General features: G+C 37.2%; 34 protein-coding genes and 2 long non-coding RNA genes across 64 annotated transcripts in view; 23 read left to right on the forward strand and 13 right to left on the reverse strand.

Moving 5' to 3' along the window:
- The first annotated feature begins 765 nt into the window (after positions 1 to 765).
- Positions 766 to 128,130, forward strand: zbtb16a (zinc finger and BTB domain containing 16a). 7 transcript variants are annotated; one of them, XM_058757505.1, is made up of 9 exons: positions 766 to 915; positions 1,092 to 1,215; positions 1,646 to 1,707; positions 13,328 to 14,668; positions 56,738 to 56,835; positions 83,825 to 83,911; positions 115,860 to 116,030; positions 120,792 to 120,962; positions 123,717 to 128,130. In XM_058757505.1, exons 4-9 carry the CDS (start codon positions 13,419 to 13,421, stop codon positions 123,944 to 123,946), a joined length of 2,007 nt encoding a protein of 668 aa, XP_058613488.1. In that variant the 5' UTR covers positions 766 to 915; positions 1,092 to 1,215; positions 1,646 to 1,707; positions 13,328 to 13,418; the 3' UTR covers positions 123,947 to 128,130. The 7 variants fall into 7 exon arrangements, with proteins under 7 accessions (XP_058613488.1, XP_058613489.1, XP_058613486.1 ...); XM_058757506.1 differs by lacking the exon at positions 1,646 to 1,707; XM_058757503.1 differs by lacking the exons at positions 766 to 915; positions 1,092 to 1,215; positions 1,646 to 1,707 and adding an exon at positions 10,907 to 11,065.
- A 3,997-nt stretch (positions 128,131 to 132,127) lies between these two features.
- htr3a (5-hydroxytryptamine (serotonin) receptor 3A) lies at positions 132,128 to 138,071 on the reverse strand. The gene is made up of 9 exons (XM_058757510.1): positions 137,959 to 138,071; positions 137,471 to 137,634; positions 137,325 to 137,369; positions 136,595 to 136,704; positions 136,331 to 136,500; positions 135,863 to 136,023; positions 134,873 to 135,083; positions 133,074 to 133,304; positions 132,128 to 132,895 (listed from the first exon to the last, which is right to left on the reverse strand). Exons 1-9 carry the CDS (start codon positions 138,023 to 138,025, stop codon positions 132,606 to 132,608), a joined length of 1,449 nt encoding a protein of 482 aa, XP_058613493.1. The 5' UTR covers positions 138,026 to 138,071; the 3' UTR covers positions 132,128 to 132,605.
- Positions 138,072 to 139,487: 1,416 nt separating this feature from the next.
- htr3b (5-hydroxytryptamine (serotonin) receptor 3B) lies at positions 139,488 to 147,062 on the reverse strand. 2 transcript variants are annotated; one of them, XM_058758105.1, is made up of 10 exons: positions 146,996 to 147,062; positions 145,648 to 145,827; positions 145,224 to 145,390; positions 144,994 to 145,038; positions 144,393 to 144,502; positions 144,102 to 144,271; positions 143,734 to 143,891; positions 141,585 to 141,795; positions 141,265 to 141,474; positions 139,488 to 140,209 (listed from the first exon to the last, which is right to left on the reverse strand). In XM_058758105.1, exons 2-10 carry the CDS (start codon positions 145,682 to 145,684, stop codon positions 139,944 to 139,946), a joined length of 1,374 nt encoding a protein of 457 aa, XP_058614088.1. In that variant the 5' UTR covers positions 145,685 to 145,827; positions 146,996 to 147,062; the 3' UTR covers positions 139,488 to 139,943. The 2 variants fall into 2 exon arrangements, with proteins under 2 accessions (XP_058614088.1, XP_058614090.1); XM_058758107.1 differs by having other exon boundaries at positions 145,648 to 145,949; positions 146,996 to 147,043.
- A 30-nt stretch (positions 147,063 to 147,092) lies between these two features.
- Positions 147,093 to 165,721, forward strand: usp28 (ubiquitin specific peptidase 28). 2 transcript variants are annotated; one of them, XM_058758108.1, is made up of 26 exons: positions 147,093 to 147,260; positions 148,478 to 148,552; positions 148,820 to 148,943; positions 149,083 to 149,170; positions 150,179 to 150,341; positions 151,812 to 151,898; positions 152,129 to 152,266; positions 152,456 to 152,526; positions 153,255 to 153,331; positions 153,407 to 153,555; positions 153,836 to 153,963; positions 154,329 to 154,424; positions 154,546 to 154,701; positions 154,814 to 155,028; positions 157,154 to 157,224; positions 157,334 to 157,562; positions 159,079 to 159,381; positions 159,461 to 159,597; positions 162,517 to 162,747; positions 162,836 to 162,931; positions 163,083 to 163,261; positions 163,364 to 163,442; positions 163,893 to 163,972; positions 164,054 to 164,177; positions 164,797 to 164,992; positions 165,089 to 165,721. In XM_058758108.1, exons 1-26 carry the CDS (start codon positions 147,213 to 147,215, stop codon positions 165,259 to 165,261), a joined length of 3,513 nt encoding a protein of 1,170 aa, XP_058614091.1. In that variant the 5' UTR covers positions 147,093 to 147,212; the 3' UTR covers positions 165,262 to 165,721. The 2 variants fall into 2 exon arrangements, with proteins under 2 accessions (XP_058614091.1, XP_058614092.1); XM_058758109.1 differs by having other exon boundaries at positions 162,520 to 162,747.
- A 5,345-nt stretch (positions 165,722 to 171,066) lies between these two features.
- On the forward strand, positions 171,067 to 177,785 carry zw10 (zw10 kinetochore protein). The gene is made up of 16 exons (XM_058758112.1): positions 171,067 to 171,200; positions 171,991 to 172,125; positions 172,232 to 172,333; positions 172,532 to 172,609; positions 172,864 to 173,023; positions 173,511 to 173,666; positions 173,767 to 173,961; positions 175,090 to 175,226; positions 175,304 to 175,486; positions 175,569 to 175,807; positions 175,928 to 175,999; positions 176,096 to 176,259; positions 176,639 to 176,769; positions 176,909 to 177,040; positions 177,129 to 177,331; positions 177,450 to 177,785. The coding sequence occupies exons 1-16, from the start codon at positions 171,096 to 171,098 to the stop codon at positions 177,571 to 177,573; spliced, it is 2,316 nt and encodes a 771-aa protein (XP_058614095.1). The 5' UTR covers positions 171,067 to 171,095; the 3' UTR covers positions 177,574 to 177,785.
- A 487-nt stretch (positions 177,786 to 178,272) lies between these two features.
- On the forward strand, positions 178,273 to 188,459 carry dlat (dihydrolipoamide S-acetyltransferase (E2 component of pyruvate dehydrogenase complex)). The gene is made up of 14 exons (XM_058758113.1): positions 178,273 to 178,742; positions 179,911 to 180,012; positions 180,627 to 180,751; positions 181,068 to 181,221; positions 181,366 to 181,492; positions 182,003 to 182,178; positions 184,364 to 184,517; positions 184,682 to 184,749; positions 185,623 to 185,739; positions 185,851 to 185,958; positions 186,051 to 186,169; positions 186,280 to 186,442; positions 187,147 to 187,283; positions 187,395 to 188,459. Exons 1-14 carry the CDS (start codon positions 178,464 to 178,466, stop codon positions 187,522 to 187,524), a joined length of 1,959 nt encoding a protein of 652 aa, XP_058614096.1. The 5' UTR covers positions 178,273 to 178,463; the 3' UTR covers positions 187,525 to 188,459.
- A 747-nt stretch (positions 188,460 to 189,206) lies between these two features.
- rb1 (retinoblastoma 1) lies at positions 189,207 to 223,262 on the forward strand. 2 transcript variants are annotated; one of them, XM_058758110.1, is made up of 27 exons: positions 189,207 to 189,539; positions 190,393 to 190,513; positions 190,601 to 190,710; positions 190,858 to 190,992; positions 197,035 to 197,073; positions 197,192 to 197,241; positions 197,391 to 197,501; positions 197,900 to 198,042; positions 199,760 to 199,837; positions 200,176 to 200,285; positions 200,368 to 200,445; positions 200,977 to 201,064; positions 201,168 to 201,284; positions 201,944 to 202,000; positions 202,081 to 202,112; positions 202,241 to 202,317; positions 202,453 to 202,679; positions 211,102 to 211,217; positions 212,231 to 212,343; positions 217,976 to 218,121; positions 218,244 to 218,348; positions 218,465 to 218,578; positions 218,722 to 218,864; positions 220,614 to 220,644; positions 220,730 to 220,872; positions 220,958 to 221,004; positions 222,318 to 223,262. In XM_058758110.1, the coding sequence occupies exons 1-27, from the start codon at positions 189,430 to 189,432 to the stop codon at positions 222,386 to 222,388; spliced, it is 2,712 nt and encodes a 903-aa protein (XP_058614093.1). In that variant the 5' UTR covers positions 189,207 to 189,429; the 3' UTR covers positions 222,389 to 223,262. The 2 variants fall into 2 exon arrangements, with proteins under 2 accessions (XP_058614093.1, XP_058614094.1); XM_058758111.1 differs by lacking the exons at positions 189,207 to 189,539; positions 190,393 to 190,513; positions 190,601 to 190,710; ... (13 more) ...; positions 202,453 to 202,679; positions 211,102 to 211,217 and adding an exon at positions 212,635 to 212,744 and having other exon boundaries at positions 212,237 to 212,343.
- Positions 202,691 to 205,180, reverse strand: LOC131528762 (lysophosphatidic acid receptor 6-like). Its single transcript, XM_058758120.1, has one exon. The coding sequence runs from the start codon at positions 204,748 to 204,750 to the stop codon at positions 203,791 to 203,793; it is 960 nt and encodes a 319-aa protein (XP_058614103.1). The 5' UTR covers positions 204,751 to 205,180; the 3' UTR covers positions 202,691 to 203,790.
- lpar6b (lysophosphatidic acid receptor 6b) lies at positions 206,088 to 210,779 on the reverse strand. Its single transcript, XM_058758117.1, has one exon. The coding sequence runs from the start codon at positions 209,289 to 209,291 to the stop codon at positions 208,251 to 208,253; it is 1,041 nt and encodes a 346-aa protein (XP_058614100.1). The 5' UTR covers positions 209,292 to 210,779; the 3' UTR covers positions 206,088 to 208,250.
- A 188-nt stretch (positions 223,263 to 223,450) lies between the features above and the next one.
- Positions 223,451 to 229,930, forward strand: cysltr2a (cysteinyl leukotriene receptor 2a). 2 transcript variants are annotated; one of them, XM_058758118.1, is made up of 2 exons: positions 223,451 to 224,346; positions 226,589 to 229,930. In XM_058758118.1, exon 2 carries the CDS (start codon positions 226,597 to 226,599, stop codon positions 227,614 to 227,616), a length of 1,020 nt encoding a protein of 339 aa, XP_058614101.1. In that variant the 5' UTR covers positions 223,451 to 224,346; positions 226,589 to 226,596; the 3' UTR covers positions 227,617 to 229,930. The 2 variants fall into 2 exon arrangements, with proteins under 2 accessions (XP_058614101.1, XP_058614102.1); XM_058758119.1 differs by lacking the exon at positions 223,451 to 224,346 and adding an exon at positions 226,004 to 226,122.
- Positions 229,931 to 230,386: 456 nt separating this feature from the next.
- On the forward strand, positions 230,387 to 243,883 carry dub (duboraya). 3 transcript variants are annotated; one of them, XM_058758115.1, is made up of 7 exons: positions 230,387 to 230,781; positions 240,460 to 240,546; positions 242,071 to 242,148; positions 242,406 to 242,468; positions 242,565 to 242,765; positions 242,861 to 243,475; positions 243,561 to 243,883. In XM_058758115.1, the coding sequence occupies exons 1-6, from the start codon at positions 230,776 to 230,778 to the stop codon at positions 243,467 to 243,469; spliced, it is 1,044 nt and encodes a 347-aa protein (XP_058614098.1). In that variant the 5' UTR covers positions 230,387 to 230,775; the 3' UTR covers positions 243,470 to 243,475; positions 243,561 to 243,883. The 3 variants fall into 3 exon arrangements, with proteins under 3 accessions (XP_058614098.1, XP_058614099.1, XP_058614097.1); XM_058758114.1 differs by lacking the exon at positions 230,387 to 230,781 and adding an exon at positions 237,067 to 237,150; XM_058758116.1 differs by lacking the exon at positions 240,460 to 240,546 and having other exon boundaries at positions 230,390 to 230,781.
- Positions 243,884 to 244,031: 148 nt separating this feature from the next.
- On the forward strand, positions 244,032 to 251,417 carry guca1d (guanylate cyclase activator 1d). The gene is made up of 4 exons (XM_058758121.1): positions 244,032 to 246,165; positions 247,823 to 247,972; positions 248,639 to 248,726; positions 248,806 to 251,417. Exons 1-4 carry the CDS (start codon positions 245,971 to 245,973, stop codon positions 248,934 to 248,936), a joined length of 564 nt encoding a protein of 187 aa, XP_058614104.1. The 5' UTR covers positions 244,032 to 245,970; the 3' UTR covers positions 248,937 to 251,417.
- A 244-nt stretch (positions 251,418 to 251,661) lies between these two features.
- Positions 251,662 to 255,005, reverse strand: alg8 (ALG8 alpha-1,3-glucosyltransferase). Its single transcript, XM_058759331.1, has 13 exons — positions 254,845 to 255,005; positions 254,590 to 254,668; positions 254,312 to 254,505; positions 254,056 to 254,162; positions 253,882 to 253,949; positions 253,550 to 253,676; positions 253,340 to 253,443; positions 253,125 to 253,245; positions 252,824 to 252,963; positions 252,541 to 252,680; positions 252,369 to 252,466; positions 252,212 to 252,284; positions 251,662 to 252,121 (listed from the first exon to the last, which is right to left on the reverse strand). Exons 1-13 carry the CDS (start codon positions 254,931 to 254,933, stop codon positions 251,887 to 251,889), a joined length of 1,575 nt encoding a protein of 524 aa, XP_058615314.1. The 5' UTR covers positions 254,934 to 255,005; the 3' UTR covers positions 251,662 to 251,886.
- Positions 255,006 to 255,602: 597 nt separating this feature from the next.
- ccdc90b (coiled-coil domain containing 90B) lies at positions 255,603 to 258,262 on the forward strand. Its single transcript, XM_058759332.1, has 9 exons — positions 255,603 to 256,060; positions 256,129 to 256,248; positions 256,512 to 256,615; positions 256,699 to 256,800; positions 256,977 to 257,018; positions 257,130 to 257,201; positions 257,285 to 257,338; positions 257,505 to 257,619; positions 257,854 to 258,262. The coding sequence occupies exons 1-9, from the start codon at positions 255,964 to 255,966 to the stop codon at positions 257,907 to 257,909; spliced, it is 762 nt and encodes a 253-aa protein (XP_058615315.1). The 5' UTR covers positions 255,603 to 255,963; the 3' UTR covers positions 257,910 to 258,262.
- Positions 258,263 to 260,309: 2,047 nt separating this feature from the next.
- Positions 260,310 to 269,022, reverse strand: pcf11 (PCF11 cleavage and polyadenylation factor subunit). The gene is made up of 16 exons (XM_058757293.1): positions 268,645 to 269,022; positions 266,570 to 266,695; positions 266,138 to 266,320; positions 265,869 to 266,030; positions 264,633 to 265,636; positions 264,350 to 264,533; positions 264,020 to 264,257; positions 262,484 to 263,841; positions 262,330 to 262,381; positions 262,065 to 262,181; positions 261,847 to 261,961; positions 261,536 to 261,719; positions 261,262 to 261,417; positions 261,081 to 261,173; positions 260,963 to 260,998; positions 260,310 to 260,786 (listed from the first exon to the last, which is right to left on the reverse strand). The coding sequence occupies exons 1-16, from the start codon at positions 268,810 to 268,812 to the stop codon at positions 260,574 to 260,576; spliced, it is 4,389 nt and encodes a 1,462-aa protein (XP_058613276.1). The 5' UTR covers positions 268,813 to 269,022; the 3' UTR covers positions 260,310 to 260,573.
- A 356-nt stretch (positions 269,023 to 269,378) lies between these two features.
- ddias (DNA damage-induced apoptosis suppressor) lies at positions 269,379 to 273,613 on the reverse strand. 3 transcript variants are annotated; one of them, XM_058757295.1, is made up of 5 exons: positions 273,484 to 273,613; positions 272,773 to 272,953; positions 271,772 to 271,933; positions 271,579 to 271,684; positions 269,379 to 271,487 (listed from the first exon to the last, which is right to left on the reverse strand). In XM_058757295.1, exons 2-5 carry the CDS (start codon positions 272,883 to 272,885, stop codon positions 269,808 to 269,810), a joined length of 2,061 nt encoding a protein of 686 aa, XP_058613278.1. In that variant the 5' UTR covers positions 272,886 to 272,953; positions 273,484 to 273,613; the 3' UTR covers positions 269,379 to 269,807. The 3 variants fall into 3 exon arrangements, with proteins under 3 accessions (XP_058613278.1, XP_058613277.1, XP_058613279.1); XM_058757296.1 differs by lacking the exon at positions 273,484 to 273,613 and having other exon boundaries at positions 271,024 to 271,344; positions 271,421 to 271,487; positions 272,773 to 273,168; XM_058757294.1 differs by lacking the exon at positions 273,484 to 273,613 and having other exon boundaries at positions 272,773 to 273,166.
- A 230-nt stretch (positions 273,614 to 273,843) lies between these two features.
- Positions 273,844 to 288,075, forward strand: polq (polymerase (DNA directed), theta). The gene is made up of 32 exons (XM_058757292.1): positions 273,844 to 274,248; positions 274,598 to 274,703; positions 274,802 to 275,438; positions 275,890 to 276,072; positions 276,257 to 276,387; positions 276,844 to 277,000; positions 277,097 to 277,205; positions 277,297 to 277,510; positions 277,629 to 277,770; positions 277,853 to 277,999; positions 278,317 to 278,529; positions 279,810 to 279,952; positions 280,041 to 280,239; positions 280,324 to 280,466; positions 280,563 to 280,756; positions 280,843 to 280,967; positions 281,067 to 281,310; positions 281,725 to 284,300; positions 284,415 to 284,552; positions 284,648 to 284,835; positions 284,940 to 285,180; positions 285,472 to 285,665; positions 285,774 to 285,902; positions 285,987 to 286,161; positions 286,250 to 286,364; positions 286,461 to 286,579; positions 286,707 to 286,891; positions 287,066 to 287,177; positions 287,258 to 287,382; positions 287,458 to 287,599; positions 287,676 to 287,779; positions 287,871 to 288,075. The coding sequence occupies exons 1-32, from the start codon at positions 274,187 to 274,189 to the stop codon at positions 287,982 to 287,984; spliced, it is 7,806 nt and encodes a 2,601-aa protein (XP_058613275.1). The 5' UTR covers positions 273,844 to 274,186; the 3' UTR covers positions 287,985 to 288,075.
- Positions 288,076 to 288,213: 138 nt separating this feature from the next.
- Positions 288,214 to 296,575, reverse strand: birc2 (baculoviral IAP repeat containing 2). Of its 4 annotated transcripts, XM_058757297.1 has the most exons (10): positions 293,484 to 293,585; positions 293,198 to 293,376; positions 290,110 to 291,631; positions 289,920 to 290,019; positions 289,765 to 289,843; positions 289,633 to 289,681; positions 289,274 to 289,516; positions 288,928 to 289,182; positions 288,636 to 288,677; positions 288,214 to 288,494 (listed from the first exon to the last, which is right to left on the reverse strand). In XM_058757297.1, exons 3-10 carry the CDS (start codon positions 291,032 to 291,034, stop codon positions 288,301 to 288,303), a joined length of 1,887 nt encoding a protein of 628 aa, XP_058613280.1. In that variant the 5' UTR covers positions 291,035 to 291,631; positions 293,198 to 293,376; positions 293,484 to 293,585; the 3' UTR covers positions 288,214 to 288,300. The 4 variants fall into 4 exon arrangements, with proteins under 4 accessions (XP_058613280.1, XP_058613282.1, XP_058613281.1 ...); XM_058757299.1 differs by lacking the exons at positions 293,198 to 293,376; positions 293,484 to 293,585 and adding an exon at positions 296,469 to 296,575; XM_058757298.1 differs by lacking the exon at positions 293,198 to 293,376 and having other exon boundaries at positions 293,484 to 293,599.
- Positions 296,576 to 299,722: 3,147 nt separating this feature from the next.
- On the reverse strand, positions 299,723 to 304,838 carry cfap300 (cilia and flagella associated protein 300). 2 transcript variants are annotated; one of them, XM_058759223.1, is made up of 7 exons: positions 304,648 to 304,835; positions 303,595 to 303,676; positions 303,426 to 303,498; positions 303,157 to 303,314; positions 302,881 to 303,053; positions 300,220 to 300,286; positions 299,723 to 300,115 (listed from the first exon to the last, which is right to left on the reverse strand). In XM_058759223.1, exons 1-7 carry the CDS (start codon positions 304,755 to 304,757, stop codon positions 299,981 to 299,983), a joined length of 798 nt encoding a protein of 265 aa, XP_058615206.1. In that variant the 5' UTR covers positions 304,758 to 304,835; the 3' UTR covers positions 299,723 to 299,980. The 2 variants fall into 2 exon arrangements, with proteins under 2 accessions (XP_058615206.1, XP_058615207.1); XM_058759224.1 differs by having other exon boundaries at positions 300,015 to 300,115; positions 300,183 to 300,286; positions 304,648 to 304,838.
- LOC131529456 (uncharacterized) lies at positions 303,314 to 304,396 on the forward strand. Its single transcript, XR_009268105.1, has 3 exons — positions 303,314 to 303,448; positions 303,599 to 303,754; positions 303,958 to 304,396. It is a non-coding gene; the product is annotated as an uncharacterized LOC131529456 (long non-coding RNA).
- angptl5 (angiopoietin-like 5) lies at positions 304,794 to 308,652 on the forward strand. The gene is made up of 9 exons (XM_058759222.1): positions 304,794 to 304,868; positions 305,848 to 305,997; positions 306,315 to 306,486; positions 306,619 to 306,722; positions 306,796 to 306,889; positions 306,964 to 307,065; positions 307,180 to 307,302; positions 307,679 to 307,864; positions 308,102 to 308,652. The coding sequence occupies exons 1-9, from the start codon at positions 304,842 to 304,844 to the stop codon at positions 308,419 to 308,421; spliced, it is 1,278 nt and encodes a 425-aa protein (XP_058615205.1). The 5' UTR covers positions 304,794 to 304,841; the 3' UTR covers positions 308,422 to 308,652.
- A 3,497-nt stretch (positions 308,653 to 312,149) lies between these two features.
- Positions 312,150 to 321,880, forward strand: trpc6a (transient receptor potential cation channel, subfamily C, member 6a). The gene is made up of 12 exons (XM_058759135.1): positions 312,150 to 312,301; positions 314,768 to 315,515; positions 316,241 to 316,420; positions 316,924 to 317,088; positions 317,427 to 317,643; positions 317,793 to 318,020; positions 318,109 to 318,373; positions 319,182 to 319,377; positions 319,686 to 319,886; positions 319,997 to 320,053; positions 320,166 to 320,241; positions 320,835 to 321,880. The coding sequence occupies exons 1-12, from the start codon at positions 312,159 to 312,161 to the stop codon at positions 320,981 to 320,983; spliced, it is 2,625 nt and encodes an 874-aa protein (XP_058615118.1). The 5' UTR covers positions 312,150 to 312,158; the 3' UTR covers positions 320,984 to 321,880.
- Positions 321,881 to 322,062: 182 nt separating this feature from the next.
- Positions 322,063 to 349,277, reverse strand: arhgap42a (Rho GTPase activating protein 42a). 2 transcript variants are annotated; one of them, XM_058759132.1, is made up of 24 exons: positions 348,787 to 349,277; positions 347,885 to 347,980; positions 345,760 to 345,821; positions 340,134 to 340,205; positions 336,933 to 337,034; positions 336,744 to 336,854; positions 336,348 to 336,452; positions 336,098 to 336,227; positions 335,791 to 335,891; positions 335,596 to 335,705; positions 333,959 to 334,049; positions 333,418 to 333,457; positions 333,202 to 333,264; positions 332,597 to 332,671; positions 332,355 to 332,439; positions 332,212 to 332,270; positions 332,012 to 332,117; positions 331,738 to 331,897; positions 330,717 to 330,885; positions 330,252 to 330,647; positions 324,626 to 324,782; positions 324,463 to 324,522; positions 323,678 to 323,757; positions 322,063 to 323,546 (listed from the first exon to the last, which is right to left on the reverse strand). In XM_058759132.1, exons 1-24 carry the CDS (start codon positions 348,938 to 348,940, stop codon positions 323,458 to 323,460), a joined length of 2,673 nt encoding a protein of 890 aa, XP_058615115.1. In that variant the 5' UTR covers positions 348,941 to 349,277; the 3' UTR covers positions 322,063 to 323,457. The 2 variants fall into 2 exon arrangements, with proteins under 2 accessions (XP_058615115.1, XP_058615116.1); XM_058759133.1 differs by having other exon boundaries at positions 322,064 to 323,546; positions 333,959 to 334,037; positions 348,787 to 349,276.
- Positions 349,278 to 351,929: 2,652 nt separating this feature from the next.
- On the forward strand, positions 351,930 to 356,058 carry fbxo40.2 (F-box protein 40, tandem duplicate 2). 4 transcript variants are annotated; one of them, XM_058759136.1, is made up of 4 exons: positions 351,930 to 352,184; positions 352,371 to 352,406; positions 353,173 to 355,062; positions 355,252 to 356,058. In XM_058759136.1, exons 2-4 carry the CDS (start codon positions 352,398 to 352,400, stop codon positions 355,447 to 355,449), a joined length of 2,097 nt encoding a protein of 698 aa, XP_058615119.1. In that variant the 5' UTR covers positions 351,930 to 352,184; positions 352,371 to 352,397; the 3' UTR covers positions 355,450 to 356,058. The 4 variants fall into 4 exon arrangements, with proteins under 4 accessions (XP_058615119.1, XP_058615121.1, XP_058615120.1 ...); XM_058759138.1 differs by having other exon boundaries at positions 352,374 to 352,406; XM_058759137.1 differs by having other exon boundaries at positions 352,171 to 352,262; positions 355,252 to 355,894.
- A 241-nt stretch (positions 356,059 to 356,299) lies between these two features.
- Positions 356,300 to 359,521, forward strand: fbxo40.1 (F-box protein 40, tandem duplicate 1). Its single transcript, XM_058759140.1, has 3 exons — positions 356,300 to 356,412; positions 356,767 to 358,575; positions 358,873 to 359,521. Exons 1-3 carry the CDS (start codon positions 356,410 to 356,412, stop codon positions 359,077 to 359,079), a joined length of 2,019 nt encoding a protein of 672 aa, XP_058615123.1. The 5' UTR covers positions 356,300 to 356,409; the 3' UTR covers positions 359,080 to 359,521.
- An 18-nt stretch (positions 359,522 to 359,539) lies between these two features.
- On the forward strand, positions 359,540 to 361,776 carry c1qa (complement component 1, q subcomponent, A chain). The gene is made up of 3 exons (XM_058759142.1): positions 359,540 to 360,533; positions 360,666 to 360,829; positions 360,971 to 361,776. Exons 2-3 carry the CDS (start codon positions 360,676 to 360,678, stop codon positions 361,558 to 361,560), a joined length of 744 nt encoding a protein of 247 aa, XP_058615125.1. The 5' UTR covers positions 359,540 to 360,533; positions 360,666 to 360,675; the 3' UTR covers positions 361,561 to 361,776.
- Positions 361,777 to 362,325: 549 nt separating this feature from the next.
- Positions 362,326 to 366,628, forward strand: LOC131528341 (uncharacterized). The gene is made up of 4 exons (XM_058757442.1): positions 362,326 to 362,541; positions 363,313 to 363,869; positions 364,635 to 364,824; positions 365,979 to 366,628. Exons 1-4 carry the CDS (start codon positions 362,373 to 362,375, stop codon positions 366,527 to 366,529), a joined length of 1,467 nt encoding a protein of 488 aa, XP_058613425.1. The 5' UTR covers positions 362,326 to 362,372; the 3' UTR covers positions 366,530 to 366,628.
- Positions 366,629 to 366,772: 144 nt separating this feature from the next.
- On the forward strand, positions 366,773 to 370,314 carry si:dkeyp-69c1.9 (uncharacterized). Its single transcript, XM_058759143.1, has 5 exons — positions 366,773 to 367,593; positions 368,157 to 368,338; positions 368,499 to 368,621; positions 369,384 to 369,609; positions 369,702 to 370,314. Exons 2-5 carry the CDS (start codon positions 368,176 to 368,178, stop codon positions 369,808 to 369,810), a joined length of 621 nt encoding a protein of 206 aa, XP_058615126.1. The 5' UTR covers positions 366,773 to 367,593; positions 368,157 to 368,175; the 3' UTR covers positions 369,811 to 370,314.
- A 384-nt stretch (positions 370,315 to 370,698) lies between these two features.
- bud13 (BUD13 homolog) lies at positions 370,699 to 375,700 on the reverse strand. Its single transcript, XM_058759141.1, has 11 exons — positions 375,525 to 375,700; positions 375,232 to 375,325; positions 374,905 to 374,986; positions 373,263 to 373,311; positions 372,931 to 373,172; positions 372,570 to 372,853; positions 371,756 to 371,864; positions 371,518 to 371,656; positions 371,243 to 371,433; positions 371,050 to 371,131; positions 370,699 to 370,968 (listed from the first exon to the last, which is right to left on the reverse strand). Exons 1-11 carry the CDS (start codon positions 375,665 to 375,667, stop codon positions 370,875 to 370,877), a joined length of 1,509 nt encoding a protein of 502 aa, XP_058615124.1. The 5' UTR covers positions 375,668 to 375,700; the 3' UTR covers positions 370,699 to 370,874.
- An 865-nt stretch (positions 375,701 to 376,565) lies between these two features.
- On the forward strand, positions 376,566 to 383,324 carry LOC131529012 (uncharacterized). The gene is made up of 6 exons (XR_009267972.1): positions 376,566 to 376,816; positions 377,259 to 377,396; positions 378,814 to 378,904; positions 378,994 to 379,178; positions 382,197 to 382,335; positions 382,592 to 383,324. It is a non-coding gene; the product is annotated as an uncharacterized LOC131529012 (long non-coding RNA).
- A 713-nt stretch (positions 383,325 to 384,037) lies between these two features.
- Positions 384,038 to 408,023, forward strand: gig2e (grass carp reovirus (GCRV)-induced gene 2e). The gene is made up of 6 exons (XM_058757443.1): positions 384,038 to 384,156; positions 384,256 to 384,740; positions 389,629 to 390,079; positions 394,354 to 394,820; positions 406,947 to 406,978; positions 407,088 to 408,023. Exons 2-6 carry the CDS (start codon positions 384,264 to 384,266, stop codon positions 407,572 to 407,574), a joined length of 1,914 nt encoding a protein of 637 aa, XP_058613426.1. The 5' UTR covers positions 384,038 to 384,156; positions 384,256 to 384,263; the 3' UTR covers positions 407,575 to 408,023.
- Positions 408,024 to 418,153: 10,130 nt separating this feature from the next.
- Positions 418,154 to 419,911, forward strand: LOC131529493 (uncharacterized). The gene is made up of 3 exons (XM_058759280.1): positions 418,154 to 418,168; positions 418,224 to 418,295; positions 418,423 to 419,911. Exon 3 carries the CDS (start codon positions 418,431 to 418,433, stop codon positions 419,238 to 419,240), a length of 810 nt encoding a protein of 269 aa, XP_058615263.1. The 5' UTR covers positions 418,154 to 418,168; positions 418,224 to 418,295; positions 418,423 to 418,430; the 3' UTR covers positions 419,241 to 419,911.
- A 1,387-nt stretch (positions 419,912 to 421,298) lies between these two features.
- On the forward strand, positions 421,299 to 422,337 carry LOC131529495 (uncharacterized). Its single transcript, XM_058759283.1, has 2 exons — positions 421,299 to 421,455; positions 421,673 to 422,337. The coding sequence occupies exons 1-2, from the start codon at positions 421,355 to 421,357 to the stop codon at positions 422,172 to 422,174; spliced, it is 603 nt and encodes a 200-aa protein (XP_058615266.1). The 5' UTR covers positions 421,299 to 421,354; the 3' UTR covers positions 422,175 to 422,337.
- A 243-nt stretch (positions 422,338 to 422,580) lies between these two features.
- LOC131529494 (uncharacterized) lies at positions 422,581 to 425,639 on the reverse strand. Of its 2 annotated transcripts, none has more exons than XM_058759281.1 (2): positions 424,819 to 425,317; positions 422,581 to 424,347 (listed from the first exon to the last, which is right to left on the reverse strand). In XM_058759281.1, exons 1-2 carry the CDS (start codon positions 424,886 to 424,888, stop codon positions 423,632 to 423,634), a joined length of 786 nt encoding a protein of 261 aa, XP_058615264.1. In that variant the 5' UTR covers positions 424,889 to 425,317; the 3' UTR covers positions 422,581 to 423,631. The 2 variants fall into 2 exon arrangements, with proteins under 2 accessions (XP_058615264.1, XP_058615265.1); XM_058759282.1 differs by lacking the exon at positions 424,819 to 425,317 and adding an exon at positions 425,336 to 425,639 and having other exon boundaries at positions 422,587 to 424,347.
- Positions 425,640 to 426,882: 1,243 nt separating this feature from the next.
- LOC131529146 (thy-1 membrane glycoprotein-like) lies at positions 426,883 to 431,609 on the reverse strand. Of its 2 annotated transcripts, none has more exons than XM_058758699.1 (4): positions 431,462 to 431,609; positions 430,629 to 430,683; positions 427,647 to 427,979; positions 426,883 to 427,564 (listed from the first exon to the last, which is right to left on the reverse strand). In XM_058758699.1, the coding sequence occupies exons 2-4, from the start codon at positions 430,672 to 430,674 to the stop codon at positions 427,461 to 427,463; spliced, it is 483 nt and encodes a 160-aa protein (XP_058614682.1). In that variant the 5' UTR covers positions 430,675 to 430,683; positions 431,462 to 431,609; the 3' UTR covers positions 426,883 to 427,460. The 2 variants fall into 2 exon arrangements, with proteins under 2 accessions (XP_058614682.1, XP_058614681.1); XM_058758698.1 differs by lacking the exon at positions 431,462 to 431,609 and adding an exon at positions 431,000 to 431,084.
- A 2,410-nt stretch (positions 431,610 to 434,019) lies between these two features.
- The window catches only part of nectin1a (nectin cell adhesion molecule 1a), a 36,765-nt gene continuing 20,041 nt past the window's right edge, over positions 434,020 to 450,743 (forward strand). The window contains exon 1 of one of the 5 annotated variants that reach the window (XM_058759274.1): positions 434,020 to 434,833. In XM_058759274.1, coding sequence (XP_058615257.1) covers positions 434,782 to 434,833 — 52 coding nt within the window. In that variant the 5' untranslated portion in view covers positions 434,020 to 434,781. Of the gene's footprint in view, positions 434,834 to 447,477; positions 447,573 to 449,299; positions 449,342 to 449,783; positions 449,800 to 450,743 lie in introns of those variants that run through there. The other 4 variants (XM_058759272.1, XM_058759273.1, XM_058759275.1 and 1 more) reach the window with 4 other exon arrangements.

Consider the following 450,743-nt stretch of genomic DNA (forward strand, 5'->3'; position numbering starts at 1 on the left):
CACATTACTGTTATGATTTGTATAGAATCCTAGGTTGTTTATTGTCGGGTTTTGTTGACTGCTTATCCAAAATAGAGTGACTTTTACTGGGGCATGTTGTCACAAAGTACAACGTGTTCAATGAACTGTCTTTTTCCTGGGCAACAGTGAAAATGTTTATTAGTTTTTTCATGTAAGTGTCTATACGCATCTGTGCTTGGCCTTGGGATAGAAATATTACTATTGTAATATTCAGGTATACCACAAAAATAAGCTATAGAATAAGTTATGAATATTTTAGATGATGTTTCAATTTATTTTACCCACAGTGAAAACACAAGCATGAGAAAGGCGCGTGCTGCGGACGCGCACCATCACCACCAGATGGCGCACAAGACCACAATCCATATTACTTCGAGTTTGCTACGTTTAGAGACGCTACGGATTGATTCTGATAACTATAATGTAACTGTGAATTAATTACCTGCTGCCAAAGCAACTCATGATTTACAATGTGCATTTGGGAAGACAAATTAAATGTGCCGAATTTCTCGGTCATGACGGTGGTAGATCCAAAGATGTATTTCTATAGTTTTCTCTGATAATCTGGCGACTAAGTAAAAATGTCATTTCATGAGGTACAATGCTTTTTATGTTTTTGTAATGTGTCTGATTTGATCCTGCATTGAGCAGCTGCACTTACAGGTTGTTGTCCACTTGGTGGCAGTAAAGCACCGCCCTAAATGATGCGTCGCTGACAGCGGTCGACTCACAACAGACCAGTGTAGGATAATTAAAAACATACTGAGTCAGTGTTTTGATACAAATTTTTCTTTTTACAACCTTGTCGCCAGAGAAAATGTGACAGCAGAACGATGAAACTGCACTGGATGTAACAGCAGTTTCCTCTGCGGTTAATCCAGAAATCTTATACAGGTGCTTCCAATTTAACATTGCTTTGATTAGTGGCCTGTTTATGTAACAGAGAAAGTTTGAGACAAGAGTCCAAGTCACAAACTTTTTGCATTTATCATGCTGTATACTTCACTAAATGAAACATCAGCTTTTATATGTCATTAACCATTTTTACTACTTGTTTTTTCGTTTCTAAGGGACTTCGTTTAGCACATGTGCTCACAAATCGAGCTCCTCTGTGACTCATGAGCTTCTGAGTTCCTGAAGGCCTGATCATCATGGACAAAAGAGCTGGAGAAGATGTTGGAAATACTGTATATTGTAGGTTTGATCAACACCTCAGATGAGTCCTTCTCAAAATATGGTGACATATTTTGGCTCCTTACTTTTCAGTGAGCCTATAGTAACCCCATATAAATTATATAACCTTTTATTTTATTATACATTTACATTTGATTAAATAGGTATGTAGTTTGACTCTGTTTATTATAATACACACAATACAACCATTAAAGATTTTAATCTGATTAATAGTGTTTTCAAATGTTCCTGTAAAATAATCTATTTTGAGACTCTGTTCATAAATGACCATTGCTTCATATATGAATAAAGTAAAATAAAATGGAAAGTCGTCGTACTGATTAATAATTCAATTAAAAAGCCTAAATTCTGAGAATGACTCGCATCTGAATCTGAGTTTGATTTTAAAGCCAGGTTAATTAGCATTAACCTATGTAAATGGTCCTGGCAGGTTCCACTGAATGTTGTATTATGGAAACAGACTCCACAGGGAGCAGAGACCCCATCGATCAGGTACTGATCTGTGTGTCTGAAACCTGCATAGGTTGTCACTACCTAAATCACCAGTGTAATAATAGCCGTTGAATATTTGGGTGTTTGCAATGGAGGTGTGTGGCTTCTGAGACCTGTTCATATCCAGAGGAGGTAGATGAAACTTTATAGATAGAGTTTATAGATTTACACCAATTTCACACGTTTTAAAATCAAAGCAAGTTGCATAGTTAGGAACAGCCCATTCTGGAAGAACTTGTTTTGCATTGTTTAAAGTAGGCTTATGTTACAGCAGCTCTTCTAGTCCTGGGTCATGGGTCATGGAATTACTAAACCTTTGCTTAAACCATTGCATTAAGTCTGATGAAGTGATTTCTATCAATATCCACACTCGTTACACATCTAATAGTCATGTATATTTTGTATATGACGTTTTATTGCCCTAACTTTGATTTGCAAATTGATTTGACAAATTATAAATGATTTAACTATGCTTTATAAATGATGGCACAAAGAAAACTATACAATGAATGTGCTTTCCCGCATGCCAGCTGAAACCCCTGAGCTGCTCATAAATCAATATACCAGCTTGTTGCTTTTTGCCATCCTACATAAACATGTACAAACATTTTACATTTATCCATCATTTCGGCAGCTTAAACAAGCTCTGCTTTCGACATTATTGTGCTACCGCCTTTGCTAAATCAAGATCTTAGTTTATTTATGGTTTAAGCATTTTTATTTCATCCTTGGAGGCAGCTGCCCTCTAATGTCTCAGGGCAGTTTGGTTACTGTAGTTTTTATTCTGTTGAATGTGATTTTATTGAGTCATTATATTTTCACTGTGTTTTTAAGGATATTTTAGTGTAATCAGTATGTGTGCTTGTTGTTTTTATTTTTATTTAATAATTTATTATTAGTGTAATCAGTTCTAGTGTATTTTATTATTTATTTTTATCAGTGTCATGTATATTATAGTTAACTAAAACTATATCAGCTTGTAATTCTTATTTTAGTTACGTATTTTACCACAATTTATTTCTGTTTTTACTTTTAGTTCTTTCCCCGAAGCTCTTCTGTTAGTCACATGCTTTACTGGGAAATAACCCCCTAAATCTCACAGTGTTCCACTTGCTTTCTTCTTCTACCTGGCCCGTACAAGTCCTTCTTGTTCTCACAGAAGAATGCTGTTGTCCCATCAGATTAAGCAGAAGAGAAGCGGCATAGTGGCGTGAGCCGCAGCCGTGGCCCGTCCCGTCCCTCTCTGGCAGTCGGCGGACAAGATTATGTAATGCTGGTCCCTCAAACGGTGTGGCAATTGCCAAACACATGGCATATGGTCTATCAAAAGGCTGATTTTAATATTTCCTGTTTAGATGCACTCGCTCTAAACTTCTCAAGATGTTGATGCAATAAAAAAAAGTGGCTTTCGAACATTGATTTTGGTTGAAGCCGCTGCCATATGGTTTAATGTGGCTTTCTTCTGGACCGAGGCCATTCGGGAAAACATTGGCATCACTTTTATCTCACTTTCTCTTTCTTCTTCAATAACGGCCAACACATACCAGCAGATTAGAGGCCCCCATAGTCCTCCCAACCCCCGGCACTTAACAATGGTGTTAGCTGGGGCCATACAGCTGGTCCGGTCCTGGGTGGATCTCACACAGAGCCTCAGTCTGAGCAAGATGCTTCCTGTTACTGGAATTATACTGTAAACACTTGTTGTTTATGCCTGGAAAGGATAAATCCGACGGTTGATCAAATCAACATTTGGACGGTTACCACTCATTTACATAACACGGTAGAAACTGGAGCGACCAGGCCTTGTTTAAACGGATTAGATGGGATTGAATAACATTTTTAAATGACATATTTTAGTTTGACCTGTGTGTTGGAAGTACTCTGCTAGTTGCTTTGGAGTTTTCTGTTTGGTTTTGACTGCCTGCCCAGGCCCATGCTGTGAAAGCCAATGTGCATTCCAGTCAAGAACATTCTGCTTCGTATCCTCCTCCGTGTCTTAAATAACTCTCCTGTCTTAGCGTTCGGAATTATTTGCTTCTATTTTTCATTCCAGCTCATCCACGTCAATGGGCCTCAAAGTCATCCTAGCTTCTCTCAGAGGAAACTGAGAACGGCTGTCACCTTTTAACCCTGTAGAAGAATTGCTCCTGTAACCACACAGAATGCGATATTAGGTTGAAAAAAGACTCTTGTAATTCAGAGTTTTAAAGTCCGGTTTGACAAATTTGCTGTTATAAATCAGCGTAGCATATAGGCGGTCAATCATTACAGCTTGCAATTCATTGACAGCGCTGCAGAAGTCATAATTCAAACGGAAACGAGAGACAGTCCAGTATACTTTGATATATAGCATCTCCGTTAAATGGTGTGTTCAACATCTGTTAGAAGACCAGCTGGTACCCAGGAAAAAATAGCAAGCAGGGGTTTCTTTTAAATTAGCCTCTGTTCTCTTTACACGAGCCCAGCTGGATTTGTTAGCCCCTTTTATCTCTCTCCAGGTGTAACTTTAAATCAAATAAAATAAAGAAGGGAAAAAGTGTTTTTAAATGAAGTTTCATTTTTCAAAGTCCTAGGGAAGAACACACCAAATAAGTTGTTATGGATAGTGCTAACTGTTCACCATAACTAAACAATATCACAGATCAAGAGACGTCCATTCTTCCCAAACCAACAGCATGATTGTCACATTGGTTCTATACAACATTTCTGTAAACAAGAAGTTAATATTCAGTAACTTATGTTATATAATAGTGCTCTGAAAGTGGTGCTGTTTTATTCCTGAATGATTCAGGAATTTGAATGAATCAGTGAATGACCCACTTAAAAGAACCATTGTGTTTTTCATTTAAAAAAAAAAAAGGAAAATGTGATCTATATTTACTAATGATATATTTATGAAGTATGAAACACACACACATTAGCAATTAACATAATTGCAACATATTATCAATGGAAAATAATTTTTACTTTACCAAATATCTACATATTTCACAAGGGAAAGTGTTTTCTTTTTGCTGAAATTAATGGGGGAAAAGGATGCCTTGGACTTCTGTAATTTTCTAGAGGAACTTGCAGAAAACTATATAGTTGCCTTTTTCATTCATTCCCTATTATGATTATGAGTATTGTACCAGTCTATTTTTGTTTGTTTACATTCTTCTGTTCAATACAGTTCTTGCACAATGTTTTTGAACAAATCGGTTGAGTAAAGGATTCAAATGACTTATAAGTCATCAATATTGGAAATCGCTTATAAGGCCAGTCACTTGTTTCATAAATGAATTAGTGGTTTTTAACAATGTTGTTGAGTGAGTGAATGATTTAAGGCCAATCACTTGTCTCCACTTTGGTGTATCGATGCAGTCTGCAGAAAGAGTGACTGAAAAATCCCCACCACTAATACAGAGACTGGCAGTCTGTCTGGAAAGAGAAAACAAACAAGCAGAGTGATACAAACAGTAGAAAGTCCCAACGCTGTTGGACAACATCAGTGCTTTTGGAATGCCTAGAAGTAACTGTTGCATAATAAGATTCACGGTTTTTATTTTTTAGCTGTGCAGATAATGATTTTCTTTGCAGACCTACAGTGTGAATAAAAGTGAATGCTAATGATATTAATTCTAAATTATGTTTAAATGCTCCCGTGGGCTGCAGCAGTTACTGTACAGTGAGAAATGTTTATAGTGCATCTATTTGCATTATTGATGGGAATGAGGCACATTTGAATATCACTGGACACAGACTCGGGGTAGTAAATCTGCAAGACTCCGCTGACTAATATGTTTAATTAGAGGTGATATATTACAGCTTATTAATTATTTACAATAACGGCAATCATGTCTGCAGTCATAGGGGCAAAGAAAATGAGGATCAGTCGAATAAAGAAGGTGAGGTAATGAAGGTACCGAAATAAAATTGCACGAACGAGAAACGAAGAGACGGTGGTGCGGTGGTTTCTCACTATTTGCTGTAGATTCGAGGGGAATGCAGGAGGAGAGACGTGAAGCCGATATCCTTGAGCGGTTAAAGGCCTGTGTGCCTCTGAAACCGCTGTGAAAGGTGGACTCGGCGCTGGAGAAGAAAGCAGCGGCCTCGCAGGGATTAGCCACAGGAGATTCCCTGTGGATTGCTGTCCCTTTTTTCCCAGGGACACTGTAATATGATTACTCTGTTGTTTGCGCCCGGTCCAGTGGTTAAGCACTATGGAGAGGAGGGTTCGGCCACCTCCAGGATGGACAATGAGAGAATTTTTTGGAGGGAAAGTTGGAATTCTGCTTGACTGAGGACAGCTGGGGTCTTACACTTAGAGAGGAGAGAAGGAGAAAAAAGTGGCCTTTTCTTTGGCTGAATGAAAGGCATGTATGGTGCTCTGTACCACTGCGTTCAGCAGAGGTGCACCAGGCAAGGTCAGCAGGGCTCTTTGGATCTCTATAGAGGCCCCAGGCTCCCCTCCTGTATCCCTACTGTTACACAGAGGAAAGGCATTCTCCGACAGACGTCATCGCAAATGTTTATCTGTACAACTAACAAACAGTTTTCCTCGTTGCCCTTTTGGAAAGCTCCAGGACGTGTTGTTTGCAAAAAATAAATACCGTCGAATTTCATCACATGTGTTTCATTTCATTCCAATCAGTGAGTGTAAGCACAAAATACACTCAATCTGAGGCAGTAACTGAATGTAGTAGTTCAAAAATCGGGCACTGGTCTATACTGGTTAGAGCGCTTTCATACTAGTATGTATTTAACCTCTTATTGGAGGCTTTGAATGATGGAGTGTGTGGTTTTGATTTTATTTTCTTCAGTCACAGGATTGCTGTGAGCACCAGCCTTAGTCAGCGCTGTTTGTTTGACAGGCCTGTCATTAATCATCATTGGCATTGTTTAACTGTTTTGAGTGTCCAGGTCTTGTTCAACAGGGGGACAATAGTCTCTCTAAGCTGCTTCAGACCTGAAAGAAAGTTTATAAAATTTCCACCCAATGGAAACTGCAGGGAAGCTCCTTTTAAAAGGGGTTAGTATTCATTAGAACACTCTGGTTAAGGGCCCGGGCCGCTCCCATAAAAGGAAGCAAACCACCCACTACCCTGATGGAAAAAGTGCACCTATGATGGACATTGCATGTCATCTGACAGTTCTGTTGTAGACTTGGCACCTTCTTTCCATTCATTTTTAGCGACGATGCCCTGCCCCGTGCTAAGTTTTACTACCAATTTTAGTAACTACCCAAAATTACAGTAATCAAGAGAAGTTTTTCTATTTAAAGCTCTTGTGATTAATGACGACACGGTGTATGAAATATTGAGGTGTCCCCTACAGTACCTCACAGATTCAGATCATTTGGTATTAGCAGTCGTTACGATCAGATGAGCCGGTTATGAGGAAGAAAAGAAGATTGAAGATTAGGTGTGTGAGGCAGAGGTCAGTAATAGAGAGACGGCTACGAGGAAAGTGGATCAACTTAGGATGTGAGAGGATGACAGTAACTAAATCTGTAACTCAGATTAATAGGATAATTATAACACTTTTTTTCTTAGTTATTCATAAAATTTATACATTTAAGTTTGCCAATTAAATGTAATCGAATCAGATAAATTGAAACTACAACTAAATGAAGGCTGGGGTTAGATTTATATTTTTGTGATTTTTTTTTTTCTCAATTATTTTTTTAAATAAAAAAATATCTAATGTAAATGTATATATGGATAACAACAGGGAACTACAACAGCAGTTTAAAATCATCTATTCATATTCATAGTTATGTCTTTAGTTGTCATCTGTATTTTATTTTGTTTTGTTTTTTTGCATGATGATGATGAAAGAGTCAGAATGAGAAAAAATATTGGTACAAAATCAATACATAATGTTTGAAGGTGCAACATTATTTGTATGACTTTAGTTATTTTAAATACAATTTAAAACTCTAAATTTACACCGATTTACATTTTTAAAACATTTGTCAACTATTGCTGAAACTTTCCAATAGTCTGGGAAGAGATAGATTTAATCGTATACATGCTTACTGATATAATTAATCACTGATATTACATTTATTGAGTGTTACAATTCTCCATGCTCTCCTCTAAGTGTGCATCTCATTTTGCAAATACAAAATAGTAATCAGTGACTGGAATGTGCTTGTCCTAATACACAGAGTGCAGTCAGAGATTGTGAGATCTGTGACCTCTGAGAATGAGATTCTTGTCACTTGAAACCAGTAAAGGTTTACCAGCACAGTCCTATTGTTCAGCCTGCTGATACCAGATCAGTATTGATCAAGGGATCACCTTGTCATCTAACCAAACAGGTATAAGGCTGGAGGGAGAGTGAAGGCAAATATGCACTCAGTAGAGCAAACGACTCTGTCAACATGACTATTTCAATCCATTAACAAAGAGAATGTCACCCATTCTTCTTAATGAAAAGAAAACTTAATGCTGTAAATGCAGCCAAAAGTGTGATGCTAGACATTTATAATTAGATTTAACGTACCAAAAATGTAAAATAGAATTAAATTTGCTCTGTAAACTGTCCCATGTGCTACTTATAAGGCTCAAATCATAATGAAGTACCTAATAAAATAATTAGAAATTACTGTGTCTTAAATCCATTTAAGCCTAACTCTAAACCTGCAGTTGGCTCAGATATGATAGCCTTTATGCATGAATTGTGTGATAGAATGGATACCTACATGATGAAAAGTCTCAAAAGGAATTTTTAGCCATGCAAAGGGAGGGGCATTTTGTACAGGAGAAAATCCAGCCAAGGTCAGAGGTAGGGGTTAGAGGTCATGGGGGCACCCCCAGGATTATACAAGTGTAAAAAGAGCCTATTCAGTCAAAGCTTTGAGCGAGATTCACAAAGATCCACTGTTAGCGCATGAGCAAAACCTCCAGGGTATGTCATTACCTACCTCAGTACATCACTAATGATGGTTTATATATGTGAATATGTACTATGTGGATAAATAGGCAGCAAACATACTCTTGGTGCATTCAGAACCTATTTCATGGTGTTATGCATCAAAATATGTATGTGTAATTATAATAATTACATGAATTCAATAATAAGTGTATCCTGCACTCCTGCAGAGCCATGGCCAATGAATTGCACATAAATGCGACTTTCATTAAAGAACATCATCTCACATATGATTTTTAATGCATGAATACGTGTATGACTTCACCAAGAGCTTAAGTTTTATAGTTAGATTTTAAAGAATCATTTTAATGTAAACATATATTGTTTATACATAATTTATGAATGTAATTTCATGTTTTTTGAAACTGTGTCAGCTTGTGCTTTTGATTATAAAAAAAATAATAAAAAAAACAGTGTATAATTTAGGACTTATCAGAGTCCTCTCCAGTAAAATGTGGATTAGATGGAGATTAGGGCAGTGCCTTTGTCTTTATCCCCAAGTAAGCCAGCACAGCATGCAGCTCAAAGGTGATGGCACTCTATGATCTCCCATCTCAAGCTTTACAGAGTCTGGCACAGATTTTACACCGTTTCTCTCCATTTTCAGGCTGTCATTGCACTGCAAATACAAATGACAAATGTCGCTGCCGGCAATGGAATAGAATTTGTAGAATGAGAATGTTCAGTTTGTCAACACAATTTAATGAAAGGTAGCCTGCATGATTTATTTTACCTACTAATTAAGTATAACTCTAATTAAATTAAGCATATATCATTATATTCAACCAAGAACTGTTGTTTGATTATAAAACGTTTAATTAAAGTTTTAAATAGATGAAACATTTACAATAAATGAATGAATAAAACATTTACAGTCAAACAAGTGATCAATTTAATCTTTCTTTCACTTTTAAAACCTCGCCAGGTGAAAAAAAAAAAGTGCACTTCCATAATATACTTAAAGTGCTCTATTTTCGCGCATTCATTTTGTACTTAATATACTAAAAAGTATTCTTTAGTACTTCTTAAGATAAACTTAAGATCATCTAAGTGTACTCAACTGTGCTATTTTTGGGACACCATGAACTAAAATATGCTTTTAACATACTATCTCTGTATTTAAAAAAATTGCACTTGAACCATCTTTCATACACCAGTACGCTCAAGTTTTCTACAAGTGGTGGCATGAGTTAGAGAGTATGTTAAAAGCGCATGTGTGACCCTGGAAAACAAGACCAGTCATATTTGTAGCAATAACCAACATTGTATGGTTCAAAATTATCGGTTTTTCTTTTATGCCAAAAATAATTAGGATATTAAGATCATGTTCCATGAAGATATTTTGTAAATTTCCTACCGTAATATCAAAACTTAATTTTTGATTAGTAATATGCATTACTAAGAACTTAATTTGGACATTTTTAAAGGTGATTTTCTCAATATTTAGAATTTTTTTTTTTTTTTTTTTGCACCCTCAGATTCCAGATTTTTAAATAGTTGTATCTCGACCAACTATCGTCCTATCCTAACAAACCACATATACATCAGTGAAAAGCTTATTTATTCAGCTTTCAGATGATGTATAAATCTCGATTTCAAACAAATTGACCCTTATGACTAGTTTTGTGCTCCATTTTAGTTTAGTATATTCATGGTGTCCCAAAATAGCACAGTTGAGTACAATTAGATGATCTTAAGTTTATCTTAAAAAGTACTAAAGAATATTTTTTTGTGTATTAAGCACAAAATTAGTGCACGAAAATATAGCACTTTAAGTAGTAGCCTATATTATGAAAGTGTACTTTTTTTTTTTTTCTCACAGGGGTCTTCAAATCTTGTGTCTGTCATTGATGATAATTTCAGTTCTGAGAATGATTTTTTGGAACTCTTTAGTCTTTATGGAACTTTACACTTAATAAAAGAAACTTGTCACGCTTTGTTTGTTTGTTTCGGGTCAAGAACACAAGGATTTTGGCATAGTAACTATAGCTCCAGGTACTCACAGCTAGACAAGAGTTACAGAAAAATTACATATTTACGAGAATGTGTAAAAAAAAAAAGGATATTTCACTCATGGGTTCTGCATACAAATGTACATATCGCGCTCGGTGCAGACCTCACAGAGAAGTTGGCCGGTTGTAGAAGTAGTAGCAAAGGTGATGATGCTTGCCTTGAAGGTTAATGATTAAAGTCCAAACGCTGTGATAGATAGTGTCCCAGACACGCTGGCCTATATTCGACAGCCCCCTAGGTGTCTCACTTTAGCAGTGTTTGTCAGGACTCCGGCGAGGATGTGCGCTGACGTCACCGCCGTGTTGATTTGCTAAGCGGCGAGCGGAGAGGAGTTAGTGCGCGTGAGAGAGAGAGCGGGGACTGTGAACCGCGTTACTATGCCACAGTCCTAATAACCGCACGCTCGGAAGCCAAACGTGCAAGACAGGTGAGTACAGGCGCGCACCTTTAAAACACCCACAGCTCCTGACAGACCCATCTGTCTGCGTGTGTTTTCAGTTTAGGAAATGTTCACATTATTAAGAGATGATCCGCGTTGTTGTTGATCAGATGTGTTTGCGCTCAGCATCACATCAAGTTACGGTGTTTCTACTGTTGCTTCAAGTGAAGGTGAATTGGGAGAGTGCACCGAAAAAGTACAAGTGTGGCTGTCAGTGTGGTGCAGGCTCGGGGCACCTGATGGATATGGCTGTTTATGTTCATCTTTACACATGTGGAGATGTTATGTTGACGTAAGCGTGTGTTTTAGTATTCGGGGGACGTGAGGTCTGCTCGCGCACCAGACAGTGACGTGCTTCCATGTGCTTTATTCTCAGCGTGACCGTTTCAAATTGAACACCCAGAGAGCTTAAATATGTCCTAACTGAAGAAGTGTGTCGTAGAACAAACAAATGTCGGAGTTTTGATGATTATTATTTCGCTTGTCAGTAAGTCTGGTTATTTAATCAGGGCCACCGTGGAGGTGCGTGTCACTGTCTTTCAAAATCAACCGAACTGTATTGGTTGTGATTTTTAAAGTGAAATGACCTTTGCTTTAATTTTTTGTTCGTTTTATAACAATACTGAAATAGATTAATTTAACCGAAACGCTATTTTGCTTGTTCGCCCGATGTGTTTGTGTATGTAATAAAATAACAAACGGGGTTTTTAACTTAAATTGATTCACGTGTGAACGGTCGAATAATCATGTATTGATCAGTCAAATGAGCTCTGACTGGACTTTTCATCTGTCTTTTTTTTATCATATATAAGGTAGATAACGCTTATCACAGCAGTAGTTGACTAATACGAATATGTGTTGATCGTTTTTTGACTTTTGTTTGAGTTGTTGTAACGATGTACAGTTCGCGTGCGTGAACTGGCTTCATTATTGCTAACGTCTCGTCAGTTAACTGCACTTCAAAGGCAACGTATTAATTTCTCACTTATTACTCGCCTTCCTGTACTTTGTAGAATTTAAAAAGCGTGAAATCCCTCGAATATATTTCTCTTCTGTCGTTCTATATCCTGATTTTCCCTTATTTGCTGTCTGAGGCGGTACAATCACAGTGAAAAGCCCGTCATTCACCGCTAAGATCATAGTGTTGTTTGATATAAAGACTATTTATTTACTAGTCTGCTCTTCTCCGATGAGGCTTCTTGTAGATCAAATAACCTACCTTATCTAGGTACTATTTTAAATGTATGTGATAATGTTATTAAAGGAAAAGGCTGTTTCTCGCTGCTGTTACCAAATATTAGTGGTGGATCTTCCTCTGATTGTGTTTATTCAAAAGTGACGGTGATGTTTTTGTTGTAATATAGTGTTAGGCTGATGTACAAAGCAGATTTTAAACGTAAAATTTTATAGCTTGAAAGTGTTTTATTAGGTAATTAATTTGATTATGATGGAGTCAAATATTTTACATGTCATGAAAAAAACCCAGCCCTTTGACCTTTTTATGGTAATTGACAAATTGCACGTTTTTTTTTTTTTTTTAAGTGCATTGATGCTTTATTTTTGTAGTATATGTCTGATATAGCATGGGGGAAAAAAGACATCATATAACTTACATATTATGATACATGGAAGTGTATTTAAAATAAAAAATAAAAATTGCATTTTGGTGTTTTAGGAGCTCTGTGCTGTTTTGTGTCATCCTCTGTTCCAACTATTCCTGGCAACAGCTTGCCTCACTCTCCATGCTCCGCTCAGTATCCCTGTCTGTGATGAGAATACTGAATAAGATGCCATTTCATTTCAGGAGGCTGTTGATGGGCTTTGTGAGGCGAGCTCGAACACATAGAAACAAAGGCTTGATTACTGCCAGCCTTTACTTAGCATTAAAGCCAAGTTTACACGTTTCTCATGTGGGCCACTTGTCGTTTTGTTTTTATTTTGTGCATTTTGACGGATTTTTCATTTGTTTGTTTTTTTAGGGATCCTTTGCTAAAAAGGTTTTTAGCGGTTAAATAATGATAGATTTGTGTTTTGTACAGTACAGAGTACATTTGAAGTCTAATGAACTGATATTATTGTGGTGTTGTTGTTTTTTTTTAAATGGCATCTTCATTTTTTTTAATACTGAAATAATTAGAAAGATAGCTATTAATTTAAGAACAAAGAAAATCAACAACCAAGGAAAGAAAAAAAAAAAACATTGCGACTTTGCTGCTTCTAACTGTGGGTCTCCCTTTCATCTCTTTCTAGATTGACCTTATCTTGTTTACAAAGATAACTGAACAGACTGCTACGTGGAAAGAAAGACTCATGAGTTGGCCGTGTGGATTTCAGAGACGTTATGGATTTGACTAAAATGGGTATGATCCAGCTCCAGAACCCCAATCACCCCAATGCCCTGCTGCACAAGGCTAATCAGATGCGCCTGGCTGGCACACTGTGCGACGTGGTCATCATGGTGGACAGCCAGGAGTTCCACGCTCACCGGACTGTGCTGGCCTGCACCAGTAAGATGTTCGAGATCCTCTTTCACCGGAACAGCCAACATTACACTCTCGACTTTCTCTCACCAAAGACCTTCCAGCAGATTCTGGAGTATGCCTACACTGCCACGCTCCAAGCTAAAGTGGAGGATCTGGATGACCTGCTGTACGCAGCAGAGATCTTAGAAATAGAGTACTTGGAGGAGCAATGCCTGAAGATACTGGAGACGATCCAGTCCTCAGATGAAAACGACGCTGAGGTCAACATGAATGATGGAGGCGCGGAAGACGACGAGGAGCGCAAGGGACGGCATGGCAGGAACCCGAAAAAGCATTCCGCGGAGGAGGGTGGCTACGTGTTGGCTGCCCAGCAAGCACTGACGCTGCCAGGAATGGTGGATCAGAGTCCTTCTGTCTCCACGTCCTTCGGCCTCTCCACCATGAGCCCAACCAAAGCAGCCGTGGACAGCCTGATGAGCATTGGCCAGTCCCTCCTGCAGAGCACCATGCACCCCGGTGTGGGTGCCGAACAGCCCCTGCATGGCAACTCCCACCCCATGATGGGAGAGATCAAGACGGAGATGATGCAAGTAGATGAGAGCGGAGAACACGAGAGCCCTAAAGCCATGGAATCCAGCGCCTCCAGCAACGGCGAGCGCAGTGGAGAACCTGACAAGAACCGTGATGGGCCCGGCACCCCTACCAGGAGCAGCGTGATTACCAGTGCTCGTGAACTGCACTATGTCAGGGAGGAAGGTGTGGGCGACCAGCAGGCGGAGGTCAACCAGATGGGCCTGGAGGCCATGGCAGGGATGACCGAAAAGCACTTGGCGTCACTCTATGGCATTCCTCCCAACCACAAGAACGAAGCAATGCTCTCTATGCCCGCCTCCATGGCCTCATCCTTGCACATGTCCCCAGCCTTGGCCATGTCCATGGACTTCAGTGCCTACGGGGGCTTGCTGCCTCAGAGCTTCATCCAGAGGGAGTTCTTCAACAAGCTCGGTGAATTAGCTGCTGGGATGAAGCCCGACGGCCGCAGCCCGAACGAGCGCTGCAACGTGTGTGGCGCCGAACTGCCTGACAATGAGGCTGTAGAGCAACACAGGTAAGCTTCTGTTTTTGTTTTTCCGTTGCCATAAATGCATGTTCTTCCCAAGTGTTTTCTTTTTTTTTTTTGCCTCTCCTGGTGCAAAGACAGGTCCCTAATTCAATTAGTTTATTGCGCTCTGTGAAACAAAGGACCGCAAGGTGCCCATTTTTAGAAATTCTTTTGATTAAAGAACTCAGTTGCAGAGAAATGTTAGTGGAAGATGAGTCATGATGGTTAACTGTTGATTGCTTATCTTCTTTCATGCTGGAGGTCAATTTGCTTAACACTCTGCCTGCGGTGGATATGAGAGAGAATGATTGCAGAGCTGATTTACGCACGTATATGTTTTCCTCTTGCTTTCCCCTTATCAAGAAAAATAGCTCTTCAGCTGAAATAACTTTTGAAAGGTGTAAGGAAAAATAGGTCTTTCAAGTTGCAATACAAGATCTTGTTATACCTGTTTGAAACAGCTTAATATTGCATAAAGAATCCGTCATTAAGAAAATTAGTGGATTCAGTAAACAGAAAATACTGTATAAATTAGACGCCAGTAGTTGTTTACAATTTATTTAATAAATACATTGTTTTGTTGTTTTTGCAAAAATTCTTTTGCTTACTGTATAATGCTGCAAGTGCACATAGCAAGATGAGACATTCCCAGGCTAGTGAAGAAAAATGATTATTTTTAACTTGGTTCCTTTAAGTGGGCCGTCTGTTTGTCGCGGCTCCCAGGCATTGGGTGCTGATCAATTCCAGGCCTGCGCTGGTGGCTGTCGAGTGGTCCTGGAGAGGCTCTGGCTGAGCCCATTAGCTGCACCTGGAGAGGGGGCAGGCTAATGGGAAGCAGCCCTACTGACCCCCATGGTGTGGCCAGTGATGAGTAGGCCAGCCTGGGCCCCAGCCACCCGGGACAAGGAGGGCCTTATTAGCTTTATGAGTAGAGCAGACTGTCCAGCCCAGGAAATGAGGGTCTACGTGGAGGACCTGTGCCGACCTCCACAGCGTAACCTTTTGGCCACTTGGCTGGCCTCTGGTTCTCGTCAGTGTGACTTGTGGGGGTGTTGCAAGGAGCTGGGACGAGGCGAGGAAATCCACGCCAGACTTTATCAGCTTTTGAAGCCCGCAGCCGCACCCTTGCTGCTGTCGACTAGACAAAGATTGCCGGATTCACATGTTGAACTTATTTGTACAATATTGTAAAATTGGACAAAACATATTTAATGTTTGCGTTAATTCATTTAGCAGACACTTTTATCCAAAGCGACAGAGGAACACGAGCAATTTGTTATAGAGCCAACAAAAGTCTTAGTAAAAAAATGCAACACATTACATTTTACAGGTTACGTATAAACATTTAACCGTTTCTTTTAGATTCACATTTACTGCATTTAAGAAACAGCCGATGACTCAAATGAGGGGCTGAGGGTGTTTATTCTTGTGTCGTGAAGCAGGCTGTTCAGTTGCTATCCAGCAGAGAGAGTTTTGATTGGATAAAAGATTAAGTTAAAGTGAGCCAGTCATGCACATCTTGGAGTCAATTGCATTGAGATGCAATAAGATTATAAAGCAGCAACTGTATGAAAAGGTGTCTCCTCATAGAGAAGTTGATTATGTAGGTCCTGCCATTGCCTGCACAAACCATACAACGTTATTTTGATAATTGTGTGAGTTTTAGTGCCTGTTGTTTACAGGATTTCAGTAGATCTGCATTCTGCGGGTTTCTTAATGACAGGCCCAGGATTGAGAATAAACTGGTTTGAGCATTCGTCCTTAATCTGTTGGAATGCACAACGGTGAAAGTTCATCTGAGGATTCAGTTTCAGTCCAAATATTCATGTGTCTTTGGAAGTGCTCAAGATGGCATTAATAAATCCCTCTTAATTACCTTCATTATTCACTGAGTGAAAAATGCTCGTTCAACCTTGTGAACTTTAAGGTTGGTGTTTATCTTAGAACAGAATAATTGACAAGCCGTGTTAATTTAAAAGTTGTCTGTGCTTGTGTGAATCATCGAAGTAAGCGTGTTGGCATGTCAGATGTTCTGGATTTGACTAAAAAGGATGCAGCAGTTGCCGAAACAGCCTAATTGCAGTGATTTTTCCATATTGCAGATCCATAGTGTTGTTTGATTCAGTACGTTAAGGGTTCATAAGATGGGCACGTTTGTCAGTTTAAATTTGCATCATATCATCATATGCATCAGTATTTATTTCAATGCTTTAAAAAATTAGAATCTAAAAGATGCATGACAGTGATAATGGAATGTAATTTCAAATGATTTTCCCACTCTTATTTATTATATGCCAGAGATATAGATGTACTTGTCTACTTTACTTTCTTTTGAAGTTTCAATGATCTTCTCCTTTTAATAAAAGGAATGACATTGTCATATTTGCCATGGAAAGGTTCTGTTCCTTTTTTCATCACAGCTCATGACGGCTTGCAGCAGACGGGGCGGCAGCTCTTGTTACTAATTACAGATTATTTTGCAACATCTTGTGCCAGGGTCCCAGCCATCTCTAGCACTCTCTGTGAAAAATATTTCTGTTTGAGAGTTCATTTAGGGCAAACAGGTCAAGTTAACGTCTGTAATTATTCCCAGATTGGGCACGAGCCTTTCTGCGTGTGAATGTGTGTGTGCATTTGAGAGCGAACGCATCAGTAAGTGCTTGCTTCCTGTATAAATTTAGCTTGCTGCATTCATTCCCCATTGCCCTGGGTTATGTCATAAAGCTCTGAATGATATGTGCATCGCTTCCAAAACCATGTGAGTGTCAAGACTATCCTATTAACTAGACTACTCTAGTAATCTTGTAATATCTGGGGTAGATGTATGTCTGAGGGTTGCCTAAATGAAGGAGTTTATTTGTTTTTCAATCACCCAGAGTTCCCTACAGGAGTTAAATCGAAGTACCGTAGCTTTTTTATTTTTTATTTTTTTTGACACAAGCTGGAGGAATTTATTATTTTTTTTGCCAAGGAAAACAGTTTGTGGCCCTTTGACTCATGGAAAATGATTACAGAAATATTTCAGCAACCTGCCAAAAAGAAAATAATCAACATGCACGACACTGGAATGAAGGAGGAAAAAAAGACACTGCATTTTATCCACACTCTTTTAGAGTTATCTTTGTGAAAGGGATCAAGTTTTTTTTTAATTTATTTTTTGGTTTTTTTAGGTTGTTCTTCATGTCAGACAGGTGGAAGAAGGTTGAGCTAGCATAGGTAGTGCTAACTGTACATCTATAGCTATGGTGTTTAAACAGGAGGCAAGGCCTTATCTGTGCATATCAGAGACAGCGATAACCCTGTGCTCTCCTTTCCACTATACCAAGAGCAGATGGGGATGATAAGTCCTCATGGTGCTGCAGAATGAGATAACACCAGGCTGCAGTGAGGTGAGAGGCACCTCACAACTTTCCTTGTATGCTCACAAGTGCAGCTGAATCTTACCACAGCGCTGTAACGGCTGTCCCCTGGATTTGTGACACACAACGTGAACTTTGTGTTCAGTTTGTGTAACCAGTGAGCTGCTATAATATGGTGTATTTTATTGTTGGTATACTTGGTAACTCCCCTGGCCAGCAGTTTTCTATATGGGTAATACGCATACAAGTACAGCTCCTATTTATGAGTGAAATTTAAAACATTTTTTCCAAGATATATTTCAAATTGGTAATAAAACCTGACAAAAATTGCATCGTTTTTTACTTTTTAAGAAAAAATGTATTTCTAAATCTGCAAACAGTCTGCTTATGTTTACTAGATTACACCACTTTTTTGGCAATATGGACTTTCAGTTAGGTTATATGCCATATTTATGTCATACAGTGTGAGATATGTTCAGGCATATTGTCCTGGAAAGTCAAAACCCTGGAAATTACTTTTGAACTTGGACAATTTATCCATTTAGGTCGCCTTAAAAGTGAAACGTCCTCTGTGCCAGCTGATTTGATAGTGTGGTGTTTAACTCTCTAAAGCCTTATGGTAATTAAGAATGATTGCAATTAAGCCAAAGAGACTTCAAACAAGTGGACCCTTCACTTTGTCAAGTTAGCCAATTAAGTTTCTGAAACTCCTCATGGCTGCTCTGAAAATGGAAATAATGCCTCCCAAAAATGATTTTGACCTTTCAATACATTTCTGGGACAAGAAATTCTGTCTTGTGAAATTTGGGATTCTCATGTCTAGTTGTCTAAAAATCTGAAATGCCTATTTTATGTTCGAGATGAGTTTGTTTTGAGGATGAAATTGAGTCATTGCCTAATTAAAGCTGCTCTCTTTCTCAAGATATTCTGTGGCAAGGAAGACCGCCTAGAAAGAGGAAATCATAATTTTTCAACCAAGTAGTGTGAATTAACAGGTTTTCATAGCCAATTTTCATTTATAGTTGCATATTATTATAGAATATGCCATCACAAACTTTTATTGTTTTTATTTAGCGATACGCAAACCATATTTATTTAATGCCATTGAAATATGTGTGTATTTTTCAATGCTTTTTCTTTCAGATGCTAGTATTTGTCTATGCAGCCCACATACGGCAGCAGCTGGCAGGCGCCCAATTATGGACAGGCTTTAAAAGCCCCGCTTGAACTGTAAAGATTTACACCGCCACCCCTCTGATCTGGAATCTGCCTTCTGTCCTCACTGTCAAGACAAGAGATGTATCGATTAAAGACTTAACACTAGGTTGCATCATGTGTATTGGACTAGCGCACCTTGACTGCAGCTCAGTATCTTCAGAGCCTCGCTGACGAAAACAAGTTTGTTGATTCATGTATCAGAGCAGTCCATCAGGTGAATTTCGCCACCTAACTCTTATTTGATTCGCTTCTGTCTACTCATATCTAAGGCATCACCTACACAGGGTTTGGGTTCGCACTCGCATGTAGAAAATAAGAGACTTTTTGATTCGCACATGAATAAGGAATAAAAGTAAACAGACAGGCAGACAGCGCTGCCCCATATTATTAAAGCGATAGTCATCTGGCATGCCCAGTAAAAAGACATGACGGTTGCTCACAGGGCTTTTTTCACTGAGGTGCTTTTCACTGGCCGCTTTCTTATCTGCTTTCTGCAACTGGAGATGGAAGGATTACAGACAGAGCAGGGCGCTGCAAGCCCACTACGGTGCCAGGTGGCACACTAACCGTCTGCAAATATATCTGAAGCCATTCTGCTCCGCCACACATGTATATGCGCGTATACGTGCATCAAAATCAGATTTAAACAGTGGCCGTGGTGAAAGCAGGCTGGTCGAGATAAGACGCAGGTGGTTCATAGAAGGTGGACTTGTCTTTTTGGCCCTGTTCTGGTCTTGTTTCACTTGTGTGACTGGTCAGAAATCAGATTCGCTGCTGGTCTGAATCAGTTCATTTGTTTGAATTTGATGGGAAAATGCTATAGTTGCTGTACTGTCACTTTACAGAAAATGAAAGATTTTATTGCCTTAACTTCCGATTCTTTCCATTTGCCCTATAAAATGATCTCTCAAATTGAGTAACAATTTGACCTATCAGATTGGTTTTCACTGTATTTGTCTTGAAAGGAAATTTCACCCCAAAATTTAAATGATAATTTTCTCAACGTCCATTTGTTCCAAATCTGCACGAGTTTCTTTCTTCTGAACGCAAAAGAAGGTATTTTGAAGAATGTTGGTAACACAATTAATTAATTTATTTATTTTTTAATTTTTTTGGAAGTCAGTTGCTACCATCAACGGTTTGCTTACCAACATTCTTCACAATATCTTCCTTTGTGCTCAACAGAAGAAAGAACCTCATACAGGTTTGGAAAAACTTGAGGGTGGGTAAATGATGAGAGAATTTATTTTTGGGCTAACTATAACTTTAATAGTATTTTAAATATCTTAACTAAAGTATACATTACACTTCTTGTATCATCAAAGAAAAGTTAACATCCAATTTTATTTCATTATATACCACAGGTTCCTCTTTTCAGTAAGTACAGTGTTTTAATCCCATCAATATCCCATTAGCATCTGGTTTCTGGCTCCCGCGACATGAAAGAAGACGTGTCGGTTCCCCCTCGCTAGTTCTAAGGCGCTGCCGAGCTCTGCGTACAATGAAGGTCTGGAGCAAAAGGCCAAGCCAAGCGTGCACGAGGGCTGTGTGAATGCACTGCTGGGGCTCCGGAATCCCCTGGAAGTATCAAATCAGAACCTTCCTCGGGCTTCCACCGAGAGGGGCTCTAATTAGCTCCTTTGTTGCCTGTTGAATGGGGTGCCAGAGATTGGCAAGGGGCCCCCGATAGAGTGATACAAGTGTGCTACGGAGGGGGTCATAAAATACCCATCACATTAGATCTGTGTGATGTCGGACCAGGTAGGAAGGAAGCAGCCAAGCTGCATGTTGGAGGATTTGTTTATGGGAAAAACCTGGGCTTGAAATGCCAAGCACGGTAGTTCTTAGTTGCTTAACTGCTCAGAGGTAAATCAATGAAGATGGTTTAAACGATAATGCTAATGAAGCTAATTTTAAGTATTTTGTGTAAAAAAAATAAATAAATAAAAATACCACCAGCAGCTTAACTTCAGCTGCTGCAAATTAGTTGTACAAGTTACTACAAGTATTCTTGAATCTTGTATAACTTAATTGAAGTTGATTGCATTATTCTAAATAGTTGTTGAAGTTATGGGAAAAACCTATGTTTAATATGATCTTTTTGTTTTACAGTGTGTTGATTTTTTTTTTTTTTTTTTATTGCTGTTGTTGATGTTATTGTTACTAAAGAATTCACTAAATAAATGCAAATCAGGTAATGCTGAAAATGTGTTAATAATGAGCAGAGCTTAATTACCATGTCTTGTGCATTTAGTGTGCAGCAAAAATTAGCGGGCAAAAAGGTCTATTATTAAACCAAGCAGCTGTCTGTTGATCATTGTGGTGAATTCACGTGACCAACTTGAACCCAGTGTGAAATCAGTGTAGGTAAATCTTTCTCCTTCATGCAGATTTCCTGATTGCATGGATTCCTATTGAAATAACTGGATATTCTGGATTTTCGTTTATACAATGGTAAATGTGACCAGTCACCAGACCTCAAGATGCAGGTTTTTAAGCTCCAATACACTGCATAGAAGCACTTATTATTTAGTGAATTAATTTATTTCATATTTTTAGTGCCAGCACCCCTTCAGTGTTTTCTCTGTCTTTCAGACCCCATCTCTTTTCTTACACTCTCTGACTTCCTCTCTTTCTCCCCCTTTCTGTGAGGGGTGGAAATTGAGTTAGTTGAGACATGGCCTAAAGAAGCCTCCCTCTCTTTCTCCTCTATTATCTTCTGCTGGAGGCATTTGAGAGATATGGGATGGCAACTCTCAGCAAATGCAGAAAGCCAACCGGCACGTTATAAGCCATGTTGTAATCCTGGGGGATCAGTTGGATAAATGGTAGAATAAAGCTCAAACCATAATTGATTTATGTATTTGCTGACTGAAGACGCCTGCAGTGATCACTAGCAGGACAGGATGAATGATTAATGGCTTGGCCTTAAGAGAGCTTGTTTGAGCGAGAGGCCGTGCCCTGCACTTACATTACCAAATACATCTGAGCTCTAATTCAATAGAAGAGAGATTATTTCACTAAGCGCACTACCTTCATTTAGCCCCAGATTGAGCGATGGCCGTCAGTAAATCGCCATTGTTTGGCATACGTCGTGACCATTGGGCTTTCAGAGTCTCAGAACGTTTTATAAAACTAAAATGGCCCTGTAACATTTTAATTACCTCAGTGTCTGTTTCTCATGCCACGAACAGCCAATATTGTCAGTGACACGCACTTCTTCATCTCTCTCCCCGTCTGCTCGAGACAGACATGAAACCGAAATGGGATTTTTTTTGTTTGTTTTTTTGCAGATGAATTGATATAGTTTTTTTACCCTGTGTCTCTCAGACTATTTTTGACCTGTCACCAAAATTGCACTTGAGTTTTATTGGCGCGTTACACAGAGAGCTTTCTCTCCCTTTAGTTCAGGCTGAAGTGTTTTTGTGTTCCCTCACTGTCTGGGAGTCCAAAAGCCATTCCATTTACTGGACTGATCACCAGGGCTGCCCACTGTGACACGTCATGACTCACACGGCATCATTTCTGCTGTTTGTGTCCGTGGCAGAAGGAAACTGATGATGCTGTCAGGACGTGCTGTACACCATTAAGCATAGAGCAGAACGGAGGCTCTCTGCTTCTCCCCTACATGAGCCACCACTGTCTTGCCCAGCAATTTTACACCCCGTGCTCTTTGTTTGACCTTCCTGTGAAAGAAAAGTCACATTGATCCTGTCATTTGGGTTGGCGGCGGCGACTTTTGAAGAGCCAGTGCTGTATTGTCTAATGCATTTTGGGATTTTTAGGCATTTCAGTGTGCAAGGATCAATCTGGTTTGCTCGCTGTATGCAACTTGGTCACTTTACACGTCATTCATCTGGTCTCCTCCTGTCTAAGTGGGCAGTTTTTGGCCAGAATAATAAGGACCGAACAAGAATACTTTTTCCTGCTAGTCAAAGTCTGGCTTTTGCGCAAGAAGAGAAGAGCTGGAGTCCTCAACAGGTGTTGGTGTCCTTATCAGCCTATCAAGCCTTATCTCAGGGGCTCAGCTTCCTGCATCCTCAACGCAGACATCAGAATAACTTATCCTCTGACCTCATTCCACACTTGCACCTTGTTCCTCACTAGGCCCGAGCTGGGTTTCGCCATCAACGGTGGGGTCACTCTATCGGTCCACCCATTCTTATACACAAGACTCCTGCGGTGCAGGTTCTCAAGATGTGGGTTTTCGTGTTACGTTGTGGGAAAGAAGCATTCGGTGTGCTTATATCAGCAAGTACACCTTTAGAGAATGAAGAAACGGAGGTTTGTTGGGGGTATGGGTGGGTTGGTGAGATAAAAGGCTGTCTTATATAATATAGAGCGCTCGGTCGAGAGGTCTGACTGTGCTATTTTAAATCCTGACTTGGGTGTAGTGGGGTCTCGGAGCCATGAGAGCTTCCATTGTGAAAGGTTAGTCTGTTACAGTAGAGTGGATGCAGGGGTCTTGCCACAGACAAAGGCGGGGTCAAACAGGCCCCCGTTATTTACAGTAGTCCCTTTCATTGGCCAAGTGAAACAGGAGCCTCCAGGGGCCTTATGGGAAGAGCAGTGTTTTTGCTCAGTCAGGCCTTCAATAAGGTCAAAGAGCATCGCGGGTGGGGTGAGCTGACTTCCAGGCCTTCATAGAGGGTCTTTTATTGATCAGCAAAGAATCTGTCACACAGGCAAAGTTTAAAAAAACAACAACGGCAATACCACGTTGCCATGGTGGGACCAGAATGTGCTTTAAGAAGATGAGAAAGATCAAGTCTGCTTTACATTGGTTGACATTCTTCTTCCAAATTTCTATTTATTTAAATTGATTAATGAATTGATTAAAATTTTTCTTTATTCATTTTATCTTTTATTTTTATTTTTTTATTTTATTATATTACATTTAAAATAATATATAAACTTTTATTAGTGTCTATTATTATTATTATTATTATTATTATTGTTTAAAATTTTACTTTTTAAAATGTTTTCATTTATCCTATTTCTGCGACTTTGTGTGACTGGCAGTTGCTAAGGGAAATTAATCACAATTGGACCACAATGTCTGCAAAAATGCAGCTCCACATATGGTTTTATATTGTTTTGAGTCACGCTCTTGAAAAAACAGACACGTTTTGTAATATTATATGCCATCTTGTTGGACTCAATACCCAAAGCGTTCTGAAACCAGTAGTATTTGTTTTCTTTCATTAAGTAAGGGAAAGTAGCCCAGCCAGCTCCTGGCTCCACTCAGCTTTATGGAGAAAAAAAAAAGCACCATCTGCCAGTAGAATCCCACATAATCTTGGTGTAATCTTGACTTAAATGCTAAGAATGAGAGCGAGAGTGTTCAAAGAAAGAGCCCTACATACAATACGCATAACAGAACAGTCTGCCGGAACAGATTTTATTATTTTTAGGCACACAATACGGACAGGGTCAGAGTTCATGGGGCAGAGGTCTGCATGCGGGAGGTAGGAATGGGAGGGTCTCATGGGTCCAGTGTTGACCCCAACCTTTCGGACCATTGTCCTGAAGAGCACAAAGGATGGTCAACCTCCAGTTTGGCCTGCCTCAAGCTGAGTTTGACAGAGGCTTTGAATTTGGTTGACAGAACAGTGAGCAATCAAACGGTGAAAGAGCTTTTTGTTCAAACTCCAAAAAAATGCCAATAAAAAGCCAAACCTTTTTATTTTGTGTAAAGCGATTTGGTTCAAGATAAATCTCCTCTTTAAAAATTGTTTAAAGAAGACATTGTATGAAATAGCATACATTTTACAGTCCCTTTCGCTTCTCTCATGATTGCCCACAAACAACACAAAATACACCTGTTCCTCTTGTATGGCACTATCTGTCTGACCTGTTTTCTTAGTTGCAGTGTTCTTCAGACTGCACTAGAGACCCAATCACCTGCATTAGGAGCACATCACTCTCCATCCACTTTACAGAGTTCGCTTCAGTCCGGCGGGCTGAAATAGAGTTGTGCTGTGGAAATGCTGATGTGTGAGCGTGAAGTGGCCACAACTCCTCTCCCCCTCTTTCCTTTGTCTCTCAGCTCCTTGCGCCCCCACTATTGTGATGAAGTAATGGGTCCTCATTCTGCCCCTGTCAGCTGCTTTCTGTTGTCTAATGTGGGGAATGGTTAAAAATAAACCTTTTTTTATACTAGTTAGTTGGGGGGAAAGAAAAAAAGAGGCCCAAATTTAAATCCTCTAACTGAGCTATTAGCGTCTCTTGGCAGGGAAGTCCATATGCTTCCTATAGATGTGTGAGAGAGGCGGAGATGGGGAAACCCTGAACATATAGTGTAGCATGTGTTTGTTTGTGTGGTGTCATGACTCCAGAATATAATGAGAACTATGGGTGCAAATGATTTGGCTAATAATGGCAATAATATAATAATAATAATAATAATATGAGTAATATTTTCATCTATTGCATTTGTATTAATGAAATAACCAATTGATTTTTTTTTTCTTCTATTTATTTATTTATTTATATATATATATATATATAATTAATTTTTATTTTTTTATTTTTTTTTATTAGTAGTGTCAAAATTAGCGTGTTAACGCAGGCAATTAAAGTTTAACGTGTTAAAAATATTTAAGGCAGGGGCAGGGGCAGGGCCTAGATTTGGCCACCCCACTCACAACTGCTGCTTCTGTCACTTTTTCTCTTGACAAGAAGTGCATTTATTCAGTTGTAGAACGTCTTTACGACCACATCAATTTTATAGAGAAATCAGTATGGGCATCAGTGATACTGGCCTTCAGTCATAAAAATAAAGATGCCATTAAACAAATATTAAAAATATATACTGTCTTTATGTTGTTTGTACATTAATTTGGAGAAGAATGTGAAATTATTCCAATATAAAAGTATATTTGAAAAATTTTAATGTTATACATTTTAAAAACTATATTTAATGTGTATATATAATATTAGTGCTGTCAAATGATTAATCACGATTAATCACATCCAAAATAAAAGTTTGTTTGTATAATATATGAATATTTACTGTTTATTTATGTGTATATAAATACAAACACATGCATGTATACATGTATATATTTAAGAAAAATGTTATGTTTATACATTAAATATATTTATATAAAATATAATGATATAAATTTGTAAAAAAAATACTAACGTAAATTTTCAAAATATACAGTATGTGTGTATTTATATATACATAATAAATAAACACAGTACACATTTATTTTGGATGCGATTAATCACCATTAATCCTTTGACAGCGCATATATTAATCACCATTAATCCTTTTTTAAATGAATGCTTAGAAATCTATTTGTTGAGAGAATTTTTTTTAAATTTATGTAAAATATATTGTATTATATAAAATAAAAAATATGTATATATAAAATAAAGTAAAAAATGGGAAATAAAATTTTAATGAAAAAAAAAAGAAATAAAATATACACAGTATATGTAATAACATCCATTGGTGAAGGCTTAGAAATATTTGTCAGCTACATTTTTCAAAAGGTCGAAATGTTCTTTGCCAGGAATTTTAAAACGAGGTCACCTTGTCCATTTTCCAGGCCAGCTGAATTGGTACTGTTCCCTGAATTTATTCTGATACCAAAAAACATGATTTAAAAATAAATAATAATAATAATAATAATAAAAAAAATTTACATTACATTTCAAAATTTACATTTGCCTTCTAAAGTCTGTGAATCATAGTTTTCTTTGTCAGCAAAGCTTATGATCTTGCTGATTTAAAAAATAAATAAATACATTTTTAATAAATGTTTGTGTAACTTTGAACAGTTTTTCCATTTAAATGTTTTTACTTTCTCCTTGACATCGCTGGATGGAGGAGAGCAAACATAGTCAGGGTTGATCCTCTCAAAGCTGTTGTGCTCTGGCTGCTGTTGTTATGTGGACTGGAGAGGGTCACATTTTCTTCCTAGTCGGTTACATTAAATATAGAGAACCACAATCCACCGCTGAAGGCCAGTAGTTGCAGTAGTGGAACTGCGAAATCACCCAAAGCCAAGAGATGATAGAGCTTTTATATAGTGTCAAGGTTCTGACCCTTGCCTTTGTTCGATCGGTTCCCTTTTCCTCAGTAAGAGGCACAGATCCTCAGCCTTGTTGAGACATTAGTAGTGACAATGGAACTGATTTAATGTACATTATATCACCAGCTGTGGACTGTTGTTCATTTTTTTTATTAGCTTTTGCAAGAGAGAAGCATTTTTGTTTCCTTTCATGTGTAAACAAATCATTTTGGACATTGAGTGCATTACATAGTGTGCTAACCAGATAAGTGATAAAAGTGGTTTCTTGAATCAGTGTTTGTCTTTCCATGTGAAATAGACCTTTCACAGACATGTCCAGGTATATGGTGCATTGGAGCAATGTTGGACAAATGTTGATTACTTGTTGTTTTTCCCCTTCCCTTTGAGTTCCTCCCTGTATCCAGTTAAAACGGAGAGAAGGGTGACAGAGTGCAAGCTTTTACGATTTTATTGGAGCAATGTGACATGCCTTCAGAGGTGCTGTATCTCGTCTCCCACCTTCAGTCTTATTTGTTAACTCTTTTTGTGAGCTTGTTTGTTTTGTAATCTGTCTTTAGCACTATTCAGACGGTATTCACCTTCTAATTGATGTTTGAGTTACAATTGTTAACAGGATGTCTATGATTTATTTTACTGATTGGGATTTTTGTATTAGTAATTTGGCAGTGTCTGTTGTCTGGATGTGGGTGTTAACAAAAGGTTATGACGCACTAAATGTTATTAATCCAGCAGCTTTAGTTATAGTGTTCAGCACAATTAAAATAAAGCATTGTTAAAAAAAATAATAATAATTTAGCCTTTTTTAATGTATATGTGTACATACACACAATTCAAGAGTTTTGGCTCAATTTGTTTTTCAGCATTTTATTTTTTTTCTTGATAGATTAATTTAGCAGGGATACAATGGATGAAATTGATTGAAGTGACAAAATAATTCTATTTGAAATATTTTTTACATCCTATTCATCCACAAATTAAGCAGCAAAAACTGTTTTCAGTATCGATCATTATTAATATTGATCAAACCATAATTAACATTTGAGCACCAATAATACATGATGATAACTGAGCATCAAATCAGCTTATTAGAATGATTTCTGAAGGATCATGTGACACTAAAGACTGGATTAATTGCAGCTGAATTTTCAGCTTTGTCATCACAAAACTAAATTATTTAAAAAACATATATAAAAATAGAAAGGTTATTTTAAATTGTAGTAATATTTTACAGTATTACTGTTTTTGTTGTAATTTTACTTTACTTTTTGATCAAATGGTTAGCATAAGAGACTTTTTTTCAAAACTTGAATGTTTGTTGTTGGATTAAAATAGGATTAATTACGAAGTATGTCTGGAAAACAAATTTACACAACCTTCTCAGGGAAAACTAGTCCTGTCAGATAATGGCTTTTTTTACCTTAATGTTTTGATTGGTTTGTATCTTTTTTTTTTTTTTTTTTTTTTTTTTTTCAAATTATTATGTTTACATTCAATACATGTTTGACCACCATATGTTTGACAACATGGAGAGAACAGATGTATCGGCATATTTTTAGCCCTGGACAGTTGGGCTTTGTCACTGCAACAAAATCAGCAGCTTTCTTCAGCGGTGTCAACACGTGCAAAGGAAGCATTGCTTTTTCTGTCAGCCTCACTGATCCTGGTGTAAGGACACTGCTCCGTGTTTCACGTGCCCACAGGGCCAAATTAAAAATTTGCAGTAGGTAGACAGAGCCCACGAAGAGAAGGAGGGTCAATATTAGATTTATCACCTCTCGAAACATTTGGAGAAACTAACCAGAGGGCTTTCTGCTCGTCGACTGCACTAAAAATAAACGCCACATGTGGACCGCTCTTTCTCTTCCTGAAGGGCCACTCCTGGAACTGTCTGTCTGTGGCACTCGGCAGACCAAAAGATAAAGGAGGGAGGGACAGGAAAGGTACTAAACCCGGAGAATAAGTCATCTCTCAGACCAGCTCAAGTCGTTGCAGTTAGCGTCGTTGCTGTGGATTTCTTTTTATATCCGACGACATCTATTTATTTATTTATTTTTTATGCCAAAGCCAGCTGTCAATCATATCATGTCCTATCAGACAGAGCATCAGTCATGCAGTAAAAGAACAGGCTGTTCATATTTTGTTTGAATTTACACAGATGCTGATCATGCAATAATACCTGCCATTTCTCAGCATCGTGTGAATCTTGTTTTCTGTAAATGATTTATGAATTCAAACCAAATGAGGTTAAATTTCCTTTAGGAACAAGGAGCACATACCGAACTGTTGATATCAGACAAATTTATTGTGTTTTTGGTGGAGCATTTGAACTAGAGCAATCACTGGTGCTTAAATCACTCACACATCCTTCATAAAACTAAATAACAGCAATGGAAAGGCCAGTAAGACTTTTATACGACTTTAGTTATCCAAAAATACTTATTTTACAGCCCTGTAATTAATTCTGAATGCTATTTACTACGCCAATTAGGCACACAGGAAAAACAGCCATTTGCTTGCTCAAGCTATGGATTTTGCATGACAGGGAGCAGAATCCATCTCGAGTAATGGGCGAATCTGAACTCTGAGATAAGCGGCGTCCCATCCTGCTACAGACCGAGCTGTACTGTGCCCCGTATCGTCACATCTTTCTTGCGGGGTGAGATTGTGCCAGTTCTGAACTGGCACACACTGGGGGAAATTGATAGCACCTGGGCATGAATGCCATAGCAGAGCGGGTCGTCTTATCTCGGGCCAATTTCTCCTACCTCACTCTCCAGATGAGAGCGGCTGTGTTTTTCTAGGTCAGTCTCTCTGTGCCCAGAGAATAGGGCTGTGTTTTACCCATTACTCCTAATATGATCACTAATATTTTTACTTCTGCCCAGCCCTGAGGTAAGGGTGGCCTGAATAGTGAGAAGATCTAGATCAGCGGCTGTTGATGTTTCGATGGGATTGTTTCAAATCTTTATTTGGCCCACAGGCTCCTGGATTTCTTGCCTGTTCTTTACTAAACACAATGCTTTTGTGAACAATTCATGCTTTATCGTGTAATAAATTGGAACTTTTGGATTAGAGGCGGGGGAATATTACAAAGCTTCTATTATGCTCTGAGTAATGTTATCATTATAGTGATGTATAGAGTTTTTTTTTTGCTGAAAATTCAGTGAGGAAAATGGAATATTAAATAAGTGTGATCATTTCTATTTTTAGATATCCTGTACAAATGAGAGGTACTACTGTACATCTCATCTAATTATTTTTCCCTTTTTAATTTGGAACACAATCTAAAAGGCAAAGCAGTTTTATTTATATAACTTTGTGTATGTGTGTATATATGTATGCACGCATGCACGTACACATATACACACACACACACACACACACACACAGTGAGGCAAAAAAGTATTTAGTCAGCCACCAATTGTGCAAGTTCTCCCACTTAAAAAGATGAGAGAGGCCTGTAATTTTCATCACAGGTATACCTCAACTATGAGAGACAAAATGAGAAGAAAAAAAATCCAGAAAATCACATTGTAGGATTTTTAAAGAATTTATTTGCAAATTATGGTGGAAAATAAGTATTTGGTCAATAACAAAATTTAATTTCAATACTTTGTTATATACCCTTTGTTGGCAATGACAGAGGTCAAACGTTTTCTGTAAGTCTTCACAAGGTTTTCACACACTGTTGCTGGTATTTTGGCCCATTCCTTCATGCAGATCTCCTCTAGAGCAGTAATGTTTTGGGGCTGTCGCTGGGCAACACGGACTCCAAAGATTTTCGATGGGGTTGAGATCTGGAGACTGGCTAGGCCACTCCAGGACCTTGAAATGCTTCTTATGAAGCCACTCCTTCGCTGTTCGGCGGTGTGTTTGGGATCATTGTCATGCTGAAAGACCCAGCCACGTTTCATCTTCAATGCCCTTGCTGATGGAAGGAGGTTTTCACTCAAAATCTCACGATACATGGCCCCATTCATTCTTTCGTTTACACAGATCAGTCGTCCTGGTCCTTTTGCAGAAAAACAGCCCCAAAGCATGATGTTTCCACCCCCATGCTTCACAGTAGGTATGGTGTTCTTTGGATGCAACTCAGCATTCTTTGAGTTTTTACCAAAAAGTTCTATTTTGGTTTCATCTGACCATATGACATTCTCCCAATCCTCTTCTGGATCATCCAAATGCTCTCTAGCAAACTTCAGATTGGCCTGGACATGTACTGGCTAAAGCAGGGGGACATGTCTGGCACTGCAGGATTTGAGGCCTTTGTTACTTTGGTCCCAGCTCTCTGCAGGTCATTCACTAGGTCCCCCCGTGTGGTTCTGGGATTTTTGCTCACAGTTCTTGTGATCATTTTGACCCCACGGGGTGAGATCTTGCGTGGAGCCCCAGATCGAGGGAGATTATCAGTGGTCTTGTATGTCTTCCATTTTCTAATAATTGCTCCCACAGTTGATTTCTTCACACCAAGCTGCTTACCTATTGCAGATTCAGTCTTCCCAGCCTGGTGCAGGTCTACAATTTTGTTTCTGGTGTCCTTTGACCGCTCTTTGGTCTTGGCCATGGTGGAGTTTGGAGTTGGACTGTTTGAGGTTGTGGACAGGTGTCTTTTATACTGATAACAAGTTCAAACAGATGCCATTAATACAGGTAACGAGTGGAGGACAGAGGAGCCTCTTAAAGAAGTTGTTACAGGTCTGTGAGAGCCAGAAATCTTGCTTGTTTGTAGGTGACCAAATACTTATTTTACAGAAGAATTTACCAATTAATTCTTTAAAAATCCTACAATGTGATTTTCTGGATTTTTTTTTTTTCTCATTTTGTCTCTCATAGTTGAGGTATACCTATGATGAAAATTACAGGCCTCTCTCATCTTTTTAAGTGGGAGAACTTGCATAATTGGTGGCTGACTAAATACTTTTTTGCCCCACTCTGTGCATATTTTTGTGTATATGCATGTATATGTGTGTATATGTATGTGTATATATATAAAAAAATATAAACTCCATATGCGATGGTAATGCAAAGGAGTTTACATAAAAAATTAATTAAAGCTAATCGTAAAAGGTTCATTTTATTTACTGGAAATAAAAAAATAAAAAACAATGAAAAGGTTGAAATAAAAATAAATTTAAAATGTATGAGACATAAATTATATTGAAGTTGGCTCATTATATAAACCAAAACAAAAAAAAATTATATTAAGTTATTATACCATAATTGAGCTTTCACATCATCCAGACAGACCCCTATATTGATCTGAGAATAGTTCAGGGCTTCTGAAAATTCACCTAGTTACAAAGGAGACAGCTTGCTTCTCGATCCTTTTAATGGCTAGCTTGTGCAAATTTGAGTCACTTTTTCTTTCCACTCTCCCCTCACACTGACGAAGGTGATAGACAGGACATTCCTGACTTTCACACGTCTCTCGCAAGCTCTCAGCTTTCCACAACAGCCTCCACTCCCCCTCCCAAAGCTGCACTGTCTCTTTTTTTTTTTTTTTTTTTTTTTTTTTGGACACAGAGAAAAGAACAAAGTCTAGAGAAATTAAAATAGGCAGGTGTTGTGAACCTGGGAGCAATTTGAATGCATTAGCCCTGGCTGTCCCTGTTTAGATGCAGTCACAGTGTAGACTGTGTGTTACATCCACTTACGAGGAAGTCTTGCCTTTCAGTGCATTCCAAGTTTAATGACCTCTAACTTTTGAATTAATATATCGAAAATATGTTTGATCACTAGAGGATATCACAAATTGACCTTTTGGCTCAATACAAAGAATATAAACTTTGATGCTGAATGGTTTGCAGCTGTTCGGAAAAGGCTTGAATTTTGAATTTATTGTGTGTGTGGGGTTTTTTTTTGTTGGGACTTGGCATTTATTTAGTATTTATAATTTATTAAAAACAGAAGTTCTAGCATGTCATGTCAAATCCTGTTGCCCATTTTCACAAGCTCTGAAGTAATTTTGCAGCCTAAAGTCTAGTGTGACCGCACCTTTACAGGAAGTGAGGTAAGGCTTTTAAAGCCACATGGATGGAGAGATGTTCAGATGTCACTTGGTTAAAAACCACAGTGTCATCCTACAGAACATCATGTACATCCGCCAGAAGCCTAGACATGATTTACTGAATGTGTTTCTTTAAAAACGTCTTTTCAAAGGCTTTTATTGACTTGACTATGTAGCTTATTCAAGCTTTCAGTTTATAAAAGACTTGGGCACTTTATTGATAAAATAGCATGGTGTTTATTTCTAAAAAGGACCATTTTGGCCCGCATCTTTGTGGTAAGATTCAAAACGATCATTTCTCAGATTATTTAATTACAGTATTAAATCACATCCTTAGTGTATATTACGATGATGTACTGTGCAGTAGAGTGCTTGTATTTTCAGACTCGTAGGTAAACCCCAGCATGCACCACTGTGAGCTCTGATTCCTGCACACATTCTCACAGAGCACCGTCGCTTTTTAATTAAGGTGACATTTTGCTCTGCTGCTGGGATCAATGCAGGCAGATCATTCCTAATGAGCAATGACCCTGCCTTTCATTTAGTGCTAACAGTGCTAGCTCATAAAGAAATGTTATGATTGTTTGTCCACAGGCTGTTTGGAATGAGGCGCAGCTCGCTGATTTGGTCAAGAGGATTTTGTGCGCAAAATTAGTCTGAAGTCTAAAACGCCACAATTATTTCATCAATTTGACAGGTTTCTTTATTTTGCTGTGTGTTCGGATATTGCTACCTTTTTCCAGCTTTTCTCGGAATGAGGCTTATTAAATTTCCCCATTGTCTTAATGCTAAAATACCAGCCGCAATTATGCCCGCGGATGCCTTTGTTTGGCGTCCGACATGGTGCCAACAGGACGCACGCCAGCAGTCTTGAAAGAATCCCATTTTCAAACACTAAAGATGTCTGAATAATTACGCCGCCTTTGTTAATAAAACAAGAGGATATTGACGCCAAATCAGAGTGTTTCGGACCACAATTCTTTTCCGCTGTTAAAGAAATTCATGAGTTGGAAATATGTGCATACTCAATTCCCTAGTACGTCGGGACAGATGAACACTATTTATAGCTCTCTCTCTCACCTACATTGGCTACTTGCAACATATTTCATAAGAAGGCTTGTAAAAATAACCACCTTTTTACTGTTTGCGTTTGTCTTGCGAACATATGTCGGTGTGCGCAACCACTTCCTCTGTTAGTACAGCAGTGTCGTGTTTGCTGACAGACTTGTGTCATGGGAACGAAAAAAAAAGGAAGGGCTACCAAAGGAAAGGAAGACCTCTATTTTTTTTTTTTTTTTTCAGTTCGCTCGTGCATTCTTAAAAATAGCAAACAGAGCAACATGGCACAAATGTTTGCATGCTCACATGAGCTTTCGACACTTTCTGAGGGTTTTAGGAAACAACTCGTCGTTTCTGCCTGAATTGAAGGGATAAGGACTATCTAGAAGGACAGATGATACACAGACGGAGGGATCTTGCGTTAGTCGCTTGATTTTCCAGTCAGGTTCTCCTTTCCGTCTCGTACTGTTCCGTCTGATCTAGATTAGAACAAGACACTCACTCTACGGAATACCAATTTCTTTTATCCACTTGATGTAATTTTGTGTTTAGGCCTGCAACACCTAATTAAACGAGGCGGTATTTTTACATTACATCAGATAGGAGACTGCAGAGGATTGGCTTGTCCGCACCTCAGACTACTGAAAAAGCGCAGTCTTCGCCCTTGCCGCCTTGCATACGAGATAATCTCAGATTTGATACACAAATAGACGCGTCGAGTGGCCGGACGACCCTCTGACCTCTTATTGAGATTCAATTGACATTTCTGCAATTGCCGTTTGTCTCAATTCTCAGGTGTTGTGTACTGACAAAGATCATGTATTCTGACAATTGAAAAGCCTCCAACTGTTAAGCTTGATGAATGAGCGGATGACTGTCGTAGTCCGGTTTTACTCGTCTGGTGGCAGGATCCCGTTCGGTCAGCCTTTACAGTATCTGTTTGGCCAGAGGCTGGTATCAGCCACACACAGGATGCTTTCAGCCCTTATCTGGCCTTTTAGGCTGACTGTTGAGTGCTAGGGCTGACCTTTGACCCCCAACCTTCCCCTCCATAAATTCCTTCCCCTTAACTATAAAGCAGTGGAAAGTTTTTTTTTTTTTTTTTCTCCAGGGCTGGGCGAAAAGGGGTGGTTTTAACAATGGGCTGTGTGCACAAACATCATGCATCATTCTTAAGACTGTCTGTCCGTGATAGAAACAGCTTCATCATGTAAACTGAGAATGCTTGGTATTCTCTTTTAAATATGCATTTAAGGCCGTTTAAATGCAAATTTAACTTAAAGATTTTGATTTTGAAAGATTTATTTGTCTATGCTCTTAATAGCCCCCTCTGCAGGTAAGCTGTCTTTCCTCTCTTTTTCTTTAACACATTGGCTTCCTGTTGGGCGGTTTGAGGGTCAGCTTATTTTCAGCCTAGAGGGCACTACTGCCTTCAACATGGCCCACATCTTTGATTTTCCTCTCTTTCTCTCCTCAAAACCTGCCGATTTTCCCCCACAGCTTTCACTGACATCGCCAGCTCTGATTGCTTTATACAGCAATGCATGGCTCAGACCGCAGAGGCTGAAGTTCTTGTTTCCAAACTGCACAAAACTATGTCGGGATCAGCATGTGATGATGATTTTCATCACACTTTATGAATAGAGCGACTCAACCAAATTAGATTCCCTGCCATTCTTCACAATCCGCCGTTGCATTAAGTGTGTCTGGAGCGCAGTTGTTTCTGTTTGGATCATTTGCAGTCTCCCACCGCTCTGGGAAACAGGACCCCATGAACGCATTCTGTTTGCTTAGGGTTTTTTTTTTTCTCCTTCTCTCCCTTCCACCCTAATAACCTCATTGTAAATAATGCGCATTGCCATAAATATTAGATATTTGTACGGTTGCAAGAGGAAAAGGAGATGTCTTGCTTGTGTATTTAAAAAAAAAAAAAAAAAAAAGCTCAAGGCTATCATTTCTTTTCGGTTTTTAACTGCTGAGCCTAAGCAGCAACGGTTAATGTTAAATACCCCAAACAGACCAGAGAATAGAGGCAGTTTGTCTGAGGTTAACCTTTAATCTCCCAAATTAACAAGAAAACACCCTGGCTCCCCTGCTGATTCATAGTGATGTGGGCTTTTTGTTGGGGCAACACTGTGTGTTTAAAGAAATTTGGGGTTTTTTTCTAGTTTGGTAGCAGGCTTATATTGTAAAATATGTTAGATTGTTTTTAAGCATGACACTTTTTTTTGTCTTTTTTTTTTTAACAAGACAATTTAAGCAGCTTAAGGTTTGGTGGTTTTATTTCTTTCTTGCACCAGAATAGTAATTTCTTTTCAGAAGGCCTAAGGAGGGCTAAATGATTATGCCTGTGTTTTAAATAGAGCAAAAAGCCCATGTGCAAGGAAACTGCACTTGAATGCTCTTGACAATGCTGTCGTTAAAATGCACATTGATTAATTAATTAGAATCCGTTATTTGCAAATTGACTGTCTGAGCTGATTATCAAATCCAGCTTCTTTATTAGCGGCGGCGCGATTCCCCTGTGAGAGCGCGTGAGGTCCTGAGCGTGTGTGTGTGTGTGTATTGATGCTCTAACTGGAGAGCGGTCTCTAGAGGACCGAGGGGGCTCCAGGTGGAGGAACGGCTCCTGTAGCCCTCTCCAGTCTACCTTAATCAGACGGCCGCCCCCTCCAGCATCTCCGCAGCGCTCTGTAGCAGCTGCCCGGCAACGGCAGGAGAGGAAAACGATAAACTTTGCAGTGAGATTTCTGGTGCATACTGATATTTGAGGAGCTCAGAGCAGAGGCAGAGATTCGTTGCTTTAAATTCAGCTCACATTATGAGATTGAATAAACATCGGACAGTGCGTTTCCATTCACATGGCATTTTCCTAATGATCACGTTATTGATAATGAATCAGATTGAGCTGTAATGTGACATTTAAACTTCTGCATTCACTTATGTCTGCTTGTTTGTCACTCGTACACTGAATTATTTAGTAACCCCTTATACACTGAAGAAAAATTGTTGTAGAAACTATTTTAATTCAGTAAATTGCTAGTAAATTTCACAATTAATACAAAGAATGGCAAGTAACGCAGTAAATTTTGAAGTAGAAATACTGAAGTAGGGCTGGGCGACATGGTCAAAAAAAATATCATGATCAAGTTTTTATCGATATTAGTCGATCACGTTCAATTTCAAATCTTTATTTTTCTCAAGTTTAAAGGTATTATTTTGCTCCTAAGTGAAAGTTGTAGAAACTAGACCATTGATTGTGGTTTTAAACTACTACTTTATGGTCAGAACATGACAAACACTTCACGTTTTTGAATTTTTTTACACTTTTCCAGTCATGTTTCCTGAACAAAATAAATATCTTAATATAAAGATTCTTAGTTTCTGCATGTTCTAAAAAGTGATATTGTTTCAAGTCATGAAACAGGTTTGTGTTGCCTTACTTTGATAACCACAGTTAAATCCACACACACATCACCTCAATACCATAAAAATTTAACTATAATTATGGTTTCTAGGTATTTGTATGAAAAACAGTTGTCTAAATACATTTATTATAAATGTACAAATGCTACAGCTTAATCACAAAAACACTTAGAAACATGTCTGCGTTAATAATATAAAATTCGATATGAATATCCATCTTTTCTGCCACAATACCATGGTGCAGTTAGTGTTACTACAGTAAATTCATGGTAAATGATGCCGATTTTTGTAGATTGAAAAGCCGCCTTATTATATCGTTGCGCACAGTATTTCTCCTGTTTGTCAGCGCCCTTTCATCTGCCTTTAAACTAGTTTGAATCACTGTTAGCGCTGGTTAGTGATCGTGTGACCGAGACTAGTTAGCGAATAAACGCATCTCCTAGTAAGCTTGCGTTGCACTGCCGAGTGAGTGGATAAACGGTCCGTGTGATCCGGCTTAAATGAGTCATGCTGTTTCGTTCCGCATTTGGTGCACAAACATTATATCGGACATTTATCAAACTCTTGTTATCGTTTTGAGGAAAATTCAATTGCAATAATTATCGTTTTATCGCCCATTCCAAGACTGAAGTTAGATTTTCCTCTAAAACTTGTACTCTAATAACAATAACTTCGGAAAATCGTTTTTACAGTGTACCTGCTCTGAATGAATGCAACCAATCACAATCGATAACAGTTGAAATGATGGTTGACCCTGCTGAAGCAGATGGATATCAAGGTCCTGACCAGTGAATGAAAGGCTTCTTTGGCTTGGGTGTGTAGGGCCATTGTGGCCAGTGGCTTTGTCCAGATGGTTCACATACCTTTAGTCATGCTTTGGGTGAGGAATGCACTCCCTTGGGAGAGCTCACAGCCTAGAAACGAGGCGAGCATAAACATCCTTTCTTCCATACCCTCCACCCCCCCAAAAATAATCCCGTCTTTGGCACAAGGGGGGTTGGGAACTGAGAAAACACTTTTTTTTTTTGGAGGGTGAAAATGTTTGTTGTGCTTGTTTTGAAGGTCGGTTTTTTCGTATCTCTCTTTGCTCTGCCCATCTTGAACCGTTTTGGGCAACGTGTTATAAAAGGGCTTATAAAGCAAGCGCTCGGAGGGAAAGCCCTTGATGGCGATGCAGTCATCTCAGGATACTAATCAGCTTGTTAAAACATGTTCTGCCTTGAAATGTAATAATGCAATTGCTCAATAAACGTGCAAAACAACAAGCAGCCAATCATCCCGCAGTGATCTGATTCCCTCATTTTGGTTTATTTTCAAATAAAAAGATGTTTAATTCAAACTGTTATCGAATGCAAGAGCGTGTTTTGGAATGGAAGGACATTCGTGACTAGATTGTCAGACTTTTTTTTATGAAGACAATTGTTTATTTAAAGTTCTCCCCAGGCGTTGGAACAGAGTTTGGCCTGTCAGCAGCTCAACAGAGTGTTCTTGCTTCGCAAACTTTGCATTGTTGGGCATTTATAAAACCGGGTAAACAAAAACCTTTCCAGCATGTTTTGAAGAGGACGTGTTTGCTTGAGCGCAGTGTGTTTTCTTGAGGTTTTAAGATTCGAGCCAGGGGAAAGAAGTTCTAAATAAAAGACAGAAGAAATGTATTTAGACAAAACAAGAATGAAATGACTTGGTTTACAGGAAAAGGAGCCTGTTGTTGATGAAAGCTTAAAAGACAGACAAATCTAATCCTGTAACGTCTGGCTCATAATTACGATTTAACTGGAGTCGCATTTGTCTCCTATCTAATGAAATGCAATAAATTAGTTTTATTGTACATTTTAGATTTAAAGTGATCATACTTAATACGCTTAAAATAATCGTTCCTCGTGACTGCTCCGCCAGTTAATGTGCGTCATTTCTCATCAGAAGAACTGTTCGCTAATGGCTCCCCTTCTGTCCACAGGACGTTTCTGCACCCCGTAGTCACATTCCCATCTCAAACCCTTGAACCCCCTCCTGTGCTTTATGAGGGAGTATGTCCAAACCCGTCCTCTCCTCCAGGTCCAGCCGTGTTCCTGCATCTGTCGCCACGTATCCCCGCTTCAATCGCTCTTTCAGTAGGAAGGCTCTCTAACAGCTCAGTATCACACTTTCATTAATCAAAGACACTTCCAGTGTCCTATTACAGAAACACAACTACTCGCCCTGTCTGGAACCGACAGCTCACCAATTCATCTTCCGGGGGAAAAAAGCCGCCCGGTGCCTACCTGTTCAACTGAGCTGTTAAACCCACAGGAAGACCCTTTGAAATTGTTTTCTCTAGGTCAAGCAAACAACGAAAAAGGCAAATTGCTTGTCTCGAGTAACACAAGGGGGATTTCTTTTGGTGAGGGATGGTGGAGACGCTTGTTAAAATGCTGATTTGAATGCGTCAGTCGGTGGACTTTAAAACAACATCACTTACGTGAAAAGTGCCATTTGACCCTCAAGCCCTAGAGAGTGCATGGAGCTCTGAATAACAGCAGTACTAACCTGTTGAGCATCACAATAGAGAATACATCACTAATCATGTGCGTTCCCTGCAGAAATCAGTATTTTGCCTTATTTTCCAGTAAAAATGTCAAAACTTAAAAAAAAAAAAAGGGAAATTTAAAATTAGTTTTTTGCATAAACCTCAAACATTGTTTAGTGATATTTTAGGATAATTTAGCACAGAATATCTGCCTTATGTTGCTTTCTTATGTTTATATTTATATTTTATAGTTTATGTTTGTGACCCTGGACCTCAAAGCCAGTCATAAGTAGAACGGGTTTATAGCAATAGCCAAAATTATAAATTTTTCTTTTGACAAAAATCATTAGAATATTAAGTAAAGCTCATGTTCCATGAAGATATTTTGTAAATTTCCTACCATAAATATATAAAAACTCCATTTTTGATTAGTAATATGCATTGCTAAGAATTTCATTTGGACAGCTTTAAAGGCGATTTTCTCAATATTCAGATTTTTTTTGCACCCTCAGATTCCAGATTGTTAAAAATGTGTGTCTCAACCAAATATTGTCCTATCCTAACACACCATACATCAATGGACAGCTTATTTATTCAGCTTTCAGATGATGTATAAATCACAATTTCAAAAAAGGGTTGAAAAATTTTTAGCCTTATGATTGGTTTTGTGGTCCTTGGCCACATTTTATCATTAATTAATAATTAATTAATTCCATATTTGTATATTCATAAATTAGTTTCATTACAATTAGCTATTGTAGTTTCTGTACAAATTCAGAATTAAACAGTCGGTGTACATGCAACTTTTCATATGTGTATGTATATATGTACATGTACACACATATACATGCCGCTTTAAATGCAGCTTCTGTACTATGTACAGATGGCAATAGGCTTGAACTTCTACATGCATAATTTTGGGAATTGGAATTTTATGCCATGATTTTCAGAAATTGATGTTTTTAGCTCAAGGCGTACATTTTGAAGCCGGATAATAATGCATATGTGGTGTCGTACAGTTGATGAGATGATAGATGCAGCAATATATTTAGGAAAGCTCACAAGATCCCTCCAAAATCTCATTTTGTCTGTCATGTTGGAGATACATCATGACATACATATCCAGGGGAACCGCTTATTTCAAGATTTCGCCTCTGGGGATCAATTGAAAATTTCAGATGATATAGCCTGGTTTAGAGTAATGGGTCTTCAGTTCTTTTATATCATATCAAAGACAAAAAAAGTTTCAGAAACATAATTTTTAAGTGCCCCAGCTATCCCCAGTCCTACTTTCATTTCAGATCCATTTAATATCCAATTATTACACCTTTTTTTTTTTTTTTTTTTTTTTTAACGGCACACCCTGCAGTTGTTCTATCAAGACGTGCGTCTGCTGGTCTACACTTTGTCTACAAGAAGAGGTTCTTCTGAGGACCTTTTATACGCAGACAGCATGACTTGTTTATTCTATACATTATGGCAATGGAGTGTGTTAGTGGGGCGTGAATCAGAATGAGCTCGCAAGTACTCCCGCAGAGACTGGCTGCTGTTGATGGGCATAATGAGGAGAAACATGGCCTGCAGAAAGCTCCATCCCGCCGCATACTGGATGGCAAATGAAGACATATTGAGGCATGGGGGATTCTAACACTCGCCGCTGGGCTATTAATTACTCTTTTGTTGCATGCATCTGTTGAAAGACATGACACCTTACTGAGGACGGAGTGTTTGATGAAGCCGAGCAGCCACTACAGCGCTCACCACTCCTCAATGCATTATTCATGGTCTTCAGATGCGTGGAACAGATGACGCCGCCGCTTTCAAGAATTTTACAGCTAAATCACGTGAATGAGTTTATTGCACATGCGCGGAGCTAAGAGATTTTTCTTCAGTGAAATGACAGATTTATTTTTTATAACAATATTGTGTAAGATTGTTTTCAGTAAAAAGGATCATTCATATTTAAAATGTTTATTTATTTTTCTTAAACCTACTGGCCATTTTTTTTCCTCTTGTTTTAAGTGTAAAGCTTACTAAATGTGAAGAATTTTAACTATTTGCCAAAATGTTATAAAAATGTTTTTTTTTGTGAACTCTTATCAGATGTATTTCTGGTTGAAATGCAGCTTCTCAAGTGTATGTGTGTGTGTATATATATGTATGTGTGTATGTGTATATATATATATATATATATTTTTTTTTTTTTTTAAAGGATGTTTGGATACGTGTACTGGAAAACAACACACCGTACTGATTAAGAAAATAATATTCGCAATGTTCATGGATTGCTCGGAGCGGTTATGATACTGATGTAACATGGCAGGTGGAGGCGCACATTAAAAGACCTTAGAAAGGCTTATGTGTGTTTTCTGTGTACCTGCATCCAGCCACTCAGAGCATGCTGTTATTGTGCCCCTGCTGAGATGTGAAGGATGAAAGAGAGAGAAAGACAGACTGATGTGTCTGGCTAGACCACTCTCTCTATTTCTATCTTTCTCGCTCCCTCTTTCTCTCTCACCAAGCACCCAGCTCAGGAGTGACAAGTCCTCCCAGGCATTCATGCTGCTGATAGTTATTAGTTTTGTACAGAAGTCTGTTTTGATTTCCCCTCACAATGAGAGGCAGCGCGCGACTGGGTCATGGGAGCCGTATTGATTTCTCCTTACGCTCTCATTCCAGAGCTAAGGCTCCTTCACCCTGCTTTCTTCGTTCTCAGACAGCGGGTGGTCAGTAATGAGGCCTGGGTTGGACCTGAATCAAACAGCCATTGCTTCCTCCAACCTCTTCAGTCCCAATCTATGGCTTCTCCTGCTCCCAGCACTGTAAATAAGCATCAGTGGAGGTGTTTGCCCCTTGGCACTGATCCGAGACCCATCTGATAGCTTATCTAGCAGAGCTTAAGGTTTACATTTCAGGCAGTATGGAAACTGTTCTGAGTTCAGCTAAATATATAGCGTTACATACAGCTGAATAGACTTTATAGAGGATGCACAGCAAAACACGTTCCAACAAGTAATGATATCTTTAATATCTCTCTTAACCATTTTGATTGAATTAATTAGGTGATTGAGTTACTCGCTATAATTTTTGTTTAATACTCTCAATTATTTTAGCTCCAGACCCATTTTTATTATTTGTAATTACAAATTATTTTCTAATTTTAAATATCTATATTTCTGTCTGTATGTATATGTGTGTGTGTATATGAAGAGTTTATTTGCAAAAACCGATAAATGCCACTTTTTATTCTCCACACACAGCGCGATCTGAACCCTAAACATGTTTAGTCAAAAAAGCCGGTATTGTCCACTTCCAAGGCATCGCGAGTTCATGTTTTACTGCAGAAGTCGATCAGTCCATTTTAGCAAATCAGCGCGCTGTATTCAGGTCAGGTCACAAGGCTACTTTCACTTTGAGGTTTGTCAAAGCTGACTAAAAGTGATCGAGGGTGGATAATTCCAACGAACTTGATGAGCCTGTGATATCTTCTTCAGGGTGTAAAAGGAAAATAAAAGCTGAAAAGTTTTCAGGGAACCTTGCAAAAGCAGCGCGTTACAATGATGAGAGAAAAGATCCGTGTATTGTGTGTAATCACATTCATACAGTCTATGATCACAACAACAACAACGTTTGTCCGGCATCTACATTGCCGTCTAAAGAGATTACAAAGATTAAACGAGTGTTTTTTTTAAACTCTAAAACATGAAATGTGGAGTTATCTGCTTTTTCTATAAAACACATTAAAATGTAAAAAAAACATACTGTCAATGAACTTTAATTTTGTAAATTACCTGTATTGTTTAAGTTATTACTTAATCAAAACAACCCAACTTCAGGTTGATTGATATTACTTGGAATGCGCAAAAAAAAAAAAGTTATCGGTTTTTGATACACACACACACACACACACACGTGTGTGTGTATATGTATGTATGTCTATATACTGTATATATAGAGAGAGATTAAAATAGTAATCTATATAGATAGTAGTGTGTGTGTGTGTGTATATCTATATAGATTGTTTTATTTAAGATTACATTTATATATACACTACTGTCTCTCTCGCTCTCTTTTATTTATTTTAAAGCCAAACTTTGAGGTACTTTTGTTTTTTATATATACTTAATATTTTGATGTTTTTAAACACTTAGAACATTTGCAGCTTTGCACTAGTGTAATATTTTGGTCCTCACTCAAGCAACCTTGCTGTTATGGGCCGATACGCCAAAATTGTAATTGTCAGAGCAAGAGAGCTGTCAGGAGTTCTCAAGTGTTAGTGAATTGATTCTTGCTATGCAGCCAAAATTTGCCTCACATTTTTCTAATGCGGTTTGCCGAGCACCATGCGCTTCATAACTGCACTCAGCTGAGCTTCACACACTGGCCTATTCTGTAAAAAAAAAAAAAAATAGCGCAGAGGCGACACAAACCACCAGACGGGGTGACACGAAATCTCTATGAGAGCCATTATCAATGTCCCGCATACAGCAGAAATCTAATACGGCACACATTCTTGACATTGCCGTGTTTTGTGTGCTTCCATTCTATTCCGTCTGACCCCTTCTCAGCATCTCTCTTTCAATATCACAGTATGTCTTCACGCCTTTATTTCCTCCCCTCCTCTTCTTCTTCTGTCTTCCTCTGCATGCGAGCTGTTGATGGCACTTTCTCGGTGAGAGGCTGGTTTGTGGGTGAGTAACAGGGACGGTGACTCTGCACGTAGCAGGGCTCGGATGCCGCTCGGCCGTGCCAGACGGGAGACTTGTTTACCGCAGGCGAAGGGATGCTACAGCCTGGCTATTTCAGACCACTGCTGTTCTCGAGCAGGGTGGAGGGTGGGGGCATGACTGTGCAGATACCACGTCTTTGGCAGGGTACGTGCGCGTGTGGGCTTCGCGAACACCTGAAACCCCCACCGCGGCCCCGGGCGAGGCACGGGGCAGTATCACGACACCACAGGGCGGAGGTGTTTACGCAGTCTCGCGTTTCTGAGGTCAAGCTCAGTCGAAGCGCCCCGTCTGGACAGTGCAACCGACCAAAATAAAAGCATAAATCAAACCAAAACAAAATCTATATATCCACGGACCACCAGCGAGCCCCCACCTGTCACTGTCCGTGGATCGCATTCCGCCTCAAGTCGTTGCGTAATGCTCTGAAAGCAGCAGCCAGAGCTCAAATAATCTCGTCGAGCGGCCTGCGCAAGCCTTTAATGTCCTTCTTGTGCCCGTGCCCAGACAACCAAACATGTCTGTTTACAAAGAGCGTCATAGCAGGTGGCGATAATGATGATATGAGTTGAGGTTAAGGCTTTTTTTTATGGTAATGATAATACGTCTGTGCTCCGCTTCACAGGCTGTTCCTCTTAAATTTTAGCATCTTGTTTTTGCACATTCCACCTTGTACAAGTTGTTATTTAGTTTCATCTTTATTAATGTAACAGGTGCCAGCTTGTTAGAACAGGAAGAAATGTATTTCTCCCGGAGCATGGCAGATATAAACTGGAACACACAAGAGGGTACAAGTATTTGATGTCATCTGAACAGGGAATAAATTATACAAGACACACTGGAATGTTTCTTGCCTGCTTCTGTCTTCTTTTTCAAAAAGAGAAGACCTAAAGTTAGACATCCTTGAGGTTTCTGCCACTTGATTGAAGGTGATGCCCATGAATAATGCATGGCGGAGGGAACTCTCGTCTGGGGCTTTTTATAGAGCCACAACGCGCTTGTGTGCGCTAGCCTCACAGATCTGAAGATCAACAAATGGCAACGGAGGAAAACAAGAACATAACAAACTGCTAAGGAATGTTGAGAAATGAAAGAATTGCTATATTCAGAGATAGAAAGAGGCTGGCGTCGTGATAAAAGGAGAAGAAAAAGAGGATTTGGGAGCTCGCGCTGCCATTTAACCTCACACTCTGCCAGGCTTAAAGATGTCAGTTAACCCAGCGCTTTTCTTGTTTTCTCCTTTCCGCACTCACTCGCGCTCTCTCTCTCTCTCTCTCTCTCTCTCTCTCTCTCCTTTTCTCCGTTCTCATTTTTACCAAAGAAGCGCAAACCCTTGATTAGCCGGCACAGCTATTATTGTAAGTGTCACAGGCTTTCAAATCACAGAGCTAATCACTGAACACAGACCTGATATATTTGCAAACATGAGTGTCCTCAAAAAAAAAAAAGACCCCTCCTTCTGTCTCCATCAATAACCTTAAACGTCACAGTATCCCTTTTATTGGCAAATGCTCTGGTCATAGCGCTCTAGTTTGTGTCATTAGGTTAATGACAGAGGCTGTCTCGTAATGGCTGCCGGTGAATGAGGCATTAGGTGTGAATCCTTTCCCCTGAGCTGCTGTTGAGGGTGCAGGTATAAATTGTGGATTAGAATGGGGGGAATGTGTCTCTTTTTCCCAGGTAGCGCAATTAGGAGCGCCGGCTTAAGCCCGCTTCCTGACAGAGCTCTTGTGTGCGGCTAATGCGCCACAGTTCTGCCTGTTGACTCCACAGAAAAGAGGCTTCGAAAGGATAATGAAAGGAGTGCTGTGTCGTTCCCCCGGACAACATAATTGAGCTTTGTTCAACGCCCCAGTCTCCCAATACACCTTCACTGTCTTGTTTTTGAAGAGACCCCCCTCCCTTCTCATAGAAGAGCCTGGACTACATGCTGCTTATTTAACCTAGCCTCCACGGTGTGGTTCAGCCACCCAGCGTGGGATGTTCGCCGAAAAACAAGATTGATCCACAAAACAAGGCAGGGATTTATTGATGACATGAGGCGTGAAAAAAGAATGTTTAGGGTGTCTTTGGTAATTTTGTGCAACAGGGCTATGGTTGGTTTTTAAATACAGCAGCTCTGTTTTGAAACCTAGTGAGCAGCTTTGCTATCTGCGGCCTACTTTCTAAAGGCAAGTGCCACCTCAGTTGGCATACTGAATGAAATGCAACCTCATAAGCAATTTATTTTGAACGCTACACTAATGATTCTATAACAAGCATTATAAGTAGTGCTGGGTAACGATTAAAAATTTTAATCACAATTAATCGCGTGATTTTCTGCGATTAATCGCATTATGCAGAATTCAATAATGAATTCAAAAGTAGTGTATTGTGCACTTTCATTTAAAAGTACTGCTATATGAACAAAAGTGCAGTAACATTTGGTTTGCAAGCACTTTAAACAATTAAGGTGCTTTTTTACAGCAGTATTCCTTTTACATACTAGCAGTTAAAATATTTATTGTAAATCTCAACTTATAACATTAATGTAATCAAATTTAATATGGCGCGGGACAACACTTGATGGGTGAGTGCAGGTGCAGGCGGGTAGAGACTCGTGTTTGTGTGTGGGATGCGGGAGAATAAGGGTGTACTCACACTAGGCAACCTTAACCGTGTCCGAGCGCATTTGACCCCCAAAGCCCGGTTTGTTTGACTAGTGTGATCGCTTTGTTCGTTTAGCTGTAAAATAATTTTATCGGGAGCATTCATGTGAGCGCTGCTGCAGTCTTAGGCCCACCCCAAATGCTCTCATTGGTTGAGACATGTGATGACACCCATCCCAAGCCAGTATACTGATCAACATCCCACCCCTCCTGTGACCCATGGTTTGTCTGTATGTGAATTCAGGGCAGTGAGCAACGGGCTTTCAAAATAATAATAATAATATAAAACTGCGTTAATGCGTGATAAAATAATTGTCGGCGTTAATTAATTAATGCGACAACGCGTTAACTTGCCCAGCCCTAATTATAAGACATAGCATACATAAATAATTATTGTGAAAAATAGTCCATATTCTGTTGATTGATCGTACTGTCTTGAATGTGTATGTTTGTTTATTTATTTATAATAATATTATTATTATTATTATTACTTTTTTCATTATTCAATCCGTTATAAATATTTAGAACAATGTATTTTGCTTGTTTTTTGTTTATTTATAATTGTTTTATTATTATTACGTTCTTCTATTATTGAATCAGTTATAAATATTTACATAAAACAATGTATTTTGCTTACTCGTGATATTTATTTATTTATTAATTTTATTTATTTATGTATGTATTAGTGTTAGTTATTTTTCAGTATTGAAAAAGTTAATAAATATTAAATACATTTAATAGTAAATAAACATCATTAAATATTTTGAATAATTTGCTTTGCCATGTTTGCACGTGAGCTTTATTTATTTAAATGTTTTAGTTTGATGTTGTTTTTTCATTATGGTATTGAATGAGTTATGAATAATTTATTTAGCTTTGCCCTGCTGGAAAATTTAGATTGTTTCACTGGATTATGCGATTGTAGTTCTGTTTTCATGCTACTGTGGAATTTGGGCAAAATCAAGTGTTTTAAAGTATGGTCACATTTATAGTTGTCCTGTAAGTTTTCCGAGGGCCAAATTTTTTTTTTTTCATTTCATTTCAGTAGCAGTTCATGCGATCTGGAATTTTACATGATGGTACAAGCACTATTAGAAAATGCACTTTTTTTGCTTGCAAAATTTCACTGAAAATTTACTAATGTGACTCTATCTTTAGGCAGTGTAATCATGCTAACTACCTTTACTAACAGCCTTCGCTTTAGGGAGTGTACCCATAACGCCTGTGCAGGCAGCTCGCTAGGTTTCCGAAAGGAGCCGAATTCTTGGCTGCTATTTGGAAACGGCCTGTTAAAGGTTTGATTGCCTGCCATTTTCTTCTCATCCGCACAATATGTTGTAAATGTTGTCTATCCTTATCTGTCAGGCTGTAGGTGAAATCAGTGTGTGTGTATAGTGCGGAATAAAGCCCTTTCTGGATCATAATAAAGGCAGCCACCATCGGCTCTCACACTGTCTCGCTTTCTCTGTCTGTGTCTCTCTTCAACCGCTACTCATCTATGCTAAGCACGAGTTTGCAGTATGTGTGAGTGTGGCTGGAATTCATATGAATGTCTCGCCGCAGGGAGAGAGGGCCGAGTCATTGATATGTACAGGAGGACTCCTGATAAACAGCCCGCGCCGCTGAGAATTACCCAGCCATTTGATACATTCCGATCATGAAAAAAAAAAAGGCAGAGAAAAAAGATCTTGAAACAAAGGATAGACATAAAGACAGGGTTGGTAAACAGTGAGAGAGACTGGCAGTACTATGTAATTTTCTGTCAGTCAAAATAATATATTCAAGCACAATTGTATCTTATAGAGCGTAACCACATTGTGTGTGAGAGAAAGAGATAAAGAGAGCGAGGGAGAAGTGGCGCACGGCTCATAAACGCAGTAATGGCTTTTCATGGATGCAGTTGCAGGGGTTAAGGGTGGGCTTATCTCGAACAGCTGAAATTTGGTTGGTTTTTGTTGTTGATGCTGTCGTTCTGTTTTTTTGTTTTTTCGCCATCTGATTCGCCATTGTCTGCCTCATTCATTCTTAATGGACTGGAAAAGACTAGGGAAAAGACATGCTGGTAGTCTCACCGAAGATTGCTAAAATAAAGCAGATATACCACAAACAGTCAGTTTAGGGATGTCTCATCCCTCAGAAGCGAGACGAAACCAGTTTTGTGTCTTTTTCCATATTTGTCTCCAAGTATTCAATCTTATATTCTTTAAATATTTGGAATATGTCTTTACTGTCACTTTGATCAATTTAATTCATCTTTGTTGAAAATAATTAATTTCCATTTTAAAAAAAATCTTTAAATAAATCGTATAGACCCCCAAACATTGTGGTATATGTTGTGTATTTGATTAGAAATGACAATTTTTTTTACATTTAAAACAGTATAAATGTAAATAAACTCTTTATTTTCAGGTTTAAATTAGTCAGTGTGGACCTTTTTGCACTGTTTTGCTGTCATTGTTGAGTATGAGACATTATGTTGTTCTATTCTTCTGTTTTCTATTTGTACATTGTAATAATAAAACACTTTATAGCTGAGGTCAGTCAACTGTCCTTTACTAAAGAGGATCTTTTGAAAAGTCAATTAACATTAATCATCATTATGGTAATGTTGTGGCAGCGTGGTGTCAACACCTCACTGAAATCTCTATTAAGCTCAAGTGCAGCAGTGGATTGACAGATTGGCCCCCCCACCCCACTTTCTCTTTCCCTCTCTTGTGCATTGTTGGCCCCCTTTGACAAATACCTTAATCTGAGTGCGCACATGGGCTGGCATGCCTTTTAGGGATCGAGTGGGACCTTCTAAAAGCAGATGAATGAGGGGCATGGTTGGCTGCACGGGCCAGCTTCTCTGTTCCCAGGAACAGCCTTCCACTCTCCCATGATTTTCTTTGGATTATCATTTCTTTGGCCTAGCGTTTTTTAGCCTCTCCTGCTGCTAGTGTCACATGCCCCTCCGCCACAGTTGTTAAGTACGCTGCTCTTAAACCTAGCGGTGCTCCAACCTGTTTCATCAGGGCAGGGCCAGACAGATGAAAGGCTCTAGGATGAAAAGAACAACGTAGAGGACAGTAGATGGCAGACAGTAGATCATAGTTTATTGTCGTGCGAGACATGAGCATTTAGCATCGAATCCGCTCCTTCAGTTAAATATAGTTCAAAATTCGAAAGGAATTTATTGAAGGGAATTGAAATGCATGTGTAAAATCCATCCATCCAACATCTTGTCGATTTAGTTGAGGTCAAGTCGAGTTGAGTTTTTTTTTTTTTATTATTATTATTATTATTTTTATCTGAATGTAAGTTTTGATAGTGCTGTCATAATATCAGATTTTTAGAACATGATTATTGTGGCCAAAATAATTCACAATAACAATATCATTGGAATATCTACAGAAATAAGATAATTTTATCAGTCACATTTACTTTTTTGTGTGTGTTTGTTTCTGGCCTATGGACATTCAAGATATGTAGAAAGTAGGGAAGTGGAGTTAAAGAGTTCGTAACCATAGCTGTACAAAAGTGCACAAAAATAATTAACTGTTGATCAACACTTGCTGCTGTCTTCTTTTTTTGGAGAATCCAGACAACTGCTACACTGGTGAGCTAACTTTTCCCGCTTTCTTTTGTCATCTCCACTGACATGAATTTGTTCTACAGTAGTGGGTATATACACTGCGTTTGTCATCTTTTTTTATTATTTTGACAGGTGGATTAAGCATTAAGGTGCAATATTGCCACCTAGGTTTGCTGACAATGTGATGTGCTTTAGGTGTTCAGACTATTAAACACTCTGAAAAGCCATACACATTCAGATGGGCGTCTTTGGAAGTTGTTGTGTGTTTCATGCTGATTTTGAATGCTCTCTAATTAGCCTTTTTTTAAATGCAAGGACTTCTCCCTATGAAAACACCCCATAAAGGCCGCATTTACACTGCATGGTTAAAGTGACCCAATTCCAAATTTTTTCCTCCCATGTGGCTCAGATCGGATATGGCCCACGTCCGTGTAAGCAGGAAAAAATCGCATGGATTCCGATATTCTCCGATCGGTTTCAAGCCTCATTTATATGTGGAAATAAGTCGGATATGAATCGGACACGTGCATTTGCGCCTGCCGTGTAAACGGTCAGATCGGATATTCCCCTGTAAATGCGACCCCTACGTGATTGAAAAGTGAGGTTTTTTTAAACATTTCGCGGTACAGACATACCTGTAACACATGAAACCTCTCTAGTTGAGTAGCAGAATATTAATTTCGTTCGTTTGTTAAATAAAAGACGATCTGACACTGAAATGTTCTGCTGTTGTCAGTGACGACGGCTCGTGTACAGACGAGCGCTTCAGCCCCATTTGTTCCATTGAAACCACAAATAAAATGCACGTAAACATGTCCCTGCCGTTTGATAGACAATCACTTATGAACGCATTTGGTTTTAATTACTAAAAAAACACAGACGATGTGACATGCTTAACATTATCTACCACCTGAGTATTATTCCACTCGCAAGCTTTCAGCGGAGCTGAAGATCATCACTGTCCTGAAGAAATTGTTCTAGGCAATATAATTATTTTGATGTATAGATGTAACTATTGCATTGAAAACGTTTCTATATGAATTCCATGTCATTATATTAAACTCAATGTACTATTCAAATTAATTTGTGATGTCATATGCTATTTTTGGCTTGTTTCGCCAAGTGCAGTGTAAAGTGCACACATCGGATACGGGTCACTTTTAAAAGAAATGTAAGCACGTCGGATATAGTCTTGCAGTGTAAATTCAGCCAAAGTGTCCAATAAGTTTCCTTAAAGGCATAGTTCACCCAAAAAAAATGAAAATTCTGTCATCTACACACCTAAATATCATTCCCAATCTGTATGACTTTCTTTTTTCTGTGGAACACAAAAGAAGATATTTTGAGAAATGTCAGGGTTTTTTGGGGGGGGGCATATAATGTATGTCAGTGGTCACCAAAGCTTTTGGTTACCAACATTCTTCAAAATATCTTTTGTGTTTCTCAGACAAAAAGTAAGTCATACAGGCTTGGAACGACATGAGGATTAGTAAATGATGACAGAATCTTAATTTTTAGGTGAACTATCCTTTAAAGACTGATCAGTCAGGTAGTCATTTCATGCATCCAACCAGTCATTGTTGAAAATCTGTAATTTTACCTACACGCATGCCGTTTATACCTAGTGTTTCTGGGGTTTCCGGCCTGCTGGGGGGCAGCGAGCGGGCCACACTGACAGGGGAACTCCTAGCTATGATGTACGGCCTAGGGTCCACTCTGGAGTGAGAAAGTTCAGGTTTATATGGGCCGGGCTCTAACAGCTCAATAACACAGGCCTGTAATCTACTCGGGTTTCAAACACAGGGCTGATTTACGAGCCAGCACGCCACTCCGGCATTGAAATGAGGTGTTCAGCATATGTTTTGTTGACATAAATTTAAAATTTATTGCCGTTGTCAAAACTGACTGTTAGACAAAGTCGCTTATTAACTGAGTAAATGGCTTGAGAGTTTTATGCCTGCTTCCTTAATGACTACAGTCAGTCTGTTTCAGGCACACAGAGTACCACCCCTCCCCTTTCTCTTCTGCTTTCACACACACACCATCTACAGTTTCTGTGGCAAAGCCAGAGCACAGCTGGTTGCAGAGCCCTGAGGGGAAAAAGAACTGCCATAGTTCACACATACGAGGTGTGTGTGTGTCTTCAAGAGGTGGGGTGCGGGGGCATATATGTCCCATAAAATCTACAGAGGCTTTACTTCTGGTTGTCCAGAAAATAGAAGTTGTCGTAATTGCAGGGGCAGGTGCCCCAGCGACTTTGTCTTTACGATAGGACTGCTGCCTCGCTCCATGCTGGAAGCAGGTTTGAGCATGTCATATTCAGGGTTGCCCTGTAAAAATGAAGCACAGATAAAACTAATTACCTCCCTCTGATTTCAAGCAAACTGTGGTATTGCAAGTAAACGTCTGACTGTTTCAATAAAGGTAAAATCAAATGCAAAATCACTCTTCAGTAGGTTTGGAACTAGGGATGCATGATAGATAGTGCTGATATGTATTTTCATGTCATAGCTAACAATCAGTATATGACCAATACTATTGACTACCAATATATGACCATTACTATAAAGTGTTAGATGACAGCAAAGGTAATCCAAATTTTAAAATAGGGGATATAATCGTGTGTGTAAAATATATATATATATATATATATATATATATATATATATATATATATATATATATATATATATATATATATATATATATATATATATATATATATATATATATATATATATATATATATATATATATATATAAATAGTATTTTGTTGTTAATTTTTCCTCATTTGTGTTTTTAAAGCCTGTCTATATAGATTTTATTAATTGTATTTCAGTTATATATTAGTTCTCAGTTTTTAGCTATTTTAGTATATCAAGATAAGTTTAATGAAAATGAGAAATAATGTCTTGGTGATATTCTGAAATTTGTTATTTTATTTCAGTTAACATTTTATTTTATTTTATGTAACACATGGTCTTTTTATTTTTTTATAGTTGTAGTTTTAGCTAACAGCCCTGCTGCCAATATATTGCGCAAACCCTAACTCAAAGTGACATTTGGTAAGCTAGTAAAAGTTTTGATGATTGCACAAGTCTCTTATTCTAATGTACAATATATATATATAGTGAAAGTCCTTCGTGCCTCAAGTAGCCAGTCTGCCTTCTATCAGCTCTCAAATGTCCCCTCAAGGTCCGCAGGGTCACTCCGACAGTATGCGCTCTCTGTCAGTCTCTAATCAGTGGAAGCGCGCACTCCTCAGACCTCAGGAGAGGGACAATGGCTAGATTGAAGGCACACAAAGGCCTTTGAGTGTTCCCCCTACAGTATCTCTGTATTGTGCCGCATTAGCCCAGATCCCAAAGGTGCACAGACCCCTGGCTTTTCCCAGCTCCCACTCGCGCGCTCACTCGCCCGCCCGTCTTTTGAAGTGCCCTTTATCCTGGAAGGCGTTTACAGGCCTTTTTAATTACTTGCAGCTTGCCAAAGGGCTTTGCTGCTTCATTCTTCTCTTTGTTTGTTGGGTCTCCACAATCCCCATCTAGAAGACAGCCATCAGGATTTTGGATGCGTTGCAAGTTTTCTCTCACCCCCCCTCTTTTGTTTATTTTTTGAAGTCTCTCTTTTGTGATTCTCAACCCTCAAATGGTTTTCCATTGGTGTTTTTCTTTTTTTCTCTCTCTCTCGCTGAGGTTAAACCACACTTCCTTGCTTCATAATTCTTGCCACTATTTCCATGTTCTGCCAACTCTTGTTTATAAGAACAGAGAATAAAAGCTTAAATCATTACAACCCAGCATGTGACGCTGATTCTCACAACTTCAAACAGAAACGAGGGGTTGTTTGATAAAAAATAGTTTTTGGTTAGTGCGTTTTTATAGAAGAATCAACCAAAGAATCAATTGAACCAAACAGCTTATGGATTTCACTTGCATGAAAATGACACAGTTTAAAGAAACAAAAACCTGCCTTGTGCAGTGCGCGTTATCTATGTAGTATGAATAGGAAGCGAAGAAAGTACACATCTTTGTTCCTCATTAAAGATGTATATACATTTGGCACTAAAGTGCAAACAATGAGCTAATTACCACTCTGGAAACAATTACCAAACGCTGTAAGCATGCTAATAAAAAGCAATTCAGTTCACCACTCGCAGCAAGTTGCCAGTGTTGTCGCGGCATTCTTACAAACCTTGTACTTTGAGCAGCTCATCGCTCCACCGCAACCCATAAAACCACTTACCTGCCGTGACTGAGTTTCATATTCTTAACGAGTGGCAGTGACCAGCCCGAGTTAGTTCATTTGCTTGCATTGACTTTCGGTTGTTGTTTCTTCTTTATTAGCAATCGGATGTGATGCATCTGAGGATTAGTGCGTTGAAAAGATGCAGATGCTCGAGATCTTTTGTTTTCAAGCCTGAGAAAGTCACACATGTGCATTCACTAGTTGATTTTGAATCCACACAAGGGCCAAAGCAGAATGCTAATGGTAGAAATGGTAAATACACTTAAACATAGCCAGTCTGCACCAGGTTTCAGGCTTAATCCAAGGGACAGTGAAACAAAAGGAGATCGTTGTCTCTTCCTGTACTCAATGGGGCTCCATGTGGCAGTCCTGACTCACTTGGTGCCCTAGGTGAGATGAGACATGACCAAAGGGAAAAATACTTAACTGTTGTTGTTTTTTTGGGGGGGTTTTTTTAGTAGTTGCAAGCAACATGAGGGTGATTTTTAAAAATGATTGGACTGAGAAAATGTAGATTTCTTCAGTAATGTTTTAGACACTTACCTACATTAATTGTGCAGCTGCTTTGAAAGTCCACTTGACTCGTGCTTTTGTGTGACTCCATTCTATTGGGTTAATCTTTCCCCGATACTCAGAGATGTTATAATTTAAGAGAACAAATGTTTCTCTTTTGGCCTCATGAAAAGTTGACCCCTGTTTGAAATGGACCCTGCAGCCAAATTCAGCCGTGAAAGTCACTTTTATCTGGGGACTCATGGCCATCTATATGTTCCTGTTTAGATAAAGGGCTCCTTCATCTCCGCTTGAGCAACTGAATGAATGAACAATAGGACTTTGAAACCGCATGTGCCATTGATAATTTTCGCTTTCAAGGCATTTCATGACATCTAGGCTTAAATATACATACGATTGTCTAATATGGGAATAATCAGCTGAAGTGACAAGGAGATGTTCAAATCTAGCTTCAAGTGGTTGCAAACAATGGTTTATTCCTCTCTCAAGAAGATTAACAGCAGTTTTACAAACCTCACTTTATTAATTCCCAAAAACAAGGGCTCTGGTTTTAATATCCTCAGTCTTATCTGGTGTAAGAGGAGTGGTAGGACTTGTGTGGTGGGAAGTAAAATTATGCTATTCTGTCTTTGCCATTTAGCACGCTAATCGAATCTCATAGTATACCCAGGTGCTTTCCTGGTTTTTGTGCGAGTGACATAAATGGTGTTGGCTGATGTTATTTTGTCCTGTTTCTCCCCGCAGGAAGCTGCACAGCGGAATTAAGACCTACGGATGCGAGCTTTGTGGAAAACGCTTCCTAGACAGTCTGCGCCTAAGGATGCACTTGCTGTCTCACTCAGGTAACATCACTAATAAGGATACTTGTTTTTAAGGGTTGGGTAAAATTCTGAATTCTCAATTTCTGTTCATGAGTTTAACTGGAATGACAGGAAGAGGAATTGAATTGATATAATTTTATAGTTTAAATAAATTAGTTTTAAATAATTGTAAAAAATATAATTTAAAAAATAATAATAATTTTGACCTAAGTTTGGGGTCAGTATGTTTTAAAAATATTTTTGAAAGAAGTTGCTTATGCTCATCAAGATTACATTTATTTGATCAAAAATATAGAAAACACAATAATATTGTGAAATATTATTGCAATTTAAATTAATACAATTTTTGTATTTTAACATTCTAAAATGTAATTTATTTCTGTGATTAAATGGATTTTCCTCATCATTACTCCGGTCTTCAGTGTCACATGATCCTTCAGAAATATGTTGGTTTGATGCGCAAGAAACATTTCAAAAACAGTTGAAAACAGTGCTGCTTAATATTCTTGTGGAAATAGATTCATTCTTTCAGATTTTTTTGATAAATGGAAAAAAAGTCTTTTGTCAATCTTTTGTAGCATTATAAATATCTTTACTGTCTCTCTTTGATTAAATTAATGCATCCTTGCTGAATAAAAAACAATCTTACTGACCCCAAACTTTTGAACAGTAGTATATTTCTATCTATTCTCTATGTCGAATCCTGGAATAGCTACATTTGTTTCCAGTTAATTTTTGGAGGTTGTAAGGTTTTTTTTTCTGGAGAGGAGAGTCTTTTCTTTAATAGAGGAGTGCTCTTTTCGTGGTCTGTAGTGAATCTGGTTTATATGGAGTCTATAAAAGCAGTGGGACTCCAGGTTTCCAGCCCAGGCCAATAGGAATCTCCCTTCACCTCCCTCTGCGATTTGCCAAATTCACAGGCCAGAGAAGCCAAAGTCCTTACCGCACAGCAGATATGCACTATGGTCAAATTTTGTAGACTTTTTGCCCCCCTATCGAGCACACTCGGGTTTATGATAATTAAGAGCGAGTGCTGTGCCGAGGTAATTGATTCCACAGTAATTAGGGATTTAGATTAGATTAGATTAGTTAAAAAAAAAACTCACAGCCAAACCTTTCCAACTTTCCGCCTCGCACTGGTGGAATATTTCGATGTCAATATCTTCATATAGTGAGATGAGATTGACTTTTTGCAGGGACGTTTAAAAACATGTGGAGTGGAGAGATGAGTGACATCTCACGCTGGGCCGCCCAATTCAATTCATGCACGACTCAGCATGGCAGACGCTGCTCTAAGGAAATATCTAATGTTTATTTTAGAGGCTGTTCAAATCCCAAGATGCATGTTCAATAACAGACTCTGTGGAGATATTGTACTACTCGTGCGCTCATAATGGCAGCCCATGGAGCATGTACTGCATGGTGACATTTATGAGAGCTGTTCTACGATGAGACAAAGAGGCCGAGTCTGAACTCCGATGAATACCTCTGTTTGGTATTCCGCACTGACCCGCAGAGACGCCTGTACTCGTGCAAAAGTATGTTCCGTGTCATTATAGTAATCCAGAAATCCTTATGGGAGACTGGCTTGTGCAGTTTGGATAATATGACTGCGGATAATCCTGCGCTCAGAAGCTGGGTTGCATGAGACTGTGGGCTAGAGAACGCTTCAAAAAGGCCTTTGTAAAGCCACTGACTTGCTCAGTGACTCTCCAAACAGAAGGACTGAGTGCCATTTGATGTGGTGTTAGTGTTTGCGGGGCCTCACACTTCACCCTCTCTGGATTACTGCAGGAGTTTACTGTAGTCCGAACGTCGGCCCCTGCAGCTCAAGTGTCCTCAGCTTTAAACGTAGTCTCAAATCTCATTTTCTCAAACAACACTGCTGTTTTTTGGACTTGTACCATGTGGTTCTTCCTCGTCCTGTTCCACTTCCTCTTCCTGTTCTGTTTCCTAATCTTCCTCATCTCTTTCTGCTGCTTCGTCTGCCTCTGCTGCTTCATCTGTTGCTTCTGCTGCTGCTTCTTCGCCTGTTGCTTCTTTTGTTGCTTTCCTTGTCCTCTGCTGTTTTTGTTGTTTTTCTACTTATTCATCTTCCTCTGCTCTTCTTCTTCCTCTTCTTCTGTTGCTGCTGCTTCTTCCTTTACGGCTGCTTCCTTTTTCTCTGATGTTTTTGTTGCTTTTCTAATTGTTCATGTACATCTTCCTCTGCTACTGCTTTTACACTTCCTCTTCTTTTGCTGCTGGATCTCCCACTGCTTCTGCTTCATCTATTGCTTCTTCCTTTACTGCTGCTTCTGGTTCTTCATCTCTTGCTTCTGTTGTTGCTGCTGTTTCCATTTCCTCTGCTGTTTTGTTACTTTTCTACTTCATCTTCCTTTGCAACTGCTTTTACTGTTCCTCTGCTCTTCTTCCTGTTCTTTTGCTGCTGCTGCTGCTTCTCCATCTATTGATTCTTCCCTTGCTGCTGCTGCTTCTTTTGCCTCTGCTGTTTTTGTTGCTTTTCTACTTCTTCATCTTCCTCTGCTTATGCTTTGCATTCTCTGCTCTTCTTCCTTGTACTCTGCTGCTGCTGCTTTTGCTGCATAATTTGTTGCTGCTTCAGTTGCTGTTGCTTCATCCTCTGCTGCTGCTTTCTTTTCTTCTGCTGTTTTTGTTGCTTTTTTTTTACTTATCTTCCTCTGCTACAGCTCTTCTTCCTCTTCTTTTGCTGCTTCTGCTTCATCCATTTCTTTGTCCTTTTGCTCCGGCTTCATTTTCCTCTGCTGTTTTTGTTGCTTCTACTTACCATCTTCCTCTGCTGATGCTTTTAATCTTCCTCTGCTCTTCTTCCTCTTTTTTTGCTGCTGCTGTTTCTTCCCTGTATTTCTTCTGCACCACTACCTTCTTTTTCTTCATCATCTCTATCTTTTGCTTCTGCTTCCTTCTATCATCATCATATGCTTCTAATTCTCCTCTCCTTCCTCTTCATAAAATTAATATTAGAATAAGCTATTTTACTTAAATCCAATTTTCACATCAGAAATCAGTTGTTTTGAAGTGCTCCCTTCTGAACTGATCTCAGATATCTGAACCAAACCTGATGGAAAACACCAGAAGACATGCGATGATGGGATCTGCACATGGGCTGTGTTCATTAAGCACTCTGCCACATACAGTTTCTGTTTTTCCCTAAATTTACATCACCTTCGTGAAGTTGAGCCAAAAATGAGAAATGTCGGTAATCACGATAGCAGTTTTGCATTTAAAACGACAGAAGAACCAGTCATAATTCCTTAAGATCTTTACCAAAAGAATCAGCCCCAGACAGCCTCTCTCAACAGGCGGAATAAGCAAGCATTGCGAGGTGGCTTATTTTTAGTGCATCAAAACAGAACACAAAAAAAACCCTAGAACAAAACAGTTTTAACGTTCATATGCTCGATGCTTGACACACAGCGCTAACCTGGTTTTTGTTTGTAGCAGTCTGGCTCTTGAGAGCTTCACTCTTGTGTAATGCTCAAGCTTTTCAGTGGAAACACTTTTATAGACACAGACAGTGGCAGAGAGGCAGAGACACGGCGCGGCTCTTTGATTGTTTTGTTTTGTTTTTTTGTTGCTTTGTTCTTTCATTGCAAACTTTCTGTTTTTATCCTTCCTGTTCTGAGCGGTTTGATTTTTATCAGTGACACCAAGCAAGTGGCTTTGCCCTCCACCTCCTCCGCTCTCTCTCATCTTCAGGAGAAGGTGCTGAAGAATGGTATTAGGTATGTCGTGTGTATTGTGGTATACCATTTCAGTCACACACACACACACCCCTCGCTCCTCTCGGCTGGTGCACGCCGTCTCTGTTTGTTTTATTGTGGACTTGGCAGGGCGCCAGTCTGGGCCGCCTGCCACAGCCCAGGGTACAGTATGTACAGTGAATCTTGCGCCAGTTTTTTTTTTTTTCTTTCCTGTGTTGTCTTTTTTGAAATTATTGTCTGACAGCAGCGGTTGTGGTTGCTGTTTTTGTTGGGCTTTTCTTCTGGGGCTTTCGAGGCCTCACGTCCTGGAGTTTGGGTGGAAGTGCATTGCGGTGAGAGGCTGATAATGGAAAAGTGCGTGTGTGTGTTTTTTTTTTCCTCAGGTTTAAGGTCAGCATGGTCTGGGAGCTGCTGGGTAGTGAGGCAGCACACCACTGGAGCAAAAAAAAAAAGGGGGAAAAAAAGTGACTCAGCCATTTGGAGCACGACTAGGCTATTAGTGTTATGTGAGCTTCCTTGTGACTTCAAAGAGTGCAGAGCGTGGTCTGGGTAGGCTAGCCAAGGGACATATTTTGATCCATTTTTGAAAGGAGAGGAAAAGCTTTTCGCTGGGATTACAGATCAACATAGGCTGTTTGGCATACATCATCCGTATTTTTAACTTTTAAATATTTTTTTAATCTGCAGCTTAACTGACTATATAGCTGTTAGAGGTCAACATCGATTGTATTAATATAACGTCCAACTTTTTGTATTAAAAATACATATACATTTTATTTTATACCTCTTTTGATATATTTTACATATTATTATTATTATTATTATTATTATTATTATTATTATTATAATACTTCTGTATATGCATTTTAAAATGTTCAAATGTTTTTATGTATATTATATATATATATATATATATATATATTTAAAATATAATTATAAATGTATATTATATTATCATAATGATCTCTTTGCATAGCTGTTTTTTAATTTTTTTGTTTTGTTTTTTGTTGCTTTGTTCTTTCATTGCAAACTTTCTGTTTTTATCCTTCCTGTTCTGAGCGGTTTGATTTTTATCAGTGACACCAAGCAAGTGGCTTTGCCCTCCACCTCCTCCGCTCTCTCTCATCTTCAGGAGAAGGTGCTGAAGAATGGTATTAGGTATGTCGTGTGTATTGTGGTATACCATTTCAGTCACACACACACACACCCCTCGCTCCTCTCGGCTGGTGCACGCCGTCTCTGTTTGTTTTATTGTGGACTTGGCAGGGCGCCAGTCTGGGCCGCCTGCCACAGCCCAGGGTACAGTATGTACAGTGAATCTTGCGCCAGTTTTTTTTTTTTTCTTTCCTGTGTTGTCTTTTTTGAAATTATTGTCTGACAGCAGCGGTTGTGGTTGCTGTTTTGTTGGGCTTTTTTCTTCTGGGGCTTTCGAGGCCTCACGTCCTGGAGTTTGGGTGGAAGTGCATTGCGGTGAGAGGCTGATAATGGAAAAGTGCGTGTGTGTGTTTTTTTTTTCCTCAGGTTTAAGGTCAGCATGGTCTGGGAGCTGCTGGGTAGTGAGGCAGCACACCACTGGAGCAAAAAAAAAAAGGGGGAAAAAAAGTGACTCAGCCATTTGGAGCACGACTAGGCTATTAGTGTTATGTGAGCTTCCCTTGTGACTTCAAAGAGTGCAGAGCGTGGTCTGGGTAGGCTAGCCAAGGGACATATTTTGATCCATTTTTGAAAGGAGAGGAAAAGCTTTTCGCTGGGATTACAGATCAACATAGGCTGTTTGGCATACATCATCCGTATTTTTAACTTTTAAATATTTTTTTAATCTGCAGCTTAACTGACTATATAGCTGTTAGAGGTCAACATCGATTGTATTAATATAACGTCCAACTTTTTTTGTATTAAAAAATACATATACATTTTATTTTATACCTCTTTTGATATATTTTACATATTATTATTATTATTATTATTATTATTATTATTATTATTATAATACTTCTGTATATGCATTTTAAAATGTTCAAATGTTTTTATGTATATTATATATATATATATATATATATATATTTAAAATATAATTATAAATGTATATTATATTATCATAATGATCTCTTTGCATAGCTGTTTTTTAATTTTTTTGTTTTGTTTTTTTGTTATGCAACTTGTCAATGTTCGCCTCCGACTAATTTTTTCTAACTTCTTCTGTAGGCTATTATGCATTTTGTTAATCTGTAGCTTTAACCATCTGCAGCTTTTGCAGTTCTCCAGACAAACACAAGGGCCACAACCTGAGCTGAAGTAACTTTCAACAGGTGCAAAATGGATAAAAAGCTTGCTTTTTTTTTTTTCTACCTACCTGTTTGAGCAAAGCTGGGTGAATTAAAATGTCCACATACATGCACATGTACACTTGGGGACTGTGTGAACACTCTCATTAGCAAGGCGAAGTGCCTGGCCCAAGCTGATTAAGTCTGTGTGTTATTCTCCAGAGGGCCCAGCCAGTGGACCTCACTTGACTTCATTAGCTCAGTAGACTGAGACAGGGCTAACACAGCAAGACCCCTTGTACACTATCCAGCAGCTTGGCAAGCGCCTTTGCCATTGCAATCACACATATATGCAACTGTGCCTGTGTTTTTTTTAGTAAAGGTTTTGTAACTCTTCCGTAACCTAGTCATTTAGAAGAAATGGGAATCGTTTTCTTGGCTATTGTGATCTATCAGCTGTTGCTTTCAAGTTGACTTGCAAGCACATGGGCTTTTCTTTCTTTTGATGACAGCGAATTAGCCGTTTCAATTATGGCTGTGTTACTTGGCCCGCAGGCTGTTCTTTAGCTCCATTGTTGCCGAGCTATTATCTTCGTTGTGTAGGAGCTTTTGTCAGCCCATTTCACATTGGTTTCCTGGTTCATGTCCTCAGCTGCATGTGTTGACACTGTGTTTAAGCACAGGAGCAGTTCTCAGATATGTGTCCTCGTTCTTCAAGGTGAGGAAAAATTAATTTTCCCGAACTGCTTGCATTTCTCACCCTAGCATAATCTGAAGTCACAGTGAGCCAAAATTGTGCTTGTGGATTTGTGTATAATAGAGAGCAGTGGTTCTCATCTGTGTTTTTTCAAGTGGAGACCCAACAAAGTATTGTATTAATAATATTAATACAAAAAAAAGAAATAATAATAATATTTTTCATTATATATTTCTATGTAAAAACAATAAAAAATATTATTATTAAATATTTTATTTTAATTCTATTATTTAATTTAATTGTAATGTTAGTTATTTTTTATATAATACAACAGTAAGTTATTAAAGTTATTTTAAATGCAATATATAAATATCTAATTATAATATTTTGTTGTTGTTTATTATTGTTGTTGTTGTTGTTTATTATTATTATTATTATTATTATTATTAGAACAGTACTTTGTTTGGTCGACATTTAATGTCCAATATAAAATTCAGGTTTTAAAAAAAAAAAAATAGTAGTAGTAATATTAAATAGCTCAAAAAAGTTAAAAAAAAAATAAATTAATTAAAAAAAAAATAAAAAACATTTATGGGTGGCACAAACTATCACCTTTTAAAAAAAAAAAAATTATATACTTTTTGTTTTGTTTATGGTTTTCAAGGTTTCACACAACTTGCCCATGTTAGCTTGGATCAAGTGACGGGTACCTGTAGATTATAATTTTTTCTTTCATTTTATTATTTACATTTAACATTGTTTTTTTCTCTCATGTCCGTGACCTTGTCAAAACAATGTGTCACGACCCTCCAGTTGAGAACCACTGCAAAAGGGGGCTGAATAGAGACACTGAAAAATGTGAGGCATGAAGGAAGAGGAAAAGAGAAGACAGAGAGAGCATTTCCCTCTTTCTTTCTTTTTCTCTCTCTCTCTCTCTCTCTCTCTCTCTCTCTCTCTCTCTGTCAGAAAGCGCCGGGCTCCCACAGTCTGGCCCTTCGCCAGCTCTTCCCTCACAGTGATGACATCATCAGCTGCCGGCAGGTCTGGATGTTCTGCCAACATTCCAGAGCGTTTATGATCGCTCGCAGATGTGAGTCCAGGAACATACTGTACCCAAACTAGAAATTAATGAAACTTGACTGCTTTCCAAGCCACATATTCCAAAATAGAGAGCCTGCAAATGGGACAGGAGGAGGGGTGGGATGGAAGAAAGGGCTCTAAATAAAGAGTGGGGGGAAAGGGGGAGAATGCCCTGGTGCTCAACGCTCTCATGTAAATTCTTCACAGCAGCTGATAAAGCCCCCGTCTCACCCTCCTCCTCTCGTCCCTCCCTCCCTCCCTCATGTGCAATAGTCAGGGGATGACGGGCCGCATGGATAAATGGCCTGAGCTTCTGTTTGGCCACGTGCCCTAAGTTCTCTCTGGTGGTTTAAACCCATAATACTTTCCCTGACCTGTTGATGTACATTAAATCCCCATTTAAAACAGCGTTTGAATTATGTGCCACATAAATCCTCTGTTATAAGGTCCAGGAGAAATGATTACACACGCGGGTAATGGCTCTGTAATTGTTTGACAAGTTTACATCCCATCAAAAAGCTGACAAGAGTTTATTCCCATGATGCCCAGGGGTGAGCTGCACGGCAATTTTTCTCAGCCTCGGATGGGCCGACATGATGAAAAAAAATAAAGCCTGCTTTAATGTCTGTGGTTCATGTTTTAAGTCATGAACAGGAAATTATAAAAACTCCCAGACTTGAAGTGAATCCCTAAATAATTTCATCTGAATAAAACCAAGTCTGGGTGTTAAACTGAAGAAACAGTTTTATATATATATTTATACTACGGGGCTGTTGAATGCTTGAATCTGATTGGCTGAAGAACGTTCTAAGGTGTGCAATTATTTTCAAGGAAACGCACGGCGAACGTAGTTCCAGGCAGCTCTTGACGGCATTACATGACCATATCACTTCGCCAAATGATTTGTTATTTCAAAGGTATTACAACAGCAAAATAACCAAAACCCACAACAACACTGGCCAAATAAATAAATACAGTAAACAAAAGGATAAAAACGACAGATCATGTCCATGTTTTTGCCACAAAATTACACTTTATTATGTACGGAAAGCACATACGCTGTCTCTCCCGCTCTCTCTCCCTCACAGACCGCACATCCATAACAGTTACAGTTTGCACACACACTAACATACATCACGCTAATGTTGTTAGCGCTACTCTGACGATTTTATCAGTAAACAACTTAAAAACTACATGACTTCTCACAAGCGAGGTAACAACAACGGCGCTGTTCGTGAACAAAAGGAACTAAGTTTCACTATAACTAGAGACATTGCTGCCGAACACTATTGAGAGACGTACAGAGGTAATTTTCTCTCTCTCTCTCTCTCTCTCTCTCTCTCTCTCTCTCTCTCTCTCTCTCTCTCTCATAACTTGGTTATTAACTGCATTAGTCTGCTATCAACGGCTCAGGCCTCCGTTACTAGGTTTAAAATGACGTTTTGGAATTAGCAACAGAGGCGCTGGATGAAATGCGGAAGAAATAGTCCTACTCACAATAGCGATTTAAGTAGAAAAACCGGACGAATGCCTTGAAATATATAATCTGATCGATGTCTTGAGGTGTGGCAACCGTAGTATAACGGAATAATTGACTTCGGTCCGTTGAATTATTAGAAAAATAATGCACACCCGAAGTGTAACGGCCACTCCGCTGAAGAATGGTATATAATATATACATAATATAATATGCACTGTCAAAATTAGTGCATTAACGCAGGCGATTAATTTTTTCAATTTAACGCGTTAAAATTATTTAACGCAGGGGCGGAGCCTTGGGTTGGCCACCCCACTCATAACTGCTGTTTCTGTCTGTTTTTTTTCTCGACAAGAAGTGCATTTTATTCAGTCGCAAAACGTCTTTACGATCACGTCAATCCAGAGACGTTTCAGACACGCGCTCCAGCTTCACTTCAGTGGCAGGCGTGAGTCAAACAAGCACGGAAACCGGCGCACGCTGTAGCCTGTATCAATTCATATCACAGCGCGAAATAAACTACGTGCATGCAATGTCATGGTCAGTTAAAGGCATGAAGTTACCAAAAAGGCAATTAAAGCTGCCTTAAAACTGTGCATGCATGTAATATGTTATATGCGAGTTACATTAAAGTCGGCATGAAACGGAAGTTGCGACTGTCTTTTCTTCTCTACTGTGATGTATATCCGAGTGAAACGGCATCTGAAATGAGAGGGCGGGACTTGATTTCGTCCTTCGAGAATTGATTGGATCGTTGGAAGTTGGGGTGTTACTAACAAAATGGAGGCAGTTCTGAAATGCCAGTTTGCAGTTAGTGGTGGGGGATTTCTCGCCACTGTATTCACCGCCGACACCCAAGCATGAATAAATGAGCTATTTATTAGGGATGACGACCACGATCAACAGCACAAAACAGCGCGTGAGAGAGAAGGAGAGAGAGAGACTGCCTGAATATGACCGCATCCTCCATCAGGTTAAGTCATGTTCATGAAACAAATTAGTTTGCGATGTCCTAAGAGTAATGTTGTCGTAATATCCTAATATCTTTTCAGTGTTTAAGGGTAACATACTCCCTCATGACTGGTGTCAGTGCTATAAAGTGAAGCATCAGCTTCAGCTTTTCCCCTGTCGTTTATCCCAGCGTTTACCCCTCCCTCACATCACTAGCTCCGCCCTTGCGCCATCACTCGTGACCGGAAGAGTAGAGGAGTCGTTTTGAGGGGGAGGGGAGGTTAATGTTTTTGATTAAAGATTACGAGGGCACAGTTCTGAAGTGCGGAATTCTTTATAATAAACACTAGAGGTCGACCGATAGTGGATTTTACCGATACCGATTGCTAGGTTGGACCACACTGGCCGATGCCGATTAATCAACTGATAGTTTTCAAAATGGATACTGAAAGAAAACTAGTGCTTTACTATTTAAAAAAAAAATAAAAAAAAGCAGCAACAATACTGAAACATACTTTGTAAATGAATAAAAATATTAATATTATTTACTATATTGATCATTAAAGTTATTTCATAATTTGCTAATGTTAAAAGAACAAACTTTAAAATGTAAAAATATAGCCTATTAGTAGCTAATAGTGAAGGTTGAAATGAAAACACTCTAACAAGGAACAATACTTCTACAGTTTTCATTAATGCTACGAATGGACTTTTATTGTTAAATGTTACCATTTAATTTCAACAGTCATGCTTAAAGATGTCCATGTTTAAATATCTACACAAGACCATAGCATTAAAATTACATACATATGGATATTGTATGTGTACTCACACACTTTATTTGCTTCTATTTTTTAACACTTGATAATTATCTAATCAAAAAAAAAAAGTTAGTCGCGCTGCGTCTAGGAGAACTCAGAGGTATCACACACACACACACACCAGACGCTTTGCGCTCAAATCAAGTGGCGGTCTAAAACAATTTATTTAAATCACCAAACGGACTTAAGTTTGCTTCAAGAATGAACAATGTGGCATAAATGAGTTTGAAGTTCGGTGTTTAAAAGAACAGAGCAAGTGGAAAGAGAACGCGCGATCTATTACAGCTCTCTATATGAAGCATACCGACTTTATTAGAGCCACAGAAAGACAAACGTTTTGCTGAAAAATGCACAATACATAATTTATAGCCTAGGGTGAAGTCATTGTATACATTCACAACGATTTGGGACAAATATAATGTAATTTAATAGAAAACTATGTGAATGGTGCTCTGTTCCGCGGCAGGCTTTTCTGTCGGCTGTATTTAAATGCGCGTCTGGAGTTTCCCGCTCTGTGCAGTGTCACGTGTCACAATAAACAACACGTGCTGTCAGTGATTTCCGCCTCTAGAGGCCACTCTCGTACTGTATAATGCCAGCGGACCCTTCTCAGCCATTCCGTCAACGGTTGCAAACCGGAAAACTATCGGCATGGATTTTTGCCGATAACCGATAGTTGTGGCAATCAACTATCGGTGCCGATTAATCGGCAAAACCGATGAATCGGTCGACCTCTAATAAACACTACAGTATTCCATCAAAAAATAAGAATTGTACTTCATGCCGACTTTAAGAACATGTCTCTGAAATGTTTTTCAAAACTGTCCTGGAGCATCCCAGCACTGTCTCCCTCATCTAACACACCCAATTCAACTCTTCAGCTCATTAGTAGACCCTGAAATGGGTCAGAAAAGGTGATGAGACTTTACGATGAAATACGATGCATGTCAGATCCGCATCACATTCAGCAGCAGCAGCTCTTAAAGAAATAGCAGCCAAAAACAACCTAATAACCAGCTGCTGTGATGTCTGTTCAACAAGAATAAAAGAAAAAAGAGGAAATCAATAACTTTTATATAGCTGTAAGTATTTATCTGTATTTAGTTTAGAATTTAGTGTTTGATAACTTTATTAAATTTCTGTATATTTCTGCTGAGGGGCACAGGTAGCCTAGCTAAATATAACATTTATTAAAATGGGTTTATGTGAAGATTTTTAAGTTCACTTAATTTAGTCTAATAAATTTTAAAATGTATAGCTCTTAATCATAATGTAATGTTTAATGGCTATTGTCAATGGTTAAATATTAGGGGAAATAGTTTTTATTGGCAAATCAGTATTAGTTGGTATCAGTGATACTGGCCTTCAGTCATAAAAAAAGATGCCATTAAACAAATATTAAAAATGTTGTTTGTACATTAATTTGAAGATTGAATATGAAATTATTGCAATATAAAAGTATATTTAAAAATTGTAATGTTAGATGGGATTAATTGCGATTAATTTCAGAAAAATGTGTGATTTAAGTTTTTTTTTTTTTTAATCGATTGATAGCGCACATACGCGCGCATATATATATATATATATATATATATATATATATATATATATATATATATATATATATATATATATATATATATATATATATATATATATATATATATATATATATATATATATATATATATATATATAATATATTATATTAAATTGATTTTGATATTATAATGCATTTAGCAGTTTTTTTTGTTTTTACTATCTAGAGTGATATTCTGTTTCTGCGTTTGTTATTACTGAAATACACATCAACTTAGATTTTTTCTGAAATAGTCATATTTGGAATATTTCACAATTCTTTCTGTGAAAAGGGATGAAAAGAAGCGGCATCACTATTTCCTTTTAGGATGGTTCCGTTTAAGGATGTTTGGTATTTGTTTCATTCCTCTGCCTCTTTTCATTGCAGCCATCATCTTGTTAACATTTTTCGATTAAAACATGGAATAAGCTCACACCAGCTATAATACCCTGTAAAAGATCCTGATCTTAGTCCTTTGTTGTCGGGTATTGCAGCTTTAAATCCCTTTGGTTGCTAAGTAGCAAGTGCCCCTGTGCTCTAATGGGCTGATTTGGTATTCAGCTCAATGCCGGGTCTTATTTTTGTATGCGAGACAAAGTGTTTTGATGGAGGGTGATTGCAGCAGCGTCTGGAGGCTGTTTGGGAGTTTTATGGGCTGTACAGTACACCGTGTGCCTTCTAAAACAGAACACAGGCGATTGAATTTTGGATTTGCTTCATCATTTCTCTCCTCTGAGCAGCCTCTGTCAAAAAGGGAGCGTAGCTGGAAGGGCACAGATTAATTTGTTCTGCTGGAAATGAGAGCGGTACAGCAAAACACACACACAAACATGCAATATGCACGTGCACAATGAGCAGTCTGAAAAATACGGCGAAACGCACAGAGGCACAACTACAGCAGGGAATGCTGCTGCCGTCAGAATGGATGGGCGGCTATGAATGGAAATGATGCTAGTATTGCATGATTAGGCAACACATAAATTGACTGACATAATGCATTTGAAGTGACTCCTTCAGGTTTCATAGATTTAGCATATATATTTATTCATATTTGTTTATTTTACATTTTTTGATATTAATAGTAATGGTATGTTAACATGTTTTAAATCTTTGATTAAACTTAAATATAACTTGATTTATTTTATTTTGAATTTGAATTTTTTGGCCATTGCAGTTGAAATTGTTCAAATTGTGGACAGGGTTCTTGATAGTGTCTGAGCGAAAGGCTCTTTTATTGTTTTACGACACTAACAAACATTGGACGCAATCCAGTCTAGAAAGCTGTTTTGTGCCGTATCTCAGTTTTATATCAGTTTATATCACGGTAAATCTTTATGGTGCAATCGCTTTCACCTCACTGATAACTCTGCTTTGTTGACATACATATGAGGGAATGCCTTGACCTAATCAAGGTTTCATCACTCATTCACAACAATGGCTGATAATTAATCAACATCAGAGGGATACCACCCTGCAAGTCCTGCAGACCTAACCGCACATATCAGTCAAGCCTCTGGTTTGCAAGTGTTTTAGGTCAAACTGATTTAAACCAGTTTGGTGACGTTGCAGTTCCACCACCAGATTTCAGGCACTGGCAGAGTCCTTGGAAAAAATGATGATTTGTTTGTTTATTGGGTTTTGTTTGTGTTCAAAGATCAAGGCTTTGATTGCAGCTGTGAGCCAGTGGTTGAAATGCAGTGGTGTGGTGTGTTGTTGCTGGTAGTGTGTGTGTGGGGGCTGCTGGAGAGGAGGGGTGGGGGTTTGTAAGGGAGGCTAAATTTAAATTGTAATTGGCCGACTTCCACAAGCTTGCGGGCATTTTAATGAGTCATAATAACTTCATTTAAAACCAGCTGAGCAGAAAATAGATTGGAGAGGAGCCTGTGGCCAGTATGGATTTGTTTTTTTTGTTTTTTTCTTTCATCGTTGAGGCCGGACCCGCTCTGCCAGGCCTGATGGGCCGCTGAGCAGACAGACATCCTTTGTGGATTTATCATATCACTGTCCACTTTGCATTCAGATCATATTCGGAAAGTTCCCACCAGCTTCATGCTCCATATAGAGTGCCGAGCAGTCGGACAGTGCGTTCATTCATGAGTTGAATACATCAAAACTCATGTCAATGCTTTAGTACACTTCATAAATGGCTTTTTCTACTATATCAAAGAAGTAGTTCACCCCAAAATTGAACTGTATGTTTTTATTTTCTCCTTTTCCTGAGCATAAATGATATTTTGAGGAGTGATTTAATTGTTTGTCCGTCAAAGTCAGAATCATATTAACTTTTTATGGGCTATGTTTGTCATGATTAACTAATTCTATAATTGATATTTCAAATAAAAAAACTTTAACTAAAATTAAAATATTTTAAAATAATAAAAAACCTTAAACTTAATTTGTTTCAGCTAGTTGTCAAGATAGTTTCTTATTAGTTTAACTTGATATACTAAAATATCTAAAACTGAAATAAAGTGTGTGTGTGTGTATATATATGTATATATACATATATACATATATACATATATACATACATACATACACTACGGGGCCGTTGAATGCTTGAATCTGATTGGCTGAGGAACGTTCTAAGGTGTGCAATTATTTTCAAGGAAACGCATGGCGAACGTAGTTCCAGGCAGCTCTTGACCGCATTACATGACCATATCACTTCGCCAAATGATTTGTTATTTCAAAGGTCTTACAACAGCAAAATAACCAAAGCCCACAATGACACTGGCCAAATAAATAAATACAGTAAACAAAAGGATAAAAACGACAGATCATGTCCATGTTTTTGCCACAAAATTACGCTTTATTATGTACGGAAAGCACATACTCTGTCTCTCCCGCTCTCTCTCCCTCACAGACCACACATACATAAGTTACAGTTTGCACACACACTAACATACATCACGCTAATGTTGTTAGTGCTACTCTGACGATTTTATCAGTAAACTTAAAAACTACATGACTTCTCACAAGCGAGGTAACAACACCGGCGCTGTTCGTGGACAAAAGGAACTAAGTTTCACTATAACTAGAGACATTGCTGCCGAACACTATTGAGAGACGCACAGAGGTAATTCTCTCTCTCTCTCTCTCTCTCTCTCTCTCATAACTTAGTTATTAACTGTATTAACTGCATTAATCTGTTATCAACGGCTCAGGCCTCCGTTACTAGGTTTAAAATGACGTTTTGGAATTAGCAACAGAGGCGCTGGATGAAATGCGGAAGAAATAGTCCTACTCACAATAGCGATTTAAGTAGAAATACCGGACGAATGCCTTGAAATATATCTGATCGATGTCTTGAGGTGTGGCAACCGTAGTATAAGCAGAATAATTGCCCGTCGTCAATTATTCCTTATATATATATTATATATATATACACAGTAAAGACAAAATTGCTCTGTTGGCTATGGATTCAAGACATTTACAAATATGATTTAAAAGATGAATATGAGACAAAACTACAGAACGTCACATTTTATTATTGGGTGATTCAACACAGATGTTTTACCAGCTGAGAAGGTCAGCACTTTTAGAGTTTCATCCCTCTATCTGATGTGAGCATAAGTATTGGAACAGTTGCCTCACAGGTCTTTCTAAGTGATCAGCTGTGTCCTTTTGCATTAATTCTTCAGATATTAAAAGCAGGGAGTGTGTCGTATCAGTTACTGTATATCCATTACTTCTGCATTCTGAATCTTGCATTCGATGATGACACACACAAACCAGGATGAAGATGAGGGAGCTGACTTTGAGAGAAAAGCAAGCAATTTGGATGCTAAAAGAAAAGAGGAAGTTAATTAGAGCTATAGCAAAAACAAAGGGCACAGAGAAATCAAGAGTTTGGAAACCACCAGCAACCAACAACGACCTGATCGGCTGAGAAAACAACAGTAGTTGATGACAGACAAATCATAAAAGCTGTGAAAATGAACCCTAAAAGACGTGTCTGTAAAATCACCAATAACTTCCAGAAAGCTGGGGTGATTGTCTGACAATTTACTGTCCTCAGGAGACTTTGACACAGAATTACAGATGCTACACAGCAAGATACAAACCTCTGACCAGCTCCAAAAATAGAAAGGCAAGATTAGAGTTTGCAAAAAAGCACAAAGGTGAGCCAGAAGAGTTTTGGAACTGTGTTTATGGACCGATGAGACAAAGATGAACTTTTATCTAAGTGATGGGAAAGCAAATATGTGGAGAAAAAAAGGGAACTGCAATGATCCCAAGCATACAGCCTCATCTGTAAAGCATGGTGGAGGTGGTGTCATGGCATGGGCATGCATGGCTGCCTCTGGAACAGGCCCTCTCAACTTTACTGATGACTTAATGTATGATGACAGTAGCAGAATGAATATGGAAGGATAAAAAACCATCTTGCCTACCAATATTCAAGAAAATGCCACCAGATTCATTGGGAAGTGCTTCATATTGCATCAGAACAATGACCCAAAACACCCTGCCAGTTCAGTCAAGGAATTTATAAGGGCAAAGAAATGGAAAGTCTTAGATTGCCCAAGTCAATCTCCAGATTTAAATCAATCGATTGAACATGAATTTCACCAGCTGAAGAGGAGAGTAAAGGCAGAAACTCCCCAAAACAAGCAACAATTGGAATTGGCTGCATTAAAGGCTGGGAAAAGCATTTCAAAGGATGAGATCAAGAGTCTGGTGATGTCTATGGGTCACAGACTCACTGCTGTGATGTTGCGCAAGGGATCTGCAACTAAATAATAGCTTTTAATCATTTATATCTGCCTTATTTTCAACTGTCCCAATACTTATGCTCACATCAATGAGTGGGATGAACTCTAAAAGTGCTGAACTTCTTAGCTGGTAAAACATCTGTGTTGAATCACCCAATAATAAAATGTGACATTCTGTAGTTTTCTCATATTCATCTTTTAATCATATTTGCAAATGTCTTGACTCCACAGCCAACAGAACAATTTTGTCTTCACTGTTCCAATACTTTTGGAGAAGTATCTCAGTGATACTAAAATAACACTGGTATGTACAAAAATAAGACATTTTTCAAAATATTTTCTCTTGTATTCCACTGGGGGGGAAAAAGAAAGAAAAAAAAAGTCATACAGGTTTGGAACAACATGAGAATAAATGCCAAAATGTTAAATTTTTGGTGAAATATCCCTTTAAGAGTGGAAGCTGCAGGCCTACTTTAGATTGTAAGTCTCTAAATTAGATGTAGCCACGGATAAAAAGTTATTTACGAAGTGCTGTTAAAGAGCGCAGTCTCGTAGATGTGAGGACATTAACGGCACCTCCTCCGTGACTGTGATTATTAGATTAAGATTAAGAGGGTCATCTGCTGCCGGAGTTGAAATAAATGGTGGAATGTGTTGGCACACTCTGCGCCAGTCCAATTGAGTTTGAGTGAAGCGAGCGGGCACACCTCTATGGCAAAGGCTTCGTGCACACCACCGCATGTTAAGAAGGGCCCTCTAGCGTGAAACACACATTCAAAGCCATGCTCGCACACGGTACTGTCGAAACCCTTCAGCGCTGCCACCCACCGAAGCCTCACCTGGCCTTTATCTCGGCTGAGGCCATGAAGACAGAGTGTGTGCTCTTGTGTGATAAATGCCTGAATTCTGCTTATCCCATTCAAACGCATCTGTTTCCGCCTGCTCTTCTCTCTCACTCCCCGGGGGGCGTCTTATTCGAGACCTTTACATCTTATATCCTCCGTATATAGACGTGTACAGCATGTTTCCAGGTTTTCATTCTGAATAAATGCAGCGGTGTGGTTTTTATTTTTAAATGCGTCAACGTCTAATGACATCCTCTCCGCCCCCTCAGCACGAACAAAAAAAGCCAAACTGTTTAAGTCACCCAAGAAAATCCTGTTATTCCCTCCGTATATTTGTGGGTCAGTACAATATAAAGAGCATCATTGTGACTATGCATATGCTGGATGAAATGTGATTTGTTTTCTACATAATAGCAATTTTTTTCCTTTTTTTTTTTTTTTTTTTTTTTTTCATCGTGTTGCGTTAGCTCAGCCGATTGCTTTGGGAAACTTTTAGATCAATTTCTTAGCGCAGATTAAAAAGCTATGAATCCCATTTATGGAAGAGCTCCCTTATGAAATGCTCTTTGAAACTTTCATATTTTGGCTGAAGAGTGAATCAGACGCTAAGCAAAGATCTGCCGACGGGGCTTTCATGTTAAAAAAAAAAAAAAAAAGATAAAAGCAGTCCCATCTGGAAGTAGCCAGGACACACAAGGGTTGCTTTTATGCTATCCATTCCACTGGGAGGTTCAACATGAAAAGCGGCCGTGGATATTGTGTTATTACTGTTGCAAACACGTCTGTGGATCAGAATACTAATCCCGGGCCGTCCAAACAATTTCAGTGCTGAAGAAAAACACCTCTATCTCAGGCACTTTGAAACCGTCTGTAGCGACACGAGTAATTAATGTTTAATGGGCAACTACTGACAGGGCAAATCCTTCCGAGACACTCTGGGGCTATAGAATATATATATCTATATTCTCTGGAAAAGCATCAGATTATATAACTGACTGAAGAAATTCCTTCTAGCAGCTATATATATATATATATATATATATATATATATATATATATATATCAATATTCTGTCTAGTCGATGCGGATTCTAACTGTGATCGTACAGAAATTCTACGTGCAGATGCAGAGCGAAAGAAGAGGAAGTCAGTGGATCTGGAACGAGTGTGAGGACGTCGTAAAAGGTTTTAGTGAGGAAGTTAAAGAGGGTGTCGCGCAGTCGACATTTGTGAAGAAAAGAACTTTATGGAAGTAACTTTTTCCTCTTTTTTTTCTTCTGCCATCACCCTCTTTCTCTTCCCCTTTCCTTACTTTTTTTAAGCCAAGGAAGGTTCCTGCTCTCTTAAAATTATAAAAAAATCTTGTGACATAATGGAAAGAGAGATCAGGGTCAGTTGGTGTCATTTGGCACCATGTGCTACTGGCATTTTATTCATAAAAAAACATACTTAATGAAGTTTGCAGTTCCAATTTTGAATCTGAAGCTGATTAACTTTTATTAGCGAAAGAATCATTTCAAATCAAGTGATTAAACAAATGTAAATGACTGCACCTGAGAGCTGTTAAACTCAGTGTGTTTGCATTTCCTGTTGTTTTCTGTTGGAATTTTTATTATTTGCGCACCGCGTTGAGGGCAGTTGTTCCTGTTGGTTCCCTGTTGGAGTCGCTCAAACTTTCAAAAATTAGATTTTTTGGAACCCTTAACACTCTATTGCATGCCTGTGTTAAGTGTGGAACAGTTTAATAATGACCCGTACTGTGTGGCTGCGTTCTAGTTGCTGTCCCGTAGGTCGTTGTGTAGCCCATGGCCCCTCCCCCACACTCCTGACCCGGGCCTTAATAAACTAGAGAGTGCCTTTGACAATGTGTGACTTGAAAGCAGGAAATAATGGGCACTAAATGTTAAATCTTTACAGGTTATTGACCTGTGGAGCATACATGGGCTCTGTTAACTATGTGCAGCCTGACACTGACAGCCTAGCACTTTTGTACCGGGCTTTTGACTATGCTAACACTAGTTAACATTTCTCACATCGCTGTCAAAACTCAGGACTGCTTTAGATACTCAAACCATCATTTAAAATGATTTGTTTTTAATATCTGCATTGATATGCATTCATTATTTGTTGTCTCTCTTTGGTCTTCACCTGACAACCTAAAATTAATTTTAACACAATTCATTTTTTTTCTGATTTTATTTTTAATAATAAATGAATTGTATTTTGTCAGTCAATCTACTAATGGACCATTTGGAATCCTTCACGGAGGATAGTGCTAGTGGTCCACAGACTACAGTTGGAAAACCACTCTTAAATTGATGTCGACCCATCCAATTATATTTCAGGACCTGGATTCACCCTCCCTGCTCATGAAAGGCAAATAAGGAAAGAGCAGAACCGGCCTCCCACTGCTCTGCGCCCAGCAGTAAAGGCATTTACAGCACTGTAAAGACGGCTCAATTGTCGCATCCAGCGGTTGGTTGAAGTTTCGGTGGTCGTTTGGGGAAAGGGTTCACCGCATGGTCAGGCTCTCAGGTTCTCCAGTGATAAATAAAAGAGGGCTGGAGGTATCGCTCTGTTTTCAGCCGACCTCACAGGTATTGATCAGGCAGCAGAGGAGAGGCAGATCATTTCTTGCCCTTTCTTTCTTGGTGTGCTAACTAACTTTTGGTTGTTTACTTAAGGGTGTTCACAATTACAGATTTTCAAATTTGAGGAGTCACTGGGCTTCATGAATAATTAATCAAGTAATGTAGTTTTAAAAATGAAAACACTTTACAATAAGGTTTAATTAGTTAATGCATTAGATATCATGAACTAATAATAAACATTTTTCAAAATTAATTAATTAGGTAAACATTTTAATTTATAAATATGCTAATGTTCATAATACATTTAAGTACACAACATGAAATGTTAAAAATATATTAATATGCACTACCATTCAAAAAGAAATAACATTTCACAAAATTGTCTTTTTTTTTTTGTTGTATTTTTCCTCAAATAAATGTAGCCTTGGTGAGCATAAGAGACTTCTTTCCAAAAAAAAAAAAATTCTTACCAACCCAAACAGTGTAGTGAATTGTGGAATTAACATTGAACTAAATTAATCAATTCAGTAAAATTGTTGTTCATTTTTAGTTTTTGATACCTAATCCTTTAACTAATGTTAAAGGGATAGTTCACCCAAAAATGAAAATTTGATGTTTATCTGCTTACCCCAAGGGCATCCAAGATGTAGGTGACTTTGTTTCTTCAGTAGAACACGAACTAAGGTTTTTAACTCCGTTGCAGTCTGTCAGTCATGTAATATCAGTCAATGGTTTGAGTTAAAAAACTCACGGCTTTGAGAGAGAGAAAAAAAACATGCACAGACAAAACCAAATTACACCCTGCGGCTCGATACATTGAGGTCTTTAGATATGAAACGATCGGTCTGTGCAAGAAACTGAACAGTATTTATACTGTTTTTTTTTTTACCTCTGATCCACCGCCATATCTAACTGTCCTGAGCGCGTCCACAACAGCCGGCGCGTGACGCGCCGTTGTCTTCTTGCTTTATGACGGATCGCAGACTTATAAGTGCAGGGTTTAATTTGGTTTTGTCTGTGTATGTTTTTTTTCTCTCAAAGCCGTGGGTACCATTGACAGACATTTTATGACTGACAGACTGCAACAGTTTGAGTTAAAAATCTTCGTTTGTGTTCTACTGAAGAAACAAAGTCACCTACATCTTGGATGCCCTGGGGGTAAGCAGATAAACATCAAATTTTCATTTTTGGGTGAGCTATCCATTGAACCGTATTTAATATTTAGATTTGGACTTGACTCTTTATCATGTATACTTGCCAGTGCCAACCTTGTGTATATATGCTAGAATCTACAAATTCTACAAATCCCACCTCAAGTTTGATGGTGGCTTAAACGGAGCTCAAACTGTGGTGAGATGCCAGTGAAATGCTAGAGGCTCCACTCATTTCCTGCCACTTCACACCAGGCTAACCCTACAAGTTCCTCTCCAGCCCAGCTCCTGTTTCCTCCACTTCTGAAAGCCCTTTGTCCTCTCACTATACCGTCAGGAAAGCTGCCCAGAGTCATAATTTAAGGCATCATGGCCTGAAGAAAAAAAAGAGAGGCGAGAAAGGAAGAGGAAAACACATGGAACCTTTCACCTTTTGTTGCAGTGGAAGGGTTAGCCTGCCACACACCAGGGTCATACACAAACATTTTCCTGTTGCTGATATTTGTATTGTTTCTGCATGCGAATTGGACAGCATGTGCACAGAGACATCCGTCTGTACATTACTGATAGGTCTCCAGCTTGTACGTGAATGTGCATCTTTGTCAACTGAAATGCCCCAAGTATATCTGGAGCTAGACAGCTGAAATTACGGCGTTGTACAGTGAGAGAGAGAAAAAGAGCAGGAAAAATGGAGGACTGAGTGTGACCTGCCGGCCAGATAAATTGGTCTGCAGGCAAAATGGATTAAGAGCTTTAAAGCAAGCTAAAAAACAAGTGAATGAATGTGCAACACTGTGCTCACTTTGAGCAGATAAATTTAGAAGCGTCTTTGATGTGAAAGTGTGTTTAGCAAGTCAATATTTGTCTGCTTTGGTCTGTCCCGAGACGTCCTCTGTCTGCGCACCAGACCGTGAAGCTATCAGAAGAAGCCTAGATATCCTCAGTGTTTATCTCCTTTGCTATTCTTTCTGTTCTCTGTGAAGGCTATATAAATATTAACCAGCTGACTTCTCTTCATTTTCTGATACAGAGTAATCTACTGTATAGTGTCTGGAAATTCAATCTGTGCTGCTTGTTTCTTTAGCTTTGTGTCTTTGTATATGGTTACATTAAAATGTCATATTTAAGTCTGAGTGAAATCTATATGCGATTTTGTCAGAGATCATCTCGTGAGGTGGCTTTTGTTAATTACATTTTAAAGTGTGCTCTTTCTGTTTTGTTGGACCAAAGCTGTGCTGCCTTATTTGCAAACAAATGACTCTTATGAATGGTTCTTCTTAATGATTCAATTTAAACGATTCATTAAACAGACTCCCAATACTAAGACTCCCTCACTGAACTGTGAATCAATTTTCAATTTTGTCTAATTGAAAATGGACACAGAACCGTTATGTGATGTGTACTTCAGATTCTTCAGGCTTAACATCAGATTAAATCGGGGCTGATTCTTTAAAAATCATTCAATTTAAGAAAATCAATATATTAAACTTGCCACTGCAGTTTCCACTTGGGTCATTTTATTCATGAGCAATTATTTTATATTCAAATTGTCTGTTCGCATAGAAATAGAATATTTTGTTGCTGTTTGAGAGCTTTCTGTTTTTCTCATTGTTTATTTTAAATGGATGAGATATTAGAACCACAATATGTTATGTGTGTGTGTGTGTGTGTGTCAAGATGTATAATGTGTTACTGTATGAGTCCAATATCCATAGTTTTAAAGAGAAAAAAAATCTAAAGCTCTCAAACAAATAAAATTCTTATTCAGCTACCTATACTTACTACTTGGACTTCGTTCTTCAGTCACCTGCAGCTCTTTTCCAAATGCCAGATGAATTTCAAACAACGACATTGTTTTTTGCGCATATACCTGTAAATATTCAATAACTGTGATATATTGTGATAGAACATGCATGGTCGACAGTGCTTCTGAACAATCACCCATATTGAGCGGTTCCCTAATTTGCCAACTAAAAACGGCATTTGGCTCCCAAATGCTTCATTTGAGGTGCCAGTGGCTCCCTAGTCATTGTTTCAGTCTGGAGCCCTGCATCAGCCTGACAGCGCTCAACAAATATACTCATCCACGCCGGCATGCTCGCGTGAACGTGCACATTTTTACGAGGGGAATCTGGCAGTCTCCCAGCATTTTTGTCTTGGTTGATAAAAAAATTGCTCTGCCTGCGGTACACATCTAGTCGAGAGAGGGAACACACAGTTCCTGGCTGTCCTTTCCAATTGGCAGTCTCCGTACTGTTCTGTGACTGATAAGAGGATAGTGTAAATAAAACTGTACAGCACAGCTCGTTACCACTAAAGGAAAAGGGAGAGCACGCTGTCTGTACTCATTGTTCTGACGGCACTGTTTTTCCTTTTTATATGGATTTTTTTGCCTCTTTTTTGGTACTGAGTGTGCTGTCTTATATAACGCATTTGTGTAGGCTCACCGAACAGCAAGGGTATGTTTTTGTTTGTGCCGTATTTGTCTACTCATGTTCCCGCTTCCGAGCGACAGGGGAGGGGTTGGGGGCGTCTGATCAGAGTGTGTGATGAGAATCCACCTTTATAGCATTAGACAATGTGCTTGTTCACAGGTCTTTCCATTACAGCTGTGCTCTAGTATCGCTCTCTTCAGGGACTCATCAACAAAGCCAGCGCGGCCCCACTGCTGGGTAATCTGACTCTGGATGTTTGCCGCAGCTCCCGTAAAGGCTCCGGTTTCACTCGCGTCATTTTATTCATGCGCACGGCCCGTACAAACAAGACAGATCGATGAGGCATCCTCTTTAGAAACAGTAAATCCCAGGGTTTCGGTTGTGCAATACGTTCAGAGGAGGGAAGTGAAAAAGGAACGGGCCCGTGGCACGTGGCACCTCTCCTCCACTTGTTGGGAGCCACGGTTGTGTAAGGGCCCATTATGTCAGGTCTGCATCGCTGTGGCAACTCCGAGTGAAGGAGGGAGGAAGTAGGAGTTGCTAGAGAGCGATTCTTTTATAGCCACAGTTTTTTTTTTTTTTTTTTTTTTTCTTGTTTTCTTTTTTGCTGGAGAGGCAGTTATTTCTAGCACTGGTCTCTGTTTTTGTCTTTGGTGGGAAGGAGTTTGAAAGTGGGGTATGAATTCTGCCAAATCTGAGGGAGGTGTTTTAACTTCACGTTTTTTTTGTTTTTTTTTTGTCATGCTTAACAAGAAAGTTGCTATTGATCAAAGGGAGAGGCTAGAATTTATCACTTTAATTCCATGACTTCTGCTGGGCCTGGAAGCACGCTCCTGCTGGGTGGCTGGATGTTGTCACCCCCTGTGAGATAATGACCCGCTTCAATAAGCTGCCGTTTATGTTGTGGGGTGGGTTTTAAGGTCTGGCTTTTCCCTCTCTGCCACTTAAGGTGGTGATCAATGTCCCGCTGGCCCTCCATCTCAAGCTACTTTAGTTCCTGGACCTTCCTGCTCCATGGCCACTGATGCAAGATCTGCTTGACACCAGGATTGGGCAAAATCTATCTATGTATTTTTATCTATCTAATTCTGTCTGTCAGCCTGTCTATCATTCTATCGATCATTCTATCATTATATCTATCTAGCTGTGCCTCAATTAGATTTGTGCAAAACTTTTGCGATTATTTTGTCGATTTAAAAAAAAAAAAAAAGCTATTGTGAAATGACAGATGACCGTTTTTCCATTTAACCGATTTTATACGACTAAAACTTTTTTTTTTTTCTCTCTTGCGATTAGTCATGGCGACCAATGTTTGTAGGTTTACACATATCGCAGCCATTATTTTTAATCGTAAGAGACGTAGGCGTGTATCTTTAGCGAAGCAGTGTGAAGAGCCGCTACGTGCCATGGCGCAGCTGATATAGTGTGGCCGTATCAGAGCTCTAATACTCTGCAGACGTGTGCAGTGTAAATAAGGTGTTATCTAAGCAATAATTGCAAGGAAAGCCAAGCATTATTGGCAAGGAAAGCCCCTTATACCAACACACGAGATGTTTCTTGCTGGTTATAGTACATTAAAGAATGATAATGTGACGTTTACATACACCAGGTGACCTATAAATGTGGAAAAAATGTCACCATTGCAGTATTGTGAAATTTCAAATTGCCTGAAAAACCACCTCATGTGAGCGTAAAAAACGTTTTGCGATATATGGGAGTTTTTGGCCGTATTTTCAATTTGCAGTGCAGTTTTACAGTTTCTCTGCACTTAAAATTGTGTAAAGCACCCATTGCAGAAGAAACAGTGTTTTATGGTTAACAATTATTGAGTATGAATACACTGAAGTAACCAGTTCTGAGGTCTGTGGTAGTTCTTCTTTATGTGCAGTTTTTTGTTTTAATAATGTTGTTTGATTTCTTGAGCCATTTAGAGGAACTTGTTTGTGCCACTTTTATAAGAGTATTGCTGAGTGGCATCATCTGCAAGAAAGAAACACTTTTTCTACTGCTTGACAGTACAGTACATTTTGCAACTTTACAGTGGTTGCGAAATGGACTTTGGTGGGGTTTTTTTGTTGTTGTTTTTTATCTGAGCTATGACTTCCTGTTTTGCTTGTGAAGGCGGTAAGATTTAAAGGCATAATGACGAGAGTTGACAGCTCTGTTCCAAATTTTAAAAACTCCCTTTTGATCGAGCAGATAAATAGTGTTTCTGCTTAATTCTGATTTATAGATCAGATTGTATATTGGCATCCTGTGGTCTCACAGTTCCTCTTGGTGTCCCATTGCAACATCTGAACATGCTATGCGGATGTCATATGTATGGCTTCTTGTTTTTATCTTCTTTTTAGGGTTGTGTTTGACAGCATATGTGTGGTGATTTTTTTATATATATAAGTGAAAGTGTGCTTTGAATGATAAATCCCTCTTATGATGCATTGCTTTCATTGCACAGTGCACACAAGATCAATGTCTGGCTTACATATCCTACAAAATATTGTAAACAGTGTTTTTGCCAGCAAGTTTTACTGAAGTGAATCCAGCAGACTTCCAATTCACAGGCACCAAATAATTTTAAGTATTACTGGGGCTCAAATAAGAGATATGACACCATGCACCACCCGAGGACCTCCAAAATGATGTAAATTTAATAACTTTTGCATTTTTTGTCTTGTAGCTGGTGAGAAAGCCATCGTTTGTGACCAGTGTGGAGCTCAGTTTCAGAAGGAAGATGCTCTAGAGGCCCACCGGCAGATCCACACAGGTGTGACACAAACACCAACCCACACTGCACACATCAAACACACACTCAAATGTCCTGAATTCAGTATATGCAGCATATCACTGTATGTACAAGTTTGGATTTGAGGGCCCACTTGTGTTTACGTTTAATAAGAGAAATTATTACTGTACCTAATGTCTTCTATTCTTTCAGGAAAACATCTGTTAATTAAATTTATTTTCTTGTTTCCCCACATTTTTCACATTTGAGAAAAATCACATTTTTATGTCTTGTCATATGCCTTTGCAGAATTTCATAATTAAGCTTTCTTAAATTCATATTTATGTTGTGTTTTATGTGTATATATTGAAAGGGAATATAAATACATCTACTTTACATATCTTCCATCTGTTGTTTTTAATGCAGTTACAAATGGGCAGTGTTGAATAGCATGCTCATGTTCAGATTTATATTTGATATGTAAGAAAATAGCAAGCTGGTTACAATTGATATAATTATATTTAAAGGGTCATCGGATGCAAAATTCACTTTACATGTTGTTTGAACATAAATGTATGTGGGAAGTGTGTGTACACATCCACCCTATAATGATAAAAATCCACCCAGTGTTTTTTTTTAAATCCCTATTTTAAAATCTCCTTTCTCAAATCAGGCTGTTCTGAGATTCCTGTCAGAATGACATAGTTCTGCACAGACCACTCCCACGATAGTTGATTGACATGGCCAATTTACCTTAGACCTGCCCTGAGTGAGCTGTGAGTTGTCTGACATTGTGTCGACTCTGGTGCAGGGGAAGACAAGAATGTCTCCGATTAAGCGATTGAGGTTTTTTGTTGTTGATGTTATAATGAACATAGCAGTCGTCATTTACTCCCAACATCTGAGCCGCTGAAGCTGAATCTTCTGTTAATCCTCCAACAGAGGATTAACGTTACTTTCATTTTTGAAAGGAATGCGCCGATGTGCCTAAATGTGTCTATGTTTGCGCGAATCATTCGTGTTCCAGCTTCATCTACAGAAGAAGTGAGTATTAGGGTTTTTTTATGAATCTTTGCAAATCACCTTTCCTAATATGTGCTAGTTGGCAAGTTACGCGGCTGAAGTTTACAGTCTACTCGTCACCCCACGGAAGAGAGGGGCTGGGTCAGCAGAGCTCATTAGCATTTAAAGCGACATGGACTAAAACAGCGTGCTGAAAACAGGTGTTTTTTACACTACCATTGAGAAATTTTAACCAACGTGTTATAGACTTTTCATTAAGACCCTAAAGAATCAAATCAGCTTGTGGAAAATGGGCATCCGATGACCTCGTTAAGTATGAATTTAAATGAATTTTAAGAATTATTATATTGCTTTTGTAATATAACAATTACAAAAGTCTCCCCCCGCCCCCCATTTAATCTAACTTTTGGGGACTGTTTAGTCCCTAAACTTGTATCCATGCAATGTAAAATATCTTTTTGATTTATTTATATTTACAAAACAAGCAATGTAATACAGAATGCAAATCGAATTATATCCGTTTGCATTCTAGGAAGAGAAGTTCACTCTGTGTGTTTATTTGCAAAGCGTGGTAAACAATCAGCCACCTTGGTTATTTATAAATGAATAAAGCTTGAGCCTCGATCATGTGTTTGAAGAGTTGCGTCCAACAGCTTCTTTAGAACACATGGTGACAGGCGAATATTTACTGGAAGAGGTGAAAGGCAAGCCACTCTAGCAGGTATGGGGTAAAGCTGGTGTAACTCCTGCTTGTCATTCTAGGCAGACAAATTATTGGTTGTGAGAAACAGGGCAATTGTGGTCAGTCTTGGTTGGATCTGTTTGTTTATTAGGTGCCCTCAAAACAATGTTGTGGCATGGAAGGAAGACCTCTCCAGTTTCTGCCTCTGCTTACGAACTTGGTGGCAACCCGAGTGGGGTATGTGCTCATGTGCACCTGACCCTGATATGATGACCTCTGCGGGGTTGCTGGACACAAGAGCTGCGCTGATGCATGTGCACCTCAGTACACTGCCATGCTATGACTCCTCACTTTCCAGACAACCCTCGCTATCTGCCCTTGGGAGAATGTTCTAGCACAAACATGTCTAGCACTCCACAGCATAACGGTGTGGCTCGCTTAGATCACTTTGGGTATAGAAAGCACCGTTAATGCATTACATTTGTGATCATGTTCCCATTTTGTTGTGCTGAAAAGATTCATCACACCCATGTGGCCTTAAATCACCTTCAGGAGCTAGGTACTTGAGATTGACATCCTTAAAACGTACAGTCAGTAGTTCAGCGTATTGAATTAGGTCTTTCATATGTAAGTGGACACACTTGAATGAAGCTTTTATGGCTGCCAAAATGGCTTGAGTGAGTGTTCAGAACTTTAATCACTGTTGTGATACAGACAGTCATTTTAAACCAGCATCAAATGCGATTGGGTGAATATGTTGAAAAATGTGTGTGAAGGCTTCAAACAGTCTGTAGTTCATTGTGGCTTCAATATTACTTGTGCAAACACTCTGTTTCCTGACCTTGGGCCGTCAATATAAGGAAAAAATGAATCGGTTCAAAGTACTGATATAGTGAGAGAAATCATATCATTGCTTGTGTGTGTGTGTATATATATATATATATATATATATATATATATATATATATATATATATATATATATATATGTATGTATGTATGTGTGTATATATATATATGTATGTATGTGTGTGTATATATATATATATGTATGTATGTGTGTGTATATATATATATATATGTATGTATGTATGCATGTGTGTGTATATATATATATATATAAAAATATATGAAAATTAGAAATAACAGGTCTACATCTTATAAATAACATGCATGAAATTTAGAAATAACGTATGTCTACATCTTTTTTTTTTAATTGAATAGTACTTTTATAGTACTTTTTATATTTATAATAAATATTTGATACTAATAAATTAAAATTTGAAATAACAGTTCTACATCTTTTTATATTTTATTTTTTCAAGTAAATATTTTTTCCAAGTACAATGTTTACATTTTACACAGTGTTTTGATTCATTATTTCTTTTTATATAAAAATATGAATCAGTTCAAAACACTGATTTAATGATTCAGTGTTTTGAAGCATTGTTGATATCTCTCTTCTCTCTCTTTATTGTTGACTAAATAAAAAACATTCTTCATTGACCATTTTCACTAGTAATTTCACAGACAAGATTAAGCCTAACTAGCTTTTGGCTATTGAATATTTGCTATTAAAACGCTATTTTATTGCTCTAGTGATTGTAAGTCTTTAGGAAACTTAATTGGCAAATAAACACACAATGAAGTTATTGATATTCACAGTTTGCCAATTCATTGTGAATATATCATGAATATTTCATGTATCCAGCCCAGCTCTCTCCCAGTCTTAGAGCTGGTTGGGTGCACTTTGTGTTATTTGACAGACATGCGTAAAAGGCTCGCCGTGCCCTCGCTGACCGGGCCTCCCGAGAGCCTTGACCAATATGGGGCCCATTGTAAATAGGGGTTAAACAGGGCTAACGATCAGAGAAAGGCATACCAGTGGAAAAGCCTAGCTAAATATAGATTTGGAGTCTGGAGTAAAAAAATGGGCAGTGAAACTTGTCTTCCTGCCAGGGACCTGAACAGCAGTGAGGCCAGCCTCCCCTGTGGCTACCAGGCTTATATTTTAAATGTGCTATAACGCATGGCTAGTTTGATACGCTGGCTTTTTTTTCCACAGTCCCTCAATATGCTCACCCATATGCTTCATTTTCACAGCCTAGATTGACTTGAAGTGGGTTATTGGGGGGTTTTATGTCTGCGGCTTCATGATTTTTTTTTTCCTGAACACTAGCCATGACACGCAGACGTCCACGTTTTGCTACGCACCGAGGGTGGTTTTTGAATCATTCTTCGAGATGATGTAAAGGCCACAACAGGAAATGCTTACACTTCACCTTGTTATCTCCCACTGTTAGTCAGATCAGAGTGACAAACCCTGCGTCCAAAACCTTGATTCGAAGCCAAGTCTGATTTTGCTCTGCTTACGTTATGCTAACACTGTTACTTAACAGGCCAAAAACCACATCTCTGTCCCCACACCAGCCCTAGTGGATGTGTAACTCGCAGTTGCACCCTCTTTATAAATAGTTAACAGCTGTTGGCATGGTGGTGGTGTTTACAATGGACAAAGTTTTCTTGTCGTTGTAAACATCCAGGTCTCGGTTTTCAAGTTGGCAGCTCGACTGGCAAAAGGCTGAAGTGCAAGGAGCAGCGGTCATTTCCTGTAACGCTATCAGGAGGACTGCCGATGAAGTCGACCTGCATGCATGAATGACGAAACAAAAGCCATTCATGGAAAATCAGATGCCGCAATGATTGAATAACACAGCAATAACAAAACGGCAACAAAATTAGGCATGATGGAATGAGTCCTGACTGATAGGATATTGAATTTGTTTAATTTTCTCTATTAAAGAGAAAAACAGGGTTTTTTTTCCCCTCACCTGAATACAGCGTGTGCTTGTCAGATTATTTCTCTTCTTCTCTCTAAAGCAGTAGAGACGCTTATGAGTAGTATATGTGTTAATGTACAGTATACAGTGTTGGTAGCAACTAATTTCATGTAACGGTAGTGCATAATTTAATTACAAAATAAATTTATCTGTAATGTTACAGTTACTAAGAAAAGTGTGTAATTAAATTACAGTTGCTTATGAAAATGTTAATGATTACAGTGGAGTTACATCTGAATATTTTTACATGCATACAGATATGATTGATTTCTTTCCCGAATTGCTTTGACTGCTCTAAAATATGAGACACCAACGTTTCAGGAGTTTAGGATACAGAACAGGACACATGCTTATTTGATAACCGTTTTATTTCCAATTTGGATTTATGAACATGCTTTATTTTTATTTTTTAAGATTAACTGTTTTTTCCAAGGCATTGTTAAAACCCTGTGTTTAACCTCAGGATGATTTCAAAGTAAAAAGTCTGATTTTGTGGTGGCTGTGTTTTAAATTATTATAATCTTCAAATGATGAAGGATTTTGAAAGTCAGACAGTAATCATTGTTGAGATCTACTTTAAGGTTAACCCTGCCTGCTGTAAATGTTTAAAAATTAATTTTAGAAAAATGTAGAAATTTACATTTAGAAAGTAATCAAAAAAGCAATCAAATGTAATCAGTTACATTACTTTTATAAAGTAATTGAAATTATTACACTACTTATTACATTTTAAACAGGGAAACTTGTAATCTGTAATCCATTACATTTCCAAAGTAACCTTTCCAACACTGACAGTATATATATGTATATGTGTGTGTGTGTGTGTGTGTATATGTGTATATATCCTAGTATTTTAAATTTGTGATTAATCATGATTTACCTGTAAATGTGTTGAAAAAGAAATGCATGACAAACTAGTTAAAGGAAACAGAACCTTTCACACTTCCGCCAGGTATGAGACATAATCCTTATTATTCTTTTATCATTATTCATTTGTTTTTATTCAGCCATTATCAGCCTTTAAACTGGCAATAAAACGTTTACCAAGCCACATCGCTTCAATCCCAGTATACATTTACCCAACTATTATCAAAAGTATTTCTAAAATACAACAAAACATTTCTTACGACCGCACGTGAAGTATTATGACAAAATGCATTATAAGGAAGAATCGGACCTATTCTGCAGCTGCATTAGAGCTAACATTAGCATCATGCTTCATAAGACAATTTATGAGATTAATAGTGCACTTTTACTCAGAACTCACTTCAAACCACCATCGAGTGTTTGTAATAACTTCCTTTTACGATCACATGTGGAATTTGGTCGTTTACTGTTGTTAAAATATGCTATTTATAGCTTTTTATATCGCTGCACAAATTAGCATTTCAGATGCACACATTCATTTCAAGAAAATCACATACAGACCATATCTGTCGTAATCGTGTGTTTATTATCTTATATAATCTATAGTGGCTGTTGTCATGTTTATTTCTTCTGTGTAAAAGCCTTAACATGTATGCTCTGCTGAAACTCACGTTGTTTGTGATGTTACAACCGCCTCTCCGGTCTTAAGTTGCCAGGGATACATTCCAAGTATAATACGCATTAGCAAAAGGATCTGTTTTTATTTTTATTTGTCTGTATACACTTTGGGCTGCCGCGATACATTAAAAAAGTAGCCCAAAAAACCGCAACCCACGGCTCTGTAATTTTTCCCACGACTGTATTTTCAAAATAGCCCACTTGTGCCGCTGCCCTGGCAACACTGGTTCTTTACCCTCATCATCACACAATGATAAATAACCATGCGTTAACGTTGACACCCCTAATATAGATAGATAGATGGATATACTGCTGTGCAAAGGCAGAAGACCGTAACTTTGATTTGGTCGAAAAATTATTGATATTTTTGGGACATTCAAGACATCCTTTATCATGTACAGTCATGGCCAAAAGTATTGGCACCCTTGGTAATATGATCAAAGAAGGCTGTGAAAGTTCATCTGCATTGTTAATCCTTTTTATCTTTTATTTAAAAAAATCACAAAAGTCTAACCTTTCATTGGAGAATAAGATTTTTAAATGGGGGGAATATCATTATGAAATAAATGTTTTTCTCTAATACACATTGGCCACAATTAACGGCACCCTTTTATTCAATACTTTTTGAAACCTCCATTTGCAAGTTTAACAGCTCTAAATTTTCTCCTATAATGCCTGATGAGGTTAGAGAACACCTGACAAGAGATCAGAGACCATTCCTTCATCCAGAATCACTCCAGACCCTTTAGATTCTCAGCTCCATGTTGGTGCTTCTCCTCTTCAGTTCACCTCACTCATTTTCTATAGGGTTCAGGTCAGAGGACTGGAATGGCCAGCAGAAGCTTGGTTTTGTGCCCAGTGACCCATTTTTGTGTTGATTTTGAGGTTTGTGTTTGGATTATTGTACGGTTGGAAGATCCAAACATGGCCCATTATAAGATTTCTAACAGAGTCAGTCACTTTTTGATTTTATATCTGTTGGTATTTGATAGAATCAGTGAATGCCGTGTGTCTAAACAAGATGTCCAGGTCCTCCAGCAGAAATATGCCCACAACATCAAAAATACAGCAGTGTATTTCATTGTACACAGGGTAATTTTTTTTTATCCCTGTGTTCACTAAACCCATCTTGAGTGTTTGCTGCTATAAAGCTCATTTTTTTTAGTTTCATCTGACCATAGAAGCCAGTCCCATTTGAAGTTCCAGTCGTGTCTGATAACTGAATATGCTGGAGTTTGTTTTTGGATGAGCTAGGAGAATTTTTCTTGAAACCCTCCCAAACAACACGTGGTGATGTAGGGGCTGAAATAAGGCCTTAAAACCCACACTAAATAGTTCTGAATAAGACTTTTGAGTAATCAGTCTTGTAGGCTAGAATATTTACTTCAAAATTATGTGAAAATCATTCTGCTTACTCATTCACAGAAAACAATATATTGATTTAAAATTTTCAAGACATGTTTTGTGATCGAAAGACTATATGCGAGGGAGTGGCAATGGCCTTGAATATTAAGTGAGTCTCACCTGAGAGACAAAGGGCCCTCCCCTAATGGCCTCTAATGGCTCATCAGTGTGACTGTGACTTTGAGGCAGGTAAGAGAGAATGTGAGGAGATTGAAATAAAGGTTTTTTTTAATTATTTGTATTTTATTTACAACACAGTATAATCAAAACATACATAATGAAGGTCAAAGACACATTCGCGGTCAGTTCGCGGAGATGGAGAAGACAGAGAGTGCACCCTGTTTGTTTTCTTATTTTTCCAAAAGCACAAAGTTGTTGTGTTATTGTGAGTGTACACAAATAAAAGTAGACACTTCACAGTTTCGATTGATGTATAACACTTATTTGTGTGACCCAAAATCAACAGAGTATTTTTAGTGTCTTTTGCACTGATCTTAAAAAAACAGAGTTGGTATCGCCGGCGATACAGCCGACCCCAGAGAGTTAATCGTAACTTTGAAAAGCCCCGAAGAAACCAAGGTAGAACACCGTATAACACCAGTTACGGCTCTTTCACTTTGTTTGGAACGCTCAAAATGAGTTATGGCATTCTGCCTTTGTTTAGCCGCGCGTCAATATGAAGTTATGGTGCCGGCTTGGAGTTATACGGTGTTCTGCCTTTGTTTTACTGACCATTAAAGACTGCCACATTTTCATTACGGTGTAACTTGTATACTTTTATACATCTGATCTGTCACCGAAGCACTTTATTAGACAAACGAATTAGATTGCGATACTAAACAGCTCCATATAGCAAAGCACTGTAAAGACTATACCTTGGCAGCAATACATAATCGTGAATAACCTTTAAAGATTTTTTTATTATTATTATTATTATTTCCTTTTTGTAATGCAGATTATTCACAAGGCTGTCGCTTCTAGTTGGACGAGTATGGACTCGAATGCCATAGCATGTAGCATGATCAATCATAAAATCAGTACTAACAGTTAGCAGTTAAATCCCTATCCTACCTTTTCTTGTAACCCGATAAAATCAATCTATGGCGATGAACGTCGTCGGAAATGTTTAATCCACAAGCATTCTGAGCATTCCTGCTTGCTGGCGTTCACATCAATCCACAAGTTGTTTTTTCAGGTTAAGCTATTTTCATTCAAGTCAATATAAAAGCGTTACGCTATATCAAGCATTCTTTACGTTACTGAGCATAGCAAATAAATTGGTTGCAAAATGGTATCCACTCACATGTTTAACATTTAGTCCGCTTGTTACGGTCAAAAAACAATTAATACAGTCTTGTTTCTATATGCAATAGCCTATATGAGAGAGCCCATGATCACTAGATTTTATACAGGCGGTACTGTAACGATTTTGTAAATGGTGATCAGCAACCAAATATTAATGTGGAAGTTACTGTCTTTTGCCTTGGTGTGACTTCTCACATTTTGCAGAAAATGCAAAGGCAGAGTACAGTAACTTCAAAATAGGGGTAAAAATCAAGTTTGAGCTCACAAATTTTGAATGTAGATCTTTTTCATTACTAAAACATCAAATTGCCAAATTTCCAGTGTCCTACTTATAATTAATTTGGCTGGACAAATAAAAAAAGAAATTTTTCTCAGTTTCACACTCTGAGTACACTGTAGGGCAGTGTATATATATTATTATAATATATTATTATAGTGTATATATAAAAATTATTATACATTATTATAAAAAAAATATAAAAATAAATATATATATATATATAATATTCATTCAGCAACTTTTATTTGTACCAAATAGATCTAATCTGACAGTATAAAGACATTCATAATGTTACAATTAAAGAATCCTGAAAATTATTTGTGGGTTTCAACATTAATTTTTCAAATTCACAGGAATAAATTACATATTATAGAATTAATATAGAATATATTGTAAAAAATACAAATATATTTGACACTATTTCTGTTCTTGCTGTGTTTTTGATCAAATAAATGAGACTTGGTGAGACTTTTCAATGTATGTTTGTGTCTGTAGATTCAAGTGTTAAAGTACTAAAGTATCTAAAATCTAATTGAAGTTCTAGTTAAAAGAGCTTTTGTTGACTTGTTTGAGTTTTAGATGGTCGGCACGATTCCTGCCTCATTCCAGACTAACACCGCCACTTCAATGGGTCCCTTTGTAGGCTCGTCTCATTTCTGTTGATGTCAGAGAAATCAGCTGCTGTGATATGTTGATTGGAAGAATAAGGGGCCCTTTTGTACAGTCTGTAGTATTTCAGACTGATAAATCGGGTTTGTTTCACCTAATTATTTATATGTTCTATTTATTCAGCATTTGATAATCCTCTGTGCAGCAAAGAACATAGATAAGGTTATCTGAAAGCATCAAACTAGCTTGTAATATACCTGAACTTTACAGTGCGGCTCTTCGAATGACTGTTGATGGCATTCCTTGGCGAGGTGTTTGCTGCCTGTGACGTCAGGGGCTTTTAGACAGTTGGAGAGGTTGGTTAAGGCACAGAAATGGTCGGTCGTGTTTGGTGCCAGGACTCTGAGAGAAAAACAACATCATGTGCTGTTGTTGACGCACAGCCCCAGTGCTACTGGAGTCTCAGTTCTGACCTACTTTAAAGGGCAGCCCAATTTGAAGAGACTTCAGCTCCACGATCACTTATCTCAAGGGACTGCAATGAAAAATTCACTCATGAATCCTGCTGAAGGGGCCTTTGTGTGTTTTTGTGCATTTTAAATAAAGGGTATTGACTTTTACAGAGTGCGAAACGGCATGTCTCATTTCGATATGAAGCACTGATATGATGTCTAGCCGAGAGATGAGCTTTACCACACACAGCGGTGCTTTATTTACTGTGACGGCTCGAATGGAAGATTTGAGTTGAGGGGGGAAAGTTCCAGCGTTTCTACTGAAGCTGCGAAACTCAGAATTGTGTTTTGACAAAACTATTATGAGGAAACTGACCATGAAGCTCCTGGGTCTCCGCAATCAGATCTCTATCGATGAATCAGTTAGACTTCCAGGACTCTCCCGCTCAGTGATACGCCTCGAAACATCACAGCCATTATTGGTTTACCGTTCACAGATACTGTTATAGACGAGGTCGGTGGCGTAGTTGTCACACAGCCTTCTTTAAACCGGCCGAGCAGCTGACTGCATGTAAATCCAGATATAATAGCAGCGGCTCCCCCTTCCCTCTTGATTTCCTCTCGTCCTTTTTAAGTCTTGTGTTACAGGGAAAATATGCAAACCATTTTGGAGAGAGAACAGCGGATTTGCTCGGTGGGAACACGGCGTGACTCCAGTGAACCAGGCCACAGAGTAAACACTTTCTTCTCTGAAGCCAGAAATAGTTTTGACAGAGCGAGAGAAAGGAATAGAGCAACACGGCTGTGTTTTGGCACAGCGAGAAAGAGAAAAGAGTGCTTTTTTTTGGGTTCCCTCGCCCCCCCATCACTTTCTCTCCCACATCTGAAAATATCCCTGAATAATGTGCCCAAAGGCTTCCACTTCTCAACCCCTCCACGAGCTTGTCACTCTCGCAAATGGGGTCGGTGCCACCGGTAAACACAGGTCATGTCATACCCCTCTATTAACTCAATCACACCGCTACTAGTAGAACGGCTGTTAGGCATTTAGTTAATTGTGACGTAATTAACCTGTCAGTGTGCATTAAAGTTGCACAAGCCAATTCGTATGAATGTGGGCTGGTTTGGGCGTCCTGTTCAATTTACACAAAGGCAATTTTGTTTGCTATAGTGCTTCAGAGGTGACCAGAAGCCTTTGCGAATTTGACAAACGGTGACTATTTTTTCCCCTGTGGAACACAAAAGTTATTGTGATGTCAGTGTTGCTCTTTTCTTAAATTACAAAAATAAATAAATAAACCAAAGAAAGAAAGGAAGAAAAATGTATGCACTGCCAGCCAGAAGATTGGAATAGATTTTTATTTTTATATTTTTTTTTTTTTCATTTTTGAAAGAAGTCAAGGCTGCATTTATTTTAACAAAAATACATTAAGAATATGTTCTAAAAGAACATATTATTACTATTTAAAATAACTGTTTTCTGTTTGAATTATATTTTAAAATTTTATATATTACATATATATTCTTTAATTTAATTTTTGAAATCTGTCAAAATATTATTTTTAATATTTCAAATGTATAATATAATATAAAATTATATAATATAATATAATATGAACATAATATAATATTTAAAAATATAGAAATACAAATTTACACATTTATAATATTTTTCTATTTATAACTATATATTTATCATTTCTAAATTTCTTTTAAATGGCAACATTTCATTTTTGTTTGTTTTTTTGTTTTTTTTTAAACATAAAATGGTCCCTCCATAATTGCACGATGTTCCTGAAAGTCACCTTCAGGACAGGACACTTACTAGAAATACTCTCAGGGGCATTGCTTTAATCCAAATGTGTTTTTCAGTGCAATTTTTTTTTTTTTTTTTCTTCTTTTTTTTTTGTTCAGGACAATGAGCTCTTAGCCTGAATTGTGGCACTGTTTGTAGGTAAAGGCTGATGGGGTTGGATCGCTCTGAGACAGCATGGCATCAGAAATGGTGTCCATGTGCCGGTCAGCTGCAGCTGATTAAATGACTATTAGCTGTGCCAGACTCTATCCCCATATCTCATTCTACATCCATTACTGAGCAAGCTGTCCCACTCTCAAGCGGAGGACCCATCTGTCCGAGCCCCGCTGACCGCCTGCACCCAGCTTGGTTACTGTAGGCCTTCATTATCCTCATTGCAGGTTGGCTGTATGCTTGCTATTATTGCTGCATTGATGTACGATCTAACTTAATTTCCCACTATTTTTAGAGGCAGCACGAGTGATAGATACATAAAGCACATCTTCTATTCATCATCTTTTTTTTTTACATAAGAACAAAAAAAACACTAATTTGTAACTTAAGTCACTTCATAATTACGATTTCCTAAAGTAGCAGCTTGGGCATATGATATCCTCGTAACTGTTTTCCCTTTCCTGTGTCATAAAAACTGTCGTTCCACATGCAGCTCTGCCCACTCTGTTTTGAGCTTGCAGGGTGAATAACAGGTGACACGGAGCAGACTTTAAACCCGAAATCATTTGACCCCCATGTCAATTTAGCTTTTCAAGCTCTATTCAGAGGGCTGTAAGATTTAAACGAAAAGACTGAAAATGATTATCTGAATGTGTTATGTGGGATTTTGCCGGTCCAGCAGAGGCAGCGGCTTAGACCCTGTTTGACGCTTAAATCCTTTGAAGTGGTGTGTGTGTGCGTGTGTGTGTCCTTACGCCAGGTCTATTGAACACAAGCTTTTTATTTTGATTTTTTTTTTCTCTCTCTCTTTTCCCCAAATGCTGAGGGCACAAGTGCTTGGACTCTGTATCAGTGACCAAATTAAATCAAGCGCAGACCAGCCTGGCCTCTCTTTTTTTTTCACAACTAATTTTTTCCCTAGATAGGATCTAAATGAGTTTTCCAGTGGGTGAGATGCTCAGTTGGCTGATAGATACCATGTGCAGACGTGTGGCCAACACCCAAAAGTAATCATCTGTTGGCAAGAATGTTTAGCCATTAGGCGAAGTATAAATTCCCACAATGAGCTCCACTTTTATCAACTAAGTCGATGTAAGCGGTCCGCTTGGGAACTCAGGCCGGTGGCCCTTCTACGAAGACCCACCACAGTTGACGGGCTGCGCCGAGGGTCACCGTCCCAGCTTAGTAGGTACAGTGGGGGGAAACGGGGTTTTGTGGCATCTCTGCATGATGGCCACAGCGTGCATTGTTTCTCGGCAGAGATTTGACAGCAAATAGTGATGTCTAAATCCTTCTGGCACAGCGTTAGGGAAGAATCTCGACGAGAGAGAGGCTTTGTGAGGAGAGACAGCAGCACATGTCCAAAAGAAAATAAAAGTTTTGTGGGGAGATTACGGACTCCTGTAGGCCCGGCGATTCACGTGCTGTAAAGAAGCCAGCAGGAATCTCCCGATCTTGTCCGCCAAACTCACCCGAGATGGGACGCCCCTGCCCGCTACAATAAGACTCATCCTGTGTTGAACAAGCATTATCCGCCTCAGTTCTGAATGCGTTTGTATCTCGGCGCTAATAACCATAGGTAATTAAATGCTGAGGGGGAGTTAAGATCTGAAGTACAGGACAATCTTCTGCTATGATAAAACTCAAAAACCGTACACACACAGACCCTTTGTGATTGAGTTTCCCACCTTGAAGTATCCCTGTAATGGATTAACCCCCGTCCCACGAGTGGCCTGAATAGACAAGGATTCACTGGAGACGCACCAGAGCTACTCCACAATGGGCCAGTCTTCTTTTGTTCCTTCAGCTTTTCGAGTAAATCCAACCCCCTCAAACCCTGTAATTAGATTTGAGCTGTTTGCAGACATCCCAAAAGTGATCTGTTCAAAGCATAAAAAAAGTGTACCCTTTAATTTACAGTGCAAATACTTTTCCATTAGCGATGGAGGATTTGGTGCTGTTTGTTCCTCTGAAAAGAGAAGGGGGAGTGAAGGGAGGTGGAAGACACTCTTCTGTTACTTAATTGTGAACTCTGAGATTAGTGTGAACACTTCCAACCTTTCACCCCAAACAAAGGAGCGATCAGGTCTTGTTGCCTAGTGACACGGTCTTCACACTGGCCAATTTAACCAGTGAGCTGGTTCTCACTACCTGTGCCTGTGCAATTGATGGAGCAGCAAGTGAATGATTCCATAACAGCTTTTGCTCTTCGTCTTCATTTCTGGGCCAGATATAAATTCCTCAATATATGAATGCCTTCATATACCTGCCTAGAGTAAAGACCTTCATATCTCTGCAGTTATAAAAGGTGAATATTCACATTTTTATGTGAGTTTTCCATAGGTTCAAAGTACCATTCCTGTATGGTATTTATTTTATTTTACATTCACATAACCGTGATATGCAAATGCTCAACAGTAAGGCTTTTATGCTGCCAGTAATTTTTGATTTTTTAACTCTGCAAACATTTTTACTGGCTCCACCACACTTTTAATTTTTTTAGCAATGCATGTTTACATATTTTGTTTTGCGTATTATGTAATACTTAATATTTTTCATACTTTAAATTCATTAAATTATTTTCCTTACAATTTTACAAAAAGACAAGCAGATTTATGCATTTATAATGTCTATATTTAATCCAAGACTCAATTTTATTTAATTTTATTTAATTTTTATCCATTGATTTTTAATTTTCATCCATGTTAGTCAAAAAATAACTTTATTATTTATGGTGTTTGTTAATGCACAAGTAACTGCAATGATGCTAGGTGGTTGCTAGGTCAGAAGAGCCGACCCAGTCGTAGATATGGCTTTTTTTTGTCTTCTTTTAAAAGTATTTTCTATCTGTTTTCCAAGCAACTTTATTTGCATGTTAAATTAACCACCAGGTGAAAATCATTAGTACGAGTGCTTGTAAAATAATAGCATACATGCATGCATTATCAAGCACCCATCGACCTAGGTTTAGGACTTTGTTGAAATCTCTAACCCAAGTGTGAGCAGTAGTAATAGTGTTGCTTGCCTTAGCAATGATTATATATAAGCTCTTCACCTTCACTTTCTCTCATTCCCCTATGTCTGCCTGTTCCCAAACAGAGTTGAGTTGTGAGCTCAGGTGGGAGCCATTACGCCATGGAGGCTTGCCCTTATCAGTTAATAGCAGGTTTCCAGAGACTAGGATTGTTTTGATAGATGACACCTGGTCACTCGCTCACAAGTCACACAAAGCAGAAGAAATGAAATGCTAGGCTAGATAAGATATCACTGAAAATACTCAACCATTGATTGCTCAGTCATAAAGGTTGGGTGTGCGGCGGTCCGAGTTAATCTTTCCTCCTGTTCTTAAGACACGGGACCCAGGGTAGCATTGGGTTCAGATGCAGCCTTGAGCACCTCAGTTTGGTGCGTTTGTGACGAAAATGAATGGTTTTGTCCTTTATTCGCGTCTGCGGGTAGAAGAATGCTCTTCATTCATTTTTTTTAGGCGTCCTGCTGATATAATAAGATGTTTGGATGTGTCTGTTTACTTAGTTTTTTTACACATACACACACACAAAGAGAAGAATAAAGGAATGCCGTTAGGGTCTTTCATCCCCCCCCCCGTCACCCTGTAGGATTGGGTGTCTGTTTACAGTCCGGCTCAGAGGGCTGCCTGTGCGGCCCGGTGCTGACCACAGCCCCAGTATGTGATTGATTATGTGGGGTTTATGCCATTGAGAACCTTTCAACGGCTCCAGGGGTCACAGGGTCATCTCATCCGCAAATCTGCTTCCTTTTGTACAGTGAGACACACAAAACCTTTTTCTCCCTTCTTAACCCTGGGAAAACGGGGGATGGGAATGTCATTTAAACAGCTCTCTTCTTTTACCCAGTTTCTTTCCCCACATGGCTTTCTTTTAAACGTCCGAAAATTCACACGGCAGTTTTCTTTAAAGCACTTTGACAGAAAATTGAAGAAATTTTGGCTCTGTAAGAGTAGTAGTGATGTTAAAAGCATTTTAATAGATACCTTCAGTTAAGTGTGCTTTATATTCACAGAGCTGGCAGCAACAGGAAGCTAGATTAGAAAATTATGCTCTAATATGTAAATGATCTAACTGTGCAATCTAATTTTTTTGAATGTATTTTGATCTTGTTTAACTAATTCCCCATCAACGTCAGATTTATGAGACCTTCTATCAAATTTTTGCAATCAATCTCTATTATCCTAAATCTAGGTTGCTTTACACCCAACTATAAAGCTTTAAAGGAAAAATCCAGTGGGAAAGCTGCCGCTTTGATATGTGCTCGACAGAACAGTGTAATTCAGAAAATGTGCCAGTCCTTGGCCTTTAGGCTCAGGTCTTTGTGGTCATACGCCCTGGATTACACTTTAACCTCAGGGAGGGTCTCTAGGCGAGGTGAAAGGCCAGTGGCCTCATTTGGAGGGAAAAAAGAAAGTCCTCTCTCTCCTCAGGAATGCAGTATCTTCTCACCCAATAAGCTCCGTTAGGGATTTCACCACTGATAAACATTTCACCTGAGACCCTCAGGAGTCACACCCTGGGCACAAGGTCTTGTTTGCGATGTCTCTCTGTCGTAACACACGGATTGTGGCGCGCATTCCTCATAAAGACGCCGTTTCTAGACGTTCAAGCAGGAGGTGGCGTTTCTTCTGAGATGTTTATGTGTGTGTGTGATGTGTATGTGCCATTATAACTCTCTGAGAGCACTAGGGATTCAGACTAACCCTTCAAAAGAATGTGTGGCATACAGGCCGGTCTGGTTTTAGAAACAAGAGTCTTATCCTGTGTTTGCTGTAATTTGCAGGGCTCAAGGTCTATGAGATATACGGCCCTGAGAGAGGCCAGAGAATCCCAAAGCGCACGTCTGATTTGTGGCAGGCGGAAGAAGGCACTAGACTACAAACATCAAGAGTAAAAGAAAAAAATAGTCTAGCTGATGTGTATTTATTTAATCTACTCTGTGGTTTTGGTTTATATAAAGGATGTCCTGCTCTTATTAAAGCAATATTGGCTTTAATGTTACACTCTGTTTCTGTCATTTTTAGAAAGGAAGCCTTGTTCCAGGATCTGAACGAATGTAAAGGGTCAATTAATGTGAAATGAGTGAGAAACTTGGCGTTTAACGAGCGGTTTTCATGTGTAGAATAACACATGCTCCTATGTTATCCATACGTTTAGAGGTCATTTGAGGTCTGTCTATGTCTTAACTCGAAGCTTGTGTGGCCGCTGCCTATGAGGGCAGGTAGAGCGCCCCCTGCTGGACATCTCAGAGGCAGTGCACTTGACAGCATACTCAAGCCCCTCTTAACCTGTTCTTATTTTCTTCTTCATTCGTTATTCTTTAATATATGAAGACCAACAAAAAATTGCAACCGTATTTCAATACAGCATGTCAGTATAAGTGCACTGCGACTACATAGTCGTTCAGATAACTTTGTAACACCACCATGCCAATCCTACTTTCTGTCTGTTGGTTATTAAATGCATCCTTTGATATTTTTCCCACGTGGCTCCAAACAAAGCAGACATAATTGAAACCAAGTCGCCAACCTTGAAATATGACAGATAAAGGTGCGCACTAGATGTGTTGTGCGGCGCCATCGATTTGATTTGATTTTGTCACTCTCGCTGTGTTTCTCTATATCTCTCATCTCTCTCTCTCTCTCCTCGCTCGCTGATTCATTCTCAGGTCAGCCATGGCACATGGATGCAGCGCATTGTGAATTCACAGAATGACATTTGTGACCGCGGGCTCTTTGAAAATATCGCTGTTCTAATACCTGACGGCCCGTTAATATGATTCCAAAGCATATCCCCTTCACATATAGGAAGTCGAATGTAAAAGAAAATATAGAGCTAGACTTCTCTGTGATTGAAAAGGAGAGACTGCATATAACTATATGTTTTCTTGTTTAGAAGCAAGTGAAATGCCAGGAAGCTTGCAGCAGCGGAGGGATGCTGGTTTGCTTGTATGTGGTTGGAATAATAAGATATCACCTTAAGATCTTATTTGACGGCTCTCTGCACTTCTGTCCCATGACAAATGCTTTGATGATAATCAGGCGGCAGGACTGGAGGTCAGCCAGGATCTCATTGGGAGTGACCCGTGTTTGGTGAATCTATCTGTCAGAGTAGTTCCTCACATCTGTGAAAGATGTTGTTTGTGTGTTTTGCGAATGTGTTTGGGCATGCAAAGCCTTCTTTCCTTTTTAAAAGCTCATTACTGGAGAGATAGTGAATTAACAGGTGTTAACACACAGGATAAATGACAGGCTGATGAAAGCATCTCCTCCAGTATCAAATGTAAATTAATTAGATTCTATCTAAATTAAACACGCCACGAAATCATCATGGGGCGACGGGGCCTTTTTGAACATTTGGTGGGCTTGAGTTTTACGAACTGATAATGTTTCCTTTTCCGTAAATTTTTTTTTTTTTCTTTTCTTTTTTTTTGCTGTTTGAAGCACACTAAGCCCCTGATTCTTTTCCCATGGATCCTTTAAGCATCTCCAGTTGTCTAATGCATCCTCTAATGCGCTCTCACAATGAAAACATCTTAGTTTATTGCCGTTTTTTTTCAAATCCGTTTTCACCAAGGATTTTTACCTGGGAGTGTATAGCATACGCCTGCCACGCTCGACGGCTGCAAAGCCAAATCAATTGGCTTTCTAATGGAATTAAAAAGGGGGTTGAAGTGATCGAGGCAGACCTCTATATTAGTTGCTTCAAAAGAGTTTCCCCCAGGCCCCTTGTTTTTTCTTTCCTCCCCAAGCACCGATGCCGCTTGATCGACACTCAGCTGATCTATAAATAAAGTCTTTTCTTTCTTCACAAAGACTTTGCGGTACACTGTTTGTCCTCAAGGTCAGGGTCAGGCTGTTCTGAAAAGACATGTTCCAGTGATCATTAGGAAAATAACCTGGTCCTAATTGAGACGGGCAGCTTCTGTCAGCTGTTTGAGGAAAGCAACTCTGATTTCCCTTGCTGTCTTTTTTTCTTCCTCGTTCTCATTTGCACTGACTTGCTAAAAGAACAACAAATCTATGTTGGGAATAAAGGCTTTAGCACCTGCTTCTATTAATGTCAGTACATTTTTTGCAAACAGATAAAAACTATGGTACAGTAGTCAAGTTCCTCCAATAACTGAAATGCTTATGCTCTCAGCGAGCACCGCGTGACCTTGATACGCTTGTTTTCCCCAGCGATCTTGAGACGTTTAGTCACAACATCGTTTTACATTTCATTGCATTGTTTTTGTTTACGGTGCCGAGAGTTGGAGAAGACACTGTAGCACTATAACGCCACTGGCCTCCAATTTATGGAGCATGTTGATTGCCTTCCATTTTCTCATTTGAGCCTCCCTATGACAGAGAGAGTCTTCACGGTCGCTCGGCTGAGCATTCATTCTTAATGCTGAATTTAAAGCACGCAATCCCGTAAAGGAGCGCAACAAAGCGAACTTGTGCACGCCATCGGAAAGGTGATTTTGCTGGGCAACAGGCTTGTTCGTCGGCCCTCATTTCCTCTAAGAGCTACACAAAAGCCTACATTAAGCTGGAAAGAGGCATGCCAGTCCTATTATTCTTAATACCTTTATCTATATATGTTATTTGGCCATGCTTCTCCAGAAGCATTTAAATATGATTAACACTGGCGCTTCTTCATTTTTTCCCCTCCTCTTTATATTCACAAGCGGATCATGGCCCACCGCCCCCGTAATGTTTTTGTAGCCGCGCGGCTTTAGAGTTCCATTCTCATTCCTGTCGTCTCAGAAAACAAAACAAACTCCTGTTCCTGTCAGTTGGGTCGGAGATAGGGGCAGCGTTGGGGTGGGGTGGTAACAGTGAAGGGTGGTGGGGGTGCAGCAGCTCAAAGCCTTTTGTCCAGTGGGAAAGACCGTGTCAGCAGCCAGTGAGAAAAGGGGCTCCGGTCATTTGGCCACAGTAAAAGACCAAAAGTGTAAAGATTAGGGACGTAAGGGGTCGAGGTAAAAGCCTATGACTAATGTGGCTGGTCATTCACAGCTCTTGCCACATTGTTTGTCCACTGTCCAGATGGTCACTGGGAATAAATCACAGCGAGAGAGGGAGCTCGGTGGATTGCTAGGCTTGACTTCCTGTCAGATTATAGTGTTGTGAAGAAAGTCGCTTGCCTTTTTATTTTTCTCACTTTCTGATTTTTAGATCAGCGTTTCAGATAAAAAGCAACCTTTTTTTGTCTCATCCACTAAAGCAGTTGCTACAGTAGACTGCTGTATGTGTATATATATATATATATGTGTGTGTGCTCACCAACACTGCATTTATTTAATCAAAAATGCACAAAGAGCAGTAATATTGTGAAATATTTACAATTTAAAATGTTTTAATATATTTATTTGATGGCAAAGCTTCATTTTCAGCAGACATTACTCCAGTTCAGTCACATGTTCCTTTAGAAATCATACTGATGAGCTGGTTTAATGCTCAAAAACATTTCTTATTATAATTGATGTTGAAAACAGTTGTACTGCTTAATAATTTTGCAAGTTTGGGATCAGTAAGCTTTTTAAAGTCTCGTGCTCTCCAATGCTGCATTTATTTAGTCAAAAATGCAATAAAAACAGTAATATTGTATTTACAATTTGAAATATCTGTTTTCTCTTTTAATATATTTTAAAATGTTAAATTATTTCTTTTGATGGCAAAGCTACATTTTCAGCAGCCATTACTCCAGTTCAGTCACACGATCCTTCAGATATATCTGAATATATATGTATCATTCTAATATGCTGGTTTAATGCTCAAAAACATTTCTTATTATAATTAATGTTGAAAACAGTTGTGCTGCTTAATTTTGTTGAAATGGTGACACTTTTTTCAGGATTCTCAGATGAATGGAAAGTTCAAAAGGAATAAAAACTATTATTATAATAAATCTTACTTACCCCAAACTTTTCAATTATAGTCTCACAGTTTCCATAAGGATTTTAAACATAATAAATATTAATTTCCTAAAAGAACAAAAATAGTCTTACAAACACCAACCTTTTGTATTGTACAATTTATATTTGTCTGCAAAACTAACTTCAAGCATTTAAGCATAAGACTAGATGAAAGGTTTTTAAGATCATGAGAGACCTAAATTCAGTCAAGTGTGTCCAGACTTTTGACTTTTGTACAATAAACTTGACACGTGAACACCGAAAGGTGCGCAGAAAGTGTCGGAGCGCTCTTTATTGTTGTCATCTCTTTGATCTCTGGAGGGTGTGAGATGTCGGGAGGCAGGAAGATTTGCAGACAGGATGACAGGGGCTGGTACTGCTGAGCTGCACCCTGGTAGAAATACCGTTGGAGTCCGTTTATCGTCACGCTCGCGGCCAGACTCCCGGCAGCTGACCGCTGCTCGCTGTAAATCCATCACCTGTGGCTTACTGCAGCCACTGCACTGGACCACAGACAACACGTGTCACTGTTTCACAACCAGTTTTGAGACAGAGCAGAAAGCACCAGTTAGGAGATTTATCACATTTGATAGACCACTTTTATCGATCACCCACAGCTCGTTTAGCAATTACTGAATATTCTGTATTCTATTCATACATGCAGATTCAAATAAGCTTGTGTATCTGATATGTTGAACAGATTAGTAATTCGTCTTAGCATTGACATTGATTAAATAAATCGCGTTAAACCGTCTTAAAAGATTAGCAGGCGTTCCATTATGAGCAAAAATAGATAGGCATCAAAGAGAATCGACAACAGTAAACAAACATTTTACCATTTTGAGAAAGGGGGGAACCAACAGGACCCTCAAATTACCTTCCCACTGCAGATCTCCTTTATAGTGGCAGTTTGTCATTTGGTGGAACAGTATAATTTATTTTCATCCTCCTGATGTGTTTCCCAGTAATGGCTTTGCATAGAGACCGTTTCTGCATACGCCCAGAGGGGAAAAGCTCACACACATGCATGCACATACAAACTCACTCTCTCTCTTACTGTTCTTCCCCCCTCACTCACACGAATAACACCACACAGCCTGATTTTCAAATGTGGAACATGTAAACATCAAGCCTTATTCAGTGCATTCATCATTTGCATGCATCTAATATCCAGAGTACAAATTAGTTGCCAAGCGCTGAGAATGTCATTAAAATTCAATAGTTTTGTGCTAGATATATTTATCCTGCATCTTATGCATTAGATGAATTTGTGTATGTGTAAAGATTATTCAAATGCAGTCATATGAACAGTTTTCGGTGATGGGTTAGTAGCACAGAGTGACCCCTACTGGCCTTAGTGCAGTAACGCAATCCTGTGCCGCGCTCACGTGTGGCGTATGAGGGACACTGAACTGACACCCTTGGCAACCGTTCGCCCCGGTTGCCACGGCCAAGCAAGCAAGCAAGCAATTCGGAAGCCAGCTGTACTGCAGGAGCTGTTCCTTCTCATTTGCAGTTCATTTATCTCCCATCTCCGCAAGCCTCGCCAACACACACACACACACACACACACACACACACACAAGCTCCCACTGGTAACCTCATCTCCATTGTGCCCAATCAACTGTGGAAAGTAAATGGCATCTCTCTCCCCCTTTTATTCATTCAAAATAACTCGCACATGCACACGGCATAGCCGCGGCCGTCCTTCATACAAAACCACAGATGTAGAGACACTAGCTCGTTTACACACATACAATAGAAATTGCCGCCAAAGCTCATGTCAATAAAAAGTATTGTCAAATGTAGCCTGCAATGAGTAAATTACATGCATTACTAAAGCTGTGTACGACAGTCGCTTCGCTTACACATCGATGCGTTGACTGTTATGTATCGATTGTTATTTAAAATCAGCAGCTGTGTTTGATGCACGCATGTGTAAGGGAAACACTTGTGTGTCAGAGGCAAAATCATTTGGTGAAGCATTTAGGAAATAAATGTAAGAGCCCCCAAGCCATAATCTTTGTTCAGAGCAAAAGGTTTTTATTTTTTGATGCATCTGACTTGAATTTGTTGTAGAAAATTATTATAAATATATAAATTTGTCATGTTAAAATTGCAGACAAATAAACTGTGTGTGTGTGTGTATATGTCTAATTTATATATTTATATTTCTGTGTATCATTTGTATTACCATTTTTTTATCATTTTTTAATTTTTTTACATATACGTATAATATGAGCGCCTATAAAAAGTATTCATACCCCTTCGTTTTTTTTATGTTGGAGCCTTATGTTAAACTCCTTTGAATTACTTTTTCCACATCAATTTCGTAAATGTATTAAAAATAAACAAAACACTGAAATAAGCACATTGCATAAGTATTCATACCCTTAACTCAGTACTTAGCTGAAGCACCTTTACAGCCTCAAGTCTTTTGGGTATGATACGAAAAGCTTTGCACATCAGAATTTGGCAATTATCTGCCATTCTTCTCCTCACATCTTCACCTCTCAAGCTCTGTCAGGTTGGATGGGGGCAGACGCACATTTTCAGGTTTCTCCAGATATATTTGATTGGTTTCAAGCCCAGGCTGTGGCCGGGCCACTCAAGGACATTCACAGAGTTGTCTATAACCCACTCTTGCTGTGTACTTAGGGTCATTGTCCTGTTGGAAGGTGAACCTTCTGCCCAGTCTGAGGTTCTGAATTCTCTGGACGGAGTTTTCATTAAGGCTATCGCAATATTTTGGTGCATTGAGCTTTTCTTCTACTCCGAGTTCCTCAGTCCCTGCCGCTGAAAAAAAGGCCCACAGCATGAGGCTGCTAACCAGCACACTTTACTTTTGGGATGGTGCTCTTGTAGGTGATGAGCAGAGCTGGTTTCCTTCAAACATGATGCTTGGAATTGAGGTTCATCAGACCAGAGAATATTGTTTCTCAGAGTCTGAGGGTCCTTTGTGCTTTTTTGCAACTTCCAAGTGGGTTTTCATGTGTCTTCACTGAGGAGAGGATTGAGTTTGGCCACACCACAATAAAGCCCAGATCGGTAGAGTGTCGCAGTGGTGTTTGTCCTTCTGTAGGTTTCTCCTATCTCCACATATGATCATTGAGCTCAACTAGAGTGACCATCAGGTTCTTGGTCACCATTCTAACCAAAGCCCTTCTCCACCAATTGCTCAGTTTGGCCAGGAGGCCAGCTCTAGGAAGAGTCCTGGTTGTTTTAAACTTCTTCCATTAAAGGTAACAGAGACTACATGCTTCTCTGAACCTTCAATGCAGCAGAATTTTTACTGAACTCTACCCCAGATGTGTGGCTTGACGGAAACCTGTTTTTGAGCTCTACAGGCAGTTTTCTGACCTTAGGGTCTGGTTTTTGCTCTGATATGCATTTTCAGCTGTTAGACCGTTTATTAAGACGTATGTGCCTTTCCAAATCATACCCAGTCGATTGAATTTGCCACAGGTTAACTTCCCTCAAAGTGTAGTAACATCTACAAGCAATATGAATGCTCCTGAGCTAATTTACAACTGTCCCAGATAAGGGTATGATTACTTAGGCAGCGGAATCATTTTAAGTTTTTTATTTTTTAATAAATTTGCAAAGATATTAAAAACCTGTTTTTTGCTTTGCCATTATGGTGTATGGAGTGTAGATTTATGTGGGGAAAAGTAATTTAAAGCAGTTTAACGTAAGGCAGCAATGTTAGAGACATTCTTACATTGGCACAATTTATATTTGTCTGTAAAACAAATTTCAAGCATTTAAGTAGTATTTACATTTTACCTTTTTAAGGTCATGAGAAGTATATTTGTAGCCTGAACTGCAAAAACACATGAAATTAAATGTTTACAAATGCATGTGTGGTTTGAAATTTGCAGCTGAGATTTTTAGAAGTGTTTCAGTCGTATAGTAGTGTCATTCACAATATGTCGTGCATGTAACGTCGCACACAAAGCTTAGTCGTTTTCTCTATCTAGTTTGAATGGTAAACGGACGAATGAGTGAGCCGTTTGGGACATGACACATGCATGAATGTGTAAATACAGTAATGCTCATCCTGTCAGATGCCTTGACGAGTGGAGCACCCTGGCGAGATGTCATGATGGACATCAGCAGAGGCATGATTTCCAGTTTTCAGTCCTCTTTGACAGCTACTCTCTTCTGTCGGCGTCCTGCTGACGCTTAAGTTATTGCTATGGCAACCTGTGTGGATATAGCAGATATTGACTGCATCGTTTGAACAAACACCACCTGATTTCATCACTTGCACTATGACAGCACGGACACTAAAGAAAACCAAATGAGATTTATGTGCACGGTGAACACGAGAGCACGCCAGAGTCAGACAAATCCAGATTTCTGCATGCATGTCGTCTGCTTCAGAGAGCAGATGAGCTTTAGTTATTATGGGACTCATCAGCACTGTAAACTTGAGAGAGCTCCAGACATCCTCCAGACACTCTCGCCTCCTTGGTATGAATCGTCCGTATCTCATTCCCTGCACTAATTCCAATTTAATTGCCAGTGGCCTGAAGCCTCCTCAATAGGAGTAACAAATGGTTTGATTTTGTAGACTTCATCAGACTGCATTTTAAATGCGACACTCACCCCGCGCGAATGCCAATGAAGCAGAGGAGAGGCTGCCTGTTTACTAATTATCCTTTTTCTTACTGGGAGCCGCACTGCAAGGGTTGTCTGATTAAATCGGATTTGTGGGATAGGGGGGAAAAGCAAGCACGGTCCTCTGCTTTGTAAACGATCCTCATCCGAGGCGAGGGCCAGCCGTGCACTGTAAATTCTGCTCTCTTAAAGGGACACCGTGTCTTTTGTGGACCCTAACGCAGGGGTGGGTCCACTCGTAAATTCCTCCCCCCGGCATTACAGTGTTTATGATCTTTTATCACTTCATCCATCAGGGCAGTAGGATGATTCAAACACTGGCCATGATGTACAGGCTATGCAGGTTGCATGTCTCACTTTTAATATGATTAAAAATAAGCTCGCATTCAGAGAATCGGCAGCATTTTTTACATATTAATTCATAATAAATTGAGTATTTTTTTCTCTTCCTTTTTAAGAAGAGTTTATTTTAAAAAACTTTACATCACATCCATTTATGATATTATTGTCCATGTTATGTAAAAACTGTCATCATATTGACGATGAAAAATTTGATCATGGTAATAAGCGATTTTAGCCGCATGTTACATATATGATGTTTAAGTTTTGCGCCTATAAATTGCAATTTAAAGAAGTGGTGTTGCAATATATTGGTATATGATAACCAAGATATTACAAAGAAAATTGAAATATTGTTTTCATGTTAATACTGCACATACGACTATATCATAAACAATCAACAGCAGTAACTATTTGATTGATCCTCCAACATAAGTAACAGTATTGCTTCTTAATACTGGCATTAAAATCATATTGGAGTAGATGACAGACAAAAGTGAGATGCCTGAAAAAGGTTTGCTCTGCAATGTGGGAGTTTTTTGGGTTTCCGGTAGTTTGACAGTGTTAGATACCAGAAACTGAGTGTGATTCAGTGGCCAAAAAATAAACAAGGTAAAGAAGAATTTGACTGATAGCATTATTTTTTTTTTCAAAGTTTCTATAGATATCTTGATGTAGTTATTGTGATTTCTTTTGGCCATGATAATCATGTAATAAAAGCCTGTTATCGTGCCATTGTAACCAGGATTTTTGCTTTTTAAAATCATTTAAAACTTCAGGGTGATTCAAAATAATTAAGGATTACTAACTCAAACCTGTAATCATCAAGAGTGAATCGGTTTTACCGAATCCTCTTTGCAGTCACGTCGAGCTAGTGTTGAAAGCTTACTTAATTATGAAGAATCTGCCTCCAACACCTGTCAAAGTCAATAGGGCCAATTTCTTCCATGTGGGTTTGTGAGTGATGAAGACATTTTCTCTGTCTAAATGGACACTGGAGAAACCATATGGTTCCATGACATTATCTTGAGGTAATTAATATGGCTTCTACAATGACATCTGGTGGCATTAATCTATCTGAGAACGCGGCATCTCACCGCAGCCGCCCGACACGAAAGTGAATTATCTGTAACTATTATTGGTGCAAAGTCTGGAAAGGTACCAGCCCCAGAATGAGAAGCAATCTTTCGACGGTTTAACGCAGGTTGCGCCGTCCTCATTCTTTCCCTTCCAAGCGTCAGTTTAAGGCTTTTAAATGCAGTCTGCCATTGTAATTCTCCTTTTAAAAAGCCACCACTTGAGATGAAAACCTGTTAAATCAAATAGCGTATTTTACACGTCCCCCTGTCGGGTGTCATGTATTTGTAAGGCAGACCTTCGGAGACCAATGACACTTTGATAGTAACACACAAAATGTTATTTTGTTTCTCCCTCTCTCTCCCTCTCTCGCTGTCTCCCGTCTCACCATCTCTCCTCCTGTTAGATCAATAAACAATTCATTGAAGCTCTTTTCTTTGCTTTTCTTGTCAGAGGCACAGAGGCGTTTTGAATGCATTAAGGCAGCGCTCTGTGCTGTCACACGCTCTGTATTCCAGACCAAAGCTGTCAGTCGCTGCCCTCCCTCCCTCAGCAACCCCCTCCGAAAGCCTTGGGCTCCTCTAATGCCACATTATGCCCAGCCACTCTCCCGGATTACATGGATGTGCAGTCCTCCTGTAGTCTGGGCTCATTAGGTGTCAGCCCGAGAGAGCGAGTGAGTGAATACCCTGGCCGGAGAGATGCTGCAGACATATCACACGCACACACGGCCGCTGGAACAGCTTGTACCTGTTGACTTCCCAGCAGCCTGTAGCACTCTGTCATAAAAACACTCATGTAACATCTCTTTATCTATCTGTCTCGCTCTCTTCCCGAAAAATCCGATTCGTGTGGAAAAAAGACAGGAGAGATATGAAGCCAGGCAAGGGAGAACCATTTCTCTCCAATCGCTCTGAGTGCAAGACCCCTTGTTGTTTGGATTTCATTCAGCATCACGTTACCGTGGAAATGAATGGGTCAGAAAGCCTTTAGATGTGGCTTTACCCTTCAGACCTAGAGCCCTTTGGTAATGCGCTCCTATAATGCTCACATTTATACGTCCCAATTATAATTAAGATGCAGTCCCCATGAAAATCATTACACTGCTCTCAGGGGTTCTTGTGACTAATGTTCTCAGTACGCCGTGCTATACACAGATATGCTCGCTTGCGAGCGCAGTAGGAAATGGTAAATTTCTCTTGATGGCCCAGTTTCACACTGAGACAAAGTTCTGTGTTTTGCACATTATACTAATTGTGGGACTAAATATTTGGGCTTTCTTTTGAGGCTCCGCACACCCCCCGTGTACGTTAGAAGGGTTGTATGGTTTTGGCACCAGTTTGACCATATTGTCTCGCCCTCCTGAGCCCCTGCTAGCACCCATTGTCCCCAAGCTCAGCGGGGCTGCCAAGGCCCCCTCTGCCCCGGAGCGCCCGGGCAGCCCTACCCCCCCACCTGGCCCAAACAGCTGCCCCCATGACCCCTCGCTCCCCTCCTGCTGTCAGACCTGAACTTCTCTCACAAGCTTTACGCATACCATAGTCTTAGTGTGTATATTTACTCCATGGCACTGGCTTTCCTGGTTGCAGATACATCTAATCTGTCAGTCTGCCTTTCTGCCTGGACATCTTCTACATGAATAGTTTCTTTTTTAAAACATTTTGACTTGAGGACCTAATTGTGAGTGTGGTTAACCATATAGACCTATAATATTCAAATATTACTGTATATTAGGGATTTTTCAGTGATTTTATTCCACGGGTTACTTCATTACACCAGTAGGTGGCGACAAGACAAGTGACTGAATCATTTATTCAAACGATTAATTCAAAAACATTGATTCATTAGGGTATGAAACGAGAGTCTTTGAAAAATTAATTCAACTGATCCAGTCAAACGACCTTTGGGGAACAAAAACATCGCATTATTAAACCGTTCCCTCAACTGATTTGTTCAAACACACCTATTAATTAAATATGTAATTACTGTTCATTGTTTGATTTGATTTGGCACTGTTTTCTTTGGCGGAACAAAAATTGACAGTAACTATAGTAGCTTTAGTGACACATCATATCAGATACATCAGCTCAAACACCAACATCCTGCATACTGCGTGCTCATCTAGGTAACACATTCCAAGCAGAGCTTCAGAACAGGTGTGTCATTTCCGAGCTCTTCGCTGAGCAACAGGTGACATCACACCTCACGGCATTGGCGACAGACAGAGCAGCAGGAGTTTGTATTCCATCAGCACGGGCGAATTGAAACTCAAGCTAATTGACTTTGGTCTCACCAGCTTAGAACGACACACGCTCTCCATGTGGGGTTTCTCAGCTCAAGCATTGGCCCTGTGGGAAACACAGTTGCCTCGTCTAACTCTCACATTAAGTTTTAATCACAGCCCCATTCAGTTTGTTTGCATAAAAAAACAGTACCGCATTCATACTGTACTGCAATCTTAAGATAAAAATCAAATTTTTTTTTAAATCATCTGGTAGACAACTAAAAGCTGACAGAATTAACTTCTAGTACATTTATGCATTTAAAATGCATAGTCTATCTCTTCTGGGAAATTTATTTCGGTGATTCAAAAATGTTGAGGACTCATCCTGCATTACACAGATTTTTGTCCAATCAGATGCTCCCTAGAATAAGAATGTCCCGCCCCCGCAACCAATTGTTAATGGCTGTAATGTAACCAAAGACTTCTCTAGACTTCCTATTGCAACAGCAAATATGTCAACACAGGACAGAAAACTGCTTGTGTCGAGTGAATTCACTGGGTCTCTGGGAGATTATGTGATTATGTCTAGGTGTTACATGGCATATTATGCTAGACATGGTTTTCTGGTATTCCCAGAAGTTGTCTTCTGATCCAGGGATCATGTGGGCACAACCATCCTGGAGTTTGAAAGTGTTTGCAGTGGTGAACACAAGCGGAACACCCTCAATACCTAAACGGTGCGGTGCACCCGCTGTTAAGTAACGGCCAATGCTTCTTCAGGGCCATTAACTTAACACTGCGATGGAGCCAAGAGGCCCTTATAAATAGACACAGGAGTGGAGGTAAATTATGCCAAAACTCAGGCAGCAGGCAGCAGAAGCCAAAGCCAGTCCTCTATCCAGGTGTCACTTTGTCCAACTCAATTTTGCACTGTAATAGAGGCGAGTGGGTCAGCCACTTCTCTCTCTCTCTCTCTCTCTCTCTCTCTCTCTCTAGTTCTTTTTCTCTGCCTTACCCTTCAGTACCTCACAGAAGAGTTTCTCCCAGCCAGGCCATTTACTTGTGACGCTCTTTACTTCACACCGAGGAACACTTAATTCCAGCTAACACCAATCACATGGACACTGCACTTCCCTTCATGGCTGCCGCTTTATCAACTGTCCCCCCTGCCCTTCTCCTGTTCCCAAAATAGTGTTCTTTCTTCAATGGAAGTGTTCTTACCACCTGAGAAATATGGTGCATTTGGAGTGAACTGTAAGATGTGATGTTTTACTGATAAAAAAAATCCTTAAAACATAGATTGAAATTATTAAAATATTGTCTGGAAAATATTCTCTTTGTAGTATGCTAACAGTGTAATGTAATTGATCCAAAATGTGGCCAAATCTCCAAATTAAAAAAAAGACATGGGCCACAGTACATGGTCACTGATTGGGCTTTTCTGTGAAGGGAATACTTGAAATGAAAAGTGGGCAAATTATCATCATTAAATCTTTCAGTCTCCAATAATGTGGGATTTTAAGAGCAATCACAGAGCAGCTCTGGTGATGTGGCTTAGTCGTTCCCTCCGCCCCATCCAGACCCTTGAGCTCCCTGGGTCAGAGTCCACCTAACCTCCTGCATTCCTCAGAGCCTTTCCTCCCTACCCCCGTCACCCTGTCTTTCATCTCCCTCCACCCGCCCCTTAAATTTAGCTGTTTAAGTTTCTTTACAGCCTTTAGTTTTGCCATGAACCTTCCTGAAGCAAACTTGCATTTCACATTCCCAAACTTCTTTGGGATTTCCATCCATAATCAATGACCACCCTTCCTTTTTATCGATAAACCCAGAGATGTAAGGAGTCATTAAAGATGGAGACAGCAAGAGGGGGAGGGAAAAGGCTGGGCCCAGAGAAAGCCAGAAGGAAGGCTTGTCAGTATTTATTTGCAGAGAAGCAGCAATTCAGCTGCACTGTCTGAGATTTAAGAACAGGAATAGTCGTTTCTCTCGCTCACCTCGAACTCCTCCTCTCATCCTCTCAATCGCTCCCGTTTTTTCCCCAGCAAATGCTGATTGATCGAGCTTTATGAACATGAGACTGGGGCTCCTCATAGATTTTTAAATTAGTGGCAGCTTTGCCCCAAAGATGTGTTATCGACTCATGAAATAGAAGCGGAGCTTAAAACACTCCCACTTTCCCCAGTGTTTTCTAGAGCCTGATAATTGAAAAAAGTGTGAAGTGTGAGTCTGTGTATGAGAGCAAAGCAAAAAAGAAGGAAAAATTGCTCACTTTATGCCTTTATCCATTTAAACACCCAGGTGGAGATTTCAATGATTTGCTAATATTAATTCCAGCCATCTAACCACTCTAGTTGTTTTGTCATTTCCTGTATCTGTCCGCTGACCTTTTGTGGCACCGTATGATATGTGCATCTCACCCTGTAGTACTGAATTAGATTATCCTATTGATCCACTGAGACTGAGTGTATTTTCTAAATGAATCATTGTCTTTTTCAGCGTGATTGTCCAGTTTCTACAGTGATCATGTGATTCACAAGAACCCGTACTTGCAAAAATAATGATTTTTTTTTTCAATAAGGAGTCAGGCAAATAATAGTCCTGCTCCAAAAGCCAATGCTGCTGTGTTTAGTTGTGTTTAGTAAATGAAATCGTACACTCATGCTAACATCTCGCTCTTTCTGCTCCCAGGATCAGATATGGCCATCTTCTGTTTGCTGTGCGGGAAGCGCTTCCAGACGCAGACGGCTCTGCAGCAGCACATGGAGGTCCATGCAGGCGTGCGCAGCTACATCTGCAGCGAGTGCAACCGCACATTTCCCAGCCACACCGCACTCAAGCGCCATCTCCGTTCGCATACAGGTCTCACATCAGTCTTAACGTTGTGCATTTGTGCATAAACGACAGCCTCAGGAGCCACATTTTTGGAATGAATCAGTAATACATACTAATTTGGTGCTTTGATGTTTTATGCACATCCGTCAAGCCGAGTGATTATTTTAAACATGCTGAGATGTGATTCACCCTGTAATGTGTTTAAATCAGGATCCTGGTACAGTCATTGTGTTAGATTTTTTATCCCACCCATCATCCCATCACCTTCTGGATGGAGGTGGATGGAATGAAGATAGCAGGCTGAAGTGACATGTCATTTAGTGAAAGGCCAAAGCGCTGTGATGGCTTGTGACAGCGCAGATATCGCCCTCCCCAGTCGGGCTAGTCCTGCTATACGGCGGTTCCATCCCCATGTGGCCAGACGCGTGGTTGAGCAGATGCGGCGACTCGGGGAACAGTCTCCATTACTGTCTCCGAATATGAGACGCTGGAAATGAATCCCATTTTCTCCAGAAAGCCTTTTCCCCCCATCGTCTCTGACCTTAAATAACAGCCTGACGTGTCAGAGTTGCTTTACTCTGCGGCGGCAGGGATGAATATTTGAAGCGAAAGCGGGAGATGAGCAAAGCCCGCCTGTTTATAGGCCGCCCGGCCTTTATTGGGCGGCTGACGGTACAAGGCGGCCGAGCGCTTACTGTACTCGCTTGTCCTCGCCGGACCGTACATTGGAGCCGACGCTCCCGCCTGCACGCATAAATGTCAACGGTCTGCTTCGCCGCAGACATGGTGGAGGGAGAGAGAGAGGCTGTGACGCAGCGTCGTGCTAGTTTGAACCCAATTCTCTGTAGGCGTGTATTAAATTACAATGAGCGCTAGCAAGCACCCGTTTAATGTGATGTGGGGGCTTTTGTCAAGGAGCTGAAAGGGAAAAACTGCTATTGGCACTTGCAAAAACCACCGAAAATAAGTCTCTAAATTTTTTCTTAAAAGAGGACAAAAAAGGACGACTCACTGCTTGCGTTTAATTCTCCTTTGATCTTCTTAATCTCATTCACAGTGTATTTTTTTTAATGCTGGAAACTGAGTCGCTGATGTGATAAGCACTCGGATGTTCCTCCACAGCTGTGTTTCCCAACCTTTTTTTTATCTTATGTACTCCCACAACCCTGTCAATAGGGCTCAAGTACCATTTTATCAACACCACACCAGAAATATCTTCCTTGAATTTATTGTTTATGTTAATATAATTGAAGTCGCCATTGTTACATTGATTTACTTTAAAACAATCACTACTGTGTTTGACTCACCAGGTGGTTTATGTATAAAATTTAAAAAAAAACTTGTTTGCCTTTTAATCATAGACTTTCTCAAAGGCTTCAGCTAATTTATTTGTTAATCTAATCCAGATTAATGTTTGACGTATGTTTTTTTTGTTTGTTTTTTTCATTTAAGTTTAACATTTTGTGACTGACGTTTAACGTGCATTTCAGTCATTTGCGCACTTTGTATAGTGGAATTTAAGTATAATTGAATCTACAATGGTTATAAATTATTAATCATGAACAAAACATACATTCACAAGCATTTATTGTACAAATGTTTATGCAACAAGACTTTTTTTTCCTGTCCATTGGCATCAAAAAGAAAGAAAGAAAGAAAGAAATAACACACGTAAAGTTAATTTCATAAAATGGGGGTCAATTGTATTTATTTATTTTTTTTTAAGTATTGCCGTTTAGCATTTTATTGATTTTAAAATTGAATTCTATATCTTTAAGATTTCTTTTCAAACTGTAGAATCAGTAATTCTTTCCTTTCCTTTTTTTTTTTGCATTAAACTGTCCAGAAGTAACAGTAAACATGTTTATAATGTTACAAAAGATTGACAAATAAATGCTCTTCCATTGACCATTTACATATACCAAAGATGTAAATTATAATAAGAGAAATAATTTGTGTTTTTTTTAACACCAAATCAGCATACAAAAACATTAAATCAAATAAATTCAGTTGTATAGGTAAGCGAAATCAAAGTATTTTCAGGTGTTCTCTGCAGTATGTACTCCTAAATCACTGCTCTATAAAAACACTGAAGCAATAGCTTAACGTATCCCTTTTTGCTCCATGTGTGTGGTGCCCACTCAAAAATAAGTTAAATGAGTGATTATGGGCCCACACAGTCATTACTCAGTAATTCAAGCCCAAGCTTATATTTGATTTCAGTCATACCTCAACCTAAACGCTGATGCAGAACCAATTTTGACAGGATTTCAGCGAATGATTACACGCGTTTCCGCTGATTTTAGAGAGGAATTTCTGTTCTTGAATGTACTTGCTCGTGTACTTTTCCAGGCGCGCGCAGTGTGAGCGAACGCTGGCATCCATTAGGGCTGATAATCATGGCAGCCCCCTCGCTCCCCCCTCCGTTCCGCACGCTGCCGGCCGTGCCTCGTTAATATTCCGTTGTTGTTCTGTGCTTGTGTTTTATTCGGAGCCCATTTTCCATCTGCGGCGGGTGTTTTGTGTTCGCAGCTGTGTTTGATAGTGCAGCCCAGTCGAGACCCTGGCAGTGATGGATCCTTGATTTACACTGCTTAGCGCATAATGAACTCGGCCCCTGCCTTAACGTAAGCCTCAGCCCTGCCAGGCGCCAGGCGGTGCCCGAAGACCCCGGCCAGGTACGCCACCGCAGCGGTCCCCTGAGGCGCGGGGACGCAGGTGGCAGCCCCCGAGCTTCCCAAATGTCTTTTCCGCCCTCTTTGTGCCTCGCAGCCACCAGACTTACAGACAGACACAGAAAGGAACCGAGGAACACGCAGTCGGTGACAGCATCTTGATCTATCACCTTGTATCTTTACTGCCTCAAAGCTTAATGTATTCCAAACAAAGCAAAGCCGCCAAACAGAATTTGATAAGCAAATTGCCTTCTGTTTATAGCAGCGACACGCTGCATTTACATAACAGGTAGCCTAAAAAATACCAGGCGAGTATTACGATATGAATTTGTGCCTTGTGGTATCAGGAGAGAGCTGTCACAAATTATTTCGTCAAATAAAGATTAAAGATGCTTTTACTGAGGGTAGAAGCAAGCCTGCGGATTTAACTGGTGGCCAGTTTTCTGGAGGCTAACGCAGATGTCTTCGATTGAAGCGCCAGCTTAGGCGCAATTAAAGTCAGGTGAATTTGGTGCGATTGCTATTCTCGTCGCGTGCCGGAGAGCAGTCAGGGAGCGTGATGGATTGTGATCTCTTCTGCGGAGGAGGCATTTCGAAGCGCCAAATTTCTTACAGCGACTGATAACTTCATGCACACAAATAAATACTGTCACTTTTATTGATTTCTGAAATGTATGGGGTTTTTTTCTGTCTTGTGTCATCTCCTGCTTTTTTTTTTCTCTCTCTCCCATTACTGGTGAAGCGAAGACGGTGGAGCCCGAGCAGCCGTGTAAATGTGAGGCGTTTAGCTGCGTCTCGCCACAAAACGTGCCTGAGGAAATTGACATTGTCTGGTAACGGGAGGCGGCGAGAGTCTGAGCATGACAGTACATAACGAGAAATGCAATTTATTCCCAGGCACGGTGCCGCTCGGACAGCCAGATAATGAAACGCGTAGGTCATAGACGATGACTTAAACCCTCCGCACAGAAGTGAAATGCATTAAATATGGGGAACATTACACGCCTGGCGGAGTCGTGCATCTGTACTGAGAGAGAGTGATATATGGTTAGCTGATAGTGAGACACAGAAACGCAATTAGAGCAGAGAGCAGAAAAAGAAACACCCCCGCATATCATAATATCACTGATTACTGACCTCTGAAAACCATTACAGTGCAAGAAGACAGGAAGATATAGATGACAATGACCTATAACAGACAACTGATGATATTGTACTGAGAGCTTATAATGGCTTGATTTCAAATAAATATTATAGGCCAGCTGTTTAATGCTTTGTGAGAGAGAGAAATATTTGGGTTATTGTCCACTTTTTTTTTTTTCTTCCCTCATGAATTTTTCTCCTATTATCTTTGTTTTCTAACATTTAAAAAAAGAAAAAATCTTTTCATTTTACAGCCTTTGTATATTCAGTTTATTGAAATTAATGGTTGTAAAATTCATTCTTCTATTCTTTTTACATTTTGTTTTGCAGTGATACACTTTGAAAACCAACTTTTCATTTAATTATTTATTGTCTTTTCTGTGCAAATGATTCATTGGAAGATTGCTTTCCAATGTGTATCAGTGTAAAACAGTGTATAAAGTCAGAGTAAACACTGTTTTATGGCTCTATCAACTATGTTTATCAACTATAAACATAGGTCTGTTTGTTTGAGTATCACAACACAGCAACAATGTCATTTTCCGTCACTAAAGGTATAGAAATTACACCTTTTTAAAGGGATAGTTTCCCCCCAAAATAAAAATTCTGTCATTACTTACCCTCATGTCATTCCAAACTTTGTTCATTATTGGAACACAAATTAAGATATTTTTGATGAAATCTGAGAGCTTTCTGATGTTCAACTACCATGTTCAAGGCCCAAAAAGGTAGTAAGGATATCGTTAAAATTAGTCCATGTGACATCAGTCGTTCTTACTGACTTACCGACTTTAGAAATTTAATTTTGGGGTTAACTATCCGTTTAAGTGTAATTTAGTGCTAATAAAAGGTGATTTATAGCCTTTGTAATGTCTGTCTGGTGCAAGTCCATTTCATTCACAGCTCTTACCGTGTTTATGATTAACATTAACTTGCATATACTACATATACTGACCGGACCTCTGTCCAGCAGGTGACCATCCATTCGAGTGCGAGTTCTGCGGCAGCTGTTTCCGAGACGAGAGCACGCTGAAGGGACACAAGCGTATCCACACCGGAGAGAAACCCTATGAATGTAACGGCTGCGGCAAGAAGTTCAGCCTCAAACACCAGCTAGAGACCCACTACCGTGTCCATACAGGTACTGTACACTTCTTCCTGTTTATCAAGCCAAGGTGACTGGAAAAGCTTTGTTTGGGTGTTATAGTCCACCTTGTTTTATTGTACTACTTTTCCAGCACCAGTGAGGATTTTGATCCAGTAACATGCCCTACTTAAATCACGTTAAGCGCTACGGTCGCATCTAGCAGCTTTCTGTTATCCCTGTCAGCAAACAAGTGTCATATCAGATCTTTAGATCATAGCTGAGGCCGATGCCAGCGCAGGCCTTGCCTCTGTTTGGCATCAGACCTGTGTAAAGAGCCCCTTTCCTCTTGTTAAGGTGATATCTGATTGATTTCTACGTCTTGGCGCTCTGTAAAGCCCACACCAAAGGGCAGGCCATTTCCAGTGCTGTCAGCTCGCTCTTTGACAAGGGGATTAGTGCGGTACTGTAGAGACCAGGTCTCTCGGACGCACACAACGGACACCAGATCTTCCCCTCCTCTCTGCCACTCAAAAAGCGATGCCGTTAAGCCAAACTATCAAGAAAGCCTGTCGAATAATTGGCTTCTTTGGGTGGGGTGCGGATGGACTAAAGCCTCGGCGGCGAGCACAGAGCGCCCGAGATAACAAGAACAACGACAAGCTCACAGTCAAAGGCCACCACATGCAAAAAGGGAGCCGCTTGATGAAGCATCGACATTGGCAGCCCTACTCCTGTCGATGGCCAATCAATAACTCGGCTCCATTTGCAATTCATTATTGCCTGGTTATCTGAGGCTGCCCTGTTTACAGTGCAGTTAAAGTACACTGACCACACGTGCATGTATCACTGGAGTCTCGACGGTTTAATGACCGTCTCATTAGGGCCTTTGCATACGCAAACGCAGACGGACATGACATTGCTCAAACCGCCGAGGTCAAGGTTCCTCAATCCCTCCGTTAAACAAACAGAAGACCTGAGCAAACAAAGCAGACACTTTGCATTCCCAGGATGCCTTTACCCAACACGAGCGTTCTTCAATCCTCAACTTTAAAGGTCAGCGTTTAGATGACTTATTTTCACCGTCGGAACAAATGTGCTGCGCTTTGCGTTACTGTCTCTTTAAGAGGTTTCTGTCAACATTCTGAACTAAGAAACAAATTTGTTATTTAACTGTGTAGCTAGTTTGTCAAATGCAACATTCACTGCTGTTCCACATGATTGTTTTCAGTTACACTATGCTACAAAGTTTTTGTACACTTGTAATAGACAAAAATTGTGTATATATATGTGTGTGTGTGTGTGTGTATATATATATATATATATATATATATATATATATATATATCAGTGTGCCCTTTCATAAATCACCGGTGATTGCAAGATAAAATGAGAGTCCTACAACATTTAGATGTAATGAAAGGTTGCCTATCATATATTTCAGAATGTTGTACTCGACATATTTTAGTCTGGCATTATAGTTTGGGAAAAGTTCAACAAGTGAATGTGTACAATTTTATGTCACAGTAACACTAATAAAGTAAAAAATAAATGACTCATCAGAATGAGATCAACCGCTGGATTAAACCACATCGGCATCACAATTCAAGGCTTTCATACGGATTATTTTATCAGAGAATATTTGTTTTCGACATGACTTACTTCATTTAATAATATACACTTCAAGCTTTCTTTAGATATAGGCCTACGTATTTCTCATGTCATTTTCGTTCATTCTAGTGACTCGTTTCAGGAAGATATTCACAGAGACTGAGAATGCAGAAAGCGCACTTGTTTTCTTTATTTTACAAAACCCAAAAAAAAGAAAAGTTTTGTTGATATTGGAAGTGAATCAGGGTATACAAATAATAGGCCTACTTATGTATTTTTTTCAGTCAAAATGAAATTAATGAAAGAACTATGAGTTTCTCTTTGTAGTGTATTTTTTAGGTTTGATAACTTAAAGTAAACTTGAAAGTAACTTGAAAGTAAAGTAATTAGTAATCTGATTACTTTTTAAATGCAGTAATCAGTAATGTAATCAAAATACAATTTTAAAGAAGTAATTAGTCATTTGTAGTGGATTACAATTTTTAGTAACTTACCCAAATGTGTGTATATATATATATATATATATATCCAAAATGTTGAACGGTAATGATTTTACTAATGTTACTAAATATCATTGCAATCTAAAATTGTTTTCTATTTTAATATATTAATAAATCTTTTTTTTTCTTTATCAATGTTGTAAACGGCTTCATATCATCATATTTTTGTGGAAACTGCGATATGTGTTTCAGGATTTTGTTCTTTATTTGTTTTTCTTTTTTTTGTTTGTTTTTTTAAGAACAGCATTTATTTGAAAAAATATATATTTTTAACAATGTAAATGTCTTTACTGTTGCTTTTGATTAATTTTATTCATCATTTAATTTATCTCTTTATATATTTATGTATACAAGTTCATGTATATATGTATATTATTCTATTTTTCACAAAAAAAACATAAATCAATTAATGCAAACAACTGTTTCAAAATGGTAACCAGTTATACAACCCTAGAACATGTTTGTTTATACTTCAATGTAAATTTAACTTAAAATCTTGATTTAAAAAGAATCTATGGATTATGCATCAAAACCATTTGTTCCGTATAGCATTATTAGGAGAGTCATTCACTTAATCATATTCCTGCTTTCTATACAGATGAGTATTCCTGTCTGTTCACGAATATCAGCAGCACCATTCAGAGAACAAAATCTCTTGACATGTCGTGCAAAATCTTGACATTTTCTGTTCTCCATGCAGGTGAGAAGCCGTTTGAGTGCAAGCTCTGCCACCAGCGCTCCAGGGACTACTCGGCCATGATCAAACACCTGCGTACCCACAACGGAGCCTCACCGTACCAGTGCACCATCTGCCTGGAATACTGCCCCAGCCTCTCCGCCATGCAGAAGCACATGAAGGGCCACAAGCCCGAAGACATCCCCCCGGACTGGAGGATAGAGAAGACTTACCTGTACCTCTGCTACGTCTGAAGGAGGGAGACGGTGGGGAGGGAGGGGAGCGGGAGCGCGAGGGGTTAAAGCGCCTGGAAACACAGTCAGGAAATGGACGGATTTGTCAGAGGGGCTGAGCAAGGCGGACAGGAACTATAAAGGCAGAAATCTTACCCCATCAGTATCGCAAAACATAAAAAAAAAAAAAGCATCATGTTATTGCCGTATATCCGTTCGCAGCACGGATCATATGGGAAGTCCACTCTCTACATGTCAGCTTACGTCCCAAACGTTAAAAATGTCTTATCAGTCAAACGACACACACTTCAACAACGATTCCTCCTCTTCATAAGGATGCCCTCTTCTGGTACAAAAATAGTAGTGTGAACCAGACACAGTGTTTATCTCTCGGAGATGTCGGTGCAGGAAGCACTTAGACCTGTCTGCGGTAACGTGCCAGTCAGGTACTCCACAGCAAATATGAACAGTCATGTTCATCAGGGTCATTACTGCAAACTGGGACGTAAGCTTCCTGCAAAACGTGTTCACGATGCCCGGCTGACAGTCAGCGTGTAGATCCCTCCCATATGATTCACATTCATTAAGGGCTTATTGGTTTAACCAGCGTACAAATCAGCTAAGCTCTCAGTACTCTGCTCATCAATGTCATTTCACCTTTTTTTTTTTTTTTCGGCATAGCTCGTATTACATGCTGACTTCACGACGACAGTTTTTGTTTGATGTTGACTTCTCAAGCGCCACATTTCAAGTTTATTTTAAGCAGAATAACACGCACTACATGTTCACGTTATCTCCTCCTTCGCTTATCAAGTCTGAAATCGCTTAACCGTTCAAAACGAGTAACTTGGCAATACATACAGAACATCCATTACACACTAGACATCTAATCAACTGTTTATGCTGTTGTTATAGAGACCAAAATGATGACTAAAGCTGCTTTTGTCAGTGGCTTGCAGACTGAGCGGCACTGTGACGTACAGGGCTCGTCCGCACATATCCGTGTGTTCGTAGGTGGTCACGAGGCTTGGCCTGTCCAGCCGGGAACGCTGGGATGAATGAACAGAGCAGATCAACTCAACTCTTTTGGTTTGGTTCCTTTCGCTTTGTTTGTGTTTCCTATTATACCTTGATTTACTTCAGCACATCGTACTTGAATTACCTCGTTTTTTGTGACCTCATGTGCTAGTGTTTTAATTTTTCCTTTGTTTCTTTGTATATTTGATTGTTTGCTTTGCTAGCAGGAGCGGCGTGTGCTTTTAAGTACTTAAGAAATTAAGTGCCATGGCGAAGAGAGATTATTTGTCTTTCGTTCGACGTTTGTTTAGTTTTTCTTTTCATTAATCTTACCAAACTTGGTATTATGTTTTTTTGTTTGTTTGTTTGTTTTACTAACCCTGCTTGTTGAAGAGCTTGTGGGTTTGGTCGTTTTTTTTTTTGTAAGCTACCTCTAAGTTTTGTTTCTTTTTGTTGTGTTTCGTTTGCAAAAGCACATTGTTGTGTTTTGCATTATTGCAACTTCATCTCACGCTTTCAAGTGTTGTACGTCGGAAGCGACAAATATGAAAGGGTAAGATTTGCTTATAGGAAAAGTGGATTGAAAAAAATAATCAGAACCCCCACCCCTGTAAATGTTACCTTAAGAGCGGAAAAGAGATTTCTGAAGCCTTAAGTTCGGGGTCGGAGTTGATCTGGGAGGTGCGTATGGAACAAGTGAAGTGTAGTACTTTAAAGTCTGAAAAAAACAAAACAAACAAAACGTTAAACTTGAAAATATGTGAATAGAATTGTAGTTTTGTAATGTGAAAAAAGAAGGTTCACAGAGCGTGAGCCACCAAGAACAGGTCATATGCAGCAGTGCATTGTGCGTTGGACAATTGGGACTGCAAGTGGTAATCAAAGACGAAAGGAAGAAAAAAAAAAAAAACTAAAATCCTGTCAGTTGACATGTTTCTTTGTATGAGTGTAGTCCTGAGCAAGAGCCAACAGAGGCCATTTGATATATAAAATTGTGATATTTTTGTATTAAGTGTCAGTCCCTTTTTCCATTTGTTGAGGTTGCAGCGGGGCAAAACTTTGTAGTTCTTTTTTTATATCATTATTCTCTCGTTTGAATCGTTTGCCTTGCTCCTCTTCGGTAATGTTGGACAGTGCGTGATCCTATAGTGGTAAATGTTGCTTTCTGGATGTCAATACATTGCAGGTGAAGGACTAAATCAGCCACATTCTCCTTTGTGAAAATAACAACAAACAAACAAATTAAAAAAATGTGATGCCAATGATCAATTCCATTGCACACGATATCTCAAACAAAACAATCAATGTTGCCAACGTTTTGTTTTTTACTTGAAGTGACTAAAAAAGAAGGGATGGGAAGACGCGTCAAAGGAAACGTAATTGTCGTGTGTCTTGCCGTTGTTTTCTGGAAAACACTGTGAGTTTGGGCATACTTGCCCCCTGTGAGAATTTAAAAACTAGTAGCTCCATGAAAAAAAAAGAAAAAAAAAAGGCAGAAATATATATTTTGTTCTGTAAATGGATAATGTCGACTGATGTTAAATGGGTAAAACAGAGTTTTGCAATATGTGGCAACAATACGAGATATTAAGTCACATGTTAGTGTACCTTTTTGATTTTGTACTTTGCTTTGAGTGTTTTCACATTGTGTGTGTGTGTGTTTGAGAACGAATGCGAGTGTGTGAGTGTGTGCGCGTGTGTGAGAGCACATTAGTGTCGAATGCACTAATCTGAAAGTCATATTCTATGCCACTTTTCTCTCACCATGATTAAAAAATATTGGCATTGATATAGTTCTTCCCTCAATGTTCTTCTGATGTTTCTGTAATATCTTTGTGCCTAAATGAAATTGTTCAACAAATTGTCCACATATATCTGCTTAGTTTCTGTATTTTCAAGAAAATTATTGGTGTCTTCAGGGCTCCAGGGGTGCCATGATGATCTCGGATCGATTCACTTGAGACGATTTTTGTTATGTGATGATCATTTGGTCTATTTTCAGTGGTTCCACTGGTGACCGATCAGTATTGTAGTGTTTTATACACAGTTCGAAAAAGATAAGCCAAACATTCCTTGGATCGGAATACGAGCATTTTTTCACAATGAATATCCTGCTTTGAGGGGAGGGGGGGAAATAATGTTTGAGAATCAAACTTGCTTTCGTTTCTTTCTTTCTTTCTTTCTTTCTTTTGCCTCAGCAACAGGTTTGCTGATTAAACTTTTCAACAACGTCCCTTTAACATTCGGCATTTGTACTGCCCCTATTAGACATGTTTATTTGTTGTTTAAAGTACTTATGTTAAAGCCACGCGTCGTCATTGCATCCCTGGAGTTGGCTCACTGTGTTCCAGTGTGGTGTTCTAGAAAGAGTAGCCATTTCATGCTGTGTTGCCATGCATGTGCCATTGAGGTCAAAACTAAACTGTTTGAGTAACAAAGCACCAAGACGTTGTCTTTTTTTTATATTAGCACTGAGGACCAATTGCCCTGTCGGACCAAGCATAACAAAGCTTTTTATGTAACAAAGCAGTTTCTCTCTTCCCCCTCTCCTTCTGTGGCTTGTCTGTATTTTTTTCCTCCCTTGTGACAGCACAAGTGCCAGTCCTGTTGCTCTTTAAGAATATAGTGTTTTGTTTCTGGGGTTTTTATTTTTGTTTGTTCTATTATTATTATTTGAATTGTTATAGTTACGTCTACCTCAGCACCTAATCTTAGCCTAATCTTAGAAGGTGCCCAATTTTTTTTTTTTTCAGTTTGTTGTCAATTGTACAAATTTTAATTTGCATTAGAGCTTTGCAACGGTCCTTTGTCTTTTCCAGCAACATGCTATTTTTTGTAGCACTACTTTCTGGATGTTGTGCTACAGACATTGGCATCAGTTTCCTGATGTAGTCTTTCTTTCGGTGTAGGATCAGACACATCTCTTTGTAACATTTCAGTGTTCTCTGATGGAGTGTGAAAAAAATAAAGAATTTAAAGAGATCGAATGCTGCAGGTTTTCTTCTCAGTGTTGTCACCAAGTAAATTTTGTGCCTTTAATAGTGAAAGATATTTTTTACATCCTACTAACAGTAGATTGTTTTTGTAGTGTTGTTTTGTTTGTTTTTTATTTATGAGTCTCAAAATAACAATGTTCAGTTGTATTCCTTAAATCTGCAGTTAGAAAAAAAAATAAAAAATGGACTTAAGTTTGTCTGGCTTTTTCATGTGTTCGACTCACAGGAGTTAATGATCCTTTATACAACAAATATTTTGTCATTTATTCACCCTCATGTAGTTCCAAACCCATATAATGGACTTTCCTGTGTGGATCACAAAAGGAGATGTTATGCAGAATGTTCAAGCTGCTCTTTTCTATAAAATCAAAAGTGAATGGTGACCACTACTGTAAAAAAAAAAATATTACGTTAAAAAATAAAAAAAGTTTGCAATCTTCTGGTCACCATCCACTTCTGCACTGAAGAGAGAAGCGTGAACATTGCTTTGTAACAAAATGAGGGAGTAAATGATATAATTTTTCACTAAAAATGCATTTTTAAATTTACCTTAGACTGTAACTATATCAGAGTTTAGCATCAAATCTCTATTACAGAAGTGATTTACTGTTCTTCATGATGCTTAAATGCCGTAGTTTATTATAGGCAGCCTAGAGTCTATAAAACAAGGCAAGACTGTTTCATTAAACATTACCGATTAGTCTGATTCAAACTTGCCTTTATTAAAAAAAATAATAATAATAATAATAAATAACATGAGTAGGAAAACCTAATAATAAAAGTTAATGGCCAATACATTGTGAATATAGTGCAGTTAGCACCACCTGCAGCTGAGATAATGGCAAATATCTTACCAAGTTTAATATTACAATTTAAGAGAGTATGGGGACAAAACAAGACAACGAGACTGAACTTGATGCAAATACATTATCCAATAAATCCTTAAGATAGTAAAGTGGAGTCACACAGGTAGCGAAGAGAACAGGTTCTGTGCCTTCGCTGCCTGCTCTCATTACTATTCGGAGGGAAATAGACTGAAACAAAAGCAGTCTCTGCTTCTCTTTTATTCTGGGGGGAGACAAGCTGAGAATACAAACCTCAGTGCTTTAGAGAGTCTGCCTGTGTTCATTACATAGAGCTCTGTGTTAATACCAGGAACCATCTGAGCAAATAATGGCAATTCGCTGCTATGCTAATGCTCCCTCTGGTATTGTATCTGTCTAACACTCTGTGTGTGTGTTGGAGTTATGATCCTGTTGAATTATTGTAAACATCTGCCAGTGTTAGGCTACACGCACAGCAAAAGCTCAGCCTAACTGCTGCCATCTTGTGTGAGTGCCACAATTTTTGCCTGTTAATTCATATTCAACAATTGTCTGATAAAACTGAAAACAAACGTTATGTGATCACAAAGTATGAACATTTTATTAATGTATTGATTCCACACATAATAGCCTACAAATACACCACGGATCTGTATATAATATAATGCAACACTTTTCCATCACTAGACGCAATTTTTGCATGTTGATTCCCTGATAGCACAGGTCTATTGGACGTCTGCATTTACATCTGCAAGAGGTATTTTTTTAGTGTTTGCTTATTTGTAATATGTCTATAGGACGTTTCCTATCTATTAGATGTCAAATAGACAAATAGTCTTTAAAATGTTTATGATTTAGAATATGTAAAACTGACATCTTTAAAGACGTCTGTCAGATGTTTGTAAACAGCAGATGCTTTCCAGATCAAGCGATCTTTAACAGACATCTTCCAGACGGACGTGTGCTATCTGGGTTGGTTTGGGTTTTCTCTGAACACATAGCAAAACCGCAGCGAAATTTCGCGAACAAAAAAAGGTCAATTATTGTCAATAGCTTGGATATGTGAGAAGTCGAGTCAAAGCAGGTTTTTTAGTAGCGGCTAATTCATTCTCGTCCTCACACAAAACTCTGGATCGCACAGATTACTTTTGAAATGACTGAATTTCACAGAATAACACTAAATGTAGATAGGGTCACATTAGCAAAATTTCACGGACAAAAAAGGTCCATTGTATAAACGTTATTCGTCAGAGAAATTTGAATTTTGTCTTTGAACTTTCGTTTATGTGGTAGATAGCTAAACGTAAGTTATCGTGTGCATTGTAATGTTCAAAGTGGATGTCATGAATGTCAGTAGACTGGGAAGATTTTATAAATGAGCAGTTCATTCAGAAATTCGTACGACCCTTGATTTTGTGTAAATACAAACAGGAAGACACAAGACAACGAGCGCTGTGCTGAAAAAGGGTGGGGCTACATAAGACCTATATTGTCAAGCATAGTGATATATAAAGCACACCTCACAAGTAAATTTCAAACAAAACCGCATTGACACGGTCAATGCAACAAATCCTTGAAAAACCTAAAGCGTTTCACCCGTTACAATTTGCTGGAAAACGGTAAATGTGACTACAGCTTTACAGTGGTTAATGAAACGCTGTTATCCCTTTTCACCTTCTAACTATCTCTGGAAATAATGTGCCTCATATAAAGCACACAATGCTACCTCGGTGTGCTGTGCTAATGAGTCTTTTAATTAGTTCTATCTCTTAAGATGAAACAGATTTTTTTAATGATCGTCTGAGGAAGACAGCAGGGTTCAGATTGTATATTTGCTTTGCAAGGCCTTAGGAAGTTAAGAATCATTAGAGCGATGCTGATGCTGCTGGCACCCAAGACCGCCCGTTTCGGCTAAGGTCACGTGACCTTCTCTGCGTGAATAGCTTTTGTGCGGCGAGCAGGGGGTCCCATCTTTGGTTGCTCTTTGACCCAGATATGATCTAATGGACAAGGGAAGTTTAGATAGCAAAGGACTGAATGGTGGCCGTGGTCTTCTCAAATCCCTTCGATTGTGTTCCCAGCTAAGCCATGCCTGCGGGCGCGAGCGGGCCCAGCCACAGCCGGTGGACGACCTCCAGCAGATGAATTTGCAAAACAAGTAACAGCCTACAAATGCCACTTGAAGCCATTTGTTATGACTGTGTGTATGGCTTTCAGGAATTACACTGCCAACTTCAGCCTGCCAACATTCCGTTCTTGGTTGATAATGAAATTCCTCTGGCACTGGAATCCTATTGTGTGCGCTCCAAATGCAGACTGTATTTAATATTACAGATACCAGTGAAACTCAGGAGTATGTTATGATGCCCCTAACATCAGCAGTGCCTTAAATACATTACATGGCCTTAGAAGCCCTCTGCTGGTCAAAGTTGAGTGCAAACATCAAGGGTCTATGGTTGTGGTGTTGTTGAATGGTAATTATGATAATATTGGTTTATTTTATTTACATAAAGAGTGGCATTTGCTAACTGTTGTTCCTCATAAAACATGAAGTTTTATGCCTAATTCGGGACTGTGGTGTGCTGGCAGGATGGAGAGATGTAGCCGCATTGATTGTATTGGGATCAATGCTCCCATTTACTGTCTAACTGATTTTTTTTTCTTTAATTATGTAGGGTGTCGATGGCATTTATCCAATCACCCCAGGCCTGCTGAGTGCATTCCCAGTGAGGTGAAAATCTTTACAATTAGTACATTTAGTGTCACAGGCAACGACTAATACTCAGCCGCCCTTGGGCTGGAAGAGAGGGAACACAATATAGACACTGTCCAACATCTTCTCAAGACATAAATACAGACACTTTACAAGATGTTTACATTTCAACAACAGGATTGAAATTTCTTTCACAATACTACAGATATTATCAGAATAACAGAAGTGAAGTGTAATGAAGGATATTAATCGGAACCTAAAGGATAGATTTTTGTTTCAATAACCACATGAAACTTCCAACATACGCAAATGGGGTTGAAGTAAATACACTACCGTTCTGCTCTCCATTTATAATCAAAAGTACAATACTGTGAAATATTACAAATTAAAATAACTTATTTTTCTATTTTAAAATATATTTTAAAATGTAATTCAGTGGCAAAGCTGAATTTTCAACCATTACTCCAGTCTTCATGATCCGTCAGAAATCATTCTAATATGCTGACTGGTTTGACTTTAATGCGTCCTTGCTGAATAAAAGTATTAACTTAAACAAAAATATGAGCCAACTGACCTTTGAACGGTAGTTTATGTCAGTTTGGTGATTTTTTTTTTTTTTTCTTAATATTGGAATAATCAGGCACAATACACTGCTGAAGGTTTTGATATGCCGTTTCACAGTGAGTTATGCATTTCATATTTGTTTTAAAGCATTGTTTGTCTGTGTTTTCTGCTTCTTTCTTTAACGTCTTTGAAACTATTTCCATCGGCAGAGACAAAATAACCAAAATATGTGTCTAAAATGTGAATTATTCATTTTTATATGTTTTGCTGTTGTAAAAAGGTTGCACTCGCGCTGTTGTACTGAATATGAGAAGACTGTGATATTATAACAGTCATACATGTATGTTGTATGTTGTATGCTTTTCAGAGACAGCAGTTTGAAGAGCTTTCATCTGGCAAATTCAACACTCTACAAGTAATAACTCTTGATTTGAAAGCACATTCCTCCTCTATGGTGCTCAAGTTATTCTCTTGTGAGATAACAATCACATTACCAGCACTTAAACAACGTCAAACACTGCAGTGAGACAGAATTGGCGCCTTCCCTCTGTGACCCACATCTGCGGTCAGACGTTCTGCCAAACGGACCACAGTGTGCCTAAAGTGATGCTGTAGGCCAACACGGTGAGCAGGTAGACGCGAAACAGCAGGACGTCCAGCACGTACCCCACCTGCAGCCATTCCTTAGCGATCTCCCTGCTCTCGTCCTTCTTCTCCAGGAACTGGCGGATGGTGGTGATCTCGCGCAGGATGCCATCCATCATGGGAGACCCGCTGTCCCGTGTGGACAGCCCCAAACCCAGGTTTCTCCCAGAGTCTCTGGATCCCTCGCAGCTGTGATGGTTGCAGTGGACTGCTTAAAGAATCACAGGTCAATGTCAGAGCTCGTTTCCACCACCTAGAGCACATTTGCTAAGCTCCACCCACTTTGGTACTGTTGCTGTCAAACTTTACTGATGCAGTGGATGGCAACAGTTGCTAAGTTAGGATTGGTCAGTAACGTTTAAGGCGGGACTTAGCGAAGGGTCAGTTACCTGTGTTCATGTTGTTTTCTTTGTAGAGCGGTAGGTCAGATCCCTGCGAGAGGATCGAGCAGACCTTCTTGTTGCGAATGCAGAGAAGCACCGTGGCCTTCTCCAGCACCAGGTGTTTGACCCACTGGGGCACACGAGACTGCAGATCCTGCTTGTGCACCAGCCTCACGATCAAAACAGACTCGGTCAGGCTGATGACCAGCAGCGCCATGCATACCACAAAGTACACACCTACACTCAAATACACAGACGTAACATACGCTTACATTCAATGTTTCCTCTTATTCGTGCTCTTTCTGAGCAAAACATACTATTAATAGACAGAAACACAGAATGTATCAGATCTGTGCAGTGCTCACTGGCATTCTTTGCATTCTTTGTTATACATTACTGTTCAAAAGTTTGGGGTTGGCAAGATTTTTAAATGTTTTTTTTTTTTAGAGCGATCTCTGTCACCAAGGGTGCATTTATTTAAACAAAAATAGCCAAAACGGTAATATCGTAAAATATTACTACAATTTTGTTAATATATTTAAAATGTAATTTATTCTTGTGATGGCAAAGCTGAATATTCAGCAGCTATTACTCTAGACTTCAGTGTCACATGATTCTTCTGAAATCATTTTAATATGCTGATTTGGTGCTCAAGAAACATTTCTGATTATGTTGTGCTGCCTAATTTTTTGATGAATAGAAAGTCGAAAGGAACAGAATTTATTTGAAATAGTTTCTTGTAACATTTTGTTGTTGTTTTTGTTTATGTATAAGTCACTTTTGATCAATTTTATGCATCCCTACTGAATAAAAGTATTAATTTCTTTAAAAAACAAATAATCTTGCTGACCCCAAACATTTGAAAGGTGTATGTAATAACAGGCCTTATTTTATTCAGCAGTAACTAAAGACATATAAAGACCTCTGCCCCATTAATTTAATAGTTTTTAACACTAAATAGAAGGAAAATGCTGTACATAGTCACATAATCAATGCCACAAATTTGCTTATTTGATTAGTGACTTAGAAATAGTGTAGAATTTTACATATTTAACATTCATTGTCTTGTTCATAATGTTTCTCTGTTGCAAATGTTTCAAAATCTTCAAAAGCATTTATTCCCTGGTTTAAATTGGATTTTGAATCCCAGATTTTCATTGTGGTCTCAGACCCCACTGTATATAACTGTTTCAGCATGATAATATTGCTGAATTACCCAGAGATCATGCATTATTGTTATTTTTCTGTATTGTTGTATTCTGTATTTACTTGTTTTGGTGAGATATTATTAAGAACTTATTTCTCTCATTACCTTTCTTAAAAAAAAAAAATGCAAGCCCTCTGTAGTCTTTAGTGGGTTTGAAAGCCTTAGTTTTGCAATCGCATTCAAACTTGAAACCTCTGTAGTGATCTGGGCTTCTCTCCTTATCTCTCAAGTTAATCAGCGCTGTGTATTTCCGCAAAAGCTTCCTCACAGCTGCGGTTCCATATTGAAAATCAATGGACATGTAGATTGACTTAAGTTGAAATACTCAAGAAATGTCTTGTTTTTTGCCTTCTGACTGTTGCCATCAGAAGTGCGGCCAGCTGAGAGGAAACTGTACTGGATCACACCACTTGCTACAAATAACAAAAACCTCTTTACCTAAGGACATTTAATACTGTCTAGATGCAGTAGACTAAATTACATGTCACCTCTCACACACAATAATAATCTTCAGGAATCAGGAAATAAAGAATGAATGATTGAATGACTTCTTGAAATGCATCAGGTCATGTTCTATGAATCAGAAAGACCTCATTACCAATGAGAGGGGTCCCTATGGCAGTCGCTGGCAGAGTGTCAGAGACGATGATGAGAAAGACAGAATAGCCCAAGAGCAGGGTGATCTTGAAGGATACTCTCTCTCCGCTGTCTGGTGGCAAGTAGAATCCAACGATGTCCATCACCATCAGGAATACGCTGGGCAGCAGGAGGTTGACTGTGTAGAACAGAGGTCTGCGTCGGATCACAACCTGACGATAAAAGAAAGAGATGTCTTTCATTGTTGCAATAATGTTGATCTTTCACTTGGGTACTAATTTAAAACTGATTTCTAAAAAAATGTGACCAGACATTTGGACTGTGTGCATTTAGTGGTGCACTACTATTCAAAAGTTTGGCGTAAATGTTTTTGAAAGTCTCGAGCTCAAGTTTGCATTTTTTTTTTTTTTTTTAAATCAAAAATGCATTAACGGTGTGAAATATTACAATTTAAAGTAACTTTACTATTTTAATGAAATTTAAAATGGAATAGTCTTGACTAAAGTCGTCAGTGCCGCATGATCCTTCAGAAATCATTTTAATATGCTGATCTTGTGCTCAAGAAACATTTCTTTTTATGCTTATTTCATAAAGCTCAAACACCTTTTATTTTAAATATAAATCTTTTGTAACATTATAAAAGTTTTTACTGTCACTTTTGATCATGTATGCAGAGTATGTTTACACCAGATTATTAATGTATTTTAAGACCAAGAAGTGTTGGGACACATTTTCTTAAATGTTGATGTAATATTGCTCTGCTAATACGTATTGACCTGTAGCTCATTTTTAATTGGTTAAATTGTTGGGGATATAGCTCAGTTACACAACGCTCAATAATAATACAAAGCTAATGCAATTATGTTTAATACAGTCAGTAAGACGTCTGTCTGTCCTAACTGCAAAAAGCTTTTATTTGTATCCCTGACATTTTTCATTTGCAAATGCTAATGTGTGCCATGGCTTAATTTGGCATTATTACGTTACTCACATGGAACTTCATTTCGGCATAGTAATCATCATTATCTATGCTGAACTCTTTGTATGTGGAGAGGACGTGAAGCAGCTCCCATTCTCCCTGGTTCATGAACACACTCTTGTCGTTCATTACTTCCTCAGGGGTTCTCATTAGTGTGATGTTGATGTCTTTAGCTACGGGATGAGATAAGGTTAAAGGTCAGTTCATTCGGCTTTCAGGAAAAGCAATGTTGTCCTTAATTCATTTCCGAAATGCTAAAATTCCAGGGCATCCTTATTTCTGCTATGTGGTGTTTTTGGAAAAACAACTTTATGCTTGTTTGTATTTTATTAAACTTTCATGCTTCAGTTTCATAAATGATTTAAGATTGAGCACATCTGTCAAAACACTTTTAGACTTGGATTCTGTGTGTAGGAGGTACATTTTGTCACTGATGACAGAAATGATCTCTCTCAAGCCCAATGAAATGCGTTTACTTACTTGTGTGTAGCCAGCTCTGGAAAGTCAGGCTACATTTTTGGACATCATAAGGAAAGTTGTAGATGTTGAGGGAGCAGGCGGTCACCACCTGGATAGGCTTATAGTTGCGAACAAGCCCAGTATGGCCTACATAGACGTAAGGAATTTCAGGAGACTTTCCTACATCCACACTGCAGAGGACAGAGAGAGGGAGCAAGCAGGCAAAAGAGTTCAATAATTCTACCATTAACGTCTCAATGATCTCATTATGTCAAGTCTACTCACAATTCATTGATAAGAATATCTGGAACCCAGATGTTGGCAGTGGGAATGGAAATCTGTTTAACGTCGTCAAATTCTTCTGGATCCCACGCAAGGAACTCATCTATCCATTGCTTTTGAGGTAAGAGAAATGTCAAGTACAGAAACTTCACACTGTAAAACATATTAAGTCTCAATAGCCTTAATTTAGTATAGCAAGTAACTGTTCTTGTTTAATTTAGAGCTGTAATAAACGAATCTCTTAAGGAATCGTTAACTGGCTCTTGAGAGTCATTCATTCGGAAATCAAACGACGTTGTTGATTTCATTAAGAAGAAAAGTGTCATTTGTTTGGCATTCAAACTACAATAGTGTTGCCGAACATTACTGATACATGAAAGAAGAACCGACTCGTATGAGTCATTTGTTCGGGAATCGAACTATACGCTTATCGCGTTGTATGTTTTTAAAACACTAAAGATTGTCTGCTCGTAAGAGTCAAACGATTAGTTCGCACTACAAGTTGTTGCTTCACAAAAATAAATAAATAAAACGCAGGAGTACTGTACGTTCATCGTTCAATAAAAAGAATCGGCTTACAAGAGTCATTCATTCGTCAAGCGGACTACAGTTTGCACCGCACGTTCTTGATTCACTAGACTCGGCTCATAAGAGTCATTCGTTCAGGAATCGGATTTTATGATGATGTCGGTTAACAATTTTTTAATTAATCTTGTATTTTCCACCAACATACCTGTCTGTACCACACATATGTTGTCAAGACCTGGTTCTTCTCATCCTGCGTGGCACAGAAATATATACAAAACAATAAATGCAAAAAGTCTTAATCAACAGACAGTTAGTTTACATATTTAATAGACTTTTGAGACCTCTACCCACCACATTAAGAATCGCATAAACCATTAGGTCAATAGCCACCGTCGTTGACTGCCTCCAGTCGCGCACTGGTCGAACTCCTTTCTTATATCCAGCACTTAAAAACTCATTTAGTCGAACCAGAGTGGCATTGGCGAAACGCCCAGTGTTATTGCCCAGCTTCTTCACTACACACCGAGACAAAAGAATAGCCACTCATCACTTTCACTTCATTCAGCTTTTGCATTAAAAGGTTAAGCTGTCAGATACACGTGAATGCATGTTTATTAATTAATAGCAACATTGATGGCGTCTCAAAACCTAAAGAGCTGTCTAATTTAAGAATGCACCTATGATGAACAAAAATGCTGTCAAAGTTGGCCGCTCACTATTGTTTTGAGACACAGCCCTTGAGGTCGTTTAATGTGAAAGTACAGCGCTTGTTCGTTTGGAAGCTCAAACGCAGGTTGTTGTTATAACCAAAATCAAAAATGAAGTATAAGAAATGTTACCTGAGCAAGTCACCACCGCCCCACACATGCAAACGCAGAGAGCTGTCCAGAGTGCTGAACATTTCATTGTGCTGAGCTGTTTTGCGTTGCTCTGGGTTCTTCTAGCCTGGGGCTGCTTCCTTCCAGTGATGCACCCTGAGCTCCATTAGTTATCTCGGAGTTTTCCATAAGCGCTCGGACTGTGTCATTACAGCACTTAGTCCACCCTCCCTCCCTCTTCTGTATGATCATCTCACAGCTTAGCCAGGTCCAAAGCACTTCAGCTTGTCCCAAGAGACACAACGGAGAGAATTAACTATACAAGCATTGTGTACTCTTGAAAAGCTAGATACAGATAGAATACTTTTTCTTCTAAACATTGTACTGCAATTACTTTATTTTGTAAACAGCACGTTCCATTAGGCCTTATTATCATGTTAAAAATGGAGCATGGAGGCAATGGGTTTATTTATTTGTTTAAGATGTTAAATATAACAGGATAAACATTGTCAAATGTTTTCTGAACTGATAATACTAGTGTTTTCCTCCTCACACTAACTCAACAGCGGATGTCACATGAATTACAGCTGCCTTTAACATTTCATGGGTCATATTTCACCACCAAGTTCAAGTCAATTTCCATGAGCACTTAGACTACTACATTAAACTGTGATCTAATACTTCACCCAGCCATGATGAGACTTAATTAGCCCGGCAATAGGCAGGTGATTAGATTTGCGTCAGGAAAATATTATCAGAATTTTGATGAGGAATTGAATTAGGTGTTTTTTTTTTTTTCTGACTGAACTGGCAGCTCTGAGAAGCGATGTAATGAAAATGTACTATAATGATAGTGATGTGAAGGTGATTGTGGTTTATTTTTCAGTAAGGAAATTGGAGCTTGATATATGATAATGTTACAGTACAGGGAGGGGCATATAAACGTAAGTTCTTCATTCTCGTTATATGTCATGTGTAATTTTTCAAAGAATGCTCCATAATCTGGCCCTTAAAATTACATTTGTTTGTGTAAACATATGTAGTAAAACTGGTTCCGTCATATTAAATCATTTTCCATGTTTGTATTTAATAAAACCAGTTAATTTAGTTAAAAGTGGATTTTGATTACCTAGTAAAAGAGTTTTACAATAGCATGATTTTTATTAACTGTTTTATATATTCAGGACATGTGTATATATAATAAAATATTTAAGTTTTAGCAGAACAAAATGTCAAAACAATACAACTTATTTTGCAAAGCACTATTTATTTTAGCACGCTGATGTTCCAACAGTATAATTTATCATTTACAGTATTATTTTGTTGTTGATTCCATGTACTTGCTTTACAACTCAAAAAATCAAAACAGTTATAGAAAAATGTTAAAGTTAAAGTCACAGCATATTAAGATTCTACATTTGAGTTAAAAAAAAATAATAATTAAATCTCCACTTGAACATATGCCATTAAAAATAGATACTATTGCCAAACCTTTATAGAGTATTACGGTAATATAAAAAGCGACCTCCATGTTTATGAATAGGGGTTTATTTCAGTGAGACAGTCCCTTATCATCAAGTGCTACAATTAAAACAAAACATTTGAGTGTTATTAGTGAAAAGAAGAGAAGCACGGAAGAGAAAGACAATATTCAAACATAAATTTGCACATTAATTTGTTTTTCTTTATTCTATGGCAAACAATCACATACAACATGAAGGCAACTTGCATTATGATTTTTACATAACTGAAAAATAAGTTTAACCATGTTTTACAATTAAGAACTCCACCTATATAAATTTCGTTTATATTATAGAGTCAATCTACATAAGAAAATCTGAATTCATGTTAATAGTAGGTATCAAATGTAATTAATTATACTTTAAAACTGAAACTGCAGTTGTGAAATCTGTCGCTATGTTTGAACTTTCTCCATCTCCTCTCCCTCCGTTTTGTCCTTCTTATCTCGTTACGCCTCTCGTTTCCCTACCACCTCCTTCGGACTTTCAGGCAGAGCTCCAGACACCCCAGAGCAGCAGTAGAGTCATGACATAGATGAGCATAATTAGCAGGTACACACAGAAGAGGAGCTTGTCCACTTTCAGGCACAGTTCCACCCAGTAAGACTGTGAAGTGCCCTCATTCTCCTCCTCCTGAAGGTACAGTCTGAGAGACACCACCTCCTGCAGGATCTTCTCCAGTGGAGAGTCACTGTTTGAGACTTCTGTCAGGGAGAACAGGTCTGGCTCTGGAGAGAGATCAAACTCGTAGCCTGAATCAGAGAGAGAACACAATTATTATGTGTCATAGTATTCTCATTAATTAAATTGTTGATAAAAAGTCATTATTTTTGTTTTCTTTGCGCATAAAAAGCATTCTCCTAGCTTCATAAAATTACGGTTGAACCATTGATGATACATGGACTATTTTAAAAATGTCCTTGCTACCTTTCTGGGCTTTGAACATGGTAGTTGCGTTGCTGTCTGTTCAGGGTCAGAAAGCTCTCGGATTTCATCAAAAATATCTTAATTTGTCTATTAAAATGTCTTACGAGTTTGGAACAACATGAGCGTGAGTAATTAATGACAGAATTTTCATTTAAAGGAATAGTTCACCCCAAAATTAAAATCTTAAAATTAAAACTCAAGCTTACAGTAGGCCATCCAAGATGTAGATGAGTTGGTTCATCTTCAGAACAGACTTGGAGAAATTAAGCATTTGATCACCAATGGAACCTCTGCAGTGAACAGGTGCCGTCAGAATGAGAGTCCAAACTGTTTTGGACTCTCATTCTGATGGCACCCATTCATTGCAGTGGATCCATATGTGAGCAAGTGATGCAATGAATGAAAGGCTCCCTTGAAATAAATGAATTGACTGCAGAATCCAGTAACTGACCAATCAGAATTATTCTTAAGAGCTGTGTAATAATTAATGATATTATGAAATTAACTTATTTTTGAGGATTTATTTTTGGCATTTTCGCCTTTCATTATGATAGGACAGATCAGAACTGACAGGAAGCAAAGTGGGGAGAGAGAGAGGGGGCAGGATCAGGAAAGGTTCTCTTTTTGAGTCAGGATTTGAACTCGGGATGCCCGTAGCGCAACGGCGGTGTCAGCACGCTGCCCACAAGGCTATCAATGCCAACACAAGTTTTTGAATAAACTATTGGTCAGTGTCAATGAATGTTTGTCTATAACGTTTTAAAATGAATTAGTATATTCTTTAATTAACAAATGAATGGACATTCTAAAAACATTGTTCCTAACTCATTTCAAAGTATAGAATCCTATTGTATAAATGGATAATATTTTTCTATCCTACCTCCGGACTGCTCCATATCATCCAGTGTCTTCATCGATGTGAAAGCGCTCTCAATAAAGCTCTGATCCATTGAGCCATATTTGTCTAGTAAGCAAGCAGACATGGACATCTCCTTGACTTCCTTCTCACTGTAATGCAAAAGCTTCACTACAAAAATGGACATCGCCAAACTCAGCACCAGCAGCGCCATGCAGACAGCAAAGAAGGCCCCTGTGGCAAAAAGAGCAGACATTATTGTCAGTAAGGTGAGGTTGCTGTCCATCAAGAATGTTGTTAATAGGTCAACATTGTAATTAGGAGGAGCTCTTGCTATACTATACCAATGAGGGGTGTTTTAATAGCGGTAGCAGGGATATCATCCATCAGATTGACTCTGATTACAGTGTAGCCCAAGAGAATGCTGGTCTTGAAAGTGATGCGAGTGCCACTGTTCGGAGGCAGATAGAAGCTGGTGACATCCACCACCATGAAGAAGATGCTCGGGATGAGCAGACTTACCACGTACAGCAGGGGGCGCCTGCGGATCAGCACCTACAGAGAGAGACAGAAAGGCTGGATTTAAACGCTCTCTCTCTGGGTGATATTTATTCCATTACTTGCCCTCAGAGAAATGTGCTCACGGAGCAGTCTGAGATGGCTGTGTCTAAAGGGGAATTACATAACAAGCTTAAGCCTTCTCCCCATTTCCTGGATTTGCTAAATCAGTCCAATTTCTCATTCTAGAGCTGAAATTGTTTTCCCACACCTCAGCTCCCCCTGAGCACCCAGACTTGATTCTTGAGCGTCCTGATCAACCTCGCTGCCACGGAGCTATTTCCTCTCGCTGCCCCTCATCTGGATCAGGACCATCCATTTCACTTTCCTTATATAAGGCTGCTTAAGCTTCCACAGTACAACAAAGAGCAATTTCATACCGACTTAAACATGTTCCCCACCCATTTGGCCAATGAGTAAAAACACAAATATGGATCCCTAAATGGCTTCGGCAATGAGCCGCAGAGCAAAGGTAATCAAAGTACACAGCCGTTTCCATGGTGTGCGCATCTTAGTGGAACAGGGTGGATTGCCCATGAGCTTTGAGCTATTGGCCCATTCCTCCCACTGAACACGACGCTCATTGATCAAATGCCAGAAAGACAGTCTCATTATCATCATCCTTTCTGTGTGTTGTCTGCTGCTAAGCCTCATCTATTAGCTTTAGTGTGACTCCACTAACAGCCATGCAAAGGTTGGAGAAGGGTTGTGACACATGTCAGACTAACGTCAATACTCTAGCTAGCATGTCTGGCCTACTGTTACGTGCCTAATGTCTCAGTTAGGGTCCAAAATGAACATTTGTCAGACTTTAAATGCAATTCAAATTTGGCAGTGGCAAAAATCTAAATATATTAAAAATATTTTAATTTAATTTAAAATCAAAAGAAAATGCAATTCAATTCAAAATAAACAACAATATAATATGATATTTTTCAAAATAATAGAAAATCTTTTTAAATTAAATTACATTTGATTGTGTGACCCAAGAAGGTGGGATCCAGCATCCCTGCTGAGGATAAATAATTTGAAGAATGGATGGTTGGATGGATTACAATTAATTTTAAAGTCACAATATAAAGGAAGTAGTAATAGATATTTTAGTTGTGACATACATCACAAGAGTACCACGACGCATGCGTGTGGTGCTGCTGACGCAGAAGCCGACATTCTGACTTAGAGCCTGAATGCGCTGCGCCTTGTTTACAAGCAGAGGAATGCACACGCATGCATTGTGATGCTCTCGTGAACGCTTGTCGAAGACTTACACAGAAGACAAGAAATTGTTGATTAAAGTCATTATTTTTGTTTTCTTTGCGCACAAAAAGTAGTCTTGTAGCTTCATAAAATTACGGTTGAACCACTTACATGGACTATTTTAACAATGTTCTTGCTACCTTTCTGGGTCTTAAATGTATCAGTTGCGTTGCTGTCTATGCAGGGTCAGAAAGCTCTCGGTTTTCATCAAAAATATCTTATTTTGTGTTCCGAAGGTGAATGAAGGTCTTACGGGTTTGGAACGACATGAGGGTGATTAATTAATGACAGAGTTTTCATTTTTGGGTGAATTATCCCTATAAGCCCAACATCGTGTTAAGATGTTGTCACTAAATGTAAAATATATTATCGCACAGGTCTACTGTATACATAGTCAAATATAAATATGTCCAACTTTATCCACATGCATACAGTATACTCGATATAAACGATATAAACTACACAGCAAATCTCAGCTGTGCGATTATATCATCGCAAAATGCAAACTGTTATCTCTACTCTAAATTTGACTGTAAGGTATAAAGATATCATGAAAGTTGCTTTGACGCATTGTGTTTTGTGAAACGCACTATACAGATAAAACTGAAATTGAAAACTTGAAAAGCTGCCAGTGAATGTCACTTGTGCTGATTGAATAAGTTCAGTATTAATCCTCACATTAAATTGAATCTGTGCGTAGTCTCTGTCCTCAAGATTCAGTGTCCAGTAGTGAGAAGGGACAGACAGCAGCTCCCATTCACCGTTATTCATGAACTCTCTCGTGTCATTGGCGATTTCCTCAGCAGGCCTCCATAGAGCTAAATCCACTTCATTCACTGCCAGAGAAACACATCAGCAGTTCACTGTGTTATTGTTCAATTAAGTGTTTATGTTGGCAGGTTTGTGAGGAGCTTATTTGAAATATGTCAGCTCTTAAAAGATTCTAACCAGGGCTGATCAAAAACACTCAGTAATCACAGCAACTCTCATTATAGGGAGGCCAGCTTGTGTACAAAGCACACGCTGTGTACGAGTGAGTAATTTACCTGAGTGGAGCCAGCTGCGAAAGGTCAGAGTGCAGTTCTGCTTGTCAAAGGGAAAGGCATAAATCTCCAGGTGACAGGCTGAGACCACCTGGATGGGTTTGTAGTTTTTTACTGTTCCTGAGCAGTTGACATAAACATATGGGATGACTGGGGATTTGCCAACATCGACGCTGGAGAGATAGGAAGACATATGATGCAATGAGAGTATAACTCGACAAAATTCATTTCCAGAACACAAAAGGAGCTTGTGATGCAGGCTGGAGAGATACATCTATCATGCACTGTACATACAATTCACTTATGATGACATCAGGCACCCAGATGGCATCCGAGGACAGTGATATTTCAGTGATTCCATCAAACTCTTCAGGATCCCAAACAAGAAACTCATCGTTCCATATCTGAAACATTAGAGTAATGCGGTTTACTGTTACCTAGCAGGTCCCATGAGAAAGATTCAGATCGCTCAAATATCAGATTCCATGCATTTCAAAATTGGATTATTGTGTATGTGTTTCTTTCTGGATCTGTCTCGTAAAGATAGAATTAAATGTGTTTTATAAAACCCGCTCATTCATAGTATTCTTCTTTTATAGGAAAAAGACATGTTGTTTATGGGCACTCAGGTATGTATAGTACTGAATTATTCATATATTGGTCTATTGATAATATTTAAAGTATATATTCAGGTAACAGTCAAAAGACAATAGGTTTGATTTCAAGAGGTTACACTGCAACAACAACAAAAAATTGTTTTTTTTTTAAAAACAGCTACCATAAACAATCTGCATCAGACTAATTTGAATAAAGTATGTTAGCCATATACAATAATGCTGCTGTGTATTTAGTTATGAACTGTTACCACTAATTAGACAAATTAATTGATACCAACTTGGCGATACCAAATGCTGGTGGTCACTTTCTGAGTCTGTCCATCCTGTGAAAAGATGTGCAAATTTACTTAATTTTATTGACATGGACACACACTTTAATAATTGTGCAATACATTTTTTTAGTTAACAACTTCTAACAGTTAACATTCCAATGCATTGTATATAAAAATGGCATGACCAATATTACAAGTAATACAAGTCATTTCTCTAAAGGTTGAAATGCGCTCACCACATCTAGGACAGACTGGATTATAAGGTCAATGTAAACGGTAGTTGGTTTGGTCCAGTTCTGGACAGGCCGGACTCCACAGTTATATTTGCGAAGCAGTAACCTGGTGAGTTGGTTCAGAGCAGATCTCTTTGGCTTCTCAGGGACTAACTCAGCCTGTGGAATAACTGTACAAAAATGTTAATCAGTGCGGATCTTGCTTGACTTGGTTAAGTTAGAATTATCAGTACAGTTTGGCAGCATTCACAGTAAATGTCATTCACAGATAGGTTAGGTGATGGCTTTTTAAATAGTCTTAAAATGTTTCTAATTTTGTTCCATTTTTTTGAATATTAATGCAAACAGCATTAAAAGTTATGCAACATACGTAACTGAATGATTGTATAATTAATACAATACAAACAAGAAAAAGCACTGGACTTACCTGACAGTAACAAAGATAACAAAAGGACAGGACTCATCCTGACAATTAAGAAGAAAGCTGCAAACAGATTCGTCGGTTTCCAATGCCTTTGTCCCAGCTTTTCAAATTTTACCCAATCACGAAGTGTGTTTTATTCCAGTAAAATGCTATGGAGCATCAGAACGGTCGTTGTACACATGACTGCAACAAATGCACAGCAGCAACTTGCTCACCACTCTAGCAAATCGATTTTCCATTACGACGGTAAGAAGATCTGGGTTTAGTGAATAGGATGTGTACTCTGACTGCTCAGTTCATGGACCCTAAGCATAGTAAACTAGAACATAATGGGCTATAAAACATAAATAATAATAATTATACAATTATATGTTCTCAGTAAAATCATCTTAAAATACATATTTTATTTCTTTATTTCTAATTTATATATTGAGCAGGAAATTGTAATGCTGCTTTTCAGAATGAGATAAAGAAAAAAAATGTGTGCATTTTTTTAAGGTCATTGCAATGTATTTTAAGTGTGGTAAGGACATTCTTTATTGAAGTCTTTGACAGTTAGCAAATGAAGAGTTCAGATGCAAAAGCCTCTAAGTGCCATCTGAAATTTTCATCTAAAATTAGCATTTTTATCAGGCTCCTATATTTATGTTCAGTTATTTCACTTTAATTGCATAGAAAATGACCTATATACTGGCGTTAGAGTAAAATTTACTGAATCTAAACATAGGAGCCTGATAAAATTCTCATTTTAGATGAAAATTTCAGATAGCACTTAGAGGCTTTTGCATCCGAACTCTTCAAATACACAGTAAATACAGTGTGATATATTGTGGCAGCCAATAGAATGATACATGTTTAAGTAGGTTTTTCTTATATTTTCAACAGGTTTTCTAATAGTCGATCTTAAATTAGGCTATTGCCACATTCTGTCAGACTGCAGTACGCTTATCATGAAGAATATGATTCCTTATTATTGGCCCTAAAGATGTGGAGAGGTTATGTATTTATATTTATTAGTTGTTAGTTTTATTTACACACCCTAACTAAAATAACAATATTTTCCGTCAAAAATATTATGCTACAAATTACTACAGTGCAAGTCACTGTCTTCAAAGAAATTAAACAAAAATTAAGCTTCATAAATTAAGGAGAATCCGTATTAATTTAGTAACTGCAATTACCAAATTAATGGGAGATGTCTTTCAAAAAGTGTAAGAAGCTTTGTAATTTTGTTTAGCAGTGACTAAAACGCTATTTTACCATGGCACCATTTTTTGAGGTCTAAATGAAATCGTTTACATATTGTTCAGCAAACCAAAATTGCCATTTATTTTAGTTGAATCCACATTACCTCTGTCTAAGTGAGGCTGTCATGATTAATAGGTTCAGTGTTAGTCAGTTTCCTTTGACGTCTCCTGACTGTTTACCAAGCGCGCGCACGACGTTTCCCAGCGCGCGCTTGAGTGGGTGTGTGTGCGGGGGGCATATGGAGTAGGTCACACTCTTGAGTCAGGGCGAAGCAATCTGGAGAAATATTACAAAAAAATAACAAATAAAAAGTCATTGCCATGAGAGTTGAACAGGATTTTGAGCATGGGGAAACGTCTGAAAACTCGGTGAGTGTGTTGTGTTTTACAGAAAATGTATTAAAATTAAAAATGGTAACACGGTTTGTGTCAATGAGATCTGGACACACAGCAGTGGCTGTCACCGTTTTGTTTGCTTTAAACAGTTAGTAGATGTTGTGGACTGATTATATTTGAGCAAACTTGTAATATTTAATTTAACAAATATGTTTATAAAATCTTAAACATATACTATAGGAATTTCTATCCTGATTTGGAACACATCCATTGAAACCCATTGGAACCCTTTCTCATTGAAAAATCATTGAGTTCTGACAAGCATTACACAAAATTCAGAATCAAATATAGTATCCAGTATCCAATGTCCAGTTTATGCACTTGTTTGATTTTTAGATGATTATTTGATCCCATTAGGATTGTTTTCAAATTATGGAGAAAAAAAACTACCTCAGAATCTTATACAGACTGAGGTTCTGTTCTCATGGCTTTTAAATGTTTAAATTAGTATTTTTCCCTTAAATTATTTTCTCTTAAATTTCCCTTCCAAGTTAAGTTTTTAAATACTGAATGCTACCTTCTGAATGAAATCTGGGAATCAGTGAATTTTCTTGTATTTGCTTTTGTCACTCGAGCTCATCTATGATAAACACAAGTGCTATCTGTGTCGAAGGCCCAAAATAGAGCTCTGAGTGCAGCTCACAGGCCTCCAGCTCACCATATATGTCTTCTGCTCCCAGCCTAGGGTGTCTGGCTGCCTCCACAGCCATGCTGACATTCCCACCTGCTGTCAGAATGTCTTTATATAGTTCTGTTGCTCCTGCATCTATTATCTGGGCCACAGTCATTTTTTTTTATGTTTACATGCCACATGTTAAAGCCTATTTTCAGGCATACTGTACTTGAATATTTAATAGAAGATGTAGGCATTTTCATGCCCAAGGCTTTCATAACTGTTGATCAGGCCAGCTATAGACTCTTCCAACCCACGCTCATTTGACACCTGAGTCAGAAATGCGGTTATGCTGGGTGATAAATCCAAGTGCAAATTGCGTCTCATATCATATTCTTGTTTTGATCAGTTCACACCTGCTCTTTTTTTTCTGGAACGGATCCTGTTATTGAGTGGTTAATTGCTCAAGTGGGTCTTGTTATCACAAACAGAAGTATCCTCAATATGCCTGTGGCAATGCATTTGAATTTTTGATCCACAGAAATTAAAAAACAGCATGTTTGCTTGTCTTTTTCAGAGCCAAATGCTGCTTAACCAGCTCAGAGAGATTACTGGCATTCAGGATCTGCAGGTTCTCCAGAGCGCCCTGAACGTATGTTTAGTACAGCAGCATTTATCCATGTGCTTATAACATGAGCAGCAGAAGTAATGATACTGACATGGCTATTAATAGAAAATAAGCTCGACAAATGTTTGTAAATATGGAAATCATACCATGTGCGAGAGTCTCCCTTACGTTCAGTGGTGAGGTTTGGGTAACCTAGATGTGGTACTAAAACACAGCATGTGTTAAAACACTGCAAAGCATGTTCATGCATTTCAGTAGTAATGACTAATTGTGAGAAAACTCTTTATCCAGTCTAGTCAAGGTGACATCAGCCATGCCATAGGGCTACTGACCACCCAGCCCCCAGAAGAGGAGCACATGCCCGAAGAACCAACTAAAGCTAATAATGAGAGGAACACCTCCAATACACAGAACGGTGGGCTTAAATGACACTATTAATATCAAATGACTTTCATGTCATCACATTTTCCGAAGATTAACTTATTTATACAGCAGTGTGGCAGATAATGTCATGATGTTTATTTTACGCTCATGTAGTATGGACTTGTTCTCAGGTGCTGCTAAAGATGATCTGCAGACCGCCATTGAGCTGAGTCTTCAGGAGTCACAGCAGGCAGAAGCGGAGCAGAGAGAGCTGCACAGGTTCATTACCAATAGGGGCAACTGTAACATTTTTACACTTTCTTTCATAACTCATTGACTACTACAAATGTACAAGTCATCAGAGAAATATTTGCATGTGCCAAAAGTGCATTGCTGTTCCAAATGATATTATTACCTTTATTCAGCAAGGACACATTAAATATTATTAGAATGATTTCTGAAGGATCATGTGACACTGAAAACTGGAGTAATTCTGCTTTGCCATCACAGGAATAAATTACATTGTAATATATATATATATATTATAATAGAAAATAATTGTAATGATATTTCAGAATAATAGTGTTGTTGCTATATTTTGGTCAAATCAATGAGTTTTAAAAGGTAGGGTACATGTCACTGACTTTGGGCACAAGTAACTATAAATAATCAACTTGTAATGAAAAGGACTATATCATATTATAAAACTTATTATAAGACAATACTTCTATAATAATTGTTACAGTGCTTAAGGGCAATTTGTCTTCCAATATGAGCACAGTGAGTCTCAAAGAGCACACCTTAAAATAATACTATTGCTTTAATACCCTTTAATGTTAATGGATGGGTTTTGCTGTTCTATGATACTAAAATACAGTAAGTATCTGAAATAAGTTAAATTGTCTTTACTAAAATATACTATACCCCAGCATGTCATGTTTCAGTTGCCACCAAAATCATTCATGTTAACTTTCAAACAACAACCTGGTTATCAAGGGCATCAAAACAGGATCATTTTTTTGACGCCTTCAAACATTATTTCTCAAAATAATTTAAAGGAAAAAATAGAAAAATCAATTTTTAACACCCTTTTCTTTGACAGAGAGAAGGAATTTTAGTAACCATATGCTAAGCAAGTGCCATGACTCTAACCTGAGTGTGAATGAAACTGTTAAAATTGCCCCTTCTTTCCTGCTCAGTGGTTTTGTGTGAATTTAAGAATCATGGGCAGCAGTAACTATAAGACTCTGGCGTTGACTGTCTTACCTACTTCTGTTTTTACTCTAGGGCTCTTGAGGTTAGTGCAGAAGAGAATGCAGCCCGCATGAAAAGAAAGAGGTGTGAGGGGTCTGGAGAGAGCTGCAGCCCTGCTGACTGGATCCGACTGGAGGACTGTCCTGTGGGCATCCGTAATGTGGGAAATACCTGCTGGTTCAGCGCTGTCATTCAGGTGCGTGCAATTTTTCATCACAAATTTTAGGCCTTTTGGTAAGCGGAATCTTTAGAATGAGTTTCATTATGAAAAAAACTGTGTTGTGAAAGGTAATTGTAAGTGTTGAACTTTTTAATTTTATAGAATAATTTAACATATTCATTAGGAAATCCAATTGTTAAACAAAAGGACTGCAGTAATGGCTCTCTTCTAACCTGTTACATCATCTGGCCATAGTGTAAATTAAATTAGCGGTGTTGCTAATGACTGGAGAATAGAGAAGATCAGGTGGAGTGTCTGTTTTTTTTTCTGTTCCTGACTGCAGAAGCGTCTCAGAGCTGTAATTTTATTATATCCATTCCAGACTGAATTTAGCGAGGCTTCTCAGATGTCTGTGTTGAAATATAAGCCTTCACTGATATTGATAGATGTCTGAGCTAATTAAATAGAGCATTGTTTTGCTGATAAAGAGAGGCATGAACTTATGGAGTGGGTTTATGGCTTACAGATAAGTAACAAACAATCTTTTGTTCATTCGTTATGATGTCATTTGAAAACAGTCCCAGCATGAATATGAATATCCCTAGTATAATTAATTACTGTTAAGTTTTCATTTCAAGTTTAAAAAAAAAAAAATGAATACTTTAAAATACAAAATTGACAGTAAAGACTTTGTTACAGAAATTGTTTAATGTTAAATAAATGTGGTTCTTTTAAACGTTCTATTCATCAAAGAATAAAAAAGCGTGTTAGTTTCCACAAAAATATTAAGCAGCACGGCTGTTCTCAACATTGATAACAATGTTTCTTAAGCACCAAATCAGCATATTAGAATGATTTCTGAAGGATCATATGATACTGAAAATTCAGCTTTGCCATCATAGAAATAAATCATATTGTAAAATGTATTAAAATATTTCACAGTATTACTGTTTTTACCTGTATTTTTGATCAAGAATTGGTGAGCATAAGAGTTTTCTTTCAGAAACATAAAATCTTATTATTTGAGAAACCTTTTTTGCATCTGTAAGGTAGAATTATATGTTTTATCCTTTTTTGTGCTTAATAAAATGATGCATGTTGATTTTGACAAACATGAGAAAATATTGTGTCCAGCTATTTGTTTCCTGCTATTGCAAATTTGTTGTACACGTGTTCAGTGTTTCAGTATATAAGGTGGGATGTCTTTATTTTTATATGCCGGCAAAGATTGCACACTATGTCTCTTGTTAGCTTCTTAACAAGAGACATCTTGTTATATCTATTACCCAAGAGACATAGAACATAAAATACTTTAAAACTTGGTGCATGAAACACAACAAGGGTAATACTCACAAGACATCAAAAGATATTACTAAACATGACAACAAAATCAGCAACAACTATGTCTATAAAACTGGTCAAATAGTGCGACTATAATTGTTCATGGCCTAATGCTTGCTAGAAGAGGGCGAATTGGACTAAAAACCGGAATTCTCTTGTGTTTAGTCTCTGTTCCATCTGCCGGTGTTCCGTAGACTGGTGCTCAATTACTGCCTGTCTGAGCGTGTGCTGGAGAAATGCAAGAGTCATTCAGTGAGTAATCTGCCAGATGACCATGAGTATCGTTTAGTCTTTCTGTTGTATTGAATGTCATTTATATGTTAAGTTTTCAGAAAATGTTCATTTTTTGAGGAACAATTCCTCTAAATTAAAATTCAGTTTAATTACTGTCTATCTTTATGCCAATATTGCTCAGCTTCACTAGTAGATCTACATGAATATGTGAATTATTCCACTATGCACTGACTGGATTTCTGTTGCAGGAGAAAAGAAACATTGCCTTCATGCAGGAATTGCGTTGCCTGTTTGCTCTGATGGTGGGCTCAAACCGTAGGTTTGTAGACCCCTCTGCAGCAGTCGAGCTTCTCAGGGATGCATTTAGAACCAGTGAGGCACAACAGGTACATGATTTGAATAATATGATTCACAGCTGTTCTGTTGGGGGCTAATTTTAAAATGAAACCGTTGCAAATGATGGGCTAATAAAAGGTATCTTGAAATGTTTATAAAGCTACATTAGAGCTCCTTCTAAACAGACACTGTGTTGTATTCTTGGGAAACAGTGTTTATTTTAAGCTTGCTTATTCTAGGATGTCAGTGAATTCACCCACAAGTTGCTTGACTGGCTCGAGGATGCTTTCCAGCTGGCTGCTAATGGAAAGTAAGTTCATAAATTATAAATAATAATAGCCTTTGATGAAGTGAGTATGACTTCTTTTTGATGCTTTAATTTTTGATGCATTAAATGTTAAATGACTCGGTTTTCTTACAAAAAATGGGCCTCAAAAATATTAATATAATTAAAGCTGTATAATACTGTATAATATAATACAAAATAATTACGTTTGATATTTGATAACTGCAATATTTTGTAGTGGCTACATCTATGTTCACTGCATCCTTAATACATTCCACAGTTTCAAAATGTTCCTTTTTGGCAAGAAACACATTGAAGCGATTCTTCATAAACTCTTTTAAAATGAGCTTTACTTACTAAGAAATGTGAATCATTTTTTATGGGTGGAAAACTTTAAAAAATCTTTTTGAGGGCAGTTCTCCAGTGCACAAATCCACCACAGGGTGCATCATGCCAGAAAATGATTTTAAAATGTATTTAAAAAATAGTGTGACTAAGACAAAGCTTTTTAATGGTTTATTTAAAATAATTTTATTGCCATCTTATATGCATCATGTGCTTGGAACATGAAGAAAATGTGTTTGTTACCCCAAGGCAACATCTTGCTGTGGAGGGTTAATTAATAAATGGTAATGAGTGTAGCATTTGTTAAAGAATCATGAATAATTACCCTATGGTATATTTGGTTGCTAACGTACTTGCCAGGAATTTTTTTTGTCCCAAAAATAAAACATGGCAGCTGTTATTTTCAGTAACCCAGAGGATAAACAAAACAACCCCATGGTCCAGCTGTTTTATGGCACATTTGTGGCTGAGAGACTTCATGAAGGTAAGAGAATGATATTTCTTCAGTAATTATTCTGTTTATCACAGTCCTTGATGATAGTTGTGTAATTGTGTGCAGGAAAGATTGTGTCCAACATTGAGCAATTTGGACAATACCCTCTCCAAGTGAACGGCTTCAATAATTTAGATGAATGTTTGGAGGGTGCCATGGTTGAAGGAGAGATTGAATCGCTTCATTCAGATCAGACAATGTCCTCTGGCCAAGAGGTGAGTTTTTCTACTTTAACTACGTACAATTATACTCCTGTCATTTATTCTGATGTTTACATTGCATTAACATTTATACATTTGGCAGACTTTGTATTCAGGGTATGCAATTTATTAGTCTTTTCTTGCCTTGGGAATCAAACCCATGACCTTGGTGTTGCTGGCACCGAGCTAAGGAAGGCTCAAAGATATTATAACGAAAACAGAATAAGGATATTATTGTGAATCATGCACATTCTTTTAAATGAATTAAAAGTATGTGGTTTTTCATTGTTTGCAGAGGTGGTTTTCTAAGCTTCCACCAGTGTTAACCTTTGAACTGTCCAGATTTGAGTTCAATCAGTCTTTAGGGCGACCAGAAAAAATACACAAAAAACTGGAGTTTCCCCAAGTGATCTATATGGACAGGTGAGAAATGTCATTACAGCTTGTATTTATTTATTTTGTTTGTAGATTTATATTTATATTATATATCTATTCATAGATATATGTTAATTTATAAATATATTTATAATTATAAACATTTATTTTTTATTTGTTTGTTTGTAGATTTATTGTTTATTTATTTATTTTTAATTATGTGTATTTTTGTATAAATATATTTATATTTTTGTATAAACATGTAATTTATTTATCTATTTATTTTATTTTATTATATATTTACTTGTATATTAATTTATTAGTTTATTTATCTATTTATTTATTTGTTTATTTTGTCTCTTCAAAGCATAAAAAAGCAATGATAAATGGCAATTCACTTTTTCTGTGAGCAGGTACCTCCACAAAAATGTTGATCAGACTCATGGTAGGAGAGGAGAAGTCAAGAGACTCAAGGACCAGTTAACAGTTCTACAGCAGAAACTTGAGGGGTACGTTCAAAAGCCAAATAGTGGCTAAATCCTGGTCAACACAACAAGTAATGTTTTAAAATCGTTATTTGTGGTTTGTTTTTCAATTTTAAATATTAAACTATGACTTTCTTTTTTAAAGATATAAAAACTATGGCTCAGGGCCAACCAAGTACCCCCTGGCAGATATGTTGCAGTATGTGCTGGAGTTTGCCACCACGAAACCCACAAATGTGTCTCCAGCCTCAGTACCTACAAACCCTGCCGCACACACAGAACCCAGCTCAGGTGACAGCAGGCAAGGCCCGTTTTCCTGTGTTCTTATTCATCAGCTGTGTGGCAAACTGTGCCTATTGTTTGTTTTCTCTTCCGTGTTTGTCCCCGTCTAAATGTTTAATTTCTTGCTGTAGTCAAACAGAACCAGACGATGCAGGCTCATCAGATGGCTCGAGCTGCCCGCAGACAGCTACACAGAGAACTCCCATACACAAGCCTTTTACTCAGTGCAGACCCCCCATGGAGGTGCCAGTTCAACCAGCCCCCCACAGCGTGACCGAGGAAGAGCTGTACTTCGTCAGGAGCTGCTTACAGCGCTGGAGAGCAGAAGTTGAGAACACCATAAACGGTAGATCCTTCATTGAGTGACTCTTGAATCAGTGTTTTTAAGTAAACGCATACAGTAAATTCTGCCTCAAATCCTAGTGATTTTAAGGCATCATAGGCGCAATCTAGATGCAAAGACTGTCCTAAAAGATAATGCAGTGTAATTATGAATGTGCCAATTTGCCTCCTATGTAGAAAGCAATATGTTAAATGTGTAGCGTCAAAAATTATTATTTTTTTTTTACATTTTCTTTTATTAGCAAGGACACATTAAATTGCTCAAAACTGACAGTAAAGACATTAACAATCTTACAAAAGGTTTCCATTTCAAATAAATTCTGTTTATTCATCAAATAATCCTAAAAAATCCCAATTTCCACAAAAAGCAGCATAGTTGTTTCAACATTGATAATAATAAGAATAATAATATGTTTTTTGAGCAACAAATCAGCATATTAGAATGATTTCCGAAGGATTATGTGACACTGGAGACTGCAGTAACGGCTGATGAAAATTCAGTAAATCCAATAAATTACATATAAAATACATTAAAATAGAAAACAGCAATTTTGAATTGTAATAATATTACTAAAAATAATATTACTGTTTTTACTATATTTTTAAACAAATAAATACAGTCTTTGTGAGTACTTTTTTTCAAAAACATTAAAATTCATACCTACACCAAACTTTTATGTCTGAAGTAGTATGGCCAAATATTTACATTCTTCATAAAACAGTAGCTGAAAAAACCTGGATATCCTACTACTACACACATACCGTAGTTAATAACAAAACACACATTTTATCTGTGAAAATATAAATTCAAGATGTTCAAGATACTTTGAGAAAAATAGCACGCGTTCTGAGAAGCGAGGCGTGCTCTGATTGGCCAGCTATCCAGTGCGTTGTGATACCTCAAGTGTGAAACAGAAATGTTACGTCCCTTACCGTATTGTGATGGCGTGTTCCGGTGCAACAACACAAAAACAATAAAACCCATTTAAACGAGGCATTTGTTGCATCCAGTGGGGACATAATTACTGATTATAATGACTTATTCTGTCTTTTTACGCGTCGCGTTGCATCGCGCCTCGTTGCATCGCGCCTCGTAAACAATACCGGAGAAATGACAAACAACAAGCACTACTCTACACTGCTCAAAACTTGCTTTTGAATAGTCTGTGGCAAATTCTTTAAATAAGAAAACGTACTTACAGGCTGTGAGTCAGAAGCGCCAGGCTGTCCTTGCAAAGTTGGAATTGCCCCACTTTATAGAAACAGTCTTTGAGCACAGCTGGCAGGTTCAGGAAATAGTCCTCCGTAAAATGCGCTGCACACACTCTAATATTTGGGTTGAACTGTTCTGGAACCACTGATTTCTAGTTGTGTCCTCTTTTGGAAGCCCAAACAAAGTACTTTCACTTTCACAGCGAAACACAGCGTCTCCATGACATGGCGCCGGCGGCAGCAACAACACTACAGCGAGAATAATAGTTCTGTCTTCTTTCATTGCGTATACATTTGGGCGGTGTTTTGCAAATCTTCCCACACAGTGACGTAGACATGTGGGGTCGTGTTTGAATGAGCCATTTTAGTCTTAATTTTTATAAAGAATATCTCATTGGTTTTGAGACTTTAGTCTTTGCAACTTCAGGGATCTTATCTATGCATGAACAGCTTGTAACACTCCAAAGAGAAAGGAAAACTTGAAATCGCATCATGTGACCCCTTTAAATAATTAACTGAAAATTCCTTTAGTACTGAAAAGCATTGATAGAAATGCTTTAAAAATACTATTATACCAAAAAATTTTAAACTATGTGCTATGATTATTTATGCTTTCATTATATTTTGTCGCCTGTATTGAAATCAATTGTGAGTCAGATCTTCTGTGCACTTTGCATGCTGAGTGCTCTTTGTTTGGCACGCAGAGTTCTTGTTGCCACAGAAGACAGCTGTCTATGTAGGCAGTAGGCAGCGAGGCACCTCACTAGGTTTTGTATCCGAGCTATAATGTGCATTTTAATTTTTCTGTTCTGAAGGCCATCATTATTCACAAGCAGTTATCCTAATGCGTTTGTGACTGTATCAGGATCCTGGCCTCAGGCGTAGCGTATTGATCTGTGTTCCCTCTCTGTGTGCAGAGCTGAAAGCCAGCATTGACAAGGTCAGCCAGGCCCTGGAGGGCATGTACTCAGATAACAGTCTGTGTCAGGTAAAGTCTATATCCTGAACACTCGTTGGTACTTTTATATTGACTGAGCCCTTTCAAGAAATTTGCATGACACCTCAATGTACCCTGACTTCTTATTTGATGCTTCCAGGTGCCCTATAGGCTACACGCTGTGCTTGTCCATGAAGGACAGGCCTCCGCTGGCCATTACTGGGCGTACATCTATGATCATGCTAATAAACGCTGGCTGAAGTACAACGATGTAATGGTGACAGAGTCGACCTGGGAGGAGCTGGTTCGAGACTCATATGGTGGCATGACCAACGCCAGCGCCTACTGCCTCATGTACATCAATGACAAGCAGCCGTACCTCATAGCAGGTACTTTCCCCACGTGCTTCTCAGATTACGCATCTGCACTTAGATTTTGCTGAAGGAGCCAAGCACATCACACACTTGATTTAAGGCTTTGGCTTTAGCTCTGATTTCTTTCAGAAATTAATGCTGATAGATTTGTTGGCAGACTTTATTATTTTTGGGGGTATATGAGAGTCTCTGCCAAGCTGTGAACATCAAATACTCTTAATGCTTTATCGTACCTAATGAGTTTTCTTAGTATTTTCTGTAAAAATAAATTACTATGAATATTTATTTGAAATAGGGGTGGACTTTTAATGCATTTTGTAAATGTTTTTATATTAAAATGGAATAAAAAAGTGTTTTTTAAACACAGCCACCACTGTTCAAGGGCAGGTACTCTATCTATGCCTGTCAAACAAAATGACATTGCAAGTTGACGTGCTGTGTTTGTTTTTTTCTTCTTTTTTTTTTTTTGGAATAAATTACATCTTAAATCCGTTATTTTTTTTTTTTAACCAAATTTCTTTAAAATTACATTTTTCCATTTACATTTTTCTTGACTCTGTTTTAATGGTTAAATTAAATTTTATTCATCAAAAAGCATGTCTAATTAATTGAAATCATGAAACTTACAATATTAAACAGCAATTTAGTAAAGGTTAAACAAACATTTAAATTTTAAGGCCATATGAAATGTTTTATTTTTACCAAATATTTTTTAACTAAAATATTTTACCAAATATGAATAATCAAAAGCATCTCTAATTAACTGATTTTATATGTATATTTTATATATGTTTTATTTTTATTTTATTTTTCAGAAATACTGTTGTGTATTTACATTTTTCTGCTAAATACATTCTGGTAAATAATTTTTCTGGTTAATATTCCTTTTAAAAATAATGTTTTAATAATTATTTTATTATTCTGTCACGGTTTCTTCAAGTTAAACCAAACTTTTATTTTGACAAGTTGCTGTGAAGACCTCTAAGTTTCTGTTTGTATATGATATGATGATAGTTTTACTCAAAAGAAATGGTAAAATGCTCATGGGAAACACCGCGAGCCTCATGCGCGCTTCAGTATGTGTGTAGTAAACAAAACCGCATGTCAGCGCCATTCATTCACACCGAGACATGTAGAATATGTACAAATACTTCATTTGTGTAATCTTTTTATTTAATGGAGAAAACATGGTAATTTAAAATGAACAAAGGTCAATGTCATAAAGAACAACAAGTTTGCACTTGCATTTTTTGACATTGGCTGGCTGATTTTAGGAGCTGAATGAACAAAACTCCATTAATTAGCCACTCTGGATATCAAGTATCTGGACTGCAGTGCCATAACAATACCTTTTTACCACAGAATGTTAAGTAAGATTTAAAGTTTGATTGATAAAATTGTAGTGCAGCGATTTTATTGGTTATTTGGGCTGTCAGTCATTTTTGTAACATTTAGGCCTTTTTGTAATGCTTTTCCTATCTGCTACAATAATGAAATTGAACATGACTTTTTTCTTGCTTATGAATGACAGAAGACACGGATGATGAGACAGGGCAGGTTCTGAAAGGAATGGACTCCCTTCCGTCTATCCTGAGGCGTTATGTTCGGGAGGATAACCGCTGGTTCCAGCAGGAACTGAGAGAATGGGAAGAGCAGTTCTCCCAAGCCCAACGTGAAGAAGCGCAAGTTCAAACACACACAGAGAAACCCATCCCAGTAGAGCCACAGAACCCAGAGCAGGAGCCAAACCCAGAACCAGTCCAAGAACAAACAAATGAAGTGTCCCAAGAACCACCCACAGATTCAACACCAGCACCTGCCCAGGACAGTGAAGGTCAGAACCTTTTTCTTCAGGTCAGATGTTTTCCATGTATTCATTGCAGGTATATTTTCAACGTGCTTTCCCTTCCCAGAGCCCATGGCCAATTCAGCAGCTCTTAACTCGATATCATCAGAGCCCAGTGAAAATGTGGAAGAGGGAGGTGAGGAGCGTATCACCAGCAGCCAGACACATGGCCCACCAGATGAAGAGAAGCAAGATCAGAGTCAGGTGAGAGTGTTAAAGAGTTATTTGAGACGTGCAGAAAATAGGTCACATATACAGCACTGGAGGCTTCACGTACAGTGCATATGGGTCACAGTTTTCTTCCTCAACATAAACTGCAACAGAGTACACAAAAACACACAACACTAATGCATTTAACAAAAATAATGTGATGACATTTTAACTAAATGTAAATATGAATAAAACTATTTAAATTAAATATAATCAGGGAGCTTTTATCATTTTTCAATAAATTGTAACATGACTCGTGTGACATTTATTTTTACAAATAATTTTAATAAACTATTTATATTTATATTGTACGTCTTGTTAAATATAATATACCATTTCACCATAAAATAAATTGTAATTCATACTTTTCACACACTTTGATAAAATTTTAGATATAAAACATACTTCCAAAATGTGCAGTACAGTACACTAAAGTTACATGTGTTGGTAACACTTTACAATTTAGTAAACATGAACCAAGAATTAACAATACTTCTATCGCATTTATTAATCTAAGTTAATGTTCATTTCAGCATTTACTAATGCGTTATTAAAATCACAAGTTGTGTTTGTTAACATTAGTTAATGCACTGTGAACTAACATGAATAAACAATGAACAACTGTATTTCCATGAACTAACATTAACAAAGATTATAATAAATGCATTGTTTATTCATGTTAGTTAATACATTAACCAAAGTTAACAAATGACACCTTATTGTAAAGTGTTACCCATGTGTTATATTAAATCTAAACTAATTTTTCATTTTAACTGTATATCATTACTGTATATGGACATATATAAAATGCATTGTAAATTAATTTTACATTATTATAAGCAATTTAGTGTATTAACTTGTATTTTTATACATTTAAACATTTGTCAGGAATTTCTATATAGAAAATATCAATATTTTTATTCTTTTTTCATTACAATTCTGAACATGCTTTGTGGAGTTTTTAAGGATTTAAATGTAGAGAAGATGTTTGTGTATATTTTGGCAACTATGTATGGGAATATGGCAGAAAAGACTGTAGATTTACATTAGTGGTTAAAGCACTACAAACTTGTTTGTTTGCACTTGCTTAATGTTTAATGTTTTATCTGTTGCGTTGTGATGTGTTGTGTTGTGCAAAAGCTCTGGTATTTTGTAAGATGATAAGTTTTGGAAAGGAATATGTGGATAAGGTTCATCGGACAGCTGAGAGCCATCCAACATTCCTCAGTCTTTCTGGTTCAAGTTTAATGCGGGGTTGCTGGGGACAGCGTGTCAGAGAAGAGCTTTAAATAGAACCTGAGCTCTGTGTTTCCTGCATGCACCACCAAGATCAACTGGATTCCTACCTTTCCTCAGTCATTAAATGATTGTGGAGAACATTTTCCTGATGCTTCAGTCAACAGGCAATTGTTTAAGCACCGTGTTCTTGCTGTCTAGTCTTTAGAGAGCGTAATCTTGGATATTATTGACTCAGTATATAGAGTTTCAATCAAGCAAGTCCATTCTATACTTACAACACAGGATTTATTCTTTATTCTTCTGCTGTTCCTCTCTTTGACTCATTGATTTTATTGGTGCTCCTGATTTATGACTGTGCTGTCAGTACATGATCTAGTTGCTAGGCCTTGTCATAAATGGTAGTGATAGGACCTCTAGTGGTTAGTATCTCATATTGCATTCAAGGATATTTATAAGCAAAATAAGGCAGTTGAAGAATTTAATACAACATGCATGTAGTTGTACCAGAAACATGAATTGTGAATCTGTTTAAAACAAAATGTTGTGACATAAGGACAACAACAGTGGTCAAATAAATCAGATGTTATCTGTCAAGCGCCAGTGTTATTTTAGTATCACTTATACACTATTATATTTTTTTGTGAATATAATGAATTCGATTTTATTTTTTTATTTTCTGTTCATTTTTTAGTAATTTTTTGTTGTATCTTTGTCATTTTTGTTAATTTTTTAAATATGTCTGTATAGTTTTTTATATTAAGTTATTTTAGTACTTGAATTTAAACTAAATGAAAATGAGATTTTCATTTTATTTCAAGATTTTATTTTATTTCAGTTCATGATTATTTTATTTTTAAGTAATGAAAACATTTTTAATGGTTTCAGTTTTAGTTTTAGTTATCATAATGACTCTTTAACAGTGTACCCATCATACAAAAACACACAACACTAACGCATTTAACAGAAATAATGTGATAAATATTAATAAAACTATTTAAATAAAATATAATCTGGGAGCTTTTACCGTTTTTCAGTCAATTGTTTTGTGACTTATTTTTACAAATAATTTTAACAATATTTTAATAAACAATATTTATATTGTACATGCCTTGTTAAATATAATATACAAATTCACCATAAAATAAATTATAATTCATACTTTTACTTGCTATTCACATACTTTGATAAAACATATTTTAGACGTAAAACATACTTCCAAAATGTGCAGTATATTACATTGAAATTACGTGTATTGTGTTAAATCTAATTCAATTGAAAACATTTTCTCTCTCAGGCGCACAAAAAACCCACATCACTGTTGTACACACAGAAAGTGGGCAGAACTATATTTTCAAGCATACAACATTCATCCTTGAAGCATTAAAAGGAATAAATGATGAAAATTTAAAATAAAATACATTTCCTTGTCCGACTTACTAGCATTCATTGCTGGTTTCTTCAAAGACAGCTTTTGATGGGTGAAAACTACTATAAATCTAGTCAGATTTCCGCTGTTTTAAAAACCTATTAGAATTTCCTGAGGGATCCCAATGGTAAATTAGACTTCCTGGTTTGCCTACAAATTGACGTTATGAGTGAACATCTCTAAAGACTATAATGAGTGGATAAGATCATTGACCGTCATTCAACACCCTCTTTCTCCGTGTTTCTCAGCAGCCTGTGGTGGCGTCAGCCCCTACAGACAGATCTGAGTCAGAGGTGGAGGTGGAGGAGCAGGTCATCCATGATGAGGGAGGGCCAGAGGCAGAGCCGGAGGCCTCGTCCTCAGAGGAGAACCAGGCCACAGCCGTGCGCAGCCAGCCTGAGAATGAGGTGTCTGAGGTCGAGATACCCAATGTAGGCAAGATTCTGGTGCGCTCTGATGCTGATGGCTACAATGAGGAGGTAAAGGTTCCATGAATTGTAAAACTAGGCTACTCATACATAAACTGAACATAAAATTTTGACATTTTTTAAATCTGTAATTGAATAGATGATGCTAACACCAGCCATGCAGGGCGTCATTTTTGCAATTGCCAAGGCAAGACAGGTCTTTGACAAAGACGGACCTGAAGCAGGACTCATCAAGGTATACAACTGAACACACCAAATGGCGCTATTTCACAGTTCTCATATATTCAGATAATAATTCTTATAAACTTAGATATTAAATTAGTTTACTTTATTTAGCAAGCTCATCCTGTTTGTTGCTTTGGAAATCTTTTGGATCTCTTCATCAGGCGTTTCATGAGGAATTTTCCAGATTGTTTGAGCTGTCCCAGGAAGAGACCACACCCCAGCAGGACCCTCGACTCCAGCATGTTCTGGTCTACTTTTTCCAAAACCAGGCACCTAACCGCGTCATTGAGAGGACATTACTTGAGCAGTTTGCAGATCGTAACCTGAGTTTTGATGATCGGTACCCATTTCTTTTAAATCAATTACTTAATGCAGTATTTTGGGGGAAATAGTTTAAGATTGAATAACTGGACTAATCTAAACTGGTACTTTTTTCTTGTAGGGCTGTAAGTATCATGAGAGAGGCCAGAACTAAAATCCGTCTCATTAAACCAGAAGACATGGACATGGATGAGTACTTGGTAAAATCAAAAAGGCTTTCTTCTCTTTCTTTCTTCTTAAATGTATAATATATGCTGCTGTTTAATAGTTTGGAGTCTGAAAGATTTTTATATGCTTTTAAGGAGATTAATACTTTTATTCAGCAGGGATGCATTAAATTGATCAAATGTGACAAGTAAAGACATATAAAAAATTATATTTCAAATAAATGCTGTTCTAATGTCTTTTATGGTTTCCTCAAAAATACTAAGCAGCAGAACTGAACTGGAGCAATGGCTGCTTAAAATTCAGCTTTGGCATCACATGAATAAATTACATTTTCAAATATATTAAAATATAAAACAGTTATTTTAATTAATAATAATATTTTATGATATCACTGTTTTTACTGTATTTTTGATCAAATAAATGCAACCTTGATGAGCATAAGAGACTCATTTTAAACTATATTTTCTTCCCTCTCTTCCCAGCAATGGCATGATGACTACAGCATGTTCAAGACTGTGTTTGCCTACTTGTTGACAGGTCTCGAGCAGTATCAGAATGGAAAGTATGTCGACTCAGAGACAAGAGATTGCCCTTGCACTGAATTGGAGAGTTTGTACTACAGCAATTATCTTTTCCATTGCAGGATAAGAGAAGCTCTGAATTATCTCGCACATGCACACCAGGACAACTCAGTCCTTCTTAGGAAAGGGGAGAAGAAAGGAGTGGACCAGTCACTTATAGCACTTTACAGAAGAAAGTGTTTGAAAGTATGTACACATTAATAATCCAAAACATACATTAAAAAAGGGTGGTCAAAAGTTGTCAGTAAGATTGTTTTGAAATACGTCTTTTTCTGTTCACCAAAACTGTAATATAAACTTGAAAATAACTGTTTTCTGTTTTAATATATTTTAAATTGTAATTTATTCCTGTGATGGCAAAGCTGAATTTTCAGCAACCATACAGTCTTCAGTGTCACATGATCCTTCAGAAATCATTCTAATATACTGATTTTTGTGTTTAGTTGTGGAATGAACTGAGAAATGAACAGTTGTGCTGCTCAATATTTTTGTGGAAACGGTGATATTTTTTTCAGGTTTCTTTGATAAGGAGAATGTTTTGTAACAAAGTTTTTTATTTATTGCATATTTGCTGTATTAAAGTATTCATTTCTTCTTTTTTTAAAAATCTGATCCTAATTCATTTGAACTCTGGTATATGTAGTTTTTTTGTAAAGACATTCATGTATAGGCATATATGTGTCCTATATATCTGTCACAAACCTTTAGATCAAAAGATTTTTAGGCTCATGAGAAACCTTGACTGGTACAATATATTTTAATCCCATCTGATATGAAACGTCTGTGTACATGTTACACCTTGCAGGAGCTGAATGAGAACGTAGCCACACTCTTTAAAAGTCAAGATGAAAATGACGTGGCAGAGGCGGTGGCCATCATGAATGAGTGCATCATCCCTTGCATGCACCTCATGGTCAGAGACAGCGTCAGCCAAGAGGACTTGGACATCATAGAGCTGATCAGGAGTTGCTGGTGCTCCTACCTGGGGCAGGACATGGATGGTGGGCTCTTTTCCCCCAGATTTCAGATATAGACCATTTCAATTAGATTCTTAGCTCATGTTGTTGTTCATGTTTGTCTGTTTTTTGGATAATCAGATTCCGTTCAAGAAAAGCTAAGTGAATTCCTGCCCAGAGTCCTGGACTGTTCTGCAGAAATGGTGGTCCTGAAGGAGCCCCCCAAAGTGAGGAACTCTCCCCACGATCTGTGCAGCCGCCTGAGTGCCGTCATGGAGTCCATTCACAGCACCTCAATCGTCACTGTGAAGTGAGGCAAAGTTGAAAAAAAAAAACAAGGCACAGTCACAAGGTGATCTATCCTCTGCCTCAGGCTGAGCAGGATTTTATTTTTGCTGCATAATGACGTCTTCTGTCACACTACGGTACTGTGTTCTGAATTCCTTCAAGGGAGATTGATTGGCTGCTTTCGATCTTTGTAGGTGTTTGATCTCAGGAAAGATCAAATAGATGACATTTTGTAAAGCCAGGTTTGTGAGAGGGCAGTGAAGGCAGAGTGAAAGCTTTTACCCTGTTCTTCTTGTCACGTGAGCTGTAGACAGCGTGAAAATATAGTCTTTTATAGAGATTTGCTGGAGCCACTTTATTTCAGTCTACACTTAGCTGAAGATCTTCTGTGTATTCTTTCTTTGTACAGTAAGGTTGTCTGATTTTCCACTCCTTTGTTCTATCCCTCTTTTGCCTTTCAATAAAAATGTGATTTCTCACTTTGTCGCCCTGTCCTGTGAGTTCTCTTTTTTCTTTTGTGTTTTCCCCCCTGTCTGCTCTCATTTTCTGTTTCTTCCAAGTTCTTCTCATCATAATTCTATAAGGATTTCCATTTATACTGTACATCTACTGCAGGTCCATTGATAATAACTAGTTATTATGTAGGAGACCACAGGCACGACCATTTATTAGTAAATCTATGTGAACTCTATTTGTACTTGTTTCATCAGGTCGTGGCTTCTGCAGTCATAACTGTGCAAAGAATATATTTTCAGATGTGTATATTTAATATATCTTACAAAATATACAAATGTTGTAAAATATTGTTAATAAAGATTTTAAAATATTTTTACATTAACAAGTTTTAGTTGCATATATTTCATCTTATGCCATGGTCTGTCTGAATACTCGATTCTGATTGGCTGGCAGGTGTTGATTAAATGCGTTGAACCGCACAGGTTGTTCCAGGTCAGTTTAATCACGTTCTATATTAATGCGCTTCCTATAAACATTGGTAACCATAGTTACATACAGTTACAGTTAATTAAATAGTAATACAGACGAAATTAACCGTCATTTTTATCGTTCCGGTCAAATATTGTAGCGCGAATATTATTAACATCTTTAATATGTGAATGCTGGGAAATGACGCTGCGTGTCGGGTGGTTCTTCGCCTCCACGTCGTGCATTCAAATCGTTTAATGCACAGCTAGCCGTTGATTATCCCTTAAGTTACATATTCCTCATATATTTGTCATTATTATATATATTATATATATATATTAGGCCAATTCCTTTGTCAGTATCCACAGAACCCTGCCACGTTACAAATGTTTCAAGAGAAGTATAACTCTCTGTCAAGCAATAGTTTTTGCGTTTCAATAATAGTTTTACCCTCCTCTCTTAAACTGGATTCAATAGGTTAGAAGCTTTCAGAATGGCCTGTTACTAAAAATAACCACATACAAAGAGGAGCTACAGTTTCATGCATTTATTAGAATTGTTTATCTACAGTAAGGTAGCAGTGTGGTATTGTTTTTTGTTAATTACACTTCTTTTATTACTACACCCATGGTGTAGTGTTGATTTATGTCTAACAAGATATGAAAATGTTGAGTAATTCAGATAAAATTAGTGAGACATTTCCTATGCCACAGTGTCAAATTACTATTATATTCATCAACAGATACACTCCAATCTGCATTTGTTCTTTCAATAATTTTTTGTAAAGTCAGACTGTGTTTTCCCATCTAAAACTGAATATACTATGTTAATAAATAGCACAGGAGTGAAAACATAAAGAATTAATGAAGACAGTTGTATATCTTTCATACATCTGCATTAAATCGTCAAAAACAATTATTCTAAAATTCATCACCACAACACTTCTAAGCCTTCTCCTCCCTGGATTAATTTAGAGAATCAGACATAATCTCCTGAGTTTAATTAGAATTCGAACACGGCCATGAATGTGTTGATACAACAAAATGCTGCACTGCACAGTGGATTGTGGTCTTCTAAGACTACATGTGAAGCATATAAGAAAGATAAGATGCACTGGAGCCCTCTAGTTAAGTTTCACAAACATGTCATTATACAGTCTTATCAGGATTACACTGCCCATACAGAAAATGAAGAGGCTTTTTTTATATTAGACGACAAAAAAATATAAAAGAAACCAATTAAATTTATTAATAATAATATGCTGTTTATGGTTGCCAAAGAGGCACAGTGCAACAGCTAATTTACTCCTCCAATAAGAATTCAGAGTCAGAACTGTTTTACAAATATGTTTTGAGTTTAATTTGTCTCTGTAATACATACAATTAATAGTCTTACAATAGCTATCTTCTGTCCTCAGGAAGAAGGCACCTACTGTCTGTTATGGTACACCTCCATCAGTAACTGAATAGCTTTAGAGAATAGGTGCTCAGTGAAGGTGGCAGAGAGTGAAACCTCAACGTCCAGTACTCACACAAGGTAATTGACTAGAGTCATTGTCACAATGCTCATTTACTTAAAATGCAGTATTACACATGCTAACAGTGTGTATTTTAAGATAAATATTATGCATTGGTTCAATTACTGATGTGCTAATGTTTGCATGTTTGCTAGATCTCCAGGCCACAGAAGAGGGTTCTGATCTTCAGTATACACTGTCATATGTGAGCATAATGAAAACTTATATAATAATTACAGTGAATGAAAACAATCTTTTTTGGGAAATAAGGGTCTTTGAAAATGCCTCAGTTTGAGATGATTGTCATCCTTGATGGAATAGAAAGAAAGAAGCCTCAGGGTTGTTAGATCTCTGTTCTTCTGATGGTTCATCCAATTACACAAAGAAAGAATTACAGTTGACAGCACTTAGAAGTTTTGGGAATATTGTCAGAGTTCCAACCCTTTGTATCTTTTTTATTGTATTTTTTTAACATTTGTCAGCTTTGTGATAAATTATTATTATTATTTTTTTCAGGCAGGACATGCTAAAACTTCATACACTGCAATATTGGAGGTTACCCCTTATTTCACACACTATAGCGGTAATGTCACACAAAATCTGATGATGTCCAAAAAACATCTTGGTCTGATGTGAATAGCTTCACACATACAGCAGGGTCACCAAATCCAGCAGGGCAGTAGTAAAGGTAATCAAAATCTGTTACCCATATCTATTTCACAAACAATAATGTCACCCATATTCAATCTTTTGATGTCTTTATTTTTTTACATTACATTTAGTCATTTAGCAGATGCTTTTATCCAAAGCGACTTCCAAAGTAGAAGCAATCAGACCAACAAGAGAGCAATAATTTAAGTGCTGTGACCAGTCTCAGTTAGTCTAGCACAGTGCACATGCAACATGTTTTTAAAAAAAAATAAATTAGACAGAATAGAATAGAACTTTATTTATCCTAGAAAGCATTTAGGTCTGTCTGATGTTAATAGCTACACACATACAGCAAGGTCACCAAATCCAGCAAGGGAATATTAAAGCTTACTAAAATCTGTTACCCATATCTATTTCACACACAATTGTTGTAATGTTACCCAACTTCATATGGTAATGTATAAACCCCTGTGTTTCATACTCATGGAAAGCATTTTGGTCTGGATGTGAACAGCAGCACACATACAGCAGGGTTACCAAACTCGTCAAGGCGGAAGTAGAGGTTACTGAAATCTGTTACCCCCTTCTATTTCACACCTAAATTCTCTCTGGTGATGTCTAAACTGATGTCTAAACATCTTTATATTACATCCCAGAAAACATCTGATGTGATCAACTGCACACATACAGCAGGGTCACCAAATCCAGCAAAGCAGTACTAAAGGTTACTGAAATCTGTTACCTCGCTCGGAATGGCTTTATTTGGACTACAGATGGTCCAAAATGCAGCAGCTAGAGTCCTTACTAGAACCAGGAAATATGACCATATTAGCCCGGTTCTGTCAACACTGCACTGGCTCCCTATCAAACATCGGATAGATTTTAAAATCTTGTTAATTACTTATAAAGCCCTGAATGGTTTAGCTCCTCAGTACTTGAGTGAGCTCTTATCACACTATAGTCCTCCACGTCCACTGCGTTCTCAAAACTCTAGAATATCAAAATCGACTGCGGGCGGCAGATCCTTTTCCTATTTAGCACCCAAACTGTGGAACAATCTACCTAACACTGTTCGGGAGGCAGACACACTCTGTCAGTTTAAATCTAGATTAAAGACCCATCTCTTTAGCCTGGCTTACACATAAAACAGTAATATGCTTCTATTATTCAAATCCGTTAAAGGATTGTTAGGCTGCATTAATTAGATCAACCGGAACCGGGAACACTCCCCATAACACACAATGTATTCGTTACATCATAAGTAGAATGGCATCTACGCTAATATTTGTCTGTTTCTTTCTTTTTCTGTTTCTCAGTCCGTATCCGATCAGATGGTGGATCAGCACCAAGAGATGATGTCTACAGCCCTGATCGTCAGCGGAGACCAGGACACCCAGATGAGCCCCAGAGACATATCCCCAGTGAAGACCTCGATTAAAATACAATAAAACTAAAAATATAACAAAATAACTAAAAATATAATAAAATACCAAACTACATCATACTATTATTGTTAGAAATTGCAACAAAATAAAAAATAGAAATATAAACTTTTGAACTGCGGGTTTCGTCTGGTCAGAGGAGAACTGGCCCCCGACTGAGCCTGGTTTCTCCCAAGGTTTTTTTCTTCATTCTGTCACAGAGGGAGTTTTGGTTCCTTGCCGCTGTCGCCTCTGGCTTGCTCAGTTGGGGACACTTAATTTCTAGCAATTATTGTCGATTTGATTGCACAGATACTATTTAAACTAAACTGAGCTAGAAAATGACATCTCTGAATTCAATAATGAAATGCCTTTAACTGAAAATTGAGTGTTTAATCTTATCATTATACATTACTGACACTCTATCCTCCAATTTGATACTGTTAAGTGCTTTGACACAATCTGTATTGATAAACGCGCTATATAAATAAAGGTGACTTGACTTTAACGTTACCTAAATTTAATCTGGTGATATCTAAACTTTATTTTTATACCCCAAAAAGCATTTTGGTCACATACAGCATGGTCACCGAATCTGACACAGGCAGCATTAAAGGTTACCAAAATCTGTTACCCCTCTCTATTTTACACACTATGGCTGTAATGTTACCCAAATTCACTCTAATGATGTCTATTCACATCTGTTTCATACCCAAAAAAACATTTTTGGTCTGATGTGAACAGCTGAACACATACAGCAGGGTCACCAAATCAGGAAAGCCAGCTACCAAAATCAAACATCTCTCGCTATTTCACACACTGTAGTAACCTTACCCAAATTCACTCTGCTCTGATGATATCTAAACATCATTTTTAATATCTTAAACCTTTATATTATTTTTGTCTTACTCTTTTATATCCCAGAAAGCATTCTGCCATTCTTTTTTTCTGGCATTCTCATTTAGTGCAATTGTTTTACTAGTTAAGGTGTTGTTTAGCATGGTTTACAAAGAATTCACTTTCAGTCTGACTAGACCTGAAATTAAAATGATTGTATATCCACTAAAACAGACAAAACAATCCAAAACAGCTAATACATTTCATTGTTTTTCAGTCTCGTCTGTAACCTGCCCTAATAAAATGACCGAATGACCTCATTTTATAGTTTAAAAGCGCCTCGCTGGACAGCAAGCGAGCATTTCTAACCGCCCCCTTTTTAAAATCAACTACAGCTTTGTTTTTTCCTCCAACAGACACAGACTCCCAGCATCCCTTGCGCGCGGAATGGCGGGTCGTGGCATGAAGTGGTAAACTATCTTGCGCGTTCAGTCGTCTACCCGTTACCGTCATGTCGTCGTTTGTGACAGAAGTGCTCGCCAGCTCGGGAAAACTGGAGAAAGATGACCTCGCCTGCAAAGTCTCTAAACTGTCACGGAAAGTGGAAGAAACGAAGGTAAACAGTGTAACGTTAGTTGAGTAAGCTAGCGGCTGTCAAACCCCAATATAACTTGACGGTAAAAAATAATTCATGTTAAATTCAATACTTAAAAAAGGCTTAAAAATGCGATTATTTTGTTCGTTTGCACACCGACTCTTGGGTACTAATGTTAGCATAACGTTACATTGACCGTTAACCCAAGTGCGGCTAACGCTCCTCTCATGACATATGAAGTCATTTAAGAATAACAAACGTGTGATGAGCTTCGCTGGACAATGAACACTTTGTTAATTCATGTTTTAATCGAGAATAAAGCGGTATTTGTGACATTGTCTGGCTGACGTGTCATGCTGCTGATAGCAGTGCCAGTCTGAGCTCTTGACTTCAGACAAACAGATTATATGTTATTAGCCTCATTTTACGCAACATTGTGTTCTTTCCAGTCTCGAGACAGTGTTAACACCGATAAGCATGTTTGTCTGGGTTCATATTTTTACCCATCAAGCTTGCCTTTTTGTGTTTTATTCTTGATTATGTTTAGGGATTTGTGACATCTGTGTCTTTAACGAGATCATCACATTCAGAGCTTTTTGTAATGTAATTAAATCTATCAAATGAAATGTCTTATTCTTCATATTTGTTATCTGAATTGGAGAGGTAAGTTTGTTTATCCTTATATATTACTGAAGAAATATAACGCTGATCTCCATTTATATCAAAACCCTTTTTGTATTTAAGCTTGTATTTATTAGTGTTCTATGTTTCTGTGTCAGAGTTTTAACCTCATATATTTTTCTCCGTACAGGAAGAGGTTACAGACATGATAAATAAAAAATATATTGAGTTTATACCCAGTATGGAGGGAGCAGAGGAGCTTTTGGACCAGGTTGAATCAGTTTCCAAAGACATTGATTTATTAAAAAGCTGCATTGAGAATGAGGTACCTTTATGTTACTATTAGTAAGCAATTATGCGTCAGTCCAAAAAATAAAAAAAAGTTTCTGTTATAGTAGTTTAGCATGTAAACTAAGTGTTTGCATTTACAGGTTCAGCAGAACCTCCATGATGCCGTAACAGAGTATGCTAAGCTTAAACAGCAGCTAGAGAAAAACACTGCAGTTATAGACCTACTCCAGCATCTCCAAGAGGTAATGCTACTGGGATTTTGTAAAGGCTTAGAGGATTTTCTAACCATAAAGCTAGACTTGTGATTTAAAGCATGTGCATTCTTGTAATGTAATTGATTGTGTAAGAACAGTTCACAGTAATCTGCCTGTTTACATAAATTAGGGAACATGGTTTGTGTAATAGAAACATTATCTCATTATTTTGATATGCTCTTATAGTTTGACACGGCAATAGAGGAGTATCACAGGGCCTTGCTGGAAAAAAACTATGTGGTTGCAGCCAAGCAACATGGAAAGGTCAGTCACATTCAACATTTAATTAATTCATCATTTACCACCCTTTGAATTTAACAGGTTTATTAATTAATTGCATATTTAATTTTTAATTATAAAAAAATGAGGGCTTTTTCTCATCTAGTTCGACATCTCCCCAAATTTTATTAATTTATTAGCATATCATGTAATTAATTTGAATAGCATTTTGGTCGATTAACAGCCCTATGAATTACTATACGATGTCTTAGTCACATATTCCTACTTGTATTATACAGGCACGAGCTAGTGTCGATGCCCTGAAAGCCTGGAACGACACAGAGCTGCCTTTAGTTCATGCCCTCAGCTCAGAGATCACAATACAGAGAGAGAATCTCATCTACCACCTTGGGGAAGAGTGGCAGAAACTGGCAGTCTGGAAACTTCCTTCCACTAAAAGTAACTACATTTTACTTTAAAGCTGGCATGAAATGAAAATTCACCCTCTCTGTAACACATGTTGTTGATCTTATTGTGACCAATTCAAACATGAATGTTTCATTTTTTTACTTTTTTTGTTTTGTTTTTACTTTTGTTTCAAATTTCATATCTCAGTCTTTCAGTGAAAGGACAGACTTGTCTCTGGTGGTAAATGCCAGATCTCTCCAATCATTTAGTAAGCTTAAACCTGTCCCTTTCTTGTAATCGACAGTAAACTCACAGTCAGATCTGCCTCCATTCAATTGACAATCAACGGATTGAACCAATGGGGACTTCCAGCCTACAATTTATTTATTTTCCTTCAATAATCATTTTCACTCTGTCACAATACAAAAGAAAAGCTCTGTTGCTGGTATCTGACTAGGACAAAATGATATCTTTACGAACATTCTGTTTCTGTTTGGTGATCTGTGTAGTTTTGATCTCTATTTTTTTTTTTTCTCAGCCGAGCTCACTAGTGTGAAGTCTTTCCTGAAGACAGCACTTCATTTGAACAGAGGAGGTTCTAAGGGAGATGAATCTGTCCCACATGCCCTTCTCCTCAGCATTCTCCAAGCCCTCTCCATTCAAGGAGAGCTTCATAAAAAGATTAAACTCTTTGGTAAGAATAAGTTTTGGTGTTACAGCCCAGTTGTACCTCTAGATCGATTTGTTCACAGTTTAGTCTGTTAATTGACTGCCTGACTCTGTCAATCCTTTAGGGCAAGTGTTGTTTAAGTACATGCTGAAGCCTCTGATCATATACCCCTCGTTGGTGGTGGAAGTGAGCAGTCAGCCGGAGCAGGGCGCTGTCTTGAGCCTGCAGTGTACAGAAACCAAAGCAGAGCATCCTGATCCCAGCCAGGTTTATACCAAAGTGCTCACCGTGCTTAAAACACTACACGAACACCTTTTTGGTAAGTTTTTTGGTGACCAAAAAAAGTTGATTCTGTTTAACATAGACATTGTAATCATGACTAATAATTACAATGCGTACACTATGCCAGGGGTCTTGTGTGATCTCTAAATAATAAAAAAAAAAGCAGTATTAATTATTAAAGGGATAGTTCACCCAAAAATGAAAATTCTGTCATTAATAACTCGCCCTCATGTCGTTCCAAACTCGTAAGACCTTCGTTTATCTTCAGAACACAATTTAAGATATTTTTGATGAATTCTGAGAGCTCTCTGGCCCTCCCATAGACAGCAAGGATACTACCACGATCAAGGCTCAGAAACGTAGCAAGGACATCGTTAAAATAATCCTTGTGACATCAGTGGTTCAACAACCGTAACTTTACGAAGCTACGAGAATACTTTTTGTGTGCAAAGAAAACAAAAATGAGTTTATTCAACAATTCTTCTCCTCCACGTCACCCTGGCGACATTTTGGAGAGTATCTACTGAACGTAAACAACGTATGCTGTTCTGTGTCCTTGCTGTCTATGGGAGGGCCAGAGAGCTCTCGGAATTCATCAAAAATATCTTAATTTGTGTTCTGAAGATGAACGAAGGTCTTACGGGTTTGGAACGACATGAGGGTGAGTTATTAATGACAGAATTTTCATTTTTGGGTGAACTATTCCTTTAATAAGTTTACTTTAAGCATTGCAAAGCTAAGTTTTAGAAGCCCCCACAAAATCTGTACATTACATTTAATTATTAATCATCATTTACTCAAGCTCATGTCTTTCCAAACTAATCTTAACTAAGGCCTTGTTAAACTATTTCATATGATTCGAGCGGTTTAATCCAAGCCTTGTGAAGAGAGATGATTTTTTTAATATGATAATCTAATTTCATTTAGACTTATTCACATTTAAACACACTAGAACCTATCAGGTGTGTTCTTGCAAAAGTGTCTTGTTTTTTCATTCTGCGTATGTGAACTAACTCTTTAAGTGTTATGGTGCTATATGCATGTTATTATGGTCTCAGTTTTATACAAAATATTATGGGGAGTCCCTAGTACATCAATTTGTCTAACAAGTGGTCTTGAAAAAGGTTGAAGTAGGCTGATGGTGTTTGTTTTTTTCTTTCTTCAGATGTGTCTATAGATGAAAAGAAAGTGTCTGAGATTTTAGGAGACCTGATATGGGAGGAGATGTCTGAATGCATCATTCGTGAATGCCTGGTTCATTCCATACCGGCTAACAGTAGTCAGCTAGCTGAGTATAGTGAGGTAAGGCTGCAAGGATCTGTCAACATATGACAACTGTGCAGCATTCTTTGTAATACAATATTCAATTGTATTCTCAGGTCATTAAACAGACAGAAGATTTCGAGAGCAGTCTGAAAGAAATGGGCTACCTCGCAGGCGACTCAACCGACCTCTTAAAATACGCCAGGAACATCAACTGCCACTTCGCAGGCAAAAAATGCCAAGATGTTATTGTGGCTGCACGGAAACTGATGACATCTGAGATGCACAACACAGTGAAAGTAAGACCTCTTCAAATTCTCTAATGTTAATTAAGCCATAAAAGATTTTAGTTACAGTCTTCTATATGCTCTTTTCATCCAGATCACTCCGGAGTATAAACTCTCTATCCCCAAACTACCAAGTCCCAGTGGAGGAGAGAAGGAGAGGAAGGAGTCTAGTAAGAAAAGTGCCCGTTACGATCAGCAGAGCCTGGAAAACGAGAAGCAGCTGAGTCCCAACACTCTGTGCCTACCTGTGTGTCGCATTAGTGAGTCAGTGCAGCAGCTCCTGGAGCTTGCCATTCAAACTCTGTCTGAGGCAGTGGGTAGCTCCCCCCAGTGGTACGCAGCAGGCATTACAGACACTATAATTAAGTAGATGCTGTATGTTTTTATGTCCATGTGGAAGCTGTAATTGCTGAACTTCATAAATTTGTGGTCTTTTTTTTTTTTTTTTTGCAGCGCAGTCCAGCTTTTCTACACAGTCCGAAACATTTTTCACCTATTCTATGATGTTGTGCCTACATATCACAAGTAAGCTGATGTCTTTTTTTAAAAAAAAAAATAGCAGTATTCTTGGTGTACTGTTTGTTTTTGTTTTTTTTATGCAATTCTGTTTTCATAACTTAGGGACAACTTCCTGAAGTTGCCTCACTTGGCTGCAATCCAACACAATAACTGCATGTTCATCGCTCACCACCTTTTAACCTTGGGTTTCCAGTTTAAACCTCACCTTCCTTTGAAAGACGGAGTGGCTTATTTTGTAGACTTGGTCCCAGGCTTCAGAAGACTAGGTAAGGGCACACTGACATTTTATGATACTGTTCAAACTGGTCAGTAAGAAATTAATACTTTTATTCAGCATTGCAATTAACGATGCATTACAATTCAGTATAGTTCATTTCAAAATTAAATGATACCAAACGGTATATTAGAATGATTTCTGAAGGATTCAGCCTTGTAATCACAGGAATAAATTACATTTAAAATATATTAAAATGGAAAACAGTCATTTTGAATGATAATATTTCACAATATTAATTTTTACTGTATTTTTGATCAATTAAATGCAGCCTTGGTGAGCATAAGAGACTAAAAAAAACAGTAGTGTACATACCAATTTTCACATAATCTTGAATAGATATGTACCCCCCCCCCCTGTTTTTAAACAAGGTGCTCGGTGCTTTGTGGCACAAATGAACGTTCAAAAAGCTGAGATGTTGGAGAGAATGTCCACTGCACGTAACTTCTCCAACTTGGATGATGAAGACAATTACTCTGTAGCCAGCAAGGCTATCAGACAAGTATGATCAAACACCACAAGTTCTCTGTCCTTGAATAAACAGTAGAGCCTTTTGTTGCTTGTATTTAGATACCAGTATACAAGCATAATTGTGCCTTGAGTGCTTGTCACTGATGTTTTATTGCTATTGTTTATTTTAGGTAATTCATCAGCTGAGGAGGTTGGGAAAAGTTTGGCAAGATGTCTTGCCTGTGAACATATACTGCAAAGCCATGGGGACTCTCCTCAATACTGCAATATCAGAGCTGATTAACAAAATTATGATGTTGGAGGTAAGGCAATACATAATGCTGCTGCTGCTGTTGTTTTTGGTGACGCCACTTAACTGTTGGAGGTGTAAACCTAATGCTCTCATTCCAGGACATCTCGAACGTGGATGGTGAGCGACTGCGAACACTGTGTCAAACCATCTTAGAAGAAGGGCCACTGGTGTTCAATCCATTGCCAGATGAAAACAAGAACAAAAAATATCAAGAAGAGGTTCCAGTCTATGTAAAGAAATGGATGACCTTAAAAGAGATCTCCATGGTGCTAAATGCTAATCTACAGGAGATCGTGGACAGGTGATACACTTCATCTTTTATATATGGTTCATTTTATGGGATCATGTCTGTAATTCCTTTATTTAGGATTATATATCGAGTTCATAGATTTAATTGGTGCTTTTTTCTTCTTATTTAGGTGGGCAGAGGGAAAAGGACCTCTGGCAGTGGAGTTCTCCTGTAATGAGATGAAGAGCCTTATTCGAGCCCTGTTCAAGAACACAGAGAGACGAGCAGCAGCCCTCGCTAAAATCGTCAAATAAACAGCCAAAAGACCAATGCAAAATAACGCTACTTGGGGCTTTTCCTTACATATATTGTATTCTATATTTTTCTATTTTGCTGAAAGATGCATTACATTAAATGCTTTTCTAAGCACATGCCTGATCTCTTATCAGTTTGCCCTGTTGGCAGTATATGAATTAATACTTGAAAAATACCTCAATAAAATGCAGCAATTGCATAGTTTTGTTTTAGGCTGTGTAAAGTTTTTCAACTTATTTTGTGTTCTATGAAAGTATTATGGGGTTGAAACGACACGAGGGAGAGGAACGTTACGTTTTATTTATGGGTAAATTAAATGCTTAAAGGCTAAGAATATAAGAAGGTCATACCTTAACAATATTCATCTGAGTCTCAATACATTAGCAATTAAAGATTAAACTGTGTGCATAGTTAAACTTTTACTTGGCGGCACTTTTACGTCAGCTCTTGCTTGACGGTTTACGACACCGGCTTTGACAGCTTGAAGGTTGCCATGTATTTACAATTACAATCTCCCAGTCCCTCAGAATAATACATCTGTTCAAAAAATACTTCCCCCATATAACTTCATAAACCAGATGTTAAGTGAAGGATGTCAGTGTTTTGACGATGTGATGATTTGTGATGAACATTATTATTTTACAAGGGAGGTTTTGTATATCATGCAAAAAAAGTATCTGGCAACCCTGATGCGTCACCAGGAGGACGAAGCGAAGGAGACTGTCGTAAAGTGGGATGTTTTGGAGCGGGGAGGTCATTGGAAAGTGAGGTTGTTCGTTACGTTTTGGGGGGAACAGACCGCCACTTCTAGCACAGGTGTCAGATATTCTGATACCAGAGTGGCCTTACTCAAATCCAGCGTAGTTTTACAGGGGTCATCACGTTCAAAATGTTGCGTTTAGCTCTGCAAGTGCGTCCATCTGCCAGGCTCACCCGGCCCAGTGTCCTGTCGGGCCCTGCTGCTGCTGCTGCCAGTCCACGATCCGGACCGCTATCATGCCATCATCTCAAGCGATACCACTCCAGCGGCCCGGCCCGGATCCGGACCTTGTGTCACGGTCGGCGTGTGTTCAACAGCATCCTCAGTAACAGATCATGGGTCTTGCGAAGCCAGACGGCTAGTTTCAGTCAAAGCATGCGAGTGTACAGTTTGCCACCACATCAGAAGGTAAGCTAAGGGCTAACTAATATTATTATGTGCTTCCACCCCCGTTTGACTTGCTTTTTTCTTCTTCATTGGAACACAAAAGGAGATGTTGGAGACAGACAGCCTCAGTCGCTGTTCACTTTCATTGCATCTCTTTCTACGTAGTGACAGCCTCAGTCATCGTTTACTTTCATTGTGCCATCTGTCATCTCTTTTTGTGCTCCACAATAAATTAAGTCACACAGATTTGGAAAACATAAGGGAGAATAAAATGATTTAAAAATTTGGGGTGAACTGAGTACTGGTATAGCGCATCAGTGCGTTTCTTCTGTTGGTGTCACCTTCAAGATGTTAAAGCAGGGCTGTAGTTATATTTATGTCGTGAATTCTGTGAGCTGTCAGAGGTCCTTGTTGACATGCCTGTATGAAACATGCTATCTCACGAGACAGCATAACAGTTTCTTAGTAGATGTCTTGATAAAACTGTGCCCACAGTCGTAGATTTCCATGCTTAGAAAATAAATGATAAGAAAAGGGCTCATTTCCATAATGATTATACATTAATACTCAGCTCTAAACCATTTTATCACCTTGAAATGGCTGTTTGTGAGTCCTCTCTCCATGAAATAAATAAAAATCCTTAATTAAAAAGAAAAAGCAGGCAGAAGTCATGGAATTCATTATTTGGAAGTGGTGGAAGTCCTGAATGTCATGATCTTACGTCACAGTAAACAACAACAGAACTGTTGAACTACCATTTCAATGCAGATCATTAACACTAAAAAAATCTTTGGAATAATGATTTGGAATAATTACAAAAAAAGTTTAATAATTATCTTTAATTATCCCAAAAGAAGTCTCTTATGCTCACCAAGGCTGCATATATTCAGTCAAAATTGCATTAAAAATGTAATATTGTACAAAAATGTAACAATTTAAAATAACTGTTTTCTATTTTAATGTATTTTAAAATGTAATTTATTCCTGTGACAGTAAAGCTGAATTTTCAACAGTCATTACTTCAGTCTTCAGTGTTACATGATCAACCTGATCAGAAGTCATTGTTATTCTTAATTACTCCAAACTTCTGACTGTTAATGTATTATGTTCTATGAGTAAAATGTCATTAGTCATTCATGCAAAATGCTCACAACTTTCTGTTAATTTAACCTAATTCGTTCTGTTACAGGTGGAACTCCCCGCTTTATCCCCCACTATGCAGATGGGCACTATTGCACGCTGGGAGAAGAAAGAAGGTGACAAAATCAATGAGGGAGATTTGATTGCTGAGGTGAGGCACATTCAGCTTTTAACCAACAAGACAAAGCCACACTTTTAAAATTACACTTAATAGTTTTACAGTGATGACAAGATTAAGTAATAATTAGGGCTGTGACGATAACCGCATTACTGCATCACCGTGGTAATGAGATGCCGACCGTGGTGTTGAGGTCATCACCGCACTTTTTTTGCGAGGTATTTGCAGGAGGAAGCTAGAGGTCTGCATTCCGCGGGACCTGACCAGATTTCTTGCGATGCGGGATTAAATTCCCAAATAAAACACGGTAGCGGACGGTAACTCTGGTGTACTTTGAACGGGAGTGGGCGGTCTAACAATATCCCGTTCCCGATGTCCTTTCAGAACAGCATACCTGTGCTTTACCGTGATTAACCGCCAAACCGCGATATTTGTTGCTTCTTCACCGCGGTAAGAAAAAATCCCATACCGTCACAGCCCTAGTAATAATTGATGATTTTTGAATATTAATGTACATCTGATATGGTAATAAGGCCACGGCATGGAGCATAGAGCCTTAGAACGTCTGTGTCAACCAATCAGATCAAGTGCTCAACAGCCCCACGGTATAATTCTGAATTCTACCTATTCTGTTTTGATTTGGTCAGGTTGAAACGGACAAGGCTACGGTTGGATTTGAAATGCTGGAGGAGTGCTACCTTGCTAAGATTTTGGTCCCTCAGGGTACGAGAGATGTGCCCATTGGAGCTGTCATTTGTATTACAGTTGACAAGTAAGCATAATATTTACCTGTACTGCCAAGATACAGAACATCATAAGATCTGCTGTTTGCTGTATACATAATGTTCTTAATATAAAATGACGATGAAAAGTTGTCATACTTGAACTGTTGAATTTGTGGTACCACAGAAAAAAAAGTGCATCATAAAAAAGGGCTTAGTGATGTATTATACATAATGATTCTGTGTCTTGATCTTGGCTTTTTATGAAAGCATAAAGTTGCATGTTTAATATCTGTGTGCTTGAAATAGAATGTATTTTTGATGTTTTCCCACCTAATATACATCATCTTTCCTTTGACCTTTTAGTCCTGACCTCATCCCTGCATTTAAGGACCTTACATTGGATAAAATTGCTAGCTCCGGCCCTGCATCTGCAGCTGCCCCTCCCCCTCCAGCAGCGCCTGCTGCTGCTCCTGCTTCGCCACAAGTCCCTGGAAGCTCCTACCCACCTCACTTGAAGGTATGAGATGTTGGCCAAATATGAAAATGAATACAAACCGAATTACTAATTCTGATGTAAAAATATTTGGGATATTGGCCAGTTTAAGCATAAGCAAGCATGTTATTGCATGCTTTTATTGACTCTCTGTCTTGCTTTCATTAGATTCTTCTCCCAGCTCTCTCCCCCACCATGACTATGGGCACCGTGCAGCGCTGGGAGAAGAAGGTGGGTGAGAAACTCGGTGAGGGAGATCTGCTGGCTGAAATCGAGACCGATAAGGCAACAATCGGTAAATTGTCAATTATTCTGCCTTTAAAAATATTGATAACAATTTCTAATTCTGGAAATGCTGATTTTTATATGTATATGGCTGTAATCACATATTTAGGTTTGGCAGATTTGGTCATTGATCATTGATCAACAGTGGTTACAGCATTATTTATATGCTACCGTTCAAAAGTTTGGGGTCTGTAAAAATGTTTAAATGTTTTTTTTAAAGAAGTCTCACCAAGGCTGCAATTATTTGATCAAAAATACAGTTTAATACTGTGAAATATTATTACAGTTTGAAATGCTATGTATTTCTGTGATAGCAAAGCTGAATTTTCAGCATCATTGCTCCAGTCTTCAGTTTCACACGATCCTTCAGACCCTAAACTTTTGAATGGTAGTGTATATTTATGTATGAATACCTTAAATATTCATACACAATCAAATGTACATGCATAAACCAGATTTAAAGAAATTTAGCGTGTCTACTTTAACAGATTCATGTAAAGTAATTTCCTGTGATTTTCAGGTTTTGAGGTACAGGAGGAAGGTTACCTGGCTAAGATAATGATTGCTGAGGGCACCAGGGATGTTCCCCTCGGCACTCCTCTCTGCATCATTGTGGAAAAAGAATCCGACATTAGTGCGTTTGCTGACTATGTAGAGACAGGGGTGGCTACAAGCCCGCCTCCCGCTCCCACACCGGTAAAGAGATCTGACATTTCTACAAGACCTCTATTGTTTATGTCATTTTTACTAAGGTTAATTATGCACACTTAATGCTGTTGATTAAAAGATTGGGAACTTTTTAACATTAACAGCAATCATTTATTGCTCACTTTGAGTTGCAACAGCACTTTGATTGACAAGAGCAACATGTCATTTGTGATGTAATATACTTTTTATGCGGCCACCTAAAGGCCGCTGTGAGGAAAACCAAGGTCATGTTTTTACTGCCAATGTAATATCAATAGTTTCATGCTGTAACTAAAAGTGAAAGGTCATTTTGAAATATTTGCAGTGTTTTGAAATTCTGCGATCATGCCATGCCAGTTTTGTGGGAGTGGCTGTACAACAATGGAAAGATAATAAGATATTTAATTTTATTTAAAAATTATTATATAGCTATGTACTAATTGATATTGGTTATAGTTAGCATGCGCACTAACTGCTAAACTACAGTTACAACAACCCACAACAAACATAACGTGGTTTTATAACTTTATATTTATTTAATTTTATATTTAAACTAACCAAAAATAAATAATTTTAGTAGGTGGTTTGCATACAGTGGGGAAAAATATGATTTGATCCCCTGCTGATTTTGTACGTTTTCCCACTGACAAAGAAATGATCAATCTATAATTTTAATGGTAGGTTTATTTGAACAGTGAGAGACAGAATAACAACAAAAAAATCCAGAAAAACGCATTTCAAAAAAGTTATGAATTGATTTGCATTTTAATGAGTCAAATAAGTATTTGATCCCCTATCAATCAGCAAGATTTCTGGCTCCCAGGTGTCTTTTATACAGGTAAGGAGCTGAGATTAGGAGCACTCTCTTAAAGGCAGTGTACCTAATCTCAGTTTGTTACCTGTATAAAAGACATCTGTCCACAGAAACAATCAATCAATCAGATTCCAAACTCTCCACCATGGCCAAGACCAAAGAGCTGTCCAAGGATGTCAGGGACAAGATTGTAGACCTACACAAGACTGGAATGGGCTACAAGACCATCGCCAAGCAGCTTGGTGAGAAGGTGGCAACAGTTGGTGCGATTATTTGCAAATGTAAGAAATACAAAATAACTATCAATCTCCCTCGGACTGGGGCTCCATGCAAGATCTCACCTCGTGGAGTTTCAATGATCATGAGAACGGTGAGGAATCAGCCCAGAACAACACGGGAGGATCTTGTCAATGATCTCAAGGCAGCTGGGACCATAGTCACCAAGAAAACAATTGGTAACACACTACGCCGTGAAGGACTGAAATCCTGCAGCGCCCGCAAGGTCCCCCTGCTCAAGAAATCACATGTACACGCGCGTCTGCAGTTTGCCAATGATTCAGAGGAGAACTGAGTGAAAGTGTTGTGGTCAGATGGGACCAAAATCGAGCTATTTGGCATCAACTCAACTCGCCGTGTTTGGAGGAGGAGGAATGCTACATATGACCCCGAGAACACCATCCCTACCGTCAAACATGGAGGTGGACACATTATGCTTTGGGGGTGTTTTTCTGCTAAGGGGACAGGACAACTGCACCGCATCAAAGGGACGATGGACGGGGCCATGTACCGTCAGGACCAGGGCATTGAAGCCAGCCAGGGCATTGAAAATGGGTCGTGGATGGGTTTCCAGCAGCATGACAATGACCCAAAACACACGGCCAAGGCAACAAAGGAGTGGCTCAAGAAGAAGCATTTTAAGGTCCTGGAGCGGCTGCCAGTCTGCAGACCTTAATCCCATAGAAAATCTGTGGAGGGAGCTGAAGGTTCGAGTTGCCAACATTAATGACTTGGAGAGGATCTGCAAAGAGGAGTGGGACAAAATCCCTCCTGAGATGTGTGCAAACCTGGTGGCCAACTACAAGAAACGTCTGACTCTGTGATCACCAACAAGGGTTTTGCCACCAAGTACTAAGTCATGTTTTGCAAATTGGTCAAATACTTATTTGACTCATTAAAATGCAAATCTATTTATAACTTTTTTGAAATGCGTTTTTTTGGATTTTTTTGTTGTTATTCTGTCTCTCACTGTTCAAATAAACCTACCATTAAAATGATAGACTGATCATTTCTTTGTCAGTGGGCAAACGTACAAAATCAGCAGGGGATCAAATAATTTTTTCCCCCACTGTATATGGCTTTAATCTGTACATCACTGTTTAGATGGCCACCCCACCGCCAGCACCAGCAGCTCCCACCCCAGCACCTGCCGCTACTCCAGCCGCCCCTGCTGCTCCTAGGAAGGGTAGGGTGTTTTCCAGTCCTCTAGCCAGGAAACTGGCTGCCGAGAAGGGAATTGACATCGCCCAAGTCACAGGTAGGAGCAGTTTGACTTTAATACTATCAGTTACTTTCCTTTGCATGTGAGATGTCTATCTGGCACTAGAGGCAGTGTTACTTTATAATTTTACTTGTATCATTTATGGGTGGTTCATAAGTGACACTGACTGAAATGGGAATATGCTACTACTGTGTCCATAGGAACTGGACCAGACGGCAGAGTCACCAGGAAAGATATCGACAGTTTCGTTCCACCTAAGCCCACTCCTGTAAGTCAAATTTTGATGCAACCAGATCCAACAAACTTAGTTTTTATTAGGTTTGTCAGTTTAACGCTTTAACTTAATTAGTTATGAAAGAATAACACTGTTAAAATATTTTAATGCAGTTAACGCACTGGCCCCGCCCCCAGACCTGTACGTCATCTGACATTTCAGGAGGCGAAGAACCGCCAGACACGCAGCGGAGGGTGGTTGTCTCCGCGAAGTGCATTCAAATCGTTTAATGCACAGCTAGCCGTTGATTATCCCATTTATGCCATGGTCATTTCCCAGCATTCACATATTAAAGATGTTAACAATATTTGTGCTGCAATATTTGACCGGAACGATAAAAATGACGGTTATTTTCGTCTGTATTACTATTCAACTGTAACTGTATGTTACTATGGTTACCAATGTTTATAGGAAGCGCATTAATATAGAACGTGATTAAACTGACCTGGAACTACCTGTACAGTTCAACGCATTTAATCAACACCTGCCAGCCAATCAGAATCGAGTATTCAGACAGACCAATGGCATAATTTATGTTAAGCCTTGGCGTTCTAAATGTTTATGTGTAATAAATTTTATGTTGAATCAAATAAAATATTTTTTCTAAAGCTACTATTTGTTTCAAGCTAATAATAGCTTTAATTTAATCATTTATTTTATAATAATTTTTTTATAAAATTATTAGAATTCCCTCCAAATCAGTTTAGGAAATGCAGGACTGTAGATGTATAGTAAAGTTATTAGGAGCAAAAAATACATAAATGGTGAATTGTATTTTTTTATAGTAGTAAAAATGGAGTGTAAAAGTCATTCTTTTTCATATTTTATGCTCATTCTTTTACATAAATTTCTGTTGGATACTGCCAGACACCAGCTGCTGCTCCTACCCCTGCTGTACCCACCCCCAGCCCTCCAGCTGCCCCTGCTTTTGCTGCTGTACCTACAGGAACCTTCACTGACATCCCCATCAGCAACGTCCGCAGAGTGAGTCCACTGACCACAGAAACCACTTTATATTCTCTATGCATATTTGAAGACTTTTGTTACCCATAATGCTCTGTTTCCTGCCTGTCTCTTTACTGCCGTGCTATCTAGGTAATTGCCCAGAGGTTGATGCAGTCGAAGCAGACTATTCCTCACTATTATTTGTCTGTCGATGTCAACATGGACCAAGTTCTTGAACTCAGGAAAGAACTCAATGCTGTGAGTGAACTCTGTTCACATGACCATGACATGATAGTGAACTCCACATTATAGTATTCCTAATTTAGACTGTACCTTTTCCTCATGATCAGGAGGTGAAAACGGATAACATCAAACTCTCGGTCAATGACTTCATCATCAAGGCCTCGGCTCTGGCCTGTTTAAAGGTGCCAGAGGCCAACTCCTCCTGGATGGACACAGTCATCAGACAGTGAGTGGACTCCCACAATGCAATTCTGCTCTTAAACATTTGAGGGCAGTTAACAGTAAATGTAAAGTAACTGATGTGGCATTGAAAAGTGCTTTTTTCTCTCCGCACAGAAATCACGTGGTGGATGTTAGTGTCGCAGTCAGTACGCCTGTGGGTCTAATCACTCCCATTGTATTTAATGCTCATATTAAGGGACTTGCGACTATCAGCAAAGACATAGCCACATTAGCTGCTAAAGCACGAGAGGGAAAACTACAACCACACGAATTCCAGGTAAGTGTTTTAGGTGGTCTATTAAGATATCAGAAATAATTATTTTATGCTGTGTTGTTTTGTAACAACCTGTACCTTTCTTAACATTTAACAGTTTAAATAAACAACTTTACTAAAAAAAAAACATTAAAAAAAATTAATGAATCAAATTTAGTTTGTATGTATGTTTATGTATGTAAATATATATTTTGTATACTTATATATATATATATATATATATATATATATATATATATATATATATATATATATATATATATATATTTATTTATTTTTCAATAGATTTATTGATAAGATTTCAAATCAATTTTAGTGTCAGTCTCACATGATCCTTCAGAAATCATTCTAATGTGATTTAGTGCTCACAATTTATTATGTTTATCACTATCAAATTTTTAAATGGTTGTGCTGCTTAATATTTTTGTGCAAACGGTGAGGCATTTCTTCAGGATTATTTGAATATAAAGTTTAAAAGAATAGCATTTATTTAAAACAGAACTTTTGTAACATAATAAATGTCTTTACTGCCACTTTAGATCAATTGAATGCCTCCTTGCTAAATAAATTTGTTATTTTCCTTTCTGACCAGAAACTAATATAACAAACTGTATATGTGTATATAGCTAAAATAATATAAAATGTATTATGTATATAAAAATGCATTACTTGTTTTATTTCAAAGCAAACATTCTTGGTTTTCCTAGGGTGGCACCTTCACTATTTCCAATCTGGGCATGTATGGCATCAAGCATTTCTCAGCTATCATTAACCCTCCTCAAGCCTGCATTCTGGCTGTGGGTGGCTCAGAAAAGAGACTGCTGCCTGCAGACAATGAAAAAGGGTGAGCAAGGGAAATAGAGAGACATTAATTTGCCATCAGCCCTACTATTATACATGGCGCTTTTAAAACAGTTCCTCCAGTCAGTGTGTGTGTTTTCTGTGTGTCTTGTAGGTTTGATGTGGCAAGCATGATGTCTGTGACTCTGAGCTGTGATCACCGGGTGGTAGATGGTGCTGTTGGCGCACAGTGGCTGGCTGAGTTCCGCAAGTTCCTGGAGAAACCGTTCACCATGCTCCTGTGAGCAGGAAGTTTAAAGGGTCCTGGCCCCTAAAAAAAACAAAAAAACAGTGGACTTTAAGATTTGGAGAGGTCTCTCTCTCATTGGTTAAATGCTTTCCCTGGGAATTATAACAGGTGGTTCTCTCTCCTCTTTTTTTTGTTTTTTTTTTTGTTTATTTTACTTCTCACTCACATACTCCCTTTCATATACTGTATTTTTCAACATTGCTTCCTAAAGCCTGAAGTAACCTCTCAACCCAAAGTCGTAAGTCATTGTTAAGGTCATTTTCTGTAGTTTCAGAAGATAATGCTGGATAATGCAAGGGTTTTCATCTTCCTTCAGGATATTGTTACAAGCACCGTAAGTCTGTGTTTGCCATTAGATCAAAGAATAATGCCTGTGTCCATGGCCAAGTCTCATGGTCTGTACCTGCAAGCTTTGACTTGCTTCCATGTATCAATGACACATTCATTGGCACAATATGAGTATCCTTTCTATTCAAGAAAAAATGTGATGAGATCTGGAGATGTGTGTGCCAAATATTGTCTGACTACTATTGAAATTTATTTATGACACATTATTCAGTGCATAGGTTTATTTTCTGTATTGCTGCATAGTAGTCATACATTTGGACTGTCACTCCCTGAGTTAAATATCTGGCGTATTCATGATGGTTGTTCCACTGAGACTGTGTGATGATCCTTCACAGCGTCTTGGTATGTGGGCAGTGTTTTGATATAGGCAATTTTATTTATTACATCTCTCACTCCAGACAAAGCACGTTAGTGCCTTTGCTCTTGTTTATAGCACCTTGCTATTTCTTTTAAAATGGTGGTTATATTTTCAAGTCATTCTTTAATGAATAACGCACAATTCATGGGGTGAACTGCTGTTATAAATAAACCTATGGAGAAACAAAAGAAAGGTTCCCAAATGGAATAAAACACTAGAACGGATATACATATTTGTGTCTCGTAGAAAAAAAACGTCTGTTTTTCAAGCTGTTTTGACAGTGCAATTAGGACAAACTGGGAGTTTTTTCCATGAGGGAAAAATATGACCAATATTATATCAATATTTAAAATGGGGGGGGGGGGGGGACATGAGAGGGAATAAACAAAATAGACATTCAAATATGATATGTTGCACATTATCTTTCTATAAAGTTTACTTGTGTAATCTTACTGGTCTACCATGTCATGCAAAGTATAATTTACTCATTTAGATTTCAGTACATTTCTATAAGCGATAATCACTTAATGTGAATATAATATTCCATAAAGAAAGTGTTATCGTGTTATGTTCTGACGTTCTTCTCCACTTTTATTTTAACTAGATAGATAGTGTTGTATAATATTATAAATAATTTGTTTGATGTAAATGTCAAAAACGTGTTTTATTGTCTCATGTCATGAACATTTAAACATGTTTACTTCACATGTTAGGAGCATATTGAGTGTTCTGAAAACAATATTAATCCAAATGGTTATAAATGTATATTACATCACAATTTTCACTTTAAAAGTAACGTTAGACAAACACTGCCGTCTGGTGAGTTTAGAATTGAGTAGAAAGTCTTTGAAAACATTTATATGCAAATATATATGTTTTTATCATCCACCCAAATATATATGTTTTTATCTGAATACATTGTTCATACTGGGGAAAAAAAATTTAAATCAGACTAACAATGAGAAGTTGCTGTTGACTGCGCGCAGAAACCGGACGTGACGCGATAGTGGCGGATGTTGCGTTGATCAATTTTCCCGCGTTTTGGGTAGTTGAGGAAATAGTGGAGAGTTGCGGACACAAACAAGCGATTTCAGGTTCTGACATCTAACCACTAACCACAACATCAACAACCCGCCGCTCGTGATCGCTCGCTGTGTTGTGAGTGAACGCGCTCTTCATCGCGACACCGTCGACATGCCGCCGAAGAAGCGCAGCAGTGGGACCCCGCAGAAGAAAGAGCTCAAGGGGAACACGAAGAGCGGATCTCCGGACAGCAGCGAGAACACAGTGCTGAGCCCCGAACGGTGAGCTTAACACCGCGCCACTGCCTCGAAAATAAACCTCAACGACACAACACACTGTAATGAATGAATAGTACTGACAGTCTTTAGTTATTGATGATGGTGGCGGAGGAAGCCAGCGACCAACTATGAATGAATAAGTTTGGCGTCTTAAGACAAATGCTAAATGTACCCTGTTTTTACTGTAAGTTAGTTGCTGTTAACAGTTATAAATGACAGTTTCTAAACGTGTTCATGCTTCTATTTTTGATAGCAAATAATTTTTCACTACTTTGGTAATAACATGATAATTAGGACGCATCCAACATTTAACTGTGCTTACCATAGTATTATTACAGTAACCGCCGTTAAGCTATAGGTACTACAAAAAAACTGTACTGTAGCTAGTAGATAATAAATCTGTTTGTTGGCCTATATTTGGCCACAATTTTTGTTTTCACTTTTAATATTGTGTCAAATATTTCATTCAGCATTTGTGTGTACATCTATTATATGCATCCCATTTTTGTGCCTGCATCAAATTAAATTTACAAAAGTGATTTGATATACAGATTAAATGCAAGTTAAGTGTCTACTTTAATGTTTCAAATAACTTTTGTGAAAATAAAATGTCAAAATATGTTCCATTATCATTCAGTCAGTGTAATAGATAGATATATTTGTGTAAAACTGAAACAACGTACTTATTCTGACCTGTATCTTATTAAAATATATAACAGTAAAAATACAGCTGACAAATGTTTGTGTATAAGCAATGTTGCGTGACCAGCAGCGCCAGTATGGTAACCACTCCACAATAGTGTCAGTCACCTCACAATGTGTTTACTCATGTCTGTCAACTGCGTTGTTTTACCAGACACAAGGACAAGGAGCCTGAGTTTGTGTCTCTCAGTGAGGAGCTTCAGACCACCAATCCCATCTGTGATCATGCGTGGAGAATTTGGGAGAGGGAGATCAGGTCGATGGATAAGGCAAATGTACGCCTTCCTCTTATATTTGCACTACCAATCTAATGTGTTCATTTATGAATGTGTGATAACACAAACGTGTGTCCTCCATGCTAGATGCCATATTCAAACAGACAGCAGTGGGGAGCTTGTCTGTTCATTGCAGGCATGGAGCTTGATGGCCTCAGCCTCACCTTCACACAGTTCCTGAAAGTAGTTGGACTGAGGTATGTGTGGCAGATTAATAAATATCATAGAGAAGTCCTGGTTTTCTCGCTTGGGGTGAGCAGTTTGAGCTGTTGGAGTGTGGTTATGTCTTTAAGGTGTTAATAATGCATATACTATACTTTAATTAAGTTGCTCTTCCTCTGCAGTGTGAAGCAGTTCATCAGTCTTGTGAGGAAGATGGATGTAAATGTGGACACAATAAGCCCTACAGTGAACACTGCTTTGAAACGACTGGAGAACAAATACAATGTGACACTGGCTCTCTACCAAAGATTTGTGAAGTAAGTGTTGTTGTACAGTTTTGCTTAATTCATAGTAGTGATGTTTTATAATGAAAATATGGTTAATTTAACAACGTTTTGGCATTTTGTTGATTTAATCAGCATTCAAGATCTACTGACAACTATCAATAAATAAACAGTAACATTTTGAAAAATGTTTACATTTTAAAATAACGCTCTTCAGTTTTAATATACTTTAAAATATAATATTTTTTTCTTTGTTGGCAAAGCTGAATTATCAGCGTCACATGGTCATTCAGAAATCGTTCTAATATGCTGATTTGGTGCTCAAGAAACATTTCTTTTTATAATAATAATAATTCGTTACATTTATTTAGCGCTTTTCTGGGTACTCAAAGCGCTTTACATGAAAGGGGGGGGATCTCCTCAACCACCACCAGTGTGCAGCATCCACATTGCGCCAGAACGCCAACCACACACCAGCTTACTGCTGGAGAGGAGACAGAGTGATGAAGCCAATCAGTGTATGGGGATGATTAGGATATAATATATGCTTAATATTTTTGTGGAAACCATGATACATTTGTTCAGGATTCTTTGATAAATAAGTGAAAAAGAACTAGGGATGTACAATATATCGGCCACCATATCGATATCGGCCGATAAATGTTAATTTTGTAAATTTGGCTGATATATTAAAGCCGATCAATAATGCATTATTTCCTGCAGAGGCACTTCAGATGCGCACTGTTTGCCATGATGGTTTTTAATTGCTTGAAATATTATTGGAAAGGAAAATACAGTGAAGTGCAACATGTGCAGGGCAAGTCTGTTATATTATAATGAGAACATTACTGTTAAATAATGAATGGAATCTTTGTGCGCCCGTGTTTTAGCGCATTGTTACGGGAAGAGCGCATCCACAACGGAGCTACACATTCATGACTTGCACAGTTAAGTTCGCTTGTGCAATTGTAGGTTGTAATAATGTGTTTATTTTATGCATATATATCTGATTTATCTCATAGGCCTATAGAATTTGTTTGGTTAATAATAGGGCGTTAATAGATCGCTTCTGTGATCATCTTTAGCTCAGCGCATGCAGCTTAAACAGCAGTGCACAACATTAATAACTAGGCCTATATGTTTGGGACTATCATATATTATAATGAGAACATATTATTATAAGACATTGTGAATTCTTTGGTTTAATTTGTCGTGTTTCAGTGCGTTGTTGCGGGGAGAGCGCATCCACAACAGAAGTTACACATTCTGTTTAGCACGTAACTTAGTTCGAGTTTACTTGTGCATTTGCGTCTTTTTTATATATAAGTTGTAATATCATGTTTGTTGTACAAATAGCTGATTAATCTCATATATGATTAGTTTCCTTGAGTTAAATAAGCTGCCAGCAAAGCGCTTCAGTTTACCAGTGTTCATTCAGCTCTTCAGTTTCAGCGCACGCAGCTCGAACAGCAATGCACAACATTAATAACAATGATTGGGACTATCATATAATATCATAATGAGAACACTATTATAATAAAACGTTGTGAATTCTTAGGTTTAATTTGTCGTGTTTCAGCGCGTTGTTGTGGGAAGAGCCAAGAGCGCATCACATCTTATTAGCGCGTAACTTAGTTCCAGATCACTTGTGCATTTGGGTCTTTTTGTGCATATATAAATTATAATATTATGTTTATGTTGTATAAATAATAAGCGCTTCAGTTTCCCGGTGTTCATTCAGCTCTTCAGCAGCGCACGCAGCTAAAACTTTGAAACAGTGGTATTAATTTAAGATACTTTTTCAAAATCATTGATGTATTAATAGTAATAACCACCACTTTTATTTTTATCTTATTATATTCATCAACAATATGGTTTAATTAAAATGATTTAATTGTCGGTGCGGAGGCTATTCAGTTTAATTTATCCATGGCACATGATTATTGTTATTGAATTTTTTTACATGTAACGTTAAGTAATGTTGTCCAGTGACTTGATTGCATTATTTAAGCAGTGTTTTATTTATTTGATAGGCTGCTTTATGTTTGATTTCTGTTTAAGTGTTTAATGGCATTTAATGGTGAGACTTTTTTTTGTAATCAGGCTCTCAAAAATTATATAAAAATTTGGATTTAGATTTATCGGCCAACATATTGGTTATCGACTTTCATTTTTAAAGAGTTATCGGTATCGGCCAAAATGTTCATAGAACAGAACAGAACCTTTGATCAATTTCATGTTAATCTTTGCTGAGAAAAGTATTAATTTACTTTCAAAAAACTTAAATCTGTCTTTGAATCAGGGTTTGTACAAGGTGCTTAAAGTGTTTGAAGTACTTGAATTTGACTTTTTGAAATTTAAATCCTGGAAAACCCTTGAAAACAGCCATATTTAATAAAAGGTACTTGAAAAGTACTTGAATGTTTAAAAGGCAGTATATATTAAATTAGTGTTAATTTTGTTTTCGATTTAAAAAAAAAACAATCTTTTCTCGCAAAATTAACGGTGCAGTGCGTCTGGTCTGATATAAGCCGTTTTGTCTGGCTTTTAGCAGCGCACGAGATCTCGATTAATCCTTGAAGTGAAAAGCAGTCTCGCGGTATCTGTAAAAAGTTGATTTTTGTGGTAAAACATTTGATAGTACTTGCATTATATTGTTCGGTCTGTTTGTTTGGGTTTCTTTTGGGGATGCGTGTAAAGTCTGACGCGCTTTGTGTTGCACTGTTATCATTTACAAGCGTGGAGCATCTCAGCAGCTCGATACGCGAACTCTTCCTCTGCATATAATGTGAGTTTGGGTTGCTTAATATTCATCTGGGAAAACAGTGTGTGTTATCTCACTAGATTTATAACGTAAATCATTTATAAACCTATGCCAACATAGGAGAATACATTAACATATTTCTAAATATGTGATTTGTTGTACGTCGCTATTTCAAAATAAAAGTTCAAACAAATAGTGCTTAAAGTCCTTAAAAGTCCTGGAATTTAATTTTGCAGTTTCTATACGAACCCTGTTGAATTGAGGATTTAATTGACTATAGTGAGGACATGTTGACTATAGCAAGTTTTGTATGTTCAAACATTTAAATACAATGGCTTAAGGCCCGTTAACACCACAAATGAGAAGTACAACAATTATATTTGCGTCCATGACAATGATAATGTTCTGTTTATTATAAGCATGCATTGCAGTGATGAGACACGAAACGCTTTGCGTTTTTTACATGTTAGGCATATAAATCAAAGTGCATGTGTTTAAAATATTATTTGCAAATAGTTAAAAATGATTAGGCTACCTACCAACTAGAATTAGACCTAGAATTTCTGTCACTATTCTATTTCTTTATGCTTTATATAAACACTTGGTCCCCCCCCAGTGTTCAAGACATGGTTACAGCCTAGCTTTACAGGCTCATTACAGTAAATGACTAAGCAGTTACTAATCGGGTGATGTTCGGGCATGCCTCAGGGTGTGCTCGCCCTTCCCTCAGCAAGTCACTTTATTTAGATAATGCTTGCATTGCATCTCATTTAAAGAATGCGTGACTCATCTCACATCACTCCTTGGGTGATGAAACCTGTTGTGTATTGCTTTGTTAAAATGGTTTTCTTTTTCGCCTACAATAATTGCTTAAGCTTCAGTATTGTATGATCTGCATTATAACTTGATGATTCACTTCTTAGTCCATTTGAATAGTTAAAACCTTGAAGCATTTCTACATGTCATTTGTAAACCTGAAGGTGGCAGCAGCTGTCTCAGTATAAGATAGATCCGCTTTGTGGGTTATTTGCATCTGATTAAGTGCCAGTTGGCCCCAGTCCAGTCTGTTCTTCTGCAGTTACTGAAAAACAGTGCTTCATAGGTGGTGAACGGAAAGTCTAGTTATGTGGTCTGATTGAAGTCTGTGGTCAAGCTGCAGAGTAGTGCTTTGTTTTTGTGTTTTCAGTCAAAAATAGAGTTTTCACACTTGTGTGTGTCTATAATTGTCGATAGACTCTTGTTTGGCTTTATATGTGGCTTTCAGTGCATTGAAGTTGTTGTTTTTTGGTTGTATGATTATAATGTACAGTCGTGGCCAAAAGTTTTGAGAATTACATAAATACATGGAACTTACATGGAAATTGGAAAAGTTGCTGCTTAAGTTTTTATAATAGCAATTTGCATATACTCCAGAATGTTATGAAGAGTGATCAGATGAATTGCATAGTCCTTCTTTGCCATGAAAATTAACTTAATCCCAAAAAAACCTTTCCACTGCATTTCATTGCTGTCATTAAAGGACCTGCTGAGATCATTTCAGTAATCGTCTTGTTAACTCAGGTGAGAATGTTGACGAGCACAAGGCTGGAGATCATTATGTCAGGCTGATTGGGTTAGAATGGCAGACTTGACATATTAAAAGGAGGGTGATGCTTGAAATCTTTGTTCTTCCATTGTTAACCATGGTGACCTGCAAAGAAACGCGTACAGCCATCATTGCGTTGCATAAAAATGGCTTCACAGGCAAGGATATTGTGGCTACTAAGATTGCACCTAAATCAACAATTTATAGGATCATCAGCAACTTCAAGGAAAGAGGTTCAATTCTTATAAAGAAGGCTTCAGGGCGTCCAAGAAAGTCCAGCAAGTGCCAGGATCGTCTCCTAAAGAGGATTCAGCTGCGGGATCGGAGTGCCACCAGTGCAGAGCTTGCTCAGGAATGACAGCAGGCAGGTGTGAGAGCATCTGCACGCACAGTGAGGCGAAGACCTTTGGAAGATGGCCTGGTGTCAGGAAGGGCAGCAAAGAAGCCACTTCTCTCCAAAAAAAACATCAGGGACAGATTGATCTTCTGCAGAAAGTATCGTGAATGGACTGCTGAGGACTGGGGCAAAGTCATATTCTCCGATGAAGCCCCTTTCCGATTGTTTGGGGCATCTGGAAAAAGGCTTGTCAGGAGAAGAAAAGGTGAGCGCTACCATCAGTCCTGTGTCATGCCAACAGTAAAGCATCCTGAGACCATTCATGTGTGGGGTTGCTTCTCATCCAAGGGAGTGGGCTCACTCAAAATTCTGCCCAAAAACACAGCCATGAATCAAGAATGGTACCAAAACACCCTCCAACAGCAACTTCTTCCAACAATCCAACAACAGTTTGGTGAAGAACAATGCATTTTCCAGCACGATGGAGCACCGTGCCATAAGGCAAAAGTGATAACTAAGTGGCTCGGGGACCAGAACGTTGAAATTTTGGGTCCATGGCCTGGAAACTCCCCAGATCTTAATCCCATTGAGAACTTGTGGTCAATCCTCAAGAGGCGGGTGGACAAACAAAAACCCACTAATTCTGACAAACTCCAAGAAGTGATTAAGAAAGAATGGGTTGCTATCAGTCAGGATTTGGCCCAGAAGTTGATTGAGAGCATGCCCAGTCGAATTGCAGAGGTCCTGAAAAAGAACGGCCAACACTGCAAATACTGACTCTTTGTATAAATGTCATGTAATTGTCGATAAAAGCCTTTGAAACGTATGAAGTGCTTGTAATTATATTTCAGTACATCACAGAAACAACTGAAACAAATATCTAAAAGCAGTTTAGCAGCAAACTTTGTGAAAACTAATATTTATGTAATTCTCAAAACTTTTGGCCACGACTGTACAGTATGTGCTAATGATGCACCAAAATTAAAATTAAAATTGATAATTTAGGTATATTGAGTTTTTTTTTTTGTTGTTGTTATAAATTAACAGTTGTTGTTGAATGAATAAATGTTTTTATTTATGTATGTATTATTATTGTTAATTTTTTTTTAAAAGTGCATTTATTTATTCAGCCTTCAGTTTAATTTCTTCCATGCAAAAGATCATCTTATTTAATATTAAACATTTTTGGCTATGATTTTTAGTCTGCTTTCTCTTTTATGCTTTTATTTTTAATAAGTTAAATAATATTTTAGGTAATAATATTTTTAAATTTGAACTTTTTTGCCATTTTGGTGCACCTCTAGTGCATGCAGTCTGTATAAATCCCTTTCCAGATGTTCTTCAAGTGTGCTGAGACTAATTTAAAGTCCATCTTTTATTTCCCTCCAGGACTTGTGAAAAAATTTCTGCAGAGCCTGACAAATCAAAGTGAGTTGAAATCCTGTTTAAGTCCGTTGTTTGCCCACCTGTAGTTACCTAAAGAAGATTTTAGAGTTGTTCTTTTAAACACCAGTGATCTTATTGTCCCATGTATGTTTCCTTCAAGGAGAACAGAGCTTTGGGAAAGCAGTTGGACCATGTTCCTCTTGGCCAAGGGTGAGTCATATTTTTGTCTCATTCCATTGTTTGTCCATGTAAATAATAAGCTTTTGTGAGTGGAGTTTTCTGGATTATATGTGTCATGGATGGCGTATCCTCATGGCCACATAGTCACTTCTTGTTTTTGTGTCATCTATCCTGTACAGGAACATTTCTGCAGATGGAGGATGACCTTGTGATAGCCTTCCAATTGCTGCTGTGTGTTCTGGAGTTCTTCACCAAGCGTTTCACTCCGTCTCTGCTTCAGTCACCCTATAGTGAGTGTTCCTCACATTCCTTTGCTCGGAGACTTGTTTTAAATGCCAATGAGTTAATAAGTGAAAATATTGTGAATGACTCACTAAGAAACTTCATGAAACCAGCAAGCATCCTTTTTTCCCACAAACTTTGGGCATATACAAAAAAATATTATTATACTAAATGTAGTTGCAGAATTTAGTACAGTAACAGAATCTTTTCAGTGTCATTTTGGGGAGTGAAATTTATGTGACTTACATTTGTGACGCCAGCTTAAAACACCCTTATTTACTTGGAACGGCAAGTGGTAAGTGCATTGCTTAAGGGCACAGTGATCAGCCTTTTTTGGCTTGCAACTAAGGTTAACCACCCTTATTTTTGGCAAAATTATTTTATTATTCCTCTATTTTCATTCCAGAGTCAGCAGTTAGTTCATCTACCTTGAGTCCTCCAACTAGGACATCCCGACGTAATCAGGGAAAAGCCAAAACCCGTCCTCCAGAGATGGACGTGCAGTTGCTGGAAACACTGTGCAAGGAGAGCGACTGCAGTGTGGATGAGGTTGGCACTCATTCAGATACAATCCCATCAACTGTTGCAAGCTTTCAAACACAGCTTGTGTCCATAAAATAGATCTCATTTGCATAATCACATCTGCATTTACATAACTACACTGTGTGCAGAATTATTAGGCAAGTTGATATTCTGGTCATATTTTTTTTTCCAAGAACATTTTACCAATTCCAAACCACATCAATCTTAATAACTACTATTGATTTTGTATTTAATCATTTATAAGTGATATATAATTGCCCATGAAGGCTGAAAGTTAAAAACTCCTTATTTCAGGTGTGCAGAATTATTAAGCAGGTTTTCTTTTACAGTTAAAATGAGCCAAAAATGAGATTGAACTCAAGAATAAAAGTTAAAAAAATTATTAAATGCCCATGAGAAGGATGCAATACTAATGCAATAATAGAATTAGCAAAGTTAAGGCATGACCATTGGGCAGCGAAATGCTCATTGGGTCAGCAAGGTCAGAAAAAAACAGGTGGAGAGGAAAAGACACGTTAACTGCAAAAGAATTAAGAATTAGGTGAGAAACCATCAGGAATCATTTAGTCTCCAGCACCATCATTTTCCAGAACTGCAACCTTCCTGGAGTCTCCAGAATTACAAGGTGTCAGGTTCTCAGAGATTTTGCTTGGGTAAAAAATTCTTTAAAATGGCCCTCACTTATAAGAATAACATGCTGAAGTGTTGTGAAATACATGAAGACTGATTTTGTATAGGCTTTATGGACAGATAAGTTGTGAGTGACTCTTGAAGGACCAGCATCACATCCTCTTGTACCACTGTTTGAAGAATTTATCTTCCAGAATCTGGCAGTAAGTTTTGGGGCTCATTTTAGTTCATCTCCTATCCTGAAAAGTCTGTCTTGCAGGATTGATTAAAAATGAGCTCCTAAAACTTACTGCCAGATTCTGGAAGATAAATTCTTCAAACAGTGGCACAAGAGGATGTGATGCTGGTCCTTCAAGAGTCACTCACAACTTATCTGTCCATAAAGCCTATACAAAATCAGTCTTCATGTATTTCACAACACTTCAGCATGTTATTCTTATAAGTGAGGGCCATTTTAAAGAATTTTTTACCCAAGCAAGGTCTCTGAGAACCTGACACATTGCTCTTCTGGAGACTCCAGGAAGGTTGCAGTTCTGGAAAATGATGGTGCTGGAGACTAAATGATTCCTGATGGTTTCTCACCTAATTCTTCACCTTAATTCCTAATTCTTTTGCAGTTAACGTGTCTTTTCCTCTCCACCTGTTTTTTCTGACCTTGCTGACCCAATGAGCATTTCGCTGCCCAATGGTCATGCCTTAACTTTGCTAATTCTACTATTGCATTAGTATTGCATCCTTCTCATGGGCATTTAATAATTGTTTTACTTTTATTCTTGAGTTCAATCTCATTTTTGGCTCATTTTATCTGTAAAAGAAAACCTGCCTAATAATTCTGCACACCTGAAATAAGGAGTTTTTAACTTTCAGCCTTCATGGGCAATTATATATCACTTATAAATGATTAAATACAAAATTGATAGTAGTTACTAAGATTGATGTGGTTTGGAATTGGTAAAATGTTCTTGGAAAAAAAATATGACCAGAATATCAACTTGCCTAATAATTCTGCACACAGTGTATGTGTGAAAAGTAGCTCGTCACATGCATGGAGCTTTTTCTTTTTTCTAACCAGAGGTCTTATTTTCTTTTCCAGGTGAAAAACGTGTACCAGACCACTTTTTGTGCGTTCCTGGACTCTGTGGGTCTGTCAGGACTCCAAGGGCTTCCTCCTGTGAGTAACATGCTAAAAAAAGAAAAAGAAAAGCTGCTTCTGCTTTTGAGAGCTATAGGGTTTTAAGATAACTAATCAAATGCCCATTGGGTACTTCCCACCTTGGACTATGTATTTGAACTTGCCTGTATTGTATTTTATAACTTGTTACATGTTGGACTGTGTACACAGTTTTATGGACTCTCTGTTTGCTTGGTGATAATTAGGAATGTTATTGCAGGTTCAGCTCTGATTATTAACAATAAAGTAACAACTATGAGAAAGACATAAAGTACAATTTCCTTCCGAAGTCTGAATTAAAGTAATGCTTGTGGCCATCTGTTTTGCTTTTATTATAGCTGGAAACACTTTCCAAGCAATATGAAGAGCTGTACCACAAAAACAAGGACTTCGATGCCAGGTTGTTCTTGGTTGATGATGAGACACTTTCCTCCAGCAAAACAGAAGTGTGAGTGTGGTCAAATTAAAATCATGTTGTCATATTTTGCAGATACATATGTTTTGGGAATAAATGTCAATATTCCTTATAGGTCAAAGGTGGAAATGACTCCAAGAAAGAATCTGTCTGGAGATGATGTTGCAATTCCAGTTCCACAGACCCCAATCAGGTGCGACTTTGCTCCTTCAGTACCCAGAACATGAAAGAATGACCCAATTCTCCTATCAGCATTAATAAAAAGCACCAAATCAGCATATCAGAATGATTTCCTAAATCTTTGAAATCTTTTTTTTGAAGAAAAGCAGCTTGGGAATTTACTTGTGTGAATGGCATTATGTGCACCCAGCAGTTTTGTAATGCTATAAGCTTATGCCACATGATGGGATTCCCTCTGAGATCTGGTTTTGATGTTTTCACGTGGCCCCCAAAGCTCTGACTTATCCTGGGTTTTGCTTATTCCTGGGAACACAGTACTCTAATGGATATTGGACTGGAGAGCTTTTATAAATGCATATCAGTAATTGATTTCTTGAAGGAAGTATATTAGCAACAGTACCTCTTCTAACTGAGTTTGTTGAAGTTCACTTTCCAATAGCAAAGGTCTTCTTGAAAACATTTTACCAGAATGGAAGCTTGTCCAACCTTAAGTCCTGCAAGCACCTTTCTCTTTTCACTCATGTTCCATGTTTTGTTTCTCCAGAGCTGCAATGAACTCTATACAGCAGCTCAGGGTTGATCTCAACTCAGCTAGTGACCAGCCCTCAAGCAATCTCCTAGTCTATTACAAGGTAATTCCTTTAAAAAAATATTATGTTTCCTAAGCAGAAAAGCCATATCTGTATTATACAGAAACAAAGTGATATGAGATATTATTTGGAATGTGTTTGTCAGAACTGCACTGTTGACCCATCTGAAGAGATCAGAAAGAGGGTTGAAGAGCTGCGTCAGGTCTTTATCAAGAGGTTTGCACAGGCTGTGGGCCAGCACTGTGAGGGGCTGGGCAGAAAGGTACTGCCAAACATTTATCACCATCATACTGTTAAGGTTGTAGATAAGTCTATCTAATTTGAATCAGACAATATAAGGCCTTTTTGTTTATGCTGCCATAATAGTGGTAATTATTTCAATGTTTGTGAATCCATAAATGACACCCTAGATAACAGTAACTGGTTAGTAGGATTTTTAATGCTACTGTCTTGCAAGGATGCATTAAATTGTTCAAAAGTGACAGTAACATTAACAAAAGATTTCAAACAAATGCTGTTTTTCTTTTTTTTTACTTCATCAAAGAATCCTGAAAAGAAATGTATCTATGGTTTTCAGAAAAATATTAAGCAGCACAACTGTTTCATAATACATTGATAATAATGTGAAATGTTTCTTGAGCACCACTGCTGATTCTGTAACTTTCATTTATTTAAAAAAATATTAACATAGAAAACTGTCGTTTTAAATAGTAATAATATTAAACGATGTTATTGAATTTTTTTTATGATCAAAGAAATGCAGTCTTGGTGAGGTTTTTTTTTTTTTTTTTTCTCTTTTCTCTTTATAAAACCTTATCTTGATAAAGTTTCAAATAAATAAATTATCATCCCTAAACGTTTGAATGGTAATGTAGCATTTGTACAACAAAGGGAGAAACTTTTTTGTGTGTGTATTTTCAGCGGTTTAATCTTGGTGCCCAGCTCTACTACAAAGTGATGGAGTCCATGCTTAAATCGGTAAGCCTTAATAAAACTTTCAATCATATTATTAGTTATATTATACTTTTTTCTGGTGGTCACATTTGTGCTGTTTTTAGGAGGAGAAGAGATTATCTGTCCAAAACTTCAGGTAATAACGATATGAACATCATCTCAGATCATTAACCATCATTTATCAGATCATTACGGCCATAAATAACCTGTGATTTTTGTTATGAAATATACACTGACAATTAATCATGTTACTTCCTTTTTCAGTAAACTTCTCAACAATGCAGCATTCCATACCTCATTGCTTGCATGTGCCCTGGAAGTTGTAATGGCAACCTATGTCGGTAAGTGCTTGCCATTTACACTTTTACAACAACTCATTGTGTTTTCCAAAACCGTTTTTAGCTTCAGTTTATAGATTGCATTTAAGATGGAACAATCTTGTATACATTAGCCACACATGTTGCTTTTTTTTCTAGGGAACTCCTTAAAGAGTGGAGGTTTTGGCTGCAGCTCAGGGGCCAGCGATTCTGTGGAAACTGATCTGTGCTTCCCCTGGATCTTGGACGTCTTCCAGTTGCCTGCTTTCGAATTCTACAAGGTGATAGAGAGCTTCATTAAAGCCGAGCCCACCCTGAAACACGACATGATGAAGCACCTGGAGCAGTGCGAACAGGTTATCATGGAGAGTCTCGCTTGGAAAGCGGTGAGTAACTGTCCACTGCCATTTACGTGGATTGTTTCCTTCATTCAGTCTCTAAAGCATCTGTTTAGCAAGCCTTCAGTTTAGTTTAGCTACTCTGCAACATGGCAGAGTGATCCTTTAAATGTGACACATAAAAACAACCGTTTTTCTTTTGTTTTTTTTTTGGTAATCCTTTCTCTGCAAGCTTGTGAAAAAAAATTAGATGCTCAGATTTTGCTCCTCCCGTGATCTAGAAAGGGGATCTTATTATAATATTACCACCCCTTAATCTGCAAGTTTCAACCCATGGCACTGCCACTGTGTTTTCGCAAGCGGCAACAGTGCACCAGTTATAACGCCATGCCGAAAGTTCGAGCAAAGCATGCTAACTGTTCTGTCTTTGGCTGGACTGACAAGCACAGAACACTATTTAGAGTCCCAGCCTCAGAGGAGACAAGAGAGCAGTAGATTTATTGATTTGTTTACTGTATATTATGCTGCTGTCACACAGATCTAATATAAACATACGATTTCTTTCACAGCTGTTTACCTTCACAGACATAACCGACTGTGTTTTTGTAACTTGTGTGTTTTTAACAAACTTGTGTGCTTTTGACAGTTTGAGCGCGATAAGACATGAAAGAACTTAGTTTAGTACTCACATGCTGTGTGACAGCCGCTTTCTGTGCGCGTGCTTCAGATGTGTGCGCTCAGAAAATTGTATATTAAAAGTTTAAACTGATGATTTAAAACACATGATTTCAGCACGATAGACATGCTAATCAAAACCAAACAGATGTTTTTTTTTTTTTTAGTAGAATATCTGAGGTATAAAGGCACAGTCCTATTCTGGAAAAAGAGGGTAGGGAACAGCAGATCATTTGCATTTAAAGAGACATGCACTGAAAACAGCACGTTTCTGCTTTCACTTCAAATAAGCATTTTCAACATGATATAATAAATGATCTGTGGGGGATTTTGAGCTGAAACTTCACAGACATATTCTGGGGACACCTGAGATTTATTGCATCTTGTAAAAAAGGGGCATAACAGGTCTCCTTTAAATTACGTTTAAATTTTTCATGCTCCATTACATCCATTTCTAGTTAAAATCTGTTCCTGAGCAAACACCTCATTGACTAGCACTTCCTCTGCTGCCGGTCGGCTCTTTGTGAACCAAACTACTGGAAAAGTAGTAAATAAGGGGGTTTAGGCAGCAATTAGTGCTGGCCAGTGAGAGCACTACAGGGTGAAGAACTTTTGTGACTTGAGCCAGGCCGCAGCTGTGCACAAGGCCCACCTGTGTAAGAGTGTAACCTAGCAGATTGAGGTGATATGGGGTAAAGCAGAGAAAAAAGACCACCAGGACCCAGTAGATGATGGTGAGTGTGCGTCGGTGCCGGATCTTCCTGCGGTGCGGCAGCCTGCGAAGCACACGGAGTATGCTGCAGTAGCTGAACAGCAGGAGCAATGCGGGCAACAGGTAGGCGATTTGCACCAAGCCGAGGGCAGCTAGGATTATAGTACGGTGGCGTTTAGAAGACGGATCCAAGAGGCATGACTTGTGCCATCCGGATGCCGCCGAATACAGAAAGGGCAGAGTTAGGCTGAGTGCCAGAACCAAGCACCAGATCCCAACGCTGAGCATGCGGGCGGTACGAACCTTCCTCAGATGCTTATGTAGAGGGTGAACCACGGCAAAGTAGCGGTCTACTCCAATGCAAACCAGGAAGAAGATTCCACCATATAGGCTGATATACTTCAACGTGAAGGTCAGCTGACAGAAAGTACCTCCTGGAGACCAGTCGTTGGTGAGGTTGGAGGTAGTGGCGGCTTTGTTGTGGTAATAATAGATGCGCAGGGGGAGGGAGATCACGAAGAAGATATCCGCAGCAGCCAGGTTGGTCATGTAGATGGCCGTGCTGGTGAACGTCCAAGGCATGTGGCAAAAACGCCGCAGCGCTGTGGCATTGCTGACTACGGCGAATATGAAGATCATGCTGTAGGAGATCTTGTAGTAGGTGAAGCGGTAGCTGGTGTCCACCGTGCAGTTGGCTTGAATGGATATGTACGTTTTATTATGGAGATCCATGATCCCTTTCAGCTTGGCCGGCCTTGGTTTGCATCAGTCAAAACCTGCTTCTTGCAGTCCAGAACCAATTGAGGAACCTGACTTTGGCAAGAGGGAAAATAGCTGTATGGTTATACCGATACTAACATTCTGAACTATAATATAATAAGAGGCACCATGATGCTAGACTTTTTTTCATTTGGTTACAATCCAGAAGCCACCTCAAAGCATAGAAGGAAATTTACAAAGTTACAACTTCCTCTTCATATAAAGCGAACCACCTGCTCTCACCTAGTCATAATCAGCCAGGTCTACTGTGTCTATATGACCTGGGTTTATGAAACTGAAATGTGAAGTGATTGAATTATGACAGAGGAGGACTTCATTTAGAAAGCAGACGTTGCTGCCAGTAAGGGACCTTAGAATTTCATTAATGTTAAACTGCCTGTTATTTGCGCACATTGTAAATGTGCACATTTAAACTTGTCTTATGTATGTTAAATTGATTGATTGAATAAAACAAATAAATTTTGTCTGCTATATTAAAGAATATTTTCAGAAATGTTTGGTTTAACGTTAGTATTAAACTTAAAAGCATGGAAAAACATTCAGTGTTGATTTAATTTTTTAATTTATCTCTAACTTTGTTCAAAATCTGAGTAGATTATATAATTTGAGTCTATTTAAATATACTGTTTGTTAAATGCTATGTATTAATAGAAATATACATAATGTGGTAGTTTCGTTTAGAAAATGTTTTTTATTATTAAATTGAGTGTATATGGGATAAATAAACTTGAACAAACTCATAGAGCAGCCTTGTCTTGATGAGAAAATTGTAGATAGCACTTCGAAATTGTAGATAGCATAGATAGTGGAATAAACTCACCATTTAGCTTTATCTCATCCATCTTTTGCTAAATCTTCACTCCGATCTCTCTCTTGGTTAGTTGAACATGCTCTGTTCACTCTCAAGCTTGAGTGAAGGTGCCTTTAACAGATATTAAGTCTTTATATATATACATAGTCGCACTAAATCAATAAACGTGTGTGTGTGTGTATGCATGTGCCATATAACTGTTCAAATCTGGATGGGGGTGTGGATTTATTATTAATATAGTAGTTCAGCTCTGGATACAGATGCAATATACTTTAAAATAGTAAGCAAAAAAATGCATATACAGCTGGAACCTTCTGTTAATCATACTGTTTCAATATTAAAAAGTTATGTTTTCTTCACATGTAGGCCTACAAGTCAAACAGAATACATGTAGACTTTATTTACTGCAAATTTAAATTAATTAAAATTTTTACTTCTATTACTTAATTTTTACTTAAAAATGTGTTAAACTACAAAACCTATTTAGTAATGTTTACGTCATGTGCCGTCATTTTCCAGCAAAATGAATTTATGGAGTGACATTATAGCTATTTATTTTCCAGCTTGTTGAAAATTTTCAAAACTTTTTTTTTTTTTACTGCATTCTTGGCCCCTTTAGTAACTTGCTTTCACTTGTCTGTCTCTGTCCAAGGATGTCTTGTGCTGTCTAGTTGGATTTTTCCAGGACAGTTTATGTTTTGGCCCATTTAAATGTTAAGCACTACACAGGAAATATTAGTTGGTCTATGCATGTCCAAAATCTCATCTGATTTCCTCAGTTTTCTCAGAATCAAATCATCACAAACGTTCACAGGCAGTATCAGATTAAAAGGCTGTTTTATCTTCTGTTTATTTAAGTTAAGGACTTGTTAAGACTTGTTATTGATGGAGTACACTGACACATTGTAGATATTCACACATGTATTTTAGGGTCACTCTGGAAGTGGAACCACTTGCCAGGTTAATGCACAGCAATCCTGCTGCTTGTGGCACACACACAACAAAGCTACTATTTTTGTCAATCTACCAGTTTCCTCTGACTAGGCATTTTATTTATAACCAAAAATGCATTTTAGGTAGCATATTCAGTTTCCTAATTTCCTGAGTTCTGCCATTTTGTGAATCATTTATTTTTGTAACTTTGTCCTATTTTTATGTGCATGCAAGGCTTTTTGTTAAGAAATAAATGACATTAAATTGAAATTGTTCATTTTATTAGCATTTACATCCAAAAAAGAACAACATTTACAGTAATCACTCTCAGAACTGCAGTTTTTAACTCACAAGCTTTGAGCTGGAATTGTCTTGGCCAGTGTTGCACTGGCTCATTCCATTCAGGCTCCTGTGTGTGGCATCAAGATCACATGCAAAGCCTGCTACCTATCGCATACTGTTTAAAATGCCCTTTAGAGGTATGATTTGAGTGTTTGTGAGCATGTGATTGCGCAAGGAATGCAGTGTGAGTGATGGAGCAGGGCTCGTTCAGTCCTGTTCAACGCTCCAGAAATGCAGGACATTCTGTTCCTTCATCGTATGTTTTTAAAACTGTATTCAAAAAAGGATATTTAAAAATAAAATGACAAGATAATATAAATTAGAAATCGTCATAAATATACATTTAAAAAAAAAAAAAGATAAAATATAAATCTCTAACCGCATATAAGTGGCACACCCTGCAGACCTGTTCGTCATCAGCTTAATTTCTTACATTGACAAACCTTGATATAATCAGTAGACCAAAGCCCACATAATGTCATCGTTCTCTGAGTCATTCCCTTTTCCTCTTACTGGTTGTCCTCTAAACGGATATAATGGAATTTGTTTACCTTAATCATGATTTGGCTTGGAAAACAATACAAACTGTCTGAATTGCTTAAGAAAAACATGAAACGACCCATGGGAATATTTTATCTGAACATTTTTATCCCAAGTGTCATTTGTTATAAGAGACTGGCAGTTTTGCTGAATATTGCTGTACATAAACTAGAGGTTTATTATTGCATGAATACATTGAAATGTAAAACAAAATAATCAACTTTGTTTAAATAGTAACACTTTACAATAAGGTTCAATAAACACTGTTAATTCAGCAGCTTATATGAAAAAACAATGAACAACAGCATTTAATAATTTAATTTCTACATATACATTTTTTTATAAATAAAGTGTATTTTGAACGAACATGAATTAACTTATAGTTATTTATAAAATAAATGAACCTGGATTACTAAATGCTGTAAAAAATATTCATTATTACTTCATGATACATAAATTATTGCCATTTAGACTTTTTCGATGTAAAGCAAGAAACTTTAAGGCTTATTTAATCTGTTTGTCTTGAAATGTTGCACTTTGTACAGAAATACTGATTTTTCTTTGTCAGGTCTCAGTCATATACACTTATACAATTACAGTTTCAATAGTCCATTAAAGAAAATGGTAGTCGAGTTTAGCCTGTAAACACACATCCATTCTAGCACCAAGATGATACTCAGACATCATACTTCTGCAAGTTCAGTAGTCTTCAGTTAGTTATCAGTCAATATTTCTTGTGCCAACCAATTGCTAACATTGGCTGAGTGTTTTCAGATGAAAATTTAATATAAAATGCGTATAAAAACAATTGCTGCCTGGACTTTGGTTATATTGTAGACTCTTCGATGATGAATTTAACTTTAAGAGATGTGATTTTATTCATCGAATCATTTCTGTTAACACTGTTGTCGATTGTGTTGTTTAGCGTGTTTTTGCGGGCAGCGTAAGACTTCCGTTTTATAGAGTTCTGAATCGTCTCGGAGGTGAAGTAATAGATCACTGGGTCAAAGCAACAGTTGGTTACGGCGATGCAAAATGCAACTGGATAAATTGTTCGGACCACTGACTCCACAGTGCAGTTTGTAATAACCTGACTTCGGACCAGCGTGTAGAAGACCAGATTTACGTTGTACGGAATGAAGCAAAAACAGAAAATAAGCAAGTGCACCACAATCATACGCAATATCTTAGCCTTGTTCAGCTGCCCTCCGCGGTTGATGCTGTCCGGGTGTCTTAAGGTCTGTAGCACCCTCATGGAGCAGATAAAGTTGATCATCAGCGGAATCAGGAAGCCCACGGTTTCGATAAACACCACCACTTTTGATACCTTGGACTTCCACTGAGAGTTTGAGTAGTTTTCAAAACAGTACATTGTGTTTGTTAATGAAGTGGTGTCCATTACCAAACTTGAGGTTAGGCCTCCGGACAGCAGAACCGCCCAGATCACACAGCAGGCGATTCTAGCTTTGCGCTTGGTCCTCAACCTTCTAGATGCGAAGGGGTAAACGATCGCCAGGAAGCGGTCCACACTGATGCACGTGAGGAAGAGGATGCTGCCATACATGTTGGTGTAGAACAAGGCCACTGAGATTTTGCAGAGAGCGACGCCAAAAGGCCACTGACGGTTAATAAAGTAGAACGTCCTGAAAGGCAAGCTGAAGACGAAGAGTGTGTCTGAGACCACAAGGTTCAGCATGTATGTTGTGGTCTCGTTGCGCATTTTCAGTCTGCAAACAAAAATGTACATGGCCACCATGTTGAAGAGCAGCCCAAGAATAAAGACAATACTGAAAACGGAGCTGTATAATACATATTTAAAGTCATCTTTGGTACAGTTTGTGTTTGAATTGTTCTCGGTCATTGTCATCGTTTAGAGTTTGGCTTAAAAGGAGTCAGTCAGTGCTTTTAAAGGTCAGAACCAAAACATGAAATTACATGAAGATCCATGTAAAAGTATACAAATCCAGTGTGTGTACATTTCACAAAGCTGCCAGAAGGAGCTTCTTACCACTCAGAAGTTGCGTAATCCTGCTGTCAAAGTGCAAAAAGCTCGCGTAAGCATTTGCATGAGCAAACCACATCAGTTTATCTTCTTTTTCCTCTCAACAAAGCATGGCGAATGCTTTGCATGTGGTTGAATAAATATCCACCTTGTTTACCGGCATAGGAAGTTGGTTTCTAGATGTTTTTTCTTCATATCCACAGTTCCAAATTGCTCAGAAAATTCTTGACCTCAGTCTTGAGCCTTTCATAAAAGGAGGATCCATACCCGGTTGATGTTCTTTACGAAGAAGAGTGACATGAAATTTCAACTAGCCAGTCTGGTTTCATTTCAGTTTCTTGTTCCTTTTAATAGGCTTCCTTTCGCTGTGTGACCTGAGGCATGATCAACTTTGTCTCGTCCAGAGCTTAGTCATAGCCCGTCACTTTGTTGTATCCATGTGAGGCTTTTAGAACCCAACCTGCTGTTAAGTCCTCTGGTTTACACAATGAGTTTTTCTTCATGTGGAGGACTGGAAGGCAGATGAGAGGGTGGGGCTGGAGTTAAAGCACCACCTCTTTATCTGTTACTCTCTCATGCACGTACCAGACATGAGAATGAGTTGCCTGTAGAGTTAACATTGGTTTGAATTATAGAATCATGGTTGACGATATTATAGGCAAGCAATGTTTCTGTAATATTGAGAAAGTCCCCCCCCCCAAGTTATATTTGTTTGCTTTGTTACATAATTATAGTAGAGACTCTTTGCTGCTGTTAGCATAGTAAAGAGGTCAAGCTCCATATCCAAGATTGGTGCCACCTAAGCCATGAATCATTGGTCAGGATTTAAGAAAAAAGGTTTGTGGCAAAGCGCTTAAAGTATATTATGAAGTTGTATTAATTATTTGTGATTCTCTAGTGCTAGAATGAGCGGTCTTTGAGACTAATTTGACTAATTTTATACTTTAAAATCAACATGAGTCCCGTTGTGAAAATTAGGTTTTTGAGAAAGGCATATGTGATAATCATACAATGTATTTTTTGTTTTGTTTTATTTTGGGCCCTTTGATTGTTCAGACCTTTGCTAGAAAGTGGGTTGTCATTTTTGTTTTGCTTTTTCCTTGTTTCTTTTTGATTATAAGGTGTGTGTTGTATGCAAGAGCACATTGCTCATTGATTCCTAGGCACTTACAAAGAGGGACTGCCAGTCCAAAGTTCACACATTTAACTCTGTGACGTCATTCATACAACACATTATGCAAACTCATACAACTTGTATATCGAGGGAGTGACAAGTTCATTATACTTTTTGTCCAACTGGTTATTTGAATGAAATGATTTGAGAAAAAAAGTTACAACCTTTTACCCTTTTTCCTCTTATAATTCTGTTATTATCTTTCAGGTATTAACTGTTTGAAGTGTGAATTATTAAATCACTAAGGAAATTTTTTTTTTTTTTTTTCATCTGTAAAAGTGTCTTTTATAGCTTAATGTAATTAGTGAACTTTTTTACTTTATAAAAAAATTGGGAATAAAGTAAATAAATGAATTTATTAATCACATAGTGTTCAAATGGAATTACAAACAGTGCCTCATTCAGTATAACATGCATTGTATCCTCTAATCATTTCCTCTTTATGAGGCGCTCTCAGTTTCGGATCAGTGATGTAACTCAACATCTTGTTGTTCTGTGCAGGACTCTCCGCTCTTTGACCTCCTCAAACAATCTCGTGAGGAAGGACCTGGTGAACAAGCAGAGCCCCCTGCGACACTAAACCAACCCCTGCATCACAACCACACTGCTGCTGATCTGTAAGTCATCCCTCGGAACTAGAACTATGCAATTCTGAACTGCACCACATCCTGTTTTAGAGGGTATAGCGTCATATGTTAAAGAATCAGTTTCTATACTTGCCTTTGATACTAGAACTAATTTAGATTGAGGAATCAACTCTTTTGGATTCAATTTTTACCTCTGTTTACAGGATGCTGCACATGCAGCTGCGACTTCTAAAATTAATTTAGGTTAAAGAGGAAATGTGCTCCAATCTAACATAGGATGTTGTTGCATAACCAGTGCGTGGGAAAGGAGAAAAATCAGAACAAGATCATTTTGCTGATGTGAACCTCACATCTGAATCAACATCTTTAGCGCGTTTATTCTCTCATGCTCAAACATGAGGACAATACCTCAACGCTTAAATCAGGGTTCCCACGCTTCTTGAAAGTACTTGAATTTCGGACATATGGATTCAAGGCCTGGAAAGTACTTGAAAACAAACATAGCTCCTTGAAAGTGCTTGAATTAAATTTGAAATAAATTTAGTTTATGGCGCTATTTAAATAACTCCTCCCAAAAGCCGCTGTGACTTGATAATTGGTCATAAGTTAAACTCAATGACTGAATCAGTCCGGTTTTTGAATGAATCATTCTTTTGAGCTGGTATTTTTTTAATGAATCTGTTGATCTGATTCTAAAGCTAAATCTAAAGACTGTTTTGTTCACCTCAGTTGTTGTAACGGATGCATAAAGATTCTTGTTAAGTTACATTTACTATATATATTTATATATTCATATGTATATATGTGTGTGTATGTATGTATGTATGTGTGTGTGTGTATATATATATATATGTATATGTGTGTGTTTTACATCGTTAAATTGTAATATTTCACAGTATTACTGTATTTTGTTTTTAAGACTTCAAAATCTCAAATATTTGAACAGTATTTTAACCACTGACATTCATTAGCTTGCTCATTTTTTATTTTATTTCATTGGCAAAATGTGAATGTAATTTGTTTAACCTTCTCACCTTCCTCAGGTACCTGTCTCCTGTGCGGCCGAGCCGTCAACCTCCAGCAACAGAGGCCGAGCCCCCCACACCAGGCACCAAAGCACTCCGTTCAAACTCTCTGAGCCTCTTCTACAAAAAATGTAGGTTAAAGCAAAGCTTGCATTGAAATGCAGTGAGTTCTGAAAAGAACATTTTAAAGCTTTTTCGTTAGTTTATGCACAAGCTATAATAGCATGCTTTAATAGCGTTGGTTTTGCTCTCCTAAAATAAATGTTTATATTAGTGCTGTCAAAATTAGCACGTTAATGCAGGCGATACATTTTTTTTCCAGTTTAACACGTTAAAATTATTTAACGCCATTAATGCTAGGGCGGAACCTAGGGTTGGCCACCCCACTCATAACTACTTCTGTCTCTGTTTTTCTTTACAAGAAGTGCATTTATTCGGTCACAGAACGTCTTTACGAGCACATCAAACCGGAGACGTTTCAGACGCGCGCTTCAACTTCACTTCAGCCGCAAGTCAATGAAGCACGGAAACGGTACTGTGCTCGTATTTCATATCAAATCGCGAAAGAAACTACAAGCATGCAATGTCGTGGTCAGTTAAGGAATGAAGTTGCCAAAAAGGCAATTAAAGCTGCCGTAAAACTGTGCGTGCATTATATATGAGTCACATTTAAGAACATGTCTCTGAAATGGTTTTCCAAACTGTCCTGGAGCAGCCCAGCACTGTCTCCCTCATCTAACACACCCGATTCAACTCTTCAGCTCATTAGTAGAGACTTTAAGACCTCTGAAGTGGGTCAGAAAAGGTAATGAGAGTTGAGAGAAAATACAATACGTGTCAGATCCGCGTCACGTTCAGCAGCAACAACACTTAAATAAATAGCAGCCAAAACAACCTAATAACCAGCTGCTGCTGTTGATGTCATCAAGACCAAAAGAAAAAAGAGGAAATCAATAACTTTTATAGCTTTAAGGATTCATCTGTATTTAGTTTAGAATTTAGTGTTTGATAAATTTATTCAATTGCTGTATATTTTTGCTGAGGGGCACAGGTAGCTAAATATGACATTTAGGTAACACTTTAGAATAGGGAACACTTATCTACTATTAACTATGACTTTTCCCTCAATAAATTCCTAATTTGATGCTTATTAATAGTTAGTAAGGTAGTTAAGTTTAGGTATTGGGTAGGATTAGGGATGTAGAATAAGGCATTAATATGTGCTTAATTACTACTACTAAATGGCTAATATTCTAGTAATACGCATGCGAATAAGCAATTAGTTAAGAGACCCTAAAATAAAGCTGCAACTTCAGAAAACACATGCAAATAGAAAAAGCACCAGCAAATCAAGAAAACATCTTAAATTTGACAGCAGGTGCTGTAAATGCTAAAGAAACGCACTTCAAATGCTCACAACACAACCAAATAAAGTATTTTATTTGCAACGCTTTTCTTTGTTTGGTTGTGTTGTGATTATTTGCAGCGTGTGTGTTGTCAAATTGATGAAGTTGTTCTATTAATTTGCAGTTGTTGTTTTCTATTTGCAGCTCGTTGAGCTCTCTCAGCCACCGTAATAATGTGTTTATGTGAAGATTGTTTTAAGTTCACTTAAATTAGAAGTTATTCTTAAAGTCTAGTAAATGTTAAAATTGATAGCTCTTAAATATAATGTTGAATGGCTATAGTTAAATATCAGTGATACTGGCCTTCAGTCATAAAAAAGATGCCATTAAACAAGTGTTAAAAATATACTGTCTTTGTTGTTTGTATGTTAATTTAAAGATTGAATGTGAAATTATTGCAATATTAAAGTATATGTAAATACTTTAATGTTAGGTGGGATTAATCGCGTTTAATTTCAGAAAAAATGTACGATTAATTAATTTTTTTTAATCGATTGACGGCACTAGTTTATATACAGTCATGGCCAAAAATATCGGCACCCTTGGTAAATATGATCAAAGAACACTGTGAAAATTAATCTGCATTGTTAATCCTTTTGATCTTTCATTAAAAAAAATTCACAAAAATCTAACCTTTCATTGGATAATAAGAATTTAAAATGGGGGGGGGGTATCATTATGAAATAATTGTTTTTCTCTAATACACATTGGCCACAATTAACGGCACTCTTTTATTCAATACTTTTTGAAACCTCCGTTTGCAAGTTTAACAGCTCTAAATTTTCTCCTATAATGCCTGATGAGGTTAGAGAACACCTGACAAGAGATCAGAGACCATTCCTTCATCCAGAATCACTCCAGACCCTTTAGATTCTCAGCTCCATGTTGGTGCTTCTCCTCTTCAGTTCACCACTCATTTTCTATAGGGTTCAGGTCAGAGGACTGCAATGGCCAGCAGAAGCTTGGTTTTGTGCTCAGTGACCCATTTTTGTGTTGATTTTGAGGTTTGTGTTTGTCCGGTTGAAAGATCCAAACATGGCCCATTATAAGATTTCTAATAGAGTCAGTCATTTATTGATTTTTTTTTTTTTTTTTTTTTGGTCTGTTGGTATTTGATAGAATCCATGATGCCATGTGTCTAAACAAGATGTCCAGGACCTCCAGCAGAAATATAGACCCACAATATCAAAAATACAGCAGTATATGTCATTGTACACATGGGGTACTTTTTATCCCTGCGTTCACCAAACCCATCTCGAGTGTTTGCTGCTAAAAGCTCATTTTTTAGTTTCATCTGACCATAGAAGCCAGTCCCATTTGAAGTTCCAGTTGTGTCTGATAACTGAATATGCTGGAGTTTGTTTTTGGATGAGCGAGGAGAATTTTTCTTAAAACCCTCCCAAACAACATGTGGTGATGTAGGGGCTGTTTCACAATTTTTATTTTTTTAAAGGTTTTCTGACCCCGAGACTCAACTATGTTCTGCAATTCTCCAGCTGTGGTCCTTGGAGAGTCATTAGCCACTCAAACTCTCCTTCTCACCGTGCATTAGGACGATATAGACACACGTCCTCTTCCAGGCAGTTTCGTAACATTTTATGTTGATTGGAAATTCTTAATTATTGCCCTGATGGTGGAAATGGGAATTTTCACTGCTCTAGCTCTTTTCTTAAAGCCACTTCACTAATTTGTGAAGCTCAGTTATCTTTTGCTGCACATCAGAAATATACTCTTTGGTTTTTCTCATTGTGATGAATGATTAAGGGAATTTGGGCTTTGTTTTCCCTCTTATTTATATTTTTGTGAAACAGGAAGCCATGGCTGGATAATTTCATGTTCATAATCACCCTGGAGTGCTCAAAATTGTGAATATGAATGGGAATATACTTCAGAGATATTTTACTCAAGAATTTCTAGGGGTGTCAATAATTGTCCAATGTGTATTTGAGAAAAACATTTATTTCATAATGATGTTTCCCCCCATTTTAAATTCTTATTATCCAATGAAAGGTTAGATTTTTGTGAATTCTTTAAATAAAAGATCAAAAGGATTAACAATGCAGATTAATTTTCACAGCCGCCTTTGATCATATTTACCAAGGGTGCTGATATATTGGCCATGACTATGTGTGTTTATACATACATACATACATGCATACTAGGGGTGCTCCGATCCGATATTCAGTATCTGTATCGCTCCGATACTGGCATTTTCTGCCGGATTGGGGTATTGGTCAGACAAAACCGATCCGAATTCAATATTATGCGTATACTATTGTGTTATTGTTAAGCCCCACAAAAGCCTAAAACACCATAAAGTTTTCTTGCACTATATTTCAAGTGTTCTGAAGCTGTTACATAGTTTAATGTGAGGTACAGATGAATATTTAAGTCAAGTTCACGTGAGCTCTTCTCTCAGCTGCGGCTGTCTGTCATCCTCCATTCAGTATTCAAACTGCATGCCGCGTTCGGTTATTAGAGTCAAGATGATAAAACTCTCTGCAAGATTATTAAGTGTTCCTAATATTATACTTGATCTGTGAATAAAGATAAATGGTTTTGCATAAAAGGACTTTATCTTCGTGCTGTTTTCAAAATCGTGTTGGTGTCTGTTAGATCACAACACTGAACTAGAGAGCTCTATGTTCTTAACAAGCACAGTAACTGAAATATAAAACCGTTAAAAGAAAAGGCTCAAACTGTCACACAGATTTAATACACTACGCATTAATATCTCTTCACTTTGTGCGTTGAAGTATTCTTTCGTATCATAATACTTTTGCACAATGAAAGATTATTAATAGCCTTTCTTGTTCATCTTATCTATCATATGTTTCTGCCTCATTACTGTGCTATACATTTAAAAGAAATGTCTTTTAATTGTACGGTGTATATACATATATCTGTTTTCATGAATGTATTTTACAACACTACATAGAGCAATGTATATAATTTTACATTATCATTTTTAGATTTAGTCCTACACTTATTCACTTTTATTTGTTCCCCGCTAAATGTTTTTTTTCCCCCCACTAATTTTAGATTTTATAAAATTGTGCACTCATGATTTTTATAGAGTAACTTTTACTACTGAATTATCCAATAACCTAGTTTATAATAGTATTTTTGTCATAGCTTATAATTATATGCATTCATTTGTTGTTTTTCTTTACAATAAAATCTATAATTGTGAAAAAAGTAATGATCAGGTCAACACACATTGAGGTATTAAAAATTCAACACTGATTTAAAAAAACTGCCCAGGTATCAGATCGATATCGGTATGGGCAGATACTCAGAATTTTTGGTATCAGATCGGGATCGGTTCTGAAAAAGTGGTATCGAGACACCCCTAATACATACACTGCTGTTCAAAAGTCTAAAAATCTTACTGATCCTAATGTTTTTTAATGTAGCCTCTTCTGCTCATCAAGGCTGTGTTTATTTGATCAAAAAAACAGTAATATTGTGAAATGTTATTGCTATTTCTAATATTGGTTTCCTATTTTAATATACTTTAAAATAGAATTTATTTCTGTGACGCAGCACTGAATTTTCATCAGCCATTACTCCAGTCTTCAGGGTCACATGATCCTTCAGAAATCATTCTAATATGCTGATTTATGTTGAAACTGTTGTGCTGCTTAATATTTTTTTGGAACCTGTGATACTTTTTTCTTTGAATAAAAAAGTTCAAAAGAACAGCATTTATTAAAAATGGAAATCTTTTCTAACAATATACGTCTTTACTAACTAACTTTTTATCCATTTAACACATCCTTGCTGAATAAAAGTATTAATTTCTTTTTTTTTTTAAAAAGTGAAAATTTACTGACCCCAAATTTTTTGGAATAGTAGTGTATATTGTAATACAAAATTTATATTTTGAATAAACAGTTCCTTTTTTTTTTTTTTTTTTTTATCAAAGAATCCTGAAAAAAAAGTATCTCAGGTTCCAAAAAATATGAAGAAGCACAACTGTTTCTAACATTGATAATAAATCAGCATATTAGAATGATTTCTGAAGGATCATGTGACACTGGAGTAATGATGCTTCACTTCACAGGAATAAATTATATTTAATTATAAGTATATTAAAATAGAAAACGGTACTTTTAAATTGCAATAATATTTACAAAATTAGTTTTCTTTTTATTATTATTTGTGATCAAATATACAGCCTTGATGAGCATAAACTTTTTTTAAAAATGTTACTGATCCCAAACCTTTGAACATATTTGTGTATATATACTTATTACCAATAATAAAAAAAAAAAATTCTTTCTTTTTTTTTTTTTTATCCTTTTTTGTTTTTTTTTCATGTTCATTTTTATTTTTTATTTTTTCTGTCTTTCAGTGTACCGGATGGCCTACCTGCAACTGAAAACATTGTTCTCACACCTGCTGACCTCACACCCAGAACTGGAGCCGATAATATGGACCTTGCTTCAGCACACTCTCCAGAACGAGTTCGAATTAATGCGAGACAGACACTTGGACCAGGTACTACCAACTCTTTTTTCATAAATGTTATAATATCCTGCATTTGCATTCTATTAGCTTTGCCGTATGTTCAGCATAATATTTTTAAAAACTTGACCCTCTCCTCTCTGTTTTCTTTACAGTTGATTATGTCGGCTATGTATGCCATATGCAAGGTGAAGAACGTGGACTTGCGCTTCAAAACGATTGTGACCGCTTACAAAGAAATGCCTAATGCTAATCAAGAGGTGAGTCAATCTGTCTTGTGTTCCCTTTTAAATGATTGAATTCTGATTATCATTCAAATACATTAAGAATTAATCTAAAAAATCATCTTTTTCTTTGTTTTTCCTAAATGTGTCAGACATTTAAGCGTGTGCTTATCAGAGAGGGGCAGTACGACTCCATCATTGTCTTCTACAACCTGGTCTTCATGCAAAAGCTGAAGACTAACATTCTTCAGTATTCCTCTCCTCGGGTGAGACGCTCACTTTTACTTTCATTTAATCAAACTTTACTTGTATTATACTGCCCCCTAGTGGCTTTAAGTCATGTTTAAATGAATTAAAGATTTCACAACAACTTTTGGTTGACCTGAGGGTGTTTCCGTTTGTCTCCCAGCCTCCTCCTCTGTCTCCCATTCCCCGCATCCCCTGCAGCCCCTATAAAAACTCTCCTCTGCGGGTGCCTGGCAGCAATAACGTCTACGTCTCCCCTTTGAAAAGCAGCCGTATGTCCCCAATGGTCATGACCCCACGGAGCAGGTCTGTGTTCACATCTGTAATCACCTTCAGGAGCTCGTCTATCACTTTTAGACTCAGAATTTTTACATTTTAAATCCTTAATAGTCTTTTGACTAGAAAACTTTTTTTTTTTGCTATTTTATTTTGGGATGAAGTATGATGATTAGTGAGATTGACGAATTTTTATTTATTTATATGTATACAGGGCTTAAAGTTTTTTTTTCTTTTGCAATAATAATAAAGAATACAGTATAAAAGATAACAAACAGAAAAGAACAGTATGTACAAAACGAACAACATGCCTTTCAATGAAAAAAATAAATTCATTAATTAACTAAAATTAAATCCTACATTTAAAAAAAAATTGTTGATATCACTGTCGAGTCCATGAGTTCGCACACCAATGGTATGAGGAGCACAGCTTTCACTCTCAACCAAACAAACATTACTAGCCAATCAGAATTTTTTGCTCTTATAAACACGAGACGCGCATAATAGTAGGCACAGTCGCAGCCCTGATGAATGGAGAAGCCAGACAATAAGCTGCGAGGCGCTATATGGTCAAAGTCCATCTAGCGCATATTTACATGGAAAAACTAATTAAAAAGCAGAGGCGCTTTGTAAACAGCTCAGAGTAATCATGTCATCTCCATAAGAACGATATGATTGCCAGAACAAATTTACCGGGCTTTTTGAAAAGGTCCTGTTCGATCTAATGGTAATTTTTCCAGTAATTTACCAGTAAAGACTGTGTGTGTGAAAGGGGCTAAACTCTTCCTCTGTATATGCTGTGAGAATTGCTTAAAGTTCATCTGGGAAAACAATGTGCGTTATCTTACTAGATTTGTAACGTAAATCATTTATAAACCTTTGCCAAAATGTCTAAATGCCATGTTGTATATCGCGATTTCAAAATAAAAGTTTCTGCATGTGGCCAAATATTAAAATTTATTGGATTAAAACATCGTTTAATCACTCTGTAAAGCGAAACGTCACCAGGGTTGGCGCCCTCTGCAGGTATTTGTTATAATACATAATTACTTATAATACATAATTTACTTAAATTGGTTATGTTCATATTATGTATAGGCATATTACATTATGTATTTTAACTGTGTTGTTCAATAAAACCATGTAATTACTTGGTTTTGATATTTTATTTCAGCCAATTATTATTGCCTCATCGTTAGTTTATATATAAATAATCATACTGCAGCCTGGTTTTCACTTAGGTCTGTTTGTGTTAATAAAAATATCAGATTACTCAATTGTCAAAATAATCAGTAGATTACTTGATTACCAAAATAATCATTAGTAACAGCCCTAGATTAGTTAAAATATTTCAAAATAAAACTCTATTTTTACTTTTTGTAATTAAAAGACAAATATTTTGTCATTAGAAAATTTCTTAAAAATAGCATTATAATGGTCTCGTTCTAGTGAACCAAGTATCTGTATTTTGTCTCATCTCGTGATCTAAGTATATTGTCACACCCATAGTGTTGATAAGCGGTGATATAGCTCATAATTTTCCAAGTGTATGATATAGCTATAGTTTCAATAAGGAAAGCAATAACTTGGCCATAGTATCCTTTCAAATGTTTAAGTTGCAACAGCCATTGCATGGATTTTTTTGCTTTAATACACACACACACACATTATTTTTAACTGTAGTATTTTGTTGACAAGCTTCCACTTCATGATTATGTGAATTAGTGTGTTTTTTGTAATAATCATGCTGTATCTTTTCTTTTATGGTGTCCTGGACAGAATTCTTATATCTATTGGCGAATCCTTTGGGGTTAGTGATGAAAAGCACTTATTAAATGTTCAATCTATTTTAAATGTGTTAGACTTTATTTAAAAATCTCTCTTCATCGCAATAGTCTGCAGACAAATTTCAGAAGATTAATGAGATGGTGAGCAGCACCGATTGGTCCCTCAAGAGGAGTCTGGATGGAGGCTCTGCCCCCAAGCCCCTGAAGAGGTTACGCTTTGACATGGATGGACAAGATGAAGCTGATGGAAGGTGGGATTTATGTTCTATTTTTTTTTTTTTTTATCTCTCTAATTTTGAGTCCAGTAAATCATCAAGAATATTTGTTCCTTTTTAGCAAATCGAGTGGCGAGTCAACACTGATCCAGAAGCTGGCTGAGATGAGTAAGTTTCCTACAAGTGTCTGTTGTCTGAGTTGAGAGCTGGATTTCCCAGAACATCAAAGACACTCGAACCATCACACTTCCTCCTGTCTGTACTTTTTTTTTTTTTTTTTATGGGGTTTTTTTTTTTTTTTTTTTCAGTCAGATGGTGTTGTTTATTATATAGTATAAATTAGAGGTAGGTTGTATGCCGATTTGTTGGTCAACATTTTGACATTTTTTATTATTATCAATGTTAAAAACACTTGTGCTGCTTACTATTTTTGTGAAAACTGAGATTTTTTTTTTTGAGGATTTATTGAATAGAAAGTTCCAAAACAGCATTTATTTAAAATGGACATCTTTTGTAACATTATAAATGTCTTGAGTGTCACTTTTGATCTATTTAATTCATTTAATTTGATGAATAAAAGCATTAATTTAATAGTCAGTATTAATTTAAAAATCTGATTAATTAAAAAACAATGATCAGATTAATTAAATATTCCTGAAATAAAATTTACTTCATTTTACGTGATTATTTTCTTTTATGTGGAAATTGATGGATGCAAACCAAAAGAAAATGTTGTTTGTAAGTAAATTATAATATATATATATCTGGCATCAATGCAGTAACAGCCTTACATCATGTAACACTTCTGATTTGTTGAGCCACATCAGAAGCTGTTGTACAACAGCTGAGCTTCACAAACCTGCGATAAACAATAGTCGCTTAATAACAAGTTCCTCATATTGATCTTGTTTTGGATGCATCCTTCTCTGTATTTTTGCATTACTTCGCCTGTTTCTGCATTCTCGCATGCAAATAACATTAAGTAGTCCTCCTGCACTATTAATTGTAAAGCAAAAACAGTTGTGCATTTTGGAACTCCAGTCATCACCCAGGACTGGAACTATTGTATCATATTATTATGTACTAATACATATCCTGCAAGAAAAAAGAATTAAGAATGATTTCTGTAGTGTCATGTGACATTAAAGACTGGAGTAATGGCTGCTGAAAATTCAGCTTTGTCATCACAGGAATAAATCCAATTTTCCAATATATTCAAATAGAAAAATTACGCTAATATTTCACGATATTAAATGCTGTCTTGGTGTGCATAAGAATTTTGTCTTTTATAAATAGGAATGACAAGAATCCCATGTTTTCCAGCTGAATACTCAACAAATAGAACTTATTTTCTATTCCGCCTAATTAGATTAAGATTAGAAACATTGCAAAATACTGTAATCAAAAGGTGCAAGTCATTGTTGAATAATTCAGCATCACGTTAAAGGCTATTGCTTAAACATTTGTTCTTGTCCCTTCAGGCTCGACACGTACTCGTATGCAGGAACAGAAACTGAAGGAGGAGTCTGTTAAAGAGCATCCAGAGCCCTAAATAAATCCACTTTTTAATGCCTGAGGAAAACCACTCCACCATTGAAAGGGAAACGCTGACATGCCTGAGTGTTATATGTTGCTACATTTTGGACAACTCCACCTGTTTTAATATTTAAGTGGTGCACTGCATTTCCTGAAATGGCACAGATGCTTTTCCTGTGTTATTTAATTTTAGTTTGTTTTAAGTGTGTGAGGGTCCATGAAGGAGGATTTATTCTTTTAGTAGTTTATGTTGAGGAAATAACGTGACGCATACCTCTTAAAGGGACAGTTCACCCAAAAATGAAAATTCTGTCATTTACTCACCCTCAAGCTGTTCCAACAACTTGAGGGTGAGTAAATGATGACAGAATTTTCTTTTTTGGGTGAACTATCCCTTATTTGATCTACAAACACATAAAATCTGGCGGGTTTAGTGTGTCATGATAATTTATTGTTTTTTTCTTTTTTCCATTTGTTTTAAAGCTGCCTACTTTTTCCTCATTGCTGTACAGGAAATTGAGATTTACACAGGTTGTAAGATCAAATTTTACCACAGTGTTTCCTTTAATCATGTATTGAACCCTGCTGGTGGCTTTTCTCATTTCTTTGAGGACCCCCTGTTTTGCGTGATAGAAGTAAATGGAATTAAATTTTGAAGCTGTATTATAAATTTGTTGCCGTTTAAGCATTACTGGGTTTTTAGGATGTGATTTGTTGTGGAAGTGCATGTGTTTGTCAACACAGGCGGTCATCTGTCTGACCTTTTTATGTTCTTCCTGAACCGCATTGTTGTTTTTGCTGTTGGATTTTAAGACCGTTTTAGAGCTTTTGTTACTAATATTCAAAAAATTATGTTATACCTCAAATGTTCTTTTTTGAAAAATTATGTAATGCCTCAAAAGTTTAACAACTGACTTGTTAAAGAACAATGAAATGTGTCCTGTTTTGATTCAAGGAAGACAGTGGCACCTTTATCTTCCTCTTGTTGCCACAAACTGAGATGGTAGCCATAGCACATGGTGCTAAAATGATCAATCAAACTTTTGTTTTTTTTTCTCAATGAACTTAGGCAAGTGTTGGCAGACATTCTTCCTACCGGAATGCTGTTTGTCAAGAAATGACATGCTCGCAAATGTCTTGCTCACATTAGTTGTATTTAAAGTTCAGAGATTAATCTTGTAGCATCTTGTTTTTTTAGAAATCTGAACACTTTTACTTTGAAATCATTTCTGCATCCATGCATCCCAAAAGTTGTGAAATCATTTCATAACTGGGTTACACTCTTAAAAATGATTCATGACTGAAATACTGGAACATGTCTGTACGTGAAGGCAGAAGGTGAAATTTAATATAGTTTGTTCACTCAAATTCCCCTTAGCATCATTTATGGTTTTTAATGTACTGCTATCGTCATAGCAAGGCTCTGCTTTGTCAGCAGTGGGTTCTTTTAAAAGGTTATCAGGACATCATCAGAAGTGCTTGTGCTTGTGAAAGTTTAGTGCAGTGTAACTGGGTTAAATTCCATATTACGTGAGGAAACGAATAAGGGGGACAGTAAAATGCACATCTGCATAAACTGTTGTGGTTTAAAGCTGGCATGCACAGTTTAGAGTTTTGCATCTAAAAGGCTTTTGCCACTTACCTAATAATGATAAGCATTGGACTTTGGACCTTTCATACATGCTGTGTATAAAGACATATTATTCAAAACATTTATCTACAGCAATTGAAAGAACTGCCATACTGAACAATGCAGGTATAAGGACAGCTGCTGTTCTTATAGAAGGAAATGAATCAGTCCTTTTGAACAGATTAAAGTGATGATGGGGAGGCTGGTCTTGGGACATCCTCCTTCTACCGTGTTTTCTACTTCATACCTCCTCTAGTAGCTGACAATGCTGTGCTGGTTTGGCTAGTGACAAACTGTGAGCTCTTTTGGACGACCTGCTTTCACCTCTCCACACTGCAGAAAACGTAAGATGTTTTGCTTTTACAGTTTGCTGTGAAATATCTATAACTTGCTTTAAATTAGTTGCTGTTGTTGTTCACTCCACTACTGTGGATTGAAGTTTAAAGTAATTTGAGGTAAAGATTTATTTTTAATAAGACTCTTTAGTAACGGAATGTGAAGGAGATTGTTCACACAAGACTAGAAAAACCTGTTTTCAGGACCACTTATAAAAGTAAAGTAAAATGTGCAAACTGCAAATGGTACATACAGTAAAAACTTTTAGTAAGAATACAAAGCACTTGCGCTCTTAATAATAAAGGTTCCAAAAGTGGGTTTTCGCAGTCATGCAATAGATAACTGTATTCCTCACATAACCTTTCTTAAAAGAACCATTTTTTTCTTTATTACGTATTTTAATAAGAATGAGGAAGTTTTTCCACTGTGAAGAACCTGTTGTGGAATGAAAAGGTTCTTCATGGAACCGTTGATGCCAAAAAATGAATGTTTGTTTTTAAGAGTGTATACAGGTGCATCTCAATAAATTAGAATGTCGTGAAAAAGTTCATTTTTTTCTTGTAAGTTATTTCAAAAAGTGAAACTTTCATATATTTTAGATTCATTGCATGTAAAGTAAAACATTTCAAAAGTTTTTTTGTTTTAATTTTGATGATTAGAGCTTACAGCTCATGAAAGTCAAAAATCAGTATCTCAAAATATTAGAATATTTACATTTGAGTTTCAATTAATGACCATCCCTACAGTATAAATTCCGGGTATCTCTTGTTCTTTGAAACCACAATAATGGAGAAGACTGCTGACTTGGCAATGATCCAGAAGACGAACATTGACACCCTCCACAAAGAGGGTAAGTCACAGAGGGTCATTACTGAAATGTGTGACTGTTTACAGAGTGCTGTATCAAAGCATATTAAATGCAAAGTTGACTAGAAGGAAGAATTTGGGTAGGAAAAGGTGCACATGCAACAGGGGATGACTGCAAGCTTGAGAATACTGTCAAGCAAAGCGGATTCAAACACTTGTGAGAGCTTCACAAGGAGTGAACTGAAGCTGGAGTCAGTGCATCAAGAGTCACCGAGCTCAGACGTCTTCAGGAAAAGGGCTACCAAGCCACTTCTGAACCAGAGACAACGTCAGAAGCATCTTACCTGGGCTGTGGAGAAAAAGAACTGGACTTTTGCTCAGTGGTCCAAAGTCCTCTTTTCAGATGAAAGTAAATTTTGCATTTCATTTGGAAATCAAGGTCCCAGAGTCTGGAGGAAGAGTGGAGAGGCACAGAATCAATGTTGCTTGAAGTCCAGTGTGAAGTTTCCACAGTCAGTGACGATTTGGGCTGCCATGTCATCTGCTGGTGTTGGTCCACTGTGTTTTCTGAAGTTCACAGTCAACACAGCCATCTACCAGGAAATTTTAGAGCACTTCATGCTTCCTTCTGCTGACAAGCTTTATGGAGATGCTGATTTCATTTTCCAGCAGGACTTGGCACCTGCCCACACTGCCAAAGGTACCAAAAGCTGGTTCAATGACCATGGTGTTACTGTGCTTGATTGGCCAGCAAACTCACCAGACCTGAACCCCATAGAGAATCTATGGGGTATTGTCAAGAGGAAGATGAGAGACACCAGACCCAACAATGCAGATGACCTGAAGGCTGCTATCAAAGCAACCTGGGCTTCCATACCACCTCAGCAGTGCCACAAACTGATCACCTCCATGCCACGCCAAATTGAGGCAGTAATTAAAGCAAAAGGAGCCCCTACCAAGTACTGAGTACATATACAGTAAGTGAACATACTTTCCAGAAGGCCAACAATTCACTAAAAATGTTTTTTTCTATTGGTCTTATGAAGTATTCTAATTTGTCGAGACAGTGAATTGGTGGGTTTTTGTTAAATGTGAGCCAAAATCCTCACAATTAAAGGAACCAAAGACTTGTTTAATACACGAGTTTCACAATTTGAGTTGAATTACTGAAATAAATGAACTTTTCCACGACATTCTAATTTATTGAGATGCACCTGTAGTATCATACTAAGGTTGGGGATAGTTCAACTAAAAATGGCTAGCTTATTCCATCAAATCAAAAGATATTCTGAAAAATATGTTGGTGCTTTTTCTGTATGCAATGAAAGTCAGTTGAGTCTAGAAGAACGTTAGGTTCAAGGTTTGGAACAACATAAGGGTGATCTACCCCTTTTTGTTTTTTTGTTTTAAATCACTAAAACTAACTTTGTAATCATTCTCCAGGGAAGGACATGAATGCGTCTGTTCTAGAGCGCTGTTTGAGCTCCAACAGCACCGATGACTTCAAACACCAAGTGTATCCTGCAGCATACATTCTAATTTTTGTCCTGGGACTCGCCGGTCATTCTTTATCTGTCTGCGTCTTCTTCAGCCAATGGAGGACCCAGAAGAGCTTCACTCCAGTCAACGTGTTAATGGTGAACCTGTTGGTATCAGACCTGATGCTGGTGTCCTCTCTGCCCCTGAGGGTCTCGTATTACATACTGAACTCTCATTGGATCTTTGGTCACATCACCTGTAGAGTCATCTCATACGTGTATTATCTGAATATGTATAGCTCTGTGTATTTCCTAGTGGCCCTGAACATCTTGCGTTACCTGGCGCTGGTGCGACCGTACCTGTACATACGCATACAGACCCACTATGTCGCAGGTATCGTGTGTGCTCTCATTTGGCTCTTTATGGGTTTAGCCTGCAGTCCGCTGTTGTTCACTAAGAAAAAAGCTCAAGATGAAGGCAGTTTTCGATGTTTGGAGCTGGCGGAAGACAATGTGGATCAATTGCTCCTCATCAACAACGTTACGTTTCCGGTGGGCTTCGTGTTTCCCTTGGTGGTTGTCATTTTCTGCTCAGTCTTGGTTGCGAAGAACCTTCTGAGGCCTAGTCCTGCGCTCGGTAGGACCAGACCTTGCAGGAAGAAGGCTTGCGCTCTGGTCATCATCAGCCTCGGGATCTTTCTGGTGTGCTTTTTGCCGTATCACATAGTGCGGACAATCTTCTTAACCACCGAGAAGCATGTCCAGACGAACAAATACAAAGACTCGTGTGATTCTATTTTGGTAGTCCGCAAGGCTGCCGTCATAGCGCATTGCTTGTGCACGGCTAACAGTTGTCTGGACCCTATCCTCTTCTTCTTTGTTGGGGAAAATTCACGATCTTTCTTCGCTAAATGGACAGGAGGAAGAAAAAACAGCACTTGCGCTGCAGGGAGAAATCTACAACAGGAAGAGTTACAGGTTTTGCAGAACTGAATGGAAATGGCTGAACAGATAACAAAGAACAGACCAGAAGTACCTCATTCTTCTGTGTTCTTCATAAACAGATGTACGATACACAAAGGTCATGTTTTGACTGACTGGCTTTGTTTACACTGGTTTCAGTATAAGTTAGGACCAGTCAACAATTTTGATTTCTGCAAATGAATTTTGATCCCTTTTTCTTTGTTCCAACGAGGCAGTTACAATGAAACTGAATAGGATTCATTTCTAAACATTAACAAGACCTCAAGTAATGTGTCTTAACATGATTTTAGTGTGAAAAAAAATTATTTATTTTATACAACTTTGTCGCAATGAGAGCACAACGCCATAAAACATAAATTGACCATAAAAATTAGTACAGCTCAAAGCTTTACAGTTTCACAGACAAAGCCAAGTCCCAGACTAAAATGCGTGTTTAATCTGTCTTATCTGAAAGCAACTTGCACTGACATATTTTAAAATCTTGAGTTATGGGTGTGTCAATGAGAAAACATGGTAAATTTGTTAAATATTTTTTTTCCATTACAATAAAACTAGTTGCATGTAGAAAATACGGCAGTGTTGTACAATTCCTGATATATATATATATATATATATATATACACACTGTAAAAAGTGATGTTGACTTAACTTTAAAAAAAATTAAGGAAACCCATTGCATTAAAGTAAGTGTATATATATATTTTTTTAAAGTTAAGTGAACTTGACAATTCACTTATTTTTTTAATTATCATTTACTTTTTTTTACATTACATTTTTTTAAGTTGTCAACTTATCACTTTTTACAGTGTGCAAATTTAGCTTACTGTATCTTTATAAATGTAGTAAAAACAAAAAAGAGCAAAACATCCGATGTGCAATTTTATTCATAATTTTGTAGAAGTTTAGTTAAAAATATTTTTTTGTAGAATTTGAACGCACCAAAAATTGTAATTACAACTTTCCAACTTTTTAATGCCACCAATGCTGTTGATTGAGCTTGTAATGAACCCAGTATTTGCACTTCTATTGCCATTTGTCATGTTGTATCACTGTTCACTTCTATAAAGTTAACTTTGCTCAGCTTTGTAGCTTAGCCAGTGATTGCTTTCCCTGACAGTCACCAGCTCTCTAAAACAGAATGATTGCAAATCACTTTTTTTTTTTTTTTTCTTGTTTTCTTTTTTTTTTAGTTTAATTCACTGTTAGTGTAAACACCGCCTCAGTGTTATGGTGTTGAATGTTAATCATGCTAATATTTAGGCAATGCTGTTACACTCATAGATGTGTACTATAGCATGTATTATATTTTCAATTAAACTTGTTTTAGTCCTGCATTGAAGGTTTAACTTCTCTCTGTGCATCTATGGCGCATTTCTGCAGAGTCCCATGTTAAAGTCTGCGCAATCAGGAAGCATAAGTAATGCTAGCAAAGCATGTGCCTTCCTGCATACACCTGCTTTTCGCAGCTCTCTTTGTCGCCACATTAAAACTGCGCACATTCCTCTGTTTAGGTTTCCATACCTGACACACTTTTTGTTTTGTGGTAGATGTTGGTGCTGTTTGTCATCAGATTTCACACGAGGAAGCTCAGTTTTGTGTGGTGAACATCACTTTATCATTTTCACATCTGCACATCCTTCCACTGTTCATGCTCGGAGTGAAAATGACTTACTTTTTTGGGGGTTGGGTGGGGTTGTTTATAGTTACATATAGTAAATGTCATGGTTACAGATCAGATCTCATTAGAAAAACCATGCATCCCATGTATATTGCAGTACACATTTTTCTTTTTAAAAAGATGCAATGCTTAAAGAGAGATGATGTCCAGGAAACTGTTTCCACAGTAATTGTTTTGTTTATACATAAACATTGAACAGTCTGTATAAAAAAAATAAAAAAAAATTTAAAAAACTGTTTCCTCTTTCATTTCATCCATAAATGGAAGTGCTAGCTATCACCAAACTATTGTTCCCTCCTTAAAGCTCCTCCCATTATGGTTCATACTGTGCAAAGTACATTAGAAAGGCCTCAAAATCTTATGGACTTAGACTGCGTTTTTAGCTCTATAGAGCAATTTTGGCAACAGTTTTTAAGTTTACTGTCAGTCACCAAGCAATAATATATTTTGATATTTTAAATGCTCAGAGTCTAACACTTTAATACTTTTTTGTCTTATGAAATCTTTTTCGTTTAAATTAATCATTGATATAAGAAACTATTATTAGTATCATATGGATGTTAACAGACCAAATTTAAACACTTCAACTGTAACTACAGGCATATTCAGGCATTTAAAGTTTTTGTTTTCACTTAACCCATTCATCCCAACAGTACCAGTGGTTTTTGATACTGATCTGTTGGTCTGTATGTAAGAAATGTTTGCTAACCTCTGGTGCTGCAATGAAGCTGTTTTGTTTCTGTGATCACACACTTCTGCACTATGCTGTTAGCGCAGCTCTGTTTTATGTTTTGTGATTTTAAGTTATCTTGAGGCCCCCTTGGAAGTTTTCTGAGGACCCATAGTGGCCCATATTGTGTTTATATTGTGTTTTTTTAATTTATTTTTTTTAGATGTACTTTTACACTTCATAAAATGTCTTAAAGCTTTGAAAATCAGCAAAAAAAATAAATAAATAAATAAAAAATAGATGTATTATTGGTGGTGGTGATGGTTGTTGTAGTTTTGTCCATTCCAGGGCATGTCATGTGATGTACACAATGCTGTGCCCATGAGGGGGCGACCTACTCAATGTAGAATAAAACAGCTGTTTGTAGAAAACATGTGTAGAGTCTTCAAGATATTAACACAGCAGTTTTAATTATATTTGTCAGAAGTACTGTTCTTTGTGAAACATTTCTGCAAAAAACCTAGTACACCTTAACGGTATTTTCAGCGCTCAGCGCAGAGATTTCATGAGTAGTTTCTGCAATCTGGGAAAATATGTAAGAAGCTGTAGGCCATTTCACTGCAACAGCTTTTTAGCAGAGTATGGCACAATCTTTTGACCATGGAAATGTTGTAAGAGTCAGACCTAAATATAACTAACGACCACCCTCTTGACTTGTGAGAGAGAGCGCGTGCGCTCGTGTGAGGAGAGAGAGCGCGCGTTACTTCAGCAAGTGTCACACCAAAACAGCGAGTTGAGAACACGCCAACAACGCTGCAAGATGGAGGTATGAAATTATTTAATGTGCTTGCGCTTCAAACCGTTTGTTGGCTTTTTTTTTCCTTCAAACTTTTCAAGTTTATTTTCTATACTGCTCTTCACACGTTGTCTGCTACAGAGTAAACAAAAACGTGTTGCATTTCGGTCCATGAGATGCCACGAGATAATTCAAGACGGCAAAGCATCAACAATTATATGTCAGAAATAATTGCATTATGCTATAGTCTGTTTTCGTTTTCTTACTGAATACATTTTCATTAAAAATGATATTATCAGTAATTTAAGTACAAATTAAAAAATAAATAAAAACGTTTCTATATATATATATATATATATATATATATATATTTATGTTGGTTTGTCCCATTGCTTTAATGACGACGACACTAAAGCTGCATGAACTCCACACTTTTGTGTAAAACTTTGATTGTTGAACATGCGTTATTCACTTTACATCATGGCATTTATGTTTGAAAAATTTCGAAAATTCTAAAACTTTTATTTTCAGGTTCAAATTAGATTTTGTACTCCACTGTATGCTTAATATGTGTGTATTTCACATTTTATAGTTTTTAATTTATCGCACATTTGGGTTAAATGAGTTATTGTTAGTGCAGGTAATGCTTTTTTTTATTTTATTTTTTACTACAGACAGATTAATTATGCTTTAATATATGTGTGCTGTCAAGGTTAAGAGATAGCAGTCATTCCACACAACACACTCAGCATGTATTCGAGTCATGTGTGTGTTTGGAGCATAGACTGTAAAGGTTTGGAGTCAGTGGGTGAAAGAAGAGTAAAGCATAGCTGTCATTCAGATTGACCTGCAAACCTCCATCGATTTACATAACCTTGTTTGCAGAGGCTGATATCATTACTAGAAGTTTTATTGTTGTGTTTGTGCCAGTAACTCTTTGAATTGTGTTTGACCAGTGAATCCTGTTGATTTGACACTACCTCCCTTATGTGTCTCAAGTTAGAAAGAAAGTATGACTGGAATGGCAGCAAGCTAACTGACACAGGAAGTGGTGTAACCTCATCCGTATGACATATTAAAATGGCAGGTTTGGATGGTGGACCCACGTGCTTGTGTTTGCAGATTTGGAGGTTTTTTGACAACTGATTTCAGCATACAGTTTGTGTTTAATAAAGTGACCACTTTTTCCGTCTCTGAACCTTTTTGAGTGATCATAAAAAAACAACAATTGGCTTACAAATAGACAGCCTTTTTAAAGAGCTTTGACAACTTGCTATTTATTGTGAGTGCATTTTTAGTGACTTGTGGGCAAATTATGGGACATTTTCCATAGGTTTCTGGATGCTTTTATACTGTGACCTACATAGCCTCTATATATCCCACTGAAGCTGCCATACATAATTCAATGGCTTTTGCAAATTGGTTATTTTAATAAAATCTCTGAATATCACTGATATCAGTTGTTTGAGTTGTACATACCAAAATAAATGCCTAAAAATCCAAGTTAATTTTGTCTCAAATTTAAGTGTATTGTTTTTTTTTTTTTCATGAAAAAAAAAAAGTAATACATTTTTAAGATATACTTAATGTTTATTAACATTTAATGCATTTTTTTCATGCAAATGAGTCTGCAACTGGAAACATCTGAAAACAAATGTGTTAAAGTCACTCATCAACATTAATAGTGTGCTATATTTGGTGGTTTATCATGTTAGATGTTTGTTATAATTACTGATCATGCAGACTGAGGGAACAATGTGGCGTTGCACAGTATTATAGCATAATAATTAAAGCTAAATTTAATGTGCTGCTGCTTCATGGAAAGTGAATGTATAACATACAAAACAACTGACTGTGCATGTGCTTCTGTTGTCTGGTTTGGAAAATTACGTTGTGTTTAGGAGAACTGTTTGTTTGCTCAGATATGCAATGCCAAATAGCACAAATCTCAGAAACAAGACTAAATAAATTGATTTCTCAACTAATTTTATTATGATAGTCAACTTTAGCATACTTTAAACCAGAAGAACCATTCTTTGTGAATATATTGAGATCAGAGCCGCATATAAAGATGTACCTTAAGCTGCTAGAGGAGAAGACTGGATTGACTTCATTGAAAGCTTGGCCGTTTTACAGCTTTGTGTTGGGTCATATTGACTCTCAGAGCACTGTACCGCATGGATGTCGGGATATTTAAGTTGATTATCTCCTGAATGTCAGCTATGTGAGCATGCGGTTCGGTGTCAGTCCCACCTCAGCAGCTGTTAGGGCGACGGCCCTCTCTTGTCAGGCCTGTACGCAACCACAGAGTGTGTTCATAGATGAGACCGAGAGATTTGGAGAAGGAAAATGTTATTGCAACACAACATTAACCGACTACAACAAGCTTCCTCCCCAAAAGGCTTGTATATTTGGCATGTTCTTTGTACTGGAGCGTTTTCTGTGCATTTAGGAGAGCGATTCATTACCTCATAAAGAACTTGTTGAACTTTGTGCTGGGAGATTGTGAGAGCATATGGGTGTGAACTTGTCCCAGCCACCCTTCAAAATTCAGGGACATGACTTCATTTGGAGTATTAGCAAGTGATGTAAATGTTCAGTGCAGGACACAATGTCCATGTCTCTTTCATGGCATGATTTTAAAGTGTTGTTTGGTTCATAGTCGTTCCAATCAATGAGACCTTGTCAGATAATGTCAAGTGGATGCAAGTTGTCCTGTCACAGGAAGGGGATGGAGTCATTACATACTCCTGAAACACTGTGTGACTGATTCAAGACCTGGACCCTGATGGGATCTGGGTGTGAGGTGGAGTCCGTCATCATAACTCACTGACTCGCACACACACACCAGAGTGTTTTGCGAAGCCTCGACTTTTCCAGCACACCATCCGCTCCAAGTATTCTGAGCCAGTACATGAGGTCATAGTACTGGGGCAGTTTTGGATAGAGATCACTCCACAAGAACGTGATTTTCCTTGAACATTGCTTTTGCCTTTAGTAAAGAAATGGCGACTTAGGCCATAAATACAGTATACACTAAGTGCGAAAATGTGTGGTTGTGTTGTACATAACATGCAACCTTGAATTATTGTGGGTGTAACAAACCTCAAATGTTGGTGCCATCAACCATGAGTGTTATTCAGGTCACTAGCTGTACACATATAGACATTTAGCTAACTTTAACTAAAGAGGTCAAGGTTTGGCTAGTTAGCATGACCCAGCTAGCAGCAGATCCTTCTCTATTGACTGCTTTTTAAATGTTGCTATGTGTTATCATTAAATTAAGTTTTTGCAAGGAAATATAATTGTAAATATGTTATAGATGTTTTGCAAGTGACCATTGACCTTTTTGTTAATTATTATTATTTATTTCTATTTTTTGAGGACTCTTAAAAGGATTGTTCTCCTGAAATGCAAAATCAGTGGTTACCAACATTCTTCAAAATATTTTAAAGAGTTAACTATCCCTTTGACCATTTTCATAATGGACTGGATATAATGTATAACTTGGATAAGAGTAATGGGTGTTGAATTTGACATCCCAGCTCAGGATAGTTGGTAGTTAAGGACTTGGCTCTGTGCTCTTTCTTGTGGTGCCATTAGCCACTCAGTGTCACGGATATTGAAACGTGAGCCTGTAAGCATTGAGCAAATCACAACTAGGGTCCTGCACCAGCCCAGCTGCCACTGATGGATGATTGCTAGGAGAGACCTCTTTGAGTTGACCTCTCATTTGCACAGTTATGAATTTCTTTATACTTATGCCCACTGTGCATCCCATGCAGCAATTCTGAGAATGCAGTTTGTACCTCTACATTATAAAGTGGATTCTGACATGTTTTGAAAAGCAGAAACACATAAGGTTGAGTTTATGTAGGCAGAAGTGTCTGCATTCACGGCCTTCTGTAGAACAAGTTTTGGGTTTTATCATGGAAATTCTGTCTTTCCTCCCTGTGCGTCCTTTCATATTAGGGGATGTATTTCAGTGTAAATTGAATCATGGTTGCTTCCTCATGTCCTTCAACCCTAAGACATACAACAGATTCTTTGTGGGACACTAATAAGATTCAATTTTCCACTCTCTGGGTCATAATCAGCAGCGTGTACTGGTGGACATCTAAAATGAGGAGCATGTTTGGGTTGAGTTTCGTTTTTTTTTTTTTTAACGCAATGATTTTAATGTCCCAGTCACATTTGATGTTTTCACAGTTTCCGGGTTAAAGACCGATGCAACACCATATAGATGTAAAATGATACTTAGAATAATCACATTTTGTATGGTTATATTCATATTGGTTACACTTTATTTCGATAGTCCACTTTAGACATTCTACTAACTATAAATAACTTTCTAACTACATGTCAACTAGATGTCAACTAACTCTCAGCAGGGTAGGTTTAGGGTTAGTAGAATAAGTTGACATACTTGCAAAGTTTCTCATACTCAGTATGTTGTATGTTGTGGACACATCAAAGTAAAATGTTAGAGGATATTAAACAGACAGTCTACTAATACTCTAATGACTGCTAGTTGACCTGTAGTTACTTACTGTTAGTAGAATGTTTAAAGTGGACTATCGAAATAAAGTGTCACCATTTGATCAAAAATACAGTAAAGACAGTCATATTAAGAAATATTATTGCAATTAATTTTTTTAAATGTAATTTATTCCTGTGATGGCAACACAAAATTTTCAGCAGCCATTACTCCAGTCCTCAGTGTCATATGGTCCTTCAGAAATCATTGTAATATGTTGAGTTCATAACCCATTTTAAAATTTCATATTATCAAACGTGAAAACAGTTGTGCTGCTTAATTCAAGTAAACTCGCTAATTAACAAACCTTTAACTATGACTTTTGCCTCAATAAACTCCTAATTTGCTGCTTATTAATAGTTAGTAAGGTATTTACTAAGTTTAGGTATAGGGTTGGATTAGGCATGTAGAATATGGTCATGCAGAATATGTGCTTTATAATTACTAATAAACAGCCAATATGTTAATAATAGGCATGCTAATAAGCAACTAGTTAATAGTGAGAATGGGTCTCTATACTAAAGTGTTACCATATTTTGTAACAATATAAAAGTCCACTTGATCAGTTTAAAGTGTTACTTCAAATTAAAATCTTTAAATGTTTATTTTTTTTATTTTTGAAGAGATACTGCCTCCCTTGTTGCCTCTGACAAAATGTCCCTGGCAACAATGTGGCTGAAACAGTTGAAGAGGAAACGCAGACCAAATACCCGAGAGCCTAACTTAGGTGTTTTTTTTACACGTAACTGCTCCCACACTCATGATGGCCTTATGCTTAATGAGCTGATTCTTGCTCCAGCTCTGCAGTGCGGTTTAAAAGTGAGTATGTCATCATGATCATGCCTCTGTTTTGGAGGCTCATGCTGCATTGATTATGTTTGTTGCATTGTTTACTCACCCTGTCTTATCTGACTGCTGCCAACTCTTGTAAAGATAAAGTAAGCTTTGGAACGAATCTGTCTTTTGTTGCTAACAGTGTTTATTGAGGTAGTAAAATTGTTGAAGAAACTATTAGTGGTGATTGCAGCAGTGATGTCATCTTCAGGGGTCATCTCTGCAGGTGTGTGTGTGTTAAATGTGTGCAAAGGCACAGCTGTGGGGCACACACACCCTTAGCCACCCATACTCTCACACACACACACATATGCTGTAAATCTCACCACCCACTGGGTCTCAAGGGAAGAGTTGCCCACACCCTGCCTTAAATGAGTAGTAATGAGCTCAGTGCCCTGTACTTAACATGTGAGATATACACTGCGTCTGCATTAAACCTTTCAAAAATAAAGACCATGCCTTTTGTCACTTAAAGACATAGTTTACCCAAATATGAAAAGGTGCTGCTTATTTACTCACCCTCAGGCCATCCAAGATGTATTTGACTTTCTTTATTCAGTAGAACAGTAAAGTTGTAAAGATTTTTAGTTGAAACGGTGGTCCTTGGTGATTTATCATATGCCAGTCAACAGAGTTAAAAAAAGCAGATACAAAAACAAACAATTCATCTGCAGCTCATGACGATATATTGAGGTCTTATGAAGTGAAACGATTGGTCTGTGTAAGGAAGTGAATGTTATTTAGAACATAATCCATAACCTCAAATGAATGGTCCTGCACATGCTAGTGCTTTCTCTCACATTGACACTGTTGTTGTCTACAACAGAAAGGGAGGGCGTGTGTGCCGAATGTGGCTTAATTTTACCAATATATTTTACTTGTATTGTATTTTTTGTCAATATGGTACTTAGTTTTGCTTAACCTGGATGACTGGTTTTGCATATTATAAATCAACAAGGATGACAGTTTCAGCTAAAATCTTCACTGTTTTACTGAAGAAAGTCACCTACATCTTGGATGGCCTGAGGGTGAGTAAATTAACAGCAAATTTTCAGTTTTGGGTGAAATATTCCTTTCTCTGTAAAATATTCCCAAGGAGTAGAGAAGAAATGCATGTTAGCAATAATATATTTGCATAATATCTACTGTAAAACCAATTTGATTATAGAGGGGAACTGGATGAAGGAAATCAGTGTTTTCTCAGTTGCTGTTGTTAGAAATGGCAAGCATGCTCTTACGTTGCATGTCAGGCATGGGAGCTCCGCTCTGGGAGCGCTTCAGTCTCTGGGGCAGGTCCTCATCATCTTCTCATGTTGTTTTTGGCGGTTAGCATAAATTTGTCAATTTGTCAGTGACACTAAGACTGTGAATGTTTCTTGGGGGTCACACTGGAGAATGTTTTCTCAGGCAGGAGTTTGAAGTGAGCTGGGTGACAAAATACGTGCCTAACTACTTTATATGAGCTAATCTGCTTAAATCGGTTGCTGCTATGAGTAATTTCTACTCAGAAACATGGAATATCAAAATTTGAGGGTTGCACTGACATATTAGTGAATTGTAAACATGCCTCGATTTAAAATAGCAACAAGCTATTTCACAGAACAAGCTTTTTTCTGTCCATCTTGGGCACTAAATAGGGCAAATGATGTCATGATGGAATGCTTTTATCTTAAAGAGGAGTGGATCTAGTGGAGCTGGAACACATGGGCAGCAGACACAGGCAGTGCAGACAGAAAGAGGCTGAGCAAAAAAAGGTTTAGGTTTTTTAAAACACGGGCCTAAATGTATCAAGGTACCAGGAGTTTACCGGGGCTGGTTGCATTAACTGTTTAGACTAGTCTTAAAAAGTTAGTCACCTAATTTTTTTTCTTCAAGACTGGTCATAACTTTCAAATTCAGTTATGAAAAGGTAGATTGTTCTTATTTGCATTGGAAAAGCAAGACTGATTACCCCTTGGCAACTGCTAATTGGTCAAACTAGTTCTTAAGACACAGTCTTAACATGGTGGCTAAGTTTAGATCTTATTTTGGCTTTTTTAATAAGCAGCTGACTGTCATGTGCCAAATTTTTTTTAAAGGGCTACCAGGCTAACATAGGCAATGCAGCGAGACAAAAAGAATTTTAAAGAATTGTAGTTCTTTGTTAGCTTGACATATTTGAGTATAGAAGTGAAGATTCAAATCTTAACCTAATATATTTACATATTAAAAGGGTTTAAAATTATATTAAAGCATTAATTTAATTTAATTTAATATCGACAGTTTTTACTTCACTTCAATAAGTCACGGTAGAAGCTTTGCACATCTCTGCACAACAAATCTGTAGTGTTTCATTTTTGGATGAATCAGTTGAGTTATTGAATCAATTGTTTTTGAATCTATTCAATGACTCCTAAAGACAGCAGTCGCTTGTTTTGTTCCTGGCTAAATGAGCGTTTTTGAATAAATTGGTTGAGTGAATGATTAAATGACTCGCTTATAAATTCAGTCACTTGTTGCAACCTACTAACTCTGAAATAATTATTATAATAAAATTTAATATTTAATAAAAAAGATAATTACGACTCAATTTGACAGCCATTGATCATCATGCAGTTTCAATTCATTGAAAAGAGCAGCATTTTTGAATGATGATAATTTTTATGTTTTAAATAAACATAGCACTTTACTTAAAGGGATAGTTCACCCAAAAATGAAAATTCTGTCATTAATTACTCGCCCCCGTTGATGTTGCTCCAAACCCATAAGACCTCCGTTCATCTTCTGAACACACATTAAGATATTTTTGATCAAATCTGAGAGCTCTCTGACCCTCTGTAGACAGCAATGCAACTGTAATGTTCCCAGGTCCAGAAACGTAGCAAGGACATTAGTAAAATTGTCCATGTGACACCAGTGATTCAACCATACTTTTACGAAGCTATGAGAAAACTTTTTGTACGCAAAGAACACAATAACAACACAACAATTCTTCTCCCCGAGTTACTGTCTTCCACCATTTTGGAGAGTACCCCAGAACTTAATCAACGTAATCAGCGCTGTTTACGTTCAGTAGACAGCGCACGCATGCTGAACGTAAACAACGAATCAAAAATATTATCAAAAATATCTTAATTTGTGTTCTGAAGATGAATGAAGGTCTTACAGGTTTGGAACGACATGAAGGTGAGTAATTAATGACAGAATTTTCCTTTAAAGCCTTTATGTAAAATGCATTCTAAAAGTAGTTTTAATGCATTAATTATGCCTTGTAATGCACCTTTTAATGCATTGCACAGTCTCATGAATAATTGTAACCACAGTTAATACATTATAACACTTATCAATTCATTGTTTCGCTATGCATTTAAAATTCGGTTATAATTTTTTACAAGAAATCATGTATTACAACAAACATTATGAATAATTATAATACGTTATACCCTTTAATAACCCTTATAATGCCTTATACATAAAGGATTTAAGTAAAGTGTAACCAACATTTTTTTACCTGCAGACTGAGAAACTTTATTAGAAAAGCTGTATTCATAATTAACTTTGTTCAAAAGTGGTTTGGCTTGCTCAAGCACCCTTCCTGTTTTTGACTCTTCTTACATACTTCAGTCTTATCTTAAGTTGCCTCATCATTGTATAACTAACATCCTGTAAGGTATAGACTGCATGCAGCTAGTGTTGGTGGGTTCCCACAAAGCTCTGAGCCTGAATGTCTTGAAAACAAACAGTTGTGTTAGTCCATTGACATTGCCTCAGACCTAAAATACCACATCGTGCTATCACTTTTGACAAGGCAGCACTGGTTTCCCTTCACTGATAGTGAGAGTGCTAATGGTCATAGATGGACGAGCCTGAGACGGGAATGATAACAGCGGGCTGAAGTCATACCCGACTGAGCCCCCTGTGTCCCCCTGAGGATGCTTGCACTTTCTCAAAGATTTCCTCTGAAATACACCCTTTTCATCACTTTGCTCAAATGAGCATTCACGATTGTGGTTTCCTGTGCTGAAAAACAAAACATTTTCTCAGCCTCACTGTAAAAGTCAGTATAACAGAATCTAATGGCTTGTAATTAGAAATCTTTACTAGAAGATTAAAAAGTCAAAGCTGGACTAAAATCCTCTAATATAAGGTGTTGCTTTGCCCTTTGCAATATTGTGTGTTTTCATACGTTTAGAAAAATTTGTTATATGTAATTATAAAGGTGGCAGGTGTTTTTACAGTTAATAAATTGATTTTAGAGTGCTTTGCCATGGATTTGAATGCCTTGGATTAATATTACAGAATATATATAAAAAAGAAGGAGGTGTTCTTATTCATACACTAACATTTTTGTATTTCAGGAGCATTCTGTTGTAAAAAAGCGCTCTGTGGCTGAACTAGCTGGAAAATTCAGTTGTCCAATATCCCATATGACAGACACTGAAGTGGTGAGGTTTCATATTATCCGAATATGATCACATCCTCTCTGCTTTCACACTTGAACTTCCTAATATGTCCCATCTCCTTTTTTCAAGACTTTAACAAAGTCTTCTCATCTTTTAAACTTTTTGTCCCTCTGCTTTTGCTTATAGTTTACCATTTTGTTTTTAATCTTCAGTTTTTCTGCTCTCTTTTTTCCTCATTTCTTTTGAAAAAACAGTTAGCCCCCAAGCTTAGTGTGGACAAAAACATTGGATAAATAACCTCACTTTACATTTTATTTTGCTTTAGCAAAGGAATGTATGTATGTATATTAAGAACTCTGTATTGCAGTATAGCAAGTACTTAAGGCTAGAATGTATAATTGTATGACACAGACATGTTTCCTGATACCCTCTGTGGTACCCTCTTAAACAGGAAGTGTGTAATTCAGGGGAAAATCTCAAAGATTTCAAGGTTAGTTCTTGGTCAGCCCCTTATATTGTCGAAAAGGAAGCAAATGTCCTCGTCTCATTCTTTGGAACAGTTTTGCTGTGTATTTTTAGCTCTGTGCCACCCAGATTTTTGTCTTTATGAATGTGCCACTCTAGTTATATGTGCCTAGGTATTAATGTTAAGACTGGTTATGCAAATTCTCATGAACTGCTTGGCAAAGTGTCATTCTATCGCTTAGGAAACAGACACCAAAGGAAGGCGTCCTCAGGCACAGATATTAATAAGGGTGAATGTTATGCAATGCAGGAATACTATGCTGCATGCCTATGCAGGTGACAAGATGGGTTATCTTGTTTTTACCACTACTTTCCTGCCTTTTTCCCCTTCGTAAACCCTGTCGCTCTTTAGTTGCATTCCTTAAACATTTCCTCATTGCAAACTCTCAAGTATATAGAATAGTGTTTGTCATATGCGGATCAAACATTATGATCACATATGTGGATCATAATGTTTGATCTAGTCATGTGTAATTTTTTTTAATGTTTTATTTTTAGATAGATTTTTAAATAGTTTTATTCACTTCTTATGTTTATTAATTAGTTTTATTTGAAATATTTTTATACATTTTTGTAATTAATATTATGTATTGATTTTGTAGTTTTAAATGAATTTTTATAGTATAATATTAATTTGATTTTTTGTGATAGTATATTTCTATAATTATTTCTTTTAAAATATTATATAGTTTTATTACTAGTTTTTAATTTTTATAGACTTATTTTTTTAACAAATATATTCTTTTTATTTTTGTTTGTTTTATTATTTTTTTTAAATATTATTGTTAATGAACTGTTTTTATTAATTTTATTTATTAATTATATTATTTAATTCTACAACTGCTTTATGCATTAATTTATATTTTTATTTATTTATTTTATTTTTTAAATAGTAAATATTCATATTTATTTGTTTGAGGGGGTTTCTTTATTTCTTTCTTTCTTTCTTTTTTTTTGAACATTAGAATTATGTGGAGGTAATTTGGTAGTAAGGTATGTATGTGTTTAGGCATGTGGATCTGAGCTCTTCTTTTGTTTCAGAACAAGCCTGTGAGGAGGAGACCCCCACGCTCTCTGCCGCTGCCTGCTGGTAATGACGCAGGTCAAGGCCAGGATGAGGTGAGACGATCCGGGATTGACGGGGGGAAAAAAACTACATTGTCAGTAATAAAACTAGCTGTCATTACAGTGTAAACATTATCCTTAGTAGCTGAATGCATGTAAAAAATTATGTTTGAACACTATTACCTCAAATCAAAATGCGTAATGCGTTGTAGCAATGATGCAGATTTTCAAAACTTTTTGTCAATATAAAACATTAGTATTGTTAAAAGTTTTTTATATTTACCTAACTGATTTATTTTTTATCCATTCAGAAAGGAGCCGAAACAGTATCAACCAGGAAGAACAGAAATTCTGCCCTCATTGAGAAACTGCAGGTTTCGTAGTTTTGAAACACAACAATGTTTCCCTCTAGTGGACAGAGATCAGTATTGCTTCAGATAATGAATGATTTTCCATCCCATTTCACACAGGCCAGCCTTACACTTTCTCCCACGGGACCTCCACCCTTCCCAAAGAGCCCAGGAGTGGTGAAGTTACCGGTGCCGCCCTTCTTCCCCGGCTCTCCCAGCAGCCCCTCTAGTCCTCCTGCAGCTGTCACACCCAAAAAGGAGGAAACTCCTGCCAGCTTTGAGGGTCCCGCCGAGGGAAATGTTCTCAAAAGCATCAACAAGGTTTGAGGCTTCATATCATTTCACAAGTCAGTGAATTCAAACCAATAAAAAGTGTTACAGTGTTTGAATTCAAACATATTTTGAAATCTGCGCAGGGTAGAGCTCGACATTCCATCAAGCGGCGCCCGCCGTCTCGCCGACACAGGAAGTCCAGTGCAGATGAAGGTGGAGAAGAGGTGGATAAAACAGCCACCCTCGATCAAACGACTCCAAATGGGCACGAAGGAGACGTTTTTGAAGAACACAAGACATCACCAGACACAGAATCTCTCTCCTCTAGAGAACAGATTGAGCAGGAAACTAAATCCACAGATTCTGAGAAGCCGGAACTGGAGGAAAAAGTGGAGACTGTGACTTCAGAAAAGGAAGAGGGAGAAGAGAAACAAGAGAAAACAGAGCCAGAAGAGAAAACAGAACCAGAAGAGAAAACAGAACCAGAAGAGAAAACAGAACCAGAGGAGAAAACAGAACCAGAAGAGAAAAAAGAGAAAACCGAACCAGAAGAGAAAGAAGAGAAAACAGAACCAGAAGAGAAAAAAGAGAAAACCGAACCAGAGACAAAGGAAGAGACAAGCGAAGATGAACCACAGCTGGCTAACAGTACAGAAGAAACATGTGAAGAGCCAGTCACGCAACCACAAACAGAACCTGACACGACAGATGAGAAAGAAGAGGAACAGAAAGAAAATGAAGTAAACCATTAGAGCCAAGTGAGTGCGAGTCATATCCGCCGTTCACACTAGTTACATGCACCAACTTGTTGTTTCATTTTATCTCATTATTTCTATTTTGCAGGATTGCAAAGTCTCTAAATGGAGGAAAAAGTCAGATCTGTCTCAGACCGAAGAACTCACTGTTTAACCAAAGCAAAGACATCAAGAGAAGATGAATAATGTGAATAACTTGGTTTTAGACTTCAAACATTTGAGTCGTTTGAATGAGCAGGTGAAACCTGCAGGTGCAGAGAGCAACAGTATTTTCTCTTAGTTTGGTTTGAGAAATACTTTTGTATATAGTTAAGAAAATTTTTTATTCTGTTTTTGTTTATAGTTGTATTCCTATCAAAAAAAATATGAATAGTTGATATTTGCAGAAAATAAAAAATAATTTCCACATTTCATTGTGCAGTGTTGGATGTAAAAATATCATAGTATATGTAAGGATCATTAAGATCATGACCTTGGCTGGTCCTATTCTGGCCTCTAGACACAATATTAGCTAAAAACATGCAAAAGTACCAGAAACGTCTTATTTCTCTTATAAAAGCTTGTAATCAGGGCACTGACAGATTTTCAGTGTTAGGCCTGTTCTCATCTCTGGATCTGTGCTGACCTCATGGAAGCTCTAGTGAGGCACAGATTATCATTTAAATAGAGCTCAATCTCACTCATTAAGCATGTTTTCTGTTTTAATATTCACACTGAACACTACTACAGATTAGTATATGTCGTAGACCCAAATATCACGCTGCTTTTATAAGTTCCAGTAATGGCAATGAGATTAATTAAAGATTGGAATCAGATATTCAAGGTCAAGGGAGGAAGGATTACTGTGGATCAACTCATGTTTCCTAATCTGGCTTTTACTGAAATACTAGCAGACTTTTTGGTTTGTCCTGATTGCTAATATTGTCACGGGAAAGTGTGATGTAAAAATAAACAATATAAAATTGATGAGGAAAAAATGATTTTCACAGACGTGACTATTGGGTGGAATTGCAGCCTGTTCACTTTACTACTGTTCTGATCGGACAATATATGTTTTACAAATAATTATACTTTTATTGCAGTTGATACTATTTATAAAATGCACAGCACACAAGCTAATCACATTTCACTGTTTTTATATAATTATGTAAGTATGTTTGCATGTGTTGCACTTTGATCATTAATGTGTTCATTTGTTTTATTCCTTCACGTGACGTTTCTGCTAATCCCAGCATAGGAAACTTATCTAAATTTACTTGTAGACCTTTAGAAATGGCAGGAAAGTAATGAGTTGAGAGGTTCAGGCTCATGCTCACAATGAACGTTTGAGCTAATGACTACAGTCACTTAATCCCATTTACTGCAGTGGATACAAACTACATTAAGACCCTAACAAAGAGCACAGATCTGCCTCGTCACCACTTTCAAGTGAGAAAAGTCAGTGATCGGACTGGCATGTGGACAAAACGAGGCTGGGAGATCATCAGGTCATATCACCAATAGCATGTGCATTTAAGTGTTATGTGACAACTCCATTACCCATAAACTGCAAAAAATAATAATAATAATAATGCTTTCTCACTCTTCATTTCTATTTAATTCAGAAAATGAAAGTGAACAGCAAGTTTCTCACCTGCAACAGTATAGTGATTGTACATTTGCTATGATCACTAAACAATTTAGTTTTTTTTTTTTTTTTTAAATGGAACTACACAATTTGCATCTGATTTTTGTAAAGATATGGAACCTTTTTAGTTTGGATTTTGCTGTTTTTGTAAAAATGTTTAGCTGGTTATGCAAAACATTTTATTTGCATAAATTATTTTTTCAATTGAATTTATGCATGAATTATGCAAAACAATAAATCCTACAATAATATAGTTTTATAAAGTATAAAATGTTAGGTTGATTCTGCATGATCTACATGGAATCATTGATCACATAAATTTAGGGACACAATACATTTCTCCTATATCAGTTAAGTTTGACATTTTTTATCGATATATATATTTTTTTAATATGATCTCAATTAAAAATATATATTTAATAATAATTCATAAAAATCATTTAATAGCACTTTTGAAATGTAATATAATTATATACATTATATACAATACATTCAAAAATGAGAGTTATTTAAAGTCTGCATTGAGAGATGGATGGATAACTATAATTGTTGGACCTCCCAGGCCTGTAATAAAGCATGCAGTGAGAGGTGGCCTCTGATGCACTCTGCACTACAATGACCGCACAAACAGTTCATCTGGTGGCTGAACGCTGTTATATAAGCATTCTCTACTCTGTGCCAGTTACTCTTTAACGGTCAGGCCTTGCCATTATCCCATTAGCAGTAGTTATTTTAAGGTGCCACCTCTTTTTATGGGTACCTGGATCTAATAGTTTCAGGCATTCAGTATACTGGAGGCTAGTCTGCACCTCGCCATCAAAGCTCACAGGCCTGCAACCACCTGGACCAGCGAGGGCTGCAAGGCACAGTCATGGGGAACACACACGCAAGTCTGGACGACATCCTCGCTGAGGACATGCACCACTGGTACAACAAGTTCATGCGGGAGTCTCCATCAGGCCTGATCACACTTTTTGAACTCAAGTCCATCCTGGGACTGCAGGGCATGAATGAGGATGCTAACAGTTATGTGGACCAAGTGTTCTTCACTTTCGACATGGATGGGGTGAGGATTCATTCTTAAAGTGATTTATCTTGGTTACATTTGCATGTAATATCAATCAATTCTGCAATCTTGCAAATCATCTTTCACAGACCTGTTACATAGCTATGTTTGATCTTAAATTGATGTTTCAAATAAACTTGTGCATCAGAGATCAGATTGGTAAAACAAGCAAATTTCTAATTTACGCAGGTATTACTCGGAAGAGGCATTTCTGAGTTACTTTGGATAAAACTGCACAATATTAATATTTACATGTATATTTAAGTAATGTACAGTTTAAATATACACTATAAAAAAAATTCCGTAAAATTTACGGTAAAAAACCGGCAGCTGTGGTTGCCGGAATTCTACCGTAAAATATACGGTAGCAACATTTTAGGTTTTACAGTTTTAACTTAAATTTACAGTTAAATACCGTAATTTCATTAACTGATATAATGTTAATATACCAACCTATTGAAGTACTGAAATCTGTTTTGTACCTTTGTATTACACTGATAACCACCAAATGCAGAAGGTGATGAGAAAGTCACATGATGAACCAAAGCCCATCACAAGCTGTTTTTAAATAATAACATATATAAAAGGTGCACAGTGTCATTCACTCAAGCATTAAACACCATCATGGTGAGACTCATTAAACTGAAATACGCAATAAAAATTAATTTAAAACATTAGATGTAACATACAACCCTAATAAACATAACTGATAAGAAAAAACATCAAATTCGAACAAAATTTGAAATGCAATGCAGGGAATTCTGGGAACGTCAATTTACGGTTTTTCCCTGTAAATTTTACATTCTTTTTCACTTCCAAAAGCGGTATTTCACAGTAAAATTGTCTGAAATGACTATTACAGTTTTTCACCGTATATATTAGGGGAACTTACCGTTAACCATTTAACAGGTTTTTACTGTAGCTTTTTCACAGTTTTTTTTACCGTTAAAATCACGGTCATTTTTTACAGTGTTCCTATTTTTATGACCCACTCGGCAAAAAAAAAAAAAAAAACTCATAATATATGGCAAATATATGCTGATAGTAAATTAATAAATATATAGTACAATGTCAAATGTATAGTAAAATAAATACATTATAAAACAGCTGAGAAAATACTTCCAATCCAGTCTTAAAATGTATTTTGGGTCAGTGCAAAATTTTATTTTTAAAGTATCATTTAGACAGTATAAATATATTAAAATAATATAGCTAAAAATTGGCAAACATATATGAGGATACATATATTAGCAACTAAATGTATTTTAACATTTATTCTAGTTAAGGTTTTTGGCCATTTGGTTTAATTTTTATATTTTGCTATATGGGGACTGTGTCGACAGCAGGCAATATGATATATGTCTAATAAGAAATATGGAGGTTACATTTTTTTGTGTAACTCTTCCAAGCTCACTTGATTGGTTTACTGATATGTTGAGTCAAGTACAACATAGAGATCTCACTGTAGTCTGTTCAGCTTAGAGGAGAAAAGCTTACAATGTAACAACGTTAAAAAGCTTACATTGATTAAGGTAAAAAAAACAAGCTAATATAATGATCTTTCCTGGATCTCTTGGATTGTTCATATTAAAACAGCCTAACAAAAATCTTGTAATATGAACTGTCCCTCTCTTCTCTCTCTCTCTCTTTTCTTTAGGATGGATACATAGATTTTGTGGAATATATTGCTGCTATCAGCTTAATGCTCAAGGGGGAAATCAACCAGAAACTCAAATGGTACTTTAAACTTTTTGACCAGGATGGCAATGGAAAAATTGACAAGGATGAACTGGAAACAATATTTACTGTAAGTGAACATTTTAAGTTTTTTTTTTTTTTTTGTCCCAAATGATGCAGTATACACTCTGCACTTATACACTATGTACTCAACCATTCTTCATTCCCCTTCGCAACAAAATTCCACACTTGTTTTTTGGTTATTTAAGTGCATCATTCAGGTATTTAAAGTGCACTTATTCTTTTTGGAATTTTCAGTGTGAACACTACTCGCACCATTTATACGACAAAACGTAACAGAATAGTGCATAAGCACAAAATATGGGACGCAACTGATGTCGTCATGTTAACCTCTGCTTAGGTTAATCACTGAATTATCTACATTTATACTTTCTCCCACATCAGGTCTTTGTGAACGAACCAAAAATAAAACCTGACTGCAGGTCAGGTCAGGTTAACATGGACACTGGATCAGTCTGCTTAACTTGTAGATGATCTGATTTAATCCAGTTAGAGAACTGTCTTCCTTGTGCTGTTTCTGTACTGAGGTTTCTGAGTCTAACACTTCTTAGAGTGGAAATAGTGTTGCGGGTCATGTTCAGATGACCTCAGGTGGCTGCCTGACTCCTCCATACAATAATGCTGCAGTTCTAGGGCTGGGAAATTGTAATAGATTTTCATCAATGTTTCTATTTAAACAAGTTCTGAAATTATATGCTCTTTTGTTCTACAACAGGCTATACAAGACATCACAAGAAATCGCGAAATTGTGCCAGAGGAAATAGTGGCTCTTATATTTGAAAAGATTGATGTTAACGGAGAAGGTGAGAACCAGCTGACTTATGATAATCCTCATCATTATGCATTTATATATTCTACATCTCTCTTTATTTAAACCTTCAGGTGAACTGACGCTGGAGGAGTTCATTGTAGGAGCCAAAGATCATCCTGACATTATGGATATGCTGAAGAAACTGATGGACCTCACTCCAGTCCTGGTCATTATTGTTGAAGGGCGACAGAAACCAGCCTAACTCTCAATCAATGCGAGTTAGGCTGGATAAACTCCATCTTCCAGAAAATTACCCATCTGAAAACCAAATGAATTCAGAGTTTGGTATTCCCACTCTTGAGGAACAGATGCAGCTTCACACCACACCTGTGTGATTTCCTCAACAAAAAATTCTCGGGGGAACTTAGACTTTTGCCCAAGCAAGGTGCTGTCTGACCCCAGTGGTGATACCAAGCCTTGCATCTGAGCTGTCCTCAGCTGAACATTGATCTTCTAATGCTATAAGGGATTCAGGAGACTAATGAACTGCTGGCAAGGCTTAGGAGTGAGCAACGTGGGGCTTTTTAAGGAAAGGCTCAGTGGAGAACACTGAGTGCATGTCTAGTGACTTTCATTGGGTGAGCACATCATATAATCCATGAACTGTTTATGGCATCGCTATATTGCTCAGAGAGTGAACTCTGAGACAGTCCATTGCCGACGTGGCCTGAATTGCCCTTAAAACTGTGAAATTAATGTATATAGAGCAGTGGTTCTCAACTGTTTTACATTGGACATCAAATGGCAACCCAGCATAGAAATTGTTTATTGTACAAAATGAACCTGTAAATGAAATATTTCTATAGAATGTTGTATATTACAATGAACAGAATAGGCTCAACATGACCAGGCTAAATTGGAAATGTAACAATTTGGTAAATCCATAAACACAATATTTGGCCACAAATGGTTGACCTCAACATCTTTGACGTTATTAACCATGTGGGAAGTTGTGCCCGTTTATTTTGCTGTCCATGACCCATCAGAACAGACCCAAGACCCATTTCTCATTTGATACCCACCAGTTGAGAACCACTGATAAAACATCACAAATAAAGAACTTTATCCAAGGAAAGTATCAAATTTACCTGATAAAGTTAGCTGATGCAGTAGGCGCACAAGAAATTCATTAAATGCATTTCCGTATGTCTTTTTAGCTGATCTAAACTTAGCTGTCAAAACAGTAAAACTAAAAGTATTCAAAAGTATTAACTGCATATTTCAGACTTGTATATACTACCATTCAAAGGTTCAGTAAGAATTTTCTTTTATTTTATATTTTATTTTGGAGGGGAAAAAAAATATTTTATTCAGTAAGGACTCATTACCCTGATCAAATGTGACAGTAAAAACATTTATAATGCTACCAAAGATTTCTACTAAAAAATGATGTTATTCTATTAATCAAAACATCCTGAAAAAAGTATCACAGTTTCCACACACACAAAAAATGAAGCAACACAGCAGTTTTCAATATTGATAATAATAAGAAAAGTATCAAATCAGCATATCAGAATGATTTCTGAAGGATCATGTGACACTGAAGACTGGATTAATGCTGAAAATTCAGCTTTGCATCACAGGAATAAATTATACTTTAAAATGCATTAAACAGAAAACTGTTACTATAAATTAGTTCACAATATTACTGTTTTTAATTAATTTTTTATAAAATAAATGCAGCCTTAGTGAGCGTAAAAACAACAACATTAAAAAACTCTTACTGACCCCAAAATTCTGAATTTGTTATGCACATATTTAAATGTATATTTCTGTAATGTTGCTGTTTAGAGATCTGCATGTGTTTGTGTTTTACCAGTCTCGAGTCCTTTGGATAAGCCTTGCATTGAAAAACACAGGCAAATCACAAAGGGACTCTAAAAGTGCTTTTACTCTCGGAAATATTTTAACAGCATCACTAATATGCAGACAGTTACAATATGTCTGTCTAGACTCAGGCTTGATACTTTAGCACTAAATTAAAATTGTGTAACCATAGCATACAGTGGATAAACATTAGTGAGACATTGTTCAGTTGGATGCACACCAGAGACCGGGGGCCTTGTTTATAAAATGTTGCACAGAAACCGTTCTACATTTGATCATTCCTCAGATATGTGTACGTGTGAACAAACATACACACACAAAAAAAGTGCATACACCTTCTTAGAACCTTAAGTGACACAAAGCACTTTTCCACATCAATGATTGATTTTATAAATCTGAACGTTGGCGTGGATTTTGTGTTATAAATGAGGCCCCGGAACTGAGGCAGTAAGATGGGATTTCTTCAGCATGATGTGACTTCCATGACTGTTTTTATAACGTTGAGTTGGCACCTTCACAAGAAGACTAGTGTGAACTTTTTGATTTCTTAATAGTTTTTAATGGAAGCCACAAATGCTCGATATGAAGCTTTGAGATTATCGTTTTCATACCCTGTACTGCATACTTGCCTCCAGTGATGAATCTCTGTATTTGATGTTTTTCACTCTAGAAATATTACAGGACAAACAATAAGGTATCATTTTACCGTACTTAGAATCAGGTTATGTGTCAACTGGTATGGAATATTTATGTTGCCTTATTAATAAAATGGTTTAAACAAACCAATGTTTAAAAGCAGGTCATTTTAGTTTTATTTGTATTTATTTTAAATGAGCTTTTTTTTTTTTATACGTATTTTCAATTTTTTTATTTTATTGCCAATTAGTTTTGGTATGTGCTTAATTTTTATTACCTTTTGTAGTGTTTCTATTTAGCTTTATTTTTATTTCATTTTTAGTAATTGTAGTACTTACATTTATTTCAGCAACATTTCTTTATTTTTATGTTTTTCAGTCTAATATTTGTATTTCATTTATTTCAGCTTTATTTCAAACAAGTTTGAATAGTTTGTTGATAATAACAACACTGCAGGCCATAGGCAGTTTTAGTAAGCAAATACATTTATTAAAAACACCTTAAAAAATAAACATTTGTATCCATACGCTACATTATATCGTTTAAAGAAATAAACAACTGAGAACCAAGATACTCATATCCCACAAACTATCCCCAAACAAATCCCTAAATGTCAGCTACAAATCATTCATTTTGGTCCAATGAAAATGTTTTGTCCAACTAAGCCTCCAGCATCTGAATCACATGATTCACTGCTTTTTAATCTTTTTAGTGGTGTCTGAGCATGTCAACAGTGAAATGTATAGTCTGATGAAGGCATGTGTCACTCCCAGCGCGCAGTAAACGGAGGTGAGCATGAGAGGGAGGAAGGGAAATGTCTTCTGCCAGACTGTCAGCGGGTAAACAAGCTCACAGATCAGCTCAAGAGGAATCAGGCCCAAGAGATACATCGCTTCTAGTGGGTTCAACAAAGCACCGCCCTTCCTGAAAAAACAAATGAAGAATCACATTACCAATACTTTGCTCAAACATAAAGGCAATAACGGCCCAATAATCCCATTTTAATGTACTTACCTGAACAGCGTTTTTAGAGAAGTGAGACTGAAGATTGTAAAAAGCAACATGAGAAATATTTTGATGGGCAACTCTGGAATTAAGAATTGAAATGTTTAAGAATTACAATCAGTGATGATGCAAAACCCTTGTCGTGAGATGTTATGACGACACGTACCTTGAGTTGTGAAGAGGAGTGGAAATAGGGAATAATGACCGGTTATACTGAGGATTACAAAAATCCTGGCATCCTCTCTACTCTCCACAGCGAGCAAACTGAAAAACAAGAGAGCATTTTTAGTAGGCGGCTGGCAGGACGTGCTTATGTAAGAATGCAATCAGATTAACACCTTAAAGGAAGAATGGCCATCAGAATGGCTTTCTCATGCACATGCCAACCAAACATAAAGGATCCAAGGGCACAAATGACAAGGCAGCGCAAGAATCCTCTCGCTCCATTAGGTCGGTGCCATATCCTGAAAAGTGCAGGCTGCAAGAGTCAAAGTGACAAAAATGGTATATGCATCAGAGCTTGGAAAATCTAGAAATCAATTTTCTCTTTTGTATTCATCATTATTCATATCATATCAGTGAATGAAATCAAGGCCATCTATTTGAATATTCAGAACTCACCAATATTGACAGTAACGTACAAACAAGGGTTGCTACAGGAGAGACTGAAGGAAGCACAGAGTGCTGAAACTCCTGAACCAGACCACCAGTCATTGAGGCCTTGGAAAGTTTGTTTATATCAAGCAGTTTGAATTTCACACCTAAATACATGAATTAGCAATGATCAGGATAAAATTAATTTATACAGTGACATCATTATGTGACAACGCTCATTATATGAACATACAATCAAATGATTCTATTTTTTTTTTCTATTTAACCTATAGCAATACAACACAACTGTTTGAGTTATTGAACATACCCAGGATGGAAAAAGCTTTGTCTGCTATATTGTAAAGTGCCCAGATGTTTGGTGCCCAGTACGCATGACACAGACCACGCTTGAAAGGGAAAAGTCGTGACAGGACTTGTGGAAGCTGACCCTTGATGAATAAAAATTAATACAATTTATCAATGAACCTCTGTTGAACAGTATGTGATTATATGAAGAGCTTTGTTCATAAACTGATAACAAACCAGTGCTATAAAGGGTCCAAATGACACTGCGAAAGTAGACAAGACAATAGTTCCTAGTGTTACAAGCCGCACAACACTGAAACTTCTCCACTGCAAAGATCCATCTGAAAAACAAGATTTTTATATATCACTTTACACAAACAGTCTTTGTGCACACACACACACACACACACACATACATATATAAATATATGATAACGATTTTATTACCTGCATTGCTCTGGGTGAAACAAAAACATCTCAGCAGGTAGATACCGTATGCAGGTGCGATGTATAAATATATATGCTTCAAGTTTAAAAGTACTGAAAACAGCAAGGCCCCCTCAAAGTGTCTATTCTGTTAACGCAAAATCATTTTCAAGATAAAAACTCATAATCCAAAAAACTTTGCAGAAAGTAAAAGTCAAATAAGACAAAATATAATGAAATTTTATTTAAAAACGTGTATAATACAACTTTATTTCAAATTTTAGATTATTAGTCATGTCTTAGTTATGTATTAATCATGAACCTCCCTAAATAACAGAAATTATAGCTAATACCTGAAAATGTCTTGCTATTGATAAAAGAAGAACTCCAAACAGGAATCCATTATACTGGAAATGAATATCTGCAGGAATTCAGTCAAGCGAAATTAATTTCAGGTAAGGGAAATGAATGTCTGAGCCACATCAGGGCATGCATGACTTATTAGCATGCCAGATCTCCAAGGATACGATCAACAATTAGAAGGCCAAAGTTCCACAGCAACAACACTGTCAGGATAAAACATGGCTTTCCCAGAAGGTCCTTTCCTTTGTCTTCTCTCAAACATTTGCAGCATCTAGAATAGTACAAATGTTCTTCATCTCAGATTCAACATAAGCAAGCCTTCAACATTGTCTGTTTAGGTTTGAAAGATATTTTTTGAAGAAAGACAAAAGGCACAAAAACTACTTTGGGATCAAATTGTGGCATGTAGAAGCTACATACTCTTTAACCGCATAAAAGAAGACCACATCAGACACAATGACTGACAGTCTTTGGAACAGGATTGTGGCTGGACTTGCATAATTCAGGTTCTGAACAACCAGCATCTCCTTATCAAAAAACTGGGCAATATGAGAAAGTCCATATTCAAACCAAGCAAACAGAGGAGGATAATCCAGAGTCCACTCAGACGTAGCCTGAAAATATATAAAAAAATAAACCACAAAATTAAACCCTGTGTATGTAATTGTTTGAAAACTGTATGTAATCCATATGACTACCTCATAATACCACTGTGATACTGGCAGACTGTGAGTCAGGGCAAGCCAGTTCCTATGCACTTCAAAGTCCGTGGAATGGCTGAAATACAATAAATATTAAATAGCTTGGCATTACATTTATTTCCTCTTCGTAAAAGGAAGACAGAATGAATGAGTCTCGAGCATTTGGTCACTGTTCTAACATAGCAATGGGTTTTCCGTTTTAATGTGATCACATGAGAGAAAAAGTATATTATGCGAGATAAATTCACTTACTAGGCATTTATCAAAAGACATTTGAGAAATGAAACTCCGAGAGCCAGAGCAAAAAAACAGCTCTGATCGTTAGTCATGGGCGCAGCCATGACAGTTTCTTCTTCAATTTCTATCTTTACGGCGAATCGCAGACTTATACGTGCATTACCGCCATCTATATCTGAAATGGACCATTGGCACTCTACCTACAATCTCCTAACATGACAGTTTCCTAATAAAAAGAAAACTTTATTTCTAAAAGCCGAATTACAACCTTTGGGTGGCGCAATGTTGCTGACATAAAGCAGTTCTCCTGCAGGGGGCGCGTGGCGGCTCAGAGAGTCGAATGCTCCTTACAGACAAATGTCAGGACGTTGTTTTGTATGTCGCATGAGATATCCTGTTTGTACACTAAAATGCATAATTTTTGAAATTTGAAAATTAAAAGGTTGGATGCTAATATACAATAAGAAATCCGCACCAGAAATCCATATAAATTGATGTTTTGAATGCTCATACAGGGATCACACACGACTGTGATTGGTCAAGCATACAAAAGCGCTGAAGTAAGTAACATATATCACGTGACTCTTCAGTAGCGCTCTGGAATGGATCATAATTAATTTACACTTAAATTATCGCAATAATTAACTTTAATAGAAATGTGTTTATTTAAAATACACAGTGAATAATTAAAAGTTGAAAAATATTCTTCAGAACCATCGTACCTGACAAATTCGGACAACATCCGGGCTACTAAGCCCCACTTGTTTCATGCTAACTGCCTTTCTAGTTGCTTATTCTATTTCTACCATCAAAAAGAAAAAAAAGAAAAAAACTCCACCTTCTTCACAATCTATCGAAACGTCTTCTAAAGTGTACCAAAACAGGAAACCACATATAGTAACCGAACAGAGATCTCAAGAGTTTTTAAGACAGTGCTAATCGATTTGACCCTGAAAGGTGTGTTGTTCTGTCCTGGAAAGACAGACAGACAGAGGAAGGGCAGACACAAGAGTTCGTCTTGGCTGTTGTTGAGCAGTTTACAAAAAGTATAGAAGCTAAATGCGCATGACAATTATTTCCCACATAAATAATCATATATTTGTTTAGTTTAGCCATATAACTTTCTATATAACAATGTCATGCTGGGGAATGTTTATACGGAGACAATACCAGTTCTCCTCGCTGTTAAAACGGCATCAACTCAACATCCAACCAATGTGTCATCAGAGAGGTAAGTGTTGTTCGACGATACAGTGCAGCTGCACATTTCAAGGGTTTACAGACGTATTTTTCTTTTAGGTTTCCGTAAAACGGCTGCTGTTAAGACATATGATGTGAGAAAAGTGGAGTTGACGCCTCTGGAGCAGAGGAAGCTCACGTTTGACTCCCATGCGCTCGTGAAAGAGCTGGAATCCAGCGGTATGTTTACTAGGTTTTAGGCTACTAGAACTGTGTGATAAGTACTTTGTATATAGGTTTCTAATAAGTATGGCCATTTTAATATTTATTTGTTAAAACGAATGACAATTTTACCCTTTGTTGTAGTTTTTATTTAATTTATTGTCTTATATTTAAGATTTCGAGACACAAATGGAAGCTTAATATAGACATTTTAAATTTACTAAATGCTTGTTTAGGTCTTGCCAAAAATTAAGCATTTTTTTTCTGCATATGTAATCCAGGCTTTGACAAGAGACAGGCAGACGTGATTGTCACAGCACTGGTGACCCTTACTACAGCCAATATGGACATTGTATACAGAGACATGGTCACTGGAGCCCATCAGGTATACAGCCAACAAAACTGCTGTCAGTAGAAATGACTAATAATAAACCCTATTGAATGACATGGTTTCTTCATCTGGTCTAGGAAATAGCTCTACAACAAATCATGGCTCACCTAGATGCTATCAGGAAAGACATGGTTATCCTGGAGAAGAGTGAATTTGCCAATTTACGCTCCGAAAATGCAGTAAGAATAAAGTTTAAACCTGTATTTCATCCTTTGTTTTTGGCTCTACAATCAGAACACACCAAATAAAGTAAAAACCTGTTTGTCCACAAAGTATTAATACTAATTTAACACATTGAAATGTGTCATAGACCGTTTTATTCAGTTCTTTACCTTCTCAATTATTTCACATGCAGAAAATGAAAACAGAGCTGGAGCAAATAAAGAACAGACTGCTGGTGAGTAGTCTTTTGTGTGAACTTTTGTGTGAATTTGAAAAATTATTTTGCACGGTACTATTGTTTCTGTTTAACATGCACTTTCTTTATCTTTTTATGTTTACATTGAAGGAAGAAAGCCAAAAAATCAGAGCAGATGCAAAGTTAGACATTAATTTGGAGCGAAGTAGAGTTACAGACATGGTATGTGTACATTACTCGTTAACATTTTGTGCAAGTTTGTATTATATATATATATATATATTTTTTTTTTTTTTTTATTCCAGTTTACAGAACAAGAGAAGAAACTTATGGAAGTTAGAACAGAGTTCCAAAAAATGGTAAGGTTTACAAATAGTTGTGATCACAGCATGTTTTAACAGCAACACAATCATTTGAATTATGATTACAAAAAAGCTTTTCTATTTGGTGTAATTACATAATGATTTTATTATCATAATTCATATAAAAATATAACATTATTACAGTCAAGTTCTTTTTTTTCAGAATGCAGATATAGAAGGTGAAGCCGTAGAAACCTCAAAGAAAATAGACATACAAGTTGCCTCTTTGAAAACCCTCCTGGAATCACTTAAGCTAGAGACAATTAGATATCTTGCAGGTATGTTCTCAAGATGCTTTTCAAACAGTTGACAGCTACTGTATCTCTACATATGTCTGATTAGCAGTGACTTGTTTGGAAGTCCTTCAGATAAGACATTGAATTTGATAACAGACAAAGATGAATGAATTAAGTGCTTTGTTAGTGACTCTTCAGTTTGTTGATGCAATTTCATTTTATGGGCACTAAGAACGTTAATTGAATCATCTGTGTTTTTATTATTTTGTTTCACAGCATGCATCTTCACCTGCTTGGCAATTGCGTTGGGATTCTATCGCTTCTGGAAATGAATCTCACAAAACAGGAGAGAATTAATGTCTGGAGTTTTTATCTTTAAATTTCTGCCTTTTGTTTTAATGATGCAGATGTATATATATTTTATTATATTTTTACATTTCAATATTAAATTTTTTTCATGTGAGCAACATAAATGTGTTCTTTAAGTTTCTTTAGATCTGAGGGGCCTAAATGTTTAACTAAGAAGGGCCAAAAATCAAACTTGTTTGAGGTCCGTGGGTCGAAAAGTAAATGTTGCATTATGTCCAAATATATTATATTAAAAAAATATATATATATATACTCTCTACATTTAAATACAATAATAATAAATAATGCAAAACAAAACTATAAATAAAATTGAAAATATTCTTTAATGGCATTTGTCTTTCCTTTTTTTTGTTGGTGTTATATGATATGGTGGGCTAAATCGGAGGTCATCATGGGCCAATTTTAGTTTGGGCATCTCTGCTTTAGACCAATATATTTAGCCTTTAGTATGACATGAATTCCATCAATTGTTTATTTTTTTAAAAATTGGCAATAAATGCAGTTTGGCCATATTTTTTTTACATCAACATTTTCAGTTTTTAAGTCTATATATTATTATCTATATATACCATTCATGCAAGTACAAAAGTTTCAATGAAAATGTTTTTGAAGTGTCAAAAGATTTTGTGAGCATATTTGAATTCATGAAGACAAATATTATCTGTCTATATATCTATCTATAGGAATTCAGGCAATGCCACTTTTTTCTGTTTTCTGTTGTATAAGGGTTATTCAACCTTATCCAAAGGCTTTTTCTGATATATTACAATCATTTCACTTAATATATTTAACCACAGGATAAACATTTTTTCCATGGTAGCACAAACATAAATCCTTGAATTATTGCTGTAATCATCAGGTTTTGGCCACAACACACCTAATACATACAGTCATGGCCAAAAATATAGGCACCTTTGGGAAATATGATCAAAGAAGGCTGTGAAAATTAATCTGCATTGTTAATCCTTTTGATATTTTATTTTAAAAATTCACAAAAATCTAACCTTTCATTGGATAATAAGAATTTAAAATGGGGGGAAATATCATTATGAAATAAATGTTTTTCTCTAATACACATTGGCCACAATTAACGGCACCCTTTTATTCAATACTTTTTGAAACCTCCATTTGCCAGTTTAACAGCTCTAAATGTTCTCCTATAATGCCTGATGAGGTTAGAGACACCTGACAAGAGATCAGAGACCATTCCTTCATCCAGAATCACTCCAGACCCTTTAGATTCTCAGGTCCATGTTAGTGCTTCTTCTCTTCAGTTCACCACTCATTTTCTATAGGGTTCAGGTCAGAGGACTGGAATGGCCAGCAGAAGCTTGGTTTTGTGCTCAGTGACCCATTTTTGTGTTGTTTTTGAGGTTTGTGTTTGGATTATTGTACAGTTGGAAGATCCAAACATGGCCCATTGTATGATTTCTAACAGAGTCAGTCACTTATTGATTTTTTTTTTGAATCAACAATCTCCTTCTTGAGGTTCCATGACAAGCCTGATCATATCACACTGGTTCTGGATTTTAGAGCTCCATTCATATCACTGTAGGATATCGTTGAAGAGAAGTCACATAGAAGTATGAACAGCTGTTTACCATGTTGGTTGGCCAAGGTTTTATTTTCTTCTAAAAATGTAATTTAAGACATTTTAGTTGAATGGTTTTAGACTATGGAAACGATGCTTAATTCTAAGACAATCTTATGTATTACATGTTTTACAAATATTAAAAAACAGATGAACTAAAAATGTGGTTGTTACTCATTTTATGGTACATGTTAGACATTTAAACAGACATGGGTTATAATAATCATAACCAAATAAATGAACAGAGAAGGTTCCATTAGCACTGAAACTTTATTTGGGATTATGCATAAAACTGACAACTTTAAATCGGTCAAAAAGCGCACAATAATCACTTTACACACGAGACACTATTTCTTCCTCAAAAATTTTTTTATTGAATATTCTGAATAAACCAAAATTGCTCTTTGAACCTCTGCAAAAAGAGAAAAAAACCCACCCTGATGTTTTTTTTTTTTTTTTCATTTTCAACTAAACATTACTCTGAATCAAATACAGTAGTAAACTGAAATAAATATTTACATATTGAGGTCAGGGAAATTGTCATTATGTCCATCAACTATTAATAATTTACAATCAGCCCCAATCCTGGATTTAGGGAATTATCAATAACTGAAAAGGGTTTTCCCTTGTTTTTGGAGGCAAAACAAAAAGTCATTCATAAATTAGCATTCAACCACCATTCACCATTCTCCAAAAGTCAGAACAAGTGTCTCATTGAGAGCCAAAACCAAAAACTAAATTCAAATTATTTTTTATCAATACTACACAAAGAATACCAAAAATATCTTTATTTATAAATTAAATTATACATATACATTTACCCCAAATGTACATCTTTCACAGTACATTTCATTGGGCATTCACATGGCAAAAAATACCTGAAATGTGCAGGCAAATACAAATACAAAAATGTATTTAAAGTGACTAGCTGAGGTCCCGGCCCCAGAGCTCTGCAATATAAAAATATCCTTCTTTACAAAAACACAAAAGACCAGCTAAAGTAACCACAAAAAGAGGTGGCTAAGGAGCAGCATAGTTAGAAAATAATTGCACTGGTTTGTGATTCTCCTTCTAACTTAACCTGAACCTCCTCTTTTACCGTTGGTGCATCCGTATCGTCCTCGGAGGGCTCTTCTTTAACACTGGAGCATGACACCTCATCACCCTGCTCTTGTTTTATGAAAGCTGTTAATGGGTTTTCTGTAAGCATTTTATTGGGGGAGGGTGTGCAGTCCACAAAGGAGGATGTCTACGGAAGAAGGGGAAGCGTTTTAATTGACTAAAGGAAAATTAAGATGGAAAGTTTTTTCTTCACAAAAGTCTTTACACAAAAGCAGAATAATAAATATAGCATGTTTCAGCCATGTGACTTCAATATGTAGATATGATGCATGATAAGATGCTATTATCCAAATCAACACTTACATTTTTGTAGTCTTCGTAACATGACGGATGATACGTCTAAAACAAAACAATTTAAGTGTTTTATTAAACACCAAAGCCACAACATTTGATCTCATCTTTTAATTAGTGGATCTCTTACCTTTTCATCGACTCTGATGGCATTCTTCAGGTGCCATTCTTCCTCTTCCTCCTCCCAGTACATCTCAAACTGCTCCTGGCAAATCTCACACAGCTGAGGAGAGAGAAATAAAGAAAGATTTAATTTTGCACAATTTTTATAATACTATGAATTATCACACAGTCTGTGTACATCCTCTAACCTCGTGAACAACGTCTGCAGCAGCCTTTACGCTCTGGAACTCTCTCTCTTTGGCTGCTTCCTGAGTTTTCTGCACAACCTCTTCATGAACTTTTTCAAAGAACTGACTCTTTGCCCTCTCCTCAAGATCAGCGATTTCCTCAAATTCAATCCAATCCTACAAAAAAAAAAAAAAGCACTTCATTTTAGGTTTTTAAAAGTCCATTTACGTTCACAGTGACAATATACAAAATTATATATAAAAAATAAAAGAAATAGGATCGTTTCCAGCTTACCGTCAGACTGTAGTACCACCGACGGTGTGTAACTTTCTTACTGATGTCCTTCTCTGAACGATTCTGCCTGTAGTGCCAGTCCAAATGATCTGCATACACATCCGTCTGAGATGCAGTAAAACGCATGCCACAGGAATAGCACTGTATTCCTGTATACAGTTTGGTGATAATGCTGTCGTGTCTCCTAAATTACACATATTTCACAAAACATCTGGTGTCATTAAGTCATTTTCACTGTCACACAATAATAAAAGTATTTCTGTCAGATTCACTTGTGTCTAACTTAGTATGTAGATACTATATGTACATACAGTTTCATGTCCTCCAAAACAAAGCCAGTCAGGTCTGGGACACTTTCGTCTTCCTCTTGTTCCTCCTCCTCTTCCTCTTCAGGCACAGATAAAGTCTGACTTGCTGAAGTAGAGTCTGAAATAGATTTTAAAATCTTTAATTAGGGAAACATTAGTCTGCAATTGATGCAATTTAATTGTCCAACGGTAAGAAATGAAATACGATACAGTGTGCATACCAGTCGTTGAGTCTGTTTGTGCAGGTTTTATTATTCCAGTGGATAGAAGTTTTGATAACAGATCGTTCACATCTATTTGCCTCAATGGCTCGGGCTCAGGCTGCTGAAACTGGGAACCTGAATCAATAATCAATAATTAACTTCTTATAATACAGGTCTAAAGTAGACGTCACAATCCAACCAAACAAATGTAGGCTGGTATGTTAACAGTAGTGTATAATTATGTTCCAGAATATACGAACAAATAAAATAAAGACATTCTTACCAGGCTGGAAAGATATTTGGTTTGGTGGCATGAAGGGTTGAGCTCCAATCATCTTAAAATTTACAAGACAAAAACTAAACTTTAATTTTCCAAGTTTAACAAAAAGAAAACTAACTTTCAAAAGTGAGTAACTCCTTGGGTAAGGAATACTTACAGGCTGAGGAACATTTCCAACACCTGGACCAAGGAATGGAGCAGGTCTAAATGAACCCTGGAAATCTGATGACGAAGGGCCTGTCACATTGAAGTTAGATGCTTGAGAAACATTTTGCTGCATGGGAAACTGTTGGGCTGGGCCACTATATGTGTTCATGGGTGTCATGTTGAAATTAGGTGGTGGTACAGTAGGGTTTATCACAGGAGCCTGACTTTGAGTTTGAGTGTACATTGCTGGCTCCTGTGGCCTCAGCTGGTTTGGAATGTTTGGACCACAGTATCTTGGAGGAACTTGTGGGTCAAATCTTGGCATGACAGGCGGTGCATCAAATCTTAAGGGTTCAGGCTGTACTGGGTTCTCAAAGTGCATCCCACCTGATGGACTATCAAATCTAGCTGCGCCCTGCTGATCATCATAAGTCATAATTCTAGCAGGGAACCGTGGTTCCTCGTATCCTTGTGGACCATGTTGCATGTGAGGATTATCGAACCTCTGTGGATTAACAAATCTGTTTTGGTGCATTGGTTGGTCATAATGAATTGGGGTTTGAGGGTCAAATCTCACTATGTTGTGAGGCTCTGTGTACCTCATTGGCCTGTGTGATACTGGTGGGTTGTTAAATCTCACAGGTCTTTCATGGGCTTTGGGAAATCTTTCAAATCGGTGAGGGGCATCAAAGCGATGTGCAGAAAACCTTACGGGTGGACCAGACCCATCAAATCCCCCTGTACTACCTTCATACCGAGGAGGAGGAGCATAAGGTCTTGGAGGACCATCTAATCTTGGCTCTCTCATGTGGCTAGGTGGCCCATCAAAGGGAGCTTGAGAACCCTTATATCTATCAAATCGTTGAGAAATATTTGGTCCATCATGCCGTGTCGGGTTCACCTGTGCAATAGATCCTTCTGAGGAGTGCGTTGGTGTATTCCCAGGTGATTCATCATGGTTTCGTCCGCTTCTTCCCTGTTCCAAGAAAAGATCTTTCATTGGAAGAACCTCTACATTTATAGGACCATCATCTGGACCTGTACCAGAGTGCACACTGTTGGGACTTTCAAAACGTGGGCTGATGTCTCCTGGTTGTTGATCCATTTCAACTGGAGATGATGACCGATCAAATGGCGGTCCCGTGGATTTTCCACAGGTCCCGTCTAAGTTGACTGGACTTGGTGAATTTCTGAATGTGGAACCTGTACATGATGGAGGCCTGTTGGTTCTTCTAGGATCTTCACGGTCAGGCTTTACGGCGTCACCAGACATTTTATGCACTACTGAGCTTTCACTGTATTGTTCGGTCATTTCATGCGGAGGCTGATAGAACAATTCATCCAAAGGTGACTGGCCCTCTTTTTGCACTGTTGAGATGGACAACAACTCAAGTTTAAACTATCTATAAAACACCAACATCATCAACAACCTAGGGTGTGTTTAAATATTACATGCAAATCAAATTGAAAAAAAAAAAAACCTTTAGGTAATATATAAAATGTGTTAAAACTCACATACAGTATTTACAAACAGGACAAGTCTCACCTGGACGCTGAAGCTGTGTTCTTCTCAACTTAGATTTATGCTCAAGATAGGAAAGCTCTGCATCAGAAATGGCTCCTTGTTGTTTCTTTTTTGACTGATATACTCCCTCATCACACGATTCATCCCAAGAGTCAGACCGCTGTCTTTCCTCTTGATACTGAAAAAGTTGGTTTATTTGATGGGCTACATTGAGGAATTCGTCACTGGATATTTCACCATCGGCATGTCTTTTGCTAGCCTAAAATGAAAAATGTCCAATTTAGCAATATTGTAAATTAATTATGTATTAGGAAAAATGTATTATAAAACTACAAAAAGATATTGACACACCTTTCTTAAAAGGTCCCGTTTACTTGCAGAATTAAGTGCTTCTGGTATTTGTATGTTGCTATCAACACTCAAGCGATGCTGTTTAGTTGTACGAGGTGTGGACGGTCTTTGATTAGTGTTCCAAGTCTTGTGTCTCTGGTTGCCTAGTCGTCCATGTGAGACATCTGAATCTGACTGTTTGGGACTGTAAAGGCAGTTTATTAATCTGAATGAGGTTACATGTTCAATAATAGAAAGAGAAATGATGTTTAAGTATTGACATTTAAAAGATGAAGCCACTTACTGTTTATTCTCTTCCCATCCACTCCTCCATCTCTTGCTATCTTTTGTGTCTTTATGCTCTGCAGGAGAAATTCTCAGCTGTGGTCCATCTTTCTGATCAGCAGCTCTATCATCAAGTGGCCTTTTTGATCGTCTTAGTTCTGGAGCACTTTTCTTGGCACTTCGTTCATCTCTAAGACTCAACTGTGGAAAAGCATCATCATTATGTGAATGTTTACTTATCCTAGCCTTTCCAGACTTGGGGGGTGGAGTGATACTCCTGGTTTTTCTCTTTGGAGATGATCGCCTCTCTTTTCTTTTGGGAGAATGCAACGGTGGGGAACGTGATCTTGACCGAGACCTTTTTCTAACATTTGCTTTGTTCACTTTAATTTCTTGTTTCAGAAATGTCTCAAGTCTTTCATGCTTGTTTAGAGAGCCATTTATAAGCTTGCCCCTGGTGCTGATGGACTTCTGAATATCCAAGTTTTTGACACCTTCATCCCTATCTTTCTTCTCTGAACTTCTTTTCTTCTCTCGGACATCTTCATCTTTTGAATCTGTTCTGTCATGCATCTGCTTATGTAACCTTGGGTCCTTTTTATTCACTTCAGCAGTTTTTGAATGCTCAGTCTCCATTCCTCTGGGTTTGACAAGGATACCTTTCCCAGATGGTGACACAGACTTAGATTTAGGCTTGTCCTCAACTGCAGAGCTATCCTTTTTTGGAATCCTCAACTTCTCCAACTTACTCTGTCTTTCAGCTGAGACTTGTCCTCTTTTTTCTGATGTAGTTGGAAAACTTGGTGTGATCTGACTCTCCTTCTTATGCATTACTTGTTCCTTTGCATTTACAGTTGTACCAAGTCTGTTTAATCTAGGATCTCTGGTTGCCATTTTTTCCGATGGAGCTGGAAGCCATGGTTTGGTCTGTGGAGCAGGAACTGTATGAGTGACTTGTGGTGAGATATTGAAACGTGCAGGAGCACCGACATGGTGGTTTGAAGAAACAGTAGGACTGGCAGCCTTGAGAATTAAAAAAAGGGAGCAATTTTTTGTTTTAGGCATATATCAAGCAGTATGAAGAATGTCGGTCAAACTGCATTAGACCAACTACAGCTCCTACACACGTCTGTTACATTTCACTTGTGCTCGGAACATCACAGAAATCTAGTTTTATACTTCTAAAAACTGAAAATATTAACATGCAGCGCTTTCTAGTTTGTCTTGTTATAAAGCACATGACTATTAAACTCACCAATTGAGCTTTTGTTTGTTCAAGTTCAAGCTCTATCTTCTTTTGCTGAAGTTCTAACAACTGCTTTTGCTTTGCAAGCAACTGTTGCCTTATCAATTGTTCTTGTGTCAAGCTCGGAGCTGGAGGTTGTGGTGCAGGAGGCTTCGGAGATGTTTCTTCAGTCTACGCAAAGAGAAAAGCACACATTTCAGATAAACCATAGCTGTACATTTCTTCCCACCTCTAGGAAAAGGCAAAAAAAATTTTTTTGTTACAACTCAAATGCTTACCGGTTTTAAAAATTTTGGGTTGACATGTATGCTGGCATTCACATTTGGTGGCAATGGTTTTATAGGCCAGGCAGGATCTATTGAGTTCACACGAACATCTAGTGCATATAGTTTCTTCAAGGGGAAAATTTCATCCCATGTGGAACGCAATTTGAAGAGACTTTTTCTAGTGGCCTCATCCACCTAAAGTGAAGCAAAAGAAAGGGGGGAAAGAATATCTGACTCCTCCGTTTATTCTCAAAGAACACTGACAAAACTACATAGATGAACAAAAATTTAACAAAAACAGAAAGTTATTACTATTAAGGTATGAAATAAACGATCAAGGTAAAGGAATGAATTAGCACAATGCAGTATTTTAAATGACGACAAAGAGCACATGACGTTCAATCAGAAGTAACACCATGGACACAATTTTAAAGAATTATGTACCTTCTCAAATACACAAATAAAGGAATTGACTAGGTTCTTAGCAAACACTTCAAGGTATTCCCCTCCAACATTCTTCACTATGGAATCCACTAAGTACAAAACTGGGAGCTTCTCACCAGCAGGTGCCTAAAGTGATAGAAAACTGACAAGTTTAGAGAACAACATGGGAGAAATGCACAACTACATAAAATTAGAGTTTGATTGTTGAGGTTATTAAATGGTTGAAATTGGATTAAAAATACTGGCACAGAAAACAAAAATCAAGCACTTAAGGTGAAGTCCATTGTTTGCAGATAAAAAAAAAATGGAAAAAGTTCCTCAAAAAGCAGATCCATCAAAAACCAGGGAAAAGTTTCTCAGATGCAGGAACAAAAAATATCCACGTCCCAGGTTTAAAAAAAAAAGGGGGTTTCAAAATTCTTCAATGTTCACTCTTCACTCAGTCCATCAAGAAAATAGTTTTGTTAGGTTGTCAGTACAATTCAGTGTCAGTTATCGGCATCTTTTTTTCTTTTTTATTTTAGCATGAAGCCCAAGTCCTTTAAAGTGGAAAAAAAATAAAAGGATTAAAGCTTTTTCACTTGTATTTTGTTTTTTGTACTTGACCAGGAATTCAACTCAGGGATCCATTTAAAATCAGGTTTAGATTTGATCTTCATATTGAGGGGGAAAAAAAATTAAACTTCTTGGTCTTTACATTTTACACAAGTCCATAAAAAGATTTTGACAAGTTGTAACCAACATGCCCCAGTGCAGAGAGAAGCACAGTTTTTGTAAAATCATGTAATTTTTTTTTTAAAGTAATTTTTATACATTCAGCTTTGTAATGTTATTACAACAGACACTGCACCAATGCAAATGTCTTTGTATTAAAGGGCACTTAGATTAGAATGAAATCAATATAGCAAACATTACCACAAAAAAATACACTGGGAAATAAAGACAAAAGGACATTTCACATAGTTTATTGTCACAGTTGTATACCATTTATTAACATTGCAGTAAAGAATGGAAAATTACTCAGCAATCTAACACCCCAAACCCTTTATTGGTTCAAGTACACAGAAATTTGAATGGCGCACATTTGTATTAAAAACTTTAAATTCAGGCGTGCTCGTTTTCAAAGAGCAGCCCAACACGACTATCCGAACTAATGCAAGATTTCAAAAAGGTTGCAAACATGAACAAGGATATGAAAAATTTCCACTAATTTCCCAATACTACCCATCCATCTATGTACATAGGCGGCAAACCACGTGTACCAGCTGGTGACATGACATAACTAACTTACAGCCACGAGTCTGCAAAAACTTATTCCTGATTAATTGTTGGTATTGGTTTGTCTTGGCACCCTATATTTCTAATCAATCCATATTTACAAAGTTGCTATGCAAAGTACACAATCAACTACACAACGACGACTCTGGTCGGCGAGCTGATTACATAACACGTAAATTTCGTATCTTTCCAAGCCATGGGTTCTTATGGGTAAATTATGATTCATAAAACCACATGCCATTAAATTCCATTAATAGGTATATATTGACATTGAACAATAAAACTTATCTACTGTAACATTGGCTTAAATTGATAAATCGAATCGGTATTAACAAAATAGCGACACTGTATGTGAAGCCACAGGGCTGTTATCACTATCCGATAAGCTTATTGACAAGGTAAAACATGGATTATTAACTTAAAGCCAAATGCGTCAACAGTAAGTCCGACTTTATGAGCAGCTGTGACCCAACAAGCAGGTAACGTTAAACACGCTGCTGCAACTGGCCTAATTTGGGAATGTGGAGTGGTGTGAGTTTTGCGAGCTACAAAAACAGTAGATTCTAATTGTTATTAAAAATACTGGCATATGATAGTCAACTCAATACTAGTTAACGACAATATAGCATCAAAACATGATTTACGTCGAATTATATACACAGCGGTTAGCGAACTGGTAGCGCTGCCGCCATGTTACAGGCCTCATGTCATGTCACAGAACTAACGTTAACTAGCCACACTCGAGCTAAAAGACGATGACTGAAACGAAACAAAAATAAATCTATTTTCATAAAAACCTTGGCAATTTGTGCTTCAATTATTGCGACGATATCCTTGGTGAACTGGATGTTTTCTTCGGCTAGAATGGTGAGCATGTTGATGTGCGGTTTGCTGTTGAAAGTCAGATCCTCCAGCGAGGACTGATACTCGCGGCAGGCGTCCTCCCTCGCGCCTTCGTCCGACATCTTTGAGCCGTTGAGTCGAAGGCTGTCGCCACACAATTTAAACTACTGTACAAACATTACTTGCAACACAGTCCTTCTTAAACATCTGTATTTCCTCTTGGTTTCCTCTGTATGTCGTGCCGTAACTCCTCGCTTCTTGCGTTTGAATAACGATATTTTCAGTTGAGATAAAGCGTTGCAAAATGTCCGTCGTACTTCAGCGGAGACTGCGCGTCATCTGAAGTGTTTTATAGTTGAACGCGCGTCACTGCTTCCCGATTGGCTGCGCTGAAACGCTCGCGTTTGATTGGGCGATGAAGACTTTGCGCTCGATGTCATTGGTCAAAACAGAACTATTACTTTCAAGAGGAGCCTATCAGAATTAAATAATTCAATAAATCAACAAAAATCACAACAGAGAGTACAATGTCGTCATCACCTTGAAACTGAGATAAACACTGTAGGATAATTTGCATAGAAGAGAGGTTCAGCGGGTTCAAAACAATATAGAGTATTATTTTTTTCAGTAAGAACAGACGTATTGAAATAGGTTTACCTATCACTACCTGTATAGCATTTTAATCGTCTATTTTGAATACATCAAGGTTGCTGAACTACACAACGACGACTCTGGTCGGCGGGCTGATTACATAACACGGAAATTTCGTATCTTTCCAATCCAGGGTTTTTATGGGTAAATTTTGGTTTACATGGTGGACGTGATGCTGAGCAAAATGGACACGATTTTATTGGACAAACGTGTTTTTCTCACCCTTTCCAAGTCAAAACTTTTATAATTAAACATGTTGAGTCGGTTTAATTATGATTATATAATATAAATCCATACTAATATACAGTTTTGGGTATGTATTCATTATAATAATAAAAACTGTAATTTTTCATTGATAAATCATTCAAACAGCAGTTTATTAACAATTACACTTACAAAACTGTTTATTTACAATTACAATTATTAAATAGAACAAATATTGTAATTCATCTCACTTAATTTTAATTCAAAATGAATTTTCAAAAAGATCTTTGGACCACTCATTTACAGACAAATTACAACTTGCATCCTGCATGTCACACTGGCTTGAGAAACTCTCAGTAGACCCAACAATTGGCAACTGGTCCACCTTTTGTCTTTTATCACTTAACCTCAGATCTATGATCTTGCTTTTAAATTCACATTTAATTTTTCCGGAGCACAGTGAGTCTACACGTTTTTGGCTTCGTCTGGACTTCTGTCCACATGAGTTGTTATAATAAGAAACTGGGGTGGATTGCAAACATGGTGAAAAAAGCAGAGAACCTGAACCTCCAGGCTCTGATGTGTTGACATTTCTTGGTTCATTGACTTTAGAAATCTCTGTCACATCCGAAAGGTTCATGTCCATACTGCTCTGACCAGAAGCAAACAAATCTACAGAGCAATTGTACTTCTCCTCATGGTCATCAAACACAATACGTTCCTGCCTGACTTTGCAATTTACAGAATGGACCTCACTTTGTGCACAGTGCCTGATATATTTGCCCTTTTCATGGTTTACTGAACAAAAAGCCATGGAGGGTCTGCTCCTAGTTAATTTTTTTCTTTTTAAAGTGAGTTCTTTTTTGATCGAAAAAGACAACCTGTTGTTTGTAGAGCGATTAAATGCACATGTAATGTCAGGACTAAAAGCAATCATCTTTTTTGAAGAATTGGTAGTGCACAAAAGAGTGGGAGGCTTATGGATCTCAGCGTTGTTCATATTAGTTTCAAGATTTTCTTGATAGTCATTTTCAGTGTTCTCTTTCCAACTTATGTTGTTCAAACTGCACATTGGTGAGGACAATTTTTCGCTCCAAAGAGTCATTGGTATAGTTTTTGAGATGCTTGCTGAATTTTCAGTCACTTGAATCAGTTGATCACTTTTCCCTGAACTGCGCTCCTTTGTGTCAATTATCTCTGATATCTGAGGCTCCACGCTGACAAAATCCTGTAAGCTTTCGGATAAAGGTGCGTCCTCTAAATCAAGACTGTAAAGTGACTTGTGTAAAGGTGCATCATATTCTTCCCTGGTTTTAGCTCTTACAAGGCGTTCAGATTTAGTTATTTCAGTATTATTTCCACAGTACAAGGTGCTAAGTGGACTTATTGTGTCACATGCAGTAGAACTGTTAAAATGCACTGATGATTCAAACATGTCACAGCTTGAGGAAAAAGATTTCGTGTGACTGTCCTGTGTTTCATTCTTCAGTTCATCGTGTATACAATTAGCATGCTTCAATTGACTGGTGTTGCTTTGGGAAGTGCATTTACATGTTCTTGTCTCTTCATTCTTTGGTGAAAGAATATTATGATCACAGTCTCTGGACTGCTGTAACACATCGTTACTTAATTCTTCCGGGGGGAAACGTAACCCAGGTGATTGCCATGCGCTTGAGAGTGTGAATCCTTCATTGCTGGGTTGAGAGTCCAACTTTGCACATGATGGAGGAGTATAATCAAAACTGCAGAGTTCATTTCTTTGAGAACTTTGTGAGTCTTTCTGTTGTGATGGACAGATACTGTTGGCAGAGTGAGAATTTGCTCGCAGGAGGTTTTTAAAATAACCAATTACAGTACATCCCATCAAAGACTCACATGGAGAAATGATCTGGCAGGCCACTAACTGTCCAGACAGCGAAGAACTGGCAACATTATGAGGGACCTGTTAGGAAAGAACAAGAATTGAGCAAAATTAATAAAAGTAGGATAATCTTGATGCTCCACCCCAAATTAAATGAAGACATGCTCCATACCTTCAATCCAAAAATGACACATCTTCCTATAAAGCAGTCTTCCACAGCTTTGACAAGCAGCTGTTGAACAGTATGTGTGCCTTCAGTTTTCTCCAAATCAATACATCTGGAAACATCACACTTTATATTAGCAATGAATCAACAAAAATGTTTATTCAAGATGTTAAAAATTTGAAAAAGCTTTAAAACATACCTTTGAAGGCCTCCAGCAGTAATGCCAAAGAAGGGATTTAAACAGCCCCCAAATACTGTCACACCAAATATATCTAGGTTTCTGGACACTTTAAATGACAGCCTGTATCTGTAGTCAACGTTTTGTAAGTCACAAGTGAATCCACATCTTCCACATATAGCCCTAAAGATAATTATTCAGTAGTTATTCATGATGTACAGACACTTTTTAATTTAACACACACACACACACACACATATACACATGTTTGTTTTTGTGAAAAGTGGGGAGATCCCATAGGCGTAATGGTTTTTATATTGTACAAACTGTATGTGCTATTGCCCTACACCAACCCTACCCCTTACAGGAAACTTTCTGCTATTTCAGATTTTCAATACACTCCATTCTGTGTGATTTATAAGCGTTTTGAAAAGTGGGGACATGGGGTAATGTCCTGAAACGTCACCTTCTCCTTGTAATACCTATGTCATACCCTTGTCATTATACAAATTTATGTCCTCATTTGTCACAAAAATGCAAATTTTGTTATAGCATCAGTAATTATACATAATGATACATTCACCAAATACATTTAAAGTACATTCAAAATCATTTGTAATAATAAAAAAAAAAATGGTCCCCATTTATATTAGGAGGCCTTAACTACTATGCACTTACATTTAAATTAATCATTTGATAAAATGCACTTATTCCGTACATACATGTTTTTACATTGTACTTATATTTGTAAAAATACCTATATGTACTTACATCTGTAATTAATTTCTGTAATTACATTTATAATTACATTGTTGACCCATCCCTTACACCTTAAACCTACCCATACCACCAAAGCTGTCCCTAACCTTACCCATATCCCACCTCAATAGCAGCAAAAGTGTTTTGCAATACAATATGAACACAATAAGTACATTGTACTTATTTTTGATGTAAGTACATAGTAGTTAAGGCCATCTAATATAAAGTGTAGCCAAAAAAATTAACTAAATTTTACCACGTACCTTTTGCTTTCCTGAATTAATCTGGATAGACAGCCTTTGCAGCATGGATACACAAAACACGAGTCTTGCAGAGAAAGTATTGTGCAGCTCACCAGAGCCCGTTTGTTGCTCATGAATGCTTAAAATACTGGCAAGGTTTACAAACAACGACCATAATACCATTATTCTCTACGAGGAAATACTAAAAAAAAGAAAGAAGAAAAAAAAAAAGAGGACTCAAATTTCAAATTACTTTTTAAATATTTTAAAACTGCAATCTATTAAAGACATACAACAGTAAAGAAAATGATCTAATGAAAAAAGACCAGAAACAAAAAATTGAGCTACAAAATTTGAGTTTCAAAACAAGCACGATTCTCTTCCTCGTTGGTTTCTCCCTCAATTCTCAGGGAGCACAGCTCCATCTACCGTACAATATTAGAACTTATATGCGGTTCTGTGTAGTTTTAAACCAAAGATAAATTACGATCAATTTCAAACCTTAGAATTGTATTAGAATTTCAGGTTTAAATGAATTAAAGAAATGTATTCTGGGTCCTTTGTGGTCACGTTGATGTAATGTCTTTACCCTGAGCATTGTTCATACTGCAGATGTCAGTGTTGCGTTTTTTTTTTTTTTACAGTCTATGGTTGCGAGCTGCGAGATAAATGAGTGAGTCGAGTATTGGCCGTAGCGGGGATTTTAATTCATCCAAATGAATCGAATCTTACCTCGGATGCTATATGCTCGTGCTATTGTAACTCTTTAAGACGGCAAAACAGTCATTTAAACAGGAGACGTTCAGTGAACGAAAAATATGAATCATGGGAGTGATGAGAACGAATCGTTCAGTTAAAAGACTCGTTCAAAATATGATTTATTAAAACACACCACTAAAACAAGAAATATTATTACCACTGTTTATATAAAGGCGTGTCAACTGGCAGTTTTTATATGATTTAGATTTTTTTTTAAGCTAAAAGAATACGAAATGGTATGCAGTCACTGGAGGAACCTCGACTCTGTAGACTTGTTTCCTCGGGACAATTGTGTGCGCAAACACCGCGGGCTCTTTGATTTGGTTGTTTTTTGTTTTGTTTTGATTTCTTAGAATTGTCATTAAATATGAATTTACACAAACAAATTTTATACAGCCGACAGGACCAATGAAATATCACTTATTCAAAGACTTTACGGTGGTTTTATGTAAATAGCTTTATTCTGAAAATAATAAATGCTAACGTTAGCTCAACTGGCTGAAATGATAAGAGAAATACCGGTAATACCAGTCTTTTAATTCATTAATATGCGATTGTTTATGTAGAGCGACGGGAGGTACCTTAACAAAATATTTTATTTTACTATTTATATTTTTACTCAACCAAAGAATTGAATTTAAAGACATTACCAGTAGTCATTTAATTTCTAAATGTGATGACTACTTCAACGACAAGAAAGATTTATTTGGGACAGCATCGGATTGTAAAGACAAAGGGGTAAGATTTGTTGGAAATCTGAAACTGTGTTGTGCTTGTATTGAGTGTGTATGTTTCCATGGTTTTGTTTACAAACTTGGTTGACATGGAGCTTTTAATGGGTCTCTGTTTAATCTTAACGCCTAGAACTTTGTTTAATGTACACAAATAAGTAAGCAAGACTTTAAATGAGTTCTCACTGAAAACAATAGCGTTTAAATCACAGAGCTTTTTAATGTTGAGGCTATAATTAATATATTTTTCTCAGGGTGAGCTTGTTTTAACAGCATGTTTTTGCATTTGTTTGTTTTATGTCAGATGAGAAATGTAAATATTGTTGTCACTAACTGGTAGTTTTTTATTTGTGTAGCCTAGTTCATGCAGATGAGAAACCACATGGACAATCAAGTCACCTGCATCAAGCATGCTCTTCTGCAACAGATATATCTGAGAACAGAAGATGTAATGAGCCAAAAGTATGTTGTTGTTTTTTTTTATAACTTAGTTTATATAATATTATGACACTGATAAGCTTTGTTACACTAAGTGCAAAATTCACATTTTCTATTTAAAGCAAAACCAGAATAAGCAATGGATGCCAGGAGACTCCACTCTAGCGATGGATGTGGAAATTTTACAAGCTATTGACGAACTGGGTCCAGAAGTCTTGAAATTCAAAAAAGATAAAAACATTCAACAAACTGAATCACTTAAGAAAAACTCTGACTTTCCACAAAATATTTGTGAGCAACAAGTGCAAAATGCAGAGAACATCAACCCTTCAAGTCCAGGCTCAGCGTGGTCACCATCAGAGCGCAAAAGAACCAGAACACAAGGCAAAAAAGACAGCGACTGGAAGGATTTGGCCCAAAAGCTTTTGTTTAGTGAAACCAAAAAGACTGAAGCAGGAGGACGTGGCCGTGAGATGAAATGTGACAAGGAATATTCTTCACCTCAAAAGATTATCAACTCCATGAAAAAAACACTTAAAGTAGCAAACAGCAAACAAAAGTTAAAGTTCAGAAGAGATACCAGTCTCAGTACCTCCAAGGATTACATACTGTTCAGTCCGACACATATGGCTGCTGCTAAAGAGCGATCCATGTTGCAGCAGCAGAAGAGATCAATGAAAAACCTTTCAGTCTCTGTGCTGACCCCTCCTCCTGGACTCGATCTCAGTGTCCTCGGTGACGCTACACTACCAGATGCAGGTAGATCTTCCACTGTTGCATTTAAAGAAGTAACTTAAATTTTCACTAATAGGAAGAATTGTCTAATTTCATCATTCATGCTATTTATTCAGGTATTACTTCCATCTTTAATGTTATATGATCTTTCAGAAGCCATTCTAATATGCTGATTTGCTGATCAAGAAACATTTCTTATTGTCAATGTTAAAAACAGTTGTGTTGCGTAATAATTTAGTGGAAACTGTGATACTTTTTTCAGGATTCTTTGAGAACAGAAAGTTCAAAAGAACGGCATTTATTTAGAACGAATCTTTTGTAACATAAATGTCTTTACTGTCAAGTTTCAGCAATTTAATTTCTTTAAAACAACTTTCTGACTCCAAACTTTTTTAACTTTTTGAAAACAACAATAACAAAAAATGCTGTTATGTGAAATATTAATTCAGTTTTTGCTGTTTATTATACCAAACAGCACAAAGCATCCACATGGGACGTCCAGCCGATCAGTCAGACAAGCTTTTGCTCTCTAGTTGGGGTCTCCCTAAGCCTGTTCTGGAGAAGTACCAGAGTCTCGGTGTTCAGAGGATGTTTGAGTGGCAGGCTGAGTGTCTGACCTTGGGCAAAGTGTTAGAGGGACAGAACCTGGTATATTCTGGTAAATAGCTTGTTCTTGTTGACTGCAAATGTTTTGTTTGTACTTAGTCTTGTTTTCCTGAGAAACAGCACCTTATCACATACTAAATATTTAACTTATAACTACTTGTGATTACGTGATACTTTTCTAGAATATGTAGTTATCTCTTTTTATTTATTTATTAATTTATTTTGTCTTTTTTAAGCTCCAACCAGTGCAGGAAAAACTTTGGTTTCTGAGCTGTTAATCCTGAAGAGAGTTTTGGAAACAAGACAAAAGGCCATGTTCATTCTTCCTTTTGTGTCTGTGGCTCGTGAGAAGATGTTTTATCTACAGGTTGGTTCCCATTTGATGAGTGCATATCAAGGGGTGAGAACCAGAAGGACTTTAAGTGACATTTTTGGTGAAATGGAGATTTATATGTCAAATGAAAGCTCTTAATGAGCTCTTTCTACTGTCATGCATGAGTGTACAAATTTTTATTATGAACAATTGAAATCAGTACACAAAGTCAGATCAAACTATGGTAAAAATGTTTGTTTTGGCTCTCCTGTAAAGTTGGTGAAATGTCACTTACGCCTTTCTGGTTCTCACCCCTCGATATATAATTGTCAGTTATCTCAGCTGGCCCACTGATCATAGTTTGTATTATTCTTCTTCAGCTGTGAGTGCATAGTACAGTATCTACATATATCTTTGTTGAATTCTAAATTTAATATGTCTGTCAATATACATTTAAGAATTTTGTTGATGAGACTTTTTACTAATATTATGCTTGCCATTTTCACCCAGAATGTATTTCAGGAGGCAGGGGTCAGAGTGGAGGGGTATATGGGTAACACTTCAGCTGCTGGTGGGTTTTCAGCTCTGGATGTAGCTGTTTGCACAATAGAGAAAGCCAATGGACTCATCAACAGACTTATTGAAGAAGACAAATTGGATCTTCTTGGTAAAATAATGATTTTTTTTTTTTTTTTATAAAACCACCTAAGTTTTTTACTCTTGAAGGTACTCTTTTAAAACAAAATGTTCACCCAATTTGCAGGAATTGTTGTGGTTGATGAGCTGCACATGGTTGGGGACTCTGGTCGTGGATATCTGTTAGAACTTTTGCTGACTAAAATCCAATACATTGCCCAAAAAAACACATCAAGGTATGTGATAATGCAATGTTTAAGCCAGTAATTGTCCAGAAATGGTCCTAATAGCTTCTCTGGTGAAGGTTAACATTGTTTATATTTTTAGGGGTTCTGCTCAAAGTGCCTCTGCTGGTGTGCAGATTGTTGGTATGAGTGCCACACTGCCAAACTTGGACCTTCTTGCTCACTGGTTGAATGCTGAGCTGTATAATACTAACTATCGTCCTGTGCCACTGGTGGAGTGGGTCAAGATAGGCACAAATGTCTATGATGGATCTATGAACCTGGTCAGACAGTTCACCCCAGCTCTTCCCGTAAAGGTCAGAGCTTGACACATTTGTTGGCCTCTGAAAACTGAATAAAATTTTAGCAAATTTTGCCACAGAATGTACCTGCTAATGTTAACTATTACAAGATAAGATGTTCTTCTGTCTGTAGGGAGATGATGATCACATTGTCAGCCTCTGCTTTGAGACAGTGCAGGATGGCCACTCTGCACTGCTGTTCTGCCCTTCAAAGAACTGGTGTGAGAAACTAGCAGACAGCATTGGAAGAGAGTTTTACAATCTTCATCACAAAGGTTTACAGATACAGATGTATCGAGTTGTATGCTTTTTACTGTTCAGGTATGTGTTATGCTTTAACATTGTTTGCTTTTGTAGAAATGCAGTCAGGCTCTGGAGTGCAGAGTATATCTTTGAATCAGGAAGGTCTCCAGGATGTTGTAGCCCAGCTCAAGCGTACTCCTGCAAGCTTGGACCAGGTGCTTCAGCGAACGGTTCCCTGGGGAGTGGCCTTCCATCATGCAGGTACATGTGATTACATGATTGATTTTGGAGTAAATATAACATTTTAATCAGAGTTTTTAATAAGCTTTATGAACACTTTTTCAGTTTTTGAACTATTTTAAAATGTAAAAAAAAAAAAAAATTGATATAATAATTAAATAAATGATCCTAATGCTAGACAAAAATGTAATTAAGTATATAATTTAAATAATACAAAATGTAAAAAAATAAAATAAAAAATGTAAACGATAAAAACATTCAAAAGTACAAATTTTTGTCATTTTAAAAAGATGAGGACATCCCAAATCCATTGTGTTTCCTTGTAATCCTTGTTTTAGGTCTGACGTTTGATGAGAGGGATATTCTAGAAGGTGCTTTTCGTCAAGGATACATTAGAGTGCTAGCTGCCACCTCCACCTTGTCGTCTGGTGTAAATCTGCCCGCCCGACGTGTGATTATCAGAACCCCTGTTTTTAATGGTCATTTGTTGGACATTCTAACCTATAAGCAGATGGTGGGACGAGCAGGCCGTAAAGGGGTGGACATCATGGGTGAGTGCTACAGGTTTTCAGTCTCATAACTACATTTTTGTTATATATTATTGTTATATAATGTACACTACTGATTAAAAAATCAGGGACAAATGAAATTGATCAAAAGTAACAGTTTTACATTGTTACAAAAAATGTATTTAAAATAGTGCTGTCAAACTATTAATTGTGATTAATTGCATCCAAAATAAAATTGTTTGTTTACATAATATATGTGTATACTGTATATATTTATTATGTGTATTTAAAAATACACACTCATACAATATAAATTAATTGTAAATATTTACATGTATATATTTATATTTATACAATTTATATTATATATAAATATATTTAATATACAATAACATATTTTTCTTAATTAATTATGCGGTTTTTGGGGTCTTTTTGACCCGCAAATGACGTTTGCTGAATTAAAAAAAAAAATTATCTTTGTCCAAATGGCATGAGACTTTGTACGGTGGTCAACACTTTCTAGATCTACAAATAAAAAAAAAATGGAATGATTTCTTGATTTTATGTTAGTGTGAAAAAAATAAAAAAAAGTCTAGAGATCTCAGGCAACAAAATGTAATTTTGTAACAATATATATATATATTTTTAAAATCTAATTTTATTCTGTTTATTAATGGTTTTACTCCACATTTGTGTAGTTTTTGGAGGATTTATGATATTTCTTAAATTTATATAAATAAATTAAAAGATATTTATTATATAGGTTTTTATACAAAAAACAGCTTTTTATGTAAAATTCACTTTATAAAGACCCACATTTCTAACTTTCATTCATGGGGATAACATGGATCATTTGACATGGTTTAGTGTAAAATTTCTGCCCATCTTTTTGGAAATTGCAGTTTCAAAAGTAAAAAATGATCATTTTTACCAGTAGATGGCTGCAGAGCTCCACTATTTGCTATTTGACCAACTGAAAGAGATCTTTTCAAGTTTTTTTTTTTTTTCAGTTGGATTCATATCTACATATTATGAAATCACAATTATAACAATAAAATTGCTTTTTGTCATTTTTAGAACTGAAAAAAAATCAGTTTTTCAATAATGTTACATTATAATTCAAATCAAACCTGAACACGATGTTACAAAGAGAAAAGTTGGAGTTTTTAGAGTTTATCATTTATTTCAATCATCTGTTTTTCATATCATTTTAAGTGTGTGTGCGTGCATGTGCATTGTCGATGTGTCAGTGTCACCAATTTATTTTTGTGGTGGTTTTGCATTTTGGATTAATAGTGATGTAATGATCTGTGTTTGCTCAGGTGAGAGTGTGTTGGTCTGTAAAGAAGCTGAACGTGCAAAGGGCATGAGCCTCATCCAGGGCTCGCTCAAGCCTATCAGCAGCTGCCTGGTGAAGCGAGAGGTTGAGGGCGTCACTACCAGCATGCTCAGGGCCATCCTCGAGGTGTGAATGTCTTTCTCCTTATAGTATGTTATATGATACTGTATTGGTTGAGTATGTACAGGATTTAATTTCATTATTTTGACTGAAGATCATCGTTGGAGGAGTCGCCAGCTCACCACAGGATGTGAGGATGTATGCTTCCTGCACTCTTCTCGCAGCCAGTATTGCAGCCGAACAGCCACATGAGGAAGAAGCTGAAACAGAAGCTCGAAACAAGGGGGCTATTGAAGCCTGCATAGAGTGGCTGATGGACAATGAGTTTATACATATACAAAAGGAGGGAGATGGTAATTTATCAAAAAAAAACATTTTTTTTGTGGTTTGTGATAAATGTTGACATTTTGATAATTTGATAATCGTCTGTCTCACAGTGGAGAGGTACTGCCCAACGCATCTGGGTTCTGCGACTCTGTCCTCATCTTTATCACCCCCAGAAGCCTTGGGGATTTTTGCAGATCTCCAGAGAGCAATGAAAGGATTTGTGTTGGAAAATGATCTCCATATCCTCTATCAGGTATACAAAACAAGTCAGTTTATCATTTGTTGCACAAATTTGTTCTTTTTATTAAAAATATGGGTTATTAATAAAATTGTGTTATGCATTTTTAAGATAACACCTGTGTATGTGGACTGGACTACAATCGACTGGTACCAGTTCTTCTGTCTGTGGGAGCAACTACCGTCTGCAATGAAACGGGTGGCTGAGATGGTAGGCATTCAAGAAGGTTTCCTGGCCCGCTCCGTTGGTGGTAAATTAATTGCTAAAACGGAAAAGCAACGCAGACAGATGGCCATTCACAAACGGTACTATGTATTTTCTGAATATAGAGTGCTTCAATTAATGTTTACAGTTAGGTAGCAGTATGTTAATATGAATTTTTTTTGTGCAGTTTTTTCACAACGTTAGTTCTCCATGACCTGGTAAGCGAAGAACCACTTGGAGCTGTCGCAAAGAAGTATGGCTGTAGCCGAGGACAGCTTCAGTCACTTCAGCAGTCTGCCTCAACATATGCAGGTACATTGACATCTCTGTGAGGATGTAGGCATGGGCTGGCTTACTTGTCAATATGAAATAAACAATGCCAGAGTTAAAAATTTGGCAAATTTTTTTCAGGCATGGTTACAGTCTTCTGTAATCGACTTGGATGGCACAACCTAGAGCTGCTTCTGTCCCAGTTCCAGAGTCGTCTGAGTTTTGGAGTCCAGAGGGAATTGTGTGATCTGGTGCGTATTTCTTTACTAAACGCCCAGAGAGCACGTACACTCTACAGCTCTGGGTTTGTCACAGTGGCAGAGGTGGCCAGAGCTGATGTTACGGAGTTGGAGAAGGCCCTCAGGAAAGCTATCCCTTTCAAAAGGTAATGAAACCAGGAGATATATCAGCCTAAAAGGTTTATTTGATGTTATTCTTATGTTTGATAAGTATTTTATTTACTGAAGAATGTGGTCATTTTAGAGATGTGTATCAGTTATTGGCTGATATTACATAGTTTTAAAATGATTGATTTTGGTTTATTTATTTATTTTAAATCACACTTGCTGTTGTTGAACAGTTACTTTAAGTTAATACATTACAATGTTGTGATGCATAAATTCACTTGTAGCATTTAAAATGACTGATTTTTAGTGTTTTATTTTTAATTTAGTTGGGCATTAATTTAGTTTGTGTTATGGTTACCATCCATAACGGTTTATTGTAATGGATGTAATTTGAATATTGGTTCATCCATAGATTATTTGAAGTCATACTGCGATAATTTGAATCTCTGCAGCTCCAGGCAGGCGGTGGATGAAAGCGAAGTAGAGGCTCAAGAACGTAAGAGCATGCGCTGCATCTGGGTCAGCGGGAAAAAGGCCTTGACTGAAAGGGAGGCTGCTCATCAAATTGTGGCTGAGGCCCAGCTGCTCCTCCAGCAGGATTTGGCTCTTCTTGGGGTAGAATGGAACCCATCATCCCTCGCAACAAAGACCCAGCCAGATTCCCATTCACCCGAGGAATCAGCCAACGAAAAACCTCTACAGTCTATGTCAAGGGGCCCAGATCATGAAGAGGGGCAAAATGTTACCACAAATGTGGACAAACAGAAGTTGTTGGTGGATAAAAATTCTGACAGTTGTTCCCATCCTCCTTTGAGGCCATTAGAGGTCACTACTATTTCAGAAAAGCCAATGGATATTGACTCAGGTGTATCATCTGCTGACTGTCAGCCTGCTAAGAAATGTGAACAGCAATCGGGTACATTGCATAAAGTTCTCAAATCAATAAATGCGAAAGACAAGGTCTGTCAAAATAACCAAACAACTGAGTCATCAGATTGCTCTTCAAAATCACTTCAAAAGAAATTAGGACACAATACCTGTATAAAAAGTTCCTGCAACTCTGGCAGTGACCATCATTGTGTAAGTCCAGTTTTGAAACGTAGAAGGATGAATGTTGTGGATGCTGATGCACAACCCACAGTCAGTGAATCAGAAACACCAGCTCTGATCTCAAAAGACCCTAAACTAATATCAAATGTTGAAGAGCTTTGGTTTAATAAACCTGAAACTGACTGTAGAATAGATAAAGATTCAATGAATCACCAGTCATCCATTGCTGGACTGAACCAAGTCATTGAGTCAAAAACTGGCTCATACGATCCACAAAAGGGTGAGGAAACCCCAGATGTCATTGCGACAAAGTGCACATCTAAAACGAAACATTTGACTCAAAATGAAAAGCTAGAAACGGGTACTGTCAGTTTCGGGAAAATCAGCAGCAGAGATGAAAATGAAACTGGCTTAAAGGTAAACACCAGAGTTAAATATGATTTAGTATGTTGTTCTGAGAAGCTTAGCTCTCCTGACTTGTACACAAATGGATTGGAAGAGTTCGGTGATAGTTTTCAACTTGATACACAGACTGAGAAAATGCTTCAAGGGGATGACTTTTTACATGGAAATGGTAATTTAAATATTCCCAAAGAAAATAACAATCATGTTGATTCAGAAAGTGAGATAAAAGCTGTCAACCAGTCATCTTTCCTGGAAAATGATAATCAAATGTCTAAAGACCGAAACAAAGACCCAGTTGAAGGTTTATCACCTCATCGGAATGGCCTGGCCACTCAATTCAAACCGAAATATAACATCTCGCTTACAGACAGCCAGTTGGAGAACATTTTAAATTACAGTAACCAGGTTACTGAAGAAGAATCAAGTGCTGATAAACCTGCTGAACAAAGGGAAAATCATGAGCCCTCTGATCATGTTACTGACAACAGCTTCAACCGGAGCAGCAGTTTTCTGTTTGACAGTCTCTATGACAACTCCATCTTGGATGCCATGGAGGAGGCAGCAATGGATCGAGACAACAAAGAAGAACAGGTGGTTGAAGCGCATGCTAATTCAAATGGCTCTTCTCCAGAACTCATTCCGGAGAGAAGAGATGCTGTGTCAACGGAGGATCAGGAAGCAATCCAATGGGGCGAATCATCTTTCAACCTTTCAGAATGGGGAGATTCACTACTTATTGGAGAACAGTACCTTGATAAAATGAACAACGCTATCAAGGCTGGTGATGGCCCAAGATTGTGTGCAGAGAAGCCCAGTTATACAGATGACATTGTGTCTGAACTACATGTATCACAAAGCAATGAGCCTCATTCAAGCGTTTCAGCTGAAAGACGTCAATTAAACAGTTCATCGTTTCACATCAGCCCAGGAATGCAGGACATTTTTGACAAATGGTCTGATCAGTTTTCAACCCTGTCTGAGATTCCAGGGCAGTCAAATTCAACTGTGGTGGAACCAAATGCTGCTGCTGCTGCTGTTGTTGTCGAAAAAGCTGCATCCCCAATAACAAACCATGGAATTGATCAAGGAGGTCCAAGAAACTCAAGAACAGAAGATTTCGTGGTAGTCCAGGCCAAACCAGTGACTCACAGTGACCTTGTTCCTCCCACGCCAGTTTCTGAACCAGTCACACCACGAGTTAAAATGACCACTTCAGCTATACAATCACCTCTTAATGTCACCAAGCACAGGTCTGAACTGGATCCAAATTCTAAATCCAGTTCCCAGAACGTTTATCAGTCTTGTTTGAGGACAAATGCAGCATCAGAGTTAAACATGTCTCTGGCTGATGAGGGCTTTATGAGGCTTTCTCAGTTTCAATCACTTCCTGCTTCAAACTCCTGCAGTCCAGAGACATTCTCCATAATTGATGTGGCAAGTGATAAAAGGCTTTTCCATACATTTATAAAGGAGTGGAAAACAAAGGACAGATTTTCTCTTGCTCTTGCCTGTGAGAAGATAGACAACACCTCAGTGCAAGCTGAGGCAGTTATAGGTGGAAAATTCAAAAAACGTAAGACTTCAGAAACAATTTGTTTCCTATATGTTTTAGTATCCCAATATACATATAATAAAATTTAATATCCATATATTATCCAGTTTATAAACTTGTGTAATCTGTTTGAAGCTACTACCCCAATGAGGAAAAGAAAAGATGACTTCCTTCTTAAGGGATATCAGGATCTTGTTGTCATTGGCATATCTGTATGCTGGGGAGCAAAAGATGCTTATTTTGTGTCTCTACAACAGGAGCTGTCAGACACAGGTAGGAAACATGTCATTGTGAATTTGTTGACCAACTTTAATGAGCTTGTTCCATTGAATGCCTCTAAACCTACTGCTATTCTTGTCTTTTGACAGATATAAGTGCCAGTTTAGCTCCACCACCTCTCGACGTGACTCTTGCAGTTGAGGAACGGCTGAAGCAAGTTCAATGCTGCTTGGAAAAAGAATCAAGTGTGACAGTCTCTTATGACTTCATTCATGTTTACAAGACACTGTTACTCACATGCGAGCTTGCTATGCGTGGCACATTTGAAGACCCAAAGGTTGGATAGAATAGTCAAATTAAAATAAAAAAGATCACCCTTTCTGTTCAGAGTTTGACGGGGATAGGATATCTAACTACATTCAATTTTTTGTCCTTCAATAGATTGCATGCTGGCTTCTGGATTCAAGCTCCAAAGAGCGCACTCTCCACAACATGGTATCCAGCTTTGCTACTGAGGATCTCCTGATGCTGGATGGAATTAGTCCTGGTCAGGGTGTGCAGAGTTTAGGGATCTATGGAGATACCAGTCAACCTGGACGCTACAGAGCTGCTGTTGAGTCTGTTCTGGTCTTCAGGGTCATGACGCAACTCAACTGTCTTCTTGAAAAGGATGGTTTCTTGGGTAGAAACATCATTTGAGCCTCTCGTTTTGTCTGTTCAGGGGTGTCCAGTCCTGCTACTGGAGGGCAAGTGTCCTGCAGAGTAGGAGCTCCAACCAGCCCCTACACACTTGGGGAAAAGTTTCTAGTAATTCTGAAGACCTTGATTAGCTGGTTGAGATGTTTTTAATTAGGATTTGAGATCAAATCTGCAGGATAGTGGCACTACAGGTGCAGGATTGAACAAACCTAGTCTATATTTAAGTTGTGATATAGATACTAATTATTTGATGTCTTGTTCTTTTCTTTGCTAGATGTATTCAAGAAAGTAGAGATGCCCACCCAGTACTGCCTGGCGTTGTTGGAGCTAAATGGAATTGGGTTTAGTGTTGCCGAATGTGAGGCTCAGAAACATGTGATGCAGGCCAAGCTAAGTGCTCTTGAATCCCAAGCTTATCAGCTAGCAGGACACAGCTTCTCACTGACCAGTCCAGAGGATGTAGCAGAGGTTATCATTATCTCCATTCAAAATAATAACGGCCTTATACATTTACCCACATAGAAATTCATTATCCTGTATGAAAAACTTTATAATCCTCCATCTCAACTTTTTCAGGTGTTGTTTCTTGAGTTGAAGCTGCCTCCCAATGGAGATTTAAATGCTCCAAAGAATAAGAAGACACTGGGCTACAGTAGGAGAGCAGGAGCCCGTATCAAACTTTCAAAACAGTTCAGCACAACGAAGGTACGTTTCACAGTGTCAGCTCTTTGCTGTCATTTAAACTTGTGGTATGTACATTCTAAATGCACTTTTTTCTGATTTCATCAGGATGTTTTAGAAAAGCTCAAGGCACTGCATCAGTTACCAGGTGTTATTCTTGAGTGGAGAAGGATCACAAATGCTTTGACAAAAGTGGTTTTCCCCTTGCAACGAGAGAAGAAGTGGCACGCACATCTGAAGATGGACAGAATACATCCAATCTCACAGTCGCACACTGCCACAGGTGTGGAGCATGAGGAAATACCCATTAAACTTTATATATGCATCTTCTTGTGACAGAATTTGAATGTTTGAATCTTTCTCTCACATAGGGCGTGTGAGCTTTACTGAACCAAACATTCAAAATGTCCCAAAAGATTTTGAAATTCAAATGCCAACACTTATAGAAGAAAGTCAACCATCACAGAATGGTGCAAGCAGGACGTGGTACTGTCTTGTATTGTTTCAGTGCTTTTCCCCTTTTTTATTCTTTATAGTAAAATACATATCATATATGTTTAAAATTATGTTTATTCATTTCAGGGGTAAACGATCAAAGATAACCCGGCAGTTGGCACCCCTTTTAAAGGTATCAGACGAATCACCAGAAAAAGGGATGCCATTTTCTGTCAGCATGAGGCATGCTTTTGTTCCTTTTTCAGGTATGAAACTTTATTATTGAGGGGTCTGGGTAAAGAGGGGATCATTTAAAGGGACTTCTGTTTGCTTATATAAACATTATTTATGCCACATTTACATGCTCTGTTTTAATCTTGTACATGTCTTTAGGAGGTCTGATTCTGGCTGCTGACTACTCACAGTTGGAGCTCCGCATTTTAGCTCATCTGTCCCAGGACAGGCGGCTCCTCCATGTGCTCAACAGTGGTACAGATGTGTTTAAAAGCATAGCAGCAGAGTGGAAAATGGTAGACCCTGCTTCAGTTGATGATAATATGAGGCAACAAGCCAAACAGGTTTGCTACATTAGAATATGTTTACATACGTTTTCATGTATAAGCATTCTAAAAGCAGCTTTTTTTAAATGTAAATGACTATACAGTAGTCATTAGCACATTAATATTATCACTTGCAACTGATGATTGAAATTGTATTTGTTGTCACTAAAATCTTAACATTTTTGTCAATAGATTTGTTATGGAATAATCTATGGCATGGGAGCAAAGTCTCTTGGAGAACAAATGGGCATCGAGGAGAATGATGCTGCTTGTTACATTGAGACATTTAAATCCAGATACACTGGTAATTTACAATTGGTGCCTGGTAAAAAGAAAAAAAGCGTGAAATAATGATAACAGTGTCATTTCTTATTTTTCTACAAGGCATACAGAACTTTCTGCGTGAAACTGTGCAAAAATGTGGGAAAAATGGTTATGTGCAGACATTACTTGGCAGGAAGCGTTTTTTGCCTGGAATAAAAGACACAAATGTGTACATAAAGTCCCATGTAAGTCTTCATGATCCCTCCATTAGAGTATACCTGGAGTGGTATAAGTGTTTAATTTCTGTCCTAATTTTTTAGGCAGAGCGACAGGCAGTAAACACAACTGTGCAGGGCTCTGCTGCTGACATTGTCAAATTAGCAACCATCAACATCCAGCGTAGATTGGAGGCAGCATTTCCTGGAGTTCCCACATCACATCAACACCCTCCAATCAGATCGAGTATGACCAACTTCATATTACAGCATCTTCACTATTAATTGTGAGATGTGAATTTAATATGTAATGTTTTGTTCAGGTGGCAGGCACAGAAATCAGTGTAGACCCTCTCGAGGAGGCTTTTTTATACTTCAGCTGCACGATGAACTCATCTATGAGGTTGCAGAGGAAGATGCTATTCAGGTAATTAAGACTAGTCTTTCTAATTATTGCATTTACCTTGGACTTTAAGAAAAGTTCAGTGGTGATAAGTCTAATATTATTGCTTTTACAGGTTGCACAGATTATGAAGCGAGAAATGGAGTGTGTTGTGAAATTGTATGTTAAACTCAGAGTAAAAGTCAAAGTGGGTTCAAGCTGGGGTAACCTTCAAGACCTGGACATTTAAAACAAATGTGTCCTTTAATGTAAATTACTGATCGAGATTATGAATTACTTGAACAGTTATGTACAGAATGTATTTTTTTTTATTTATGCAGTAAATGTTTTTAATTTGAAATAAAATTCAACAGATGCTATTAAGTGTGAAGAAACTTGAAATGGAAATAATTTCTGTACATTGTATTTAAACATTTGTTGTAGACAAGTTTTTAATTAAAAAGATCAAGCATCAGACATTTCAGTTTCGTTGTGTTTATTTACTCAGAAACACATTAGAATTTTAATTGCCTAACAAATTGAGAATTTTATTTTAAGATTTTATTCTATGATAGGAAAGTACGGACTGTGCCTTTGACCAATCCTCTACATATGGGGCACTTGCGTAAAGAAGGCGCACACTCTTTGCATACCACTAAGTGACCACAGGGGATGAAGACAATGTTGACCTCCTTGTCCATGCAAACTTTGCATGTACGCTCCTCTTGAAGTCTCCTCAACTGTTCCTCCATTGGCAAATCTGTGAACATGATGGAAAGAGTCAATCACTTTATATAAACTCACTGTTTCAGAGTGGGATCTAACTGATTCCCTTAGTGTGATGGCTAGAGATAAAAAGGGCCAAAATCAAAAGAAAACCTTTTCTCATGTTTGAATATACCTGAAAGATCTTGACTCGGTGATGCAGCTTCATTTGTCTGGGCTGAAATTGCAGTAAGAACAAAAAATATAAAAATTGGTTGTCAATATTATGTAGTGATTCTGTTTGTTGTGGATTTGTCCCTGCTCATTTTAGGATCTTTACAAAAGGCATCACCTTTTTTTTTTTTTTTTTTAAGTGATTCAAGTGTTCCTACCTACTGGTCGTGCAGTTTCACCCTGACACAGACTAACAACATGTAACACTGAAAATTTACAGACACTCTCTCATATCTAATTCATTTATTACATACCCATCAGTTCTCTCAGCAGGTACACATCATTCTTCTTTATCCAGTTGCGGAAAACCTCTGCTGCAGCGTTTCCTTTCAACAGGACTAAATCAATGAGCGGCCCTGTCTGCTGCTTGACTGAAGTGCAGTTACGAATAGTGTCATACTCTTTCTGTGAGATTACGTTCTCCTCCAGAAGATGATCCATTAAGCTCTGGACACTTTTTAGACGCTGTGTCAAAGCAGCATGATGTCTCTTAAGGAAAGTAAAACCATCTGTAAAGAAACACAATGAGTGTTAGATTCAGTCGAGTCAAACTCTTGAATCGTTAAGACACTTGGTATAAAAAACATTTAGTAAAAATACCTGAAGCCATCTCCTCAGCAAGAAGCTCTCGCTCCTCCTCTCTTTTCTCATCTTCTGCACTTAGTAAATCAGAAACCAATTCTTGAACGGTTTTGTAATTCTCTCCACTTGTAAGAATTTTGCTCTGGACTGTTTGCTTCACCAGGCTACGTTCAAATCCCATCTCTAATGCGGACTTCACAACGGGATTGTTCATCATCACTGCATCCTCTGAACGGTCTTCTCCAGGACCCAGGTGAACAACTTAACATGGTTTAAAAAAAAAAATTTACTTGACTAAAATTAATCAATACAAAACATGACAAAATACTGTAAAGGAAAGTAGCATCACATGAAGGTCAACTCAATAGAAAACTTACCAGGTGGATCAACAAATTCCCTTGAATTGCTGTCTCCATTAGTCAAAAGCTGTAAAACATGTAAACTAGGTAAGATATCCATCAGTGTGCACTGTAATTTTTGAATAATTTACACCAGTATTTTTAACATACCTGTTCAAATAGTCTTGGAAATCTTGCTTGAATCTGATGAACAAATTCTTGGCCCTTTTCTTGCAACAGGTATTCACATCTAGAAGAACATGCATGCATAATTAATATTCACATAATGTCATCATGGGACAGAAAATGATGCCACTTTTATTTACCTTGGAAACCACTTAGCATGTTCTACCCATGGATCATCACCAGACTCCCAACATCTGAGTCCACCATCACAACAAAAGCACTTCACGTCATCGTTACGACCTACCAAAACAAACAGAAAGAAATACTCCTAAGCACGAGAATCTAAGCACAAAAGTTATACCTTGAATGACCTGTCATCAAGACTCTTACCAACATAGTAAAACCCAGCTTTAGCCAATTGGTCTGGTCGAACAGGTATTCTTGAGGGCCAGTTGACAAAAGTAAGCAGCCGTTCTTCACACTGTTGCATTGCTGAGTTGGACACATTGGAAAGGCCGCCACCAGATAACGGTACATTATCTGCACGGTCACCTCGAACAAAGCGGCAGTTGGGATAATGCCTCTGGTGCTCAGATACCGCCCGGTCTCCTGGTTCCCAGTTGCTAAGCTGGCCGCCACAACTGAAGCAAGCCACCCTGTCGCCCTGGCCAAGGTAGTAGAAACCAGCTTTGGCAAGCTCAGCAGGAGTTACTGTAGCAAGAGTCCAGTTTTGAAACGTATCAAGGCGCTCCTGTTCCCGACGCATACTGGGATTGTGACAAGCCGGCGGTCTCTGGTGAGACACATCCTCCACTCCACGGGAGGAAATGGGACTGGAGGGTGCCAGGTTGCTGAATCCCATGTTTAGGTAACCCACCTGCTCCTCTGTTTGGCCTGAAGATGATGCCGCAGTGGTCGACGCTCCTGTGGTTGCAGGGGCGGACAGCTGCAGGATGGCTATGTTGCGAAGTGGGGAAAAAGCTGAGTGAGAGGACGACAGGAGGTTTGCGGTGGCGGGTAAACTCTGGATGAAGCTGCAGCTGGGAGAAAGCTGTTTGTGGCGCTCGGCAGGGCAGTCGCCGGACTGCCAGTTGTCGGCTGTCACATTGCAGCGAAAACACTGGACACGGTCACCTACTCCGGTGTAATAAAAGCCTGCTCGAGCGAGACTCCTCTCCGTCACTGGTGCATTGGTGGGGAACTTAGCATACGTGGATATACGAAAGAGTTCTGATGAATTGTCGTACTGTAAATCTGCAGGGGCACTATTGCGACACAAACCCCTCAGGAAAGCACTGTTTTGTATAATTTCCATTTCAAAACAATTGGGGAAAGGGATGTCCAGCAGAGAGAAAGACTTGAATACCCTGTGTGTGTCCAGAGGATGAAGTGTGCAAACAAGACGAACAAACCCTTACGAAAAAATTTCCTCATCTAACTTGTCCTTACAACATGACTCGATTACACAAGGACCTTCACAGAACTGGTGAAACATGCCCTGAACTAAAACGGCAAGAACATAATGTGATGCGTAAAACAAGCTACCTCAAACAAGCTTGGTTAAGTGAACAGTATGAAGTTTATTCTTCTATGGCAGCTCTTAAAAGCTCATCCTGGATCACTAAGAAATACACCACAGCTACACTGAGCAAAACACATTTTTAAATGACAAATGGTGTTTTTTTGGACCTTATCATACATTTAACATATAGTGAATTCCAACATAAAAACATAAAAAATGTGACCACAGGGTGTGCTCATTCAAGCCTTTCTCTCTGCTGGACACCCCATGATGGGTGTCTAGTCGTCCATGACAGAACACATAATCTTATTAAAAAAATGAAATGAACGTTTGTACAAATAAAGGGTTGACGTAGGAGGTATGTGCTTCCTTCCCCTATGATGCAGAAACCTGAAAATAACAGAGAACCATGATTAATTTACAGGTTAACATGAATGACTTGCTTTTCCCAACATAAAAGTCAAGAAGGGTACAGTTAAACATATAAATGGCTTTTATAAGAAGTCTACAAATCATGAATGAAAATGTAATAAAGCTGACATGAAACAGAAACTACAATCATCTTGTATTCCCTATTGTGATGAGTTTTTTTTTTTTTTTTTTAAATATCTTGAAAATGACAGTGACATATAACATGACATTAGTTTTTGTGTTATAAAAACAAATTCTCTAGATAAACTGCGTAAAATGAGATTGTTGTTTGATATGTAATATAATAAACACTGCAATATTCCATTAAAAAGTATGAACTGTAACTTTGTTTAGCTAAATGTTTTATTCTTCACTAATTAACTTTAGAATTAAACCAAATAATTGCAATACATCGTAAAAAAAAAACAATTATGAAACGTACAGAAATATGACATACAAAAATGATTTCATTAAGAGTTTGGCTATGGAAGCAACAATGTAAAATATATGTAACTGAATTAATATGGTATACACGTTATTACAGGTCAGGCTTAAAATGCAGTGCTCAGTTTTATACAATAACAAGAGGACCCTACGCTATCTCTTTGGATCTATCAAAAGTTGAAAACCCCAGAACAGGGATGGGCAGCTTTGATAGTGTCGAGGACCAGCACTTTTCAGATCTATTCAATGAAATTATAGTCATATCGCAATTCATACATTTTCGTCCCCAAATTTAAGACATCTCGAAATCATGATTTTCTTGTGCAATTTAAGAGTTTTATGACCTTAGAGAGTGTGATACAATTAAATTTAAGACTTAATAAGGACCCTCGGAAACCCAAAAAACATAATTCAGTTCAAACATTTCTGTCATGTATTCGGAAAAAACATTTTGCTGACTACGCATTTTACATTTGAAATTTAAGGCAAAAGCAACTGCGGCTTCACCGGAATATCCAGTGGTGTAATGGCGATTTAAATTTAAATTGTTCATTTCAGATTAGGTTTCCAAACATATGGCTATCCCCTTGAACTTGGTAAAGTGATAATCCCTTTACCATCTTGACTGCAAAAAAACTATTTTCTTTTGTCAATTTCTCATTTATGCTTGCTAATGTTAGTGGATGTTCACATTAGAAGGCGCTGAAAAAAACAGCGAGCGGCTGAAAATTTTTTCAAATGTTTTAAATTGATAATCCGAGTCAAATATGCCACTGCGGTCCGCCAGCTGCCCACCCCTGCCCCAGATACATCGTCGCAGTGACAGTGATTTTCCTGCTTCTGCTAGTTTCTCTTCCTCGTTCCTTCAAACGATTAACATATTACACAACCAGAAATTGGGAGGTTCCTTTACAGTTTAATTCTTTGAAAAAATTTTAAATGAACTTTTGCCAGAAGGTTTATCTTAATACTGATGTAAAAACAAAACCTATCTTGTAAGTAGACTAGTACTAGTTAAAACAAGCCAGCTAAAATATTTGACTAATTTCCACTGAATGATTCAGACAACTGACATTTCCGCTAGTTTCTAAGTTCTTCCACCTTTTCTTCCGCTTTTGGGGTCTTCAAAGCACAAATAACTCGCCACTGAGTCACTGCACCTAATAGTTACGAGCAGACCACATTTTTCTGATGCATATGTGGGCAATCCGAGGGAAATCCCGTCTAAAGGCAGCAGCAAACAAGTTCTTTCCGTGACGCTGCCATTTTTACCCAAGACTCTGTGGGAATAATACCAGACAAAACAGCTATTCTGCTTAAATGCCGAAAACAAGACCTATAACATGTAATCAAATCTTGATGTTGACCAACGAAGGTTTAAACTCACCGATGCTAAGAACAAAAATGGATTTTGCTCAACAGTACAAAATGTCCTTTCTTCTCTCAGCCAGCTAAAGACGGAAATTACGTCACACTGACATAGTAACCGTCGCGAATTTTAATTTTTCAGATATGCTATCAAGATCTCATTTAATCATATATATATATATATATATATATATATATATATATATATATATATTCGTATATATATATATATATATATATATACATATATATATTCGTATATATATATATATATATATATATATATATATATATATAAAGGCTGTCAGTCGATAAAAATGTTAAAATGCCCCTATAGGCCTTTATCACACTTTCGCGATAGAAATAGTAGCGTAAAACAACTTCCGCTGCAGCCTCTATCAATGGCTGAACCCGCAGCACGGCATTGTTGCGGATTATTTATGTAGAATTCAGCACATATACGTCTTCTAAAGACACCAGTCTCCATTTACAACAATTAATTGTGTATTATGAAACGAAGGAATATGTTGTCACGATATCCTGATACGTATTTCGTGACTTAAACAGGAGCGCGCGAGGCATATGTGTAGGCAATTCTTCACAGTCTGATCACCTTATTTCATTACAGAACAGCGAGAAAACTATACAAACAAAACATATCACATTAATAAGCATTAGAATTAGCCAAATCTTTAAAAAAATATATATTATTACTGAAGGCTGTATAGAAGGACTGAATGAAAGGTTTAGGGCAAACTTCTTGTATTAAACATAGCCTAATGCTCACATTTTTTCACGCGCTGACTTTATGATGCTATCCTCTATAATTGCATCAAATTGAAGTTCAAATAAAGAAATATTTCCAGCCCAAAGACGATAATTAAAAATAAATTTGATAATCTTAATCGAGTTATTCTCCGTGATTGCGTGCAACGATTGAATATCATTATACTGTGAACAGGAGCGGGTTAATCACAATAAATATAATTCAAAAATAAACAAAATAATATTAAAAATAAAAATAAATCAGTCCGATTATTCCTCTGGAAGTAACTTGAGCTGCGTGCTCTTCATTAATCTGACTGGCAACACAGGCAGCGCTGCCGCGTCGCTCATATAGGCTAATGTTACACATTAAAACGATTACATGATACATGGTATGGAATCGGTATAAATACGCAGTTTTAACGTTGACGTTTATTGCGTCAATGTTCAACTAAACTAAATTAGTTACATTTTCTTCACAAAACTGGCGTCTGTCCATTGACAATAAAGCAAGCGGAAATTCCTTTACGCTACTAATCGGAGCCGGATGCGGACTGTGATAAAGGCCTATTATGGATTTTTGAAAATTACCTTTCATGCAGTGTGTAACACAGCTCTAAGTGAATGAAAACATTCTCCAAAGTTTGAAATATGAAAGTGCACCGTGTATAAAGTTATTGTCTCTCCAAAGAAAGAGTCGACTTGAATCATTGAAACGAGTCGTTTGTAAAACGAATCCCAAGCCGTTTCATGTTGACGTCAAAATGAAACATTAGCATATTGCCCGCCCACTTGTTGCCACTAGATGCCGCTTTTGGAGCGTTAAAAGTATTTGTTTCCCCGGTACACAAAGCAGCACTGCGCTCTGCTTTAAATTAAATCGACCAATCTGACCAATCATGCAGGATTAGCGTCATGCAAAGGAGGGGTTTGGAAAAATGAATCGTTGAGCGAATCGTTTGGGAGTCGTTGAGCAAATAAGGTAAAAAATAATATATTAATATTATATTAATAATAATATATTATAAGAAAAAGAAAAGTGTTTTTTGACCTTGCATGCATGTCAACCTGTTGTTGGGGACTCCCAAAACCAAAATATGAACCTTTCATAACCCAAAATAGGGGCACTTTAATCTAGTTAATTATATGTGTCGCAAATTACATTTGGCTGTGAAAATAACCCTAAAAGATTATTTAATGCTATTTTTGTGTTACATGAGAAAGTGTTAAGTAGACATTACAAATAGTGGCTTTCGAAAAAAATATTTTATTTGATTCAACATAAAATTTATTACAAATAAACGTTTAGGCTACAACGGCCCAACATCAACTATGGAACATAAAAGAAGATCATTTGAGAAACATCAAAACAAGTCACTGGTAACCAAAACAGCTTTACTAACAGTCTTCAAAATACCTTCTTGTATGTTCCACAAAAGAAAGTAGGTCATACAGGTTTGAATAAATGATGACCTAATAAATTTTTTTGGGGTAAACTATTTTTCCCTTTTTTCCCCCAATGAAATAATGCTCTAAATAATAAACTAAAACTGCCAGCAGGTGGCGGTAAATGTCTTAATTCGATTTGTTCAAAGACTGATTCATTCAGGAATTCAGTAAATGGCTCTGTATATGAATGGGCCTTTGAATCATTGATTCACCCTATTCATTCAAAATATAACGAGTGCAATGTATATGTAGATGTCTATAGGCGGCAGAATAACCAATATTTTGAATTTAAACCATCAATATTACACCCTGTATATTTAAATATTACTGACTTGAGATTGACTAAACAATGGAAGAATTAAAATGTTTGTGTTAATTATCCCAGATGAAAATGTATTGTTTTTAAATAATCACCAACCAGTTTCAAGGAGAATCACCACATATAGAACATTTACTTACAATAAATTAAGAATAAAACATAAAATAATAGAAAATAATTTCCCATCACTGTGATATTTGTTGACTGATCTGTAATAATTACAGGCCTACAATCTATAGTACTCCACTCCTATGATTAAGAATCAGTTACAACACTAAAATAAATTAGTAAAACTAACAAAAAAACAAAAAAAGAATTAGCAATTAGCACATTTACATAAACATACTTGTGTTTTAATATTTCTCTAATAGCCTATCTATGGAATGGCCTAACTTGACATTTACCTCAGAGTACAAACTATCCAGCAGTGCCTCCTAGCTATTTGAATCGTTGTCTGTTCTCTTTACTCACCAGTGAAGACGTTAGCAGAAGAACCAACACCAAATGTCTTGCTCTAGTCAGCATGTGTTATAGAGAGAATTATAGGAAAGGAAATTTAGGTACTTTCCAGACAGCACCAATGTGAGAGAAAGAGAGAGAGAGAGAGAGAGAGAGAGGAGGGAGGGCCCACACACTCAGAGAGAGAGAGAGAGAGAGAGAATTTGAATAGCTCTTTATTACAAATGGACAACCATACAAATTCACAGTCTCTCTTTTAAAACAAATAGGACATCCAGAACTCACTTCAGGGTTTAAAACAGAAATAAAACCATTGACCATGGAGAATCCTGAATGAAGATATACTTCAGAGATATACTTTCTTCATTAATGGTGGCTTATACAGGTCTCTCCATTCATCATCTATTTTATGGAATGCACGCCATGGTAAGAGAGAGAGTCTGTGTGTAGATACTTAATTTCTAGCGATTATTGTCGATTTGATTGCACAGATACTATTTAAACTAAACTGAGCTAGACAATGACATCTCTGAATTCAATAATGAAATGCCTTTAACTGAAAATTGAGTGTTTAATCTTATCATTATACATTACTGACACTCTATCCTCCAATTTGATACTGTTAAGTGCTTTGACACAATCTGTATTGTAAAAGCGCTATATAAATAAAGGTGACTTGACTTGACTTGACTGGAGCGGCACTTCCTTATAGAGTGCAGTGTTGCCAGATTGGGCGGGTTCACCCACACGGGCAGTTTTAAATTTGATTGTGCAGGTAAAAATTGGCTTGAGCGGGTGGACAAAATATGGGCTGGTTTGGGGTCACTTTGGTGGTTTTCAAACATATAAATTGAATAGGCTAATTGGTTAACAAACAAGCCCAAGTGTATATTTAAACCACATCCAATCAGTCATCGCAACGTTACTAAACACACACGCACACACTGCAAAGATGACCGATGCTGATGTTGACGTCATGGCCACACTTTTAGCCAATCAGCAGACAGACATCATGATTCATGAGTGACGGGTTTTTAGTGCGATAACGGATCTGGAGGGCCGCAGCCCTGCAGAGTTTAGTTCCAACCCTGCTCCAACACACATACCATGTAGTTTTCAAATTAGCCTGAAGGACGTGATTAGCTGGATCAGGTGTGTTTAATTGGGGTTGGAGCTAAACTCTTATAGGGCTGTGGCCCTCCAGGAACTGAGTTTGACACACCAGAGAATGTGAACGTGACATCAGCAACGCACAGCATTCTGGGACTTTGGGACATGGACACTACAGTAGAGACTGGTTAATAGTGGAGGTTTTACATTTATTAAAATTTATATTTATATTTATATTGGAATGGAAAACACTTGCTGTGTAATGAACTGCCATATCTGCTGATCTGAAATGAAGCTTAATTTTATGCTTTTCAGATTGAAACAACACAATGGCGAAAGCAGCTCAATGAAAATAAACAATTTGACCAAAATCTGGCTGTCATTTGTATTTATTATTTATTACAGATTCATAATTTTCATAAGTTTGTAAGAGCTCACGCTATGAATAATCTACGAAAACACATTTGGAAATGTTATGTGTGTGATATAGCTCGTTACGATCATGTCCATAAAGCAACACTCAAGTGACTCAAATGATAAAAAGGAACATTTATCTTTTAAATTACACAAAAAGAGAAAAGCAAAGATGCCTAGTAGTACACACATCATGTGAATTAATTTAGCTGCTATTTGCTAATTGTTTAATTTATTATTAATAATAATAATAATAAAATAATTTAGTAATAATAGTTCATTTATGATACACTTTGTTAGTAGCTTGTACTTGCGATTGTTGGTATACTGCAAGAAACCTATCTAGAAAAATGGAAAAGGTAGTAATTTTCCAGGACAGTATACGTTATCCATTATCTGTTGTAACCCCAAAACACAAAATACAATGCTGAATTAAAAATGCAGCTAAAAAACCTGTGGAAAAATCAATACAGAAAATTCCTTCATATTAACATAGTAGATTGTGCCCTATTTTACAGACTTCTCTTAGCGTGTAGCACACTAACTAACTACTAATACATTGATCAAAACTATAACTGTTCAGAATGTGTAGTTTTACTAGTTTACTAGCTGATAAAAAAAAAAAAAAAAAAACTAAATTGTAATCGTTCAAAAATGTGTACGTTTTCAAAAATGTTATGTATTTAAAATGAGTTCTAAATTCTAAATTAACATATATAAAATATATTTTTTGCTGAGATTTGATGCAGTGACACAATTTTGCGTCGTGATTAAGATGTCATCGCACAGTGACGTCACGTCATTTAGCAACAACTCAACCTTCCTTTAGAAACTTTCTCTGAAAATTAGTTGGCAACACTGTCCCGATTCCCGAAAGCAAGTCTTTGTAAGAAATTGCATGTTCCATTTAAGTCCCAATAAACTTCTTTGGTGTAGTGCTTTCATAATACAATTCATTTCAGAGCTGCATTACAGAGGGTTGTACTTTATCCCTTAATGCTTTAACATTAAGAAATTAAGGCCATATGATATGTGTTGATTAAATACATAAGTGGTTATCAATTCAGTATGCATCAATGAATGACACAGTTTTGGCTGTCATGGTGTGTGCATAAATGGGTGTGAAATACTTAATTACGTTGCTTATTCCGATCGCTTATATTGGGCACTTTTTTGCAGTTAAATTCTGACTTGACATTGAAAACGATGCATGTGTTTTTTCGAGGGTATCGGTTAATTTCTTGATTGCCGTTTTGACAGTGTCTGCTTGCATATTTTAATCATATTTGGTCATTTGGTCACATTTGTCCGGCTTCTGTGGATGAAGGTGTCAGTGTCCTGAGGTAAATAAATGTTAGTTGTGTTAGTCTGATTAGTCTGTTTGTGGAGCCTCAGGATCAGCTAAATGCGGGGGTATGTGTGTTTTTGAGTATGAGATCCATATACCCGGCTGGTAAGAGACTTGAAGTGTTAAAGGAATCCAAATGAATGAGTACAATAAGATTAAAGTGTTAAATAGAATAATCAGATGTCTAGATAAATTATCCTATAAATGATCACTAATAATTGGAATTCTAACCTAAATTCATCATAATAAAATGGAGTCAGATTAAAATTTAATTTACATCAAATCACTTTGAATGAACCGAAAAGACCGAATATGGATGAAACCTTCAGCCACCATTGGATACCTTTGTTGGGCCAATTGGGTGGACCTTACAGTCAAGTTTATGATTGTGTAATGGTTTATTGGCATGGAAGAGACATATTAAGATTTTTTTTTTAATATATCATATAAAAAATGTCTTGAACACTTGAAATTTCAATTTCAACACTTTCCATGTTTCAAGCATGAAACTGCATTTAAAACATCTTTACAAAAATACTGCATTATATTCTTATTCGAACAATATAGAGAGTATTGATCATTGATTAACTGATAAATTAAGGGTTACAGATATAAATACAGATGTATTTCCTAATTATAATGTCTCAGTGTCTTATGTATAGCTAAAATCACCTATATCAAATAAATGGTATAGGACATACACATGCCGTTTGAATGGATCGATACAGAGGTAAGCAAATGTTTGCTCATTTTCTGTTGCATATGGGTAGCACAATCCACTCTGATCCTAATAAACAAAAAACAGCAGTGTTAACATAGAATTAATAAGAAAAACATAAATATACTGAGTGTACCTTAAAGATAATTGTGCACATGAAACAAGATCCATACATGAGCAGAAACTTTCAAGATTGTTGTGACCACACCGATCTCTTTTGTATCTGGATCCTTCCGAACGCTGTGGAAGACACATGAATCAGATATTTATCATTAGTCCAGGTGATATGTGCAAAATTGGAGGTGATATGTTCACTTTTTCATAAAAGCATGAAACTTGGCACAATTGTACAGGTTAGGGCCCTGAACATTTTCAGAAATGAAGCCATCGCAAAAACACCTCGTGGTTGCCATGGTGACCATTTTACTTTCTGCCATAACCAAATTATGTATTTTGTGTCATATCTCCTGAACCAAACATGATAACACAGAAAAGGTGATGTCTACCCCTATGTTTTGATGGTCAAGGATTATAACGATACCATATACAAAAACATAAACTGTTAAGGTGAAGAGTTAATGGTGAAATCAGCAATGTAAGAAGGAAATAACAGTATCTGAGCATCACAGTATCACAGCATTTACAATAGTCCATATTATGGCTATTATTTTTTCTTTCTATGATAATTAACTAATATTTTATTCAATAGTACAATAAAAGATTGTTTTAATTAATTATTAATTCGTTACATTTATGTAGTGCTTTTCTGAGTACTCAAAGCGCTTTACATGGAAGGGGGAATCTCCTCAACCACCACCAATGTGCAGCATCCACCTGGATGACAGCAGCCATATTGCGCCAGAACACCCACCCACCCACCAGCTTAACTAATATTTTATTCAGTAGCACAATAAAAGACTGTTTTCAAGAATACAATCATATATTTCCGATATAAAAAAAATATATCATCTCAATTAAGTGTATTTTTCCTTACCTCTCAGGCAGAGTCAGGTAGGCGGTAGTATGTTTCCAATACTTTCTTATTCTCTCTCAACAATGCTCAAACATCACACGCAGACGGCAATGCATTCTTGCTAAACTGTGTCCTATCTGCACCTCTTCTGCTGCACCGCTGTCATTTTCTGTGGGTCTCTGGAATTGTCAGTCAGCTGTCAACAAACTTCATTCTGGCCATTACTTCTCAGTCTACTCTTAGTATCTTGGGCTTGACTGAGACCTTGATTCGTCCAGAAGACTCTGCAACTCCTGCTGTTTTCTCTAACAACTTCCCTTTCTCTCACACCCCCCGTCAGTTTGGAAGGGTACTAGTCTTCTTATTTCTAATAATTGGAAATACTCAACCCACTCTTCCCTATGCAATAAAAATTATTTTGAGTTTCATGCTATTATGGCTCCTGTTAAACTCCATATTATAATGATTTATTGCCTTCAGGGTCAACTGGGCACCTTTATAGAGAAGATGTATGGACTGCTGTCCTCATTCTCTGTGGATGGCAGTCCACTTGTAGTCTTTGGTGACTTCGAAATCCATCTGGAGAAGCCTTACACTGCAGCCGTTCACTTCCACTCCAAGCTTCATTCGATCTCAAATAGCTTACCACCACAAGCACTAACAAATCAGGCAACCAGCTTGACTTAATTCACACATGCAATTGTATCACAGACAACATTTGGAGAAACTTCTAGACATCTCTGATAATTCCTTTATTACATTTAAACTACATATTACTACCTGTGTGCCAACAATTCCTCTACCAGTTACTTTTAGGCAAAACCAACGCTCCCTTTCACCCTTCCATCTTTCCTCGCAATGTTCTTCTGGCTGAACTTCCATCATGCGCAATCAAACCTCGACAAATGATTCAGAATGCAGTGGCACACTTCACTCCTCCCTTTATCTCCCTGCACTGGCTACCGGTTGCGGCTCACATCAAGTTCAAGACACTGATGTTTGCGTACAGAACAGCCACAGGCTCAGCACCCTCCTACTTCCACTCAGCCCCCTCCATAAGCCTGAGATCTGTAAGTAAGCGATGCCTCGTGGTAACATCACAGAGAGGCATTTTCGTTCATCTTTCCTGGCTGGTGAAATGATCTTCCCACAATCGCAGTTATTAACAGAACACCCGACACGTTATCTGACAGAAACACCAATTTAATCCCAAACCTGATCCATTTGACATAAAAACTGGGACCCGAACCGCACCTGCATTAAATCTCCTATGTGAGGTAGACAAAACTCATTTATTAAAACTTTTATTCAAATTGTGAATAGATTAAATACAGAAAGCAAGCCAAGAGCGCTCACTTTAATATAATCACTACAGCTGTCAATTAGTGGAAGTGCGATTGGCTACATTGCTCAGCGTGTACTAGACGCAGTCGAAATAGTCTTGGTTAATGGACTCGCAACCCACCCGTGCTTGTCACCGTCCGACCCGCACCCGCACCACACCCTACACATAAATATTATTCCACCATATTCCATTCCATTATATTTGGTAATATTGTACCAAGTTTCATGCTTTTATGAAAAAGTGAACATTATTTTCACATATCACCTGGACTACATATGACAACCATACATTTGATCAGATATCAAGGTGAAATGTTGAAGGTCGTGTGTTAGGAATCTATCTCTCTCTCTCTCGCTCTCTTTCTCTCTCTCTCTATCTATATATATATATATTACCCCTTTAAACATTTATCACATTAATTCAAGTTCACTCCTTTTGGTCCTACATTAATTTGTATGTGAAATTAAAAATGAAACATATATACGTCATATGACATAATGTCTGTAAAATTCTTACCTGACTAATTCTTTGTACATCATTTTTGCTGTCTCAATGTAGGGATCGATGACATCTTCATATTGGCAAAGTTCACCACCTAAGACCATATGCTTGAACAATCTGAACAAAAACTCCTGACGATCACTTGGACTGATTATATGATAGTGGTCAGAATCTTCTTCAAGCAAAAGCTGTCAGAAAGCACGTCCAACAGAAGTTAAACAAACATTTTGATACATTTCAGGTACATTTGGGAACATCAGTGATAATACAAAATGATAAAACAGCACATACCCTCCTTAACTCATCAAAGTCTGGGTATATTTCATGGTAACATTTGACGATGTGGCCAGATGGACGCAAAATTCCACTTGAGTAAATTGGATCAAATATATCCAGTGACACTTTTGTACAAGGAACAACTTCAACATTTACATGTGTGATGTCTCTACCTGCGAATGAGTAAAAAGTCATTATTAGCCTTTATGAAAGGACATATGACATAAAACATTGTGAATGAATTCCAATAGCAATATGACTTATCATCAGCTGTATCAACATACCCAGCGGTGTCCATGATCCAGAGGTATCAAGTACCTTTAAATTGTTCTTCACACATGGATCTTGAAAGAAATTCTGAAAAAAATAAAATAAATAATAATAATAATATTGATATATACTATGTAATGTTGCTGTGACAATGAAAGTTCAAATTAATGTGTGAATATTTACCCAGGCAAAGTCATTGCTTCTATAAGACTGGAAAGATTGGTCAAAGTTGAAGGCCTGGATGGTAATTCGACCCAACATGGACCTAAAAGACAATTGGAAACATAATTAACAAACCCAGGAAATATCACACAAGGCAACTAAAATTCTTCTTTTAGAAAAGGTAATTGACCAATTTTTGATAGAAAATGCAATAAAAATAAAATAAAAATAATCATGTCATTTAAGTGTTTTTTACATGGCTGCATTTCCCAAAAGACATGTTTAAAAGCTGATAAATACTTTAAAGTTATTAAGCTTTAGTACCATGTAATAAATATTCAACAACATTTTACAACAGTTTACTTCCTCTGAAATTCTCCGCAGGAAACTACCTTGGAATCTACAGTGACATTTTCAAAGAATCTGATATCTGACATGCAAGTAGACCAGAAATGCAAACAGCTTTACAAGAATCTGTTCATTTGGGATTCCCCCTATATGGGGTTGATCTTGATCTTATGTGTCTTACACAAGACTAATCAGGACACATTACACAATTAGGAGTGAATAATGTTTAACCATGTCATTTATTGAATCTAAAAATGCAGCTCTCATTTTATGTATTTGATGTGGCCTGTGTATTGATGACTTTAGTTAAAATAAAATTTGACTAAAATAAAGTGTGTGCTTTATGGATCTAGACTTATGCTTAATCTTTTTATAATTAAAAAAAAGATTGGCAAGTATGTTTACACACAAAAGGGATTTGTCTTGTTGACAGGAGCTTCAGTGCAGAAAAAGTACAATACAGACATACATAGGCATAAAGGTACTACAATGGAATATGTTTCTTTTACAAATTAATTCTTTTTTATTCTGCGCATTAATCCATAAATGGACCGCACTTCCATTATCTTTACATTTGAATTAATATGATAACGTAACGAATCACCACTGCTGACTACGCTTGCCATTTTAAACAGGACACATTAGTGATGTCTCTTGTTCCTCTCCGTTAACTCGTCTGATTGTCACTGAATTCAGTAAAGTTGTACCTACAGAGCATATTCTTACCATTTCATCAAAAGTCTTGATATCTTAGGATCTTGCTGAAACGTAAATTGTTTAGTAGAAAGCAAATTAAAGGTGAACGTTTGTTCAAATGAAAGTTTCTCCTCCGCCATGCTGCCTGTTGTCCACTGGTTACGTTACCATGACAACTAAAAAGAGTCGCGTTCTAGGTGCAAAATGGCGCCTGAGGGAAGAGAATGAGCTTTAGTAAAAGTTTAGATTTAGTAAGCTTACAGTGATATTGTTGCATTTTTTCAAGTTTAACAATTACACTTGGGTATTTCGATTAAGGAAATATCTATTAAATTATTTATTTTCAATATTTTTAACGATCTCTGCTATGATAGTAATTGGCTATGATAACTTTTTATCGTGATTTTCGTGCAAAATGTTTGTAGTAAAATGGTCTAGTATATGTTTATTATTATTATTATTATTGGTGATGTTTTGTTCTGTATAATTATCTCTATATCACCACCATGTTCTTGACCTCAAGCAATAAAGAGTAGTTTAGTTTGGCTATAGGCAAATTTACTATCAAAAATAAACATAAACATTGATATTTATTAGGTTATAGATGATAGTGAAATTACGATTCAGCATGAACATAAACATATTTTTATCTATACACAAAGTAAACTAAACGTATTCTGACTTTCAGAGGTATACAGGCAGCCATATGGGTTTTAGCCATCCAGTGCTAAATATATAAGGCCAATCTATATATTGCACTCAACAGAACTGTCTAATACCCAACAGATGTGTTCCTTGAAGGGCAGTGCATGAAACCCTTTTGACCATGACCAAGAATTTCTTCATAGAAACCGAGAAGAGTACAGTAAAAATTAAAAATTAAATTAAAAAGTAAAAATTGCATAGCCCTATACATACATATATTTACCATATGCTTTTATCCAAATAAACTTACAAAGCATTCAGCATATAGTTTTAATCGGGATTTGACTGTTTCTGGAAGGAATGCATTTACGTATGCTGCTCTGGGTCCCGCTGATTCCCACCTCAACAAAAAGAAGTGTCACATTTCAGCATCTGGTTTTCATAGCAAATACAGGATGTTGTCGAAGTGCAATAAAGCAAAAGTACTTTAGAATGAAACAGAATTGATCTGGACACTTTTTGTTGAGGTGAGAACAGCTGTTGGTGTTTTTTGTGAGGTTTTCTTTTCTTTTCTTTTTTCTGAAGCAAAGAGGCAGTCCAGTCGACAAGAGAACGCTGGAGAAAACAGCCGTCTCATTGGAAGGTGCACATCTTCACACTTTCACATGTGGGACTGCATACACCAAAATGATCTGGATCACATTATTTCTGCATCTTCTTGCATCATCAGCTGTGGTGAGTGTTGTTAACTTCTCCCTTCTGTAATTAATGTTAATAAAGCTTAAAGTGTTCATTTAAATTCTTGCAATATTTACTATAATGCATTAGTATTTCATTCTTACTACAATAAAAAAAAATGTTTTAGACAACATATGGTGCTTATATAACAACTGGTAAAGGGTACTTTTTTAAGTGAAGTGTATAGTTCAGCTTTATTTTAAATAATATAATAATTTAAAATCATATTTTACAAATTATTTATACTGTAAATGAAATTTTTTTTTGTTGTTGTTTTTTTGATGCAACTTGTGAATATGTAATAATCTTAACAGAAAACAAGCAGTGCTCATCGCAATGATCCTGCTATATTGACTGGGGAATCTGAGGATGCCTCTCTTCAAGGCCAAAAAGAGCATTATCACAGAGACGCAGACCAAGACAAATGCACTATGCCATGTGAAATGACTGCAAAGCTAATGCGTGATGAGAAACATTCCTTGTGCAGTAGGTGTTTCGTTTTTTGTGCATACAGTGTGATATAGTTTAGTAATTTACACACTCTTTACATTTACTCTTTGTCACTCTTTTAAACCCACTGCAGTTCTCACAGAGTTTAATGCAGGTTGTTTGTCTTAGTTAACCTCCAGCATACCATATTGTCATATACAAGAAACACTAGGAAGTTGATCAGAGATCTCATTGATGAACAGCAGAAAGCCTCAGAATTTCTCTTGAGTCAGGTATTCTAAAATTTCCAAACTTCCAAAACGCATATCCTCTTCTGCATTCTTAAACATATTGCTTTTTTTCTAGATAATGGAGCTTATGGCCAAAGTAAACACACTCAGTTCGGATGTGCAGCGAAGCAACAGTGACATCTTTTCCGTGAAGCCCACGGAGTCCCACGGTGAGATAATTAACATGCTGTCAAAATATTTATCACTTACACATCCTCACAGTGAATTCCCTTTCATTCCATAGGGAAAGACTGTAGTGACATCCAAGAGACGCTAGGTGCCGTTTCTCCAAAAATCCCTAGTGGAATTTATATAATTCAGCCAGAAAACACAGATGTTTCCTTTGAGGAAAGTACCTTCTTTTAGTTTTGTTTAAAAATTTCCAACCACAGTTATTTTAATCTAAAAGCAAATCAAACATTGTTTTAGGTTTACACATGATGAATTAAGCATCTTAAACAGGTGTTCTGTGAGATGGATTACATGGAAGGCGGATGGACAGTAATACAGAGAAGGACGGATGGTCTCACTGACTTCAAACGAATGTGGTCACAGTACTTGGATGGATTTGGACACTTGCCAGGTACAATAAGACAGTTAATGGGATAGTCATCATTTACCCACCCTCATGTTGTTCCAAACTTGTATAAGTTTCTTTCTTCTGTTGAACACAAAAGAAGATATTTTGAAGAATGCTTGTAACCACTGACTTCCATAGTCTGGAAAAAAATACGAAAGTCGATTACTACCAGTAACTGTCTGTTTGGTTACCAACATTCTTCAAAATATCTTCTTCTTTCTTCAACAGAAGAAAGAAACTCATATAGGTTTGGAATAATATGAAGAAGGCTAAATAAAACTTTTTTAATTTTTGGGTAAAATATCCATTTAACTTCTAAGTGAGTTATTAGCTTAAATAAGAAAAAAACGGGTATTGAATTTATTTGTGTCTCCTGAAGGTGAACACTGGTTGGGTTTGAGAAAAATCTTCAATATTGTCAATCAGAGAAACACACGCTTCCAGCTGCATGTGTCTCTGGTCTCGCAAGATGATACCACGGCCTATGCTTCATACGACAATTTCTGGCTTGAAGACGAAACCAAATTCTTTGCAATTCACCTTGGCAGATATGCTGGTAGTGCAGGTCAGCCAATGGCAAAAATCATTCCCGATAACACTGCTTTTTTCTTCTAAATTTAGCATGGGAAATGCAAATAATGTCCACATATTTCATCTGAGCATGCTGATGATTCATTTACCAGTTGCACAGTCTAGAAACCTACATGAAATATGTAATCTATCACAGTTTCTCTTTCTCTTTCTCTTTTTTTTTCTCTTTCTCTTTCTCTTTCTCTTTCCCTTCCTCTTTCTCTTTCTGCAGGTGATGCTTTTCGAGGGTATGACCAAGAGCAGAATCAAGACACGGCCCCTTTCAGTACGTTTGACGTTGACAATGACGGTTGCTCTCCATTCTGCACTTTTGCTAATAAAGCTGTTGAGAGCTGCAGTGTGAACCAGAACAACACAGGATGGTGGTTTAACCAGTGTGGCAAAGCTAATTTGAATGGCTCACCATTGGACCAAGATTTCTCCACCCAGTCACATATCCATTGGGACACCTGGACCAAAAATGGCACGCTTGTCAAAATCAAATCAGTGACTATGAAGATCAGGAGAGTTGAGATCCCGAATTTAAAATAAATCGCTGAAGCTTCTGAAGCTTTTGCATTAAAGTGGAATAACTTATCATTTGGAGACACTAAAAACTTGCACTTATGCCTGTGAGCTTTTCTAAAAAAGCAATTTGTTGGAATGAACCTTTTGGCATTGTGATTTAGTCTACCATGCTTTTTAATCCTGGGTCACAGCCCAAAAAAAATCGTATTAATATTTTCATTGTTATGAATAAATGGAATTGTGTCATTACTAAAATGTTTTATTTACATGGAACTACGCTAGATTAAACCAAATAATTCAGACTGAGAGAAACTGTCAAACTATCAACACTGGAAATCCCCAGGAGTAATCTCAATTGAATGTTTGCATGAGATTTTACTCAAAACACTCAAAGCCTATTTCCGCCATTTTCAGAGTAAAAAATGAAAATAAAAAGATAAAGGTTAAAATAAAGTAATATAAAATAAAAATGTGTAAAAAATCTAAAATTTAAAATAAAATAAAGTAACACCGTGAGGTATAAAGTCACAGAGGAATAAAGTCACACAATTCCAATATGAAGTCACAGTTATGAGAAATAAAGTCACAACTTCAAGATATGAAGTCAAAGTCCCGAGAGTTATGAAGGTTATTACAGTAATGAAACTGAAACTAAAACTGAAACTAAATAGGCTACCACAAAAAACAAACAAAAAAAAAAGGCCCTAGAAAACCGAACTAAGAAGAACTAAACTGAAATCATGCATTGCTTCAAAACGAAACAGAAATGATCCTTTGATTTTAATATGATTTTTGAAAATGATTTTTGTTTTTAATACTTTGGACTACAGTTGCATAAAGTTGCCCCAGCGATCCCTAAAATGTAACTGGCCATCAAAAAGTTCTACACTATGAATGGCCACCTCCTAAATCAGAGGTGGGACCTTTAATCAAGTCTTAACCTCTTTGATTTAAATCAAGCAGACGGTGAAGGATTTAAATCAAGGATTAACAGTGAAGAGGTAATCAGTGACTGATGGAGAAATACAATACTCTATAGGGCTTTTAAACAATGTGAGTTTAGTTGTACTCTTTGTATGGCAGAATTAAATTCTGATAGAAGCTCAAGTCTGAAATACGAGTAAAGCCCACCTTCATTTGAACAAGTACTAAGATCATCAAAGGACACAGTTGTTCATAAATCCATAAAATGTTGGCAAAGTTGTGATGTTGTAAGTAATCTGGACTGAACAAGGAATAATTTTAACAACAAAGTTGTCCCCTGCCAAGTAATTTACTCGTGCGAGTAATAAAGTTGCAATTCCAAAGTCACTTAAAGTCATAATTACAGAGAGTCACAGTTGTATGATATAAATTCACATTGTTAGTTACACAGTAAAAACAGGTAATGTGTTCCTAAAAATATTTACCGAGCTCTCTCTTAGACTGCATACATTAAGATTAATAAAAAAGATTTTATGATGTTCTGACAACAAAAGGGTCTTAGGTGACCAGGCACTCGCCCTTGACGTGGGTGGCCTATTGTTTGTCCTGATTCATTGGCAGGACAGAGATAATTAACACGCTTAAAATAAGCTGCGTAGTGTGTGGGCCGCTATTAGCATCACTGTCCTTGGGTAAATATGTCAGTTGTTACATGTGTATATGTTAAACCATCTGTACTATGTCTATTTAGAGCAAAGAATCCTGCCAAATTTTGTCCTGCCAAAGACTAAACAAAAAGTCCAGTTCTGCTGAAGCGTTTCGTGAGCAGGACCTAGCCCTGGGTCTATGTGGGAGTCACCGCGAGAGACTGGAGGGAAACCAGATAACATCATATCAACATGAGAAATTGGGATATAGTGTGCAAAAGGGATGATTACTTAAAAGGAGACATGTCTTCACTTAAAACTCTCTAAGGTTAAGAATGCAAAATTTCCTCCCACACTGAAAAAAAATAAATAATAATTGTTTTAAATAAAATAGATGTAGTTTTTGGAGAATTATTGGAGTATGTTTACAAGAAAATACTATTTTGTTTTATTATTTTTAATTTATTTATTGTTACTTGCCATTTCTCTGTAATTGTTTGTGAAATTTACTAGCAATTTTTACATGAAAATTGTTCACCAAGGCTGCATTTATTTGATGAAAACGGTCAAATCAGATATTGTGAAATAATTACTATGTTTTCTACTGTAATATATTTTAGAATGTAATTTATTAATGTGATGGCAATGGCAATGGCAATGCAGTCATTACTGCAGTCTTCAGTGTCACATGATCCATTAGAAATAATTTTAAGATGGTTATATGGTGCTCAAGAAACATTTCTATCAATGCTGAAAACAGTTGTGCTTTTATAACTTAAATTGCATTTAAAGTCCACTTGAATTAGTTTCAATGGACATGACTATATTAACTTGACCACATTAATACATATATTCATATATGTCTAATACATATACATTGCGAATAATGCGGGTACATGGAGGTTTGCCAGTCATAACAGAGATAATTTACGTATAGAATTTTAGAAGCTACAGTAGCAAAAAAACAAAAACAAACCCAGCTTGCATAACTCTTAGGATCAGAGAGAGGGTGGGAAATAGTCATGTAAAAAGAAATTACGACTGTTTAGATGCAAGAACCTTGTGTTATAAAACGACTTCAGCTGGGAAAGCTGCTACAATAAAATGTATAATATGGCCCTTTTTAGACTTTAAAACACAATACAACCATGTATTAAAGGAATGAGATACTTTTATAAAGTTGCATTGCAACAAGCATGGGCCAAAGGCAGTTAGTTAGCTTGTCACCGGAAATAATAAAAAATAGTCTAAAAATAGTCACTCTGATAGTCATCAGTATCAGGGCCTATCAACTTGAGAATAGAAACAAGACAGTGACTTCCCATGACCCACTGTGTGGGTTACCTTTTGACCCATCGGTTTGGCTCACATACTCAGTTAAGATTTCTGAGGCAGAATACTGACCACTACAGCACGTACACATTGTCATGTGGGTACACACACACACGCACACACACGCACACACAGACAGATGTGGGACTGTGGGAGAAAGAATGCCAGAGAGAGGCAAAATAAAGCGAATCAAAAGTGTGATGCCGCCGCTGAATGTACATTGACGATTGGTCAGTCTGGAATTCCATTGAAGCCATTTCCCACAGTTTACAGAGAGCTGGGCGCTCGTAATGAACACACAGGATGTAGAGGTTTATTGGGAACGCTGAGATAGACCCAAAGGGATTCAACATCTGCACTCCGTCACTGGGTTTTGATTTTGGAAGCTGAAAGCAGATTTTAATCACCGTTCCTAATACAAACAGAGAGGAATATAAAATGAAAGAGTTATTTTGAAAGGTGAGGGAGCTGCATGTGGCATTTCTTCAGTGATTCTTCATATTGAAAATGTCACTAATCGGTGGATTCTGTTATCTGTCTAATGCTGAAAACAGGACTTTTTAAGCTTTAAGCTTCATTCAGGTTGATCAAATAAAACATTTATTTATTTATTTTTTGATTTCGTAGACCAGCATGAAGATTGTTATATTTCTCATTTATAGCCAATGAGTGGAAAAGAACATTCAGAATTCCTCGGTGCTCTGCACTATCTCAAGGCTTAAACGGGAGCATTGTAGAAGATGGTGACTTGCCAGTGTGTAGCGCACACTCAATCACTCACAGCTGGATGTTTGGATAACAGGATGTGTTAGCTTTGCTGTATTCACATTTCGGACGTGAACTGCCTCAGTTGGAAGTATGAATCACAGGAGTCCTGTTCTGGAGGATGGAAATCAATCAAAGTATCACACAATTGAAAAGAGGAACCGAAGTAAAGACAATCTACTGATGAACGAAGACTTTGGAGAGGACTGTTATGGCAGTTATGGACACTACCATGGGTGAGTTGGTCAAGGTTCTGTACATACTGTATGTTTAGTTGTCATTGCTTTCAAAGATAATATGTAGTTCAATGTCCTGACCTAAAACTATCACTCAATATTCAATGAAATATCTGTCAATTGGTTTGCTCGTTTAAAATGTCAGGTTTCATTAAATTGGCTTTAGAAACTAATGCCAGTTAAAAAGCTTATGCAAAAGTCATTAGCATCAATGCATGTTTATCAACCTACTGGCTAAACCATTGTTTGTATTTCTATGTGTGAATAAAGTCTTTAATAAAGTCTATAATCTTATGTATTTAACTTGGATTATTCAAAAACACACATATATATACAGTGCCCTCCAAAATTATTGGAACAGTAAAGACAAAATTGCTCTGTTGGCTGTGGAGTTAAGACATTTACAGATATGATTAAAAGATGAATATGAGACAAAACTACAGAATGTCACATTTTATTATTGGGTGATTCAACACATAGATGTTTTACCAGATAAGAAGTTCAGCACTTTTAGAGTTTCATCCCTCTATCTGATGTGAGCATAAGTATTGGAACAGTTGCCTCACAGGTCTTTCTAAGTGATCAGCTGTGTCCTGTTGCATTAATTCTTCAGATATTAAAAGCAGGGAATGTGTCGTATCAGTTACTGTATATCCATTACTTCTGTATTCTGAATCTTGCATTTGAAGATGACACACACAAACCAGGATGAAGATGAGGGAGCTGACTTTGAGAGAAAAGCAAGCAATTTGGATGCTAAAAGAAAAGAGGAAGTTAATTAGAGCTATAGCAAAAACAAAGGGCATGGAGAAATCAAGAGTTTGGAAACCACCAGCAACCAACAACGACCTGATCGGCTGAGAAAACAACAGTAGTTGATGACAGACAAATCATAAAAGCTGTGTCTGTAAAATCACCAATAACTTCCAGAAAGCTGGGGTGATGCTCTGACAATCTACTGTCCTCAGGAGACTTTGACACAGAATTACAGATGCTACACAGCAAGATACAAACCTCTGACCAGCTCCAAAAATAGAAAGGCAAGATTAGAGTTTGCAAAAAAGCACAAAGGTGAGCCAGAAGAGTTTTGGAACTGTGTTTATGGACCGATGAGACAAAGATGAACCTTTATCTAAGTGATGGGAAAGCATCTGTAAAGCATGGTGGAGGTGGTGTCATGGCATGGGCATGCATGGCTGCCTCTGGAACAGGCCCTCTCAACTTTACTGATGACTTAATGTATGATGACTGTAGCAGAATTAATTTGGAAGGGTATAAAACCATCTTGCCTACCAATATTCAAGAAAATGCCACCAGATTCATTGGGAAGTGCTTCATATTGCATCAGAACAATGACCCAAAACACCCTGCCAGTTCAGTCAAGGAATTTATAAGGGCAAAGAAATGGAAAGTCTTAGATTGCCCAAGTCAATCTCCAGATTTATATCCAATTGAACATGAATTTCACCAGCTGAAGAGGAGAGTAAAGGCAGAAACTCCCCAAAACAAACAACGATTGGAATTGGCTGCATTAAAGGCTGGGAAAGTATTTCAAAGGATGAGATCAAGAGTCTGGTGATGTCTATGGGTCACAGACTCACTGCTGTGATAGTGTGCAAGGGATCTGCAACTAAATAATAGTTTTTAATCATTTATATCTGCCTTATGTTCAACTGTCCCAATACTTATGCTCGCATCAATGAGTGGGATGAACTCTAAAAGTGCTGTTCTTTTTATTTGGTAAAACATCTATGAGTTGAATCACCCAATAATAAAATGTGACATTCTGTAGTTTTGTCTCATATTCATCTTTTCATCATATTTGTAAATGTCTTGACTCCACAGCCAACAGAACAATTTTGTCTTTTTGTTCCAATACTTATGGAGGGCACTGTATGTATATATATATATATATATATATATATATATATATATATTAAAATAACATTACATTTCATTAATGTATAGTACGATAATACAATATTAATATAATTTTAATGCATTAATTATGTTTCTCTATAATTATTAATTAACTTTTAAAGAAAATATTAACATTGTATTTTTAAATACATAATTTGTTTCGCAACATTACACATTACAAGCATTAATATATATACATATATATAGTGATAATATCATATTTATTAATACAATAATATTACATTAATTTAATATTTAATATGATAATATTTTATTATATAGATTAGTAATTAAAGTTTTATATAAAATATTTATATATTTGTTTTTAAATAAATATACATCAATAGAAATACACAAATACAATTCTGTACAATGCTGAATATACTGTTTATACTATAATGTATATAATGAAAAATTACAGTGCAATCTTTGAAAGTTTTGTAATTGGTTATTTTCGAGTAACTTAAGTGGTGTGAATAGTAACACTTAAAAACATTTTTTGAAATAGAGGCCACAGTACACGTTTTGGATCTGTTTTAATCATAGTGAGAACCTGGCCAGGCAGGCGTTACCCAAGAGCAGAAGGCAGGCGGTGCGAGGGGCAGCCTACATGTTCAATGCCCATCCCAACAGCCTAACCCCAGTAGAGGAACGTTTCCTTGATGCCGCCGAGTATGGAAACATACCTGTGGTGCGCCGAATGCTTGAGGAGATCCCTGAGCTGGACGTTAACTGTGTGGACTACATGGGCCAGAATGCATTGCAGTTGGCGGTGGCAAACGAGCACTTAGAAGTAACAGAGCTCTTGTTGAAGAAAGACAACCTGTCACGTATTGGGGATGCACTTTTGTTAGCCATCAGCAAAGGATACACCAGGATTGTCGAGGCCATTTTGAGCCACAAAGCTTTCGCCGACTCCAAGAGACTAACAGTGAGCCCTAGTCAGGCTCCAATGCATGATGACTTCTTTGCGTACGACGAAGATGGCACTCGCTTTTCTCATGACGTCACTCCAATCATTTTAGCATCTCATTGTCACGAGTACGAGATCGTGCACATTCTTCTGGGAAAGGGTGCTCGCATTGAGCAGCCACATGACTACTTTTGTGCCTGCGACACCTGCAATTATCATCAAAAGTATGATTCTTTCTCCCACTCCCGCTCGCGTATCAATGCGTACAGGGGATTGGCCAGTCCAGCGTACCTCTCTCTGTCCAATGAGGATCCTGTGTTGGCGGCCCTGGAGCTCAGCAATGAGCTGGCTTCCTTGGCCAATATTGAAAAAGAATTTAAGGTACAGCAATTAGGTCCTAGTGGCAACCAGGCCTGTTTGTCATTTAAAAGGATAGTTCACTCAAAGATGAAAATTATGCAATCATTTACTCACCTTCATTTTATTGCAAACCAGAGGAATGTACTGGCCATTGCCAGTTTACACAATTCACATTTAGTCATACACATTTTTTTGTGTAAGTAGACTGAAATCATTATTTTAGTATTATTTATATACATATTAATATATTGAATTAGCTTTTATTTTTGTTTTCAGTTTTAATTTTAATTTATGTTTAACAATAACAACACTGTCTTAAGTTTTACATCATTTTTCACTAAAAACCTCAAATATTGCATTTGCAGTTTGACATCAATGTGACATGACCGTTAACTTGAACCATTGTGTGTCAGGTGACCAACAGACATGCTGCTTCTTTGAATATATAAAAGTGCATGTGAGAAATGGCAACTAAGTAGAGGAAAAGAATATAAGTGTATAACTAATTATATTTGTTCATCACACAAAACAATCATATAATGTCATAAGACATGGAATAGTCCATAAATTGTATAGACTTATTTCATGATTTACTGTCATTTTGAAACTCGGTGACCAGAACATTCTTCAATACTTCTCTTTTTGTGTTCCACAGAAGAATTCTTACAGAATTTTCAGTTTGGTTGAACTATTCCTTTAAAAATGTAAAAAGATTGCATGTTCTTTGTAATGATTATCTTCCTCAGAATGAATATAGGAAACTTTCTATGCAATGCAAAGACTTTGTTGTGGGGCTTCTGGACCTGTGTCGGAGTACAGAGGAAGTGGAAGCCATTCTGAACGGTGAAGAGGATGAGACTTTAGAAGTGCCTGGACGATCAAGTTTCATTCGCTTAAAACTCGCAATAAAGTACGAACTGAAAAAGGTAAATACCAAAAATCTCATAATCTGCTTTCAAATCCCTGTTGAAAAACCAGCATATGCTGATTAGGTACACTGTAAAAAGTGCTAAGTTGACTTAACTTAAATTTTTTTTGAGGAAACCCGTTGCCTTAAAATTTTTAAGTACATGATAATTAAAAAAAAATAAGTTAAGTGAATTGTCAACTTTTTTAAAAATTATTATTTACTTTATCATTTTAAGGCAACGGGTTTCCTCAATTTTTTTAAGTTAAGTCAACTTAGCACTTTTTACAGTGTATGTTTTGAAGCATGGCAGCTGGTTTAAGCTGGTCCTTAGCTGGTCATGAACTGGTTTAAGATGGTCCTGAGCAGAAGCTAGTTGCTCAACCAAGACCAACTAAGGACCAGCTTAAACCAGCTCAAACCAGCTGGCATGCGTCAAAACATACCTAACCAGCATTTACTGTTTTTTTCAATAGGGATTCTATCTCAATATGCTTCTTTTAATTTATTTGTCCCAAACAGTTTGTGGCCCATCCTAACTGTCAACAACAGCTCTTATCAATATGGTACGAAAACCTGCCCGGACTCAGGCAGCAGACCACTGCCATTAAGTTCCTGGTGGTTTTAGGTGTTGCAGTCGGACTTCCCTTTCTAGCAATGGTGTATTGGGTGGCACCATGCAGCAAGGTAAGTACGTTCACACAAAGGTATGCTGTTTACTTTCTAACACTGGCGAAAACCAGATGTATTACATTTCAAACATACAGTACAATGTCTAAAGTATCGAGCAATGGCTTTAACATGAATCATTCAATAAAATCTTTGCTCAGTAAGACTGTTCCCATGGTTGTAAATTATAGCAGTGCTTAAAATATCCACCATGTCCTATGAGTCACAGTAATGTTGATAAGCATATCAGGATGATAAGCAGTAATGTGAAAATATACAATAGAAGAATGTATCCACAGCACATGGAATCTTTTGTTAATCACACCACAATCAGTAAAAAATCCTGTTACCAACAGATGGGAAAGATCATGCGTGGCCCTTTCCTTAAGTTTGTGGCACACGCGGCCTCCTTCACTATTTTCCTTGGCCTTTTGGTCATGAACGCTGCAGACCGCTTTGATGGGACGAAGCTGTTTCCAAATATGACCATTCATGACTATCCGACGCAGCTGTTTCGTATGAAAACCACTCCCTTTACATGGATGGAAATGCTCATCATTTCCTGGGTCATAGGTTTGTTTCTGACTGATTTTTAACTTGTCAAAGGTTACTACTCTACTACAATCTGTATTTAGAGAACAAAATGTACAGTTCATTTGCATGTCCCAAGACAAACTGCATGTTGCAACATTCATTTCTGTGTTTTAATGTCCTTCGTTCAGGGATGATTTGGGCGGAGTGCAAGGAGATCTGGTCCCAAGGTCCAAGAGAATATCTGCTTGAGCCTTGGAATTTGCTAGACTTTGGAATGTTGGCCATTTTTGTGGCATCCTTCATCTCAAGGATAATGGCTTTCTGGCATGCATCTATAGCACAATGCTATGTTGATGAGCACTACACTGATTTAACCAATGTAACTTTGCCTTTTGAGGTGGGATACTTCCAGTTGGGTGAGTGATTTTCCTGTCAAGTTAGGAAAGTTTTAGTTATACAAAATGACAGTAAAGCCTATCTGGCTAAATATCTTTTTTGTTCCAGCTCGGATCAACTGGCTCCCGTCTGACCCTCAGTTAGTTTCTGAGGGCTTGTACGCCATCGCAGTGGTCCTGAGCTTTTCTCGAATTGCGTACATCCTGCCAGCGAACGAGAGCTTTGGACCACTGCAGATATCTTTGGGGCGAACTGTGAAGGACATCTTTAAGTTCATGGTTATCTTCATCCTAGTCTTTCTGGCCTTCATGATTGGAATGTTCAACCTCTACTCATATTATCGGGGCGCTAAACAGAATGAAGCTTTCACAACGTGAGTAGAAATACACTCATGGTGAATTTGCCCATTAAAGGCAGGGTAGGTGATTTCGGAAAGGCTAGCAAACTAGCTCCCACCCTCCCTGCTCAGATGCTAACCAGTGACACGATAAGAGATGGCGTCGGTGGAGGGTTCATTGCAACACTGTCAAATTACCTCATGTCTCATTCACCGGTGAGAAAACATTACAGTACAAAGCGCATAATATAACAATAATAATGCCCTCCATTCGCAATAGCGCAACCATGCCAATAGCGACCACTCTGATGACGTATAATATCTACATGAACAGGTTGTGAAGAGGTATGTAAATATATACGTTGTCAGGCAGGTCAGATAGTGTATCGTAAACTTCAGACCGAAGAATATGACTGGACGAACATTTTATGGTCCTACACCTTCCACAGATTATATAAATAAATACATTTAGACCACTTAACTTAGTGATTGCTATTGGGATGTAAAGAGACTTTCAACCAGCATCACAAAAATGTTTTTTCAACCAAATGACCTACCCTGCCTTTAAGCCATGTTCTTGAATCATCATCTTTTCTTGATCCTAACACTATTATTATATAAACTATATAAAGAGACAAAATCGTAAGTCGTAAGTATAATTATCATTTACTACTCTTGTAGTAAGACGGAAAGATAAGCTTTGGTGAGCATAAGGGTCTTCTTTCAAAAATCTTTTGAACAGTAATTTGCTGGCAAAATAAATGCACTTCTTATGAGAAAAGGACATGTTCTTCAATGTTAACCTCCTTCAATAAATATATATCTTCTCTCCTTGTCTCTGTAGTGTAGAGGAAAGCTTCAAAACATTGTTTTGGGCAATATTTGGCCTGTCTGAGGTCAAATCAGTAGTCGTGAACAATGGACACAAGTTCATCGAGAACATTGGCTATGTTCTTTACGGAGTTTACAATGTCACAGTGGTCATCGTCCTACTCAACATGCTCATTGCTATGATCAACAATTCCTTTCAGGAGATCGAGGTACTTGATGTCTTCTTAGTTAATGTCTTGATATTCCTTTTGAAGAGCTGCTGACATAAATCTGCTGACATGGAATCTGTAAATCTGTATTTAAGACTTTGTGCTGATGAAGCACCCCAGTGTAGAGTTTTTGCATATTATGGAAAAAACAACCTTATCTCCTCAGAATGGGATAATTAGTTTGACTGCTTAATTAGTTTTAACTGAACTAAACCATTTTCTTTCACATCTCGTACCTCTGCATCTCTGTATTGATTCATTTGTCGCTTTAAGCATCCAAAACATTAAAGTTTCCTGGCTTCTTGCAGGATGATGCAGATGTGGAGTGGAAGTTCGCCCGGGCCAAGCTCTGGTTCACCTATTTTGAGGAGGGCCGGACTCTCCCTGTGCCTTTTAACTTGATTCCCAGTCCCAAATCTGTTTTGGGTCTGGTTATGGGGACTAAGGGTCTTTTGCAGGAGTTTTTCAACAGACACAAAGCCATTATGAAGGGGTCTGAGCTCAGTGAGGTGAGAAAAATCCCCTCTAATTCTGCATTACAGTAAGAAAATTCAGTGTGACACTCATAATAAACAAACCCATTTATATTGCTCTTGTGATTTGTTGGATCGTAATTCAGTTGGGACAGAGCAAACCTTGCCAGAACAAATCTCGTCCTAGCTCCAGTCGATATCAGGCATGTTTACTTAATTTTTATGCTACGCATAATGTTTATCGTAGATCTGAATATGGTTTGTAGTTGCTTGTTTGCAATTTGACATTGAACTTACTGCATTTAATCTGTACAGAAAATTATGAAGCGTCTTGTTAAGCGATATATCATCAAAGCTCAAAATGACAAAGAATGTGACGAAGTCAATGAAGGTGAGTGGATTTATTCTTTAATAAAAGGAATAATTCACAAAATATATACAGTGGTGGCCAAAATTATTAAACACCTGACAGATCTGAAAATATTTACCTTTTTTTTGCCTCCAAATCATGATTTCATTTCATAATGTTCACGAAACATGCAGATGGTTGTTCTGAGCACAACAACTTTTTATCCAATTTTAAATGTAATATTTGGTATTGTAATGGCCAATTCAACAAAAACAACTGAAACCTCTTAAATATGTCAAGTGTTCTAACAATTTTGGCCGACCACTGTATATATTTTCTGAGACATTAATGATAGGAGTCGTGTTAAAAAATAACAAATAAAAATTCAATTATGTGTCCAACTGAAAAAATTACACTTTATTTTAAGGTGTCCTCATTACAGTGTAATTATACATTTAAGTGCTGAGTAATATTAATTAAATACATTATGGTTTGGCTTAAGGCTACTTGCATGTAATTATGCATAATGTTTTGTTATTGTAATAATACAGTAAGTACATGTGCAACAAGGACATCTTAAAATAAAGTGTAACCAACATATTTCATGATTCATACATAAGGCTGCTGTGTTGCAGGTGAACTGAAGGAGATTAAGCAGGACATTTCAAGCCTTCGCTATGAGCTGCTGGAGGAAAAGTCACACAACATGGAGGAGCTGGCAAAGCTAGTGAGGACACTTGAAAAAAATCTCTCTCAGGACTGCTTGATACTAAAATCTCATTAAAGAAGCCAGGCGACTGCGTTTTTATTTTACAGAAACATGTAATCAACTATTTATCAAGCAAAACAATTTGCACAAGGACTACATGTGGTTTCACATGCTTCTCTGCCTTGGCCTGCTGGGTTAACAGAACAAAAAAAACAGCTGTTGAGCTTTCAATGATATTCTGTGTTTCTGTTTTGGTAATACATTACAGAATGTTTTTTTTTTTTTTTTGTCAGTAAGTACTCTAATACACACAAAAATGCAAACTGAGGGACTCAAATTTATAGCTGGCATGTAGTAAATGTAAAATAATTAGTGAAACAAATTACAAACTATAAATCTTAATTCTTTTAATTTAATTATTCCCTCTTTTAGTAACTATTTTACTAATCACACACACACTACTGCTGGAAATGACCTTTAACGTCAGATGTCATGATCACATTATCAGATATATCATTCCTCAATTACATGAAGTTCTGTTCGAACACAGTTGTTAAAGATTTATCTTTGTATCGAGATCAACTTTGTGACAGCCCGCTTTTTCGGCATGTCAAATTCCTTTTTCTCCACAGGCGCTCTTTATGCAATATGCTTAATTTCTCCATTTTGTAAAAAGAAAAGTTTTGTTCAAAAGGTTGCATTAAAGCTGAACTGAGCAAGAGAGGAACTCAGGAACATTTACAGCCCGCAGATTTGAAGTACCACAGTCACAGTGTTTGAAATCCATCACAAAACACTCCAGAGAGAATGGAAAAATAAGAAGAGTGCAGTGTTTCCAGAATCAGAGCCGCTTTGTTTGACTGCTGACACAGTAACACATGCTGCTGAGTTGGCAAAGCATAGTATAACCAGCACAAGCCTTTTGATAAAAGCCTGTCCAGGTCTAAAAAATAAACGTATCATTGAATCCTGAGAAGATTTTTATTCTATTTATTCTTGAAAGTTTCATCTTTGACCTACTGTTGTTCACATGTTGCAATGTCTATTACAGTCACGAAGCTGTATTTCAGTTCTGGAAATTACTTTACGGTTATATGGACATTGAGGTTAAAGGTTAAAAACATTCAAGCAAATGACACAAAAAGAGAAGTTAGGGGAATTACAGTTGTGTGTCAGGCTTTGGGACTCATTTATTGATTTCATAAATCACCGAATCACTGTACAGTACAAAGGCAAAGTGATGTTTTCAAATTTCTAAATGTGGAATTTTTGTCACTTTTCATGTTCTCTCTGGACATAGAATGTGTCTAAATAGAATGTAAAGCAGGCTTAAAATTCTATACAACATTCTAAAGAAAGCCTTTTAGATTTGAACTGAGGTGGCAAAGATGGTGATAGATATAGATAGATGAAACAGATCAAAACACAACCAAAGGAACCCAATCAGTAAATAAAACTGACATTTTAATAGTTTAACAGAAAATGACCAAACATTAAATTACTTTGTAAATGATGTTAATTATAAGTATTAAAATCTGTATAACATATATTTTTTCCATTTCAACATACAGAAATGCTAAACCAGTGTAAAATAAAATACAGCAGAACCATTACTTGAATAACTGCATTTTTGTGAGCATAAACTAGAACTAACTGCAACTAAGACAAACGAAATTGAACACTGTTAGAATTATTTTCTTGTTTTATGATTGTACTTCATTAAGAATAAATCCACTGTATTACACTCAACAAATATATTCAGTATAAGCTAAAACATCTAAAGAACACTTTTAATTACATTGTTTTACCAAATGCCACAAAACTGACAGTACATTAGTATAATAAAATAAGTTTGCAGTATATTAGAAACATATTTGGCTCATTCAAGACGTATTTTGTTTAAATTTGGAAGAAAAATGTTAAGGACATGAAAAGGTTCTTATTAAAAACATTCGCTACTAAGAGGTACCAATTTTCTGTATAACCTTTTGAAATTGCATGGAATAACAATGAGTGCCAACTCATTTAAAAAAATTATTTCACCAAACAGATTTAGCAATTACTGAAATGAAAGATGACCTGCATCTACCAAACATGATCCACCTTTTGGCATCACTGAAAAGAAATGTCACATTGGTGCGATACACTATCTTCTGCTACTTATATAGTCGCTAATTAATGCTCCCTCTATATAATACAAATCCATAGATTCCTTCAGAGCCGTACCGCAACACTGCTCAGAGTGTTATGAGCTTATGTCTAGTTTTGAAATATCGGAACCCATTAGAATTGTGGGCCACATATAAATACACAAATGTGTTAATACAGTCGACCGCATGTACCTAGATGGAAATAAAATCTACAATACATTTAAGACAAAGATGATATTTACATCCTGAATAAACTTTATCTTATGCAACAGTTAATGATCTGGTTATAATGTTACGCAAAAACTATTTACATACAGTAAGGCATATAAATGATCCCTTTTGTTGCAGAAGTGAATACCATGGATACCATGGACTTTGTTTTTGCCTGTTCTGGCGCCGTTAGAGGAATGCCACATAATTCTCTGGGATGAGTCCGGTTTTGCCATCATATGTCGCTTGGAGCCAGCCGGGTTCCACTGAGGGATACACTGCACGGACATGAAGAGTCAAATACAGCAGAACTGAATACAAAACATTCTACAGAGTCTTTCATGTGTCTGATTTTCCACAGAAAAGTAAAGTACTGCTCAATCATTATCCTTAGAAACAGTGTGGTTACCGTTGGAGAAGTGCGCCCCCTGTGGGAAGCTCAACTCATGACTGTGCTCCGCTTGACAGGAAAACAAAGCTTTAGCATCTCTGTAAAAACACCAGAGAGTTACAAACAAGACAACTGCAGAAACTTACTAATATCACTGACAGCATCAACAACACACTCTTATCTTTTTGCCCAGAAAATAGAAATTCAAGTCATATTACACAACATTTGAATGCCTGTCATTTAGAAGCTTCTACACACATTTACTCGATTATGTTTTCAGCGACCAACTCTCAACCTTTTTATATCAAATTTGATGACATTTTTTGTGATTAATATATTATAATTTGGAAAGAAGGGTAGGAAAAAGCACAAAATAACCAACAACACCTGAACTATACAGAACAAATTTTTGTTAAACAAAATTGTATAAAGTGTCAAAAACTTTTATAAGGTTACAAAACATGTCTATTTCAAATAAATGCTGTTCTTTTGAACTTTTTATTCAAAGAATCCTGAAAAACTACTTCAAAATGTTTCAAAAACAGTTATTCTAAACTGCAATAACACTTTTTGATCAAATACAAAAAATATTTTAAAAATCTTATCGACCCCAAACTTTTGAACAGTGGCATAGTACAGACCTTAGAAATAAGATATAATAGAGCATAAATGACATCTGATCAAAACTGTATTGTCTTTCTCAGCTAGACACCGTGGGGAAATAATGGAAGATTCCATTTAGGCCTGGAAATATGTAATAAGAATAACTAAAACTTAGTAATACTCTTAGTCTGACTCATTACCTTCCCGTTGTGGGCTGGGAAATCACAGGACTCTCAAAGATTGCTGCCCGGGAGGCCACACTGGGGGACGAAAAAGCATGGCACAGTTGATACATCAACTGAGATCAGTGTAACAAAATGATTTTTCATTATAACAGAAGATCAGAGAGAAGGTTTTGCTTACACAGATCCTGGTCTCTGGTAGCCATTGCTGGCTGAGGAGTCAGCTCTGTATCTCATGGTCTCTTTAGGAGGAAGCTCCGGCAGATGGAGGGACTTGAGACTGTCTCTCTGACTGCGTGACACCAGGCTCTGAATCGAGCCATGACAGCTTCTGAAACCTGAGCGTAACCAAATAAAAAATAACCACATTACAAATGATCAGAAATACTTTATTCATACAAGAAACAAAGTACAAAACTGCAGGAAGAATGTGATCAGCTGATGCCGTTGTATATTTGCACTAGGGGTGTGAATCGCCGCTGGTTTCACGATTCAATTCGATATCACGATGTATTACATTTATATCAAATTTATTTTGTGCATTTTTATTAAATTATATAAGCAGGCTACTTTTTAAAATAATTGTTAATTAATTCATTAGTATTTTAATTAATATATAAGTAACTAATTATTGTTAAGCATTAAAAGTAAATATAGCTTTAAAATATACAAGCAAATATAATGTAATAAAGGGGGGAAAGACCATTACAAGTGATAAACAAAAAGCACTTTCAGTATCTGGGAGTGCTTTAAGTATCGAAAGTTTACAGATAACCATAGTAATGGGTTTTTCCTCAGCATTATTGCCATTTGATTATTACTGATGAGCAGAGGTGGACAAAGTACGCAACTCCATTACTTGACTGAAATTACAGATACTGGTCAAATATTACTCCATTCCAAGTAAAAGTTGTAAAGACAGATTTTTACTTAAGTAAAAGTACAGAAGTACTTGCTTTTAAAAAGTACTTAAGTACCAAAAGTAAATTTCCTTTGTCAATGCACTGTTTTATTATTGTTGTATGTAATACTTGCAATACCTCTGAAGCAACTTACAATACATTACACCTACTGAATACACTGACTAGCTTGTAGTATCTTTGGAATAAAGAGCTTTTAGAATGTTAAAAACCTATGGGGAAAAATACAAAACACAAAATTATTTTTTAACACCCCTTCCCACCCCCACAAAAGCAGGATGGTAGTGATCTCACACAGCTCTTACAGTGTGTGCGCACATCTATGTGTAGCCATTCACCCACATTTGAACAGCGTGGACAGTGAAATCCTGTAAATACAGAGTGATAAGGAAGAAAAAAATAACACCACACCTGCTTTGAAACCCAGCAACACAACTGTAGCTGTATAACTTTACAACAGCAACACTGCTTTAACAAAAAAGCAAAACAGCAAGACTTGACATCAAAACAAAAATGTCAAAAATGCTGTCTAATCTCTCTTGCGGTACTTTGATGTCACACAGAACGGTCTGCAGTGCTGCTTCAAGTCCAACATCTGTTGTGCTTTATTAGGAGACGCACAACAGTTCTTCTGTGAGTTTATAAGTAATATTTTCACTTACACAATTTAGCAAAATCAGACAATATTGTGTCTAATATATACCACAATATTAACTTTTTATTATTGAATTGTTGTAAATAAATATCACATTTGCAACTGGTCAGTGTTAACAAAAATGCTGGGAAATAATTTCATGTAGCCCTACAAGAGTGATTGCTGATAAACTGTCTAAAAAAAAGAAAGTCACGTTTTGGAGAAAAAAAAAACTCACCCACTGACTTTCAAAGCTGCTATAGAGTACCGACTCTCTACTTCGAGGACCTTGATAGAAATGTAGAGGAGTGAATAAAACAATATTTGTCTTTCAAATGTAGTGAAGTTAAAGTAATAAGTTTCCAGAAAAAATAATACTCAAGTAAAGTACAGATACTCAAAAAGTGTACTTAAGTACAATACTCAAGTAAAGGTACTTAGCTACTGTCCGCCTCTGCTGATGAGATTATAGACATTGGCAGCTTTAATACACTGCATTCACACTATGCACAGATCTATTTCCAAATACCAGAAGTTTTGTTCTGTTCTGAAAACATAACTGACTGTGTTTACATCAATTTCGTATCATGCCCGAGAGGCGTTTCAAAGATGGCCGCCGAGTGACATGACTTGTCTTAAAGAGACTTTGATAGCGCGCACACACACAAAACATAACTTCCAGCATTGCTAACTTGACAGCGCAGTTGGTACTTTATCAATAAAATACAATAAAATACAGTGAACCAATCAGCGCGCCCGCCTCTGTGTCACCGTTGGAACGCGACTGAAGTACAAGCCTATAATGAATAATAGTTCTGCATAGATACATCGCAAATATGGAAATATTATGGAATATTTAGATTTGTGCCAAATGAGAGAGGTAGGATACACGAGCACAAAGCTCCATTTTGTGAACATTTACTCACCCTCATGTTGCTCCATATGGCGTTATTTTACAGCCAAATGTCGAGAGTGCATTATTGTAGCGCGAAAGTAGATTAATATATTGCGCGAGCGTGAATCTCTCCTCTCCATCATAATGAAAATGTTCAAAAAGCACTAAATTTAAACTAATTACTTACGCTCGATAACACATAGTGTTAACTGTTGCATAAGATAAAGTTTATTCAGGATGTAAATATCATCTTTGTCTTAAATGTATTGTAGATTTTATTTCCATCTAGGTACATGCGGTCGACTGTATTAACACATTTGTGTATTTATATGTGGCCCACAATTCTAATGGGTTCCGATATTTCAAAACTAGACATAAGCTCATAACACTCTGAGCAGTGTTGCGGTACGGCTCTGAAGGAATCTATGGATTTGTATTATATAGAGGGAGCATTAATTAGCGACTATATAAGTAGCAGAAGATAGTGTATCGCACCAATGTGACATTTCTTTTCAGTGATGCCAAAAGGTGGATCATGTTTGGTAGATGCAGGGCATCTTTCATTTCAGTAATTGCTAAATCTGTTTGGTGAAATCATTTTCAAAATGAGTTGGCACTCATTGTTATTCCATGCAATTTCAAAAGGTTATACAGAAAATTGGTACCTCTTAGTAGCGAATGTTTTTAATAAGAACCTTTTCATGTTAACATTTGTCTTCCAAATTTAAACAAAATACGTCTTGAATGAACTGACTTATGAGCCAAATATGTTTCTAATATACTGCAAACTTATTTTATTATACTAATGTACTGTCAGTTTTGTGGCATTTGGTAAAACGATGTAATTTAAAGCTTTAAATTTGCGTTTGAGCCCATTCGGTACTGAAAAATAGCTATTTTTACATATGATTTACAGTTTATTTTAATAAATATCAAAAATGTAAAAGGTGTGCATTATAGTTGACATCTAGATGAACAGTTTACAGTTTGTTTTATGACTGTAAGTCATTCTGCTCATATGCTATTGAAGTTAGAAAAATGTATACCAATATCGCATGTAACTTTAGAGACGGTCCCTAAATATGCGAATATCGAACGTCCAAAGTCAAGCCAACTTTATGCAAGTGATGCAAGTGCATTTACCGCAACCGCAGCCACGAGCTTCAGGACAAACAAACACAAAGCGCACGTGAAAGTCTGTCAGTACGTGAGTTTCGTGCATCTAATGTACTGCATTCCAAACGGCAGAAATGAAAGCATATCTAAAGTAAAAGACTAAAATAAGCACTGTCAAGCAATATCCTGTGCAATGAAGCCCGCCGCGTTTGTCTGTAGCGAACACACGTGCTAAGCTAAGCTAAGCTCAGATTTTAAAATAGAGAGTGCATTTTTAATACTCGCGTAACAAGCGCGTATGTGGACAAAGTCATATGCTATAATCGATTATGGTCTATTACTGCATCGATGCAACGATTAATTTCGACACCCCTAATTTGCACACGTGGTTTGTGTGGTTCTAGTCTGTAACGACTTGCTTATGTTCCTCTATTGTACATCGTTTACATAGTGTACATAGCGGTAAATGTAAATGTTTAGTCAGTGGACTGAGGATGGTTAGTGAATAAATTGCAGGATTTTGTGCGGTGTATTGAGGCCATGAAACACCAAACCGACATCAAAGAACTAGAGCCGAGCCAAATGTGTAGTCACATCACGTTGCATGCATCTGGTCTAAAAAGTTGCAAAGACTACAGCCAATGGGCAACAAGCACAGTTGCCAACTCTCCCGAGACAAATAAGCAGCCGCAGCTTCAAAAACAAGCCCAAAACAAGCCCAATATTTGTTTTTTTTGATGATTTATTATCATCAATATTATTTATTATAAATTATTTATTACCAATAAATGAGCCTGCAACATATTACACTGAAACCACTCTTTTATCTGAAAAGAAAAAACAGAAGATATTTTACAAAAATTTGCAAACTGCAACAAAAGTGGGAACAAAACTCGTCTCCAATCACCTGTGAGCAGAATAGGATTGGAGAGATGGAAAAGGAGAAAAGCACAAGAGCTTCAAAGGGGAGATGTAACATAGCCACATATTTATAGCCTATAGGGGTCATTCTATGGAAATGTCAATTTTTCTGTCCCTAGCCTTAGAAATATTACACTTGAAAAACATTTGGTTACATTTTTTTTTTTTTTTTTATATATTTAAAAAAAAAAAAACAATGGAACAATATCTGAACTGAACACCTTCTTGAGCCATCAATGTGGCAATATTTGTTTTTAATTAATTATAAAGAATTCAGAGGTTTTTCTTCCATTTAAAATAAAATAATGTATACATAACTATCAAATAAATGACATAAAAAAACTAAATGCGACATAAATATTATAAAAAAATATATTAAATATTATATTAAATTATAATATATATTATATTAAAAAGGAAAATATTATATAATATTATTAAAAAGATTATAAAAAAATCATTAAGCTGTGATTTATGTGTATTCATGAAGTCAAAAGGTAATCTAAATCTAAAAGGTGGTTTAAATTTAAATGTTAAAAAAAGAAATACATTTTAAGACATCTTGCCATACCAGGTTATTCGAACCAAATGTATTTACTCAGTATTAGGATATGACTACTTATTTTTTATTACAGCCCGTGATAATGAATACATTACAAAAACATTGTAAAAATTAGGCTAAAAGAAAGTCATCCCACTCCTCTGCGTCTACTTCTATCATCGCTTGGATTACAGCGTCACGCGCCTTCTTTTTGAATGTGATTTTTCTCCAATGAGGGGCGGAACATATGGCAAATTACGCTACAGCACTTATATTATTGCACTGGTTGGCTATTAACTGCGAGCAGACAGAGTGTCAATCAATGCACTGGAGAATACGGCGAACATAAATAAAGAAACGAAGTTGCTTATCAGATTTCCCTAACGAGCAACCATATTTTTTTTTAAATAAGCCCAAAAAACCGCAACCCGCGACCAGGGATTTTTTCCCGCAACTTTACAAAAAAATAAGCCCAAAGTCGCGGCAACTCTCACTTGGCAACTGTGGCAACAAGCATTTAAGTTATACGCTTGCATGAGAGAAAACAACTATCCACACCAGCAGGTGGCAGTAGTCTATACTCGTCATTCAAAAAGGGAAACTAGGATTGTAGATATACAAACCGTAGAACAAAGTAGCTCTTGCTTTTCTTCTTTTGCAATAGTTTGCTAAACTGAACAGCCAATCAGAGTCTGACCAATTCCCAGCCTAGTGTGTCACAGCCTTTAGTGAATTCACCCCATACTGTGTAAAAATGCAGCGAAACGTATTCGTTCTTACCCTCAGAAATGTGGAGTGAAGTGAGAGAAGAGCAGGTGGACAGACTGTGCCGTTCTTCCCCATGATCCTCCAGTGTCTCTCCTAGGGTTCTCTGGAGGATCTCTGAAGCCGGAGAGCTTCGATCACCTGGACTTGTGCTCAGCGCTTCTTCCCATTCTCCATCAGTCTTGTTGGCGTCCTCTTTGGAGCTGGAATCAGGGCTGGTGGTGCAAGCAGGGCTTTTGGGCCCATTGGAGGAGGGAGATGGAGTGGCCCAGCACAGACTCCCTGATACCTTGTGTTTGTTACGTGACGGGGAGCCCGTCTTAGAGCAGCTGTTCTGCTCTGAAGAGTGAGATGAGAGAGACTCCATGCTGCCCATGGGAGTGCTACTCGGACTGCTGCTGAACGTGTCACCTGATGGAGAGAAGGGGTTAGGCTGACACTCTAATAGAGGGACTAATGTCTGTTTTTGGTGACACTCACTGTCAGCATCAGCCAGGCACAGGGTGGGAGGGTACAGGCCTCTGGATTTGCGGGACCCTGAGGACAGGCAGATGGCTTTGCTGCGGCGGGCACTGGCACGAGACTGAGAGTGAGACTGAGGCTGAGGCTGTGGCAGAGGGACGTTTGGGTCTGGATCTTGATGAAATATCTGAGAAAAAAAAAAGACAAAATGGCACTAAGAGTGTTTTTGATCCAACCAAAGAACATCTACATTAGACGAGCAAAACTCTATAAAGACAGATATTTGGAGTTGCAGAATATACAATACCATTTAAAAGTTTTTATTTTATTTTATTTTTTAAAGAAGTCTCTTATTTTCATCAATCATGCATTTATTTGATAAAAAATACTGTAAAAACAGTAATATTGTGAAATATTATTACAATTTAAAATAACTGTTTTCTATTTTAATATATTTTCAAATTTAATTTATTCGTATCATGGCAAAGTGGAATTTTCAGTGCGCCAGTCTTCAGTGTCACATGATGCTTTATTATGCTGATTTGCTGTTATTATCTTCAATGCAGAAATCGTGATATTTTTTTTTCAGGATTCTTTGATTTAATAGAAAGTTCAAAAGAACAACATTTATTTTGGAAATATTCTAAGTGTCATTACTGTCACTTTTGATCAAATTTAATGCATCCTTGCTGAAAGGTAGTCATTTCTTAATTCTATATTTATATATTTTACAAAATCTCTAAAGGAATACCTCTTTTCTGTATACTGTCAATTATAATGTCATGATGGCTAAATCCTCTTATAGCATTTAAAATTATTTATTTTATTATTAAGCATTTTGTGTCTATAGAAATGTAATATTGGCAATTTATTGGTTATTGGCCATGACATGAATTTTAATATCAGGGGAACCCCTGTTAAAAAGCTTTCTAAGGTTAAACCTAGTATTCAGACAAGCAATTCTCATCCTTTATTTAATCATTTGTTCCTCTATCGGCATGCTTTCCATTAAAAGATCATTGCTTGTTTAAACAATCACCTTGTCGTAGTTTTCTATGAGGATCTCTACCACAATATTCTGAAACTTGATGTTCATCATGGCAGCAACCGTCTCTTCTTGAGAGCGCATGAGTGTTGGGCCAAAAATCACACCCAGGTTAGACACAGTCATCAGATTCTTCTGACTATGTGTGGAAACCCTGTCAAAAACAGCACAAACAGTCTGGTTAGCATCACCATGTGGAATTTAAAGTGCACTCATGAACAAATGTACTAGCCGTGCAGTTTCTACTTGAGGAATCAGATTGACGTACACATGTAGATGTTTTATCAGAATATCCAGCATCTCTTTATTCTTGTCGGGGAGCTTGTGGACAAGGGCATGAACAGCACAGACCCTGTAGTTCTGATCATCAGACTCTAGAGAAAAAAAAAAAAAAACAATTATTAAATAAGTAAGTCATATATGCATGTGATGAGGAGTTCAAAGAGCAAAGAACATGCTAGAACTCACTGACTGCCATGATGAAGTCTTTGTGGAGTCTGTAAGTCATGAGGGGTTCTGCCAGACACCTGAAGGGAACAGAATGACTTCCTGTTTTTCCTTGATAACATGCCATTTTAAGAAATGAAAGATTGTGGGGATTATTTATAAACCTGAGGTAATTCTTCAGGCCGCTGGTGATGGTCTTGTTATCCCAGGTGTCTGGGTCAAGGTCCATATCTGCAGGAGCTTTGGCCGCTGGAAGGGTCAAATGAACTTGTGTTAAATGGAATTTGGCTACAAACACACATCTGGTAAAAGTTACTTCTAACAGACAAACTTTTTTTTTTTAAGTCTTCATGCATATAAATTTATCAGGTTTCTGTAAGAAAAAAAAAGGTTAAGATTACCCTACCAAATACTGAGGTCATCAGTCGCTGGACTTTAGAGTTAACTCCTCCTATTCTGTACAGCCCCATTGTGTTAATGCCTAAAGGAAAAATACCATTTTTATACTATTTTATATACCTGATTCAATTTACAGCAATAAAAAAAGCCATATTTTTGTTCAGATCTACACCACCATTCAGAAGTTTGAGGTCAGTAAGATTTTTTGAAAAAAGTCTCTAATGCTCAATAAGATCAAAATACAGTAAAAGCATAAATATTGTGAAAAACTAATATATTTGGAAAAACCTAATATATTAATATAACTTATAATATATATATATATATATATATATATATATATATATATATATATATATATATATATGTTAAAATGCAATTTAGTCCTGTGATGGCAAAGTTTTAACATCCATTACTCCAGTGATTGAAATCATTTTTTAAAAAAAATTCATTTATTTTAATTTAATTTGACCTTGTTGAATAAAATAATTAGTTAACAACAACAACAAAAAATATATCTTATTGACCCTAAACTTTTGAATGGTAATGTAACAAATACACGTAAATGTACATGACTGCATGAAAAAAGGCAAGTCAGAAGCAGAGGCTTACCTCTTGTTTCCACAAGCTCTATACACTTCCTTACAAAATTAAAGCCTGCCTCATTTAGGAATGCTGTGGACACAGAGAGTATGTTATAAATATAAGGCCAATTCAGGTGAACTATTTTTATCTTATGAATTAACACACACATGGCCAAATGAAACTGTTCATCTCACTGTATATACACCTCAATGACAATTAAATAAATGGGAGGAATAAACTTACTTTCCTCTTTCTTGCTCAAAAGTGCTGGAAGGGTGTAAATCTAGAAGAAATCAGCATGTGTTTATAACACACTAAAGATAAATGCCATTTAAAGCATATACATTAAAACATTATATTGCATAATCCATATCTCTTTACAGAAAATAAATTATAGGAACGAATATACAAAATAAAATTTATAGTTTCACAATATAAACATACATGCACTAATAATCCTTTGTATATAAGAATTCACAACCTCAGCTAAATAATAAGAGTGTAATGAGGGTCAAATGAGTTTAAGCCAATCAACTACAACTGACAGCATGAGAGTCAAAACAAAGAGTCATTAGCGAAGTGTAAATTCTCAGCTGTCATCTTTTTCCTGTCCATGTGTACACTATCCACTGCCTGCATTTCAAAGAGCCCGTGTAACAATAATTACATGTCTAAAATGCAAAAAGGGAGTCAGTGGTCTAAATCCTTATCAAGATTTCAAGAAGTTAAAAAGAACTATTGTACAGAGAACCGACCTATGTTAATCAAACTGAGTTGCTCTTACCGGCTCTTTTCCATCCATGGCCTCCATCCACAGCCGTCTGTTGGATTCAGAAAGAGCCTGAAGTGTGATAATACCATGCCTGTGGGACACACTGATAAATGTTAACTCTCAACTACTAGTGTAAGGTGTCAGAATTTTGCATTTTGTTTTATTTATTTATCTGTTTATAACCAGGATTTTTAAAAAGTTCTAAGCATCATGCCAACGAATAATGAAATGTTTCCAAAACCTGCAAACCAAATCCATATGCTGCTGTGTAGCAAGGAAACAGAGTTATGCAAGCAGTATTATGTAGCAGTATTTCCCTTCACTGCAATTCACCAACTCTGCCACAGCTTTGGAAATCATATTTTACCTGAGCTGCGAGGTTGCAGACTGAATTAATGAAATGAGTTAAAGGGCCAGATACCAAAGAATGAAACAAACACACACCTTTCTTTTGTGTTATCATCACTAGCTGTAGTCAAAACCAGTCATGCAGTGCTAGTTTGAATGGCTCTTATGAACTGACTAATTTTAAGGAATAGTTCACTCAAAAATGAAAATTTGCTGAATATTTACTACCCCCTTCAAGCCATCCAAGATGTAGGCGAGTTTGTCCTCTACAGTGAATGGCTGCCGTCAGAATGAGAGTCCAAGCAGCTAATAAAATCACAAAAATCCACAAGTAATCCAAAATCTACGGTACATCAATTAACGTCTAGTGAAGTGAAAAGCTGTGTGTGTAAGAAACAAATCCATCATTAAGATGTTTTAACTTTACACCGTCACTTCTGGCCAAAATATGAGTCTGTACTTCATAACAACACTTCCTCCAGTGGAAAAGTCCATCCCCTGTTGTCTTCTCACATCAAAATCCACCAACATATTTATTTAGAACTGTTTTTGCTTTTGGTCGATCTGTGCATATTTCTCTTCTGATTCAGATGAGATGAATTCACTGGAAGAAGCAATATTATGGATAGAGGACTTGTATTTTAGCCAGAAACAACAGTTTGAAGTTAAAAGCATGTTGATGGATTTCTTACAAACATGGAAGCTTTTTACTTCACAAGACGTTAATTGATGGACTGGAGTCGTGTGGATTATTTGTGAATTGTTGTAATGTTTTTATCAATTGTTTAACCTCTCTTTCTGACGGTACCCATTCACTGCAGAGGATCAGTTGGAGGGCAAATTTTCAGCAATTTTCAAAATGACTGATTCACTAATGAACATTTTACTTAATGAACATATTCACTTATTGAACAACATGTCTAATTTGAAAATAAGTTTGTTTTTTTGTATATAGTGATAGATAAAACAGTACAATGTCACAAAAATGTTTTAGTATGTTTAGAACACTGTTATATAGCATTAAAAATAACTTAAATGCTCCACATTTAGGGGGAAGGGAGATTGTTTTTATTAAAATAGATTTTATTATTATTAGAACACGCCAGCAGTTTAGGAGAAAACTGCAACATACCGACGGACTTTATAGAAACATTGCAGATAATTGAACAGAAGCCCTTCACAGGGGTTACCTCTTCAGTTATGAGGAGAGAAAAGAAGAAATGGAAGGAAGGAGAGTGTTGAAAATGACAAACAGCTCTCAAATTTCTCTCAATGTCATGCGTGCCATTATATGAACACACCTTTCTACCACCTCAATGTCAAAGCAGAATCGCTTGTCAATAGAGTCAGTCCTCCGTCTGATGCAGGACTTCAGCTTAAACATCTCAGGAGGACTCATGATCAGTCCATTCTAGACAAGACAAAACAAAATGCATCTTAATATGGCAATGAGAAATTAAGCATTTAATAGCATTTAAGTACTGAACATTTAATACCTGTTTGCCTCCAGACTTGAATTCAGAGTTGCTCATCATAAACATTTTGGTCCCTTTCTCATACGTGCAATAATGTCGACTCCACGTGCACCCCAAGGGTCCTTCAACAGAAAACAGGTTATCATTAGTGCATATGAATTGTTCCAGTTAACAAGAATTTATATATATTACAGATCTGTTAGAAATTAATGACACTAAGGACTGGAGTAATGGCTGCTGAAAAGAATTATTTTTTTTAAATAAAAATATTTAAATATAGGATTTTATTATTAGTTGTGACCTGGAAATCCTCACGGGTAATACTCACGCTTCTCCTGCACATAAAGGAAGCCCTCCATGGTCCACTGTCCTGGAGCTTTAAAGTCCTGCTCTGCAGACCTTATCCTTCTCATCAAATTCTCCACTTCCTGTCTTGTGCTCTCGAAATTATTTCTTGTCTTCAGAGGGAACATCAAAACAACAGCCTATTGGTTCTAGAGGGACATCACTGGACTCCAAAGTACAATAAATAAATACTGGATTTTCACACAAACAGATTCACACAATCAAGCTCTTACATTCTGGAGGTTGAACTGTAGCTGTTGCTTGTATGGCTCAAACTCATGTGCCAGTTCATAACCCTCGTGGTAGAAGGTGAATAATCCCTGGAGGAAGGCCAGCAGCTGCGAGAAAGACAGTGGTAGTTTGAACAGTTGTATAAAAGCAATAACACTTATAATCATGCAGTAAATTCAAAGGTTGATAGAGCTGCAGGATGTGGCTGTTATCATCATTTTCTTTCTGATAGGTATGTGCTCCAGAAAAACAACACTGCTGATGTTACAAGATGTAATAGATTAAAACGCTGTGTAGCAATTTTCTCTCAGTAAGAGGAAGCCATCTTCATATTTCTCATCTCCCCAAACAAAAGTTGCATTCAGAGTACTGCAGAAATGGAAATAGGCGTGTCTTACCGGCTCAACAAACTCAAACTTTTTCCTTTCTTGCACTTCTTGGATTTTGAAAACATATTCCAGGGAGGCGTCATAGAAAATCTGCCTTTCCTTATTTATCTGGGTGTCTGCCTATAATCAAAGCATGCAATCAATTGAAAATACTGTTATATTCTGTGTGTTGTTGATATTTTATACCTGATAACTTACCTCCTGCAAAAGTGACTCTTTCTTTCTTGAAGACAGGCTTAAGTGCTTCTCCAAAACTGTGTAATACTTCTCTGTCTCCTTGTCAAATTTCTTCTTCCCTTCCTTCAAAAAAAAAAAGAAAAAAAAGGTGACATGACTTGGAATTTCCTGCACTGTAATTATGATGATAAATGGCTTTTGCAGAGATAAGATGTTATATAAAACGTTAGACTTATAAACAAACACCATATAAGAGTCTCATGAAAACAGTAGGAAAGTTTTAATTTGTTTATTTTCATTCAACAGGCCAAAAACTAATCCTGAAATATTATAACCAGTAGATGGCAGACTCACATTTGACTTTCCAGTAACCTGAATTCAAGTTTACATTTCTGCCAAATTTATATTCATTATAAAATAATAAATTATATAATCATATATTTTACTAAACATTATTATTTCACATACATATTTTCATATTTTTACTTTTATTATATAAAAAAAAACATTTAATATACCAAATAAATATTATTTAAATAAAATTCTACTTATCCCCATAACCAACATGTTTGTTTTTGATTTCTTTATTATAACTGAAACAATTTGAAACATTTCTGAAGAGGTTTTTGGATGCAGATTCTGCACAGCTGTGTTTAATATAATTCACCATATTAAATCCATTCCATAAAATTTCACAGATTTACACCCAAAGTCAAAAAAAACATACAGTCACCGAGCACAACAAACTTAACGGCATCATATATTTTTAACAGGACAGCAACTTTTAAGTAGAAATTATGAAGCTGAACAACAATGTATTGTGGATAATTTGACAATCTAGTATGATCCAGCAAACGCGGGGAACAAGGAACTAAACGAGTGACTCAACAGCTCACTTCAGAACATGTGTGGTATACACACGCTTTCTTAGTCACTGAGGTACCATCAGCGAAGAGCGTGATAGAGCTGATGATTCTGAGTACCCATGTAATCACAGATAAAAACAACAAACACAGTGCGTATTTTCAATTCTATGAGACATCCTATGGATCTAAATGAGGCTGAGTAAAGATGTTTACAGTAGAAAAGCCCCCCGCTTCCTGTGCCCGCACTGATAGCACCCATTTACGTTGGACCAAGCACTTATATGCTGCAGACCTCCAGCAATGAGAATCTTTTTTTTTTTTTTTTTTGAGACTGCAACTGAAACCAGTTTGGAGCTGTTTGTTTTTCCTGTTTGACATCAGCCCAACCTTTCCCATGACCCTCTAATGGACACGCCGTCTAAACCACAGACTGGATTGGCCAAACAACAAACTAAAGGAATCTCATTTTTGACATGCTTAGTCCAGTTTCTAGGCCCATCTGCTGGCTAGCAATGACATCACTCTCTTTAAGAATGCATGCTTTCTGTTTAAGGATTTTAAAAAGACGTGTATACTGAGAATTTTTAAAGAAAAATATTAGCTGTGCATGAAAGAAACACTTCCAAAAGTATCATAGCAGAGGTAGTCAAACATTTTTTTTTAAGTGGATCTGGTAACACTTTACTCAAAGCCTTTATGTACAATGCATTATAAAGTAGCTTTAATGCATGAATTATGCACCATCTAATGCATTGTACAATTTCATGAATAATTTGTAATCACAGTTAACACAATATAACACTAATTAATTAATTGTGCACAATGCATTTTGGTAACACTTTAGTATAGGGACCTATTCTCACTATTAACTAGTTGCTTATTAGCATGCATATTATTAGCATATTGGCTGTTTAGTAGTACTTATAATAACCAATAACTTATTCTTCATGACCATATTCTAAATCCCTAATCCTACCTAATACCTAAACTTAACAACTACCTTACTAATTATTAATAATAAGCAGCAAATTAGGAGTTTATAGAGTCAAAAGTCGTAGTTCATGGTTTGTTAATAGTGAGAATTGGACCTTAAAATAAAGTGTGACATAAATAATCAGTTATGATTATTTATGACAAGATATAATGTATTACAACACACAATATAAATAATTACAATGCATTATACCATGTAATAACCCTTTATAATGCATAATACATAAAAACTTTAAGTAAAGTGTTCCTGTAGATCTTTATAAAAACCTTAGATTCATATAGTATACAGACATAAAAAAGAAGTGTCTAGCATTCAAAATTTTGGGGTCAGTTCTGTAAAAAAAAAAAAATGGATCAAAAGTGTCAGTAAAGACATTTATAATGTTAGTTTTCTATGTCAAATAATTTCTGTACTTTTAAACTTTTTTACTCAAATCTTGCCATGGTTTCCACAAAAATATTAAGCTGCACAACCATTTTCAATATTATTAATGATAATAAATGTTTCCTGAGCAGGAAATCAGCATATTAGAATGATTTCTAAAGGATCACTGAAGTAATGATGCTGAAAATTCAGTTTTACCATACCAAGATTTTAAATATGTATTCAAGCAGAAAACAGTTATTTTAAAATGTAATATTTTTTATCAAATAAATACAGCCTTATACAGTATGAGAGACTTCTTTCAAAATAATAAAAACTCTTAAAAATGTAAATATTATTAATGAATATTTAGAATATCTAAATATCTAGTTATCATTCAGCTGTTTGTTCCAATATTTACATATCTTAAGTCGGGAATACATTGTGTGTGACAGTGTTTTGGTTTGAATATGTGCACACATCTGCGGGAGGTTGAACAGCCGGACTGCCATTCCCTTTGGCCTCTATCATGTCAAAATGTCTCAGTTGAGCAAGTTTCTTCGCAGCTCTCGCTTAAGAGCACTGGGCCAAAACGCCCAAATAAGGCATCAAGAGTTTTGGCCCTGAATCCTTGAGCTCAACAGGCAGCGCTCCAGCTCTTCTAATACGGCTGGAGGGGTCACATTCACAGTTCACCAAGGCTCTCATGCAGCACAACAAGCTAATCTCCTAGAAAGAGTAAAGCTTTAACTAGAGTCTGGTAATAAACGTGCCCTCTAGCACAGCGCTCACAGGCCATTTCATGTTGGTCAATGTGGCATTACAGTATCTGGCTATAATTTGACTGCGCTTGTGTTCAACAGGTGTTTGCAATTTCCCCCCTTCCTGCAGGGTTTCACGGACCTATATTGACCGTATAGGATCCTGTCACTGCGTAGGTAAAAATTACTTTCCGCTGACATGTAGTACATTAACTCACAATGGGGTTTCACAACTTACTTTGGCCGCTCCGATCTGCTCTTTGCGAAACTTCTCCAGCGGTGTGATCAAGACATCGTCAGCATTCTGTATCTAAATAAAAGAAAAATCATCAAAAACTTCAAATAGTCAACACTAATGCGTCATCAATCAAAAACCTTTAACTATATAATAAAACATTACAAAATAATCAATAGTCCTTGAGAGAAATGTACGCTTTGTACGTAACAGCCTTGAGATGGTCTAAAATAGCCGTTCATTTTAGCTGTATTCATTAGTATAAGATTTAATATGAATAAAAAAGATGAGAATTTCAGTAACCTACATTAAAAATAGTTAAAAAATAGTTTTATTAAAATAAAAAAATCTAGATGGAAAAAGGCTGGAAAGTGATACTGGCAAAAAAAACAGCAACATATCCTCAAACCAAAGTGGCAAAAGTATTTAAAATTCACCCATTTTACAATCTGTGGTGTTGAACAATGTGGTTCTCTTAATGTGTGAACTCTTTGACATCACAGTCTGTTAATAGTTAACAGCCGGCACGGTGCGTGAACGTATCCAAGGGAATTACTTTTATTTACTGTAAAATAACGGCACTATAATTAGTACCATTTTCATGTAGGCACTCCGATTGGAAAAACACACAATTACATACACTAGTTCCTTTTATACACTTTCCCAGGCACAGCACAGAGGACTTCATGTCTCGCTGGAGAATTGGTCAAAATAAGTTCCACATGCTTGCCTTTGCTCAGCCGGCGGCAGCACTGACCGTCCATCTCTACAAGCTCCATCCACCCACATCAACATTAATGGAATTTGCACTTGCAAGTAATAGAAATGTACAGATTCCAGATGTATGCTATAGGCTTTGAAAGGATGTAAGTGACAACTTCATTTTTAAGATATGAGTGCATTTCCTGTTCGGCTCAGGGTGCACAGCTGAGTCTTTCCCTATAGTGTAAACCAACAGCATATTTATACTAAATTTCAGTTCAGTTTACCGCATATATGTTATACATAAAATGCTGAACTTTCATTTTAAACTTTTTAAACAAGTCAAACAAGCTTGCCTTACACAAACATCCATGACAGGCTTATAAGCATCAGACAGATGAGCTGCACATGGGACATATAAGAGTGGCCACAATAAAGAAAAGGGAAAATCCATAAACAATTAACTTACATTTGCAAAGTTCTTAGAAATGGACTTTTGTATGGTTTTGAAAAATGGCATACCATTTTCAAATAAATAAATTAAATGTGTCATGGAGGTGTAACCTTCAAGTAAAAGCAATAACATTTTCCTTGAACCTTGAAAATGTGATCGTACATATCTTTATTATTTTCAAAAATGTTTTCCAATTATTTTTTTCCAAATGTAAAAGTGTTTGTTTGTTTGTTTCACAAATATCAAGAATTATATGATTCGATTTTTGGGGAGTCGCACCACATGACATTTCACAACCTGAACTAAGTCTTGTCATAAACGGGTCAGATGATCTAATATTTTCAGAAATTCATTGACCTTGACACACAGTCATGAGGATCTGCAGGAGTCCCCTATATGATATCAATTCCTAATTTATGTCTCTACATGTTGGTCGCACAACAACATGACTAATTTGGCAGACAAATGTTTTAAAATATTAATAAGCAGTGAAGCATTTCTGTTAAAATATTTTAAATACTACTACTACTTCTGATAATAATAAATTACACCAAACTAATTTGCAAAGAATTGTAATGTTTTTTTCCTCTTTTTTTTCATGACAGTTGCATCACCTTACAATTTATGCCTCCTCAAAATGATCAAAATACGTTTCAATGCAGAACTGTAAAAACATATTCATAATAGCTGAGGTGTATTCAAGTTAACATATGCATGAATTGCATTTTTAATGCATTTCTAAATAAATTCAATCAAAAAGCATCACGTCATTGACCCACTTGTTGAACTAAACTGAAGTCAACAATAAGCACTCATCTCATTAAAGCAAGAGGCCTTTCAGCACTTCAGATACAGCAGAACGCTGAGCGCTGAGTGCAGACAGTCGCTCTGTTTGCTCAAGAGTTTCTCCCGTCAAAACTTCCCATGGCCCTTTTTAGCCAGAGAGGAAACTCACGGCTTACATCAGTCCGATCCATCATGTGGGAAAATGCCTCCCACTTAAAGCAGAGCATGTTGGCAGTGCGCCTAAGATGAAAGTACCTCTGGATATGAGAGCGTCTACTAATCTGGCAGAACACAATGGCAGAAGTTCAATAAAACACTACCACAGTTGTGTTTACATAATGATTCACCGTTACGTGAGACACAGCCTCAAGACCTGACCGTCTCGGCACCACGCTCCAGTAACACAGAGTACTTCCCATCTGCACCCCTGTGGGAGGGCAATGCATTTACTGGGAGTTTTTCACCCTTTGGCTCTGTTATTGTACGTCTATGAATGAAAAGGCCCTTGGGGACTTTCTCAGCTTGACGGAGGTGTTTGTCATCCTGAGAGGCCCAGCGCAGGAGCCTGTGAGACTGAAGCGTAACACGGCCACGGTCTGCAGGAAGTAAAGAAACTTTAGGAGGCTGCTGGGTAATTCTTCCCCTGAGGCTCTTCACACAGCTCCTCTGACCCACTCTCCTTTCTCCAGTGAACAATGGATGAGACTGAAACTGCTTGCAGACTGGGGCTGTCCGAGAAAACATATTTTATATTCTCTTGCACAAATCAAGTGTGCAACAATTCAAATTTTGAATGTAATCCACTTTTAGGGTCATTTCCTTTACAACTCTATTGAAGAGTAAATCAAACCAACTAACACCATAAAACATTACAGAATATTTGGGTTGTTGCTAGCCACTGATCACTGATGTCACTTCCTGGAAGATGATGTCATTAAAGACCAGGGTTTCTTAATTAAAGCTATATTTCAAAACTAACAAAATGGAATGGAACAAGTACAACTGACAACAATGGACAAACCAATAAAACTGATCACCAATTAAAACAATATTAACAAGAAAACATCAGAAAAAAAAAACTGTTTATAGGAAAAAAAAAGAGAGAAGAAATCTGGAATTTTTCAAAATACCTGCCAGTTCTTTATCGAAAAAGTTATAAAATGACAAAAATTGGCAACATCTGCTCAAAACACAGTAGTGTATTATTTATTTAAAATTCTGCCGTATACGTTCACTTCATTAAGACATGAATATATGAACATATGATGACATGAATACATAGAGCAAGAATGACTCACTATTATGATTTTTATTGTGCAAGGAAGCATTACTCAGGTCTCTCACTGAGAAAGCAAACAACGTTGTGATCTACAAGCTGGAAAAGCAATCATCTGAAGGTACGAGCCAATAACACAAAGTGTCATGAGTGGATGACCTCAGGTTTGACCTCAGCGTTTTTATTAGACATCCAGACACAAGCCCAGAAGAAACAATAGAGATGTTTGTCTTTCTTACAATGGAGGCTGCTGTCTTACAGTCACACCATTACAGCTAATAACTTCAGTTTTGCGTTTACAAGACTTCAGTTGAGATTTGGCCAGAAGTCATTCTGCTCTATAAAATGATGACTAATAAAAAATCATAACATATAATGACCAAAAAGAAGAAAAAAATATTCAAACAGACCGCTTAAACATATTTGTATATACATAGTAAATATCAAATATGGCTGATTGCAGCTATCAGTAGATACAAATATGTACATTACCTTTCAAAAGTTGAGTCAGAAGTAAGAAAGTATAAAAGGATGTATTAAATTGATAAAGACATTTAGAGACATCACAGTAAAGACATTTATAATTTTACAAAAGTTTTCCATTTCAAATAAATGTTGCACAGTTTTCACAAAAATCTTAAGCAGCACAAGTGTTAACAACACTGATAATGATAACATAAAAAATGTTTCTGAAGCACCAAATCAGCTTATTAGAATGATTTCTGAAGGATCGTGTGACACTGAAGACTGCAGTAAGGATGCTGAAAATTCAGCTTTAAAATCACAGGAATAAATTAAATTTGAAAATGTATTAAAATAGAAAACTGTTATTTTAAATTGTAAAAATATTTCACATTATTACTGCATTTTTAAATCAAATAAATTCAGCCTGGCTGAGCATAAGAGACTTGCCAAGAAAAATTAGCCCAAACTTTTGAACGGTAGTGTAGTGTATATTATCAATAAAAGAAATGTACAGAAAAGTGTCTCATGAATCCCAAACAAAGCCGCATGTTTGTTAACATGTAGGTAGGGTCAGCAGTAAAGCACAGAGAAGCATTGTTTTCCTGGTGAGGTCTTTCGCTGCTGTACTATGACTAATGATCCACCAGCTGCAGCAGTGAATGGCAGTAATATTCTTGGCAACACGCTGCCTCATGCATAATGCCCATAAAAGTGCCTATTAGCGGCTGCAGCTGATGGCAATGAAGATGCTATGCTGTTGGTAATGATATTTAAGAGAAACAGCACGAGTGCTATATCATTACCGTCTGCACTTGCTGATCTATGCCATTTCCCTTACCTCCTCGAAGAGTCATGACCTAAAGAAAGCATCTTTCTGTTTCTCATAACACTCAGACTTGACTATGGAAGCTCACAAAAACCCTCAAAATAGCGCATACTTATGGTGCTAAACCATTAGGCTAGAAGTGTGCTATGAAACTTTAACTATGTGTGAACAATACCACATAAAAGGAACAATAAAGAGACAACTACTAGAAAGCAAACGATCACCATGGCTACTTCATTTATGAGGTTTGCGGTACTTTTGAAGTAGACCACATAATGTGGTGTGTTAATGGCATCACTGAGAGTTTAAACCCACATAACTTGAAGGGGTAGTCTTTTTAAAAATTGACTGATTAACTGAAAGGCTGATTCAATGAAAAGACACTTCCATTTTTAAGAAATGAATCATTTTGTACAGCAAGGATGCATTAAATTGTTCAAAAGTGACAGTAAAGACATTTATAATGTTACAAAAGGTAATATTTCAAATCTCCTTTTCAAGTGCAAATTTCCTCAGCACCAAATCAGCATTAGAATGATTTCTGAAGGATCATGTGACACTGAAGAAAACTCAGCTTTGCCATAACAGGAATAAAAGACATTTTAAAATATATTCAAACAGAAAAATTATTTTAAATTGTAATCAAATTTCACAACATTTATTATGTTTTTACTGCATTTTTTATCAAATACAGCCTTAAAGGGATAGTTCACCCAAAAATGAAAATTCTGTCATCATTTACTCACCGCAAGTAGTTCCAAACCTGTATGAATTTCTCTGTTCTGCCGAACACAAAGGAAGATATTTTGAAGAAAGTTTGTAACCAGGCTGTTTTGGGGCACCGTTAACTTCCATAGTAGGAAAAAAATATATACTATGGAAGTCAATGGTGCCCCAAAACTGCTCTGTTTCCCACATTCTTCAGAATATCTTCCTTTGTGTTCAGCAGAACAAACACATTCATACAGGTTTGGAACTACTTGAGGGTGAGTAAATGATGACAGAATTTTCAGTTTTGGGTGAACTATCCCTTTAAGAGGCATAAGAGATGTCTTTGAAGTACATAAAAAAACGTTTTGAATGGTAGTTTTTTAGAAACAAAAGAAACAAAGCAACTTACTAGTCGTCGTCTTTCCTCCTCCACCGTGTTCAGCAGCTGGGAGAATTCCTTTAATGACTGGGCTGTGTTAAGACAAAGAATTTCAATCATGAATCATCAGCTCTGGATCTGTAATTACTCTATCAGCACATCTGATATTGCCCTTTGAACCTTTGGTATAAAGCAAAAAAAATACAGAAAACCTGCATACAATATTAGCTATGCAAAAAAAAAAAAAAAAAAATACCATGGCCACCCAACAACTGATCAATGCACAAAGGGGTTTTCAAGAAACAGCAGACCATATGTTCAAGATGTAGAAATATGTGAGAGTAACATAAAACATGTTTCCTGTATGAGCCCTGCATGTGTGCAGCATGCTCAGTCATAGTAAAAAAAGGGAAGATAAATAATTTCAAAAGGTGAATTGCATGTTTTACAGTGATCCATTACATTTCTGACAGCGTGATTGTTAATGTTAGTTCCTGAATATGCCTTGTTGTAATGTTTACAGAACATGATACTTAAAATAGAATCCAGATGCAGGCTAAAACCAGCACCTGAGAAATGATTTAAAACATGCAGGAGAAAACAACTGAGATCTAAAATAAACTACTGTTGATATTATGTCATGCTACTAAAATCACACGATTGTAAAATACGCTTTGGTCACATCACTTCCTGTCTTGGGATATACAGCATTTTTGTGTTTTGCGATAAGCAGTGTCTCACCTATCAGTCCCCCTCGTCATTCTCTGGGGATTTTAACTCCTCCAGATATCCAATTATGAACTCAGATAAGGACTAGTTTCGACTACTTTCTATTAGAAGCACAGGCCTACAGATAAACACACCCTCGGTCACTTCAAAAACATGATACAGAAAGACAAATCTGCTTTGACGCGTAGCAGGAGAACCACAAATTCATAGAGATGCACTTAAAAGGACATGCCAAGCATGCATGAAACAATACTTATCCTGTTCAGATATTCATATCACATTCAAAGAACTGGCATTATGATTTATGGCAAACATACTCTACTGTTCAAAAGTTTGGGGTGCATTTTTTTTTTTTTTACTGTTTTTAAAAGAAGGCTCTCATGCTCACAAAGGCTGCATTTATTTGATCAGAAAGTTAGTAAAAATCTTACGACCTCAAACTTTTGAAAGGTAGTGTATGGCCATTATTTTAAATCCGTACAACCATAACCAGTATCGCCAAACCCTATTAAATGAAAGATTTTTCAATATTTTTAAGAAAAAAGGAGTACATTTTAACATTAAACACTAAGCTGCAAATTATCAGAGTCTCACTAGCCTAAATATCTAAAACTGTTATGACCAATATGGACGGCCAGGGCCAGAAAGGAACATTCTCACTCCTAGCAGACGGTTGTTTGGGTTCATGGTTTTCTAAATGCCAGGCAGCAATTGTCCCAGTCTGATAAAGAACCATCTCTGTTGTGTTTGACACTATGCAGCTGTAATGCTACAGTAATGTGCGTTTTCTCAGCTTACTGTTGGTGGGTGACTTCGGACGACAGCTGCAAATAAAAAGCTTATGGAGTCATGAACATTTTGCAGACTGTTTCACAGTTTACATCACTGTTTACAGCTTAAAGGCATAGTTCTCCCAACAAATGAATGTTCTGCCATTATTTACACGCTCTCACGTCATTCCAAACCTGTATGACTTTCTTTCTTCTGTGGGACAAAGGAGATATTTATAGCTGAATGACCAAGAAATGAATATATTCCATACAATGAATGGTAATCTTAGCCATCAAGCTAAATTCTCAAGGCAAGATTTTTAATGAATAACGTGGTAAATTTCAGTCTGTTTCTCATACAAAGCGGTCACATGGTTTTAGAAATCTTATGGACTCGTTTTTTCTTTAGAGTACTTTTTTGGGATTGACTCCTTGTCCCCCATCCACTTTTTTTTGTATGAATGAGTGCAGCTTCAATATTCTGCTAAACGTTTCCTTTTGAGTTGCATAAAAGAAAGAGTACTGGTTCAGAAAGATATTAAGGTAAGCAAATGATGACAGAATTTACTTTTTTCTCCAGATAAGAAATTGTATAATTTATTAAATTGCATGATTATTCAAATAATTTTCATCTTGATCATTTGCCAACTACTTACCAATGTTAATCTCATCATCTGTCTCTGCATCTCCGATGCATTCAAACTGGAAATCCTGTAGGGACTGGGAAAATTTCTGCACAGCTGCAGATAGATCTGTCAGAGACAACAAACAGTTATGTGGTATAATTTGAGCATATTCACTTTGAGTTATCAGTTATTATTATAATATTATATAAGTTGTGATTTGTTCAGACTAAAAGGAAGGAGATAACATCACAAATACTTCAATAGTCAATTAAAGCATAAGTGATGTAGGTCTTTTCTGGAAGACATTCACTGCTTTTTGTTTAGTACAAAAGCCAGAATAAGCCTTCTGCCAAACTGCATTGTGGCTGATAATAAAGGAGAATGTTGTGAAAGAGAATAATGTTGAAAATGACAAGAAATAGTCAAAGCTGATCGGACCTAAATGTTCAAAAAGACTAAGACTAGCGCAAAGCAAATATATCTAGAGGAAGGCAAAAGGAGCTATGCTGCTGAAGTGGCTGCTAATAGCATATCTAGCAGAGACTTGTCTCAGTTCTGATCACATCAGATACCAGCTGAATAAACAAGCATTATATGATGGAATACGCCAACCCTGCACATGCTCACTTCTTCAACCTGTTTGATATTAGAGTGGTTATATATGTTTGTAATGATTTGCTTTTTGAGATTACATTTTTAATAAGTCTATGAAGACCCTTTACATGAGGATCTGTAGTTTAAGTAGTTAAACCAAATGTCTTTAAAAGGTCAAAAGTCAGCTACCAGTTTATCATAGGTCCTTTCTTAATAATTCTTAATATAATAAAAAAAATGTATTTAAATAGCACAACAAATCTGAGCTTTCTCGCTTATAAGCCTCCATAAATCACAGATTATCTCACTTTTAAAAAGACACACGACCTATAACTTACTTTTAAGCGCACTAATAAGCATATTTCCATCTTTGATTAGTTCCTTGATGAATTTATTAGTACGATCCAGCTCAATTTCGTGGCATTTGAGTCGCTCTCTGAAGTCAGGACTGTCCAGAAAAGAATCACTGAATTCCAGCGCCGGGAGCCCCATTGTAGAAGTATGGATGAATGAAACAGTGAAACAAAACCTGACGAACAGCTTCAATCCTCGGGAAAAGTAGATTTCTTAATAGAGCAAACTTTCCACGCTTACAAATCCCGAAACTCCGTCTCCCGAAACCCCACTTCCGGCATTTTGTTTCCCTGCTCAATCACAGAGAGGCTCAGCAGAGGAGAGAGCGAGTGTAGCGGTGACTCCTACTGGTCTGATCCCGCTCACCTTCAGTAAAACATCAGGACGAGATTAGCGGCTGTGTGCTGTGCTTGGTATGTAGGCTACTACACCCTCCTGAGGTGACTCTAGAAGTTGTCTGTGTACAAATATGAAGGATTTTCAGGACAAAAAAAAAGGTAACATTTCATGCTGGGTTTTATTTGAATGGATATTAATCTGAATCAGCATATTTTCTTGTTTAATTTGAATACAAGTGTTTGATCTATTAAATATTAGAAAACTAGATATTTCATGACCAGAAAGGGCCCACAAAGATTTAACAAAAATGATAATAGGCCACATTTTGACAGAACTGCTTATAGAAATAATTATTTTAAAAACATTTGATTACTACAATTAACACAGCTTTTTAGTTTTACATTTTAACATTGATGTTTACAGTGGAACCAGCCTATAAATAGTATACTATAGCTACTACACTGTACTATACTATGTACTAACTATACAGTATATAGGCTTACTATAGCCAGGGATGGGCGGTATTTCAAATACATGTATTTAAAATATGTATTTGAAATACAAAATACTATTTTGTATTTAAATACATTTTAAAAAATCTAATGTATTTTGTAGCCTATTTAAATACATTTAATCTTAGTATTTTTGTATTTTTGAAATACATAAAATACCTTTGGCCAATCAACCTCTTTATTAGACAGCTGATTTCCTGTATCAACTATAGTTCAAACCTCAAACATGCCACTTTCATGCATGTGAGCTGCAGCTGTATGACTCCATCTAGAATTGGGTAATGAAATTTTCTGGATTCCTGTAAAGAAATAATGCCTTCGTGTGCTATCAAAATGTCCTACTTCCAATTTCAGAAGTCCTGATTAAAAGCATATAGGATAGGAATCGTGGAGGACACCAGGTTTCTCATTAAAGCCAAAATCGTAGATATTTAAGACATTTAATTTTGAATCAAATAGCATCCCATTTGTTGACAACTATATCATTATTCACAGTGCTATCTTACAGTTAGCTTGTTGATGATTCTGGATTTTCAGTTAAATACATGCTGTTTTGCTGTGTATAAACCATACAAAATGCTTGAAATGGTTATTGCACTACTATGTGTATGACTTTAACATGAAAACAAGGTGATCTTGCTTTTGTGGGAAAAAAGCATAACTGTCCCAGCAGGTAAAAGCAAAAACAAAAGAGCACTAGCAAGGGGAACATAGCATTAGCATAGCCAGTCTAGTTAGTTTTTTTTTTTTTTTTGGTCTGATGTTGGTTTTATCAACTAGCTAGTCAAATGAGTTCATTAAACTTTAATCATTACTGCTTGCTATGGCGATATAACAATATATAATAGCGATATAATAAACTTATAGCGCAATATTATAAACTTTATATTAAACTATATATTATAAACTCACTTAATTTTGACTTGTTTTTTTCTGAAAACAAGATAATAAATTTTACTTGTCTAGAAAATCCTTCCTGATTTAAGAATTTTTAGATATTTTGGCTGGAAATAAGACAATAGAAGAAAAGCATTTTTTGTAGTGTAGTGCATACAAAAATAGTAAATTAACTGTTCCATGCTACATGTGCACCGCACACGAGCCACCTCTTCAAGCAGGCCAGGGCATGGTTAAACGAACCGCACTGGAAACGGTACAGAGCAGTCACACTTGTGAAATGAACTGGACTTTGGGGGTTCAATCGTGCTCAAGCACGGATCAGATCCCCTTGTGTGAGTACATCCTAAATCTAAGTGAATAGCAGATAGCACACCACAACTATAACAGCACAAAAAAATGATGAATGATAAAAACATTGACAGCCAGTCGGAATCATTTCTGCTTTAAAGAGCTTGAGCATTTAAAGTGACAGATGACACAACTGCATTGTATACTTAGAATACACTAATATAGTTATCTTTATAATTATCGTTCTTGGTGTAAACAGGTCTTAATAGTCTTACTTTACTGGATGGCCAATTTCAAATGTATTTTCAAAATACAAAATACTGTATTTAAATACATTTTTCCACACAGTATTTTGTATTTTTATTTTAAATACATTTTGATGTATTTGTGCCCATATCTGACTATAGCCCCTGTTTCAAATGTACCATGGTAATTATAGTTCCACCATATAATACTACATTTAGTACTAAATACTACAGTTAAACTGGTACTGGCACTTGTTACTTGGTTTGCACCAGTGAAATAAACAAAAATACAATGAGCTATTTTAAAAGTCACACTTGAATATATTAATTTCTAATAACATTAATCACGTCATGATAATTTGCCAGAAAATGTGCTTACTATAGTGCATTTTTATATATACTGTTGTATAGTATGCTGTACTATAGCATTCAATTGCATTGCACACCAAACTACACATGCATTTTTTTCTGTAGAATCTCATGATGGTAAAAAGTTATATTAGTTAAATAATGCTATGGCCAGAGATGCTGAGATAGGCTCTAGCATCCCTGCAACTGTACAGAGGACAAGCAGTTTGGAAAAAGGATGGGTGTTCTTGAGTCTTCTGATAAAAAGGGCAACTGCATTAGGAACATCACATGAAAAAAACGTATTAATAAAAAATATGGAAAGGGTAAGGATGGAGAAGAACACACATGTTTTTGTGTTCAGATACCAAAAGGGATTCTTGAGTAATACGCTGTGTGGTTGTGGATCCCTGTTCCGTAAACCAAAAGGAAAGACTGCCATCTGGTGACCCACTGATGAAACGATAAAAAACAAACAGGTTTAAACTCTTTCTGTTGATCTGTCCTGTCTTCTGTTCGCCCTCTGTAGCTTGTAAATAGCTTTAATTACAGCAAGACAGAAATAGATTGCTTTTTACTTGACAATAATGTTTGTCATGTGTTTGTCAAATTTTCCTCAGTACCTTCAAGTCATGTAACTTGCTACTGACAGCTGAGGCAACTATTTTTAACATGACCCACAATCCTGTTCTTTAGAAAGGACTCTTGGAACAAGCCGGGGAACTTCTTGAGACATGGTTCACACTTTAGGTAAGTTGTTTGGTAACTGTTCTGCTGTCAGTGCTGTCTGCAGCCGCTTGTTCTTACAGCAAGGTCTTACAAAACCAGGTACTTTTATAAAGAAAATATATGTTTTAGCCCAATGTAATATATAAAGGCATACAGATCATTTTTATAATTGATCAATATTTTAATAAGATACTACCTTTTTTCCAGAAGTTTCCACAATTGACACTGCTTCAGATGATAATGGTATGTTCATTTAATTTTCTCATTATTAAAATATTGGTCACTCAGTGATATTTTGTATGTAAAACTATTTGTCATAATACAGATTTGAATTACAGAATTTAGTAGCATTATATTATGAAGTATTATGGTGTAATGAAAACTACAATGCAGTTATTTTTCTAATTAATTGCACAAAGAACAAGATGATATAACTTAATATAATAGCTCGAGATTGTTTTTGTGTGTGTGTGTGGCTTTTAGTCTACATGTATTAGATTTGAGGGTGTCATGATCCCAGCCTGTGTTCCCGTCTTGTGTTTCGTACTCTTATTTTTAAATGAGTTTCAACATTACAGAAGCCATTCGTACGCTTTTGTATTCATAACAGTTGACTCAAAACCAGATAGATCTAAATTAATGCAAAATTTTGTCCAATTAAAATGTGCTTTCGAATGAGAAAGTGCCTCCTGTTTCTATAGGACAGGGGTCACCAGACCAGATCTGTCCTGGAGGGTTGGTGTCCTGCAGAGTTTACCTCCAACTTGCCTCAAAACACACTTGAAGTTTCTAGTATGCCTAGTAAGACCTTGATTAGCTAGTGCTGTTGTGTTTGATTAGGGGTGGAGCTTAACTCTGCAGGACATCGGGCCCTCCAGGACCAAGTTTGGTGAACCCTGCTATAGGAGATACAACAATATAGAATGAATGCTGTGCGTCTTTTTGAAATTCCAATTTAGAATCAGTGCAAGTTGCTTTTGTTGTGCTTGTCTATTGTGTTTTTCCACAGAGCCGCTATAGGAGATCCGGTCCAAGTCTGCACAGACATTGTGAGACCTGTTTTAGTCGCCGCTGCAAAGTCTCCATAGAAGTGTCCGTGTCATGCATGGTCATCAACTGCCGCTTGCTTTGTGGGGCCTCCTTCCACATGTGTAAAGAGGATGAACATTCTCTGCTGTGTCCCAATGAGAAGGTGCCTTGTCTTAACGCTCACTATGGCTGCCCTTTCGCCATGTGTCGCTCTCGGCTGGCAAAACATCTTGAGGTGTGTCCCGCGAGCGTCGTCTGCTGCTCTATGGAGTGGAACCGTTGGCCTCTTGAGAACCCAGATGCCCCCTTGTATAAGAACCTACTGAAAGAGCTCCACGAGCAAGAATCCCTGGACCTTTCCATGGCACTGAGAGACCAGAAACATCTATGTGCCCAGTTGAAAATGAGGAAATGCTTTCCTGAGTTAATGGAGGAACAAGAAGAGGAACCTCCCGCAGTGGAGGAGTATGACAATGAGGAGGGAGCAGTAGGAAGTGAGACTGTGTGTAACGGGATGCACGTCAATGAACATGGAGGTCCAGGAGGAGGCTTGGTGAATGGACCATCTAAAGCTTGTGAGAAAGCGCTGAAAGAAAATGTGGTTCTCAATGGTCCTGTTGACAAGGACAAGTACAATCTTTTTGAAAAGATGTTTAGCATGGAAATGGGTGGTTGCAAGCAGGCAGAGGCGTCGGCATCGAAAACAGAAGAACAGAATGGAAAAAATACATCTTCTAAAGGTTCTTCAAAGCGACAAGGAACTTCTGTAGAGCCTGAGAAAAAGGAAGCTAACGTATCCCATGTGAATCTCTCCAAAACTGGACTGGCACCTTGGCAGGATGGTGTCTTGGAGCGACTCGGACAGGAGGTGAATCCCAGAGAATTCAACATGTACATAGTGCATCATGGGCGCATGTTAATCTCCTTTGGTCAGATGGATGCTTGCACGCCCAGAGAGAGAGATTTTGTTTATGGGAGCTTGGAGCCAATACCAGTCCAGACTCTACGTTCCTTCAAGGTTCCCAGTAGTTACAAAGAAAAACGCATTCAACTTAGAGAATTCAAAACGAGAGTAATGACTGAGCACAAGTGCGTTGGCACATCTGACCTGGATATGTCTGAGAAAGATGGTGGGGAGATGGATGAGATGTTTTCAACCCTACTTTGTTATGCAGAGATTGAGATAAGGGGCCACAAAATAAGTGAAACGGTGCCAACAGATGGACTTTATGTCGATATCGCAACACAGACATATAATTTTGCCACAGCTCCCTTCAAATCCAACGCAACTCTGACTGAAATTACAGCAGGCAGGGATTTGAAACTTCACGTTGACCTCGATACAGAAGCGGTTACCCTCAGACACAACAAATCAACCTCAGCTTTCACGTTCCTGTGTGGCCATTTCTTTCGGCGGGATGAGTTCGCCTCACACTTTAAGAACGTGCATTTGGATATCCAGTCCTCTCTGAGTGGCTGGTTTGAGCAGAGATGTCCTCTGGCCTACCTTGGTTGCACCTTCAGTCAGAGAAGATTACAGCCATCCACACACAGGGCCAAAGTCTCCTATAACCAAGACCTCAGTATTTTCACCCTCACACCTGAGGTTTCTGCCTCTCTTAGGAGCGATTCACAGACCGTTCCACTAAAGGCACATATCAAATATGAAGATTCTCTCAGTAACCTTCCCTTCGAGGTGCTTTGCCATATCGCTAGTTACCTGGATAGTTTCACCCTGTCCCAGCTAGCCTTAGTATCCCAACTGTTCAGGGATATATGTGCCACACTTCTGCAGGAGAGAGGAATGGTGGGCTTCAAGTGGCGTAAGAAGTCATACTCTCATGGAGGAACCCGCTGGAAACCTACCAAAGTAAGACATTTCCGCATTTGTCAGCAAATATATTTTTAATGTTTTTTTTATTTATTTATTTATTTATTTTTAAGTTATAGCAATTAATTAAACCAAGCAACCTTTTTTTTATTGCAACTCAAAATCTGCATTGATTTATTGATTTTAATTATATTATTTCCTTTATATTTCTCTATCGCTCTTTCTTAGGTCTGGGAGTTCAGTACTCTTTTTAGTAAAGTTGGTAACTGGTGCATTGACGACACACCATCAATGGCTGAACACCTGAAACACTGTCCATTCTACCAAACTGAACTGAAAACTGAGCCTTTTGCCCTGACCAGTATGTTTGACAACAAAGGAAAGGAGAAACAGCGTTTGGTTTCTTTGTTTATGAGATGCAAATGATACTGGAACTGGAACTTTTATTTTGAATTTTTGGTAGTTACAGTGAGTCAAATGTCCATGATTCTATTTATATTATACTACTATTTACTACTGTTAAATTAATATTCTACTAATATATGTTTCTTTACAAATTATAAAAACTGGAGTGTAAAAATTCATTTTAAAAAATGATCATTTCAGGATGTTTGAGTGTTTGTTACATTTTTGCTTTATTGACAGTAGTCATTTACATTTTATCACTGTCACAAAATTGCTCATTTGCCTAGAATCCAAAATCTTATTTATGGTTATTTATTAATAATTTTATTTCTAGGTTTAAATTAATTTTGGTTCACATATTAAAGGTACTTTTTGTGTTTTATTTCTAAATAAATTTTATTCTCTCTCTGTAAAACTAAAACAATAAAACTTTACTTGCAGTAAAGCAGAATGTGTTTCTTCACTCTCACTTTAGATTTCCATAGCTCTAGTCATGTTTTATGTTTTTGTTCAAACATGCGAGCATGAATGGAGATAATAAACCTATAGAGTAAAATGTATACTTTTTGTGTGCACCACATGCACAATAATTGTATGATTAGAAGTCACTGTTGAATAAATAGGCCTAACAAACAAATGTAAATAAATAATACTGAAAATGTTAAAAAACACCATATGTACAGGAATTAATTATTGCATTCAAGCAGCCAAATGCAGCACAGTTGAAAATAAAAGTTTGTTTAGTTTAAGAAAAGTTTGAGACGCCATGTCATCTTTCATCTTGACACAGCGTCTTGAAAACACTGAGTACCTAGAGCAGCTACAGAACATGTAACTTGACTCTTGTATGCCAAAAACCTAGTCACACTCCCAGTATATGAACGTGTCTATTTTTAACTAGTGGGCAGACACAGATATAGTCTCACTCAAAGTTTTAGTGACTAAGCTGAACACTAACGTGGAGCTCACAGTAAAAACACTATGGTAGGTCAACTTTTCTTTGATTTTTTTAGTGTCTGCCAGCCAAATGCAAGATGTAAACATAACAGTCTAAACGTGCATTGTATCTGCAAGAAGCATTTAAGTTTTTAGCATTTCAATGATATTTCTGTAATACATTTCAGGTTTTACCAGGTTTTAAGAGCAGGAACATGCAAAACACATTTATGCATGTGTATATTATGTATATACAGCATATGTATGAATTCTATAATGCTATTCTTCTAGATCTAAGATTTGACTAGCATGTCATTTACATTCACTTGTAGTTATGGTAAGACACTTTACAAAGTTTCTGTCCAGTCTTAAACTTTGTAAAAACTTTGCATTTCTTCACAGGGTAGACAAAGAACACAAACATCCAAGCTCCATCGCCACTGTGAGAGCTGCCACAGCCGGCGCTGCAAGACGCCAATTGAGATTTCTGTGTCATGTGCGATCATGAGCTGCCGTTTGCTGTGCGGTGCTGTGTTTCACCTGTGCAAGGAAGAAGAACACATGCTCTTGTGCCCCAATGAAAGGGTGCCTTGTCTCAATGTCGAATATGGCTGCCTGTTCACCATGTGCCGCTCAAACCTGGCTAAGCATTTGACGGTGTGTCCTGCCAGCGTCGTCTCCTGCTCAATGGAGTGGAACCGCTGGCCCATCGAAGAGTCCGAGACCCTTGAGTTTTACGAGAACATTTTGAAGGAGAACTACACTCAGGAACCTCTGGATCTCTCGATGGCTCTGAGGGACCAGCAGCATCTGTTTCATTCTCTCAAAATGAAGACTCTCTTCCCTGAACTTATTGAAAAGGTGGCTGAGGAGCCTTCGGCTGCGGTGCCAGAGGGGGCCGTGGGAGGGGTACCGTTGTCGAATGGAGTTGAGGAAGCATTTGACTCTTCAAGCGTTGAAATTGAAGAAGGTGGGCTGACTCAGGAGGAACGAGAGGAAATGGCGAGGAATCCTAATGTGGCCAATCTCGAAGGCTATAATATTTGGGAAAAAATGTTCAGCATGGAGTTGAGCGGCTGCAAGCATACAATAAAATTTTTGGAGCAAAATCCTGAAACCTCTCGCAAAGAAAAAAAGCCACAAGCCAACCCGAGCACGTTGGAAGTCTTACAGGAAGAGCTGCCAAAGAAGATCAAAAGTCTTGACGCCCCTACTGACATCCCTCAATACAACTTCATGGACGAAGACAAATTCCTCATCGCCACATCCTTGTTTGCATGTGACACGAGACCCAAGAAGAAATTGGTCTATGAACATTTGGAGCCTGTGAAGATTAAAACAGTCTGCACTTTCAAAGTCCCAACCAGCTTCAAAGCCAAACAAAGTCGCATTCGAAACCCATCGCATAACAAGAAGGTGAACGCAAGTGTAGACACATCTGACCTAGGTGTTGAAATCAATGACATGCCAAAATGGGATGAAATTCAAGCTACTCTCTTGTGCTCTTTGGAGAAGGAACTACGGGGGCATCTCATAGCCGAATCCAGGTCCACAGATGCCCTTCTTCTGGACGTTGGAACACAGACGTATGATTTCTACTCGGCACCTTTCAAAGCAGAGGCTTCACTGGCTGACATCACTGCTGACCGGGCTTTGAAACTTCACGTCCACATTCAGGCCGAGAGTGTCACCAGAAGACACAACAAATCCAGCTCTGCGTTTACGTACCTCTGCAACCACATATTCAGACGGGATGAGTTTCCTTCACACTACAAGAACGTTCACTCTGACATCCAGAGTTGCATCAGTGAATGGTTTGAACAGCGATGCCCTCTGTCCTACCTTGGCTGCACTTTTTTTCAGAGAAGGTTTCAGCCCAGCTCTCACAGAGCGACTGTTTCCTACGACAAGGAGCTCAGCACTTTCTGCCTCCGACCAGAGGTTTCAGATAAACTGTATGAAGGTATAAAACCAGTGACTGTGGAAAGAAAGCGTGCACGCAATACAGATGCTCTGAGCAGGCTACCTTTTGAGGTTCTAGTCCATATTGCTGGATTTCTTGACAGCTTCACCCTGTCCCAGCTGGCTCTGGTTTCTCATCTAATGAGGGAGGTATGCAGAACCTTGCTTCATGATAGAGGGATGGTCTCACTGAAATGGGAGAAGAAGGTCTACTCTCATGGTGGATGGTGCTGGAGAGCCAGAAAGAGGGTGAGTTTCTACAATAATTAAAATACTGTATTAAAAAAGGCAATCTGCAGAGAACAGGTCTATCATTTAGAGTCAGAAGCCGCAATGAGCCACTTGTGGCGAAATGCAATTTAAAAAAACTAGAATTTTCTAGAAATATAATAAAAGCAGAGACTTGCTAAGTGCATAGATCTCAAAATGTGTTTCTCAAACTCAGACTCAGAATGACGGAGCAGTTCACTTAGTTTGTGTATGTGCATGAACATTTAAAATAAGAAGTATCTGACTTACACTAATTGACCTTCACATCGTCATCAGGTTTGGCAGTTTAGTAACCTGTTCTCCACTGTGGACAGCTGGTGCTTTGACAAATTGCCTCCGATTTCTGAACATCTAAAGGTTTGTCCATACTACCAGAGGGAGAATAAGACAGCACCTGTTCCTTTAACTGGTGTTCATGAGTGCCATGAGAAGGAAGCACACAGTAATCAGAGTCTAGTCTCCATGCTCATGAAAAACAAGTAGCATTTGTACTATAAGAGACAAACAAATTTAATTTTGTTTTTGTGTGACATATACACACACACACTTACACACAGAATCATTCATCTATACTGAGATTTCTGTCAAAATTTTGTTCACAATTAAATTTTTGTCATATGTGCAAAAATAAATATATAAACCACAATTTTTCAGTTTTAGCATGGAATGATTTTTTTTTTTGTGTGTTAAATTTATACCCTGTCCTTTCATTCAAAAATTCAATCATCATTTACTCACCCTCATGTCTTTCCAGACCTGTATGGCTTATTTTCTTCTGCAGATCTCAAAAGAAGATATTTTGAAGAATGTTGGTAACCAAACCTTTTGATCACCATCGACTTTGTATAGACATAAAAAAAAGAAGTTTAAATAAAAATCAAATTGTTTATTATGTGGTAGCCTTATCTTATACACTCTCAGAAATAAAGGTACAAAAGCTGTCACTGGGGCAGTACCTTTTCAAAAGGTACACTTTTGTACCTATTAGGTTCAAATATGTACACTTTAACCTCTTAACTGTCACCGTCCACCCTGTGGGACGCCTACGTTTACTTCACTATTTTACAATTAAATCCTAATCTAATCATGACAAACTATATATCGTTGGAAAGGTCTAAGACTCCTAAATAGGTATTTTACCACTTTTTTTGTTAAAAAATTATGTAGGAAAAGTAATAGATTAATTTATGACAAGAGTGCACCTGAAAAATCTACATCATAACAGGAGTTCTGACCTTTGTCACAGAAAGTCTTCTTATTTGCCTTTTTCTCTATCATGCTTTAGAAATCATAAGAAATTATATATCAGTTGAAAACTTAAAATCTCAAAATTCATCCTTTGAAACCCATTTTAAAATCAGACATTGCATTACCATGGAAATGGTACATCAAAATCACATTGGAAAATGTTTTCATTCATGAATTATAAAAAAATAAGTTTGGATAGTGCACTATCATGTCTGTGTTCAAAACTGTGAGTGACAGTTAAGGGGTTAAGTACTAATATGTACCTTTAAGGTACCAAAATGGACCCTTTAGGTACAAACATGTACCTTTTGAAAAGGTACTGCCCCAGTGACAGCTTTTGTACCTTTATTTCTGAGAGTGTAACTGTTGACCTGTGTAGTTAAAAAAGTTGGGTTAAGTGAAGGTTGTGACAGTGAAGGGGTAGTTTTAAGAATTAAAACACAGATTTTTGACCTTTTATGATGACACTAAATGTTTTATGAGAATAGAAAACATGTTGATGGAGAATGGGGAAGGAAAAATGCATGTGTTGGCAATTTCAAGACATATAGTTAATATAGTTCAAATTTTGGAGAAATGAAACAATTACACAGCAGCAGCCTTTTTTCTTTCCTTTTTTTTAAATTTTCTTTACCCCATTTACCGCTCACAATCAGGAAAAGAAGTGCAAAATTTGCAGCGGGACACTGGTAAGGCAGAATTTTCTAACTGCTAAGGATTTTATGATTTTAGAATACTATAACTATATAGTTTATATTGTAGTACATTAACTCAAAATGCTTGTGCAGCTAACCTCATTTGTTCTTCGTGATTTATCTTAGATATTTTAGGATGCAGCCACAGGCTTTACTTGCTTTTCTTTGGGTGCTGCTTCCCTTTGCTTTCTGTCAGGATGATACATGTGTGATACATGGGAAAGATGGCGTGAATGGAGTCCCTGGCAGAGACGGCTTACCAGGAGCAAAGGGAGAGAAAGGAGCACCAGGTAAGAAAGTAATGTGTGATATGCATCCCATATCCATGGGTTGTTGAAAATGATCAGTTAAAAATAGCATTAATAAATAGCATAACAATAGCAGTGTTAGAACTGAAATTATAGTTTTTGAATAATAGTATGTTCTCTCAGCATTGCAGGATGAGCTGAACAGTATCAACCTGCAGGAACTCAATGGAGAGACGGGCATCAGAGGCCCCCCAGGAGAAACTGGTCAAAAGGGTTTCATGGGTGCACAGGGTCCAAAGGGTTCCCCTGGTCTTAAGGGTCCTAGAGGATCCAGTAGTGGCATTGATGGCAGTGGAAGCACTGCTAATAAGAAGCCAGCTTTCTCTGTGCTGCGAAACAAATCAGATATGGCTTCATATGGCAAACCTGTGACCTTTGATAATCAACTTAGCAATGTTGATAATGAGTTCAACCTGGCAAATGGCTATTTCACTTGCAAGGTTCCTGGGGTGTATTACTTTGTGTTTCACGCATCATCTGAAGGACACTTATGTCTCAGACTTAAGAGTATGCAAGAGAATGCAGTCAGCCTGAATTTCTGTGACTTAAACCCACGATCAGCATCAACTGTTGTGTCAGGTGGAGCTGTACTTCAACTATCTACAAATGACAGAGTATGGATTGAGCCTTTCACAAAAAGTGCTGCTGGCATCAAAATGCCCAAAAGCATGTCTGCTGTGTTCAATGGATTTTTAATCTATCGCAACACATAGGAGACTTAATAGTCTATTAAACATGTTGCAAATGGTTATTGACCAAGGTAGTGATGTATAGCAGTGATGTAAGCATTTTAAAAACATCTGATCTGTTGCATGCTGCATTCAAATGTTGTATTCATGTATCTTGTCTTGTTAAAACTGCTTTGTTGTCTTTGATAAATGTCTCCAATTAACTAAATAAAAGCATACGAACATGACTCTACAAAATGATTACCTTTCACTATATTTTAATTCTGAATTCTACAATCCATTATGAAATATGTATCTAATGAAAATAAAAATGATCTGATGTTAATAATTTCATACAAAAATAATTTCTTATTTGCAATTTAAAAAAAAAAAAATTATATTATAGCCTAATGTAGGATATTTATTTTTATGTTACAGTATTTACACTGAAAAATGATAAAACAGTTTTTACTCAGAAATTGCTAGTGAATTTCACAAACAATAGAGAAAAGGCAAATAACATACTGAATAAAAAAATTAAAAAACAATCCTGTAAAAGTAGAACATCTGAAATTGTGATTTCTTGTGAAATGTACTCCAATTATATTTGTTTTATTTACAACTTGGAAAAGCATTTTTACAGTGTTGTCAGTAGGCAAGCTTGCACTGTAACAGGACTATTGTAAGATTTGTTTGAAAGCAGTTTTGTGAAAGATCCGTGGATAAGTGCAACACGTGCACAAAAGAGGAACTGTGATTGCCATTTTCTTTGCTTGGTCTTGTATATGTGTATACGATTATAGAGCTCACTGTTTAAAGTCGTGTGGGTCCGGTTATCTCCTCGCTCCACAGCAAACATGTTTGGTGGTCGCATCATTTTTGGAGTCCTTTTAGCAGGGTTTCTCTGCCTCTCTCTGGTCTCTACGGACACTTGTCGTTCTGGAGGGATGCCGGGTTTTCCAGGTATACCTGGATTTCCTGGACGTGATGGAAGGGAAGGGATGAAGGGAGAGAAAGGACATCCTGGTAAGATTGACTCTGGATGTTTTTTTTACATTTTTTTTTATTTTATTATTATTATTTAAAAATAAATAATTCGGAGTGTTTTAGTTTGTGGGAAGTTTTATATTTTAAATATACTAAAATCGTTCGGTTCCGTTAACGCTTCTGTCAGGAGCTCGATTCCCGAACAAATGACTCTTACCATCCGGTTTTTTTTTTTTTTTTTAGCGAATCAAAATCATACAGCTCAACCACTGTTGCGCAATTCTCAAATGACTGGTTCCTTTAATGAATCATACCAATGAATCAATCAACACAAAGATACACGCAGTAGGCCTATTATATAATGAAAGGTGCTACCACTTTTATATATATTTAGTATTGTTTAATATAGCCTATAGACCTAATTAAGAACTGAATTTCTGCATTTTTGCCACCTGCAAAACAAGACTATCTGTGTACAGCAATTTTATTTATAAATTTGAACTAGCTTCAAATTAGTAATAAAACAACAAATTAAATTTAAGAATTTAAGAGAAGTGTGTCATATGTGTTTGTGTGTAGCTAAGTTTCGTAGGCCTAGTAGAGTAGAGAGCAACAATTTCCATATTAACATTAAAACCGGCAATGACCAACATTGTGGGAATATTTGGGTGAACCCAACGATAAAAACAAAAATACTAAATAATATAACCTACTAATTAAAAGATAAAAATGCCAACAGACGCTGAGACAGGGTTAGGTTGTAGTAGTGCTACTGTTCTTCTAACATGACGTAATTGGTCTTCTCAACAGGGATTCCTCTTAAACCTGAAGAAACCAGGAAAAAGGGGGAAAAAGGAGAACCTGGAATCAGAGGAATTCCTGGAAAGAGAGGTCCCCAGGGGGATTTTGGCATAATGGGACCACCCGGCCCCCTAGGAGAGCCAGGGGAACCAGGCAATTCGGAAGCTTCCAGATCTCATCTGCAGTCTGCATTCAGTGTTGCCCGTGCAACAAGAAACAATCCCGAGTCAAACTCTCTGATACGCTTTGGTCGTGTTATCACTGATATCAGTGAGGATTTCAGTATTACAGAGCACAAATTTGTATGTAAAATTCCTGGCACTTATTATTTTGTGTTTCATGCATCGTCCAGTGAAAAACATCTGTGTGTAAACCTAATTCATGATGAGAAGAAGCTAGCTGTTTTCTGTGACCACATGCAAAAGGGCAACCAGCAGGTGAGCTCTGGTGGGCTAGCGATTTATCTGAAAAAAAATGAGAAAGTCTGGCTGACGACAGGCACCTATAATGGCCTGTTTGCAGAAGGGGAGAAAGCAGACAGTGTTTTCTCAGGTTTCCTGATTCATGCACACTGATTGTTTTTTGCACCGTTCAGAACTATGAAGTTGAGCGATAAGACATGCTTGTTAAACACTGTATGTTTTACTCATGGAAAATGCACACAATCAAGTTTTGAAAAGCTACTTGTCAAATAAAATAATGCTTCAGTAAATTGTCTCAAGTTTTATGTCAACATCATTCTTGCTGAAAAAGTATACATTTCATTCAAAACAAATCCTACTGACCAACAAACCTAAATCTACAGACAACCTAAATCTCAATGCACTGTCCAATATGGATAACTTAGCTTCCTTTTTCAATTTCTCAGAAAAGGGATATGGAACTTGCAAACATTAGCTAAATAAAATGTCGATAACACTAATAAAAAAGGTAATTCAAGGTTTATCTAAATCTAGATTATGATGAATATGTGTTTCGTTACTTCCCTTTATTGTGCAACACTGCACTTCTCCTGTGAAACTGGGAAATCAAATCAGAGCTCTTCATGCAGGCGGGAGAAAACATTTAATGTAACATTCATCTTCAGAGCCATACATCTGTATTTCTAACAGCTTTCTTGGAAGATAAGATGGTAAGACAAATTACGAATTTTATTGGAATAAATCTGTACTTGGCTTCCGTTTCAAAAATTATTATTGAAATACACCATTTGATTAAAGGAAAATTTACATGCTTGCTTATATCAGTTGCTTATATCAGAACTGAATTGCCAGTTCCAATGCCAATCCAATGATTTTGCTTTACATGGCACTTTTTTTTTTTAAATTCAGGCAGAAAAACAGGCATTTATCTTCATGTCTGCACATACGGTGCTGCAGCTTACTATTCTGTTGTTGCTGGTGGCTTCCTCTGAGTCAGATATATGTGATGGCAGCAGGGGTTTCTCTGGAAGACCAGGTATTCCAGGAGTTCCTGGTACTGATGGGAAGGATGGTGCAAAAGGAGAAATGGGAGATCCAGGTATAGTGATTGCACTTATTTTCTATGTGAAACACTACAAATTGAAAGTCAAAATAGTGCCCTCTGTTTCCCTCGACTGTCATAAATAAAGGCAAAGAATCTGATCAATAAAATTAAAATTCTGCCTTTAACCCTTGTGCTGAAAACCTTTTGGCTAATTAATTTGGTGTTCAAGGTCAAAAATGACCGCCTTTATGCTATATTATCTCCCATTATGCTATATTATTAGTATTAAATCATGGATTCACTATTTTTTCTCAACTTGATTTTTGAGCTTATGCACTTCAGTAACTGAGTGAAAAAAGTTTTATTTGTGGATAATTTTGGCAATATTCACTTAAAAACTATGATCAATTAGTTCTAAAAAGAAATATAAAATTTGTCAAAAAAAAAAAGAAAAAGAAAAAAAAAGTTGACCAAAATATTGAATCCAATATTGGGAAATAACAGCATGACTAGAATTTCATAAGCAGTTTTTTATAGGACAGTCATTTTTTGTTAAAAAAATCCCCCAATCTTCAAAAGTTCTTTCTTTTCTTTTCTTTTCTTTTCATTTTATTTTATTTTATTTTATTTTATTTTATTTTATTTTATTTTATTTTATTTTATTTTATTTTATTTTATTTTATTTTATTTTATTTTATTTTATTTTATTTTATTTTATTTTATTTTATTTTATTTTATTTTATTTTATTATTTTATTTTATTTTATTTTATTTTAAACTTAACTTGTCATTTGCTGTGTGAGCAAAATCAGTAGAGGGATAGTTCACCCAAAAATGAATATTCTGTCATCATTCATTTACCTGAGTTGTTCAAAATCTGTATGAGTATCTCTCTTTTGGAACACAGATGAAGATATTTGGAAGAATGTTGGTATTGGCAACCAAACAGTTTCTAGTACCCATTGATTTCAGCTGTATTTTTAGTCCATATTTTGGAAGTAGAGGGATACACATACAGGTTTGGAACAAATTAAGGGTGAGTAAATTATGACTTTTTTTTTTTTTTTTTGTGAGTTATCCCTTAAGTTTTTGTGTAATACGAGAACATTAACTAGCATTTTCTGGAAAAATAAAATACTCTGAGTCAAAATGACAAGAACACTACGTGAAGGTTCAACTCACTTTACCCAGCTGTGTGGATGATTGCAGGTGAGGATGCAGTGCCGATAAGTGGGCCAAAAGGTGACCCTGGAATATCTGGACTCCCAGGCAGGCCTGGTGAGAAGGGAGACAACGGACTACAAGGTCCACCAGGGCCAATGGGACCAAAGGGAGAGATGGGAGAGTTTACCGGGGTTGATACTGCAAATCAGTATTTTGTTTTCTCTTACAAAAAAAGTTCTAGGTTACAGAGAGTTCTTCCAGACAAATTAATCACCTTTGAAATCCCACTGATCTCCGAGGCAGGTGCTGTCTTTGATGGTGAAGGATACTTACAGGTGAAAAAAGCTGGCATGTATTACATCAGCTACCACATTTCATCCAATAATCTTGTCTGCCTAAAGATTCAGGTAGGGGAGGAAGAGAAGGTCAGGTTCTGCGATTCACCTGGGATGATAATGGTAACTGCAGGATCTGTGGTACTGCCATTGAAAACTAAGGATAAAGTGTCTGTACAGGCAACTGCAACAAGCTCTATCTTCAGTAGAGACACTGACTGCACTCTTACAGGCTTCATGCTCTTCCCAATGAATGAATAATATGATTTTGCTCTTGTATTTACTCTTCCTTAGACTAACTTGCAACCATTGTTTGGGAATATCCAATGTTATTGTAGATTAAATCTATACGGTATCATATATTGTTGTTTCTTGACTTATTTAATTACAAGTATTACAAAGGGCATTGTTATATATAGTTGAAGACATTTATTAATGTAACAAAATATTTGAAATAAATTAATTTCATTTTCATGAAAGAAATTTCCAAATTAGAATAATATTAGAATAATTTCTAAACACTTTGACACTGAAGACTGGACAAATGAATGCTGATAATTCAGCTTTGCCATCACAGGAATAAAGTACATTAAAATATATTACAATTGTAATAATATTTCACTTTGACTATTTTGATTAAATAAATGCAGCCTTTGTTAGTAGCTTCTATCAAGACCATCAAAAAAAACTTTACCAAACTTTTGAACAGTATACATATATTTTGTGTGTATAAAGCATACATACATACATATATATATATATATATATATATATATATAACAATATCAATAAATATTTATATATAAATGTAACTGATTTACCCAGCTAACAATTTGGGTTCTTAGAATGTTTTAAGGAATGTTAGTTTATGGTTATTTAAAAATTAAACTCGAAGAGTACAATCCTAAAACACTCCTTATAGAACAATCCCATGGAACAAAACTATACAACAACATCAGGGGAACAATAACAGTAGGCTATGTGATTTCTTGGTTATCATTCATTAATACATTTTTAAGCATAAATATCGATATACTGAAACAGGCACGTTTTATTCAGGTTTGATTAAACTAAGAGTCTCATGCTGAGCACAAGTGCAGTCACACCAGTCTACGGTATTTATTACAGAACACTCATTGTTCTTGAGCTGAGTCCATCAGCCTTCAGGCTTTCTATAAAGAATAGAGCAGCCATGGCAACAGCCGCTAACTGAGTGTAACAGCCATTTCCAAACATGCCACTGTGCTGCAAGAATGTAAAATAATCAGCAGCTACTAAACTGCTCAGGAATCAAATTCATGGGATGAAAACGTGCCATGCTTGAGGTGAGTTCACTTCTTTTAATTGGAGGACAAGGTAAAATCATTTTACATTCTATAAAGGTTTCGAAATCAGCCAATAACTGCTCTGAATATATATAGTGCACAAGTATACATAAAAAGTATCTCATTGGTCCCACTTTATATTAAGTGGCCTTAACTACTTATATTTAAATTAATCATTTGGTACAAAGCACTTATTGTGTACATACATGTTTTTACATTATACATGGTATATTTAAAGTTGTAATTAATTTCTGTAATTTATAATTACACTGTTGACCCATCCCTTACACCTTAACCCACCCATACCACCAAACCTATCCCTAACTTTACTCGTATTTACCTAACCACCTCAATAGCTGCAAAAGTGTTTTTCAATACAATATGAACACAATAAATACATTGTACTTATTTTTTGATGTAAGTACATAGTAGTTAAGGGCTCTTAGTATAAAATGGGACAGAAAATATTTAAGTGTGATTAAAACTACTGATTAAAAATATGAAACCAGCATAACCTTGAAATCACCTTCATTTATTAAAAAGAATAATTTAAATATATTCAGTCTCAACAGTAACTCAAAGATGACCACTCATGAGAAGACAATCAGCAAGCAACAGAGACCATCTCTAAGAAACCCATTTGGTCATAGACGTAGAACAGATATACTGCTCCTCAAAAACGGTCAAATTGCATCGAAACACCCACGATCCTTTCCAATGCTGGGAGAACTTCCTTCTTTGGCTGGTAAGCAGTGAAACAAGGAGATTTTCATTTAATTCCCACAGATATATGACTATAGTTAAGTCTGTAACAGTCAGGAAATGGCACATGTCATTCGGAGACTAGACTAAAGTAGATTTGAATGAGTCAAAAAATGACAAATGCTAACAAATCTTCTCTTCAGGGTTACTGCTCTACCCCGGTAAGCGGGAAAAGATGGTAACCACAACCGAAACTGAATTTGGACCCAAAACCTGCCAAAAGGTAGAGCCAAAGAAGATCCTACAGTGCAGCCTAACTCTAGATGGTATGAATTTAATTGGAATTTGGGAAAATAATTAGAAAAGCTACCAACCATCTGTTAAGTTGCCTAACCTATTTTGCAGATGAGTCAAATATTAGTTATCACTACATAACTGCCATTTCTACACTAAAAGTTTAATTAAGTTTATTATTAAATAACTGATTTTCTTAGCAGACAAGATTAGAGGGCTGGAAAAATATATAGAGATATTTACATTATATATTGTATATAATGTTCAAAAGCATTTTCAACAACAATAAAAACAAAACAGAAATATGTTTGTTTATTCAGCAAGGAGACATTACAATGTATTTACATTTATAATGTTACCAAAGATTTCACAGTTTACATAAAATTCGAAAAATCACTGTCATTTTCACTTTAATAATTACAACAACCAAATTATAAGAAATGTTTCTTGAGTACACTGAAGACTGGAGTAATTGCTGCTCAAAAATACTCAACTTTGCCATTACAGGAATAAATTACATTTAAAAATCTATTACAGTGCAGCCTATCTTTATATGGAACGAAATTGAAATTCTGGAAAATAAGTAGTTAGTATTGGTTTAGTATTGATTTGGAAAGTTATAAACTATCTATAGTAAACTTACCTAACCTGTTTTGTATATATATATATATATATATATATATATATATATATACACACACACAGTATATATATATACAGTATATATATATATATATATATATATATATATATATATATATATATATGAGTCAAATATTTCTACGTAATTGCAGGGGACAGGAGTTTCAACACAACAAATAGAGAGGATTACCCTTATTACAAACCAGATGGCACTCCGATTGTGTGGCATGGAAGAATCCCCGCAAGAGAAAACAGGACTGGCCAAGCACAGAGATGTTCTCTTTACCAGCAGGACTTCCCAGCTCCAAAAAGAATCTATGTCAGGAGAAATCAGGTCGTACCTCACCCTGACAACCTGGCGATCAACACTTCAATGAGGCAAGTGTACTACCACTGAACCTGCATTCAGTTTTACTTAAACTCTTAACAGAACATGTTGAAAGTGATGAATTGAAATCTGTGTTTTATAGAGCTGAATACAAAACAGTGCAGAAAGAGGCTTTTCCAGGCTGGGATGTGTCTGTGCACGCGCGTCCACCGCCTGCCCGTCTCAAAAGAACAGCTGTAGCTGACAGTTGAAGGCCAGAGAAAACCCTCAAAGTGCATTTATAAAATGCATAAATAACACAAAAAAAGATTCTTTAAATCAAGCATTTGTGTTATTGCTTGTTATCTTTCTCCTGTACTACATGACATTTAATATCTTTAGAAACTCAAAGAAAATGTATTTCTGTTTAATTTTTCATTTGATTATTATACAGTAATGTTCAAAAGTTTGGGGTCAGTAATATATATATATATATTTTAATTACAACTTTATTCTCCAAGAATGCATTACACTGATCAGAAGTGATAGTAAAGGCATTTATAATGTTTTCCAAAACATCTATTTGAAATAAATACTGTTAACTTAAGACTTTCTAGTCATCAGAAAATCCTTACATATGTATGCATGTTTGTGTGTGTATATATATATATAATGTCAACATTTGAAGTGGATCAAAACCTTTCATCAAAGTTTCCACATAAATATTAAGCAGCACAACTGTTTTCAGCATTGGTAATAATAATAAAAAATGTTTCTGCCAAAAAATAAGTTTTGCCATAACAGGAATAAATGACATTTGAGAAGTTGTAAAAGATCCGTCTCCACAATTATTAGCCTCCTTTGTAAATTATGAGCAAGTGAAAAAGTCTGATCCATCATTCAAAATATTCACAAAAATTTAACTTTCACTTAAGTAAAACAATTGGAAGTGGGGCGAAAAATCACATTATGAAATAAAAGTTTTCTCCAAAATAAAGAAAACAATAATGTGTGCTCAGGACTTTAACTTCAATAACTTTGCAGGACAGTCGATCGCCAGGAACTGAGTTTGACACCCTTGATCCAGTCTGTCCAGAATTTGTTCTGTTAAATAAAATTGTTGGTTTAGAAATGGTGCTGATCAAAGTCAAGACAAAACAGATGTTAAAAAAGTAGCATTTAATAAGGAAAGTATATTTCTTGTACATAGTAGGACCGATAACTGCACACAAACATTTTGCACACACAGACGTTCTGTGCAGGTGCAGTGGGAACTGTACTAATGCCAGTCATTTCAGTTTTTAAATCATGAATCTCTATACACACACATCTGGATCTACATGTCTTCCACACTCCACTTGTATGCCATCTCTTGGACAGCTTTCTTATCGGCTATCCTGCTGTACCGCTTCTGCTCAAAACCATTGGACCTAAAGGATCAGAGGAAAAGTCATTTGCATTAGTTTGCTCATGATATTTCCAACCATCTGTCACTCATCAAAACCTCTTACCGGTCAACTCCATCCCAGCGGTACCCTGGCATGATGTTAAAACGATTCGGAGGTGGAGGTGGACCTTTGTAACGAGGTTTTTCTGGAGAAAAACATTAAAACAGATGATTGCGATTAGTACTGTGGTACTAAAAGTAATAATTGTAAACAACAGGGATCATATGGCATTTTGGGCATTATTCCACACATCTACCTTTGATTCCTTTTAATTGAGCATTTTTGTCTTTCTTCTTGCGAAGCATGGCGGCCATTGGGTCTCCCTCTCTCTCTTGCTCCCTCAGCATCCGATCGAGGTCTACATCGTCAATGTGTCTCGCTAGCGGCTTCTGAGTCTCCCGCATGGCATCTATCAAGTTCTGCTGCTGCATTTCTTCCTGAGCAAGCCTAAATGAGGACAGTACAGATGTCAAAGCTAGTGACAAATCACAATATGACATCTGCATTTGAACAATCTTAAATGGACCTCACCCTTTTCCCCACTGTGCATATTTTTCATCTTTCTCTGCTTTTTCTCCTGCTTTCTTGCCAAGCTCGACTCTTTCTAATTCCAGGTCACGTCTCTTACCCGACTTGTCTCGAAATATTGTCTCTGCATTTCTTGATGCCTCTGAAAAAGCAAAAAACATTAATACGTAATTAATTTTAGGAAATAAAACAATACTTTCGTTTTAGAATACGCAACATTATCAGCTGCTTTTTAAGAGACCTTCAAGAGGCTGATTGCGCTTTTCCCTTTTGCGTATTTCTTCCTGTTCTTTCCTCAAAATGTCGACAGAGACGAGCCCTGCAGCTCCACCAGACAGCATTCGAGGGGCCTGAAAACAAAAATGGTAAAAATCATAAATATAATTATCCATGCTACAACTTTCATTTTTAAACATAAATAGGAAAAATTGTAAATATGTTGTACGTTTTATGTGGGATCCATTGAAAAGTAATAATTTAATGCACAAAATAGGCATTTCTTGAAGCCACACAAAATAAAATAAAAAGCAGAAAAGGTCATAAAAAAGTAACATTAACACTTATAAGTGGATAGCAATTAAATAATTCAATGATTTATTCTGAAATGGGTAATATTTTACATTACTTGCTGTGTAATCAGTCTTTTTTTTAAAGCAGTGGTTCTCAAACTGTTTAACTCGTTGTCCAACCCCATAATTGAAGGCCCCCCAAACTTTTTTTCTGGTATTTTCTGGTAAACTGCTTGTTTTCAAACTCTTTTAGTTACACAAACTGGAAGATATTAAAGAAATTAACCACAATTAATTTTGTGATTCCAAAAGTTTCAAAAACTGTATATTCTTTAATAAAAACAAAAGTTGTTGAAGGGGAAAAAAATTTAAGTGTATGATTTTTAGCATTTTTATTCGGTTAATTTATTATATACAAATGAAAAGAATAAATAAATTCTATTTATTTAACTTTAAATCATCCTGCAGAACTGTTTGATAGGGCCCCCTAGTGGGCCACTAGGACCACTGAAATAAAGGATCCTCGAACATGAACCCTGAACTCACTGCCTGTCCGTCAGGAGAGTGTGTCCTCCGTGGTGGAGACAGGTCTGAGTCTGACCCACGTCTCCCCTGAGACCTCTTCCTGGGTGGAGAGAGATCTGAATCTGAACCTCTTCCACCCTGGCCTCTCTTTCTGGGTGGAGACAGATCCGGGTCTGAATCCCGTCGTCCATGAGGACGTCTGCGTGGTGGGGACTGATCGGACTCTGAGTTTTTGCCTTTTCGTACTCGTCTCCTGGGTGGTGAAAGGTCATCTGAAGCTTTAGTCTTTTTTCTGTGTGGAGACTCTGAAATAACAGATCATTTTGAGCCACATAACTCATAGTGTAAATGTTGTTTCTGATTTGTAGATAGATTTCTGTACCTTTATCATGCGGCCTTTGAGTTCTGGAGGGTGAGCTCTTGTGGCTCTTTCTTGGAGGGGAAGGTGATAAGGAATCACGCTGTCTGTTTTTGTTCTCGGCTCTGTGTGTTTGAGGTGAGAGATCCGGTGAGTCGTGCCGAGCCCTCTTGGGGGAGAGGTCAGGGGAATCGTGCCGCACCCTCCGTACAGGAGAAGTCTCTGGTGAATCGTGTCGCACTCCATGACCGCTGTCAGGGTCCGGGCTAAAAAAAAGGAACATTTACTACACTCTTTATGCAGTAATAATTTTAAAAAAGTATTGGAACTAAAGAGGAAGGACAGTTTCTTTATACCTTTTATCTAATGCAGAGTCCTGGGTTTCTTGGGGATCGCTCTCTGTTGCTACAATATAAGACATACATTTTATTAAGGGGAGACACTGCAGGCAAAAACGCTGTTTTTTTTTATGCACCTGTCAATTTTGAGATTTTGGGCTTTTTGGTTTTTCATAAAGTGTTTTTTTAGACTAGTAGAACGAAAACATCCAAAAGACACTGTTAAGTGTTTCTTTTATAGCACTTTATCTATTTGTGTCAATAGGTTTCAATTACAACACATATTTTTAAAGGCCGTTTTCTCAAAATGAGTTTTTTCTCCTACACTGAGCCATAAATCTCCACTTCAGTAGCACTATAGCAAATATAGTGTTTTCTGTCTGTTCTAAGTATTTTCTGAATTATGGAGTGACAAAATGAGATACCCAAAATAAAAACCTCCGTAAAAACTTTTGACTGTAATGTCAAAAAAATTAAACAAGAATTTTGAAACTGACGTCATCCAGTGTTTAGATTTTTGTACTAGAAATGTATGCAAATTAGTGCATATTTCATTAAATAATGCCGCATTTGCATATTTAAACCTAACATTTTAGAAAACTTGTAATACAAAAAATGTTTGCAATCATCAATGTAATCAATCAACTAGGTAAATAAGGCGATAACTATTAGTTAATTTTTTTACCCTATTCACCTGCAGTGTCTCGCCTTAAGAAAAATTAGCTGTACACGTGTACACTACAGTTAATTAAAAAAAAAAAAAAAAAAGATATGAATACTTGCTTCAGCAAGGATGCATTCAGTTGTCAAAATGTGACAGTGTGTAGGCAGAACCTGATTTTACCTAGTGCGACATGTTCCTGGATCAACATCTTTGTTGACCCTGGAACAACATTGTGATTAACCAATCAGATTTGAGGAACCAGTTTATAGTTTTTGTGAAGTTTAGACTTACAATCAGTGTTTGGTGCTTGCACATCAGTGTCATTTATCTATCATTTATTCTGATTTTACGGATTACTCGTGGTTAAGGTTAGGTTTAGGTGTAGGGATATAGTCAAGACTCAATTTTTGGATTAATATGTTGTTCCAGGGTCAACAAAATACGTTGACCTAGGAACACATCTAACACAGCAAAATCAGGACGTGTAGACATTTTACAAAACATTTCCATTTCTTATAAATGCTGTTCTTTCTATTCATTAAAATATCCTTTATTGTGATTTCTACAAAAAAGGATTAAGCAGTACAACTGTTTTCAACACTGATAATAATAAATGTCTCTTAAGCACCAAATCAGAATATTAGAATGATTTGTGAAGGATCACGGTAAAAATTCAGCTTTGCCATCACAGGAATAAATCACATAAATAGAAACATTATTTTAAATTGTAAAAGTATTTCATAAAATTACTTTTCTATTGCATTTCTGATTTCAGACAGGGCAATATTATAAAATCTTATCAACCTAAAATTCTGAACGGTAGTGTATAAACCCTATTTTGAATTTTGGAATTTTATAATTCATAATACATTTTGTTCCATTAAAACCAAATGGTGAGCTTTGTTTATTTACAGATAAAAAAAACATATACGTACACAAATATGCACAAACAAACAGAAGCAAGTACAAGAACTAAAAGTATATAGAAAGTCTTACCACCAATCACTTTCCACTTGCCAGTCCCGAATGCCTCCAGCTGCTTGATCTCATCTGGGCGTTCATCTATCACTTCTGCAATCTAAAAAAAAAAAAGGAGGATTTCCAAAAGGAGTAGACATTTAACACTGCTGTATGCATGAAATCCATATTCCATAACCAAAGTAGCACCAAAGTACATTTTTAATAGTGATTAAAGACCATACTGCAATTCAGTGTTACAAAAGCACTTGGTATGCATACTCAGCAGGATTTTCACTACTTAAATTACTGTTTGTAGTAAGTTCAAACTAAAATCTGGAATAGGCAAAGCATGCTTTTACACACCACAGGCGCCTCATCTTCTTCTTCTTCTTCTTTTTCTTCATCATTCTGAGCTGCCAGTTGCATCCAATCAACGTCGTCGTCCACAATTTTCATCCTGTAGTTTAATGAGTTAAATGAATGAAATTCAGACCCCTGTACACTTTGCTGAAAGCCACTTTATTGCCATTTCCTACTTTCCAAAATGCTGTGCATGTAGGCAACTAACTAGCCATAATGTCATTATTTTCAGCTGTAGCTCTGGATACCGTGAACTAAAATCTGCATTTCTGTTACGTGTGACCGATCATATTTACCCTCTCCCCGTGGGTTTCGGCCGTTTCTTCTTAAGCTTCTTTTCTTTAGACTTCTTTCCAGCTTCATCACTAGATAAATACCGTTTAAGGTAATCTGCTTTAGAGAGTGCAGCACTTTTGCTTAAGCCCGTGGAAGTAGCCATCTTGTTTATGTATTACGTCACTGACGGACGCTGCTAAGGGACACAAAGCACAAAGCAAAATAAAACTCCAAATTCATTACGTTTTAGGAATAATAAATTAAGTGAATGGAATAGGAAAAAGTCTCGGAAAGAAAGTTGTTAAAGATTATTCATAACTGTTATGCTTATAAAGTTTATGTAAAGTATTTCACCCAATTGCTGCTTTTGTCATTTTAAAGAAATATAACTCGCTTATTTTGGAATTGCGTTTTGGGTTGACTTTTCTAATTTTGTAAAAAGGATTGCCAAACTTCTGTATGAGCCATTTTTTTTCCTGACGCCCTACTTATAGCCTTAGAATCCCTTACAAAAAATAACTGCAGTACATTGAAGTACAACTGGACAATTGCAGTATAATGAAGTATATAACTGCAGTTCATTAAAGTTCAAGAGCAGTAAAACTGAAGTGCAATTAAGTGCAACTGTAGATTTGCTGTATAATGAAGTACAGATACAATATAACTGCAGTTCAGCGATAAGCTGAAATGCAGGTGAAGATTTCAGATGCAAAAACTTCTAAGTCTGTCTGATTAAATTTATTTAATTGTATTTTTTTTTTTTTATGAGCATTTTTTTAAATAAAGCTCCTATGATTAGGTTCAGTAATTTCACTTGAATGGCAATGAGGTTCTTTTCATTACCAATAAAGTCTTCTAGCCCTGTACTGCAGTTATGCTGTATTGTGCAACATGTAGCAAGTGCTGTGGTTACAGTAGACTTGGCAAGTGTTTTTAAAAGTATTTTTTGTAACGTAGAATATTCTAAAAATATCCTATAAAATATTCGTACAAAAAAATTAATAACCCGCACGTGAGATCTTCCTTCGCGCCAAAGGTCGTTGTCCTGACAACGAGTCTCGAGAGCAGCGGATTACTTGTAACCGACAGTAAATCAGCGTCTTTTCCGTAGTGTCTACTGCAGGATGGATATAAAAGTATAAAACACGTTTTGGTTTGACAACATCGTTCATATGTGAACTATCACAATTAAAGCACAAAGACATAACATTACACCCCGAGACCTTTCACAAGTGCGACAAAAGAGAAGAAACGCTTTCCGGAAGAAGTTCATCTGGCGAGTTGGAGACTAGTCGACTCATCCAGTTTAGCGGTGAGTATAATGTCTAATGTCCTCATATATCTTTAGTTATCATTTTAGAGAGATGTAAAATGACTTGACGGATATCTTATTCAACCCGCTGAGATGAGAAGAAAACGAGAGGAAACACCGCTTCAGTGCTGATCTGTAGCGCGCGCGGGTCTGTGCGCGAGGAGCTTATGATAGAAAGACAAAACAACTGGTTTAATGCTGGTTTTACTCCACTTTTACTATAATAAACACCAACATCCCAATCCAACCAGTGATAACCCTGTGTATAGATGTATTTAATTATGCTATGGCTCAGAAATTTGTTATAAGCAGTTCTGTAGAAATGAGTCATGTTATTGTCCAGCTCAGTTCAGTTCTCAATAGCATCAGTACATCATTTATAATAATGGAATAAACAAAATTGTACTGAATACAGTGTATTTGTTTTTTTGTTTGTTTCTAGGAGAGCATTAACCCCTAATTGACATGAGGAAAAAAATCATTGAAAGGTGTTCAGTGTACAGTGTACCCCTCTTTGCAACAGAGGAAGCATTTGGAAAGAGGAGAAGAGAAAAAGTGAAAAGGCACTCAACAGATGTTGGTGAGTGTCACGAATCTGGTCTGCACTCCCGTTCATTCACCACTAGAGGTCACCCGCTCACCACATGGACTTTCACACCACACATCACATGGACTGCATTTCCCATCAGCCATCTCACCAATCACACGCACACAGCTGTCACCAATCACTCATTGCACTAATCACACGCACACCTGATCACACAGCATCACTAATCACACACACCATTTCAACCCTGGACATTTTCTCCCTCGTTGCCGAGTATCGTATGCACTATCGCTGCCCTAAAGAGCCCGTTAGTTTTCCTAGCCTAGCCTAGCCTTTTCCCCTGCCTGGACTATCGCTGACGTTTTGGTTTCCCTCTCCTGTCTTGCCCTTTGGATACTGTTCGCTGATCGTCGACCCACGCTTGCCCTAAGTTTACTCTTTGTCTTGTCTCTGCCATACCTGTTTGCCATTGTTTCGACCCTGCCTGTATCTTTGACCATGCCTGTAAATAAAACCCTGCACATGGATCCGCACGCCTCTCGTCTCGTCAGCCCCGTTACAGTGAGACTTTATTTCTGGAAATGCTTTAAAGGTCACTCACATTCTAGTTAGCCACAAATGTAAACCTGATTTTAGTCTTTAAATGAGATCCATAACTCCAGCTACTTGTAGGCCTACAGTCCTGAATATTTCACACTAAATTGTGATGCAGCCTGAATCATAATCGCACCATGTTCATTTGTTGGCCAGAGGAGAACTGATCCCTAAACTAAACATACTTTCTCCCAATGTTTTTTCTCTCCATTCTGTCACCTGACAGAGTTTGGGTTCCTTGCCACTGTCAACTTTTGCCGTGCTTATTTGGGGACTAATAATATTCAGCAATATTATTGATCTGACTCCACTGACCGTATTGGATGAGTACTGAACTGAGCAGGATGATGACACCACTGTTATCTAGATGCATTGAAATTATTTTATATTTGATTTTTTTTTTTTATACAGTTAATCAAAATTAACTGAGTCAACACTGATTTCAACTGAACAATGACACGTTTTACTGTTTAGAGCTGCTTCACAGCAGATGTGAATTCTGTTTGCATTATTTTTCTTTTTATCACTGTAAAGCAGCTTTGAAACAATCTGTATTGTATAAAGCGCTATATAAATAATGGTGACTCGACTTAAATTGGTTCAAATCTTCAAAAAAAAGTGCATGAAACGGGCAACCTGAATAAACACAAAATACAGTTTATTAACGATAACTGTATTTGCCTTTGTTTTATGTAAATTTTCTTAGGAATATCTGACAATATTTAGTGCTGGATATACTCAAAAATAGAATAAATCAGGATTTTTTTTCACAGCACTGTACACCAGTATTTATGTGCAGTAGTGTGACATTAATGTGGAAATGGACATTTTATCAGTGTATGATTGCTATTTTCAGGAAAATGCACTGGTAACAACTAAAAAAAGACAACCAAAAATATAATTCAACAGAGGATGATGGCTGTGGTGAAACAAGCACTCAAATAATGGTGAGCAGTAATCTACTTTATTTAATTGATCTTTTATTAACTATTATCTTTATAGTTTAGAAAACATAATAACTGCTATTGTATTTCAGAAACTAAGACCAGTGGGAGTGCTGGAGAAATCAAGTGTATAAGTCCTCTGTCTCCTCAGCCATGGAAGAGATCTTCAGACATGAAGAGATTGAGGAGTTAAATGAAATCAAAGAGCTAAAAGAAGATTTACAATACTAGTGCCATTTCAGTATGAAAACAGAGAGAGAGCTGAGGGAATGGAAAGGTAATGAAATCTAGTTATAACAGCAGTTATTCTCAATGCTTAACATAAGCTCTCAACATTTTTTTTTTTTGTGGACTCTTTGATTCTCTCTGATTGACTGGAAGGTGTGCATTAAAACAATGAATGCAGATAATTACAATCAGTTCCATCGCTGTTTTAAAACAATGCGCTGCTTGTACTGTAGCACACACACACAGTCAGAACACTAGATCTAATGACCTGTAACCAAACAAACTAATGAAAATTTACTTAGTTTTACCCTTCCAGTCAAATTGTACTCCACAAACATTAAAGGGTTAGTTCACCCAAAAATGAAAATTCTGTCATTAATTACTTACCCTCATGTCGTTCCAAACCCGTAATACCTTTGTTCATCTTCAAAACACAAATTAAGATATTTTTGATAAAATCCGAGAACTTTCTGACCCCTCTCTATAGGCAGCAACGCAACTTACACATTTAAGTTCCAGAACAGTAGGAAAGACATTGTGAAAGTAATCCATGTGACTCCAGTGGTTTAACCTCAATTTTGTCTTCTGTCGCATGAACACAACACTCATCCGTTGTGATGCTCTCATGAATGCACATTACAGATCAATATTTTTGTAAATAAGTGGTAAAGTAGTTTTTTTTTTTGACGCAAACACTCGCGTCGCTTCATAAAATTGAGTTAAAACAACTGGAGTTGATGAATTACTTTAACGATGTCTTTCCTACCATTCTGGAACTTGAATGTGTAAGTTGCATTGCTGTCTATGCAGGGTCAGAAAGCTCTCTGATTTCTTTAAAAATATCTTTGTTTGTGTTCCAAAGAGGAATGAAGGTCTTACGGGTGTGAAACCACACAAGGGTGACTAATTAATGACAGAATTTTCATTTTTGGGTTAGCTATCTCTTTAAAGGCAGCTTTAACTTAACTTTTAAGCCTAGCTGTAACAGGTGTGTATTACACAATTTTAATCGACTTCAATGGAGGCAACCCGTTTCATGTCGGGTGGTTCTTTGCCTGCATTAAAATCATGTAATGCACACCTAGCCATGGATTAGCACTTATGTGTGAAAAGGGTTATAGGCAGTGTTGGGTGTAACGCGTTACTGTAATTAAATTACTTATCCACTGAAAAAGTAAAGTAAGGGATTACTGTTCATTTTTAGGTAATTTCATTACAGTTACTTATAAAGTACTTGCGTTACATACACTAAATAATTTCAACAGTTCTAAAATCAATATTGAATTTGAAATCTAAATTTACCATCTAAAGATAAAATTGAATGCAGTGGCGTTAACCCTCCGCGCGCCGGTTCGTTTACTTTCAGATTTTCCTGATTCACAGAGAAACCTTAAATACTCAGATACATATAAGTAGGGTTGCCAACCGTCCCGTATTAGCCCAGACCTGAGAGCGACTGAGAGCGGCTCGACGGTGTTTAGTGTCCCGCAGCAGCAGCGAGAGCAAGTGACTTCAGCAGAGCTGAAGAGTTCTGCGTTCAAATACACGCAATTAGGCTAAATCTTACCTCAAAGCCCCAGCAAACATGGCCATGAATGTGTCTGCGGGAAATAGTAAGGACCTATTTGAATTATTTACTAATAAACTAATGTTTTCTGAGTCCCTGTCGCAAGGATGAAGTTGCTGATCCTGACTCGCCGTCTCCTCATTATACGCGCCTTTAGAGAGAAATGCATCTTTATTGATTATGATTAAGATTATAATAAAAGAGTTTTTTTTTTTTTTTTTTTCTCGTTACGTGATAATTTAAAGCTTTCTATAGATATATTTATGTCTGTGAGGCATATATTCGCTCAGCTTCGGTTCGTTTTTGTGAAGCGCTCCTGTTCAAGACGAGACGGCAGAAAGCGCATCATGTTTGTTTTCTTTGTTTAATAAAAGCACAACGTTTTGTTGATATTGTGAGTGCACACAAATAAAAGTAGACCCTTTACAGTTCCGAATGATGTATTACTCTTATCAGAAAAAAAAAATAAAAAAATGACGGCGTAGGCTATTTTAAGTTGTTTCCACTGAAAAAAAAAAATGCAAGTGATTGCCCTGGTGCCTCCATGTCCTGCAGAGCCGAAACAGTAGTATAAGCTGTTTTGGGAGGAGGGGGAAAAAAAGACGCCCACACCTAGATAGATAAAAAAAAATAAAAAATCAAGATTCATCTAATTTTCATCATTTTTGAAAGAAGACCTGCTATGAGGAATTTACCTCATAAGAACAGTGCGATCTGACACGGCTTTATTAAGCAGAGAAGATCATTTCTGTAATTTATTCTTACCTTCATTAGTTGGTAAGAATAATTAGTTGGTAATTAGTTTGTGTTATTTTTACATAAACCTGTATGGATTTTACTAGTTGGGCTTTTCCTGAACATCTTACCAAACTGAAATGTATTGTTTAACTTTTAAGCTTTTTTGTTATTCAGATATTTTGCAGAGTATTTATATTTGTTAACCAAAGAAGGTTTTATAAAAATGTTTTAGTATTAAAGTTGTGTTAAAGCTAAAAGGCTAAATTATTCAGTTTGACTCAAATTGAAAGAATAAACAGTTTAATTTCTATTAAGGTTTATAGGGATTTTAAGATGTAGCTTAATTAGCAATTTGAATAATTAAGTTACTTATTGAGTAACTAAGTTACTTTTCAGACAGAGTAATCAGTAAAGTAATTTAAATACAATATTGATGATGTAATTAGTAACTGTAATTAATTACTTTTTGAAAGTAACTTACCCAACACTGGTTATAGGCTACACACAGTATTAAATGAAGGGGGCACAATAACTGTGGAACACATATTTTATATACTGTATTCTAATAATATATTTAAATTATATACTTGTATGTTTGTAAATTGTTTTTTTCTATTATTATTAATTTTCTTTTTTAATTATTATTATTTTTTTATTTAAGGTTAGAATTTTGAACGAAAAACCAAAATGATAAAGAGGGCAAATAACTTTGGAGGACTCTGTACAGTATTTAAACATGATTGTGTCTATGCTTTTTCCCAGAAATGCATGTTATTGTGCAAGGGATAGTTGCATGGACTATCAGTGGAGGAACAGAAAGCTCTGGGATTTCATTATAAAAAGATCTTCAGTTGTATTCTGAAGATGAACGAAAGACTTGCAGGTTTTGAACGTCATGAGGGTGAGTAATTGATGACAGAATTTTCATTTTTGGTTGAACCAACCTTTCAACTTCTGTTACCTGGAGTGTTCAAAGACATTGTTAATGCTGACCAATATGTCATAAGAAATTAATTGGGAGTAGAATGAATACTTTACACAAACACTTGGTGACATCACAATTCAAGATTTATTTTAAGCATACTAATATGCCTGTAGTGAAAAGTGTAACTGAAACTTGAGAATTTCTTATAGTTTTTGTTTGTTTGTTTTTCCAGACTACATCCAAAATAGTGTTTCCACATCTGAGATGAAGGCAGTCATAAGAACCAAGCGGAACAATGAGGATAAGCTCTTCAGAAAATGAAACCTGTCAGAATAATGAGGGAAGAAATGTGCATGATTGTGTGATTTGTAAATAAACACTAAATACATTTAGTGTAACTCTCAGCCTGTTATTTTAAGTTTAAAGAAAAGTAAAATAATTTGTTGCATTGCTGTTTGAGACATTCACTGTTGTTTTGTACCTTAATTTATTATATTGCAGTTGTGTAAAATAAAACTTGTTATTCTGAATATTCTGGTTGCATTTCAGTGTTACTGTACAGCATTTTATTAGTATTGCACTTTGGTAGTACTGAATTGTACTTCAGATGTATTGCAGTAAAACGGCAATAATGCAGTTTTTTCGTGTCCAAAAAACTGCATTTTTCTACATGTAACAAAAACTGCAGTAATTTTTTGTAAGGGATGATTTTATCCATTTCAGAATTTCATGTATTGTAACCCTCTTATGATATTTTGTTTATTGTCTTCTTCACTTGTTATTCTTGTACTCTATTGCAAAAATATGTTTTGTTTTGTTTTGTTGTTTGCCAACTGACATTCTCAGCTCTCTGTATTGTGCATTACAAATCAGAGGACAATTATAGGTTAATGTGTTAATAATACAATTAGTCTAATTATAAATAAATGTAATTATTTGACTGGTGATGAACGGAAAAGTGGGGAGAGAGCTTTAGAAATTGTTACACATGTGGTAAATAAAATTTCCTTTTCTATCAAGATGATTTGAATTAGGTACATTAGTATTTGTTGTTAAAATGAGATGTTTTAGTTCCAAACATCAGTACGTTCATCTCTGAACGGGTTCAGCACATGATTCATGTTTAAAGTGTGTTGTGAAGAATATCTGTCTCCTCTAAGAAATAACCTCTGTTGAAACTTTCCAGTAGTTGTTTATCTGCAAGGTCACAGCTTTTTCACACACTCTATGTTCACATGCAGAGGATATTTTCCAGGAAATGTCTTTTGGACTGAATCACTTCCTCTGATCTGCAGCTGCAGGGCATCTCATTGAAAAGACAAACAGTCTTACCCTCAATTCTTTTTATAGGCTATCTTTGTAGTTTCTGTTTCATATTTACATTTTTGGTGATTATTTGATCATTGACCTCTGTTTATTACTGTGTTTTAATACTTATTTACACAACACAAACTTGTGCTAATGCTCTGTTAAAAAAAGGGGGGGAAAAGAGTGGTTAACGTTACAACTGTAAAGCTATTAAAGTTAACTGTACCAATTAAAATCATGCCAAAGTAATAGATGTCAATAAGACGATGACAGTGAGGGATACAAAGAAACTCTAAACTGTAAAATCTTCATCAAGATTTTAAATTTGAGATGGTTAACTGTAAAAGTTGTTTCTGGTTATAGGACTGCTTTTTTCGAAAGAAACGAAACTTAAAGTTTGGGGGTTTCCTTCATGTCGAAGGTGTGGCTTCAAAATATTTCCAACCTCTTAAGCAGCTGTTTGCACAGTCTGAATTTGTCTTCCAAGAGGTAAGCATCATATTTCTTTAAACTTTTACACTATATCGACAAACCTCACAGCACCTCTTTACACAACAGCAGATGAACAGTTTGGTTTGTTTTATCTAGATTTAAACATGTGGGCAGAGAATGATTTGCATCCAGGTGTGCCATGTCTCCAAAGCTATACGGAGCCTGTGAATGGTAAAATATACGTAATGTATCATGGGACCTCTCGACATGCTGCACAGCAGATCATGGCCTATGGCTTCCAGCCATCTGCAAATGGGATGCTTGGACGTGGCGTCTACCTCAGCCGAGATCTCAACAAGGCCAGCAGATACCCACTTGATCTGCCTGAGCATGAAAGAGTTGTGATTAAAGTGCAGGTCAGTGTTGGAAGAGTAAAAAAAATAGACTACCAAGGTCATCCACTGCAGAAATCCTGGCATGATCATGGGTACGACACTGCCTGGTGTCCTCCAAACTGCGGCATGGTGTCGAGCGGTCTAGAGGAAGACTGTGTTTGGGATCCATGCCGGATTCAGATCATTGATATCATTTACCCGCGAGTGCAGTATGGCTACCCACAAGTGCAGTGTGGGTGTTATCATTAAAAATGCACAAAATAGACAGTAGAAATAGAATAGAAATGACAAATGTACTGGTTAATTTTAACGTTTTTTAAAGAATAAAACATTGCCGCTGAATTAATCTCTGTATTGTTGAAGTTATATTTTTTATTTTTTTTACACTTGCATTGTGTTTGCATGTCTGTTCAAAGTTGTTACTGAACTCTAAGAAATTACTAGGAAATATTACATACCGTATCTCAAATGGTTAGAAAAAGAACTGTGAATTTTATTCAAATCACCTAATTTTGAGACACTGACTTTGAGATACATGTCTACTCTGTTTATATCTAATCTATTTATGTCATATTCTTTCCTTTTCTGTGATTCCACAGTTTCACATTTATACCTCATTGTGGGTGGGCAGAACCAAAACAACAGAGAAAAAAAAAGGGAAATGTTAGTTTTGGTATTTTTGTCATTAAGACATTATTAAAATAACTTAAATAAACTACTGACCTTTCCTGAATTAAATTAGATTTAAAGATAGCAAAACACAACAAAAGTAAACCTCAGGATTAGTTTTACCATCAGAAATGAAGTGTTTTGGCCAGAGGAGAACTCTCAAAACAACATCTTACAATATTTGTTTCATTCAAACAAACTCTTTCCACACATCTGCCAACTTCTCTGATTTATTACATTTTGTCCCACAGATCTGTCTCACTTCCCACGTATTTACATTTAAACTAAGAGCTGTGTCTCTATATTTGATTCTCCTCAAACAGAGGCGTGCGGTGCCCTCGTAATGGCATTTCTCCCCTGACCCTCCGGAGGTCTGTGCACACCACTGTCCTCAAGGTTATAAAAAATCTTCACATTCCAGCTAATTAACATATAGGATTAACAAGCTTTAATCATTTTCAGCTCAGTATTATATTATAATATTTACAACAATAATCATGTTGGAAAGAACTCAGATTTACAAAACACATTTAAAGAAAAATAATGTTACTAAACTAAAAACTAAAAACTCAAATGTCTGCTTGTGTTTTTCATTATAGACTATTGAAACCATTATAGACCATTAAACACTAGTTAACAGCACAGGATATCGGCACAGTTCTTCACCACTTCCTTCCAGAGGCTTTCTCGTGCCTGTTATTTGGAAGTTCCCACGTCCCAGTTTATTCTTGGCTGAATTAAGATTTATGCCTGCTGATTTGTATCGTTCTGTCGATATCTGCAGCCTTTTTAGCCTTAGCCTTATTAAAGTTGTTTGCATTCTGCTGATTTTGACTTAAAATAAAGTATTGCCTTATAACTGTTCTGTCCACACTTGAGTCATTTCACTATGGTTTATACTTTGTAATCAGGAACTTCAAGGGCACACCAACAAAATCTGAAGACTGATAATGTTGACCTACTCTCTGCAGGAATGATGTAGGCTGGCCAAGAAATTAAACTTATTTGCAAAACATGAGTTGTGCACATTCAAGAAGTCTGTCCAAGATGATTGTTCTCTCTTTCTTTCTTACCTTGGCTTTAAATTACTGTGTTAGTGTTTCTAACACAAAGGTGTTACGATCACCTGCTGGAGTGCCCTTGATGGTCACCAGAGGGCACTCCACCTTAAACTGTTGTCATACTCTCATACACTACATTTTCCATAATCCCTTGCCCGGACTCTTCACTGATTGCATTCACCTGTATCTCATCATGTTTTCTTAGTTTCCAAGTATTCCTTGTTTTCTTGCTTTGCCTACGTGTTTTGACCCTGGACTGATATCCTGTTTTTGATTATTTGCTGCTTGCCCTGACCATTGCCTGTTATTTGGATTACTCTTTTGCCTTGCCTTGGATATGGTTGTTTGCCTGTTTTTGACCACGCCTGTCTGACAACACTTTGAATAAAGCCTGCATTTGGATCCCCAACTCCGTTGTCATGCCGTCTTCGTTACAAAAGGCTGAGGGAGGGATTGCAAGTTTGACACATTTCTCTCTTTTGACCAATTTCTAGATAAGTTTCTCCTCTTTTGGAAAGTCACAGAAACGCTATTGTGTGTGTGTGTGTTTTTGTTTGTTTGTTTGTTTGTTTGTTTTTTTCTATTAGGGCAAATGAGAATGCAAAAATATATATTGGTTGTAATTTCTGTTTACCACTCTCAAAGTTTACCATGACAACTTCTGCTTCTGAGAACTCCCAACTCCACACACTCTTTGCAACATGATTGACAGGAGCCTAAGCCAGTTAAAAAAGAAAGAAATGGGGACCAGAAACCCTAGAAGTGCCCCTGCAAATGTATCATGGAATCATGGGAACAGATCAAAGTCATTAGCTTTCAGCCATCTGCAGACGGCTTGCTAGGACATGGCGTCTACCTCAGGCAAAATAAGGCCAGCAGATACCCTTTTGATTAGCCACATGAGAGAACTGTTATCAGAGTGAAGGTTAGTGTTGAAAAATAGGCCTACTGTAGTTTTAAAGCAATGTAAAAAAAGAAAAAAAAGAAAATTGTAAATAAAAATATTAATGCAAAATTGTTTTGGTAAAAGTGTGTTAATATGTCTGTATAGAGTATATAGAGTAAGGTAAACGCTGTTCCTTTTGTCTTGTGAAAAAAAAAAATCTGTAAAAATAGGGCGCAATACAGGTGCATCTCAATAAATTAGAATGTCGTGGAAAAGTTCAATTATTTCAGTAATTCAACTCAAATTGTGAAACTCGTGTATTAAATAAATTCAATGCACACAGACTGAAGTAGTTTAAGTCTTTGGTTCTTTTAATTGTGATGATTTTGGCTCACATTTAACAAAAACCAACCAATTCACTATCTCAACAAATTAGAATATGGTGACATGCCAATCAGCTAATCAACTCAAAACACCTGCAAAGGTTTCCTGAGCCTTCAAAATGGTCTCTCAGTTTGGTTCACTAGGCTACACAATCATGGGGAAGACTGCTGATCTAACAGTTGTCCAGAAGACAATCATTGACACCCTTCACAAGGAGGGTAAGCCACAAACATTCATTGCCAAAGAAGCTGGCTGTTCACAGAGTGCTGTATCCAAGCATGTTAACAGAAAGTTGAGTGGAAGGAAAAAGTGTGGAAGAAAAAGATGCACAACCAACCGAGAGAACTGCAGCCTTATGAGGATTGTCAAGCAAAATCGATTCAAGAATTTGCGTGAACTTCACAAGGAATGGACTGAGGCTGGGGTCAAGGCATCAAGAGCCACCACACACAGACGTGTCAAGGAATTTGGCTACAGTTGTCGTATTCCTCTTGTTAAGCCACTCCTGAACCACAGACAATGTCAGAGGTGTCTTACCTGGGCTAAGGAGAAGAAGAACTGGACTGTTGCCCAGTGGTCCAAAGTCCTCTTTTCAGATGAGAGCAAGTTTTGTATTTCATTTGGAAACCAAGGTCCTGGAGTCTGGAGGAAGGGTGGAGAAGCTCATAGCCCAAGTTGCTTGAAGTCCAGTGTTAATTTTTAAACCAAAGTCACTGCACCCGTTTACCAAGAAATTTTGGAGCACTTCATGCTTCCTTCTGCTGACCAGCTTTTTAAAGATGCTGATTTCATTTTCCAGCAGGATTTGGCACCTGCCCACACTGCCAAAAGCACCAAAAGTTGGTTAAATGACCATGGTGTTGGTGTTCTTGACTGGCCAGCAAACTCACCAGACCTGAACCACACAGAGAATCTATGGGTTATTGTCAAGAGGAATGAGAAACAAGAGACCAAAAAATGCAGATGAGCTGAAGGCCACTGTCAAAGAAACCTGGGCTTCCATACCACCTCAGCAGTGCCACAAACTGATCACCTCCACGCCACGCCGAATTGAGGCAGTAATTAAAGCAGAAGGTATTGAGTACATATACAGTAAATGAACATGCTTTCCAGAAGGCCAACAATTCACTAAAAATGTTTTTTTTTATTGGTCTTATGAAGTATTCTAATTTGTCGAGACAGTGAATTGGTGGCTTTTTGTTAAATGTGAGTCAAAATCATCACAATTAAAAGAACCAAAGACTTAAACTACTTCAGTCTGTGTGCATTGAATTAATTTAATACACAAGTTTCACAATATGAGTTGAATTACTTTTAAATTTTACACTTCATTGCATTGTGTTTTAGAGTTAACATAAATGTCCGTAAAATTAATGGATAACGTGTAAAGCTGCCAGTACTTTTTCTGTTATTTTACGGATTTATTTTTTACAGTGCAATTATGAATTATATATAATTATATATTAATTATGTAATGATATATAATTATAAAAAATAATGAATTAATATTGGACTGAAAAACAAACGAATAAAGGGGATTTTGCCTCTTCAGTTCAGAAGCACACGGACACTGCTGCAAGTATCTAAGAGCAAACAAATCAAACTGCGGCGGCGTGGTGACATCTCTTTATAATGATGATTGACAGCGTGGATGGCCAATGGCGATTATCAAAGAAAGTGAAAGAAAAAGAGAGAGCGACCTGTGCGCTTTTAATTTCTAATTTTAAAAAGTGCTATAATTTGAAAAGTGCCTGGTTAAATGACAGTTCGACGTATTCCAATGTACGTCCTTGGCTACGATGTTTAAGGCCACATTGTAATGTTTAACTGGTCTATGGGCTAAAAGTTCTGTGGTTATTTAAAGGATATACTATTGGCATTTCCGGAGAACATCACGTAAATAGCTTGTTTGAATTTAAGGGCTGGTAAGTGACATTTTTTTCTATATAAGACAGATTGCAGAGTAGCCTAGCCTACAGAAAGGATGTAAAGTATGTACAGTATGTAAACGTAAAATTCTTTTCAATGTAATTTATTTTTATTAAACTTGTGATTGAGTAGCTATAAATCTTCGTATTGTTTATTGTTTATATGCATATTTTGAAGACACAGACACTATCCGTGATTTGTCCAGGTGCAAAACATGTGGGGTGGAAATAGTTCGACTTTACTCCAAGGCAACACAAATCCAGTATCAGGTCAAGTCTACACAATGTACCATGGCACATCCATGGAGGCTGCAAAGAAAATTAGAAAAGAGGGTTTTCATCAGTCTGTTAAAGGCATGTTTGGACGTGGTGTTTACCTCAGCCGAGATCTAGAGAAAGCCCGTAGGTATCCTCTAAATCTGCAAGCATACCAGAGAGTGGTTCTGAAAGTCAAGGTCAATGTTGGGAAAGTGAAGAAGATTGACCGTCAAGGTCACCCACTCCAGAAAACCTGGCACGATCACGGGTACGACACTGCCTGGTGCCCTCCAAACTGTGGCATGGTGGCGAGCGGCCTTGAAGAGGACTGTGTTTGGGATCCACAACGGATTCAGATAATTGAAATGATCTACCCATTTTTAGAGGTTGTTTTACCTTGTCTGTTCTTTTTGTTGCTGATTCTAATCGAAATACTAACATAAAACTTACAGGAAGAAATTACAGGACTATGTAGCCAAAGTGGGTTTTTATTCCTCAAAGAATAACAGTCCGTCATCACTGCTTTGTATTTATTGGCTTATTCACAAATGTTTATTGGTGTGATTATCTGTAGACAGACTGAGCATTTCCAGGGATGCATGGGCTGAGATTGACATTTTATTTTCTATTTTGATATGAGCATATGTCACAAAGTCAAAATGACCTTTTCAAGATCAGTAAGGATGGAGATCTGTTGATTTTTTTTTTCCATAGTATTTTTCTATTTGATTGTATTGATATTGAGTGGAAGGCAAGGAAAAAAACACACACTCTGAACACATTTATCTGTTTAATGTTTACCTGTTTTGCTGTCTGTTTTATCCCAGTACTCAATAAGTAGTGCAATGTAAACGGTGTGTGATATCTATGACTGTGAAAATTACCCTTGAGACTTAACGCCTTTAAAATACTAAAAACACTAGTTGCAAAGTGTGAATGGTACTATGAAATGATGCACACGTTTCAATCCACAAGACATCTGTAAATACATACTAATATACAAGGAACAACTGAATTTGAGGGCTATAAATACATAGGGAATCACTAAATGAGATGATTAACTAGACAGGGGTAACTTGAGGGCAAATCTAAAACCATCATTTCCATCCAATCTAAAACCATCAATGAGGGTCAAAGGAAATATGAACACAGGAAACAGTGTTAAACAACTCAGTCCAGCTCAAAGCAGAACTCAAATACAGATGTTGCTTTTCTCTTTGTTTGTATTTTTTTCCACTTGTGTTCCGTCATGAAAGACCCTCTGCTGCGTGCTTAAAGATGAAAACAATTATTAAGTCTAGAGACTGTAAAACATTGATTAGTATTTTTTTTTTTAAATTTACCATTCATTCAGCCTTTTATTGTAAAACTGCTTATGCTTGTGTTGTTCTGCTCACTGTAACCTTTCAGACTCCAGCACAGCAAAACACATTCGATTAAAATAAGCAAACAAACTGGCGGAAAGTATTGATACTTTTCTTTTGAATGTTTTTATTGAAATTTGTAATATAAAATAAGTCTTACATCGATTAAAATGTAATATTTTCATACAAAGGTATACAATGAAAGAGTTTCTGCTTGTTTAATACCACTTCGATAAAAAAAATCAAACCTTTTATCATGGACACAAATCACACCCTGTTTACTTCAGATTAATCAGTATATTGGGCTTGGATAATCATATCTGGGTCTCTTTGCTTTTGGATATTGGAGAAAACTCTTTACACTATTCTTTACAGCATCCATGAATATATGTAATATTTCTTTTATTATCAGGATGAAGATATATATATGCAGACACTTCCAAAATAAGCTTTTTTCAGATGGCCTGAGTTCAGTATTAAACACAACACCAGAGACCTTTTTTGTGATAATTTACTTGGTGCTTGTTTATAAAACCTGTAAATGTTCATAAAATGTAAGCTTTTATTACATTTGTACTTTAGAATTTAATTTATTTTGTTTATGGACTTGGAGTGTCATGAGCTGGGTTTGCTTCTCTGTCTCTCTCTCTCACACACACTTACACATAAATACATACATACTTACACAATCTTACACTCACACACTCAGGCACGCCCATGCTCGTTCTAGCTCTCTTCTCCACCTGTTTGTCATCACAATCAGCGCTCGCGTTGCTTGGCGGTGACACCTGTTTCCACTCTGCTCTAATTATTGGCTCTATTTCCAGTGGCTGTGCATGCGGTTCTCTGTCGGATTATTGTGTGTCATGCTTATGCTCTTGTTTCGCCCTTCATGTCAGGATACCGTCAGGAGTCTTACCATGTCTTGTCTTGCTGTGTTCATCTAAGTTTTCTTGGTGTCCTGTTGCTGCTTCCAGTGACCCCAGCCCTACGAGCTCTCTCCAAGTCGGGAGTCCTCTGAGCCTGACCTTCTTCAGTTGTGTTTTGTTCTCATCCAGTTCTGTGTCATTGTACGACAGACTGCCTTGTTTTGCGTTTTCATTAAAGACTGTTTTTGACTGACTGCCTTTGCACGTGGATCCTTTATATCATCCGTGACATGGAGAATCATAGTACGGCTCTCTTTGCTTTTGGATGTTGGATAATGATCATGATGTACTATGTGATACATGTTCTGATTGTACAAATGGGCATTATTTGTAGTAGTTATTCAAATACTGTATTCCGTTCTGAACATCAAATCCTTTGTTTTTTCCATCAAATGTATTCTAACTAGGTGTTTTCCCCTACACTATGCTTTAGGAATGTTTTTATGAAGTATGCCTAATGAATTAGTTTTTCTGAAATGTTTTCTGAAAATGTTACTAGATGCTGAATACAAAAATTGCATGTGTGCTTTGAAATTGTGATTTGATTGTACACCCGGAACTTAAGGGTGACTAAATAAATTTAACATATTCATGCATATATACCTTTGAGTATTTTTCCATGCTTTGAATACAAAATAAAATGATAAATGGTTATCCAGAAACTTGCTAGACTGTAACTTATATAAATATGTATTAGATGTGTAGGTTTTTTTTTTTTTTTTTGTGCTGACGAAGACCTCTGCTTGTGAGTGATGGAAGGATATTGCTGGAGTGGTCATGACAGGAACTCCTAATACTGAATAAAATGCGTTAGCTTTCATATCTATTAAAATGAAAACAACAGTATAATTGAAAGGAATGACGTCTTAGGCAATTAATAAAAACGGAAATGCATTGTACTCATTTAAAGATCCTCTCCTTTTCCTCTATTTCAAAAGTTCTTTCTAACTATTAATTGCAAGAAAAAATCGAGTCAAAATAAGCCAATTAAAAACGATTCCTATCGTGACGATCTTTCCTAATCCCATCCTGCCCTTTCTCATTGTATTCCTAATTAAAGAACACCCTCCTCTGTGCGTTTGAAGGTGAAATAGACTTTAAAACAGCGATTGGTATTTTTTCTTAATTTGCTTGATTGACTGGTTTTCGCCCGTCTTCTATGGCATACTTGGACATGGCATATACCTCAACCGAGATTTTAGCATGATGTTAGCTCTAAACTGCTGGATGACAAGATTGTTAAAATGATAGGAGTGGGGTAATTTGAGCCAAATGTCCCAGGTTAAGTTGAACCAGTGGCTTGCCCCTTCTTATGAATAGTTCTAACATATTGTTTTACTGTAATTATACATTACATTTGATTAATTCTAGACCAACTTTTAAGGCGTTTTTCTCAATATTTTGATTTTTTTGCACCCTCAGATTCCAGATTTTCAAATAGTTGTATCTCAGCCAAATATTGTCCTATCCTAACAAACTATACATCAATGGAAATCTTATTCATGATTTTGAAAAATTGACACTTAAGACTGGTTTTGTCGTCCAGGGTCAAATATAACTTTGAGACTTTTTTTTTAATTTTTTTTTTATATATTTGATACCAAAAGCACAAAATAAAATGCTAAATGAACATCTAAAAACGTTAATGATGTTTAGGTTTCTACTACATGGTTCTTTTTTTAAACATGAATTACTTGACTAACTAGAGAATTGTGCTGACAGAGACCTCTGCTGGTGAGTAATGGAAGTGTTATATTGCTGGAGTGGTCATGACAGGAATTCCTTCAACAAATACTGATAAAATGAGTTAGCTTTTGTGTCTTTCAAAATAAAAACAACAGTATAAGTGAAAGTAATGTCGTCTTAGTCAATTAATAAAAACGGAAATTTATTGTAGGCTAGGACTTCAAATAGCCTAACAGTGATTGGTACTTCTCTTAATTTGAGAGAAGATTTGATTTGAAAAAACGATTTGATCTTTTCGAGCGTTAATCTGTGCTTAGTCACAGCTTCCAGGTGGAAAATTTACGTGAAAAGTTTTTTTGGGAATTGCGTAAACTGGGAGAGTCTCGTTTCTACATTGTCTAAATGTAGCCTAATCATTCCTATAAGAGTTGATCAATGAAAAAAGAGAAACTGAAAGTTTCTTATTTTTCTCACGTAAAATTCCCGTTGTGGACACACCCCGAATAAGTTTTCGGTTCATAAATCTGTTTTCAGAAGATCTGCGCTCAGTGTTTGAAGCAACATCAGAGGTAAGTCACCACTTTGTTTGTGCTGAGTACGAGTATTTTGTCTTCTCCCTCCTATTTTGTTCACTTAAATGTGGTACTTAGTTTCCACTAATATTTTATGCATACTAAGATTATTAATGGTTCAGGTGCAAACATGTGGGCAGAAGATGACTTGGGTCCAGGTGGTCCACCATGCCTCCAGAGTTATACAGCCCCAGAAGAGGACAAAGTCTACGTAATGTATCATGGCACATTCCTTTTAACTGCTCTAAAAATTCTTCAGGAGGGTTTTCGTCCGTCTTCTAATGGCATGCTTGGACGTGGTGTCTACCTCAGCCGAGATCTACAAAAGGCTTCCAGATACCCTCTGCATCTACCTGAGAACCATAGAGTGATTGTGAGAGTGAAAGTCAATGTTGGGAGAGTGAAGAAGATTGACTGTCAAGGTCATCCACTGCAGAAAACCTGGCATGATCACGGGTACGACACTGCCTGGTGCCCTCCAAACTGTGGTATGGTGCCAAGTGGTCTTGAAGAAGACTGTGTTTGGGATCCACAACGAATCACTGTCATTGATTTAATTCATCCAATGCTGGGGGAGCAACATCCTTGTGTAATCCTCTGACAATGTTGAACAGATTAAGCCAATATAACTCTTTGATACATACATTTTTTTTATTTCAGTTTTGTAGTCTGTTTTATAATCTGTTGAATACAAAGTGTGCATTCAGGATAAAGCACAAACATGAAGATTTACAGTATAACATTTTATTACAGTATAAATGATTTAGAAAAGTATAAAAGCATTACAGTATAAAAGACAAATGTGTGCATTATACAATGAAGCTTACTTAGTTACTGGGAAAAATTTGAGTGTAACTTGGTATAAACCAGCCACAATGAGGTATATTCTTTTACATAAACATTTCTATTGTACTACTGTATGCATATGATTGAAATGATTAATTAAATTAAATAGTGGATTAAATTTAATTAACCCTACACTGTTCTGCTTTTTTTTTCTGTGAATTTTAAATAGAGATATGACTCGAAAACTGAAAACAAAGTATAACTGAATAACTTGTTAACACAAATGGCTATATTCACATTCATTACACTTGATTAATACAAAAATATAATAAAAAAAGCACATTCTCAATTTTTTCTCTCTTTAATAATAAGAACCACATTTAGGGTAAATTATATCAATAATCTAAATCTGACATGGATTCAAAACCCAGTCTTCCTCAAGGCCACTTAACACTAGGGATATGCCGGTATCAGTTTTTCATGTTGCAATTAATTACTAATGTTTTGATCACGGTATACAGTATTATAACAATATTGAAATTTAGTTGCAAAAAAGTGTTGTCATATTACAGTATAACAGGTTTAATAACTTTTTTCTTATAACAAAAATATCTGATTCTGAACATTTAAATACAATAAAGCAATACACAATTTTTTTTTTTTATAAAGTTAAACATTTTACACAGATTAAAGTGCAAAAGAATTAAAAGACCAATAGGTATCACTTTACAGTAAGACCTCATTAACCTTAGTTAATGCATTAACATTATCAATGAGAAAAGGCTACATTTGTTACAGAAGTTATTCATCTTTGTTAAAAAGAATAAAACTCTTAGTTCATGTTAGCTCGGGTTCATTTAAAAAACAAACAAAACAAAAAAACAGTTTATAACACACAGTTTATAATTAATTTGATTTTAACAATGTGCTATTAAATATTTGAATTACCTAAGATTAATTAACTTTTAGAAGAATTTTTCATTGGGAGTTTATGTTAACTAATTAATTAACTGCAATGAAGCCCTAATGTAAAGTATGACCGAACAATAAAGAATCAAAACACTTTCAAACAATATCTCTAGGGCATGTTCTAGTTCAGATTAAATTGTAAAAAAGTTTGAAAATAAATGGCCTAATTAGTCTACCACTGCGAATACAAAAATCTGAATGGCTATTTAAGACAAGTCATGTCACTCGGCGGCCATCTTTGAAACGCCTCTCGGGCATGCAAGTGCAGCTGCCATCTCTTTGCATGGGGAAACATCAAATTCTTCAAAACTGTTCACTGAGCTTACGATTAAATTTCATATTTGAAATCACCAAAGAAATCTGACAACAATATCATAAATGTTTCTTAAAGTCCGTGTAAAGTGATATTAAAATATGTGTTCTGAGTTTGTCACACGCCCTTGTCAAAAAATCCTATAGGATTCCAATAGGACAATTGTATAGGATTTTAATTGGAATTTCTATCGTATTTTGGAACCATTCCTATAGGATTCCGATAGGAATAGTCCTATAGGACAAGACATAAATATCCTGTAGGAACCGTTCCTATAGGATTTTAATAGGATTTTAATCCTATAGGATTTTTTTTTATATTCTAAAGGTGCACTTTTCCACTGTATTTGTAGTACTTACACTGTACTTGCAGTTTGCTTAAATTCACCCTGATGTAGAATGTAATGTAAAAATTCTAAGGCACTGATAATTGATTGATGACACACACACACACACACACACACACACACACACATACATACACATACAGTATTGCCACTAGACCAGTTCTAGACTCTAAAAGAATTGGGAGGAAGATATGAAGCTTATACCAGGAGACCAGAAGTTGAATATAAAAAATAACACTTTACTGTAACAACAACAATAACAATAATAATAGCAAATACAATCACATCACAACACAGAGCAATAAAACATCAAACAGTAAGTAGAATTTGATATCGTAAATCAGTTTAATTTCCCTTTGAGGTGTATAATACTGTTCATTTCATGCGATAAATGTAATAAAGTTCAGTTTGTGTTTAATGTAAAAAGAGAGAGAGAGAAAAAAACACATCCAATTCAGTAAAGGGAAAACCGGGGAAAAGCATGAAAAATACTGTATCCAATATATTTCAAAGCAATCGCTAATGCTCTGTCAATTGACCATATGCACAATTACTTCCTGGTTTTAGATGAGCCAGCTCAGTCATTTCCAGTCAATTGTACTGTGCTGTAAGAGGCGCACCCTTTGCTTAGTTTCTGTACAAAATTTGTGTTTATCCAAGAGGACCAAACGTCCACGTATACCATGTAAGGAATGACAAACGCGGGTGTTACATATTACACGGGTAAATCTGCTAAATTGTTCAGGGACTCATTGCTATGATTGACATTGATAATGGAAGACAAGCCAATGTCAAAATATAGCTGTGCATTAAGTGATTCAAACTAAATTTAAAGTCGCAAAACTACAACAGTAACAAGTCTGTGTTGACCGAATATATTTAGCAGCTTTTACAGTTAAAGATAAAACTTAAAAAATGTAGTTACTAAATTAAATCTAAAAATATTTCAAAATATTTAATGCATTATTTAATTGTTATACCATTAATAATGAACTTATTTCATTTGTAGTTAACTAGTTTAAACAATTCTCCCTTATATGCTGTTGGTGTCGGGGCATATTTATTTATTTATAAAATGACACGAGACTTTGTGATTCCTGCACTTGCTATACTTTATACTTCAGTACAATAAAAGTACACACATTTGGAGTTGAAATGGCAGCTGAGCTAATGAGTGATCCTCTGCTGCCATCTACTAGTTATAATGATAATTTAATAACATTTTCATCTTAAAAGTCTTTGTTTTTCTCTAGGAGACACATTTTTTTCATGTCATCTTCATGAATGAAAAGTATATCTATAAAGTGAATTTTACTGCACAGCCATAGAGTTGAGAAGGCAAATATTATAAGTTTTTAAAATGTGTTCATGACTATGAAGGTAAGTTATTGATTATCAATAATACCATTATGATGTCATTTGGGAGATACCTAAAGTTAAAGGCATCATCTATCATTGTTGTTATGCTATCATTATTTACCATGTTGCAAATATTATAATTTTTTTCTCGATTTCTGACAAGCAAGTTTATAAGGGTCTCAAGAGTCTCTACCTATATAAACCACAACATTAAATCCGCTTTACCGGAAGTTTACGAGCTGGCTTGTTATAAAAGATGTATAAAGGATCATTTTAAATGCAATAATCTATCTTGTCTTTTTTTATTTATTTTATGTACCATATGGTTTTTTTTGAGTATATTATTTATGGGTTTTATTATTTATTTTTTCGACATATGTTGTAATTAATTACAACATAAATGAATTACTGTAATCAAAGTTTTTCTTTTAGTTTTATAAGTCTGTTTTTGTTTCGTTTTTTCATTGTTTAGGTGGAGGCTCTAAATAAGCCCTTTGGGTTTTCTGCCTCTCCCTGCACAGTATATGGATTGTGTGTATGTATATGCATCTATTTTACTCTTGTGCAAGAATAAACTAAACTAAAACTATGCGGAAGTTCAAAAGAGCGCTCTGTGCACATGGTCAATTGGTTACCAGGCAACGCAGCAGGTCCTCTAGCTGACACCGGCTTGTCATGCACCTCTTCCCCATGTACGCACGCATATCACGGGAGAATCGTTGTCCAGTGTCAAACTTTTGAACTGGAACATAAAACCTGACCTGGACAACAGGCCATAAAAACATCTTATTAATCCATCAATGCAAATAATTAAAATAGCGCTATACAAAACCGTAAAGCACAACGTTATTCAAAACAGCTCAAAATGGTGGCTGAACATACATTTTGTACTCACTACTCCAGTGTTTTATATGACATTTTATTATAAACAGCATACATTAATATTTAATTAATATCAGTTGTTAAACAATTATCTTTTGCTATGTAAGGGCGGACTCCTTTGCTAATCACATAACATACAATAAAACCAGCTCAACAACTCACCAACAGATATTGTTAACCCAAAACTGTTCGTTTAGGATGCAGATCAGATAAGTATTACTATTTCTTCCCTTTTAGCATCTTTAAATACATTTTAACAAGTTAAACAAGGTTAATCACTCGATTTCTCAGCTTCTTCTCCTCTTTGACCGTTACTGTTCAAAGTATGCGCGCTACAGTTGCACGCGCACTACACTCAGATTTCTTAAAGGGGACGCGTCAGGACAATACCATATATAGATGTTTGTGTTTCTATGAGTTCCTACTAACATGTAATGCATTTTAACTTATTCAGACATTATGAAATGTCATACTTATTATCTTTGCCTTACTGTAATATTATGAATTTCAGTTATATTTGTGTGTATTCAGATAGGCTGCATTTTTATTGAGGGTTACAAGTACACACATGCAGTGTTACTTTTAAAAAGTAATTAATTAACAGAATCAAATACAGTGCCTTAAGAATGTATTAATACCCCTTTTTTATGTTGCTGCCTTGTGTTAAACTGCTTTAAATTACTTTTTCCCCCCACATCAATATATACTCCATACACCATATTGACAAAGCAAAAACCGAATTGTCACAACTTCGTAAATTGATTAAAAATAAAAAACTCAAATAAGTACATTGCATAAGTATTCATACCCTTAACTAAATATTTAGCTGAAGTACCTTTACAGCCTCAAGTCTTTTTTGTTTGATGCGACAAGCTTTGCTCATCAACATTTGGAAATTATCTGCCATTTTTGTCTCCTCACCTCTTCACCTCTCAAGCTCTGTCAGGTTGGATGGGAGCAGACGCACATTTTCAGGTTTCTCCAGAAATATTTGATTGGGTTCAATCCCAGGCTGTGGTTGGGCCACTCAAGGACATTCACAGAGCTGTCTATAAGCGACTCTTGCTGTGTGCTTAGGGTCACTGTCCTGTTGGAAGGTGAACCTTCTGCCCGTCTGAGGTTCTGAATGCTCTGGACTGGGTTTTCTCTATATTTTGGTGCATTGAGCTTTTCTTCTATTCTGACAAGTCCCTCAGTCCCTGCTGCTGAAAAACAGACCCACAGCATGAGACTGCTACCACCACACTTTACTTTTGGGACGGTACTCTGCAGGTGATGAGCAGAGCATGGTTTCCTTCAAACATGATGCTTAGAATTGAGGTTCATCAGACCAGATAATATTATCTGAGGGTCCTTTAGGTGCTTTTTTTTTTTCTTTTGTCTTCACTGAGGAGAGGATTGAGTTTGGCCACACCGCCATAAAGCCCAGATCGGTGGAGTGTTGCAGTGATGTTTGTCCCTCTGTAAATTTCTCCTGTCTCCACATATGATCATGGAGCTCAAATAGAGTGACCATCAGGTTTTTCGTCACCACTCTAACCAAAGCCCCTCTCCATCAGTTGCTCAGTTTGGCCAGGAGGCCAGCTCTAAGTTTCAAACTTATTCCATTAAGGGTAACAGCGACTACATGCTTTTGTGAACCTTCAATGAAGCAGAATTTTTTTCTGAACTCTTCCCCAGATGTGTGGCTTGACGCAAACCTATTTCTGAGCTCTACAGACTGTTCTTTTAACCCCATGCCTTGGTTTTTGCTCTAATATGCATTATCAGCTGATGGACCTTTTATTAAGACGTGTGTGCCTTTCCAAATCATACCCATTCAATTACTTGTCTAGTAACACCTACAAGCAATATGAATGCTCCTGAGCTAAATTTCAACTGTCCCAGATAAGGGTATGAGTACTTATGCAATGGAATCATTTAAGTTTTTTATTTTTAATAAATTTGCAAAGATGTTAAAAATCTTTTTTTTTTTTGCTTTACCATTATAGTGTATGGAGTGTAGATTGATTTCTGAAAAAAGTAATTTAAAGCAGTTTAACATAAGGCAGCAACATAAAACGTGAAAAAAATTCAGGGGTATGAATACTTTCGCAAGGCACTGTAAGATCTTACAGGATAAAGTGAATTTCCATTTAAAAATCACAATGTCCAATATGATACAAATCAATAAAAGATCCTACAGGAAAAATTAAAATGCCATTAAAATAAATCAGAATGTCCAATAGGATAAGGATCAAATAAAATCCTATAGGACAAAGTGAAATTCCATTAAAATCAATAGGAATGTCCAATAGGATTCTAAGAATCCAATAAGATCCTATAGGACAAAGTGAAATTCCATTAAATGTCCAATAGGATTCTAAGAATCCAATAAGATCCTATAGGACAAAGTGAAATTCCATTAAAATCAATCGGAATGTCCAATAGGATTCTAAGAATCCAATAAGATCCTAAAGGATAAACTGAAATTCCAATAGGATTTTTTGACAAGGGACTACAGAAAAATGTGTTATTAAGCATCCAGCCAAATTTGAATGATAAAAAAAACCGCCAAGTAACTAAAATAAGTTATCAAAATCTTTGAAAAATAAGCAGGACTCTCTGCTCTCAAATGCTGGGGGCGTGTCCGCTGTCGGCGTTGAAACCAGAGCCAAGGTGTGTTCAACTTCATGCGGCGCCATGAAAACCGATCGGCGGCTGACTTGAAGAAGTGCATGCCGGTTAGAACAGAGCGCTGATGACCACACAGCTGTTTCACGATTGGCCAAATTCACCACATGACAACAACGACGTGTGTTTCTAACATCTTCAATTCCAATACAGCTCACAAATATTATTTTACTAGGAAAATATCACAATCCTGTGAAAAAAATGGAAGCTAAGCCAACTTTGAACATTTTATAAAAAGAGATTAAACAAATGGTACTACTACATTAGATAAAATTAAGAACAAAAAAGCAAGAAAGACCTATGAAGCTTTTTGTTACTTTAAATTGTTGTAATTTTACCCCTGGCATGAATTCACTTTACATATTCTTATGAATGTTTATTTGTTTTTGTAGGCCTACTTGTTGTGAGTTGTATATGCTTGTACAAACCTTTATATATTTTTTGCATAATAATAAAAAAAATACTGCCCACAAATCTGTCTTTAGAACAGTAAAAGCTTTTTTTACTGTAGTCACAATGTTATAATGAGTCACATTTAATAATAAAAAAACACTGATAAAGGCTTATTGGTATTTAAATAGTACATGTTTATGTTGAACTTTATTCTTGAACAGATGGCCCTGTATTAAGCAGTATATAAAAAGTGTTTCTGTTGCTCATGAAAACATTTCTGAAACGTCCGTGCATTTGACAAATATTGCATGTTATTCACTTCGTCTGTGATAAGAGTATCCAAACACCCCAAGACTATCACTACCGGGAGCAGAAAGAGTCCGACTTCACGTCTCCGCTTTCAATTCCGCCCCCGACTGCAAGCGGCTATTCTCGCCGATAGGTCTATGCGGCGCCGCATGAAGTCGAACACACCTATAGAGGTTGAAACCACGCCCACTCGTGGGAAAGCGGCTGTCTCTCTCAACTGTCAAATACCGCTACAACCTGAATTTATTTTACCTTCATAAGCTACTGATGTTACCTCTAGTAGTTTAATTGGATTTATACAGCCATACATGTTTGAGCATGCAAGTTCCTTATTTAATTGTAGACGCGCGGCAAGCGCGCTCAACACGCGTCAGCGCTGCAGTGAGTTGAAACTAAAAAACAGGTTGAAACCTTCTTGTAGTCAAGGCTAGCACGGCTCATGGTTGCTTAGCAACGGCAAACAACACGAGACCGCAAGCTCGGTGCGCTTTGAAAGAAGAGAAAGCGGTACAGCTCGCGAATTGTGAACGCTCCATGTTTTTAAATTGTATGTATTCTGCCACATATTGATGTCTCTGGGCTAAGACCCTGGTATCCATTCACTCTAGAACCGTCCCTGCCTAGAATCTGTATATCTAACATCACAGACATTCAAAAAGACTAACTAAGAACTTGACCTCTCAGCATATGCGTCCCAATGTTCATACTATCCATCCTAAATAGTATGTGAGACTACAATAAGTGTGTCCCAAAGCATAGTATGTTAAAAAGAGTATGCCAAAAGTCCCCGGATGGTCTACTATTTCAGGTCGATTTTTTAAGTGTGGATCCGAGCACATTGGATCCAATGGCTAAAATTGCCCACAATCCATTGCGCTTTGGTGAAGGATTCGGTCCAGAACTACAAACATGAATAAAACGCGTTAGAAACTACAAACGTGGTGGATGCGCGCAATCGACCTTTATGTAGAGAGGTTTACAAAAAGGGGTCTGAGTTACTAATAAGCAACATTTAAACTGGTAAAACTATTTATTTATTGTTATCCGTGTTATATTTCATCTGCAACAGCAATGTGAACTTTTATAAACATCCATTTGGTCCTTAACTTTTAAATGCATCATTATGCAGAAAATATGAGCAGAGTATTTTCTGCGTAAATATGAGCAGAATTTATGAGAGTATTTTCAGAGTAAATATGAGCAGAGCAAAGACCCGTGACTGACAGATAAACGAGCTACTTCTTTTTTCTCCAATACGGTAGAAGTTAAATTAAATTAAATGTAGAGGATGTTAACTGCGACAAGATGATTGACAGGCCAGTTTACAGTGACAGGGTGCGTGTAACAGATGCGACAGAGCGGTCCGTTAAAGACGCAGTTGTGTGAAGTGATAGTATGTCCCAAAGCTTGCCTACTCTTCTACTACACACTCAAAAGTGTGTACTTTTTCTTCACCAAAAGAGTACATACTTTAAGGGCGTAGTATAAGTAGGCACATTGGGACACAGCACAGGTTTTATAGTGTTAGGGGCGACCGTTTTAGCCCCGCCCAAACTGTTTAACGGTTTAATTCCACAATTCAGGACTACATAGTTCGGAGTCTTTGTAATGTGTTTCAGCAATACATTTCTAACATTTGTAATGTGTTTAGAAACAATTCTCAGAATTCTCTTTATATGGACTTTAAGCTTATTTTTCAGGCTAGATCAGCCAGTGCGCATGCGCAGTCCTAAACGCACGTCTCAGAACGCTGACTGTTTCTTTAGCAACCAGGACTTCTAACAGCAGCTGCAGTTAGAATGCGGGGCTTCCTGCGATTGAGTGGCCATACTGAGCGTTGCATTTTTCCCCATTCAAAACTATATGAGGTATTGGGTATTCTAGTCATTGATAAAAGGTCATAGTACTATAAAAACATCCTGTAAGTTTCAGAACTCAGAACGTTCTCTTTAGTCTAAAAACAGCTTATATTAAAGCCAGTCTGCCAAAATAACAGCTTGTGGAATGTGCCACTCTATAATGTAATAGTGTGGCTAAACATCTCTGCAGCAGAAGAAGATCAACTTTTGCTTCTACATCGCTGCCTGTTTAGCCCCACCCACCGATTTGCCCATAGTGTTTATGAGAGAGGCGAACGCGCATGTCTATGCAGAAACCCAACAATAAAGATGGCTCTGAAGACAACAAGACGCTGTGCAGTGCCAAATTGTGGAAAACTTTATTTAATGAGGATCCAGACTGCGTCAGTCAGAATTTGGCCCTTTGTTCACTTCATTTTACCGCAAATTCATTTACAAACAAGGCACAATTTGACGCAGGATTTTCAGAAAGATTGAAACTAAAACAGTAATGACAGTAATGTTGTAAGACACAAGTGTGAGTAACTGTTTTTATTATGTGGTCACTATTGCTATTGTTTTTGATATGAGTATATTATGTGCTTTTAACCTAAATCACAGCAACGTCCATCTATGAAGAATGTAGGCTGTAAAACATACACAGTTGTTAGCCAATCATAGCAGTGAGCGTTAACTTCTGAATCTACAATCCGCCACGCCTGTTCAAACAGAGCGTTCTGGGGGTTAAAAACAGGACAGAAAATAGCCTATTACTTCTAAATGAAGATGTTTTTTTTTATGTAAAAATCTTGATAACATTATAAGTGGACCTCAGAGAACAGTACAATAAAAAAGGCAGTTCATGACCCCTTTAAGGAGTATGTGGAGTTTGTTACGAGTATTGAAAATCCTACATACAATGCTTTATTGAGAATTTGAACATTATACTGTGCTCTGTCTTGCAACAATTTCAGAGGCTGAAGCTAGAGAAATAAAATCATTAAAAACAGGCCTAAACACGTTTTAGTTGCCTTGTAACTGTGTCATGTACCTTTTTTACTGACACTGTTTGTTAATTCAAAACATGTTACAGTTTTTCTCAATCGATTTGACAAATTTCTCCAAACTCAGGTCACTCTTCTCAAAACAGTTTACACAGTGATCTGAACACAATTGTCCCAATAATACTGTAAGTTTTCATTAATTTCATACAAATTACAAATCATGCGCATAATTTTCTCAAAACACTGTGCACAAAATTCTCAACTGTTTTCATAATAATTAATAAAACCAACCAATACTTTTGAAAGCAATTGTAGCTCCTTTTACTGGTTTTTACACAAATAACAAACATTTATTGTCCAAACACAACAAACAAAACTCTGTAATTTGTCATACTATCAAATGAACATGGAATATTTATGACTGGCCCTAAACTGATAACTTCTCAATTTATTATACTCACAACACAGGAAATTCTGTTTTAAACTTTCTTGTAAAAAGTTACTGTATTTTTATGTAAATACAGAGCTGTTTACAAGAAAGGGCTGCAACAGTTGTATTTCATGCAGAAGCTTCGACAGTTTGGTGTGAATACATATATATTGGTACTTTTCTATCGTTCATTGGTGGAGAGTATTTTAACTTTCAGCTTTGTTTTTTCTCACTGTCTGTAGTAAATAAGAACAATTTAAATAAGACTGTTAATATGGCTAGTAACTAGTAAGATTGCAGGTAAACAGCAATATAGTAAGACAAAACTATGCGATTCTCGAGCTGTGAGCTGTGTTCACATCCTCTTTATGGTGAATATGAGTTATCACCATCTGGTCGAAGGTACAGGGTATGTCAGTTGGGAGAGTGAAAAAGAATAATCATCAAGGTCATCCAATGCAGAAAAACATTGCAGATTTTCTGGCGAAATCTGATGCATTTTTAAACTGCTATTTTCAAACCATTATGCTAAACACTGGATGACAGGGGTTGGGTAAGTTGTAACACATCGAAGCATCCCCTTAATACAACTGAGAACTTTCATGTTGTCTGTATGGATCCATTTGGCAGCTCTAAGCCAAAGAAAGCTTGGGTAAGATGTGCCCTATACTGTATGTAGCCTCTGGATCCACCAAGCCTGCACTCTAGTGTTAAAAACATTGATTTGTCACCACTGTGACTCTAGTTGAGAACATTCATAAATAGACACAATCTCGTACACAAATTTACACAGTTTTTTGTTAGATCTACATGTTCTTTACTTAGGTACACTGGAATTGAGTGTTCTTTAAGCATCAATACCGTTAAGGAACTTTGTTCTAGTCTAATTTGCACACACACACACACACACACACACACACGCACATACTTCTGTATCAAAGAGAAAGTGGATTTGAGTTGTGGTCCGTCACTGAAAGTGATACATGGTTTTGTATTGTTCTTGTAGATTGTTTCAATAAACCTGTTTTTGAAGCATACTGCGTGGGGTGGCTGCTGTTTTTGGTCTCCTCTGCCATGACCCTTTCAGACTCACACAGTCACAGGCAGTTTCCAGTTGAGTGGAGAATTTACAAGAAAACAGAACTATAAAGTAAAAATGAAAATGAAACTTTGAAATTTAAATGAAATTAAAATATATATATATATATATATATATTTGAACTTAAGTAGGGGGGTGTCTCATTTCAACAGTGTCTAAATACAATATATAATTATATAATAATATATATTATATATAATTCATATAAGAGTTTATCAAGATAAAGAGAAACTGAAAGTTTATTTTCCGTTGTAAAATTTCTGTTGCGGACACACCCTGAATAAGCTAGCGGTACATAAATCTGCTTTCTGAAGATCTGCGCTCAGTGTGAGAAGCAAAACCAGAGGTAAGTCATGTCTTTGTTTATGCTGAGTACAAGTATTTTGTCTTTTTTCTCCTATTTATTTCATTTACACATGGCAATTAATTTCCACTAATATCTTATCCATACCAAGATTATCTGTGGCAAACATGTGGGATGAAGATGACTTGGGCCCAGGTGCTCCACCATGCCTTGAGAGTTACATAGAACCAGAGGACAGTGAAGTCTACATGATGTACCATGGCACATCAAGGGAGAATGCTGAAAAGATCGAAGACTATGGCTTCAAGCAGTCTTCTAATGGCATGCTTGGACGTGGTGTCTACCTCAGCCGAGATCTACAGAAGGCCTCCAGATACCCTCTGGATGTACCTGAGAACGAGAGAGTAATTGTGAGAGTAAAGGTCAATGTTGGGAGAGTGAAGAAGATTGACCGTAAAGGTCATCCACTGCAGAAAACCTGGCATGATCACGGGTACGACACTGCCTGGTGTCCTCCAAACTGTGGCAAGGTGCCAAGTGGTCTTGAAGAAAACTGTGTTTGGGATCCGAACCGAATCACAGTCATTGATTTAATTTATCCAAAGAAAGAAGAGGAAAGTTTTTGTAGAATCCTCTGAAGATGTTGAACAGATTAAACTAATAAAACTCTTAGATACATACATTTTTATGGTTTCAGTGTTTAAATCTGTTTTGTCCCATACACAATAATCTGTAGAATACAAAGTGTGCATTCAGGATCAAAACACAAACCTACAATTACAGAATTAAATGAAATGTGCATTATACTATGAAGCTTACTTGGTTAAGTTAAAAAAAAAAAAAACGAGAGATTTATTCTGTTACAATTCATAGTACATCTGCCTAACTTTTATTGAACTATTGTATGCATGTGATTGAAATGAAGAAATAAAATAAAACAAATGGCAGATTAAAAATTAATCCTACGCTGTTCTGCTAATCTTAAATAGTGAAATGACCCGGAAACTGAAAATAATGTATAACAGAATAATTTGTTAACACAAATGGATATATTCACATTCATTATACTTTATTTTCTGTTAATAAAAATCTTCCACAGCATGTGACCACAATGTGCAAATCTAAAAGAACAATATACATAACTTATAAATAAATAAATCTTTTATTCTTAAAAATCAAATTTGGGTTAATTATATCAATTATCTGACAGATCCAACATGGTTCCAATAAACATTGTTCAATGACCTTGTTAGTCGATTTTTTTAAACTCTACAAACATTAACCTGTACTCTAACAAACCTTCAAAATCCCCAGAACACGTTTAGATTTAAACTAAGAGCTGTTTCGCTGTGATAATCTTACAACTAAATTAGATCTGGGCTTACCGCTCTTTGGCCATTATAGCTCATTGCTCAAAATATTAAATTTCCATTTCCATGTTTTTTGTTTTTTTTTGCCTTAGGAATCAAGATTAATTAAATTGGAAAGATTATTCTAATTTATATGAATATAAAATATATTATTTATTATAACATTTCTGTACAAAAAGTTATATGGACTTATTTATTATTTAAATTGAATTGAAACGTGGTGAACTATACCATAACACTGTGATAACTGACGGGGACAGCATTGAATTGGTGGTGCATTAATACAGGGTGTATACGACCTAGTCGAAACCACTCTGATAAACATCTCAGATCATAGCTGAGGTTGAGTAGGTGCGTGCACTGATAGCACATGCGAGGCAAGCGACGACACATCTAGGTTATAAAACCTAGCGAAAGTGCTGGGTGACGACCAGCCTGCCGCCATGCAAATGTCCTGAATAGACATGCCATTTGCCCAGGCCCATGAGGCCGCGGGTTGAGTGGGCCCGAACCCCTATAGGACATTCCACGCCCTTAGAGCTGTAAGCCAAAGCAATTGCGTCGACAATCCAGTGTGACAGCCTTTGTTTGGACACAGGCAATCCTTTTGTACGTCCACCAAAACATACAAATAGCTGCTCCGAGAGTCTGAACTGTCTAGAGCGCTCGATATAAGTACGCACCGCGCGTACAGGGCACAGCAGGAGTGTATTAAGCGGCTCCATCCCGGCCGGTGTTTCGGGGCGGAAAGCAGATAGTGTTATGACCTGCGCTTTAAAAAAAGTCGAAAGCACTTTAGGCACATAACCTTTTCTAGGCTTCAAGGTGAGTCTGCAATCACCTGGTCCGAATTCGATACATGAGTCGTCAGTTGAAAGCGCCTGTAGGTCTCCAACTCGCTTAACAGAGACCAGCGCGAGCAGGAGCGCTGTCTTGAGAGCGAATCCAAATATAATCTGGATTTGGGTGCCAAATCGTTCCTTGTGCTTGAGAGAGGAGGTCTCTCTTCAGTGGGATAATCCATGGGGGGGCTACCAGCATCTCCACCAGTTCTGGGAACCACGGCTGATTGGGCCATTTCGGTGCCACTAACAGAACAGATTCCTTTTCCTCTCTGATTTTGCAAAGCATGCGAGGCAGAAGCTTCACTGGAGGAAAGGCATACTTGCGTACTTTCGGCCAGCTGTGAGCTAGTGCATCCACTCCCAGGGGAGAGTGTGTCAGTGAATAAAACAGCGGGCAGTGAATGTTCTCCGCTGATGCGAAGAGATCCACCTCCGCCCTGCCGAATACACTCCAAATCATATTGACTGTCAGAGGGTGTAATCTCCACTCCCCGTGGATTATCCGCCTCGACAGTAAATCCGCGCCGTAGTTCAGGCGTCCGGGGACATGTACTGCCCGGATGGAGAGGAGGTGTCGATCTGCCCACAGAAGGAGGACTCTCGCCAGTTGCAGCAGTGGTGGGGGGTTCACACCGCCTTGGTGATTTATAAACGCCACCACTGTCATGCTGTCCGTCCTGATGAGAACGTGACGTTGAAGAATGTCTGGAAGAAAGCACTCGAGCGCTAGGTGAACAGCACGGAGCTCCAGACAGTTTATGTGCCATGACTTCTCCGTTTCCGACCACGTCCCGAAGGCTGGTCTGCCATCGCATACGGCTCCCCAGCCCGTGCTCGATGCATCTGTCGTAACATTCTTTCTCCTGATCACTTGACCAATACGAACACCCCGGCGATACAGAGTCATATTGCGCCAAGGGTTCAGTGTATGCAAACAGTTGCGCGTCACTTTGATGCACAAGGTGCCTGTGCGCCATGCGTTCTGTGGCACCCTGCTCTTTAACCAGAGCTGAAGCGGACGCATATGTAGGATTTTTTTGTGAGCGCTCCTCCGACAGACGCGCTCGCATATTGATTGAGTCCAGCTCCGCTCCTAAAAAGGAGACGTTCTGGCTTGGTATCAGCATGCTCTTTTGCATATTTACAGTCAGTCCTAAACTCTGAACATGAGCGAGGAGTCTGAGTTTGTCGCTGAGCAGCACGCTCTCTGATTGGGCTAACACTAGCCAGTCGTCGAGATAGTTCAGGATGCGCATTCCGCTCTGCTTCAGAGGAGAGAGAGCAGCATCCATGCATTTAAATAACGTCACGAGGGCCAGACATAAGCGAAGGGCAGGACCGTGAATTGGTACGCTATCCCTTCGAATGCAAATCTCAGGAAGCGCCTGTGTTGGGGGGCTACCTGAATGTGAAAATAAGCATCCTTTAAATCCACTGAGATAAACCAATCTCCCAGTCTGATATGTGAGAGGATTTGTCTCAGCGTAATCATTTTGAACGAGCGCTTTGAAAGCGCGCGATTCAGCGGCCTCAGGTCCAAGATTGGGTGGAGTCCGCCGTCTTTCTTTGGCACCAGAAAATAACGACTGTAGAAGCCGCTCTCGCAGTCTGTGAGAGGCACTGCCTCTACCGCGCGTTTTGCGAGAAGTTTGTGTATTTCCTCTCGCAGAACTGAGACATTCTGCTCCCGCACAGTGGACATTAACACACCGTTGAAACGGGGCGGTCTGCGAAAGAACTGAAGCGTGTAGCCGTTCTTTATTGATTTCATAACCCAATCTGATACCCCTGGCAGTCCCTGCCACGCTTCTGTGAACTGTGACAGCGGGCGAGGCGGACTGCACACCGTGAGGGATAACTCGCCGTTGGGGGGCGGGGAGTTTAATACCACACGAGTGTGAGAGTGAGTGATGTGGGAGAGGGGAGTGAGAGGAGGAAAATTGCCCTGATATTGAGGTGATTTTTTATTTATTTTTTACTTTATTGCACTGCACTGTGGAACAGTCAAAACACAAACATGACAATCGTTCTTGCCGCCCGCAACAGGCAGGGGGGCGTGGTGAACACACACAGCGGAGCGAGCAGACTTTCTCAGTGGCTCGTCTTCGGCGCTGAGTGCAGCTTTCCTCCTCCGAGAGACAGCATCAGGAACGCGGCTTTGATCCCGGAGCCGGTGGCCTGCCGTCTCTGTCAGGGCGGGGCTTCTGGCCCTTCGAGCCCTGGCGGCGCTTCGGCCACGGCTGTCTTGGTCTCACCGCCGGCTCATGCTCGCGCCGAACAGCAGTAGGAGGGGCAAATGGTCTTCCCACGCGCTGCGCTGAGGAGGAGCGGGAACGCGCAGGAGGGTTTGCGCCGGCGCACTTCGGTAAGAAGTGGCTAATGGCCTTCGACTGCTTCTGCGCTTCAACGAAGCACTCCGTGAACGTCTCTACCGCCGCTCCAAAGAGACCTGAGGGATTCACGGGAGCGTCCAGAAGAGCCGTCTTCTCTGAGTCTTTCAACTCGGTCAGAGTCAGCCACAGGTGACGATCCAGCACCACAAGATTACCCATATTGCGGCCGATCGCTCGAGCTGTCACCTTCGCCGCTCTGAGGGCCAGATCTGTGGCGCGTCTGAGCTCTTTGAAGACTTCAGGGTCCGGGCCACCTTCATCCAGGGACTGAAGGAGCTTGGCCTGATACACCTGACGTATCACCATCACATGCAGTGTTGAAGCTGCCTTGCCCGCCACTGAAAAAGCCTTGCCAGCGAAGTTTGCGGTGGCTCGGCAAGGTTTAGATGGGAGAGACGCGTTGTTTCGCACCCTCCAGTTTGCCACGGCTGCAGGACAGAGGTGGGCAGCGACGGCTTCCTCCACAGGGGGGAGTTTAACATACCCCGCTCGATCAGCACCATCCACAGACGACAGAAGAGAGGATCCCGGATTGTGCACTCGACTAGTGAGCACGACTTCGCTATCTCGTCGTGCACCTCTGGGAAAAAGGGGCCGAACCACTCGTCCAGACGGCTTCTGGCCGGCTCGGTAGGAGGCGCCCACTCCAGACCGAGCTCATCAACTGCCTTGGTCAGGATGCGGAGGAGCTCAACATCACTCTGATGGAGGTCCCCAGCGTCACTGATGGGCGCAGCGTAATCCAGTGGGCTGTTGGACCACTCCTCTCTCGCAGACGCTGCCACCGAGATGGCATCATCCTCATCCTCCTCCGTGGCTCCGAAAGACACCACATCTTGCGCGCTGGGGGAGGGGGATGAAGCGCACTGGAAGGGGACCTGCAGCAGGGGGGTGAGGAGCGCGTGGGCACTGAGCCGGCGCGGTCTCGTCACCCGACCCGGACAGATCCGCGTCAGTAACTCGCGGCACCTTACTCCTTGGCTCAAAAGAGGCTGCAGAGGAAGAGCGCGGCAGAGCTAGATGGGCGAGTTCATCGCATTGGACGATGGCCACACAGAGCCTGAGAGTCCGGAGACTCATATCTCCGCAGTGGGGGCAGTCCGACCCCCCAAGCGCCGCCTCTGCGTGGGCGCGACCCAGGCAGAAGACGCACAATTCGTGGCCATCAGAGGGTTCGATTGGCTCACGCAGGAGAGGCAATCGCGAGAGGTCATCTTTATCCGTCCGAAGCTCACCGGAACACAGCAGGGGAAGAAAAGGCGTGTCCGCTGCAGAGTGTAGATCACGGTGAGTAGAAGATTTCTTGATAGGCTTCTTGCTGAAGGAAAAAATTCTGAATGGATGACGTACAAGCACTGCCTTATATAGAGTGGGATCCCGCTCATATTTCGCGCGCTTGAACGTCATTGGCCAGTTTTACTGGCGTGATTCAATAAGGCTTCGGTAGTATTCGTGGAAAAGGTATTTCCCATAGCAATGTAGAGTGACTGAATTGAAGGGGAACCACTGTATTAACCCTTCGAGAATGTTCAGTGCATCACGTGATCAACTGCTGAATTCAAATCTGCTTTCGCGCTTTGGCTGACGCGGAGCCAGATCGCACGCGCTGAGCTCTTGTCATATTACCACAACGATTCAGTGTTTTGCTTATTTTAGGTTTCATACATTTAAATACACGAGTACTAGCAAAACCATACATTTATAGTTTGTAAAATACACGCTGATGTCTATGGAAACAGCAATATCCTTACAAATATAATCTGACATGTTTTATTGATATCATATGCAGATTGTGTAGGCTATATGCTTTTATCAGTGTTTTATTGATAAACAAGGAGTTATGTAAATGAAAAACGAAGTCGAGATGGATATGAAGCTTGAGTCTTAGACCTTTTTAATGATGTATAGTTTGTTAAGTTAATTGCATTCTTTTACATTAAAACTAGCAGTAACTCTGAACTAATGTAAACAAAGAGCGCTGTGCACAGGTTAAGAGATTTTAAACAAGCACTATTAATGCACATTTAGTTAACCAAATGAAACAATACACATTTTAATGCTATAAAAGTGTGCACACATTGAGAGAAATAAACAGCAGATGTTCATATTAACAACTTCTTTAACTTGAGCAAACGCTGCTAATACACATATACATTTGTTAATAAAAATGAAAACATGCAGGTTTTAAAGCTAGTGAATAAAAGGAAACGATCCACCCGCATGCCTCTGCTCAATGACGGTGCCTGGATCAGCTGTGATCTGCGTCTCGGGCCGATGACGTCACTTCCAGGGAGGCATGCCCAGGCCTGTTGGACACGCCCACGTCCCCTGACTCCACCCCCCATGTCAAAACAGCGCCACAAAGTGAGACGCGCAGAAACGTGAAGCGCAAAGGGAAAACAGTATCGCAAGCTCAAACTTGACTGAAATGCAAAATAAAAGCTGCATTGCAAATAAATTAGTAGATATGGCCATGGAAAATATGTATTGCAAAATCATTGCTTTTGCTCTGTTTTATTTATATTTTGCAATTATATTTTGCAAACTTTATTTTTGTTTGCGAAACTTATTTTCTTTTTGCAATACTTCATTTTCTTTTGCAATTCTTTATTTTTGTTTGCAAAACTTATTTTCTTCTTGCAATACTTCATTTTCTTTTGCAAAACTTTATTTTCTTTTGCATATATGTGCGGCATTAAATTGACTCCATACGCGAGTTATGTAATCAGATTACTTTTTTAAAGTAACTAGTAAAGTAACGCATTACTTTTTAATTTCCAAGAAAATATCTGAGTTACTTTTTCAAAAAAGTAACGCCAGTTACTTTGTTTTCCCATTTATTGACTGACAAGTCTCCTGTCTCCATGTTGGGAGAAATGTTGTGTGTGCTGTGTGAACATGATGTTACTGTAGTTCTAGACTAAATGTGAACGTGCATTAATTCATCTCACTCGCAAAAAAAAAACTAAAAAAGAAACAGATTTAGTATTCATCAAAATGAATTAAAACAGTGAAATGCAAACTCAGAATATGACGCAAACCTGCAATAATTAAATGTTAAATAACACAAATGTATCCAATCCCATTTTATTAACCAATGTCTTAGCTGCTGACCTTTGATGATCCAGTTCAACCATGCTAATAAGCAAAAATGTCTTTAGATAAACAAACAATTGTGCTTCATTGTTTTTTTATTTGTGAATAGAATTGAACCTTCCTTCAGCCTGAGGTTTATTCATTACACTTTTTGGTGTGAAAGGGCTTTTACATTTGCTATGAATAGAACTTCTCATATTAAAAACAAACAATCAAGCCCTGCTCATATTTAAAAAGTAACGCAAAAGTAAAGTAACGCATTACTTTTCAGAAAAAGTAACTAAGTAATATAATTAGTTACTTTTTTAGGGAGTAACGCAGTATTGTAATGCATTACTTTCAAAAGTAACTTTCCCCAACACTGTTCATCACACAGAAACATAATTAATATTTCTCATAGGTGAGGCTATTTGTAGCATAGGTAGGACTATATCAGGGCCATGAATTAAGAATTTGTTCCCCAGACTTAATTTGTGAGCCGTTCATATTACACAGCTCTGTTCTGCCTGAAGTACTCGGAGATCCCACCACCAAGCCTTTGATAGGAACCTAATCTAACAAATTCGTCATAGGTTTTTAAAAAAAAAACACATTTGCTAATCGATTCTAACTAAAATCGCTGTTGTTAGCACTTAATATGTCTGTAGTACAGTCAAACAACGTAGATCATTCATAAAAACGTATATAAAAGAATGCTCATGCACAAACGTCTACACCAATAAGCTCTGCTGTATTATAAACCAATGAAATTGAAGGTGGGCGGAGCGACACGTGTCGCCCCACCTTAATGTGTCGCACCGCCCCATCGTCCAGGGTGCACTCTGGGGCTACTCAATAATCCCCAGTCCGAGGACAGTACTGAGTTAAACATCATGTGTTGTCATCTCGGAATTACGGTAATTACGACATGGCATGAACGCAGCGTAACTCCAGCCATAAATACCCGGAAAGACAAGTTCTAATAGGCTATTGTGGGTGACAATCACACGCCAATGAGCCAATGAGGAAGGATTATGTCACCCACCTTGCCACATAAAGAATCAGATATTTAGCATGCTGTTATAAATTATTCTTGAGAGTTAACATCTTTAAAATACGCTTACTTAATAGAAAACACCAGGTGCAGTGTGAATATACAGTACACGTACATGCTCATTGTGATGCACATTTAGATCTGGAATATAACTTTACATACATTCAAATACACGTTACAGTTTTTTGCAATCATTTTTGCACTAAGAACAGAACCTTCATGTCATTTTTCAAAACTCCAGACACATAATTCACAACCGATGATCAAAATGCACATTTTTCAAAACACTTAACAGTTTGTCCAAATGCTTGGATACAATACACATGAGCCAAAGATCTTTTGTTCATTGAACTAAAATCACCGGTTCAAAATGACACAACTTAACATTAATCAAAGTATTACTATTTCAAAATGCAACTTCCACATTACATCTGAATTGAGAGTTTATTAATTTCATTACAATGATCTAACTACTCAAAATGCTACATAACTGTTGCATTACTCTTGAAGTATAGTTTTTTATGGAAAATGATGAAAAATATTACATGTTTATATTATGAAAGTGAAGCAACTGAAAAAAAAAATCATATATCATGTTGTAGGATGTTTTTCCTACAATACTGTAAATGCCTTTTTAGAGGGTGATAGAGCTTTAAGCTGATGAAAACCATTCATATTTTTGGATGAGGCAGGCTTTAACCTGGCCATGACATAGAGGAGAGGTTGAGAGTCCAGCGGTTGAGAGGGGCTCAGAACGATGTTCGCTGGGAGGCCTGACCACCTCCACTGAATGTGATTTTGAGGGGCCCCATAGCCCAGAATTCCTAGCAATGGTACTGAGAGCAATCATGATTTCAGGCCCATCCACAGTTTCTCACCTTGTATCTACCCCCATACTCCCCTCTCCTTACTGTAACTCAACTGAGGAGTTTTTCTCCACATGGAGGTGGAAGGTTTACCTCCAGAAACAAGTCACTCTTCTCCAGGCTATAGATGATGCCTGCAATGACATCACAGGAGGAGACCAATGTCAGGCCTGGATTTGCCATGCAGGAAGATTTTTTCAAGATGTTTATCTAATGAAAACGTCCTTTATGATGTGGATGAGAACCTGTGGCCAAATCCACAAGACAGGGTTGATGAAAACATAGAAGTGCAGTGAGGAACACTCCAGTTGACATTTTACTGTAGGCCTATTTCTTTTTTTTCTTATTTAAAGTTTTTTGAAAAACCTTTTGTGAGTTGATTATTTCATCAATAATTTTCAGATTTTGTTCAATGATTCCATTGTCTGTACTTTTCTCTCTAGTCTATTACAATGATGTACGAATGTGTAGAACCATAATGAAAGCTGCATCATGTGTTTTGAACAACTATATTAATGATTGTACTAACAAGTACAAAGTGTAACTATGGGTATCTTTTGTGTGGGTGATCTAAAGTAATGTTTCTATGATATTTCATAATAAATGAGTTTTTTTAACCAATGCTTCCGCAAATGCAAGGCTTCTTTAAAGATATGAATGCAAAAATGATTGTAAAAAAACTGTAATAAACTGAACATGCTTTATGCACATCTCTCGTGCTTGTCAGTGATTTGAAATGTTCAGATACTCAAAAGGTCTCTTTGATTGTAAAAATCAAGATTCAAAATCTGTATAATGTGAGATGAGACTCAAAATATTTTACTTTCTCCATTTGAATGGGCGTGGACTGAAAACATTAACAAGCAAAGCTTATAGTTCATTGCTTGCTACATGTTAGGTCAATCAAACTTCCTGTGATCACTTTACACTGTGTGCTTGTACCTAAAAAACCCCACAAAATATATTGTATTCACTGGTCTGGAGCAAGTTTTTTATTGATATCGAACACAGTTTTTTGTTTTACTTCAAATAAAAGTAAATAAATAATTTGATGTGTTGATCTTGTTGGTGAGTTGCAATGCATCCCGTTCAAAGGTGAGTTATATTTATTACTTATCAATCTGACATGTTCAAACATGTTCTGTCACAGCTGTGTAAATATAGTTCCTGGTTAAGTACCGGATTTCCAGGGAAACAGTCCTGTAAATAAGAAATGAAACTTAAATTATATTTAGAACTTGGTTTTAAAGCAAAATTGGATAAATGAGTTCTTATTTTTACTATTATTAAAACATGCAAGCTAAAATATAACAATAAATATTATATTTATTATCTATATTTATTGTTTTCATTACAAAAAGGTAACATGTTTAACAAACAGTTTTATGACTATTTGCATATTCGTTTCATTTTTATAGACATAAAACCAAATAAAATCAGTAAACTTCCCAGCACCATGCTTTACAAATTTCATACATATACCGTTCTTGCAATCCATAGTAGTTTATGACGATGAAACGAAACTGAAACTCAGTGGAACATCTGTCATGGACACACCCTGAAAGAAGTGCCTTTTATATTCCGGCTTCCTGCTTCCTGAAGCATTCAGCGTTAGAGGCAACATCAGAGGTGAGTATCTTGTGCTTTTTTGGTCTTTCATTAAAATTTCACTTCCCCCTCATAGACTTCAGCATACGGGTTAAAGATCTGTCCAGGATTACTGTTCTCTGCTCAGACTGAATTTGTCATTATAGAGGTAAGTAACATAAACCCTGATTGATATTTAGACAAAAGTTCTCATATCTAACTTTTTCTGCTCTTCTCTTACCAGACGTAAACATGAAAACCGTTTTTAGATTGGTTAATTTTTGTCTTTTCTTTAGGTTTAAACATGTGGGCAGAGAGTGACTTGTATCCAGGTGTGCCGTGTCTCCAAAGCACTACAGAGCCTGTGAATGGTAATGTGTACCGAATGTATCACGGCACCACTGAAAAAGCAGCAGCACAGATCAAAATTCATGGCTTTAAGCCATCTGCAGGTGGCATGCTTGGACGTGGCATCTACCTCAGCCGAGATCTTAACAAGGCCAGCAGATACCCACTTGATAATCCGAGTGAGAGAGTCGTTATCAGAGTGAAGGTCAATGTTGGGAGAGTGAAGAAGATTGACTGTCAAGGTCATCCACTGCAGAAAACCTGGCATGATCACGGGTACGACACTGCCTGGTGTCCTCCAAACTGTCGCATGGTGCCAAGTGGTCTTGAAGAAGACTGTGTTTGGGATCCAAATCGAATTACTATCATTGATGTAATTCCACCAAGCCTTCAAAGTAGTGAAAAACCAGTTGAAGGTAAAGTCTACACAATGTTTTATGGCACAACTAAGGAAGATGCAGAAAAAATCAAAGCTTGTGGTTTTTGTAAGTCTGATGGCATGCTTGGGCATGGAGTCTACCTCAGCCGAGATGTAGAAAAGGCCTCTAAGTACCCTATGCATGTTCCTAACCAGCAGAGAAGTGTTCTGAGAGTGAAGGTTAATGTTGGAAAAGTGATACAAATTGATTATCAAGGCCAACCAATGCAAAAAAACTGGCATGATTATGGGTTTGACACTGCCTGTTTTTTTGCAAGTGGTCTTGAGCAAGACTGTGTTTGGAATCCGAAAGCAATCACAGTCATTGATGTAATTCGTCCAATTTAAGGAGTATGTGTTTTTTTTATTATGAGCAATGAAAATCCTAAAATGTGTTATCTTAAAATACAATGCTTTATTGAGAATTTGATCATTATACTGCACTCTGCTGACTATGTCTTGCAACAATTTCTGAGGCTGAAGCTAGAGAAATAAAATAATTAAAAATGGGCTACTGTAAACACATTTTTAGTTGCCTTGTAATTATGTGTCATACCTTTTTTACTGACACTATTTGTTAATTCATTGCTAAAAAACAAACATGTCCAAGCCGAGTAATGTTTTCCTTTTTGATTTAATAGTCTTTTAGGCTCTTGCAATATCACTAGACTGTAAAAGTAATAATTGTAAAATTAATATTGTTTGTTGAGAGTTTAGTTATTGTTATCTTTTTTTGTATTTTTGTTTGTATTTAATTACATCAATTGTGATCCCTCCTGTGTGCATGAAGATGATTTCAAATTTGAATTAACTAGGACAGTTAATACTTTTCTTTTCAATTAGATTTTTTTGAAATTTGAATGAAACATGTAATATATTATACATTTTAATATTATAATAATCTGCTTGTTTTTAATCCAGTTTGATGAAAATCATTAAACCTGTAATATTGAGATGTAGAATGGTAAACAGCTGTTTGTATTGAATAAACAAACATTTTTGCGTGGCAGTCTTGTATTTTTTATTTTCGTTTGCAATGTACCGTTTATGTACCAGCATTTGTCCCCTCTTAACATTCAGTGTATGTGTAGCCAACACAGCTGTTAATTTAACTGATAAAACTTCTAGTTTTCTAAGACTATATTTGAATGTTTTGATGGCTTAAAGGTCTGGTGATTTCCATTGTAATCAAAAGCAGGCTTGACTAATTATCTTCAGGATAAATGTCATATAAACATCCTTTCATTTCAATTCACTCTGCATTAGTCCCTGTTGCAGCATATTCCTATGAAAGCTAAAATTTCTAAATATTACAAATATTTTCATGGCCCTTTGAAAAAAAATAATACACTGTATATATGTACATAATACAGTATATACTATTATGTTGACTACAGTTAATGTTCTTTTTTAAATTGTTTTTGTGGTCCATTACATGGAAGCTGCAAATAACTTCAGAAAAGAGAGGTTTTCACCTGTCTTCTCATGGCATGCTCAGAAATGGAGTTTACAGGCCTCCAATAGCCTATCAAAATGATGCTAACAATATACAACAAAAAATTCAGTGCCTAAACAGATTTCAGTGTAGACCACTGTATTTAATATTTATTCTAAATGCTTTCAGGTGGTTTTGAAATCTGATTTATACATCAAAATTTTATGGTAATCTGTGCCACATTGCTGACTTTTCTGACCCCATGCACTTCACTTGCAAAGCTGCTTTTTACTGGTGTTGATCATGATCACTGAAGTTTAAGTGAGCAGTGATAAAAAATTTAAAAAAAAATTTAATTTGAAAATATCATTGGAAAGAATCTTTACATGCCTTTGAGTCTTTTTTATTTTATTTAGGATTATATTTTTAATGTTTCATTATAAGTGAGTTATAATGAAAGCCATGGAGCTTGCTGATAAGAACTTAAAAAATGACTCCATCCCTATACCGTAACTATTTATCTTTTTGTTTATGCGTTATGTATATTCTATTTACATGCAAATATTCCTATCCTGGGCGCAAAAATTAAGTTCTACAAAGTTAATATTCATTTTTTATAGTTCATTATAAAATAAACATTTATTTTATAAGGACTTAATCTTTTCCCTTATCTTTTAATCTTTTGTATATATACATATACACACACATATATACTGTACATACATATATAGAATTGATATACAACTTATTGTTTATTTATTCTAATTTTTTTGTGCTTTAGTGCTGGGTATTATTTTAAAATTGAAATGAAAAGAAAAGTAAATCATATAAGTATAAATATAAATGTTGATCTTATATGTTTGAGCACATTAGTTGTATTATTTGTTAACCTGAGCTATTCATAGCTTTTCTGTCATAGCTGTGTAAATATTTTTTTATTAGGTGGAGTATTTTGAGGGAAATCATCCTTACCAGCAAAAATGAAACTTAAAGCACACTGGAGCTTTGTTTAGAATCAAATGGAAAAATGAAATGGAACACCTTTCGTTATGGACACACCCTGAAAGATATGCCATTTATATACCTGCTTTCAGGAAGAAGCAATCAGCTTCAAAAGCGACATCAGAGGTAAGGCACCACTTTATCTTTGTGGAAATGGATCTATAGTGCTTTTGTTGGTCATTGTGTTTATAAAGGCTAAATAAAAATAACAATGAGAAATTCATTTTATATTGCAAATATAAACTACTTTTTAATGCCATTATATGTGTTTGTCATTATATCTTTCTTTATAAGTCTGTTTGTTAGTGATCTGGTAAAATTCTGAGTTTCTGTTAATTTTTAGAGATTCAATTTGTCCTGGTTCAAACATGTGGGTTGAAGACGACTTGGGCCCAAGTGCTCCACCTTGCCTTGATAGTTACATAGAACCAGCAGATGGTAGAGTCTACAGAATGTATCATGGGACATCAAGGGAGGCTGCTGAAAAAATAAAAGTCTCTGGGTTCAAACCATCTTCTAAAGGGATGCTTGGGCCTGGTGTTTACCTCAGCCGAGATCTAGAGAAGGCCTCCAAATACCCTCTGGATCTAGATGAGCATCGGAAAGTGGTTCTGAGAGTGAAAGTTGATGTTGGGAGAGTGAAGAAGATTGACCATCAAGGTCATCCACTGCAGTATACCTGGCATGAGAACGGGTATGACACTGCCTGGTGCCCTCCAAACTGTGGCATGGTGCGAAGTCGTCTTGAGGAAGACTGTGTTTGGGATCCGAACCGAATCACAGTCATTGGGGAAATATGCCCTAAATCACAAGTAGCTAAAGGTGCATGGCATGCGCGTTACTGAAGTGTACTTTCCCATGAAGTGTGAAATTATTAGTTCTAAAATATTTTTTGAAAATGCTGCCAGCTGTTGACAACTCCTGTGCTTTGAAATGATCATCATATTGTAATAAATTAAACATACTTCATTGACACATCTTTGAGTTACGTTTTTATTTTCTTTAATAAATGATAATAAATGAAAAGATAATTAAGATACGAATAAAGATAAATGTGTATCATAAACCAGCAAAATAAACAAAGGGAATATTATATTTATATGTATGTCACGGGTTGTCAAGGCAAGGAGTACGAAGGAGTACAAGGAAGCAGATATTCAAAATAAACAGTCTTTAATCCATAAAGAAACCGCAGGAGACCACAACCGCTTCAAAGGACATTCAGACAAGACAAAGAACAGAAAGAAACTAAAGGCTTATAAAGACCGGGAAACAAAGGAGCAAACGAGATGATTAATACAAAACAGGTGATCAGACTGAACGATAATTTACTAATAAGAACAAGAACTACCAAATAAGGTCAGACAGGAACACAACGGGAACACACGTGACAACATATATATATATATATATATATATATATAGTATATATATTGACAATATATATAAACAAATCTTGCTGGGTAGGAAACTTCACAGAATGGCAAGCAAGAAGAGAAATATAGGAAACCATTTCGATGGGTATTTCTGTGTGTATGTGTTTTTTTGTTTGTTTGTTTTACTTTGCACTAATTTTAATATTTCAGTCCAGATATGCTTACTTTTTTCCCCAGGTTTTTCATGGAAAAATAGCTCTACACACTCATTTTTCAGACTCTCAGAAAGCGTTGAGTTTGTTTACAGCAAGTATTGGCTTACAGCAGGAATCAATGTGCCAGATTATTACATTTTAAATAAAAAATAAAATAAATAAAAAAATTCTATACACATTAATGTGAAATGTTTTACAAATTATAAATGTACAAATATCTGTAAAATGTCTTCAGGAGGAATTATGACAGTAAAAAGGCTACATTTTCATGTTTAATTGCTAAATTTCACATGTAGTTTCACATAACAATTGTTGCAATGAAAGAATTCAACATTAAATTGTTACAATAGCAACAGCAGAACTAAAGACAAAAAATAAATATTTTAATGAATTAATTGTTATATGTTAGTAGTTAATGGCTCAAAATATTACTACAATATATCACAGAAATAATTACATTAAAGTGATAAATTCCAATTTATAATATACCACCATAAAATCAGAATTAAACGAATTTAACAGTATTAATCCCAACAAATTAAAACAAACTTTGCATGCACTGTAATGTCTTTACTTTTAGTAATCTGATTAGCAGAATTTCGTTACATTTGTTAATTACAGTGCTTTTACCACATCTCAACACCACTTCACAGATTATATTTAATAAAAAAATTTGTATCAATTAACTAGTTCTCAAGAACTCATGGATAGTTACTTCCCTTTCTTTCGGCAAACATGATTTTTCATGAAGGGGCATATGGATGCCTTACAGGACCAGCATTTCTCCATTGTGTGTTTATGCTCTGTTTGCATTCCACACCCTTTACACAGCTTCAGATCTTTCCCATTCGTGTCCTGCGATTGGCTTGTCTGCTTTATGAGACTCTCCAGAGAACTCTTAGTACTGGAGTCTGTGCAATGGGCTATTCCAACCACAGTAAGTCTCTTTGGGTCCCAAACACAATCTTCCTCAAGTCCCGCACCAGAGGCAGAGGCAGGTAACCAGGCTGTATCATATCCATTCTGATGCCATGAGCTCATCAGGTTCATGCTTTGCCCTTCAATCTTCTTCACTTTACCCACTCTCACTCGCAGCTTTAACACAACTCTATCATTAGCAGCACATGGTGGGTAACGCATTGCTTTGTCAATGTTCCTACTACAGTAGACACCAGGACCCAGAGTTCCCCCAGCAGAGGGCCGAAACCCTGATGATATGATAGCTGGGGCATTGGTTTTGAGTGTCCCATGGTACATGATATAGCCATGGCTCTTTTTGGGCTCTTGACCTGGTTTAAGGTGCTTTGATTTATCACAGTATGCCTCCCATCCACTGAATTCCACCGGCATTTTGGCACTTACACAACAATATGAGATTGCAGAGATCTTTGGACGCTCCTCTATAAGACTGCAGTTCCTACAAAAAACTATTTTAGAAACAATTATGAATTTGAAGTCGAAGTAAAACAAAACAGTAAAATGGTCAAATAACCCTTAAAATGTTCAAATAGCCAAGATAGACCTAAGATTACCATATTGACCCGAAAATAAGACGACCCCCCTTTTTCCAGATGTACCTTTTGGAAAAAGGCTTTTTGAAAACCAAATCTTGTTTTTTTCCCCGTTTTTTCCCCCTCTCTCTGTAAAGCACATTTTTTCTTAAATTATTTTCATATTGCATATTTTTCCTATTTTAGTAAATACTGGTAAAATGTACCAACAATGACATTTAAAAATATACACTTTTTGATATACCATAAAAATAACAGGTAGCCCATCTGAATTAAATAACATTTAGGCTATCCATCTCATAGTAGCATACCAAAATTTTATTAACAGTAGAAGTGAAACCTTATTGTAGAAATCTGGGTACTGTCTTCTGTTTTAAAATCACTTACAGATGAAGTTTGGTCCCATCGTGCCGCTGTAAGCTTTTCTTTTTCTTTTGTTTTCACTCGCGACACACATTACATTACATAGTTCATGGCACACTTGTTTTAAGCGTGTTTGGCGCCACCTATTGTTGTGGGTGTATTATTGATATGTCAAAGTCTCTAGACCCTGAATATAAGACGACCGCGTTTTTTCAGATGTATTTCCAAGAAAAAAAAATCGTCTTATATTCGGGTCAATACGGTAATACATATTTAAAAAAATATTAGCCTATATTTTTTTAAATGAAAATGAAAAATAAATATATTGCTTTCGCTTGATTGCCAGTGATAGGCCCGTATGTGTGTTTGGCAGCAACAAAACCTCAAGGTTCACAAGGCCTAGTAGCTCGGAGTACGACATTAAGTATCTAATACATCGGTTAAACAAAGACCTCTTACAAGATCAACCTTCACGCAGACTATGTGTTAGCGGCTGTAAATTAATATACATAAAATGACAATGAAAAAGCAATTTACCAACCTTGAAAAAGATAATTCCTCTTTCAACGCTCCACCGAGTTACGAGCTGTGATCTGACGCGCAAACACATGCTTTCACTTTCATTTCATATTTCTTATGTAAATAGACTGCACACGTCTACCAACCAGATCATACCTTTATATTATATTAAGTTAATTTTATAGCACTTTAAAGGTGCTATAAGCGATCTGTATGTTTTGCATAAACGACCACCGTACCGGAAGGATAGTAGGCTACTTTAATAACTATTGAGATATCAGACCGATCTCTGCTTCAGCCCTAGTTTCTCCAAACAGAGTTGCCAGGTCCCAGTAAAATTTCCAGCCCGAATTAAAACCTGCCCAAAAGGGATGGAAACTAGCCCATTTCCCCCCATCAAACCAGCTGTAACTGTGGGATTCCCTTAAACGGCCTAAACGTTTTGATTTTGTTTATTGTCTAAATCTTATTTAGATTATTTTAGCTAGACTTGTTTATATGCAGTATGTGCATATTTAATCTGTTTTTTATTCCTCTTCAGTTAGCTACTTTTAATGTTGGTACTTTTGATTTCTTCTTTAAGGCCTACTCTGTTTTCATTAATATTTTCAGCACTTTACATGATAAATTGTTCAAAATGTAAGCTATAAATATGAATAACACTGTCACAATGTGATAAACTGCCGGCCGTCCTTAAAAATCAAGTCAAATTCAAGCTATAGACCTATAACCCTTTTTCACAGTACACATATTTTCAAAGCAGCTTCAAAGAAAACCATGATGTTAATGTTTATAATTTATTAAATCTTTATGCCTTATATCATTTAGCAGATCAGAGTTTTAGCAGATTAAAACTGTCAATAAGTTTTTGCCTTAAAACATGCATTGTCTACATTCTTCTCCAGTTCTTGTATCATATTGTAGTTACAGTTGATTTGATGAGGGGAAATGGGCTAGTTTCCATCCCTTTTGGGCAGGTTTTAATTCGGGCTGGACATTTTTCTGGGACCTGGCAACTCTGTTTGGAGAAACTAGGGCTGAAGCAGAAATCGGTCTGATATCTCCATAGTTATTAATTCTAGATTGTACACATCTTCATAAAAGAAATAAAACAAACAAACAAACAAAAAGTTATTTTCTGATCTCAGAAAAGAAGATCGTTATTGATAGCTTACATTCTCTTTACTCTTTATATACCTTTGTTTTGTTTGCACAGAAGCATCAATGTGCACTTAATTTACAACTCAATAAACCTGCCTAAAATTCCCTATAGGTGAAACTCATGTAACTTCTAGGCTTATTGGTCCTTTTTGTTTGTTAGTTTTATTATTTGACAAAATGTAAAACATAATACAAAATGTAAAATGACATGCAAAGTGACCAACCACGATTCATTGAGTTCAAAGAGAAGTATGATAAGGGTTTTTCTCAAAAATGTGTTAAAAGTCTTGAGCTCATTCACTTATCTCCAATAACCAAGCTATTTATTTATTAAGCTAAGTATTTATTATCATCTTGACATTATTAGTAATTAAAAAGCACAACTTCTATTTTTTTATTTTATTGGTTTATTTTATTTCACAAATGAAGCAATAGTTATAACATCAGTGACAGATTTTATTAAAGATACATTCTCTAAGATGGCAATAGCATTTTCAAAACAAACTACTGATCAAATAAAATGATACCTTATACACCACTGAAGTATTTTTTTTCTTTCACACAAACATTAAACAATGTGCAACTGTGCTGAACAATAATTAAGCCAATAAGTTATGGTATTTATTTATTTATCTCCACACTGATGACAAGATGTTTATGGTGCGTTTCACTGAAAGCATTGATGGCACTGTTGCAGTACAACTGCTTGACATAACTTCATCAACATTTTTAATAGCAGTCAAGAATCTTAAAAATCCTTTAACTTATTGCACATACGACATGTCCTCAGTTGTGCTTTGGCTGGACATGTAAAAAGGCATAAAGTAAATAAATACCTTCATAGAGGCAGCAACCGGTACTTACTTTACAGTAAAGGCAGAGCATGTAGATCAAAAAGCATTTCTAAATATACTCAAATATGCTGAGAAATCTACAGAAATACTTTATTTATACTCTGGAAATATGATGGCATAGCTGACTGTTTCTTAACAGGCTTCCCATAGCTGTAAGATGCACAGAGGAACCAGAAGATTGAGCCAAGGATAACCCAGCAGAAACACACTGATGGCAGAGCAGGGCTCGATGCTGTCTGGAAGGCAAAGACAAGTTCAGGTTTAGGCAGAGAAAGTATTCATTTAGCTTTACATAGTGCCACAAAACAGCTGCTTTACCTAGTTCAACAAACAGAGTCTTCTGGACCTTGGTTACTTTACAGATGAACGTTGTATTCTCAATGACGGTGAAGCTCATAATGGTCAGCCTGAATCCGTATGGCTCAAGCTCTGTCACAAATGTGTTGTGCCTGAACTTGGGATCAGGCATGATTCCAGAGATGTTGGTGTTTATGATGATCTCCTTTTGGCCTTTGGACATGGAGAACTCATAGTCTGTGTGGTAGTTGAGTCTGGGCTCCAGAAAGCAGTCCACTCTGAGGTCATTATCTTCCTCTTGGCATACTGTAATTACACTCTCTTCATCCTGACACAACACTGGGATCATCAGAACTGGAGATGAGAAATCATTGAGCCTGTTAGGTATTTGCCATATCTGCACAATGCTTTGTAAAATTCAAGAGTGCAGTACAGCACTACATTTATTTAAAGCACTTCCCAAAATTACAGTTGTCATCATTTGCTCAATTTCATGCCTCCTCAACACTGACTTTCATTCTTCTGAGGATTACAAAGGGTGAATTTTTGAATATTTTTAATTTTTGAACTGCAAAATCTTTTCCATTTAACAGAAGTGGGTTGGTAATTCTAAATGACAGAAACAGGGTGCTGAAAATCTTTTCAGCTATATGGGAGGTTATGCATTATTGATTGTGATATATTGTATCCATAGAAAAGTGTACTTTTATATTTATATATTAAATATTATATTATATATTATTATTGTTTAGCCTATATATATATATATATATATACTCTCTCTCTCTCTCTCTCTGTATATACCCCTATGGTATATACATATATATATGTATATATATATATACAGTTGTGCTCAAAATTATTCATACCCTTGGTAAATATGATCAAAGAAGGCTGTGAAAATAAGTCTGCATTGTTTATCCATTTGATCTTTCATTCAAAATTTTCAAAAAAGTCTAACCTTTAATTGAAGTAAAATAAAGTGAAAGTGTGGGAAAATCACATTAGGAAATAGCTATTTTTCTCTAGTACACAATGACCACAATTATTGGTACCCCTAGAAATTCTTATGATTAAAATATCTCTGAAGTATATCCTCATTCATATTTGCATTTTTTTTATCACACCAGGGTGACTAGGAACATGAAATTGTCCAGCCTTGGTTTCCTATTTTACAGGATTATAAATATGAGGAACACAAAGGCCAAATTCCCTTAATCATTGATCACAAGGAGTAAAACAAAAGAATATATTTCTGATGTGCAGCAAAAGATTGTTGAACTTCACAAATTTAGAAAGTGGCTGTAAGAAAAGAGCTAAAGCATTAAAAATCCCCATTTCCACCATCAGGGCAATAATTAAGAGGTTCCTATCAACTAAAGATATTACAAATCTGTCTGGAAGAGGATGTGTGTCTATATGCACGGTGAGAAGGACAGTTTGAGTGGCTAAAGACTCTCCAAGTATCACAGCTGGAGAACTGCAGAGATTAGTTGAGTCTCGGGGTCAGAAAACCTTTAAAAAAAAAAAAATCAAACTGCCCCTACATCACCACATGTTGTTTGGGAGGGTTTCAAGAAAAATTCTCCTCACTCATCCAAAAACAAACTCCAGCATATTCAGTTATCAGACACGACTGGAACTTCAAATGGGACTGGCTTCTATGGTCAGATGAAACTAAAAAATGAGCTTTTTAGCAGCAAACACTCAAGATGTGATAAAAAAGTACCCCATGTGTACAATGAAATATACTGCTGTATTTTTGATGTTGTGGGCCTGTTTTTCTGCTGGAGGTCCTGGACATCTTGTTTAGACACATGGCATCATGGATTCAATTAAATACCAACATATAAAAAATTTAAACTGACTGTCCATGCTAGAAATCTTATAATGGGCCATGGCTGGATCTTCCAACAGGACAATGATCCACAAACAAACATCAAAAACAAAACAAAAATGGGCCTCTGAGAACAAAACTAAGGCCGTTCCAGTCCTCTGACCTGAACCCTATAGAAAATAAGTGGGTGAACAGAAGAAAAGAAGAACCAACATGGAGCTGTGAATCTAAAGGGTCTGGAGTGATTCTGGATGAAGGAATGGTCTCTGATCTCTTGTCAGATGTTCTCTAACAGGCATTATAGGTGAAGATTCAGAGCTGTTATCTTGGCAAAAGGAGGTTGCAAAAAGTATTGAATAAAAGGGTATGATTAATTGTGGCCAATGTGTATTAGAGAAAAACATTTATTTCATAATTTCCCCCATTTTAAATTCTTATTCTCCAATGAAAGGTTAGATTTTTGTACATTTTTAATTATACAGATTTGTTTTCACAGCCGCCTTTGATCATTTTTTTACCATGGGTATGAATAATTTTGAGCACAACTGTATATATACATATATATATATTAGTGCTGTCAAATGATTAATTGTAATTAATTGCATCCAAAATAAAAGTTTTTGTTTACATATTATATGTATGTGTACTGTGTTTATTTATTATTTATATATAAATACACACACATACAGTATACAGTATATTTAGAAAATATTTACATGTATATACATTTATATTTATATTATTATATTTTATATTATATATAAATATATTTAATATATAAACAGAGCATAATTTTCTTAAATATAATATATACATGCATGTGTTTGTATTTATATATACATAATAAATATACACAGTATCATAGTACACACATATTATGTAAACAAAAACTTTTATTTTGAATGCTATTAATCGTGATTAATCGTTTGACAGCACTAATATATATATATATATATATATATTCTTTAATCAAAGAAATTCTGATTAAATCGATAATTTATTTATTTTGTCAAGAAATTGACATTAGCAAACTGAAAGTTAGGAAAAAAGAGAACTGTTGAATATAGAATTAAAATATTTTTAGGGAACATCATTTTATATTTTTATGATTAGAATGGTAGCATATGAAAAGCAACATTAGGAAAACATCTTCATAATGTTCTTACCTCCAAGAACAAGAATCCACCCAAACAAAGAGTTCAATGTTTTCATTGCAAAACTCTAGGTAGAAAAAGAAAAGAAAAGAGGAGAGTCATAAAACACTGTTAAATATCACCGAACAGAATAAAAACATTTGAACATATATAAATATATACTATTTGACTATCAAAAGCACTATGCTATATTTAAAAATAATAATAAGGCTTGTTTGATTTCCCAGAGCCTGTGAAGGTCTAAATAACCTTCCTATGAAAAGCATTGCTGATGAATTAATAATTAGCTTTGAAATAACTATCCACAGTGGTCAATGAATCTAGCCTGAAATCTAACATGAAACGGTTTGGAAAAAAATAGGAAGGCACACTGTTAAACAAACCTGCATTTTAAAATGTTTAGTCTTGTCGGCTATGTGGACCATCCATGAAACTGTGCTCTTCAGACAACAACAACAATAGTGCTGTAGCTCCACCTAACTGCCTCACATAGCATTTCACCTAACAGCATGAAGCACTGCACTGCAGTGAACTGCAGCAGCCCCTCCCTTCTGTGCTGCACTAATGCAACGCCTCAGACCACAGCATATGAGAACATGAGGTGTCTATTCACCTTCCCAATGTAAAATACCCTGACGAGAATCATGAAGGTCTTTTGCTGCTTTGATGAGCCCGATGTCATTCTTTAATTTAAAATAAACAGTGCAATACAGCACAATTTGTCATGCAATTTTCTGAATTATCTTGTACACCATAAAAGCTGATCTGCTCTGTGTAATCCTCAATCACAGGCCAAATCTTTTGTTGCCTGAGCAGGCATGACATTATAGTTTCCATACATTTACCTTTCAGAGGCTTTATGGTGGTGCTATTTTAATCCCAGTCTGTGATGTTTTTCATATGGCAGGACAACTTCTCCAGTGGTTCATAAAGCTTCAGCTCTATGGAGAGTGGAAGGAGTAGAAGGAGAGAGGATTCGAGAGAGGAGAGAATGAAAACGGTTTGTCTCCCCCTTTTGAAAGAACTAGAAAATGCTATTTACCAAATCTTATGCAGAGTTTCCCACAGTTGAAAATGATTCATTTTGCCTTGAGCTACCAGGGAATTCCAAGTATTTACAAGATGTTTCAGTATTTGTGCTTGCTATTACACTACCGTCCAAAAGTTTGGGGTCCAGTTTTTTTAAATTAGTCTCTTGTGCTCACTAATCATGCATTTATTTGATGAAAAACACACACATAAAAACAAAAAAATATTGTGAAATATTGTTATAATTTAAATCACTGTTTTCAATTTTAATATTTTTTAAAATGCAATTTATTACTGTGATAGAAAAGCTGAACTTTCAGCATCATTATGCCAGTCTTCAGTGTCACATGATCCTTCAGAAATCATTTTAATATTCTGATTTGGTGCTCAAGAAAAAAGTATTTTTATAATATTTCTGTGGAAACCATGATAAATTCTTTCAGGATTCTTTGATTAGAAAGTTCAAAAGAACAGCAAACCTTTGTAACATTATAAATGTCTTCACTGTCACTTTTTACCAATTTAATAGTGTAGTGTATCAATTTTGTTGTAATGAACAGAGTGAAAAAAAAATGTTACATCAGTCACTGATCAACGCTTATACAACATTTATTAATTATATTAGTCATATATTAGTCATTTTTTTAAATGATACATTTCAACATATAAAATTCCATATGTTAACATTAGTTAATACGTTTTTTATTAACATTAAACAACAAAATAATTTAATTAAGATAAATACATGTTTGTTCATGGTTAGTTCATGATGCCTAACCATAAATAAATGCATACCATAAATTGCTGTTGATTTAGAAGGCCAATAATAGAAAACCTTGAGGTAACGATTACTTTTTCATAACTAGTATACATGTATCACTATGAAAAAAAATTAAACAAACATCAGCAGAAAAGAATAAAGAATATTGTTATTTTCAATATTTGCAGTGGGCCATCATTTCCTAAATATGATATATTTAGGAAATATAAATATTGATCATATTAATCAAAATAAATATATTTGTTTGTGCTTTTTGACTTCACTGTTTAACATTACTACATTAATTGAAATAAATACATCAGATTTGTTGTGCCCTGCAGCTGCTAATCATTTGGTTCTCTTGCATTTTATTTTCAGTAAACACTGTAGGTGTGCCCTGGTGAAATATTTGTTTGTTGCTCTTTGCATTTCAATTAGAGCACAAATTAGCATGTAAAAGGCCTTTATTGTCATTTTCTAAGATGGATGCAGGTATATTCAATACCGCTAAGATTTCAGTCAATCAGAAGACTGATGCACCTCAGACAAATGCTGTTTCTAGACAGGTGAATATCACACACACCAGTGTTTATTGTTGCTTTATTTTCCAAGGGAATGAATGATTATTTATTTATTTAAGGGATTAAAGAGTGACATCTCCAGTGTTTCCTTAAGTGACAAGGTATGCTTTTTGAAAAGCACTGACAGCTCATTGCTGAAGTTGAGAATTAATTCCACTGCTTTATTCTGAATTGTTAATTTGCCTCGGCTGATAACAATGCTGCTGGAGTGTAAAGAGGATGTTTTACATTTGAAAGGATTTCAAAATAAACCATGACAACCTGCCCTTCACATCAAATGAAGAGATTAATTCATCTGTACCATACAAATGTTGCTCATTAGTTTATTGCTTTGGAGTCCCAACAAATTAAGATGAAAAATGCCTATTTAATTTAATTTAATTTACACAATAACAAAAATGACAACAATGAATTTCACAATCAAAGTATCATAGGAATAAATTCTAATCTGATTTACTGCTGTAAACAATGTTTTCATCAGTATGTACAATCTAAATTCTATCCCTATAACTTAAAAATTCTACTCAGTTTAAGTAATTTTATTGAATTGAATGAATTCATTCATTCATTCTCTGAACCATTTGTTGTATGTAGAGTCATGGCAATTTTTTCATCCTTAATTTAAAAAAGTGCAATTTAGTTTAATGAAGCAATTAAGTTTTTTATTTATTGGGATGAAAGGTTTACAGTATGTACTAAAATTATTATTTCCATATCAGCTATTCTGTTTCAAAATACAGCATGAATTGGCCTTCCACAGGGTTCACAAATGTTTTGATAAAAGTATGTAATGTAATTCTATACAGTAGGCTACTAAAGTGGTGTTATACGATTGCAGTGTCTTTTGTAATATAAACTATACTACATTTTACATTATATTATTGTTTGGACATTGGACACTGCAATGCAGTTCTGAAATTGCAAGTTCATTTTTGAGCACCAGAGGGAGGTGTAGGACTACACCTTTGACACGCGCCTGTAGCCTACAATAAATTCCCTTCAAATTTATATCACAAAAAGCTTTACAAACAACAATTTGGGCGTTATCGCAAATTAAAGCTGATCTATGATAGACCACACTGTTGAAACGCACGATATTATTCACAAATAGGCCTACTTAGTTTTACTTTTATTGCTCCGCCTGGAACTGTGATCCATTAATCGTCTTGCCCTTAATCACCGGGCGAATCAGACGAGAGCTGCAAGTTGGGCGCAACTTTGAATTCTGTGCTAGTTAGCGTCATTTTACGTTTTTTAAACATCCTATAGTTTAACAGGAACCAGGGTTTATGTTAGGTAAAGTAAATGCGACGAGTTTCCGCGGAACAGATAGTGTGCTTATAGAGACTTTTGCCAAAAGCGCATGGATGAGGACCGCTCCAGGACTATAGGACACCAACTAAGCGAAGAAAACCCCTTCACTCTTTAGTCCAGGCTGCAACCGGACAGAGACCTGAGGTTTATGTTGATACGGTTTTCCATTCTTCTTTAATCTCAGTGCTTTAAGCTGATTTATGTTCGATCCGCTGCCCACGCGCGCAGTTCAAAGTGCGTCTCGATGCGCAAATTGTTTCACTCAATCGGAGTGTTGACGGGTTCGGTCCAGCACCTGGTGCCCATACGAACTGGCTGACAAGCTCAAATTAAGAACTGGACATCTGAATATCTTCATTTTTCTGTCACATCTCAATAAATGGGGAACCTAGATAATTGCTCTCTAAGGGATTGTGCTTTCTGTTAAACTCATACCGCACCACTTGTTTTGAAATCGGTAGGCTACACCTTAAACAAGACCATGATGTTTTTGAAATTGCTTCTTCCACTGATGTCCATCGTTTTGACACGAGGTAAGACAGACTCTTTCTTCTTAGTGTTCTTTAATGCCTCTCTGTAGCAGTTTACGTTGTCAATCACTTCTATGTTGTTTTTCAAGACCAATAGCTTACTACTACGCACTATTTAAAACAATAACAGCTAAATAATTCATTAAATCATGCATTTCAATTATTATCATTAATATCAGTAGTAATAATAATAATATTCAATTATGATTCTCAATAATAATAGTAATAAAAACAGCAACAATAATAATTTAGAAAAAACAATTTCTTTATTATTTAACTTAGGCATTAATTACAATAATTGTGTGCTAGCTATTTTTAGAGGTCCACCATGTAATTTGTCATAGAATCGATAATTATGTAGAAAAGTGTTACTTAGTTAAAAATAAAGCAAATATCGGTGTTGTTTTTCTGAGCAATTGCCTATTATTTTCATCTGTCTTATCACTGATATGCAGAATTTTTCATTGTTTTATTTTTGCTTATTGACACAGTATTATTTAAACTCCCCATGTTTCCTGAAGAACATGAATTTATGAAAAGTGTTCATATATAAGTTAATAATATTGTCTGTCTCACAGAGGCCAACATAACAAAGAGTCAAATATGTTGAAAGGTGGCTCTTAAAAGTTCAGAAGTATTTCACACTGTATATCTCTTTATATATTTACAGCTTTCAGAATTGAAATGTTATCATAATTCATGTAATGCAAGGGTCTGGTTGAGCATGAAGCACCATAATTACTTCCGTTCTGGCACTAAACATGCTCTGTGGTATTGAACTGGATTTACCAATGTATGTAACATCAGAATCATTGCTTGTGATGTAACAGCGTAAGTCTGCAGGGTCTGCCTTTTTACAAACACATGGGCCGTCTGAGATTTCCTAGACACTATGCTACACTTAAGAAACATCTGGTGTATTGTGATTGTTTTTTTCGTGAAAGTGAAAGCAATCCGCTTGTGTTGGGGAGTAAATCAACAGCTCAAGCAATCACATGTGCAGCGTGCTAGATTTATCTGTATAGTGGGATTTGCAGCAGTATTTTCTTTGTGCTGTTTGTGCTCCGATATGAATGTGTATATATCAGCACTGGAGAAGTACATGAATCAACACACACTTTTACGTTTGGAAAACACAGATTACTTAACAACATGTTGCTCAAATGTTCACACTGATGTTGTAAAAGTGTGTGAAATAGGCTACTGGTATCTTTGAGAGCTTCATCATGAGAATAGTGGACTTAATAAAGGTTATTGAGTCCCAAAATATTTAAATGTAGTAACAGTAAGAATTAAATTATTCAAACACCTTTGTTTAATCCCCTGCAGTTAATGCTACAACAGCAGGTTAAAAATATTAATTGATTATTTTGCTTTATAAGCGAAACATGCCACAAAAACATGCCCAGGTCACAATTCTGCAAAATAAATTTATATAGGTTGATATAAAAACCATTTTAGGACTAGTTTTTGCATTACAGAAGTGAGCATGGAGAGGTAAAATATGCATATTTGTCCTAAAATACATAAGAAAAAATGCAAACGAAATAAAACATCACATTTTCTATGCAAAACATATTTTGTAATTGTATTTATTTTGATATTGTGATAAAATGTGACGTGGGCATGTTTTTGGCAGGTTTTATGAGATTCACTCTAATTGTGCCTTGGCTTTGTTTGAACAAGCCTTTGAGATATGTGTTTTGTTGCAAAGATGGTGCCATAGTACAAACATATTTGTACATTTGCATGACACTTTTGGATGGACAATTGTCAGATTTGTCTATGAAGCCAACGAATTATGCATAATTTAGTTTGGATTGCTGCATCTATATTGTTTTGGACAATGCAGTCTCTCATTTCCCAAAATAGAACGTCACCGGGGTGAAACTTGAATATGATTTCTGAACTGTTGTCAGTAACAACCACAGAAACTGGTTTCATGTCATCTTGACTTCATGTCATCTTGATATAGAAAGAAGCACAGCTAAGGAAACAGCAGGATGTTTAGCAGCTGGTGAGCTTCATTAACAACAATCTCAGCTGATTTCTAAAATGATTAACAGCATCAGAAATTTGACGTGTGTGAAAAATGTGAAGAGTGTGCAGGTTTTTTCTTGCAACACTTGAGAAATCATTTTTTCTGCATGTCAGTTAACATAATGTGTATCAGAACTCACTTTAGTATGAAAATAATTGCAAAGAACATAACTAAATGTAATATAGATGTGAAATGTCATGTAGAAAGTTCTTGACTTTTTGAATAATGAAAAGAGGACTTGCATATTTTAAATCCCTGTGAAATATGAATGCATTCTTCCATTTGCAGCTCTAATTAGAAGGAATTATTGAAGATCATTGTATGTGTGTGTGTGTGTGTGTGTGGCCTGTCTGGTGTTAAGCGTTGTCTGGTCCTGCTGTGGCTGATCCTGACCCACTTTCCCCCCTTACTATCAGCGCTCCCTCTTTAACTGCCACTGAGCACACGCTCCCACCATCTGTTATCCCCTGGCCCATTGCCATGGCAATACTGGGAGTCTTTTCTAAACAGGCGATGCAGTAGTCCGTGGGTAATGTAGTAAAGGGCTGAACTCCAGCAACAGGTCATTGTACTAAAACCACGGCGTTGGCATAAGCCAGCTCAGTACATGCGATGCAGCCCTCTGAGCTTGAGTAATGATGAGCTGTGATTAAGTTGAGGGACTAATCGCTAAAATGATTCAACTGTACTAACCCACCAGACGCAAATCAGTACCATGGGGTAAAAATTCATCAGAAATGGATATCAAATAAATCTGGATTAAGAGTGTTCTGTAGTGGTGGGGATTTTGATTCATCTCAGCGACTTTTGAAGCCATTCACCGAAAAGATTTGTTCAGAGTTGTTCACTGATTCATTCAGTAACCCTTTCTGCAGGTCACCAATCTGTGATGACAAGTTAGAATGAGTCATTGAATCGTTTATTCAGTTGATTCATCTTTCACGACTTATACATGTCTTAGGCCCTGTTTACACTAGTGCGTTTTTGTTTTTAAAACGCATAACTTTTGCTACGGATACGCCTATCGTTTACACTACTCCAGCGTTTTCGAGGTCGAAAACGTAGAGACTTTTGAAAACGCTGCAGACCTCGTTTTAGTTTGAAAACTCCGGGGTAGCGTTTCAGTGTAAATGGACCAAAACGGAGGCTTTTGAAAACGATGGCGTGGCTGCCCACATTCTCTCTGCGTATCCTTGATGACCGTGTAAACAATAACAGAATGCTCTGTATTGTACCCATAGATATGTACGGGTAGATTCCCCATTCCACCGCTTCAAGCACGCAGACGCGTCCGCCATCTAAATAATAGGGAACTACCTATACATATCTATGGTTGTACCTGTATGAATGGTCACGTGACATGCGTTTTCGGTTGTGTAGTGTAAACAGAGATCGTTTCTGAAACACCGTGGAAACACCAGTGGAAACGGGGATCGGTTTCATTCTAAAGCCTGGAGTACACTACACGATTTTTGCCCCAATTTCCCCCCGATTTTACAGTCTGAACAAGTTGATGCTAGTTGAGGAAAGTCGGAGCCAGTCTGCAGATTACAGCTGACAGATTCCACAGAAAATCGCGTGGTGTATGATGGTCACAGACTCCGATTTTTTAGCTTCAGACTTTGATTCCATCCAGTCGGAGGATATCAAACATGTTTGATATTTTCAGCCGATTTTAGAACACGTATGTTTTCATTTGTCATGCGTCTCCTAGCAACAAGGCGCACGTTTCTGCGTGAGTTTGTTGTGATCGGAACAACTTTAAAGTCTGGTAGTGTATGATTTTCAGTTGCGTTGTGTATGATGCCCAGTTTTCCTTTGTCACTATTTACAAAGTCGGTAAGTGTATGATGCCTAGTGTTTTAAAAATCTTTTCAGATTTTAAAAGTCGTGTAGTGTATTCCAGCCGCCGTTTTAAAACAAAAGATAGATTTTTATAGATTTATTTATAAATCTATAGAGAATGAGAATGTGACGTAACTTATACGCTGCCGCCATCTTAGTAGGATTCCGTTGTTTGTTTACAGTCTATGGTTGGTTGTTTGTTGCTGTCGAGTTCTGTTGATTTTGTTTTCGCGATGCCTGGAAACTGCTGTTGTGTGAAAAACTGCCATAGCAGGTCACACGACCTTCGTGGAGACAAAATCCACAATTTTATTAGGTTTTTCAAGTTTCCAACATGGAAAAGGCATGAAGGAGAGCATGTTGCTGATGTGACTAGAAGACGCCGGATGGCTTGAATGACAATGAATAACAAACTATTAAAATAATAAAACATAACTTTTTTTCAAATAATTGTTTTATTATTTTAATAGTTTGTTTGACTTTGGACACCAAATGTACCTGCAATTACAGAATCATCCATATGTACAAGCTCCCATCACCCAACACAGTAACCAGTCTATGATTCAGTTAGCAGTTTTTTTTTTTTTTTACAATAATAAGCATTAGAACTTTAAAAAGCATAATAAAAGTGGAGTGCAACCTTGGCAAGTATGACTGAGCTCTCGCAGTTTACAGGTTTGTGGGTTTGTAAGTCTTGCACCCAGCCGCAGCAGAATTGTTGATAAGCTTCTAATGATTTAAAGTTTCTAAACTCTTGCATTGTGTAGGCACTAATGCCATAAACCAGGTAATTGACGATGTCAGGGTATGTGAGAGGTGGTAGTGTTTCTGGGTTTTTCATCCATTCTGTAACTGGCAGGTCGTACGGGTCGATGTTATTAATGTCAAGCAGTTTCTCTAAATAACGCTGTTTAGCGGTGTTGTTTAGTTTCTCCCGATATAACCCCTTTCCTTTCTCTTTTTCCTTCTCCATTTCTTCCAACAAAACTGCGCAGTATCTCAAAAATTGAATTATTAAATTAATCTGATCTCTCTCCCTGTTGCTATTTCTCTTGGTCTCGCTGTCGAAGTAACCATGGCAACGGATAGCGTATCCTGCTAATATGGCGGCGCCTTCCCGAAATGCAACGCAGAGTGAAAAGACTGTGACGTAATCCTCATTCTCTATACTATGAAATTCCAGATGCGTACGCATCCCAAGCAAGTTACAGCACTGTTAGAGTTAGAGAGTTTTTACTCTTTTAGAAGAGTTTATTTATAACATTCTTTAGTATTATTATATTAATATTTTAATTTAGTTGTATTTTTATATTTTCAGTTTAATTTCAGTTGAATATTTAGTAATTTTATGTCCTTTTATTTTTTTTTAGTTTCAGTTTTTTATCATTTCTATTTAGCTCTAATTTATTTTTATTTAAGATTTAGTTAAGTCATTTTAGTACTTCAACTTAAACACATTTTTAGTAGTTGCCATTTTCATTTTCATTTCAAATTTTTTTTTTAATTTGTAGTTTTTAAGTTTAAGTTTTTCATGTAATCTTTATATTTTATTTTATTTCAGCTTACTTCACTTACTGAAAATGAAAAAAAAAAATCAAAATAGCATCCCTATCATTTTAATTGTGTGGTTTGTGATGTTCTAGTTTTCACTTAGTTTCTTCATTTAGTTTGTTTATTTTGTTTTACTTGTTCATGAAAATGATATGAAGAGTTTATTTGCAAAAACAGATAACTCTGGTTTTATTCATTTCATAAATCATGTTTTTATTTTATTTTATTGTGTTACATGTTTTTATTGTGTATTATTGTGTTAATTAGCTGTATTTTTTGTTATTATTATTTAATCAAAATAACCCAACTGCAATTTCATTGCTATTAATTGGAACGCAGGATAAAAAAACATGATTTTCTCCTAATATTGTTCAGACTCAAAGCACAGACTCATTCAGTAAAGGGCGTATTCATCCATTATGTCCAACCAAAAAATGTGAGTTTGTTTATGTAAGTGAATGAAAATGATTCGTTCATTAGTGCCAATTAGTGTTCTGTCACCTGATTGTATTTATTAATTTATTTTCACATTGCAGTTCTCCAACTGTATCATGTTCCAGTCATTATGTTCTCTTGTCCTTCTTGAATTTTGCATGGCTAAGCATAACATCTGCATATATCTGAATTAGAAAAAAATCAATAATACTAGCCTCCCAGACAGATGTGAAAGGAACAAACAAGATTTCAGGGAAAAAAAGAGATGTTTTATTCAAACACTGAACAAACAACACCAATCTCATCTCATCTGGCTGTCATCCTCTGTACATCTGAGCTGATTGAGCGTACACAAATCCAACATTTCATCATGAGAAACCCAATAAACCCAGCCAAAAGAGAGATATCAAACTCGAGTGTTGTAGAGCAGTGTCACTGCATGTAATGGTAGGTCCACTGGTGAAAGTTGATAACCCTGCCTGATGGTATTATTCAGAGAGAGGGCTCTCACGGCTTACTGGCACATCATATTAAGTATGATAGCTTGCTTAAGGCAGCATACTGCTGTAGTGCTCAGCTCTGGTTAGCTTCATCCACTACTAGTATTAAATCTGAAGTGTGTAATATCCACGCCACTAAAGTCACCAAACAGAATAATGACCAATAATGGACAGTATTGTCATTGGATAATCGTGCTTCCAACCCGACTCCATTGGTTGAGTATAGAGCCAAAGTTGTCTATTGTCTCTGCAAATCAAGCTGGAATAGTGTAACTATTTTACGTTGACATTAAAATATTGTTTCATTAAGATATGGACAAGGTTGTGTAGATATGTTTCTGTTCCCTGTTATGTTTGCTATAGCATCATGTGAATAGTAGATGACATATGCCATACGTGTAGGCTTATAAGTATGACTGTATAATTTCAAACAAACGGATACAAGTATCCTTTGTGCATTTCAAGAAGTGATTATCACAGAAAGGAGAGAATTTCTTAAAACTTTTCATTGACAGCTACATCTGTGTTATGTTGAGTTTGAGTATTGTCTTTGAACGGTTTCTTTTTGAAAATTAGGAACAGACTGGAATGTTGTTTTCTGCTATTACAATGGCTTGTTGGCGTATTAAAGCGATTTGCAGCGCTTTTGCAGACATCGCCAGCTTTGCCTGTCTGCTTTTAGATTAACAGCCTAGCGCTTCGAGATGGAGCAAATTGTGATGAGTATCATGATGGACGGCTCTCAAGGAAAACAGCAGTGCAGAAATGCTTTTGTGTTTCTGATGGCACTGTTAAAATAATTGCTGTTTCACACATTCACAAGAAGTAAGGCAGCACAAGCTAGCTATTTTAGTCTTCATGAGCTTTGGTTTGAACTTTTTGTTAGAGTGATGAAGAATGTGAAAATCCTCTCAAACTATGACTTCTCATCCTTTATCTCTGCTTGGGTTTAAGTCATTGCTTTCCATAGGTACTTCATTAGTATCAAACCTGTGAGATACTAGATCACCATGATTCTAATAAAGGGGAAAATTAAAGAACAGAGTTAATTTCACTCTCTTAAGACCTATGATAACTGTCCCGGGTAATGTAGAAGAGTGTATTATAATCATAAATCTTCTTGAACATTTCTATGGAAATCGACAGGGCTCAACTTTGAGGATAAAAGGGTACCTGAGATATGCTCACTCCTGATCCTAACACAAGTAGTGAAGCAGAAAAGGGACATTTCACAATTTAGTTGTGCAAGAGTGCTGGGCAAAAGCAATTTACTTGCATATAAACAGGCATTTTTTAGCTCTGAGTCATGTCAGGGTGGGACTAGAAACTAGTCGCAAACTAGTTTGATCATTCATCATTAGGTTGTAAAATTACTACAAGAGGCTGAACTCTCAGAAGAAAAATAAAACAGTATGAAAGCTGTCACTGGGGCACTGCCTTTTCAAAAGGTACACTTTTGTACCTTTTAGGTAACAATATGTACATTTTAGGTACTAATATGTAGATACCAATATGGACCCTTTAGGTAAAAGCAACTGATCTAGTGACAGCTTTCATACCTTTATTTCCAAGAGTGTGAGTGAAAAATAATATTTTGAACAGTTTCTGATGTTGAGACTGTAGCCGTTGCGAATTTAACTCATGCGCACATAGGAATATCACATAAAACATTTGCAAACAAGCACCGTTTCCATCCAATGAGTCAAAAAGTACAAAATCGTCACTTCCTGATAAACTGGCACTATAAATCACTAAGAAAAGAAGGAGAAGCCACTGAATATAATAATTTTCATATATAAATGTCTCGTGCCTCAGAGCAAGCAGATGAAGCAAAATAAATGCAGTCATTGCTTTCAGAGGTAGATGCCTGCTGTTTGGGAACACAGTCTTGTAAGTTTTGGAAGGCAATTATACATAAATACCTTGACGACAGACTTTGCTCGAGCATTTCATAATGACCATAACGACATTTCAGATGCTGTGGAACAAGATTGGTCTGTTGGTTAGTCAGATTTTGCTGTCCCATAGTGCAAAGTCACATGACTTTTTTGAAGGGCATGGAGGAATTTATAATGCATTTCCATCTCCCGTTATTCGCATTAAAGGGATAGTTCACCCAAAAATGGCGTGATGATACATTGAGGTCTTTAGACACGAAACGATCGGTCTGTGCAAGAAATTGAAGAAAAGACCCTTTGCTCATTTGCATACAATGTCTGTGATGAAATTATCCATATTTAAAACTTTATAAACCGTAATCTCTAGCTTTTGCTAACTGTTGTGCGCATTCACTAGAGTGGTGTTCCAGTGGATGAGAAGTGACGAACACAGAAGCACAGAGAAGAGAGCAAAACAAAACACCGGTCACGAATTAGAAGTACAAAACGAGGATTTGTAACGAAAAAAGTTGTAGGATTTTGATATAAGAAGAGACTTGTTTTCCTTTGCTGTAAACAAAACTTGTTTCTCGAGAAACTAGTATATTCTCACCAGAGCCTACGCTACACTTACATCCTACGTCATCCACTGAAATGCCACTCTTTCATGAACGTGCGAATGACGGATATTTTTTTTTTTTTATAGATATGGATATTATTCTTGCACAAATGCATCCTTTCGCTTCAGTAGGCCTTTATTAACCCTTGTTACGACCGTCTAGGGGTCGGTCGCAGCAGAAAGGGAAAGGAGAGTCTTATGCCAGAGAGAACAATGATTAACAAGCTTTTATTTTGAAAAAGTAAGGGTTTAGCATCAGGGGAAGACAAGGCCAAAATAACAAACAAAAATAACTCTTATTAAACCTCTATCTTCCCTAAATCGAAATGAAAGAAAAATAAAATACAATCACAACTTACCTAACTCCCTTTCCCCAAAAACAATATAATAAACATTTATACAGAAATAAAATGGCGTCTATCCCCCTACGTCCCTTATCACAAATTCTTACAACCTATTTCAAAAGCTATCTATAAGTTATCAGTTAACAATTCACAATCAGAAGTAACAAATAACAACGGAGCAGAAACACACACAACTGCGCGACACTACGGTACAACATGAACGACGAGAAGTACTACGGCACAAGAGGCCTCGATCAGCATTTTAGGGGAATCCTTTATCCAAGTCAGACAAGGATAAGAACCAATCGCCACCTCCATCCAATTTACTCCAGGAACCGCCTTCCTGAAAACAAATATAGACATACACAAAAAGAACACAACAGACAAATGACTGAAGGTCATAACACCCCCACACTTAAAATAAAACACCATGGTTTTACTGATTAACACGCGATAGGGCGTCAGCAATTACATTATCAATACCTTTTTTATGACAGATCACCAAATTGTAACTTTGACAGATTAGAGACCAACGCATAAGACGATGATTTGCATTTGCCATCCGCTGCAAAAACACAAGAGGGTTGTGGTCTGTATACACTGTAATAGATTGTGAGCTAGAGCCAACATAGACCTCAAAATGTTGCAAAGCGAGAATTAAAGCGAGAGCTTCTTTCTCTATGGCACTGTAGTTAACTTGGTGTTTGTGAAATTTCTTTGAAAAGAAGCTAATTGGGTGATTCAAACCATCAGCACCCATCTGAAGAAGAACGGCACCTACACCGGAACCGCTAGCATCAACCTCTAGTAAGAAAGTTTTCTCAAAACAAGGTGCAGCAAGTACAGGGGCACTACAGAGTAAGGTTTTCAAAGCTTCATAGGCAGACTGACATTCTGAAGACCACTTAAATGAAACTGCTTTACTTAATAGTCTAGTGAGGGGACTAGCAACAACTGAAACATTTTTACAAAAGCATCGGTAATAACCAATCATGCCAAGAAATCGACGAAGTTCCTTCTTGGTGATAGGAACAGGAAAATCAAGAATAGCTTGTACTTTCGAATTAAGAGGACGAACTTGACCATTTCCCACCTCTTTTCCTAAATATGTAACGGTGGCACAACCGAATTCACACTTTGATAAATTCAAAGTCAAATTGGCATTTCTCAAGCACTTAAAAACATCATCCAAGGTGTTAAGATGATCTTCCCACGTACCAGTATAACACACTACATCGTCCAAATAAGCCTCGCAATTAGACACATTAGACAGCACTATGGACATTAACCGTTGAAACATTGCTCCAGCATTTCGAAGTCCAAAGGCCATAACACGATACTGCATGAATACATCGGGAGTGGCGAAAGCAGAGATTTCTGATGCTCGATCTGTAAGTGGCACCTGCCAATATCCTTTTAGTAGATCTAATTTAGTTACGAACTTAGCATTACCTACTCGATCGACACAATCTTCCATACGAGGAAGTGGAAAAGAATCAGCTTTTGTTAAAGCGTTAACCTTACGATAATCGGTACAGAATCTGGAGGACCCATCTGGCTTAGGGACGAGTAGACATGGGGAACACCATGGACTAACACTAGGAACGGCTAAATTGTGCTCTAACAAGTACTGCGTTTCTTGCTTCATTAACTATCTTTTGCGTGTGTTTACACGATAAGCATTCTGCTTAACTGGGGCATGTGATCCGACATCTATGTCGTGGTTTATCACATGGGTAACCGAAGGAAAATCATTAAACAAAGTTGGATATTTCTCAACAAGATTTAAAATATCTACCTGAGCTGATACAGACAAGTGTAACAATTTTTCTGACAAATTCGACAAGGTTTCAGAATTTGGCAAACGAGCCGATAAAAATGATGCACTATTCATTCTCAAATCATCACTCTCGGGTGCGTATTCTGACAGTGACACAGTAACTGGTGCAACAGTAGCGACAGATTTGCGAACATCAGAATCAGAACGTGACACATATGCCTTAAGCATATTAATGTGACAGACGCGTGATTTTCTCCTACGATCGGGGGTTTCAACTATATAATCCGTATCTCCAAGTTTCTCTTTTATCCCATAAGGACCAGCGAATTTTGCTTGGAGCGCCGAACCTGGCGTTGGAATTAAAACGAGAACCTTATCTCCTGCCTGAAATGATCGGGTGACGGTTTTTTTATCGTAGCGGGTTTTCATTTGATTTTGTACTGAACTGAGTGAGCTTTTTGCCAACCTCCACACTGAATGCAAGCGTTCACGAAATAAACTGACAATCTAAAGCACTGGTAGTTGGCGACATACGAGTGGATGACAGAATTTGTTCTTGCAGAATTTTCAACGGACCACGAACTGTGTGTCCAAAAACTAACTCGGAAGAACTGAATCCAAGAGAAGCTTGGGTAGTATTTCGAACCGCGAATAACAAGAGTGGAATGTGCTCATCCCATTCCTTCTCATATTCCACACAAAAGGTCCTGAGCATTGACTTTAAAGTTTGATGGAAACGTTCGATAGTGCCTTGCGATTGAGGGTGGTACGCACTGGATACTTGATGTTTGATAGCTAACTGTTTCATTACCTTCGCGAACACGTTAGACATAAAATTAGTACCTTGGTCAGATTGAATGTACTTCGGCATTCCAAAAGTAGTACAAAACTTAACCACTGCTTTGACAATGGTACGAGCTTTAATAGAACGCAATGGTATGGCTTCAGGAAATCTGGTGGATGCACACATTAACGTTAAGAGATAAGAATTTCCAGACTTCGTTTTAGGTAATGGCCCCACACAGTCAATCAGGATTCGTTCAAATGGTTCTCCTAATACAGGTATAGGCTTCAACGGAGCAGGAGGAAGTATTTGATTTGGTTTACCAGCAATTTGGCATGCATGACAAGATTTACAAAATTTAGCTACATCCGACTTCATGGAAGGCCAAAAGAAATGTTTCAACAACTGATCATAAGTTTTGCGAATGCCCAGATGACCTGAAAGTTCGTGATCATGAGCTACACTCAGTACATGCTGTCTGTAAGGCTTCGGAACAATTACTTGAAAAACAGTACTCCAGTCACTCTTTGCATGACGTGGAGACCACTTACGCATCAAAACATCCTCTTCGAAGTAGTATGCCACAGGATGCACGGACAAATCAGACAGCTCGACGGCAGCTTTTATACAATGACTTAAGGTTTGATCAGTACGCTGAGCTTCAATCAACATTGGTTTACCAATGGGTAATCGACCGAAGTGCACACACTTCTCGTCAACAGTATCCTCACCTTTCTTTATACTATTAAAATTGTCAGCACTCAGAAAAGAATCTGAGAGATCTACGGTATCTCTAAATTTACATGCTTGAGATCGAGTAACAACACATGTGCCAAACACATCAGGAAATTCCTCGCACAACACATCACCATCAGGTGCAACAGGAGTATCTATTACCTCAGGCAGACAAAAAAACTTTGTCACCTGCCAAATCATTCCCAAGAATGAGTGACACATCTTTAACAGGTAATTGTGCACGAAGTGCCAGTTTAACACTCCCTGAAATAATTCCCGATCGCAGAAACACTTGATGCAAAGGAACCTTAATTACCGTAAGATCAATCCCTTGAACTAACACACTGGAACCACAACTAGACTTTTCAGAAAATGGCAACGCACTTTCCAAGATAAACGATTGGGCGGCGCCAGTATCACGGAGGATGCGAATGTGCTTCATTTCAGAACTGGCTTCAGTCAGTGAAACTATACCATCGTAAATGAATGGTTCAAAAGTTGACTCAACCGACGAACTTATAGATTCGTTTTGCCCGAGTAACAAAACTGAGCTCTCGATCAAAACAACACTTTTCGAAGGGTTTTCCCTTCTACCTGATTTGCGCTTCAAAGTGGGACAATTTGCAATGAGGTGCCTACACTTACTACTCTCTTATGTACTACAGCAGTATCTCTAGAAGGACACCCTCGACTAGGAACAATACGCTTTACAGGTGAAAATACTCTGTGCGTAAGTACAAATTCATCAGAAAAAACTGCGGCTTCAGAAAGAGAAGACACTTTCTGCTCATTTAAATATACGACGATTTTCTCCGACAGACAATTCTTAAATTCCTCCAACAATATTAACTCCTTAAGTTGCTCAAACGTGTCTACCTTGTTTGCAGCACACCATCTATCAAACAAATTTGCTTTATCTCTAGCGAACTCAACGAACGTTTGGTTAGGGGTTTTCACAAGATTTCGAAACTTTTGTCGGTACGCTTCGGGGACTAGCTCGTACGCACGCAATAGGGGATGGGGGCGTGACGTCACTGCTCTAGCGCCGTGGTGGCTGATGGGAAAAATCGCCATTTTGTGAGGCCACTTGTTGCGACGCGCCGAGGAAGTTGTAATATGAATGTTTTAAATAGAATACAGAAATTGAATAAACTGTAAATCAACATATTAAAGTTATTCAACAAAACATTATTTAGTCAAGAGCAGTGAGGGATTTCTTCTGTCTTTTGTTGTTTGATTAACATTAATGACAGACGGCACAGCTTTATTAGGCTGCTGTCACAAGACCTGTTTCACGGATCCAATACTTATACATATGCGTTCGCAACATAAGACAAACCCAACAATACTTATGAGGATACAGGACAACCATTTTGACGTTATTTTGTGTGTATTTGGCCACTTAAGCGCAACAAGCTGTGTTTGTTTGTTCGCAGCGCGCGCTCTGGGTGTGACTGCAGCGCACAGTAAAGCGCCTCTGGAGCGCACGAGTACCGAAAGACTTAAAAAGACGTGCAAATAATACATTTCTGTGACGATGCAACAATTGAGTGCGTTTACATGCGCACGAATATTGCGATTATTTCCAATAATCAGAGTAAGGACTTAATCGCATTTTGATGTTTACATGTCAAGAGCAAAGCTCTTACTTCCATTTACATGCAATTTCCATTATTCTTATTATTCGCAAAGAATTGTGGTTAATTTTTTTACTGACATTATTCACATACCCCACTGGACAGCACAAATGATGGACTCAGAGCAGTGTTGGTCGCTGTTTTAATTTATTTACGTCTAATATGCATAATGATTTTGTATGGCTGTATTCCACGCTTTTTCGGCGCCATAGAAATATGATGGAATATGTACGCTGCCGTCGCGTTCTACTCGCCGTTTCTGGATGAGGGTAAGGAACAGAGACTGCTGGCAGCTTGTTGTGTTTTCCTCAGAATACGATGCTTTCTTCCCCTCCATCGTTTCTAATCTCCGTATTATTACAGGTGCGTGTCACGTTATTCATGTCACGAGCGCATGCGCACTTTGGTCAGAGCGGCAATACTGTGATTAAGGTGTTTACATGCCTGTGTATTCCGATTAAAATCGGTGTACGCCACCTATGTTAATACGATTATGCTTGCTGTGATTGAGTGCGTTTACATGGACCCTCTTAATGCGATTATAACGAGATTTTGGCGATATTGCGATTATGCTTTACCTCATGTAAACGCAATACTTCGATCTAAATAATACGATTAAGCTCATAATCGCAGCAAGCATAATGAACATGGACGAACAGAACGCGACGGCAGCGTATAGGCAAACAAATTCCATCATATTTCTGTCATGGCGCCGAAAAAGCGTGGAATACAGCGATACAAAATCATTATGCATTAGACGTAAATAGATTAAAACAGCGACCAACACTGCTCTGAGTCCATCATTTGTGCTGTCCAGTGGGGTATGTGAATAATGGCAGTGAAAAAAATTAACCACAATTCTTAGCGAATAATAAGAATAATGGAAATTGCATGTAAACGGGAGTAAGAGCTTTGCTCTTGACATGTAAACATCAAAATGCGATTAAGTCCTTACTCTGATTATTGGAAATAATCGCAATATTCGTGCGCATGTAAACGCAGTCATTATGAGCTTAATCGTATTATTTAGATCGAAGTATTGCGTTTACATGAGGTAAAGCATAATCGCAATATCGCCAAAATCTCATTATAATCGCATTAAGAGGGTCCATGTAAACGCACTTAATGACCGATTAGGCAACTGACAATTCTGTCAACTGTACCGAAACGCGAGCTAAAGTCTTGTATCTCAGCGTGCAGCAGATGTGAAGACAAGGTCAAAGAGAGAAGACGCGGTGCAGCTGAATCACTCACACTGTTTTCAAATGACTGGTTGTGTGAATTTATTTATTCATCTAACCTACACGCTATATTGAATAAATGTTTTGCAGGAATTTCCCTCATTTTAAAGTCGAAAGCTGCGGTAATATATGCGCAATCCCACACCGAAATTCAGGACCTGATTAAGCATAATTGTACTGTACATAGAATTGTGAAACATGACTTTTCCAAAACTTTCTGGGTTTATTTATTTTTCCAAAACTTTCCAGGCCTGGAAATTGCCGTTTTAAAATTCCATGACTTTTCCAGGTTTTTCATGACCGTAACCCTGAATGTGACGATCGGGTGCGGTTAAATCAGACAAAAATATAGGTGCGGGTGGTTGGCCATCTTTTTCAGGTACCGTTTTCTTGCTTCCGGTAGAAGTTTGTCTCTGTATAGTACATTTTGTTCTTTTAATCGACTTTTCAACATTTATTTTCGTGTGGTTGTTGTAAGTCTCGCCCGATGTGGCCTCACAATATGGCGGCGCCCTCTTGTTTAC

Source organism: Onychostoma macrolepis, chromosome 21 (assembly GCF_012432095.1).
Source record: "Onychostoma macrolepis isolate SWU-2019 chromosome 21, ASM1243209v1, whole genome shotgun sequence".
NCBI lineage: Eukaryota > Metazoa > Chordata > Actinopteri > Cypriniformes > Cyprinidae > Onychostoma > Onychostoma macrolepis.

What these genes read in the sequence shown, in the direction of transcription:
- guca1d (XM_058758121.1), top strand. Translation starts at nt 245,971, where the DNA reads ATGGGGAACACACACGCAAGTCTGGACGACATCCTCGCTGAGGACATG. An exon ending in TCACTTTCGACATGGATGGG is followed by an intron (nt 246,166 to 247,822) that starts GTGAGGATTCAT and finishes TCTTTTCTTTAG; the next exon opens with GATGGATACATAGATTTTGT. An exon ending in GATTGATGTTAACGGAGAAG is followed by an intron (nt 248,727 to 248,805) that starts GTGAGAACCAGC and finishes TTAAACCTTCAG; the next exon opens with GTGAACTGACGCTGGAGGAG.
- dub (XM_058758114.1), top strand. Translation starts at nt 237,082, where the DNA reads ATGACAGTTTCAGCTAAAATCTTCACTGTTTTACTGAAGAAAGTCACC. An exon ending in ATATGACAGACACTGAAGTG is followed by an intron (nt 240,547 to 242,070) that starts GTGAGGTTTCAT and finishes CTTTTGTTTCAG; the next exon opens with AACAAGCCTGTGAGGAGGAG. An exon ending in TTCTCAAAAGCATCAACAAG is followed by an intron (nt 242,766 to 242,860) that starts GTTTGAGGCTTC and finishes AAATCTGCGCAG; the next exon opens with GGTAGAGCTCGACATTCCAT.
- angptl5 (XM_058759222.1), top strand. Translation starts at nt 304,842, where the DNA reads ATGAGCTTTAGTAAAAGTTTAGATTTA. An exon ending in GAAGCCCACGGAGTCCCACG is followed by an intron (nt 306,890 to 306,963) that starts GTGAGATAATTA and finishes TTCATTCCATAG; the next exon opens with GGAAAGACTGTAGTGACATC. An exon ending in CAGATATGCTGGTAGTGCAG is followed by an intron (nt 307,865 to 308,101) that starts GTCAGCCAATGG and finishes CTCTTTCTGCAG; the next exon opens with GTGATGCTTTTCGAGGGTAT.
- usp28 (XM_058758108.1), top strand. Translation starts at nt 147,213, where the DNA reads ATGAGAGTTGAACAGGATTTTGAGCATGGGGAAACGTCTGAAAACTCG. An exon ending in TTCTCCAGAGCGCCCTGAAC is followed by an intron (nt 148,553 to 148,819) that starts GTATGTTTAGTA and finishes CTCTTTATCCAG; the next exon opens with TCTAGTCAAGGTGACATCAG. An exon ending in CCTGGGGCAGGACATGGATG is followed by an intron (nt 164,993 to 165,088) that starts GTGGGCTCTTTT and finishes TTGGATAATCAG; the next exon opens with ATTCCGTTCAAGAAAAGCTA.
- fbxo40.2 (XM_058759136.1), top strand. An exon ending in CCCGCTGGAAACCTACCAAA is followed by an intron (nt 355,063 to 355,251) that starts GTAAGACATTTC and finishes GCTCTTTCTTAG; the next exon opens with GTCTGGGAGTTCAGTACTCT.
- ddias (XM_058757295.1), bottom strand. Translation starts at nt 272,885, where the DNA reads ATGAGCAACAAACGGGCTCTGGTGAGCTGCACAATACTTTCTCTGCAA. An exon ending in TTAATTCAGGAAAGCAAAAG is followed by an intron (nt 271,934 to 272,772) that starts GTACGTGGTAAA and finishes AATTATCTTTAG; the next exon opens with GGCTATATGTGGAAGATGTG. An exon ending in GTGTCATTTTTGGATTGAAG is followed by an intron (nt 271,488 to 271,578) that starts GTATGGAGCATG and finishes CTTTCCTAACAG; the next exon opens with GTCCCTCATAATGTTGCCAG.
- rb1 (XM_058758110.1), top strand. Translation starts at nt 189,430, where the DNA reads ATGCCGCCGAAGAAGCGCAGCAGTGGGACCCCGCAGAAGAAAGAGCTC. An exon ending in CTGAAAGTAGTTGGACTGAG is followed by an intron (nt 190,711 to 190,857) that starts GTATGTGTGGCA and finishes CTTCCTCTGCAG; the next exon opens with TGTGAAGCAGTTCATCAGTC. An exon ending in GACTCCAAGGGCTTCCTCCT is followed by an intron (nt 199,838 to 200,175) that starts GTGAGTAACATG and finishes CTTTTATTATAG; the next exon opens with CTGGAAACACTTTCCAAGCA.
- LOC131529494 (XM_058759281.1), bottom strand. Translation starts at nt 424,888, where the DNA reads ATGTGTGTCGCGAGTGAAAACAAAAGAAAAAGAAAAGCTTACAGCGGC. An exon ending in GATGGGACCAAACTTCATCT is followed by an intron (nt 424,348 to 424,818) that starts GTAAGTGATTTT and finishes TTTCTAAAATAG; the next exon opens with TTTTTTGTAGGAACTGCAGT.
- c1qa (XM_058759142.1), top strand. Translation starts at nt 360,676, where the DNA reads ATGCAGCCACAGGCTTTACTTGCTTTTCTTTGGGTGCTGCTTCCCTTT. An exon ending in GGGAGAGAAAGGAGCACCAG is followed by an intron (nt 360,830 to 360,970) that starts GTAAGAAAGTAA and finishes ATGTTCTCTCAG; the next exon opens with CATTGCAGGATGAGCTGAAC.
- pcf11 (XM_058757293.1), bottom strand. Translation starts at nt 268,812, where the DNA reads ATGTCGGACGAAGGCGCGAGGGAGGACGCCTGCCGCGAGTATCAGTCC. An exon ending in AACGGGACCTTTTAAGAAAG is followed by an intron (nt 264,258 to 264,349) that starts GTGTGTCAATAT and finishes TTTTCATTTTAG; the next exon opens with GCTAGCAAAAGACATGCCGA. An exon ending in CTGCAGACGTTGTTCACGAG is followed by an intron (nt 261,174 to 261,261) that starts GTTAGAGGATGT and finishes CTCTCTCCTCAG; the next exon opens with CTGTGTGAGATTTGCCAGGA.
- cysltr2a (XM_058758118.1), top strand. Translation starts at nt 226,597, where the DNA reads ATGAATGCGTCTGTTCTAGAGCGCTGTTTGAGCTCCAACAGCACCGAT.
- zw10 (XM_058758112.1), top strand. Translation starts at nt 171,096, where the DNA reads ATGTCGTCGTTTGTGACAGAAGTGCTCGCCAGCTCGGGAAAACTGGAG. An exon ending in ACTACACGAACACCTTTTTG is followed by an intron (nt 173,962 to 175,089) that starts GTAAGTTTTTTG and finishes TTCTTTCTTCAG; the next exon opens with ATGTGTCTATAGATGAAAAG. An exon ending in AGCTAGCTGAGTATAGTGAG is followed by an intron (nt 175,227 to 175,303) that starts GTAAGGCTGCAA and finishes TTGTATTCTCAG; the next exon opens with GTCATTAAACAGACAGAAGA.
- fbxo40.1 (XM_058759140.1), top strand. An exon ending in GCTGGAGAGCCAGAAAGAGG is followed by an intron (nt 358,576 to 358,872) that starts GTGAGTTTCTAC and finishes CATCGTCATCAG; the next exon opens with GTTTGGCAGTTTAGTAACCT.
- gig2e (XM_058757443.1), top strand. Translation starts at nt 384,264, where the DNA reads ATGTGGGCAGAGAATGATTTGCATCCAGGTGTGCCATGTCTCCAAAGC. An exon ending in TTTAGAGGTTGTTTTACCTT is followed by an intron (nt 390,080 to 394,353) that starts GTCTGTTCTTTT and finishes TTAATGGTTCAG; the next exon opens with GTGCAAACATGTGGGCAGAA. An exon ending in TGTGAGAAGCAAAACCAGAG is followed by an intron (nt 406,979 to 407,087) that starts GTAAGTCATGTC and finishes ATCCATACCAAG; the next exon opens with ATTATCTGTGGCAAACATGT.
- zbtb16a (XM_058757505.1), top strand. Translation starts at nt 13,419, where the DNA reads ATGGATTTGACTAAAATGGGTATGATCCAGCTCCAGAACCCCAATCAC. An exon ending in GAGGCTGTAGAGCAACACAG is followed by an intron (nt 14,669 to 56,737) that starts GTAAGCTTCTGT and finishes TTCTCCCCGCAG; the next exon opens with GAAGCTGCACAGCGGAATTA. An exon ending in CCATCTCCGTTCGCATACAG is followed by an intron (nt 116,031 to 120,791) that starts GTCTCACATCAG and finishes ACCTCTGTCCAG; the next exon opens with CAGGTGACCATCCATTCGAG.
- htr3a (XM_058757510.1), bottom strand. Translation starts at nt 138,025, where the DNA reads ATGAAATGTTCAGCACTCTGGACAGCTCTCTGCGTTTGCATGTGTGGG. An exon ending in TTTATGCGATTCTTAATGTG is followed by an intron (nt 137,370 to 137,470) that starts GTGGGTAGAGGT and finishes TGTGCCACGCAG; the next exon opens with GATGAGAAGAACCAGGTCTT. An exon ending in CCAGAGCTGGCTACACACAA is followed by an intron (nt 136,024 to 136,330) that starts GTAAGTAAACGC and finishes CTCATCCCGTAG; the next exon opens with CTAAAGACATCAACATCACA.
- bud13 (XM_058759141.1), bottom strand. Translation starts at nt 375,667, where the DNA reads ATGGCTACTTCCACGGGCTTAAGCAAAAGTGCTGCACTCTCTAAAGCA. An exon ending in GCGCAATCAGCCTCTTGAAG is followed by an intron (nt 371,657 to 371,755) that starts GTCTCTTAAAAA and finishes TTGCTTTTTCAG; the next exon opens with AGGCATCAAGAAATGCAGAG. An exon ending in TCAATTAAAAGGAATCAAAG is followed by an intron (nt 371,132 to 371,242) that starts GTAGATGTGTGG and finishes GTTTTTCTCCAG; the next exon opens with AAAAACCTCGTTACAAAGGT.
- alg8 (XM_058759331.1), bottom strand. Translation starts at nt 254,933, where the DNA reads ATGGCTGCGCCCATGACTAACGATCAGAGCTGTTTTTTTGCTCTGGCT. An exon ending in TTGGACCCTTTATAGCACTG is followed by an intron (nt 253,246 to 253,339) that starts GTTTGTTATCAG and finishes TTATTCATCAAG; the next exon opens with GGTCAGCTTCCACAAGTCCT. An exon ending in ATGGCCATTCTTCCTTTAAG is followed by an intron (nt 252,467 to 252,540) that starts GTGTTAATCTGA and finishes CTTGTTTTTCAG; the next exon opens with TTTGCTCGCTGTGGAGAGTA.
- htr3b (XM_058758105.1), bottom strand. Translation starts at nt 145,684, where the DNA reads ATGAGTCCTGTCCTTTTGTTATCTTTGTTACTGTCAG. An exon ending in TCCAGTCTGTCCTAGATGTG is followed by an intron (nt 145,039 to 145,223) that starts GTGAGCGCATTT and finishes ATCTTTTCACAG; the next exon opens with GATGGACAGACTCAGAAAGT. An exon ending in ACGCACAGATTCAATTTAAT is followed by an intron (nt 141,796 to 143,733) that starts GTGAGGATTAAT and finishes CTCTCTCTGTAG; the next exon opens with GTGCTGATCCGCAGGCGCCC.
- cfap300 (XM_058759223.1), bottom strand. Translation starts at nt 304,757, where the DNA reads ATGGCGGAGGAGAAACTTTCATTTGAACAAACGTTCACCTTTAATTTG. An exon ending in TGGATCATGGACACCGCTGG is followed by an intron (nt 303,315 to 303,425) that starts GTATGTTGATAC and finishes ACTCATTCGCAG; the next exon opens with GTAGAGACATCACACATGTA. An exon ending in TCTTGAAAGTTTCTGCTCAT is followed by an intron (nt 300,116 to 300,219) that starts GTATGGATCTTG and finishes TTTGTTTATTAG; the next exon opens with GATCAGAGTGGATTGTGCTA.
- LOC131529495 (XM_058759283.1), top strand. Translation starts at nt 421,355, where the DNA reads ATGAAATGGAACACCTTTCGTTATGGACACACCCTGAAAGATATGCCA. An exon ending in CTTCAAAAGCGACATCAGAG is followed by an intron (nt 421,456 to 421,672) that starts GTAAGGCACCAC and finishes GTTAATTTTTAG; the next exon opens with AGATTCAATTTGTCCTGGTT.
- arhgap42a (XM_058759132.1), bottom strand. Translation starts at nt 348,940, where the DNA reads ATGGGGCTCCCGGCGCTGGAATTCAGTGATTCTTTTCTGGACAGTCCT. An exon ending in TTTGAGCAAGAAAGAGGAAA is followed by an intron (nt 333,265 to 333,417) that starts GTAAGTTTATTC and finishes CTGTGTCCACAG; the next exon opens with CATTCCTAAATGAGGCAGGC. An exon ending in CTGATAAAACATCTACATGT is followed by an intron (nt 331,898 to 332,011) that starts GTACGTCAATCT and finishes TGTTTTTGACAG; the next exon opens with GGTTTCCACACATAGTCAGA.
- LOC131529493 (XM_058759280.1), top strand. Translation starts at nt 418,431, where the DNA reads ATGTGGGCAGAGAGTGACTTGTATCCAGGTGTGCCGTGTCTCCAAAGC.
- dlat (XM_058758113.1), top strand. Translation starts at nt 178,464, where the DNA reads ATGTTGCGTTTAGCTCTGCAAGTGCGTCCATCTGCCAGGCTCACCCGG. An exon ending in ATTTGTATTACAGTTGACAA is followed by an intron (nt 180,752 to 181,067) that starts GTAAGCATAATA and finishes TTGACCTTTTAG; the next exon opens with TCCTGACCTCATCCCTGCAT. An exon ending in CCATCAGCAACGTCCGCAGA is followed by an intron (nt 185,740 to 185,850) that starts GTGAGTCCACTG and finishes CGTGCTATCTAG; the next exon opens with GTAATTGCCCAGAGGTTGAT.
- LOC131528341 (XM_058757442.1), top strand. Translation starts at nt 362,373, where the DNA reads ATGTTTGGTGGTCGCATCATTTTTGGAGTCCTTTTAGCAGGGTTTCTC. An exon ending in TCTCAGGTTTCCTGATTCAT is followed by an intron (nt 363,870 to 364,634) that starts GCACACTGATTG and finishes TTTTAAATTCAG; the next exon opens with GCAGAAAAACAGGCATTTAT. An exon ending in AGGAGAAATGGGAGATCCAG is followed by an intron (nt 364,825 to 365,978) that starts GTATAGTGATTG and finishes GGATGATTGCAG; the next exon opens with GTGAGGATGCAGTGCCGATA.
- trpc6a (XM_058759135.1), top strand. Translation starts at nt 312,159, where the DNA reads ATGAATCACAGGAGTCCTGTTCTGGAGGATGGAAATCAATCAAAGTAT. An exon ending in GGTGGGATACTTCCAGTTGG is followed by an intron (nt 318,021 to 318,108) that starts GTGAGTGATTTT and finishes TTTTTGTTCCAG; the next exon opens with CTCGGATCAACTGGCTCCCG. An exon ending in ATGTGACGAAGTCAATGAAG is followed by an intron (nt 320,242 to 320,834) that starts GTGAGTGGATTT and finishes GCTGTGTTGCAG; the next exon opens with GTGAACTGAAGGAGATTAAG.
- LOC131528762 (XM_058758120.1), bottom strand. Translation starts at nt 204,750, where the DNA reads ATGGATCTCCATAATAAAACGTACATATCCATTCAAGCCAACTGCACG.
- lpar6b (XM_058758117.1), bottom strand. Translation starts at nt 209,291, where the DNA reads ATGACAATGACCGAGAACAATTCAAACACAAACTGTACCAAAGATGAC.
- birc2 (XM_058757299.1), bottom strand. Translation starts at nt 291,034, where the DNA reads ATGGAAATTATACAAAACAGTGCTTTCCTGAGGGGTTTGTGTCGCAAT. An exon ending in GGAATTTGTTGATCCACCTG is followed by an intron (nt 289,517 to 289,632) that starts GTAAGTTTTCTA and finishes AACCATGTTAAG; the next exon opens with TTGTTCACCTGGGTCCTGGA. An exon ending in TGCTGAGGAGATGGCTTCAG is followed by an intron (nt 289,183 to 289,273) that starts GTATTTTTACTA and finishes GTTTCTTTACAG; the next exon opens with ATGGTTTTACTTTCCTTAAG.
- LOC131529146 (XM_058758698.1), bottom strand. Translation starts at nt 431,041, where the DNA reads ATGGTCCACATAGCCGACAAGACTAAACATTTTAAAATGCAG. An exon ending in CTAAACATTTTAAAATGCAG is followed by an intron (nt 430,684 to 430,999) that starts GTTTGTTTAACA and finishes TTTTCTACCTAG; the next exon opens with AGTTTTGCAATGAAAACATT. An exon ending in GTGGATTCTTGTTCTTGGAG is followed by an intron (nt 427,980 to 430,628) that starts GTAAGAACATTA and finishes TCTCATCTCCAG; the next exon opens with TTCTGATGATCCCAGTGTTG.
- polq (XM_058757292.1), top strand. Translation starts at nt 274,187, where the DNA reads ATGACTACTTCAACGACAAGAAAGATTTATTTGGGACAGCATCGGATT. An exon ending in GCCCAAAAAAACACATCAAG is followed by an intron (nt 277,206 to 277,296) that starts GTATGTGATAAT and finishes TTATATTTTTAG; the next exon opens with GGGTTCTGCTCAAAGTGCCT. An exon ending in AATGGTGCAAGCAGGACGTG is followed by an intron (nt 286,365 to 286,460) that starts GTACTGTCTTGT and finishes TATTCATTTCAG; the next exon opens with GGGTAAACGATCAAAGATAA.
- ccdc90b (XM_058759332.1), top strand. Translation starts at nt 255,964, where the DNA reads ATGTCATGCTGGGGAATGTTTATACGGAGACAATACCAGTTCTCCTCG. An exon ending in ACCAATGTGTCATCAGAGAG is followed by an intron (nt 256,061 to 256,128) that starts GTAAGTGTTGTT and finishes TTTTTCTTTTAG; the next exon opens with GTTTCCGTAAAACGGCTGCT. An exon ending in TGGTCACTGGAGCCCATCAG is followed by an intron (nt 256,616 to 256,698) that starts GTATACAGCCAA and finishes CATCTGGTCTAG; the next exon opens with GAAATAGCTCTACAACAAAT.
- si:dkeyp-69c1.9 (XM_058759143.1), top strand. Translation starts at nt 368,176, where the DNA reads ATGACCACTCATGAGAAGACAATCAGCAAGCAACAGAGACCATCTCTA. An exon ending in AGAACTTCCTTCTTTGGCTG is followed by an intron (nt 368,339 to 368,498) that starts GTAAGCAGTGAA and finishes TCTTCTCTTCAG; the next exon opens with GGTTACTGCTCTACCCCGGT. An exon ending in GCGATCAACACTTCAATGAG is followed by an intron (nt 369,610 to 369,701) that starts GCAAGTGTACTA and finishes TGTGTTTTATAG; the next exon opens with AGCTGAATACAAAACAGTGC.